This window comes from Bombyx mandarina, chromosome 10 (assembly GCF_030267445.1).
Source record: "Bombyx mandarina strain Sakado chromosome 10, ASM3026744v2".
Lineage (NCBI taxonomy): Eukaryota > Metazoa > Arthropoda > Insecta > Lepidoptera > Bombycidae > Bombyx > Bombyx mandarina.
In genome coordinates this window covers 3,257,282-3,819,311 of record NC_143217.1, presented here as the reverse complement: position 1 = coordinate 3,819,311, position 562,030 = coordinate 3,257,282, and the positions used below count along the sequence as shown (strand labels likewise).

The window sequence follows — 562,030 nt, the reverse complement described above, 5'->3', positions numbered from 1 at the left end:
GCCGAGAATTAGATCATATGGAAGCAATAGGGGTTATTGAAAAGGTAGATAAGCCCACCAAATGGGTAAATAATATAGTGCCTGTTAGAAAAACGAATGGTAAATTACGAATATGCATAGATCCGAGAGCATTGAACAAATACATTCTGCAGCCTAAATATCAATTACCAACTCTAGATGAAATTAAAAGTAGAATGAAAAATGCCAAAGTATTTGCACTACTGGATGCGTCAAATGGCTTCTGGATGCTAAATTTAAATGAGGAAAGCTCGGATCTATGTACATTTATAACGCCATTTGGGAGATATCGTTTTAAAAGATTACCCTTTGGTATTAGTTCAGCGCCTGAAGAATTTAGCAGAATAATTAATCAAATGTTTGAAAATGTTGAAGGAGTCATTCCATATATTGATGATATTTGTGTGTATGCCCAGTCAGTGGAAGAGTTAAACGATAGGCTAAGAAAAGTGTTACAAATTGCTCTAAAAAATTGCCTTAAATTAAATGAATCTAAATGTAAATTCTTTATGTCTGAACTTCTCTTCGTAGGCCATAAGTTCACAGAAAAAGGTGTGTCACCAGACCCTGGTAAAGTGCAGGCAGTGGTGAAAATGGAACACCCTAAATGTAAAAAAGATTTGGAAAGATTTTTGGGAATGTGTAATTATTTATCTCGTTTCATTCCAAATTATTCTAAGTTAATAGAACCTTTGCGTATCCTAATGAAAAAAGATACTGTGTTTACTTGGGATAGCAATCAGGAACATGCAGTTGAGAGATTGAAAGAAGCTTTATGTAAAAGTCCATGCTTAGCTTTTTTTAATACCAATCAGGAAATAGTGTTGTCTGTGGATAGCTCATCAACTGCAATGGGGTCTGTAGTTCTTCAAAATGGTAAACCAATTGCATATGCATCCCGAGCACTTACATCCACAGAACAACGCTATTGCCAGTTAGAAAAGGAGATGCTGGCAATTTATTTTGGCTGCCATAAAATGCATCAATATACTTACGGCCGCAAAGTACATGTTGAAACAGATCATAGACCACTTGAGTCACTCTTTAAAAAACCTTTGTATAAAGTGCCAGCAAGACTACAGAGAATGATGTTAGCTGTACAGGGTTATAACTTGCATGTTAATTACAAACCGGGTAAATTATTATTTATTGCTGACACATTATCTCGTAGTTGCGCTGATACAGTTGAGCCAAAAATGAAACAACTGCACGACAATATAATCTGTCATGTTAAACTACAAAGAGATTGTCTACCTATATCTAATGTACAACTAAAAAGAATACAAATAGCTACTGCTTCTGATGAAATACTGAAAATGGTCATAACATATGTTAAACAAGGATGGCCAAAAAACATTAAAGACGTAAATAAAGATTTAAGAAATTATTGGACTTTTAGGGATGAGTTAGGTGTGCTAGATGGTATAGTATTGAAAAGTAATCTCATTGTAATACCAGAATCCTTAAGAACTGAAATGATGCAAAATATTCACCAAGGTCATGCTGGGTTAAACACTTGTAAAATGAGAGCCCGATCATGTATTTTCTGGCCAGAACTAAACAACGACCTGGAACTATTTGTAAAACAATGCAAACCTTGTATGAAGTACCACATAAATTTACAAAAGGAGCCATTAATTCATCACAGCATAGAACAGATTCCTTGGTACAAGGTTGGCATTGATATTTGTACCCTGAATAATAAAGATTATCTGGTGTTCATGGATTATTATACTAAATTCATTGAAGTATGTAAACTAGATAATTTGACAAGTGATTGTGTAATAGTGAACTGCAAATCTATTTTTGGAAGGCATGGCATACCATCATTTGTAGTTACAGATTGTGGTACACAGTTTACGTCAGAGAAATTTAAAGAATTTGCTTTTTATTATAAATTTGAGCACATAAAATCAAGCCCAAAGCATTCTCAATCAAATGGGTTAAGTGAAAGTGGTGTAAAAATATTTAAAAATATTCTAAGAAAATGTAATGAGGATGGCTCAGATCCATACCTTGGTTTGCTAAATTATAGAAATACACCTAAACCTTATATGCCATCGCCTGCACAATTATTGTACTCTAGAAACTTAAATTCACTCATACCAGTACCTAGAAGCACACTTAAGCCTAAATTGTTTTATTGTGACAGTAAATATTATAACCATTTAAACTCTGTAAAAAAGAATTATGACAAATGTGCAAAAGAATTACCCCAATTAAAACTTCACCAAGAGGTATATTTCAAGAAAACATTATAGTCGGATTTTTAATTAGACGAAGCCAGCTGACAGTAGCTAATGTCACTTTGTGAAATAATGTTGCTATATTTAAAGTAATAGTGATGCGTTCAGTTCTCGTTCAATCACATAAATGAACAATGAGTGTGAAGAGTTAATCATTAATTTCAAACTATAAAAGAATATTATTTATATTTTACAATAAAATTGTATTAAAGTGATCCAATATAATAATATGTTACTAGTAGTATGTAACTACAATCATTTTTTTTATTTTCATTACCTATGTACCTATAATTGTTATATTTTATACATCTATAGTTTCAACTATATGATGCATTGGAAATAGGACAGTCTTACAAGCTTCCTCGCAACGTTTTTATTAATGTTTAAAACACTCGGTATTCAGTACAGGTAGATACCATAGGAACATAATGTTTCGTCGAAAACTCGTTGGTATGTACAAAGCACGGCTAAAATTCGAACCCCGTGCCCGATATCGGCAGTTCGGCACACTAACTATTCACTAGACAATCGAGGCAATTTCCAAAAAACTCCTGAATTAAAGTTTTTTCAATCGTTCACTTTGTCACAACACTATTTTTATTTCATGAAAAACTGACAACCCAGTAAACGTCAGTTTACTTCGTCTAATAAAAAATCCGACTATAGATTCAAATTGGCAAAAAGGAAAAATTATAAAAAATTGTACTGAGCCCCGTTCTTATTTAGTAGCTGATAGTGAAGGAAAAATATACCGAAGAAACAGAAAATATATTTTAGAAAGAGTGCCAGACAGTTCACCTGATACAAAAAACAATTGTAGAACAACTAAAGTAAAAAATCATAATTTTGCTGTAGATGATATACCTGATATTGTATTAGATAATAGTATGTGTCAGCCTTCAGCTAAATATGTTATACAAGAGCCTAGCTTAGAAAAAATAGTATGTGGAAGTAACATGGCAACCCAGGCGAGTCCAGCAAGATCACGGGAGAGAAGTAGGTCCTTGGATAGTTCTACAAATAATGCTAATCTACCTACTCCCAGCAGCAGGACCAGCAGGGGTGGCTTAAATGAACAATGTAGTAATGATAAAATAACAAGGAGTGGACGAGTAGTTAAGAAACCCACTAGATTTAAGGATTTTGTTGATATTGGCTAAATGTATTACATAATAGATAAAGGGGAGTTGTACTTTAAAAGGGGGGGATGTTTATAGGACTGGCAACACAGATGAAAATGTAACGTAAAAGATGGACGCTGAAGAAAATTAAAATGAGTGATTTAAGTATTCAATTATAGTTTTATTATAATCAAAACAATGACTGAAACATCCACAACAAACAAAGTGTGCTTGGTCACAAGCCACTAAGGTGTTGGTTTAAGTTATTCTTCAAAGTCTTGGTTAATAGGGTTGATTTTATATAGTTGTTACACCGTCATATTCACCGTCACTGTCACACAATTAGGGTTTCGTAGCCAGAATCCAGAAGCGTAGGAAAACGTACCTAATCTCTATAATTTGACCACGTAAGTATGTCTGAATATTTTTTATTGCTTTAGAGCCCGGTTTCTCAAAGTGGGGTACGCGGACCCCTAGGAGTTCGCTGTTCGACGGTAGGACGTTCGCGACAAGATTTACGTAATGGTTGAAGAGTATCCCAAACTTTCACGGAAAGCGGTCAATTGCCTTTTATCCTTTGTTATCTATGTATCTTACAGTCCACAGACGTGGTCAGTGGCTGGACATTGGCCTCCTGGAGGAGACATTTACGTTGTAGATCCCGCCACCAGATGTATTTTACTGGTGATAGGACCAGTGGCGGATTAAAGGTCCAGAGCGCCCTAGGCAATCACTTTAAGCGCACCCCTGTATCGGCCATAAATGGTCATCATAATACTATAAATTTTAACTAGTTGTTTTTGCAATTACGATGATGTTGTATTATCAAGCCCTAGACTTTAGTAGACCAGGACCCTTGTACTTACGCTAATGCGCGAATGAAATATGACGTTATAACTGTGAAAAAATCAAGAGGGACGACAGAACGAACATCTAAATTCATGATTCCTCTCTGCTCTGGGAAATAGGCCTTAATGTTTATGTGTGTTGACAGACGATGGTGTGTTATGAATATATCACTAGAGAACGTCCCGCGATTTCACCCGCGTAGATCCTGTTACCGTGGGAATAGCGTAGCTTTCTACAGGTGGAAGAATTTTTGATTTGCAATATTGCTTAATACGAGTATATCGATGCTTGTGCAATATAATCTATTATAGATTTAGATTATAGATCAGCATTTAGTTCTTAATCAATGAAATGTTATTTTCTTTATTTATTTAAAAATTCTGAGCTCGCGTGCCCCTTGTAACTACACGCCCCTAGGCACGTGCCTAGTTTGCCTTACGGATAATCCGCCTCTGGGTAGGACCTCTTGTGAGTCCGCGCGGATAGGTACCACCGCCCTGCCTATTTCTTTGTTGTAACTATACTTGAGACCTTAGAACTTATCTTTATTTTTAAATTTTTTTTTATTTCTTAGGTTGGTCGACGAGCTCACAGCCCACCTGATCTTAAGTCACAAGAGGTCCTATCACCAATAATTACGCAAATTATATTTTTTGCGGGTTTGATTTTTATTACACGATGTTATTCCTTCACCGTGGAAATCAATGGTGAACATTTGTTGAGTATGTATTTCATTAGAAAAATTGGTACCCGCCTGAGATTCGAACACCGGGTGCATCGCTCAACACGAATGCACCGGACGTCCTATCCCTTAGGCCACGACGACTTCAAATTAATTCTACAAAAAAGGTAAAAATGCAACGCAAGCCGCGAAAAAAATTTGCGATGTTTATGGACCTAGTGCAGTGTCTGTGAGAGTAGCACTTTGTTTAAGCGTTTTCAATCCGGAAATTTTGATGTCAAATATGCACGTCGCTCTGGTCGCTCTGTTATGGATAAAATGCATGCCCTTTTTGAAAAAGGGCAGCAAGATCGGCATATCAGTAGTTACGATGTACCTATCTGAAGAACTGGGAATTGACCACAAAATAGTTTTGGCGCATTTGAAAAAAACTGGGTACACAAAAAGCGACTACACCGGAAGCCTGGAGCAAGGGTACTGTTATTCTTTTCTTTAAGAAGGGAGACCGTGCTCTGCTCAAGAACTACAGGCCTATTTCACTTCTTAGCCATATTTATAAGCTGTTCTCGAGAGTCCTTACAAATCGCTTGGCCTCTAGACTTGACGAGTTCCAACCTCAGCCCCAGCCTGCTCCGGGTTTCGCAAAGACTACAGTACGGTAGACCACATCCACACGCTAAGACAGGTTATTCAGAAGACTGAAGAATACAATCGTCCTCTGTGTCTCGCGTTTGTGGACTACGAAAAATCCTTCGACTCCGTCGAAACTTGGGCTGTTCTGGAATCCTTACAGCGATGCCTAGTCGATTATCGGTACGTTGAGGTGTTGAAGAGTTTATATAAAGCCGCCAAAATGACAGTCCAGATCCAAAACCAGCAGACAAACCCGATTGAGCTTCACAGAGGAGTGCGACAGGGTGACGTTATATCGCCGAAGCTGTTCACTGCTGCTCTCGAGGATGTCTTCAAGACTTTGGACTGGAGTAAGCTGGGCATCAATGTCAATGGCGAGTATCTTTCACACCTCCGATTTGCGGACGATATCGTTATAATGGCAGAGTCGCTGGAGGATCTCAGCTGTATGCTAGGTGAGCTCAATACCGCGTCACGACGTGTTGGCCTGGGAATGAATCTGGACAAAACTAAGGTCATGTTCAACGACCATATCATTCCTGGACCGGTAATAGTCGAATCTGCGGTACTCGAAGTTGTGTCTGAATACACCTATCTAGGCCAAATTATTCAGCTGGGCAGGGCCAACTTTGAGAAGGAAGCTGATAGGCGCATACAGTTGGGCTGGGCTGCGTATGGAAAACTCCGTCACATCTTGAACTCAGCAATCCCGCAATGCTTAAAGACAAAAGTTTTTAACGCTTGTGTGCTGCCGGTCATGACATATGGCGCTGAAACGTGGACATTAACCGTAGGTTTGGTCCATAAGCTCAAAGTCGCTCAGCGTGCTATGGAAAGATGTATGCTCGGAGTTTCTTTGATGGATCGAGTCAGAAATGATGAAATTCGTCAAAGAACTAAAGTAACCGACATAGTCCTAAAAGTTAGCAAGCTGAAGTGGCAATGGGCCGGACATACGTGTCGCAGAACCGATGGCCGATGGAGCAGACGTGTTCTGGACTGGAGACCGCGTACCGGTAAACGCAGCGTTGGGCGTCCCCCTGCCCGTTGGACCGATGACTTGCGGCGATATGCTGGGAGAGATTGGATGCGGAAGGCGGAGGATCGTTCATTGTGGCGGACTATGGGAGAGGCCTACATCCAGCAGTGGAGAGATACAGGCTGATGATGATGACACAAAAAGCTCGATATTTGGGTACCGCACGAGCTCACTGAAAGAAACCTAATGAACCGTGTACTCATTTGTGATTCTTTATTACGACGTAATGAAACTGAACCATTTTTGAAGAAGCTGATAACTGGTGATGGAAAGTGGATCACGTACGATAAGAACGTGCGAAAAAGGTCATGGTCAAAGGCCGGTCAGGCTTCACAGACTGTGACGAAACCCGGGTTAACTCGCAACAAGGTGATGCTGTGTGTGTGGTGGGATTGGAAGGGCATTATTCATTATCAGCTGCGACCACCAGGTAGGACCATCGATTCTGAGCTCTACTGCGAACAACTGATGAGTTTTAAGTAAGAACTTGAGAGAAAGCGGCCAGAATTAATCAACAGAAGGGGTATGGTTTTTCATCATGATAACGCTAGATCTCACACATCTTTAGCCACTCAGTAAAAATTAAGAGAGCTTGGTTAGAAGGTTAATGCATCCGCCGTATAGTCCTGACCTTGCACCTTCAGATTTCCACTTGTTTCAGTCTCTTCAGAATTCTTTAGGCAGTGTCAGGTTAACATCACGAGAGGACTGTCAAAACCAATTGTCGCGGTATTTTGATCAGAAGCCCTAAAATTTCTATAGCAATGGGATCATGTCCCTACCTACAACATGGCAAAAAGTTATCGAACAAAATGGTACCTACATACTTTAGTTAAATGTAAATAAACTATATTAAAAAAAAATGTTAATTTTCTTAAAAAATGCGAAGATACTTTTCCCCCAACCTATTAAAGGTTATGTTAGGAATTTAATGAATTTAATTGTAATTAATATAATTTATTGAAATCTCAAATGAGAAGTGGCAAATTAAAATACCACATGTTATTTGTAAATATGTATAAAATTTCCCAACCTTCAAACGAATTAACATAAAAAAAGTAAATTAACAAATATTGATTAATGATAATGTAAATAAATAAAAAAAGATCTGCGTGTACAAGACTAAGGCGTCGGAGCTCCGTGGCTTGTGAGGAATGTTGACCTACACGACCACGTACACGACGATCTGGGCCTCGAATTAATCCGGAAATACATGAAGTTAGCGTCGGAACGGTACTTTGATAAGATTATGCGTCATGATAATCGTTTTATCGCCGCAGCTGACTACTCCCCGAATCCTGATCACGCAGGATCCAGTCACCGTCGACGCCCTAGACACATTCATACGGATCCATCACATTACATTAGACGCTTTCAGCTCCAACACTAGGAGCAGGCTTAGGGACCCCGGTAACCATACTCAGTGATGAAACTCAGAGAAACTCAGTGGGCTGATCCCACTGAGCTTCTCGACGGATCTTCTCAGTGGGTCGCGATTCCGATCCGGTAGTAGATTCATTCGCGAAGCAGTTGCTCTTAGTTGTTAGGTCTCCTTCGGAGGCGCTCGGGCAGCTATTAGCAAATCCCACCTCTCCTGGTGAAACTGGAAAAGACTCCGGGCCCCCAGTAATCCTTCAATCATAAAAAAAGTACAAGACCTTCTGCGACATAATTGCCATCTAAATTTCTAATATTTAACTACCAAATGAATACATCAACCAATAGCGGGTGTATTTTCTCGATCTCCTTTTTTCTCTCGCTCTTTCTCTCTCCATGGCTGTGCTGCATACTACGTTCGCCCTTCCTCAGTTCCTCACTCTCTCTCAATCGGTCTCGGTCGCTCTCTCCCGCTTCTTGGACAAAAACGTCCCACATTTTCGTGTCACTAATATTATTATTATTATTATTGCGTTTCATCCGTAAATTTTTTTTTCGCTTGCGCGCAAAGTAGTTTCACTTAAAAAAAAGGCATTCAAATGTCTTCAAAAAGGTTAATAAGTATAAAATGTATAAATGAAATAGGACATGGATTTTAAATACCCAAATCTATAACAAACAATGATGTTCATCATAGTCACGACAATCTTGAATAATCGTGAAAATACAATTTGGCGCATCACTATTTAACCCTAAAATGTGTCAAATCTACGAAATAAAGTCTAATAATTTCTAATACTTAACTCGAGGAGTAAAAATCGTGATCACCAAGTGTGTCGGTTTTTGTCATGTCTGTGAATGATTTATTAGTTACCATTAACTCTGTATTGACCATAGGACTTCGGAAATCACTTAACATCAGGTGGGCTGTAAAATAATCTGTCCATCATCTATCTATATATATATATAAATTAATTGCTGTTCGTTAGTCTCGCTAAAACTCGAGATCAGCTAGACCGATTTGGTTAATTTTGGTCTTGATTTATTTGTGGAAGTCCAGGGAAGGTTTAAAAGGTAAATAAATATGAACATTCTCGGAATTAAATAAAAATAACAATTTTGTTTTTCCTTGATGTGTACCCCGTCGGACGGATTCCTTTTGTTTGTTTTAAGTTTATTTTATACAAAAGCTTAGGTCTTTTATTTATCGATTGAGGCACTACGAAGTCTGCCGGGTCAGCTAGTAAGCAATAAAAATTGTCTACTACATATTGACTGCGAATTATTGTACAATTATTACGTATTACAAAAAGAAACAGTTTTCTTGGTAAACACACAAAAAAAATCGAGCATTGTATTAATTTAAAAATACTGTCTAAATGTTTAACATCCCGCAAACCTTGACCTAAATACTGGGAGGCTCCACAATGGAGGGTCTACTTTCATTGAAATACGCCATTGCGGGTTCGCGAGATTGAAACGAAGCCCGGGTTTTGTAGAAGTCTGGGTCAATTACATTAGGTTACATCGTTACGTGTGATAGATCAAATGTTGATTATACTAAATTATTAGTTAGTTATTGTTGGTGGTTAATTTTTATATGTAATTCGACGTTTTTTGGTTAGTAAAAGATATGTTTATATCGCGTCATTAATACTTGTGTTTCATTATGGTGCATCTGGACTTTTTATTCCTACCTAAGCTGATGGTCTTCGTGACAGAGGACGCCTAACTTTCCGCCTCACGCAGGTGCTGGGCATGGTTGCTTCGGTGAGTTCCTGCACCGGATCGGAGCCAAGCCGACAGCAGAATGACAGGAGGTTTTAGTCAGTTCGACTCTGACATGCCCCGCCCTTCATCCCCAATGGGGGGCGGAAGTCCGGCGATTTCTTCCTGACCAAAAAAAAGGTGATGGCCTTGAGAGGCTATTTCAGCGTAACCCTATTAGTAGGTGAGCTCGCGGGGCTCAAGCCTGACGACGTTGCTAACACTAACCCTAGCAAAAGCAGTGCTTCGCAGAATCTACCGCCGGATCGGAAACACGACCCACTGAGAAGATCCGGCGAGAAACTCAGTGGGCTGTGTTTGTAGGTAAATTTACTCGCCGAGACTTTCATCGCAAGCGACGTCTGGGCGTATGTTACTGTTGTTTAATTCAAAAATGTATCATTGCCACTAAGAATAAAATCTGAAAGGAATATTCTATGAAACGCTATAAAATAAAATAATATTAGAGAACCCCATTCAAATGTGTATCGAGGCGTTGCTATGTTAAATATTATAATTATAATATTATGATTAATAGTCCGTCTCGGACGTTTTCGGGACAAGGTATTGATAGCTTCTTCACCAATGTGAGAAAGATAAATGTAATCCTGACGCGCCCAGACTATCCTCAGCCTTTTGAGGTCGGTGGGATGTTCTGACGTTCAAGAGGTGGTTGGATGACCCCATATTGAATTGTGATATTTACATTAAATAGACTAGACATTAGGTTAACACTGAATAAATTAATCATTCGTAGCCAATATCAAATTAAATTGGTTTTTTCTTTATTATAAAGGTATGTAACCCATTTTTTGCGTAAAGATGGACATTATAAATGATGTTGACATACACAGTGACTTTAAATATTGTTTTAAATAAAAACAAGGAAACTATTAATAAATTAATGCGTTTCGGTTTGATGGATGGGGTAGCCGTTTATATTGTTAAAACTGGGACCTTAGAACTATATCTATCAAGGTAGGTGGCGGCATTTAATTTGTAGGTGTCTATGGGCTCCGGTAACCACTTCATAGCAGGTGGCCCGTGAACTCGTCCACCCACCTTAGCAATAAAAAAAAACTATATTTGAAGATAAAACATAATACCTATAGGTAATGTACCTACACAATTTTTGCTTTCAAGTTCCTTATATGAGTAATTAATTATATGATAGTACCGACGTAATGCATACTTTAATAAAAAACAAAAAAATACAATGATCGTTTCCATACTCGAATCTATTGGGGGTTAAAGTATAAAATTCCAATTGATTTGTTGTTGAATTGATTGAGTTTTGCTATCATTCGGAGTTCGGCACAGAAGACATCTGCCGTTATTGGACTAGATCGGAGAAAGCTATAGTGAATGACCACCAAACAGTTACCATTAGCATTTTAGTGGTAAGCTTTGCTTTAGGACTCTGTTTGTGGCGTTTGACCTGGGGTCAGCCATTGTATTTTTCGCTTACGGTCATCGCAATGAATCCACTTTTCAACACATGTCACAATTCGATCCAATATTCTCTCATTTCTGTATCGATTCAACAAGGCAACACAAGTTTCAACACGCGTTTCTTTCCGCAGATCAGTCAAATCATGAGGCACCCATTTTTCATATCTTTTTTATTTTATTGATTTGACGCAAATGACTCAATACTGTTGGTAATGTAACGTTAAACCATGCCGCTAATTCTTGAGTAGTTTGGTTCGGATCGGCTTCCACCATCTCTTTCAATTCATTGTTATTGTGGTACATGTGGTGTCTTCCACGTGGTTCGTTCTTCAAATCAAAATTTCCATCACGAAAGCGTTTAAACCAAAATCGCACGGTGCATTTATTAGCAGTCCCCTCTCCAAACGCAACATTGATATTGCGAGCTGTTTCTGTAGAGTTAGTTCCGCGTCGGAACTCTTATTCAAAAATCACTCGAATTTTCGAAGTATCCATCTTTCTTGTCTAAGCTGAATAAATAAAACAACTGAAAGTCGACAATCGAATATTGCACATTTTTAAAAAGAAGAACCCCACAGGTACCATTTGAAAAAGTTTCACTCCAATATGTCAAACCATGAAGGTTCTATGTCAATTCGAAGTACCTATTACTTATTAGAACGACAATTTTATACTTTAATCTCTATTATTTATGAAAGGTCTGAGCAAAATAAACAGAAACAAAAAACTGATAGGAAATGTTACAAACGAAGTTGTTTGTTTTTACTACAACTTAGAAAATAATGGTAATAAAAATACAAAAGTATCATTGTGAAATGGTCCAGAAAATTACAGAAGTATCGATAATGTTTCATTTTAGTATTTTCCCGAATATTATTTTATTAGCGTTTCTTTTGGTTTTCGTGAGTCCTTAGATGTAATTCAAATTATTTTTACGGTCCAAGTTCGCGGTTTTTTTTCTTCTTTTTATTATTACCGCGATAATGGTTTTAATTGCTATTTTATTTGGTTCTTTTTTTTAATGAGAGTAGAAATAAAACCTATCGTATGGCCAGTTATAAAAAAAAATTAAAAAAAAACAAAAAGAAGAAAAAAAAGAAGCCTATCACCGACCGCACCGCGCGCTATTGTGTACGCACACGCAGCTTGTTTTTCATTTCAATATTTTTATGAACTTTTACTACTTTTCTATTACGAACTATTACGGACGATCATACTCGTCGTTGTGCTAGTGGTATACCCGTTTTATGAACAAACAATTTAGAAGAGTGCCGTTCAGTCGTCAGGCCGACCGCCGCCATTACGCATCGTCCAGCAGTCACGTTCCTTGGATTCTGCAGCTTTAAGAAGCCAGTGACGGGTTGGCAGGTACGTCTACTTTTCATTACCTAGCCTCGGCTTGCCCCTGTTTTTTGATCACCTTTTGGCGATACTCGCCTACGCAGAAACCGCCAAAATTATAGAACCAGCGCACAGCCGTGGTGAAAAATTGTATAAGTTTTTTCCCACTATTATTAGTTTTGCTTAACTAGGAGCTTCTTCTAAGCTACAAGTAGTTCTATGACAGATGCTTCATTGTGAATATATTATACGAATTTTGAGGTAGGTATATTTAAATAATACTTTTTACGCGTTTATTTCAAATTATTTGGGAGGCTTCAAATTATTAAAGCTTTAGTGCTAGGTTTCTCCTACGAATGCTGCATTTTGTAAAAGGTTCTAAGTCTGCGCTGGACCACATTATATCTGGTGAATTTGATTCCATGGGCGATCTAGTTTGCTTGCTTAATAAGCTACCAATAATTATTTTATCAACATCGACTACCGCGTTTCTAATATTGTTTCCTCAACCCTATATATAGATAAGCAACAGCACTCATTTTCACACATTTTTCATAGAAAAAATAACCTGAATAATGATAAACCTAAATTAATTATACAGATTTCTGTAAATGAACCATATAATTCAGCATCTTTAACATTTAATTGACCTTCCTACTTACTACTACTCTGCAATGTTTGTGGTCATTTGATGTCCTTTAACCTTAAAAACTCTTTCGCCAGAATTTACTGTTTTAACAAAATTCATTTTTTTCCAACGTTCAATGTTCAATTCAATGAATGAAAATGTCTGTTTTCATCGATAAGTTCGCAATCGCTCATCATTACTCAGCACTCTTTTGACCGTAGTTCCTGGAACCTCAACTGAAAATCCAACATTTATTCCAATTCGTCGAAAAAAAGGTTTTTGTACGTCGAATACAAACATATCTTTTTTGTTTTTTTTTTCTGTATTCAATGTTCAACACATCCGCGAATGTGATAACTTGGGGAGATAAACCTTATTGATTTCTTATTGTAAAATGATATCCTTTGAGTTCCTTTAGACAATTTAAATTCCAGTAATTCAATATCTTGTTTATTTGGTTTTCATCATTACAAACAATGTAGATAATGGAGGTAGTAATGCATACTTCTCTAGCACTTGGGTGTTGTCTAAAAGAGTAATTATATTTGTTTTAATTTCATAATGAGCTTAGACATCAACGATCTCTAGGTGGATTTATTCAAAAGCTACCCCTTATTTACAAAAAAATCCTTGTGAAATCTTTATTTTTAATGAATATGTTATTTGCTTTAAAAACATTTATATTAATTCATATTTCGGTCCCAAGTATTCGGAATTATCATTTTGATTGAAGAGAATAATAATGTAATTTCCGAAGGAAAATGTTGATATTTTTAAAGTATTGCTGTCATTATTTGTTTGAAATTTGACAACTTTATTACAAATAAATATGGTTAGATGGACGAGTTATGGCTTTACAATTCGGAATGTGGCTTTACAATTCGGAATGTGGCTTTACTATTCGGAATGTGTGTTTTTGAATAAAGTGTGATGGATATTGGACGGCTTATCTTTCTATGAAGTCGTCGTGGCCTAAAGGATAAGACGTTCGGTGCATTCGTATCTAGCGATGCAAATGCAACAGTGTTCAAATCCCGCAGGCAGGTACCAATTTTTCTAATGAAATACGTCCTTAACAAATGTTCACGATCGATTTACACAGTGAAGGAATAACATCTCTCTCTATATATGGAAATGAATTGCTGTTCGTTAGTCTCGCTAAAACTCTAGAACGGCTGAACCGATTTGGCTAATTTTGGTCTTGAATTATTTGTGGAAGTCCAGAGAAGGTTTAAAAGGTAGATAAATATGAAAATGCTCGGAATTAAATAAAAATAACAATTTTGTTTTTCCTTTGATGTGTCCCCCGTCGGTGTTTTATTTATCGATTGAGGCACTACGAAGTCTGAAGGGTCATCTAGTTGTGTAATAAAAATCAAACCCGTAAAATTATAATTTGCGTAATTACTGGTGGTAGGACCTTTTGTGAGTTCGCACGGGTAGGTACCACCGCTCTGCCTATTTTTACCGTGAAGCAGTAATGCGTTTCGGCTTGAAGGGTGGGGCAGCTGTTGTAACTATACTGAGACCTTAGAACTTATATCTTAAGGTGGGTGGCGCATTCACGTTGTAGATGTCTATGGACTCCAGTAACCACTTAACACCAGGTGGGTTGTGAGCTCGTCCACCCATATAAGCAATAAAAAAAAGAAAAAAATATCTACATACTCGTATATATTGAGGTAGCGGAATCTTTTAACATAATTATCTTCAACTTCGTTTTATACACCTATTAAGGACCGATGAAAATATAATAATTATATTTCGCCTGCAAATTCCTGACAAGTTTCACCAGGACGATAATAATTTATTAGCTCTTATTCATTGGAGTCTTTAGTCAGTTAAGATACATTTTATGTTAGCGCATGCCGCTTAATGTTAACTCATGCCGTTTTTGCATAAATTAAAATAGATGGCAAACAGACGATAGACAAACACCCCTATTAATTATGAATGGAGCGATGGAAACAGGCAATTAATGTTATGAACTCCCGGGTGCGTGGTCTGTATTATTAAACGGCGACGTCTCAAGGCGTATTGATTCGTGGGTCAATAATAAGATGTCGCTCACGTTCTCGATGAGAATTAGGTATTTTTATTAAAGTTCTGCAAGTTCTCAATTCGTGCACCAAATCATTCGAAGTATATTTCTTCTTAAATGATATCAATAATAATATTATAAAAATATTATCGAGAGAGCAGTCATTCTTTTACACTGATATAGGTACGTATTAATGTAATCATACTCGGAGTACTGAATCGTGCAAAAATGTAGGTGTTTCTAAAAATCACTAGAATAAATAATTCGTTATTTAAAGTTACTTAATATTATGAAAACAATTTTGACATTTAATTCGATACAATACATGGTCCCTTTGCTAGACAGCAATAAAGTTACCTATCTACCTAGACATTAAAATTTGGAAACTGTAACGTATATATGAGATCCCGAACATTCATGGAATAGACAATTTGCAATTGAATGGGATCCTCAAAAGTGAAAAAAAAAAAAGCGCGGCCAATGAAACAGTGGGGCGGTTGGGGGTCAATAAAATGGCTACAGCTGCATTATGGACAAGGAAATGTCAGTATCAGGGAAATACTCCATTGATAGGTCTCCTACCTATGCTATAGAGAAACAATATTTCCGATATCTAAGATTACAATTTCAATTTATAATAGAAGTTACTTAAATATTTATAATTTAAGATTAATTTTATGATTAGGTTTGATATTAGTAATTATTATCTATGGATACAATATATATTCGTAGGAAAAACTATCTACTTTAATCAGAGCTCTGAGTTAGTGGAGTAATCCAAAGATTCATTTAGAACCCTCTAAGCAAAACTGAGAGGGATGAGGGTCGTAAGGCTAACGACTTCCGGTTTGGGATCCCACACGGGTGCGGTGCGCCGTTCCACCATTACTTGTCACCCGGGTCTTGAGCCTTATCGGAACTCTGCGTCTAAGGAATCGGACGCTTATGTTTCAAGCCTATAGCCGAAGCCTATAGCCGATAATCCTATAGTACAAGCGGCAATAAAAAAAAAGAAATGTTAAATAGGTAAGATTTCTTCCGTCGAAGGCATTTTAAATCTAGATCTATCTATGATCTATTATCTATATTGAACTTTTCTATTAAGGTATTTTCTTAAAGTAAAGAAAATATGTTCTCTCGGGAATTAAAACAATGTGTAGTCAACACTCAATATAGCGAGGGTACTAGAGCAGGAGCGACGCCCGTCATCAGCACGTATGTATAATAACCGGCAAACTTCTTGAGCATTTGTTGACGTAGTGGGGGTAAGTTTGCGCATGGTACACTCACGTGCAAAAACATTACTTACTCTGCGTCATAATGCTTGTAAATTATTAAAATCAACATATGTATTTATTTATATATTTATTAGAACATCAACAAAACATATAGGTTAATAATTGTAATAATTTAATCTTGGGGTAAAATAGATATTCCTTCTATTAAGTCAAAACTAGAGCTGTTGCCAGGTCTTGGTTCCGTTGAAGCGAAGCTGGTATTTGTAATTTTTTTTTCGTTATCATAATCTTGACCATCATCATCATCACTGTTTTCATCACCCGAGTCGCTATCATCGTGATGAGTCGACATAGGGCTCATCGGCGTAGTTTACAACTCGGTCGATTCGGTCTTCTTTTTGTCTATAATTAATTATTTTTTGAAGATATTCGATTCGTAGTAATCGAATGTTACTTTTTTCATTTACCAGCTTCCGATTATTTTCTGTTCTTTTTTTCCATCTGAAGCCTAGCTCTTTCATAATCCGTCGTAAGCTTCATTCCGAGCCATTAAAATTTATATCTTCTTTAAATTTTTCGAAGCCTTTCTACGGTACGGAGTTTCGCTGCTTGTTATGTAGTTATTATGATTACATCTTTTTATTACAGATTGAACGAAACTATCCATTCTGGTAACTTTCTTCTTCCCTGATCTTTTCTTACCCGGAGTCCGAAACACGGCGAGCAAGCCAGAGCCTTTAGCTTCGTTAATAATGCACCTAACAGTACTCACTGATGTTTTTGTTGCTTCCGAAGTCTGTTTTAATTTTTCCATATCATTCTTCCCCTGTTTTATAAAGAAGCAATATACGTCGTACACAAATTTTCTACCCTTTCTTTTAAGTACTACACCAGTTTGTCACGGCATAGTGTATGTTTAAAAAAAATCAACAAACACTCAACAAATAGCAATGGCAACAAAGTCCACAAGCAATTATAACAAATAACTTAACGATTAATAACGATAGACTTTCCACTGTACGCAAGCGTACTTTTGGGAGCAAGCGGAATGAGGGCGCGGTGCGGGACGCAAGGTTCGACTGATCTACCAATAACGCGCTCGATACGATTTCCCCTGCCGTCGCGCCTCACCCTCACCACCAAAGTGATCTAAAATTCGGTTCTGCGCAGTCAAGGTCATTTGCTCAAGAAGTTTGCCGATTACTATACTCTGGAGAGTCGTAAACCTAAGGCCACGGTCACAAACCAATGCTATTACGTATAACTATATAAAAAAGTGTAAGTTAATTTTGTTAATTCTGTGGACGTATAGACGAGTACTAATTTTTTTTTTTTTGCTTAGATGGGTGGACGAGCTCACAGCCCACCTGGTGTTAAGGTGGTGGTTACTGGAGCCCATGGACATCTACAACGTAAATGCGCCACCCACCTTGAGATATAAGTTCTAAGATCTCAGTATAGTTACAACGGCTGCCCCACCCTTCTAATTACGAACTTGGCAATTTAAGATGCAGAGATATAATATTAATGGGTCTGTATGATGTAGAAAATTTAAATTTATTTTGCCAAGCATGGATAAGTGACATCGGATGGAGTTGCTAGTATGTATAAGCAATTTCGTAAGTAACTTCAACTTATGGTAAAAATATTCTACAACGCCTATCGACTCCAGTACAGCATGCCATAAACTAAAAAAAATGCTTTTAGAATCAATTTATTAAGTAGATCTTTACTCGGGGTCTGGAACCGTCGTATATTATGCAGATGAAATTTATTGAATGAAAATTGAATGGTGAATTTATTATAGTCATCAATATAGTCAGACCTCTCCAGTTTATTAAATACATATCGGGTATACTCATAATTTATGGAAACTGTTCTCAAAAATGAGGACCTCGGTTTTGTACCACGACAACATTAATTCAGACCGAGATCAACAGTACCTACTCTGTGGCGCAGAGGAGCTTCCACCATCAGCCGTTTTATTATTAAAGTAGGTGCTATCTCAATATAATGGATATCGACGCTTAAAAAACATAATTGATTAAACCAAGGTGTATCGTATGCCCGCACGGCTTGTTACCACCATCTTGGACGTTTCTGCTGCGAAGCTGTCATGCTTTCCGACTCGAGTAGCGATTATAATAAAATTGTGACTTCGACCTCATGTCTCAAGTTGAATGGCGGCGTGCACATTGTGACGTAAATGTTGTCCGCGAACCACTTGGTGGGGCGTGATCTTTCTGACCGCTTCACCCTCCCTGTCGGCCACCTATTTATGCAATAGCACGACGCTCGCTCGTCGTTATGCAGGAAACATACTTAGGACGACATACGGTTAACATTATCTATAGCTTCGATCGCAAAGTAATTGTGGGGTATAGAAATCGCGAAAAAAGAAAACAAGAAAAAAATGTAATTAAATTGGACACGACAAGACATAAGTAATATTTTTCTTATCAAAATTGCTTATTATTTGTTAGTACTGATAGCTGTCATTGAACTCGGTAACAAAATAATGATGATTCAATTCATCAATTTTCGAATTTCATTTTCAAAATTTCAAAATTCGAAAATTTTCTCAACACAAAGCCACATTTACCAGCTTTGAAAATAGACTATGGGAAAGCGTGTAAAAACATTTTGTTAAGTTATGGAATTTCGGAGGATGATCGAAATTAAAAATCGCAACGACGGAAAAAAGAAAAACTGGAATTTAAAGTATAAATCTTGTCCGCTGTCGACCAAGTAACTTACAAGAGGGAATTAGGATTCAAAAAGAAGGAAGCCGAGATTTATAACACCGGCTTGGACCAGGTTAACAAAGACGTTGAATGCCGACGACGGAAATCAACACCTTTTGAGCATTGCAGCAGCATAATTTTTACTATCGTTCCCTTTTCCCCAAGGTATTTTAGGTTTTATATATTTACTAGCGACCCGCCCTCGCTTCGCTTCGGAAACTGTAATTTATTATTGATTTCTCCACTATTTAATGGATATTATTATACATATAAACATTTCTCTTCAATCACTCTATCTATTTAAAAAAACCGCATCAAAATCCGTTGTGTAGTTTTAAAGATTTAAGCATACATAGGGACAGACAGATATAGGGACAGAGAAAGCGACTTTGTTTTATACTATGTAGTGATGATGTAACGTCGTCTATTAAAAGTCTACCTAATCGCTGTGAATATTTTTTATATTATATGTATTATAGTTACAGAAGTCACAGTAGATAGAATTTCGGATATCTGTATGTCGGATGTCACCATGACAACTTGAGGATATTGGTCTCTTCTTTTATATAGACAAATTTACGGTTCATTAATACGGCGGTCGCTCATACCTGTACAGAAATGGAAATGTTTTCGAATAGTAAAAATCTCAGACTTCTCATTCGAGACTTTAGTAGACGGTTGTATCGGTACATTTAACAAGAGTTTTGAGTTACTGATTTTTGCAAAAGATACGCTTGATTCATAAAATTGTGGAATATCGTACAAGTAAACAGCCCGGTACATTAATACAAAACATAGTAACGCAGTAAAATGTTGAGTTATGTGTGTAGCGAACCGTCGAGTTGATTCTAGTCTTTGGTGGTTAGGTGAATCGCGATTAATGATGGTTATGACCGAGCATTGTTACTTTGGGTAGTATCTACACCAGATCAGAGCTGTGCCAATTGTTGAGTGGCCCCACTAAAGAGCACCCTCGTGGTTAATCTCGCATAAGATGCGCTGCGCTGTATGCGTTGAATCGTTGTGGTTGTGGGATAAAGCTTTCTCCTCTTCTCACACAAGCCAGCCGCCCGAGACTTGCATAAGAATCTTATCTAAATCTTGGTTTTCTAATTGTAATAGTGGTACGTCGTCGGTTTATTTGTATGAAGCGTACGGGGTATAACTAAAACAACAATTGACACGATACGTAAGAATCTTAAGGTAGCATCAGTGCGCTACATCGAAAAAGTGGTGCGACACGATAACCCTTTTATCGTGGCTGCCGCTAATTACTTATTCGACCCAAACGACGGGATAAAGCCGTCGTCGCGCGAAACATGTCGGATCCTCCCGGAACAACTGTCTGTGTTTTTAGACCCCTCAAGCATCGGTCGCCGTCCTTGTTGATTACCACTAAAAGCTTGGCTAGCGAAATAACTTATAGACACAGCCCATTTCTCGCCGGATCTTCAGTGGGTCGCGATTCCGATTCGGTGGTAGATTTTGCGAAGCACTACTAAGGCTAGTGTTAGCAATTTCTCTCAGAATGAGCCCGTGAGCTCACCTACCCGTCCGCTCGAAGTTGGAATAGCCCCTTAGGCTACCAGCGAAAAGGTAGGGAAAAACACAATTAGCATTCATTTATTAAGACACCGTAAAATGACTGACAAAATATAAACAAAATTTGCATGATTGCTCAATTACGGGAGCCTTCAAAGTTTCTGTAATTTGTATTGAATTGGGTTAACAATACATCAGAAGTAGCTTGGGGTTATTGTTTTTCGCTGGGGGCGAAATGATGACACTCAGTCTAATTTCATTTTCTGATAAGCCGATAGGGTTGAGTGTTATGGGACAAACGTTGTACGGGTTGTACCCTAGCCGCTTGCGGCAGCTTAGATAAATGAAACCATCAAATGCTTTACTATACGCTAATGTAGAAGCTTTGTTCAATAGGAATTCGTAAATATTTATATTTTTTGCATAGGTCACGGTCCACTTGGTGTTGAGTGGTTTCCGAAGCTCATAGACATGACTATTAAAACAATGTTTGGTATGTTTAACGACAAAGGGAAGATCTTCCACCGAGCGGGTGATATTGCTCAGTAGACCGACGTTCCGAATGTGGTTGATCGGAACTTGTATATATGCGCTTTATCTTCAAAATGTCGTAAGCGAGATTCAGGCATCTGTCAATTATCTTGCGTTGTATGATGGCTACCCGCAACAAATGTATCATATTCTACACTTTGTTACACGTTTCCTAAACTAGGTACTTTTCGTACCCTGCGGTTTCTCTCGCGCATATTTGTAGTCCGGGAACAATGTATGGGGAACGGGAACAACGTTGCACTTTCCCGGTATGATGAATTGCTTATGTCAGTCACTTTGGACCATAAACTAGCGTTCGATTTATAAAGTACAGTAAAAATGCGGAACAATACAACAGCAAACATACTATTGTATTTATCTATAGCTGTTAATCAGGATGTTGCGCGTTGGTGTGATACGATTTATCATGATAAAAACCATTTTATGTGTTCAAGCTATAAATTATCATTGAACGAAATTTTAAAGAAATTCATGTCATTTTCCCGTGATTAAGCAACAAACTTACAAACTTTCTCATTTATAGTATTAAGCGTATAAATGTATTTATTTCAACAACAATAAGAAGCTTAGTGAAGATTTATACATTTTTCAAATAAACGTTTTCTCGTACGTATAAATTTTAAGCTTCTTGTGGCTTCTCTTTGACTTCTGAACTTAAGTATAAGATGGAAAGGGTCATTCCAGCTTTATGGGGACTGTATGGATAATATTACCCGCGCATAACGCACAGGCGACAGTTAAGTTGATCCAAACAATGACATGAAAAGAAAGGAAAAAAAAAGTTTTATTTTATAAGTTTAGCTGTCTATAGCCAATCATCATCTTTTAATACGAGCAACATCCTACAATATAACCGACTAACACTTTTGTAATGCAATACATATTATTATTAATAAGTCGATAGTTATGAAATCATTATAAAACCAAATAATAATAATAATAAAACTGTCATTTTTTGTTACGCTTTTTTTTAATAAAAATAATCTTAGTGTTTGATTTGATGTTGTCATACATGCCATTATCATTATACATGTTTTGATGGCAGATGAACATAGGGCCCAGTTTAAGATAAGCTGTCACTATTGCTCGTGAATGTTGGCGATGTGAGGTATCAAACCACACTATTTTCTCAAACCTAGCTTAAAGAAAGATATGTTAAAATATTAATTTCAGAGTCGAATGGTACGTGGAAAAAAATTTATCTCTTCACGTACTATGAATAAACGCATCAATTCCAGTAGTAGGAATGAACTCAGCTCCGATAATAGTGATATCAAACATTCACTCAGACCACACCGAATAGAGCATATGGTACATAGCACAGCAAGTACCTGTTTCTTCGTAAACTCGAACAGTTACTGGAAATAGTATTGTAGTTTCTGGTTGGGTAGTCAAATCTCGTTTACATGATAAGTGCGTTATGGATTACTAGTGGCAGGACAGTCTTGTAAGCCCTATCGGCTGGATAGAAGTATATGGATTCCACAACATAAGAATAATATTGAAGAAGAGCGTCTTATGAGCCAGCACGGATAGTTACCATTACCCCGGCGTTATTACTGCTGCGAGGCAGTAATGAATTTTGGTTTGATGGGCGGAAAGCCATTGTACAATAAAACAGATATTTAGAACTCATTTCTCAAGACGGGTGGTGACATTTACGTCGTCGACATGTATATGGTATATGAGCTTCGATATCCACTTAGCGCCTAAGCAAAAAAGAAAACAAAAAAATCCATCTGCGAATTCAGGTGGCGGGTACCAATATTTGCAATGAAATATACTCGTATACATAACGCAAGTTCACGATTTACTTCCACAATGAAGGAATAGCGTCGTGGAATAAAACGTAACGAATGTAAATCATAATTTGCGTCATCACTGGTAATAGGGCGTCTTATAAGCGCGCGCGGGTAGCTTCCATCACCCTGCCTGTTTGATGTTGCATTGTATTAAAGCAATAATACGTTCCGGTTTCAAAAGAGATTTAAGCCTTATGTGTCAAGGAGGGTGGCAGCATTCACGCTGTGAGATTATGGACGCCGGTAACCATGTAGGTAACACCGGGTGGATCGTGAGATCCAAAAATATAAAAAAAACGAATAAATGTAAAATAAAGGATTGGACAAACATAAACAACTACAACCTAATTATATATTTTCAATGTCGCTGCTTTAGAATTCCGTCGCTTATAATCCTGTTTGGAAAATTTTAATTGAAAGAATTTCAAATTGGTCCCATAGAGGTTTTATCGAGATGTTTGGCAATAGTATTTTAACCACGCAAACGACATTGCTTATTTTCGTATTTCATAACCATGACTGATGTGTTTTACACTAAGTAAGTACTAGTTTTTAAATTAGTGGCACGAATTTAAAATAATTTGGATATTCCATAAGTGTATCTGAGGGATAAGAATAAATTTCAATATCTGTATGTAAGGTAAGTATAGTCAGTAATATATATGTCGGTCGTCAGTCGGTAAGTATAGTTTTTGAGAAACCTATGAGATATTATCGATCGGACGAAATTTTAAGTTATAATTTCACCATGTACTCCCATTGTTTTATTCGTAAATTGTTTATAGTAAAACATCATCTACCAGAACTGTTAAATTCCTATTCGACATTTTAATCGTACTTAATTAAAAATTTTAATAAACTCGTAAATTGGTCACGAAGTTTTCGAACTTTTGATTGAACGAACACCTTTAGTATTAATTAAACTAGCGGCCCGCTCCGGCTCCGCTCGGGTCTTTAACAAAATTTTGGACGACGTCTGTTGTTTTATTTACTTAAATAAAAGAACACCTATAACTAAAATAGTAAGAACGATAAAACGATTAAAATAGTTAGAATAATAACGTATAACTAAAATAGTTAGAAATATGCTGTCGCGACACTTTTTGTAAATAATAATGTCTTCTACAAAGTCGTAGTACATTATTTTATTCTATCATCAATAGTTTTCGCAGGGCACGCGATGTAAAGAATATTTTAGGTATTTTTTATATCTATATCTTATTGGAGTTTTAGTAAGGATCCCTTACTTTTTTCAAAGATATTATAGCCTATGTCACTCGGGAATAGTGTAGCTTCCAAACAGTGAAATAATTTTTCAAATCGGTTCAGTAGTTTCGGAGCCTATTCAATACAAACAAACAAACAAATCTTTCCTCTTTATAATATTAGTATAGAAGTATAGATGACACTTCTCTCAGAGGAATTCATACCTTTCGCGTTTGTATTTCACGCTTATTAATTTCATCGACTGGGAGCAAGCTGTAAAGTCGAGTTTGAATCGGTAGTACGAATAAACTTTATTTGTAGCTATATTCAAACTCATTCAATTTGTAAATTAATAAAGGACTTTTAAATCAAAAGATAAAATTGAAACATTTCTAATCTTAATACTTTAATGAAACTATTATCAAGTTTTTGATCTCTATTCAAATAGGCCTTTAAGCACTTTTGCTATTGTCAGCAAATTTTCTCAGGTCGAGCCCATGAGCTCAACTACTCGTCCTGACGTAGCTTAAATGGTCCCAGCGAATAGGTAGGAAAAAAATAAGCGCTTTAAATTGCAAAGAAGCCGTAATAGGTGAAGAATTTTTCTTCAAAACAAAGGACTAGGGTCATAGAGAATTATAAAAGAACCTACATAGTGCATTAAGGTATAAAATGAACAACAGCTTAGAACTGAACTTTATACCATTTTACCATATAGCTTTTACCATTATACCACGGAACGGTTCCGTGATAAAACAATAATGTTTTCTTTCAGTGTTCTGCATTAGTTAATATTAGGGGTTAAAGTATGAAATTGCCGATTTGTTCTGAAAAATTGAAATTCGTTTTTTTCTTCATGTAACATATTTACATAATCAAAATATATAACATTACTATCTATAGCCTCCTGGGAAGAAAACTTTTTATGACATAGAAAATTGTCCAAATTACGAAAAAAAATGTAGTCCGTTGAAGCAAGGTCTGGCGAATACGGAGGGTGACGAATGGTTTCTAATTGCAGTGTAGAGTTATTTATTGGTAAGCTTTGCTTTAGGACACGGTTGCGACGTTTGACCTGGGGTTAGGCCATTGCAATTTTTGCTTACGATTATCGTAAAGAATCCAGTTTTCATTAAATGTCACAATTCGATCCAATATTCCTTCATTGCTGTATCGATTCAACAAGGCAACACAAATTTCAACAAGTCTTTTTTTCCGCAGATCAGTCAAATCATGAGGGACCCATTTTTCATATTTCTTTATTTTATTGACTTAACGCAAATGAGTCAATACTGCTGGTAAGGTAACATTAAACCATGCTGCTAACTCCTGGGTAATTTGGCTCAGATCGGCTTCCATCATCTCTTTCAATTCATTGTTAATCACAAGACCGCCCGTCTTCCACGTGGTTCGTTCTTCAAATCAAAATTTCCATCACAAAAGCGTTTAAACCAAAATCACACGGTACGTTCATTAGCAGTCGCCTTTCCAAACACAACATTGATATTGCGAGTTGTTTCTGCAGCGTTAGTTCCGCGTCGGAACGCGTATTCAAAAATCACTCGATTTTCAAAGTATTCATCTTTTTTTTTTTTTTTTTTTTTTTTTTTTTTTTCTTTTTGGACCCAACACCAAGTGTTATTTGCCACTTTCAAAATAAAGGTTAGGAAGCAAAAATCAAATCAGAAAATATAAGTTAGATAAGGTTTAGGCAGGAAAATTGGATTAGGATTAATATAATTAGGAAGAATAAATAATATATATAATTATAATTTTAGGTTAAAACTGTTGAGGAATAAGATAATAATTTTATAAATAACTGGGTCTACTGTATGTAATAAATAAGGTACAGATATAGGAAAAGGAATACTAAGTGATGATAAAGAACTATAAAGAAGTGAATGATCAAAAAGGGGACATGAAAGAATAATGTGATTTAAATCGCCAATGTCCGCACCGCATTCACACTTACTGCTATCCAGCACTCCGATCGTCGCTAGATGTGCCGGACTACACGTGTGGCCTAATCTCATCCGTATCAAACTGGAAGTCTCGTGGCGTTTAAAATTATATTTGTAGAACCATGGTTTGGAAGGAATGGTTGGTTGTACCCTTCGGTAATATTTCGCTTTAACGCCATTATACCACTGTGCACTCCAAGCATTATTCAAATAAGTTTTAGGGAGGCTAACTAAATCATGACTATAATTTTTGAAATAATAAATATCATCACAATTGATAGCCTCGTTTGCAATTTTATCAACTATTTCATTTCCCTTAATTCCGCAATGGCTAGGTATCCATACAAATGATACTGTAAGATTTTGATCCATACATTTCATTAACAGGTTTCTGCAGTCTAAGAGAATAGGGTAAATCGGTTGAGATTTAAAAGGAAATTTTGCAAGAGCCTGTAAAGCACTCTTTGAATCGGTGAGTATTAAAGTTTTCTTTAGTTTGAATATCAAAATGAATTCTATGGCCTTGTATATTCCAAAACATTCACCAGTGAACACTGATGTTTCAGATGGTAATTTTATCTTTTCAACTATTTTTGATTGCGAATGGTAGACTCCTACACCAACACAACCTTGAGGGTGTTTGGAAGCATCTGTATATATATGGTTATAGTCATTCCAATCTTGGTCTATTACAAAATTAAAGTTAGTATTTGGTTGTGGTTGATACTTAGAAATACCCATGTCAAGATGAATATCCGGTTTTAAAATCAATGCCATATAGTTTACACAAAATAGAGGGAAAACACGAGAGTGATTAGTTGGAGTTTGAATAGACAAATATTTTCTGTAGCTAATTATTAAACATGGTAACTGTTTATGTTTCCAAAATGAAGAGTATTCTATGAGTTCATTTAAAGTTTTAAGTTTGGTAATAATGTGATTATTTTGAATTTGTAGGGATTTGAAAACGAATTTATCAGATAAATATTGACGTCTCAAATGAAGAGGTGGATCAACACATTCTACCTGTAATGCTGTAACAGGACTAGATTTCATGGCTCCAGTGATAATTCTGAGTGATTTAGACTGTATAGTGTCTAGTTTTTTGAAAGCATTCACATCCCCTGGTTGAAGTAAAAAAGTACCATAATCTAAAACTGATCTTACTATGGCATTATATAAAAGTTTTAAATTGAATGGGTGGGCACCCCACCATACACCAGCAAGAGAACGTAAGATATTCATATTACTCAAACACTTATTTGTAATGTAATTACAATGTTGAATTCCATTCAATTTTGAATCTAAAATTAAACCTAAAAATTTAACATGACTATTTACAGAAATTAATTCGTTCTCATACAATATATTAATTGGAGGAAGAGAACGTTTTCTAGAGAATACAACAATAGAACTTTTGGAGGCAGAAAGGGAAAGTCCATTATTATCTAACCAAGATTTAAGAGTTAAAAATGAATTCCTAAGGTTTATGGGCCGTGAGCTCGTCCACCAATCTAAGCAATAAAAAAAATAACGCAATCTAATTAAGACTTGGTGGTGATGGATATTCACATATTTTCTCTAACTAAATAATTGCGTATGTATTAGATACCTACTGATAATGTGGTGTAGTAAATACTATACCAAATATTATTTCTTGTCATAAGATTTATTCAAGTCGAGTAAGCTGAGTACAGTGGGATTAGAGTTACGCGGCGCCTCATTTATTGGTGTCGTGCCGTGACGTGACACCCGAGGAATTGGGACGATGCTCTTGATACAATATTAATATATTTTACGTCTAGGTATAGTGTATTTTATTATTCATTCAATACTTTATAGTGTGATTCGTACGCTAGTGATTTTAACATTAACGATATGATTTTAATTATTATTAATGCGATCGTCATTTCAGTCAATAAGCTAGTGTTATAAAAAACTAGGCCACATTAATTTGAAATAAATATTTAATTCTTTTAATAAATAAATCAACTTTTATTATGTCAACTGTAACGACAACTCAAAATGCTTTAACATTCCGCGTGCATCAAGATGTTATTGCTTATTTTGATGTACCTCATATGCGTCATGATGCATCATGCTCCTCATACCGCGGAAGCGAGAAGGCTTTCAATAACAGGAATACAATTACAGGAACTGGTGGTGAATCCTTTTATATTTTCTTGTTTTCTTTATAGTCATAGTCTATCTGATGGAAAGTAAACATTGACGACCATAAAATTCGAAAACTCGATCGAGGACCAAAGGATTAGACGGCCAGTGTATTCGTATCAAGTGATGTGCCTACGCGGTATTCAAATCCCGCGAGCATGTAAGTATTTTTTCTAAGCAAGGTTTTAATATGTGATCATAAACGAATTCTACGATCAAGGAGTAATGAATGACGTTCCTAAAAAATTAAATCTGTAAAATTTATAAATTTGCGTGTATACTGACTTGTATATTGTCTAGGCAATAAAAAAAAAAGCGTTCGAAATTGTTCCTTTTCGGACTCATTACGATTAGTAAATTTATAGTATATTAATTAATTCAAAACTAACATTTTAAAAAAAATGCCGTGTAACGCAATTGTCTTATAATCAACTGAAAATCAGAATGAGCAACTCCACAAATAATAAGCTCTCTTTCTTCTGCTCGTCGAAGCGAAATGAACCGTGAATGATATGAGATTAGTCTATATGCAATAATACAATAACAAATGGCTTTTCCGTTAACAATAATACTATTTGCCATCGACATCCAATGACGTAACTAGAAAATGGTAACACATTCAAAACAAAAGGATGTATCTATACGACATAAACTAATTTACTTCAAACATTGAGTCGAAGGATAAATTGAAAAAGGTATAACAAAAAAAAAACATTCTCTTAGACTTTGCCCTTAACGATTATTTAGGAAAGCTTCCACTAAACACTTTTGATATTGTATTATTATTTAATACATAATGTACATATAAATTTCTGCAAGAATGTTAATGCTACTCTACTAAGAAAATACCCGGAAAAGATCAGTAATACATAGAAAGTTAGTGTTTTTCATCCAAATTTATTTTATCACCTTCAAAGTATGCTTCCTTAGAAATGGTACACTCATATCAACGAATAATCTAATCATAAAAAAAAAAAAAAAAAATTTGCGGTTTTTCCGGAACTGAGTTTATAATTCTTGCAGCGAATTCTCCTTTATATCTTCGACTGAATGAAAACGGGTACCACAAAGTGGTAATTTTAGGAAAAAGTAAAAGTCGGCTGGGGCCATATCTGGTGAATAATGAACAAATATAAACATGAGCAACCGCTCGATGGTATTTGTTGAGTTATTAGTTAAAAATTCGTTCACATTGGTGGCCTTGTGCAAAGGGAGCAAAATGCAAGAATTTTCTTTCTTCAAATCTGGAATTTTTCGTCGATTTAGCTTTATTAAGCCCCGCGCATAACGCTCAAATAACATCCTTTATTTACCCTTTGACTTGCCGGTAAGAATTTTGAGTGCACAACGCCGCTATAGTTAAAGGAAATAGTCGACATGATGTTGACTTTTCATCGACTTTGTCGTGGTTTTATCCTTTTCCGGTCAGTTGGAAGTTGCCACTCCGAAGCTTGTTGACTAGTTTGCATGTCAAACTCGTGAACCCACGTCCCGACCCAATGCGTTTCATGAATGTTGGGTTAGAATTTATTCGTTCTAGCATGTCCTCAATATCCCTTATGCGATTTTGTTTTTGGAGAAAATTCGGGTCTTTTGGGACTTGCCAAGCCGGCAACATGTTTTATGAACATTAATTACCATTAAATAACAGAATCAACTTACTTACTATGAGCCAAAATGGAAAACAGTAGTTGTTTTTTTTCTTTTTCTTATATGAATGGATGAGCTCACAGCCCACCTGGTGTTAAGCGGTTACTGGAGCCCATAGAAATCCACAACGTAAGTGCGCCACCCATCTTAAGATATAAATTCTAAGGTCTCAAGTTACAACGGTTGCCCCACCCTTCAAACCGAAACGCATTACTGCTTCACGGTAGAATTAAGCAGAGTTGTGGTACTCATCCGCGCTGACTCACAAGAGGTCCTACCACCAGTAATTACGCAAATTATAATTTTGCGGGTTTGATTTTTATTACACGATGTTATTCCTTCACCGCGGAAGTCAATCGTGAACATTTTTTGAGTACGTATTTCATTAGAAAAATTGGTACCCGTCTGAGATTCGAACACCGGTGCATCGCTCAACACGAATACACCAGACGTCTTATCCCTTAGGCCACGACGACCTCAAAGTAGTACCAAGCTAACAAAAAAAAATTGAAAAATATTGAAACCATAAACGAATTATCCATGTTTATTGTAATAAAAAAAGATGATTTATTCAATGAAAGTAAATCAATGTTGTCATGATTCAAGCAGTTTTCAATGTCTGGAAACAGTCACACAGAGGATAGGCAGGATGGTGGTGCCTACCTATTTCACAAAATTATTATTATTATTACGTTAAATACTGGCGTTTTAAATTGTTATGTTTAGTTGAAGGATGCACGCATTGTATAGCTGTTAAAATCATTTACATAACATTAGTTATCAACTGTACATATTTATATTACACCTACTTTTATGGGTTTCTGTCAAACATTCAAATACTCCAAATTTCACAGATCAGTCAACACAGATATGTACTTACTTGATCCCATCGATAATTCGTTACCATAAACGAGTCATCCATCTTTTTTGTTCGTATTACTGGGTCGAACCGAACGCCAACCCACATTTTGATTAATAACCTAACAAATTGGAGCGGAAGGAAAAATCTGTGAAATAAGTTGCAAACAAGACTAGTCTTACGTGATATTACATTTATTGTTTTAGTTTTTCTTCTTATTTTACTGTAGATATTTTTTTACTGTTGGTACATGGAGAGACTAGACTAGTATTTGTTACTGAGCTTTTCGTGAGCTATAAGATCGATGTCCTAATTGTATTGTAGGTTCCGAGTCTCTGCTCCACTTAACTGGACTTTTTTTTATTTTATTATTATTGCTTACATGTGTGGACGAGCTCACAGCCCACCTGATGTTAAGTGATTACTGGAACCCATAGACATCTATAACGTAAATGCGCCACACACCTTGAGATATAGTTCTAAGGTCTCCCACCCTTCAAACCGAAACGCATTTCTGCTTCACGGCAGAAACAGGCGGGGCGGTGGTACCTACCCGTGCGGACTCACAAGAGGTCCTACCACCAGTAATTACGCAAATTATAATTTTGCGGGTTTGATTTTTATTGCACGATGTTATTCCTTCACCGTGGAAGTCAATCGTGAACATTTGTTGAGTACGTATTTCATTAGAAAAATTGGTACCCGCCAGCGGGATTCGAACACCAGTGCATCGCTCGATACGAATGTACCGGACGTCTTATCCTTTAGGCCACGACGACTTCAAAGTTCCTTATGGGACAATGCGGAGGGGTACTCTAACCGGGAAAAAGCGTCCGTAACGTAAGATTTTTATTAGTAATGCACACAGTGTACGACTTAACTTTTATTAACGTACAAAAAATAACATATTTTTTATTACATATATTTTTTAAATCATTGTGAATAAAATAAAGTTGATAACTTTGTAAAGTAGTTTTTTTATCAATAAAAAAATCATAATAAAAATTAAATACCAGAATAATTATTTTCTTTATACCTCGAATAGAACTTAAAATGAATATTTTTTATAATAAGGAACTTCGTTCCTATCCGGTGTCCCACGACACCACACATCTTTTTCGTTATTTTTTTATTGTAGGTCGACTAGAATACACCTATGTGATGGTGTGTTTACCATCGCTCATGGTCAGTCAAGCCACTACCAAAAACATACCTATTTGTGTTGTTTCACGATCCACCCAATGAAAGTAGTCTGCACACTATATATGAACTAGTTTTGTTTTGTTTTGCTTCAAAATTAACGATCGCCTTCGGTTGGCCGTCAATCCTCGTCCGGAACATTACACCTTGGATTGGTATAAATGGGACGACTCAAACAAAATAAGGTAATGTTACGGCCAATATGGACGTATAATGCAGAAGTAGTGACTATACCTAGTTAGGTCATAAATTCTGTCACATCATCATCATCATCATCATTTCAGCCTATCGCCGTCCACTGCTGAACATAGGCCTCTCCAATAGATTTCCAGTGCGACCGGTCCATTGTCACATGTTTAATGTAAAATAATTGAAACAAGTTTATTCATTATGTAACCATTCATATACCAAAATGAACTTAACAAAACATAGATTCTTATGACACTAAAGTTTATTCAAAATAACCTCCGTGATTTTGAATACAGGCCTTCAATCTGCGCGGTCAGTCGTCTATCGCAGCACGAACGAGGTCCATGTCAATATCGGCGGCTGCCTTAATCAAGGATGTCTTGAGTGACTCCAAATTGGGATGAGGCTTTGAGCACACCTTTTCCTCCAAGTGTTGCCATATCTTGTAATCTAACGGATTCAAATCTGGACTGGAGGAGGGCCAGTCTTCGTGCCGGATGAAGTCGATTTCACGCGCCGCCAGCCAGTCTTGTGTGCTCTTCGCTCTATGAGCTGGCGCCGAATCTTGTTGGAATACCCAGTGCCTGTTATTGAACATGGTATGAGAAACAGGTTCCACAAGGTTCGTCAGGACTGTATTTTGATACACAACTGCATTCGTTTTTACACCTTTCTCACAAAAATGTACTTCTGTTAAGCCCCAATAAGAAACTCCCAACCATACCATGAGCGAGGATGGAAAATGACCTCGTTGGACACGCTTAATACGGTTGCTCGCTTCTTCACTACTGTGTGCGTACACCTTATCATTTTGTTTGTTGTAGCTCTCTTCTACGGTAAAAATTTTTTCATCCCAAAAAAGAATTTCCCGATATTTTTTTCCCGCGTACCGCTTCAACAAAGCGCGGCATCTCTTCAGTCTCAGGTCCATTAGACGAGCATTCAAACGATGTCCTATTTTTCTTCGATATGCCCGAAGCCCTAAGTCTTCATTTAACACCCTTTTCACCGTGGTTCTGCTTAACCCCATCTGAAGGGCCAACAGTTCCTGCTTACGTTTGGGATTTCTTTGAATTCGCGCCTTCACAGCTTTTATCACTGCTGGAGTCCTAACAGACCGAGGGCGACCACTTCTTGACCTGTCATCTACACTAGAGTCTTCATTGTATCGTTTGATGGTACGATAAACGAATCTTTTGGTTATATTCAAATTTTTCAGTATGTTAAAAATTTGAATTGGCGCGTAACCGCAACGATGCAACGCAATAACTGCAGCACGGTCTTCTTTAAGCGTCCACTCCATATTTAAAAATGAGTAAAATTCTAAAAGTATACATTTTTATTTTCATGAACAATTCGAAATTCGAATTCAATAAACTTTTTTGTGGCCAGCATTCTAAAAGAAAAGTTTTTACTGTATGACAATACTTATGACCTGACTAGTTATATAGAGGTCGCTGGAGTTACATTCAAATAGATTTAATGGCGCAACGCAGGTTGTAAACTTGATTTCATAATAAACGAAATATTTTATTCATCCGTTATCGTTTTTTTTTGCAAACAATACGATGTCGCCTAATGACAATATCTTGATGCCTAGTACACTGCTAGACGGGTCGATCTTCAGCTTTAGAGCTAATGTGGACTGCGTCTGTGGCTAACCACAGACACAGCTATATTTTGAGTCGTCGAGAAGAAAATAAGTATGCTCTATGCATTTAAGTTCAGGAATTACAACAAACGTAGTTACAACACAAGCGTAATATTTAAACATATATAGTATGTGGGATAATTATTTGCTACTTTTATTAATCGATACATTTTGTAATCAATGATAATAACCTTTTAAAAATGACGATTTTTTTCACATGGCCGTGTACAGTAGGCGTCTTCAATTGTTACCTCGTATTACATTATACTACACACCAACGCCATAAATATTTCACTAACATAATAAGATACACGAAGTAAACAATATGGATACATCTTTTCCCAACATTTACAAATTCCATTCTCTTCGAAACAAATAATATTGGTTTTTTAAACTCAACTTCGTGAATTTGTAAACATAATATTTAATTAAGAAACTGTTGTGAATTCGGAGATTCGTAGATTCATTTCCAATGGAATTAATCTATACTATCTATATCTATACTAATATTATAAAGAGGAGAGATTTGTTTGTTTGTTTGTTTCGAATAGGCTCCGAAACTACTGGACCGATTTGAAAAATTCTTTTTCCATTAGAAGCCGACATTGTCCCTGATGAACATAGGCTACTTTTAAAAAAAAAAAAAAATATTTTATTTTTTTGGTTTCATGTGTGTTTTAATGTTTCCGAAGCGAAGCGAGGGCGGGTCGCTAGTGTTTAATATCTAGCTTTTGTCCGCGACTCCGTCCGCGTGAAATAGTTACTAGGCATAACGCTAAATTTTACCCCCCACTTCATTTACGTAGAAAGTGAAAATATTTTTGTATTATAGAATGTTAAGGAGCTATTTAAGCCCCTATTTTTAAACTTTCTTTATTGTTGCTCCACTTGTATCGGTCTTGCTGTGATGTTAAACAACTAAGCCTTCATTAATAAATGGACTATCTAACACTGAAAGAGTTTTTCAAATCGGACCAGTAGTTCCTGAGATTAGCGCGTTTAAACAAACAAACAAACTTCAGCTTTATAATATGAGTATAGATTATAAATTAAACTAAAATGTGAATGTTGAAAAATAAGCAAAATTTTCAAATCAAGCTCTATGTCGTAAATTCCATTTATATGTTCACAATCAATAAGCACAGTTCTTCTGTTTTCATAGATGCCTATGAAAAGGAATGTGTGAACTATGAATCAGGTTCTTCAATAATTCTTTGTATGAGACTGAATAAATGGGTATTTTGATTGTTATAGCCAGTAGCAGACGCGAGCTGACATCACCATGGCAAATGTGTTTTAGTGCGCACCACAGCTTCTCTCGACATGCGATGAATATAGATGAGGTGCTAAAACATACGAAATGTGAAATGTTCATGAAATAAATTGAACCGAAAAGAATTGCAGTGGGTCAATAGGTTTCAACTATATTCCTTATTTGTATTGTAGTTTAGTGTTAGGGTTATGTTGAACCCTATCCTGTCTCACCACCTTTCTGTGCTACGCCTTTTTATTAATATTTCTTGTTTTCGTGTAGTACCTGTTTGTGTTGCTTGAACTATCTATTTCTTATTTACTTTCTCCTTCTTTCTATATTTTGTGTTCGTCTTAAACAAAAGCTTACTTTTTGTATTTTTGTGTGTGTAACTTGTAAAAGACATTATTAATACCAACCAGACGACCGAATATATAATATATATATTCGTGCTAGTAACAACGTCAGGTTTGAGCCCCGTGAGCTGACCTACTCGCTCGGTTACGCTGAAGTGGTCTCTGAAGACCAACAGCTTAGGAAGGAAAAAAATACGCACAAATACATCCCGTCTCGAGCAGCCGAATGAGGCAGAGCTCTGTGTTGGTATCACTGTACTCTTGAAATATCATAAATGGAATTCATTGGAAAAGTGAGTCTCATTTTCTGTCACTGTGAAAGGCTTCGCTAACAACAGCTAATCGAATGACGTCGGCGTCGCTATATGTATATGTATATTATTATATATATATATATATATATTTTAAAAAGAACGATTTCATTTTAATTAGTTTTTAGATCAGGTCTTTATCATCATGATCTGTCTGCCTAACAAACGTGATAACATTCCTGTTATGCTCACTTTTTTTGTTTTCGTGTTAGAAATTACTTATCAATAATGCAAGGGATTCTAGTTTTAATACTGATACTAGAAGCTTTTTGGGTATACAAATAATAATTTTAAGCATGTTCATGAGTGGAGTTTTGGGCATAAAAGTCTTCGTGCCATCGGATTTTGGAATCGATGAGTGTTATTTAATAGCATCTTTCACAGCAACTCTATCTCCTTGAGATCCTGCACTAGTAACTCTCGACGTTAGGACTTCCGAGCCTCACGGTCGGGCTAGTCGGAAAACTCATTCTCCAGTGTACTCCGCTGTAGTCAAATGTCTCAGCGGCCTTTTCGTAAAACGTGTGCAAAACAACTTATACATCGTCTTCTTTAGTCAGTCAGCGAGCCAGGATTCAGCCCTTCCTATCCCAGCCGCTAACTCCACAGTGACGAGTTTGACGTGGATAGCGAATAGCGGTTTCTCCCATGTTCCACCACATACAACTGCATTATTCTGTTATTATACGTGACAAGTCGATACTCATTTGTGCGAGAAGGAAACGGTGCCACTATTTCCATCACAGTCTTAGTGAAATTGCTGCGATAAAATGACGGACTAGACGACTATATGCCTATGTTTCCGTAGCTCTCTAGTTCTCGCGTTACACCCTGTAAGTACAACAAAACAACTAAGAAAATAAGGCACGATTATACCATTACGAGCAAGCAGCTCAACATTTGCATTTGTACATTATTAATAAGTAATTCATTTCTGCCTATGGTTTGCATATATCTGCCCACTGAGTTTCTCGCCGGATCTTCTCAGTGGGTCGCGTTTCCGATCCGGTGGTAGATTCTGCGAAGCACGACTCTTGCTAGGGTTCGTGTTAGCATCGTCGTCAGATTTGAGCCCCGTGAGCTCACCTACTAGTTACGGTTACGCTGAAATAGCCGCTCCAGCTACCAGCTTAGGTAGGAAAAAAAAAAAAACATATATTAATCTAAAAAAGGAAATGGTAAAGAGTATAGTAGATCTTAATGACATTTGTTCTCACTATACCCATAAATCAATTTGATTTTACGATACTGTCTGGTAATATGTTTGGTGCAAACATCAACACAATCAACCCGTGGCCATGTTATAACGAGGAGGTTTGCTTTGTGTAAAGGATAGGCAATTATCCGTTTGAGAAGTTTGACTCCAGTTTATTTACCCACAAAAGAGAAATAATGTTTTGACATTAGCTTTGAATCTCTAATTGACGCGGTTGTGAATGACGTGAAACGTTGTGAGTTTTTACATATTATGTACTTAAATGTTGTACATAAATTATAATATACATATTTGAGTAAACTATGATTGTGTAGTTTTGTGTATGAATTATTAGGTGCCTAATGGAGCAGGGTAAAGGCATAAAGAGCCGAGTCCGGGCGATTTAATATAGGTATTATAGTAATAGAAAAAAGGTTTCTTTTTTCCCCTACCTATGCTGATAGCCTTGAGAGGCTATATCAGCGTTACCCTAGCGTTTAGGTGAGCTCTCGGGGCTCAAACCGGAGGTGTAGCTAACGCTGGCCTTAGCAGTGTAGCAATCTACCACCTGATCGGAAACGCGAACCACTGAGAAGAACCGGTGAAAATCTGAATGTGCTGTGTTTGTGGGTTAATTTACTCGCCGAGCCCTTCGTCGCAAGCGACGGGTTCGGCGAGAACGGTGACCGGTGCTTGAGGCACCTAGAAGCACCGTTAATGGATTGAGAGGATCCGTAATGACTTGCTTAGGGCAACGTCGACTGTTTACCATTCGGTCCACAGGATCGGGTATGTAATTTCCGGCGGCCATGACAAGAGGGTTTTCGTTTCGTGCCGCCTTCTTAAAGTGGCGCATTGATGTCAACTGTTTATACTTACTGATTGAAGAAAAAAAAGGAAATAAATTAATGGTAGTATCAAAATAAAATTAAATTGTGGCAGTGGCCGAGGACTGCTGATTCATTTAATTTTTTTCTATATTTATCATACTGATAAATTAAAAAGATATGAGATATAAAATTCAATTTTAAAAACCCACAAAACTAACGGTTTTCCTCATTAATAAATGAATGACACAGCGAAGTAGGCGGTTCTGTGTTGTGTTATACATTTGATTCAACTATTTAATTAATAGTTACATATTTTTAGGACGGGAACTCCCATAGCCTGAACACGCTATGAGAAAGGAGAACGCAATAAATTTAGCTGAATATTTTTAAAATTGTATTAAGAACTTACACATTATATTATTATCCATACCAATAATGATCACAAGGTAATTATTGCATATCGTAAAAATTTTGCATTTTAATCTTATTTATTTTCTCAGTAAAAAAATCAAATCTCAACACGTTTTCGTCGTATTGGAAGAGCGAATAGAAACTTTATGCAGAAATAAACAAAAATTGCGGTAATTGGCAAGAGAGCTCATGACTCATAGTTACTCAGGTAGTTCCGGAATCCCGAGCTACCACAACGGGTACTAGTTAGTTACTGATGGTAGAATTTCATGTGCAATGCGCCTTATGCTGGCACTTGAAAACAACTTGACTTGCATCTATTTGCTTAGGCACATAATTTGCATTCTTCAATGTAGGTCCTAGTAGACTAGGATCTTTTTTCTTCTTTTCCTGGGGTCATGCTATATTCACCGACCAACGACTGGGTAAATATACCCAACGTTTTTATAGCGAAAAGATAGACCTAGGGAAAACACCGCCCCAATCTGCACCCACCCGTTATCCCACAGTTACCAGTCATACGGTGGTACATAACGTTACAATATAATTGTAAATTCTGATAAAATTCCTTTGTACGCCACGATGTACTGGTGGTAGGACCTCTTGTAGTCCGCACAGGTAGGTACCACCACCGCGCCTATTTCTGCCGTGAAGCAGTAATGCGTTTCGGCTTGAAGGGTGGGGCAGCCGTTGTAACTATACTGAGACCTTAAAACTTATATCTCAAGGTGGGTGGCGCATTTACGTTGTAAATGTCTATGGGCTCCAGTAACCACTTAACACCAGATGGGCTGTGAGCTCGTCCACCCATCTAAGCAATAAATAAAAAAAAACTTGAGACAAATCACTGAATCCCCCTATTTTCGATTATTGCGCATGTCGGCATACATTGTGAATGATTATTTGTAAACGAATGACAGATTGTGATTGATTATCGTTGCTCAAGGTCATCAACAATGTCAGGGCCACAACCAAACCGCTGCCTACCACTAGTCTTAGAAAGCCTCGTGTGATAAACGAATATTATTACTAATTGTATTATATTATTCCTGTCTCAGTTTATAACGTTATTTTCTATTTAGTATAATAAAATTATAATGTATTCGAAAATGCAAATTAATCAAAAACATTGCTCTTAATATAATTTGCGTATGATAAACAATCTACTTACACAATGAACACAAATAAGCGTTAACATTTCACCGTATACAGTAATTTATCTTAATTTTAATATCAAATAAGTTAAATTTCACTTCGACTAAATACACTTAGACTAATTAATTTAGTACGATCGCGATAGCTTTCAACAAACTGTAGACCGACAGAGTATGGTTCAAATTTACATATTTATTAACTTATTGAACGCGTATTTTAAACTATTACAAATACCAAATTACCAGAGGCATAATTTATGTTAAACAAGACATAGTTTTAAAACTAAAAAACACGTTTTAATAACAAGCCAAATTTTAAATAATACTTTTTGTGTGTTGTTGATCCTGGTTGGGATTTTAGGGATAGAAGAAAAAAAAAATGTTCATTTTAATTTTTAGTTATGTTTGCTATTAGTTTATTGGTACTTGATGCTTATGAACAATTCTAATCTAATCTGAGGTCTTGAAGTATTTTTAAATTATGTTGAAAGACCCCGTTACATATAGATTTTTATATATATATTTTTTTCTTACATTAGTTGATAGCCTTGAGAGGCTATGTCAGCGTAACCTAACAAGTAGGTGAGCTCATGGGGCTCAAACTCAACGATGTTGCTAACACTAACCCTAGCAAGAGCAGTGCTTCGCAGAACTTACCACCGGATCGGAAACGCGACGCACTGAGAAGGTCCGGCGAGAAACTCAGTGGGCTGTGTCTGTGAGTTAATTTACTCGCCGAGCCGTTCGTCGCAAGCGACGGGTTCGACGAGAACGATGACCGGTGCTTGAGGTACCTATAAGCACCGTTAGTAGATCGGGAGGATCCGAAATAACGTGTTCAGTTTTCTTTTTTGTCTCGTTGTTACCATTCCTCAATGTATGTCATGTCCTTCTTTAAACTAAGTTTAAATATAGACCGAATGGTTGGCAACGATTTGGTAGTGGACCGTGCGGTTCAGATGACCTTCTGCCTAGTTCTGGTTCGACGCAAAGATATGACCGGACTTGTCGCTGCCTGGCGTCGTGGCGTCGATGCTTGGCAGCGACGAGTCTTGGAAGGCTATGCTCGACTTCTGCGAGTGCACCATCTTGCAGAAGGAGGCGGCGGGGTGAGTGAGGCAAAGCTCTCCTCACTACGCAGAAATCCGCCGCCGCCGAGCAGGGGGTCGGGACCGAGGTCCCGTCTGTAACCCGGCCCCTTCAGAGCTTCGGGCTCCACCCGCTTTGTGCGGGGAGGAACCTAGGCGTGGGGCGGTGTGGTAGGTCGCGTTCCCCCGACCGCTTCGGGGGAAGGTGTAGCGCGGCACCATCAATGCGGGCTCTTGGCCCGTCGACCAAGGGAATCGGCGATCGTGTCCTTGGCGGCCGCCGGTCCGGCGTCTGGGGTACGGCGGGACGGATGTAATATGCGTAAGCTCTGCGTAAATGGCGTAAACCCTGTCCCGCGCGCCGTCTCAAGAGCTCCGACTGGGTTCCCGCCCGGTCCGGGGCAGGGCGCCGGCTGTGAGTGGCAGTTTTTAGTGAGGTTCAACTCCTACATACGGCGGTACGGAACCGGCGATTTTCTCCTGTGGAAAAAAAAGTTCTGGTTCGAAACATCAATGCGTTTCGGTTTAAAGGGTGGGATAGCCATTTTACTGTACAAACTGAGACTTGGAACTCATGTCTCAAGGTGGGTGGCGGAATTTACATATCGATGTTTATAGGCTCCGGTGGGCCCTTAATACTAGGTGGATCGTGAGCTCGAACTCCCATTAAAGGAATAAAAAAACTCTGCCACCTCCATGCGTTTGAGATGTTTTATGGCCTTTGTAGGCAGACGAGTTGGCTTCCCTCCCCATGGAGCACACGGTGCAAAATAAATAAAAGATATAAATCGAAATAGTGGCAGATGTAAATTAATAAGATGAAAATATTATTGAGATATGCCGAGGTAAGATAATCTCACTACACGTGCCTATATTCTGATTAATGGGCAGATAGACTATTAATTTATCTACATAAAACTCTCAACATAAAAATATATTGGTCACAAAATACTAGAACTATCTTCAATGGCAATATTCCTTCTGTAAACGAGTTTCTCTATGAGCTGAAGGTGTCTATTGATTCATATATTATTATATTGCTTATAATAAGACCGTAAATACATTTTTGTTGCGGTCGTCTGCGCGTTTGTGCTCGTAAAGCCTCCACAGTGACTTATTCAATTTTGAACACGACAACGTTCATAAATTCAATAAATTTAAAATCCGCGTATTAAAAACCGCTTTTAACTTTTTACCGGGTTGCAAGCCGTTAAGTGCATCTTGCTCATTTCTGCCGCGAACTATTTTTCTATAACCTAGTTGTGTCCAACCTAGTGTTAAATGGTTTCACCACAACGTGATTGCTTATATAGACAGAATCGTGGTACATACCTACCGGTTTACGATATGATAATTTACAATATACTAGATAATAACGATGGCAGCTATCTCAGCCAGTCTACTGTGCACTGCTGGAGATTAGCCTGTCCAACTGATGTCCAGTGCGGCCGGTCCGTTGTCACCTGCATCCAACGTGACCCAGCGATTTTCACCAGGTCGTTGGTCCATCTGGTAGGTGACCGTCCCATACTGCGCTTTCCAGTACGTGGTCTCCACTCCAGGATCTTTCTGCCCCATCGGCTGTCCGATCTTCGTGCTATGTGACCTGTCCACGGTCACTTCAGCTTACTAATCCTACGGGCTATATCAGCAAATTTGGTTCTTCTACGAATCTCTTCATTTCTGAATCGATCTCGAGAAATATCAAACATACCAAATACAAAATACCAAAAATCGGAGCACGTTGCTAGAATTGGCGAGCGACTGAAGAGCTATCCTTCTGGAAGCCATGCTTTTTCGTGGGCTGAAGCCTTGGAAAGCAAGGGCGAGGCTCTTGCTGTGAGCCTTGATATCGCGAAGGTTTTCGACAGGGTCTGGCATAGAGCACTTCTGTCGAAGCTACCATCTTGCGGAATCCCGGAGGGTCTCTGCAAGTGGATCGCTAGCTTTTTGGATGGGCGGAGCATCACGGTCGTTGTAGACGGTGACTGTTCTGATACCATGACCATTAACGCTGGCGTTCCACAAGGTTCGGTGCTCTCCCCCACACTTTTCATCCTGTATATCAATGACATGCTGTCTATTGATGGCATGCATTGCTATGCGGATGACAGCACAGGGGATGCGCGATATATCGGCCATCAGAGTCTCTCGCGGAACGGTGCAAGAGAGACGATCAAAACTTGTGTCTGAAGTGGAGAACTTTCTTGGGCGAGTCTCCAAATGGGGTGAATTGAATTTGGTTCAATTTAACCTGTTAAAGACACAAGTTTGCGCGTTCACTGCGAAGAAGGACCCCTTTGTAATGGCGCTGCAATTCCAAGGAGTATCCCTGCAACCTTTCGAGAGTATTGGGATACTTGGGGTCGACATTTCGAGTGATGTCCAGTTTCGGAGTCATCTGGAAGGCAAAGCCAAGTTGGCGTCTAAAATGCTGGGAGTCCTCAACAGAGCGAAGCGGTACTTCACGCCTGGACAAAGGCTTTTGCTTTATAAAGCACAAGTCCGGCCTCACGTGGAGTACTGCTCCCATCTCTGAGCTGAGGCTTCCAAATACCAGCTTCTTCCATTTGACTCCATACAGAGGAGGGCCGTTCGGATTGTCCATAATCCCATTCTCACGGATCGTTTGGAACCTCTAGGTCTGCGGAGGGACTTCGGTTCCCTCTGTATTTTGTACCGTATGTTCCATGGGGAGTATTCTGAGGAATTGTTCGAGATGATACCGGCATCTCGTTTTTACCATCGCACCGCCCGCCACCGGAGTAGAGTTCATTCATACTACCTGGAGCCACTGCGGTCATCCATAGTGCGTTTCCAGAGGTCTTTTTTGCCACGTACCATCCGGCTATGGAATGAGCTCCCCTCCACGGTGTTTCCCGAGCGCTATGACATGTCATCCTTCAAACGAGGCTTGTGGAGAGTATTAAACGGTAGGCAGCGGCTTGGCTCTGCCCCTGGCATTGCTGAAGTCCATGGGCGACGGTAACCACTCACCATCAGGTGGGCAGTATTCTCGTCTGCCTACAAAGGCAATAAAAAAAAAAAAAATTGCCGCCCTCTCCATAGCTCGATGCGCGACACTAAGCTTCCTAAAAAGAACCCTTGTGAAGACGATCGCAATGCTCTTGTATAATACTCAAAAAACGCTGCTGCCTAGCCTACAGTGAATTCCTTAGTACTTGTTGCTATTCTGAGTCATACACAGGTAAAACTTCAACCTAATCTATATATATGTATTCGTATTGTGAGTCGGCAATGGGCTTGTCTACACAACAAAGAAAATCGCTTGGACTTTCAAATAACCAGGCATTTTTGGTTCTTACGCGCATTACGACGTACCTACGCAAAATGTTCGGTTAAAACACTAATATATCAAAATATGTGTAGGTATATCACAACGCGATTTGATAACACGGCACTAATTTATGAAATCCCTCCCGGCGCCTTCCCTTTACTGAAGGCTTTGTTCAGAACACTCGGTTTACATCGGATTAATATCATTTACGCTATTCTCAGTTACAATTTGCTACGTTATAACGTTATGAATATTCTGTTTGCCTTGCCAGGCGTTAAATGCGTACGTGAAATCGTGAACGGCACGCTTTTCTCATTTAGATAACATGAATTATATTGGTGGTCGGGCGTCTGTGAGCCCGCTTCTGTCGCGAGGCAGTAATGCATAACGCTTTGTGGATTTTGAAAGGCGGGGCAACAGATTTTTAATTAAATTGTATAAACGATTTTAGGGTTTTTTTTTTATTGGTTAGATGTGTGGACGAGCTCACAGCCCACCGGGTGTTAAGTGGTTACTGGAGCCCATAGACATCTGCAACGTAAATGCGCCACACACCTTAAGATATAAGCTCTGAGGTCTCAGTGTAGTTACAACGGCTGCCCCATCCTTCAAACCGAAACGCATTACTGCTTCACGGCAGAAATAGGCAGGGTGGTGGTACCTACCCGTGCGGAATCACAAGAGGTCCTACCACCAGTAAAAAACTGATACTGAAAAACTGATATTTAATAATTTTATTCGTGAATTTAAGCTAGAAAGCGTTTATGGTAAAATTAAATGTATCGGTTGATTTATAGAGGGCATACAACTTCATATTCTAAGCTATGAAACATTAAGTCATAATACCAATATCTTCTAAATAGTTAGTGTAAATTAATATGGAGCCTTAAGAGAAATGTAAATTACTAATTAAAAAAAAAAAAATTCATCAATTCACCGAGTAATGCACCAAGGTCCAAGTCGAACATAGAAGTAGACACAATCAATTATGATACTGGGGACAGGTGTTGGGCAAAACCCATTCCTTCGCCTTTAGTTCGGCAGTGGCATACTGGTGGTAGGACCTCTTTTGACTCCGCGCGGGTAGGTACCACCACCACGCCTATTTCTGCCGTGTAAGCGTAAGCAGTAATTCGTTTCGGTTTGAAGGGTGGGGCAGCCGTTTGCTGAGCAAGCCGTACTTGAGACCTTAGAACTTATATCTCAAGGTGGGTAGCGCATTTACATCTTAGATGTCTATGGGCTCCAGTAATCACTTAACACCAAATGGGCTGTGAGTTCGTCCACCGACCAAAAAACAATAAAAAGTATAGTTGTCTGAAATTCTACTCTTTCCGCACCGATAGAAACTTCACACTCTGCTAGAGATCGTTGTATTGTAACGCGTGGTCACCTCCATATCTCAGCTTCTAAACCAATACCACGTTCTTAATCTATATCCTTCGATTTACATAACAATATTATCCATATCAAGGTACTCGAACGTTATTCACGGCGGAGATGAAGGGTGTCCCTATTGACGAAATCGGCTAGTATGAAATTATCATCAACAATTGTAAAAGTCAATTCAACTCAATTCTAATTTAGTTAAAAGCTCTTCAAAATTACACTCATTGTGACATTGCGGCAACGATCGATGCCTGTAGAGAGCTTTTTCCGAGCCATTAACGCTGTTTAAGCCCAAATATTTTCTTACTCCAAGGGAAATAAAGTGGAAGAATTCCGTAATTAGATTCGCCTCGAATTAAAATACAACGGCAGGTAAAAAATGAGCAATCTGTTTATAACTGAGGCCGAGATCAGAAAGACGGGGATTTTATTAATTTTTTTGATGTTTCCTCATCCCCATTCCTCCCATGACAAACGAAGTTTGAAGTTAGGATTCTTTAGCAATAGAGAGCAAATTAAACTATGGTTAAGACATTGTTTGTGTCCGAAACTGACTGAAATACGACGGCGATACGCGCAAACACGCGTATGCTTCTTATGAAATAAAATCCGAAAATATGTTGAAACAGATAAATTAAAGTGATTGGTTCTTTTTTTTAATGAGAGTAGACATAAAACCTATCGCATGGTTATAAAAAAAAAGAAAAAGAACAAAAAATAAAAAAGAAGACTATCGCCGACCGCATCGCACGTATTGTATACGCACACGCCGCTTGTTTTTTTCACCTCAATGTTTTTATGGACTTTTACTACTTTTTTATTAAATTACGAACTCTTACTGACGATCGTACTCGTCGTTGCGCGAGTGGTATACCAATCTTGTGAAAAAAACAATTTAGAAGAGTGACGTCAAGTCGTCACGCCGGCCGCCGCCATTACGCGTCGTCCAGTAGTCTCGTTCCTTGGATTCTGTAGCCTGTAAGAAGCCAGCGACGGGTTGGCAGGTACGTCTACTTCTCATTACCTAGCCTCGGCCTGCTCCTCTTTTAGTTCATCTTTTAGTGATATTCCCCCCACAGAACCTTCCAAAATATAGAACGAGCGCACCGCCATGGTGAAAATTTGTAAAGAGTTTTTCCCACTTGTGATATTCAAAGTTACCTAATAAGAGTATCAATCCACCAACGAGTAGTGCATTGTCATTGTCAGAAACATATCCATTCTATTACTATAATTTTAGCTTTAATTTAAGTTAATTAATTTTGACATTTGTTTGTGAAATGTATAGTTATTATAATGCCCTTTTTAGACAGGCAGTTTTAGGAATTCTCGACGAAATTGAACGAAATAATGTAATTTAAATATTACATACTCACGAAACTTAATGGCTTCGTAATAAGCTCAGAGAGTTGCAAATATACAAGTCTTACATTTAGGTCAACACTAATGCTCGCCTTAAGCACTTAACGATGGTAGCCCTATGTTACGTGCGAGCCGCCCCATGAGCCCAACTAAGCATTAAGCTTCGAGACGTGTAACCTTATAAAGGCTAGAGCGTGCCATAATACTATAGTTATACGTCCACGAGTATATAAGCATACTTCGATCAGCTGGGTCAGTTTATTAGGTTTACTTGCCAGCTTTTACGTATAGTGGAACATCGTGATACGAAGCTTTTATTGAGCCGTGTACGAAATTGTCGTCCAAATCAAACAACGGTATGAGATTTATGTACTCAGTGCCTGTGTAATTTGACCCTTTTTACTTAATCTTTCCACTTAGAACGAGCGCTTCATGGTTTTCGTGGAAAAAACCGGTTGGTCTTCAAGTTAAGTTGAAATTAATTGTAAATCGTTCTTGTAGCTGCTCTCTTGAATTTTAATTTGATAATTTCGTTATCTCTTTAATTAATCTGAATAATTTAAGAACGTTCGCCGGAAAATATGAAAAGAGAATTTTTTCTTTTTACATTATGTTACTTTGCAACGTTCTGCTCTTCACGGTTTATTCAAAATTAAAAATGGTACCGGTATTTTAGGTTATACAATCGATAAAACCAAAGGTGAAATTACGCGGTAAAAGCTTCAGTGTTTCGGTAAGCAGACATAATTGCGAATTGAGTCCGCGCGGATATGTACCACCACCCTGCCTATTTCTGCCGTGAAGCGGTAATGCGTTTCGGTTTGAAGGGTAGGGCAGCCGTTGTAACTATACTTGAGACCTTAGAACTTATTCTCAAGGTGGGTGACGCATTTACGTTGTAGATGTCTATGGGCTCCAGTAACCACTTAACACCAGGTGGGTTGTGAGCTCGTCCACCCATCTAAGCAATAAATAAAAAAAGAATAAAGCATACAACCGTTTTTTTTTTCCATCGTATTAGGATTAGCTACTATAAGTGCGTACTAAGATTCAATCGACCCTTGTTACCGAGCCTAATATGGGTCAATTGGCGTGTACGGGTACAAAATAGCAATGGAATAACGTACGTTCTTTATATTATCTAAGATAGACAGACGAGTTCACGGCACATTTGATGTCTAGCAGTTATTGGAGCACGCCTTTTCCTCCAAGTGTTGCCATATCTTGTAATCTAACGGATTCAAATCTGGACTGGAGGAGGGCCAGTCTTCGTGCCGGATGAAGTCGATTTCACGCGCCGCCAGCCAGTCTTGTGTGCTCTTCGCTCTATGAGCTGGCGCCGAATCTTGTTGGAATACCTAGTGCCTGTTATTGAACATGGTATGAGAAACAGGTTCCACAAGGTTCGTCAGGACTGTATTTTGATATACAGCTGCATTCGTTTTTACACCTTTCTCACAAAAATGTACCTCTGTTAAGCCCCAATAAGAAACTCCCAACAATTCCATGAGCGACGATGGAAAATGACCTCGTTGGACACGCGGAATACGGTTGCTCGCTTCTTCACTACTGTGTGCGTACACCTTATCATTTTGTTTGTTGTAGCTCTCTTCTACGGTAAAAATTTTTTCATCCGAAAAAAGAATTTCCCGATATTTTTTTCCCGCGTACCGCTTCAACAAAGCGCGGCATCTCTTCAGTCTCAGGTCCATTAGACGAGCATTCAAACGATGTCCTGTTTTTCTTCGATATGCCCGAAGCCCTAAGTCTTCATTTAACACCCTTTTCACCGTGGTTCTGCTTAACCCCATCTGAAGGGCCCACAGTTTCTGCTTACGTTTGGGATTTCTTTGAATTCGCGCCTTCACAGCTTTTATCACTGCTGGAGTCCTGACAGACCGAGGGCGACCACTTCTTGACCTGTCATCTACACTAGAGTCTTCATTGTATCGTTTAATGGTACGATAAACGAATCTTTTGGTTATATTCAAAATTTTCAGTATGTTAAAAATTTGAATTGGCGCGTAACCGCAACGATGCAACGCAATAACTGCAAAACGGTCTTCTTTAAGCGTCCACTCCATATTTAAAAATGAGTAAAATTCTAAAAGTATAAATTTTTATTTTCATGAACAATACGAAATTCGAATTAAATAAACTTTTTTGTGGCCAGCATTCTAAAAGAAAAGTTTTTACTATGTGACAATACTTATGACCTGACTAGTTATGTATGTACCATTGAATTAAAGTTTTCTTAATTGTAGTGTTTATTTCTAATTGTGATGTTCAGGTGAGAAATAATAGGGGTTAAAGTATGAAATTGCCGTTTTATTGTAATAGGTACTTCGAACATAGGTACGTAGAACATTTATGGGTTCAGACGGGTTCGACGAGGACGGTAACCGGTGCTTATGGTACCTAAAAGCACCGTTAATGGATCGGTGCCGTGTAGTGGTAATGCGTTTGGTGTTCGTTTTTCAGTCGAAGTACGCATATATCTTCGTGTGAGATTTTTGAAATTCTGCGTATATTTGTTCTTGTATGGTATATATCCGTCACCGTTAACACATGAGAAAATACTAGCTTACGACCTTTTATTGATGTTGACCAAATTTTGATACTAACCTGCTTAATTCTGTCACGTAACTAAGGTAGGTATGCTGTATGCATAATATGAGTAAGTTATCCTGTTTTTATTTAATTTTTGAATAGACGAATTGATGAGTTAGGGGTACCTGGCGTTAAATGGTTACTAGTGCCCATATTGATTGCAACGTGATTACCGCCACCCACCTTGAAACATGAGGTCTAAGTATAGTATATTCAAGCCGGAACGTATTCCTACTTCGCAGTGGAGATAGAAAGGGTGTTACTTATCCATGCTGACTTACCTGACAATACTCCCTACCAACAGTAAAAATTCTAACTTACCTGACATCTTTAGATGAGCGGTGGTATTCGTTTTGAAGTGTGTAAGAGGCCCGGTAACTTGTCAAATCTCTACCCCGACTATTTACGATAAAAACACGTAGTATTTTTGCTTTAAACCTAGCTTTTATAAATTACGCGTGTTGGCAATAAAACCTGAAACTAATAGTCGTATTTCACAGGCTCCACTCCATTGTATGTGGTTTCCGCTTAGTGGTATTCTGTATTTAACGACCCACATACGTTTATTTAAACAATATGTGCACGTTTCAATGCTGCAAAATAACGTACATTTTAAAAACACTGGTCTTTCAGTCTAACGTTTTTATTTCTCTGTTAAATGACAAGGGTCGTCGGCTGTATTAATGAAATTAAAAGCAAATTATTTATGAACATCTGAGGTAAAGGTACTTAAGGCACAAATGGTATAGAGTAGCCAGCGCCGCCCATGGACATTGGCAACGTCAGAAACATGTACCTAGCCGTTTTTTATTGCAGAATCGGTTCAAAAATCATCACTTCAGTCATAAAAATGAGTTTTATGTTTCAACTGTATAGTATAACAGCCGTTCGATCCTTCAAACTAGAACGCGTGATGTATATACGACAGAAATGGGCAGAGTGGTGGTTGGTGCCTATCCGTACAAGTTTGCCACCAGTGATTACGAAAATTATAATCCATTCGTGAACATATGGTAAGCACGTATTTCATAAGAAAATTTATTAATTTCTTGTGAGATTTTAACACCGGCATAGTCGCATTGCTCGATACGAGTGCATCGGGCGTCTTACCCACCACGTCTTAGGGTAACTTAGGTTAATTACTTTTTAAAACCAATTTGTGGTGAGACCTAATATATAACTCTGGGAATACTTAAGAAGGATCCAATCACATTTTTTAGGTTTCTAGAAGTAACGATCGACGGCTACGAAAGTTAAATGGTTCAGGGTAAAGTTTTACTCCGCCATAAATTGCCTCTGGTCGAAGAAAAGTGTTCTAGTCTAGTAACAATTTATAATTACTAGAGGTCCCGCATTAGTCGAAATTCGACTATAATTAATTGGAATTGTAAGTTTGTACACTATTATGATTGTATTTTATACTTCTATAATCACAAATTTCGCCAAGACTACACTATAAATAATATTAACAAAGTCTATCTATCTATCTCTTAGGTTTATGGCGTTTCCTTTTAGATTTCGCCAATGTCGTTAACAAAGTCAAACGATATTTAATCTCAATTTGACAACAGACGTCAAGAACAAAAGTTTGACAATAAATAGTATGCATGCGTGTGTGCGTCAAATACATGGTCTGTAGTGTGTGTAATGTTTTTTTTATTGATTTAATGTAAATATCTATTATGCATTATTTTAAAAAAATATTAGCATTGTGCACTTCTTCTCTATATTCTCTATAAGTGTGGAAAATTTCATACTCCTCCGTCCGCGCAAATTTCGTAAAAAGGGATACAAAGTTTTTGCTTCACGTATTAATATTATATAGATTGATCTTTAAAATAAATAGAAATAAACTTAATTTAAATTACACTAATCGTGTTTATAAAGGTCGAAAACAAAGGGCACTAATTGATATTCATTGTTGAGTGCGCTTATATTTTAAAACTAACAACTTCGAGGCTCATCTCCCCGAGGCTGGCGTTACGAAGAGAAAGACAATAAATATTAATTTAAGCATTGTGGAAACAAAGTGAAGTTTTCTGTTTTGTTAAAAACAATTAGTTTGTTGTTTTATTGAAGTCTTTGTCTAGTACTGTAAGCCCGCATAAGTAGGTACCACCGTCTTTAATAAGCAATAAGTAAAATAAAACTTGTTTTTTTTAAATTCAAAGTTGAGAATACGACCCCGTCCTACGCTGCCAGGAAGAAGCCCACAATTGGATGCTGTCACTCATCTTGATTAATTTGTATTGTTAACAGCTTTTCCAGCCTCAAAAACGGAACGCGTGACGGCTTCGCAGAATTAAATGAAAATAAATACTTGACGGCGTTAACGATATTTATGTTATATAGCACGTGCAATAGGAGTGACTCACACAAGCAAGGTGCGCCGGCCGTGTCGTTCCACTCGTAAACAACAGCTGCAACAGAAGTGACTCATAATCCAGCTGCGCCGGCTAGTATAAAAAGGCGGAACGTGCCTTGAAATGAACATTCGTTGGACTGCGTTTGCCTGGTGCACTTACTATATCCGTGTTACGTTGTGTGATTCAGTGACTGTTGTACGTACTGGTTAAAGTTGGACAAGTGTCAAAGTGAATTGTTAAGATAACATATTGTTGATTAAATCAGAAACCAAAAGTGACATCGTTTTACTTGGTGTTCAACAAGATAATATCCACCCTCAATCTTACATCAGAAGTGAGATCAGGACTCTACTCTCACTGGCGTGACGTGTTTGAACATGTTCGAAGTACAGCAAAAAAAACATGATACAGATCAGAATACTAGTAGTGGTACGCCACAAGAGCGTGAATGCAGCATACGTAAGTCGTGTAATAACGTCTCTGTTACCTCGATGGAAGATCTGAGCCACGAAGAAATCGTCACATCTTACGTTCTGGCTCATGTTGCCCAGTTTGACTGTCGACTTCATCACATGGCATTTACTAACGGAAATACAACACGTAACAAGCTATTGCAAGAAATTAAGGCAAGTGCAAATCTCAAGTGAAACTTCGATCGCAATAATGGATCTGTCATGACGAGTGGGTAGTTCCGACACGAATCGTTTTTAAGCCAATGACTACTGCTAGAGTTACATGGCACTAGTACAGTAAACCAGGACATGAGACTGTGAATTGTCGCTGAAATTTTAGAATCTACTCGATTCAATACCAATAACACTACACGTTCGATGACTTCGGGCTCCAGCAAGCAAGCAAGCAAACAAGAAAGCAAGCAAGTTTCCGTGGGGAAGAAAAATTGACACATCTGAAGTCGTCGTGACCTGTAAGATAAGACGTCCGGTGCGTTCGTGTCTGGCGATGCGGCGGTGTTCGGGTTTCGCTGGCGGATGCAGGTTTTTCCGGTGAAGTGCGTGCTTGTGCGTGCTTGACATGTGTTCGCGGTTGGCTTCCTCAGTGTGGGAGTAACATCGTGTAAGAGAGGTGGAACCCGTAAAATTGAAGTTTGCGTGGTGGCTGGTAAGATTTGTTGCGGTAAGAAGTTTGCATGGTGGTAAAATGTCTTGTGAGTCTGCACAGGTAGCCGGAGGTGAGACTTCCGCGGTCGCGGCCCACCCAGTCCGCGAGAACCGGGCAGATCGCCTCGACGGTACGGAGGCCGGCCGACCGGTCCGCCAAACGACGAGACCGCGCCTCCACACGGACTGCCGATATTGGAGCCCCCGCGCTCCGGCTGCACTTGCGCTAGGGTGCGCCGCCTCGTAGGAGACTGTGAGGTATCATCGAATAACTCTGACTGCGATCGCGCGCTGCCGGCGTCGCAGCGCGGCGACGTTCTCGTGGGTAAGGACGTGGCACCAGACGGGTGCTCCGTATAGTGCCATCGACCGCACGGGTACCATCACCCTGCCTATTTCTGCCGTGAAGCAGTGGTGTATTTCGGTTTGAAGGGTGGGGCAGCGGTTGTAACTATACTGAGACCTTAGAACTTCTATCTCAAGGTGTGTGGTGCGTTTACGCTGTGGATGTCTATGGGTTCCAGTAACCACTTAACACAAGGTGGGCTGTGAGCTCGTCCACACATTAATACGAAGAGCATAATCAAACGAAATTAGATACGAAGTTTAAAGGGCCGTTTAAAGTAGTTGAAGTATTGGATGGTGTCGATTTAATTTTGACTCTCACACATTCGCTTAAGGCTCGAGCTGCTACTTGCCTCGCAAAAATACAGCCTGGTAAGATATCCTGGCCTACTATTAAAGAGATGCTGACAAAATTATCTAATGATGCAAGACCACTTCGACCTGGTTATTAAATTTGAAATGGAAAGCAAAAAGGGACCAGCTGAAGCCGGTATCCGGCTATGGCAACTTATAAAGAAGATTCCCGACGCTAATGTGCCAGAACAAATAGCCACCGGATTTGTTATATCAATACTGTCGCAGTGTGATGAAAGAATCCGTCGGGAATTGAACTCTGTCGTTATTACCACAAAAAATCGTCTATTTCACACATTACGTGGCTTTACCCTCAAAAGAAAAAACGAAGATCCTGATAAAGAACCAAAACGCTCTCGAAGTTTTTTTCCGTGGAAGCTGCCATTTCTGCGGAAAACCTGGGCATCGTGCCGAAGGGTGTTGCGACAGATACTGCTCTCAAACTTTTTTCGATATTCCAGCAAAACCTGAACAACCTCCTCATCCGTGGGCGCCCGGCTCTCGCCTGCAAATCAGCTGTTACGTGTGCGGTGATGCGAGTCATGTAGCTTCTAGGTGTTCCATGCGCTACAAGAAGAAAAACGACACTGCTCCAGGTGCTGTGGCAGGTGCAACCAGAGACGTCAACGTGTGTTCCAGAGCTTCAGTGTGTTACAGATAAGTGGTTTTGGCTTCCCCTTTATGTTCCATTCAGGGTCAGAATGTAGTCTTATAAAACAAAGTCATAGTAATTTATTCAATGGTAAGCGGTTTCATGAACAAGTCACTCTTTGATCTGAAAGTAACTTAGACCAATCATGATGGCAAGAGCACTTAGGGGATATTCAACTCGCCCTTAATAGTGCACGTTGTCGAGTAACAGGGTTTACTCCAATAGAATAGACGTTTGCCGTTCAGGGTAGTTCACTTGAAATATCTTAAAGTTTCAACAGAGTGATAATCCCTCTAGATTAGATCTTGATTTAGCACGGTCGAAGACCGGCGAAAACATAAAAAAAAAGGGCACAAACAGAAGCTTGGTTTAGTCGAGGTAAAGCTAAAGTCAAACTCTTTTCCGCTGGGGATTTTTTTTTCGTAAGTTGACCAAAAATGTAAAGGTCCCTTCAACATTACTGCAGTTTTGGAAAACGATAGGTAAAAATTGAGACATGTAAATAGTTCTAATAGAGTGTACAAATTTCCCCATGAAAACTTACGTGAAATACCTCGAGGCCCGTCAGGCCTACTAGAAATTTCTGAAAATTATAGTGACGATGACGTGACGGCGTACACAGATGGGTTAATTAATCTTGTTCATGAAACTGATCTTAATGATGACGACTCTATCACTGACAATAGAAGCGACATTTTTATCCGCAAATAGCGATACTATATCTGTGGGTGGTGATACAATGTCTGTTAGGTCAGGCACCTCGGGTGCAGGTGTTGGAAATGTAGAAAACGATGGTCGGTCGCGCACTATTTCTGAAGAAAGTCCGTATAAATGTTCTAGTCTAAGAAATGTTTCAACAAATGCTACCGTACACGCAGAGTGAAAAAAAAAAAAAAAGAGAATTGTATGTGGCTAGAGAGATGTTAATCCGGACCAGCAAAAAAAAAAAGAGAAAAAAAAATGTAGGTCGTTGAAGGGTGTATCCGGTCCAACGACTTGGCTAAAGGGTTGTTGATCCGGACTAGCAAAGAAAAAAAAAAAAAAAAAAAAGAAAAAAAAAGTGTGAAGTCATTGAAGGGTCTGTCCGGTCCAATGGCTTGGCTATAGGGATTTTCATCCGGACTAGCCACAACAATTAGCTACAGGGATTGCGATCCGGTCTAGCATTATTCGGTCCAATTCGAAAAACTGAAGAGATAAAGTTAAAAGGGACATACTTACATACCTGAAGAGTTTTAAATGAACTGACCCAGGTATATAAGCAGTCAGTATTTATAGCCAGTATAGGATTTTCTGAAGAATTATGCGAACCGAACCGTACTAGATTGTTAATATCATAGACCACGTTTTAAGTTGCATCCGTTAATGTCAGGATGAACGAACACGTTTGTTGTTCACAGACATACCATAAGAATGCGCGCACGAGGACGAGCGCACGTCAGTATGGCCGTGACGGCGTTAACGATATTTATGTTATATAGCACGTGCAATAGGAGTGACTCACACAAGCAAGGTGCGCCGGCCGTGTCGTTCCACTCGTAAACAACAGCTGCAACAGAAGTGACTCATAATCCAGCTGCGCCGGCTAGTATAAAAAGGCGGAACGTGCCTTGAAATGAACATTCGTTGGACTGCGTTTGCCTGGTGCACTTACTATATCCGTGTTACGTTGTGTGATTCAGTGACTGTTGTACGTACTGGTTAAAGTTGGACAAGTGTCAAAGTGAATTGTTAAGATAACATATTGTTGATTAAATCAGAAACCAAAAGTGACATCGTTTTACTTGGTGTTCAACAAGATAATATCCACCCTCAATCTTACATACTTATCTCTTTAGTAAGTAATATTCGTGAACTGGCTGTACATACTAGTAAGACAATGGCGGACAAGTAATACAGTCATTAATCTTAACTACATACCTATGTATATGTTATTTGCTTTCTATGTTTCTCGTTATGTTTTTAATCTGTCATTACTCACTACTACTAGTCTTTAATCACTACGGTACGCTTGTTTATCATTCTATAGGATTTATAGAAATTCATGTATTACAGTTTGATAAGTACTGCCTCGTCAAGATGGCGGCAGCCTAATTGTAATGGTATCCCTAGATTCTGATGGCTGTTTGACAAGAGGTTAGACGGAAGCTAATCTGCCAATCATCGCTAACAACAAAACAATCAAGTTTAGAATTTCTTTAGTTAAAAAATATTTTAATCACAAGACAAAATTACTTAATATAGTAGACACGATAATAATCAAAATTCTACATTTTGATTTTTACATTATACAATGTGATCAAAACAAACAGACTTGATAGGTTTTATGAAATAAAATAAATAAAATGTCCGATGTTCTTTTAGTTGGATAAAAAATAATATAATCGTATAAAGAAAACAGCGCTTTATGAATTCGTTTTGAAATATACTTCGAATAGCAAAAAACCTACGTTCTTAATTTAAATAACATATTTTTTGCGTATAGGTGAATACAAATTTCCTCAGAAACTTTAACTAAGTTGTTTTTCTTTTCATCTAATGAGGTTTTTGTAACTTTTTGGTGAATTAATGGTTTACATTTGAAGTCGGCTTCCATTTTTTAGCAGTCTGCCGGTCGAGGAAAACATTTATCGCGCGTATGTACCTATATGACTCATTCTATATAGTAGACCTAAATCTTTTGATGGATTTCACCCTTGATCTGCAAGCGTAGTAAATTGTCCGTTCGTAACAAGGTGACACTCTACAAAACTTGCATATGTTCTGTCATGACTTATGCAAGTGTAGTGTTCGCTCACGCGGCCCGTACACTCATTAACTCTCTACAGGACATCCAATTCCGTTTCTGCAGGATAGCCGTCGGAGCACCATAGTATGCGAGGAATGTAGCTCTTAACCGCGACCTAAATCTATTACCGTTACGTAAATATCTTAAGGAAGCGTCAGAACGCTGCCCGAACGCGTCGAAGTAGCGAGCAACGGTGCCCGAAACATATCTTGTCGGATCCCCCGGATTCACTCTCGGTGCTTTTAAGACCCTCAAGCACCGGTCACCGTCCTCGTCGAACACGTCGACGAGCGAACTAACCCATAGACACAGCCCACTGAGTTTCTCGCCGGATCTTCTCAGTAGGTCTCAATTCCAATCCGGTGGTAGATTCTGCCAAATATTGCTCTTGCTAAAGCTAGAAGCACTCTTGCTAGCTAAGGGTAGTGTTAGAAAATTCTCTCAGGTTGAGCCCGTGAGCTCACCTACCCGCCCGGGCGTAGCTGGAATAGCCTCTTAGGCTACCACCGTATAGATCGGAAAAAAAACCGATTTCAACATAAGATATGTCATTAGATTCCTCTCCTATATTATATTAAATGTATTATTGGTTATAGGTATATGTACGGTATATTGGTATATTATTTGAATCGGGAATCAACGAAAAAAATATTATGAATATAAAATTGATTTTTATTTTATTTTATTTTTAACCGACATAAAACCGTAATAGTGGTTTTAAATTATTCCTACTACTCTTGAAAACCGACGAAAATACTCAATTAATAATATATGCTTTATTTATTTGTTTGTTCCTGAAATGCCTTACTTACAGTCATGTTGTATTTATATTTCTGTATATAGATGACATACGATAGAGTTTTTGTTTCAAATAATAATAATTTTATAGTTATCTAAATAATATTGCGGTTATGAAGGAGAAAAAAAAACTATTAAGGAGGATAAATTTCGTTCGTCTTCACCACAAAGTTGTTTGTGCATGAAGACGGCTTCACGTGAAAACAGGTTATCTTGATTTTATATTACGTCGGAACGTGTTTTCGCTTCGTTCCTACGTAATACCACAGGTAATACTTTGTTTATATTCCAAGTTCTCCCTTCGACAATGGATTTTACGTGCTTTATTTCTCAGGAGACTTCTTCTTGCTTTTAATGTTTTAAGAGCGTGCATGTCGATGTGCTTGTGTTTCAATTTTGAGAGTCGAAATGTATGTACCTACATATGTGTGTATAATAATATTGGACCGTCGTCCTTTTTTGTGATGTCCATTTTTTTATTGTATTGCAGGAATATTAATATACCTACTTTGTACGTCTAGGCATCAATAGAGCTATAGAAATATTCATAGAAACAAAAAAATGCAATGTTAAAACTTTCTTCATCTCTAAAGGTACCGTTGTTCTACCACACAAAACCTACGTTAATTCACGAATTTTACTTAGGGGATTAAAAAGAATACAATGATAATATGATATGACAGTACCAAATTTAGATATAGCGTACTAAAGTTAGATAATGTCATGTTTATGGAATACTGTGATGTGAAATCAGAAATCACGTTATTGTCAAATCCTACACGAGTTACGTTCGTAGCAAGCGTAGCAAACGCGTAGAAGCTAACAGATTATGGAATGCTCACATTTATTGGAAAACCGAATGAACTGTGAAAATGTACGCCCGAGGGACGAACGAGTTATTTTAAATAAATCGTGTATATTTTCTACAAATCAGGACGCGATTTGCAATTTCACGTAAAAAAACACATTTAGCTTTTTTTTATTTATTTGAATTTCGATTTTTACATTTGAATTTGTATAAACTGATTTTGGAATACATTTTATTTCATAAATATATATTTTTTTGTCTTATATGGAAAAGCACTGATATTCTCTATCAATGTGACCTTAAATAGGCACCTAGCACCTTCATTAGTGGTTTATTGTATTATGTTTTTAAAAGACAACATACTCTTCAATCAAAACCGTTCTTAGCCTCCGAAAGGAGCTTCGTAGCAGGTCACGCATGTTGGTTCTGACGGAAAAAATAATAGTTTAAAAAAACTAACAAAATACGCTTTTATAGAAAATCCAACAAAAAAATAGAAAATAAAGGACAATGCCCATTTTCTATGGGCGTTTGGGCCCCTAAAAAAAGTTGTCCTGTCATGATGGTTTTAACTTAATTTGATAGACAAAGAAATATCGTTTCATATTCAGAAAACGATTTTTATATTCTCACCCAGGTTTAAGAGAAATCTGTTTTTTTCTGCAGCTAAAATTAAGTTGTTAATTGTTTTCTTCGAAATCAATAATCGCTCTCATAATTATTTACAGTATTAAATAAGTTAATTGTGGTTAATGTTGCTAGAAATAAGCCTTTACGTACATTTTATTATTATTATATCCTCATAATAATAATAAAATGAAATGAAAATCCGGAAGCCGGCAACGATATTGTTGTTGTTGTTTTAAAATTCACCAATAAGCAGGCAAAGAGCGTAGCCTATACAGCCAGTCTGTCGAATGTATCTCTTTTTATTGCTTTTTGGGAGTTTTGACATCAACTCGACGAATACCACATTGACTGAGCATGAGTTTACGCAGACCTTTTATACACAATATTATAAATACAAATAATACAAATTACACAATAAACTATTAAAAAAACATTAAAATAAAAATTCAAGTGACGCTTCACTCGGGTTGCTGCCAAAACTCTCTGATCATATATAAGAAGAATAGAGTAATGGTAGGCCATTGATATTTTTACTAATGGAATCATTAATATCTAAAAATATTAAATAATTCATGGTTTTAAGTAATAATTATTATTACAATATATAAATATTGAATTGAACAAAAATAAACTGAGAAGCCTGTGAATTATAAGCATTAGCTAATTTTTTTTAATTTATTGTTCAAGTCACAAACAACTCTTTCGTTTGACAGCATATAGGTTTGCTATAAGGCTGTATGGGCTGTATGGCCCTTTGCCTATTGGCGAATTTAAAACTATGGCATGGATAGTTTTGGGATGTTATCAAATAAGTAATTTATTTTTTTGGAAAACAATGCCAGGTTGAAAGAAATGTTGATACATAAACTAAACAACGTGAAAAAATAAGGCATAGTTTTTCAAGTACAAATAAATAGTTTTGACATAAAGTTGGCCCACTTTTGGGCATTGTCCTTTTAATTAATTTGATTTAAAAACAGCGTAAGAAAAAATGATTTTATTATAAAAAAAGCGTGTGGCACTCGGGAACTGCCGCGGTAAAGCTATGGTATAGCATTTTTTATCAACTTATGCAATTATAATTAGACAATGACAATTTAATATTAAAACAATAATAAAACAAGACCACGCTATATTAAACATTAATAAAGCAAAACCTTAACTGTCCCCTTCACACTCATAGGCTAGACCGCGCGAGAGAGAGATGGGCAGACTTTTCATGATGCGCGTGCAGTGTGAAGTCACGCCACGCGCTTATTCACAAACACTACACAAGCGCAACATGGTAGTCGGAATGAGGGGTGGAAGGTTTTTTTCGTTACGGAGTTTCATGATTTCGGGCTCAAGGCCCGCGATAAAATTTATGCAATAGCTTTAAAAAAGCGTGGAGTGCATGGTATCAGTAGTAATAAATATTTTATGAACAGATATGAGTAGAGGGGTTATTTTGATAATATCAGTTTTTAGTTGGATTTTTTATAAAAGCTTTTTGTTAGTTTTTTTAAACTATTATTTGTTTTTCATTTTTTAGTTGAATTTCAATTTTTTCAATTAAATTTTTTAATATTGAATTGTCATCGGTCCTTAATAAGTATACCAAATTTCGCATTAATCCGACGTTTTGAAGGGGGTCAAAATCATATTCAAAGATTCCGTTACAAACATACATACGTCTGAAGCTACTAAAAGCGTGTTAATAAATAGTACTTATTATCAAAATCAGTTGAGTAAAACAAAGCCGCGTAGAAAAATTATGTGATAAGTAATTTCGTAAAAACATACTAAAATATCTTTAACGCACAGACAAACTTCTGCTACATACCCTGAATATAATTACGGTACAAAACTTTGGGATTGGGCCTACAAACATTTATTAGAATTTGCTTGATGCATGAGTTTTTCGGTAATGTAACGAAATTAAATCTCAGAATTTCGGGCTGTTTAATGTTATATGATTTATTGAGGTATAAGAGAGAAAAATGTTTACCAATTAAAAGTTTTCTTTTAGCATTTTTGGATGCTGCTCATATCGCTGTCTGGGTCGATAATCTTAGTCAAGATATTTGGCATCGGGGGTCGATGTGTTCTTGTTCTCTTCTTGTATTTTATCTCTGTTTTCTCTACATACAATGTATAAATTATTATCATGTTAATGTTTCAATTTTATTATAATCGCTATTTTTTTATTTGGGGGCGAGAAGAAATTGCTTGTTTTTATCTCTATCTTATCTAACCCAAATTTTCTTTCGTTCCTAACGGTAAAGACCCAAACGTGCGCTTCCATTAAAAAGGAAACAAGTAAATTTTCCATTTGTCAGTCATGAAAAAGATAAGATCTACCACCGTCCCAGTAAGTACAGTAGTGTCCACGCTCAGATTGCCAGAAAAGTGCTAGTTCTGCTTGAAGTTGCGGGGAGTCGAGGCCTAGCTTTGATGCTTTGTCAGGCCATATGTAGCCTAGCCACCGTAGTGCAAAGCTGCCGGGCCGGGCTGCGGTTAGCGGTAAAATTAACAAAATATATGTCTTCATTTCATATATTGTATATACTATAGATTTATAATACTATAGTCTCTTCGGGCGTTAGAATTTTGTGACACAAATAATTTTTTTAAGTTAAAATGCCTCGTCAACGTTATCACGTATGACTTCTGAATACACGTTCGCGTAATTTAAAACTTGAAACGTGCGAACGTATTAAAATTGTTTTGAAAATCATAATTGTATTGTTGAAACGTCACATATGTTCAGAGATGATTGCTCGTTAATGCTTTTTGTTGTCGGCTGTCAATCAGAAGAGCGTGCGTGTATAATAAGGAGAAAATTCGCAATAAATATCACTTTTATTTAGTCCATAAATCTGTGAGATAGAAGTTTGATGTGATTAATTTATTTTATTTAAAATTACTCTTTATTTATTCGACTAGTTAGTCTTTAAAAAATCTCACTGACCACCTGTGTGGATGTTGGAGACCGTAGTTTAATGCGGCCTGCATCAAAATATGAAGTCAAAGTCTAATATTTGTTGTGTTACGGCTAAACCGGGAACTCAACCTTTAAGGCGGTACGCAAGATGCACACGGCACAAACAGATAGGCGGGTTGAACTGTGGTAACTACTAATGCGGGGTCGCAATGCGCCTTATGCTGGGCACTTGAAAACAGCTTGACTTGCATCTATTTGCTTAGGCACATAATTTGCATTACTCAAAGTAGGTCCTAGTAGACTAGGATATTTTTTCGTCTTTTCTTGAGGTCATGCTATATTCACCGACCGACGACTGGGTGAATATACCCAACGTTTTTATAGTGAAAAGATAGAGCTAGGGAAAATACTGCCTCAATCTGCACCCACCCGTTATCTCATAGTTACCAGTCATACGGTAGTACATACCGTTACAATATAATTGTAAATTCTGATCAAATTCCTTTGTACGCCGCGATGTATCGACACGACCTTAGTGTTCCAATAACATTAAGATGTTTCAATCGGGCTCGATTGTTTCGATTCCAAGTAATTAGTTTAGTTCACGTTCCGAGGTATATTACTCTTCGTGCCACATCAAAGAGATGAACTTTATATGTTCTAATGAATAATGAAGTAGCAATTCTTCTTAATGAATCCGAAAGTACAGACTTATTTACGTAATATGAGTGTAATAGGTATTATTAAAAATTTTCATACAAAAATATAACAAGATAAATATTTACTTATTTATTTTCAACATTATATTTTAACAGGGCTGGCCCTAATGACTCAGTCAGTAGTGCTATGGGTCCTTGTACTGCCTTTTTTGCAATTATAGCTGTTCTTACGTTTAAGTAGTCTCCTCTTCCTCCAGTCAGGTTTTTCATGTTTTTTTTTAATTTTATTGCGTAGATGGATGGACGAGCTCACAGCCCACCTGGTTTTAAGTGGTTACTGGAGCCCATAGACATCTACAACGTAAATGCGCCACCCACCTTGAGATATAAGTTTTAAGATCTCAGTATAGTTACAACGGCTGCCCTACCCTTTAGACCGAAACGCATTACTGCTTCACGGCAGAAATAGGCAGGGCGGTGGTACCTACCCGTGCGGACTCCCAACAGGTCCTACACCACCATGTTTGAGGGTCGCGACCATTTTCATCCATGAGTTTCGTCCTCACGATGTGCCATCTCGTCCTGTATTTGGCTACTCAAAGATGGTAGAATCAGAGGAGGTACGGATCTAATCCAACGCATTGGGCTGTTATACAGATACGAGTAACGCCATCAGTTCTCAGAGAGCAAAAACTGATATAGAAACAACCGAAACTCTCTCGAACTTTCTGTAAATTTTTGTTGAATGTTCTAGAACAATGTCTCAATGTAGTTGTATCGAAAGTATTCTAATGGCCTCGAGAATGTTCTCGACATAAGCGAAATGAGTCTAGAACATTCTCGAATGTTCCAGTTGTATTGAGAATGTTTTGGAAAATTGTAGACATAGTCGACATGATTTTGAAAGCGTGACATCGGCGACATAAAGACAGTTCTATTGGAAGCGAAACGACGAATGGCTCAACTCAAGAAAGCGAAGAAGTGAATTGTGATAGTAAAATCTACCCTCAATTATTGTTGTAATAAATAAATAACTCTTTACCAAAGTATTAATTCAAATTCTTCAAAATTAATAAGTACTTCGGTGAAGATTTTTTATTTATCCTGAGCCCCAAATCGTACCATTATTTTCCTATAAGAAGAAACTGATATTTATTTCCGTCCACGATTTCCTCGGACCAGCTGCCCACAGATTCCATTTTTAGTCGATTAATCAACGTCAGTATTTTCCACAAAGACATAACAGAGTTTTCATCAATCACGTCCGAGCTACTTACTGAACGATCATAAACGCACATTAATTATGTAAACGTGTTAATGTATTTTGTGGTATTCCCAAGTCGACTAATATTATACTAATACTACTACTACTAATACGACTAATAATTTCAAGTTTTCTTGTTCTTTGTTCTGTAAAGTTACGTTCTACGAAGCATCGCGTAGTGAATGCATTTTTAGAATAATAACAGGTTTTTTCTTTGAAATTTATTTCCAGAATTCTTTAAATACGCTTTAATGCTGCGTCAAATGTTAATGAAAATAGAATCACTTCAGATTTACCTATGCGTATTAGTACGCAGAAGTTCATACATTAATATACAAGAAAGATATATTTTTCTCAGAAAGTTACCTTTGCATAATTTAAGTTTAAGAGTGTAAGTAAGTAGATCGTTCATACGATATATTTATAGACTCAATGGACGTTTGGAAAAGGTTCGAACTCAGAAAATAAGAATAGTATTCAGATGTGTATTCGATACAAGATTAGCTCATAACGAAGTTTGTGTTTAAAGATGATAAAGATTGGTGATATGAAAAGTAAAATGCGACTAAATTTATCTATCTTCTGTATCATATAAATGAATGTTTGTAACTGTTTTGTTTGTTTTTTTACATATTTGAGTGTCAGTTGTCCAATTGAGATGAAACTTTATTCAGTTGCCATAGGTACTTCTGGGAAAGTTTCTAACACGGGATCATCATCAGTCTACAGACGTCCACTGCTGGATATAGCTCCCCCTACCATACCCCCCTCCCCCCGACTTAAGCCTTATGGGGAACGCACCCGCGCTACGTCTTCCGGTGCGCGGTTGCCACTCGAGAAAGGTTTAATATAATAACAATAAAGTCGGCTACCACGGTTCTCCTGGGAATCTCCTCATTCTTTATTCGTATTTCACAGGAAAACTAAGATCTTAGCCATCTCTCTTGCTCATTGAGTTGCTTGAAGGTTTTCCACCATCGTGTCATCACTAACATCACACACTGATCAAAGACTGACAGAAATACCTTATCAAAAATTCTTGGTCCGTTAAGCCAGCTTCTTCCCAACGTCGGGGGGCCTGACCAGGTGACGCGCCGTCTTTATACAGAGGTGTGATCAATGGCCTTATACGGGGCGCCCATGTGGCACCAGTCCCTAGCCGTGGGGATGGCGAAGCTGCTGCAACAGCCGCAACGCACCATCGCGGTCAGGGTCATCCGTAGCTATCGCACCATCTGGCGTGTATACTGGCTGGGACGCTCCCTTGGGTCTGGCCCAAATGGGAGGGGTAGCGCCGTGTCCTTGTCGCAAAAATAGGAAACCACTTGTCGTTGTCTAGTGTTGTGGCATCGATGCTCGGCGACGAAGAGTCGTGGAAGGCGATGCTCGACTTCTGCGACTGCACCATCTGGAAGAAGGCGGTGACGGGGCGTGTGAGAGACGCACAAGTCCGCCGCCGTAGAGCGGGGGCCAGGGAGGCGGATCTCACCCAAGCCCTGGCCCTCTAAGTGTTTCGGGTCCCCTCACATGTCGGTCTAGCGTCCGGCGAGGGGAGCCTAAGAAGACGACGTGCAAGCTGCTCTGCACGCGATCCGGGTGATAGAAGGCCGGCTATCCTCGACCCACGCTGATTCTGGCCTAGCGGATTATTCCGTGGGATAGTCTACTCCAACCGACGCCATCTAAGCGGACTTCGGATAGCCTGTCGACCGAGAGGGCTGGTGGTCGTGTCGCCGACGATCGCCGGTCCGGCGTTCCGAGGGGGACGGAGATGTGCTCCGCAATAACGCTTCACTCTCCCTCCTTTGCCTTTTCATGAGTTCTGTCTCATGCGAGGCTCGGATGTGGGTTTTGAACGACAGGAGGTTTTAGTCGGTTCGACTCCGACATGCCCCCGCCATCCCCAGTGGTGGGCAGAATTCCTCCTGACAAATTCCCGCGAATTCCTCCTGACAAAAACGAAATCAAAAATTCTTGTTAAATAAAATTAATTTAAAAACTTTTTAGACGCCCCTTTCTTACATCAGATACAGTATAATTAAGTATGAACTAAGAATCCCGGGGTCACTCGTATTGAGAAAATAAACAACAATAAACTTTACAAAACATTTCGCTCGCTCAATAAACAAAACTTTTCTCATTATAAATCGATTAAGAAGCTGCCGAGTTAAAATGGATAATATCATCATTCAATTGGTCTCGAGTTACAAACTTCCAAAAACAACAGCCGGCATTTGATTTCGTTACTGGTCTACCTACTCTCAACTTTATAATTAAGGGGTGGACCAGCGCGGTTTCAGTTTGTCTCTGAATCCTTACTAAAGTGCCTTATTCACGATCCATCTTGCTGTACGTCCCGCCAAGGCCATGCACGATGCACGATGCATTTAGCGCTTTATTCACGATCCATCACGGCTGTACGTCAGCTCAAGGCCGCAATTAATAATAATTATCGACGTACGTCAAGCCTATTCATGATCCTTTTGCATCGTGCATCGTGCATGGCCTTGGCGGGACGTACAGCAAGATGGATCGTGAATAAGGCGCTTTACATCCTCGAAATTGAGAGCACTGGGTTTCATTTCTTGTTTTACACAGCTTAGCTGTTTTTTGTATCAAGGTGGACGGTAAATCACGTTGTGGTGTTTTTATCTATTACCTTTGTATGATGGTTAGTGGGTATTGTCGTTCAAGGACGCCATAATATCAATATCAAGGGCGTAGCTAAAGCGCTCCCCATGAAACATACGGTCCAAATTACAAAGAAGTACCGCCGTTGACTTAGATGCTCCAAACTGTCGGTGGCTTTATCCATCTCTAATAAGTGCTAAAATCAATTGGCTGAGAATTCACCTATTTGAAAATTTTGATTTAAGTAGTGGCATTCGATGAGTTATCGCCTCATTAGTTCAGTAAAATACAAAATAGCCTCACCCAAGTGACATCTCAACTGGACTTATAGTTTTTTTAATTATTATTAACTATATCCTAATGAGCATTTGAGGTTCATATTTATCCTCAAGTCTACGTACTATACCTATGGAAGCCTTTATTAAGAGAATCACCCTGAAATAAAAAGTATGCAGACAAGATGTTGTAAGTTCGTACACCACACCGCCTCACGGAGCACATTCTTGTGGGGCTTAATCGACCAAAACCGTTATACACGGGAGCTCTCTTCTTCGACGTCGCAAAAGCGTTCGACAAAGTCTGGCACAATGGTTTGATTTTCAAACTATTCAACATGGGCGTGCCGGATAGTCTCGTGCTCATCATACGGGACTTCTTGTCGAACCGCTCTTTTCGATATCGAGTCGAGGGAACCCGCTCCTCCCCACGACCTCTCACAGCTGGAGTCCCGCAAGGCTCTGTCCTCTCACCCCTCCTATTTAGCTTATTCGTCAACGATATTCCCCGGTCGCCGCCGACCCATTTAGCTTTACTCGCCGACGACACGACTGTTTACTATTCTAGTAGAAATAAGTCCCTAATCGCGAAGAAGCTTCAGAGCGCAGCCCTAGCTCTAGGACAGTGGTTCCGAAAATGGCGCATAGACATCAACCCAGCGAAAAGTACTGCGGTGCTATTTCAGAGGGGGAGCTCCACACGGATTTCCTCCCGGATTAGGAGGAGGAATCTCACACCCCCGATTACTCTCTTTAGACAACCCATACCCTGGGCCAGGAAGGTCAAGTACCTGGGCGTTACCCTGGATGCATCGATGACATTCCGCCCGCATATAAAATCAGTCCGTGACCGTGCCGCGTTTATTCTCGGTAGACTCTACCCCATGATCTGTAAGCGGAGTAAAATGTCCCTTCGGAACAAGGTGACACTTTACAAAACTTGCATAAGGCCCGTCATGACTTACGCGAGTGTGGTGTTCGCTCACGCGGCCCGCACACACATAGACACCCTCCAATCCCTACAATCCCGCTTTTGCAGGTTAGCTGTCGGGGCTCCGTGGTTCGTGAGGAACGTTGACCTACACGACGACCTGCTGATGGCCTCGAATCAATTCGGAAATACATGAAGTCAGCGTCGGAACGATACTTCGATAAGGCTATGCGTCATGATAATCGCCTTATCGTTGCCGCCGCTGACTACTCCCCGAATCCTGATCATGCAGGAGCCAGTCACCGTCGACGCCCTAGACACGTCCTTACGGATCCATCAGATCCAATAACCTTTGCATTAGATGCCTTCAGCTCTAATACTAGGGGCAGGCTTAGGGACCCCGGTAACCGTACTCGTCGAACTCGACAAAGAGGTCGACGTGCAACCTAACCCATGCATCAGCCCGCTGAGTTTCTCGCCGGATCTTCTCAGCGGGTCGCGATTCCGATCCGGTAGTAGATTCATTCGCGAAACAATTGCTCTTGAGTTGTTAGGTCTCCTTCGGAGGCGCTCGGGCAGTTGTTAGCAAATCCCACCCCTCTTGGCTGAGCCTTTGCTCGCCCACCTGTCCTGGTGAAACTGGAAAGGCCTTCGGGCCAACAGTAAACTTTCAATCATAAAAAAAAAAAAAAAAGTTCGTGCACCAGTGGGAGCTCGGTAAAAATAACCCTTTCTTGTTGATGCTATTTGGGTTTGATTGTTTACTGCCTACATAGTCCAATGTGAATACGACCTACACGAGGAAAAGTAGTCGTCACAGACAGCTTTGCCGCTGTCTATTGTAACATATGCTTTCGAAGCCGTTTTTTTTTAGAAAAACATATACTTACTCAAACTAGCGCCGGGAAAAAAGAAACTATACTGATAGCCTTGAGAGGCTATTTCAGCTTCTCCTTGACGTGTAGGTGAGCTCACGGGGCTCAAACCGGGAGTGTTGCTAACACTGGCCCTAGCAAGAGCAGTGCTTCGCAGAATCTACCACCGGATCAGAAACTCGACCCACTGAGAAGATCCAGCGAGAAACTTAGTGGGCTGTGTCTATGGGTTAATTTACTCGTCGAGCCCTTCGTAGCAAGCGATGGGTTCGGTGAGGATGGTGATCGGTGCTTGAGGTACCTAAAAGCACAGTTAATGGATCGGGAGGATCCGTAATGACGTGTTTAGGACGTCGTCGACTTTTACCATTTGGTCCACAGAATCGGGTATGGGAAAAAAGGAACAGAATTTATAAATTAGTACGCTTACGCAATTGAAATTTTATCCCACCGATAAAAACTGATAACATATTCCCCACGAGAATAAACAAAAAAGGGAAAACGAAATAGGTACATTGTGTAATACGGCGACGTCCTTCTAAATGGGGTGATCGAACGGTCGATGTCAGCAGGCGGATGATTACCCGTCTCTCGACCGACGCTACGTAGTGCGATGGCAGAGTCCCTGATCTGTTTTAAAATAATCGTAATCGGTGACAAACTACAATCGAATTTACGGTTATATCGCTACATCTTAACAAGCTCTATTAGTCATCGTTCCACCTGATGGTGAATGGTTACCGTCGCTCATAATGGTCAACAATGCTTTTTTTTTATGATTGAAAGATTACTGGTGGCCCGGAGGCCTTTCCAGCTTCACCAGGACAGGTGGGCGAGCAAAGGCTCAGCCAGGAGGGGTGGGATTTGCTAACAACTGCCCGAGCGCCTCCGAAGGAGACCTAACAACTCAAGAGCAATTGCTTCGCGAATGAATCTACTACCGGATCGGAATTGCGACCCACTGAGAAGATCCGGCGAGAAACTCAGCGGGCTGATGCATGGGTTAGGTTGCACGTCGACCTCTTTGTCGAGTTCGACGAGTACGGTTACCGGGGTTCCTCAGCCTGCTCCTAGTGTTAGAGCTGAAGGTATCTAATGCAAGAGTTATTGGATCTGATGGATCCGTAAGGACGTGTAGGTCAACAATGCCAGGGACACAGCGAAGCCTCTACTACTGAGTAGTCGTGATGTAATTGCAATGTTTTAAACATCTCGGACTTCATACTATGGAAGCATGTTCGGGTTGTTGTCAATGTGATTTGTGGCTTTAACAAAACTGCGAAAGAAAATTATCGAGATGCTTTTACAATCGAAAAAATCTATATGAATACATTTACTCTCGTCCATCCCTAGTACTACACTTCATCCATTAATCTGGAACCCCTAGTTATAAAGCTGTTATTTTTATTTAATTTTACTAACTCCTAATTCAATTCGTATCGGTGCAGCCTTTTGTTCGGATTAAGGAAATAAAGACACTTACGAAATTTAAAGCCTGTTTATGTGCTCCAAGGCACGTGCTTTCCCCACGCCGACGCCGTCGCTCTCTATATTATTACTTTTAAAAGTTGAAATCTAGCCGTGACAGCTACAGGAAATTTCGGTTTTTTATTATTTAACTACTTTACGTTTTATCTTAGTGTACAAGCCAATACATACTTATTGCTTTAATTTTGAACCTATTAAGTATGATATGACTCACAGTTATATATACAAATATTGCAGTAATCTATGTACACATTTTTATTCGGTATTTCTTAACTAAATGTTTGGTGAATTTTGATAGAATTAGCCATAGTTGAAAATTCCATACATTTTCTAAAGATTTTCTGTGTTAAAAGGATTGTCTGAAAGAGATCGCTCCACGCCCATTCTACATTGTACATATTACGTATAGATTTTTAATTTAGTATACCCTATTCTGCATTTGTCTTCTTTATAGTTACAGCTTAACTATCTCAAAATGCTATTTAAATGATAGTTTTACGGTAGGAGACAACTACCAGATAAATCACCTTATTGATATAGGACAAACTATTTCGAAACACTGCTTCAAATTCATAAACTATGAAAATAGCCGGATTATACTGTGAACGGAACGTTTGTATAAATAAAACAAGGCAATTCATTGATTTGATTTATTTTCGTAATATTCAACTGTCGACAGACAACAAACGATCTTACAAATGAGTCGACTATTATCAAAGCCGGCAATGTGACTTTTGGACAATTATTGGTAAATCAGAAAAACGAATTATTGACTTTGTATTCCGTTGGCAGTCACAAAACTCTTCTGAACGACATCTTAGATAAATAACAGGTTAAGTATTAACCTTTATTTAATGCAGGTTTTGAACCGTATTCTTTGAAGGAGACGATTATATTCAAATCAATCTGTATTGACATATCAATAATTTGTTTTTGTCCAAATGCACAGATTGCCACCTTTGATAATAGACGACTCAAATATCCAATTTGTACATGATGGCTTATGAAAATATGGCAACACTCATATTTTAACAATAAATAATTGGTGGTGTATGGTGTTACAAGATTATAAAAAACACTTTAAGCAGAACTTACTAGTAAAGGAAGTACTGAAATGGATCAAAAATTTGATGAAACATTTATTCTCGGCGACCTCTTCGCCGCGTTCGGGCTTAATTAAAGTGTTGCTTGTCGGGCCAGCGCCCGGTAATATTAATTAATCGGTTAAATGTGTATGAAACGGAGGCGCCATGGGATTCCCGGTGCGATACCCCAAAAACAGTTTTAATATTTTATTTCATCCGAATTTTCCACATCAACGTGAGATAGCATTTTAATTGGAATTACAACCACAGATTGTTAATTTGTGCGTCTGAATCGGGAACACGATTTTACACAATGCCTCATATTACACCGGAGACAATGTTACAAGTGCACTATGAAAAATAATTATCATAGGCGCGTTTTGAATATCATTCTGTCTTTTCATAACGATTAAGCATTTTATCTTTTAATAAATACAGTTGATATTACGCCGTTTAATGAAATTACATTAAACGTATATCCCGTGACGTCACGCATCACGTCACGCGTCACGCATCATTGTCATCGCATCACGCAACGTCACGCGTCACGCATCATTGTCATCGCATCACGCAGCGTCACGAACGTCCGTGCATTGCATCCAAATATTCGTTTAATATAACAACAATTAATAAGCAATCGCAAAAAAAATATCGTATTATAAGTAAAAAAATTACACGATCGACAAACTTTTAATCTATAATAGAACGAGAGATACTCCTTTAGCGTGGGTCGGTGATGAATTCAATTTAATTTATGTAACTATACGCTAAACGGCTGTAGCTACAGATATTTGTTCGGGAGAGTGAAAAAACATATTATATATTTTTTATCTATATAAAAATTAAGTTAATAATTGGAGTTTACTCCTTTAGAATCGATTTACATATATAGGCCCGGGGTATGAAAATTATGGGGACCAAAATCGTACTAGCATGTCACACGAAATGCGTTATGCGCCTGATTGGCTCCTGATTGCGTGATGCGTGCGCGCGCCAATCAAAATCGTACTAGCATGTCACACGAAATGCGTTATGCGCCTGATTGGCTCCTGATTGCGTGATGCGTGCGCGCGCCAATCAAAATCGTACTAGCATGTCACACGAAATGCGTTATTCGCCTGATTGGCTCCTGATTGCGTGATGCGTGCGCGCGCCAATCAGGAGCCAACGCGCGGCCGCGTTATCGCAGGTGACGCCGGGCTGCTGCGCCGGCAGTCCGCCACAAAGCCTCGTACTGATCGCGCGTTTCTCTCATTATTGTATTTTCATATATTTGTTAGTCGTTTGTTTTGTGTCTCGTTAATTTGTTAATAATCTGTAGTGTATCGTGTTGTCGTAATATAGAACTATTTCTCGTATTGTTTCGTTTAATTTTTTATATCCAGTAAACTCCAGTCGTGCGTCGGAGCGGACACACACACTTTTTTTGCGTTACATTTTATTTTTATTAAAAAATATATATATATGATATTGCAACACCGTAACTACAGCCCGAAGATATACGAGTTAATCGAAATAACACTTAGAAAAAACTCTTTTTAAGAAACACGAAACGCTCCAGCGAGCTAAACGTCCACAAAATTTCGCCTCCCCATATTCATTCTAAAACCTCTTTAACAAACAACGTTATTACAAGTCTTAATACAGAAATACACCGCATACGTTCCAACAGATATGAAATGGAAGCATCGGCTATCCAACAATGTCTTAACAATATGAAACTAACAACAGATTAGACCAACATCGTCGCCCGCGGAGTCTCGCCGTAGCCGATTCTCGGTTCGCTGAAAAACTCGTTTCCGATTGGAAAACGCCACACAATAAACAACTTAACTTTAAAATTTCATTAAAACACCGCATTTAAAATATTTGATATGAAGTATCAACTAATCTAAACGTCTTATTGTGCGCTAGCATGCAAACAGAGAAGGAAGACAGACGTAAATTCATTAATAACATTTAGAATTAATTTTTTTATATAGCACACCCAAGATTTCCAACAACACACCTACACTTAAAACAAACATTTAGCTCGGACGCATATTGTACGTCGGTACAAGTCACTTAATGTCTCCCTAGCGGAAATGTTACAATATTAACGGTCGGTTAAGTTTTCAACAATGCGAGCGTGGTCTAATCATCAAAATGTATGCGCAGTTACTTCCGATTTTCGTCTGAAACTTGACAGACTCGGGAATAGCGTCCAATATGCGCTCTAGCTTAACCTAAACTTAATCACGTCAAAATTATTTAGTACTTCAAATTGATATTTGACTACATCTCGAAACACATTAGAAATGATTTGTAGAAAACAAGTTTTTCAACGAACAACGCGCACTTATAAGACAGAACCGTAAGCTATGATGATGTCAGAATTATTTAGTGCTTCAAATTGTTATTTAATTACATCTCAGAATACATAAATATGTTAAAAACATACGGTCCACGAGTTCGTCCTGTCGCTACAAGTTGACACGACGGACAATTAACTAAGAGCCGTGCGGTGTTCGCATAGCTTCACGGCTACGGAGAAGTTAACCCTCTCAACACGAACCCTGAGTCACTTTCCCCCTTAACGGCCAGAAATACATCGTACGTCTCGCTCTGTTCTCATTACATATCCTACCTCATATACTAAAAATATTCATGAAAACATCAAGTCGCGACTGTTTTGTCTCTTTCTCTCGTCGACGCGGGCTTGACTGTGAGCCGGAGATCGTACACCGTTCACGAATGCGAAACAATCTTTTAATACTGCGATTTCTATAACGATGAGAGATATATTTTTATAATATTTTATGGCCCGGTAACGAGACCTTTAAGCCAACGATGATGGATACCTGAAAAAAAACTTATCCACAAACACTTTCGAACATCCACGTGCCGGAAGTCGTAAGACTAGGTATCATTAACGTTTATAAATTTCAGAAAAATCCTATCTATGACACTATAGTTTACTACTCATTAATATTATCTATGCTTTCTGTTTCCCATCTAAGTTACGAACCAGTCATACTGTTACAGTGTTCTTAAGACAGAACACGTACGTAGTTTTAATCGTATCAACATTGCCAAAAAAAAAACATTAACTTGAAATTATTTATAGAATTATCAGATTATTCATTTTACTTATTTCGTATATATTTATTTTGATGTAAACAAAAATAATTAATTTGCTGAATGTGGCAGCCCTGTTTTTATCGGCACAGGTTCGAAAAGCAACGTCTAGGAAATGAAAAACAACGTTCGGCGCTATAAAGTTCCCAACGGTTCACTGAACCTGAATACGGTTCGTTCTCAAATCACTTACATATTATTTAATAATAATAAAAAAAAAACATAGAGCGGAGTTGAAACTCCAAGAATACTTATTAATACAACATCATGGTTAACTAACAACTTTGGTTAACCGACTACGCGTAATGAATGTGTTACAGCTGTGAGCACTGATTTACACCACGAGAGTTTCTTGAATAGGAGCAGACGGCAACATTAGGAATATGCTTGCTTTTGTTTTACGAACCAACTGAACTAAACGATACCTATTTACGTGTATGTTCAACTTTAGGCTTGAATAAGAAGGAACTCACAATTGCGTTGGTACACCACCCCTCCCATCTTCGAACCGCAACGTTATTACGTCACGGCAGAGATAAACAAGATAAAGACACCCACTATCGCAATTTTAACCCCTGTTATAGAGCACGCATAGTACAAAAACCTAATGTAACATGAACATAGAAATTTCGCCTTCTGATCGACCGATTCTAAAAATTACGATTGTCGAAAGCGATAGTCGTAGCGATTATCATTGTTGAAGGCGATAGTCGTTGTTGAAGGCAACAATCGCACAATAGGCTCTCGTATTCGAGCAACGAAACTCACCTTGTGTAAATCAGTTCTCAGCCAACTCGACTGACGTGAACGTTATTAGGCTCTCGATCGTATCGTTCTGGCGTTCAAACTATTGTTCAGCTTTCCCGAATTACGAACCAACAAAACTTTTGTTATTACTAATACGTTCAACATTACATTAAATTTCGTTGGATTCGATGTAAAGATGCGCTGATAAGATAAATCGGACGCGTTGAGTCGAAAGAAACCAAGATGCACACCTTTGAATTTTTACGATCGGAATGATAAAAATCATTAAGACGCATTCTTATTATTTTGCCTTTGAATTTGCAAGTGTGATCAAAAATCACGATTATACTTTTATTAAATATGACAGTTTCTAGAATTGCATTCGATGTGACATAATTAGAAAAAAAAAAGTGACGGGCGGAGTTTAGCGGCTAGCTCCCTTTGCCTTTAATTTTCGGTCCTGCAGAAAACTCATTTTTAATTATTATTGCGGGTCGAGTGCTTTCCACTCAACGACGTCCCATCCATTCGATCGATAAGTTTGATAAATTACCTGGTCGTCGGGTCAGAGGTGAACAATAGTGAGCGAACTCGCAGAACGCCGATCGCCCCGTTGCCTGCGATGTGTTCATAGTGTGGGGGCGAGCGGTATCCACTTTCTTCTAGACTTACGCGTCTTCGTTCTGCTGTTTAAAGAACAACGTCTCCTCGAATATGTATTTCTTGAGCGTCTCCTTCGGGAGATCGTCGAGCTCCATCGCGAAACGGAAAGGCTCCTCGGCTACGGGCTGCAAAAAATATTTTTCGCTGTAGTTTTTTTTTTTTTTAAATAATAATACAAATCATCCACATACGACCAGAGAAACATGAAAAATCGACTATATGAAAACATATGCGTAGGAAAGTTTACGGTATTGTATTGTATATTTCCGTAGAGAATATTGAAAAGAAAGTTATTCGTATTGGCTGCAGAATTTTCTGGAAAGTTTACGAAGTAACTCGAAGCGGCCGCGAGCGATATATCGTCTATTGTCATGTACTAGCCTGCCGACGTATTTAATAAATTTACGTCACATACAAGAATTTATACACATTTATTTCACAAGCAGAACTGTCAAACTATGGGTTAGATAAACTAAAAAATATATATTGAATCAGTTATTTTATTTGATTTATTTATTTATTATACTTTTTATTATTATTTTTTTATTGCTTAAATGGGTGGACGAGCTCACAGCCCACCTGGTGTTAAGTAGTTACTGGAGCCCATGGACATCTTAAACGTAAATGCGCCACCCACCTTGAGATATAAGTTCTAAGATAGTTACAACGGCTGCCCCACCCTTCAAACCGAAACGCATTACTGCTTCACGGCAGAAATAGGCAGGGCGGTGGTACCTACCCGCGCGGACTCACAAAAGGTCCTACCACCAGTAAAAAATGCACTTCATGCATTATTTATTAGAATTAATTACATTGACGGACTTAATGCCTAAATTATCTTCTACCAGTCAACCAAATGTAGTGCAAAGTAAATAATGGTAGGTATATTGAAATACTATACCTATTTATAACAATATACAATATATGTATAACCATATTATATTATAAAAAATTATAATGGAGGCGATTGAGAAATAATTTTAATAAAAATAGCTCAAAACATTTCAGAGGTATTGTTAGTACACAATAATCGTCACTGCCACGTTGAAGCTTAGATGTCTGGCCTCCGTCGCGTCGGGTTCACATCACAATAACAAAAGACTGAAGAACGACAAAATGAAATTGCAGAATCATTGTTCGCATAATCACAGAGAAACATCACGAATCAAAGGCACACGCGTTATTTTTGCAATTGAATATGCAATTGCGAAAAGGGCACATGTCGCATATTTTGTCAAATACGCTTTTTCATACACATGTAGTTTTGAGGCTTACCTACACCAATTTTATAATAATTCTAGTAATTTTCAATTGCTAATTAACACTAAAATATATCTCAAAAGCTAATATTTTTAATTTTACACTGCTTTAGAAAATAATCAGATTTTTTCATTTCCCGAACATTTTACATTTTTAGAGATGTGCCCTTTTCGAAATTGCATAATATTCAATTATAATTATTGTTGGGCTAACAAAGTATACACGTATTATTTGTTGTTAGTTTGTTGTTATTTGTTGTTAAAAGAAAATACGCTAGACAAATTTAACAGTTCCATACAACGCTCAATATTATTACATGGATAGCCAATAAGGAATAAGCCAAAGAAAATGAATTGTAAAAACACAACTTTGTGTTCCTTCAAACGAATGAAATCCTTGAACGTTGTAGTCGCATGCAAATAGAAACATCCAAATATAAAAATCAAGAATAGAATACGAGAAATATACGAGAATGTCAAGAATAGATATTTCATCAGAACGACTTCGAACCTTAATTCAATATCAATACGAAATACAGTAACAGGGGTCTCCTGTTATTTTTCACTTTGAAATTAATTTTCCGCAATTTCCCACCCCAGGCCAAATGAGATTTGTTTACGGTAGTTGCATCAAGACTATTGTGAATTGTTTTAAGTTTTTCCGGCTATCTGCATTACACACAATATTATTCAATGGTTTATTATTAAGATTCATATTTAAGGGTGAGTCCGCTATATTAGTATTCATTAAGATATTCATAATACAGCTTGTATTCGTGTATCGGTAATCCGTCGAATTCTGATATACTAATATTCCGTATTCACTCTATTCATAATATTAGCCAACTCACATCGGTCGGGTTGTATCTATCACTCGAAAATATACTGGCATACGCCGTACGTCTCTCGCGGATATCTGTCTATCACATTCATAACAATACTGCAATATTACATCATGAATATATTAGTATTCGCTAATATTGACAAATATCGGTACTAACCCATCTTTATTCATATTTAATGAATTCCCGATATAGTGTAGGACTTTAGAAGTCTTCTTTTTCTTCTATAGTTTTTGGCTCCGGCACGGTTTGTGCATTAGCCAGCGTCAAGTAATAAGATTTTTATAATTCGCCGTTTCAATTATTTACAGTTTATGAATAATAAAAAACGAGGGAAACTTAATCAATTGGCATGAAATGAGCTGAGATGATATGGGATGAAATATAATCTCAGTAAAATTGTGGTTATTTACTGAAACTTTTTCAGTGGCTTTTTTGAGAATCCCAAGGAGCTACGTCAAGCGGCTTTGATTCATTTTTCCACAGTTTTTAGTGTTTTAGAGTTTAGTTAATAAACTACCACATATTTAAACCTGAAGAAACACTAAATAGACAAAATAAAACAACTTCAACACACACAACTTCCCTCCTCGCGTTCCCGCCAAAAAGTCATGTTAGAAGTCATCGATTTGTGTAAAGTGTCAATGTTAACACCAGTACTAGAAAGGGGTGTGGCGGGTGCATTAGACGCCTTCAGCTCTAGCACTAGGAGCAGGCTTAGGGACCTCGGTAACCGTACTCGTCGAACTCGACAAAGAGTTCCCCGTGCAACCTAACCCATGAATCAGCTCGCTGAGTTTCTCGCCGGATCTTCTCAGCGGGTCGCGATTCCGATCCGGTAGTAGATTCATTCGCGAAGCAATTGCTCTTGAGTTGTTAGGTCTCCTTCGGAGGCGCTCGGGCAGTTGTTAGCAAATCCCGCCCCTCTTGGCTGAGTCTTTGCTCGCCCACCTGTCCTGGTGAAACTGGAAAGGCCTTCGGGCCACCAGTAAACTATCAATCATAAAAAAAAAAAAACATTCAGACCGTCGCGTCGGTCTACCGAGCAAATATCACCCGCTCGGTGGAAGATATTCCTTTCGTCGTTTAAGCTCCCCAAACTGGTGACCTGCGATGGAACAACTGCAGCCTTCACACTTCATCATCAGCGCACCAGGACCGTCGGTCTACCGAACAATATCACCCGCTCGGTGGAAAATCTTCCCTTTGTCGTATATCTCTACAAAAGGGTAGACCGAATTGTCTGCTCCTAAGCATTTTCAGTTAAGAACCCATTCAAAAATAGTACATGTACGACGTATTACGTATAAAATTTCGGTTGTATGTCTTGGCCGGTTTTACATAAACATGAGTCTAGTGAGTCTATTCTAATCGTAAGTCTCGTTTTAAGTGAACGTATTCAGGTGCCCGAGCACTAAGCCCCGCAGTAAGGCTTTGCCGTAAACCCTTAATTACACCGCCGTAGCTTCATTCCGAAGCCCCCTTTCGAGGACCGTGCATAATTTTTCACCGAACGCAAAAGCTTGCATTTGATTAAAAAGTGTTTAAAGGGCATTACGTAAATTTGCATGCTACTAGAGAACATTCGTTCCTATTATTAGTGAAACCTTTTTTTTTTGTTAACTTATATCGATTTTCATATAACTTTTGAAATACAAATTCAAATTCAAAACCATTTATTTTAACTTGGATGTCATCAAAAACATACTAGTTGAATGTCAAAATATAAATGAAAATGTTAACTCTACCACCGGTTCCAAAAAAAGCCACAGTCCTGAGAAGAACCGGCGAAACAAACACAGCTGGCATTTTTTTTTTTGGATATTCTCAAATATTTTCTTTTTTTTTTTCGTTTAATTACAATTGTATGCCACCTGTTTGCTTTCGTTTTTGTTTTTAGAACATAAAATTGTTAAATTTACATTTCATCGAATTATAATAATACAATAAATAAACCAATTTCACTTAAGATTGTAATTAATTGCATAATAAGTATTTATTAGTATGGGATACTCGTGTTCAAATTCATGCATGGATTCAGCATGATTGCTTCGCGAATATTTTGGTACCAAAGGATAAAACCACCGCGTCTGCGACCATACACACCATCGTCACTGCATGCATGTACAACTCAAAATGCAACGTACAATTCAAAACAATGATGATGATGATATTAATTTATCCCTAATAGGAAAGGCAAAGGAATTTAGTCCATACAGCCAGGTCTTGTTTTTGGTAATAATTGGAAAATTTTGGTAGTTTATTTTGGCTCAGTGGTGTGGATTGGGAGAGGCCTATGTCCAGCAGTGGACGACTGTGGGCTGTTGATGATGATGATGATGATGATGATGGTAGTTTTAAAGGCCGAAGCCACGTCTTCATTGTTCTTGATCGTAAGGCCGAAGCCATGTCTTGTCTTATTGTTGTCATATCTTATTATTCTCGGTCATAAGGCCAAACGCACTTCTTCGATGTTTTGAATTGGTCAATGTCAAATCCATAAGCAATAATAGTAGAATCCAATTCAAAACAATTGTCTATGAAAACAACGTTTATTACATACCTCATCATTCGGGTCGTAGTATTGCTCGAGGTACGGATGAGCTAGGGCTTCCTCGACTGTGATGCGTTTGTGAGGGTTGAAAGTCAGCATGCGATGGAGCAGGTCCAAGGCGCGAGGGTCCGCTCCGGGGAAGAGGTCCACCCACGGCACGCGAGGCTTGAACGGCAATGACTCCAAGTAACCACGAGCCTGATTGAACAGCAAACAACATTTTGGGCTAAACATTAGGAGCAAACGCAAACATTCGTAAATCACTACATAGTATAAAACAAAGTCGCTTTCTCTGTCCCTATATCTGTCTGTCCCTATGTATGCTGAAATCTTTAAAAATACGCAACTGATTTTGATGCGGTTTTTTTATTAGATAGTGATTGAAGAGGAAGTTTTATATGTATAATAACATCCATTAAATAGTGGAGAAATCAATAATAAATTATAGTTTCCGAAGCAAAGCGAGGGCGGGTCGCTAGTCTTTTATAATTGAATATGCAATTTCGAAAAGGGCACGTCTCTGAAAATGTAAAATGTTCAGGAAATGAAAAAAAAACCTGATTATTTTCTAAAGCAGTGTAAAATTTAAAATATTAAGTTTTGAGATATATCTTAGTGTTAATTAGCAATTGAAAATTACTGGAATTATTATAAAATGGGTGTAGGTAAGCCTGAAAACTACATGTATATGAAAAAACGTATTTGACAAAATATGCAACATGTGCCCTTTTCGGAATTGCCATATTCAATTATAATTGAATTTTTGATGAGGTTAATTAATGCGGCAAATTTCAGGCCCAAAATTATACAAAAGCGGTATGAAAACTTTTCCACTCGCGACGCTGCGTATAATAGACGAAGTCGATTTAAAAGGAAAATTAAAAACATTCCGTTTAGGTACGTCTTTGTTGTGCTGATTTTACATCGAGCAATCCCGAGAGTAATAAAATGGAATATAATATTATAAAGCTGTTATTGTTAGAACCTTAGTAATTTTGTAAAGCACTAAATTTGTAAGTATTGTAACAAATATGTTGAATCGAAGACTATTTACAGAAAATTTCTTTCAACATCATCATCACATTACTTTTAGCAACAATTTTATTTTGTTGTTAACGTATGATTATTTTTAATTAAAAAATATGTAAGTTGCTAGTCAACATCAAAAAATTAATATAACAGTATCAAAAGCCCATTGCGATTGCATAAATATGTTGCCTACAACGTTCTGAATAAGCCGATAGATAAAAAGATTACAGATTATAGCAAAACAACTATTATAGTTTTCAAATATTCCCGTAGTAGTACCGCGTACAAAGCATTAACTAAACCTCGAAACAATATCGAATAGGCAAACAAAGTGTCATATTAAGCTAAACTAAGATACAACTCAACAGTATTGAGAGTCTAATGGGACATAGACTCTTAATGACCCTCCTTTAAAGGACTCATTTGATTCGCGGTCTAAATACGTATGTTATTCAACCAAGTCAACTCAAGAAAACCCTTAGGCTCTCAGAAAAAGAGCACAAAAACGAAGAGTTTAGATCATTACGTGCGATTCAACTCGCCACTTCACGAAAGAATCCATTTATAATATATTTTATCCTGAATAAAAAGAAAGAAATCATTTATTCGCCAAGCATAGTGAAAATGAGTTATTACATACTGGTAGTAGGACCTCTTGTGAGTCCGCGCGGGTAGGTACCACCGCCCTGCCTATTTCTGCCGTGAAGCAGTAATGCGTTTCGGTTTGAAGGGTGGGGCAGCCGTTGTAACTATACTGAGATCTTAGAACTTATATTTCAAGGTGGTTGGGCATTTACGTTGTAGATGTCCATGAGCTCCAGTAACCACTTAACACCAGGTGTGCTGTGAGCTCGTCCACCCATCTAAGCCATGAAAAAAAAAACATAAGTTAAAAGCAGCGTGTATGCTTTGTCATTATTTGACATACGAAAAATAATTATTAAAACAGAATAACCAGAAAATTCCAATTTTCTTTCAATAAATACCGAAAAAAAATTGAAGACTTAAACTCACACTATCCCACCCACACTCTTATTATATTAGTTACCACGCGATATGAAATGAATTCACTGTTTATAAGAAACGAAATCACTAAACATACAGACAAAACGATGCAATAAAGCCTAGATAGTATAATGAGAGGTGTAGATTCAATTGTCTATACGTCGAACGAGTTTTTTCATATTAACTGTGGATAAGTCTATATTATATAATTAACAGTAGACTATAATTTTCAGGATAGTTGAACAGACAATATGATTCGATCTCAGATATCAAAATGGATTTTCCTTTGTATGTAATAAAGTGGATGTCTGTAACGGTAGTAGCCTCGGGCTGTGTAGTTTTTAGAATGACAAAGGAACAAAAAAACAGATGGTTCAACCTTTGTAAATTCAATGAAAAAATTCTTCATAAATAATATAGTCTCTAAACTAACACATTTTATAATGAGTTATAGTTAACCCAGTAATAAAATTATATTTATTAAAATAATACTATTTTTCTTTTTCCTACCTAAACTGATGATAGCCTTGGGAGGCTATTTCAGCGTAACCTTAACTAGTAGGTGAGCTCACGGGGCTCAAGCCGGAGTGATGCTAACACTGACCCTAGCAAGAGCAGTGCTTCGCAGAATCTACCACCGGATCGGAAACGCGACCCACTGAGAAGATCCAGCGAAAAACTCAGTGGGCTGTGTCTATGAGTTGATTCGCTTAGACGAATTCGACGAGGACGGTGACCGGTGCTTGTGGTGCCTAAAAGCACCGTTAATTACGGATCGGGAGGATCCGTAACGACGTGTTTTGGACGACGTCGAATTATATAAATATTATTATAATTATTTTTTTAATTTATTTAATGGATCACCAACAAATGAAACACTGGCTTAAACATAGGGTACAAAAATATCAAAACATGACATGTGCTCACTTAATTATAGGTAATCACAACTAACATCTAGTTCTAGTACCTATATTAAACTACCAATATTAAACTATATTATTCAGAAAATTCAAGTCAGATAAAATTCATATTAATAAATATTAGACATAATTAATTGTTAAGCATTATGTAAAACACTGAGTTGAATATGACGCAACAGTTTTTATTACTTTCAAAATTACTTTAAAGGAAATTCAAAATTTCCACTAATCTCGACCCTTCGGATATTAAACATTCACAATTCATCGGTATATTACAACTGGCTTACCTTTTCGTTAATGATGCAATCAAGATCTTCCTGACTCGGCGAACCGAGCACTCCCAAAATGTGATTCAATTGATCCAAATAGTGCTTGCCCGGGAATATAGGTCTGTTGGACAGCATCTCCGCCAAAATACATCCCACTGACCAAATATCTATTGATTTGGTATAGCCCTGTGTTAAAACAAAAATCGTTTAATGTCAGAAAATTTCATTACTCGCCCAAGCAGATGTACCTAAAATGTGTCAACGTTCGGGACTAGATTTATGACTACAATATCAAGCTAATAATTGTGGATTTATGAATACGTGAGCTTGTACGGTCTCCTATAGATTTAAAAACGAAGTTTTATTAAGGTCTACCCGGTATATCGCGCGAGAGAGAAAAAGACATTTTGTTTTAATTAAATTTAAATACGTAATAAATTCTGAGGGAGAATTGAAAACATCCATAGTTTATTCACAAGGCAAAACGAAGCCGCAGATAATAACATTATAAATTGTATAATTTATGTAGAGACTAGGGCTTTGTTTTGTCGTTTCATCTCAAAACTTGATCTCGATTACGCCAGACGGATAAGATTCTTGTCTCCATATATTGTAGGCCTTCACTGACATTGAGGCAGCGAATAATGCCAAAATATCCTAAACGAGGAGAATAGCGGGAATGTATTGAATCCAAAAATGTTCTAATGAAATACGTAAAGCCAATATGTAAGGGAAGTTTCAGGATATATTTCACATGTTGAGAATGTTTTTATTGTATTTTTAGAAACATATAAAGTTAATAATCAATTAGAACAAATGAAATCTACTTATTTGGTGAGTTAAGAAGTCCTTTAGAATTTCATTTAAATCGTATTACTTTCCTCAAGTGTTTTATCGCACAGGCACGTTTAACATTTAACTGTGAAGTATATTGCGCAGGTGAAATGTGAATGCGAATTCTTCTGTAAACAAATAGGTTCGGGGCCTCGATGTAAAGATACCTCGGCGTACGATACGTGTAATTCTTGCCAAGTTTGGGGGCCAGGACAGAAATTACTCCAGCTTAGGTTGACTTTTATGCGGAACGTAAATTCTTTCAGTTTTGTCTCTTGAGGCATTGAGTTTTATGATGCGAGCTTTATTTGCTTTTACTTTTTATGTATATGGAGTGGTATGTTCTTTGCTAAAACTGCGTCGGCCAACTTAAGAATAATCATAAAAATTCTAGATTACTCAGATGAATCCATCGAGCATTCTTCCTTCTTGGTGTTCGTTTTGCATTTAGATAACATGATTTTAATAGATTATCGATACTATGTATAATATTATTTATTAGCACGTTTTAACGCGGGTAGTCGTTTACCCGCAATCTTTCGCCTACCTTTGACCACCGCGCTCGCGACAGCACCGAACATGGGGAATCCCAACTAAAAACCGTCGTAACAATCTTTTCGATAATAGTATAGGCCTAGGCCGCACTACGGTTTTTTCCCGGGAGCGGTTAACCGCTGTAACCGCGAAACCGCTTAAGACGCACACACTACAATTATTAACCGCGAATGCGCCCGCGATTTTCACAGTATGAAGATGGATAAATTTCAAAAGAACAGTAGCAGTGTGGCTCTGGTACTAAGAAATAGATAAAAAGACAACGAAAATTTCACAAATGTTGGTTCTAACCACTTACTAGCCGTAGATTTGAGAAAAAAATCTTTCATACGAAATATCCAAATTTAAGAAAACCCCTAGAGATTTTTTCAATTACTATCGGATGTCAGTAGCCAGTTTCATGGAAACAAAATTTCGCAAATGTATTTGACATTTCAAAAAACCGCCCGCCGTTACGCATAGTGCGTGCACGGATACCTAGTTCTATGGATTACAAATTTTGTTACGGTTTTTTTCCGTGACAATTTTGTAACATTTCGCGGTTTTAAAATCAGTCGCGGAAAAAAACCGCAAGTGCGGCCGCTTATATTCGTTTTCGTGTTTCATAAACTCACACGGTTAATAACCGCTGCGGTTTCACCGTAGTGCGGCCTAGGCCATAGACAAGATTTAAAAAAAAAAAAAGGTAGGCAGCGGCTTGGCTCTGCCCCTGGCATTGCTGAACCATTAGGTGGGCCGTATGCTCGTCTGCCTACAAGGACAATAAAAAAAAAAACCAGAGAAAATTTAAATAATTCGGGCCATAATATCTATTGTTGTCTACGCTTAGCCTTAATAAGTAAAACAATGATTCATTTAACAAACATTCAAAAATACAATTCGTCATCGATACAGGCGCATTACGCGTCGCGTTTAATATCACATACATAGTAACGTATTACGGTGTTATCGAATAACATATTTAGTGTATTATCAATGTTTGCTGTTCAAAATCATTCTTGTAATCTGAATTATTTGTTCAAGTGGATTTCAAACGAATTCACGGATATTTTCTTACGTTTTGTCTTTCTTATAAACTTGTAACGCGATTTTTCACTAGAAACAAACGAAGTACGTTCAGCATTTCATTCGAAAATTATTATTTATCAGTTTTCATCATGATACAACAAGCAGAACTATATTGTGTGGTAAAAAACTATTTGGTTTGAACGACATTTCGCTTAATATGCGACATCATTTATCTTTGTAATTAAAGGTTCGTTTTATTTGATATTGACATCAACAATTCGATGTTTTTAATTGAACTTTAATAAAGTTTACTTCAATCAAATAGCTAAAGCACTGTTTATTATAATTTGTTTTACAAATTTTAAACTTTCAATATCTCTCATGTAAGTTACAAAAATGTCCCTTAAACCAAATAGCCTTTCACCTCTCGATATAATAATATTATAGACCATATACCTTTGAGTTGAGCATGATTTCAGGAGCACGGTACCAGCGCGTGGCTACGTATTCCGTGAGAAAACCGGTGTGATCGTGATCAGGATCCGCAACTCGCGCCAGACCGAAGTCGCAAATCTGTTCAATAAAATAAAAAAAATTAACAAAGCAATCCTAAGTTACAAAAAGAAAAACGATAAGTTAAAAATATTTAAAACAGGTGTAGATCAGTACTTTTACGTGTGGTAGGACCTCTTGTGAGTCCGCGCGGGTAAGTACCACCACCCTGCCTATTTCTCCCGTGAGGCAGTAATGCGTTTCGGTTTGAAGGATGGGGCAGCCGTTGTAACTATACTTGAGACCTTAGAACTTATATCTCAAGGTGGGTGGCGCATTTACGTTGTAGATGTCTATGGTCCAGTAACCACTTAACACCAGGTGGGCTGTGAGATCGTCCACCCATCTAAGCAATAAAAAAAAGTTACAAAAAAAAGATAAGTTAAGAATATTTAAAATAGGAGTAGATCAGAATTTAATTCTTTTGTTTATTGTTTTCGCAAAAGAAAAACAAAACAACTTATTATTATAACAGCAACGAAAAAATTACTGAGCTTCCACTAAAGTATACCCGAGTTTTAAAAAACAAAATATGCAAAGAAATTGTATTCGCTCGAACCAAAACGTGAAAAGTACTTGTAACGAGCCCCTTCACTCGAAAAGCTGAGATCTCGAGGAGCTTCGACGTTGCCGTAATACATTGCTCAGGATTAACGGTTGGTAAGACACTGAAGAACCTATGAATTTTTTATTTCTAGAATCATCTACCGTAAAACATCTATAGTACTCTCGGGAGAACTGTACTGCTTGGTATATGTATTACTTTTACTGTTTTGATTGAGGTTACTCGTAATATAATAACTCGTCCGATGTATTTAGACATAGGTTATTGCGATCGATACTGAGTGCACATTAAGTAGTTATTTTATTTATTTTTTCCACAGGAGAAAATCGCCGGATCCCCAGCCGCGCGGCAGGTGGGGTATGTGGGAGTTGAACCTCACTAAAAACTCTTGCCGCTTACAGCCGGCGCCCTACCTCGGACCGGGCCGGAGCCCAGTCGGGGCTATTGAAACGGCGGGACAGGGTTGACGCAGAGCACATTACATCCATCCCACCGTCCCACGGACGCCGGACCGGTGGCCGCCAGCGACACGACCACCGGTTCCCTCGTTCAGCGGGCCGAGAGCCCGCTTTGATGGCGCCGCGGCCAACATTAAGTAGTTATTAGTGCATATTTGGATTATTTAAACGTAATTGAATTGGTCGTTGGAATCATGTAATCGTTTTTGGCTGGACCTGACTTTAACCTTTTTAGTGCTGAGCTTATTAGCTATTATAGTAATAGTAGGCAAATGGAACTATTGTTTAATAAGCGTGATGTTTATAATGATACCTTACTTCTGAAAACATTCGACTGATATGCTAAAACATTGGCAAGACAGTCAAAAATCTACGATAGCGGAATTTTCTGACGTACCATCGATGCGAATGATTTACCAACCCTGTCTTTTATTAATGTACACTGTAAGCACTCCAAAGTTCTGCCATATCGAATTACATTTTGAATTCCAAACATACGGAAATAAATATATAGATACCGTAAGCTAAAGTGATTGTTAGACTTTTTTGTCCTTTGTACTATTAGACAGAGTCGGCACAGCTTGTTTCCATAAAATATAGTAAAATACATACATACTTGTATAATATGTATTATGTATTCTCAAATTAAAAGCACTCTATGTGAAATTACCATTATGTATATTGATAGTTTTTAGCAAAAAATAGATTTATTGATGCTTCCAATGTCAAGAAACACGCCTTCAAGCATTTTGTGATAAAAATTAGAGTCGTGTGACATAAGGTCTTCTTGAAGTCGTCGTGGCCTAAAGGATAAGACGTCCGGTGCATTCGTGTTGAAGCGATGCACCGGTGTTCTAATCCCGCAGGCGGGTACAAACTTTTGTAATGAAATACGTACTCGACAAATGTTCACGATTGACTTCCACGGTTAAGGAATAACATCGTGTAATAAAAATCAAACCCGCAAAATTATAATTTGCGTAATTACTGGTAGTAGGACCTCTTGTGAGTCCGCTCGGGTAGGTACCACCACCCTGCCTATTTCTGCCGTGAAGCAGTAATGCGTTTCGGTTTGAAGGGTAGGGCAGCCGTTGTAACTATACTTGAGACCTTAGAACTTATATCTCAAGATGGGCATTTACGTTGTAGATGTCTATGAGCTCCAGTTACCACTTAACACCAGGTGGGCTGTGAGCTCGTCCATCCATCTATGCAATAACAATTTTTTTTTACAAAAACTCTGGAATGTAACTGTATAACATGTAATAGTTGGTACCACCGCATATATTAACTTACAACCATATTATGATAATGACAGAAGCAGTTTTTATATAGATCGAAGCAAAGCAAAGACAATACGTATTGCAATTTAAGCCCATGATTGACGTCATTTGGTGTTTACGTCTGTTTGTCGTATGAAACGAATTTTTAAAGAAGTGTTTTGGATAAATAATTGAAGTCAGCATATTCACGATTGCGATATTTAGGACGTTTTCGGTTGACGTGCGATTCAATGCGGATTCACTGTCCATTTCCGAAAAAACGTGTATTGGCTATAGAATTCTTTAGGTGGCTTTGGAAAATGACGTCATTATTTAATTTAATGTTTTGTCTGCACAGCTTGGAATTACAATCCGTATATCTTCTTTATTCTGAACAGTTCTAATAATGTTTGACTGTTTATCGCCTGTATTAAGTTATAATATATGAAACGATAAAAATAATTCGATCAGCACGCGCTTTATAAATTGAAACTACATGATGTAGAAACATAGATATATTTATGTTACGAGTGACTCGGTGGTGTAGTAGTCAGCCCTCCTGACTGTAGCGACGAGGCTCGTGGGTTCGATACCCACATTTGACAAGCATTCGAGTGATAAACAGGTTTGTCTGCTCTTTGTTTGGGTGTCTATTGTCTATATATGTATATATTCAAACGTATGTAAGTACGTATGTCAGTCTGTGGTACCCGTAGCACAGAGAATACTATGACCGGCCGAGATCTGTTTCAAGTTTCTTTTTTTTAATAATCTGCACACAAAACCTGGCCTAAAGCTTGTCAATGACGGAAAGTATACAATATCTCTTCGATATCTTCCATAATATTTAACAATATGACTTTGGACGATATCTATGAATGGGCGATCCAAATTTATTAGAGTCTAAACGTATTTTATTGCCGAGCCGAACGAATACTTTAAACGCTTCAATGTGCTTAGTGCGAGTTTTTTAACGTTCTCGATAGCGTAAAAGTTAGCTCATATTTGTATGGAATGGGATTGTTTGCGTACGTTTGCCGCTAGGGGCGCTGTTCCAACTGCATACAAAACTGGGTTAATTTTTACGCTATCGAAAACGTTAAAAATCTCGCACTAAGCACACAGTTCTCCCGTTTCAGTATACGAACGGAGTTTTTGCTATTCATGTATCTTTACATTAAAATGTGACTTTGCTTGCATATTTTAATGTTTTCAGACCCCAATTATTACTATATATTTTAATATGAACACTAACATTAATGTTTTCGTTTTTCAAAAACACTTATTACATTATTTTTTTATTGCTTAGATGGGTAAACGAGCTCACAGCCCACCTGGTGTTAAGTGGTTACCGGAGCCCATAGACATCTACGACGTAAACGCGCCACCCACCTTGAGATATGAGTTCTAAGGTCTCAGAATAGTTACAACAGCTGCCTTGCCCTTCAAACCGAAACGCATTACTGCTTCACAGCAGAAATAGGTAGGGTGGTGGTACCTACCCCAGCGGCCTCACAAGAGGTCCTACCACCAGTAAGTTTTTTTCACTCCAAAGCCTAAAATATCTCCGAAAGCCCACGGATAGTAGAGATAACCTCTACTCCAATGGCAATTGATGCAAATGCAAAACATACATTTCAAATAATTCCTCAAAGTATTCGTTGTGGATATTACGGCACGAAATACAGAGAGAACCAAAGCCTCTCAGTGGACCGAGAGGTTGCAAAGCTCGCATGAAGTGAAATTAGGATTATATACAGTATAATAACATAATACAGGATTTTCGATAATCCAATCATCTATATGGACTCAAATGTAAGTAGTATTAATCTCCCTTTCTCTTTCTCTCTCTCTCTCTCTCTCTCTCTCTCTCTCTCTCTCTCTCTCTCTCTCTCTCTCTCTCTCTCTCTCTCTCTCTCTCTCTCTCTCTCTCTCTCTCTCTCTCTCGTACAATAAATAAAACAACGAAATACAATGTTCTTCTTTCATACGTATCAATAAACGTCTCACAATAAAGTACTAGTTTAGTGATATTTCTTCGTTTATGAACATTAAAATAGCCACTGGAGACGTATAAATAGTCCTTTAGAGCGCTATCGATCGACAACACGGAATGACATCGTAAAAACTTAGCGTGGCACTTTGTCACGCCTCGCTGCCTCGTGTTCGGCAACATTTAGTTCAAATTACGCCGTTTCCGTATTTAGCTTCAAAATAACAATCTAAAAAATATCACAATTAGCATTTAGTTTTATCTTATCATGATTGTTTTATAGCAAAATCGTCGACCGTTACTTCAACGTACATCCCGTGCGACATTAAAAGGCTTCGTCATCACGACGCGCCATTTCCGAAAGATTTCAAATTTATATACCCTTTTGTAGGGTACTTTGAGATTTGTACGACGTCTTCCATCATACGATCGTTTTATAAATTTAACGATTCAGATTTGTGGTTGAATTCAAGGTACTTACGACTTTGATGTTTGACGACTTTCTATTCTATATATAATCTATAATATTTATATATACACAAGACCGCGCGGGGAGGTCATCAATCCGGTGGATCGACCAAATTAAAACTGCAATGGGAGTTCCCCTAAATGAGTGCAGTAGTATGGCCTCGAGCTGGAAGGGATGGCGGGACATCGTGAGACGCATCAAGTCTGCCCACTCCAACACTACATGACGATCACGACCACTCTGTCAAGAGTGACACGATTGCGAAGAAGAAGAATTTATACTATGTATATTGCATTCAACATTGAATACAAAATACAACATTCGTTCTTCCTCTCTAATAATAGGAAAGCTATTTCAATAATTTATTATTCCCAAAGTAGATCGTTGCGAGTGACATACAAAATCGAATAATTTCTTACCTTCAAATCGCACGTGGTATTAAGTAGTAAATTAGAAGGCTTCAAGTCCCTATGGAGGACGTTTGCAGAGTGAATATATTTCAGTCCTCGAAGGATCTGATACAGGAAGTAGCAGATGTGATCGTTACTTAATTTCTGTAACAAAGAAGGCAAATGAAAAAATATATTCGATTATTTAAAGTCAAATATCATTTTATAAAGTCCGATGAATATATACGAGTAATCTAGTTTTACACAAATCACTTTTAATCATTAACATATATGCGTTATTTAAGTTTTCAGTACGTATTAACTTAACATTGAACATAACATTTTGGCCTTTAACAATGTCCCTAGTGTATGTTAGTTGCGCAATTTCTTTCGGATATATAGTTTTAACGTACCTGGGTCTTCAACAGCTTGTAAAGATCGGTCTCCATCAAGCATTGAACGATGTATACGTCTTTCATTTGATCAATAGTTTCAGCTCTTAAAATATCTCGTATATCGATAATCTGTAAACGAACATTCCCATTTAAATCGCATAATGTAAAAAGCCATAACGAATGATTCAGCAATGACACGGATATTTCCTTACGTTTTCGTGCTTAAACCGAGTTAGAATTTTGATTTCCCGTAATGTTCTCTGGCAATACGTTTGATGTTCAAATGGAGATATTTTCTTAATTGCGACTTTCGATTTCTTCACGTTGTCGAAGGCAGAACTGGGAACAAAAATGTAAATCATAAACCGACTCTAGTAACATATATTTTAACATATATAAATAAAGCTTATACTATTATTATTTTACTTAAGTATTGAGATTGTGGCGGGTAGCCATCATACAACGCAAGATAATTGACAGATGCCTGAATCTCGCTTACGACATTTTCAAGATAAAGCGCATATATACAAGTTCCGAACAACAACATTCGGACCGTCGCGTCGGTCTACCGAGCAATATCACCCGCTCGGTGGACGATCTTCCCTCCGTCGTTAAACTCCCCAAAAGACCATTTTTTTGAGAATACCTTTTGGAGACCTGAATTTGAGCTGTATGCAATTGTTTTTTTGCGTTTTTACCTCTTTTTTCTACATTCAGACTACTATACGAATACTAATCATACTAAGCGTATGGTTTATATTGGGAGTTCTGGTGGATTTCGTCTCGTATGGTGCTTCCTGCGTCCACACCGCACAAATACTATTAGGTTGGTGCTGCTGAAGGTGGAAATGTTGTTTTTTTATTATATAACCTTTATACTGGACTTTTTACGTATATTTTTTCAAATTTTGCACTGTTAGAAGTACCTCATGTTCGGAACAGTTTTTTAGTACCTACTGTTGTACTGTCCTTTGTCGGGATACCGAAATTTACTACAGCAAAATAGAATGAATACGAATGGACTTTAAATGCCTCCATGCTAGTTTTTCACTTAGTCGTAAAAAGTTTACTGGTACCTGGAGTCACAAGGTTCACCTCTTGTGACTCCGCACGGGTAGGTACCACTACCCTACCTATTTCTAACGTGACGCAGTAATGCGTTTTGGTTTGAAGGGTGAGGCAGCCGTTGTGACTATACTGAGACCTTAGAACTCATATTTCAAGGCGGGTGGCGGCATTTACGTTATAGATGTCTAAGGGCTTCGGTAACCACTTAACACCAGGTGGGCTGTGAGCTTGTCCACCCATCTAAGCAAAAAAAAAGGGTAGTTTGGGGTATTCATTTCAATAACTCATATTGTGTGAAGGTTAAAAAAATGTGGCTATTACCGATATTTCTATATAAATACCAAGTTATATTGTTAACACATATTTACGACCCACATTCACGATTAAGGAATAATATTATTTAATTCAAATCAGAGAGGTAGAATTTTGTTTAATCTCTAATGGACTATGGGTCCACAAAGGTGAAATCCTCCGTCTAGTGTGTTTCTCTCGCGAAGCAATCATGCGATTCAGCTTTAAGGGCTGAATAGCGGTTATTACTTAACAATTCCGGCTTCAGTTTCAGTCTCAAGGTGAGTAGCGACATTCGTGTTGCGGTCTAAATCTGATAACCACTTAACAACAGGTGGTCGTCGATATCGTCTACCAATCGGTACAAGAAAAACAATTCAATGATTTGTCTAATACAGAGAGCTGTTTAAGATTTATTTATGTATTTATTACACTTAATGCCTATAGCATTCTCTACCAGTCAACCAAAAGCAGTGTAAATAAAAAATAAAAAAATTAGTAAGTAATTCAAGATTTTCTTGTATTATCGTAAAGACATTGGATCAATCAACTTAATGGAATAACTTATTATATTAGAACAAGTTATGTATTAGATCTCAATCAAAGTAGTGAACATTTTACTTATAATTTCGTTGGTAAATATATTATAAGACCAACATTGGATTGAGAATATTACAAATTTTTTAAACAAAAAATAGACTATTGATGTTTTTAAGCTGTACTGATAACATTTTATAAATGGTTCATTTTGAGATTCTCTAATAAAAAAGAAATTTCTTTTTTTCTACGCCGATCACTGCTTAATTTTAATCTATGTGGCGCGGCTTTGTGGTTGCCGGTTGCCCCAAACCGGAGTTCCTAAGGAGTCCGCCTCTCTCAGGAACTAGAGTTTGTTGTAACCCCTTTTTCTGCCTTCAGAACGGGTATAGTGAGGGAGAGGCCTCTGTCACGATTCATCATCTCCTGCGACTCTACCGTCTCGTATCGTCCTATTATGACTCATCACTACACAAATAATTGACAAAAAGTCAGATTCTATTTAACCGACAAAGACACGACACTGCTCCCCCATACAAGTGGAGAGCCTCTGCTCCATTGTGTTCATTGGATCCCTTTGGTTGTCGCGATGCAGCTAACATTCGAAGTAGAGACTCGTTATCGTTTACATCAGCCGGAAGGTATAAACATAACTACGGCTACGTTTCACCTACTTCGCAAGGACCGATCCAGCCACCTCGAGTGGAAGCTGTTACAGCCGTTATCATCATCATTATCCTGCCCTTCTCCCAGCCACCTGGGATCGGCGCAACATGTTTTCTCCTTCCATACTCTTCTATCATATACCATTTCTTCGCTCACTCCCCTCTTACCCATATCGTCTTTCAAGCAATCCATCCATTTCTTCTTAGGTCTACCTCTTCCTCTATATCCTTCCACATTCATAGTTAACACTCTCTTACCAACCTCATTTTCATTTCGTCTCATCACATGTCTATACCATCCCAAACGCGCACTTCTCAGCTTCTCTGTCACAGGTGCCACTTTCAGACTTCCTTTAACATATTCATTCCGTATTCTATCCATTCTCGTTACTCCACACATCTATCGCAACATTCGCATCTCTGCTAAATGCAATCGCCTTTCATCCGTTCGTCTGATATAAATATAAATCAAATCAAATCATCGGTAGGCAGCGAGCGGCTTGGCTCTGCCCCTGGCACTGCTGAAGTCCATGGACGACGGTAACCACTCACCATCAGATGGGCCGTGTGCTCGTCTGCCTACAAAGGCAATAAAAAAAATATCAAATTTGTATTTGTATCAAATCCACAACGAGACCAGACCTTCGGCCTCCGGACTCGGATGATATCAAGCCCCGTCGGAGGCTCAACACAATTGTATAATATTAAGTTAAACGTGCCAGACACATGGGTAGGTTAGGTAGTATGTTAGACGAAATTGTAGGGATTCTCTTTTTTGCTATTTGAAAACTCCATGTAAAACTTAGATAAGAAAATCTGCAATTCCATATTGCAGATTTAAGAAATAAGGAAAACCAAAAGCTGTACTTTCAATTTCGCTTAATATTCTTGTGATCATAAACAGATTGTTTTACGAACACGCGCGAGAAAACTCCCGCAATCATTTTACACTAAGAGGCTTTTCTAAGAATAATAATCTTATTAGCATAATATAAAAAAGATGAACGCGTGTTTTTATAAACGAACAGAGGTGGGTTCCGTGATATCGTACGCAAAAATGGAAGTTAATGTAATGTTAGTTGTATTTGATTATGAAAAACTATGTATTTTATTGTTTCACCTCTCAATCCCCTTAATCTAACGAGATACAATATATAACTGTCTTTTAGGGGGCTGGGTGTACAGCTTTTCAACAAGATCCCACTAAACGTTCAATTACTACCTGTTCATAGATTTAAGAAAACTGTTAAGGAACGTTTGTGCAACAAGGCATATTATAAAGTTAAGGATTATTTACTAGATGGCACTACGTGGGAATGAGGCGCTCGCTCCTGGCCTTTTTATTTTTCATTATTATATTATTTTTTTAAATTGTATTTTTTGTCTTGTTTTTTCTTTTATTGTAAATATTTTTATTTATTTAAAAAAAAGAAAATATTTGAGAAAAAAACAAAAAAAGAAGCCCGCCGAGTTTGTTTCGCCGGTTCTTCTCAGGACTGTGGCTTTTTTTGGAACCGGTGGTAGAGTTAACATTGTTATTTGTATTTTGACATTCAACAAGTGTGTCATACTGACATCTAAGTTGAAATAAATGATTTTGAATTTGAATTTGAATACTTTTTCAATATCGGCTACCTCACCAGCTCATCAAAAAAAGATTTAGAGATGAAATTTCATAATATTGTTACGCCGGTAAGAGTAACGCCATCTATCGCTGAGTCGCCAAACGAATATCTTAGGATCCAGTAACACCTAGAACGCTCGAGGAGTACAACGCCATCTATTGTCAGATAGCGGAAACATACAATACTTGACTTTTGTGGAATATTCCCGACGATTCTGGGAATTTTGTCTCGACTTTAAAAGCGTGGCAGAGATGGCACGCAGTCAGTTCGTAATCGGAACTACACGAAGCGAAACGGCGAACGGATCGACTGAAGAAGCTAATTGAGAATTTTAAAGTGTTCTGTGTGTGTTCTAATTGTACAGTTTCAATTTGTAATTCGATAGAATTTTTATTTATCCCGAACCCCCAGCGCGTAACAATGTCTTCTGTTAGTGTGCTTCTAAAATCTACGGTACATCGATTTAGGTTGTCCGTTCTCTGTCACGTTACTGGTTTAGTCGGGTCGCATAAGTTCAGGTTTCCTGTATAGTCAAATAAAATGTAGGACCGCGTGCCCCGCGTACATTTTATCCGAAATGAGATAAATTTGAAAACTGATCAATAAAAATCCTGATTTGGAAACTGGAAGCCCATGTTAGTTAGGTTAGTTAGCTGAATATATAAATTTTACAATAATTATCCACAATTACTTACTTACTATTAAGTATTATTAGTATATTTTCCTAACCATTGACACCTTAGGGGTAACAGAATCCTTTGGGTTCAACTGCTGTCCCACCCTTCACTGCTTGACGGCAGAAATAGCCAGGGTGGTGATATATACCCGTGCGGTCTCACAAGACGATATATCACCTGTTGTTATGCAAATAATAATTTTGCAGGTTTGATTTCTGCTACAAGATGTTATTCCTTCACCGTGGAAGTCAATCGTGAACTATATCAGAATAGTCAGACCTTAGAACTCATATCTTAAGGTGGGTGGCGGCATTTACGCTGTAGATGTTAATGGGCTCTAGTAACCACATAACTCCAGGTGGGCCGTGAGCTCGTCCGCCCACCTAAGCAATAAAAAATAGAAAAAGTTATCCATTCCCACACGATTTAATCAAAATCGATTTAGCGCTTGGGTGTGAAAACCAAAGACGAGTTCATAATTTAAATATATGAATTAAAAAAACTGACAAATTGTCAAAGTTTGAGTTTCAATACTTTAGAGATCAAATATCATAAGAAAATTAAAAAGATGCCAGTAACCAGAGTGTGACTTTATTTTCCAGTCATATTAGATTTAAATCGGATATTTGCCTCTTTGATCTATCGAATAGATTTTTCCTGTTGACGTATTCAGTTATGTTCGTGTTTTATAATAATATGTTAATGAAAATCGAATATTTTCGATTATGTTATATAGTATGCGTAATTACTAGTAAGGACGTCTTGTGAGCCCGCAGGGATAGGAACCATATTTCTATCGCAAAGCAATTTATGTATTTACAATATAGCAATGTGCAAGAGTGGGACACTCGTGATACTATACAATTGAGACATAGACCTCATGGCCTAAGGTGGGTGATAGAATTCTCGTGGTGATGTTCATGAGGTCCGATAACCACTCAACACCTGGAGGGTCGTGAACTCATTCAACTGTCTACGCAATAAAAACAATAAAAAATGTGTCAATACATAAAAAAAACTACTTTTAGTTGGTCGGTCATTCGTTTTAAGGTTCAGTAAGTTGTTCTTATGTGAATTGTTGAATATGTTAAAATTGTTTTTATCGGCAACTGTTCTCAATTGGTTGGTTATTGAAAAACTTTTTTTTTTATACTTTAGCTAAATTTGTATTTAACATAGTTAGTCCACAAGACTTTCTTTTATTACTTCATTCAAAGTCTGAAAGACTTCGCCGTACAATGCATCGCATTGATGAGTTTTAAACTTACTCGAAACTTGAAAATGAGCTTTTGTTCACATGTTTCGGCCAGCGCCACTCAAAGTCATCAACAGTTGAAGTGACTTTTGAACTCAAATACACGGCACAGAGGACACCCCTCTGTCCTGAATCAACATTTGAACAATTCGGTCATTGCCAGCCCGTTGCGTTAATAGAACTCCAATATTAGCCAATCCCAATTTGAGAGGTCAAAAATCTACGGTCTAGTATATATCATATACATTTTTTATCATATTTATCTGAACACTAAATTTAAAATAAAAGGTGTTAGTGTTTCAGATTTTGTACTAGAGTTAGATATGTAAGTTTCAATATGTAAATATCTATATGATTTTATTCTCTCTCGAGTTTTCAATCGTGTAATTGTATTATTATATATTTAACCATATACTGTAACAAAGAATTCTTGTTATATCCAATCTTTTCGTTATGATTTTCAATTTCAAAAATCTCCCTCTCGGGTTCTCGAATGCAATAAACAGAGAAAAGAATGAAACAATTTTCGTCATACCAACGGGCCACCTATGACTTGCGCTACACTTGTTTTTATCGGATTAGGATTTTCTTGATCGCACAAAATAGCTATCAAAAGCACTCAGGGGGGGAGGATTCTCGATAGAAATTATGTATTCTTATCCCTTTTCATGGGTTGATTCCAACAAGTTAATGCATGATCCTTAAAACATATCGATAAGAATAAAAAGTTTCAATTTGACTATTGGATGAGACACAGGATTTTTTTGACACAGGAAACTTTTGAATTTAACGAGTATTTAGATTTTATGAAATTATTAGCACTACTATTTAGAGCGTGTTGATAAACTGAATGTCAGTGCACTAAGCCATTGAATTAAAGTCCACAATGTACTTCTTACTCTAACTGGTTAGTACGTCTCCAAGTCCGCCTCTTATACGAGCCTGTAGTGCCAGTTCAGCATAAAGTTCGGAAAATTTTAAAGAACTTAATAAATAAATATAAAACATTTGACGGTAGTTAGCAATCCATTGGAAGTTAGGCGAATAACCCTTAGCCATGTATCTTAGAAGGAAATTTAAAAAAAATCTTAAACGAAATTAATAAAGCGGTGACTAAACCGTAAACTCTGTATCTGTCGTATTTTCACTAAGTATCTTTTGATATCATAATATCCCGAAAGAAAGAAAGAAAATAAATGAATAACCTTCTACTTATAAATCAGCCCTGTTATCTTTCTGGGAATTCAACGGTTCTCGGATTCTTTGCTTTAGCTATAAAAACAAATGTTAATATTAAATTAATAACATAGAAATTACAGTGACTCTTGGATGAATAAATACAGAAACGTAATAATGCGTACATTTTCCATTACCGAATTTACAAGCCTCGTTACGTTTGTTTAATCCAGTAACATAGACCAACCTTCATATTGGTAACAATTTCTCTTACGAATAAAACGTTGTTATTTTAGCTTTACAAGGGCAATTCTAAATTGGTTTGGCCGTTTTTTTTTCTCATTTATCTGTACCCTGTTCGTATTCCAGCAAAATCTCTTTTATTATTAAAGGCCTTTGTTGTCTTGAACAGTTAATTGACGAGAGTGTAAACCCTTTTTAATTAACACACACGTAGTTTAGGAAAGCATTCATATTTAACGAAATTACTTTTAATTTCAGTCCTATACTAATCTAGTTTAGTTAAATTAGGTATACGAGTTCAGGCATTAAATTTTGTTCAGTCGATCCTAAACAATCCCAAAAAGAATGGTCGTAAAAGTTTTATTAGCGTTTTCATTATTTATCAAACAGTATAATATTCTACTAGAAGATGATTTTTTTTTTATAGCGCCATCTTGTTTCTTTAAAGCTGTTAGTTGCCCTCAATTAAGAAAAATAGTATTATTATTCGCCAATAGATGTCGGGAAGAGTTGATTATTGAAAACACGAATAAAACAACATTTTCTGAAAATAAATCGTAGCTAGATCGATTTTTCGCCCCCGAAATCCCCTGTATACTAAATTTTATTAAAATCGTTGGAGCCCTTTCAGAGATTCAGATTATATATAAGAATTTCTCGTTTAAAAGTATAAGATGAAGCGTCTGATGGTCCTGTATTTTTTAAAACTTTGATTATCAGAACGTTAGTAAGGTTAACCGAAACATTTACTAGCAAAGGCTGTAAATTACGTCAGTAATATCTTATCTGACGGGCCGACTAATGAACGAGATAATGTACTAATCAAACACATATCACAAATATTACGATTAAAAGTTGCATTGTTATAATACTAGCAACCCGCCCCGGTTTCGGATGGGTAATAGAGCATAATACTTTCGAAACAGAAATGTAACAAAAAACACATGTAAAAATCTCACTACTACTCCAAAAAAGTTGCTTTAATTTAAAATAATAATGTAAAACAGTAGTATGTAACATAAAGTTGCTTTACTTTAAATTAATAATAATTATACCGATACTTTGTTATCATAATATTACTCTATTGGTTTACGCGGCGAAAGCCGGTGAAACTTTTAGTCAGTATTATTTTTTTCAACATCTCCAACAATCATTGTCACATTTCAGAACGATTTACACAAAACTTTAATGATTTAAACACATTCCTCATGAAAGACTCCGTCCTTTAGTGTACATCATAACAAAATTTGTGCGATAGTTTAAAGTTTATAGCATACAGACATACAGACAGACGTGGCGGGCAAATTTTTCTAATATGTAATAACCATACATGCCTTGAAAATATAATGAAAAATCACAAAGCTAACTATACATTCTTGATACAATAAATTAAAAGAATAGTAGATTTAAATATTCACTTATACATATTTTAACTTAGACGTTTTATCATCCCGCAATTATTGGATTTCAATATTTTAACAATAACAACAGTTCAAGAAAGACACCGCCCGGAGACTAAAGGATATCTATCATGCTAAATGCCGATGACGACATTCGCGTCATGTCATGTCAATGGACGCATGAGGAGCAAAAATCCTTCAAATAAACTGTGAGTCGTCAAAATCGGTTCACCTAGAAAAACGTTCTGAGGTAACACACATTAAAGATAAAGAGTCAAATTGAGAATCTCCTCCTCTTTTTTAAGTCGATTAAAAACATTTAATATTTGAGAACGCGATACAGTGGTTTAATGCTCTTAGGATATCACTGCGGTGTAACATTTCATTAGGTTAATGGTACCACGATCAAGACCAGTGTATTAAACCTTCTCCCGTGTAGAGTTTCCGTTTAGTCTTGTTACTTTACCCGCATCAGACCCTTGTCGCGTCCCAGATGGGCCTTGCCGTGTCGTATTACATGATGCGAGTTGCCTGAGATTTATCGAGTGTTATATATGTGAAGCCCCAGCAAAGCATCTTTGATTAATTAGTATTTTTATGATTAAACAGCGTCCCAAGAGCCCTGTTTTAATAAAGATACAGTGAAAGTCCACCGATTTATGCTATAAAAATATTAAATACATTAATCTCTTAAATCGACTTCATTTTACGGGATATACGGGCTCACAATCCATCTGGTGTATAGTAATTGTTGATAAGGCATTTTAAGCCCACACGGCTATGTACCACAGTCCTGTCGATTTTAGCCGATTCGGTGAGACAATTGAGACTTCGAATTCATGTCTTATTGTGGGTGGCAGCATTCACGTTGTGATGTCCTCATCCTTTCAGTGTACTCAAATCAGCCGGTTCTGTCGATTTGACGTCATTTGTTTTTTTTTATATAATACGAAGAAGCACCTCTGCCAAAATTCTGGCAGTGCTTCACAGAATTTACCATCAGATTGGAATCGCTACCCACTGAGAAGATCCGACGAAAAACTCATAAAATTCCGATAAACTTGCAATGGACGGATGCTATGAACGCACTAAAGATGAATGCGTTGTAAAGGATGAGCATAATCCCACAGCGCATCACGGTGCGCCTTTCCGAACACATCCATAACAATAGGGGTTAAAGTATGAAATTGCCGTTTTATTGTAATAGGTACTTCGAATAGACATAGAACCTTCATGGTATGAGATTTTTGAGTAAAACTTTTTTCAAATGGTACCTATGAGGTTCTTATTTTAAAAAATGTGCAACTTTCGATTATCGACTTTCAGTTGCTTTTTTTTCAGCTTAGGCAAGAAAGATGGATACTTCGAAAATTCGAGCATTTTTGAATAAGAGTTCCGACGCGGAACTAACGCTGCAGAAACAGCTCGCAATATCAATGTCGTGTTTGGAGAGAGAGAATTGAAAGAGATGGTGGAGGTCGATCCGAGCCAAACTACCCAGGAATTAGCGCCATGGTTTTACGTTACTTTACGAACAATATTGACTCATTTGCGTCAAATCAATAAAATAAAAAATATGAAAAACGGGTGCCTCATGATTTGACTGATCTGCAGAAAGAAACGCATGTTGAAATTTGTGTTGCCTTCTTGAATCGATACAGAAATGAAGGAATATTGGATCGAATTGAGATATGTGAAGAAAAACGGATTGGTTACGATAACCGTAAGCGAAAAATGCAATTGCTGACCCCAGGCCAAACGCCGCAGCAGTGTCCTAAAGCACAGCTTACGAATAAAAAGATAACGGTAACTTTTTGGTGGTCTCAGCATGGTGTTATGCACTATAGCTTTCTCCGATCTGGCCAAGGAATAACGGCATGTCTACGTGCCAAACTCCAAACAAGGATAGCAAAACTTGCAATGAAAAATAGCCCCTACTCATGAATCGATCTTCACCGTTATTGCTCCATGATAACACGAGACCTCATACAGCACGAGAAACCGTTTTAACTTTTTTTTTTATTGCCCTTGTAGGCAGACGAGCATACGGCCCACCTGATGGTGAGTGGTTACCGTTGCCCATGGACTTCAGCAATGCCAGGGGCAGAGCCAAGCCGCTGCCTACCGCTTAATACTCTCCACAAGCCTCGTTTGAAGAAGGACATGTCATAGCGCTCGGGAAACACCGTGGAGGGGAGCTCATTCCATAGCCGGATGGTACGTGGCAAAAAAAATCTCTGGAAACGCACTGTGGATGACCGCAGTGGTTCCAGGTAGTACGGATGAACTCTACTCCGGTGGCGGGCGGTGCGATGATAAAAACGAGATGCCGGTATCATCTCGAACAATTCTTCAGAGCACTCCCCATGGAACATACGGTACAAAATACAGAGGGAACCGAAGTCCCTCCGCAGACCCAGAGGTTCCAAACGATCCGTGAGAATGGGATTATCGACAATCCGAACGGCCCTCCTCTGTATGGAGTCAAATGGAAGAAGCTGGTATTTGGGAGCCCCGGCCCAGAGATGGGAGCAGTACTCCACGCGAGGCCGGACTTGTGCTTTATAAAGCAGAAGTCTTATAAAGCAGAAGCCAGAACTCTATAGGAACTGCAATTACAAACCATTCGTCACCCTCCGTATTCGCCAGACCTTGCTCAAACGGACTACCATTCTTTTCGTGATTTGGACAATTTGTACGTGTACGTGATAAAAAGTTTTCTTCTCAGGAGGCAGTACAAAATATTTTCAAACAGTTTGTAGAATCCAAATTACCAGAGTTCTATCGGGAAGGCATAAATGACCTTCCTATTAGATGGCATCAATGTATAGATAGATAGTAATGGTAGATATTTTGATTAAATAAATATGTTGCATGAAGAAAAAAAAACGAATTTCCATTTTTCAGTACAAATCGGCAATTTCATACTTCAAAAAAATAACGCAACACTGCATATCTATAAGCTTTATATTTTATATAATTAGTTAGCCCATTCCTACTAAGATCTATTTAAATCAAGTCGTGGCCTAAAAGACGTCCTAAGACGTCCGTCCGGTGCACTCGTATCTAACGATGCACCGGTGTTCGAATCCCGCTGGCAAGTAGGTACTAATTTTTCTAATGAAATACGTACTTAATAAATGTTCACGATTGACTTCCACGTGAAGGAATAACATCGTGTGATAAAAATCAAACTCGCAAAATTATAATTTGCGTAATTACTGGTGGTAGGACCTCTTGTGAGTCCGCACGGGGAGGTACCATCACCCTGCCTATTTCTGCCGTGAAGCAGTAATGCGTTTCGGTTTCAAGGGTGGGGCAGCTGTTTTAAATATACTCAGACCTTAGAACTCATATCTTAAGGTGATTGGCGGCATTTACGTTTTAGACGTCTATGGGCTTCAGTAACCAATTAACATCAGATGGCTTGTGGGTTCGTCCACAAAACTATGCAATAAAAAAAATAAAAAAAGCTTTATTTCCTCGATTCAGACGACGCAGCTGTGTTCGAGTACCACAATGCGAATTGTCATCGTTCTAAGCACGTAATATACGTCCGCAGATTTGAAACAGGAAAAATCGAAGTATGCAAGGTTTAACTACGACAGGCGCTATGACGTCACAGTACTTGCTAGACACAACATAATATATAAATTCAAAAAGCATCAATATGTCTTAACGCCTAAAATATTACTGCGTTTGAATATAAAGCTACTAGTGTAGATCTTAATATATATATATTTCTTCTGTGCGTGTGTTTGTCACTGAACTCCTCCTACGCGGCTGGACCGATTTTAATGAAATTTTCTGTGTACCTTCAGGTGGATTCGAGAAAGATTTAGATTTACAAATCAGTCCTAGAAATAATTTATATGGCAAAACAACGTTTGCCGGGCGAGCTAGTTATTACTGTAACATCACAAAACCAAAAGGCGACTTTAAACTATTAATAATTGTGGGATTCATATTCTTCCTTCGTAATTTGATAGCTGTAATAATAATAGCGTAAACTCGCAAATCATTAATTGTGTGTGCGTCGTTATCATAAAATACCACTATTGTCGGGGAATGAAAATTAATTAAATGTCACTGGTTATGGCACTAGGGAACTGGAACCGGAGCGGCATCAATTTCAGGGGAAACAAAAGGCGAGGCCTCATCGGCGTCAAGGCAAGCCTTTCATGGGCTTTAATAACGATTCGTCACTGGCACTATGGAAGAAGAATGACGTCACCAACAAGAGGTCAACGTCCCGACGACAGGAACGTCATGATTAGAATAATTTAGGTTAATGGTAACTGCTCGGAAAGCGTGAAGTATAAATTAAGCCTTTTTAGCATAGATTGTTTATTATTTCTGATCTATGTAGACGATCTAACTGTGAACTCCTCTCGCTTTTATCACACTAAGTGCAGTCGATACAGCCTTATTCTATGTTTTTTTTGGTTTAGTTTTACAACTAGCCACTTGCTTTCACGTTAATGATGTTTCCTTGAGAATGGCGAGTCTTGGATAGAGACATCATTATAGGAGTTAATGCGTAAATTTGGAAAAAAGGTGACGACTCTACTAGCATGAATGAATGTGGTTGTGGTACCCTTTTGGTGTTCAGAAGTAATACTCCTCTATCATATACCATACCATCGCTCACTCTCTTCTTACAAATATCGTCTTTCACGCAATCCATTTCATCCAATTCACGTATCACCAACCTCATTTTCATTTCGTCTCATCATATGTCCATCCATACCCAATCAGCACTATGCAAAATATTCAAATATATTTTTTTTTGTATTATCCGACTATCAAGTTTTATAGCAATTAGACATTTAATTATACGAATATAATTTGCTACTACAATATTAATGGCAAAGTTAATAACAACAATCAGAGGTTGAATTAATCCAAGAAGCTCGCTTCCTTGGTTGGCACCACATTAACTTGAACCGCTAGGCAACGCAACCCGACACTGTTCAATTCAAACAAAGCCTTTTAAGATTAATAGTACGCACTTTAGCGTGACCTTAAGGTGTACTTTAACGCACTTGTGTCCTAGCGGTATTAAAACAAATTCTATATACACAAATTGCGGTTTTTAGGCTCTTCATTTATAAATGTGTATTGGAATATTTATATAACTGAAAATCACGTATTCTGCCTATTTTTTGTGAAGCAATCGTGTGTTTGAAAGGTAAAACGACTTTTGTGACCGTAATACATAATATGACCTCACCAAATCTCAAGCTTAACTTCAAAAAGTATGCTTAGAATAACACGTATGGATGTCTATGCACTGGATTTTTCCTAATTTAATCAAATGAAATGCGTACACACTAGATAAATTGCTTTAATTTAATTTAAATAAACTTAGTTTGATAATAATTACCGAGAGAGATTAATTCAAGTGCACATGAAACTGCGCCCTTAGTTGCCTCTTTAAAAACCAGTCTGAACAATATAAAGCAAAGTGGGTGTGTTGTTTGCTTAAATAGCCGTAGCGTGCGACACCATGTTGCCAAACCAGTATTTCCCCTCCAGCATATAACCATACAACCTATATTGCAGTGTAAGCATAGAATTTATCAAGCCAACGTAATGACAAATGAATCAGAGCTGTTCATAGTCCGTTTAGCAGATGTCCCTCACGAAGTCGGCTCGACCAGAGATCCAATGTTATGGAATAAATAATTCGTGCTTGATGAGACGACTCGCACGCTAGTGAAGAGAACTTCTACTCATACCCCTATGGTATCTGAATTTAAAATTAAATATCATAATATAATAAGTACATATAGACCACGTAAAAATAATATTACTGATTCCCTACTGCTCTATGCTGTTGTGTCTTTTTGTTTCATCTGTTATAACATAGGTCTCTCGTAGGAACTGATTTGTGATAAAGGAAACATTCGTATCTTTGATATAAACAGCTAATTCAAGCGCCAAATGAACTAGTAGACTGGATCCAATACTACATAATAATTTAAAACTTGTATGTTTTATATTAAAAAACTGCTAATAAAAGAATACATAAGATATTGTATTTCCACCAATTTGAAGGCCCGTAAAAATGATTTAATATCCCGGTATAAAAAACAAATTCGCCCTAAAAGTTCAAACCTTCCTTTATTACATAAAACAAAAAGTTCTGAAAATTTAATGGTTCTTCTTTGAATTGTTTTTATAGTAGAATAATGGATTAATCAACGTTAACAGAGGAATTATATTTCTCGGTTCCAATGTTTAAAGATATTGAATTCTAAACTTTAATAAGCTAATTACAACTTACTAATAACACACAACTTATGTATCTATTCAGATGCAAAAAAGTTACTTAAGCACTAACAAGAAAAATGCCATTACAATTTAAAAATTTAAGATACCTTCATAGTTTCGTTTGTCAGAACAATTATATTCAGAGACTATTATCACTATATGAGCATTTTGAAATGAAATAAATTTAACAAATCAATTAATTTAGCACTAAGTAATAAGTGATACATTTTACGCCTGCCGTATTTTTATAGTTCAGATAAAATACAATTTGAACAATTTGATGAAAGTTGACGTCGGAAGAAAATACACAAGATGTGTATGTAAACCACTACACAATCTCTAATTATGGATGAGACTACACAATTCCTTGCCAATACAGTAAAAGCTCTTTATTGGTGCTTATTTGCGTTTATTTGCGTTTTCACTATCCGCGGATCTAATCGGTAAATCAGTACATTGCAGTACAAGGATTCAAATATGTAGGCATTCAACCGAATATCCTTTTTATTTTTTATTAGAGCCATGCACCTATTAGGTTAAGTCGGCTCCCGAATATACTTTGTATAAGCGCTTTTTCATATTCGCGATCACTGTATTCGCGGCATATTTACGGAACATATACCCTGCGAACAAAGAGCTTTTGCTGTACTTAACTGAAGAAATCGATTACACCGTTATATTGTATGGAAATATGGATATTGAATACGATTATTGAATTGTTCACTGTGCGTTATCCGACATAAATACGCTCGGTTTCCTTCTTTAAGAGCGTGAATGACATGAATGCCACTTGCTTACATTGAGCTATGAGATCAATTTCATTACCCATAAGAGCTATTTTACTATTAAAAGACATACTAGTTTAGCAAAGGAATCGAAACATCTGTGAATACCGACGTACTCGAATTTTGCCAGTCCCTCATGATTACAAGAGTTCTGATCTTGTGGAGGGATAAAATCAAATACCTACACACGCATTTGTAGGTAATTGTAGTTATAATATTAAAAAATAATTTAACCGTAAAAATTAATAACTTGATGAAACAAGCCAGCCGTTCATCGTGACCGTCATTACTTTATAGTAAATACTGCCTTGATGATTTCTTTGAAATGTGACTGATAGCGGAACGAATCTAGATTTCTTATGAGCAATTTGAACATAGAAATTTAAGCCTTTAGTTACCTTGCTTTTCTAAAACTAATCGATTTTGTTGACATTGAAAATGTTTTACATTCAGAACGATTAAGAGACCTCAAGCCAGAAAACAATAGATAAATTTTTTTTAAAAACCTCAAAATTTCGTCCTTCTGTCACTGGACAACAATGTTCACGAAATCATAATCTGATGTAGAGAAGTGATTGTTTGAGGCCCTTTTAACATCGCTAGAAATAATGAATAGCAAAACTAAAAAATTATGGGTATCTACTAAGGATAATATTACAGTGCATTAATAATTTGCCTCGGTGTCCGTTTTATGTTAACATATTGTATGCTAGTCAAGTTCGGCCCGCTTTGCTGGTCGTTCTTACATTTGACTTTGATCCGATTTCTACGAATCACAGGATCATCGGGCAGGCCAATCTGAAGATTTCCTGAAAATTTCAACGAAATCTGCCCAGCCGTTTCAGAGTTAGATAATATACCTATATCGATTTTTATAAATGATTAATATAAATGATATATATATATATATATATATAAATATATATGATGGTTGGGTAAATGAGCGACAGTGGTTTGCGATTCAACTGTTAATTTTTTGACCAGATATTAATACAATCAACTCTTTTATTTACCAAATTATTTGGCCCGTCTATTTTTTTATGCGAAATCGGACAGAAATCGTTCTTAGAAGCATAATAGACATATTTTGCTGAACTTTTGTGCTTATTTATTATTATTATCTGAAATGAGCACGCAGAGGTTAATGGTTATTGGAGCCCATAGGCATCACAATTTGTATATCGTCGATTAAGTTGTGAAATGACATCAGTCAAAAATGTGTTGAACGATTGTTGAATAACGATTATTCTACCCGTCAAACCGACATTCACAATAACTGTGGGTTATTTATAGACTTCGAAGGTAGATGAGCATGTGACCCATTAAATGATGAATGGTCAACATTGTTCTTTCACATTAGCCAGAAGCACAACCAAGGTGCTTGCTGCCTACAGAAACCAAATAGGAAAATTGTAAGGACCCGTGTAGATTCACAACATTGCCGAGGAGCGGCCGTAATTCCACAAATTTATATATTTTGCGGTCTCGATTCTAAACAATGTTGTTTCTTCATCGTGGACCCCGTTCGTAGCATATGCTACACATATGTTTTTGCACAATTCACAATTGTTTTCAAGTTTTCATTTGAACGGTTTTCAAAGTTGAATATCGCAAAACAATAAATACGAAACGAGCCCTTGAAGATGTATCAAATTTTAAGTTTACTTTGGTTTAACCAAACTACCTATATAAAATAAAAGAAAATAAATACGATATGTTTGAATTATAAATACTAGGCTATTATTTTTAAAATATATGTATTTATTTTTAAAAAAGTTACACCGCTTCATTTTCAAGATTCCATAGGGGACTTAGAAAGTGTTTGCAGGTGTCCGAAATGGTAATAGTTCGTATTGCTCATTTTCAACATCACAGAGCTCTTTATAGAAATAAGGTAAATGCCCCCTAAAAACATTAAGGAAAAAAACCGGTTATCGTTGGAATTTTCATAGGTGCAATTGTCGTCTTATTTTTATTTCGCTCATTCAAAAGTAAAAGATTGAAGTTGTTGTCGTAAAGTATTAATAGAACCGGTTCGTTTTGTGATTATTTAGAAAGTTTAGTTCGTTATAGAAATCATGTTATATATTCAGACATAATAGAAGACTTGGGTTTTTTTAATGAATGATGGGCAGACAATCCCGCGGTTCACCTAGTAGCGGTTAATACCACAGACAAATATGTATACTGCTGTTCAACTTGAGACCCGAGTTAAAATCGTTTAAGAACTACCCGAGAAATAGCTTGTTGGAGCAGGGAAGAAAGAAAGCACTGTAGATGAAGGAGGGCGGGTGACAGGGTGGTAAAAAGAAGTTGACCGCTAATAGGTACCAGTAATTCAACTGTTCGTTAAAACTTGATACATTGTATTGCAAGAACAATAACCGTAACGAAAAAAAACACCGACCAATTTAATACAAGAACCGATCTTCAATGGAAAAGTTCTAGAACCGATACGCAAATATGTCAGGGAATCGTCAGGACGCTACTTTGAAAAGCGGCGCGGCATGATAACCCTCTTATCGTGACCACCGCTAACTACATATACCCAGGTAGACGGGGCAAAGCGAAGCCGCCGTCGCCCAAAACATGTCTTGTCGGATCCCCCCGAACCACTCACGGTGCTAATAGGCTCTTCAAGTACCGGTCACAGTCCTCGTCGAACTCGTCGACTTCGACAAAGAGTTCGACGTACGAACTATCCCATAAACACAACCCACTGAGATTCTCGCCATATCTTCTAAATGGATCGCTATTCTGATCCAGTAGTAGATTCAGCGGAGCACTGCTCTTGCTAGGGCTAGTGTTAACAATTCTTTCAGGTTGAGCCCGTGAGCTCACCTACCGGTCCGCGTTGGAATAGCCCCTTAGGCTACCAAAGATTATGTAGGGAAAATGGAAAAGCGAAATGCTAATTACTATGTATGTATTATCATACATTCTGCTAGTAATATGTTACAATGTAATTAATGTGCTACAAACTTATTTACAATCTGTTACTTAAAGAATTCGCCCAATTTTCTTAAAATATAGCAAACATTTGAATTGGTTATGCGACAAATGATTGGTATGAGTGCTGAGGCCGTCGTTTCCGGACGTGACCAGGGAACTAAGACGGATGCCCGCCAAGCCTTGGAGAAACACGAATATCCTTTTATCCTAATTTAATATCGACGGGATGTTTGTGCAATCTCCAAAGTACTGTGAGTATTTTCAAAACAAATATCATTTTTAGACTCAACACCGAGTCCGCCCTTATTTAGTTTGAAATTTTTGATGCGATGAATTTCAATTTATCCAGAATAGATACGGCAAGTTTGATTAGAAAAGTTGTCACCACAGTCGCTTCATGGATCTCGGTAACATCAGACGTTCGTGTGACGAAATAAAGCTAGTTACAAGAGCGCCCCTTTTATTTTTCCTGATCTATGTTTTGATTATTGTTTCACAACTTTTCTTAAATCTTATGACAATTCGATGCAATTACACAGAGAATTTGTCCCAAATGAAATTATAGGTGTGTATGTTTAAAGATCTACAGTAATAATATACGGTATTTTTATATTTTTATATATCCACGATTGCAATTATGCTAATTATTGCTAATTTTAAATAAAATTTCAATTAAAACTTATAAATATGAATTTGTATATTTAATAATTTATGCCCACATTCTAGAACATATTTGTTAGATATATACAATTTCAATTCAGTTGCACATTTTATTTAAAAGCGCTGACGTAACTGCGGTGATGTAGAGATATATGTACATACTTGTAATTTTATTTTTAAACAATACGTGGCCAAGATTTCTTGAAGTTTATGTATGTATTTATGTACATAGTAAGCGATCCTACAAAACGTTTGAATTTAGAGGACTTTTTCATGATGCAAGACGAATTTGTGAAAGAAAACCTAAAGAACACGAGAGAGACGCGGAGATAATTGAGTAGCGTTTTCTCTCTCTCTCTTTCTCTCTTATGTTTAGTAGTTATCACTGATGGACTCCTTCTCCTTGCATCGTGTTCCGCAGTCTTGAGGGTCGTGACTTTTACTGAGCACTTTTGTTTGGACTATGTTCTTCCGTTCCTTCCTGTCCTCCGCACAGAGCTTCCATATAAACTCATCATGACATGAAACTGCCATCAATAGAATACAATTGAAATTTCGGTTTCATATCACAATTCTGGTGGCGTCATTTACGTTGCGATATGGTGACATATTCTCCGTTTAGCATCAGGACCGTGAGTTAGCAAAATATTTAAGAGTATACATATGTAATTCTAAAGAGACTTCGAAACATGAGCGATCGTAATAGCTTTTAACATCTTGTGCATATCACTGCGCGGTTCCAGAAAAGGGAATATTGCTAGATCATTCCCAGTCTCGATCCTATCATCCTCGCATGAGATACGCAAATGACAATCTTGGGTCGTAAGCGCAAACTTTACAAGCACTATTGACGCTGGTAGCATTGTTTAGTGAATTTATAGGGCAAAAACGAAAGCCAATTTCGATTATACATAATTACAATTTCGGCAAACTACATCGGTCAGTACATGACAGTTATTTTACTGGTTTACTTATTGCATAAGTAGGTACACACCCAGATATAATTTGAAGAAAACCAAAATATTTTAGTTCATTCATTAATGTATATTGTTTTGATTTCTTTTGTTTTTATCTTGACTCAGTCTGAAAATAAACTTTTGAAAAAAATATTTGTCTAGACAATTCTGGTTTTTATGAAATAGAATTTTATGAGGTTAACAATTTCGTTATTTTTTTCTTTTTTCAAAAATTCCGAAATCATACATGCTTCTGTGATATTAACTCTTACTCCTGATAATCTGTTCCTGCCAATACTTTGCTAACAAATAAGTCATCTTATAAATAAGCTAATTAAGTATCATTTCCTCTTCTGTTTGCAAATTATTATTTTTTATGACTATTGACGAAATATTATAAATAGCTTTTGTGTTATTAATACAAATTTTTAAGATTTTTTCAAATGTTGAAATGAAAAAATATTAGGGGTTAAAGTATGAAATTGCCGATTTGTACTTTTTTTTCATTTAACATACTTATTTAAACAAAATATCTACCATTATTATGTATACATTGCTGTCATCTAATAGGAAGGTCATTTATGTCTTTGCAATAGAACTCTGGTGATCTAGATTCTACAAACTGTGTGAAAGCATCTTGCACTGCCTGCCTCCTGGGAAGAACACATTTTATCACGTAGAAAATTGTCCAAGTGACGAAAAAAATGGTAGTCCGTTGGAGCAAGGTTTGGCGAATACGGAGGGTGACAAATGGTTTCTAATTGCAGTTCCTGTAGAGTTAAAACGATTTCTCGTGTTGTATGAGGTCTCGCAATAATGGTGAAGATCGATTCATGAGTCGGGGCTGTTTGACTGCAAGTTTTGCTATCATTGTGCGGAGATCGGCACAGCAAACATCTGCCGTTATTGCTTGACCAGATCGGAGAAAGCTGCTATCCGACCCAGGGGACGGGGTAAAGCAAAGCCACCGTCACTCAAAACTTGTTTTGTCGGATCCCCCGGATCCACTCTCGGTGCTTTTAGGCTCTTCAAGCACCGGTCACAGTCCTCGTCGAACTCGTCGACTCCGACGAAGAGTTCGAAGTGCGAACTAGCCCATAGACACAGCCCACTGGGTTTCTCGCCAGATCTGCTCAGTAGGTCGCAATTCCGATCCGGTGGTAGATTCTGCGAAGCACTGCTCTTGCTAGGGCTAGTGTTAGCAAATTCTCTCAGGTTGAGCCCGTGAGCTCACCTACTGGTCTGGGCATAGCTGGAATAGCCTTTTAGGCTACGAGCGAATAGGTAGGGGGAAAAAAGGGAAGAAATTTTGCAAGATGAAATGTGCATCGGTCACCAGATATCCCTCAGCTCAGCACAGTTGTGGAAATAATTACTGGACTAGTATAATACTAGGACTATAAATTACTGGACTCTGAATATTTTGGTAAATTAATCAAAAGAATGAATAAAATATTTGAATTATTTTGATGAAGCAAGAATTTAATGAAAAGTATTTTATGTTACATTTTATTTATGCCCTAAATATATTTTAATACATGATATAAATAATGACTTAGGTGTTTTAATGACATTTTTATTGAAATTACCTTAGTGTTTTCAAACTTTTGAATGGTAGTGTAGCTGTCAATATCCAATTACCACTAGGTGGGCTCTAAGTTCATTGAATATGTCGTCTGGTATATAATAAATACTATAATATATGTATAGTAGTAATACTAGCAACAGAAATTACTTTAAAAACTGGTGCTTGTGCTGATCCCTCAACCCACACTAACTAGGCACAATTTAAGGATGTTTAGTTATGGAAAACTGCTGGTTTGTTATGTTGTATTATTGAACTCAATTGAAACATATGATAGTAAATAGTAGTACTGAGTAGTAGCTCCAAAAGGCCTAAGTTGCACATTTACATCTTATAATCCCTTTTATCTATTTTTATATAAAACTCCATCGTGCAAATATTACTATTAATATAACTACAGCTATTAAAAATTCTGTTTTCTGGTTTAATAGTGAGATTATTATAATATTGTTATCTTGTATGGTGTTGTAGACATACTCCGATTTAAATATTAATATAGTGTATGCAATTCTCCAGTATTGATTTTTAATATGACGTTATAAAATTGTTAACCAATATTATATTAATCAAATTTCCAAAACTTATTGTCAGACATGATGTCATTATCAACAGTAACAACAAAGTAAAACATAATGTGATAATCGATAAAACCGAGATAAGATAACTGTTGGAAAAATATCATCCAATTTCAAAGAAGTTTCGGCTTTTATTCACTGGCTTAGGTACCTAACGATACTCTTTTTAAATTAGTAAACTTTAGTCACTGATCATGAAGTAGATACTGTGGCATTACAAAAGATTCATCACAGTAATATATCTAGTACCTAGTCATTATTTTTGAAAAAGGAGTTTGTTATTATTAAAGGTCGACATATTTTTCTATTTATGAATCAAAGTAATGAAATACAATAGCCCAAATACGGGCAACAAACAATTTATGTTAAAATTAAAATAATATAAAATTATGTATTGCAGTCACTCAAGCTTTATATGATATAACGTCATGGAGCAATTTGTAAGTCATTTGTTAAGCTACATTATCCATCTTTATAAAAACTCAAAGAATTTGTCTACTAAATGTCTCAAATCTTGATTTAAGTTTAGTTTTTAACATACATAATATTAAAATCATCATATAGCTAACTATTGAGGTAATTATAAAACATTTTAAACTTTAAGCAAAGTTTTAAAATACTTCTAATAAACATTATCTAAAGTACAAAACAAAACAACAAGCATTAACAAATTTGAAGTAATTGTGTTCAAAGACATTGACAACATTTAGAGCAGCTTATTAACAGGAAAATATACTTCAATTTAGATAGGGGCCGGTGTTCTGTTATAGAGCTGACATTAGGGAACAAAGTTTCAATTAGCAGATTACTTACACAACCATTCCATAAGCTCCCTCGCCTATATATTGCAGACTTGTGTACCGTGGACCAACTTCGAACACTTGGCCACGAATAATCTCAGCGTTGGGGTTGCTGCTGGCAGCACCTGCAGCTTCAGCCATGGTTTAAAACTAGTGATCCACTAAACACACAAACTCTTCAGACCACCGGCGTCGCCAGCATATATTCCTTCGGACACGGGATCAGTTATTCACATCAATTATGACAACAAACTGCGGCGACCTACATTATCCACAGAACAATCGTTCACTTGTCACTCGCTTATCATTTTCGAGGCCCGTCCGACTTTTACGGACACTCCTGTGCCGCGACAGTACCGTTAGAAAAATGAACTGGATTTTTTTCTGTAATCTGCATCAAATCACATCACCATAGAACACCAGGGATGCCAGTACAGCTACCTTATTATGTACCACTAGGTTTGAACTACATACAACATTATTTGAATTATGTATAACGACATATGATTGCAAATTTTGTAATTATTTCTTCAATAAAAGAAAACTAGATTTCAGTACATAGTTTTTACACGTAAAACTTTTATTATTTTACTCTTTAACTTTTGTGTTAGCAGTTATTCTAATCTCCGCACAGAAGTAATAAATAGACAGAACTGAAATACTCGATATCTTGATATTTTACATTATCAACTATTATTGAGTGAACTAAGGGAAGAATTATTATTGAATTGTTGTATTGTATCAATAAGTAAATTGATTAGATTGTACTCTTCTACCCACCTATGTAAAGCTCACTCTCTTTAAGAACGGTTAGCTGGTAGATAACTCAATTGTTGAGTTAAGCTCGCCATTTTATAACTTTTCGCAATTATTATATTGTAACTGTGTGTACATTAAAGAAATGCATTGTAAAATGAGGTTTCTCAAAATCTACCGTAAAATATAACTTTAATTGCTTAAAGTACACATGGCCACTCGTTTCACAGTTTTTTCAAAATATGATTTAGACATATACTTTTTATGGTGCTTGTAGGCCGACGAGTATACCGCCCCCTTGATGGTGAGTGGTCATCGTCACTTATGGACGTCAGCAATGCCAAGGGCGGAGCCAAGCCGCTGCTTACTGTCAAATACTGCTTGATACCGTTAATACACAAGGCTAGCAAATTAAAACATTTTGTAGCTAATTTTAGTATCTGGCAGCCCTCTATGCTTATATTCACTCTCACATGGCCTAAAGGTCTAGATACCAAGCCTTAAACTCCAAAAAAAAATCACTGTTACTACATTCTACCATATTTATTGAAGACTAGCTGACCCGGCAGACTTCGTATTGCCTCAATCGATAAATAAAAGACACATCAAGGGGACACATCAAAGGAAAAACAAAATTGTTTGTTTTTATATAATTCCGAGCTTTTTTATATTTTTTCACCTTTTGAACCTTCCCTGGACTTCCACGAATAATTCAAGACCAAAATTAGCCAAATCGGTCCAGCCGTTCTCCAGTTTTAGCGAGACTAACGAACAGCAATTCATTTTTTTAAATATAGATTCAATCTTTCAATCTACTTTAATACAATTGTAAAGCTCTACTACAACACACTCTCGGCAATTTTTATCTAATATTTGGTGAGCTCGAGATATTAGTCGATTATTTAAAATTTAAATAACAGCAATTCATAGTTCTTCAAAATTTTACGTAGCTGTACATTTTGTAAAAATGGTTTTGCTTGGTAAAACGATTCTGAACAACCCAAAACATTTTAATTGTTATTTTCTTGCATTGATTGTAATTTTTGTCTAACTCGAAAACATGATACAGTTTTAAGTTTTAAGTGTATTATTATCTATGGAAGCGACACACCAAATCTACGTCAAACCATTCCTTTCAAATTACCTTTTGGCATCTCAAATATAATAAATATGAAGTGTTTAATCTAAGTTGACAACTGTTAGCTTGTCATGTCGTTGCGTTTTCGATGGCATTTCTTTTCTAACTTTTGAATAAAACCATTAATACTGTAGCTCTAAACCACTATGAATAAGATTATTAATACCGTAGTTGCCTTGTCGAAATTAAAGGGAATTCCATATTTTCAACCAGTTTTTACAAGGCGTGCCTCGACCTTATTATGATCTAATTAAAAAAACGTATTTATTTCTTCAGCGACGTAAAAATAAATTTACTACATACTAAAATAATCTACTAATAACATAACCACTCTACGGCTTTGTTTTTTGACTGGAGTTCTACTCATGTCCGGCCTGCGTTCGTCGTTCAGTGACAATCAGTGAAAGGATATAATGATTACATAAGACTATGAATAATTCTTAAAAAGTAAATGGACATTATTATAAATATTTGGCCAAACAACAATTGCAACACATTCCAAGAAGCCGATTGCTATACCGTAGTTGCTGACGTGTAATACGGTATCTACCAGCTGTAGCACTGACGTCTGACATAAGCCATTATGTCGATGTCACTATTTGGTAGGAAACAACTTCTAATTTACGAACTGTAGGTAGTGGACTGTGAAACACTAGCTAGTTTTTTTACCGTGTAATATATCTTTTCGATTCGCCTGGTTTTAAAAACGATGCACTGTAAATTAAGCACTACGGATACGGGTTAAGCAGTTCAAGTAAATGTTTGCTTAATTCTAAATAATCTATGTTAATGTAATAACCAGCTAGTGACCTCGAAGCCTCAGAAGGAAGGATTGTCGTGCAACTTGTTTAGGTATGTCGGTTTGGTCAGCCAGTACTGGTGGAAACAACTACCACTGCGTTTTACCAGGCGGCCGATATCCTTCTAGTAATTGGTGTCCAAAACTGAGCAAGGTATGAAATCAGATAGCATGTTGCAACTATTTATCTGTTTGTGGCTTCCACTTAATTGCGAAGATAAATTTAATTACTCAGTTGGCATTGTACTATCGGTTTTGTAGTTTTACTACTGCAAGTTTGTAGAGTTTAGTTTTGTACGATGGGTTGATTATATCCTATATTATAACTTGTTTTAGTTTAGCACATTATTTAATACTAATTTTTAGTTGAAATCAATATTAGACTGAAAATATAAGCTTGATGCACAACACAAAAATTACTTTTTTTTATAACAAACAAGGGTTCCTAAAAATATTGATTTTTTTCTTTTATCAAGGACTGAATGGCTGCATAACGAAATCCCGAATATTCTATTCTCTGATCACTGAAGCAGGATATAAGATCTATCCTCTTATAAAAAGTGAGTTTATTATGCCATTAAAATTCAGGTGTGAGGGCTTATCAAGTGAATGTGTACTTCATGTATTTTTGGTAAATCTGCTTGAAGTACTAATAAATAATTTGTTAATTGTTATCAAATTGTTCACGATTCATGTGGTGTTGTACCATACTAAAGTAAATGAAACTTGTAGTGTTTTTATTCAGTTTAACAAATATATTATTAAGGTTAAGGGTTTGCAATAGAAATGTTTCACAACACACATTTTAAATATGCACAATACACCAATTAAGAAATTTACCCTCTATATTATTTTTCCTTCCAATCAACCTGTTATTAACCAAATCAGAAAATTGTTTCTTTTAGCCTGTAGAATCCTGTAGAGCCATTCTTACAACAAAAAATTAGACAGCCTACTTAAATGGAATCTATAGTTAAAAACCCCATTAAATTCTCATAAACAACAAATTAACTTATCTGTAGATTTAGATAACCTTGTGTTCTGTGTTGTGTTTTTTTACTGGGGGTAGGACTTTACATCTCATGTCTTGAGGTGGATGGCGGCATTTATGTTGTAGATGTCTATGGGCTCTGGTTACCACTTAGCACTAGGCGGGCCGTGTGCTGGTCCAACCATCAAAATAAATAAAAAATATCAGACTCCCATAATCTTTACTGACCTACCTTCGCACATTGAGAAAAAACTTGAAAAATACTCATTTGCATATCAAGTGTTGAAAGCTCACAATTTATCTACCTACATATCATGATCATCATCATGCTTTCCTATTACCCTCTGCTGGGGTGTAGGGCACGAATCAAATTTTTCCATTTATATCGGTCTTGGGCAGTCTGTTCTAACTCCTCCTACGTCATGCCCAAGACCCCTAGCTCCTGCTCCACCGAGCGACGCCAAGTTGTTCTGGGGCGGCCTCTCTTCCTTTTACCAGACACTTTCCAGGTCAGTGCTCTCTTTGATAGGTGGGTATCGGGCTTTCTCAAAGTGTGACCAATCCAATGCCACTTCCGCGTAAGGATCTCCTTCTCCATTGGTGTCTGCTTAGTGATCCTCCACAGCTCTTTGTTAGTGATCTTCTCAGGCCAAAAGATTTTCAAAATCTGACGCATATAATGAAATTAAAAAACCTATTATTCCACAAGAGTCTCTTGATGGAAATTGATCAATGGCCCTCATGGACATTAGCAAAGTTAAATGTGCCATTAAGAACATATTTTAGTAATAGTATGCATTTTTTGTTTACTGTTTACACAAGTGAATGAGTTCAGTGTCCACACAATCTTAAGTGTTCACTGGAACCTATAGACATCAACAACGTAATGACGCAGATATGAGTTCTAAGTCTCAGTTCTATATTACAATAGCTGCCCCCACACCCATTAAACTATAATGTATTGTTGCTTTGCGGGAGAAATATACAGTGGTAGTACCTTCCTATGCAGGCTGACGTGATGCACTACCACCCATTATTATTTTTGTTTATATTGAAGTACTATATTATAGCTTCAATCTCATTATACAACAGTATTTTCAGTGCACATACAACAATATTTTGTGGTAAATTAAAATTACACTTTGGCCCTGATTGCCATTTGGCCTGGTTGGCTTTAACGAAGTCGTCGTGGCCTAAGGATAAGACGTCCAGTGCATTCGTGTTGAGCGATGCATCGGTGTTCGAATCCCAGGCGGGTACTAATTTTTCTAATGAAATACGTACTAAACAAATGTTCACGATTGACTTCCACAGTGAAGGAATAACATCGTGTATAATAACTCTTGTGAGTCCGCGCGGGTAGGTACCACCACCCTGCCTATTTCTGCCATGAAGCAGTAATGCATTTCGGTTTGAAGGATGGGGAAGTCGTTGTAACTATACTGAGACCTTAGAACTTATATCTCAAGGTGAGTGGCGCATTTAAGTGGTAGGTATCTATGAGCTCCAGTAACTCCTTAACATCAGGTGGGCTGTGAGCTCGTCCACCCATCTAAGCAATAAAAAAAAAACACCATTTAGCTGTATCTTTGATAGTATAAGTAGATTTAGCTCTAGTGCACACTATTGGTTTGTATGGCACCTGTTATAATTATTAGCCGAAATATCCAAAATAATAATGACCTTGTTAGGTATAATTGTGCTATAGTCAAAGATGATGGCACAATTTTCTTTTTCATCTTCATTTTGTCATGCTTGGGTTCTATATGTTGTGCTTTTTGAATTTATCTATATGGCTCATTAAATCAGAGGCAGTATTATAGTAGCAGTCAGTGATGTGAAAAGTGATTGTTCTAACTGAAAAACTGCTTAAGTTTATCTATGTACTTTGTGCTAATCCTAAATGAGAAATTTGAATATCTTTAACCACGGATTAACCGTTTTTATGAATTTTACTTTTCATTTAGGCCAGATGGGTTTCTCTATTTCAAGTTATATGGTCAAGTAATTCTAGGCTGAAGTTAATTTCTCAAATACTTGCAATGCTTCAAAACACTACCACATAAAGTAGTAAATTCCAAATAATTACAAAATATATTGAATAAAAATAACTTTATTAAAAATTATTATCCAGTATAAGAACTCAATCTTTAAAACTTTAAGAGTTATCAATACCGACCATGTGTTAGTTCACTATTTAATAATATGTATGACTTGTGCCTATTTAACTTTAATTATGTTATAGTGAGCCTTTGAGAACAGATTAGTTCATACAAATTTAAACGGTAATATTTTTCAATTTGTGTGGTTGATAAGAGTAACTTAAGTTCAATTTATGTATTATAATATCTTGTTTGTTTTGTTATTAACATTTTTAACAACAGACCTATGGAATGTTAAAATGTAATAGTGTAACTAACGTATGATAAACAAAAACACAAAGTAAAGGAAATGACAAAGTTTAGTTTTAGAAAATTGCGTAATTAAATTATTTTTGTATTTAAAATAAACTATATTAAAATTAACTCTTACTCTTATAACAATTATGGGCTTTGATTAATTTGTGGATTTTTTTAATTTTGAGACGTTAATAACATTAACACTTGTTTGTCCTCTAGACTAGAACTAAAAGGGCCTTAGTGGTACCTAGCTTATTTATTGGTACTAAGCTGAATTCTAGGTATAAGTATAACCCTGGTGATTACAGTTTGAACAAAAATCAAATATCACAGGTAATTGTATCATCCGAAAATAGCTCAGATAGGCCATCCAAATCGGGTTTTTGCATGATAAAATAGCCCAGACAGGCTTATCATGCAAGGCCCAATTTAGATGGTCTTAGTGACGAAGGTCCCTTTAACCTTTCTCACACTATTAAACGCAAACCGCTTACTAAATTAGTTTAATTTGTCATTGTCTTGCATTAGCACAAGTGCGTTATGTCGGGTGAGACGCCGATACAATCGGGGGACGGGCTTCATACGCCGGCGTACCTCTCGTGGAGGAAGTTGCAGCTTAGTAGGGCGAAACTGAAGGCTTCCAGCAAAACGTCTGCCCTACTTTCCGGTTTCGCTATGGTAAGAACTGTAGTAAGGGAGGCGTCTATTAGTTACGTGAGGCGTTTTAGAGAATTTTTTGAACCCCCCTGCCCTTTGGTGAGATATCGTAAATTTTTTCTCAACTCCCTCCCCCTCCTCTAATCTAACGCAAGATTCTTCAAAACTTCTATTTGGACGGTAAACGTGTTGGATTATTGAGAAAAAAAACTTGCTCTGCTGCTCTGCGAAGTTCGGATGAATACGAAAAATACTATTTTCTCAGATTTGGCCATATTTTATTCTAGAAATAAATTTTTACGCAAATTTACACCGTTTTCTGCGAGAAATATAATTACGTGATATTTGCCAAAACCCCCCTCTCCCTCCTAAGTGAGATTTGGAAATATTCAGCTTGATCTCCTCCCCCCTAGAACACCTCACGTAATTAATGGACGCCCCCTAACATATTATCCATACTATTGCTTATATTATAAAATAAATATCATAATATTATAAAAGCGAAAGTGAATCTGTTAATCACATTTCACGATATTACAGCTTAACTGATGGTCATTAAATTACGCATCCACTTTGTCAGGCCACAGAAAACGGCACACGGTATATTTCAACCGGAAAAAGTATTATTGACGAGGGATACGTGTGAAACAGTAAAATAAAATTGTCACCGTTCTCGTCGAACTCATCGATTATGACAGAGTTTGTCCAAGAGAAGCCACGTTTAAAATCTAGTAATCATAAATTTCGGCGTTGTTCAACTTCTATTCGTATTATTGTTAATGAATCGTACAATTATGTGTTTAAAATATTACTGGCTGTAATGCACAGTTTCGCCCGCGTGTCACCCTATTAACTATCTCTTTTTTTTTTTTTAAATAAGTCAATTTCCTAAGTTTACAAAACCAGGAAGGTATAGGTTTCGTTTTGACGTGAAAAAAGGACGAACAAACACACTTACACATTGACAATTACACACCTTACTTATAGGGTGAATATAGGTAGTAATTGTTAGAGATAATCTACGAAGTTATCGCCAGGTTATTCTAACATCATTGTTTCGAAATCTATGTCAGAGTACGGTTTGAAAATAAAAAAATATTTAATTTTTTATTGGTATACATAATTATGTATGTACTCAATATTATAATCAAATTATTAAGTAATAGTACATACGTGTATTATTGTTGTATTTCGATTTAAAACACGTATGTACTCAATATTATAATCAAATTATACATACGTGTATTATTATTGTATTTCGATTTAAAACATATGGGTTCGTTTATTTTCAGGTGGCTATGGTCGAAGTACAATTAAATCCAGCCCCCACTGCAGTGCCAAAGGAGATGCTCGTAGCTTTCACGGTGTGCACAACACTCTTAGTCGCAGTCCACATGCTCGCGCTCATGATTAGCACCTGCATTTTGCCAAACATCGAAGCAGTCGGCAACTTGCATAGTATAGCGCTCGTCCATGAGTCGCCACACGAGAGACTCCACTGGTACATCGAAGTGGCTTGGGCTTTTTCGACCCTTTTAGGCTTAATCTTATTCTTGATAGAGATAGCTATACTATGTTGGGTTAAATTCTACGATTTGAGTCCGACGGCAGCTTGGTCGGCCTGCGTGGTCCTTATACCTGTTATGATAGTATTTTTGGCGTTCGCAATACATTTTTACATGTCCCTGGCGACGCACAAGTACGAAGTCACGGTGACAGGTATCAAAGAATTAGAATTGCTCAAAGAACAGATCGAAATGGGCGACCACGACGCCAGAATGAACAGCTTAACGTTGCTGGACCAAAGTCGGGTCGTCTGATCTTTTTACTATTTACTGGGATTGTTTTTAGCCTTTTATTGGTTTTATTAAAAATTATGTACTTAGTTGTAAAATAGTACTTAAACATGTAAACTGGACGACGTCGAATGTGCGATAACACGTGCCTTCATTGTATCCGTTGTTTCTACATTTATTTTCAGCTACGGATCTACATGTATCTTTGTTATCTTTGTACCGGTCTCCAAACTTAATATAATAATAATCTCATTAAAATACTTACGTTTATTTTAATTTTCGGTCAAATGTTTATCTAAACATGACAAGGTTGAGAAGTGAATCTCCATAAATTTGTTTGGTCAACGATATATTCAATGTTGTATGATTAAATTTTGAAAATCAATAAAAATAAAATCCAAAGAATATAAAATCGACTCGTTGATAATCTATGAATTGAATTTAAATTGGAGTGATATGGCATGATAATTTGAAGGGATAAGTAATTTAATGTAATATTAATGTTTGGAATCATTATGAGTAGGTAGTTGATACTCAATATTACACCAATTAAATAACCATTTGTCAATCGGATTCATTAGAAGTGGTGTAGCAATGGTCAATTACAGAAGAAATAATATTCTCGCATTTAACAAATCATTACGAAAACAATTTCGAAGGCCTTTATGTCAATGATAAACGACATTTCAAAACAATTTGCTTAAATTTATCTAATAACCAAAACAGAGTTTTGCGTTAATGAGCTTATCGCTCCATCAATGATGCATTTGGCTTCAATTAAATGATATTCAATGTAATGCTAAATGTAATGCTCAATGTAATAAAAAATGTAATGTAAAATTTCACTCGTATTGGGAAATGAATCGGGGACCCTGATGAAATTTCAATGAGGTTATTCTAACCTCATTGAAATTTACCACAACACTAATAGTCTTTCACTGATGTCGTAGCATTGATTGGTAATATGTGATTCCTAACGAATCTCGAACATGATCATTGAAAATCGGTATCGTATGAATAGTTCTGATCTTAATGTGGAACGAAATGTTAGTTTCGGTATGATACTGCCAACACAAATTCAGAGGCATAAAAATGTACTGTTTACAATTAAAATTAAATAAATAGCTAGCTACTACTTAATCCATTTTATTATGTAAGTTGTGATGTGATAATGACATTGTGTAATAAAATAAGAATTATATCAAATAAATATTTTTTAAATGTACTGTATGTGTATAAAATTATGTTACAAAATCCTTAGTCACATTGGATTCATTTTATCAATGCACGTTTGCAATTTTTTATCAATTCTACCAATTTTTTGCTTTACCCAGAATTCGCTCTTTTCTAATATAAGTCGAGAGTCCTGAAGTTGCTCCTGAAAGTGATAACTAATTTAAATAAAGAACAATATCTAAATTAAAACTAGGTGCATGCGTAAAAAGTTCACTAAAAATACTATCACTTGTTTACTTTACAAGTCTACTGTTTTTTTAATAGATTGCACTAAATTCTTTAATAAAAACCTGCATAATTGAATACAGATTTAACTGCCACCGAAGCCTGAACGCTATTAATGCGGAAGGCAGCGGCTTGGCTCTGCCCCTGGCATTGCTGAAGTACATGGGCGACGGTAACCACTCACCATCAGGTGGGCCTTATGCTCGTCTGCCTACAAGGGCAATAAAAAAAAATATAACAATGACCTCAAAATATACCGAAAGCAATTTTCATACAGAAATACTTAGCGTTGTTATGAAGCCGCAATCTGTATCGTGTAGGTAGTGGCGGGCGATTGGTCCCGCGTGACTAACCTAAGGCCTAGGCCGCACTACGGTTTTTTCCCGGGAGCGGTTAACCGCTGTAACCGCGAAACCGCTTAAGACGCACACACTACAATTATTAACCGCGAATGCGCCCGCGATTTTCACAGTTTGAAGATGGATAAATTTCAAAAGAACAGTAGCAGTGTGGCTCTGGTACTAAGAAATAGATAAAAAGACAACGAAAATTTCACAAATGTTGGTTCTAACCACTTACTAGCCGTAGATTTGAGAAAAAAAATCTTTCATACGAAATATCAAAATTTAAGAAAACCCCTAGAGATTTTTTCAATTACTATCGGATGTCAGTAGCCAGTTTCATGGAAACAAAATTTCGCAAATGTATTTGACATTTCAAAAAACCGCCCGCCGTTACGCATAGTGCGTGCACGGATACCTAGTTCTATGGATTCCAAATTTTGTTACGGTTTTTTTCCGTGACAATTTTGTAACATTTCGCGGTTTTAAAATCAGTCGCGGAAAAAAACCGCAAGTGCGGCCGCTTATATTCGTTTTCGTGTTTCATAAACTCACACGGTTAATAACCGCTGCGGTTTCATCGTAGTGCGGCCTAGGCCTAACCGTCAACACAAGGTAGATAACTTTTTAAACGTTACTCTTCAGAAGTTATCGGATCTGTCATCTTTCTGATGAACGGTTTGCGTAGGTACTAAACTCTCGGTATATTGTCGGCATTCTTTTTAATTAGGTGTAAGTATGTATATATCTTTTACTTAGTTTAAAGAAGTCGATGTGATGTTCCTTAAAAACCTCGACACGGTTAATTTCGATAAAATCTTCAGATTTAGATTGGTCTAGCGAGGATCCTTTGAAGTTTGGTAGCGATCGGATCAAAGGCAAATCGAAGATCGGCCAGCAATGCGAATCTATTTTGACAAGTAGTAGTAACATAATATAGCTTAATATTATATGCCGAAACGAGGTCAAGTTTTATCTTTGCAAGTAAATATTCTGTTATGGTTAGCTTAATGGTCGGTTTCAATATCACAAATGACTACACAGAATACTTAGTAAGCGCCTAAGACAATGAACGATAAATGCCAACGTAAATCCGTAATGTGTTAAACCAGTGCACTTTAAACGTAAATATTATCCCATAAACCCCTTCATAAAATATGTACCTACCCAAAAATAAACATATTCAGAAGTATTACATATTTGCAAAGAAATAATATACCTAGTCTATTTTATAGGTATGTATTAAGTTATAGTGTAGGTAGCCCATAGAAATAACAATTTGAATACGATTAACCCTGAGTGATGTGGTTGAAGTCTCCGTTGTATTGACCCTGCGAACCGGAACGCATGTTTGCTTCGCGGTAAAAATAGGCAAGAGTAGCGTGGGCAGTATACTGCCCGACTTTGGTCGGTTCAAAATCAATTCGGTATACCGAACACACCAAAGTCGCTGCTGCCCACTGACGGTGAATTTATTAATGGCTTTCTACGAGAAGGGACTATGTAGTCCTATACCTACTAACCAAAAATAGGTATTAATTAGTGCACTTTCTGCGCTTCCTGTTCTAATGTTTTTCTGCTAGATTCCAACTATTTTTTGTAAAGTTAGCTATGACGATGAATTGATTATTTCCAACGTGATTTGAATGTGGATTTTTTTTCAATGTATTTTCGTCTGAAACTTAATCGAAGTTACAAACCATTGGTATCGGATATTGTGTGGGCCTATCACAATACTGCCTCACATCAATATCTAACATCATTGACTTGACGCAGATGTTTTCCACCCAGCAGCCCTCCTGTAGTTGTCCAGTGTGCATGTGATAGTATCTGCCAAAACCGCTCTTCAAATTTTTTTCCCAGTGGCCTTCATACCAGTTTCCATTAACTAAGAAAATTTTAATCGTATTCTGAGACTGGAGTATAGTTTTCCAAGTTTTCATTATCATCACGATTCTCCTGCCCTTCTCCCAGTCACCTGGGGTCGGCGCAACATGTTTTTTCCTTCCATACACCTCTATCATATACCTTTCTTCGCTCACTCCCCTCTTACACATAACGTCTTTCACGCAATCCATCCATTTTTTCTTAGGTAGGTTTCGTAGGTTTTCTACCTCTTCCTCTTTTCCGAGCATTTCATATTACTTGCATACGTAGCCTACTTGAAATTGTCATCATTGGCGATTTAACCCCGGCCACAAAGCTATATACTTAACTGCTACTTCCTCATCGACCAATAGTAGTGTCCTATTACATTTTTTTGTAACCTAAACTTGCCATTGATTCCTTTGAAAATCTCAGCATAGACACGATATCGAAAAATTCATAATATTTTTTTTCTTACCTATGCCGATAGCCTTGAGAGGCTATATCAGCTTCGTCCTAACGTGTAGGTGAGCTCACAGGGCTCAAATCAAAGTGTTGCTAACACTAGCCCCAGCAAGAGCAGTGCTTCGCAGAATCTACCACCGGATCGGAAACGCGACCCACTGAGAAGATCCGGCGAGAAACTCAGTGGGCTGTGTCTGTGGGTTAATTCGCTCGCAAGCGACGGGTTCGACGAGACCGTAACCGGTGCTTGTGGTACCTAAAGGCACCGTTAATGGATCGGGAGGATCCGTAATGACGTGTTTTGGGCGACGTCGACTATTTACCATTCTGTTTACAGGATCGGGTATGATAATTCGTAATAACATATAGTACATAATATGTACACGTGTATATATTCATATGCTGACATAGGACAAAGGCAAAAAAAAGGTTTTCGTTAAAATCCTTAAAATTCGACAAAGCTTTTAGTGTACTATAATTATTTTCAATTTAGTTTCATAACAGCAAAACACGCATATGTAGACTCACCTTCTACAAACATTCCCAATCCCTCTCTCTGGTCTTTATTCCAATACCCGGTGTAAAAGGTGTTGTCAGAATACCACATTTTACCGTACCCATGTTTTTGACCACTTTTCCAGAAACCGAAGTAAACGTCTTCATTGCCGTAATAACGCCAACCGACACCTTCTGGTTTTCCGCGAACCCATTCGCCACGGTACTCCAGTTTATAGGTATTATCAGGCAGCTTATTACTTAAGACACCAAAACCGTGCCTGAATCAAAGTGTAAATGAATACCTACCTATTTTAATAAATTTTCTCTATATTTATAAATTTAAAAGCCGTTTTACGGTTTCTTTTTCCGATGTAATATAAATTCCGCAAACAACGAAAATGAAATATAAATCATATTTAAGAGCGAACTTGACGGTGGACTATTAATAGAAGCCTTATAATGAATTACAATTGATTAGTGAAAATTGTTAAAACTAAATTATTACATATTATAATCTATACTAGGCTAATATTTATATTATTTTATATGAGTGTTGAAATCCCTACACCAGTTTCGGGGGCGTTAATGATGAGAATCTTTGTGGGGGTGAGAAATAATAATGTTAATTTTAAATGTCCAGCGAAGCGGACGGGTACAGCTAGTATAAAATATAATCGACACCTACATACCTAAAACCTTTATACCAATCTCCTTCGTATAATTTTCCAGAAACAGTGACAAAAGCGCCTTTCCCTGAACAATTCAGTAGACAATATTATTTAATAGGACTACATAGGAGCAAAAGTGTAATTCTCTAATGCGAACAGCTAGCTTACTTTACATATTTTGAAGTAATCAATAAATAAAAATTAATAACCTTAGAACGACACTAACCGTCCTTCAAATCGTTCTTCAAATCTCCGACGTATTTATCAAACCTAGAAGTAAACACGGCGTGGTGAACTCCATTTTTTACAGATCTTTTTTCCGCTTCTATTAACAACGGCGTAAATGACCTAAGCTTGTGTTTTGTGGGCATTTATTTAGTTTTGTAACAAAAAAAAATTTTGTTAAAATGACATTTCACAAATATTGACAATAGGGTTGAAGATTGGAACTTGAAAGCCAAGCTCGGACTTCAAAGGAACCAGAAATTTTTCAAAATCAAGTTTATATTTTGTTCGAAATTATTACCATAACTAATATATTAATCTGTGATTATTTCTAGGCATAGCTTCCAACTACTTTTACGATTAGCTGTTTAATACTATTTTCATCTTACTATATTTTGTTTCCAACATTCAGTTTTCGTATGTAATATATTAGGGGTTAAAGTATGAAATTGCCGATTTGTACTGAAAAACTGAAATTCGTTTTTTTTTTCATATAACATATTTATTTCAAAATATCTACCATTATTATCTATACATTGCTGCAATCTAATAGGAAGGCCATTTATCCCTTTGCCATAGAACTCTGGTGATCTAGATTCTACAAACTGTGTGAAAGCATTTTGTACTGCCTCCTGGGAAGAAAACTTTTTATTACGTAGAAAATTTTCCAAATCACGAAAAAAATGGTAGTCCGTTGGAGCAAGGTCTAGCGAATACGGAGCGTGACGAATAATTTCTAATTGCAGTTCCTGTAGAGTTAAAACGGTTTCTCGTGCTGTATGTGGTCTCGTGTTATTGACCAGATCGGAGAAAGCTATAGGTAGTGAATAACAGCATGCTGAGACCACCAAACAGTTACTATTACCTTTTTATTGGTAAGTTTTGCTTTAGGACACTGTCGCGGCGTTTGACCTGGGGTCAGCCACTGCATTTTTAGCTTACGGTTATCATAAAGAATCCACTTTTCATCACATGTCACAATTCGATCCAAAATTCCTTCACTTCTGTATCGATTCAACAAGGCAACACAAGTTTCTTTCTGCAGATCAGTCAAATCATGAGGCACCCGTTTTTCGTATTTTTTTATTTTATTAATTTGACGCAAATGACTCAATCCTGTTGGCAAGGTAACGTTAAACCATGCCGCTAACTCCTGGGTAGTTTGGCTCGGATCGGCTTCCACCATTCCTTTCAACTCATTGTTATTCACATGTGTGGCGGTCTTACACGTGGTTCGTTCTTCAAATCAAAATTTCCATCACGAAAGCGCTTAAACCAAAATCAAACGGTGCTTGATATTGCAAGCTGTTTCTGCAGCGTTAGTTCCGCGTCGGAGCTCTTAGTCAAAAATCACTCGATTTTCGAAGTATCCATCTTGTGTAAGCTGAATGAAAAAACCCAACTGAAAGTCGATAATCGAATGTTGAACATTTTTTAAAAGAAGAACCTCATAGGTACCATTTGAATAAAGTTTTACTAAAAAATCTCTAGCCATGAAGGTTCTATGTCAATTCGAAGTACCTATTACAATAGAACGGCAATTTCATACTTTATACCCTATTATTGCGTATATATTAAATGGCGCTTAGGTTATATTAAGTAGGTACGATCGATGTCAATCTCATCTAAGTTTTTTTTTTTGCTTTGATGGACGAACTCACAACCCACCTGGTTGTTAAGTGGTAACTGGAGCCCATAGACATCTACAACGTAAATGCGCCATCCACCTTGAGATATAAGTTCTAATGTCTCAGTATAGTTACAGCGGCTGCCCCACCCTTCAAACCGAAGCGCATTACTGCTTCACGGCAGAAATAGGCAGGGTGGTGGTACCTACCCGTGCGGACTTACAAGAGGTCCTACCACCAGCATATTTTGTTCTATCTATCTATCTATCGGCCCACAGACGTCCACTGCTGAACATAGGCATGCATCGGTAGGCAGCGGCTTGGCTCTGACCCTGGCATTGCTGAAGTCCATGAGTGACGGTGACCATCAGATGGGTCGTATGCTCGTATGCGTGCAAGGGTAAAAAAAAATAGGCCTCCCAACCCTCGCCACAACGATCGGTCCTGCGCTGCTGGCATCCAACGTTATGCATAGCATCATGTCGTCGGTCCATCTTGTGGGAGGCCTAACGATAACAACATGTTATGTTCAAGATAAAATTTTAATAACATAGTAATATACGTATCTAACAATAGATGGTATAATAGCCGGCAAACTTCTTGAGCATTTGTTGACGTAGTGGGGGTAAGTTCGCGCATGGTACACTCACGTGCAAAAACATTGTTTACTCTGCGTCATAATGCAATTAAATTATTAAAATCAACATATGTATTTATTTATATATTTATTAGAACATCAACAAAAAATATAGGTTAATAATTGTAATAATTTAATCTTGGGGTAAAATAGATATTCCTTCTATTAAATCAAAACTAGAGCTGTTGCCAGGTCTTGGTTCAGTTGAAGCGAAGCTGGTATTTGTAATTTTTTTTTTCGTTATCATAATCTTGACCATCATCATCATCACTGTTTTCATCACCCGAGTCGCTATCATCGTGATGAGTCGACATAAGGCTCATCGGTGTAGTTTACAACTCGGTCGGTTCGGTCTTCTTTTTTGTCTAATTAATTATTTTTTGAAGATATTCGATTCGTAGTAATCGAATGTAACTTTTTTCAATTACCAGCTTCCGATTATTTTCTGTTTGTTTTTTTCGATCTGAAGCCTAGCTCTTTTATAATTCGTCGTAAACTTCATTCCGAGCCATTAAAATTTATATCTTCTTTAAAATTTTCGAAGCCTTTCTACGGACGGAGTTTCGCTGCTTGTTATGTAGTTATTATGATTACATCTTTTTATTACAGATTGAACGAAACTATCCATTCCGGTAACTTTCTTCTTCCCTGATCTTTTCTTATCCGGAGTCCGAAACACGGCGAGCAAGCCAGAGCCTTTAGCTTCGTTAATAATGCACCTAACAGTACTCACTGATGTTTTTGTTGCTTCCGAAATCTGTTTTACTTTTTCCATATCATTCTTCCCCTGTTTTATAATGAAGTAATATACGTCGTACACAATTTTTCTACCCTTTCTTTTGAATACTACACCAGTCTGTCGCGGCATAGTTTTATAAAAAATCAACAAACACTCAACAAATAGCAATGGCAACAAACTCAACAAACAATTACAACAAATAACTTAACGATTAATAACGATAGACTTTCCACTGTACGCAAGCGTACTTTTGGGAGCAAGCGGAACGAGGGCGCGGTGCGGGACGCAAGGTTCGACTGATCTACCAGATTCTACCAATAAAGCGCTCGATACGATTTCCCCTGCCGTCGCGCCTCACCCTCACCACCAAAGTGATCTAAAATTCGGTTCTGCGCAGTCAAGGTCATTTGCTCAAGAAGTTTGCCGGTTACTATACAGATGCATTATTTAAAATGTTTTATGAAGTACATTTTATAACAAACTATTTAAATGCAATCAATATTATGGGTTAATTTACTTCCTTTGCTTATATGTATATTCAACAACGAATTAACTTCAGTTGAGTATCTGATACAAAATATTAATACAAGATACCATAACTCTCTTGTTAGTTATAATAAAAAAAAGAACAACAATTTCTTACATAACTAAAATATTTAATGCACAATCCATCATCTAATCAAAATTAAACGTTTCCATGAGCTTTTTCTAAACCCTTTCTAAGCTCGGAGAGGTGCTGGAAATCTTCTTTGAAGCCTTGCAGCGCTAATTCATGTTGACTCTTTATCGTCGAGTTGCTCACTATATATTTCTCTATGCACTGAATACATTTACTGTCAAGCTGAATGTCCTCCTCAGTGAGACGTTCTAGTTTAGATAGCAGCAGAGGTGTGGTAAAAATCTGGAAGAGATTACAACATTGTGAAAGTAACACAGCCATTAAAACAATTGACTAAGGTCTTTAATATTTAGGTTTATATAATTTACTAGCGCCCCGCCCTCGCTTCGCTTCGGAAACATTACATTTTATTATCGATAGCTGAGTCCCGCGATGTTACCCGCGGTTATTGTCGTGCCACGGGTGACGCCGCTGGGCGAAGCTAGTCTAAAAAGTTACTCCTTATATCATCAGCTACCTATCAGTGAAAGTCGTCAAAATCGATCCAGCCGTTCCAGAGATTAGCCGCACAAACAGACAGACAGATAAAAATTGTAAAAAAATCTTATTTTGCTGTATGTACCGTATATATATTCATATGCATGTAGTAAAAAGCGATTGTTTCAATATTACAAACAGACACCCCAATTTTATTTATATGTATAGATAAGATACAATTTCAGAATTGGATAACAGTGTTCTGATGACTAACAAACCTTTTTGGTGAGATTTAGAGGGGTGATCTGTCTCTCTCCCACAGAGCAAGTGTAAGTAAAGAGCTTGTACGAAATTATATCATAAAAACAGAGGCAAAAACAATGGCCTATTATCAATTCATTAATATTATAGGGAATGTGTGCTTACTTCTTGAGCTAAAGACTGTGCCGCGGTACCTTCCCTCACGTCGTTGTGAATATCGTGCCGTAGCGCAGCAAGTAAAACCGCCTCTCTGATGAAACCGCTTTGTATGATCTCGAGCATCAGATTATCTATACTCTGATGCCATGTCAGATAAAAAGTCATTGAACCAAAGTGTCTTGTTGATCTGTGAGGATATAAAAGGTCATGTTACTGTACATACATACTGTTTCACATTGCAAAATAGCTTTCTTAGAGAAGTAAGCTATTTAAGTAAGCTTGGTAAGTCAGTATAATTTATAAATTGTTTTTACTGCTTAGATGGGTGGACGGGCTCACAGCCCACCTGGTGTTTAGTGGTTACTGGAGACTATAGACATCTACAACGTAAATGCGTCACCCACGTTGAGATATAAGTTCTAAGATCTAAGTATAGTTATAACGGTTGCCCTACCCTTCAGACCGAAACGCATTACTTCTTCACGGCAGAAATAGGCAGGGCGGTGGTACCTAGCCGAGCGGACTCACAAGATGTTCTAGCACCAGTAATTATGCAAATTATAATTTTGCGGGTTTGATTTTTATTACCCGATGTTATTCCTTCACCGTGGAAGTCAATCGTGAACATTTGTTGAGTACGTATTTCATTAGAAAAATTTGTACCCGCCTGGGATTCGAAAACCGGTGCATCGCTCAACACTAATGCACCGGACGTCCTATCCTTTAGGCCACGACGACACATTTTTAGCTTTCTTCTGTTTAGCAACAATGGCCCATAAAAAACTTGCCCACCCAGTTACAAAAATGTTACACAACCAAAACTATTATTGAATGCAGGTTATATCTTAACACTTATACTACCTATTATATCTTAGCACTGGGAATTTGGGTAGCATCAGATAAACTTATTTTTATCGAATTTTCATTGGCTACAAGTCCGTTTGTTTATTTATTACCATAAGTGTTCAGATGAGGTCACTTGCCTCGAGATTTGTTCCCTGCATGTGCGTCAACAATACCAGGGATACTATGATGTCACTTTCGTAATTACAGTTGGTAAGGGGTATCTTGTAAGCCCATATTAGTGGGTTCCACCACCTTGGCATTTTTTTTCTTACAAAGCAGTAGTGAGTTCTGGCCAAATTTTCTGAGCAGCAAAAAGGAATGAACATTGACAATAAATATTTTATATTCAAACCTTAATGAGTTGTAACATTTATTATTGTCCACATGCTGGTATGTAATACTGGTAATCTTTTGATATATTGGTTCGTCTGGTTCATATTGTATGCAGGCTCGATCCAGCACAAATTCGTACTCTCCCCTGTCCAGCAGATTGTGAAATTTTTCCTCATCAGAAAACATGTGTGGTTCTCGTATTTTGCGTCCGGTTATTGGAAAGTACACCTGAAGAGTATTAGAATGTATTTTAAATGTAGAAATAAAATTTTCCGTCTAATTGTATGAGCTTTCGTTCTCCATTATAACATTATATAGCTTACCTGATTTAATTTCTTTCTGATATCATGATCACAACTGCGCAGAGTTCCATCAGTGTCTCTGAAAATAAACAGAATTATATATGTTAAGTTGTTTTTTTATATATATGAATCATGATCCCATTATTCAAATTTGAAAAGTAAAATTTACTTTGTGCTCTCCTTGTTACTCAAGTTTCATTACTTGGATTTTTAAAACTAAATATAGATGAAGTGGGTTAAAAATAATAATTTTTTGTTCTCTTAATATTATGTTAGTGATATCTTTTCCTTGTGAATGTGGACAACAACCAAAATAAAATTTGTATTTTCATAATGCTGAGTGTATGAATATTGTCTATAAAAAAAGTTGACAAGTAGAAGACACAATGATGTTAAATTGTCTTCTTGTTATTTATTTAAATTACTTATTGTAGGTAAAGTAATGGTGATAAATATATTTGTCAATTTAGTATACTTTTGTATGCATTAAATACCTTTCAATAATAATCCTCTCTTCATTGGCAATACCAAAAGTGATGTCGGTAAACAAATATTTTGATGTGTCATATCCTATCAAAGCTGGGTCTCTTGATAAAACCTCATCAATGGGTTTGTAAATCTGCAATGATTTTTTTGTAAATTTAAAATTTTAATAATTTAGAATCAGTTTTTGTTACTTGGCCAATGCTTATTTTTATCTTTCATTCACCTTTAAACATTCATGTAATTTCATCCCTTAGATACAGCTTAATTTAATTTTTTGATCACAAACTGCAATTCAGTTGTAGTGTTCTAAATAACCATTTCTGATAATATCTTCATAACTTATTTACTGCTACATCATACATCACACAGTTCACATCACATAACACAGTTAACTTTTAGTAGATAGCACTTATTCTCTGGAATCAATATATTTGTTTGTGTGTTCCGACCTTAGTTCTCAGCAGTGGCTGGGTTGTGGTTACCACGAGTGACAGAAAGTGTTCTTAACGTGGGTTTGGACTCAAATTTAATTTTTTACGTAAATTATTGAAAACTACTCACTTTCAGGACAGGAGGTATTTGAAGAAGCACATCGGCTTTTTCATTAGCTTTAGCAATTTCCAATTCAAGCTCTTCTTTCGTGAGAAACTTATATTTGGGAGTTTTAAGGGCATGTAGACCTTGATTGTTTCTCTTGCGGAAAACTTTAGTAAAATCTGGCCGAGTCAATCTCTTTAATAGATTCTGTACATTTGGTGTAAAAAACTTTGGAGCCGGGTCTTGTTCGCCATCTGTATAGTCAAAATAGGTTTGTGTTGTATAATATCAAGCAGATATACACAATTTATTGGTTAAGGTTATTATTATATTTACCGTAAAATGATGGTACAATATTCAATTTTCGATTGGATATAACTAGAACGCACGGCTCATATCTTATTATTAATGTTTTAACATGCTTCGTTGCAATTTTTTGTAACAGTAAAGACATTTTAGCATTTAAAATTCAAAACCATTGAAAACTCAATTTAGTAAAGTAGTAAGTAGTAGTTTTATTTTTCCAAATGGAAAGGCAAAAGTATCATACCATACAGCCTAATCTTTTATATATTTTTTATGAAATATGTAACATGATAAGATGAGATGATATGGGATGAAATATAATCTCAGTAAAATGGTGGTCATTTACGGAGATTTTTTCAGAGGACTTTTTGGAGGATCCCGAGAAGTTACGTCCAGCGGCTTTGTTTCATTTTCCCACATTTGTGCACTTTCACAGATATTAAACACTTAATAAACCACGGTTAGTACACATTTAAACCTGAAGAAACACTAAATAGACAAAATTGTAACATATCACACAACTTCACTCCTCGCGTTCCCGCCAAAAAGTCAGATGTCAGATCATAACACAGATCACCCCCAATCTTATCTGTGGATCATAAATATTATGTGCATAGATTATACAATAAATACTTAATATATTTGATTATGTGTATTATCTATGTTGACAGAATTGACGTGATTGTGAAATGTTGTCTGATTACAACTGAAAAACTTATTGTTATTTTAGTTTTTAACGAGGTTTTTGATCAAATTATCGGTCTTGCATATGCTTTAATATGCATAAATTACAACAATCATAATCTAAAATTATCATCATGCCTAAAAGGAAGACTGGTGTCAAAGATATCATTTATGAATTAGACAATGAGGATATCGAACTCAGCAGTGAAGATGACGTTTTGGAGACAAAAATAAGGCGTTTAGATACTGATGTAGTGCCTTATTCCGCTGAAAGCGATTGTGTTATCCAAGAAACACCTGTAGACGTTATAAATATTGACAGTTCGTGCGAGGATGCTGGAGAAAACAATGCTGATGAAAAAGAGGGAAATGGAGGGAAAATAACGAATCAACCCTTGAGATCTAATGACAACTCTAGTGAACTATATACAATATGTGTAGATGAAGACTTAGGTACTGAAGAAAGCACTAAAATTTTTAATGATGATATTTCTGTAGACACTCCTACATCGAATAGCGACGGTAGTGTAGTAGGCTGTGTAAACAGGACACCTCTTGTGAGCGTTCAGTTTAGAGACAAAAAACTGGCTAGTAGTTACAAGCAAAAAGTAAAAGCGTTTATGCTGAAACTTATAAAGATTCATAATGACGATGCATTAGAAGGTTCAGAATGTGAGACAGACTTAGAACTTGACATTTGGCCAGAAGATGTTGTTGAGGAACTTCCTAAACAAGAGGAAGTGAAGACTGTAGATGATAGTCTCTTCTTTGTTGATACAGATCCAAGTGTGAATTGTGCTATTGAAGAAATACCTAGATACAGTGAGGTAAGATCTTAAAAGCATCTTAATGTATATAAAATATTTTAAATCGGCTTTTGTGAAGTGTATTTACTTGTGTTAATGTAGACAAGAGTGTCACTGTTCGAGAATAGTACTTGTCTTCCGGATAGAATATTATATTCTATCTTCTTTTCTGTACTCCGGAAAATATTTATGATTTTTTTTATTACTCGAAAATATAAGTTGAATAATTGGTGTGAAAGGTCTTAAGCAGCCAACTCAGTTTTGCATTTATTAATATTATTATTAAGTATAGATAAGAATTTTATACACACTTTGCATATATTCTATACATCTGTATGTGCAATTCTGTATACCATTTTGTAAATTAGACAGGGTTAGGATAATAAATATTACTTTATGACCTTTTGTTTGATTTCATTCAATTTGCAACTATAATTTTTAACTTATGCAATCTTATTATGGTAGCAATATCTAGGAGAAAATAGTATGCCTATTTGTTGGTTTTTACAGTTCAAAAAATAGGCCAGGTTTTGGTTACACTTTTCCACCAGGTGGGCCATAAGCTTATCTGTTCAACTAAAGGAAAAAAAGTTTAAAGTGTTTTAGCCTTCCTAAAATGAAATTGCAGTTTCTAACAGTTTGATGATAGCCTTACGCATGCGATGTAGTCTGTATGCTTGTAGAGTGGAACAAATACCTAAATAAATTGTTGGTTTCTTAATGGGGATACAGGTTTATGAAGACATGTCAAAAATACTTATGAGTCCATATTTTGCTACATTCACATCCAAACAGTTTTTATTATTGAGGCTGTATTTGATGCATTTATTTCGTATCAAAAAAATATATAAATAAATGAAGAATGAGCATCATAAATAATCAAATCATTGCAATATTTCAGGGATCAAACTTAATATCAGATAATGTGGAAACCGAGTTGCCATTGAATTCAGTCCGTCCGTTAAAACGAGGTCCGATTTGTTTCAATTGTGATGGTAGCCACGCTTTGAGAGAATGCAAACAGCCTAGAGATGCAATTCGAATAGCCGAACAACGGCGTAATTTCACGAAAGTTGGGTGAGTAAATGCAAATATTTAATTTAATAATGTAATAATCTCAATAAAAACAATAATTTAATAATACCAACAAATTTCGGTTGGAGTAATAAATGATTTACAAAACTGTTATTATTTAACTTTTTTCATTATTGTAAAACATAATTCAGTACAAATTTTCTATGCAACAACTGCTTGTTAGGTATAAGTAATTTGACTTGAAATAAAAAGGAGGAATCAATGCCAAAGGCGTTGGAGCCAAATTATCTAAAAGAAGAAGAAGAAAAGGAGGAATAGAAAGGAGAGATTTCTCAATTTGAACTATTATATAAATTTTAAAAACAGTTGTACGGTTTTGTTCAATTTTTTTTGTTGCCTAATAATATTCATTAATATACTTTTTGTTTGCTCATGTCATAACCACAATAGGGCAATCGTCAATCTGTGGCACAGAACTCCCAAAATACCAGCATGTATTATACCTTCTGAAATAGTTGTTGAGTATACGTGAATCTTGCTCCTCTTTATCTTCTTGCTAATTCACCAAATACTGATAAAATATCATTAATCTACATTTATGAAGTAGGGCATACAAGCTCATACTTAATTGCAATTAGTGTAGATCATCAGCAAAAATGGTTCAAAATGTCCTGCAAGCTACATAAAATAATGTTTTAAAAAATAAATCGAAATTATAATATTCCAGCCGTTACCATGTGGAAGATGAACAAAAGTATGGGCACTTGGTGCCTGGCCGTATTTCTGGACAACTTCGACACGCATTAGGTTTGAAGAGACACGAATTACCAATGCATATTTATCGCATGAGGGTGTTGGGGTATCCGCCAGGATGGCTAGAGGAAGCTCGGATATCACATTCTGGAATAACAATGTTTGATTCTTCTGTAAGATATTATTATTATTTTTTTAATTTTAACTTCAAATAATATTCAATAATTTGAAATTCCCAACAAACCTTTAAAATAACATGCGTAGGCAGAAATAACATTTTAATTTTTCTTGTCAATAAGTTTTTTCAGGGATAGTTTTGTAAATAAATAAATGCTATCATGTCAAGGTGTTTTATGCCTTATGCCTCTTAGTAATATATCTATAATAACATTAATAACAAATTATAACCGAGAGACAAACGGAAGTTAAATCTAGATTAATTGTAAATCTATTAATATATATAAAAGTATAGGTTTTTTTAGTTGTTTTTTATTGCTAGAAGAGTGGATGAGCTCACAACCCACCTCTTATTAATTTGTTACTGGAGTCCATAAACATCTAGAACGTAAATATCAGTCCACCTGGAGATATGAGTTTTAAGTTCTTAGTTTTACAGTACAACGGCGGCCCCACCTTTCAAACTGAAACGCATTACTGCTTCACAGAAAAAATAGGCATAGATTGGTGGTACCTACTCATAAGGCCTAACAAAAGTCCTACCACCAGTAACGATGTAATATCAAAGCGATTTTTCAGGGTAATCCAATAACAGAACTTGACGAGGAAGATGGTGAAGTATGCGAGCCTGGTTCTAAAGACAAGTTTGATATTAAAAAGATCTACGACTTCCCTGGTTTCAATGTTCCCGCCAGTTCTAGATACAAAGAGGTTTGTTGCAAAAAAAGAAATAACCAACAAGAATTTAAACAATATTTTTTTTCAATATGTGGTGATACTACTGCGCATCTCACACACTGACATTGAGGCAGCATGCTCAACATTACATCTGTTATGTTTTTTCAGGAAGGCGAACTATTCGGCTTCCCATCCTTGTCCTTGCAGGACAGTAAAATAGCAATGCTGCAAAATTTGGCTCCAAATGCAATGAAGGCTTACAAACGGAAGAAACTTACTTTCTTTCCCTCATCAAATTTGGAAAAACCTGAAGGCGAAGCTGAAATGGAACTCGACAGCGGAGATGGTTAGTTCGATTCAAGCACACAAAAGTAGACTGTCATACAACATTACAATTGAAGACACGAGTGGATGAAGGGGATATGATACAATTTGTTAACTTTGAGAAAACAGGCAACAAACTTTTGTTACTTGTAATTTTTTTTCGTACATAACTCCTTTATTACATGCAATTTCTAAAAATAGCCTTTAAACCTGGAGTTTTAAGGTGTTATATGGTTTATAGGCACATAGCGCATTCACTCAATGAAAAACTCAGAAATCCTAAAAGTTGTATTTAACCCCTTCATGTCTTCAATTATCCTTGGTTACATTTTGATGATGACAACATTATATTATTTTCAGAGGAGATAGCGTTTCCGACTGTCCCTCCGTTACCAGACGAGATGCCTCCCCCTCCTCCTCCCCTACCGCCTTCCCCGCCGCCACCTCCGCCGCCACCTCCGCCGCCACATACACAAACAGATATGGGGGAAAAAATAAAAACATTGAATGAAACACAGAACGTATCAATTAGTGACCCCGTAATAGCTACAGATGAAATAGTAAGTGCGATTTTTTTTTACCAGTTTTATTCTGAGCGTTTTGCCTGAAGACATGGTCATTTAGTTACAGGGACTATAGGTAAATGGGGACAAATCTGGGATGTCACAATACTTTTGTTGGGTTGTTAGAGATTTAACTTTGCTAAACTGAAAATGACCTTTATTTAGTGTTGAAGAATATTAAATAGTTTAATTTAGTCATCATAGTTTTCTAACTCATTAAAGATGTTAAAAAGTTGATTAAGTACATAAAGTAAGGTACCGACTTACCAACTAAATAGTGCCAGCTCTATCGAAAAACTTTATTTTCCCTATATGTAACCCGATTCACCCCCAATGCCTGGGTGAATAGGGACAAGTGAGTAAGTTTTTATGATTATTTTTTAATAAACTATATATATCTTAATGCATTATAAATGAAAATTTAAACTACCGACAGCATTATGATATCCGTTTTATTACTACTAGTGGTAGCCCGGTAGTCGAAATTCGACTATACCTAATTATTAATCGAAATTATAAGCTTGAACAGTGTCATGGTTCTATCGTCAAAGACTTTACTTCTATAATCAGAGATTTCACTAAGGCTACGCTATAGACAAATCTATATATTAATACGTTTAGCAAAAACTTTGTATCCCTTTTTACGAAAATTGCGCGGACGGAGGAGTATGAAATTTTCCACACTTATAGAGAATATAGAGTAGAAGTGCATAATGCTAATATTTTTTTAAAATAATGCATAAAAGATACAATAAATCAATAAAGAAAACATTCACACACTACCATGTATTTGACACACACACGCATGCATACTATTTATTTATTGTCAAACTTTTCTTCTTGACGTCTGTGGTCAAATTGAGAATAGATTAAATATTGTTTGTCTTTATTAACATTTTTCTATAGTGTAGTCTGAGCGTTGAAAATACAATCATAATAGTGTACAAACTTACAATTCCAATCAATTATAGTAGAATTTCGACTACTGCGGGACCTCTAGTAATATTAAAGATATCAATATTAATCTATTCTCAACTTGACCACTTTAACAATAAACTAAATAGTATATATCCGTGTGTGTCAAATGCATGTTAGTGTGTGTAATGTTTTCTTTATTGGTTTAATATATTTTTTAGGTGTTATTTAATAAAAATATGAGCATTCTGCACTCCTCTATATTTTGTATAAGTGTGGGAAATTCCATATCCCTCCGTCCGCGCAATTTTCGTAAAAAGGGGTATAAAGTTTCTGCTTCGCGTATTAATATATAGATAAAGACAAAAGAATAAATAAAAATCAATGTCGAACTTAAAAAGTGTGTATAAAAATACATATTATCAGCGATTAGACTATTACTGTACCTACCGGTTATAAATGTTTTAGAATTGATTTGAGTTATACTAGGTTTAAGTGGAACATTAAGGGTTAAAGTTATTGTTATAAAAAAAACAGAAACAATGTTATAAATTTGCAAAAACTATATAAAATCGCCGTTTTGCATTACCATCAATATAAGGCAATAAAAAACCAGCAGTCGTGTGAGCGTAACGACCTCTGAAAACATTTGACCATCTACCGCCCTATTAGACTGTTGGTTCTTGAAATGTCAACCTCAATCAGTAAGTGATAAATAGTACCCACTAAGTTTTTCACCGGATTTTCTTAATGGTTGGGTTTCCAATCCTGTGGTAGATTCTGCGAAGCACTGCTCTTGTTAAGGCTGGTGTTAATAAATTCTCTCAACCCCATGAGCTCGCCCACGAACCAAGGTAAAGCTAAAATGGCCTTTTGAGGCATCTGGCGGGTAGGGTGTTAAAAAAGTATAAGTATAATTTGAGTACTATTGGTATTACCTCGTCTCAATGTGAGTGGCGACAATCACTTAGCGAGTCTACGGGCTAGTCTAATGAGTATTAATGGAAATAAATAAATAAAGAAATTTAATGTTAAATGTTTATGTTAAATATTTTAACTTCTAATTAAAATCTTAAATTATAGTGCACATAGTTACAAACATTAAAATTATATATTATGAAATATGTCTTTATTTCGAATATGTTGTCGATTTATCACGATTTCCATAAGATGTGGAATTATAAAATTCTATTGCAGATGTCCAAACTTTTTATGATGACATTTGCAATTGAATGAGCAATTTTGGAGTGGACGAGTCATTCATTGTGCACGTGGGTAGGTGACGATGTGACGGTGCGACCCACGTGTCTCACCGACCCGAACGTAATGATGCATTCTTCAATCCAATATTTCTGAATATCTATGGACATCAATTCTGTGTACGAAAACTACAACGAAGAGGCGCACCTACCGAACACAGATAATCACTGATCCTAAATTGTCTACTGATTTATGTTGCCAGTAAAGAAAGTGTTGCCGCTTGAATAAGCATTTCTTTCGCGATTAAAAATAAAAACATATTTTCTGAATATGATGATTGAATTCCTAATTCATATCATACCGTCGAGACATTTTGGTGGCACTGCGCTACGCTTGTTGTTGTTGCGTCTGTAATCTTGTCCAGTGCTTGCCTGTATCACTTACAATATTTAAACAATTTATTATTTTCCAGGAAATGTCGAATACTTCTAATGGCCGCTATAGTCCGAGTATCGAAGATCTAGAAGCAAAGAAGAAATTATTATTAGAGGTCATTGAAAATGAAAATGAAGTTGCAAATGAGGAAGCTGCACAAGACGTAGAAATTCTGAATGAAAGTAATAATGGAATCGACGCAGAAAATAAGGAGAAAGAAGTCATCGCTGTTGAAAATGTAACATCTAACAATGATGCCGGGAGAGTTCCAACACCGAACTCAGTATTGAGCGATGAGAAATTATCATTGACACCGCGACCGGCTAGAGAGGTCGTCGAGAAAGAGCAAGCGCGTTCAGAGGACAACAGAGATCAAATCCTCACTCCCAAACGCGACACAACTTGTAGCAGTAATGACGAAACGCCTACCACAACAGCCGGTAGTGACGCCGATGCGTTGAAAACACCAGACGCACAGCAAACAGGTCGAGTGAAGACCACGGACTACGGCACTCCGGTCCTCAACATCGCGTCTCCTTACCGCAAGCTACCGAGCGGGACCAAATTCGCCAAAGACATCTGTGACGTTTTATATTTCGAGAACCTGCCAAATTCGACGGGAAATTATAAAAAAATGACCACCCTGCTCAAGAAAGTTAAAGACGAAGTTGACAGGATACAAGATTCATGATCCATTATTTCCGCATTGAAATAAATGTGGGTCATCTAAGTGACGAACTGTTGTATTTTAAGGCGTTTAATTTTTATTTTTGTTCGTCTCCTTGTGGGGTACCGGGGCAAAGAAGAATGAATTTCTTTTAGATTACAATAAGTATGTGGTATAATTAGATAAAGGGTTTTATAAACATTTGTGCGGCTCATTAATTACCTTGAAAGTTCGAAATTCAAGAAGACTGTCATTTTGTTTGTATCCAGAATGTTCTCGGTTATTCTAATTTGTGTTGCAGATAGTAGTTCTGTTCAAAGATTTTGGGCTCTTTAAGTACAACAATATTCTAAAATTTATTTTTTCTAGGTAAAACATATTAATAATAATATAACATTTGACTTTGGATTACTAAATTAATTAAGATTTTATATACAATATTAAAACATGACACTAAAAATCTTTCATATTTGCCCTAGTATTGTTAATATTATTACCTTTATAGATAGACAAGAATACAGCACTCACCATTATTGCTCGTGGACATGGCAATGTCAGGGGTACAGTTAGTCCGCGGCCTACTTAGCCTACGCGTATTAAAGCTATTAACCAAATATCAATTCATATTGATGTTTCATTTTGACTATCTAGTGCTCTTGTACAAAGTACAATATTTTTAAATCATGGAATGAAACTGTTAATGTTAATATATGTACATACATACTTTTAAACAGTTTTAATTTCTAGTACCTAATAAATTTTTACACGTGTCTTGTGTTGTGCTTGTTTACATCCCAATTATTGCAAAGTAATAATTAAAAGAAAAACTAGCGCTTTCCGAGTCCGCACGGATATGTCGTCGCCGTGGCCTAAAGGATAAGATGCTCGGTGCAGACGTATCAATCGATATAACGGTGTTCGAATCCCGCAGGCGGGTACCAGTTTATCTAACAAATTACGTACTTATCAAATGTTCAGGATTGACTTCGACGGTGAAGGAATAACATCGTGTAATAAAAATCAAACCAGCAAAATTGTATTTTGTGTAATTACTGGTGGTTACGATGTCTTGTGAGTCAGCACGGGTAGGAAATATCACCCTGCCTATTTCAGTCGTGAAGCAGTAATGCGCTTCAGTTTGAAGAACGGGGCAGCCGTTATACTGTGCTATAAAAACTGAGACCTTAGAACTCGTCTTGAGGGTGGCGGCATTTACAATGTAGATGTCTATGGGCTCCGGTAAACGCTTAACCCCAGATGGGCCAAGAGTTCGTTAACGTTCGTTAGTTACTAAAATTACAATAAGAAAAATACATTTTGTTCTCCTAAATTGCATATTTTGCATATATCTCCATTGCCTGGAGAAACTCACAATTCTCGGACAGATGGAGGGGAAGCGCGCTAGAGGAAGAGCGCCAGCTAGATGGGTTGACCAACTCAAGGAGGTGACTGGAGGCCAGATATGGGGAGCGGTACATATGGCGCAGAACCGGACCGAGTGGAGAAGATTGACATACAGTCACGTTCCTCAGCATTGAGGGAACGACCAGAAAGAAAGAAAGAAATTGCATATATTTCTTCTAATAATTAGTATGAGCATCTTCCTAATTTCGATACTTTTAAGTAATATTTGACAATCATAACAGGTTAAGCGATATTTTATGTTAATTTTACGTGCAGTTTCTTCAGTCTACCTGTATCTTTTGTCGAATTTCTTAGCTACAACGCTAGCTATTAGTAACTTAGCTAATTATTTTAGATAATTTATATTCGTAAATTAGTATGAAGAAAACCATTCATCCAGGAAGACAGACAAACCTATAAAAAGGGTACAGAAACAGAAAACGCCTCCAAACAAACACAGTTTTAATGTCATTAATATTTATTTGTCTGCACATGGTAAAGATGTAAATAAATCTTAATTGTTTTATGATATGAGTACATACATAAACAGTTGCCCAACCCGAAGAAATAATTGAATTAAAACTAATGGAATATAGCAGTATCGTTAATGTATAACATTTAGATGGTTGAAAATAACTTGTTCCAACACTTTCATATATATATGGACAAAGGTTGCTTTATTTAGTAAATAGGTAAATAAATAAATTTGGAACACATTAAGTGGATGTAATGGAATCTAATGATTTGTGACAATACCCATATTTAATTGATTATGAAAATAAAGGATAATAAGCATTTGCCAAGTACCAGCACTTTTTTTATTACACAGAGATGGTGATATGTTGGTTGACTGATACTAAGCTATATAATCTCGTTTCATTACTCAAAACTAACGTTAACAAAGTATACGTGCGTTTGCTACATTCCAAATAAAAATTGTGAGCTAGAGAGAGAAATCATATTTCTCTCGTAATAATTTAATATTTATTTGGAATTGCCATGTTCAAATTTCTAAAAACAAAAAGACGGTAGATACCTACTTCATTTAAATTTCCTTAAAAATCTACATCAGATCATTTCTTTTGAATTAGTTTCACGATATTCGAATATTGCACTATTATTTGAATTCCCGTTGCATATAAATATGTTTGGTTTTTTTTTTGAAATCTAAATTTTTATTAATTTATTTTAACATCTCATAATGGAAAATCTTGAAATAATCAAGTGGCTACATTGTAAACGGAACGTTAATTCAATACAATATGTTCTGAAATGATGATCTTTGTTATATCACAAATCACTTAATGAAAATCATTTATATGTAGACAGGACACTCAAGAGCTTACGTTAATACACGTCGAGTCTGTGTTGTATCACAACTCTGTGTTTATAATACAAATAACTGGAATTCAAAGGTGGCAACGACCACTCGGGATGAACAAGTCGCCTCGGCAAGTGTTGATTAAATTCTTGGAGGTGTAGGGGGAGCACCGTCACGGTCCTGAAATAATAATAAAAACATCTTATTTGTTAGCCAGTAGAATTTGTATACTAAATTTTTTTTATATCCCTTGTAGGCAAAAGGGGCGAAAAATAATAAAATAAAAGGGGCGCTCTTGTAACTAGCTTTATTTCGTCATACGAACGTCTGATATTACCGAGATCCATGAGGCGACTGTGGTGGCAACTTTTCTAATCAAACTTGCCTTTTTTGTTCTATGCTGATAGCCTTGAGAGGCCATTTCAGCTTCGCCCTGACGCGTAGGTGAGCTCACGGGGCTTAAACCGGATCGGAAACGTGACCCACTGAGAAGATCCGACGAGAAACTCAGTGGGCTGTGTTTATGGGTTTATTAAAAATTCTATTTAAATACTTAAAGTCAATCAAAGTTAGATGTAACTAAAGATACCATGCATATATTTATTTTATTATAAATAGCTGACCCGGAAGTCTTCGTAGTGCCTCAATCGATAAATAAAAGACCTAAACTTTTGTATAAAATAAACTTAAAACAAACAAAAGGAATCCGTCCGGCGGGGGAAACATCAAAGGAAAAATAAAATTGTTATTTTTATTTAATTCCGAGCATTTTCATATTTATCAACCTTTTAAACCTTCTCTGGACTTCCACAAACAATTCAAGAGCAAAATTAGCCATATCGGTCCAGCCGTTCTCGAGTTTTAGCGAGACTTACGAACAACAATTCATTTTTATATATATAGATAGAAGAAGATAGAAGATATGTGAAAATAAATTTATTAGATATTTACCTATTTATTGAAAATGCGGACAATATTAGTAGGTATACCGTTGGGAAAACACATCATTGATATATATAAAAAAAAAAAAAATATGTATGAGAAGTTACTGGTGTCCCGGAGGCCTTTCCAGTTTTACCAGGGCAGGTGGCGAATTAAATTATAAAGTGATCATTTTAACTGGAACCGCGGGCAATTAATATACCACGACCCTCAGATCATATTGTACTCTATATAACTGTACATTTTCTATTATTTTCAATTTCATAATAAATCTCTTTTATGACGAATACTACATTTTTTTAATCGAAAATAAGTACGGTCGTTGAGCGTGTCGTCGTAAAATAAAATTTCCGTGTTAAAGCTTACTTGAAGGAGAAAAAAAATTACAATATTGCACTTCGCCAATGTTTCTCTTTTGAACGATCTCTTACATAGACCCCCGATGGATAAAACACGCTAATTAAGTATTCGTCTTAAAATATGTGTACGACCATTCGGCCTAGCTGATGTTAAGTGCTCAGTCGAGCCCAGAGAATCGACGTGAATGGTGTCACCACCATCAGTGACCAACATTGAGAAATAAAGTGGACGTATCTATTGTATGGTTAACGGCTGTTCCACTTTTATAATGTATTAAATATTTACTCTTCCTCTGTGACATTAAATCTGTTGTATTTGTTATTTTAGCTGTTCTACACACACTCATCACTTTTAATTATTATTCTCATAATCCTCTCGCAGGTCTGCTGGAAGAGAATTCTTAAAGAAATAAGCAGTGGCTTTCTACATAATTTTCCTATTACTCTGTACTATGTCTTCTTTTTTGTGTGTACATAAATAAATAAATAAATAAATTTACTAATTTTCAAATAACGCACACAAAACCGCGTGCCACTTTTAACGCGTAGAAAAATCAAAGTTTATATTTTGAAACCGATTATTACAGTAAAGGAAACATTGTGTAATACATATAATTTATCATTTTAATAAACAAAGGAATAGGAAAACAGCAATGTTATCGAGCATCCTCTTGGAAATATTTCCATGCACTTACAGAAATATAAACAGCTAGCTGTTGCCCTCGGCTTCGTTTGCCTTATCAAGGATTATTAGTGTCGGTGCATTTCCCCATAGAAATTAAATATTTTTTCGGTATAAAAGGAAAGCCTATAAGCTGCTTTCAGACTACGCTATACTATAGTGCCATATAGTATAACAGCGTATACTTAACCAATAATATATAATACAGTACAGTGTGAACGTGCCATAACAATATATGGTGCGCGATATTGTTGTGCTATGAGCTATATACTATTTTATTATAGCGTAGTCTGAAAGCAGTTTCAATGTCACTATTCTGACCTAAAATGATCAATTTAAAAGAAAAAAGGACAATCAAAGACACTTTCACATTTACAATATTAATTAGTATAAATTTATTTCGCTGTAGATGAGCGGATTAGCTTAATACCAACTTGTTTATCCTTATAAATGTCTACTATTAGGAAAAATTGTTAACATAGAAGTAGAAAAACAATTATAATTTGTATCTGTTTGGATGGTTACTAGAGAATCGTCAGCATCGAAGTGTCAATTGTATCATATTAGCGGCTGTACTGACCGCTTTTAAAACCGGAAAACACAAATGAATCGTGCCAGAAATAATAGCGGTATCTGCTCGTGTACACTCAGAATACGCTATGTTTAATATAAACTAAAATATTACAGCGTATTGGTAATAGGACGTCTTGTGAGTCCGCGCGGGTAGGTACCACCACCCTGCCTATTTCTGTCGTGAAGCAGTATTGCCTTTCGGTTTGAAGGGTGTGGCAGCCGTTGTATTATAGCACTGAGATTTAGAACTTATGCATCTAAGTGCGTTGCAGCATTTACGTTATCTTTGTCCAAGGGCTCCGGTGACCATTTAACACCAGACTGGACCCGAGGTTGTCTACCGATTTAAACAATAATGAAAAACCTTTTACATTCGTGTTTCGGTAGCATCATATAAAGAGCGGTCTCAAATTCAAGATCGGACTAGAATAAAACAGTATTGTCAGTAATTTGGACAATAGCTCTTAATATCGGCATTTCTAACAACAGAACAAAAATGTTGCGTCACGATAAGTCATCATCATTAGAGATAACAAACTATCTATAACACTATTTAATTAATATCATTTAAAAAACATGTTTTGTTTTTCATGTACCCGACAAGCAATCAATTAAAGCTTACACGAAATTATATTACCAATTTATAACTAACATACTCAGGAAGTTTATTTGCCTATATTAACCATGCAGTTTACTATGTCATGACGCTACGAGCGCCTGCGAATCATGAGCACTCTTGAGCACAACTGACGTTCAACATTATGTAGAATTAGTCTTCTCAATAGATATACAGCCCACTGAGTTTCTCGCCGGATTTTCTCAGTGCGTCACGATTCCGATCCGGTGGTAGATTCAGCGAAGCACTACTCTTGCTAGGGCTAGTGTTAGCAAATCCTTTCAGGTTGAGCCCGTGAGCTCACCACCTACCCGCCCGGACGTAGCTGGAATAGCCTATTAGGCTACTAGCGAATAGGTAGAGAAAAAAAACGTAGAGACGAAATCTATATTTTGTAGCTTGGCTGCATATAGGCCGTCAATTGACGGGCTATATGCTCCACTAACAGTGACTGTCAAGCTCACAATACTTTCGAGACACGTCGGTTGCTTTTGTTCCCTACCTATACTGATAGTCTTGAGAGGATATTTCAGCTTCGCCTTGACGCGTAGGTGAGTTCATGGGGCTCAAACGGAAGTGTTGTTAACACTGGTCCTAGCAAGAGCAGAGCTTCGCAGAATCTATTACCGGATCGGAAACGCGACCTACTGATAAGATCCGGCGAGAAACTCAGTGGGCTGTGTCTATGGGTTAATTTACTCGTCGAGCCCTTCGTCGCAATCGAGGGGTTCGCGAAGGGCAGTGACCGGTGCGGATTGGAAGGATCCGTAATGACGTGTTTTGGGCAACGTCGACTGTTTACCATTCGGTCCACAGGATCGGTAGTCGGTTGCTAGAATTCTTCTCTATAGATATATATTATAATATGTCTAACTAGCGTTGTCGGCATTTATGATAATGACAATGATAATTTTTATGATGATAATGATATTTTAAAATCGTGTATAATAATAATAATAAATAATAAAAATAAAACCCGCAAAATTATAATTTGCGTAATTACTGGTGGTAGGACCTCTTGAAAGTCCGCGCGGGTAGGTACCACCACCCTGTCTATTTCTGCCGTGAAGCATTAATGCGTTTTAAAGGGTGGGGCAGCCGTTGTAACTATACTTGAGACCTTACAGCTTATATCTCAAAGTGGGTGGCGCATTTACGTTGTAGATGTCTATGGGCTCCAGTAACCACTTAACACCAGGTGGGCTGTGAGCTCGTCCACCCATCTAGCAATAAAAAATAATAATAATACAGATAGCATTTTGTTACAATATGTTCAATCGTAATGCTAGAATATCTTAGCATTTTCCAACGAGATAACAAAGTTATGTTATTTATGTGTTTGTTTATCTTAAACTTCAACATTGCAACATTTTCCGAACTAATCCATATCAAACACAATAGTATGTTATGATTATAGCAGTAGTTTCAATAATTGCGATCATATTGTTGGGAAATGTAAAATAAATCCTTGTTTTATATTGAATATTTATTTCTATTCGATGTATTTAAAATGTGATCTTTCATTTTTTCTTACGGTCTCTTTTAAAAAACTATAAATTTATTGGTATCGTAAATTTATCAAAGATAAATGAGCATTCTATCGAAACGGCACAGGGATTATAGAAGTTACGTATTAAATGGTTATTAACAGCTTGTATCGGAGTTCACTGTGTTGTAAAATATAGTTAACTGTTATATGTGTACCTGTATAACAACAGTGCGAAACGTTAGATAAATTACGATAAATAAATAAAATCCTCCTAGCTCCTTGTAAAAATGAATATTTAAAAAAAATCTAATACTAAAAAAAAATACTCCAATATTTAAAAAAAAGGCATGCCCGCTGAGTTTCTTGCCAGTTATTCTCAAGACGGAGGCTAGTTTTTGTGAATTGGCGATAGTTCTTTTTGACTTTCAACAAGTATGCACTTTCATTTATGTTGAATAACTTTTTTTTTTATTACTTTAAAAAAAGAAATTTTGATTTGGTTTCATAATGTCTAGGTCCGCTTCTTACGTGAGCAGACAACTAATAAGGTGGACCGACTAGGTGGGAGGGACTAAGCGCGAAAGGCAGTCTTCTCAGTGGGTTGCGTCTCCGATCCGGTGGTAGATTCTGCGAAGCACGGCTCTTGCTAGGGTTCGTGTTAGCAACGTCGTCAGGTTTGAGCCCCGTGAGCTCACCTACTAGTTAAGGTTACGCTGAAATAGCCTCTCAAGGCTCTCAGTTAGGTAGGAAAAAAAGGGCCAATTCTAGCCCATTGTCACAATTTCGATGGTCGCTGTCAACCGACCGGCATTAGATACCTACTAAATTTCAAATTAAATAATCTAGACCTTTGGTTTTCGCGCGTCGAAGACACAAATCTCAAAATTTCACTAGGATACTGAATGAACTTTTTTACTCGGTATTCATATACAACAACATTGCAATTCACTATTTACATCCTTCATTTGTGAAGACCTAATCCAATGAGTTTCTCGCGGGATCTTCTTAGTGGGTCCCGATTCCGATCCGGTGGTAGATTCAGCAAATCGCTGCTCTTTTTAGGGCTAGTGTTAGCAATTCTCTGAGGTTGAGCCCGTGAGCTAACCTACCCGTGGAATAGCCCCTTAGGCTAGCATTTAGGTAGACAGAAAAAAGCGGAGACATCCTTAGTCGAGAACTTCAACAATATAAAATCTTACGTGAGGATTGTGCGCTGGTTTGGCCGCATCTTGGATCTGGTTGCGTCGCGGGCGCATCATGTACATAGCTAACGCAAATGCCATCATCACGAACATCATGATGAAGCTGTTGCCAGCCGACTCCGGCTGTGGAAGCCCTGGTAATTGCTCGAGGCATTCGCTTTCCGTGCAATACGATTGGCCTTGACGGAGCTGCAATAAAAATGAACACATTTTACGTGACAGATTAAAGTTTGAGTAACAAATGACAGTCGAATCGCTAATGATATCAGAGATTATTTTAATTTTTTTTTTATTTCCCTTATAGGCAGACGAGCATACGGCCCACCTGATGGTGAGTGGTTACCGTCGCCCATGGACTTCAGCAATGCCAGGGGCAGAGCCAAGCCGCTGCTTTTATATTTCTACTGCAGATGGGTGAAAGCAAATTTGCCACTTGGAATTGAGTGATTCCGAGAAAGCTCCGGGAACCTATAGACATAGGTTTTTTTTTTTATGATTGAAAGATTACTGGTGGCCCGGAGGCCTTTCCAGCTTCACCAGGACAGGTGGGCGAGCAAAGGCTCAGCCAGGAGGGGTGAGATTTGCTAACAACTGCCTGAGCGCCTCCGAAGGAGACCTAACAACTCAAGAGCAATTGCTTCGCGAATGAATCTACTACCGGATCGGAATCGCGACCCACTGAGAAGATCCGGCGAGAAACTCAGCGGGCTGATGCATGGGTTAGGTTGCACGTCGACCTCTTTGTCGAGTTCGACGAGTACGGTTACCGGGGTTCCTCAGCCTGCTCCTAGTGTTAGAGCTGAAGGTATCTAATATAGACATAGGTATTGTGGTACCTATTCATACTTTAAATATTCCACCTATCACTAGTAATCATGTTTTTTTTTTTCAACATGGAATTTGTTTATCAATGTATTCTAGGTATAGTATATATTTGCTTTAGGAAAATTGGCATCGGTCTAAGGGTTTGGAAACTAGCATATTTGAGTCTTCAAAGAGATAGCACAATAATATATTTCTCAGCAATATTAAGGCATTATAATTTTTTAGAAAATAAATAGTATATTCATAGTCAGAATCATTGATCTCAAGGTCAACAATGAGCACTAAAAAAGAGTTCACGACATTTACATCCACATATTAGCATAATAATACCTATGAAGTTGCCGTTTTATAATACCGTGTGCTATGGAGTTGGAATGTTTGCCACTAACGGCATACAAACTTGAGTTAACTTTTACGCTATCTAGAACGTTAATAAACTCGCACTAAACACACAGAGTGAATACTACAAACGAACGTACGACTCTTTAATGGTTTAAATGCTTCCGACATGGAAATTTCGATCGAAAAAATGAACTCTGCGGTCGCCCGAAAACTAAATTCAACCAAGACTTATTAAAGACGATAGTGGAAGGTGAGTATAGTCAATCTATCGCTGATTTAGCAGTTGCTTTCAACGTCAGCATCAAAACAATATTGGTTCATTTGCGTCAAATTGGCAATATAAAAAAACTTGATCAGTGAGTTCCGCACGAATTGAACCAACGCCAGCGCGACAAACGCGTTAAGCCATGACAAATAGAACAGACAAAGAAACAGAGGGATTTTTAAATGCACTGTCACTTGCTATTAAAAATGGTTTCATTTTAATATAATCAAATGGATCACCCTGTCGTTTAGACTTTGGTCAGGATTCAGGCAATTCTAAAAACCAAAGTGCACAGGAAAATTTATCCCTTAAAAGTTATGATCACTGTTTGGTGGTCTAGTGCCAGTATAATTCATCACAGCGTCTTACCAAATAGTACCAGTATTACTGCAAATGTATACTATGTGAAACTGGACACATTGATGGAGAAACTCACGAATCTCTTAGCCAGTCTTAGTTAATTGCTCATCCCCGCTGCTTCTACATGACAACCTCGTATGGCGCAATAGACCGTCTCTAAGCTAGAAGAGCTATTTTTCGAAGTTTTGCATCATCCATCATAGACAACAAGCCTTGCATCAACAGATTTCTACATTTTCTAAATTTGAACAACTTTTGGCAGGTAAAAAATTCAATATTCAGATATTGAGGGGGAGTACAAAATGCCTTTGGAGAGTTTGTTGGCTCCTGTAAGGTGACTCCATATACAGATTTGCATATACCTATAATAAAAATGACTATCTGTATACTAAACAGCAATTTTATAGGTAATGACCTAATTTTATACTCCTGGCTATAAGCAAACATTACATAAAACTTTATGTATAATGTTACAAGCGGCTTAGCCAGTGCATTCAAGGACAAATGTCAGTTTAGTTCCCCAAGGGAATTTAATGTTTTTTGGCATAAAAGGACTCTCTTGATCTAATACTATCACTTTAAAAATCATATCAATCTGTTACTACATTTTGAAAGAAGGACAAACAAACAAAATTTTCGTATAATATTAGTGAGGATATTGCCATAGATGAAAGTAGTAAAGCCCATTTTAAAATATAATCACTTGCAGTTACAATCACATGTACAAACAATGAACAAAATGCTTGCAAAGTTTTATCTATGCTCCACTTAGTGGAAGGTTATCACTGTCATTACTGAAATATGTAGTAGATTATTTAGTACATAGTTGAAACTGTTGACATTTTTGTTATTTTACAATCATCTGGTATCTTTTGTAAGATCATCAAAAGCAGATTTTAATTGTTATTTCTAATTATATGTTTCAAATTGAAATCTTACTAAATATATTTGTATGAATGAATAATGGATTATAAAAAAAAACCCATTAATTATTAATTATCATCAGTTGGTGTGTGTCATCAAAGCTATAGGAATAAATATCAAAATTAGCTTTAAGTTTTGCAAGTTATTTTTTTAATGAATCTTTATCTAAACTACTATAATTGTCTAAAATTTCTATAAAATAATTTGTTTATCACTATTATTTTTGCATAGTAATTTGAAATTGAGTAACTATGTTCAGCAAATTTTATGTTGACGTGGATAAACACTAGTTTGGAGAAATAACATACAAGGTCAAATAATATTTTCATTTTACCAGTGAGATTAAGCGGCGCATGGCCAGCTCATGATTCCAGAGGCACTCGCACGGATCCATTTCATCACCCATAACTGAAAAAAAAAATTGCAAAGCTCAACAAAAAAGAAGAAACTACACTTTCCTATCCTTGTCATGACAGTTTTGCGACTTACTAATAAATTAATATGAACATAATTCTTCATGACTTTGTACAAACGAAGGCGTTACGTCAAGAGCTACTACTTCCTTTGTGATATAGAAGTAATAAAAACAACTCATATCCAGGTTACTTTTGTTTTTATTTACAAATACAAAAATATTGCAATTGTTAAAATGTCATTTAGAGATAAATTGTATTTACCTAGGTACTGAAAGTCACTTCCTTTGCCTCTGTGAGTGAAATAAGAACAATATTTGATTACTAATTATATTTTGGAGAGAAACTACAGTACCTACGTTTACTAAAATAATTTGAAATGAAAATATTTAGCAAATTATCAACAATTGCGACGACATTTTTCCACTGTATGCTTGGAGCCTCGTGATTGGTTGAGCATTTTTAGCAGTGTTCAATCAAGGCTAACTCAGTGCTGTACCTTTCCTTCCCACAGACATTATTTATGTTTGACTCTTCCATCGAACATGCAAAAGTAACGTAGACCATACAGCCAAATGCTTTTTAAGAAAAGACCGAAGCCAGGTCTGCTGCTTCGAACAGAATGAAATGAGGGAAGATAAGATCTACTAGATATTTTTTTCCAAAATAATGTTATTTTTAGCATGATATTATAATAATACTTAATAATTTCAATAATGTTTTTTGTGTTAACGAGTCAGGCGTTTTGGTGCTAACTGTAAGCCTGACTATGTATTGAATGAAAAAAAAGCAATACCGCAGGTGTTGAATGAGGCGAAACGAAGTGAACTCTCGATGAATTGGATGGAATTTTATGAAAGATCAATGTTGATGTTGAAAGAATTCGAGAAGCTAATTCCAGCGATTATGTTTAGATTCTCTATACTTGTGCTCCACTATATACTAAAAGGTTAACAAGCCAAGTCGTCGTGGCCTAAAGGATAAGACGTCCGGTGCATTCGTATGTAGCAATGCACCGGTGTTCGAATCCCGCAGGCGGGTACCAATTTTTCTAATGAAATACGTACTTAACAAATGTTCACGATTGACTTCCATGGTGAAGGAATAACATCGTGGCATAAAAATCAAACTCGCAAAATTATAATTTGCGTAATCACTGGTAATAGAACCTCTTGTGAGTCCGCACGGGTAGGTACCACCACCCCGCCTATTTCTGCCGTGAAGCAGTAATGTGTTTCGGTTTGAAGGGGTAGCCGTTGTAACTATACTGAGACCTTAGAACTTATATCTCAAGGTGGGTGGCGCATTTACGTTGTAGATGTCTATGGGCTCCAGTAACCATTTAACACCAGGTGGGCTGTGAGCTCGTCCACCCATCTAAGCAATAAAAAAAGCCACCATGATTACACGCTTATACCAGAAAAAACACAAATGTAACAAATCAAAACCATTTACATCACTTCACATATTGCGACCCTGCCAAAAAGACATTTACAAGAATGGTTTTTGTGACATTGAATATTAAGAGATGATAAGGGATTTTTTACAACGAAGTTACCCTTGTGACATGGATTGATAATCTAAAATTAGCGTTTTAACAGATAATGTCTTACACATTACATCCCTCATCCCTTCCTTTGTACATAAGTTTAATAAATGAATAAATTTATATAGTACCTACGCACTAGACAGCTCGTTTATTTATGATTGAAGGGTTACTGGTGGTTCGGAAGCCTTTCCAGTTTCACCAGAATAGGTGGGCGAGCAAGGGCTCGGCCAGGAGGGGTGGGATTTGTTAACAGCTACCCGAGCGCCTCCAAAGGAGACCTAACAACTCAAAAGTAGCGGCTTTGCGAATGAATATACTACCGGATCGGAATTGCGATCCGTTGAGAAGATCCGGCGAGAAACATAGCGGGCTGATGTTTAGGTTAGGTTGCACGTCGAACTCTTTGCCGAGTTCGACAAGTCGGTTACCGGGGTCCCTAAGCCTGCTTCTAGTGTTAGAACCAAAGGCGTCTAATGCAAGGGTTATTAGATCTGATGGATCCGTAAGGACGTGACTAGGGCGTCAGACAACTCGCCTTGAAAATGTTAATAAAATACCTACCTATAACAGGGGAGTTATAGGTGTATTATACAGATTAAATATTATGCATGTTTGGTAAATTTGATACTCTCGCGTTTTACATTCATAGTACGCCCTAGATCGTATAAATAAAGGAGGTACGTATTTGCTGTAAAAATGATGTTATGGTTTAGAGTAAGCATCCTCCAAATTCAAACTGCAATAAAAATGAAGTTATAACATTTAACTGAAAACAATATCGGAAATCGCAAGATTTTGAACTAGGTTTTTGGGGGTAGTAGGAGGGTTTGTCGGAGGTAAAATGATTAAAATTCCCTTTTAGCAACAACAGGACGCACTCGAGCCTTGTATGTAACCAGACGAAGCCGAGTCATGCGGGGGAGCGCGGAGAAAATTTGAGTATAATGTAGACTTTTTTATTGCTTAATTGTGTGGACGACCTCACGGTCGACCCGGTATAAACTAATTACCGGAGCCCACAAACATCAACGACTTAACTGGTGCCATCCACCCTGAGACATGATTTCTAAGTCTTTGTTTTACGGCTGCCCCATCATTCAAACCAGTAGTATTCTACTGTTTCGTGGCAGAAATAGGCAGGGTGGCAGTGCGTACCCGAATAGGCTTACACTACACCCTACCACCAACAATTACGCAAATTATAATTTTTACGGGTTTAATTTTTATTAAATGATGCTATTCTTTCATTGTGGAAGTTATTCATGAACATTTATAAAGTACCTACATACTATTTTCGGAGGTCACTCGATACGAATGTATCGGGCGACTTATGATGTAGGCCACTACGACTTCAAAGAAGGCTGTTTCATCAATACGGATGTTTCTTTTTTTTAGGAAGGCAGATTACCTACTGGTCGCCCGGAGGCCTTTCCAGTTTCACCAGGATAGGTGGGCAAGCACGGGCTTAGCGACCACGGGCAGCCAGGAATGAATTGGATGTTGCAAAAAATTTACCCTCAGCTAGATTTTTTCCATTTACCTTTATACTTTATTTATTTATTATTTATGAAGTCGTCGTGGCCTAACGGATAAGGCGTCCGGTGCATTCGTGTTGAGCGATGCACCGGTGTTCGAATCCCGCAGGCGGGTACCAATTTTTCTAATGAAATACGTACTCAACAAATGTTCACGATTGATTTCCACGGTGAAGGAATAACATCGTGTAATAAAAATGAAACCCGCAAAATTATAATTTGCGTAATTACTGGTGGTAGGACCTCTTGTGAGTCCGCGCGGGTGGGTACCACCACCCTGCCTATTTCTGCCGTGAAGCAGTAATGCGTTTCGGTTTGAAGAGTGGGGCAACCGTTGTTACTATACTTGAGACTTTAGAACTTATATCTCAAGGTGGGTGGCGCATTTACGCTGTGGATGTCTATGGGCTCCAGTAATCACTTGACACAAGGTGGGCTGTGAGCTCGTCCACCCATCTAAGGAATAAAAAAAAAAAAAAAACTTTTAGGTGTTATAAAAGGTATACAGCAAATATTATTGGTAGCTAGCTTTTCCTAGATTTATAGGTAGACCCTCCTAGATTTATCTCTAGCTTTGCCCAGCCTTGAAGGCATACGAAAACAGTTTTTTTTTGTCATAGTGCCGTCATTGATGTCATTGATCAATTATTTTGTCTAAAATATTTACAAAATAGATACACAAACCTCCTTCATTTATTGCTTTGAGAAGTAAGCGATTTGTCATTTACCATTTACAGCCTTAAATAATACAGTTAATATTTAAAATTTAGAGGCACGAAACTAACTCTGTCTGTCTGTTACACTTTCACGCTCCGGCCACTGAACCGTTTTTTACAAAATTGGTATGAAGATAGTCTGAGCCCTAGGAAAGAATACAAGCCATCTTTTATCTCACACTGTTGAGCACAGTATTTTTCATTGCCTTTTCTAAGAAGATTTCCATTTAATAGCGAGTGACTACGGTCGCTCATAGACGTCAGCAATACCAGGCACACCCCAGGGACAACCCCTTGTCTAATAACCGCAGTATCAATAGCACGTCTCGTCATGGATCTATTCCTCCTTAATGACAATAAGATTACGAGTTGCTCGACTTGATATGACAACATTGCCACGACTGGCACATTGGTGACTCTTTGAGTACGTAACAAAATAAGGCAACGGAGAAGAATTACCGAAGATGGCTACAGACGGAATTTCTACGAGAGGACCGCACGATGACTCCAGCTATTAGTAGCAGCTATTACAGTCTCCTCAACAATACCGGAATTTTGGTGTGATATACCAAGATTATGGGTTTGTGTAAGCTGTCGCAATACTTGAGTCTCAGAAACTCACCGATGAAGCCAAGTACGGCTCGATCGTTTCTAAATTAGAAAAGGACGTATTGCAGCAAGTGAGTGATATTTTGCGATTCTGTTAGGCCATGAAGTCGAAATCTCAAATGCATTGAAATTGACGGATAATGATGTATACAGACCACAAGGCTTGGACTCAAAACGCTTCCTCAAACGAAGTCAGTCCATCAAATTATTTCTTCTTCGAAGTCGGTTAAATACGAGACCTGGTTACGTCAGCACTTTAGTAAGTGCGCCACTTCGCGAGGTGACAGGGAGGCGTGGCTTGCTCCTCCCACCGCGCCGCGATACGCCCAGTACCATCGATTTAACCAAGTAATGTACTTATCTTATTATTTATTGCGAGTACGAAATAATTACTTTAAAGAATCATTTAGTCACAGACTGGGCTTTTTGAAATTGGTTCTTGTTTCAAGTTAGGAGCAGAGGTTCTTAGAGGTCAATAGTTAGTTTGTCTAATAACTGTAGGATAGTAACGGATCGCTGGGTGTGTGGCAAGAAATGGACGAGAAGAACCGGAGAGGCATGTGTCCAGCAGTCTTCCACTATGGGCAGACGATGATCATGATGAACGGGTTGCAATTCTGTCCACCTTGTTGCTGCTGATTCCTCGTCAGTCAATTCGTCGTGCATCCAGTATTCGATGACAGTAGTAGGTTTCATTACGTTATGGTTCTTTCCATTGAGTAGAAAGTGGAGTCCATAGATATTGTTGTTGTTGTAGTCCTAGGATACCCCACTGATACTCACTGATACATAGGGCCCTCACAAGTTATCTCCATTTGACCCTGTCTTTCGCTTGCTTCTTGACATCACATCAGTCTGTAGATAGGTATTATTTAATAATAATGAATTATATTTTAAATGTACTGCGCTTCTTAAGCACTGTTTCATATTTAACTTTTCAAAACGCTCTTTAGAAGACTTAAAGAGCAAATTAAACTTAATTGAATTTATTACTAACCCAAGAGTGGGTGGATCAGCTCTGGTGAGCTCTTACAATGCCAATGAAACAATATTTAATTTATAAGTGTATGATACAAAAAGCCACTGAAATTCAACAACTTTAATGCGACTAATATAGTTGAGTCATGATCTAATATAATAAAAAAAAAAAATATTGTATGACATTTATGCTGCGCTTCAGACCTGAATACACAATTACTTTGCGGGAATAGAATAGTGCAATATAGAATAGAATAGCTCGTTATAATGTTAGTGGTGGTTACCAGTAATATTATAACACTTATCACCAAACTAAACATATCGTTTGTACCGGGAGTATTCGGAGGTCATCACTACGTTTTCTAATACCTTAATAGGATGAGATTCGGTAACTGTGAAATTACACACAAAGACTGAGAATAAAAATACGTATTTATTGTTTTAAATGACGATATATACACTCCTCACTCTACGTGGAAACAAGTGATGTTACATACCGTATAACTTTGTTAAGTGGTTTCCATTTTGCAGCAACGGAAGAAGATCCTTAATGTCAATTTACGCGCTTTTCAAACGATGCCTGAGTGTTGATAAAATTCACAATTACTTTGCGGGGATGATGCAACCCAATAGTTCATCACATCAAATTGTTGTTATTTTCAATTTCTTAAAATATAGTTGGTACCATACAAAATGACAATGGCAACTCGTACATTGGCCCATTTGAGCCTGTACCTATAACAGAAAACATTTAAAAATTATCGGACGCGTGGGATCATTAGTCTTCAGTGACGTCGAAGAGCACGTGATCTATAAAAATATCCTAAAACGATAACCTTGCTTATCCTCTTGCCGTGTTAATTTGAAATTCTTGTTAAATAGGTTAAAAAAATGTGAATTTTTTATATATTGTCACACTACAATACGTGTTGGATATGTTCTAACTCATAAAATATGATCGTCATACAGTGGTCGCCAATTGAGCTAGCTAGTTAGCGGTTAGCTAGTTTAAAGCTTAAACTAGTTAGGTAATGCCGATAGCCGTTATGCTCAAACGTAAGTAATTTGAAAAAAAATATGGAAGACCATTCCCATCTTATTGATTTTTATATGACATGAAGCTACTACACATAGCTAGCTGAGTGGAAGTCTAGAATGTTCACGGAGAACTTTTTGTTGTAATGCGCATATCTCGCTGGGAGTGGCCTGAAGTCGAGGGCCGCCCTCTCGGCTGAGGAAAGACACCGCGACACGACACTCGCTCTCGGGCACCGCGCCGCGCGGACATGGCGCCGCATCTCCGCCCGCCGACCCGCAAGTAAGTACCCTGTACTAATTTTATTAAGCTATAAAGAACTTTTATTATAACCGGGTAATCGGCATTATGTACGTTTCAAGTGTCTATTACAAAATACAAAAAAAAACAAGTTTAGAGGCGTTGAATCAAGAAGTTTGAGGGATAACATCAAAGGAATGCGAAAAGTCAACTTAGAAGTTTTACGTAGGGTTTTCAGTCCACACTCCATTTCTCGTTTACGTGGCTTATTTAAGAACATTTAGAGAGATAGTGATGTAATTTTTCAATGCCTATTCTTCAAATTCCTTTTCTTTTTTTTTTCTACCTAACCTGGTAGCCTTGAGAGGCTATTCCAGCGTAACCCTAACTAGTAGGTGAGCTCACGGGGCTCAAACCTGATGACGTTGCTAGCACGAACCCTAGCAAGAGCCGTGCTTCGCAGAATCTACCACCGGATCGGAAACGCGACCCACTGAGAAGATCCGGCGAGAAACTCAGTGGGCTGTGTCTGGGAGTTAATTTACTTGTCGAACCCTATCCATATCATCGGGTAGTTCAAATTCCAAGTTTGAAATCTCAATACGACTCGAATCGCTTGAAAAATATGCTTAATAGTGATACGGCAAGTATGCTATGAAATTTGTGGACTAGTTTTATTACATAATTATATTTATTCATCGTGGAAGTTGTTAAGTTGGGTTAGGAACTTATTTCGGTTGGTCGCCTCGAAGGTTCCGTCGGCCGAGTGTCCTTGAGGTGATCCGCGTGTATGGTTGCAGTGTTGACCGCGGTAACCCCCTTACCCCGCTCGAATTCAGGTACCTTGGGAGAAATCAGACGCTCGAGCTAGAGTGCTGGGAAGCCGTTAAGTGGGTAGGACCCTAAATACCATACTTGGGCCCGCGGTCTTCTCCTAAAATCTGTGGATCGTCCAGTCCCACATACCACGTGCGCCCCCTAGGCTCAGGGGCCTCGTAGGATGTTCGGCTCCCGACCCAGAAAAAAAGGTGGTAGGACAACAGAACAGAAACAAATTACTGGTGGTAGGACCTCTTGTGAGTCCGCACGGGTAGGTACCATCGCCCCGCCTATTTCTGCCGTGAAGCAGTAATGCGTTTCGGTTTGAAGGGTGGGGCAGCCGTTGTGACTCAGTATAGACCTTAGAACTATATCTCAAGGTGTGTGGCGCATTTACGTTGTAGATGTCTATGGGCTCCAGTAACCACTTAACACCAGGTGGGCTGTGAGCTCGTCCACACATCTAAGCAATAAAAAAAAAAAAAAAGAAGGAGGCTCGTATGTTCGGGCGATTTTTGGGGAGTTGGTGTCCGACAAATCCCCTCAACGCGAACATCTGGTAGATTCGACCACCAATCAACAAAGAAAGAGGAAAACAAGGAACGTATTCAGTTACAAAAAAATGTACGACCAACCAAAAAAAAAAAAAGAAAAAACTAGGAACGTATTCAGTTACAAAAATTTGTACTGAACCCAAAATTTGGAATACACGATATAATAGTATACAATACACGTCATTTCGGATCCTCCCAATCCACTAACGGTGCTTTTAGGTACCTCAAGCACCGGTCATCGTTCTCATCGAACCCATCGCTTGCGACGAAGGGCTCGACGGTAAATTAACTTACAGACACAGCCCACTGAGTTTCTTCTCAGTGGGTCGCGTTTCCGATCCGGTGGTAGATTCTGCGAAGCACGACTGCTATGGTTCGTGTTATCGACGTCGTCAGGTTTAAGTCCCGTGAGCTCACCTACAAGCTCGGCGAATCTAGAATAACCCCTCGAGGTTAATAGAATAGGTAGAAAACAAAAGTACAGTAATTAATTGAGTACATCGGAAATATTATTTAATTAAAAATAATTGATTGATTACTGATATGGTCACCTGGTCCCGAATTGAGATTCCCTGTATAATGACTAGACTGACGTCCATACATAAGTTCAAGTATTATATCTGTATATATTATGTATACGTAATAAACACCCAGACAAAGAGCAAAGAAACGCAGGAATAGTGGGTAAAAGCAGTTCATTTTTTCCTACCTAATCCTTGGTAGCCTAAGGGGTTATTCCAACCACGCGCGGATTGGTAGGTGAGGTCACCAGACCCGACCCGAGAGGAGTTGCTAGCATTAACCCTAGCAGGACCAATACCTTCATGAGCACGTATTATGAACATGTTGACTTATAGAGAAAAAAACCGGCCTATGGGATTTGAACAGCGGCACACTCGCATCGTTGGATACAAGCAGACACGGATCCTTATCCTTTAGGCTACGAGGAACCCAAAACTCAGTTCGCAACATTTTCAACCTTGTCACTTTCTTGGACCAAGAAAACATTAATTAGTAAATTTAACGAAAATGAGTTTTTATGGCTAAAACTAAGATTTTGAGGTTTTAGATGTATGCATGTAACTAACTATACAATGAGGCACAGGTAAGGTTCTTGGTGATATATCAGTGTCACAAATCAAAGCAGATTCATGTACGAACATAGGTACGCGTTTTTATCTCAAAATATAATACAGCCTCTTACTTGTAGTCGACAATGCATGTTGTTATTGGAAATGTTGTATTTTAAACCTAAGTTTAAAGATTTATTCACTCCATTTAGCTATATCGAGAAAGGTGGGTTATTCTGAAAGATTATGCCTTTGCACAACGATCTGAAAGAATCACTGATGTGCAATATAGATATAAATTTATACGAGATTTATTTGGGAAACAAACAGTACAATACAATGATCAAGGTATTACTCCGGTTTTAATATTTAAAGCACTAGTACCCATTTTTTAAGGAAATACGTACCTTAAATATGTTCAGGAACGACTTCCTCGAAGAAGGAACGTCCGAATTGAACACAAATTGACAACCGAATTTTGCTCTAAAACGAAACATATTTTATGTTCCTTTTACATACATAGATACGTTACTTTTATTTTCACGCATCATAAATAAATATATTCTCTTTGAGAATTAAACAAAATTTTCTAAAACCAACTACGATATTCATATGTACTCGATAATCCAATTTGTTGACTAGTGGTGTCTGCGCGTTGACATGGAGATTTTTCGCATGAAATCACTGGCCGCTGAACATGACACCCACTCCAAGAACATTCAACGTCGGACGTGTAGGGGTGACTCAGAGCGCCTTACGCTATTTTTAGACGTTATTAAATGTGAATCTTAATTAATAACTAATCAATAGAATAACTAATCAAATTTTAAGAAAACTCATAAAGAAAAATAAATAATGCTAATGATAATTATCACAACTTTTTAAGGATAATAAATGAGTTATTTTTTTCCTTTGATTACAAAATTAACTTATTTAAAAAAAAAACACTGAATACCTCATAGCTTGAATCTTTACTAGCATTAGGGATAGGTGATCAATATAGCATAGATCCGAATCGTACAAAATTATTTTTATTATTAATATTATTAAATTAAATCAGAATGTGGCTGTGATTCACAATAATTATTTAAAAAAAAAAATAGATTACAAATCAAATACTGCTGACATAAAATAAGACCAGTGCCAACCCTATCGTGAAAATCCTGGTTGTCAGTTCAAGAGTGTCCGTTATCAGATGTGCGAACTTTTGTCATTTCATTAAGCGTGGAGTTTTGGTCTCGGAACATACCTACTTCAGATTCACGATTTCACAGCCCATGATTACTCTTGTTGAAGATTAAGCGATACCGTTTGTGAATTTTAATTATTTTCGTTCTCTTCGAAATATATTCTCGTATCATGAGTTAAAAATCGTGGGAGGGTGAGATAACGCAATGCAATGCAAACACCACCTAATGTGTCAAGGTGTGCAAAGGTATGCACACAGATGTCTATGGGCTCACGGAATCATTAGCAGGTGGGACATAGAGGTCATTAGAGGTCGTCTGCGTATTTACAAATATTTAATTAAGGATACCCGCCAAGAATCGATTTCAAATTACCATTCAAAGAAGAGATAGCTGTGAAAGGTTTGTTATATTTCGTGTATTATCAATTGTGAAAAACAATCCATGTCGCTAATTTAATACGCTTTTATTAGCTTCAGACGTATGTATTTTAGTATGTATGAAATCTTTGAACATGATTTTGACCCCCTTCAAAACGTCGGATTAACTTGAAATTTGGCACACTTAATAAGGACCAATAGCAATTCAATAATTAAAAAAAAATTATTGAAAAAATAGAAATTTAATTAAATAATGAAAAATAAAGAATAGTTTAAAAAAACAAAAAAATACGCTTTTATAGAAAATTCTACTAAAAAAGAAATAATAAATTTTAATAAATTTGAATTAAAAATAGTGCAAGAAAAAATGATTTTATTGTAAAAAAAACGTGGGGTGCATGGTATCAGTAGTTATAAATATTTTATGAACAGATATTGTAGAAGGGTTATTTTGATAATATTCTGAAAAGCACCCCACGCTTTTTTACAATAAAATCATATTTTCTTACACTATTTTTATTTCAGATTTATTATTATAGCCAAATAGAATGTTGGTTCCCTTCACGTTCAGAAAATGTCATAATTTTTTTTTCTTCTATTGATTTTTTAGTTACCTAGTTTTCTATTCTAGTCTTTTCTTCTATTCTAATTTCCTGTAATTATCAGGGTGTGGCGGCCTCGTGTCGTTGGCCAGTAACATGGCGCTGAAGACCCCGACGCCGGGTGTTGTCGGCGAACGCGAGACCTGGGGCAAGAAGGTCGACTTCCTGCTCTCGGTCATCGGGTTCGCCGTCGACCTCGCCAACGTGTGGCGCTTCCCCTACCTCTGCTATAAGAATGGAGGGGGTAAGTAGAAAACATTTATCTTTCACAATTTTTTTTACTAACCCTTTTTTTCACAATTTATGTTCCAAATGGGCTAATTTTCTGGTGGTAGAAGACCATTTTGTGAGCTTACTGGTGGTAGGGCGATTTGTGAGCCCTGCCTATTTCTGCCGTGAAGCACTGATGCGTTTCGGTTTGAAGGGTGGGACAGTCGTTGTACTATAAAAACGGAGTTTTAAAACTCATGTCTCAAGGTAGGTTGTGGTACTTAGGTCGTTCGTGTCTATGGGGTTCGGTTACCACTTAATAAAAGCTCGTCCACCAATCTAAGAGAAGAAAATCATATGGAAGGCCGCCAACGAAATATTAAATCAAAGTTAATCAGTATCAAAATCTACTCACACGGTTTCTTTTTCCAGTTTACAAATACATATTCTCTATTTCAATTTCATTATTAATGGAATTAAAAAAAAAGAAAAATCTCTTTCAAAAGTGCGTAACGATGTTATTTTCATCTTATAACTCAAGAATCATCAGTACCTTAAATAAGTATCGGTGTCTGAAACTAAAACTAACATTCTCTATGTTATAGTGAGTAGAAATATTGAAATGATCATAAGCCTTTTTTTTTTTAATCTACCGACCGATCTAAATACCATCCCACGTCTATGGTATTTCTATCATATTCTTCCGTACAGAGAAAGCAATAAGACGCAACATGAAGAATGAAGCCTAAATTTAAGAGAACGTTCAGCAGAGCCGTGATTGCGCCCTAGGCTCAGGTGTAGAGCACTCGACGCATAATAGGCGGTTAACAACCGTACGCCTTGTGCCTCACGAGGCTTCTCAAGTGCCTTGCACTACGCTTACACCAAGCCCGCTTTAATTGAATGCTCCACACAGTTATAGACCCCTAGTACACATGTTAACTAAATTGGCTGGTCGGAGTTCTTGTTCTAATTTGAATCCACGGTTATTACGATTGATAGTTGAAATTTAATCTGCATTTGTTAGTGTGAACGCTGTCACAAAAGTGACCTAAAAAGCTAACCTAAAAAGGTTCAAATTGAAATAGTAACTTTCTCGTCCCGTACGAGACTGCTTAACTACAAAAAAAGGCAGCAAGATCAATAGGGAAATAATAGTGGTTCAAGGATATTGCGATTCTAATATCCTGCTAGTCTAACGTTTTCAAAGTATTTTTATCTTGATATCAAATGAAAACAGGTTAGGGATGGTGCTATGTAAAACAGATTATTTATTATTTTGTGAAGTTTGTTTGTGATATAACAATAAAAGCATAGCGTTTAGCGAAAGCCGTTTGTGGAAACGGAAATAAGTGGCTCGAGGCGCGGTCAACGTTCAGTTGAGAGAGCAACCGGAACTGAATCAAATGAGATCCGCTTTACAGTTCTGAGACGCTGTTTCTGGATTACTATTCATAATACTTTATGTAGGTAGTTTATAGGCTTCAAGATAAAGTGAAATAAATTAATATTGAGAATCACAAATATTTAAAATATAAAACTTAACAAAACGTAAATGAGTCCAAATACAATGAAATAAATTCTATCAAAATTCCGTAAATGTTATGGCTTTTTCTTGTTTTTTCCTTTTGGCACTGGAACAGGTGGTAAGGGTTCGGGTTCCGGTTCCGGTTCAGGTTCTACCGGTGGGGTAGGTGGTAGTTTCCTCTCGGGCCACAATCGCTGCAAATAGTCACAGACTAATTGCATGTTTACACATTTTGTCTTTGCAGATTTTCCTCCAGGAAATAGGACTGATAACTCTGAGATCAGACCCTCATCTATGGGTATTTTCTCATCTGCGATGCGGTCGGTTATATCCTTGACAGGAACAGGCTTAGAAAATTCCTTGTTTAATTGTAAAAAGAATAAAGCGACGTCTTTTTTATGTCTTTTGTTGATTTTTCCAAGATAATCAGCTCTTAGTAAGACCAGTTCTCGTGCATCGGGCCCAACCACCGACCAGTTTTGTAAAACTATCCCATATTTCACTGTGAAATTTTTACGAGATTTCATTTTCATCACTCTCGACAAACACGCCATGAATTGTTTATTGACATTTATATTTTCAAGTAACAAATTTTCTATTTTGACCCTTGGTTTTAACATCTTCTCCAAAAGGAGTAGTGCGTCTTCTGGGGCGAGTGGATTTTGAGATAAATTTAAAGTTGTCAGTTTCTTGGCTCTGTATAAGTTCGATGAAATGGAACATATTGCTTCTCCTTGAAATCTATTATTGCTCAAATCCAATGTTTTGAGTGTAGGAATTAGGATGATTTTCTGGATGGAATCAGCAATGCGTTCCCCTTCCAGAGAATTGCGTCCCAGATTCAATTCTTCTAAAACTGTACTTTGTGACAGCGCATCCAACATTTTTACCGTGGAAGGTGTGTGGAAGAAATTGTTCCATGATAAATCAAGATGAGTCAGTTTATTACTAAAATTAAAAGCCTCTGCAAGCGCTAGTGCAGCCTGTCTACCTAATTGGTTATTACTTAAATTAACACAACGTACTACAGCGCCATTAAGTAGCTGGTTTGCCAAATGTATCCCTCCTTCTTCACCGATGTTGTTCCTTGATATATTCAATTTGATCAATGTCTGATTTACAGTCAAGCCCGCACCCAACTGAAACATTCCTGATGCACCTATTCGACAACCAACTAAAGTTAACTCCTCTAATGTGGTGTTAGAATTCAACATTTGTCCTAAATGATAAGAGGCATCATCGTTCAGAAAATTGTCTGTTAGGTCGAACCGTTTGACGGATTTGTTATATTGCAAGGCCATTGCCATTGGTCGCACACCTGATGGATTCAACCCATAATAACTAATAGTGATTTCTTCATTCTCTAAATTTCGGTAGAACAGACCGACTGGACACAAATTCATTTCTTGACACAGCGCCATATAGAAATCGTAGCCATCGTCAGCATAAATTACAGGCTTTTCGGGCACTAATATAGCTTCGATGAGACCTGGATCACTGACAGCGGGATAGTTGTAATAAGGGTGAATAGGTACAACACTGTCGGACAAGCAAATATACTTTCCACATAGTTCACCGCTCCCAGCAGAGTATAGACCTTTTGAATGTAATAGCCTTTTTTTGTTTTCCTCCGGAACAACTATAACCAGGGATGACCATTCACTCATCGGAGGATCTTCACTTGAACTTTTTGGTTCGCCCACAAAAATTGTTTCTGTTTCGACCACGTCTCCATCGTTAGATTTACTTTCGTCGGACATATTAAAAATAATTATACAAAATAAATAAGCGTACAAATGCAAGAAATAAAAAATCTCTAAAAATGAAAAATAATAGATTAAAAATAAATGTCAAGTTGACATTAGAAGCAGAGTAATATTTTTCTTTTCATAGTTCGTAACAACGTACTCTGTACCCTAAGGCTATATTATTCTAGGTCTCGGTCTATATCTTGGCTGCGTCTTTCTAATATTTGTTTTAATGTTCTGTTGAATAAATTGGTGAAATTGTCTTTAACGCATTTTAGGTAATAGTCTTCCGAATAATTGTTTCGGCGCATCGCTGTACGAAATAGAAGCCGAACAAGTCGCGTTCGTTCACAAAGTAAAGTTTCACCCACACGCTAATTACATCCTAGGCAGTGCTTTGAGCGAGCCGGTACCCTTTGCCGTCCAAGAGCCAGTAATTGACAATCAAAACGCTCCCTTTACGATCCGAGAAACTTCGTTAGCTCCTCGATGTTCAGGAAAATTAGTAACGCAATAATGGGAGAGGGTAATAAGATGATGGAGAGTGCGGAGGTCATCTCGGAGAGGACGCGCCAGACTTTATAAAATTAAACGTCAATTCGCGCGATACTGCCGAAACGTGATCTTGCTTCAAGACCATTAACGATTTCAAAATACTTTTGAAAATATTTTAAAACCTCACACTGTGAATGTACATATCGTCTCTTCGCATTAAAACTGTATCATTTCAAAACTTACTAATTTTACAGGAGAGTGTTTTAACATGAGATATTTTTAATATTAATCATCTTTGCAGCATTTGTTTTTCATTTTTTACCAGTTACATTATCTGTCTTTTAAAGTAAGATAAATTATGTATTAATTTTGTTAATAGTAGTCAAAATATGTATAGGTAAATTAAAAAAAAAAAAACTAAAACTAAACTACGCTCTTTTGACAGTATTTATGAGAAAAATACTGGTGATACCAAATGATTCCGCATATTAACTCAATTTCGAATATTTTTGGAAATTGTATACTTTTAATGCGAAAAGACGATATGTAGGCATTTATTTATTTTATTCAACTTATGCACAAAAGTACAGTGGCAGACCTAATCCCTAAGACATTCTCTGTCAGGTAACCAAGTTCTGTGTAGAGAGTATTGTGGTAGGTGCATTCTTTGTTGAGACAAAGAGAAAAGTTATAATATTCATGAGGAATGCTGTGTTGCAATTTTTATACTGTTCCAAATCTAAGAACGTGCTCAAGGCTTAGGTACTTGTTGTTAATGCACGCCGCTTCATCATAATTTGGCACTAAGAAAAACCGCGTTGCAAAGCAAATAATAAAATAATTTATTTTTTTGTGGATTTCAATATATATTCATGTTAAAAATATTTTTCTTTTTAAATGATATAATTTAATAATATTAACATTATTATATATTTGCAAAATTTGGCGGCACACAAAAGTGCCGCGGCACAGTGGTTGAGAATCACTGATTTACAGGATACCGTAGACATCACGAGATATGAGGTGGAAGTTTTAATGGTATTGCATACCAGATGTCTCGCCCTTCAGACTGGAACGCATTGTTGTTTCGCGGCAGGGGTAGACACTATGAAGATATCTTCTCGTAGGTACTAATGATACTCCGTACCGTAAGTAATAAACAAATATCTAAATATAACGAATCAGAGACAAGAGGCTATGTATGCTTTTCTTCAGTTTTTACACGGTTTTCTTGTTTTTTTTTTAATTCATGAACTTCTTCACCAATGTTTGTATGTAATAAATCATAAACATTATACAGCTCGAATTTCGATTATCAGGCTAATACGAAATAGGTATAAATAATTTTAAATCGGTAAAAACGAAATAGGTTTTATTACTAATGCCAAGTCACTATAAAACTTATACTACTAGGTACTACAAGACAAAATAAATACAAGGCGCTAGAGAGATATTACGTGTGATTACGTACTTAGTAAACAACCGTAACAAATACGCAACACAACAGTTATATTACATAATAATATCTATATATTAATACGTGAAGCAAATACTTTGTATCCCTTTTTATGAAAATTGCGCGGACGGAGGAGTATGAAATTTTCCACACTTTAGAGAATATAGAGAAGAAGTGCATGTAAGCTTGAGGGTAGATATTATCTTGTTGAACACCAAGTAAAACGAAGTCACTTTTGGTTTCTGATTTAATCAACAATATGTTAACTTGACAATTTACTTTAACACTTGTCCAACTTTAACCAGTACGTACAACAGTCACTGAATCACACAACGTAACAACGATATAGTAAGTGCACCGGGCAAACGCAGTCGAACGAATGTTCATTTCAAGGCACGTTCCGCCTTTTTATACTAGCCGGCGCAGCTGGCTTATGAGTCACTTCTGTTGCAGCTGTTGTTTACGAGTGGAACGACACGGCCGGCGCACCTGGCTTGTGTGAGTCACTCCTATTGCACGTGCTATATAACATAAATATCGTTAACGCCGTCACGGCCATACTGACGTGCGCTCGTCCTCGTGCGCGCATTCTTATGGTATGTCTGTGAACAACAAACGTGTTCGTTCATCCTGACATTAACGGATGCAACTTAAAACGTGGTCTATGATATTAACAATCTAGTACGGTTCGGTTCGCATAATTCTTCAGAAAATCCTATACTGGCTATAAATACTGACTGCTTATATACCTGGGTCAGTTCATTTAAAACTCTTCAGGTATGTAAGTATGTCCCTTTTAACTTTATCTCTTCAGTTTTTCGAATTGGACCGAATAATGCTAGACCGGAACGCAATCCCTGTAGCTAATTGTTGTGGCTAGTCCGGATGAAAATCCCTATAGCCAAGCCATTGGACCGGACAGACCCTTCAATGACTTCACACTTTTTTTTTTTCTCTTTTTTTTTTATTTTTATTTTTTTTTTTTTTTCTTTGCTAGTCCGGATCAACATCCCTTTAGCCAAGTCGTTGGACCGGATACACCCTTCAACGACCTACATTTTTTTTCTCTTTTTTTTTTTTTTTGCTAGTCCGGATTAACATCCCTTTAGCCAAGTCATTGGACCGGATACACCCTTCAATGACTTACAATTATTTTTTCTTTTTTTTTTTAATTTTTTTTTTTTTTTTTCATTTTTCTCTCTTTTTTTTTCACTCTGCGTGTACGGTAGCATTTGTTGAAACATTTCTTAGACTAGAACATTTATACGGACTTTCTTCAGAAATAGTGCGAGACCGACCATCGTTTTCTACATTTCCAACACCTGCACCCGAGGTGCCTGACCTAACAGACATTGTATCACCACCCACAGATATAGTATCGCTATTTGCGGATAAAAATGTCGCTTCTATTGTCAGTGATAGAGTCGTCATCATTAAGATCAGTTTCATGAACAAGATTAATTAACCCATCTGTGTACGCCGTCACGTCATCGTCACTATAATTTTCAGAAATTTCTAGTAGGCCTGACGGGCCTCGAGGTATTTCACGTAAGTTTTCATGGGGAAATTTGTACACTCTATTAGAACTATTTACATGTCTCAATTTATATCTATCGTTTTCCAAAACTGCAGTAATGTTGAAGGGACCTTTACATTTTTGGTCAACTTACGAAAACAAAATCCCCAGCGGAAAAGAGTTTGACTTTAGCTTTGCCTCGACTAAACCAAGCTTCTGTTTGTGCCCTTTTTTTTATGTTTTCGCCGGTCTTCGACCGTGCTAAATCAAGATCTAATCTAGAGGGATTATCACTCTTTTGAAACTTTAAGATATTTCAAGTGAACTACCCTGAACGGCAAACGTCTATTCTATTGGAGTAAACCCTGTTACTCGACAACGTGCACTATTAAGGGCGAGTTGAATATCCCCTAAGTGCTCTTGCCATCATGATTGGTCTAAGTTACTTTCAGATCAAAGAGTGACTTGTTCATGAAACCGCTTACCATTGAATAAATTACTATGACTTTGTTTTATAAGACTACATTCTGACCCTGAATGGAACATAAAGGGGAAGCCAAAACCACTTATCTGTAACACACTGAAGCTCTGGAACACACGTTGACGTCTCTGGTTGCACCTGCCACAGCACCTGGAGCAGTGTCGTTTTTCTTCTTGTAGCGCATGGAACACCCAGAAGCTACATGACTCGCATCACCGCACACGTAACAGCTGACTTGCAGGCGAGAGCCGGGCCCCCACGGATGAGGAGGTTGTTCAGGTTTTGCTGGAATATCGAAAAAAGTTTGAGAGCAGTATCTGTCGCAACACCCTTCGGCACGATGCCCAGGTTTTCCGCAGAAATGGCAGCTTCCACGGAAAAAAACTTCGAGAGCGTTTTGGTTCTTTATCAGGATCTTCGTTTTTTCTTTTGAGGGTAAAGCCACGTAATGTGTGAAATAGACGATTTTTTGTGGTAATAACGACAGAGTTCAATTCCCGACGGATCCTTTCATCACACTGCGACAGTATTGATATAACAAATCCGGTGGCTATTTGTTCTGGCACATTAGCGTCGGGAATCTTCTTTATAAGTTGCCATAGCCGGATACCGGCTTCAGCTGGTCCCTTTTTGCTTTCCATTTCAAATTTAATAATCAGGTCGAAGTGGTCTTGCATCATTAGATAATTTTGTCAGCATCTCTTTAATAGTAGGCCAGGACATCTTACCAGGCTGTATTTTTGTGAGGCAAGTAGCAGCTCGAGCCTTAAGCGAATGTGTGAGAGTCAAAATTAAATCGACACCATCCAATACTTCAACTACTTTAAACGGCCCTTTAAACTTCGTATCTAATTTCGTTTGATTATGCTCTTCGTATTAATGTGTAGACGAGCTCACAGCCCACCTTGTGTTAAGTGGTTACTGGAACCCATAGCATCCACAGCGTAAACGCACCACACACCTTGAGATAGAAGTTCTAAGGTCTCAGTATAGTTACAACCGCTGCCCCACCCTTCAAACCGAAATACACCACTGCTTCACGGCAGAAATAGGCAGGGTGATGGTACCCGTGCGGTCGATGGCACTATACGGAGCATCCGTCTGGTGCCACGTCCTTACCCACGAGAACGTCGCCGCGCTGCGACGCCGGCAGCGCGCGATCGCAGTCAGAGTTATTCAATGATACCTCACAGTCTCCTACGAGGCAGCGCGCCCTAGCGCAAGTGCAGCCGGAGCGCGGGGGCTCCAATATCGGCAGTCCGTGCTGGAGGCGTGGTCTTGTCGTTTGGCGGACCCGTCGGCCGGCCTCCGTACCGTCGAGGCGATCTGCCCGGTTCTCGCGGACTGGGTGGGCCGCGACCGCGGAAGTCTCACCTCCGGCTACACGATGTTACTCCCACACTGAGGAAGCCAACCACGAACACTTGTCAAGCACGCACAAGCACGCACTTCACCGGAAAAACCTGCATCCGCCAGCGGAACCCGAACACCGCCGCATCGCCAGACACGAACGCACCGGAAGTCTTATCTTACAGGTCACGACGACTTCAGATGTGTCAATTTTTCTTCCCCACGGAAACTTGCTTGCTTTCTTGTTTGCTTGCTTGCTGGAGCCCGAAGTCATCGAACGTGTAGTGTTATTGGTATTGAATCGGGTAGATTCTAAAATTTCAGCGACAATTCACAGTCTCACGTCCTGGTTTACTGTACTAGTGCCATGTAACTCTAGCAGTAGTCATTGGCTTAAAAACGATTCGTGTCGGAACTACCCACTCGTCATGACAGATCCATTATTGCGATCGAAGTTTCACTTGAGATTTGCACTTGCCTTAATTTCTTGCAATAGCTTCTTACGTGTTGTATTTCCGTTAGTAAATGCCATGTGATGAAGTCGACAGTCAAACTGGGCAACATGAGCCAGAATGTAAGATGTGACGATTTCTTCGTGGCTCAGATCTTCCATCGAGGTAACAGAGACGTTATTTATTACACGACTTACGTATGCTGCATTCACGCTCTTGTGGCGTACCACTACTAGTATTCTGATCTGCATCATGTTTTTTTTGCTGTACTTCGAACATGTTCAAACACGTCACGCCAGTGAGAGTAGAGTCCTGATCTCACTTCTGATGTAAGCTTGAGGGTAGATATTATCTTGTTGAACACCAAGTAAAACGAAGTCACTTTTGGTTTCTGATTTAATCAACAATATGTTAACTTGACAATTTACTTTAACACTTGTCCAACTTTAACCAGTACGTACAACAGTCACTGAATCACACAACGTAACAACGATATAGTAAGTGCACCGGGCAAACGCAGTCGAACGAATGTTCATTTCAAGGCACGTTCCGCCTTTTTATACTAGCCGGCGCAGCTGGCTTATGAGTCACTTCTGTTGCAGCTGTTGTTTACGAGTGGAACGACACGGCCGGCGCACCTGGCTTGTGTGAGTCACTCCTATTGCACGTGCTATATAACATAAATATCGTTAACGCCGTCATGCACAATGCTAATATTTTTTTTAAATAATGCATAAAAGATACATTAAATCAATAAAGAAAACATTACACACACTACATACCATGTATTTAACGCACACACGCATGCATACTATTTATTGTCAAGCTTTTGTTCTTGACGTCTGTGGTCAAATTGAGAATACATTAAATATTGTTTGTCTTTGTTAATATTTTTTATAGTGTAGTCTTGGCGAAATTTGTATAAAATACCATCATAATAGTGTACAAACTTACAATTCTAATTAATTATAGTGGAATTTCGACTACTGCGGGACCTCTAGTGTACATAATTGATCCGTCTAATCTAAGCCGGATATTAGAGTAAATAGCAACCAAACTTATGTGCGTATTATTTCTTAGATTCATTATTTTTTTATTAGAAATACTTTTTGAGAGAATACAAACCTCTGCCTCGCGTCAAGTAGGTGTATAGTGATATTTCGGTTTATGATTTATCATTTCCTCGAAAGGGTCATAACAGAGATTTGGCCTGTTAATTGATTTGGGCTGTACTTAATCACGCGACCCCTACCATCCATCACGTTGGTGGGACGTCGAGGACTAATATACGAGTATATTACGATCACTCGATTCACGTATGAGCATGGATACGCGCAACGTTACTGAGCACTTTTTTTCCCCATTCATAATGTTTTAAAAAAGGCTTTTAATTTTTAAACAGTTAATTCAATTTCAATTTGAAATTACCATTTAGCTATTCTCTTCAGTTTTCTCGTGTCTTAGCTAATTAAAACTATTTTTACGGTTCAATCTCGCGCTTATTAAACCGTAAAATTCCTTCATCAAACATTTCAAAATTATTGCATTACTATCGTCTTCAATTAATATTTATCCTTTGTTGGACATTATAGCCTCTCCGAATATACGTCACTAAGCCGGCGCTCTTCATCTTCTTACTAGACCTACAATTAGCGAAAAGCCAATCTGATGCCGCGAATTGTTTCCGCAACATCTGTCTTTAATATTGTAAGCTTCTGTTCTGCTCTTAAATTCATATCTTGACTTCTGGAGAGTTTTAGAGTATATAGTACTGTCACAACGAAGCAATTGAGTTACGACTAAAAAATCTGACCTAAAACGGCAGTGATTTAATTATGGTATAACAACCTGGTATTAGGTGCACGCCGTGAGATCACCTGTCAATCTATACGATGGCAAAATCAAAACAAATAGACAAGCAAAACCAGATATTAGAAATTGCGTCGTATCAATGAATCATCTCGATCAATTTCGATAAATATCAATTCCTCGATGATTTAATACGTGTCTCACAACGTAATCTTGTAATACCCAATCATCCCGGATTCCGCCGGGCTCCCATCGGGAATAGTCTATTCGATTTCGCCTAGAAATAAATTTAAATTAAATATCTCTAAGCTTCCCTCCCTACGGTACCTTTAGTACGATTTTATTTAATTAGCGCCGAAGAGGAGAAAACTCGATTTACATTCTGACTATAAGGTGGTTTTTTTATTTTCTAATATTTTTATTTTATTTTATAATGTTGAACTGAAAACGGTTCTGAAATAATTCACATAATATAATAATTTATTTTTTATAAAATAATATACTTAAATGTTGATGTAGCCAAACTAGTCATGATTTTGTATGACGAATCATAATTTTTTTAAACACTCGCGTGCCGATTTACTTTTCTTAATAGTGCTATGCCAGATACATTCCCTGAAGTATCTAGCACGAGCGTAGGTACAGTGCTGTATAAAATTAAAACCACAATAGTAATATTATATATAAATGCTCATTTTAAAAATTAAAGAAATAAGGAAATTAACGCAACTCAATCATCGTCTTTGTTTGTGCGGTAGTGCAACCTAAATCCTCATGAACGAATAAGTTAACGCCCTTTTAAAATATATTCAAATACTAGCTTTTTCCCGCGACTTCGTCCGCGTGGAATAGTTACTTTGGCATAACGCAAAATTTTATTTTAGCGAAACTTTAACCGTTTCTGCAGCGCACGCAGCAGCAGCTCTCAAAAGGGAAAAAAAACCCTGATTTTGAAACATTTTTTAGTGTTGCTCTTATCTTAACGTGATGCTATATAGCCTTCCTTAATAAATGGGCTATCTAAAACTGAATGAATTTTTCAAATCGGACCAGTAGTTCCTGAGATTAGCGCGTTCAAACAAACAAACTCTTCAGCTTTATAATATGAGTATAGATTTACATCAGTTTATTAATAAAAATTCATGGTCACGGAGGACTGTCGATATCGGTAACAAAGTATTATAATAACAATTAAAAACGTGACGATAAAACGTAAAAACTGTTTTAATTATAAAAGAGATATCCTAAAAAAATCATAACATATTATTTTAATACTGTTCAATAAATTACATACCATTTTCGCTCCATAACAAAATCCATAAGCTAAAAAGGTCCATTATTCCAATGAAAGCTACAGAATAGAGCGCTCCCCGGCATCTTGGAACTCCTTGCAAATCCACTTTATCCCTGACCTGTTGCGTGAAGCAATAAAATAAATCCCCGCTCTTGGCTTCCCTTTGCGAATTGAATGACATCGAGAGAATGCGTTCTATTTTAAAGTTAGGATAGCCATTATTCCATCTCAGTTGAGAAGATCGACCTTAAGCTATACTTTATACTAACAATGTGGCGACATTTACGTTTTCAATTGCAATAAAATTGTATATCATAGATACTATAGAGTCCGTTGATTTGTGTCTTACACAAACGGGAAAAAACGTCCGTAACGTAAGATTTTTATTAGTAATGCACACAGTGTACGTCTTAACTTTGTGATAACGGACCAAAAATAACATATTTTTTATCATTCACTAGCTGACCCGGCAGACTTCGTAGTGCCTCAATCGACAAATAAAAGACCTAAGCTTTTGTATAAAATAAACTTAAAACAAACAAAAATAATCCATCCGACGCCCCCGTCATGTCAAAGGAAAAATAAAATTGTTATTTTTATTTAATTCCGAGCATTTTCATATTTATCTACCTTTTAAACCTTCTCTGGACTTCCACAAATAATTCAAGACCAAAATTAGCCAAATCGGTCCAGCCGTTTTCGAGTTTTTGCGAGACTAACGAACAGCAATTCATTTATATATATATAGATAGATTGACCACGATCTCAGAGCGTTCGTTTGCGCAATACACTTACTCTTATGCAAACAACCGTGAATGAAGTGTACCACAATAAGTTCGCACGTTACCGAATGACCGGGGGTTGTTGCAAAATCTCCAGTTTTATTTTCTTTATACCTCGAATAGAACTTAAAATTAATATTTTTATAATAAGGAACTTCGTTCCTATCCGGTGTCCCACGACATCACACATCGTTTTTAATTTTTACAAATCATATTATATCAATACAGGTCTATCAAATCAAACGGTATTCGTTGTTAGGAGCGATTTAAATACAGTTCATAATTGATACTTTAGGATAGACTCATACCTACATACGTACGGGTATGCTTTCTATACTATCTGGCGGATGTTCTCAATCATTCAATTATTTAAGTTGGTTCTTAGATCTGGAATGCCCGTTGCAGTTAAGTCCTTAATTCGTATGAAATCTTAAAAATAGCAATAACATACTGGTCTGACGCGTATCGGCCCACGCACATTGAAGTCCACCGAAGCTGGAATGGACATGGATAAATTTCAAAGTTAACAAAATGCACACCATTTCTCAAAAATTGTACACCGTAATTTGTATGATTTTTTTTTCATACAAATTTCTAACTCTTCACTAAGTTTTTAGAGTTATAGTTGAAAAGTTACAAAGGATGCACATTTAATCAAGTATGCATACAAATAATAGATCTATATCTATATTACACCAATATGCCTAATATAGAATTTCACACTGATTATTATTGTTTTATCTTCTCGTAAGGTGTATGTACCTATATGCACTACTGTCCTAAACTCAATGGATTGGCCACACTAAGCTCCAATTAGCTTAAATATAATGTCGTCTTGATAATTTTCTTAATCGTCTGAAACCCGTAATATAAAGCAACAGATTTGAGGAATTAAATGGCTCGCCCATCACAGGTAAAATATGACCAGTCACCATTAGATAGTAACCTTTATCCGACCTTAGTAGCTACCTAACTCCTCAGTTCATATCTTAAATACGCAGTAAGGTATTTTGCATGCATACAAGCAATTTCTCGCACGAAGCGTTCCGGTGTTCTGATTTCAAGGGTGAGTCAGTGACTATAGTGCACAATTGAAATAATCTAATCTCTCACTGTGGGTGGTGGAATTTGCGTGGTGTTTTGCCGCGGGAATATGCAGGATGGCCTACATAATTAGCACGCTTTTATTAGCTTGGCGTGTATGTATGTACGTATGACTTTGAACGTAATCTTTGAACTTCAATTTCTACTTTTTCTAGACGTCCGAATAACTAGAAAATTTAAATACGCGTCAAAAACCAACGACAATTATTTTATAACTTTGCTCTAATTTAATGGCATATTAGGCATACATAGCTTACGCCTCCGAAAAATCTAACGATTATCAAAATAGAGTCGATATAATAAACAACTTTTACTACAATATAATTGTCGTGGAATATCATTTAAGACTATGTCAAGACAATGCCGTTACTGTTGTTTAAGTGTCTGTAAGCTTAATTATACACTGTGGCTGGTATTTTACTGTAAATTGCGTAGAATCGTCTCAACTTTGCTAAAAGGCTATTGAAAGTTAATACCGAGAGTCTTAAAGGGCAATTATCGCACAATTTGCATCGCCCAGTTCTGCTTTGCCGCCTGAGATTTAAAATTATTGGCAAATTAGTCTGCATGATAGCTTGGTACCTCCCCGGGGAGGTGATCGAATTTTTTTTATCGAAAATTGTTTATTGTCCTTGAAGTTTTTCGAAAGAATCATTCAAGGATTCTTTTTATTCGTAGGACGAAAGTAGGTAATTTTTCATCAACGTATTTTTTTTCCTACCTATGCTGATAGCCTTGAGAGGCTATTTCAGCTTCACCCTAACATGTAGGTGAGCTCACGGGGCTCAAACCGGAAGTGTTGCTAACACTGGCCCTAGCAAGAGCGGTGCTTCGCAGAATCTACCACCAGATCGGAAACGCGACCCACTTAGAAGATCCGGCGAGAAACTCGGTGGGCTGTGTCTATGGGTTAATTCGCTCGTCGAGCCCTTCGTTGCAAGCGACAGGTTCGATGAGGACCGTGACCGGAGTCATCAACGCATTGTCAGTAATCACATTCAAAACGGAAGGAAGCTTTTTCTTCTCTGCCCTTATCCCACATTATGTGAGATCAGCACAGCGTGTCTTCTTATCACATTGCATAGGGGTTTAACATGTGCTCTACGTCAACCCTCCTTGGATTATATCTCCAATGCAACTTGCCACAGGGAGGTACTTTGTTATTTCTTTTACTTCATTCGTTTTTAGTTCGGAAAAAACTATTTTAGGAATTTCAATATTGCTCGGATGTAACCGAGCAAATTTAATGCGATATTGTGGATATACCTATATAATTGTCCGTATTGTCCGGCCGGAATACCGTCCGGCCTGGAACTGGAAATTGTTAAGTTCACATCTAATTGGTGTTAAGTTACTAATCAGACCATGATGAAACAGGTGCGTTTTTGGTGCCATACTGCATCATGCTGGTAGTGGGTGGAATTCCACTTTTCTACATGGAGTTGGCGCTGGGACAATTTCACAGGAAGGGTGCCATCACCTGCTGGGGCAGGCTTGTCCCGCTTTTCAAAGGTAAACTTCAAAGTCGTCTCTCATGTCATATAAATTTGTTTTTAATGCCGAACTAGATATAAGCTACCTTCGTGATATTTGTAAACTGGCCTTTAAACAGAGCCAGCGAAAGCTGTATTATCTTACATGTGATGTGAAAAACAGAGAAATGTACGTGTAATGTGCTTACTGAATATTTTTCTAAAGTAATTTATTTTAAATAGTTTGAACTTAAATATCTCGCTGCTTCAATGGTTAACAGCTCTGATTAGTGCATCAAGAGTAGCGGGTTCGATTTCCGATCGAAGCTAATCTTTGACAAATTTATTTTCAATTCGCAGCTGGATAAAGTACGTGTTGTGAGAGCCATAGCATAAAATAAAATTTCAGCTTGATGCTGATAAATCTAGAATCTAAAGTAATAGATTGTCTATATTGTGTGCCAAATTATTAAAGAATTCTTTTTTAAGCAAACAAAAGGCTTTGGTCACGCTTTTCGAATAAAAATTTCATTTCTGAAATTGAAATAGTGTATCACGTGCCCAACGAACATTAAAGATTTATGAGCTCAAGCGAGTCATAGGTACTTACCGCAGAATGGCGGTGTTAAGTGGGGAATGCCTGTAGATCCTGAATTATGGCATCGGACCACTTACATTTCAGACAATCGGAGTTACATTTTTGTTTTGTAAAGTTAAGAACGCTCTACAGAATGTGACGTACTGATATTTAAGTTTTATAAACTGTGATAGTTACACTCCAAGTTTATTTGTTTAGAACTTTATCTTATATTACTTTTTTTTTAAATAAACACCAGATAGATCGAACAGAAAAAGGTAAAATTGTAACAACAAAAAATCAAGTTATACGATTTTTTATGTAAACTACAAGACGCAATTGCGGCCGCTTCACTTAGCTCCCTAATTGACACCATTCCGGCCCCCTTAAGTGCTCCATACGCTCTCAAAAGGATCCGCCTGATTCCCGAGGCTTATGCTCGTTGATTTCATTTCACTCGATTGTCACGTCGCGACGCTGAGTGCCCCTGATTTTCCAGTAGAAATAAAATACGTAATGGAGTGGAAAGGTGCCTGGAGGGATTGAGTGCGATTTTTTCGTTGTAATGGACTTACGACTTAGGTTGATTTGGTCCGATATTTCAAGAGTGCTCCTAGAAATATTAAGTTTATGTTGCTAAAAATTATTTCTTACGAGTAGATAAGCTGTGAGATATCAGGAGATATTTTGTATTTGGAGACGATAATATAGCGTTTGCTATTATTTTGATTTACCAAAATTCATATTCTACGGTTACCAAGAATTTGACATCAGATAGACAAATAGACTGACAGACTCGTCGTAAAATAAAATGGTAGTTTTTATGGAATCAAAATAAAGACTGTTAACATTTTGTGCCAAGCAGACGAAGGACAAAAAAAAACTATCATAGGAAGTGATCATAATGAATAAATAGAGATAATTTAATTTGTACTGAAATCCAATGACTATATTATGGTGTTGTAGAAGGTGACTAATGTGTTTACTGGATAACGGGTAGCAGCTTTCTCTGAGTATTTACCAGCGTACTGCGATGGCCTCCCAGCATTTGTTAGTGATCTCTACAGCTGTATTGTCATCCCTCATATGTGGGTGACATCATCCTGCATGTTTCTGTCGCGGAGCAATCATGCGTTCCAGTTTGAAGGGTAGGATATCCGTTGTGCAATACAGTTGAACCTTTGAGTTCATGTCTCAAGGTGGACAACAACGTTCAGATTGTGATGTTTGTGCGCTTTGGAAGCCACTACATCGTTTAGACAAACATTAGAAAAACAGTTCGTTGAGAAACACAAGGAGTTACTTTGAAAGGAAACGATTTTTATCAAACTAGCATTTTTAATTAGCCACGCAGTACTGTCACTTATCTTATGCATCATCACTACATAATATAAGACAAAGTCGCTTTCTCTGTCCCTATATCTGTCTGTCCTTATGTATGCTTAAATCTCTAAAACTACGCAACGGATTTTGATGCAGTTTTTTTAATAGATAGAGTGATTGAAGAGGAAGGTTTACATGTATGATAACATCCATTAAATAGTGGAGAAATCAATAATAAATTATAGTTTCCGAAGCGAAGCGAGGGCGGGTCGCTAGTTTTAACTAATTTAAAAACCGTTTGGTGTTTAGGAATCGGTTATGCTGTCGTCCTGATCGCGTTCTACGTGGACTTTTACTACAACGTGATAATCGCTTGGGCACTGCGTTTCTTCTTCGCCTCTTTCACGACTATGCTACCTTGGACCAACTGCGACAACGAATGGAACACGCCTGCCTGCCGACCGGTCAGAAATTGCGTATAAATAAGAAATTTTCTTCCAGGAATTAGGGTTTGACTGGTAGCTGGGTGTTTTTAGGGCCCGCACGCGTAGGTAGCAACACTGTCTATTTCTGCAGTGAATCAGTAATGTGTTTCAGTTTGAAGGGTGAGGCAGTCGTACCTGCAGGCACCTGTCTAAGCTATACAAAATTTGTAGATACTATAAGATAGTAAGGATATAGTAATTTCTATGGAAATATTGACATGTGTTCACGGAAAACTTTCGAAATGAAAGAATAACATTGAATAATGTCTCAGGATGGTTGTTTGTGTTTGTGTTAGCATTTCTGATGTCTGTGGACTCCGGTAATTCAAAATCAGGTGGGCTGCAAAATTCGCTACTCGCATCGAGCTAAAGCAATATTTTTAATTAAAATGACTGCTTTACAAAAATTATACAAGTAATATTTGATTAATGGAAATAAATAGTGGGATAATAATAGATTTGATCGGGTATACCAATAATTTAAAGGTCATAAAGCATTTTAAATTCTATAGTATAATATCTTAACACGTTGAACGCCACGACGGACATCATGTGTCCACGGCACATTTTCCACTAGGGCCGCATCAATATATCAAGCATCATCTAAAAATATTTAAGGTGTTTTTTCGCAAATAATGTCAAGAAATGATTCAAAAATAATGGGCGACTTAGGGAAACAGTGACTACTCCTTATTTTCCGAGATATGTCAAAGGGCAGACACATTTTGACCGCGCCGTTGCCCCCTAGACTCGACTTATTGGCGGTCACAGGTTTTTAGCCGCGTTCCACTGGGCTAAACATGGTTTCTAGTTTCGCGTTCGACGTGTTAAGAATAATTATGTTTTAACTGGCGGATCTGTCTGTAGTTCGAAGCCATTTGGGACGTTAATCGCACACGTATACGCAATACCACGTCCGCAAGTTTGGGAATCGTTCCGACAACACCGTACACTTCTGCTGCTTCGGAATATTTCAAGTGAGTTTTTAACAAAAAAAAAACATTTTTGAAGAAATTTGTTTATTTAAAGAATCATTCTGCTATTGGAAAACATTGTAATGTGACTTCATTTTATCTGGAATATTTTTGTTACTTTGCTATATATATGTTTCTCTCACTGTTATAATGTCTTAAAGACCGTTCAATTACTGATGCTAGTTATTTTGCTTGGAATACCTAATTGTGATAATGGTTTTTGAGAGACTTGGTTTAATTATCAGGATTTTCTTGTGGTCCCGCTTAGCTATAAAATTGTGTTCTTTTGTTAATCTGTAACTATTCTCTTCCTTAACGAGGGAAAAATTATAGCAATTTAATGAATATGATTTCTTTTGTAGCCGCGCGATTTTAGAACTGCAAGGCAGCGAGGGGCTGCACGACCTTGGTTCTGTAAAATGGGATATGGCGCTGTGTTTATTGGCCGTCTACGTCATCTGCTACTTCTCCTTGTGGAAGGGAATCAGCACTTCTGGAAAAGTAATCATCAATCACATTCCAAACCTCCTAGGTATCGTTATTTCCCTGAAGAAGCTGCCGTGGCCTAAAGGATAAGACGTTGTGCATTCGTATCTAGCGATGCAACGGTGTTCGAATTCCGCACTCGGGTACTAATTTTTCTAATGAAATACGTACTTAACAAATGTTCACGATTGACTTCCACGGCGAAGGAATAACATCGTGTAATAAAAAACAAACTCGCAAAATCATAATTTGCGTATTTACTGGTGGTAGGACCTCTTGTGTCCGCATGGATAGGTACCATCACCCCGCCTATTTCTGTCGTGAAGCAGTAATGCGTTTCGGTTTGAAGGGTAGGAGTAGCCATTGTAACTATACCGATACCTTAGAACTTATATCTCAAGGTGGGTGGCGCATTTACGTTGTAGATGTCTATGGGCTCCAGTAACCACTTAACATCAGTGGGCTGTGAGCTCATCCACACATCTAAGCAATAAAAAAAAAGAATGGTTTTTTCAATCTACACATTAACTAAAGTTTGTGTTATATTTTCGCTATCGGCTTAATAAGGAAGCTTTATCATTGCGTTTCAGGTTGTTTGGTTCACAGCACTCTTTCCGTACGCTGTTCTTTTGATACTCTTGGTTCGTGGTATCACCCTCCCTGGATCGGCGACCGGAATCCAATACTACCTGAGTCCGAACTTTGAAGCTATAACTCAACCGCAGGTATTAGATTCGAGTTTTTTTAAATCGAATAAAAGGCTGATTAGCATCTGTCATCGTTTGAATAAAAACTATGTCATCACGGGTTTTAGAATAAAAATGTTACCATAATCATTAACTTGTCTTCCAATAACGCCACACAGACAACATGCGTGATCCGAATCATTCGTAGCCTAAACGTTAACTCGAATCGTGTGATGCGAGTAGTATCAGAATTCAAATATAGACATACATTTAAAAAAAAAACATCATTAGCGCGAATTCATGAATGGTATTTAATGTGGATACGTTGAAATATATACGACAGCCAAGTTCATGAATGGCAAAAATCAAATCTAACCATACTATTTTTTGTATGTTAACCCGCACAGGGCTTTTCAAATCATTGACAATCAATCAAATTAAATCCTTATCTACTTACAATTGCATTGGTACAGTGGATAGCTGTTAAATGGAAAGGTGAATTCGTAGCAGAAACAATTCAAACCAACAGGTTTATGAATAAGTGCTACATAGGAAAATCTATGTGGACTTCTTTTTTCCTATCTGTTCTCTGGTAGCCTAAGGAACTATACCAGCTACATTATGTCTGGTAGATGAACTCCTGGGCTTTACCTGAGAGAGTGTGCCAACACTGGCCCTAGTCAAGAGCAGTGCTTCGCATCTACAGGACAGAAGAATGATACAGGACGCAGCAGAAACTTAATGTTACCAGTGTCGCATTCTCGTTACCTATCTTCGGGAAAATTTTTATCATTTAAAAAAAGATTAAGTGTTTTTTCGATTACGGCACATGACTAGAGTGCGTCGAGTACCTTCATCAAAGTACCCAAATGATGACGTCATGTGATGGTTAGCTTTTATGCCCGGAATGTACTAATTTGTTGACGTTTTTCGTGATAACATTTTGATTATATAGGTACTTAAATACAAAATGGATCTCAATGAGCCAATCATAATACAATGCCTTACCGGTCTTCTGATCTGCAGCTAAATCCACAATTTATATAACAATATTTGTATATTTAAGGTGTGGGTGGACGCAGCTACTCAAGTCTTCTTTTCTCTTGGACCGGGCTTTGGAGTGCTCTTGGCTTATGCATCGTACAACAAGTACCACAACAACGTGTACAAGTACGTAATTAACCCCAAAGGAAGCCTATTGGTTTTATTGATATAATTGGTCAGAAATGTGAGGAAATCATATTTATGAAGCTGTTATTGACTGTACACAGAAATTAAGTACCAAGGCCCAAGTCAAAGTTCTAATTTTATTGGAATAACGTTCCTCCTGCCTTTTAAAACAGTAATCATAAATTTGCGACGAGATAGAAAACGGACACTAAAAAGATGACGACACAACAAACCCAGTCATCAATAAATATATGCCCTCTATATAGATTTTGGTTTTAAATTAGTCTTGGTCTTAAATTAGTGCTAAGTTCTGATTTGGCGGGATAAATACTCGTAAGGGAAAAATATTTTTATGTAGTTAACTCATCAATATGAATATACTTACTAAAACGTTCATTAGTAGAGAATAAAATATAGAAATTATGAAAGTTATAATGTGAACTTGTGATGAACATAAAATAAAGGCGGGGAAAAATTACAATTTGTAATACTGTATTATTGATTTTAACATTAACATCCATAGATAATACACATAAATTAGTTATAGATGGGCAACTCAAGAACTCAGAAAAATATTTACGGCCGTCAGCCACTAGATGGCTTCGCTTCGTTTAGTTTCTCATTGCTCCTGTAGATGGCAGTAACATATTACCTAACGTATATTTTATTGTTAATGAAGGATTTTGTAAATTTTCAGAAACTACAAATTGTACAATTTAATTAATTTGTCTATAAAAACTAAAGACTAGTATGATTAATAATTTTTTTATTTTCTGTGCTTAGCTAATTAAACAATAATGAAATGTTTTAACTTTAACAACATATAAGTTTAGGGGTATCCGCTACAAGATGTCGCTAGTTTCCGTACACAAAAAAAATATTTGTCTTAAAGTATCGCAATTTCTGTTAACATCCGCCATATTTTACAGAGACGCCATTTTGACCAGCGTCATAAATTCCGCAACGTCTTTCGTCGCTGGTTTCGTGATCTTCAGCGTGCTCGGCTACATGGCGCACGCTTCGGGCAGAGACGTTCAGGACGTCGCAACCGAAGGCCCGGGACTAGTTTTCGTGGTGTACCCGGCGGCTATAGCTACGATGCCAGGATCAACGTTTTGGGCGCTTATATTCTTCATGATGCTGCTTACACTTGGGCTTGATAGTTCGGTAAGTTATTTTTTCAAACTCAAAGGGTTTTCGAGAAATTAACATGGATCAGCGGTATTGGGTATTTTCATATTTTCATACTGGTAGTAGGACGACTTGTGAGTCCGCACGAGTAGGTACCACCGCCCTGCCTATTTCTGTCGTGAAGCAGGAATGCGTTTCGGTTTGAAGGGTTGGGCGGCTGCTGTAACTATACTGAGAGCTTAGAACTCATATCTCAAGGTGAGTGGCGGCATTACGTTGTAGATGTCTGTGGGCTCCAGTAACCACTTAACAACAAGTGGGCTGTGAGCTCGTCCAACCATTTCAGAAATAAAAAAATTCCAGAAGTACCTACTAGGATTGAAACTGGCCGGCTATTGATTTAATTATTCTGTAAATCGCATACATGATACCTACGTGATTGGGTGACGTGATTTGAGCAAGCTTAGTACGTATAGACTAAAATAATCAAATAGGCCCAAAGGTTTGTGTTACGCCGGTTATTTTCAAATCTGTGCATTTTTTGATCCGTGATTGGAATCAGCATGCTTTGACATTCAACAAGTGATGAAATTTAAGTTCAAATAAATGATTTGAATTAAGGAGCGTCAAAACAAAAACCGTAAAATTCCAATTGGGATATAATTTTTAATGATGGCAATCGGTGGCTTTCGTATATTTCTATCGACATCTATAATTAAATCCAAAAAACTGTCGTCTAAAAAACTTTTCCGAACACATTGATCTGAACTTAAGCCACTAAATCCACAGCACACATAAATCCGTAATTTAATCGTAATTATTGTGTTGCCAACACTAATAAACCGGTTGACTTCGTTCGTATTGAAATTAGTATACCTCAGTATTATTAATCATTTGGTCTAATAAAAAAAAGAACCAACATGAAATGTGATTTATCGGTTTTTGTTCCGATACTCCTCAATTTGAATTAACTATATGAGTAAATTACTTTGTGTCAGAGATGCTTTACAGTTTTGATTATGTTTATTGTTTGATTATGTAATTGCGTTTCCAGTTTGGGGGTTCCGAAGCGATAATCACAGCTCTCAGTGACGAGTTCCCTCCTATCGGACGTCATCGCGAATTATTCGTCGCCTGCCTCTTTACGTTGTATTTCTTCGTGGGACTGGCCTCTTGCACGAAAGGCGGATTTTACTTCTTCCAGCTCTTGGATCGCTATGCTGCGGGCTATTCTATTCTCATCGCTGTTTTCTTTGAGGCCATAGCTGTCTCCTGGATTTATGGTTAGTATCAATTTTTTTTCGGTTACATTCCTGTCTTTTTTTTTTATTATTGCTTAGATGGATGGACGAGTACACAGCCTACCTGGGTTTTAAGCGGTTACTGGAGCCTATAGACATCTACGACGTAAATGCGCCACCCACCTTGAGATATAAGTTCTAAGGTCTCAAGTATAGTTACAACGGCTGTCCCACCCTTCAAACCGAAATTACTGCTTTACGGCAGAAATAGGCAGGGTGGTGGTACCTACCCGCGCGGACTCACTAGAGGTCCTACCACCAGTAAATCTACGGTAAACAAATTTATTTTCGTAACAGGCACGGAAAGATTTTGTGAGGACATTCGCGACATGATTGGCTTCCGACCTGGCCTGTATTGGCGCGTTTGTTGGCGTTTCGCGGCACCATCTTTCTTGCTCTTCATCACGGCGTACGGACTCTTAGACTACGAACCTCTGCAATATGAGAACTACATCTATCCAGGCTGGGCCAACGCACTTGGCTGGGCCATTGCTGGATCCAGCGTCATGTGCATACCGACAGTGGCTATCTATAAACTGATTACGACTAAAGGATCATTTTTGGAGGTGAGTTTGTTTAAATTTAATATGATGATTTTGATACTTCAAAAATATAATATAAACATTACGTTAGCAGACCGTTATGACAGTCAGTACTTGAACCATTGTACCATGATTCACGTCCCAAAATCTTCTATTTTAATAATAATTAATAATTAACACTTTTATTACGTCTTGCTCGTTTTTCAACCGTCTTCGCCATCTTCGTTTTCTCTGTCATTCTCTTCTCCCTTTCTTTTCGTTTTCTCTCACTCACATCTTAACGCTCCGTTCCACACTCTTTCCATACGTTCCATTCTTACCAATCCTACAATAATAATAATAATGCTTGGTTCGAAGTAAGCATCAGTTGAATGGAATATTTTAAATGTATTCAACTGATAATTATTTTTAATAATGTATTTTTTATTTGATTTGTTTTGGTTATTTTTAAGTATGTTTCAATGATACTATGTACACATATTAGGACTTGTTGTTGCTCTCTGAAATAATATAAATCATTCATTCATTACGCGATTTCAGCGTCTCCGCGTGTTAACAACCCCTTACGCAGACAGCGAACGTAATGGAACCGTGCACAACGGTATGATAGTGTCCGAGAGCGGCGGCGTTCGGCTGACGTCAGCGGTGCAAACCCCCACAACTCCACAGCAACCGATCGGAGCAAATATTCCAGCAGCCTCGGCTCCAACTCTCGCTTCATCTCCAGCGCTGGTCTGAGCCCAGCTCTCCTTCGACGTCTACTACGTCTAAAATCTTGATTCTCGAAAAGCTTTGCGAATCGCTTCCAAGTTATTATCAATCAGTAGGGTCGAAGCTTTTTAATGCTTTTGTGTAGTAAGTATTCGATGAAAAGATTTGCAGTAGGACTTTAGGTCATTAAAAATAATATTGTACCTACTCGTTTAATAATCTATGGTATTAAAAAAAATGTTTTACTTGGGCATTAACTAGATACTAATTAAATACATACATTATAATATAGAATGGCTTAAGTAATATATTAATCATTGAAAACGCTACGAAATTATAATTATCTTATTCAGTATTCAATCGAGAAAAATCTCGTTATTTTAAAATCATAGTAGTATTTCCCAACATATCTAAGGGACGTTCTTTATAAAACATTGTATGTTAATCGGGTAGATGATAATATATTAAGTAATGTAGTTGAACATAACTGTTTGTAGAGTGTAAGCGTATTATCGCACATTTAAAAGCGAGTTAAAGCAATTCAGGGAACCGTCGATATTATTAGCTGTAGTTATTTAGTGTTACATAGACAAGCAATATGGTTGAAATAGGAACAATGAAAAGTAATTGTAAAGAAATTTTAATAACGCTATTTAAAATCCTCATTGATAGTTGTTATTTTTTGGCGGGAGTCTGTTAATTTTACACTTACCAAACTTATCTGTCACCACACCGACTTAATCTAGTGCTTCTTCAAACACTTGAGCCGCTAAAGCATGGGCTGATGAAAGTGTAGATCTATTTAAAAAGTATTTGCTATTGTATTTAATGTATTAAAAAAGCATTTTATTCAAAAAATTATAGTAAAAAATCTTTTCGTAGTGATAAAGTAAAATTAAGCATGGTTAAACCGCTTCGATGTTGTAGAAAATGCAAGTTCTATTCTGATATGGTTGTCTTACGTATTATGCTAATAGCTGCTATAATTTTACTATAATAAAGTATAAAACTTATCTATAATTGAATGGTAATATATTAGAGTTTAAGAACAAAAATAAAATGCTGTGTAGATAATAGTAATAATAGTGATAGATGTTTAACGGACGTAGATTATACAAAGTGGTTCATATACCCATTATAATCATGTTACTTCATATAAGCGTATTTTCTCTCTTTCTCTTTTTTTCGAAATATATTAATATCTTTGAATCGTTTATAATATGATATTAGCGTAGGTATAGGTGCTCCATTTTTTGAATTCATTTCTACTATTCGTCATTCTGTTTGGGCAATGCGGAATGACGAATTGTACACATTATATATTTTTGAAGAATAATATCAAAGTTCTTCCAAATATTGAAGTTGTGCTCCACACACGCCACAAGTCTTATAACCTATATATTACTTAGAGAGTAGATCGTAGACTTTCATCTTATTATGTAGCGAAATATAGAAGCTGAAGATAGATGTAGCAAAGTATATAATCAAACATAATATTATAAAATAATAGTGAATTTTATTGTAATCTTAATAAAGCATTCCATGTTATCGTACATGACGTCACGACGAGCAAATCTATGCAATTATCTGGTTTTCCAGCATCTATTAAAGCTTATTTGCCGTCGTTTATATATTCTAGAATAATATTTAATGGTTACTCTATAAAACCTTTCACTTATGTACGTCTTTAACCTTTAAATATAACGATATTCTCACACAATATTATAAAATCAATGTATTACTGTCGTCAGTCATTTCAGCCATAATGACTGTTTAGACATTTTTCAAACAAATATATACGTAGGTAAACTAAATGGTCTTTTATTTTGAGCCTTAGCTTAGAAAATAAATGTTCACTTCATTATTTATTTTTTCTATTTATTTTGATATCATTCTTGCACGGTTTAACTATTGGAGTCATTTCGTAAGAATGAACATTTAAAACAAAACAAACAAAGCTTACAACAAAAGAAAGTGTAACTAAAATTATTTGCTTAACCTTAATTAGTTGCAATCTTTGACTCCATTGTGTTATTATTTGTGTTGGAAGAGCTCAACAACGTAAATACTGCCACAGAGCTTGAGACATGATTTCTGTCTCTCAGTTTTACATTACAACGGCTGCCACACACTTCAAACTTCAAACCTATCTGGCTGAGCCCGTGCTCACCCACCTGTTTTGGTGAAACTAGAAAAGCCTCTAAGGTTCCTAAAAAAAAGCAAAACGCATTACTGGTTCACGGCTGAAAAAGGCGGGTTTTTTTTGTTAGGACGAAATCGCCGGACTTCCGCCCTCCACTGGAGAATGGAGGGCGGAGCATGTCGGAGTTGAACTGACTAAAACCTGTCGCTCAACAACCAACGTCCAAAACTCGCATGGACAGAACTCATGAAAAGGCAAAGAGGCAGTGAAGCGTTTAGTGCGGAGTACATCTTTCCCATCATCCTCCCCCTCGGGACGCCGTACCGGCGGTCGTCAGCGCCACGATCACCAGCCTTCTCGGTCGGCCGGCTATCCGGAGCCCGCCTAGATGGCGCCGGCTAGAATGGGTTATCCTACGGAATACCCCGCTGGGTCAGAACCAGCGTTAGTCCAGGATAGCCGGCCCTCCATCACCCGGATGCTCGTGCGTAAAACGCGTGCAGAGCAGCTTGCACGTCATCTTCTTAGGCCCCCTTCGCCAGAGTTTGAATATGTAAATAATGGCAGGCAACACTTGTCACATGTGAAGTAACAGCTTACGAATATTGGAATGTTTATTTAAATGTTTAAAACAGATGATTGTCTTCTCTTCAGTTATGAAAAAGTACCTACTTCTCATCTACCGATCTACGAATACTGTAATTTTACTTGCGAAGCACTGTATTTTTTTCAATCCAACTTGGCAGCACTGTCCTATAGTGTTTATCAAAAACCGATATATCAAGTTGGTTTGGTCAATTACCGATAAATCCATTTTTTTATAATTACTACAATTTACTGATTAAAAGCCTGCAACATAACCTTTTGGATGATTCTATTTGAGGTGACTGGGTTCTGAAGGTGATGGGCTATTTTAAAAACACTGACTTCATGGTTAATATATATTACAAACACTATGTACACTATTACACATTTACAATATTTTATGTTTTTATAACCCTAGGATGTTTCACTGTCCGTGTCTAGAATAGAAGTACATTTCCATAATTGAAGAGAAGAGAGAGATTGAGAAGACAATCATCTGCTTTAAAAATTTAAATAAATATTCCAATATTCGAAAACTGTTACTTCACATGTGACAAGTGCTGTCTGCCATTACTTAAACATTCAAACTCCAACAGTAATATTAACTGAGATGCGTTTTTTTCTCCTTTGTCCATTGTATTTATTTATTTAATCATATAATCGGACTTAAACAGCAAACTATAAGTTGGAGATGACTGAACATTTTTTATTGAAAAATTTAAAACATTTTTTAAGCGTGATTTAAACCGCGAACTAGTTCATGCAATTCGCAATTTTTTTAAATTTAGTCGATTAAGCAACATAAAATAGGTACCTACTTCTAGTAGTTAACTAATGTCATCATTACTTTAAAACTGTAACTGTCAATGTCAGTCACAAGGTTAATGTTTTAAACTTTGCTGTTGTGAGATTTATTGGTGGTTTATCTCTGATTGAATTCTTAAATCACAACCAAATAATTATAATGGAGACCAAAAACGATGAAAGCACGTCTTCGGAAAAAACTATATTTGATGCTATCGCTCAGGGAGACTTGACTGAATTTTCAAATATTTTGACTCAACACAAAGGCGACGTAAATTTCTTTGACGAAAATGGTATGACTGCTTTACAACACGCGGCCTATAAAGGGAACAAGGATATGGTGCAATTACTGCTCGATAGGGTAAGCAAATTATTATTTTGTCTAGTGACGTGGGTACACACAATCCAAACCATATTGACTTATGCGTATTTTATGCAACCACAGGGAGCGGACGTGAATTCTGGAAAGCACGAGTATAACTACACAGCGTTGCACTTTGGTGCTCTGTCTGGTAGCTCCGAAGTATGCAAACTGCTACTGGATGCTGGGGCCAAACCTACCGCCACAAATTCGGTGGGGCGCACCTCTGCGCAGATGGCGGCATTTGTCGGAAATCATCACACAGTTGCAACTATCAACAACTACATACCTCGTTGTGAAATTGAATATTATTCTATCCCACAAGGACTCCAACAAGAACCTTATTTACCTCCAATCTTAGTAGATCCAGTTCATAAGTTTGTACTAGGAGTAAATATTCATCCCGTAAGATTAGCTTTGAATCTGCAACATGCTCCTGCTTTGTTAGAAAATGCTGACAAAGCGAGCAAAACTTTAGAAATGCTGAGCAAACGCGAGATGACAAGAGGCAGTGAAACCAATGAAGTTATGGCTTTCAAGTACCATTATTTATCATATATCCTACGAGAAATACACAACATCAAAGATAAACAGAAACCATCAGAGAAGGAAGAAAAGAAGCATGATGTTGTTGAAATATTTGCTAAAAAACTCTTGAAGCCAGGTAAAGATGGTGTTTCCCTTGACCTCATGGATTCCTTCCTTAAAGACTGTGTAAGGGAATTCCCATTCAGGGAGTGCACAACATTCCATCAAATGGTCACAGCCTTGACAAGTAAAGATCCACCGACAGCCCTGTCAGTTATAAACTGTACCATTAATGGGCAGAGAGGGTTTTTGGATGCCATACCATACTGCAGTTCTTGTGGTGAAGAGAAGCCCGCAAAGAAATGTTCCAAGTGTAAATCAGTACAATATTGTGATAGGGAGTGTCAGAGATTGCACTGGTTTGTGCACAAAAAAGCCTGCAACAGAGAGTCCAGTGCTCCGGCACCAACTGTTAATTCCAAAATAAATATTGATGCCAATGAATTGAGTTCGGAGCTTCAAAATCTTATAGCTGGCTGAAATTGGGATAGTTCTATTCTAATTCCTGCATAAATATCTATTTAATGAATAAATGTTTAACAGTCTATGTGTTGTGTTACAAAAATGCTTTAAATGTGTTAGGACATTGAGTTGTTTATGTTTTGTTACCAAACCACATTTAACATTAGATCTTTCATGTTTTCATAATATTTTCATTTCTATGTAGTGTAAATCAGTGTATTTATATAATATTTTTATGTAAAGTTTTATTCTAGAACATGTGAACTTTCATTATATATTTCATTATTCACTGTTGGAAATAGACCCTTCTCAACCCACACAACTAAGACCGATTTTCGGTGATTACCTACTAAATGGTATTTTCTTAATTCAGAGATTACTTATGCCCCTGTCTATAATATTATATTTGATTAATATTTTGAATTAAAATCAAACTGACAATCCCTTTTTATTGTAGTTTAAAATTTATGGTGTAGTTTTTTTGTAGAGTAGTGTAGCACTATGGAAATTCAGCTAACTTATTAAATAATCCGAAATAACATTAACTACTATGTTGTTGAAAAGCGTAAAGTAAATTAGGTGTTTATTTTTTTTAATTCTTCAAGGAGCAGTTATATTTCTTTGTATTGCTTGAAATAAAATAAAAGTTTTAACTAAAATTTAAATATTATTCCACATCTCCATACTATTTTGTATTTAAATATAATAAAACCAACTTTAGTTCAATAAATGAAAAAAAAAGTCCTTAAATGTTTATTACTGTACCAAAAATATATAAATTTTATCGCATTGACAATTTAATAAAAATACTAACAATTTGTGTTTGAAATGGAAATAAATTTGTAAAATTTCTTAATTAAATCAAACTGTCAACTACTAAGTACATTGGCTTAAAAATTAAAAATAAGTTTTGAGATAAAATTAATTCCTGTTTCGGGATTTTACCGATATGATATTCGGATCTATGTACATAAACAGCAAATTTCACAAATATACTATAGAGAACGAAAACTTAAGTATTCGAAACATCATAGAATGTAAAATTTAAATAATAATAAACACTATATTAAAGCGCTTTTAATCAAGATCATTTTTATAGTGAACATACTTCCTATTTACATATATTTATAAGGCACTGCTATCACATAAATAGTATTTTTCTAAAACGAGGTAGTTTGTCTTATGTTTAGATAATTATATTAATTACAACAAATTGAGAATTTCTTAATAGCTTACAGTGACATTATTGCGACTTCCCGCCTAATTCTTATCTACTAGCGTAGGTATAAACAATATATTTTTGTTTATTAATTAAGCTGGTAAATCTACCAAAGCTGCCATACAGCAGGTGGCCACACGAAATAGTACCCTTTAAAATGTGTTTCATACAAAATAAACTTTACAATGTATCTTATTTAATAATCAACCTTCTCCTAGTAGTGCACTTATTGTGAAACTTTTCAGGCGACGACAAGGCGCTGGGTCTGCCACTTTTGGTGAAGGTACGTGTGGTGGAGGAGGAGGTGCTATAGGACCCCAAGTGAGGCCATTGCTCATAGCACTACCAGGCCACAAGCCTAACGGCATAGGTAAATGCATGGACCCTAAGTATGGCAACTCTGGGTGGTAGAACGCCGCAGGTGGAGGACTTATGTTTTCTGGCGGAGCAATGAGAGGTGTAGGCGATTCCACTAGGGGAGGTGATCGTGGCGAAGACGACCGTAGACTGCCTTCTTCGGAACACGAAGAAGCAGCATCGGAACAAGGTCGCTTAGGTTCACTCGCCTCACCGCCAGGTGGCTCTGAACTGTTTTCATTAGCACTCTCAATGCTCTTTCTTTTGCACTTGGATTGACCACAGGCTCTGAATCCTTTTGCAAATGGATTGTTATCTATCTTCAGTTTCGTTATTCGGTCATTCTGTGAACAATACAATTTTATCTTTAATCAAACATATAATAATAATTATATCGTATTAAAAAATATATATATACGGATATCCTAGAAAAACAGGGCTATATACGGAAATAGTGCAATAGTGTGTCGTGTGAGTGTGTGCCGTGCAAGCCCACAATACGCCCTACAACTGAAGTGTAAACATAAAATATTAATTGTAACTATGTATGCCAGTATACTTATAAATTTACACACTTTAAATTTATTTGAAATTATCCGGCCATTGCTTTGTATACTAGCGATGTGAACCGATTACAATTTCTGGCTCCGGTTTATTACCGGTTTTTTTCTCAAAAAACCGGTTTTTTAAGGTATTTTTAGGTTTTTTCTATAAAGGCTAAATAATCACTAAATAAAACAAATTTACGTACAAACGAAGAGTTTTCTTCATACAATTAATTGGGTGAGCATATTTTATATAGGCTTTTAATGATCATATATATTATCCAATAATAAAAAGTTTTTTATTTTTGATGCAAGAGGCATAGTTGGTCCACTGCGTCATTCAGAAGCCTGCTCCTTCTGGATGTTAGTACGTGCCAGCAATTTCGCTGTGGTTTACTGTGGCGGCTTCAGTCTCAATATACATTCGCACTATAGGTATTCACTGCGGCCGCCGTGGCGTTCGGAATATCCCGTTTTCGCGAATGCAAAAAATCCAGAATACCAGGCTTTTTAAAATTGTTTGTGGTTTTTTCTGGTTGTTCCGATGATAAAGCGAGTGTTGAAAATTCTTCAAGAAGATTCCCCAGTTCACGATGCACCATCTCTTTTGCAGACATTTCAAAGCCATTTCTGAGTGTTGGGTGCAGATATGTGGATATTTGGGTCACGGTCCTCATTTTGTACGCTAAAAGTCTACCAACCATATTGTGGTTATTGCACTGTAGTTTTTAAATGTAATGCAAGGTAATTTGATTCTGAAACACGGTTTTTTTTATATTTGTAGCTTGTATATTTGATCTGGTAGCACTGGTGTGAACTGTGAATGTAAAGCGTAAAAAACCGGTATTCTTAAATAAAAACCGGTATTTATCGGTATGTATAAAAACCGGTTTTTCTCCGGTTTTCTTCGAACCGGTTTACATCCCTATTGTATACCGAAAAATATGAAGTTATTCATCAAATTTTTTCAAGTTAATGATTTAGTAAATTTAGTAAACTTAATTTAGTTACAAGGTCAATTAAACTTTAAGTAGGTATAACGCAAATTTATCTCTCTCTATGACGAAAATCGTCAAGGCAAAATCATATGTATGGATGTTTAGAATTGCTCCTATTCTTCTCTCTATTAATAAAACTCATAAAACCTAAAAAGAAACATTTTTTTTTTATTTCTCATCAATTAAATGTCGCATTCGTGGCGACAAGGAAATTTTCTTATCTGTCACGAGTTCTGAGAATGCAATTTAAACATCCGTTTCCGCATACATCCTCCGTGTCGCTAATAGCTTGTAAGGGATAATTGCTGCACATGTGTCGTGGTACAAGTTGGCGACAGGCCAATTAGCATGGCATGCATAGCCGTCGCCGGCGCCGGTCGCCCGCCGTCGATCTTTCCTCCGTCCCGGCGCCAACGAACGGCATCAGACTACTTCTGAACCAAAGCCGTGACGTGAAACACGATACTACAAACTCGACAGACGAAGATCACGACAATTTGCGTGTTATGAACGGTGCGATTAACGGTGATTTTTGTTATTAGCTTTCAGAAATGCATTCGAAAGATTTACGTTATCTAGCAAAATCCCTAAAGCAAATAATACCGACTCGATAGGTACGCAAAGTCACTTGTAAACGACTGTTTGCGGGGAGTGATAAGCCGGCGCCGGCGGGTGCCATTTGCACACCGTATCGACAGATAACGGAAAGCCCACCGAGATAGCAGAGAGTGCTAAAAGCCTGGTATAAGTTCCGTAAAGTATAGTTTTAAGTTGGACGGCTAGCTACAGCACGAGGTTAGAAGCGACGAGCGCCGCCCCCTGTCCGCCTGTCGCCCGTGACGTCACGACTCAAACTCGCCGTAGCTTTTACTTTTTGTCCGATAATTTCACATATTGGTGACTGTCGCCAGTTTTTTACAATGTATAATTAGGATAGGCAAAAATTCGGTATATTTACGTTTGAAATTGGCCCAAATTATCAAGTCGAACCAGCCAAACTATGTGGAACTTAAGTAGGTAATAATTTCACTAATTGAAAGTTTGCAGAGATATTGCAAACTGCTATTTTGGGTAAATAATTGAGCTGGCGTGCCACCTAGTTACACTCTCAAATAATCGCGTCGGCGTTTACAAAAGATATTTTCTAAATCGTTGGTAATTGATAACAATAGTCGCAACGAGGAGCGGTCGCCACCTTGGGGATAATGCGCAATGATACGCCGCCGGACTTTGTCCAGACATTATTCCCGTTACCTGAACAATACACAGATAATCCTACAAAGCTTCCGATGTAATAGATGCGAGAAAACTTTCGCGCCTCGATGCAGTCAACATGAAGGACGCCGCTGCGGTAAAGGGGCCGACATCGCATCTTTTAATTACGGCGAGGTATAATCCATAATGGTAACTGTACGCTGCGCTGATTGTCAAAGAGCCGTTTAGATGTCGCAAAACAAACAGCAGGAGGGCGCCTTCAGAGACTAGATTATGTGAGTGTGTAGATAGATACATAGATGATCGAATTAACACTGTTATAGGTATGTTAACACGTTTGTAGGTAGAGAAAATAGAGTGAATTACATGAATAAAGTATAACACACGTTCAATGCGCCTAATGGAATTGGAAACTTCGAAATAAAAGTGTGTTCAATGATTATGCTCATGAAAAAGGTTAAATGTATTAAGTGCCGTAGTTAGTAGCACCGCCATCGCCTAACTAATAATCAAACAACGTAACGGTTTGCTTGAAAAAAATCACCAAACTACTCTGTATTGTTTTGCTAAATAGCCCTCCACAATGACCACTCGACTCACCCGCCCGATTCTCTAACATTTTTTTGTAACTACACTTTCGTAAAAGCATTGGCGCCTCGTTTGTCTGTTTGAAAAAAAAAATCGGCTAACATCAGTGTGCGATGCGAATTACGCGTGTTCTTGGAAACGTACTACGATTTCAGAGAACTAACGTGATGCTATAAGATGATAATATGAAGACGGATTCCCTACATCTTTACTTTGTTACCGTAGTAATCTAAAAAATGCTCAATATTATTTGAAATAAATACTAGCAACTACTAAGTTTTAGTAAATACGCGATATTTACGACAAGATCTCAGAGTACGTGGGTACTATGTAGGTATCTAGGTTACGAACTAAAATCTCTTAGGGCTGCTGTATATAAAACTTTTGTTTGTTTGTTTTCATATTTTACTCCCAATAGAAAATGACAGTTGTAGAATAAAAGTTTTTGAAATAGATTTTAAGAGGCAGTATAAATAGGTACCTACGTCATATGATAATGGAGACTTTTTCCTGCTGGCAGAGCATATATCGCGGTTGCGCCGGTAGGCATCGTCATTCTACCCAGTTGTAATAATAAGGATTCGGTTGGTGGTGGTATTCACGCTGCGATGTCTACAGCTTCCGATAATCACTCTGCCGTTACGTCATGTGACATGTGCCTTAGTAAGAAATCGTGGTTAAATACAAACCTGATAAGCAGTGACGGCGATGAACTCAGTCTCAGGGAAGGAGAAGGCTGCATGAGGAGCACCCCACGCCAGCGCTGCTGCATCTCGTGCGCGTACTACCAGGACCCGGGGACAATACTTATGCATTGAAGTAAGTACCATCTGTAACAAGCAGGTACAGGTCATCATTGCACCGTGGACGAGATGAGAAAATAACAGATATAAGAAAGGATTTTGTTCAAAAATGTGTCTTTGTTAAATAAAAAATGTGACTTATAACGTAGATATTAAGATGAGTAGGTACACGGTTCACCAGAGTTTGGATTTTGAAAGAAGGGCAGTTCTCCGCATCTTTCCCGATTTTAACGCCTCTTTTGCATGTAGGCTTAATGAAAAATCTATAGGCCGATTGGTACAACTCTGATGTGCAATTTTACAAAAAATAGGTTTTCGTCAATCGTTTTCATTGAGCAGATCCGCTCTTAAATACCAAATTTATTCTCAAACATTAGTCATTAAAGAAGATGGAAGACCTAGTGGTTTTGTACGGTCCTTCAGACTTGAACGTATCAATCCCAGGAGATATAAGTAAGATCGCGGCACCGAATATTTTTTTAAGATGGAAGGATCGTAGCTCATCCAGGGAACTTGCTGCCTGACAGATGAGCGAACTCAACGGAGGCTTAGCAGCTCAAGAGCAGCTGCTTCGCGTGTGCATCTACCACCGGACCGTAATCACGACCCACTGAGAAGGTAATTAAGGAATGTATATTTCCGCTATATTTTAACAGCTGCTAGATTACCTACACTATAAGTGTACGATCAGGAGTTCATTTATTTCATTTTCATTTATTTCACTATATTTTAGCCCACTGAGTTTCTCGCCGGATCTTCTCAGTGGGTCGCGTTTCCGATCCGGTGGTAGATTCTGCGAAGCTCTGCTCTTGTCAGTGTTAGCAACTCTCCGGTTTGAGCCCCATGAACTCACCTATACACGTTAGGGTGAAGCTGAAATAGCCTATCAAGACATAAGTTTAAAAAAAAAAACTCGAGCGGTGTCGCCGTTCTGCATTTTTCTGATACGCAACAATTATAAAGGCCCGAACGGTACGAAAAAACGGTATTGGGACTTAATCCTTAAACCAATAATAAAGTCAATTGCTCATCACACTTAAAAAAAATGATGCCGGTATTTAAAACAAGAATTTATTAAAAAAAAATCGAAGGCATGGAACAAGTTTTCACGAATATTGTGTCGTTTGCATAAATTTTTGTATTTTATTGTTAATATGCACGTCTGAGATACGTAATAATTAAAACTAACAACATAATTATTATATTTTGAAATATTTTTAGACTGATTAATAGAAAGAGTGGATGTTTCGAAAGTGTTCGATGGAAAAGCTCTCACTCGTCATAGACTTGAAGAAACAATTCAAAATATTTCACATAATATGTATGTTTATTTGAGTATTCCGCTTTCACAAATGAAGGTCGTTTCCAAAAATATTAACTTGAAGGTTCGGCGTCAAGTGTCCCGACCGGAGGGCGGCTGGCGACTGGTGACTTTGTACAAGAGCTCTTATCTGTGATACTTGACGTGCGAATATACCGCTACCTGCGAAGGCGCCAAGAATCAACCACTTGAAAATAAATCATTCAGTTGATGCCAAAACGATTGTTTTATTATGTTTTAACCGATAACAAAAAAGAGGAGGTTCTCCAATCGAATGTATTTTACCTAAAATCTTTTTTTGAGGCAACCGATTTTGATGTTCCACTTTTTTTAACATTTTCTTCGGTTTCCACGAGTCGTAGCCATAATTAAAACTAAACGGTTTAATCCCGCGTTTTTTATTTTTATTATATTATTTGTGACGTTTCAAATAGTTTACCTTACGGACGACTAAGGTGTTGAAATAAGATAAAATTTGATAAAAATAAAAAAATTAAAACAACATATTGAGTTTTGATTGACTTGATATTAAAAATGAAAGAAGTATGGTTTGTGTAGCACTAACTTTGACCACGTCCTATAAATTAAATATAAAACAAAAAACAATGACTGGCTGTAACATTTAACATGGAAAGAACAAACATATATAAAGAAAATTAAACATACCGCCTGCCAAAGAGGCTCTAAAGCTTCAAGTTAAATAAATTATTTCTAAGTAGAAACTGGTAAATAATACAATTTTGTTACAATTCTTTTAATAATCCACCATTTTTCTTACTACATATATAGGTACAGTGATCAGGATGCTTGTCAACTATGTGACCGAATAACCATTTTCCTAGTGGCAAACTTTTTAGTGATGGTAGGACCTCTTGTGAGTCCGCGTGGGTGGGTACCACCACCCTGCCTATTTCTGTCGTGAAGCAGTAATACGTTTCCGTTTGATGGGTGGGGCAGCCGTTGTAACTATACTTGAGACTTTAGAATTTATTTCTCAAGGTGGGTGGGGGCATTTACGTTGTGGATGTCTATGGGCTCCAGTAACCACTTAACACCAGGTGAGCTCGTCCACCCATCTAAGCAATAAAAATGTGTTTTGATCAAAACTATTTAACGATTATAAATTCATCCTCTTTCTTCAGCCATTTAGGGTGCTACTGAAGTCCCGACAAATATTCCTTCTGCCAACGTCGTCAAAAAGCATGAATTACTTTTGTGTATACTACCAACCTTGGGTGGGTAATTAATAAAAAAAACTTAAATCGTATCGATTTCAAATAATATACTGCAATCTAGCCAACCATTGTTTATGACTTTATTAGAAACAATTAATTAACAAATAAATCACGGTACTGACAGGTGGGAGTTTTGGAAATCTTCGAGCGATATTATTATTAGTCGTGATTAATAGATGTAGACGTAGACGTAGCCCCGGAGAATCGAAAAGTAAACACTTATTAAAAGTAACATAGCCAACAGGAACATGAGGTATTTCGCATAGTTCTCTTGTCGACTCAACGTAAACACACGCCGAAGATATCGCCTGGAGATAAAACCGTCTAGACATTAGCTAATTGCAGTTTGAAGAGTTTTTATCGCGACCAGGTTGAGAGTGAATGCGCGTGACAAATCGACCGCTTTGCCTTGGCCGTGCGTCAGTTCGAAACAAAATAATATCAGTAAGACAAGTACAACATATTATTATGTAGGTTCCTCACCCTTGTGACTCCTACACTATACTTTAATTTGTTGACTCCAAATATACTAAAGCTCTTATTTCTTTTCTAACCTTTCATAATATTTTATTACGACGCTTGAAAGGCAAACGTGACTAAGCGACAATGCGTGAACTTTACAGTAGTCCAATTTAAAGTTGAAATTAATTTAAAATATAGGTACATGAGAATTACCTGAAAAAAAATCTATTTTAACGAATCTAGCTGTAGGATTGAAATGATTTTAATAGACCTAGAAATATATATTTTTTGCGCATCGAATATGGTTATTGCCTATAATTTATGTACAAATCAGTTATTGTCGCTTAGTCACGTTTGCCTTTCAAGCGTCGATTATATCTTTTTCTTCTTTACAATACTATATTTTACTATATGTATATATCGCTCTAGTTCCTCCTATACTGCCTATTTCTAAAGTCCCTGCTCCTATCCCCTCTACATTGGAATATCATGGCCACTTGACACTTCAAGATTAAGTCACTCATGTCGCCTGTGGTTGACTCGACTCTGGCTAAAATAAGCTTCCGAATGAAGTTTGATCACCGTATTGAAGAAAAGAAAAAAGAACATATGTAGGTACTTCAATGATACCTATAAGTTTTTTTTTTCGCTTAGGTGGGTAGACGACGGCTCACCTGATGTTGAGTGGTTATCGGAACCCATACACATCTACAGCTTAAATGCCACTACCTACCTTGAGATATGATTTCTAAGGTCTCCGTTTTTACAATACCACGGCTGCCCCACCCTTCAAACCGAAATTGCATTACTGCTTCACGGCATAAATAGAAAGGTGGTGGTACCTACCCGTGCGGACTCCCAAGACGTCCTATCACCAATAATTATGCAAATTATAATTTTGCGATTTTGATTTTTATTACACGATGTTATTCCTTCACCGTGGAAGTCAATTGTGAACATTTGTTAAGTACGTATTTCATTAGAAAAATTGGTACTTGCCTGCGGGATTCGAATACCGGTGCCTCGCAAGATACGAATGCACCGGACGTCATAAGCTTTAGACCACGAAGACTTCCAAAGTAAAGTATTGAAATTAAGGAAAATAAGTAATCTTATCCTGTAATTTTGCCAAAGAAAAATGTACGTACGGCTTTTTAATCACAACATTTATGGATAAATTCTAATTTGAAGCACATTATAACTTTCTTTTTTATTGCCCTAGATACGAGGTCACAGTTCATACGCAGCCTCATTCCCATCTATAGGCTTGAGGTCGAAAAGTCATTCTATCCTTCAATTTGAAACACTTATTTTTTTATTGCTAAGATTGTTGGACGAGCTCATAGCCCACTTGGTGTTAAGTGGTTACTGGAGCCCATAGACATCTACAACGTAAATGCGCCACCCACCTTGAGAAATAACTTTTAAAGTCTCAGTATAGTTACAACGGCTGCCCCCACCCTTCAAACCGAAACACATTACTGCGTCACGGCAGAAATAGGCGTGGCGGTGGTACCTACCTGTGCGGACTCACAAGAGGTCCTACTACCAGTCAAAAATGGTTCGCTAGAATCATATTAGGCAGGCTTTTGGTAACTCCATCTAAAATTGCATCATATATTTAATTTTTCTTGTTTTTAAATGTACAATTATCAATTATTAGTGTTGGTTTTCTAGAACAAGTTTAATTTTAGTTCAAGTATGCTTGTTAGCGGAAAAATATCAGAGCATCTTCTGTAATCAGTAAATCTTTATGGTCGTAGTAATTTCTCCGACTATTAATCTGTAGATAGTAGATCCATTCCCAGCTTTCTCGAGCTACTTATTTATTGAGAAACGAACACCATAAAATAGCCAATATTTACACACATCCATAGCACTAATAGCCTTGTTGAGTTTCCACTTGTAGTTAAAAATAATGATGTGATAAATTGTTTCTAACTATCAACATTATCAATAACATTATTTAATGGGTTTTAGTTAATTAATAATGCTTAAATAATAGTATTTATTGGGTGATAAAGGTAAAGCTAATCAAGCAGGAAATTATCTATCTAAGTAATGCAACCAGGTTTTGCTCCTCAGCTGGTATCGCTAAACGTATGAAAGATATAGATATTCCAAATCAGTCGATGTGCTCTGATGAAAAGGTAACCGATGTATGTCCTGACAAACTTTCACATTTATTAAATTAGTAGATTTGTACGAATAAAGGTTTTGTTTTCGCAAAACAAAAACAATTCTAGCACAGCTTTCCAATGATTCGACGTAGTGGTATTAACATCCTGACCTAGAATTCCTGAAAAAGGCTCTAATCGGGCATGTTGCAAGCCTTCGCAGGCGTGTTCCTGTTTGAAGGACAGCACAGCCAATGTACCAATGCCAACTGTAATTGACACTAAAATGTTGTCTCCCTAAATGGGCATCGAAAACAGTTATCGGCCCGAAGTAGTGAACTATGTGCTATGAACTATGAACTATCTATGGTAGTGAAGTCTCTTCATAAAATCACTATATCTTGTAAGCAGGCTTTTATTATTTAAGTATACATAGTTGATTAGCTTGAATCGAAGCTAAGAACTAAGTTATCTTGTAAGTTGCATCCGCCAAAGAAAGCTATCCGACCGTTCAGTGGTTGATGCGTATTAAATATTTAACATATCAAGACTCGTTTGACATTGACAGTTGGCATTGACAGACAAGTAGAAAGGATCGCACGGAAGCTCGTCGATCATCCATCCGGAGACGTGTTCAATCATGAGATATGGGTCGGTCGAGATTAATATCGTTATGTTATCTAAGGCTGTATATATGTAGTTTTAGCAGTGCTGTTTTTTATTTAAAAACATATTTAAAACACGTACCTACACGCAGTGCAAATGTATTTTTTTATGTTTTTAATACGCAATACAATTTGTATTTTCATAGTTTTTTTTTTAATAATACAAATTTTGTTTAGTGTTTCTTGTTAAATTCAACTTATTTCTAGACAGTGCTATTTATGTATTATTAGTTGAGTTATTATGAAATATTCGTAGAATCGTGCGTGGTATAATTACAAAGATGTAATATTCGAAAAATTTACAGTTCTTCACCTTGTATTAATTACAATGTATTTAAGTTTTTTCGTGAATATATTTTAACCCGTATTTTTCAATAAAAACTAAAGTTTTATACATAACATGTGTATGTAGAGGTTACGATCATTTTTTGACATGTACCTTGATGAATTGTAGGCTTGATGAATTTTAACATAATATGAGGTATCCAATCTACTTAATTGCACAAACGTCATAGAGTCTATGGATAAAAAAAGAGAGTCATGTACCATCAACACTTATAACATTGTCTATTTATTTATTTGTAATAATAAGAATATAGAGAATAATTGAAATTGATTTCTAAGTACTTCAGAAATTACGTTACCTATAACTTAGCAAATTCAAATTGTATGGAATTATTTTGTGATCCGTACCAACGTTAAACATGTTAATAGCCGATTCTATAGACATTTATTTTATTATTTTGGACTGATAGGCTCATGGCTGCCATAGTATTAAGTGACTATCAGAGCTACAATTGTTAATCAGCGCACTGAGTTTAAATCACAAAAAAAAACCTGAGAATTTGTTTTTTAAATATTTATATAACGTCGACTGAAAAATTTAGAGCAGAGAATTTGAAAAACTACCTATCGTTCTTTTAAATGTGTAACATCTTAATTGTTTTTTATCAGAACCTAAAAAGTTTCCGATATATTCCATAATAGGTTCTTATTATCATCTATTTTAAGTTGTAAACACCAAACTCAAATTCATATAGGTTTTTCTTTTTGTTTTGTCGTTTTTGTGATTCGAAAGCGCCTTAACTTAAGGGTAATGTAACATGTCATGTTCTATTCCACAATTAACACCGAAACGGTCGCAACGGCGTGACAAGATGTGTAACAGATAACGTTGGGTTGCCGGGACAGAACCACGGACGCTTCTTACACCAGACTACTGATCCACCGATAACTCAATGTGTCGTGGATTCTTTAAATTTGAAGACTTTTTTTTTGTTGCTACCCCTTATGCTTTTAAAATAACGAAACACGGCTAAGTTATGTATTTTTAATAATGAAAAAATGATTTTCTTTTGATAAGACTACGACGAGTGTACGATTAGAATTTAGTGGTTGGTGTGAATATGTGGCTGACGACAATTTTACTGGTGGTAGGACCTCTTGTGAGTCCGCACAGGTAGGTACCACCACCCTGCCTATTTCTCCAGTGAAGCAGTGATGCGTTTCGGTTTGAAGGGTGGCACAGCCGTTGTAACTATACTTAAGACCTTAGAACTTATATCTCAAGGTGGGTGGCGCATTTACGTTATATACGTCTATGGGCTGCAGGAACCACTAAACACCAGGTGGGCTGTGAGCTCGTCCACCCATCTAAGCAATAAAAAAGAAATTGTTACCGGTGCCTAAAGTTATTACAACGTGCTACGTATCTTGAGACGTGAGGGAGAATTTTCGATTGCATTATCTCTGTACGAACTTTGGAAGCTACAAGGCATGGGATGCAAAACCTCGCATGCTAGATATAGCAGTATAGCACCCATCTTGATACTTGAGATCTATGCTTAATTGTTGATTAATTATGTATATCAAAATTTTGGAATGTGAGTTAAGGATATATTCTATTAGAAAAATTGTTTCCTGTGTGCGGGATTCAACACCGGCATAGTCACACACGAGTACACGAGGCATCTTATCTTTTAGGCTACGACGCGGCGACGACTTCAAGGGTGGGCTCGTAGTGCGTTCTGCCCTTAATAATTACACAAAATATTTATTTTATGTTTACGCATCAAACTTTAAACAATATCAATAGATACATTAAATAGAAAATACAATCTTCTTCTTTTTCTTCACCTTATCCCACTAGGCGGGGTCGGGACAGCTAATTTTTCTCTTTAATTCTCTTCTATCAGCCGTCAACTCAACACTCACTCCTTTCTCTCTCATATCGTCATTCACACACTGCATCCATGTCTTCTTCGGTCGACCTCTTCCCCCTATATACCCCCATCTTCCTCCTCAACAGAAAATACAATAAGATATAGCATATCTGTAAACGTACCTAAGTCTGCGAAGTCAGTCTTTTCTTTGTAATTCCTTGTTAACATATTAATCCACACGGCTCGTTTCTTTGCAACACAAAAACTTTGCACCTTTGATATCGCGCTAAAAATCCACTAAAAGGGTGAACAATGGTATCTTTTTTACCAGTTACCGACCTCTCAAGTGTGCAACAAGTGATTTTCCATGCGAATTGTCGGCTTCTGTGGATCGGTAGCCGAGGCTATTGTAATGGATGGTTATATAAAGACGCCGCCCGCCGGGCCTGCCTGAATCCTGATGCATTAGGGCGAAACGCACTGAAGCGTGCCCCACAGATAGTTTTTGCCGTCCCTTTACCCCTACCCATCATAATAACAAGTGTTATGACGTTTTGTAGCATGCGTGATAGCCGTCAATTGAGATTGTTGTGATTAATGGAGTTCATGTTTATTTTTTAGTGCTTGTTCCATTTCACATGAACGTAAATTGTAAACTTGTGAACACGTGATGTTAGTTTTTTAATTGCTTTCGAAGGTAGAGATCACCTCACATCATTTTGAAATGAACAAGTCACATTGTGAGGTCTCTGTATAGGGTTATTTGTTCCAGAGTTGGATAGCTCGACTGAAGATAAGGTAGGCAGAAGAGCTCGTGGTCTACCTGGTATAAAGTAGAGATCAGAGTCTACTGGTTAAGGCTGTAGCTCATCTTAAGACACAAGTTTGAAGATCCTACAAGATTCTATTCTTCAGCTTCGCGGCAAAAGTAGACCGAAACATGCCGAGCTTAAACTTACTTAATAGCGTTAAGAATATTTTTTCACTAGTCTCGTGCTCGCCCCTCACTACTTCAATCAGAAAGAAAAGGTGAGCGCAATATTGTTTCATTAAATCTTAAGTTCCAGACAAAAGAAGAAATGTAACTAACTGAACGTTCATAGTTAAATCGGAAAGTATTCTGGTAACTAATTAACATGACAAAGTGGGGTAATAAAATATTTTACGAAGGCGAAGAGTCCGCACGAAACTGTGAGCAGAGCATTAAACTTGGACGCGTTTCTTGGGTTTAATAATCGAGGCGTCAAACGCGTTGTCCAAACAAACCTCTTGAATAAAGAACTACAGTTACTCGTAGGCACAAAGCCTCCACACAATACCTTTCAGCGTATTTGTTCGAGTGACGAAATGCTTAGAGAAGTCTTTGTGTTACGAGACTCCTGCGGCGCGTTATACGACTGCCTATGTTTATGTAATCACAGCCTTATTTCTGAGAAGCTAAATTTTAAATTCGTTTGCTGAGCATACTGCGGTTTCGTCTGGAGCTGTGTAATGACCTAATATTATAATTACGTCTCAACCAATCTGGTCGAAGTTGAAAATATATGGACTCATGTAACAAAGCCTGTGCCAAGTTCTACAAATAGTAGGCGTTAGCTTTGGTAATATTAACCGTGGAAGTCAATCGTGAACATTTGTTGAGTACGTATTTCATTAGAAAAATTGGTCCCCGCCTGAGATTCGAACATCGGTGCATCGCTCAACACGAGTGCACCGGACGTCTTATCTGTTAGGCCACGACGACTTTGACGACGACGTGAGTGGCGACATTGACATTGTGATGATTCTGGGTTCTAGCAATTACTTATTATCAGTTAAGCCGTTAGTTCATATGCGTAACCTAATAAAAAGAAAATTCTTATCTTATTTTACTTAAATAAAACCTTATTTATTATGTTAGTTTCACTAAATTTGATCAAATACTTGGAAAGTCCTTGTAAATATTTTCACGTGGAACACCGAACGTAGATTCTCTGGCTATGTTCTTGAATTTGTTTTTATCGTATGTATTTGGTAAAGACAAACAGCTGACACTTAATATTATTAGGAGGCCTACAGCAGCCGGATATGTTCAATTTGTATCTATTTACCATGGGAAAGTCAATATGTACCTACTTTAAAAAAAATACTGATCGCAGACCTTTATGCAATGCGATTCGTATCCTATTCTTCGATGTTACGAATACCAGTTTAACTTTACAGTAACGTATGCCTCATCTAATCTATATATATATAAAAATGAATTGCTGTTCGTTAGTCTCGCTAAAATTCGAGAGCTGTTGGACCGATTTGGCTAATTTTGGTCTTGCATTATTTATGGAAGTCCAGAGAAGGTTTAAAAGGTAGATAAATATAAAAATGCTAGGAATTTAATAAAAATAACGGACGGATTCTTTTTGTTTGTTTTAGGTTTATTTTATACAAAAGTTTTGGTCTTTTATTTATCGATTGAGGCAGTACGAAGTCTGCCGGGTCAGCTAGTAATTATATAATATTATTAAAAAAAAATACATGCAATATTCACACACCGTACACCGTATTCAGAAATCTTGGTGGTGTCTCAATTAAATAAAACAACAACAATTGAATTCTTATTCAATACATATTCTCACACCACGAAAATAGCGGAGTATTGAATAGACATTTTAAAAAATTGTTAGCCTTTTTGTCATCATGTAGTTAATTCAAATTATGCCCATTAATACAACTTACTTCTTACTACTTCTTCTACTCAACGTTACATTTGTGTGGCATGAATATATATATATATAAATTTACTTTTACAGTTCAATCTTGCAAAAGTTTGATTTTGGTTTTATTAGTATTGGTATTAGCTCAATATTCAAATGTGGACTGTATATAGTACTTTAGTGGCCCGCGATCATGAAAACTCTAAAGTGTTTAAAAAATCGGAAATAATGTAATGACAACAGAAGACGTAGGATTAAAGGCTAAACGTAATTTTAATTATGCTTACGACGAGCAAAAGCCGGAGAATATTAAGAAGGCTTTAGAAGAAATAAAAGTTGCATTTAATCCAGCCAGAATCATAAGTATTACCTCTTATTCCTCCTCAAAAAATAATTGAAGTAGTGAAAATAGTTTATAGCATACGCCTACGGTACCATTGCCAAGTCCCTATGCTTAATTTGTCATAAATAAATGATTTTGAGAGTTTTAAAAAATCGCGAAATTAACACACATTTATCGGCATTTTGAGATGCTTTTCCTAGCAATCATTTTTAAAGCGAAGCTAACGCAATAAAACTTTTCGCATTGGTATCTTCAGTCGAAGCTGGATAGGTAAATTTTTTGCTCTATAGTATAGTGATGTATTATTAAAAACCTTTTCTTCTTATCGGCAACATTCATAAATCTCAGCAATACGGCAGAGTCACTCTTTTAAGGTTAAAATATCTAACATGATAGCTTTTTATACGTTTTTAATTATTACTATTTTTGTATTATATTGGTATTATTTTGGCTCGCTTTTGGTAAAGAGCTGTAGGTGTTTTGTAAATATAATTTTTTAATTGTTTTACTGTAAATTCTGTTGATAATCCTTAAAAATAAATAAATATAAACAAACGTATACAACTCATATACATATAAAGAAAATAAATGATTAATTTTGAAATATTCGCTTAATCAAGTACAGGATGAAATGAATTATTATGAAAGTATTTTGTTGAAAACATGTCACTTAGTTGTGTTACAAACACTTAATTTAAAATAATGTTCGTTATGTATTAATTAATATTTTTATTACTATATATTATTAGTATTTTTGTTTTCCTCTAAATAACGCTATTTTCCTGTAAACATCCCTCTATCAAGCCCATTGGTTTTTACAGGATGTAAAAATGTTAAGATAACATTGACGAATCAAATAAATAGCTAAACAAATTGGTAATCAAAAGTCGTAGGGATCGTTTTTATTATTTAAAAAAGTTTGTATCAGGATCGCGGCTGCAGATTGTTCCTAATCCCATTTAGGTAATTGTGACCCTGCTAACAAAAGACGAGATGACTTGTCGAGAATTTCTGTATCTACAGGTCTATTGCGTCATCTTGCTGATTTCCGCGAGAAAAGTTGTGGTCCGTATGGTAAGATAGACGTTTACAACTGACAGTTCGATTGTCTACTAGACAACATCCGCGTTACGATGTCTATGGACTTGAGTAGCGATCTAACGCTAACAAGCTTGTCTGACTAGCAAACAGAAAAAAATAATGAAAACAAAACATAAATGGGCCCCTTGTAAGGTAAAATTAGATCAATTTAAGACATGGTTTTAATTGTAGATAACATACATACATAATAGTCAGTATTTGAAAAATAACTTTTTTCAAGCTCTGATGATTCGCTTTGTGTTACAATAACTTAGGACAGTCTGTTTGTTTATCCGAAAATATGCTCATTATTTTTTGTTGGTTAGATAGATGAGTGATGTTCATCCTGTTAAGTGGTTGTCGGAGCCCATAGACAAAGTAAATGACGTCACCCATGTTAAGACCCGGGGTTCTCAATTATCCGAAATGAATAGAAATAAGATTCGCGGCAGAAATAAGATTATCGTACCGTACCCACTCTTGCGGGTCTACAGAACCCACAACCGATAATTATCCGGTGTAATCCGGTGGAAGTCACTCTTGATACTACGTAGGTATCTAGTTACGACAGTTGATATCTGCTTGTGGGTTTTGGACACCGGCATAGACGCATCGCTCGAGCACACCGGGCGTCGTTATCTTATAAAGCTATGACCACTTCAAAAACTGCGAAACGGCAGCGCCGATTTTGAGGACTTATAATTATTTTAATCTAAACACCAAACGCAGGTGAAACATAATGCAAAACTACTGTTAAATACTTTTTTCCTTCAAGAAAAAATTACGTACGCTTTGACTCATTTAGAAGCTTTTGTTACTGAAAAGATAGTAATTACGATAAAAGAAATCGCTTGTGTAGTTTTACGATAAGCGGTAATTACTTCCAAATGCCAAAGTTGCTAATCATCGTATTTATCTCTGCTCACAAATATTATACATACGTGTTTAGTGGCATTTAGAGTTTACACGTAAAACAATATGACTGTATATGGTTTTTTAGTACTGAATATTTTTATTAACTTCATGTTTTTCCAGTGAACATTATTTACTAAGAGCAAACAGTCGTATTTACGTCTAGATAATGGCTTTGCGAAACGAACATAAAGTATTTAACGCCTTACGTTTAAATAAATAAATTAATCTTTATGTCAACTTTTTAGGACTTGGATAATAGTTAGTTTTATTGGCTTATGTAATTAGGACTAACGAGCTAATAATAATAATTACAGGGGACAAGTCACACACATTCATCTGGTCGCAAATAAAATATCCCCGGGTGGAAAACAAAGGCTTATATAGGTTTAAATATAAACAAATAAAATATTTTTATCTCACGAGTGTTTGCTTGATATGAAAATCTAATCCACGACCCTTGGCACAGCGATCAGCGTCAATCAAAGCTGACAGCCCGCATGATGTATCTACATATATCGACTAGTGTTGTCCAGCTCATTAAGGTCCAAAGCTAAATAGCATAGTAGAGTAAAAGCTCTTTATTCCGGGGCATAGGTAGGTACGTTCCGTCAATATGTCGCGAAAACAGAAACCGTGAATATGGAAAAGCGCGTTTACAAATGAAATGACGTTTTGAATATTTTTTATCAATGTGCATGTACCGAAGTACCAATTAGATCTGCGAATAAAGAAATCTTTAGCCGCGAGCATAGGAATTGGGTTGCATTTTTTTAATTAGCGAATAGTGAAATAAACACGTATAAGGAGTTTTTGCTGTAGTGACAAATTTGTTAAGCGTTAAAATAAAATAAAAGATATAGATAAATATAATAATATAATAAAAGAGATATTCTTTGCAGGTATAGACTGGATTATGGTAACAACTCATAAAAGCTCACACCATGCCCTCCTCGAAAAAGGGAAAATACAAATCGCCCTGAACCGAAGTTTGATAATGGAAAAAATACTTTTAAAACTATTTACTTTATATGTGGCCGTCAGGGCAAAAGTGGCCTAAGCTTACCTGAGTATACTATAGTAAGTATGGAGACAATGATGTCTCAATTTACTTTTACACAAAAACAAAACGAGCAAAAATAATGTTGACAAAGCCATCTGTTATCTATGGGCGAATTGCGATATAGTAGAACCATGAATATGAAAAAAATATACAGCTATTATGTATTTTTAAGGTACTTACGTGTCCCTGGGCGTCCATGGTGTTGTTTGTTAGCTTCAATTTGCTGAAGGAGACGGGGTTGGCCGTCCAGTGATGTCCGGGGGCAGGTGAATCTGGGTGTAGCATAAGTCTTCGCGGGGACTGTGGTTCGGCACCGCCCGCTGCGGCCCACGCGCCGCCCGCCCACCGCCAACGTCGGCGTCCGACAAGAGATAGCTCCAATAGGACGCAGTACTCCTCTCGAGGGTCGAGACCAGCTAGCGAGATGCGAAGCGATGGAAACATACGTCTGAAACAAGCAAGTAATTATTTTGTTTGGTTGTTCAAGCGTCTATTTTTTTTGCACTAGGTGGACACGTGAACAAGTTCTCTTTTTTTCCTACCTATGCTGAGAGGCTATATCAGCTTCTCCTTGACGTGTAGGTGAGCTCACGGAGCTTAAGCCGGCTGTGTTGCTAACACTGGCCCTAGCAAGAGCAGTGCTTCGCAAAATCTACCACCGGATCGGAAACGCGACCCACTGATAAGATCCGGCGAGAAACTCAGTGGGCTGTGTCTGCGGGTTAATTCGCTCGTCGAGCCCTTCGTCGCAAGCGACGGGTTCGACGAGAACGTTGACCGGTGCATGTGGTACCTAAAAGCACCGTTAATGGATCGGGCAAGTTCTCAGTTCCTCTTGTGTTAAGTCCAAAAACAAAAGTAATCTACCACCGGTAAAACATTATGAATATACAGCGGTTTGATTATGCCTTTTTATCTATGATCAAGCCTTTTTTTATTTCATCATCGCAGGCGCCACTAAGAAGAAGAAATTCTAATATGTAAATACAATTTTATTGATTCTATGCTCAAGCGAGGTTTTTATTTGATAATAAATCACGAAATTCTTAAAGGTTGTGTTTTGTAGGTTTGTGAGCCCGTGCGGGAGATAGTGGTTGTTTTGCTTAATTCGGCCGCGATTTAATGACGTGGCTTCAAAGGTAAGAGTGATTATCAGTGATTAAAAGTGAAGAGTGATATACTGGTGGTAGGAACTCTTGTGAGTCCGCGCGGATAGGTACCACCACCCTGCTTATTTCTGCCGTGAAGCAGTAATGCGTTTCGGTTTGAAGGGCGGGGCAGCCGTTGTAACTATACTGAGATCTTAGAACTTATATCTCAAGGTGGGTGGCGCATTTGCGTTGTAGATGTATATGGGCTCCAGTAACCACTTCACACCAGGTGGGCTGTGAGCTCGTCCATCTATCGAAGCAATAAATAAATAAAAACTTAAATTGGAAATTAAATACAGTTTTAATTTAAAGACCGAAAATCCATAAATTTTAATCATGTTAACGATCGTAAAGTTATTGACATACTTTTAATGAGTAACTAACTATACGATCGTAAGCGAAATTGTTTTAGTTCGACGTTTGAGATAGCAAGAGCACGAGAACGGCCACCCACGAGTCACGAACCAAAACATTTCGACACACCAATAAATAAATGCATCGCAATGTCTCCGGACACGCATTCAAAGAATACCATTGTCAATTCTATGTTCCGCCGTTGCCCCTTTCAGTGGGGCGGCTAAGCTCACAGTCAATTTAATGAAACAATGAAGGTGATAACAGAATTACGAACAATGGAAGGTTCTAGAGGATTTCAAATTTTTATCGTGATTGTAAAAGACATTTGATAGGGTTAGATGTGTCGAGGGTTTTTGGCACCCAGGGCGGTGGACGATCGCTTTAACCGGCGACACATCTGGCGCCGGTGCGGAGGGCGGTCAAGGCATTATTCACGCCTATTAATACAATTAGGACGAATTCAAAGTTTTGGTGGTCGGTTATAAAGTTTACACGGTACGGTTGTAAACGTTGGGATGCGCGCTAAAGGAATTCAGAAAAGGAATTCAAAACAAGACGTTTGGAATTAATGAACGGGCAAGATTTGATTTATCAAAAACGAAATTCTTGTAATTTCGTATCGTCGTTAGTGGTGAATTAAAGGATATCTAATATGGTAATTATACAAAATTTAGTTATTAAAACTTTAAGACTTCCTCAAAACTAAAGATAGGTTAATATTTTGCTAGCATTACATCATATTTAATTAATTTGGTTTTAATAATAATCTGGATTTCTGGTTCTAATCGATATGATAAAAGAGAGAGAGAGAGAGAGAGAGAGAGAATAATACATTTTATTGCACACCAACACAATTTACATTTAAAAAAAACAGTCAAAAAGCACATACATTTATTTGTACATAAAAGGTAATACTCTTAGGGTTCAATCTCGCCTTTTTATTGTTATTAAATTAGTTTCGAATACTTTTACAGTTTTCGTGGGCACGGATTACCGCCAGATAAAGATACTATTATTTATTTCTGTGAGAAATTAAGCTTAAAAGTCTAGAAATATTTTCATAGGAAAATAGACGGTAGTTAGCACAATATTCAATGCACTTCCGAGCACTATGACATGTCCTTCTTCAAACGAGGCTTGTGGAGAGTACTTAACGGTAGGTAGCAGCTTGGCTCTGTCCCTGGCATTGCTGACGTGCATGAGCGACGGTAGCTACTTACCATCAGGTGGGCCGTATGCATAAATACGACGAAAAAATTACTTAGTTACTTAACACGAAAATTGTATAGTATTCAAAACATGGTACATAATATACTGACAATAGAAAACGCGTGCTTAAATCGTAAAATAAGTCGTTTGAATTATGTCTACCGTTAGCAAAAACCAAAAAAAAGCTATACTAAATCAGTTCAGTTCTAGAATTTACAATACATTTTATTGTGAGTACCATTTTAAATCAGCTTATAGCCATATGAATAAAAGTAAACAAAAAAAAAATCCATTAGTTCAATCACACGCGGTGACAATAGACGTAGGTGCCGCATATAAAAATTCCAATGAAACGGTGCCAACAGGTATGTTTTATTCGTAGCGTCTCATAAGGCGATCAGTCATATTACGCTGTTATCAGTGGTCCGAGGGAGCCCAGGCCTCCGGGAGGGCGCTAATGCAGCCCGCAGATAAGCGCCGACAGAGCCTCAATTAACAACAAACTAAATTAGACTCCATTTAAAGTTTACGATGCCGGCTACTACCTTACGTGAGCTGTACAGACAGTAAATGAGACTTCAATAAAGTATTTTATTGTATTTATACGTTAATTTCGCATGTTCACTTAAATAAATCAACATCAAACTCTGAATACGATTCAAACGTATTGACGTCATTAGCTTAATGTTTTTTTTTTAAATAATAAACTAAAAACTGTTTGGTTATTTTATTAAATCGATATTGATTTGCCATAAAATATTGATGTTTTTGCTAATGTTTATATATTATTATATTTCTTCTGTGCGTGGGTTTGTCACTGAACTTCTCCTAAACGGCTAGACCGATTTGAATGATTTTTTTTGTATGCGTTTGGGTGGCACCCTGGATGGTTTAGATTCACAAATCAGCCCGGCAGAGAGCGCTACAGTCGGTATCTAGGTTATTTATTTTTCCTAGAAATAATTTGTATGGCAAAACAATGTTTGCCGGGCCAGCTAGTGTAAACATTAGATTTGTTGTTAGGATTTTTCAATCGTACACAAATCACTCGACATAATATCAATTGTTTTGTTGACTGTACGCTGACATATCCCTTTACTCAGCTACCGTTCGTGCGAGATGTCCTTATCACATCGGCAGCCAGTTATCGATTCGTTTGAACACGGCGGTCAAGCCGACAAAAGCGTGACGATTTAAAACGCAAAAGTATTATAATCCAGAATTCGCCGCTCACACACCACTCGGCCCGCTATCTTAATTATGTACTTTTCAAACGTAATGTTATTAACACGAAATTGTTTCCTTAATAGCTGAGATTACGGTTTTAAAGAATAGTGTTCCGTTGTCAAACTTTTAATTTTGAGTCGATGACCAACCAGTCTTTGTTTACGATATCGTTTACAATTATAAATAAAACGGACCGCCGTAAAATATCTCGGGAGCGCTTTTTATCGCGGCGTTCGTCTTTTGTGGGTAGGAACACAATAGGACCACCAGAACAGTGTTGAATAAAGTTTAGAGTGGGCTGTAAATCGGTAACAACTCGCCAATTGCCGCACGGAGGCGCTAATAGCCAGGAAAGAAACTGTCATATCCGCTCTAACATCCGCACTCGAAACTATAGAACGGACCGATTCTGAATTTATGCAAGAACTTGCCGATATTTATACAGGTTTACATCCTGTAATATTTGTAGCTTCAATCGTTTAGAAGTTTTATAACGTAATAGTATCGAGGCGTGAAAGGCTATTTGGTTTGAGCGACATTTTTGCAACTTGAGCCGTTTAAAATTTGGAAAAAAAAATCACAACAACAAAAACTTCTTATTCCTTAATCTTAAAACTTAATCTTATGCCTTTAAGCGAGCAATTCTTGTATATATATAATCTGAAACTCGGAAACGGCTCCAACGATTTTCATAAAATTTAGTATACAGGGGATTTCGGGGGCGATAAATCGATCTAGCTACGATTTATTTTCAGAAAATGTTGTTTTATTTGTGTTTTCAATAATCAACTTTCCTGACATCTATTGGCGAATAATAATACTATTTTTCTTAATTGAGGGCAACTAACCGCTTTAAAGACAAAACAAGATGGCGTTATAAAAAAAAAAACCAGCAAAGCTCGGTCATCGTCTAGTTGAAGTTAAATTAAAAACATCGAATTGTTGATGTTAATACCAAATAAAACGGACCTTTAGGTAATTACAAAGATAAATGTTGCGTATTAAGCAAAATGCCGTTAATACAAATAGCTTTTCACTTGTCGATATGTACTTGTAACGCAACCGTTTATGCCTTATCGTAGTGACAGACACGGCATCGCTTGCGCCTTACTATCGAACCTACCCCAACACATCTTCACTTATCTTTACTGCTAATTTCATGGCTTTTTTATCGTCAAGTTCAATGCTACTGTAAACGGAGTAGTTAATAAAACAGACGTGCTCTTGTACTGCGACATCTGTTCGTTTTAAACGGTCTATAGATAAATAAGTCGAGAGGCTAGTACAAGGACTCGTACCTCCCCTCTCAGGCAGGGTATCGTCCGACCTCATTAGCGCTCATACGAGAGGTCCGGCCGGTTTTTTATTCCGCCCAGATGTGGGCCAGAGTAAACAGCAACGCCATTGTCTGCTCCCATAAAAAATGGTACACCTGTAAGTGTCAAATTGTTCACTCGGACTGTGAGAGCGAGACCCGTGAGAATCGCACTCCTTGTATACAAATATTAGTTTGGTTGCGTTGCATCTAGAAGGATTTTATCAAGGTCCGATTATTGAAAAAAAAAAATCGTGACGGTATCAATTAAGGCATAACTCGAATTCGTATCTCGATTGTTGCAGGCAATAGGCAACGAATCTCGTTAATTCCAAGTTCACTGGAAACAATGTTGTTTTCCGCTTTCCGCATTGAACTTTCCGTATTTTAATTACGTTATTTGTAGGAAACATGAGAGTCGACAACGCTGTAGCCTCGCTAGGTCGCAACTTGACTTTTTTTACCAAGAACTAGCTGATAACATTCCCATAATTAACGAAACATCATTAAAATAATTTATAGTGCTCTATTATTGCTATAATTATCGTATAGCACAATAGACTTTTTAATCCGCTAACTTCCTATTTTAAAAAGGGTAAAAGTTTCAATTTGAACCATAAATGTTTTTTTTTGTACATATTATTAAGAAACATTTACTAAAAACTTCACTACACTCACAACAAACACACACATACATGTGTTTCCAAAGCTTGCGTCCGCAATCCAAACAAACTATAGTCATAAAGAAAAACGCTCGTAACTGAACAAATAAACCGATTTGGTGATTCGGGCAGTCACAAAAAATAACGGATTCGTCTCGGGAGATGAACCTTCGTATTAGCATATTGATAGGGACCCGCTATCCGTCGAACTTTGTTTAAAATCAGCGACAATGCATTCAATCATAACGATTGTCCACAAAAAACTTTTGTTTTTATCGGTTTTTTGACGGGCTGCAGGTGGCAGCAAAAACTTCGTAATCTTTGCCCGGCGAAGGGTGTCAAGCGAAAAAAATTGGGTAATGACATTGATTCGTGTATTTTGTGAAAAAAATTGAGAATTTATAATAAATTATTTTTACATCATTACGCAAATACTTTTATTAATCATTAACGACAATTTTGAAGCAGATGAAATTATTTATCTATGGCGGGTAGCTCTTTGGCAAGAACATTCCAAATAGCGATTTGAAAATAGAATAATTTTTTTTTGTTACAATAATGCTTATTAATGCAATATCATTAAGGTATATCATCTATTGTTCATATTAATTTATATAAACAAATATTACGTAAGATATCAGTCAGACAATCTTGCTGCAGTTACTGAGCGGTCTTCAATAAGATTTGTAACTAGCGATTTGGGGTGGTATAATGGTCAAATGTTAATGTTTCTGATAAAGTTATTCAATGATAATGTGCAAGAAGTAAAAGGCGGGGCGCTTGACTTTACAAAGAAGCCGGCACGCCCGCGGCGCGAGTACACCTGCGTGACATGTTTATGTTCGTCGGGTCGCTAAATTTACAACCCTCTTGGCGACTTGCGGAAATTGGAAATTTTTAATCGTTCCGTCGGCGCCCTTTTGCGCAATAAGGTAGCCTTACATCGAGGCGGAGGAGCTGATGTTTTTATATTCATTACTGCAGCGAAAACTTATCGAAATCACGCATTAACACAAAACTTCCAACTTCGATGATGATCAGAAAACCTAAAATAAATAAAGTCACGTTTGGAAATAACTTCCGAAACAATATGGCAAAGAAGTGACAATAATACGATTTGTTTGTTATGTATTATGTAAATTGACACATTGACACTACGACTAAGACGGATTAAGCTTACAAGACAGTTCGCAATTTGTGGGAGGTCGTTAAAGTAATTGTCGCCGGTAAGCAAAGTAAGAAAACGATTCATTGTGTTGCAACCTAGATTATTACGTTATGTTTTTATAATGCTATACGCTGTCTTTCGGTACTCTGCAATTAAGAAAAAGAGAATTTATAAAACAAATGTCGAGATTGTAGACAGGTTTCTTGGCTCGTTCAGAATGTTGTTATTGGATGTTTCCTTGTGTGGCCAGGCGGTAATTGATCGGTCAGCAGTGAGGCGTGTCTTCATCGTGTGGTATGGCCAAAATAATAATTTGTTAAATTCAACGTATGTACTAGTTTATTATCCGCGAATCTTTCTTACCTTTATTTTTTGACAACTAAGTTTTCTTTATTTAAATTAAGAAATTAATTGTCGGGAAGAAAATATAATATAGTTTCCATTTTTAACATATAATCTGTGCTACTTGAGTATCGGTATTATGATGATTTAAAGCGATGGTCTGTTCTTATGTATGGCAGCGAAACATGGGCGGCAACCAAAAGGAACGTGCCTACCGTTCAAGTTGCTGAAATGAAGATGCTGAGGTGGATGTGCGGCGTGACTAGGCTCGATAAAATCCGCAACGAGTACGTGCGTGGAAGTCTAGGTGTACGGGACATCGCCGACAAGATGCAGGAGAATAGGCTGAGATGGTATGGTCACGTGAAAAGGAAGCCGCCTGACTACGTCGGAAATTTAGCGCTACTGCTCGACCTCCCCGGTCGGAGACCTAGAGGTAGACCTAAGACAAGGTGGGGGGACGTAGTGCTGAAGGACAAGAGAGAATGCAATGTTGCTGACGAGGATGTCGAAGACAGAGCGAAGTGGAGGAGTAAAGTCAGGAAAGCTGACCCCACCACCATGTGGGATAAATAGCTGGGAAGAGAGAGAGAGAGGTCTTGAATTAGGAACATCGTCCTATTTATAGGTGGTTGGTTCAAAATAGTGACGATTGTGAAGTAAGTAAAAATACAAAGGTATTAAAGGCCATCCACAAGTTCGAAGCCGCCATTTTATTAACATGCTTCATTACCTTGACCTGTATCTATGCATTTACCTACATTACGAAATGTTAAAACGTAATCATCAATTTTAATTCGTTGGATTTAATTGAAAATAGGATGCTTATTTAAATTTTTAGTTTAGCTTTCTATATAAACGTGTTTTTTTTTAATTCTTGTGTTATATATTATGTTTACTTATAAAATATACCACTGGATCTTGATCAAGACAAACAAGATCGTATGATATTAACATCATATAATATTGTCGTAATAAAATAAGTCTAATATATAAATAAACAGGTCTTGTGTCATTTTTGTTTGTAAAATCAAGATTACTATCTTTTTTTTCGTTAAGTTCTTTTTTAAGACTAAGTTATTTACGTACTTACACATTCAAAGAACTTAAGACTTGTGTTATTGACTGTCCGCCTTATAATGTTTTTGTAGAGAAAGTTCTAGATTTTTTTTGTATGATTCACGCATCTAAAGCGCTCATGGGACGTGGTAGTTAAGATTGTATACTCGTAAATTACACGCCGAAGGACCAAATGACCGACAAGCATACGGTAATTAAGAAGACAATGCGCGCAAAAGAAATGGCGGCCCGCCGGCGAGGGTGCCCCGAAGCTTATCTACCGATCGCATCTACAACTTAAAAAGCTGATCCTAAAGCTTTAACAACCCGAATCTTACATCTCAGGAAGATAATCAATGTTTGCGAACACGAATTAAAATTATGTTTTTTTTCTTCTGTTGTTGTAGATTTAAGCACATTATAAAAAAAATGTAGTCGCATTCGAGTTTTTTTTTTTTTTTTAAATAACAAATTAAAAATAGACAACATAAAATTTACCTGGAAACAATAAGATTACAGTGAAGGTGACAAGAGAGTGTGGCGCGGCGGTCCAGTGGCGATCGCTCGTTAGCTCCCGACCCGGCATAAATCACGCCGTTTTATGAGAAACTCCCAATTTTTTAACGTTTGACTTAATGAAATGCGAGCGCAGTATGGGACCCGACTAGCGACATTAAAAACGACAACCCATAAGGACAGACAGTTTCTAATTATAATCCTGTCAAAGCTCCGATATAAGCAAAGAATTGATGATAGCCTGAAAAGCGGTGATTTTTATCTGAGATAAAAGATCATGTTGATAGTAGCGGTAGAATTTTTAATAAGTCATATTTTTATTTGCCTTTTGAGACACGATTAAGTCGAAAACGTTCTAGTCGGATCTTCGGAGTCCACCTTTAGAAACTTTATTGCTTTTAGTTTATGGCTTCGCATAACGATCGGTGTAGTCGGTACGTAAACACTATCGGAGACGCATCTCATTTATTGGGTCTAAGTAAAGGAGCCGAAGGACCATCACTGCGTGGTAGATCACCTATCTTATCTTAAGCGATCGATAAATAGAATCGGCGATGAGACCGCAGCAATCAATCAAACGCAGGCACCTCGCTCGTCGTACCGTGGTGCCGTGGTCCTTACAGCCAACTGTATTCTAATTATCGACATACGAACTTACTTAATTACGATACAGTCGAGTATTGCACGGCGTTACAATAAATGAACGGCGCCTGTATTTTAGGAAGCTTTTCGAGGAAGGGCTAAGATACGGCTGCGAATTAAAGTTGCGCGCACGCATTGGTTTTGTGGTGCCGACAAAGAGGCCGCCACACGCGAACCGAGCCCGATTCACAATTAAGCCCGCGTGTGTTAATTGGTATTAATTTAGTGTGCGTGGTGTAAGTAACCGGCCGATAGCGAACGTGGCGAGCAGTTACGTCTGTTTGCCGTCTGTACTACAAGGAAACAACAATGTCACTGATTGTCCATAAACCGATTGAAACAGTTTCGCATCTCGTTAAAACTGTAAATAGAATTTGTATCGTGAAAGATAGAGTAATGTATTTCCAAAATAAACTGTAACTGGCTCTTGTGTTGTCCTTACGAAGCTGTTTCCTGGCGTATTAAATAATGTAACGACAGAAAGACAACAAAGTTTTTTTCTATGCTTAAAGGGGTGATGCGGATTGATGAAGCATAAGATTTTTCCTAATTAATATGATAATTCTATTATTTCTTTAATTAGCGTACTGGTCGTTGTACTTACTAATAGGTCTTATGAATAACAAGTGACTTTCGCAATAAAAAAATATTTATCAACTAAATTCCTAGGTCACGTAATAACGTAATAAACGTTTGATTAATTTTACGAGACCTGACTTGTTCTTTTTAATTTTTTTCGATCTGAAGTACAAGAATAGGATAGATATTATTTCAATGCATTTAAAACTTCGGATGCTAAATATGTAGTCTATGGCCTTTGGTTACACTAAGTCGGTTGTAAGTTTATCTGCTTAGACGACTTCGTAAAGAAAATATATCACGTAAAACTATTAAGCGCGCTGTTCGAACTTTTTAATTAAAATAAAACGCCCTTTATAATTAGGCGATACATACATTCGAATTTTTTATCTTTCTATTCAGAACACAATTTAATTCGAATTAAAATTTTAACGAATTGAAAATCAAATGACAACGATCACGCTCTCCGCCAATCGTTCGCACCGAACGCGTCAACTCGCGTAATACGTACGAGGAATCGCGTCAAGGATGTCGCAACACCCGTAATGTGTGTTGTAGTTCAAAAGCACCGCTCCACCCGTCATCGACGCATCGGCACAATTAAGCCCTGTTGCGACATACACCCAGCTATTGACATTGAACTCTTGTTACATATTTCACAGAAATGCTCCCGGTCTCGCTTCGCCAAGTCCCGAACGTTAATTTGTTGCGACTCCGATAATAAACGATTTGGTTTTTATCCTTATTAATAATTTTCAATGTGTGTATCGACCTTATCGATGTGCTGAATCTGTAGTGCGATACACAATAGTTATTTGTGCAACAAGACAGCAAAGTTGATTGATTCACGAGCGTAGCGAGTGATTCAAATTTAGAATCCTGAGCGTAGTGTGGGACTCAAGAGCACGAGATGCAAAAAACTTTGCTCTCGTATAGCACACGTAACTTTTCACCTCAGCAGTGAGAACACATATTACTTAGGAGACATAGAAATGAACAGGAATAGATTGAAATAACTAATATTAAAAATCGTAATTTCTTTATTACAAATATCTTTAAATTTTAGGGTATTACGCGTTTCCGAACGTGTTTTCTTTGAGGTCGAATTCCAAAATCGAATTTCGAAGGGGTTTGTTTTTCACTCGCTTTTTGATATGCATGTGAAAGAGACAGAGCACAGTAAAATTCGAATGTTTCAAATTTATGGCTGAACAATGTCAATTCGTGGCACTGAAGATTGAAAAATTAAAAGGCTACTTTGACCCACGCTCGAATCAAAATCGTGTTTTGTTTACTATTGTCTCGCAGCAAAAGCGGCATGTTTGAGCTGCTGAGGTGAAAATGTCTTTTACTTTTTCAAATGCGATGTAGGTGCCTGATGTTCATCGGGCCAAACATCAACAACTTGAATATATCATCATTCATCTTGTGACTTCACGGTGATGTATCGGTTTTATAAAAATACGGGCCGCGTAATAGCTTTGATGCACGGGGAGGTCGGTGGTACCAACTCACGTGGGCTTATAATAAGCTATGCAGATCAGAATTCGTCGTGGGAGTAAGGACAATAAAGTAGGAAAAATACGTTTACTGTTAAGGAATTGCGGTCTTAAGACAAGGAAACTAGATGTATATTACCGTATCTATCCTAAATAGGTGAGTTATTTTGTGTCGAAAAGTTTGAACATTTTCAACGAACACTTTTTGGAATGGAATGAAATCTATGCATTTTTCAGTAATAAGTGATATGTCGCATAATGTTAAATAATAAAAGAAGCACTCCTTAAAAATAACAAGCTCCTGATCCGCTTGGTGATAAGTGATTACTGGAGCCCTTGGACATAACGAAGTTAAAAGCTGTCGTACTGTTAACCGCGAGATTTCTCAAAAGTATGTTTATACTTTACTTTTATTGTGGTAGGATCTTTTGTGAGTCGGCACGGGTAGGTACCACCACCCTGCCTATTTCTGCCGTGAGGCAGTAATGCGTTTCAGTTTGAAGGGCGGGGCAGCCGTTGTAACTATACTAGACCTTAGAACTTATATCTCAAGGTGGGTGGCGCATTTACGTTATAGATGTCTATGGGCTCCAGTAACCACTTAAGACCAGGTGGGCTGTGCGCTCGTCCACCCATCTAAGCAATAAAAAAATTATTATAGTATGTCACAACAATGACATCGCAGCGTCTTTTATTGGTGAGTCGTGTATGAGAGTACGTACATAATTGTGGCTTTGTTTTCGTTGCACCCAAGGGAGACGCAGGTCAGATTACAGGGCCGAATTCGTCAAGAGACTGACAGTTGATTTGAATTCAAAACATACGAATGTCAGTGACACAATTAGAAAGTAAAAAATTAAGGAATTCCTAATCATAATGCCTAGTTCGGGCAGTAAATTGGCGCCCGGTTTAATTATGTTTGCCAACTAAAGGAATCCAGTAATGCAAGTGTGTTTGAAACTTATATTATTGTATTATTCCACAAGGTAAATACGCTGTCGGGTATTTTGAGGGATCCTGTCACTACCAATAAATGGGACCCTAAGATTCATCTCCTGCTATAAACAAATCAAAACAAAACATCAAACGACTTGTTCCATTAATATTTTTTATGTCATGAAAATTCTTTGACGACTAAAACTTTCATTCGTTATTTTAAGATCAAGGGGTGAAAAGCTATTTGGATTAAGCGACATTTCGCTTCATACGCGACTAGTCTTTGTAATTAAAGGTCTCTTTTATTTGGTATTAGTATCAGAGAACTTCAATCAAATTTACCCTATTCAAATAGTAGCTGAAGAAGTTTTTTGTTATGTTTTTTTTTAAGCATTAAATGGCTCTCCTGTAAATTTTTCAAAAATGTCGCTTTGACCTCGTCTTTTACCCCTCGATATTATAATTTCCGACTTTTCGAATAATTTGCAGTTTGCGTAGTGACGGAGACTAAATTGCTATTTGTCAATATTTTTGAGACAAAGCCGTCAAAGTAGTTTTAATTACGACTACGATATGCGAAAACCGATAAACATACTTACAAATAACAATAAGTAAAATTAAATGTAACGAATTTTCTAGAAAAAAAAACTGTCAACAATTTAATTTTAGGGCTGCATCTCATAGAATCTACTTAGTTAACGCTATCCGTATCGAAACACGAAAATGAAGTTCGCGAATCCAGATGAACTTCAAATTTTTTTTTGTCGAAGGAGGTCCGAGGCCTTTTATCTTTTTTCTCAGGGTGTGAGGAAACCATTTTTGAAGCCGTAATGGAACTCATATAGAAGACGATTAAGTTGCTGAGCTAACTACAAATACTTTTCAGAAACGATGTCTAACGAATGAAGCGGAACTTAATCGCTCGCGCCGACGAATCTATGCAATTACAATTTTATAATCGACTTGTGGAGATCAGCGACGTCTCAATAATTTGTTGTACCTAGCGTGTAGCGTCTCTCGCACAACTATCATATGTTGATAGTGCAGAATTTAAAACACACAAAACAACGTTAAAACGTTTCGACTAAGATAGACGATGCGCATTGATTACAACCAAACGAGGGACCCATTTCATCTATATATTAATACGTGAAGCAAAAACTTTGTATCCCTTTTTACGAAAATTGTACGGACGGAGGAATATGAAATTTTCCACACTTATAGAGAATATAGATAAGGAGAGCACAATGCTAATATTTTTTTTAAATAATGCATAAAAGATACATTAAATCAATATAGGAAACATTACACACACTACATACCATGTATTTGACGCACACACGCATGCATACTATTTATTGTCAAACTTTTGTTCTTGACGTCTGTTGTCAAATTGAGAATATGTAGATTAAATATTGTTTGTCTGTGTTAATATTTTTTATAGTGTAGTCTTGGCGAAATTTGTGATTATAGAAGTATAAAATACAATCATAATAGTGTACAAACTTACAATTCCAATTAATTATAGTATAATTTCGACTACTGCGGGACCTCTAGTTTGATTAAAAAGTAGATAATACTCTGTAGAGCATTTTCCGTTAACGAAATTACGTTATACAAACGCGGACGATTTAAAGGGCTAATCCTGAATCCAATCCTGCGGAGTTATAGCTGTATCGCCAGTTTCGGTAGCTACTCCGTGCAGTGATAGGATCGGCGCGTGATGTCGCGATGCGGCAGGAACACGATTACATCGCGACTGCATGGTGGAGCGCGGGTGGCACCCACGCGGACCTTGCTGCACACTGCTTTATACCTCCTTGGTACTCTGTTTATTTTTACAAATCATTTTGAGATTAAAACAAACAAATTCATGCTCACTGCACGCTCAGTAATCTGAAGCCAATTGTATACTAGTCGTAGACCCGGTCTGTATTTAAAATGTTTGAGTTTATCTAAAGTCTATCGTATTTTTTACATGCGGAAATAGGCAGTTGTTAATCTACCGCCCGATAAGAGACATGATGACCAGTGGTCTAAAACAACAATTAAGTAGAATAACTTTTAAAGAAGTTAATTAGTTTAAGTTTTACTTTAAGATCTGCTTTTTTTCCCATACCTATTCGCTGGAAGCCTAAGAGGCGATACCAGCTACGCTCGGACGGGTAGGTGAGCTCATGGGCTCAACCTGAGAGAATTTGCTAACACTAGCCCTAGCAAGAGCAATGTGTCGCAGAATCTACCACCGGATCGGAATCGCGACCCACTGAGAAAATCCAGCGAGAAACTCAGTGTGCTGAGATCTCCCTTGTGTAAAACACGACAAGATCAGAACCGACGTTTTTTACGCCTACTGTAACGAGAATACGTGCATTCAGTTTTACGAGCGTTATGATGGACGAGGCACCCTCGGATCGTCTCGTGGGGAATAGTCGCCCGTTCCAAGAGTTGCGATATGAGCACGTCTGGGAATATGAGCACGTCCTCCTGGTTACCGTGCCGCTGATCTAATCTGTCCTTTACAGCGGGGTGTCGATCGATAACACCCAGTTACGGTCACCTAAATGCGTATATAGTTACATTTACAAAATTTACACAGCTAAATAAATTCTGTTTACAAAAACGCGTTTTTTTTTCTAGAATCAAATCGAAAGAAGCATGTGATGCATCATCAGTTCACGTTACGATTTTTAAGGTAGCAAAGCCGGTACGAACTGCGTGAGAACGGTTCCTGAGTTCCGACTAACATGGGTTACACGATGGTTAAACGCATGTATCGGTAGATACCGATCTAACCCGAGCCGTTCGTTGGCGCCATAAAAACAAAACATCTTCAACCCGGCCACTTTCTTCCCTAAATTATTCGAGGAATTTACAACGTTTTGTACGACAAAAATGAATTTAACTTAATGAGAAATTATCATCTGACTTCACAGACGGACCTCGGCTCTGGGGCAAAAAATGAATCATCTCAGACGACAAGCGAACGCATATTTTTTTGTTTGTACAAAATCGGAATTATAGTTGTGTTGTTTGTTTTTTCCACGATCGTCGATTGTTTTACGTTTTATGAAGGCGGGCCACGAGCATGCTCAGGAGCCAGCGATGACTCCGCGATTCCGGTACCTACCTAATCGTTCGATTCAACCAGATACCAAATTAAGAGGGATCTTTCTCGTCGTGACAAATTTATCGATTGTCACTTTAGGAATCGTGTAGCACAAGGTAGTTTAAGGACTTTAAATGGAAACAATGCGGTGGAATGTTTCCATGATTGGGCTTCTTTCCTTTTACTTAATGTCCCTTGAGATTTTATGATATGATCAGCGAGTAGTCTAGGCGACCGCTCGGCGCGTGCTTTAAATTCTGAGGTCGAACCCTTCCATCCGATATTACCCATTACAATCAATGACAGTACGTTTTTTATCACGTGGAATATAATTTATAGCCTTTTATTTTTATAAACGGTTTTCATCAACTTCAAATTGTCCAATTATAGAGAGTTCACATGGTACTGTGAAATGACAATTACGAACGATAAGAGGTTTAAAGTAAATCGATAAAAACAAAATCTTTAAAAATCGATATTACTTAAATTGAGCAAACGAATCTTTACATTACTAACAACGTAGAGCGAAATTTAATTCGATTTCAACTTGAGAACTGTATCTCGCGATATACGATATCATTGAATCTGATCAATCGAGAAATTTTTACGTCAAGTTTCCAGGACACATTGAAGAGTGACGAGTCGGTCTAGTAGTGTGGTAAACTGTTGGAAGACGTCCGGCTGTCATAATCTGATTATTAGTGCTGCGTGTGCTGGGCGGGGCGCGCGGCGGGCGGCCGGCGCACCGCAGGAGGTCGGCGCCCGCATCCCTCCCGCTCGCACTTACACTAAACGCCGTCAGCCAACACGGGACGGACGGAATCCACTCACCGGCCAGGCGACAAACGACCCGTGGTAAAACAAAAGGAATGTTGCCGGCGACGCTTTGAGGCGCCGGCGCCGGTCCCCGCACCCTAATCACCCATTTTAATTACTACACAGATCGAATCAATTAATCGGTATTTCTGTTAGAACAAGCGCCGGAATGGGCTTACGCTCGTTTCTAATGCTCGTAGTTGCGGCTGATTTTGTTCATGATTACACTTCTCGTAGTGTAGAAATGCCTGGAATTAGTCGAATTCTCATCGTCAGACACTAAATTATTAGTGTGATTCTTATCTTCGCTCAACATAGGTATCTGCTCTGCAACGCGAACACCCCCCTCCCTGTGTCTGCACAAGGACCGGCGCAGCCCAATATTTTTTAATTATTGCTTATGATTTTTTCAAGCGAATTCGGTCGCGCCCTTCCTGTCGAGTAACACGAGAATAAATAACGAGTTTTTATGTTGTGTGTTTGTTTTTAAAATGGCGGGAGGTCTGCGCGACGACACGCGAGCGATGCGCGGCCGCGCTGTCGCCGCCGGCCCTGCCTCGCCCATTTGTCATATTTCGGTTTTAAGAAAAAATAAATAACACACTCTATTTCGACCAGTGTTTGTTTGTAGGACGATTATTGAGGGTTAAGTATTATCTTAAAACATCGACTGCAACAGATGGAACGTGTCATAGTTTTGTAACAGTTTGTTATTAATGCGTATTGATGCGGATTCATTCGACGGATTAAGGGAGAGCCAGCATAAAGATTGTTAAAATATAGGTAATATAAATGAATTCTAGATGAACTAATTGAAATAGTTCGAGTCTAGAATAATGTCGTCCTATTGGAGTGTACACGGTAGAATTTTTACCATCAATTAAACAATGAGCACTCAAAAAATTTGTTAGTGTATACATACACATCACTTTGCAAACAGAGAACCTGTTTAGGACAGGTACGTAACTGAGCACATGTGCGCGTTTATGCTTCTTATATACAAAGTGATTCACACATACCCGAACAGGTGGGAAAATTTGAAACACTGTTACCACAAATCCAGAATCTAATATATAATGCAAGCGCATGGCCGCCGTGCACAGGTGTTAACTCTCCGCTCGACCCTGCCCTTACAAACGAACCGCCCAAATCCACTGTTTACATTTACTATTCAATCTTCGACCCCGGCTTCATTCTAGTCAGAGAAAGAACACATCTAAGAACGGCTTTTAACGCTGCTAAGAGCATCGACTAAAGGCACAGAGAGAGTTACACTCATCAATTTGTGTAGTTAGTTATAGGTGCAACGTATTCTCGTTGCTTCAACAGAATAACTCAATTACCTCGCGCACGCACAGCCTCGACTAGCGTTCAATACAAGAAATGCATGAAATATTTTTGACCCATTTCATTTTGTATGGCGCCAGAAACGGCGCCGGCGCGCCCCCGGCCTCTCGCGCGGGATCATTAATATAAAACAAACAAAAGTGACCTCTAGACGGCGCGCGGGCCGACCTAAGGAGATTCACCAAACTATGGATAAAGCGGTAAATTATCTGAATGTTACGTTGTCCAGCGAGCGCGTGGTGGTCTGCACCGTGAGGAAAAAACGTGTAGAAGATGACAGGGGCGCCGATGAACTGGCCCAATTATTCGCAGAGAAAAACTGGAGCTCTGTCGGAACGCGTTCGTACACTGCTCGTGCAGCGTTTAGCTCGTGAAAGGGGTCCAGTTTTTGCAATGAATTTAACAACAGAACGATACGATGTCGTCAAAAGACTAATTACACGCCATTGATTACGAAATAATTTTAACTTAAATTACATTAGAATACGATTGGACGTGACATACTTTATGAATCAGATTGAATTTGAAGATGTACCTAATATCACCAAACATTTTAATAGAATTTATAATTTAATAATCAAGAAAAGCATGTATTATAATAGTTTTATTTAGCGTGTGTAGGGACACAGACGATGCATAACCTTTACGTCATTAATACCTATCGGGGCATATGACCCCCAAGATTTTCAGCATTTCACTTTTATTGAAATTAATTTTACACCATACGATGAGTAGACGAAAATAAACACTATAATTAGAGAGCATCGTGACCAAAATTGACATTCAATTTAGAAAGACTTCATTATACAAGTAGCGGTGGGTAGATTCATTCTGATTTATATTACTATTAGTAACAGTATGTCATGTGCTAATGTCAAGCAGCGATAATGGTGGAAGTCATCGCGCGGTGGGTCGCCGGGAACGAAGGCGGAGGCGCCGAGATGGCAACGACTATGTAATTTCTACACTGCTCGCCCCACATTACGGATCACGTAAAAAAATAATTGAAGGGGTACCATCGTAAAGCAAACAAGCTTATAATAAGCTGTAATTTGTGCTCGGCCATTTAGAGAAATGCACAAATTGCCTCGGAGGCAGCTGTTTGTTTTGTCTATGACGGAGGTCCGGGCCCGACTCCGAAATCGCCCGTTAACAAGGCCCGCGTCAGATTCGGCAGCCCTAATGGGTTTTCGTTAAGTTTTTGTTATTATTTCGTAATTTATTACGAGTAATTCGTTTTTGTTAGATTCGATTCTTGGCTTCGAACAGCTGCCACGTTTAATTGGATCGATAGTTACAGATAATAATGTCTACTGGTTGTTGGTATGCTGTATGTCCCCACGGTTAGGCCCACGGTCTAGCCTATAACAACCGCGAAGCAGCCATGTGTGATGTTTGAAAGTTTAGAGGGTAGTTATAGAATACAATTAAGAGTTCAAACTCATGTCTCAAGCTATTCGCGATGTGTCAATAATCTTGCATAGCTATATCAAGTGATTTCGTCTGTCGGACTTGTCGTAGCAACTTTATTAACCAAACTGTATTTCTATTTCTATGTAATTTTATGTTTTCAAACAAAAATAAAGAGACATATTTTGTTATTTTAATTAATTGATAATTTGAATTACGATTTATTTTATTTTACGTAATTTATTATTTCCTAAAATACTTAATTTCCTAAATACTTTCCTGTACTTAAATAAAAACTAATCAGCAAAATTTAAGAGAAAAATCAAGAAAACCTACATAAAATAGAGCACAATTATTTTTTTGCAAATTGTGTCGATTCTACATTAGCCGAAGGAACTTCGTTCCTACCTGGTGTCCTACGACACCACATCTTTTTAATACAAGGTTCTATTATATGTCTAAGTGTTCGGAGAAGTAGATTGGACCTTTCTTATTTTGCTTAGGTGGGTGGACGAGCTCACGGTCCACCTGGTCTAGTGGTTACCGGAGGCCATAGAAATCAATAACGTAAATACCATCACTTATCTTGAGACGTGAGTATTAAGTCTCAGTTTTTACAGTACAACCGCTAACTTGCCCGGAGACGAGATTCATTCATGATATTCAAAGAATATAGGGGGTTCATTGAAATATCTACAGCATTACCTACTAAATTAACGTAAACAACTGACCTTCCGCCCTTGGTGATGATCATTTCCGTACCGATGTCATGAAATCTCCTCCAGAGGTCGCCGTTGAGAAGTCGCGCTTCGCACGCTGGTGGCTCCGCATCCGCCCCTATGCGGTGTTCTGAAACGAAAAATATTGATAAAATCATATATGTAATTGAATAAATGAGTAAAGCTCACAAACCGCCTGCTGATAAATGATCACTGAAGCTCACAAACATTACAACATTAAATCCGTCACCCGTTTTGAGACTTAGGGCTTAAAAAAAAGTACTTAGATCTTGTATTGTAAGCCTTCGTCTATAAACATAAAAATGAATGTTTGTATGTTTGTTCTCTTGTCGTTCGTTTACCATTCATCTGATTTTGATGAGAGGTTGTACAGTTACTGTTTCCATCTTAGGGAAGCTTCCTGTCATTAAAAGATTTGCTCAGCTGTTTTATTGGAAAAATAGGTAGAGCCATGATACCTACCCAATTCAGATACAATACGATCTACCACAACTATATTTATATTATTTTATTCGAACATTTTAATTTAAAATACGGTATGTCTGTATGTTTCCCAATTTTATGAGAAAAAAAATCTGAATTTGTTTATTAATTATTATTATTATTTCTTTTTCCTACCTATGTTGAAAGCTTTGAGAGGCTATTTCAGTTTCTCCTTGATGTGTAGGTGAGCTCACGGGGCTCTAACCGGAGTGTTGCTAACACTGGCCCTAGCAAAAGCAGTGCTTCGCAGAATCTACCACCGGATCGGAAACGCGACCCACTGAGAAGATCCGGCGTGAAACTCAGTGGGCTGCGTCTATGGGTTAATTCACTCGTCGAGCCCTTCGTCCCAAGCGACGGGTTCGACGAGGACGGTGACCGGGTTTATTAATATGAATACACTCGTAAACGTATGTTATACAAATAGATACATAAATTTATCCTGGAAGGATCGATTGAATGCTTAATGAAGACCTGTAGTATAATTAAAACCTGTAGGAATCTGTAGAGAAGTCGTTGTGGCCTAAAGGATAAGACGTCCGGTGCATTTGTACCTCGCGATGCATCGGTGTTCGAATCCCGGAGGCGGGTATCAATTCTTCCAATGAAATACGTACTTAACATTTGTTCACTATTGACATTCACGGTGAAGGAATAACATCGTGTAATAAAATCAAGACTCGCAAAATTATAATTTGCGTAATTACTGGTGGTAGGTCCTCTTGTAAGCCCGCACGGGTAGGTACCACCGCCCTGCGTATTTCTGCCGTGAGGCAGTAATGCGTTTCGGTTTGAAGTTTGGGGCAGCCGTTGTAACTAAATTGAGATCTTAGATATTTTAAGGCGGGTGGCGGCATTTATGTTGTAGATGTCTATGGGCTCCGGTAACCACTTAACACCAGGTGGGCTGTGAGCTCGTCCAACCATCTATACAATGAAACAAAATAAATAAATAAATGTGACAAGTATTCACCCGGCTCTTACAATTCCAGCGACATTTTAAATGCTTTATTTGCAATAAAAGACTGGTCGGACTGGAGAGTCTATTAAAGCAAGTTAGAAAAGAAAGCGCAGCCTCGTACGCGATAGCCATCAAATGTATAATCAGTCTCGAATTTTATTTCCTCCCAGACACCGCCGGCGTCACCATGAAATTGGACACATAGCTGTTAAAACATAACATTTCGAAATAAATTCATTACGAATTCCCCTCGGATTTCTCCGTCACTAATGAGACAGTATAGTTTTCGTGTTCTCGAAGACATTTTAATATTAATATTTTTTTTTTTATTACATGCGCATTTTGCAACGAGTTTGTGTGTAATCAAAGAGGCCGGCGCAATATGACGTCAGTTTTATACGAACGTCAAAATGAATGGATGTGTGCTTAAATTGTAAATGAAATTTCTTGACGTTCAAGTCGTCCGGTCCAAGCTTCGATAAGTGCGTTTCTTTATTATGTTTATTGTAGTAATTAAATTTAAGAATTATTATTGATTGCCAGAGTAAGATAACTGGATGTATCTCGAAGTATATGTTTTGCGAGAACTAAAGTATTGTGGTTCTCAAACTGTTCACTATGGGTTTTTATGTTTGAGGATTGGTTGTGGAAATTCTATTTTTATTGCCTATGTCGCTGAAGGGAACAGTATGCTGAATACTGTCTGTTTGTCTTTACGGTCAGAGGTCACAGACATGATTCTAGATACCGAACCTCCTTGAAGATAAGGAATGTCGTCAATTATATTGGCTGTCGGTAGTGCCATCCTTCAAATCGAAACGCATCGCTGTTTTGTAGTAGAAATAGGCAGAAAAGTGGTACCAACCCGTACCAGCTTACAGGCGTCTTTAACTACACCAACGGGTGGAGATATGAAAGGTTTTATTGTCATTATGGTGAAATTAAGCAGTGAAGGTGTATTCAATCAACCACAGAGCTGTTGACAGAGTCATTAAAAAAGGCCTATTCATTGTTAAGTGTACTCCTCAACCTTGAGTTTTTTATAACTTTTGTTCTTGCATTGATGGATGAAAGACAGCCCACGTGGTGTATATGGGATTTTTTTTGCCTAAGGACTGCGACTGGATGACCGAACTCAGGCAAGAATTTGCAACAATCTGTCCTAGTGGGTGCAGTGCTTCGCTGAATCTTCTACCGGATCGAATCGTGACCCGCTGAGAAGATCCGGCGAGAAACTTAGTGGGTTGTGTCATGTGGCTTGCACATCGAACTCTTCTTCGCATTGACGAAGACAACGAGAACGGTGACGGGATTAATTGCTTATCGGGTCCCATAGGCGTCACAGGGTCATCGCTGACATGAGGTCGACGTCTCAATTGTATGTATAAAGATGTATTACGTCTATGCTAGTCTTTGTGGCAGCAATCGGAAAATGGTTAATACAAACTTTGTTTTCTATTTCGTGATCTGATTAGTGTAATTATTGATTAGGTATGTAGTTTGTTCATAACTCACAACCCGATATGTCTTACAAGTAATGTTATTTTAAAGGAATTTTTAACTAATAAACGATTCAGTAAGTCAGTAATTGCATCCTCTTGCAATTACACATTATTATTTCGTTATTACCATTAGCTATTATTAGCAATTTCAATCTATTGTCATTTTAGAATTTGTCTTTAATATAATGCATCTCCAAAACACCGACGTTCAATTTATCTGGGACGTTTCCGATCAAATTAAAATTCTAATTGACGATGCATTAATTAATAATTCCATCATCATCGCGGCAACAGAACTATTTTCGTAGGAATAATTTACGTTCATCAACACAGAATAATTTGACACGATCAATAAATCCGTATCACTGGAGTCACGGAAAGATAACGTTCTACGTAAATTATTGTGTAAATTGTAATTGGCGTTTTGTACCGAAAGCCGATGGTCGAACGGTTTAGTTGAGAGTGTACATACAGTGTTACTAACGGATTTAATGATCGGCCCTCGTCCGATCGCGTTTTGTAATGATTGGTGTGCGTGACGAACGCGCCGTGGTGATGAGCGCGTTAACCGATCCAGGCTGCTATATACACATCTCGTGTGTTTATGAAATCTTAATTCCAGGTTATCGTCAGGGCTGTCACTTCTCAGTTACTTTTTTTACAGTCCGTTTTAGGTCGAATGATGATCGTAGCACACAGGGTCATTTTAGCCTTGAAAACGCATGGGCGGCATAGTCAAAACATTGGCAATCTCCGCGTGCGCATTCCCAATACGGCCCACTACCATTAAGCAACTTTAAAATATCAACAACATCTTTGACGTGACAACGTCCTATAATACGATGGAGCCGGCTGCACGCACGAAAAAACATGACTCATGTGCCGTTACCTCGCTCTGAGGCGTTTCATTTAAGGCTTGAAGTGCAAGCGAGAGCGTGCAACGAGCGACAAAGAGGCACAATCGGCCTCCGCGTTCGGCAGCGTTCGACATCTCTCTCTCCTACTTGAGTGAGCGATGCATCCGCGTGGACAGCTGCTATACAATTTACATGTTTTCGTCAAGTATGAAGTTCAGTGAAAAGTGAATGTGGGGTCAATTATTGTCCATACAAAATATCTATCAAAGAAATAAAATTACCATTTCTTTTGAAAAATGAAACCATTCCATCAGTATTTTCTTATGACGTTGTTATGTTCAACTATCGTCAGTAAACCGACTTTACAGACAACCGATTTTTTTTATTAATATTGCTTACATTCTGTCCAGTGGTTACCTCAACCCATAGACATCTACAAAGTAAATATCGCTACCCTTTTTGAGACCTGAGTTCTCACCTCACTTCTCAAGGCCTCAATTTTTACAATACAACGGTTGTTCCACTCTTCAAACACCGAAACGCAACGAACGGCAGCAATAGGCAGGGTGGTGGTCACCCGTGCGGAGTCAAAGATGTCCTGTCACCAGTAATCTGCACATTAAATTTGCTTACTACATTCGACAAAGTTCTTCATAATTAAAACACTACTGAGTCGTAACGAACAGTGAATGTCTTCATTTCATCGGAACTATCTTTTAGTTTTAATGGCAATATTAACGTTTCATTCGTGTAAGTGATTAGTGTGTAATCTGTAAATACGTTTCTAAAGTAAAAGCAATTAGTTTCGAATTATTGAACGATATTAATAGCTACTATTTTATGATTATTATGCGTAATGAGTCGTGCGGTAACGATTGTAGGTGATTAATTAATGATTTAGTTAATTTTGGATTGTGGTTTAAAGTTGGGCACGAAGTCGGCGCGTGAGTCAGTAAAGTACGTCTTTTATTGGTTGCAACGCGTTATATGTAAATGCAAACTGTTTCACTTTCCATTAAAGAATTAATCGTGAAAGCAAAATTTGCAGTGTAACTAGTCTGACACAAAGGCGTACACAAACAAACATGTAATGCGTATTGCTTAAAGAATATATTCTGACTTTACGAAGAAGTTAATCTTCATGAAATCTCCTTGTCTCCTTGTCTATCACTCTTGTCAGGTGGTCGTGGTCGTCATTCAGAATAATTGCTGTGGGCCTTTGTCATGCGCCCCACAAGCAATCGCCACTTCTGTTTAGTGAGCCTGGTGCACTCATGTAAACAAGCGTCAATTGCCGAATTGACTCTGTCAACCTTGATGAAATATCGATACATAATTGCAACGTGTTTTAAAAGCGAACAGCTTTTTTTTATTTCTTGCTTATATGGGTGGACGAGCTCACAGCCCACCTGATGTTAAGTGGTTACTGGAGCCCATAGACATCTACAACGTAAATGCGCCACCAACCTTGAGATATAAGTTCTAAGGTCTCAGTATAGTTACAACGGCTGCCTCACTCTTCAAACCGAAATGCATTACTGCTTCACGGCAGAAATAGGCAAGTCGGTGGTACCCGTGCGGACTCACAAGAGGTCCTACCACCAGTAACTCACAAGAGGTTCTACCACCAGTAATACTTGTGCTTGAAAACGATGTGTTCAATTTCAGTGTGTCATTAGGAATTTAGGCTCTTCAAGCATCGGTCACCGTCCACGTTGAACCCGTCGATAGCGACGAGCGTACTAACCCATAGACACAATTGAGTTTCCCACTGGATCTTCTCAGTGTATCGCGATTCCGATCTGGCGGCACATTCTGCCAAGCACCTATTCCAAGTAGGTACCTACCTACATAGCTTGAACAGACCCTTAGGCTAAAACGAAACCATTTCTACAACGAACCATCCAGCTATAGAATTAATTCCCCACCAATATATTCAAGTTCTGTGATGTGACATATAGTACAAGTGAAGTAAGTAGCAGGCAGTGGGTATGATGTGCTCAGGAGGGCAAAAGGCTCCTCTTGCAGCAACAAAAAAACGATTATGTTTTGATTCAAATTTAGTTATATAATATACGCGTGTGCTGAAAGGCACTCACCGCCGTGCGATGCAAACATGAGAGCGCAAAGTTTGAATTTTTTGGTGTTATAGGGATATATCGTGTCTGTTTTGTTTTAATCTGCAATGATTTGGTATCTATGGCGATGACAGGATATGGATGACGGAATAGGATCCGTAGATCAGGATTTATAGATATGTATATATGTTACCGGAAATGTATGAAATCAAGGAATTGTATACAAATCCTAGGAAATGTGTACAATTCCGATACTATTTAGGAAATGTATAAAATATTGTTTGAAAAACTATTTAATGTATAGATATCCTAGGAAATGTATAAATTTCCTCGGAATTGTATATAATTCCAATATCGTATTAGGAAATGTATAAAGTAAATGCTTTCTGTAATAAAACACGTTGTTAATTATATTTTTTTGTCATACCGTAAAATAATAATAATATATTCATATTATCTTACTAATTAAAACTTCTAAAATCAACTATCTATTAACTTTTAACGTATCACAAAATCAACTTATATTTATTCTTATAAAATCAAATTTCATTTGGCAAGTAATCAGTCTGGTAATTAAGTAATTATAAATGTCAAAGTATAAAAGTAAATCTTTATATTATATTAGTTTGTCAGTCCATATAGCTATTTATTTTTGCAGGGTAAGCTCGAATGGCATTTGGAAGTACATAGTACTTTATTTTTAAAACACAGACATCTTGATGTAGCACAGTTTTTCTTGCAAAGGCACTTCTTAAATCCCTGGCCGGTTCCAGTGGATTGCAAGTTGGCAACGGAAAGACTCGTCCCGCTGTCCCCGCGTACCCACCAATATCTTAAATGTTTTACATTTCCGATTGCTATTTAGGAAATGTATAGATTTCCTAGGAAATGTGTAATGTGTAAGTATAATATAATTTATTTCACACATTTCCGTGCGATTTTAGGAATTACATACATTTCCTAGGAATTGTATACAATGACGGATTACATACATTTCCGGTAACATATACATCATCGATGTAAATGCGCCACCCACCTTGAGATATAAGTTCTAAGGGCTCAGTATAGTTACAACGGCTGCCCCACCCTTCAAACCGAAACGTATTACTGCTTCACGGCAGAAATAGGCAGGGTGGTGGCACCTACCCGCGCGGACTCACAAGGGATCCTACCACCAGTAGTTTTGTACGATACAGGTGCTTGGAGATTGGTATAGAGAAGTAAACAAATGTAAATCACATTGCTGACGCACTCGATGTGTTGCCATTTATCATGGAAATGTTTTCTTAGCATTGCATGAGTCGTATACATTAATTAAAATAGCGTAATGACTGGTTTTTTTATTTTAGCAACAGCTTTAGATGGTGAGCGATACTGTTCGCTCGTGACTGCAACCTACAAATACACAAATCATTTATTTTCATTCGTTTTAATTTTGAAAAATGTATTTGGGTTTTTTGAAGAGAAATCTTCTTTAGCATCGTTCTAATTCGAATGTCAATGAAATGAAAAATCTACAGTAAAAAGAGATAGACACATAAATTCATAAGATTGCACATGGGAGAAAATGAGATAGGAAGCATTATACAGTGTTTAGTATATTTGTGGTTCTCTTTGTGCTCTGCTTTGTACCTACCTAATATTCGTACTTAATACATTCTGAATAAATCTATGTAATATATACGAATAAAATGTAAGATAATTATCAAACCTTGTATCACTATGAACATTACTAAAACCTACAATTATCCTCTTCCCGAAAATTTACATTCGTCTCATTATCTTGAAGCCAACATCTTTGAAGGTTTCACACGTGTGAATTGTACACATGTTTTTTTTGTTAAAACTACTAGTGCACCATCTATATAAAATTCATGGTGTATACTATGAAAAAAAAAAAATTTGTAGAGCCAAAAATAATAATGTAAAAAATATCAATTCAATTGGATAAACGACAAATATTTATCTACATAGTATGTAAGTATAATTTACTCCACTATTTACTCTGCACTACCTTTGGTTGACTGGTAGAGAATGCCTTAGGCATTAAGTCCGCCAATGTAAATTTTACATGAAGTGTAATAAATAAATAAATAAATATAATTGCTTGGTTGACTGATTGTTTCATCAACGCAAAACCCTAAGCCACTAGGACTACAAACTTCATATATTGTAAGCATTCAAAAAGGAAAGATTTTTCGTAAAAAATCAACGCTGAAAAGAAAAAAATACTATTAGAAATAAGTGCTTATACGAATGTCCATCGTTCAAGAATAATTCATTGCTATTCGAATAATAGTATGAATAGAATATCGTCTATACTAATATTATAAAGAGGAAAGATTTGTTTGTTTGTTTGTTTCGAATAGGCTCCGAAACTTCTGGACCGATTTGAAAAATTATTTTTCCATTAGAAGCCGACATTGTCCCTGATGAACATAGGCTACTTTTTTAATTTTTTTTTATAATTTTTTTTATTTTTTTTTTTGGTTTCATGTGTGTTTTAATGTTTCCGAAGCGTAGCGAGGGCGGGTCGCTAGTAGATTATAAAACTGCTTATTGAACAAGACTAGCAAAAATTAAAAGGTTAATAATGACCGAAATGTTATACGCGTTCTTGTAGCGACGTTTTTCAAGCAACCTTGTAATATTTTGTTTTGCGATATAATTGTTTGTTAATTTAGACAATGGCACCGGCCACGTCATGGCTGACGATAGCGACCCTGATTATCTGCTAGTGTGTGCTTGTCGCGTCGTGCAGAGCTGGGTCAGAATGTTTTTTTTTATTGCTTAGATGGTCGGGCGAGCTCACAGCCCACCTGGTGTTAAGTGGTTACTGGAGCCCATAGACATCCACAAAGCAAATGCGCCACCCACCCCGAGACACAAGTTCTAAGATCTCAGTATAGTTACAACGGCTGCCCTACCCTTCAGACCGGGCGTTGGTACCTACCCGCGCGGACTCACAAGAGGTCCTACCACCAGTAGTCATATTTCTAATATGTGCTTTAGGTCAATTCTTTCGAATTATATTGTAATGATCTATAATCGCATACGGCTAATCGATTCGCGTGTTTGTCTTCAGTTCCGTTTATCTCCAAGCAGCGACGACCTTCATTAGTACGTAACAGTAATAAGACTTATGTGAATAAGTGGTAATAACGCAGCCGGCCTTACGGCTTACGCAACTACCAGCTCAGCGTAAAACAGTAGTGTTCGAGTCGTCCAAAGTTGTACTTTTTTTTTATTGCCCGTATAGACAGACGAGCATACAGCCCACCCGATGGTGAGTGGTTACCGTCACCCATGGACCTCAGTAATGCCAGGGACAGAGCCAAGCCGCTGCTTACCGTTAAAATGAAACTAAAATGTAAAATGAAACTAACAAACATGAGATTAGCCCGTTTTAATTTTAAGTCGTTGACTGCCGTGTAGGTCACCGGTACCCTACGTGGCGCACTGAAGTAATTATGTCGATTTCTCTCTTCGATCTTTTTTATTTTTATTGCTTAGATGGGTGGACGAGCTCACAGTCCACCTGGTGTTAAGTGGTTACTGGAGCCCATAGAGATCTACGACATAAATGCGCCACCCTACCTTGAGATATAAGTTCCAAGGTCTCAGTGCAGTTACAACGGCTGCCTCACCCTTCAAACCGAAACGCATTACTGCGATCTTCTTACTAAGGCGCCGGAAACATAGGTGTGTTGACAGTAAACGTGTTTATATGTAATACGAAAAAATACATGCAAGATTCTTTATAATTAGAATTTACATAGACTCAACTGTCCTTAATGCCAGTTAAACAAATACAAATTATAGAAAAAATACATCTCTGAATACTTAAACTGGTTTATGTTGCAAAGGTTGTATTTGTATATTAGTTGGTACAGTACATTTTTAGAAAGCTCCATATAAAAATATTCATACTTAAATAAATATTTAAAGTATGTTGTCAAACGGTAGGCAGCGGCTTGGCTCTGCCCCTGACATTGCTGACGTCAATGGGCGACGGTAACCACTCACCATCAGGTGGCCGTATGCTTGTCTATACGGCAAAAAAAAAATTAAGTTAATTTTGAAAACTTTCTTTACGCTAATGTAATAAAAAGCAAATAATATTTACTATATTATGTTCTGTTACATTTAAAAGTGAAAACATAAAGAAGCGAAATTTTTGGTTGACACAATTTTCAGTTTCAGAATGTTTAAAATTATTTAGATACTAGCGACCCGCCCTCGCTTCGCTTCGGAAACATTAAAACACACATGAAACCAAAAAATAAAATAAAAAATAAAAATAAAAAAAAGTAGCCTATGTTCATCAGGGACAATGTCGGCTTCTAATGGAAAAATAATTTTTCAAATCGGTCCAGTAGTTTCGGAGCCTATTCGAAACAAACAAACAAACAAATCTTTCCTCTTTATAATATTAGTATAGATTCCACGCTTTGTTTTCATTTCGGTATGAATTATTAAAAATGTTATGGTTAAATCTATATATTAATACGTGAAGAAAAAACTTTGTATCCCTTTTTACGAAAATTGCGCGGACGTAGGAGTATGAAATTTTCCACACTTATAGAGAATATAGAGAAGAAGTGCACAATGCTAATACTTTTTTAAAATAATGCATAGAAGATACATTAAATCAATAAAGAAAACATTACACACACTACATACCATTTATTTGAAGAACACACGCATGGATACTATTTATTGTCAAACTTTTGTTCTTAAGGTTTGTTGTCAAATTGAGAATAGATTAAATATGGTTTGTCTTTGTTAATATTTTTTATAGTGTAGTCTTGGCGAAATTTGTGATTATAGAAGTATAAAATACAATCATAATAGTGTACAAACTAACAATTCGAATTAATTATAGTCGAATATCGACTACTGCGGGACCTCTAGTTACATTAAAAATACAAATTTTTCAATTTCTGATATTCCAAAAATATAATATTTTTCGTTGGCACCGGCCGTGTCTAAACTGTGAAAGTTTTTCAAATCATCGCGGAAAACGTACCCTAGATCTAACAGACAGGGCAACTGAACATATACCAACAATATTTATTGCCAGATGGGTGAACGAGCTCACGGCCCTCCTGTTTATCGGAACCCCCTTTTTTTTTCTACGTATGCTGATCGCCTTGAGAAGCTATTTCAGCTTCGTCCCAACGTGAAGGTGAGCTCACGGGGCTCAAACCGGAGTGTTGCTAACACTGGCCCTAGCAAGAGCAGTGCTTCGCAGAATCCACCACCGGATCGGAAACGCGACCCACTGAGAAGATCCGGCGAGAAAGTCAGTTGGCTGTGTGTGTGGGTTAATTCGCTCGTCGAGCCCTTCGTCGCAAGCGACGGGTTCGACGAGGACGGTGATCGGTGCTTGAGGTACCTAAAAGCACCGTTAATGGATCAGGAGGATTTGTAATGACGTGTTTTGGGCGACGTCGACTGTTTAACATTCGGTCTACAGCATCGGGTATATAAGGAACCCCTAGTCTCCACAGTATGAAAGAGATCTTCATCATAACGATTTCCATGGTGAAAGAATAAAATCGTGTAACAAAATCATAGAAGTAAAATTCATAAATATGTGTAGCTAATTCCTGATACACTTACAAAGGTAGGTACCACCGTCCTGTCTACAGGTGGCGCTATTTTTCTGCGAAGCCGTAGACTTCACGTGGAATTTAAAGGCAAATGGGACGTTCACTAAAAGGTGCAAAAAAGTATGTCTCCTGATGTTTCATATTTCAAATTGCAATAGCATTATATTATTTCTCAGAAATAGGCCGGTGGTAGACTTCCAGAATGCCATAACATCAGTACTTAAATTGAGCACCTATTTATTTATCTTACTGGTACCGTCAATGATATGCTGGAAGAAAACTCATTTTTGAGAAAGCTCGGTTTTTTGGCACATTCAAATCCAATTTTTCTTCGTTTAAATTAATTATTTACATACATGATAAGAATTAAAAAGCTGTCTGTTTCTCATCTAGAATTTACAAAAATCCATTCCACAGATTCTCGAATTCTATTTTATCTATATATTACGTGTAGATAACGAATTAGGTACGTACGAAGCGAATGACCAGGCATCACTAAATCTCCGAAAGGTTTCAAATACTTCTTTTGAGCTGTGGGCGTTCGTTAAGAACATATTTGACGTAGTTTACGTCTAGAATGGAATTTTCATCTTTATTAACATCACACACGTCATAATAACGAATACGTATAGAATAAGTTGTCATGGCAACCGTTGCTATAGGCTATGGACCAGAGATTGGCACAAGCAAGTCTCATCCCGGAAAATGCAACGTAATTAATACTGTTACGGTTTAGTTTCACGTTTTATTATTTCCATTATAATAAATATTATTTCCATCGTTTCTTATACTTTATAGTTTTCTTGGTCACTGATAACTGATATGTGAGTTTAATATAATGGCAAGATTAAACTGTAATAGCAGTTTTAATTATGTCTATGACTCGTGAAAATCGAAGAAAAACTTAAATACCTACAAAATACGGCGGTGAAGAAGCGGAGCACGTCTAGTTCCGCATAAGGCCCGTCATTTAAACCTTCACATGCATAAAAGATTTCAACGCACATATTATGTATGTAGGTATGTTTCGGTGAATGGCATACGTTCGAGCGCGTTACAAAGTTTTTTTTTTATTGCTTAGATGGGTGAACGAGCTCACAGCCCACCTGATGTTAAGTGGTTACTGGAGCCCATAGACATCTACAACGTAAATGCGCCACCCACCTTGAGATACAAGTTCTAAGGTCTCAAGTATAGTTACAACGGCTGCCCCACCCTTCAAACCGAAACGCATTACTGCTTCACGGCAGAAATAGGCAGGGCGGTGGTACCAACCCGCGCGGACTCACAACAGGTCCTACCACCAGTAATTACGCAAATTATAATTTTGCGGCTTTAACTTTTATTACACGATGTTATTCCTTTACCGTGGAAGTCAATCGTGAACATTTGTTGTGTACGTATTTCATTAGAAAAATTGGTACCCGCCTGCGGGATTCGAACACCGGTGCATCGCTACACACCAATGCACCGGACGTCTTATCTTTTAGGCCACGACGACTTCAAAACTAGTTTTAGCTGAACTGATTAGGATAATAGCTATATATACCCAGAGCTGGTTGTTTACGTCGAAAGATCTAATGATGCTAAAGAGCAAATAATATAGACAGCGCATTGTATAGATGTTACCGAGTCTTCGCCCATCTTCTGTCAGATGTTTAGCGATTATCTGAGAAACATGAATGCCACCGCCCACTATAAGACATAAGGTCCTAGTCTGTCTCATCCTTTAAACTGGACTATTTACCGGACTTACAGTACGACTCATTATCACCAGTAATCACGCGAAAGTTTGTGGTATTACACGGTGAGGAGTTTTATAGTATTTTTAAAAACCTTTATCTTAATACATACTGAATTTATTTATTTCGAAGAATCCTACAAGATTCTTATATTACACGAACAGAGTTAGGATATTATAAGATTGAAGTGTGATGTCGAACTATCTGAGTTTAAGGAGAAAGAGAATATATACCTACACGAATAGTATTAACTAAACAATTGAGTCATTCAGACTATTAACCTTATTAGCAAAGTTATTAAGGATTTCGATACAAAAAAATTACTACCTATTAGTAAATACAATAAAACAGACACTAATGTGAGAACAATATATAAATATTAATGTTCAAATTACAAAAGAAAATTTGATGTAAGGTAACCAATATATGTATATACAAATGATTTTGTAACACAACACAATTTAGAACTTAAGACCTAAAAGTTAGAGTACATTATGGGCTTAACAGAATTGATATATGACTTAGACACTAGTGTGAGGGACATAAGATAACACCGCATACTGGGCCACCGTTTGTCAAATTTGAAACGATCCTACCTGAGAATCGTGAATACGTCCACCGTGAGACATAATGTCCTAGTTTATCCCTCCCTAGTCCCTCCCCTTTAGTCCCTTAAAGCTGGACTGCTTATAGATTTACAGTAGGTACGACTTATCATCACCAACAATCACTAGAAAGTTTGTGGGCTTGGTTTTCATTACGTGAAGCAAATACTTCAACGTGGAAGTTGTTTGTGAACACGTGTTAATGATTAATGCGTGTTAACTCGTGTGTATTTCCGTAGGAATATTGATACCTGTCTGCGGGATTTGTATGTTGATAGTCCATCGCTCGAGATGAATATAAGCGGTCTGTTTCCACTTAAACCACGGCCACTTTAGCTATTATGCATAATTAATCATTTGGTGTTGGTAATTAGTGCCCTTGACTTTTGTTGTGAAGATTGAGGACATGTTCCCATATAGGGGAAACATTCGTATGATGAATAGGTTTGTTTGCTCTTAATTTTTGCTAAGACTAGCCCTAGTAAGAGCAGTGCTTCGCAGATCTATTATCGGATCAGAAGCGCGATCCACTGAGAAGATCCGGCAAGAAATTTATTGGGCTGTGTCTGAGCGTTAAGCTCTTAGACCGATTTTTTATATCTATAGGTATATCTATGTTTAAACGTGTTTATCTAGTCTCTGGTTCCCTTAGTACAGTTAATCCTAGTTTTGGGGCCGGACAATAGTGTGTTACTTATTCCCGACTTTTATTGTTTAACGCAATAACCAATTTAAAGATATCCGATTAATCTGAAAATTTGCACACGTATCAAGGACCGATGGCAATACAATAATTTTATTACTTTATCATAATATATTGACTAGACGAAAAAAAGAGAATATTATTTTGATTTTGACCGAGGCACGCCGCACAGTTGACGTCACGCCAAATTGATACATAATTAAGAGTTTTCAATCACATCGGATTCAAAGTTGTCTGGACATCAGAATTAAGAAGCCTTATTCTAAAAGTGGCAACCGATAACACATTAGAACCAATTACTTAATAAAAAATTGAAGTAGGTATGTTAAAAAAAATATTCAAGTAGGTATGTTAACCCTCCATGTTATCCTCTTCGTTCCTATCTCGGTAGTTACAAAGTAATATATAGTTTTTTTTTTTTTAGAACAGCGAATTAGCTCACGGACGTCGTCTCTTAAGCGGCCATCGGAATCCGTCGACATGACAACGTGGCTTGTAAGAGAGGTCAAAGTATGAATTGTATTAAAGCAATACCTATACTCCTATTCGAACTCATTAAAATTGTAAACAGAATAAATATGACGAACGCAATTCGTCTATTTGGAATTCAATTCAGATTATTCTCAAATCACACAAACATGAAAACAAATACATAACTAAACAAATCGAAACACAAATAATACTTACGTAATCCACTCAGAGAAGCGGCATGTAGCATTTGCTGCCGCAGCAGATACTCGCCGAAATGCGCCTGGTCCATCATCATTCTTTTATAAATAATAAAAACCGACACAAAACCAGCCAACCCGGTTCACTTCACAACATAGTCCGTCCAGAACAATTAAGTAGGGAATCGTCCGCAGTTTAATTAGCAGAAAAACACGACAAAAAGTTCATAATTATAAACGTAAATGAAAGAAAACAAAACAATACGTGACGACAGAACGACAGCTGCGTTTGTACTAAAGTGTGTTGTGCTTACAGGCGGCGCGTACGCACGTACACGCCTTCTCCTGCATGGGGCCCTGGTATTGGTCGATCGTTGGCTAATGGTGGAAAGCGGCAAAGCCTCCGATGATCTAGCGAGTCTCGTGCGATTCTCGACTGCATCCGAACAGCTTTCCCCAACTTTTCGGCCGCCTTCCGCCTCACCTGACCCACAGACGACGCGTAGGCGCATGTTCCTATGAAAGGCCATTGTTATCGAATCGAGCGCCATGTACATTAACATTGCTTTACAAAGTGTTATTGTACGAATCGATTCATGTTAATATAAGGTTGCGTTGACACCTCCATTTGTTGGGAAGACGATTATCAAACGCCGCGATGGCTGTAGTGATTATTACTAAATTAGTAGGTATGTCTTAAATAAGTGTGACTTGTATTATTACCTATGTGTGTATGAGAATTAATAAATCGTGCTATACACTCATTATAACAATTGAGTATCAATTGTATGTTCACATTCTAGTTTAGATTAATAAACAAACAAAAATGATTTATTTTATTTTATTTTATTTTTCATTTTACAATTTCTTACCCTTCATCGATTTTCTTTTGCGTGTCAGAAGTGCACAGTCCAACTTGTAAAACCATATATCATTTACTATATAAAATGTTTAGGTAAATGCTTTAGACAGAATAAGGATAATACTGACAATTTTGAAAATATTGGTCTATTAAAATTGGCTCGGTTTTAATAATGGCGACAAGAAGGCACGATTACCTACTTGAAATTGAGATAAACCAAAACTTTGACTTATTAATTTTATGTGTTTCTGTTTTGATGGGAATTTCATAGGCAGTTTGATTGATACTTTTCATTCTGAATATTAGGACTCTTGCGTAATTTTTTTTAAATCTGTTAATTTGTTTTATATTTCGCTTTGAGTGATTAGAGAGTTTTTTCGACGAATATTTTATAGTACCTTTTATATTGAATAGGTGCCCGTAGAAAAGTTATTTTTTGTTAATTAATTCAACGCGTGCGTGATCACGGAACGTGATATCTACTTATCTACACAAAATTACGTTTTTTTTTTTGTTGTTGTTGCAATATTCATTATTAGGCAATAGGGTTTGTAAATTAAAATCGAGAACATTTCCATTAATTTCGGTACTAATTGTCAAGTCATCATTGTCTCGATCAGGGCCAAATCTTATTGGTCACGAAGGTCGTCGCTAGTCTGCGCAGTACTTACTTTTCACTATATTGATGTCAAGGTTATTAGCTAAGATCCGATATACCTATATAGTTATAAGTAGCTACCGGGATCATCTGGCTCCAAATTAGGATTCCGTATGCTATAGGAACTAGAGACTGATATACTTTTAAACATTTAAATACCTATAGGTAGGTTAAACACCCAGACGAAGAGTAAACAAAACTCTTCATCCCTTTGTGGGAATCGAACCCCATAGTCAGGGGCACTAACTATTGCACCACCGATTCAGTCAATGGACATCACTACGTGATTGCCATTACCGACTTTAAGATTGAAGTCTGTATTAGGATTGTGACGGCATGCGAACCGGGCGTCATACAGGTAGGCTTGTAGGCAGAAACTTGGCTCTGCCCCAGGCATTGCTGAAGTCCATGGGCGACAGTAACTAGTCACCATCAGGTGGGTCGTATGCTCGTCTGTCTACAAAGGCAATAAAAAAGTAGTTTTCAATTTTTTTTCCAACATAGGTAATGGGGTTTTGAATTGCACCAACGGACTTTTTGGAAGTATAAAGCACAAGATAAGGTCGTTATTTTAAGGTTACAGGAACCTATAGACTACTAAAAGACTATTGCCGCTTGATTTGAGATACGCCATCAAAATCTTACTCGAAACAGGTTGCATATTTCTATGCTTGATGCTAGAAATACCTACGCCAGCTAGTGGCAAACAAAGCTCACAGTTGTTAGTGCAAAAAAAAAATTGTTAATTTGGCACTAATTATATTATTACATCATAATAATATATAGTTTGTAATACATCATTTACGACGCCTTCGACGGTGGATATCATGCGTGACCTGTATTTTATAAGGATGAACGTAATTGAAATCAGTTTTAGATTTATAAATATTGTGTCCTACCTCAGGCGGAATCTGTAGGTACCCGCCAATAACATCCCTACATAAAAAAACGTTTCTCATTATCGTAATAGTCATTAAAGAGTTTAACTGAAGAATAAATTAAAGTGACATTAACAGTAGATAAAGCTGTAATTTAACTTTTGTATTTTTTTTTTTGTGATTGAAAGATGTGTAGAAAGTGGCCCGAAGGCCTTTCCAGTTTCACCAGGACAGGTGAGCGAGCAAAGGCTCAGCCAGGAGGAGTGGGATTTGCTAACAACTGCCCGAACGCCTCCGAAGGAGACCTAACAACTCAAGAGTAATTGCTTCGCGAATGAATCTACTACCGGATCGGAATCGCGACCCGCTGAGAAGATCCGGCGGTAATTTAAGATATTAACCCTATCAGGATTGATAGTGTGAGATGTTGAATTGTTTGCAATAAAGTGGAATTTGTAGTTTCATTTTTTTTCTTTAGTTGGAATTTTTATACATAATTCTACTAAAGAGAAGTTTTATATTCAAATATTCATTGTTCTATCTATACTAATATATAACTCTACAGTGGTTTTTACGGAGGTTCCGTTATAACTACTGAACCATGCATCCGATTGACTTGAAACTTGGTATCCATGTAGAAAATACATATACTTAATGCATAGGCTAATGTCTATATGAGTGTTGGACTCCCTACACCAGTTGCGGGGGCGTTAATGATGAGAAGCTTTGTGGGGGTGAGAAATAATAATGTTAATTTTAAATGCCCAGCGAAGCAGACGGGTAGGTACAGCTATTTCTTATAAACATATATTTTAACTGGGGGTAGGACCTCTTATAAATTTGTCTTAGAAATTTTATGACGTTCTTGATTTTTTTGTTGTAATTCAACATTGTTAGTTGTTTATTTATAGCGGGGCTCCGCTGGATACGGGCGGCGCAGGACCGATCTTTGTGGCGAAGCTTGGGGAGTCTATGTCCGGCAGTGGACATCTGTGGACTGAAAATAATAAGAAGAAATTGTTTATTGGTACGTTACAAATATTCACATTTATATTTTAATTATTTATTAGTATTTTAAATTCCAAATTTTAGTGAGAATGTTTATTATAATGAAATGCAAATTATATAACAGAAAATTGATGAATTAAAGGCAATGCCAAAAGAAGAAAGAGAAAAGTCCATTGCAATGACTAGAATAGGATGAATAGAATGTACTACTGGAGATATCACCGAAGGCAAACATATCCTGAATTTTCTTGGTAGCCGTTTATAAGTCGTTGTGGCTACGTATAGCCCCGTAGGTAGGTATACTCGTTCGATACGACTGCGCCCATGTTGGAATCCCGCAGGCAGGTACAAAATATGAAGGAATCATATTTTATCGTGTCATAATCGCAAAATTGTAATTTGAGACATTACTAAACAATCAAGACGTTTGTAGATAGATCTGTGGTCTCAATTTGCATAGTACCTACTATTGACGTTGTGATGTCCATGGTTTTCGGTAACCTCCGTACAGCTGGTGGGCCGTGAACTCATCAGCCGTCTAAGCAATGACCAAAAAAACAACAATCTCCAAATGAAAACCAAAGACAATATCTTTTAATCAAGTCTTGGAACAATGACCGTCGCAAAGACAATTCATTTTTTACATACCTACGCGACAGATCTTGGCATGAGTAACATTTATCAATGCGCCTTATCAACGGACACGGGCCACGTCCATTGTAGCGCTATCTTGTTGCTAATGAAAGCAATCGCCATACAATAGCTGGCATTCGGTTACTCATCGAACTTAACCTAACCACCGGATGCTAATTACTTGTCAGTCTAAGTGAAATATTTTACATAATTAGATAAGTTGATTAGCACCGATGTCGGTATTCAGTAAACAATTATTGTTGGTTATCATTATTTAACTTTTTTTTTCATTAAAGCAGTAAAGCGTAGTTATCTTCCTCTCAGGAGGTGCCGGAGTCCAACATAACTCGGTCCGTTACCCCTCTCGACCGGGTTTCCGTAAATGGATTCCCCAGCGTTAAAAAAATAAGGTACTTGAAGTACGTTGCATATCTACTAGATACTGTTTGATCATATTTGAAGGCGAATGAAATTAACTTACAATGATACCTTTTTTTTGTTTTATATGATGGCACGGCCAGTTCACGGGTCATTTAGTGTCCTAAAAGGAAGGAGTCTTTAGTCACAAAGTGAATACTATTGCACTTCTTGAGACATAAGGTAGAAGTCTCGAAACTATTGTAAGACCGAATAGGAATGTAGAAAATATTGTAAAAGAGCTGTCGCAGACACGTGAATACTTCGCGGCAGAAATAAGTAAGTATAAGTGTAAGGCTATTGTGGCGAACCTTGGGGAGACCTATTTCCAGCAGTGGACGTGGCCTGAATAAAAGAAGTACAGTACATATTATATATTAATATACGAGGGGTGTTCAATAAATAGCGAAAATGCGAAAAATTCTCCTTGGAAAAAAGTACTGGCAGGCACAGTCCACACATAAATATAATGATTACCTAAAAAGCAATCAATTCTCTTTTATTTTTAAAAATAGAAGTCGACTGTTAGTGTTGTGTCGGAGTGTGTTCTTAAAAATGGATAAATTTGAAGTTCAAACGGTAATAAAAAAACCCTGCTTGAAAAAAATTACTACGGAGCTAGTAAATAAAGACTTGAGAGCAACTGTAGTTCATGCTCCTCCATATACCTACTACGGTTGCGCGTTGGTGCGCGGACTTCAATTGAAGAAAAGCTTTCAGTTACTTTAGTTTCAATTGAAATTCAGTAACGACGATCGTCGCACGGAACGCCCTGCGTCGGTTGTAACGAATAAGATTATCAAAAAACTTGAAGACATTGTTTTCACGAATACTCTTGTTATTGTTTGTTTTATAGCAAAAGAAATGAAGATTTCTATTAGAAGTGTCCATAACATTATACACAATCAATTAGCACAAAAGTGTTAGGGCGCTGGATGCCTGGAATGCTTTGCAAACGAGACTGAGAATTTGACAAAGCTGTTTGGGTTTGTTACAACGAGATCTCGACTGATTTTTGGCTTGATTCATAATTATTGACGAAATATGGCTTCAATATTATGACCCGGAAACGAAAAAACAGTCCATGCCTTGGAAGAGACCGTCATCTCCAACTCCGAAGGAATTTAAGGCAATTATACCTATACGCCGGTAACATCATGGCTTCTTTTTTCTGGGACAACCAAGGGGTGGTAATGAACAAAAACCTTAATCATGGAGCCACTATTAAGGGGTCGGGTAGGACCTTTTGTGAGCCTGCACGGGTAGGTACCAACACCCTGCCTATTTCTGCTGTGAAGCAGTAATGCGTTTAGGTTTGAAGCGTAGGACAGCCGTTGAACTATACTTGAGACCTTAGAACTTATATCTCAAAGTGGGTGGCGCATTTACGTTGTGGATGTCTATAGGCTCCAGTAACCACTTAACACCAGGTGGGCTGTGAGCTCGTCCACCCATCTAAGCAATAAAAAAAATAGTTGCGTCATATTGATTAACACTTTTTTTTTAACACTTATAAATTATAAACTTATATGAATAGTAAAGAATATTTGTTTAGATGGAAAATTAATACATATTTTTAATTTTCTTAAAGGTAATCAACAATAATAAGTTGAATTCTTTACATAACCAATGTTCTATGGTTCCGAATAAATTTAAAATTATTGCATTGATTCACTTTAAACAATTGCTGGAGCCATGACCTTACGCCATTTATCGGGCGTTTGTGGACTGATGACGATTATACATGTAGGTATTTTTCAACTTAGTCTAACATTTTTGTAAAATAATAACAAAGCAATCAGTCGTCGGTTTGAAGTTTTCAGTCGTTGCAATAATAAAAGCGAAAACATAATCCATAAACGTAGTGGGAGCGCGAGGAACGAAGTTGTGCGAATTGTTCTATTTTGTTACTTTAGTGTTTCTCCAGGTTTATATATTATGTAATAACCGAGGATTATTATCGATGTTTAGTATCTTTTTTTAGGATTGAAGGATGACTAGTGGCTCGGAGGCCTTCCTAGTTTCACTAGGACAGAATTTAGTATTGACGGAAGCGCACAAGTGTAGGAAAATGAAAAAACGTTGGACGTGGCTTCTCGGGTTCTGTAAATAACTACCATTTACTTCATCTCATCTAATTTCGTTTCCTTTAATTTCATATCAATTGATTAAAGTCTCAATTAAAGCAACTTCACCACTTCCACTTCATCCATACTATATTTCAGTCCATATTAATATTATTTTGAATATCCCTTTAAGGTCGATCAAACACGTTAGTGCACCTTCGTTTAAAAAATTCCCACGTCTTGCGGAATTAACTTTACGGGACGGAGACTGCACCACACGAGTGTGCATGAATTACGTTACACGCTTTATAATAATTTTCGCGCGATTGACCTGTTAGTCGGTCTTTGGTGAGGCGACAAAGATGACGGCGTTCTTTGACAATGGTAGCGGAATGCGTAAGTTCTGATATTTCGTACAAATTGTTATTGAAACTTAAGCCATTGTTATTATTTAGTTACTGCTATTAAAAGTGATCTATTTTACTAGTTTTTTTTCCTGTTGAAATTTACGATTTCAAAATAAAATTACACCTTGAATATCAAAAGTCACGATAATGACGTTTAGGCCTAACTCTGTTTTGAGCATTTTTAACTATTGACTAACATTTGTTGAATTTAACAGCTATATTTTTTGTTTTTGTTAGTGAGACCGTTGGACAGCGATTTAATATTACATCTGCTCGACCCCAAGGTTTAAAAGTTTTTGTGGCCACCACACATGATGGACTAATGATTGACTTTGAAGTTTATAGAGGTGCCAGCACTCCAATGAATGACAGATCTTTGGGAGTTGGAGCGTCGATAATTTTACATCTTTCTAAGTCAATTCCAAGAGGCAGCTGCATTTATTTTGACCGGTACTTCTCGTATACCTTTGCTTGACAAGCTAAGCACTATTGGGCTACACGGTACAGAAACGCTAATGATGAATCGAATACCTGAACGGAAAAACATCGATTTCAAACCTGATCGCCGTATGAAACGTGGTGAATCGCAACAGTTCGTGTGTGACAATGTCGTAGTCGTTAAATGGATGGATAACAAATCCGTGCTAGTTGCATCAAACTGCACATCTGCTGACGATACAACATTTGTACAGCGTTGGGATAAAAATATCTCTGCTTTCACTGATGTTACCGCGCCCAAAATAATCGCTAATTACAATAGGTACATGGGTGGTGTGGACATCCTTGATCAATCAATGGAGTACTTCCGCACCTTTATGAAGACGAGAAAATGGACGTTAAAGGTCATACTCCATTTCTTTGATCTGGCTCTTTGCAATGCATGGCGCTTGTATAAATTGGAATGTGCAGCAGCTGCGATCCCAAATAGCAAAGTTATGGACTTGTTAGAGTTTCGGATGCAAGTAGCAGATGGGCTTACCAACACGCCTAATCGCCGAAAGAGGATTAGCGAGAGTGATGAAAATGCTGTCGAAAATGTAGTGCAAAATAATAATACAAGGTTTAAGAGAACAAATCAGCCCTCTCAAGCCAAAAAGTACGACGGCTACGACCACCTCCCAAGTTTTTAAAGCATTGATAATCCTCGCGCATGCAGAATGGAAAATTGTAAAAGCAGGTCAAAGATTCGGTGTGTAAAGTGTGATGTGTATCTCTGCCTCAAAAGAGGACAATACTGCTTTGCAGCATATCATACAAAATAAAACCTAGGTATATTATTTGTAAGACTGATTGAAACAATTAAAAAAACTGATTGTTATAATAACGTTGAAGAAATAAATATTGATTTTGCTAAAATTTGGCTCTTATTTTCATTAACGAGCACCATAATATTCAAAAACCCAATAACATCACTATCGTGCTCTAGTTCATTTAAAGCCTACACATCACTATCGTGCAGAGGTAGTACCTGACTCTGGAGGCATTTTGGATTTTTTATTTTATTTTTTAATGAAGGCATTAAAGCTTCCATTCCCTTGTATTAGCAAATAAAATGAAATTTTAGCAAAAAAAATTTTAGACTTGAAAGGAATATGTATTACAGAAAATAAAAAAAGATTTACTGTATGGTCTGATCCATTCGCTTTTCTAAATGTCAATAAATTCAAACGCCAAAGTCAAATTAAAAGTTGACCAAGATAAACCAAAGATTAGAAGAAATGACAGTAAAAAGGATTCCATTTTTAAACTCGTTTAATTGATTAAAATTACAAAATCAATTATTATAGTTACTCATAATGCTTTTGATAAAAATAACATAGATTTTATACGTTAAATTGGAGTGATGATTATGATGTTGCCTCGGTAAAAGAAAATTTTTGGAACATCCAGTCTGACAGCTGTGTAAAACAAAGCGAAATTTGTAACCAGTGCATAGAGGTCTATTCAAAATGTTCTCTAAAGATTTTACAAGTAAAGAGTCATTCTTAGAACAAACAAAAGCTGCTCGAGAAGAGCGGGCTTTGGAAAAGAAACGAGAAGCTTCAGTAGTAAAAATCCAGGCTCTTGTACGGGGCTGGTTACAGAGACAGAAGTTCGTCAAGATAATTTTGTAAGTAACGTTGTTTTGATGTATACTTAGAACAGCGCTGTGCGCAATCTAACCAATAACATCAATTGTTTGATTTAAATCAAACAAATTATTGACATAACTATTGAGCATAATTTTAAACTGATGATAAAATTGTCGATTTTTAGAAATGAATTTGATGAATTACTACTACAAGCATCAGATGGTTCTCATGATGATACACTAAAATCTACTGAACTCCTTCCTGCACTATCTGTGTTCAAGTCATCTTGTCGTTTATTAATTGTGTTTGATGCTGAGAGAGACAGAAAAAGATTTGAAAAACTTTGCAAATATATCACTAATAGTCTACACTCGGAGTCCATTAAATTGTCTTATGTTGGAGTTTTTCTTAATAAGGAGTACAGGTATGTTGCTAATAATATACTTTATAAATTCTAAGTGGGCTAACTTCAGCCATTTAACTTGCTTAACACTGGCTTTCCTTTGAAATATGGCGCAGTGACATAGTGTCAACTATTTTCAAATAATGAAGTCAGATTATGAATAATTGATATATCAATAAGTTAGTTATAAAATAGATACATTTCTCTATAATATTCTAATGCTAGGTGTAAGTCTTAAAAAATCTTTTTTACTTATTCTATAACATTAATGCCTTTTAGATGGCACTCGCTCTAAGTGTGAAGTAAACATCAGGCTAACTTGTTATTTATAGAGACACCGGACATGTCTATACAAAAAAAGTTAAATTAGTTTTTTTTTTTTATATTGCCATAACTATGGTTTAAAAAAAAAGGTCAGTGATTTGTTTTTGTGTAAATTATAATACAATAAAATAATATAATACAAATATTTATAATATAATACAAAGCACTCAATAAATAAATGTTCAAAATTATTAATAAATGATATATTTTCAGTTTAAGATGGATATCACATATAAAAGATGTTCTGTTTAAATGTTGTCAATACCTTGAACAGCTTAAACCAGAATCTCCCATGGATATGCAGAGCATTCTTATTCATCTCCATACACTACTTGCCTACACTGGGAGCAGCACATGGGCACTGACACGCCTTAAAAACTTTGAAAAGTTAAGAGGCGGCATGAATCAACTCTGTGCTAATGTCATGGGATCACTGTTTCATAAAGGATATTACTTAACCTTAAAAGTATGTTGATTTGTTTTGACTTTAAGTGATGTTACCAGTAAAACTTTCACTTCACTGGTGGTAGGATCTCTTGTGAGTCCGCGCGGGTAAGTACCAACCACCACTCTGCCTATTTCTGCCGTGAAGCAGTAATGCGTTTTGGTTTGAAGGGTAGAGCAGCCGTTGTAATATAACTATACTGAGACCTTAGAACTTTAATCTCAAGGTGTGTGGCGCATTTATGTTGTAGATGTCTATGGGCTCCAGTAACCACTTAACATCAGGCGGGCTTTGAGCTTTTCCACCTATATAAGCAAAAAAAAAAGAAAAAACTGTCGTAAAAATTACATGTCTATATAGTTTGAAAGATTTTTATTTTATTTTGTGTGTTAATAATAATTTATATGTTTCAGTCGCTATTGTTGCGTGGTCTGTGTCGTGAAAAAGTATTCCTCAAGAATATTTCCTTAACTGCCATAGTGACATTATCACTGCGGCCACTTATATCAGCACAATTTTCTGAGAAACTACTCACAATGTACATAATCCAGATTTTGTCAGTTCCAACACTAGTCTATCAAATGCAGCAACTTTCTCCTGAAGTAAGTATACATTCTTGACAAAAAAGTATGTGAGTCTAGTAAGCCAATAGAAATGATTGAAAAAAGGCTATATTAGAGTAATTTTCAAACTTAATTGATACTCAGTTTGACAATGCTTAAATAATGTTATACATAAATCTTAACATTGATTACATCAACATTTCACCTAAGAGTTGAAAGTTGCAGTCATTTAAAATAACAGATTACCGGACAATAACATTTTTATCTAACAAAGAAAAAGAAGAAATACCTAGTTTATAATCTGACATATATTTGCATTGTTAAGTGGAAATGAAATATAATAATAATAAATGTAACAGATCTGGGGTGTGTTTATATAATATATTACAGGATTTTTCTGTTCTGTATGGACAAAGAAGTTGTGGATGATTTGTTATTGCCCTTGACACATAAGACTCATAGTCTCAATTGTAATTTATAACAATATATTCTTCTTCTGAAGAAGAAATAATTTATATTTTTATAAATTATTTTATATTTTTAAAGTTATTTCTTCTTCTTCTATCAGTTCTTCAGAACCAGAATTAAACTTTAGGAATACCTACCAATTTCACATTTAATAAGCACAAATATATTTATATATTATTATTATTAACGGCCGTCTGGTGTAGTGGTAAGTGACATGGTCACTACACAAGGGGGTCGCGGGTTCGAATCCCGCCAAGGGAAGATATTTGTATGATAAATATAAATGTCTTTTCCAGGGTTATGGATGTATATTAAATATATATATGTGTATAATAAAAATCTTACATTTATATCCGTTATCTGGTACCTGTAACACAAGTTCTTTACGAACTTATCACGGGACCAGTTAACGTGGCGTGATTGTTAGTAAATATTATATTATTATTATTATTATGCTTCATGTATGTAATACATTTTTTGCAGTCAATAGCAGCATATAGAACTCATTCAATGTTCGATAAAAGCATAGAGTTTTTGAGCACCGATCAAAACATGCGTATTGTATTCAATACATTAGAAGGGAACTATGCACTTTGTCTTCTCGGAAACCTCATACAGTTGGCACACTTAGAAAAAGATCATGCTATGAAGGAAACTTATTACCCTGCATTTATAGTAAGTAATATTAACAACTGATATTTTAGTTTGGATAAAAAAAAAACATAAAATTAACTTAAATATTCACTGTCCCCAGTTAGTATCTACACGTTTCTTAGACTCATGCCAGCAATATGTCGTGTGCAAGAAAGGAAATCTTAGCAACTGGCATCCGATCTTGGGATGGTTTTCACAAAGCTTGGACGCGTACTTGCCTCACGCTATGACCAATCTGAGAAATCAGTTATCTTTGTTATGGGGAACACAGTTACTCAATAAAATCCTAGCTGTTCCTCTAAAAGAGATGTTAGATGCTGGTATTACAGCTGAAGAGGGCGCTGGACCGTCACAGCCATCTACTCCAGTGCAAAGTAATAATCCTGCTGCATTTATAAGGAGAGCTATTGAGGCTAGGACCAACAGGTTGGTATTGTAATATAATTTGTATTTTAAATTGTGGCCTACTGGCAAATTCTAAATTTGGGGTGTTTAGTCAAGTTTCTAGTTTTAGTTGTGAACATTGATCATCACTTATCTATTATATCTATGTATAAGCAAACGTTTGTTAATCTATGAAAAATACTAATAAATATATTTAAACTGACTTGGAATAATAAAATTAGCAATATTTTAATTTTTAAATGTCGGTTGGCAACATAATATTGATATCGGAACGCAATTAAATTTAAACCGTTATCTAATGACTTTTTGTGAAATATGATTTATTTTATTTATTAAAACCTATAAAAATAATTCTATCATTCTGACCAACCATAACACTTAATGTTATATTTAGCAAACCGTTTTGTCTTATTGTAAGATAAACGCGTAATTCGTCACACGTTTTGGCCCCAAACTCTATTAATATCGTAATTTATTAAAATAATTAGGTAAATGAAAAATTAAAATTTTCAGGTCCAATTCAAGCAAAAACTTTAGAAAATTAGGATCGCCGGATTGCACGAAAGCTGCGTTAATCTGTTCTATGTACCAAACTGCTCTGCAAACTATGACTCAAGTGAAACTAGATATTCTAACAGGTAAATAAATACTTCACTCAATGTTGTGTGGTTTTGTTGCTTCCTCATTATTTTTCATTCTAATAAATTAAGGTTACAATAAACATGAAGACATGTCTACTTGTTTAACCTGTCGACACTTAATCGAAGCATCAGCCTGCTGTGTTTCTCACCAGAACTCAGCACCTTGTCATTTGGTTCAGTGATAGATGCACTTGGAAGGAAGCTTGTGCTATTAGGTCTCTTTCCCTGAACCTCAGCTGTTGTTATAAAAAACACCTCCAACCTCAGCTGTTGTTTATACTGGTGGTAGGACCTCTTATGAGTCCGCACGGGTAGGTACCACCACCCTGCCTATTTCTGCCGTGAAGCACTAATGCGTTTCGGTTTGAAGGGTGGGGCAGACATTGTAAGTATACTTGAGAACTTAGAACTTATATCTCAAGGTGGGTGGCGCATTTACGTTGTACATGTCTATAGGCTCCAGTAACCTCTTAACACCAGGTGGGCTGTGAGTTCGTCCACCCATATAAGCAATAAAAAATAAAATGAAAAGAACACAAAAAAAAATTCCTATGTGACTGTTAACGGTCTGGATCACTTCACCATGTATGTATAATAAAAACTATTATTATTTTAGGGTTAAGCAATCAGGAGAATATATTGTATTCATTATGGCAATTTCTCTGTACTTTGGGACCAAACTGTGGATTGAAATCCTACCTCGATTTGTTAGCCGTTAACACAAAGACCTCGGCACCAGAATTTCAAATGTTGGTGCTATTTGCGGACTGCATGACTCATTATGTTACGTAAGTTGCTACTAGCTTTGTTCAACTGATGTTGACTATCTCATAGTCTTTAACAGTACATAAATATTGTAATTTATATAATATTTGTATGTCGATTTAAGGGCAATGCTTCCTCAAGTTATTTACTTTTACTAGGCTTAGACTACTTTACATTGAATGTTATTATAAGCATTTCAAGAAAGGCTCTTATAGTCCCATCAGCCCAATAACATTAATGGGTTTCAACGGTAATAAATAAAATGTTTTATATGTTAAATAATATTTTAACCATGAATTTTTTCACTCAGAATTTTAGATGATATGGAAATGTATGAGAAACAGGATCCTTTTAAACTGCAAGATTTCATCAACATGTCACAGTTCCTGAATATGTTTGTCTACAAAACGATAATGGGACAGCTTTTTGGTATGTTGATCAGAGAAATATTCGTAAAACTTTTAGAGAAAACGTCACTAGAGATGAATAGCGCTTAGAGGTTAGTGGACAGCAGTAGGTGTACCCAACCAAATAGACCAACATTACAATTTAAAGATGTCTTCACCTGAAAAGCACCTCTCATTTATTTATAGCAAATTATCTCATCCAGTACATTACTCTCTCTTGTACAGTTTTATTATTATATTAATCTACCTTTTTGAAATAAATTTAAAGAAACATATTATCAGCTCTTGCTAGGGCTAGTGTTAGCAACTTCACCAGGCTAGAGCCCCATGAGCTCACCTACTCGTTCGGTTAATCTAGCATGACCCCTTGAGGTCACTAGAATAAGTATTAATAAATTTTTTTCTCAAAGGTTATCAAGGTATTTAAAAAGTGTACAAATAACACTTTATTCGTTGATAACGAACGAATATTAGTAGAATATCGTAGTAAAGTAAGTACAAGTAGATAGGGACTAGAGGTAAAATAGGGATAAAACGGGGATTTCACAATACTTTTGTCGGGTTGATACAGATTTAACTTTGTTGAACTGAAAATGACTTTTGTTTAGTGTTTAAGAATATTAAATAATTTAATTTAATCATCAAAGTTTTGTAACTCATTAAAGATGTTAAAAAGTTAATTACCTAAAGTTAGGTACCTATCTAACAACTAAATAGTGCCAGCCCTATCGAAAAACTGTTGTCCCCATACGTAACCCGATTCACTCCAACACCTGGGTGAATAGGGACAAGTTAGTTTTTGTAACTTTTTATGATTATTCTATAATAAACTATATCTTAATGCATTCTAAATGAAAATTTAAACTACCGGAACCATTATGATCTTCGTTTTATTACTATAATTACAAAAAAAAAACGATAAAAATCAATGTCGAACTTAAAAAGTGTCCCGATGTAAAATGGGGGGAATTTTACATTTATTGTAAGTCTTCATGTATTTTTGCAAAATTAAGTTATTAAGTTATGTTATCGCTTGCAGATCTCAAAACAATCCAAAGCAATGATTTATTTAATTCGCTGCACACGCTACTGCTGGTGCTGTACCGTCGCGACTGCCGGCGCTCGTACACGCCCGCCCACCACTGGCTCGTTAAGGAGATACGGGAGGGGCAGTTCATGTCCGATCTGGAGAAGGGCAAGAAACCGCAGCAGGTGTGTGTGTGTATTATAAAACTTTGATCTCTTAGTCTTAGTCTACGGGCATGAAACTTGCGATGGCCGAGCGATGGCGGCAGCGGCGCGACGGCGATGTATACAAAAGCATTGCACAGTATGGGGACGGGCACGAAACGCGATGGCGGAGCGGGGCGATCGAGCGATGTACGGGCGATGATGGGGCGACGGCGACGCGGAAGGGCGCGAACAAACTAGTTTGGTTTCATCGCTTGCGCGGGTACACAGGGCTGTGTTTAATTATTATTTTAGAAATAGAAATTGATAATGAGTAATTTATAATTAAACAATGAATTTAAAATTTCATTGAATGACACTTGAACGGTCGATGGATCACTGGAACGGTCGATTCGTATTTTTGTCGACTATTTTTATATGTATATCAGAACAGTCGGTTCGTTCTTTGTCGTCCTTGTGTCAGTATTTTAAGAAGTCAAAAAATGTACTGTCTGCCGCTAGTTACGTACGCCCTCATTCCATTTCTTTTCGAATTCTTGTTAAGTCGCTGTCTAAGTCTGTATCTATGTCTAGTCGCTGTAAGTCTTATGTCCTGTCAAAAAAACACGCCACGACAACACCTTAGCTCGTAATAAAGCGTAGAAAATTGTTCCCAATTGAGTCTTCTTTGATTTATTGGATGAACACCATCTCTAAGTAATAATAATTCCCTCATTAGGAGACTAGGCTCCAATAGTTCTTTTCGACGTAAACTCATGATTCGCACAACACTGTATGAGCGCGACTACTCGCCAGCTTGTTTCGTGCCCGCGTGAGATATCGCTGCTGCCCGCCCCGCGTCGCGTCGCCTCGCTGCCGCCATCGCTCAGCCATCGCAAGCTTCGTGCCCGTAGACTAACTATACTGAGACCTTAGAACTCATATCTCAAGGTGGGTGGCGGCATTTACGTTATAGATGTCTATGGGCTCCGGTAACCACTTAACACCAGGTGAGCTGTGAGCTCGTCCACACATCTATGCGATAAAAATAAAAAAAAGCCAGGGCGTCTTGGGCTCGGATTGATTAAAGATTTCGGTGCCCTTGAACCTAAATTGTTGGGATATTTATGCGGTTACGATTTCCGAGATCTATGGGGTCTTGTAAATCAGAAAATTTATTCTCAATATCATTTTAACAGTTGTCTGGTTGTATTCTACCTTATTGCGTAACGCTAGTTTTAATCGATATCGATATCTAGTAAACGTAAATAATTCATCTTACATCTCACAATAACAGATGCTGGTACAAAAGACTCCTCACATGATCGCTCACGGAGAAAGGGTCCGATTGTTCCGGAGGGCTGTCGCTGATGAAAAGGTATGTTAATTGTTATTAAAAAAAACCTTTGTATTGTTAATTACGGAGACTGGGCTTACTGGTTACAGAGTCGTATTGTAACTTGCACGGACTGTTACCATCAGATTGACTATTTCTGCTGTGTTCGGCCTAAATAAAGGGCGGGGCAGTCATAGGTAGAGGAGCATATGCCTGATGGTGAGTGGTTACTATCGCCCATGGACGTCAGTAATGCAAGGACCACAGCTAATTCGTTACCTACCGTTAAGCACTCTCCATAAGTCTTGTTTGAAGAATGACATGTCATAGCTTTCGCGAAACAAGTAGAGCTTATTTCAAAGCCGGACTGGCAAAAATGTCTGGAAACTCACCGTGGATAACCACAGTGGTTCTAGATAATATGGGTGAACTTTACTCCGGTGGCGGGCGGTACGATGATAAAAAAAAAGGAGATGATGTGGTCATCTCAAACAATTCCTCAGAGCACTTACGGATATCTCATGGAACATACGGTACAAAATTCAGAGAGAGATAGTGAGTGAGTTGTGTAATGTCTAACCCACTGAAAATCTCGCCGGATCTTCTCAGTGGGCCGCGTTTCCCATCCGATGGTAGATTCTGCGAAGCACTGCTCTTGCTAGGGCCAGTGTTAGCAACACCGGTTTGACCCCGTGAGCTCACCTACACGTCAGGGAGAAGCTGATATAGCCTGTCAAGGCTATCAGTATAGGGGAAAAAATGTAGTGTATGGGCTCCGGTAACCGCCGCACCGAGTGGATTGTAAACTCGTTCACGGGTTTTTTTATTTATTGCTTAGATGGCTAGACGAGGTCACAGCCCACCTGGTGTTAAGTGGTTACCACAACGTAAATGCGCCACCCACCTTGAGATATAAGTTCTAAGATCTCAAGTATAGTTATAACGGCTGCCCCACCCTTCAAACCGAAACGCATTACTGCTTCACGGCAGAAATAGGCAGGCGCGCGGACTCACAAGAGGTCCTCCCACCAGTAGGCGTCTACACAATAAGTAGAGGTGAAGATGATGGCAGGTGGTGCTGGGGCTGACGGAGAGCGCCTGCGGCGGGCGCTCGACGCTGGTGACGGTGCGGCGCGCGCGGCTGGTGGAGGACGGCTACCGGCAGCTGGCGGCGCTGCCGTCCCGCGCGCTGCGGGGCTGCGTGCGCGTGCGCTTCATCAACGAGCAGGGACTCGACGAGGCCGGCATCGACCAGGACGGCGTGTTCAAGGGTACCCTCTCGTGCACTTCGATCTAAGGACACAAAAAATATCAATTTGAAAAATTTTCTTCTTCTTTTTCGTCGCTTTCTCATTACTGAGGGACGTGACCACCTTGGTCCAGTTTTTGCACCAGCTTCCTCCAATGTTGCCTGCACTCGGCCTGTTTAATGGCTTAAATCTAGTCTATTATAGTATACCGTAAAATGGGGGGATTTTTAAGTTAGACGTTGATTTTTATCGTTTTTTTTTGTAATTATAATAATAAAACAGAGATCATAATGTTTCCGGTAGTTTAAATTTTCATTTATAATGCATTAAGAAATAGTTTATTACATAATAACTATAAATAGTAACAAAAACGCACTTGTCCCTATTCACCCAGGAGTTGGGGGGTGAATCGGGTTACGTGTGGGGATAATAGAGTTTTTCGATAAGGCTTTAGTTGTTAGGTAGGTACCTAACTTTAGGTAATTAATTTTTTTATATCTTTAATGAGTTACAAAACTTTGATGCCTAAATTAAACTATTTAATATTTTTAAACACTAAATAAAACCATTTTCAGTTCAACAAAGTTAAATCTAACAACTCAACAAAAGTATTGTGACATTCTAGAATTGTCCCTATTCGACCTCTAGTCCCTATTCCCCCCAATCTACTGTACTAAAAATTCAATAAAAATACACCAACATAACTATATAATAAAAATGTATTGAGAAATTGCTATTACAATTGTAAAACTTCATTATTACTATTACAATTTCGGATTATTCTCAATAACCATATAATATATTGTTATAATTTTCGAACCTTTCAGAATTTCTCGAAGAAACAATAAAACGCGTGTTCGATCCATCTCTGAACCTGTTCCGTGTGACGAGTGAGGAGCGCCTGTACCCGTCGCCGACGTCGTGCCTGCAAGAGAACCATCTTCAACTCTTCGAGTTCATCGGCAGGATGCTAGGGAAAGCTGTTTATGAGGTAAGGCCACATGTCCTTACGGATCCTCCCGATCCATTAACGGTGCTTTTGAGTACCTCAAGCACCGGTCACCGTTCTCGCCGAACCCGTTACTTGCGATGAAGGGCTCGACGAGTAAATTAATCCATAGACACAGCCCACTGAATTTTTTGCCGGACCTTCTCAGTCGGTCGTGTTTCCGATCCGGTGGTAGATTCTGCGAAGCACGGCTCTTGCTAGGGCCAGTGTTACAACACCTCCGGTTTGAGCCCCGTGAGCTCACCTATACTTCAAGGAGAAGCTGAAATAGCCTCTCAAGGCTATCGGCATAGGTAAGAAAAAAAAGAAGAAAAAAAGGTAAGGGAAAATGCCTAAATTCACTTACCGTAGCCTCACTAGTTATGTACTGAGAGTATATATGTTTGTCGATAAACACGAGTGTACCGCACTTAACTACATTATGTAATTTAAAACATAAGTTGTTGCACCCAAGGGCATCGTGGTGGACGTCCCGTTCGCGTCGTTCTTCCTGAGTCAAGTCCTGGGCCAGACCCAGCAGGCGCTGTACAGCTGGATCGACGAGCTGCCCTCCCTCGATCGCGACCTCTATCGGAGTCTCACATACATCAAACACTTTCAGGTATTTTATTGGGACGAAACGATTAAATTATATGTCAGTTGTTAGTCCGAACTAAGTGCCGTCACTTGTAATTGTACAAACAGTATATATTAAGATATTTATCTCAACCTTATTAGTCCCAATTAGTCTCAACTATATTAGCAGACTAGCTGTACTCGCCCGCTTCGCTGGGTATTTAAAATTAACATTATTATTTATTGTCATTATTATTAGGGAGTCCAACACTCACATAAATATTAGCCTATCCATTAAGTACATTTATTTTCTACATGGATACCAAGTTTCAAGTCAATCGAATAAATGGTTCAGTAGTTATAACGGAACATCCGTAAAAAACACTGTAGATTTATATATTAGTATAGAAGAGATATATGGGGGTAACCGAAACAAACACAGTAGAATTATCGAAAGCGGAACACATCTCATTTTTACTATCGCACCGCCCGCCACCGGAGTAGAGTTCATCCATACTACCTGGAGCCACTGCGGTCATCCACAGTGCGTTTCCAGAGGTCTTTTTTGCCCCGTACCATCCGGCTATGGAATGAGCTCCCCTCCGCGCTGTTTCCCGAGCGCTATGACATGTCCTTCCTCAAACGAGGCTTGTGGAGAGTACTCAACGGTAGGCAGCGGCTTGGCTCTGCCCCTGACATTGCTGAAGTCCATAGGCGACGTAACCGGCACAAATAAATGTTAGAAGTGTAACAGGCGTTAGGGCCTGCCGCTGTGCGCGGGTCGGCCTGACGTCACAACAACCTGCTGCGTGTGTTCCGTGCAATCGACTGGTACGCATCGACACGGCTCAAATTTGTCTTTTTTTTTAAAAGGGATTTTATGACCTGGTAACTAAGACCTTTAAGGTCATGTCCTATTTTAATTTTAATGAAAACCTTTTGTAATCTGAAAACTGATATGATATGAAGTTGATGAATATGAAACATGGCAAGAAATGAAATGAAAACGAAATGAAATGAGATGATATGCGATGAAATATAATCTCAGTAAAATGGTGGTCATTTACTGAGATTTTTTCAGTGGAGTTTTTGGAGGATCCCGAGAAGCTACGTTTAGCGGCTTTGTTTTATTTTCCCACATTTGCGCACTTTCACAGATAAACGGTTAATAAACCACCGTTATTACACATTTAAATCTGAAGAAACACTAAATAGACAAAATAAAACAAATCACACCACTTCATTCCTCGCGTTCCCGGCAAAAAGTCATTGTTTGAGGGGGGGGGGGTCTGACCTCTGGCGCGTCTCGTACCGATAGTAAAAATCAAATTAACATGTCGCCTCCGTCAAGTACAATTAAGGTTCTTTCAATTTCTATTTGCCTGTCCTGGTGAAACTGGAAAGATCCTCGAGCCACAAGTAATCATTGAATCATAAAAAGAATAATTCTATTTACATGTTTCAGGGAGATATTTGTTCGCTGGAGCTGACGTTCTCCGTGGATGAGGAACGTCTGGGGGAAATTGTGACGCACGAGCTGGTGCCGGGCGGTAAAGGCATCCCCGTCACCAACGAGAACAAGTAAGGGGCTCTATAAACTTGTAGCTATGTGCTTGCATTGTACAGGTGGTAGGACCCCTTGTGAGTCCGCACGGATAGTCCACTCTGCTTATTTCTGCCGTGATGTAGTAATGCGTTTCGGTTTGAAGGGTGGGGCAACCGTTTTAACTAACTATACTGAGACCTTAGAACTTATATCTCAAGGTGGCGACATTTACGTTGTGGATGTCTATGGGCTCCGGTAACCGCTTAAAACCAGGTGGACCGTGAGCCACCGAACTATGCAATAAAAAAAAAATGTAATTGACGCGTTTTTGGCTAGCCTTCATTAGATTCACTTATAGCCATCTAAGTAACGGAATCTTTTAATGGAATTGAACCGATTAAGTCAAATTTTCGCACACTCATCAAAAAAAAAAAAAGTTTTAATTGTTTATATAACTCGCGGTAACCCATCACAACAATTAGTATAACGTCACCATCCAGATTGGCAGTCCAAAATTTTTTTTATTTTTAATTGACTCTTATCATTTTTGTTTCAGAATAAACTACATTCACCTGATGGCTCATTTCCGGATGCACATGCAAATCAAAGACCAGACGAACGCTTTCATCAAAGGGTTCAGAACCATTATCAACCCCGAGTGGCTCTCGTTGTTCTCCACCCCAGAGGTGAGTATAATAATTCCTAGATTACGCAAGTACTTCATATCCCATGTTCCTGTCTACAAGCGAACTAAAGATACCAAAAGATGTACCTGTGATTCGATTGTAAAGTCGAAAGCTATCTAATTGCAAGGACACAAAGTTCAATTTAGGATGCTCGGTATTATTATTATGTCTTAATCAAGAGGTTTCCGCGTGAAAGGTGCTTGTTTTAGTAAGTTAATTAGTTGTGAATTCGTAGTCTAAACGAGGAAGGTTGACGTCGATGGAACATTGTCTAGCTCATCCGGGAATTGGTATCTTGGAAATACAATCATTCTTTGTTAAAAATAATTATAATTAAACGTCAACAAAGGTACCTTAGGGTACGGTACTTTTGTTGTGTAAGCTCAGGGCTGCCGTCGAACAGTTGAAACAATTAATGAATTAATTTCTGTATGAAAATATTAAGAGTTTATGTAATACTACCCGGCACACAGCCCACTGAGTTTCTCCGGATCTTCTCAGTGGGTCGCGTTTCCGATCCGGTGGTAGATTCTGCGAAGCACGGCTCTTGCTAGCGTTCGTGTTAGCAACGTCATCAGGTTTGAGTCCTGTGAGCTCACTTACTAATTCGGCGAATCTACAATAACCCCTCGAGGCTACTAGAATAGATAGGAAAAAAAAAAGAAGTGAAAAATGACGTTCAGACTGAACAGAAAATGGTTTTGAGCTCTCACATAGCTAACTATGTCCGCAAGATGTTTATTTATTTAGACACACCAACAGCATTACACACAAAACAGTCGAGCTTAAAAATAACAAGTATAAAAAAATTAAGTACTGGTAGGTATGTAAGCCAGTTACAGGCATGTAGAGCAATCTCTTATGACACACTATGATATGTTACAGCAATTTTACAAACAGCGGAAAAATAGGTTAAATTTAAATGTTAACAATACGACGAAAAAAATTATAATTTTTTAAGTAATATGAAAGCACGAGTTATCTATTTAACATTTTCTCATCAATTATAAACAAAGGAACTTGGATACTAGCTTGTTCTTGAGATCAGGAAAACGTGTCTTTAAAAATGTCGACGCCGTCAATTAATGCACACGTTTGGTTATATTCACTACAAATCTTTGATAAAAGGGAATATTTAAGGAGGTCTGTTCTACTTGCGGGAATATGGAAAATTTTAGTGATAGGATGCCGTGGGCGGTTGTATGTTCTGAAAGTGTTGTAAGCGCGGAGTGGTGTGGACAGCTGCAGCGGCTGATCAGCGGCGACAACGTGCCCCTGGACCTGCGCGACCTGCGCCGCCACACGCAGTACTACGGCGGCTTCCACGACTCGCACCGCGTCGTCTGCTGGCTGTGGGACGTGCTGCAGCGCGACTTCACCGAGCACGAGCGCGCCATGTTCCTCAAGGTACCAACTCTTGGACTTTTTATGGACTTTTTGGCGGGAACGCGAGGAACGTAGCTTTGTGAATTGTTTTATTTTGTCTACTAGCTGAGCCGGCAGACTTCGTAGTGCCTCAATCGATAAATAAAAGACCTAAACTTTTGTATAAAATAAACTTAAAACAAACCAAAGGAATCCGTCCGACGGGGGACACATCAAAGGAAAAACAAAATTGTTATTTTTATTTAATTCCGAGCATTTTCATATTTATCTACCTTTCAAACCTTCTCTGGAATTCCACAAATAATTCAAGACCAAAATTAGCCAAATCTATATAGATTTAGTGTCGATGGCTTATTAATTAATATCTGTGAAAGTGGGAAAATGAAAAAAAGCCGCTGGACGTAGCTTCTCGGGTTCCTCCAAAAAGTCTCAGTAAATAACCACCATTTTACTGTAATTATATTTCACCCCATATCGTCTAATTTAATTTCATGCCAATTGATTAACTTCATTTCATTTCACTGCATATTATTATTATTTTTCATAAAAAAGGATGATTAGACTGTATAGTATGATTGATACCTTTGCCTTTCCATTTGGAAAAATAGAATCACTACTACTGAACTGTACGTCAAGCACGAAAAGCTATCGAATTCGTAATGTAAATGTATCGAGTTCTCGATACGAAAAGGGATCTTTAGATTAGACAATAGTACTCGATAGCCAGCCTTCGAGATTTACTTTACCGTATGTCAAAACAATTTTCATGCTCTCGTTTATTTATTTATTACATACTTCTTCTTCTTCTTCGTCGCTTTCTTCATTGCTGAAGGTCGTGTCCCTGAAACTTGACCGTGGCCTGTCTCGTGAGCTGTTTCCATCTCGTCCGGTCCTCAGCTGCTCGAATGGCGGTAGCGACTGGCAACCCAGTTAGAGCGGTTACTTGATCACACCAACGGCTAGGTAATCGGCCGCGGGGTCTCTTTCCTTCTACTTTGCCCGTCACAATCACTTTGTCCAAGTTATCTGACTGTCGGCGGGCAATATGACCGAAGTAGCTGAGGATCCTCTGGTAACAGATTGTTGAGAGCCTGACTCGGATGCGAAGCTGATCCAGGATAGATTTATTTGTCCTCTTGGCCGTCCATGGAATTCGGAGCATTCGTCTCCAGCACCACATTTCAAATGCGTTTATTTTCTTGCGCTCGGATGCCCTAATTGTCCAGGACTCTGCCCCGTAAAGAAAGATTGAGAAAACTAAGGTTCGGACGAGTCTCGTTTTCATTATTACATACACTTCGTGTAAAATTTACATTGGCGGACTTAATGCTTAAGGCATTCCCTACTAGTCAACCGAATGAGTAGTATAAGTATAATATGTGTATAAGTATTATGTATTATGAATATATATGAGTATGAGTTTCGAGTTTCGAGAACGTGACGATTCGATTGCGTAACGATACTAAGTAAATTCATTCGTGCTGCTGAAATTAATTCTTTTTAAGGCCGGAAGGGGCGCTGTATAAACTCTATACGTTTTTCTCGATAGCAATACGAATACTTTTTCGATAGTAATTTATGCTCGCCCCTTTGAATCCTATTGATAGTACTTTCTGAAAGTAATACTCCTTTTGAACGTGTTCGATTGATATTGTATTCACAAGTTTTTTTTCGTTTTTTTTATAGGTGGGCGGACAAGCTCAAAACCCACCTGGCGTTAAGTGGTTACTGGAGCCCATAGACATCTACAACGTAAACGCGCCACCCTCCTTGAGATGTAAATCCTAAGGTCTTAGTATAGTTCAACGGTTGCCCCATCCTTCAAACCAAAACGCATTACTGCTTCACGGCAGAAACAGGCGGGGTGATGGTACCTACCCGCGCGGACTCACAAGAGGTCCTACCACAAGTACATGCGAACGAATATCCCGACTAGTAAACACCACGATAAAAAAATAATAATACTGTGTCCTATTTAGTACATACGCGTATGTAATGCTATTAAAGTGTTTACATTTGATTGTAGTTTGTGACGTCATGCTCGAAGCCGCCTGTACTTGGATTCGCCCATCTAAAGCCCCCGTTCTCGATACGGTGCGTTGAAGTTGGCGACGATGAAGACACCGGAGACACCATAGGTAATGTTCGATCGGCTCTTTTGTTTAAAGCTTTATGTACAGGGTCTGAGTTTTTCTAATATCTGTAATATACTGGAAATTGATGTTAATCATATTAATAGGTAGTATTTATTAGGTTAGTTAGACAGCTCAAAATTTAGGGGAAAAACTTTGCAATTTTAAAGTTTTTCAATTTCATAAAAAATCTGACGACAAACAGATTTTAAAACGGTACTAAATTTAATTGTCTTTGCTTATTTATATGTATATAGATTATTACTACGTAATTTGCTCTAGTTGAGGTTTAATGGATGAGACGCCCGATGTACCTACCCGTATGGAGCGACGCCACTATGCTGGTGTTCAAATCTCGTACTCAACTATATTTCTATATTTATCACCGTTCTAACAACTATATTTCTGTAAAAATACGTATTTAATACATTTTCACGAACAACATTCGCGATATTAACCCACAGACGCAGCTCACTGAGTTTATCGCCGTATCTTCTCAGTGGGTCGCGTTTCCGATCCGGTGGTAGATTCTGCGAAGCACTGCTCTTGCTAGAGCCAGTGCTAGCAACACTCCGGTTTGAGCCCCGTGAGCTCACTTATACGCTAAGGTAACACTGATATAGCCTTCCAAGGATATCAGCATAGGCAGAAAAAAAAATCGCGATAAAAGGAATATATTTTAATTAGAAAAATTCAACATATCACATATAGGAATAAATGCGAGAAACTGGTATGATAAAGAGGCTCGGAATGAACGCATGACCTAGCTTTTAAGCTCCTTATGGGCAGGAATATAAATTAAAACTAAAACAAAAAATGTAAATAACAACCTCTGGCTTTGTTGTTTGTCAAAAAGGTACACAGTCTTAATAATATTAAAAAAAAAAACATATCACATACAACATAGTACACAGGTACCTCTGCATAGTGTTGTCGCCGTGCAATCACGCGTACCAGTTTTAAGTGTTAGGGCGGGAACCATGTGATGTCCATAAGCTCCGAAGACCACCGCATACCATGTGGGCTTACGAATCCGTTTGTTCATTAGCATAATAAAAAAATTCTGGAACAGGCAGCGTGATACGCGGCTTCTTCACAATAAGGAAGAAGGACCCTCTGAACCGGCTGCCGACCTCGTCGACCTGCTTCAACCTGCTCAAGCTGCCCAACTACCAGAAGCGGAGCACGCTGCGCGACAAGCTGCGGTACGCGGTCAACAGCAACACCGGCTTCGAACTGTCTTAGGTCTAACACACTAGCGACCCGCCCTCGCCTCGCCTCGGAAACTATAATTTATTATTGATTTCTCCACTATTTAATGGATGCTATTATACATATAAACCTTCCTCTTCAATCACTCTATCTATTTTTAAAAAAAACCGCATCAAAATCCGTTGCGTAGTTTTACAGATTTAAGCATACATAGGGATATAGGGACAGAGAAAGCGGCTTTGTTTTATACTATGTAGTGATTCACGTTTAGTCTCGTCGTGTCTTACGATGTTTTCATAAAGTCGTACCAAAAAAAGGTTTTTTTTATAGTTTTTTGATGGGTGCTCGAGCTCACAGCCCACCGGGTGTTAAGTGGTTACTAGAGCCCATAGACATCTACAACGTAAATGCCGTCACCCATCTTGAGATTAAAGTTCTAAGGTCTCAGTATAGTTATAACGGCTGCCCCACCCTTCAAGTCGAAACGCATTACTGCTTCACTCACGGCAGAGATAGGCGCGGTATTGATACCTACCCGCGCGGACTCACAAGAAGTCCTACCACCAGTAACTACGCAAAGCTTTGATTTTTATTACACAATGTTATTCATTCACCGTGGAAGTCAATCGTGAAACTTGTTAGTACGTATTTTATTAAACATTCAGCTCAATAGGTCTCTTTTAGATTAGAATACGCGTTTGGCGCACGCGCGCCATTTTTTTTTTCAGTAATGAAACTTCATTCACTAAACCGATTCGTATCTCAATATCGAGGGGTGAAAGGCCATTTGGTTTAAACAACATTTTTGCAACATTACAGGGGAGCCATTTAGAAGTTTAAAATTTCGAAAAACAATTAATGCCAAAAAAAAAGCCTCTTCATTTATTTGAATGATGTAAACATAATTGAAGTTCGTTTAAAAAACATCGATCTGGTGATGCTGATACCAAATAAAACAGATCTTTCATCTATATATATAAAAATGAATTGCTGTTCGTTAGTCTCGCTAAAACTCGAGAACGGCTGGACCGATTTGGCTAATTTTGGTCATGAATTATTTGTGGAAGTCCAGAGAAGGTTTAAAAGGTAGATAAATATGAAAATGCTCGGAATTAAATAAAAATAACAATTTTGTTTTTCCTTTGATGTGTCCCCCGTCGGACGGATTCCTTTTGTTTCTTTTAAGTTTATTTTATACAAAACTAAGTCTTTTATTTATTGATTGAGGCACTACGAAGTATGCCGGGTCAGCTAGTTACAAATATAAATGTCGCGTATTAAGCAAAATGTCGGTTAAACCAAATAGCCTTAATCCTTAGATTTATTTTTTCTATACCAAAGTCATCTCTGTCATAAATAATTAAGAACTACACTACAGTACGACTTGTCGTTGCCTTTGCACTCGCGCCTCAATCAACACCTAGTCGTGTATAACGAGATTAAATCGTGATTAGTTTTTAATTATAGAGAGACCGTTTCATATTCTAATATAACTCAAAAGCGGTCGCGATAGTTGACTTGCAAGTGGCATCGTGCAGCAACATGCAGCGCAAAATTTGATACCATGTCTCCAGTTCAGTGACGTCATAGCGTCGTCAGTAATGCTCGGCAACTCACCCGCGACACGAACAAACACGTGTAAGTTTCAAATTAAGAGACAAGTTGGGTCTGAAGTTGGACGGCATTCACCGAGACTGCATCATGAAGTAAAGAGTTATTTGTCGATGCGACATTCTTAAGACTTGTGTAGTTGGCTGGTTCTGTTTTGTCTGTACTGTCGGTATGGGCGCTAATTTTGTGAGGCGGGCATAACTTTAGCAGTAACATACATTAATTAGCAGCAAAAATTAATTCTAAATGTTAAAAATACTGCAAAATGCACTTTTTTGTTACTTTCGAAATTTAGTGTCCAACTTTGATTCGTTTTAGCATTTGAAACGGAAATAATATAATAAAATAGTACATATTTATAACTTATGTATGTAATATGTATAATCACGATATTTTTGCTAAAAAGTTGATCGTTCACTTTAAATTCTGTTTTTAATATTATGTCGAGAAGAAGTAGACGATAATTAAAAGCAAAAAAAAAGTGATATCCGACCTTTTGGATTTAATATCGCGAATAATTGATGTGAATTTATTGGAATACCACCTCTTTGTTCAGTGTGTCCATTTTAAATATTTTAAATAACTAGTTGTTACATAAAAATAACTTAAGACTTGTTTATACTCAATTAAAATTTATGTTCGGTTTGAAACGATTAACTTATTGCTCTTGTGTAATTTTAATTATAACTAAACAGTTTCATGATAAAAATAATAAAAAAGAAAATTGGCCAAAATGTTGTAAACAAAAGATCTCAGGAAAAAGTTGGGTTATTTCCTATATTGATATGAAGATTAATCTATCGTTTGGTTTAAATAGTTTTCATGAGTATCTACACGTGGCTAAAACTGTTGTTCCAGTACCCAAACCGCCATGACCACAAAAAATGAAATATTCGAAAGATTGACTCGTGGTTATCTTTCTGGTAAAACTTTTGGACTCTCCTGTACCCACGGCTGTGTTGCCTCGTGTAAAAACAGTGTCATATCTAGAATCTATATGTCGGAAATCTGCTTGCGGGGTAATTGGCAAAGAACTAACGCGACCAACGTACTGACCAAGGAATCTGTCCAAAAAGTACTACTCATTTTTACGACTTATTTCTTAATTGCGTTCACAAAAATGTCTCTTTTATGGTAACTTATTTACTCTTTGGTCGCGTAGTGTCGTATCTAAAGATCAAAGATTTTAATTGTACTTTTGCTTGTCTCGAATGTATTTTTGGTTCCCAAAACTTCGATTAGGTTTTGTTTTTTAACGACGACATGCACGATTGAAAACAGGGAAAGTTTATATCGTGAAAGTACTTTCTAATAATTTTAGTTTACCTGAACGCCGCCTAGAAAAGTTTCTTTCAATGACTTTTCTTCATCCCATGTGGTTATGTATCACAAGCCTTGCCTAGGTGTAAACCAATAAATGAGGCCATCAGCGCAAAAGTGGCCTAACCCACAATTTTGTATATTCAAGCTTGTATGACGTATATTGGAATTTATTTAAAATATAATAAATTTTGATGTAAAACCGGCCTCTCCATAGTTTCATCCATAGATAACAGATAGCTTTGTAAATATTATTTTTGCGCGGATTGTCATTTTGCTTGCTCAAATTCAAATTCATGAAAATTCAAACCTAATTGCCTCCATACTAACTATGATAAGCTTTGGCCACTTTTGCGCTGACGGCCTCAAATGAGAACTCTGTTCTCAGTACGAGTGCTAGAATGATGCTTATTTTCATAAGTATTGTATTCACCGATACAGGGTGATGGTAATTTGAATCAAGTAATTCATTTGTAGCTTGATTGTTTCGCAATAACCGATTATAATCACATAATTAGTGATGTGATTAGCGACATCCACTTTACTGCGGGATCCAGGATTCTCCATCAGAGACCTTGTCCTTGTTAAAGATGTTTCGTACTCGAGGTCTGAGTGGAGTTGTCGTATGTGTGTGTTTGTGCGTTACGCAATCCCGCCACCTTCGACTTTTTGATGTGGAACATTTACGGGAAGTTCCAATACGTACAATGTCCAAATGCCCGGTTAGATTGGTTCCCTTTCCTTTCTAATCTATTGACCTCAAAGGTTTTTTTGCCGAAATGGATGCACCGTGATTTGAAGGGAATAAATAGCCAATGTTCTAATAAAATGGACAGTTAAGGTCCTATAAAAAAGGAGTTTGGAGGCCTACCGGTTACTCAATCGGACGGTACAAATAATATTGCTACTGGCTGATGATCTTTCTCGAAAACGAAAATATCATCAAATTTATTGACAGTCCAGAAGACAAATTTTCCCATCATAACGTAACCACTAAGATATCTTGCTATTTCATAACAAATTACGTACACCCTGTATAAATAATAATAACATTTGACGCGCGGATTAAACTCACACAAATATATCGGTTGTAAAGCGTGTGGCATACTCATTTTGTAAACGTGATCTCAGATGAATAAAATTTATTTCCATGAACTTAAAAGGCGATTTTTCGTTTTCATTTCAAAATGCAAACACGAAGAATTGTAGGAATACCAAAAAATATTTACGTTTTTACGGACTTAACCTCTTTATATATTAAAATGTTAGTAATTAGTCTGTAGTACTCCTTAATACGGTAGTTGACGAATTGTATTTACTAAGAACCCTGTCCAATAATAATAAAATATGTATATAGACAATAATGTTTTAAATAATGTATAATTGTAGTATATTTTTGTTTACTCATTTACATAATTCTTAAGACACTAGAGTTCACGCCAATTTGTACGTACGACGACGTACATATTTTTATTATAGAATACAATTTTTAAATGAATTCAGCTCATTTTAAATCTAACACAAAATTCACGGGATTTTCATTCTCAATATAATAATAACACATGTCATTTTATTGTATGCAGTAAGTCTTAATTGTAATGTATGTGTTTAATTGTATAAGTAATGCGTGTGCACTTTATTGTTGAACCAAACCCTAAATATTTATGTTACATAATAATTATAGTAATTAGCACCATATTATATTTTTAAATTGTGTGTCAAATGTATAGCCATTGATAAAGTATGTATGTTGTATTTCATCAATGTTTTTTTTTGTTCGAATAAAAACTTTATTTCGTTATTTGTACGTTTATATTTTATGAATAGTTTTACGATTTTGTGCAATTTATCGATGCCATTTTAAATCTAATAGAATCGTTCAGTAACGTTTTTAATTTGTTTAGTTTCCGTTTCGTTTTGGCGGTGAAATATGCTTACAATCTTGATTGGGTATCCGATTAACATGTATTGCGACCAGTGAATATTCTAAAGTCATAATTTTACCGCCATATTACAGCGCGAATAAATGTAATAAAATATTTGTACTATCCACGTTATATATGTCGTATAACACAATGTGATTCTCTGTGATAATAAAATTGATATTTATTAGATCTGGATTTTATTCTATCGTATAATTTTTAGGTTAATGAAATATTTGAAAGGTAAGGTAATGTATGAAAAAAAAAACTTTTAAATCGATTCTGCACAAACCTCCTTATTGATTCTGGAGGAAATCGTCGGTTCCTCAGACTTGTACTAATGCGGAGTATTATTATTATTGCATACTTGTATTATTACTATTATTATAGCATATAGTATTGGAACCCTCGCGGTCAGTTTATCGTCGTGTTCGACCTTGGTGATAGAAATCCGGATGAGGTAACATCAGGTAACTCGATTTTATCTCGACAATCTCATCATAACTCGCGAAACAACGGACATGGAAAATAGTAAATATTTTAGTGTAGTTGTGTTGAAGTTTGACACGGATCTAAATCGCGATGATCGTCCGCAGACATAAACAGAAAACGTGCCGCGGGCAGTACTTGCAGACATGAGGATGACATCTCCATTGTACTAAAAAAACTAGTGCTCCACCTAAAACCGTAACCATGGTAACCATTACCGCTTAACGCCAAAGGAATAGTGAGCTCGTTCACCCATATATCCAAAAAAAATCCCCAACAACTGTTCAACGTCATCAGTCATTACCAAAAACTAATATTTTTAGGCTAGATACTTGTATCTTGGTATTCCTTCGTCGGTGAAGTCGTTTCTAAACACGAGCTGAAATGTTTTTTTTTTTTTTTTATTACTTAGATGGGTGGACGAGCTCACAGCCCACCTGGTGTTAAGTGGTTACTGGAGCCCATAGACATCTACAACGTAGACGCGCCACCCACCTTGAGATACAAGTTCTAAAGTCTCGGTATAGTTACAACGGCTGCCCCACCCTTCAAACCGAAACGCATTACTGCTTCACGGCAGAAATAGGCAGGGTGGTGGTACCTACCCGTGCGGACTCACAAGTGGTCCTACCACCAGTTATTTACAAAAATCTGTAGGTAGGTCTCTAGCATTTGTACCAAATTATAATCCTAGCACACGGTACGAGCAAGTATAAGAAACTAGTTTCTTGCCTATTAGGTGTTGAGTAGATACTTAACGTTGGGCCTAGGTGGTATTTAACCTAGGTGATGTAACCTATAGGCTCTCCGGCGACAAGGTTCATATTGTAATGGTTTTTCAATAGGATTTTCGGCTCACTTATAGCAGACGACCTTACATTGTACCAGAAGTGAAACAGTTACCAGTAATATTAACACCTTACCATCGATTAACTAGATGTTTTAAAAACGGCTATCCTATTCTTTAAAACCGCAACGCATGGTTGCTTCGTAACAGGTACGAAAGTAATAATGCGTGTTTCCAAAACGCCATACCAGTGTGGCAGCTAGGAATTAAGGGAGAACTTATTAAGGATTATTTCCATAGACAAAGTCTTAGATAAAAAAAAGGTTAATGCTACAAACCGATGATGAAAAAGACAAAAGTTTTTATAAATGCCCTTGTAGGCAGACGAGCATACCACGACGACCCACCTGATGGTGAGTGATTATCGTCACTCATGAACGTCAGCAATGCCAGGGACACAGCTAAGGCACTGATCATGATGTAAGCTGCTGCCTATTAAGCAGTTCTCTGAGTAGTTCGGAGTCGTAATTATAGATAAACTAAAGCCACGTAATTGCATATTATTATAGTATAAAATACTATACAATCGCATAGATAATAAATGGAAAGTTAGCATTTACTCAATATCTATATAAGACTAGCTGACCCGGCAAAATTCGTAGTGCCTCAATCGATAAATAAAAGACCTAAGCTTTTGTATAAAATAAACTTAAAACAAACAAAAGGAATCCGTCCGACGGGGGACACATCGAAGGGATAACAAAATTGTTATTTTTAATTAATTCCGAGAATTTTCATATTTATCTACCTTCTAAACCTTCTCTGGACTTCCACAAGTAATTCAAGACCAATATTAGCCAAATCGGTCCAGCCGTTCTAGAGTTTTAGCGAGACTAACGAACAGCAATTTATTTTTATAAAAGAGGTAGAAGATAGATAATAGATATAGATTTTAATTAATTTTAAATATTATGAATTTAAAGTCCTTTTTTTGCTTTATTTACGAATACTAGTAGAGCCTACTTGTTGAAATTCTGATACACTGATAGATCGTAATAAATTACATAAAAAGATCTAAATCATAGGCATAATAAAGTCGGAAATGCGTCATCGGAATCTTACAATTTGTATTTAAATTTTTTGTTATGGATGCCTACATTTATTAGATGAGATTCGATAATTTGATCTAAAAATTATAGACAACAAAATAAACACGCAGATCCTTGTAAAATATTTTTTTTGCTTAACTAATTTAAGAAAATGGATCTGAGTAGAGTCGAACAACAATAAAGTGCACATAATTTTAAGATCACGAAATGTAATCATAGTTTTCTCAGTAGTGAAAAAATGGTACCACTTTTTAAGTGATTGTTACTACAATGCTCTCATAAATAGTCTAGTAGTGATTTAACAATATATAACTTTACATCTAATTATGGTCATTCAAGCCCAGCTGTTCTTGACATCGGCGCCATGTTCTTTTGCTGTCTCGCTCACGCATCATTACTGCCGGTCTTTCCGCCCCCCACCTCATTTTCAGTTTCGCTCAATCGGCGTGGCGTGTAGACGTTGGTTAGGTTAACTGTAATCCGTAATTCACGGTATCTTTCTTTGTCCAGAAAGAAGTAAGAGCCAGACTCATCAATTAATCTTTATCAAATTCAAACGAACACGTAAAAGTAACTGGTGAATTAAAAAAGTGTTTCTGAATTCCACGAGTGTTGTTTAGTGATCCCTGCAGAGTCGTTCGAGCATGAATAATAAAAAAGTAAGCAGTGATATTTCCGCGTTTCCCTCGGGAGTCAAGTTCTGGTGATAGGGTTAAAGTCGAGGCAGTGGTTCGCCTGATGAGTCTGCGGTGACACCTCGCCGCTGAGCGGTTGGATGGCGGCAGTTAGCGGTCCCGCGCGGCACTCTCGCGTTTCCATGAGTGTGTCGATGTCCCTGATGCAGGGCAGTACGCAGAGTGCGCCCCAGGGCGCCATCCTGGCGGCAGCGGCGCCCTACTATCAATCGCCGGCTATCCCGACTGATGTTCAGCCTGACCGGCCCATCGGCTATGGTGCCTTCGGCGTTGTATGGTTAGTACTAGTTTGTTTATAAATTTACTTTCAGTTGACATATCACGAGAATACAAATAATACTATAATAAACATCGTTAATTTACCAAGAAAATTCAAGTTTCAAGTTGTTATCTTCAAAAAAGTTTGGTCGCATAGTCTGCTGATAGGTAGGTACAACATAAACATTGGCTGTGCTTATATAATATTGAGATTTTTCAATATTTATTCTCGAAACTAAATTAATTCTCAGGCTAAATTTAATTTGGAAACTTTAAAAAAAATCGTGTAGGTATGAGTTAAGCCCATTTTTACTAAATAAAAACGGAAAAAAAGCAGCTTCGGCTTCATTTATAGCTTAATAAACCCTATTGTTTGATAATAAACAACTTTAAAATAACATAACGTATTATTTTTTATTTTTATTTTTTTTTATTGCCCTTGTAGGCAGACGAGCATACGGCCCACCTGATGGTGAGTGGTTACCGTCGCCCATGGACTTCAGCAATGCCAGGGGCAGAGCCAAGCCGCTGCCTACCGTTTAGCTAGCTATCCAGTATATTATGCGTAAACGAATCTCTTTCCAAATGTTGACTTTTCCTATCAATAGTCATGGTTCTTTATTATGATAAACTATTTTTGATTGAAGATAAAAACAAATTTATATGATTCAAAACTATTCTCTTCATATCGCTACTTACTTATTTATAAAGCAATCGTGTTATATAGATGAACAAAACAATTAAAACAGAGCCTAATAATATTGTATATTTACAATTAAATAAAAACAATTTCTAAGAATATGTATTAAGTTATTTACACAAAACACAACAAACCTTACATATTGAAATAGTCACAAATAAATAAAATATATTTTTTACATTTCTGTAAAATTTATAGATCAACAATTAATGCAAATTATTACATACTAATTACACAAAAAATATTTATATACCATTTGCTTTACAAATTTGTGATTTATTAAAAATACACGAAGCAAAAAAGTTTAGTTCCTTTGTTTAATCACTCAGAGAATTTTTAGAAAAAAAATAATCGTGTAAGGTCAAATTCAAGATGTAAAAAGTAAATGTTCTCTAAGCATTTATTACCGGTCGCCCCACAGCGTCATCCGAGCACCCGCTTTTACAGCCTCGGAACACGAACTGCTCGTTAATACCAGAGAAAGCTCCGATTCCATTTTACCATCTCTTTTATGGTATTATTCCAACATTTCTAACAATGGATATCGTTTTTATAGTAAAAGCTTTTGCACTTACGATAAAGTGCAGAAACTAAGTCAAGAGATAATATTATTTCGGAAAAGTTTTTAAAGTTAGCATCCCAGTCTAGTAAGTATGCGTCGGTCGACTTTTGTAAACACGTGGTGTTAAGTTCTTCAAAACAAACTGAATTCAATTTAGACTAATGGCAATAAGAACTATTTTCAATATTCACAATCGCGGTCCTCGTCGATGCACATCGCGTTCGCAGGTTTTTCTTTCGTTACAGTTAATATTGCACTTTATTGCTGTGGAGTTACGATATTTTTCAGTTAAATATAACTGTTAACGGATGCGGTGAATCGTGCTATGCAGCTGCGTACGAAAGTGCTTCTTAAAACCATGGAAATAGAGATGAAAATGTTATCTGTAGGGTTGGTTCATGGTCTTCAAACGTACAATAGGGGCTAGGTACGGACGGGCGTTTTATGTCGACTTGCGTTGCTTAGGTAGGGTCCTGATGGCGCTTGCCTCGTCGATTGTGTGTGAACGACCGCGATGAGGGGAAGCGCGCCTGATTATTTCGAGACCACGTCGATCGCTGACTGCGAACCCTAAAACACTGTCTGCCCCGTTCTAGCACTCCATTCCCGTTCGTTGAATACAAATGAGGATTTCTTTAATCTCAACTGAAGTTAACCGGATCTCGAGAGACGACTTTTGAAATTTTTTTCCAACCGAAACTATTTTTTTCTCCTTGGATATTATAATGATGATGACATTTAAATTTACATTATATTTGTATGAGTAAAATTGAGGTTTCTTCAATGTGCTTCAAACTCTCCCTTGTTTGTAATCGCATAGCGTGAAATGAGTTAAGTAATCAGTAACGTAGCGAAACGTCCATTGTTATTAGTGATATTGCAAAAGTGTTTTTCAGATATATGTGACGAGCTATTTATAAACTGACTAATTTCACGATCCATATACAAATAAATATAGCACGTCAGTCCCTGAAAAATTCCTCAAAATCAAATTTTAAGTCCTGTTATACAGTCTTAAGTCCACGTCTCAGGTGCACTAACTGTAAATATATCCTGAAACGGTTAGTAGGTGCAATAAATTTCACATCACTTCAGGCTTATTATATGCCGGTTGTGTTTTCTTTGTACTCCTTATTTAATTCCCTACAAAATCACAGTAGAACAAATATTTTGTACGATCCAAATACTGTCATAACTCTATAATTTTTCATTTTTCGTTTGATATAAGAAAGAATTTTCTGAAACAACGAAAATACCCAGATCCAGATCCCAGATCAGGTAGGCAGCGGCTTGGCTCTGTCCTTGGCATTGCTGAAGTCCATGGGCGACGGTAACCACTCACCATCAGGTGGGCCGTATGCTCCTCTGCCTACAAGGGCAATAAAAAAAAACCTTGCTCTGAGATATCCAGGAAATCTTATGTGTAAACAAAAACGTATCAGCATTTAGTATCCAACCTCTTTACTGGTACTTCAGTCTATAAAACTTCTTAACACAGTAAAGGCTAATAAAGGACGAGCGCTTGGAACAAAAATAAACGTACAAAGCGAAAACGATTCATTTCTATAACAAGGAGGTTCGCAATCCGTTTGTCTTATTTTACAAAGCAGATTATATTTATGGAACATTTTACTGGTCGAGTACGGTGACTTCCTTTCTTGACATACTGCGCTTTAGTCAAATAACTCGTATAAATTAATTAGTGTTGGGTGCGGACTGATTGATCGGACTGCGCGACCAGGGACCGCGCCCCGGGTCGCGCCTTTTCTCCACCCAACGCTTCGTGCCTAATAATTGTACTGTACACAGATAGGCTTAAAACTTGAGTCATCCATTCGACTTTATAACGAAGTCCTTTATCTGTAACGAACAAAGGTTTGTTGCGAATTCAAAACAAATTCGAACTGTCGTTAGCAAGAATGCTTAAGGTGGTATCTCTGAAATGTTCGTGTTACCTGAATTTTGTTTTAATCTCAGAAACATTCCAAAATTTGACGAATTTCGACCCGGGATTTTTACCTGCCGCCATGCCGCCGTGATTCCAATATGTCCGCGTTATACCCGCTAGTTTGGCATTTAGCCTGTGAACGTTCGTTTCATCCATTCTTCGTCCCTCAATGTATTTCAGTTTATTTTTTATTTTACACTACAATGGGAAAATACGTATCGTTTGACAATAGTAAAGCGCTATGACATGTCCTTCTTCAAAGGAGGCTTGCGGAGAGTACTCAATAGTAATAGTACGTAGCGACTTGGCTGTGCTCCTGTCATTGCTGACGTCCAATAGAGACGGTAACCACTTACCTTCAGGTGGCTCGTCTTCCTGCAAAGGCAATGTTTTTTTGAAATAAAAACCACGATTAAATCTAGTGTTCAAAACACCGGCTTACTTTTTATTGGAACACAACTTGAATGCTAAAAATATGGCCTACCGGTAAATTATAAAACGTGTGTGCTTAGTGCGAGCTTTTTAACGTTCTCGATAACGTAAAAGTTAATTCAACTTTGTATACAGTTGGAGCAGCGCCCCTAGCGGCAAACGTAGGCAAACGTTCCCATTCCATACAAATATAAGCAAACACAGATCGCATTTTTGGCATCTCTGAGAGGCTCAATTCCAGTTCCGATTGCATCGCCGTTCGGTCCGGACGCGTTTTTGCAAATTATTGTCGCTGCCGTCGCGAACGTGAGTCTCGAGTTGTCCAGCATTGTCGTTGTCGCACCGATCGCGGCATTGTTGTGCATTCTTGACGCGCTGTCGCTGGCGTCGCGACCTTGAGTTGTAAAAACAGTTTGTACTTGAGTTGTGCACTCGTAACGCTAACTCATTATCACCCATCCATTTCATATATTAAATTCATTTATATATTCGGCGAGCAAAACAGTCTCTTTCGAGACTAAAACTCCACTGAGATCACCGCTTGTTGTGGCATTCTCACAACCCAGTGGAGCCCTACCTTCCCAACTTTCCACCCCAATTCCCAGCCGACTGCCGTTTTCACGGCAAAGGCACTCCCCCCCCTTGGAGCTGGTAAAGCTCAGGGGGTGAACTCCCACTCAGGGGACTCGCCTTTCGGCGAGTTTGCTTAAGTCCCGGGGACGCCCCCCCCGGGCACACACTCACCATGAGTGACGCCAATGGCGCGCTCTTCTTTAAGTTCGTCCGCGACGTCTGTCCGGACATAATCGCCAAGTTCGAAGCTTACAAGGCCGGCCTTGACGCGCCGGCACTCCGCGACTCTCCGTTGTCGCCCCCCGCGCCGGTACCTCGCGACTCGCCGATGTCGCCCCCCACCCCCGCGCCTGCGTCGATCGCGTCTTGCGCGTCATCAAGCTCCGGCTCCGACTCCGAGTCGGAAATGGAGTACGAGTCCGCCGCGAGTCCCCAACCGGGAACCTCGGAAGGGTTCACCACCGTCGCGCGCGGGAAAAAACGCGCCCGCGCCGTGGAACCGTCCGCGGCGCCGAAACAGCCAAAGGCCGCGAACGCGTCGCGTCCTAAAGTCGTGGTCTCACCCGACTCCCCTCGCCGCGCAACCCCGTCGCCGCGACCCCAACCCGCGTCCGTCCGCAAAATTCCCGCGCCGCCGCCGGTAATTTTGCAAGATAAGACCGCGTGGGATCGCGTATCCCGTGCCTGTAAGGCACAAAACGTAAACGTCATCCATGCGCGTAACATCGCGCACGGCATTCAAATAAAAACGGCCTCACCGGACGACCACAGGGCGCTGACAGCCCACCTCCGAAAGGAACGCATAAGCTTCCACACTTATGCGCTCCAGGAGGATCGCGAGCTCCGCGTAGTAATACGCGGAGTACCGAAGGAGCTCGACGTCGAGCTGGTCAAGGAGGACCTCATCGGGCAGGCGTACCCGATTGTAAGCGTGCACCGAGTGCACAGCGGGCGCGATAAATTCGCATATAATATGGTTCTCGTCGCGTTAGAACCAACCGCCGAAGGCAAACGGATTGCCTCAAGCCTCCGCACCGTTTGCGGCTTATCCGGGGTCACCGTCGAGGCCCCATATAGGAAAGGCACTCCCGGGCAGTGCCACCGCTGCCAGCTGTACGGCCACTCCGCGCGCAACTGCCACGCGCGTCCGCGGTGCGTTAAGTGCCTCGGTGACCACGCGACAGCCGACTGTTCGCGGGTCAAAGAGACCGCGACCGAACCTCCGAGCTGTGTGCTCTGCCAGAAGCAGGGCCACACAGCCAACTACCGCGGATGCCCCAAGGCCCCGCGGAAGCGTCTGGCCAACGCGCCCCCAAAAACCGTCGGCCCAAAGACTTCGGCGCCCCGTGCGCCGAAGCCTGCCTTCGTGCCGGCACCGGTGCCCACCGTCTCCGCGTGGGCAAAACCGCTGCCGCTCACGCTGGCAGGGAAACCACCGGCACCCCAGCCCCTGCTCGCGCCGCGCCCCGCCCCCGCGCCCGGTCCCGCGCCTCGCCCCGGCCCCGCGCGGCCAGCTGTAAACGACTTTACAATTATTCGCGACTACATCGCCGCGATAAATATCGACCGCATGCGTGCGTTCGCCGACGCCATGCGCAGAGCGGTCACGGCCGAAGACCGCCTAAACGCGACGTTCGAGTACATCGACGTCATCGAGTCCGTCCAGCGCACGCTGGTTTGATTACCGGTAATCAATGGCGTGCAACGGTAGGGAAAAACCGCGTTCCATAAAGTTAGCATTTTATAATGCTAACGGACTCGCGCGTCAGCGCGATCAAGTATATGAGTTTCTCCGCGATAATCTCATCGACATCCTTCTGGTGCAGGAGACCTTCCTAAAGCCCTCGCGTCGCGACCCCCAAGTCGCGAATTACGTCATGGTTAGGAATGACAGACTCTCCGCCCGCAAGGGCGGGACTGTCATTTACTATAGGAGGGCCCTGCACTGCGTCCCTCTCGATACTCCCTCGCTCTTACATATCGAGGCGTCAGTGTGCCGCATCGCGCTGACGGGACACCAGCCGATCGTCATCGCATCCGTTTATCTCCCCCCTGACAAACCCCTCCTGAGCAGTGACCTCGAGACACTGTTCGGTATGGGGGACGCGGTCATCCTGGCAGGCGATTTAAATTGCCACCACACTAGGTGGAACTGCCATCGCACGAATGTGAACGGTAGGCGTCTCGACGCGTTCATAGACGACCTCACATTCGAAGTATTCAACCCCCCGACCCCCACGTGCTATCCGTACAACGCCGCGCGTCGTCCGAGCACAATAGATCTGGCACTGCTGAGGAACGTAACTCTGCGCTTGCGCTCCATCGAGGCAATGTCAGAACTCGACTCAGACCACCGACCTGTCGTCATGCAGCTCGGTCGCCCACTCAACCGCGAACCAGATACGAGGACCATGGTGGATTGGAAGAAGCTGGGCACGTGCTTAGCTGACACCGCTCCACCAATCCTCCCTTGCGGCCCGGATTCAACTCCATCCCCCGAGGATACCGTCGAATCCATAAACATCTTCACTGATCACGTCTCGACGGCGATCATAAGATCCTCGAAACAAGTCGATGTGGAGGACTGCTTCCACCGCATCAGACTTTCCCCCGATCTTAGGGACCTCGTTAGAATCAGAAACGCGGCAATCCGGGCCTACGATCGATATCCCACGGATTCAAACCGGACTCGGATGCGTCGCTTACAGCGGGAGGTCAAATCCCGCTTAAGCGACGCCCGAAACGAAAACTGGGATAGTTATTTAGAAGAACTCGCGCCCACTCACCAAGCATACTGGCGACTAGCTAGGACCCTCAAGTCCGAAACTATCGTCACTATGCCGCCTCTCGTACGCCCCTCAGGCCAACCACCGGCTTACGATGACGATGACAAGGCAGAGTTGCTGGCCGATGCACTGCAAGAACAGTGCACCACCAGCACTCAACACGCGGACCCCGAACACACCGAGTTCGTCGACAGGGAGGTCGAGCGCAGAGCTTCCCTGCCGCCCTCGGACGCGTTACCCTCCATTACCACTTCCGAGGTTAAGGAGGCGATCGATAGCCTACAACCACGGAAAGCTCCCGGCTCCGACGGCATCCGCAACCGCGCGCTAAAACTGTTACCAGCCCAACTGATAACGATGTTGGCCACGATATTAAATGCTGCTATGACGAACTGCATCTTTCCCGCGGCGTGGAAAGAAGCGGACGTTATCGGCATACACAAGCCGGGCAAACCGAATAACGAAACCGCGAGTTACCGCCCCATCAGTCTCCTCCCGGCGATAGGCAAATTATACGAACGGCTCCTTCGTAAACGCCTCTGGGACTTTGTATCCGCGAACAAAATTCTGATAGACGAGCAGTTTGGATTCCGCGCCAGACACTCGTGCGTCCATCAAGTGCACCGCCTCACGGAGCACATCTTACTAGGGCTGAACAGGCGGAAACCCATTCCGACAGGAGCCCTCTTCTTCGATATAGCGAAGGCGTTCGACAAAGTCTGGCACAACGGTTTGATATACAAACTGTATAACATGGGAGTGCCAGACAGACTCGTGCTCATCATACGAGACTACTTGTCGAACCGTTCGTTCCGATATCGAGTCGAGGGAACGCGTTCCCGGCCCCGTCACGTCACAGCCGGAGTCCCGCAAGGCTCCGCCCTCTCCCCGTTACTATTCAGTTTGTATATCAACGATATACCCCGGTCTCCGGAGACCCATCTGGCGCTCTTCGCCGATGACACCGCCATCTACTACTCGTGTAGGAAGAAGGCGTTGCTTCATCGACGACTTCAGACCGCAGCTACCACCATGGGACAGTGGTTCCGGAAGTGGCGCATCGACATTAACCCCACGAAAAGCACAGCGGTGCTCTTCAAAAGGGGTCGCCCTCCGAACACCACGCTGAGCATCCCCCTCCCGACTAGGCGCGTCAATACCCCCGCCCCCGCCGTTCGCCCGATCACGATGTTCGACCAGCCCATACCGTGGGCCCCGAAGGTCAAATATTTAGGCGTCACCCTCGACAGTAGGATGACATTCCGCCCCACATTAAGACGGTACGCGACCGTGCCGCCTTCATTCTAGGACGTCTCTACCCGATGATATGTAGGCGAAGTAAAATGTCCCTTAGAAATAAGGTGACACTCTACAAAACTTGCATACGCCCCGTCATGACCTATGCAAGTGTAGTGTTCGCTCACGCGGCCCGCATACACTTGAAATCATTCCAAATTATTCAATCCCGTTTTTGCAGGATAGCCGTCGGAGCCCCGTGGTTCGTCAGGAACGTCGACCTCCATGACGACCTGGACTTAGAGTCCATCAGTAAGTATCTGCAGTCGGCGTCCATGCGCCACTTCGATAAAGCGGCACGACACGAGAACCCTCTCATCGTGGCCGCCGGTAACTACATTCCCGATCCTGCGGACAGAATGGAAAGCAGTCGACGTCGCCCAAAACACGTTATCGCGGATCCTCCCGATCCACTAACGGTGCTTTTAGGTACTTCAAGCACCGGTCACCGTTCTCGTCGAACCCGTCGCTTGCGACGAAGGGCTCGACGAGTAAATTAACTCTCAGACACAGCCCACTGAGTTTCTCGCCGGATCTTCTCAGTGGGTCGCGTTTCCGATCCGGTGGTAGATTCTGCGAAGCACGACTCTTGCTAGGGTTCGTGTTAGCAACATCGTCAGGTTTGAGCCCCGTGAGCTCACCTACTAAAGTTAGGGTTACGCTGATATAGCCTCTCAAGGCTCTCAGCTTAGGTAGGAAAAAAAAAAAAAAAAAAAAAAAAATCGCATTTTTACGATCTTGAATGGTAACCATTTGTAATCTTGCTTCGCGTAGGTAAGTACACATGTGGCCAGTGAGCGAGAACTGCAGATGTTTCGTGCAGTGATGATAACGGCGGCGGTTCATTGTCGGTTGCCGATGGCGACAGAGCGCGGCCCGGCAACCGTTAACCGGGTCACGGAAACGTATCGCCCGGCCCGCAGACTGCTTACCGTGCGTTCTTATAATGCGACGTGACATAATTTAATTAACCAATTTCGAATCGTAATGAAGCGTGAACATGTGCCTTATGATCGGAATCAATATTTTTTAAGGTTGACCGACTTTATTAATTTTTACTACGTTACTAAAAGAAAACTATTACTAAATATTTAGATGTTAACATTTTAAAAAGTTTCTGAATGAGAAGTGTTTACCTACAAATTAGCTATTTTCGACTTAGTCATCGCAAAATACTTAATAAAATAATAGTTTCTACCAACACAGCACTAGCAGACGAGTTCTCGACCTATATAATGCTAAATGCCTTCGGATACCATAGCGTCAGTGCTGCTGCCCATCAGACGTAATATTGAAGTTACCATTGATATCTTATCATCATCGTCTTATCTCTATAGATACATAAACTGTCATTGAAATGGGCCAGGGCTCGATATGACTTTCGCTAGGCAAATGACGAATGAAAAACAAAGGAGTGATGATTTTTGTTGAAACGATTCCGGCGCCGACTATCTCGTGTTGATAGTGCTCTGCTGGAAGTCATTCCTGAAGTGCCAAGAATAACTACTGCACAGCTTTAAAGTCTCCAAATAAAAAAATAAAGCTAGAAATTACTGTAAACCAGTCAAATCTGACCCACTTCGATCCTGGCCCTGGGTCCCTGGTCGATCTTTGATTTGACTTCGTTCCGATCGCTACCAAACATTCGGGATCACTCGATAGACCAATTTGAAAATTTCATTAATATCGGTCCAGCCGGTTCGAGGCCAGTAGGGAAACGACATAATCGTTTTTTTATATATTTAGATAGCTATTTAGGCCTCGACCATTAGTGATTTCTAAATTGAATTTTTAGAATAGGTAGTGGTGAATATTTCTATCTGTTTCACTCATTTCGAACTGTTTTTGTTTACTTAATATCGCTGTGAAACGAAAAATCGGTATAGATTTTAAATGCAACCTTTGTCAAATGGGAATAAAAATCTTGTTAATCGTGAGCCAATTGTATGAGCCAGGTGTAGTTGAATTACAGTACTGGATATGCTGTTAACGCCCCACCTGGTTACAGAGGATCGAAATCCTAATTCCATAGAAGTTTGTTAAACATGACAACATAGTGAAGTTGTTACCAGTATCGGATATCTAACTTTCGCTTCAGAGGCTTATTTATATGCTTAGGAGTCTAAAATTTAATATGTCTATTTATACTCGAAGATTAAAAGTCTTCATAAACAAATACAACAAGACTACATGTAAGGCATATGTGTTCCAATATAGCGTACGTATATAGAAACACTAGTCGTACTCGCCCGCTTCGCTGGGCATTTAAAATTAACATTATTATTTATTGTCATTATTATTAGGGAGTCCAGCACTCATATAAATATTAGCCTATCCATTAAGTACATGTATTTTCTACATGGATACCAAGTTTCAAGTCAATCGGATGCATGGTTCAGTAGTTATAACGGAACATCCGTAAAAAACAACTGTGGATTTAAATATTAGTACATATATACTTTTCGTTCTGACAAAATTTTCCTAGTCAAGGCGAAACAGCGTGCTCCAATTACACACGTTATCACGTGTCGTCTGGGTAAATTCGGTACAGCTCCATTTGTTAAACTATAATTAACGAGCCATTGATAACGCCGATCTGAAATTGAAAACGAAATTAAAATTTTACTCATACGGCTTAATGTTTTCGTTCAGCTGTAAGCACGTTACAGTAACGTATTATGAATGCACCGCGATAAATGTACGATAAACGCTTTTGTATTCACAGTGGGTAGTGTAGGTTTACTCATGTACTCTATGTTGGGAAAGTTTTGAACAAAGAACTCGTCAAATATTGCCAGTGCCCAAACGGTACATTTGCCCGTAAAGCGTTTAAAGAAACAATTTTTGCCGCTGGTTTGCGTAATGGTGATGAATACTAATTTGAAGGTTTTGAAATGTTCTCCCCGAGTGTTATGGTCCCTGTGGCAGGCAATAAATAACGACATAAGACACATTTTGTTAATTTTTCATTTGACGTCACACGAAACAACATATTTACTTTAGTTGAAATCAATAAGTAGTGCTCTGAGGTATAAATCGCACAGCCCGCCACCAGAGTAGAGTTCATCCATACTACCTGAAGCCACTGCGTTCATCCACAGTGCGTTTCCAGCGATCTTCTTTGCCACGTACCATCCGGCTTTATAATGAGCTCCACTCCACAGTGTTTCCCGGGCGCTATGACATGTCCTTCTTCAAACGAGGCTTGTGAAGAGTATTAAACGGAAGGCAGCGGCTTGGCTCTGCCCCTGGCATTGCATATGTCCATGGGCGACGGTAACCACTCACCATCACGCATGCCATATACTCGTCTGCCTTTAAGGGCCTTAAAAAAGTCAATAATTAATTTTCATCACAAGCAGGTAGCTTCTTTGTTCTTAATGTCAATATAATTCAGCTCCGCCTTGGAGACGCGTTTTAGTATTTACAACCTCCATGTAACACTGATAGGCTTCGAATACCTGAAGATTATCCTATAAGAAACCCAATTTTTTTAGTTCATGTATGTTACCAATCCGTTTGTTATTTTTGTATTATGTAAAGTTTTAGCTTGGCCTGATTCCCAGCGACTATTAAGGAGATATAATCTATTTCAAGAAAGCTAATTACGTTTTAAGTGTAACGATGAGGCATTGGCCTAAATTATTTGTGTGTGCGTGAAACTACTGAAATTTCACGTCACTACCCACTGATGAAAAGAGTTCCACACAAAGGCACATTGAAGGACGGCCGTTGACACCTTGTGATGTCGAAGCGTGAGTAGGACGTTTTGCGAAACACTTAAAAATCACGATAATTCAACTCGTAAAAAATCCGAGTTTATGAATTGCTTTTAATAATAAAATTGATGTATGCTTTTTAATATTAGCCGAAGCCAGCAAACGACCAAGCTGTCATAGGTACACGAACGTGTAAATCATTTATAGTCTGAGATTAATTCCTGTTGCAATAATAAAAAAAGAAGGTATCTGTCATTCTCAAATAAGATTGTATTCATTGTGTTCTCATTTTGGCGTCAATATTTGCTAATTATTTTTGTGTTATTAAAATGTTATTATTATTGTGAAAGAATTCTAAGATATTCTGTACGAAAGCAAGATAGTTAACCTATGGTAATGAATGTAGCACTCAGTATAATGTTTTGTATTTTAAAAGGCGATTTATGACTTGCACCATATTTATAAGAGACAAACCTAACCTAATCTAACTGATATTTTAAAAGCGATTAGGGTGGTAAAATCACGTCACGACTCGATTATAGTTTGTTTGCAAACAAAAAAAAACTGCTAAAGAAAAATACCAAGATGCAATAATATCGGCACAGTGCGTTCCGATGATCGAATCGGATAATGCACGTGTTTATTTTTATAAATGGATGTGTTTAAAGTCACGTTTTATACGAACCGTATTGTATCTCTTAGGTACTTATTGTTATCGCGTGTACCAAAATTTATATTCGCACATCCAATATAAATTTTGTACGGTATAATGTATGCAAATTATCTATTTTCGGTAAGAATTTTCGCAACCAACTAATGAAATTAATCTATACAAATCCAATTAAATGGATATTAAGATTGTCTATGAAATAGATGTTGCGTAGAGTTTAAACAAAAAAGTTCTAACTTGTGTGAAATGACGTACATATTTTGTATTTTAATAATATGTAAACTAATGAAGGAAGTATATGTTCAAGATTTTAATTTATGTACTTATTTTTATTTTTTTTATTGCTTAAATGGGTGGACGAGCTCACAGTCCACCTGATGTTAAGTGGTTATCGGAGCCCATAGACATCTACAACGTAAATGCGCCACTCACCTTGAGATATAAGTTCTAAGGTCTCAGTATAGTAATAATAGTAGTAATTGTAATGTCAATCTCTTTAACTAAATAAACAAGCGCTTCTTTCTATGAACATCCAATCAATTCTGTAGCCGCTAACGATGTTACAATTAGAACAGCGAACGAAAACGAATATCTAGGGTAGCGTTATATCAATCACAGTATAGAACACACAATAACTGAGCTAAAATCTTGGCTTTCTTTCAAAATACGTTTCAGACGCACCTGATGTTGGAAGATTAATTGGCCAATATGAGCCGGGTTCCCCCTACGAGTTCAGTCAACCTAACGATTTTGTTTATCGACTTACGTGCGACCGTGTGAACACACGCTTACGTGCCATTGACATTCGGAGCGAAGATTTGCAACGCAGAAACATGGAAATAGAACGGACTTAATAATATATGTATTACAAATTAAAGTTTTCCTCCCGATATGCGCGCCAACCAAATTATTGCCGTTGTCCGTATATCCAATTTATAAATACTAGTGGTCTCGCAGTAGTCGAAATTCGACTATAATTAATTGAAATTATAAGTTTCAACATTATTATAGTCCTGTTGTTACATATTTCGCCAAGACTACACTATAGACAAATACTCGTAATATTAAAGATAAACAATACTAATCTATTTTCAATTTGACTACAGGCTATAAGCAATAACAAAAGTTTGACAATACTTCAGTGCAATAAACAAAGAGTATATGTGTGTGTGTGTCAAATACATAGTAGTGTGTATAATGTTTTCTTTATTGACTTAATGTATCTTTTATGCATTATTTTAAAAAAAATATTAGCATTGTGCAGTTCTTCTCTATATTCTCTATAAGTATGGAAAATTTCATACTCCTCCGTCCGTGCAATTTTCGTAAAAAGGGATACAAAGTTTTTGCTCCACGTATTAATATATAGACATAAGTACTTCAACTAATTTAATTCGATTAATCGAATACGCTGTAATATGTCCAATGTATCTTTAGTGTACCTTTCTGGAGATTCGATCGGAGCGTGTAAACAATGCGATATGAATAATACATTTAGGTATTTCGTATAGGCAACGTTATTGATCTGTATCTAAAATTTTTGAATTTATTTGAATAAAAAACATGACTTACTTGTTTATTTGTTCTATCCACGTATTTATGAGTACCTACCTCATAAAACAGCGCACATTACGGTTACGAGAAACATGCCTTCAAACCTTTTAATTAGTCCGTTGTTCCCATTCTGATGCTATCAAAACCGATATACATATTTAGTTGTGTTTAGTTTTTAGGTTATTGACACGGGAACCGCAGATGTACAGCGAAAGTCGCTACATTGGCTGGTAAATTATCTTGAACATAACAGATGGAGGCTAAGTGCTCGATGATTACGCGATGAAGGTTTCAATAGTCCTATTTAGGTTCGCACTATTTGCGGCGCTATCTACGTGTTTTGTATACAGGTATATTTGGGAAAGCTGTTTTTCACTTACTGCCGTAATGTAGTTTTGTAGGTAGGCCAGGTCCAGTAGGCCGTCTGGTGTAGTGGTAAGTGACATGGTCACTACACAAGGGGGGTCGCGAGTTCGAATCCCGCCAAGGGAAGATATTTGTATGAAAAATATAAATTTTTCTTTTCCAGGGTTATGTATGTACATAATAAAAATCTTACATTTATTTCCGTTATCTGGTACCTGTAACACAAGTTCTTTACGAACTTACCACGGGACAAGTTAACGCGGCGTGATTGTCGGTAAATATTTAATATTTAATTTAATATTCACAAAAATTATTGGAAATAATCTCGAAGTCGTTCTCGAGGTGAAACAAGTCAAAGGCTGCTCGTTCAAACGTGACCAGTTGTTTAGTGTCAGCAGAAGTACGCGAACTCCCAAATCCATTCTAAATGTAATTAAGCAAATTATTCTATTTTGTTCTGTGGATTTCGTAAATTACCTCGTGTTCAGTGCCTGACGCGGCGGTGGGGGCGAGGCGGGAGACCCGCCATAATTTTTGTTTCCAGTCACACCCGGGGGCCTCAGAGCACCGCGCTCTGGATTCTTTATCCGGTCCCTACCTTTGAAATGGAAATAAATTATAATTTCCTGCTATTCATTAATTTCTTTTAACGAAACGGCGTCACACGTTCCCGTCGATCAGAGAATAGGAAATGGGACGTTATCAAAATTTAAAAGGACGTGAAAAAAATCAAACAAATTTCATACACAAATAGTTACTAATAAAAGACCTGTCGTTCGATTACAATGACGGTTATTATTAGTCTCGAAAATGACTATAATAAAAGACGCCGTTATCAAAGTAATTACGTTCACACATATTTTTGGGAACTTTCTATTGTAAAGCCAGTGAAATACTAAGAAATGGAATTCCTTTTTTTGTTATTTCGCGTTACATAGTATTGATCACGTGTAGGCCGTTTCTCCCCTAGGCGTCTATTGTGCGACTGTGACGCAAAAGTGGGGGACCGCACACGGAGTCGCCCCCGATGCCCTCCATCCTTGGATACATCAATCACTTCCTAATCGAATTTATGAACGTTTGAACATTTCTCGGTCTACTTTATCATTGTTAATTTTTATATCTTGTATATTCATTTGTATTGTCTATATATTAATACGTGAAGCAAAAACTTTGTATCCCTTTTTACGAAAATTGCGCGGACGGAGGAGTATGAAATTTTCCACACTTATAGAGAATATAGAGAAGAACTGCACAATGTTAATATTTTTTTTAAATAATGCATAAAAGATAGATTAAATCAATAAAGAAAACATTACCCACACTACAATGTATTTGACACACACACATGTACTCTTTGTTTATTGTCAAACTTTTGTTATTGCTTAAAGTCTGTAGTCAAATTGAGAATAGGTTAGTATTGTTTATCCTTAATATTACGAGTATTTGTCTATAGTGTAGTCTTGGCGATATCTGTAACAATAGGACCATAATAATTTTGAAACTTATAATTTCAATTAATTATAGTCGAATTTCGACTGTTGAGGGACCACTAGTTTATATAAAATAGTGTTATGTTATTTGTATTTATGTATGTACTATTTCATACTCGTTCATTACTAGTTCATCAATATAACGAATTTAATACATTACAATATAATTTTAATAACTATACGAAGTTTCAGGGCATAAAGGATAAGGCGCCCTGTTGTGGCTTTCGAACCAATTAAACCCGCAGGCAGAAAACAATTTATCAAAGGAAATACATAAAAGCATAATATGCTAAGGAGCTACATCCAAGATGAATATCACCAAGAAGGGATATCATCGTGTAATAACTAACAACTTACCTGATTACATGTGGATAGGGCGAATTTTTAAGTTTGCACGCGTAGCTACCGCCATCTTGTCATGGGTTCAGATTTGAAGAGTACGACAGTCTTATGTCGGAATGTGTTTTCCCGCTATTTCTAGACGGGATCTTCTCATCAGGTCCCGATTCCGATCAGGAAGTTGATGCATTAGCGTAATAGATGCTTAGGAGATGTCAAGTCACCTTCAGAGGCGTTCTGGTAGCTATTAGCAAACCCCCACCCGTCCCAGCGATCCTAAAAAAATAATCTTATAAATTCAGTAAATGATAGTGTATTAAATTAGTAATGCAAATAGTCGGACCAGTGGTAAGCTTCGCGTACCGTCCGTACTCTGGACACGTTTTATTTTGTATGCAAAGAGCGTGACCTAAGTTTCCGTTTTCGGTGTCCATGTGAGAACGTATACACAATGTCAAATTGCCAACCTGCAGTGTTGCAAAATACGGCCTCACTGTGGGCGAACATAGTCGACGCTTCGACTGTATTCAATAGCCGTTGATATCACAAACTAACGGTATTCATTATTAGCACATTTATCAGCGCGTCATAATTACGTTGTATCAAAGCCTTTTATCGCACATTCAGAGTGATTTCGCGAATTCATAGCCAAGCTAACATATCCAATCTGTATTTCCGAAGTTCCTAGTTCAATTCTTTTTTGGAGCTTATCTTTAACAAAGATATTTAATTTGGGCCTTGGACCACAAGAGGTGATCCTAGCTTAGTAACTGTGACACTGTAACGATTAACTAACTATAGCAGGGCCTAGTGCCACAAGGTTGGCAGTAAATTCCAATAAAATATACATTCTCGTATTTTGGAGCCGACCGTTACTTGACCGGAAATTGACCATTGCGACGATAAAATGTAGAATGATATCATTCGTGCTCTCCTCGCCAAATGGTAGTGATTAGGCCGTTGACCCACATTTAGTTACCTCCCAGGGTTTCACTGCTGAGCTAAATTAGCCAAATTAAACTTATCTCCGGGGGACCCGGAGGTACTAAAATGATGTTAGCGTCGGGTTTATCGAAGCCTTGCGAGAATGCTCCCTGCAATGCCACAAAAGAGTTCTTTCCGTACCCATATCGAATTTAAAGTGCGCTATTACAAACTGAATTTAGTGAGGATTTATTGCGAAACGATGTTCTATCTAAAGGCTGACGCGTATTGTCAGTGATTGTATATTCCGAGCGCGATGCCACCCCCTACCATCCTCTAAGTCGTTTGTGCAACAACGATAAAATGTCTTTATCTTGTTTTTATGACTCTCGGCAGTATTAATTACTAATTCAATTAACCTCTTAATTTTGCCTTAGTTTTTCCTTCAACGATTCGAATTTTGTAATTCTCCTGAGAACGTTTATTAATTATTATTTTTTGTAATTGAAACTAGTTACACGATAAAATATTTTTATGTAAGTTTATTAAGATTTAGCACCGTCCATGCTAGTTTGCTTATTCCTCTCCCTGCAATGTTGCCTGGAAGAGATCGCTTTCAGCGATAAGGCCGCCAATTTATGTCACCGTCTATTGTTTGTTTTATATGCTTACTCTGTACATGTGGTGTCAAATAAAGAGTTATATTATTATTATTTTATTGGTTCGACTCCGTTCAGTTCTAATCGAGTTGTGTCGACGCTAAATCGCAAGTGTTAGTCGTAATGTTGCTGTGCATCCACGTTCCCATGCGTCGCCTAGTACGTTCGGAATCCTTAATTTAACTGGTCTCGTTGCTCGTAGCTGCCGGAGATGCAGCCGGAATGAGCTTCCCGCCCGTGATTGCATTCGCGCTCTCTTCGTGACTACGAATTAATGTCACGTCTTAGGCCTAGCTATAATCATTTCAATTTATTCGACGTCGGATATTATTTTTGTATATCGTCGCTGACAAACCAAAATCTGCTATGTGCAAAAACTCTATTTTGAATTGCTTAACGAGTAAAAACATTTTCGTATAAAATATTATATGATGGTGAATTTTTAACATAACATTTTTTTTAATACGGTAGATAGGGGTGTGAACTGTACGAAAAGGTCTAAAAGTGCACATAGCAGATTTTGGTTTGGCAACGACGATATCCTTCTCCTCGAATCGTGTTCCTCATGTCTGAGGGTCGTGACCACCATCGCCATGAGCTTCAATCTTAAGATGTTTTTCCACTTTCCCCTGTCCACGGCGTCATGCAACGCGCTGTATACTGTACTGTCCAAAACGACGATATACTCCTGACGATATTCCACTTACTCAGAAATACATTCTGACGTTAACGCCTGTAACATCTATATATTAATACGTGAAGCTAAAACTTTGTATCCCTTTTTACGAAAATTGCGCGGACGGAGGAGTATGAAATATTCCACACTTATCTATACTAATATTATAAAGAGGAAAGATTTGTTTGTTTGTTTGTTTCGAATAGGCTCCGAAACTACTGGACCGATTTGAAAAATTCTTTTTCCATTAGAAGCCGACATTGTCCCTGATGAACATAGGCTACTTTTTAAAATTTTTTTTTAATTTTTTTTTGTTTCATGTGTGTTTTAATGTTTCCGAAGCGAAGCGAGGGCGGGTCGCTAGTAGAGAATATAGAGAAGAAGTGCACAATGCTAACATTTTTCTTAATGCATAAAAGATACATTAAATTAGTAAAGAAAACATTACACACACTACCATGTATTTGACACACACACATATACTCTTTGTTGATTGTCAAACTTTTGTTACTGCTTAAAGTCTGTAGTCAAATTGAGAATAGGTTAGTATTGTTTATCTTTAATATTACGAGTATTTGTCTATAGTGTAGTCTTGGCGAAATATGTAACAACAGGACCATAATAATGTTGAAACTTATAATTTCAATTAATTATGGTCGAATTTCGACTACTGCGGGACCACTAGTTTATATTGAATGTGTTTTCAGCAAGCTATAGTGTTTGGTCGCCTAAATATCGTACTGTTTACGTTCTTTACGATGTTAATTAATGGCGACGATCAAACCTCGAGGTACTTTTTGTTTCACGTAATTTAGGTTTGTGGCCGAAATAAACGTTAAAAGTTAACATTCATTGACGAGGAAGTATTCCGGGTAACTGAAATCTAAAGTACGGTTATTACTTTTTCGTTTCTCAAAGGCAAAGAGCGTAAAACAACAATTAAATTTGAAAACAAATTAAGTTTGACATGAGTGGATGAACAGGATATTATGATACAATTTGTTAATTTTGAGAAAACGGGCAACAAAATTTTGTTAATTGTACTTTTACTTCGTACATTCATCACATGAGATTTCTGAAAATAGCCTTTAAACCCGGAGTTTTAAAGTCTGATATGGTTTATAGGCTCATAACACCATCATTCAATGTAAAGACTCAAAAATCTTAAAAATGGTAAGTACTTATTTCCTTCATCCACTCATGTCTTTCATTTATTCCTTCGAACAGTCCCACGCATGTTTCATGAATGCTCTGTTTAGTACAAGTACTTGAAATCAAATATGGCAGCTACTTTCTGAATTATTTTCCGAGTGATTTAATTTATAGTAAATTATATAGTAGTTTGCTATTAACTTGTTCCATATTATGAAAACCAAAAACAATGGAGATTGAAGACTTCACAGTCTTCGAGGTTTGCGTTAAGTAAGTTCTCATAAAGTGCATCTCCGAACAACAAAAGTGTTATTTAAGATCTAAAGACGACAGAACCGGCTTCATCAACTTCAGAGCCCAGTTTCCGGGTCCTGACCAGGTATATAGTTACGTAGTGTAAGGTTTCGACTCCAACCAGCACAATAGAAACTCAACAATCCCGTTCTACTGGATGTAAACTATACTCTTATGCGCGGCTTAGAAATTCATGGCGCTCGCTGTCCCGCCAACGAGGTGCATAGTTTCCTTTGAATGCATAACTCGAAGTTCAATTGTTAAGTAACGACTAAGTTTTCTTACAAATTTTGCAAACTTTGAGAAATTTAATAAGAAAACCCACGGAATTCTTTTGGTACACACCACACTTACAAACTAATGAATGGTTTGTTTAGATAAATAGATGTACCGGAGATCTATGATCTTTGATTGAGATTTAAACATTGTTCCTTTATTTTTCGTGACCTTCTAAATAATTGGCCTTAAACAAAACGAATCACTTAGATTATAGGACTTTTTTACTTCTCCACTAAATTTGGATCAGGTGTAGATCCTTTTTATTGTTACACCAAAAAAAGCGAATTACTTTAATGGTTGAAAAAAAATGAAACTAGATTTGTGGTCGTTGCGTGTGAAATGAAGCCAAACAGTAGCGCGGCAGATGCGGACGAGGTCACCGCACCCGGTCCGACGCAGCTGGGCATTAAGTCCTACTCGCTTTTTGTAGCCTTCCCGGAGTAGGTACTGTAAAATTATATCAATTCACATCTTTTATCCTTGCATTCAAACGTTGGATATAACATAACCTGTACTCAAAATAGCCATATAAATCGTGACCGCGTCACGCATTAGGAATTGAAGAATAAAAATGGTTAATGTTTTCCACATGCCCTGAACGACTACTTCGTGACTGGACCGCTCTATGTGGTCGACGGCGCACAGTAATTTTCTCGTTTCGAGTGGTCATTAGTTCCACAGGGACGAGAGACTTTGTCTGTCGCACGGCCATTAGTCGAACAAGCAACCCGTATGGCCACGAACCTCTGTGCATGTGGTTTCATACAACACGGCTTTTATTTTAATAGCAAAAAAGGGAGATATAATGTTGAGCGCTTGAATGAATGTCAAAAACACTGATGCACGTGATACCATTTTGACGAGATATAGGGGTGCGTTCACCGCAACAATACAATCGATTCCAGGCCTTGTGCTTGTCGAATAAAACCACGTTGATTTTTTTTTATTCGTATCGTCGACAGCGAAGGGATTTCATGAAGTGAAACTATTTAGGAACTTTGGTGCCGGTTTTCTTGTGGTTATTTAAAAGAAACTCGGAATAGCTCTTATATGAAATCACGCCCTATCAAGTTAAGTGGTTACCGGTCCTTTCCTCTCCGTGTAATTCAACATCCACTCTCGATCGTCTCGTGGTTTCTGTTAGTAATAATATCAAACGACCAAACTGCGTTCCGTCACGCGACTCCGACCACTCACTAAATTTCATTTTCATGACTTCTCACGTGCAACGTGGTTTAATGATTCCCCGAAATTGCTTACTCATCGATCCGCTTCGGTTCCGGATCATCTCGACTGAGGTGTGAAAGCTATCGCTCGTTTTATTGTGAGCGATTATGTAGTAAAACTTTAAAATGTTTTAAACGCGCACGATTGTAATCGGGAATCGTGGATATAAAAGATTCCGATCCGGAGTTCTACGAACGAACAGCCAGCAAACTGGTTTGTTACAGGTACCCGGCTAAATTAAACGTAGACAAAATACGGCCCCGAATATCGAGACATCAGGCTAGTAGTCCTTTGACGAACTCACATTCTTTCACTATTGTATAAATGCATTTTTTAATGCAGACGATTTCGTGGTCCAAATCTTGTTATGCGACTGTTTCGAGACCACAGTTTCAATGCCGCAATCCAGTTTGAGATGTGAGCTCGAAGTCTAAATCTATACTAATATATAAATCTACAGTGGTTTTTACGGATGTTCCGTTATAACTACTGAACCATGCGTCCGATTGACTTGAAACTTGGTATCCATGTAGAAAATACATGGACTTAATGGATAGGCTAATATTTATATGAGTGTTGGACTCCCTACACCAGTTGCAGGGGCGTTAATGATGAGAATCTTTGCAGGTGTGAGAAATAATAATGTTAATTTTAAATGCCCAGCGAAGCATACGGGTACAGCTAGTATTGTAATAAATACTATCATTTCAAATCAGAACGAATGAACAGCTTTGGTACAGAAATATGCAGGTTGCACTTGGTCAAACTGACAACAGGCATTACCACAGTTTGGTGAATTATATCGCATAGATCATTAAAAATTCTGAATCAAATTGAATTGCTCAGTAAATATTAAACAGTGTTGCCCGTTTTTTAGTTTTCTTTCCATGTTTCCGGCTTACACCGTTGCCCCCTTACTCCGATGTTTCCTATTGAAATCGTGCAAGAAATTATATGTTATCAACATTCAATTCCGTAGACCATTCGCCGTAATATGTACAGACTACTCGATATCAGTAACGTTGATCGTATCCCGGGAGTCACGCTTCGTCGGTCTTGTAATACTTGTAATATACATTTATATTTATTCAACCTTCCTTGGAACCATACTGTGCAAGATGCGTATATGAATCTCTTATAACGGTGGTCGCATTATATTCTCAAAAGTCGTGCCACAGACAAAGACATTCCTGGGCTTGAAATATTTAAAATATTTTGGAATTTAGTGCATGGTTACACTAAACTCGGTTTAACCAATGTATTAAAAATATCTTTGAGAATAGTAATAAGGTAAGGTTTGCTTAATAGCTTTCCGTCAAACGCGCTCGTAAGGTTCATCGGTGAGACTGTTTGTCAGTTTGTCATCTGTTTAGCTGTCCTCCATGAAGCAAAAAAAATATTCCACTCTGAAGATATTTTAATACCGATTCGATGTGAATGCATTTTTCTCGGAACTCTTAGAAATATTCCAGTCTTAGTGATAGTCAGGTCTGATCGATTGGAATGTTAACCGGAAAACGTATCAGGTAGACCGATGGGATGAATTATGTCGGTGCCTCTCTCGTGCAAGCCGTGCTGCGGTCATTCGACCCAGCCGCGAGCGTGCGAAAAAGGCACATTAGAATAAATTAACTCGAAGCGATGACTAATCAAGTCCACTTGTTTCACTTGGGTGATGTTTAGTGTAAATGGAACAGACAGTTGTATAGGCATAGATGAGCAGACTCATGTAGTCACGTAGTTCACGTCTTGCCCAGTGTTAAGCTGATGTCACCACGGAATATAGCCCACTGAGTTTCTCGCCGGATCTTCTCAGTGGGTCGCGTCTCCGTGGTTGATTCTGCGAAGCACGGCTCTTGCTAGGGTTTGTGTTAGCAACTATCACCTACTAGTTAAGTTTACGCTGAAATAGCCTCTCAAGGCTATCAGCTTATGTAGGGAAAAAAAACGGAATAATCGTTCAAAAGTACTAACTAACACGAAAAACAATTTCGCGATTACAAGCTCTATTGGTTTTAAACGAATTTTATCTGTGCATTCTAAATTTTTTCAGGACAAATACCATGTGATATTCAATGGTGAGATTATTTTCGACCAGCACCATTTGCTAATTAAAATTTGTTCGGCCTGCGCCTTACTGGATGTTCGCTCAGTTTATCTTGATTAAGGTTGCGGGGTTGTTGATCTGCGAAGGGGGTGTAAATGTATTCTCCCCGCGTGCTCCTCCCCCGTCCGGGTCTGCGTTGCCTCATTCATCGGAGCCCTTCAAGTTTGCGACCTTTGTGTGTGTCAAGCGACATATGTTAACTCGATATTTTAGGTTCAAAGATATTTGTTGACGTCTATATTTTATAACCGGCTGTAGGGGGTATCTCGATCTTAAACAGATAAGTACTACTATCTTAAATTTCTGCCCCGAAGGTGTTGCTTAGCGCGGGATAGCTATTATGCATTAGATATATGTAATTAGAAATTCTCATTATTCATATCTTAAGATGAATGATATTCACATTATATCTCTAATGATTTTGGTAACTAATTAAAATCGATTGGGCCGTGTGCTTGTTCGCGAATCTAAAACCGTGGATAACAAGTGAGTATTACCAAGAATATAATTTAAAAATAAAAAATAAAACTGAACGATATTCTTTAAAGGGTATTATTACAGTTGCTTTGGAAAAAAAGAAAAAAGCTAAAAACTTAACAGATCTCACCCCAAATATAGAGTACGGTTAGGTGGAAGCGTCGGCCGGCTTTATATTAATTGAAATATATTTTAAATGAGTCTCGACAACAGTAATTTGGATCATAAAAGATAAATTACTAAACTTATTATTTTTCATTTTTTAAACGGTAAATGTTGGTGTTTAAACGAAGGGATCAGCTACTAATGTTTGTATTCGTTATCATTCTTTAATTCTCAAATAAATCATCATCATTATCCTGCCCTTCTCCCAGTCACCTGGGGTCGGCGCAACATGTTTTCTCCTTCCATACTCTTCTATCATATACCATTTCTTCGCTCACTCCCCTCTTACCCATATCGTCTTTCACACAATCTATTCATTTCTTCTTAGGTCTACCTCTTCCTCTATATCCTTCCACATTCATAGTTAACGCTCTCTTACCAACATCATTTTCATTTCGTCATTTAATTTCATTTTATTCTCAAATAAAATAAACACAAATAAAAAATAACAAGCCGCCATTCGCGAGTTGCAGACATAATGAAATCTGCTTTTACCGTTTAATCTGTTGTAACGAAACTAAAACGAAAACTGTAAAATGTTCGGAAATGGACGGAAACAATGCTATTAAAATAATAAAAGAGAGTTAAACAGTTATTCTCGCTATAATTACGAAATAAATTGTTAAATTCAAAGTTACTTTGTGTGTGTTGAAAAACATACAAGATAAAGTTGAGTACAAATCTGTAATAAACATTGACTCCGACCAGGAATCTGTAGCAGAGACCGTTGTTTATATTTAGCGTCTAACTACTACACAAAGAAGGTGTAATACTTTTTTTGTTTTAGCAAATGTTTTTGAGGTAGTTCTACCAACGTACGGTAGGTAGTGCTAGAATCAATGAAGCAAATGAACTTAGCGACAGTGACAAAGAATACTAACTACTTCAGTAATATTGAAATCAAATCACACTGTTGTATCGATTTGAATAGGCAACGCATTTGGTATCGATAAAAAAAAGAACCGAGATACATCCGGAATGTGTTCTTCGAAGGATTTTTAAATGCATCGAAACAGGTACGAGATCGCGAACTCCACACATACATTATGCATAGTGAAGCAACACGATCGTATATTTTAGTGCCTTATTCTTTGCATTGAGACATCCTTTGCAGGTAGAAAAATATGGGTTCGTAGAGCCAAAAAAGGTTACGTAGGCGTGTCCATTTTTAGTTGATTCACTGCCTTCTTTGCGTCTCTTGAGTTATAATTTTATTGAACAAAATAGAAATTCCTTTGTTGAAGAATATGCGTGTCAATTCAATCCATACTAATATTATAAATACGAAAGTGAGTTTGTTTGTTTGTTACGTTTTCACTTCTAACTGGTCAACCGATCATTATGAAATTTTGTGTACACGTCAGGGGTTCAAAAAAGAACATAGGGTACGGTTTATCTTAAAAAAAAATACTATTCCCATTCGATAGATTTTTTCTACATTATTGCTAGCAAAGCCGCGTGTGAAAGTTAAAGTAAAATATTTGTTAGTAGAACATAACATTCATGTTTACCGAAGAAATGATGTTTTATTTTTGCCGGCGAATATATTATTGGATTAATAATGTAGTTGAATAAATAGTTTGTTAACTAATTCAGTTCAGTACTAATTTCTCTTTAATTTGTTACACGACCCGTTTTAACTTTGTTTAAGTACTTGGACGGGTTTCATCTCATATCCCGAAGTTGGCGATGTCAATCGCATCACTGAAGTACCGTCAAAGAAGCCTCATCTATTTAATTTTTGTTTAATAATAAATTAAAATCTTTTTATTTTTTTCGTAAACAAAAAATTAATATGAATCCACAGAAATATCCACAGAAGCCCGAATTTTATCGGTACTACCTTGAATGTTAGAGTAAATAATAATTGAAAACCTTAAATTACAACGCTTGAATAAAGTTGAATAAGTTGTTATTCTGTTCTATATAAAGACTCATTGGAATTGGTAAAATTAATCGTTATAATAATGAAAAAACTCGCAGTTTGTTGTTATACGAAATTACGATTAGCATTACGACTAGTGTAACAACGATTCAGTATAGTAATGTTTCATAGGGAAGTGGGTCGCGGTGGTCGACTGCAAGCAAAGCTGCCAAGTCGCGGCCGCCAAGAGCCCTGCTCTCTCAGCTGATCGCGATACCACGCAAAGGTCTCTGGGTTAATGGACCGCCACCGTTATGCGCTAAATTATGCGCACCGTACTTCCTTGTAAAATCATGGCAGATCTTAATTGAATTTTGCCGTTGATCACATATTTCGAATATGCAAAGGTTTCGTGCCCCGTCTGATATGTTTTTTTTAGTCACGATTAAATCTGATTGTACTTGAATATTTTTAGGAATGTTTTTTTATTTATTGCTTAGACGTGTGGACGAGCTTACAGCCCACTTGCTGTTAAGTGTTTAGCCCATTGATATCTACAACGTAAATGCGCCACCCACCTTGAGATATCAGTTTTAAGGTCTCAGTATAGTTACAACGGCTGCCGTGCCTTTCAAACCGAAACGCATTAATTCACGGCAAAAATAGGCAGGGGTGGTGGTACCTACCCGTGCGGACTCACAAGAGGTCCTACCATCAGTAACATGTAACGCAATTTTCTACATTCTTAATGAAGACATTCTGTAATAGTTTCAGGCGGCAGTAAAATTATTCTATTATTTAAATGAACTTAAAACTTTAATTTATTACGTACATAAAATGTTCTGTAGACAACAGCGAAAAGGTTGAGCTTGTTAAATAGGAAATCGGGCAGTACTTAAATTCATTTCGTTGAGTCTCGTGACGTGTGACGTCAATTGGGCCAACATTTAGAAGCTACTCATAGATTATTAAGCCACATATGACGTCATGTGTTGGGTAGGATGTTGACGATAGAAAAATTTCCGAATTATTGATTCAGTGAATTACGTGAATTTAGTGTATAACATGAAATGAAGTGAAATTCGTAAATAATTTTCATGTTCAGATGGGAACAAGATTCGAGCAGTAATATCTTCAAAGGAAAATTTATCAGCTCAGCTTCTGATTCCCGAAATATATCCGAAAATTCAAGCCGTTAAGTGTAGTAATTAAAAAAACTAACGCGTTTCGTTATAATTCACCGTTTCATCCAGTAAAGAACCAATAAATAATATCAACTAAACAAAACTATTGCAAGACAGTAAAAATATAAAACCCAATTCACATAGATTTGCTAAACGATTCATGCGTCCACCATTACTTTGCAGCTTCGTTATGTTATAATAAACGTAATTAACTTTCTAAACAACGTGTTCTCGTTACAAGTTTATAAGCAGATTATATCGTCTCGGAATATTAAGTTAGACGAAATGCGGAACCCAGTACATTTACAATGTTCGTAAGGTTTCAAGTCACTTACAAGATACGTGTAAGTGTTAGCGATAACTTAAATGTGTTTATTTGCGTGGTATTTGATTTTGATGATTATACACATTGCCACTAAGAATACGACGTGCAACGTAACTCATTGGGTTTCTCGCCGCATCTTCCCAGTGGGTCGCGATTCGGATCCGGTGGTAGATTACAGATCCCATTCCACAACGCCCTTCATGCGGTGATCGGAGGCGCTGGCGGGACATTACAAGGAGCAAAATCTTGTCGACATATAATGGTCACGAATCTCAGCAGTGAGGAAACGCCGCGAGGAGGAAGGAGGAGATAGATTCAGCGAAACACTGTTCTTATTAGGGCAGATGTTAGCAAATTCTCTCACGCTCGCTACCAGTCACGCTGAAGCCAGAATAGTCCCTGAAGGTTAGGAAGGCAAAAAAACACTTTTGGCAATAAAGCGTTACGTCAACTCGCGTGGGTAGGTACCGCCACTACACAGCCTGTTTCCGCCACGAGGTGCGTCTAGGCGTGAAAGGTCAAATAGATTTTATTCAAAACACACGATAATTCGACCTTATCTTATCTCAGGGTGGGTTATGATGTCTATAGCGATCCGTCATTAAGGCAGGGCCTTATAAACATTCTCTAAGTCTTCTCAGTTTACTGTAAATTGTATTTGTTGTTAAATCTGTTTTTTTTTTGTATTTATGTTACTGTTGCGGGCAAAAATTAAACCTTTGTTCTGTTACTGTTTCGGGCAAAAAAAAATGCCTGCTCAATTGAATTGAAACGTATGATTTTGAATTTGAATACGAACGTGGGTTTCTTTGCCCGTCTGCGCAAAATGATAATGTTTGGCAATTTGACATGTTGTAATGACATGTTTGGCAAATGTATGTGTATTATAACTTTGTTTTTTTTTAGGTTAAATTAAAATCTTATATAATAATCAAACTTTTTATACCTAGCTGTAACCGCGTAGTATTTTAGTTATTCACGAGCGACTGAAACTAATTACCATCATGTGGTTCGTCTACTTGTCTTCTACAGACAGTAAATCTATTAACATCTGCAATATTAAATTTTTAGAATGATCACACAGAAGACAAGTAAATACATGCTATATTTAATTATTTATTTATCAGTTACTAATTTGTTCATGAAAGCATAATACAGAATTGAATACGTACAACTTCTTGAAAATCTCACAAATAATTGAAATTAATTATATTTGTTCGAAATTGTTCACTCCGCTGTAGCTTTAATTAACTGAAAAGCAACTTTAAGATCCGAATTAAGGTGAACATCTGCTCGGAATAAGCAGAGGCATTTCTGAGGAGGGTCGTCGATTACAATGAGGTAGCATTCGAAACAATAGAAATGACGTTAACAATAGCTATCCGATGTTGATAGCGCACTTATTGCAAAAAGTAGGTCATTGATCTTCACACTATGTATTAACGGGAGGAACTAGAAATAGGGGTTATTGTAAGTCAACACTGGGTCTTCGCGCCATCCTGCAGGCAGTCAACTGGTGGTAGGACCTCTTGTGAGTCCGCACGGGTAGGTACCACCGCCCTACCTATTTCTGCCGTGAAGCAGTAATGCGTTTCGGTTTGATGGGTAGGGCAGCCGTTGTAACTATACTGAGATCTTAGAACTTATATCTCAAGGTGGGTGGCGCATTTACCTTGTAAATGTCTATGGGCTCCAGTAACCACTTAACACCAGGTGGGCTGTGAGCTCGTCCACCCATCTAAGCAATAAAAAAAAAAGTTGTGCGTTCCGTTCGCGTTGCTATCTCTATGTACTCCGGTAATATTAATTACGCGAATTTACTAAAGAATAACCATGTGAAAAAAATGTTTTTTTATTTTGTTTTGAAACAGTTTTAATGAAAAGAAAACTGTAAGCCGCTTTAAAAAAAGAAAGAAAATCAAACAAAAGTCAGCAAACAAAGGAGAATACGAACCGAAGTTTTTTTTTTGGCTGTTTAATTTTATTTAATTACCATCTGCCGACGTGTGGCCTATTTTCGGGCGCACGGGAATTTCATTTGTCCAATAATGCCAATAAAAGTCGTTTAATACTTGCAATTGGTCTTGAGTTGCCAAGTTCATTTCGTTTCTGTACTCTGCAGTGGGGTCTCGATATACTGCAGGGTCTGCCTGGGGCGTCGACGCGAGGGTGGATACAGATGATTGATGCCATCCAGACGCCGTGGAGATACAACTCTCAACAGTTTTATATATTTGCTGCTTTTTTTTTTGTTTGCTAGAGATTTGTACTTTGCGATATGCTACAAGAGTTACATTTATGGAGCTTTGCACATGATATCGAATACTTTCGAACCTGTGAACGTTTTGGGATATTTTGGTATTGGCCATTGGGCATGGACAATGGGCACTTATTGCAAGTATGACGTATTGTAAACCTGTGTACGAGCCGATCCGACTATTACTATAAAACCATTATGCATTCTGGATTGAAGGTCTGGACAGCTGTTACACAATATAATTGAGACTTCATCCATGTTTCACAGTGGATGATGCCATTTGTGATGTCTATGGACTTTTCTAGTAACTATTTGATACCGGTGAGTAGGTCTGCTCAACAATTATAAAAAAGAATATGAAAATTATAGAATTTCTTATCACACTATAACAAGTTAAAATGAATAAGGTTCATGCAGACATGGTTTATGTTTTAAGAAAAAAAAAACGAAAAATTTCCATCTAATAACAAATTTAAAAGAAACGTAGTATTATTCTTGTGTATTTCATTAAAATACATTTCTTGGTAAACAAACATATTCAAAAGAATATTAATTTTGTCGTTCGTGCATTAAGAATGGATTTTTCCGTTGTGAAGATATTGTGTTAATTATTTTATAACTTTGCATCTGCCAAAACGATATTTTGTATGACATTTTAATTTAGTATGGACTAGTAATATTGAACACCTTAATGCTTAAAGTTATTAAAAGTTTTATGGTAGGCAGCGGCTTGGCTCTGCCCCTGGCATTGCTGACGTCCATGAGCGACGGTAACCACTTACCATCAGGTGGGCCGTATGCTCGTCTGCCTAGGTACATGCATGATCACGTCACGAAGGTGTCAAGAAAATACAAAAGTTAAACGATCAGTATTTCTTCATGCGAATTTGAAATAGAAACCTTTAGCTTCGATTAGAAAGAAGAAAAAAAAACGTTTTTTATGCGTTTATAATTATCATAAAGTAGAATATTGTTTTGTTTACAAAAATAATGGTTCACGAATGAATCAGACAGTAGTATAATATGGAATATTATCTTAGTCACGTCACCTTTAGATAGAAAGCAGCCTTTAAAAGAAATGGACAATCATATATCAAAATGTATATAAGTACTATCCTAAAATACCTCATAAAAAATATAATTATGTAATTATAAATTATCAAAGCCAAAAATTTTGTCAACCCTAGTAAGCTGTCATGTCAGGGAACAAGATTATTTAACAGAAAGGCCTACATACCTATTTTACCTAATAATTATATACTTTAATAGTTTTTCTATTTTTCATTCATAAATGTTTGCTACCTCAATACAAGGATGTCATTATACTCAAGTACTTGTCGTACTTGTCAAATTTTTTGTCTTTCCTCGAATTAGGTAAAAATGTAGGTACATTCCGCGTAGTTTACTCTTTACTGAAATAAGATTTGCACATCAGTGAAAATACTAATATTATTTTATTTTTTTGGGGTATGTTATACAGAATTACTACGGTTCTTAAATATCGTGAATGGACTCGTTATAAGGCCCCATTTAAGCTCCTTTCGGCTTACGGGTAATTTTGTAACATCCTATAATAATATATATCCTATAATCTACAATCGTATTGTCAAAGATTTCCATTTGAACAGGAATTGATAGAGTGCTTACAAAAAAGTAAGAGTTTTCTGCACTAGTCCGAATATTAAGAAGTATAAATTAATATTATTAAACAGTAATGAAAATAAATTGGTCAACTCTATTAACGCTTCTAATTATTATTAATCTAATGCATATATTGAATGTTCTGAAAGCATTATCAGGTGTCGATTTAGGATTTAAAGCTTATAATTACGACATTATTATGCACGGTCCTCTGTCCGTTTACAACCAAGCTTTACGAGCTTAAATAACGATCGAATCGTGTGCTAATTCTCATTGAATATGGCTTGTGAATCCCATTTTGTTAAATGAAAAATAAAAGCAAACGATAGGCTCTGGCGTCTAGAAAGATCGGATTTTTTAAAAAAAATAATGTAATTTTTTTATTTATAAGGTTTAGATTATATTAGGGTTCACACATCCATTTTAAGAGTTGTTCTATAATCTTATGCATTCAGTAATAATTTAAATGTTTTATTATCTAAAAGTGAAATCTTAGGCAATAGTGACGACTCATGAGAGACAAGTCCTCAGATTGGAAATTTTCATCAAAAAGACAATAGCATGTATTCCATTCTTTTTTAGTTTCAAATTTAACGCGAAACCGAGGAAGTAATAAAGCAGGCCTAAAAGGAAAAAGGCCGAAACTAATCATAGTGATTTTTCATAATCCACGATTTCCTAAAAAGTTTGAGAACAACTACACTATCTCTAGCTATGAAATTCAAAGAAGGCAGTAAAACGGATATTTTGTGTACCGTCCATCGACCGATCGTAAGTTCGTTTCCGTTGCTAGTACGTTGAACCCAACCGAACTATTTATTCGGCGTGCGTAATTTGGATTTAGGGTGGACTACTCATCTCGCATACGTGAACCGAGTCTTTTAGGACCAGCCTCGGAGCCATAGATTTTCACTTCACAGCTACTAACAAAACAAAATATGTTTAATGAAATGCGCTCCTTCGATCGAGTTACGGAAAAAGCCTCTTCGACCTCATGTCTCTAGATGAGTGGTGGCCTTTGCGTTTTTATTGATAACATTCTCTTTAATTGTCTTTTTAAAGCACGAACCACTCATCAGTCAGTACAGATTACTTTTGAAGAACTAAACTCCTCACCCAAAGTCATCATCATAGTCGGGTACTCTTGGCAGAGTAATCGTGGTCATGTGAAATCCTTGTCTATCAAAGCCTTTATAGCTGTTCTCTATAATTCATGAACTGAGGCTTGGCGCATTCACTCATTAAGTGGGGTTTGGGTAAGGATTTTCAGTTGATCAGTCCAACGCTTGGGGCTCCGTCTTATACCGTCAAAATATCGGAGAATCCTGGACTGCACTGTTGACGACAACCTTTGAGATATGTTAACTTCCTTTGGGATCCAGGCGTTGATGCAATGCTCAATCGAAGATATATGAGCTTATTTCTAAAGCATCATATTTCTAGTGCATCAATCCTTTTTCTTCGTATTCTTCGTCAAAAGTACTAAAAATCGTTTTTTTTCAACCAATACTTAGTGTTAGTTAGTGAGTTAGGTTAGTGGTGGCTCGTAATCCTGAAGTTCACGTTTGTTATTGCTATACGGTTGCATCTACATAGGGACCGACGCGTCGGCGCTTATCGATCATGTATAACGCGCATTTTCGATGCCCTAGACACAGGTTTCAGTGCAACAGGCTCTCCCGAACGATTGTACCGTGTAAAATACGTAATTATTGGTTTAATTCAATTTGTGCTGCTCAATGGATATTGTCATCAATAGATATAATGTTTAAAGTGTATATTGTGTTGTGAATGTAAGTAAAATCGTGCATCATCGGAAGGACTCTCAGGACCATTCCGGGTTTGGCTAAATTAAATTATGGCGACTTTCACTATGAGATTCTGTTTGTGTTAAATCTCTAATTGACCATTTAATGAAGCGATAGGTATGCAAAACATAAATTTAATATCAAGTGTGCAGATATAAATCTCTGAAGATTTCTCGAGGCGCATACACGATACGATATTCGAATTCCTAATTTTCACATGTAGGACCTTAATCGTTTGTGATAATGAAAACTTCAATAATGAAATACATTCGATCCCACTGAGTTTCGTCAGATCTTCTCGGTGGGCCGCGATTCCGATCCGACTGTAGATTCACCGAAGCACTGCTCTTGCTAGGGTATATGTAGCAACTTCTCGAAGTAAAAATAATGTGTTAAAAAATATTAAAGAAAACACGCTGAAATAGATTTTGTTTATCCTATATTAGAAGTTATAAAATTCTTGTATTGTCCTCCTTGTTTGATGCATGTGCAAATTTTCAAGTTATAAGACATTTTGAAGTCGGCGACTTAGAAGATTTCATTATATACGTACCAACATACATACTCACACATACATATCAGGATAATAAAGAAATATGTTAATATTTTCTCGTGTATATCAATATGCTTATGATGTGTTTTTTTTTTTGTTTCAGGTAATAATGGATGTATATGTATGTGGCTGTAGATATAATCTGTAGCCGTATATTCGTAAGTGTTATCGATACTTCCACTATACGTATTTAGAATGGTATAGACAAGTTTTTTTTTTTTTTTTATGATTGAAAGATTACTGGTGGCCCGGAGGCCTTTCCAGCTTCACCAGGACAGGTGGGCGAGCAAAGGCTCAGCCAGGAGGGGTGGGATTTGCTAACAACTGCCCGAGCGCCTCCGAAGGAGACCTAGCAACTCAAGAGCAATTGCTTCGCGAATGAATCTACTACCGGATCGGAATCGCGACCCACTGAGAAGATCCGGCGAGAAACTCAGCGGGCTGATGCATGGGTTAGGTTGCACGTCGACCTCTTTGTCGAGTTCGACGAGTACGGTTACCGGGGTTCCTCAGCCTGCTCCTAGTGTTAGAGCTGAAGGTATCTAATGCAAGAGTTATTGGATCTGATGGATCCGTAAGGACGTGTCTAGGGCGACGACGGTGACTTGCTCCTGCGTGATCAGGATTCGGGGAGTAATCAGCGGCGGCAACGATAAGGGGATTATCATGACGCATAGCCTTATCGAAGTAAAGTTCCGACACTGACTTCATGTGTTTGCGGATCGATTCGAGGCCCAGGTCGTCGTGTAGGTCGACGTTCCTCACGAACCACGGAGCCCCGACGGCTAACCTGCAAAAGCGGGATTGTAGAGATTGGAGGGTGTCTATGTGTGTGCGGGCCGCGTGAGCGAACACCACACTCGCGTAAGTCATGACGGGCCTTATGCAAGTTTTGTAAAGTGTCACCTTGTTCCGAAGGGACATTTTACTCCGCTTACAGATGATGGGATAGAGTCTACCGAGAATAAATGCGGCACGGTCATGGACTGTTTTTATATGCGGGCGGAATGTCATGGATGCATCCAGGGTGACTCCCAGGTACTTGACCTTCCTGGTCCAGGGTATAGGTTGGCCGAAGAGGGTGATCGGGGGTGTGATATTTCTTCTCCTAATGCGGGAGGAAATAAGCGGAGAGTTTCCCCTTTGAAATAACACTGCTGTGCTTTTCGCTGGGTTGATGTCTATGCGCCATTTTCGGAACCACTGTCCGAGGGTTAACGCTGCACTCTGGAGCTTACTCGCGATTAGGGACTTGTTTCTACTTGAGTAGTAAACGGTTGTGTCGTCAGCGAATAAGGCTAGCTGGGTCGGCGGCGACCGGGGAATATCATTGACAAATAAACTAAATAGGAGCGGAGAAAGAACGGAGCCTTGCGGGACTCCAGCCGTGAGTGGTCGCGGGGAGGAGCGGGTTCCCTCTACTCGATATCGAAAAGAGCGGTTAGACAAGAAGTCCCGTATGATGAGCACGAGACTGTCCGGTACGCCCATGTTGAAAAGTTTGAAAATCAAACCGTTGTGCCAGACTTTGTCGAACGCTTTTGCGACGTCGAAGAAGAGGGCTCCCGTGTAGATCGGTTTTGGTTGGTTAAGTCCCACGAGAATGTGCTCCGTGAGGCGGTGCACCTGTTGTATGCATGCCGGATAGACAAGTCCAAATCATTTATTAATTAAAGCTAAATCATTAAATTCATATACTTGTTGACTCTGGAGAACATTTTTTTGGTTTCTACCAAAGTAAAAATAATTCACTTTTCAATGACACAATGGTGGTGTGCGACAGCATAGATCTCTCTGTGGCTTTGTTGTTGTCCATAAGCGACGGTGGTTACTGGTGTACTCACCATCAGTTAGGTATGCACCTCTGCATTCATAGGCAATGATAAACGTGCGGATACCTGCACATGTTGCTAATAAAAGAAAGCGGCATCCAATTTAAAATTTTCATATTCTCTGCCGCATAAAAGTCGATAGCGGTATAATTATAGAACCGCACATCCGGGAACATGTGTATTCAATGATGGTACAAATTACAAACACATAATGTGTCATGGGACAAAAAAAAAAGTAAAGTTTCGTGTACATTGACTATGAACATAAATGTATTTTGATTGATTTGTGCACTCGATTAGCTGATTTCCAGCCTATGTGCTTCTCGCTGGGTCAGAAGATCTGAGGAATTGTTACGCTTACAGAGGTGCTCGGGCCGTTAGCAAAATCCCCCCAATCTAAGTCCTTTAGTTCACCTAGCCCTGGTGAAGCTGATAAAGTTTCCGGTCCGGTGGTAGATTCTGCGAAGCATTGCTCTTGCTAGGGCCAGTTTTAGAAACACTTCGGTTTGAGCCCCGTGAGCTCACCTACACGTTAGGGTGAAGCTGAAATAACCTCTCAAGGCTATCAGCATAGGTAGGAAAAAACTGCTGAAATAGGCAGGTGCGATCCAAGCCGTCCCAACTGTGGCTACCAACTTGAATACGGACGTATTGGGAATCTTGCAAGTGTGAAGTTATGCGGAGTTCTAACACAGGTGTTGGTCCGAGACAGGTGCGCGTGGCAGCTGTCCGCTTTTGGACTTCGCCTACGCTAATGAATCCTGTACAACATTCATGAGCACTGTTCGGAATTTAAATCATATAATATATCGTCTTTTACGGAGAGTCTACCAATATTTCAACTGAAGCTATGGAGAATTAATTAAAAAAAGATGTATTGATTTTTTTTAAAGGTGCACAGTGTAGTTGCTTCTTTATAGTGTATTCAAGTTTAAAATTCTTCATTAGTCTAGAGATGTATTGTTCTATCTTGGTTAGCTAGCTCTTTGCAGACACTTATACACTATTGTCATATAAATTATTGTGACTCATTGATGTGTTATAATTTCCCGCGTTTCGAATACTCAACAGTTTTGGCGGTCATAGGTGACTAAGATGTATAGAAGGTGTATGGAATACCATACTTGAATATTATAACGTAACTACCGTCAAATCGTTTTTATTTATAATTATTGATCTTTGGACCCCCAAAGTTACCTAAAGGACCCTCAAATATAATCTACAATCTCTAATACCTTTACAATTAAAATCAATGCACTATCACGCAAATAAAATCAATTTCATATTTACATTTCAGTTTTGCCGCGGTTTTTTCTCTCTGCCACAGACTATAACAATGTGTGTAGAGAACGCTATATTTAAAATTCGCCACAGATCCTTTCATTTCAGATTCCTTCCAGAATCCTTTTGTCCTATTTTGTTTTGTACACCGTACTGGTTAATTAATATAGAAGGTATACAAATGAATTACCTTCTGTACCCAAGTGTTAAACTATTAAAATTTGAAAACTTAAAAATCTTTGATTTGAATTTCTTAATAAGTGACTGTGTAGCACCCATAGATCGTAAGAAATGATAGTTGCTATCATTTAGAAAAGCCGTTACTAATGTATTTTAATATAACCTGTTCACTTACATCATCCTCACAGTTGTCCAGTGCTGATTATATGGATGTCCCAGCACGCATCTCTGAGCCCGGCTCCCTTCTGTATTCGCTTAAATGATCTTACAGAAATTAATTTTATGTTTCGTGAAATATACTTTAATTAAATTGTGCTATCAATCCATTATTAAATTGTTACCATTTAAATACATTTTCAAATAGACATTTTTTGACAGGTCTGGTATTTGTGCAAATATGTTAAAAAATGTAAGGGTCTCAAACCCTTAAACCGCGAATAAAGTGTAGTACGTCATAAAATTCAAAAGTATCTAACTACTTCTTCATAATGAATTCGTTCCATTTCTATGCTTCATCATATCTGATGATTTCATTGCGATATTAATCGGATGGGTACGTCGTTTGGTGTTGCAATCGATTGGCCGGGAATACTCATAGATGTTTCGCAACTCGATTCGCCCCGTTGAATGTACGCTGTTCTCACGGTCATTTCGACCACCCAGACATAAACTATGGACCATTTGCAAAATTTTAAACCTAATACGTAGTCACATCACATCCGATATTGGGTTATAACTTATGAACAATAAGAATCGTTTTTCAGGAATGTAACAGTATAGAGATGATGAACTGTTGCGATTTTTCGGAAGCTAAATTTATTGATGGTATTACACTGTTAACTATACGTTCGCGTGTGTGTCTTCCATATCGGATATACTTAGTGGTTTCGCTATAATATCTTTTGTATAAAGTTCATGTTTTAATATAGAAAAGATATCTACCGAATCGAATGCACGGCTTTGTACTGATATCTATCTGTTTTATTGTTAAAGCGTATAATTTGGAAATCGATTAAAACAATTTAATTTTTAATCGTTTTATTTGTCAAACGCTGCCTTGATTGCTTAAGATTGCACGATTGTGATGTATTAACTTGTTTTAGATTTGAAGGTTATTACGTTAGGTATTGAAATTTTTAGTTGTACATAGTTGAAAAATAAATTACGTATTATTAGTAATTTTTGCAATGAACGTATTGGAACGTAAAATACATATACCATCTTAAAGTTTAGTACTTTCCAAAACCTATGTGTCAATCTGAATGTTGTTGACTTTGAGATATGACGTCGAAGTCAGAACGTATTCGCGACAGATTTCGGCTCTTTTGACAAGGAATGATTTCTCCGCGGCAGAAATAGGCATGACTTTGATACCTTTATTAGGGATCGATGTAATATATTTTCTCTTCCATTAGCTCTAATTTTAGTCACTCTTATTTTCACTTCGACTACCTTCATTTCAAACACACAAACCATCCGTTTTGTCTTTCTTTTCTTCGCCTTGTTTTCATCCACATATAAATTCTTCATTTTTATAATAGCTTGCGTTTCCTCTTTTTTCCTCACGTGTTCCAACCACGCTAACTTTAGGGCTGCTTTGATACCTCTAATATATTCATTCCCCATTCACCTAACTCATCGTAACATTCGCATCTACATAGAGTGGATATGCTTACTGTCATGTACCTTAGCTGCTTAAAATACTACTATGAAACCATCATATTTGTTTTCAATAAAAGACAAGGAACAAATCTTGATTACAGTGGGTTTTGCGTAAATCGAATCAGCTGTTTGCAAAAAAAAAATCGTATTAATTTATATTCGTATCGAGTTATTTTGCATTGTTCTCGGGACAGTAAGACCCACGGGTCGGATGGGAGACTTCATAAATAAGTGAATAGTGACTAGGTAACTACAATATGCAATTTTCGATTTGAAAAGTTGAAAATGTGGACATCTGACCTTATACTTCTAGAATTGAGAGAGAGAGAGAGTTTTCGTAATTTGAACATACGTACAAATAGCGTTGAGAACCAATGCCGATTAATAATTAAAGTTCAAAGGGTATTTTGTTTACGAGCTATCGAACAAAGGACTTAAATTCTGCTACATTTTCTGTTTAAAATTTAATCAACACAAAACTTAGCCGAAGTAATGACTCAGTTAAAATTACGCGGTGCCTATTGATTTATTCCTGACAAGTTGGTATCATGAATGCAGTCCCATTCGGTGCCACGTCGGTCGAGGCACGAATACAAAATCCAACGAACCGTGACTCATCACTGTCCCAAAACTTAACGATGAATTTTAAAATGAGAATAAAATTTTATTATTATTCATTTACAAAATTTGTATATTGACGTCATTAAATCTAAATCTAGTGCTAAAATAATTAAACAGTTATTTATTTAACAAAAAACTATTATACTAAATAAATAGATTAATGTAAATAGAATAAATAGATTAATATGAAACTGAATCGAAATTGTAGTTTTTATTATGTAACTAGCTGTACCTGTCCGCTTCGCTGGGCATTTAAAACTAACATTATTATTTCTCACCCCCACAAAGATTCTCATCATTAACGTCCAACACTCATATAAATATTAGCCTATCCATTAAGCACATGTATTTTCTACATGGATACCAAGTTTCAAGTCGATCGAATGCATGGTTCAGAAGTTATAACGGAACATCCGTAAAAACCACTGTAGATTTATATATTAGTATAGATAAGTAATCTTTATATATATGTTCTGTGTTGATCAGAAACGTTGAAGGAGCAATTTGTTCATAGTTAATATTAGTAGTAGTGAGTAAACCTCTCCTAATCTCGTTATTTCCTTCGAAGATCTATTATAGCATAGCAATAAAAAGAGGGGCGCTATAATTTTAAAGCCTGTCGTACATCGGTATCTTCACGGAAATAGCGACCTTAATGTGTTTATTTATTATTTGAAGTTTGATTAATCTACATAGATAGTTCTTAGCTAAGCTTCGTGAAAAACTATTGAATCGTTTGCACCTGATTGACTCATTTCTGTACAAATTTTAGATAATGCATTAACATTTTTTTTGTATCGAATTTAATTTGTAAGAATCTTTTACACTTAAAGATGGTAAGCCCAAGTCAAATACACTATCCAGGTCATAATATATAAACGTATGAAATCTATACTAATATTGTAAAGCTGAAGAGTTTGTTTCGTTGAACGACCTAACTTCCGCTACGTGAGAACAAGAACTACCCAAAACACTGCAAGATAGGCTTTGAAACATTGTAGATTTTTCTCGATTTCTCCAGGATTCCATCATCAGATCCTGATCGTAATGATTATATAACCATTCGGGAGGTGTACTCTTTCGAACAAAAAAAGAAAAAATAATTATTAGAATTGGTTCAAGCATTCTCGAGAAATCGGTGAATATAATACATACATACCTAGATAAAAGAATGGTGATTGAATTGATAACCTTTTCTTTTGAAGTCGGTTAAAAAACGTTATTTTGGTACCTTAAATAGCTTCTTAACATTCTATTATCCAAAAATATTTTCAATTTAGCGTTATCCCAAAGTAACTATTTCACACGAAGTTGCGAGCAAAAGTTAGTTATAATATAAAATTGAAATATTAAACTCGATTTCAAACAGAAAAAATAGATCTAATGGTATCTATCATGAATAGGTCGCAGAATACATCTTCCAAAAAATAAAGCAGTTAGACATATTCTAAACTCAATTATAAAGTTGCAGTAAGTAGGCACAAATAAAGCGTAATAAGTTAATAACATAAAAGTCTGTGTGTATTCAATATTATTAAAATAGAACGCGGATCGCTCGTAATGCGTACCAGCTAACAATCCCGTTACGCAAAGCCGTTTGTTTCATCCGCTTATGTGTTACTTTGTCTATAGTCGTAGTCATATAAATTACATATTACGTAGCATAAACATTAGGTGTTTCACATTTTTTTGTAAACATTGACGCTTCATGGAATACCGGTAATATTGCGTTATTTTCAATCAAAATTTTGTGTGTGCTACAAACATGTGAATGGGACTGGTAAGTTGCTAACTGAGGTAAAGAATTCTTAAATAATATCATTGTACACGACATCCTTTACCTAGTACTGGTGGTTTTACTGGTGGTAGGACCTCTTGTGAGTCCGCGCGGGTGGGTACCACCGCCCTGCCTGTTTCTGCCGTGAAGCAGTAATGCGTTTCGGTTTGAACGGTGGGGCAGCCGTTGTAACTATACCAAGATCTTAGAACTTATATCTCAAGGTGGGTGGCGCATTTACGTTGTAGATGTCTATGGGCTCCAGTAACCACTTAACACCAGGTGGGCTGTGAGCTCGTCCACCCATCACAGCAATAAAAAAAAAATAGTAGTTGTAGTTGTAGTAATAATTAAAACGACTTAATCTCGAATTTCCTATTGTTATATAATATGTTGTATCATTATAATATGATTTCCGTTTCAAATACTCACACTATGACAGAAGCCTTAATTGAAATGCCAACAACAATTGTACCGAGTTTCATCACAATCGGATGAATAGTTTAGGAACGTATAGAAGACAAATATATAAATAATCATATTATTTAAATGGATAGAAGTTATAGAAAAATTACATTAACTGCGAGCAGCGGGGGCTCGGCCATTGACGAAGCTCAAGGAGGCCTCATAATGTGAATAGTAATTACTCTTTATTAGATATAGTTTTTAGAATTACCAAAATTCCAAGGAATACCGAATGAACCTTTCTGCCTTTGAAAATCCAGCTCTACTCAAACTTCATGATAACATTATACAATTTGAATAATTACGTTTAAAATTCTATTTCGACCGTGGATAATTTATTCTTCAACAACCAACTTATATTTTATTGATATGCTGGCGTGAACGATTGCTGAGCCGTAAAGCCGTCACCGTTCGGCTATCGGGTTCATTGTATTAGTCAATATCGCTTCTCAAACAATAATGATTTCACAACAATTAATCCTCACAACAATCGAGCGAACCAATAGTTACGTTTCGACTGAGACGCCTTTGTCCACGTGCCGACTTTTTACACGAACGCCACGACATTTACGACAAAGTTATGATATTAATAATAATAAAAAAAGGTTATTATAGACGATTCTGTGGACCAAACGGTAAACAGTCGACGTTGCCCTAAACACGTCATTACGGTTTCTCCCGATCCATTAACGCTGCTTTTGGGTACCTCAGGCATCAGTCACCGTCCTCGCCGAACCCATCGCTTGCGACGAAGGGCCCGACGAGTAAATTAACCCATAGACACAGCCCACTGAGTTTCTCGTCGGTTCTTCTCAGTGGTTAAAAGGTTTATTATCTGAACAATGAAAACAATATATTAATATTATAATGATTCGTTTTTACAACTTATTTAAATGTTACTACAATTTAAGCTGAGAAGACGAGTTCAAGGCCTATCTGGTGTTAAATTGTAATCGAAATCCAATGATATTATGTCGTAAATGCCTCTACGTACCTTGAAACGTGGGGTCGACATCTGAATTGCTTTTTGTATATAATGGCTGCTTGTATCTGTAAAACTGGAATGGCTGTTTCGCGACAGTCATATGGAAGGGTGGTGGTATCTACCCGTGAGAATTTATAATACGCCCTTTAGTCAACTCACGATTGCAGCATGTTAGGATAGAACTCAGATAACGCTGGTGCTCATTCTCCAGTGAATCCCACAAAAAAAGATGGACTGGCTCTATTCTAAGTTCATAAACAGCCAAAGATTTTACTATGCGTGTCAATATATCCCTTATAGATCGCAATCGACAGACACATATATCTGAATGTTGGTAAACATTCCTACCGGTGCATTCCGATGTGCCTCACTTAATCAATGAGACATTCAAGTATATGTATACATAACTGGCTACCTCTCTAAAGCTAATTACTTAGTCTTAATAACACAGCTACTGCCAACTGTGATCGCATCGGAACCTTAAAAAATCTTTGTTTGTAATGACTTCTATGAGATGAGATGTGCTTTTTACGACTAATTGATGTTAAGACGTGATATTATAATATTAATTAGTATTACAAGAATTTCGGCAGAAATAGGAGGTACGGTGGTAGGTAGGGGATAGGAGAACGGAAGGAGAAACGAGAACACATTATGGTGGTCTGAGAATAGGTTTTACTAAGAGATTGTCATTACATGCCGTTATTAGTTCATCGTGAAAATGGTTCGTGGATGCGTGTTGATACGTATTTTTATGGTAAATAAATGCATGTTTGCGGAATTCGAATACAGGCATAGTCACATCGCTTGATACAAGTGCATCGGGCGTCTTATCCTTTAGGCCACGACGACTACAAAGGCTACAAGTGATCTAGATTGTTGTTTATGTGGCGAATTTCTTACGAGAACACAATCTATTAAGTTTATAATTATTGATGAAAATAAAACCATGCCAGTTCATCCACTCAATACGGTTATTGGCTAATACATTACAGTTCATCTACCCTCAAGGTTGTAATCCGAAAATAATTAGTTTTAATGGGAGATCAAGTAACGACTGTTAATTTTCAATAAATTTTCTGGCACCAATGTCAATAATGTTATCGATTTACTAATGTCTAGTTTTGAACGTTTGTTCAGCAACTGACCTTCGCGTTGTGACGATATGGCCAATGTCATTTTTTTTATTCGGTCTTAGATACTCGGCTCTTAACTGTATTCTTGAAGTTGAGGTATAATTTTAGAAGGCAAAAATATATTTTCATTATGTCCCCCTCCTTTAACCTGGAATTTAGATTTCTTTGCGGCGGAAATTGAATCGAAATATCAACTAGTAAATTAATATTTAAGAGTATTATAAACAGTTGAGCGACTTGATTTCACAAGAACGACGTTTGAAACTAACAACCTTACTGTCGGGTTAGCTGTACGTTTATCTGCCTATAAAAGCCAAAAAAAACTTTATACTTAGGAAAATGACAACTATCCTACTGTCTTAAATTACAAATTTACCGCGAGTAAAACGGCGGTATCTGCTAAGTTATTCGTAAATAATTTTAGAGGTTTCGCGACATAGATCAATACGGTTTTGTGGCCGAGATTAAGGATCATCAGTATTAATTATCTAATAAGAAAGAGATTAACTAAAAAAAAGTTTAGGGTTCCTGCTGCTCTTTTTTTAGTACAAAAGCGTTGCTTTCTTTCAGTTTTTACGACGATGAATCCTTAAACAAAACCCAGGTGTGCCGTTTGCTACTTCAACGGTGTAAGTGAATTAAAAAATAAGGCCAGTGCTCGCTCTGGAACCACTCACGTCAAGAGAAAAATATTCTCACGCACTTGTAGGCTCCGGAATGAGCTCCACTTTGATAACCCGGAGTATTATACAAGTCTGCTCCTAAAAGCGTTGATTAGTTCAGACACTTCAACCCTGAAGTGTTGAATTATTTTAGTACAAACGCAAAGGGATTTATAGGCGGCTATCTTGGGGATGGACAGTCCACGCGGTCCTGTCGAGAATTTGCATACATAAATACATATAAATTATTTCTAGAACGATCTAATTGTTTCCAATTATAATTGATGCCGACGGATGTCGCGACACCACTCCCCGACTGGAGTTCGTTTTAATTATAACTGGTGTTCGTCCGATGATTAAAAATGGACTAAAATTCCTGGTACACCTCAAGATTTAGATTTATAATTAGGTATTTTGGCTTTCGATGTATTATTAAAATGTTTACATTTTATATAAAAAGGTGAAAATAAAACTTTGCAAATGACGTTATGGACAAAATTATACTTTGTCAATACACACTAATAAAAAAAACGTTTTTTTTGTACAACTTTGTAGCCCTCTCCTTTCTTTACGTCACTCTCAAATTGTCAGATTAGTGGGATATACACTTTTTAGCATGTAATTAACTCACCCTACCATAATCTGACGCGCTCGAGAATTACTGATGATCAATTTTTTTTACGAATCTGATCGTTTACCCTAGACGCGTGGCCTTATTTATGAGGTTCATATTTGGTGGAGGTACTTAACCGGGTACAAGGTATCCTCCTGTATATTAATCTGCCGCGCTTTAGTAAATCCCGCGAAATCCTCGCATGGGCTCCCCTACTAGGAGAAGAGAAGGTATTGCTATTGTTCATAAAAGATGATGTTCAGATTCGTCTTGGTGTATATTAAGATAATTCCGTTGCAAGATGATGAATAGACTAATCCTATAGAGTTAGACTATAGACTAAATTTCATAATTTTTTTATACAGAATAATGCTTCGTCAAAAACGCATTTTTCTAATTTTGATAATACATATTATATTGCGTGTGATTTTTTTTTATTATGCCAACTCTGTAAATGTAACTGTGTTTCGCGGTGAGCGTGATTGCAGTAAAAAAAAAAAAAAAAAAACAGAATTTGTCAGTTTTATATTATAAATTATTTTCATGAGGACGAACCTCGTGGATGGAGGTGGTCACAACCTTCAATCCGTTTTCAGACTTCCAGCAAAGGTTATACGAATAAATAAAATAATAAATAAAAATATAGCAACAAGAGGAGTCTGATATAGTACTTAAAAAAATGTTTATGATAGTTATATAATTCTATTCCGAGCTACACAGCTCTATGCGCTATATACTGACCTATATATAAAGAAGGGTTTAAAATTTCAAATCCCTATTCTTCAAATTATCGCGGCTCGCGCTATACATCTTACATATACCGGTACATACAACCGGTGTTCGAATCCCAGGCGGGTACCAATTTTTCTAATGAAATACGTACTCAACAAATGCTCACGATTGACTTCCGCGGTGAAGGAATAACATCGTGTAATAAAAATCAAACCCGCAAAATTATAATTTGCGTAATTACTGGTGGCAGGACCTCTTGTGAGTCCGCGCGGGTAGGTACCACCGCCCCGCTTATTTCTGCCGTGAAGTAGTAACGCGTTTTAGTTTGAAGGGTGGGGCTATACTTGAGACCTTAGAACTTATATCTCAAGATGGGTTGCGCATTTACGTCGTAGATGTATATGGGCTCCAGTAAAGTATGGGCTATGAGCTCGTCCATCCATCTAAGCAATAAAAAAAGTTACTCAGATTTCAATTCACGCGACAACTTGATTATACGTGGTATGCTGTTGCCTTCGAAAGCATTCGTTCCATACATACAACACAAGCTTTTCTTCGTATCAATCGTACAGCTTTATGAACTTAATTAAAAGAGATTAAAGTAAATACCGGTTCGTTCTCACAGCGTCGCGTCGGTATGTATGTTTATCTGTTTTCGTGTCAAACGACGTTCACCTGTACGGGTCCGCATGAAACGAGTTCACAATTTACTTGATCCGGTAAAAATAACGGAACCAAACGTTTCTGTAAACAATATACGTACGTACCCGAATGAACGGATAACGTAAACACGAAAGGATTATTGTCCCGAATATCTTTTAGTCAATGTTCTTTTATTAAATTCGAATATCTATCCTTTATTATCTTTTAGGAGTTTCATTTATTTTATTTTTTTAATTAGCTGTTGCCCGCTACTTTGTCCGCGTGGAATAGTTCACAAATAATGCTTTATTTTAGAACAAATTTGGTTAGCATAAAAAACGTTACAGTGAGCCAACCTTAACATATAGACATGTGTTGTCGCGGACTTTTTTTTAGATCTTTTAAAGGAGAACAATTCTGTCATACATTATTTTAGCGAAACTAACCGTTTCTGCAGCGCACGCAGCGTAAGCTCTCAAAAGGTAAAAATAACCCCGATTTTGCAAACATTCTTTATTGGTGCTCCGCTTGTATTGGTCTTAGCGTGATTTTATATAGCCTTCCTCAATAAATGGGCTTTCTAACACTGAAAAGATTTTTCAAATCGGACCAGTAGTTCCTGAGATTAGCGCGGTCAAACAAACAAACTCTTCAGCTTTATAATATTAAGTATAGATAGATATATGCGTGGTTTTATCCACTTTAAATGTGTAATACAGAAGGAATGTATCATGATGTTGTTCCCCAGGATAAAGAGTTGCTTGTTTCAGTCTCTCGTCCATAAACTGTAAGTGCAATTTTAAATTCGTTGGTACCTAAAAACACGAACTAGTGAACTGCCAATACCGGGCGTCATCTGACGACAATTATCCAGGTCATGACGTTAACCATGATAAAAGTATTATGTGTCAATATAGAGGTAATAAACTATGTTTATGTAATACTTCATTGAGATCGCTTCAGACATTTTTTTCGTGATTGAGCAACAAACACAAACATTCACATTTATAATAAATGCAGATTATTCTGCTTGGTCAAAATTATTCGACTTGTAGTTTGAATGGTACGGCATTCACCATAAGGTTTAAATACTTTATAGGTAATGTTCTATATCGCATACCATTGTAGCCGGATCGAAATACGAAGTATCATTTAAAACCATTCTCAGAGCATCTATCCCATCAAAGATTCTCGCAAATACTAAAACAGGAAAAAAGAACACGAACCAATCACCGTATCTTGTTCGAATTTCGAAGACTTTGAACTTATTGTTCAAGCATTTCCATAACTTTGTTCCCTTGATCTTTTGGCTTAATTATAGTACTGTTTTTTTTTTATCTCGCTCCCGTGTTTATACCTTATCTTTACCATTCACGGGCCCACGACATTCTTATCGTCAGAAAGAACTTGTTTGGTTAATCGCTCGGGACGATGCCGCGTTTCTTTGTGACCGTTCGTTTAGGTTCTTCGAGAACTGGTATTTTCATTGTGACGGATAACAAAGTATTGAACCAGAAATTAGACTTATTGTGCTACTGATGATAGATGATTGAAACATATTTGAAATCTATACTTATAATATTATAAAGAGGAAAGATTCGTTTGTTTGTTTGTATTGAATAGGCTCCGAAACTACTGAACCGATTTGAAAAATTCTTTCAGTGTTTGGAAGCTACACTATTCCCGAGTGACATACGCTATAATCTTTTTTGAAAAAAATAGGGATCCTTCCTAAAACTCCAATAATGTAATTCAAGGTACCACTTGTACAAGGTAGGTATTCAACTCAACTAAAATGAATGTACTACGACTTTGTAGAAAACATTAATATTTACAAAAAGTGTCACGACAGCATATGCCTAACGATTTTAGTTATTCCACAATAAGTGGTAGTATTTGAAAAAATAAAACAACTTCAAATATCGTTGATATTTTTGTTCAAGACCCGAGCGGAACCGGAGCTGGCCGCTAGTTATTAGTAATTGAGCTCATGAGGTGGTACCTTTTTTTTTTTTTTTTTTGGTGGTACCTACCATCTATCTGATTTTAAGCCGTAATCTAGGTTCAATACATAATGGATAGATGCCGCCGCTGAGTAAGAAGCACTTTCACAATCAGGGATAATGATTGCTTATCCTTTAGATCAGAACCGTTTGATTACTTTGTGGCAGAAATATGCAGAACGATGTGTTCAAGATAGAACCAAGAGAGACACTGGTATAAGTAAACCAGAAGAACAGAAATTGTTATTAATATGTTAAAGATCTCAAGGTCGCAAACTTGTACTGATCAATACTTGGGATCATATTTTTTATTGCCTTAATATAAAGACGAGCCTACAGCTCACCTGTTGTTGAGTTCCTTCGGATCCCCGTGAATATTAGCGATGCATTTTTGATGCATCGATGTATAATGATATAAAAGAAATAATCTAATTGAAATCAGACTACGGCTAGGAATAAATTGTAAAAACGATATTATCTATATATTAATACGTGAAGCAAAAACTTTGTACCCCTTTTTACGAAGATTGTGCGGACGGCTTAGTATGAAATTTCCCACACTTAGAGCATATAGAGAAGAAGTGCAAAATGCAAATTTTTTTTTTCAATTAAGCATTAACTATACATTAAATCAATAAAGAGAGCATTACACACACTATTATGTATTTGACCCACACACACACATAGACTCTTTGTTTATTGTCAAACTTTTGTTATTACTTGAAGTCTGTGGTCAAATTGAGAATAGATTAATATTGTTTATCTTTATTAATATTAGTGCAGTCTTGGCTAAATCTGTGACTACATAAGTATAGTAGTCTTTGACAATAGAACCATCATAATGTCCAAACTTATAATTTCAATTAATTATAGTCGAATTTCACTACTGCGGGACCACTGGTGTTAAGAAAAACTTCAAGCGCCGGCATCTAGACAGATAACAGCCGTTTCTTTTAATGGCATTACGACGTTGGCTTTCGTATGGCTTAAAACAGTCGCACGGTTAATACTGACAAATGTATTTAGTAAACTCGAGCTTAACCCCTCCCTGCATCTAATGCTAATGACGCACGGAGAGATAAATATGCTAATCTTTGCGTTATGAGGCGCGCATGATCGGTAATGAATGGGCTTTCACGAATGTAGTGAAACAACGTCTCGGGTACTTACTACATTTTTTATTTCGGAGTTTTTTTTTTAATTGCTTAGGAGGTTGGACGAATTCACAGTCCACCTGGTGTAAGTGGTTACTGGAGCCAATAGACATCTACAACGTAAATGCGCCACCCACCTTGAGACATAAGTTCTAAGGTCTTAGGTATAGTTACAACGACTGCCCCACCCTTCAAACCGAAACGCATTACTGCTTCACGGCAGAAATAAGCAGGTTGGTGGCACCTGCGCGGACTCTCAAGAGGTCCTACCACCAGTAGTTTTTTAAATAATATTTCATTGTATTTTGATAACCGTTTTCGATAAATGATAAATCTAGTAGTTGGGAAGATAATGAAAATATATTCGTTTTATTACTGCGGACTTGTAGTAGAATTCACGGAGAGTTTATTTAGTCGTTATTTAGTCGTTATTCAAGTCCAACATATCACGTAATTCAGAAATCATAACGCGAATTCCGGTGTCTATGTCCACTTCGAGAAACGAAGTCTCAATTGTACCTATTCTGTAAGGGCTGTCTCACTCTGCAACTGCACGATTACTATGCGGCAGTAATAGTCCGGAGATACTTACTTATGTGGGCTCACAATGCGCCCTACACAGGAATAGTTACAACGCGCTACTTTTTGTGCATTCCTTTCAAACACAAATAAACGAGTCAAAAGACGGTGCAATTTGGCCATGCGTTGCGTTTAAATAAATGTGCCTTAAAAATAAAAAAAAACGAAAAATACTTTGATAAAAAAGCGGAATTCGGTAAATGTGAACTTAAATATAAGTTGAAAGTGATAAATAAATACACGTCAAAGATTTCTATATAGAAATGTGTCGATGTAATATCTGATGTTTATCTATCTGGCAGTGGCGCCGAGGTTGCAAATTTCGCGGCGCGGCTGCTTCGCTCGTGGCTTGTTTGCGAAAATGTCACGTTGCCTAGAGTGTCACCCCGCCGCCGCGCCGCCTCTCCCTACGGGCTTCGAGAGTCGTCCTTCTGTCGGTAACATGACACTTATATGGCGACTCGACGATGGAGATTTGATGTCGGAGATACGAAATAAAAGCACGTTTTCAATTATATAATATCAAAAAAGTGTTTATTCCGTGTAGTAATCAGGCTTTAGTCTGCATTTTGTGCAATAAGAGACTACTAGGTTAGGCTACAATGACGTTTATTGGAAATTTAAAGCGTACATCGATCGGTGGGTATGCAATTTAAACTTAATTCATTCTTACTTACTTACTTACTTACATAACATAACATAATACATTCATAGCAGCATAGCTATATAATTAGCAAAATGATTCATTAATCTAAAGATTTTTGGAACAGCAATCTCTCTCAAACGATTGTGATCATATTGTTTATCTATCGCAATAGTTTTCCGGATAAAACACGCCGTCTGTTATAAAATTTAATAAATTCGTTTCACAAAAAAAGATAAATTATAAATTGTCTGTATATTGCGCTCACGGCCTACTTGGTAGTGAAGTGCTCATTGGAGACGATGCTGCTGTTCCACCCTTAAAACTGAACGCATGACTGCATCGTGGCAAAAATAGGCAGGATTGAGATACGCCTCACTAATAAATTTTCTGAAGCGGTTGAACACGGACAAAAGATTCAATGTCGCTAGTTTCAAGATTCATTGTCGCACTTCGCTAATGAGACCACCGCGTAACCATTACCAACTTAAATACATAATATATATTTGGCATAAGAATCTCCCTCCAAACCCGTCGAGCGAAGCAGCCACGTCACTCAAAGTCCCAAAATTCCTTGCTCTCTGATATTTTCGAAGGAGGAGGGTTCGCCACGTTGTGGAAGACGACGTATTTCGGCTCGAGTGATTTCATCGAGTATTCGCACCCTCCGGGAATCCAATCGACTGCTCCGTAATGTATTGGAACTTTGTATTAATGTTTGCACATAAAGTTAATTATTAAAGCAATCATTTGCATGAATATCGATTATCCACGGTGCGTTGACTCGTATTCATTTGTTTAGGTCAACGTGCTCACTGGGACTGCACACAACTGCGTTACGATGGCTTCGTATTTTAACAATCAAATATATGAAAGTAAATATTTATTGGCCGACCGGGGCTGGCGCGGTTTATCGGTTGACCGACGCGCATGCTCCGCCCATTTACGTTTCGGGTTTGCACGCCGAAACTGCCGTTACCATTCTTTTGTGGCGACTGGGCCTAAGCCTCTCTTTGAACGGCCTCCCGTCCGAACGAACCCTCGTCGAAAACCGCCCTATCTCTGACGGGCAGCGGCTTGCGGATTATGAAACTTGAATCGAGCTTTTCCCGCATTACTTACGACCCTTCGCAAGACATACGAAGAAGAGGATAACATAAAACAATTGTATTGTTTCATGGGATGTACAGATATGAAGATATGATGAATTGATGTTGCAATTTGGGTTAGTCTTTAAAACATATTTGATGAACTGTGGTTTATTAAAAAAAAAAAAACGCTGTGACACATACTCTCGTAAATCATTGAAATTTTATTTGAAATTAAAATCGTTTTCAGTGTGACATTTACGAAAGGGGGAACTAAACGAAACGCTAACGATTCGGCGTTCACAGAGTAGCGGGTGGACGACGCCGAGGGGCGTTCATAAACGCGATTCGCTCCGCTTCCTTATCTAGACGTGCAATTTCTTTGTTTGCTGTGTACGCAATTTCCCAAAGAGCGGAGCCGTGCCGCGTGCGCGGCGATATCCGCACAAGGGCCTAGGCCGGTCTGGAGATGGGAGATATCCCGGTTTGCGTAGTGTGCCGCCGAACTGGCAATATTTCTTGCGAACGTGCCATCGTGCCTTCCCCGGGCAGCACTAGCGCCCGCCTACACTGAAATATGATTTTGATTATGAAATATTAGGGTCGGATTCCCCGGCTCCGTTTTCAACGATTAATACACGCGCGTAACATTGCTGAAACAAAATTTCCTATTGTGATCCCCAATAATTTTATAGTTTGCGGTGTGATGGTAAGGTACTGTAGTTTCGTTCGAATTTTTATGATCGTCCTGGAAAGTAATCTGCGTTCTGGTTTAGGGGGCAGCATAAAGGTTCTAATGCAATTGAGCCTCGACCTCGTTTGATATCTATAGGCACCTTTAAATACCAGGTCGATCGAAGCTTGTATAACTTGATAGTATAGCTTTGTATAACAATACCCATCACTAAAAATTACCTAAATGTCGGGGCAAAGATGAATTACGTCATGCTAAAGTAATAAAATCGAATTTTTTTAATATTGTCTAGCAGGTGCGCGGAGGAGACGGTCAGAACAGCAGGTGTATCCTGCCCCACGTTACGTCATGCTTCGTTTATTATGTGTTTGTGGGTAACATTACTTAAACACGACCTAAGTTTGATATTAGAAAAAATAATTATATCTTTTAGACATTTCGTAATTCATTGGTAATTGGATTTCGTATGTATCAGTGTAATAGCAGGTATAAACATACAATATGCAAATGTGATGTTCGCGGCACCGTCCCATCACGGTCGGTGCTTCGGTGTGATGAGAACGATATGGTAACAAGCCAACGACCATCTGACACGGATCGTTAATTTTTAATTTTACTCTTTCGTTTCTTTGTCGTGATAGGACCTGTGTGCTTAGTGCGAGTTTTTTAACGTTCTCGATAACGTAAAAGTTAACTCAAATGTGTACGAAGTTGGAACGTTTGTCTTCGTTTGCCGCTAGGGGCGCTGTTCCAACTGCATACAAACTTGAGTTAACTTTTACGCTATCGAGAACGTTAGAAAACTCGCACTAAACACACTGTAAATAAAGTATTATTATTAAATAGTGTATTGGTATTTTGGTAACTAAATTAATAACTAACATTTATTTTCAAGCAAATATTGGATCAATCAAGAATAACACGAAAATGAGTAAAACAATTCGAAATCTATGCGAGAGGGATTATGACGTCAGCATTGCGATATTGGCCTACTGAGATACGCGCTTGTGTTGGCGTTATGTGCCAACATATTGGTCGGTGATAACAAGAAGCTGTTGACCCTGTTCGTTAGCCAGTACTTATTCAGGATTAACCGACGACCGGTAATCGTGCCGGCCGTGACCAGTTTTAATCGCAAATTCGTATGTTTACGAATATGATCTATATATCAACTGTGCTAAAGGATTTATTTTGTGCGCACACGCGGTCATCGTGAAAGACGATAAATATGCCGTCAAAAGAAATGATAAATGATAGCGGATGATTTCAAGTTCATTACGAGGTCATCTATAGTTTCGTCGATATAATTTGAAAGGTATTTGAAACAAAAACACGATTCAATAATCAGGTATTAAATGTACATAATAATATGTACCTATATTGAAGATTAAAAAAATACGAAAAATTTTGAGAATGTTGAGTTGTACTTTCTGTTTTTTAAAAACATACAATCGCCCGGTTAGTTATCAGTGATCACTAACCCTATTAAAAATTTTAAAGCGTCGGAAATGTAAAACGAACAAACCGGAGATTAAATCGTAAAATTGTTTTTACTTAAGTAAAGTTGATATGTGAAACTGAGGCGTATGACCGTCTGTCTGCATTACGATAGAGTTAATGCCGTTTGATAAATGCGGCTTGTAGTCTCGGTGACTGGTAGTTGTTGATATAACGATAGTGGGGCGTCGGACAAGCGTGGGAGCTTTACTATGATTTGTTTACACCGCAGCGAGTCGCACGATCAGCTGAGCGCGTGACGTAGACTCACTCGCGTCATTTGCTGACGTTTCGAACTGTATATGCAGACAATCTATGATCTGTTGTAGCCGGCGCACATTGAGTTTGCGACTAGGTTAAGTTTTTGAAGTTTCGTGATTGGGTACTACTAAGGTTCTTTTTTTAAACGAAATAGTGTAGACAGAGAACCTGTTTCGCGTTTGTCCTGAAGGAAACAATCAACACACGTCATTACGGATCCTCCCGATCCATTAACGATGCTTTTAAGTACCACAAGCACCGGTCACCGTCCTGGTCGAACCCGTCGCTTGCGAAGAAGGGCTCGACGAGCGAATTAACCCATAGACACAGCCCACCGAGTTTCCCGCCGGATCTTCTCAGTGGGTCGCGTTTCCGATCCGGTGGTAGATTCTGCGAAGCACTGCTCTTGCTAGGGCCAGTGTTAGCAACACTCCGGTTTGAAGCTGAAATAGCCTCTCAAGGCTATCAGCATAGGTAGGAAAAAAAACACATCATCGACTATATTGCCATACTATAAATAATACATTCATAAATACTGTAATTTACTTTCAGTAGAATCTTGAACTACCCAAACGAAACTGAGTCAGGCCGGCAGTTATTGGTTTAAAGAAGTCTTCAAACATGTAAAGTTTTATCAAAAGAAAATTAACAATGTTACGTGACATAATCTAAAGATCCTTTAATGACAGCAGAAGTCCTCCGTCGATCGATATTAAATTATAAACACATAGTATATTCTATTACATAGTATACACTAGTGAGTCTAGGTAATGCACACTAAGGACTCGCCTCTCAAGTACACTTCTCAACATTATACCATTTAACGTAATTGAGTATCCGCCTTGAATCCGATATCATGCTTGAATGTCAACATTGTCCTACGATATTTCATAATAAAATATAGATTTTAGCGAATGCTTCAATGTATTAAAAGGTATAGGCGTTTGTTGGCACGTGGCTTAGAAATTTGAAGGACTTTTTTTTTATTGCCGTATAGGCTGATGAACATACGGCCCATCTGATGGTGAGTGGTTACCGACGCTCATGGACATCAGCAATGCCAGGGGCAGAGCCAAGTCGCTGCCTACCGTAAACGGAAGGAGTAAACGCACTGCAGTAGCATTATCTATACATTTAAATAAAATTGGGAGTATCTGTTTGTAATATTGAAATTACCGCTTTTTACTACATGCATATGATTATATATACACCAAAATAACATTTTTACAAATTTTGTCTGTTTGTCAGTTTGTTCCGGCTAATCTCTGGAACGGCTGGACCGATTTTGACGAGGCTTTCACTGATAGGTAGCTGATGATATAAGAAGTAACTTAGGATACATTTTTTAGACTAGCTTCGCCCCACGGCGTCACCCGCGATACGACAATAACCGCGGGTAGCACCGTGGGACTCAGCTATCAATAATTAAATTTAACGTTTCCGAAGCGAAGCGAGGGCGGGTCGCTAGTTTCCAAATATAAAATTCAGCCATACTGAATATTAATGTAAATTTAAAACACACATACCAGTACTTAAATGTTTTACGATAATTAAAATGTGACAGAGGATATTCTATTCAAGTATTCATGTTGAGTGTTTGATTCTGTTGGGACGTGAATCGAAACAGTAGAAAGTTTATTTAAGATTTCAAGTTTCTTTATTAGGTTTATTTAACAAACAGATTTCTGTATAGCATATGAGTTATGTGAGTTAGTGACGGCGTGCGACTGACGTATGCAGTAATTATCTATTTCAACCAAACAACACTATGTAAGCACGGTTAATGATCATCGCCTATCTTAACAGTTTCTAATGGTGGGTAGGGCCTGTTGTGAGGCCGCATGGGTAGATGCTAACAACACCTAGCCTATATATGCCGAGAAGCAGTAATGCGTTTCAGTTTGTTGGGTGGTTTGTTGATGTCTGGTAACCACTGAAAACCAAGTGGGCTCGTGCACTCCACCTATGCAATGAAAAAAATGTACAAACCTATCTTCACGCTTTTATATAAATAAAAATAATTGTATGATTTACAAATTAAACCCTGCATAGCGCGGTATTAGGTTTTTAATTCTTAAATAAATAAATAATTCTCATTATTCCGGCATTGTGAAGTTTTGTGACCCTCTGGGCCATAAATTGTCTTTGCAAAAATCATCTCGATCGATTTTCCGTTGCTCCGTGAAAGAAGGCAAACTCAAAGCTATTTTTTATACTTAAAATTGAATTAGAACAATCCTCTTCAAGGTAAAAATGTGATTTTTGTAAGATTTTTGTTTTAAATTACGGTCATTTCACCTTCTTAATATAATGTAACACAAAGATTATGTCCCTATTACATAGTATGAAGTTCATACTAACGAGAGATATTACTTAAAGCCTTTTAGATCAGTCAACGTCTTTAATTTGGGATACGTGGCGTGTAGAAAAAGGCGAAATATGCCCTAACGCCTGTTAATGAATTACTTCTTATACATATTAACATATACCCATGAGATTTATTAAAACCACTATAACGGGCTAATAACGCATTCATTACTTGACCATTTCCAACTTTTTGAATGACGTGTCGCGAAAACTTCAGAAATCCTTCCTTCCACTTTTGTAGTCCTAGGGTGGTTCTGTGTCGTATGAAACCTTTTCTGTCCTAAGTATCTATCTAAATCCTAATCTTCAGCCATAAATCCAGAGGATGAAGTCATCGTGGTCTAAAGGATAAGACGCCTGGTGTACCCGTATCGAGCGATGTTACAGTGCCGGTGTTCGAATCCCGCAAGCAGGCACTAATTTTCCTAATGAAATACGCACGCAATGACATGTCCACGACTGATTTCCGCATAAAACATACTTTGCATAGTACAGATATTATAAATATATAAGTACAATTGAGACATAGACCTTAAGGCTGGGTGGCGGCATTTATAACGTGATATTTACGGGCTTCGGAAACAAGTAACATCAGGTGAGAATATTCGGCTGAGCAATAAAAAAAAATCTACGATCCATCGATATTGTGTACTTTATTTGTCTATCTTTAACAAAAAAAGGAAAAAAGAACTAAAACGTTATTTGTCAACGTAATGTGTGTACGTAGACGTGGCAGGTGGGAGCTCGCCTGTATCGTGTTTCCGGTGCCCCGGGTCGTGTTAAAACACAAAATTTTTTTCATCGTCTAATTTTAATTAAGCAATAAATAACGTGTTAATCGCCTTGTACTTTTTTAAATTGCTAGCGCTGATGATTGCGGCAGTATTGATGATTTATCAGGAATTACTGCGAACGGAACATTTATTGGTTTTTGGTTCTTCTAATTTTTTATCTCATTCCCAATGTGAGTAGTAAAAATTGGATATATTTATTTTTTCTTTCTTTTGTTTAAATGAGATTTTAAATTCGCGTCTTAATGTTTGCAGTATGTTATTATTATACGTCTAGGGGTTCGATTTGCTACTGAAGCTAGTATATTTGTTAAGCATTTGGTATTCAGCAATAGTCGTACGTACATTGTATCACGTATGTATCATGTAATGAGGTTGAAATAGGTATTGCCGATTTTACGATGCCTTGTCTACGTTTTTCGATAATATTTGCCTACGAAATATTTGTTTTATACATAACAGTACTTTTATTACTTGCCAACCGAGCATCGCGCACTTCAATAACTATGCTTACTTAATATTCTTGAAGTCTTATTAAAGATGGCCAATTGAATTCACGTATTCTGTCGATGGAGATTAATTTTGGGCCGCGGTCCAATGCCATTTAAGAATATATTCAGAAGAAAGGTAGGAATTGTATCGTTTAATGATCCAGCTAAGTCATGAACTTCTTAATGCATTTTTGTATTGATCAGTATTCGAGATCGCCTAGTATTAAGTGGTTACCGAATCAAATCAAAACGCTTTACAGCGTAACGGCGGAAATGACCACAATTTTCCACTGTCTTTACCTTTGTCTTATACAGGGCGTTTACAATCGTATATTCACTAATAGTCCATTGAAATGTTATAATACAATTTAAGCACCGAATATTGCATTTTGTAGAGGACGCAATTTTATTTTTGGGACATATTGTGTCACACATGAGACATTTGGGACATGGGAAATTAAAAATTCGCATCCTCTAAAAAATGCAAAGCTCATGTAACATTTCAATTGACTATAAGTTTTTGTTAAATAACCACATGTGATTTTAGTAAGTTCATTGTACTTGAACTGGTAATGAAAAAGTAAGGGCTCCGCGTTCGCCTCTAGAGATAGTCCGCGTTATTGCGTTCTATGCACGTGTATATACGCAATGATACCGAAACCCCACGTAGCGCGAAACGAGGCCGTACAGCGCGATTCCCTGCAGAGCTGCAAACGATAACGAGCGAAATGTTTAAAATGAGTTTCCCACACTACTCGGTAAGTTCAAAGTGGGCTGAATCTCAACGAACATACTCTATCTTACCTATGTGTTAATGAAAGTACATGTTTATATACACACATAATCTATATATACCTAGTCAGGTCATAAATTCTGTCACATGTTTAATGTAAAATAATTGAAACAAGTTTATTCATTATGTAACCATTCATATACCAAAATGAACTTAACAAAACATAGATTCTTATGACACTAAAGTTTATTCAAAATGAAACCCGTGATTTTGAATACAGGCCTTCAATCTGCGCGGCCAGTCGTCTATCGCAGCACGAACGAGGTCCATGTCAATATCGGCGGCTGCCTTAATCAAAGATGTCTTGAGTGACTCCAAATTGGGATGAGGCTTTGAGCACGACTTTTCCTCCAAGTGTTGCCATATCTTGTAATCTAACGGATTCAAATCTGGACTGGAGGAGGGCCAGTCTTCGTGCCGGATGAAGTCGATTTCACGCGCCGCCAGCCAGTCTTGTGTGCTCTTCGCTCTATGAGCTGGCGCCGAATCTTATTGGAATACCCAGTGCCTGTTATTGAACATGGTATGAGAAACAGGTTCCACAAGGTTCGTCAGGGCTGTATTTTGATACACAACTGCATTCGTTTTTACACCTTTATCACAAAAATGTACCTCTGTTAAGCCCCAATAAGAAACTCCCAACCATACCATGAGCGAGGATGGAAAATGACCTCGTTGGACACGCGGAATACGGTTGCTCGCTTCTTCACTACTGTGTGCGTACACCTTATCATTTTGTTTGTTGTAGCTCTCTTCTACGGTAAAAATGTTTTCATCCGAAAAAAGAATTTCCCGATATTTTTTTCCCGCGTACCGCTTCAACAAAGCGCAGCATCTCTTCAGTCTCAGGTCCATTAGACGAGCATTCAAACGATGTCCTGTTTTTCTTCGATATGCCCGAAGCCCTAAGTCTTCATTTAACACCCTTTTCACCGTGGTTCTGCTTAACCCCATCTGAAGGGCCAACATTTTCTGCTTACGTTTGGGATTTCTTTGAATTCGCGCCTTCACAGCTTTTATCACTGCTGGAGTCCTAACAGACCGAGGGCGACCACTTCTTGACCTGTCATCTACACTAGAGTCTTCATTGTATCGTTTGATGGTACGATAAACGAATCTTTTGGTTATATTCAAATTTTTCAGTATGTTAAAAATTTGAATTGGCGCGTAACCGCAACGATGCAACGCAATAACTGCAACACGGTCTTCTTTAAGCGTCCACTCCATATTTAAAAATGAGTAAAAATTCTAAAAGTATACATTTTTATTTTCACGAACAATTCGAAATTCGAATTCAATCAACTTTTTTGTGGCCAGCATTCTAAAAGAAAAGTTTTTACTGTGTGACAATACTTATGACCTGACTAGGTATATATATAATGATATTGGGTACTCCAGAATAAATAAACAATAAAAGACTTAATTGCGTTTTCTGTTATGTGTATAATGAGAAAACAACATTTAAAGCCCTTAATTTAATAAAATTATTATATTAACAAACTGAACTTTCTTTTTACTTAATGTCAAACTTCACTGAATGACATTTAAGAAAAATCCTTTTTATAAAACTAAAGAGTTTTAGACTATGAAGGTTTTTCTTTACATCTCCCCCCCTTAGGGAAACAATTACGTGTAATTGTTCATGTAGGAACTGATACTGGAGATAATTTTGTAATGTGATAGAGGTTCGATTCCATTTTTTTGTGTCCGATATCAACTAAATATATTGAATTTGAAATCTTTTTTAGAATTTTGAAGGGTCCAATTCTCAATTCATCCATTTTTTTCCTATTTAATCGATTTCCATTTTCTACATAAACTTGGTCTCCAACTTTCAGTTCACATTCTTTTCTATTAATATCAAATGCTTTTTTGTTATAATTGTGAGATTTAACTGTATTCTCAAAAGCTAATTTTCTGTCTCTCTCAAGATCTTCAATTGTACCATTTGCTTTTAGTTCCAGTGGTAAAACATCCACATTTTTACCTTCCAAAAGGTATTTAGGGGCAAACCGCGTGACCGTGTGTTCAGTTTCATTGTATTTTTCCACACATTTCTGTGCAATCGATGTCCATGCTATTTTTTTATTATTTTCATTAATTTTACATCGAATCTTATTAACTAAAGTTTGATTCAATCTTTCATTAAGCCCATTTGAAAATGGTGCATCTACAGCAGTGAAAACCATTGTAATATTTTCCTTTTTCAGAAAATCTTTAAATTCTTTCGAATTTATGCCAGGATATTGGTCTGTTAATACTATGTCAATATTATAGTTTTGTGTCACACTTTGTATAAGTTTTATAAAATCTCCAGAGCTTTGGTTCCTAGATGTTAAAATAAATGCATATCTTGTAAAATGATCTACTAAAAGATGCATATATTTTTTGTAGATCGTGACCCTCCAAAACCTCCAACTGTGTCAATAGATACTATCTCGAATGGACGTGTTGCTGGACCCAAATGTGACATTAATCCAAATCTTGACTTTCTTCTTGACTTATTCCTTATACAAATTTCACAATTTTCACAAATATTTTTAATGTTTGCGATCATATTTTTGGCCTCGTAAAAAGGCGTAATTTTTTTTATTAATTGCGATCTCCCTATATGGCAGTAGCTGTTGTGAACAGCTTTTATGAAATTCTTACTAAATTCTTCTGTAAGTACGATTTTTTTTCTTCTTCTGTTTAACTTGTAATATATTCCATTTTCGAAGATATGTTTTCCATTTCGTAGATCTGTATTTGTGTTCTGATCATTTTTTATGTCATTTAGGCTTATTAAATTTACCACTCTTAAAAAATCATCAGTGTTTTCATAAGACTCTAGAACAGGATTTCTGCTCAAACAATCAGCTTCCTGATTCGATTTTCCTGGATAATATTTTATTTCAAAATTATATTGAGATAAATAGTACATCAAATCCCCTAGTTCTTCATCAGTTCTGGCTCTAACATTCATATTCTCTAATGGTTTATGATCTGAATATACTATAAATTCTCTTCCCATAAGCAAGTGCTGCCAATATTTCACAGCTTCTTTTATTGCCAGACATTCTAGATAGATTGCCTTCTTTTTCTTCTGGGCCTCTGTTAGTTTTTTTGAAAAATAAGAAACAGGTTTACTTATACCATTTTTTTCTTCTTGTTTTAGCACCGCTCCCACTCCTTTGATACTTGCATCCGTGTAAATATTTATCGGTAATTCAGGATCGAAAATCTTTAAAACTGGTTCTGAACATAGCAGTTCTTTTGTTTTATCAAATGACTTCTGACATTCTGTAGACCAGATAAACTTCACATCCTTTCGCAACAGATTGTGTAACGGGTCTAGTATAATTGCACTATGAGGTACAAATTTGTGGTAAAAGTTTACTTTTCCTAAGAATTGACGTATATTTTTTCTTGTTTCTGGAACTGGGAACTTTTTTACAGCGGTTAAGTAATCTTTTAGAGGTTTAACTGAATTATTTTCTATTATATGACCTAAATATTTGGCGGAATTATTTGCAAAACTGCATTTCGAAAATTTCAGTCTAAATCCTTCTGTTAGTATTGCTTCCAATAGTCTTGATAGGTGCATTAAATGCTCTTTAAAAGTTTTCGAAAAAATTAAAATGTCATCTATAAAATTCACTACAAAACTCGAAAGTTTATGTTTCCTAATTACGTTACTCAATATTCTTTGGAAAATGGCAGGCGCTGTCTTTATTCCAAATGGAAGACACGTCCATTGAAAATGGCCTTCTTGTGTAACAAATGCAGTTTTGTATCTGTCTTGAATTTTCATTGGAATTGACCAAAAAGCTGAATTTATGTCAAGGGTTGAAAAATATTTACAATTTACAGTTTTTACCATCAAATCCTCTATCAATGGAAATGGTTGTAATTGGGGTACAATTATTTTGTTCAATTCTCTGAAATCTATACATAGCCTTGATTTTCTCCCATCTTCTTTTTTATATGCCAGAGTTACTGGAGCAGCAAATGGGCTGTAAGACTCCTCGATCAAATTCCTTTTTAATAGTGTTGATATTTGGGTTTCTATTTCTTTTCTATCTTCAACCGTGCATCTGTAGGGACGTTTGAAACAATACTTATCCACCATTAAGTCAATATGAGCTTCATAATCTTTTACTGTCCCCACGTCATACTTATCTTTGGCGAAGACTGCTTTGTATTTTTCTACTAATTTATTAATTTCCGACTGCTGGTAGGCATCAAGATGGCTTACAACTATTTCAAATCCTTCCGAGTTTATGTGTTCATTAAAGTTAATCTCACCATTGTATGTAGAATTAATTTCTTTTTTTAATACTTCAGGTTCTGAAAAACTTCCTTCATTTCTGTTACTTAGTACATTAGGAATTTCGACAGTTGTAGGAGAATAATTATAGCTTTTTTTATTTTTCAGATTTTCTTCTGAATTGTAGCATTGTTTAATTTTTAGTTCTTCCGTTTGTATTAGTTTGAATTTTTTTATACAATCCAAACCAATTAAAAAATCATAATTAAAGTTGACGTTATCTATTATAAATACATCCATAAAACCTTCAATATTATAGATTTTTATTTTTAATGTTACAATTCCTTTTGTTTTCTTCTCACCATTAATAGTTTTCAAATTAACTTTTTCTATATCACCTGAATTTTCTTTGGGTTGTATTTTCAATAATTTTGCATTGATCAAAGACACATTTGACCCAGAATCATAAATTCCAGATACTTTTAAAGTATCATTTAATGTTAACTTGACTTTTATTAATGGTGGCACCTCTAGTTTTTTGGATTCTTCTCATTTAATTCGATTTCTAATTCAGAATTATTTATGTTTCGTACAACTGTTTTTTTATTATTTTCCTTAAACCAACAGCTTTCTTCGGGATGGTAACGTTTACCTTTTTTTTCCTTTAAACATATTAAGCAAGGTTTTATTTCTTTATTTTTTCTATAATAATATGTAGTATCGGAATATTTAATATCAAATTTATTATCAAATTTATTTTTCCCTACAAGATGTTCTAGTCTTCCGATTTCGTTATAAAGATCTTCTGTTCCCTGTATGTTTTCCCTATCTATTTTGTCAGCAACATAATTAGGTAATCCGAATGCTATCAGGTCTATGAGTGTCCCAGTATCAATCGACTTCCTGACTTCTAGCAACAATTTTTCTTTCTTTAAAGCATAGTCAAGTAAAGATCCAACTTGATATTTGAAAGCTAGAGCATATTTAACGGGTGACCAGCCTTTGCTTGCAAATGTCCTGCAAAAATTTTCTTCCCATTTTTTCCATTCTGAGTCTATATTCAATTTCATTAACATACAATTATACCAATCTACACTACTGTACTCCAAAAAAAATTTTAAAATTTCTATTTTGTTTTTGTCTTCTATTATTTTAAAACGCTCACATTCCTTATTGAAATCTTTAATCCATTGTGAAGCGTTTGGATTTCTCCCAGAAAATTTTTCAATGATGAATTCCTTAGAAATTTTGTTTAAATTTTGAGTTTCCGTTTTATTTATTTTTTCTTCAAGCATTTTTTCTAATAATTTTTCAACGTTCTGATTCGAATCGTCAATAGACTTAGCATTGCTCTCCGAAATTTCTTCCAAATAAAAATCATCAAATTGTAAATTTTGATCCTCGTCTAAATAAATTCTTGACATATCATTTGTCAAAGTAATCCATACTTTTCTGGTTTGGTGTCTTTTGTTTAAAGATTTTTTTACCTTTGCATAATTTGAAGTTTTTGTAATTTCTTCATGAAAGTTGGCATTTTGATATTCGATTGGTATCCCAAAAATCTGTCCATCAGGTGTAGCAATTGAAGTTATGCATATAACATTTGATTTTCCATCTTCCGTTGATTTCACAGCAAAATCAAACCTTAATTTTTCCATTTTATTCATGGTGTTGCAAAAAATGTTGTTTTATAATGATATTGGGTACTCCAGAATAAATAAACAATAAAAGACTTAATTGCGTTTTCTGTTATGTGTATAATGAGAAAACAACATTTAAAGCCCTTAATTTAATAAAATTATTATATTAACAAACTGAACTTTCTTTTTACTTAATGTCAAACTTCACTGAATGACATTTAAGAAAAATCCTTTTTATAAAACTAAAGAGTTTTAGACTATGAAGGTTTTTCTTTACATATATATAAATGAATTGCTGTTCGTTAGTCTTGCTAAAACTCGAGAAAGTCTGGACCGATTTGGCTAATTTTGGTCTTGAATTATTTGTGAAAGTCCAGAGAAGGTTTAAAAGATGAAAATGCTCGGAATTAAATAAAAATAACAATTTTGATGTGTCTCCCCCGTCGGACGGATTCCTTTTGTTTGTTTTAAGTTTATTTTATATAAAAGTTTAGGTCTTTTATTTATCGATTGAGGCACTACGAAGTCTGCCGGGTCAGCTAGTTCTTAAATATATTTGCTTTTTTTTACGTTTGGGCATCTAGTTTGTTTTTGTGCTTAGGTGCCTTGTCAACTCAACGAAATCATATCTTTGTAATTTGGGGACTGGGAGCAATTCATTAAATTTCAAATCAAGCGGATAAAGCAAAGAATACCAAAGTATTTCGCACTAGAGATCCCTTTTCCAAAATGAACTGATACCGCAGACCCCTATACGTAATTTGACGTTAAAATCATATCTCTAGTTTTCCCTGTTTACACAAAAAATAAACACAAATTTAAAAAAAAACTGCGATTGGTTAAATTATCGTATTTCCATGTGTTCGAGTGGACCCTGTGTTCTTATACCTTAGATAAAATATATATTTTTATTGCGTATATGGGTGGACGAGCTCGCGGCCCACCTGGTATCAAGTGGTTACCAAAGCCAATTCACATCTATAACATAAATGCCGCCACCCACCCCGAGACATCAGTTCTAAGGTCTCAGTTTTTACAGTCAACGACTGCCCCAACCTTCAAACCGAAACGCATTACTGCTTCACGGAAGAAACAGGCAGGGTAATGGTACTTACCCGTGCGGACACAAGAAGTCCTACCACCAGTAAAAAATTTAAAGGATAGTTTTCGAAAAAAAAACCCGGACAAAACATTAATTATACACATTCGAAGATATCCTCTACTTTACTCTAATTTCGAATGTGCCAGCACGGGTTTAGTATATATATATACCTAATACTGCTTAGTATATATATACATACATATTATGTAATGCTTATAATAACCGCGGTCGTTGTCCGTGGCTACCACGACGTAAATGTCGGCACACCCTGCGAAAGTCAAAGTGTCAAATCCAATGAAATAACGTCTACCCTTAATAAGTAGAAAATGAAAGAGTTATTAACTACACCAAAGGGATATTCGGTTCGGTGAATGTTACAACCGAAACCTTCCCATCGTCGAGAATAATTGATTGTAACTAATTGATGAGACGATTCATGAACAATATAGTCTTTTGCCGTTTCGTACTTTATTGGTGGTAGGACCTCTTGTGAGTCTGCGCGGATAGGTACCACCACCCTGCCTATTTCTGCCGTGAAGCAGTAATGCGTTTCGGTTTGAAGGGTGGGGCAGCCGCTGTAACTATACTGAGACCTTAGAACTTATATCTCAAAGTGGGTGGCGCATTTTCGTTGTAGATGTCCATGGGGTCCAGTAACCACTTAACACCAGGTGGGCTGTGTGGTCGTCCAGCCATCTAAGCAATAAAAAAAAAAATTAAAAAAAATCGTATCGCGAAAACAAAAGTGAAATTGTGTATAATGAATTGGGAATTCGCAAATTTACAGAATAACATAAAGTTACCAACTTGACATTTGCTCTGGCGATAAGAGCTACATTTGAGAATCATATTTGAGACTGACCTGCAATCAGGCGAGTGGCATATTTGTAGCGATGAGCTCCGCCGATCACTTAATATAACTGTTAAATTAAAAGAATAACCTCTATAGAGGTTTCTCCTTTACAATCTGACTGTCTTTGATTGTACCATAAGAATTCGTTGAAGTGTCTTCAAACAATAAATTATTGAGTAAAGAGTCGAGCACTGATCCAACGACTTCCGGTTTGTGAAATGTAGTTATTTCGTTAAATAAAATTAGTATTGCTCCATTAAATTGTAATCAGTTTCTGTAATCGACATTTCGAACCTCAATATTTCTAGTCAATAGACTTCAACTAATTCACTTCTGTAGATCTGCAAAGTAAACCAACGAGAAAGTCAATAGTATAATTAACTTTAACAACGTTTGTATACGATTACTGAAAATAGAAAAAATGCAATCCATAAGTATTATTTCCATTCATTGTAACTTGCAAAGGCGTCGACGGTTATTCAGTTTTGCTATCAATGCGGTTCGTATTTTTCTTTAATAGCTATCATTTCCTTCTCCGTTTCTTGAAGAGTAAAGATTCTCCTCCATTTTGCTAATTTTTAACGTAGCTTATTACTATTTGTGTATTATTTTTCCGAAGAATGCTTACAATTGGTAACCATCTTAGTCCATCTTTTTTTAACTATAAGTAGTCTGCTCATTTCTCCTATAGTTTTGGAACATGTGTTAGAGAATTTACGATATTATTTCTCTTTCTTAAAATAATGCGACGCCTTCTAAGTCTCTCATAATCTTTGTTCAGTTTAAATCTCTTTCACTACATAGCTATGAGCCAGTAAACAGTGAACATATTATTGTAACTGTCTTGAGAAGTTTCTAAATATTGGTGTGTCCATTTAAATAATATATTGTGATTGCATGCGCATTCAAAATCTGTCGAGTCAAAAAGGGCAGAGTCGTATACCACTATTTCTAACCCTAAACACTTAGAATAAATAAATGGGCTTGCCAAGCGGGAACAATGAAAAGTTTTTTGACAGAAGCGAAACTGAGATAGCTATAGATTTGTCAATAGTGAAGGTTCTCTCAGTCGGGCATTTGTCTCTTTCTAAGTGCCGTCTTGAGACTTCTACACGTGATGACTAGTTTGGCAGAAGAAAAGAAGGAAAATGTACTTGAGTTTCACGTGAACGAATTTGATATTGGAACTGTTAAAGGTATTATTGGGCCCGTTGACAAACCTAATAATGTACGGGAATACATTAATCATCAATAAATGCAGTACATTAACGATTGCAAAAAAAAAACAATCTGATGTTCGCAATTGACATGGCTACTGTACCGAAAAACTGGTATTTTAAATTCATTTAAATATATTATATACGTCTCTGCGTTTGTTTTGCCTTGTATTCGTTAGAAAAGTCATTCGACCGCGAACGTCTCATCGTGTAAAAAAGACATCGATACGCTGACATTGACATAGTTGCCGGCCCGAAACTTCCTGCCAGTTCCCTCTCAAAATACTATTTGTTTAATGTATTTTTTTCTCCTGTCAGTTTCGCTTCGAAACCGCTCATTAATAGCATTTGCAGAATTTCGCATAGTAAATTCTGGCCACTCAACGATCCATCGACACATTGAAATCGATATTATTATTCCATAGGTTGGAATATTTTTAAATAGAGTTTGGTCAAACATTTGATAAATTCATACAGGATTGGTGTACTGAAGGCGTTTAGGACCACGTTTTATAGTTAGGTATTTGTATGTTGGGAATATCAACATTTCTCCTAAGCTAAACAAATAATGTATTTCATTTTCAATATAATAATTGAATAGGTTTCGTGCGTCTAAAATGTAATCTCTGCGTATTTTTTAATCAACCGTCCCTAATTATGGCTTAGTATTTCAAACGCAAATGGTTACGTGAGATAAGCCAGCGGCTCGCGTGTGTACGTTGCTTTATATAAGGCTGTAGTGAAAAGTCGAAGCTATAAATATTGGATGTGATCGTCACGCCGACCCCCGCTCCTGGGAATAGGCTCCTCCCATGTCCTATATAAACTTGTTCGAATATTTTCTTTCTTAATGGGTGTTTGGTTAAATTTATCTTCGAAGTAAATGACAAAAGCGATGACATTTAGTTTTGCGACAAAACAATTGACGAGTCATTGGAATAGCTTGAATGAACTCACGGCTCACGGTGGTCAGTGGTTATCGGAACCCTATGACGCTATTATAGCATTATAATACTGTAAAACTGCAACGTACCTTGAGACATGAAAACGAAGTCTGAATGTTACTTATAACTGCTTTCCCATCCTTGGAACCGGAACGCACGGTTGTTCGGTGCAAAAATAGGCAGGATGGTGGTACCAAGCCGTGCGGATCACACCACACCCTACCACTAGTATGGTAAGCGCCGGTTCGCGATTGCAGTATACTGGTCTTCAAAGAACGGTGCTGCCCATTCTCCATTCATTTCTTTAATAGCCTTTTATGATACGCTGGGGAAGTGATGGAATGGTGTTATTAATGGTGCCAGTTAGCCAGTCTGAACAATTTTTTTATTCCTTCATTATTCTTGAGAAAAATCAGCGAATATTTAATACGGAAATGAGGGCCCCGTATTCCGAGAAAAGTTTATTAAGCTTGTTAGGAAGATGAATGTAGCGTGGTTTAAGGAAAAAAATACTTGGTATATTTTTACCCGTTGAAAGAAATTGATATTAATTTCAACGACTCTTCAATGTGTAATGGGGTTTTATTTATACTAGTGATCCCACAGTAGTCGAAATTCAACTATAATTAATTGAAATTACAAGTTTGAACATTATTATTGGTCTATTGTCAAACACAATTATACTTCTATAAATAATATAATCACAGATTTCGCCTAAACTGCACTATAGATAAATAATATTATAGACAAACAATATTAATCTATTCTCAATTTTACCACAGACTTTAAACAATAACAAAAGTTTGACAAATAAATAACAAAAGACAATTGACAGTAGACAGACAAAGAGTACATATATTTTTATGTATGTGTTGTGTCAAATACATCGTAGTGTGTGTAATCCTTTTTTATTGATTTAATGTATTTTTTATGCATAATTAGAAAAAATAATTAGCATTTTACACTTCTTCTCTATACTCTCTATAAGTATAGGGAATTTCATATTCCTCCGTTCGCGCAAGTTTCGTAAAAAGGGGTACAAAGTTTTTGCTTCACGTATTAATATATAGATTTCATCAAACCAACACAATGTTTTCAATTTGAAACGAAATTAATTTGAATGTAACGAAGTTAATTTGAATGATGTGGCCGCACAATTGGCCAATAATAATCTAATTTATGCGGTTCAAACAGAACATAACTACCCTCGGATATCAGGAAAACAGCCGCGAAGATGCGGCTCGCCAAAGTTATCCCTAGATACGCACATAATGGGAAATATATACCATAGTAGCTCGGAGTCAAAGCTCCCGGCGACGGGTTACATACCGGAAACGAAAGTTTCGGCGCCATGACGACCCTGCCGCACGCAGCGTATTGGAAAACTTACCCACTCGCCCATACTAGCAATACCCCATAAAACCTGTTTGAAATACGAAATAGTTTGGTAGATTTGCGCTTACTTTCGAAATTGGAAATATAAGTTAACAGCTAAAATAGCTGTGTATGTGTTTCCTTTATTAAATTTCAAATAGTAATACACGTTTAACAATAGAATGTTTCCAATAGAAAATTATTCTCTGATAAAAAGTTGTTTGAAGTTACATAAAGAATCCTATTGTTTTAATTACAAAACATTTCATTTAATAAAATTATGTTAACTTATTAGGATGTAATGTATAATATAATATAATATAACCTTGATTTATAAGTTTCTAAGTGCTCTGAACCCAAAGTAACTTTGAAGTTGGTTCGTAACTTAAATTTTATTTGTAACTACCGAACAGCTTGAACTGCTCGCGAACTATCCAATGTAATTATTAAGTGTTATTGGTGTACTTTTGCAACTATTGAAATTTTTCTTTACCTCTTGATAAATAATACGATTATTAATAATACAATTATTTACCCAAAGATGGTTTAATTTGGTTCCAGTAAACATTTTCTTTTGAGTAGAGGTTTTTTTTAATGAATGACGCCTAACTAACTAATTTATTGATCTGTCTTATCGGAAAGTTTGTTGTTAAAAGCCAACTTTGAAAACCACTTGAATTTAACGCTCCCTAAATAATGTTTCTGTTAGTCTTAGAAATGATGATGGCACATCGACTAGTTTGATTTATTACAATATCTGTAGTTTGGAATGTGGAGATTGCGAATGTGGTTTCACATGCATAAAAACATTTCGAGAAAAACAGGAAATGTGGGAAAAAATATCATATCAGAGTAGGTACGTGGGAAACTATATGCGTCTATGGTGGTTTTTAATACGCTTTTATTAGCTTCAGACGTATGTATGTTAGTATGTAACGGAATCTTTGAACATGATTTTGACCCCTTCAAAACGTCGGATTAACTCGAAATTTGGTATACTTATTGAGGACCTAGACAAATCAATATTAAAAAAAAAATATTTGAAAACAATTTAAATTCAACTAAAAAAAGCGTGTGGTGCATGGTATTAGTAGTTATAAATATTTTATGAACAGATATCAGTAGAAGGGTTATTTTGATAATATCCCGAAAAGCACCCCACGCTTTTTTACAATAAAATAATTTATGTCTTAAACTATTTTTAATTCAAATTTATTAAAATTTACTTTATTTTTAGTTGGATTTTCTATTAAAGTGTATTTTGTTAGTTTTTTTTGAACTATTATTTATTAATTTTTAAAGTGTAGTACGTTTTAACTTTACAGTATATTCATCAAAACAAATACATAAAACTTACACTTAGAGAGAAAGAAAAAAAGAAATAATTCACCGAAAGCATTCGAAGCACATACGTCAAACATCAAAATCCTTATATGATTTATAAATTGTTCTTGACTCCCAAAACACGAAGTAAACATGATTTACTTGATATTTTGAGGCGCGTTCCTGTTTTATGTGACGCTAAAGAACACCGCTGAGAAACGGCCGGAGCGTAAAGCATTACGTTCACGGCACACCACCTATATATACAAGCAAACATTACGAAAAGAATGGCCGTATAGCTAGATAACATGAAAACATACGAAACACACGCTGGGAAAACAAAATGGGACAATAAGAATAAATTAACAGCACGTAACGAACGGGGTCTTGTTTACAGTAATGCAAGTAGACACTGTAACATCAATACGCATACGTGCAGGCTAAAAGAAAAACATGTTTCCGGTGATGTAATTCAGATATTACAAATTATGATACGAAGTGAAGCGACTAGAGATTATTTTAACATGTGGTAGGGCGTCTTGTGAGCGCGCCCGGGTAGGTACCACCACCCTACCTACCTACTTCTGCCGTTAAGCAAGCAGAGTAATGCTTTTCGATTTGAAGGACGGGACAGCCATTATACTGAAAAACTGAGACTTAAGTCTCAAGATTCGTGGCGGCATTTACGTTGTTGATGTTTGTGGGCTCCGGTGACCATTTAAAATCAGATGTGAACTCGTCAAACTATTATAGCAACAGTAAAAAAATTAATGAGACGCCATCACGAATTAGCAGACTAATGGCAGCCTTTTCCTAATTACATAGACAAAGGCCAGTTATATCCTCCGTGTCAACTGCCCACTTTTTTCAGCAGGGAACGTTTATATTCCGCATAACTTACAAAATGTATTTTAATTACTAAATAAGACATGAAGTTAAATATAATAGATCTACACATTGATATAGCTCTATCCTATTACCCTAAAATGAGTTCAATATTTCTCGAACGTATGTATAATACATATATCTACTTCTTTGGCACATGCTGTAACTGGAAAGTGGATTCTGTTCTGGAAAAAGTTTTGTTAAAAAAATGGATTTCAGATTTTAGTTTAAAAAATAGCTAATTTTAAATGTATCTAGAAATTTTATTATGACACATAACGTTGTGTTTGGCTGTTTGTATAACTGCTCTCTAATTTCAATAGTAATTTCGTTTCGGAGCAGGTGTTTGTATTTGATAACGGGCGTGTAAAAACCGCACGTGTGGTACTGGCTTAATGGGCTTGGAAATTTGATAAAAATACCGGTCGCTCGGTGTGGCGGGACTTAATCTAATTTTAGTGGCTAGCTTTATATCAACACCGATATTGGTTTAGTTTATGTTCTCATTTTGAAGGTACAGCTTTATAAAAGTTAGGTCTGGGATAAACTTTTGGACCGTTTGTTTGTATAGTTTTAATTCTATTATGAATACTAATGTATATAAATTTGAGGTGGGTCCAAAAATCTTACCAAAGGATTTGCTGCTATAATTGCTTAATATTTTTTGTTTTAATTACGATCAGAAATAAGATATGTCTTACGGTTCCACTAGTCTTAAGTTGAGTGAATTGCTAATGGAAAATCACATTGTTAGCTGCTATTGACTACAAATGTAAGGTTTTTTTTTAGACAAGACATGATAAAAAAATTAAATAGAAAATGAAAAAAAGAAGGCTTCTCCGATGGGTCCAGTAGTTTTTGCGTTATGCTAGAGACCTACAAAGGTGTATGTGTGTATGTACTTCATCTAAATTTAATCTAATTTTTTTGAGGATATCAATATACAGACCCACGTTACGATATCGCTTAGCTATAAATGTTATGTTTGTTCATCAAGCAGCCATTCTTACGGTATTATGCAACCATGAAATTATAGCTCTAATTCGTTTACTGTTATTTCCAATTTAAATTTTCGTGGAAAACAACAGTACGGGTTAAACTGTTACTTCAGTCCGTACCGAACTATCTGTTAGAATATTTTCTGAGAACTCAATACCTAATGGTTCTAGTCAGTACATAAGCACGTCTGTAACCTCGTCCTGGCTAAATATCAATCATATGTGACGTTATATCATTAGGATAAATAAATAAATATATTAAATAAAACCTAAAAACGGACATTTAAAAGGCAAAAGCTAAATATAGAAAAGAGCATCGTAAAAAAGATGTATCTTAAACCGAGAGAGTGGTATCGTAAAATGCAGAAACTCATAAGAAAAATTACTTGTGGTGGATAGTCCACGGTAACTATATATATTTTTGATACAACCGCTCGTTTAATAACGTACTTTAGATACGAAGGGCCTTTATGGATCATTTACCTTCAGTTCACCTAGACTTTGATAGGTCCAATGCCCACCGAGGCTCATGTATTCCCCAATTAACTCGGTCCGAACTTGAGCAATATTGCGTAACTTATTCGAGCTTTACAAGCTAAAGCACGCACCGTTGTGTTTCCAGTTTTAGCTTTTACTAATTTACGTGACATTTCTTAGAAAGTGTAGGGGTATATGTTCATATGTTATTCGTGTATGTGGGTTGCTAATGCCGAAAACCATTAATATGTATTGGCGAATACAAGAATCCTGGTAAAAATGTTTATCACGTTATTAATAATATCAAGATATTTTCACAGACAGATGTGAACAACAATATTCTTAATTTATTCGGTCAACCGAAAACAAACATTAATGCTACGCAGGATCTTTTGCAATTCTATGTACATCCTAGGCAGATTAATTACAGAATCAATACGACTAATTTTGGATGCCCGTTCTTTAAGTTTGTTTTGTTCAGAAAACTCCACAAAATTTGGTAAAAAAAAAAGTAAACAAACAGTAATATCGTTGATATGTAACGAATAATACTTTTAATGTTAAGGTAACCAACCACGCTATGATCTCGTCGAGCTTTGTTAGTTCAGCTTGTCAGACCATACTGTTAATACAGTTATGGCGCCTTTTTATAATTGCAATAAATATTATATTAAATAAATTGAAATTAATATATTCGTATATGACAGGATAAACGAAGAACAACTAAACATTTTAATTCAAATAATTTATAAGGAAAATGAATAGCAACACCCTGTATAAAGAACCTATTCAAGCGGAACACGCAAAAACACGTTCTTAAATTTAAGTGTTTTCTTATTCAATGTGTCCCGCGCATGGAGAACACTCTGTCATATTTACGTTTCATATTGTAGCGTGTAATAAATGAGCTACATCCCTAATTTAAAATCTCCCGTACGCTGTTGTAGCGTACGTTGTAGTTGGGCTCGGTCGTTGCTCTCTTGCTCGCAACTGCCATCCCTGGTTCCCTTCGCTTCGGATATTATCGGGCATTCTCCGTGTGATAATAATCGCGAGAGCAGACCTAACGGTCCCTTTAATACAAGGGTACGTCCTGGATTCGACACAATTGGCGTATTTTTGTATTTCGAACATGTTAAGAGTCCTTTTAAATATTTTGAATTTTTAACATCAAATGAAATGTAAAAGTAAAAATTGATTAGTTTGAACTAGCTTTTGCCCGCGACTTCATCCGCGAGGAATGGTTCACAAATACCGAATGCTTTATTTTAGAACAAATTTTGGTTAGCATAAAAAACGTTATAGTGAGCCGACCTTAACATATGGACATATGCTGTCGCGGACTTTGTTTAGATTTTTTAAAGGGGAACAATTCTGTCATACATTATTTTAGCGGAACTTTAATTGTTTCTGCAACGCACGCAGCGGAAGCTCTCAAAAGGGAAAAAGCCCGATTTTGAAACATTCTTTATTTGGTGCTCCGCTTGTATTTATTGGTCTTAGCATCTAACACTGAAAGAATTTTTCAAATCGGAGCAATAGTTCCTGAGATTAACGCGTTCAAACAAACAAACTCTTCAGCTTTATAATATTAAGTATAGATTTACATTTACATCTTCGTTTCTCCAGTTCTTCACGGTAAATAGCGTGCACGAATCTTTTACAATATATCAGTCATTGATTAAATCGCTTCATTAATGATTACATTTGCCAAGTTTCTAGTTTTATATGAATCCACATATTTCATTTGACTTTGGAGTCTCTTGTCTTCGTATTGTATTTATTACGACAGGAACTTGGCTACATCATTAATGATTACATGTGAGTGAAGTGTTGAGTCAAGAAATATAGTTTAAAAAAAATATTAAATTAGTTGCTTAGAAATACACTTGTATATATTACGCTATTGAACATAAGTATGACGCGATTCAGAAAACTAATAATATCTTGTATCGAGCACTACTCTAAAAGCGCTTATAAACTTTAATAACTTTATCTATCTTCTATATATATAAAAATGAATTGCTGTTCGTTAGTCTCGCTAAAACTCGAGAACGGCTAGACCGATTTGGCTAATTTTGGACTTGAATTATTTGTGGAAGTCAGGTTTAAAAGGTAGATAAATATGAAAATGCTCGGAATAAAATTAAAATAACAATTTTGTTTATCCTTTGATGTGTCCCCCGTCGGACGGATTCCTTTTGTTTGTTTTAAGTTTATTTTATACAAAAGCTTAGGTCTTTTATTTATCGATTGAGGCACTACGAAGTCTGCCGGGTCAGCTAGTATTGAATAAAAATATCATGCTACTTTTTTATATAAGAATTTTATATGGTCCATGAAGTGAAATAAAAATAGCATTGCTAGAAAAATCTGTCCAGAGCACACCTCTAACATTTTATCTATACAGATTTTCTTTTAAATATTTTCGGCTACCCGAATGAGGTACAATTATTTCGGTATGCTAATTTCGAACTTTGGATTATTCAGATGCTTATGTCAATACATGTCACGAACCAGCGGGCAAATTCATATTGTTGTGCGTAACCCCACTTACATTGTAATGGTAATGGGGTACTGCTGGTACTTTAATGACAATAGGAAGATCAATGCAATTCCAGAAATATAATTATTACGGCCCGATTGTTCTTATTACAATCGAAGGATATCTAAATGACAGGGCTATTATTGAACTTATTGGTAGAACTGATTGTCTTTCATCTTTAGAGTAATATTGGAATAGATTACGTTTTATCCCCAAATATCTTCCGTTAGTGGTTTCAGATTTGCTCGAATATAAACGTTTATTTTTACTTGCTTAGCTGAATACGGAACTAAATTATATATTGTTTCCTTGACAGGGCTGTGACGGACCCTCGCGATGGCCGGCGGGTGGCGCTCAAGAAACTGCCGAACGTATTCCAGTCGCTTGTCTCCTCAAAACGTGTCTTCCGCGAGCTCAAGATGCTCTGCTTTTTCAAGCATGAAAATGTAAGTTAATCTGGTTGGTGATTTAAATTTTACCTACACTTATGATGTAGAAGCAGCTTGGGATCCTAAACAAAGAATAGGATGCTAATAATGTAGGCGGCGGCTTGGCTCTGCCCATGGCATTGGTGAAATCCATGGGCAACGGTAACCACTCACCATCAGGTGGACCGTCTGATCGTCTGAGCACAATAAAAAAAATCATCTTTTTTCAAACCAAAATCACGTCCTGGAAGCCATGGCTGCTTTGCTGTAGAAATCGGCGTAATGATTGTTCCCATAACGAGCTGCCAGTAATCACCGTCTTTCAAATTGAAAGCAATTCCTTCGTGATCATACAATAAACGTCAAATCCGAAAATGATAACATAAATAAACAAATTGATGATATTTACATCACATACACAAATATACACTCATCTTAAATTGTATTTGATTAAAACCACAGCTCTTTCCTTTGAACACGAAATACTGTATTAACTCGACCTCTTATAGAGAAGCAGTTTTGTCATCAAAATATCTTTGGTTTTCTCATAATGGGGCGACTTGTCAGCCGTCACTATATTAATCTCGCTTCAATATTTTTTTATTGCACTTGTCCCAGACGAGCATACGGCCCACCTGATGGTGAGTCGTTACCGTCGCCCATGGACTTCAGCAATGCCAGGGGCAGAGCCAAGCCGCTGCCTACCGCCAAAATTTTATCACAATTTAAACTATTCATGTTAACCATAAATTATTCTGAACCAGTGCTTTAATCAGATCCGATACTACCATAATTTGATACGGAGCCAATTAATTTACCTGAAACATCTACATAGTCATTGTGTTTTGGATAATATGAATTGGACGTTACCACGAAATAATTATTATGATGCAGAATGCGGCTTCGCTCATAATTTATTCATTTTCACTGTTTTATCGATTAGCGTGTGTTGTTTTCATTTTGCGCGCATTTGTCGCTACGTACAAACCTGAATAAGGATGTCGCCTGTGGTTGTGCACTTTGCTTTATATCTAAATAACAAATATGTACGTTTTTATGCAAAAAGTATCAAAAGTTTGTAAGACACTTTGATTATAAAGTATCAAAGTTATAAAGTATCAAAAGTTTGTCATAGTTGGATTATAGGTACTATATGAAAGAAAATTGGATTCATTGTGGGAATTCATTCATCTCTGTCGTGTACTTAAACACTAATGGCCGTGACGTCATCATCTTCTACCCTCAGATACAGCCCACTGAGTTTCTCGCCGAATCTTCTCAGTGGGTCGCGTTTCCGATCCGGTGGTAGATTCTGCGAAGCACGGCTCTTGCTAGGGTTCGTGTTAGCAACGTCGTCAGGTTTGAGCCCCGTGAGCTCACCTACTAGTTAAGGTTCCGCTGAAATAGCCTCTCACGGCTATCAGCTTAGGTAGGAAAAAAAAAACATCTTCTTCCCTTTTAGTTATTTGACAATAATCTAAACCGCCTGTTTTGAAAATGTCTTACTTTCATTTCTAAACGGAATTATTAAATCCTTGTTATGTTAGATTATAGATAATATCGGGATAATAAACATAGCCAACATCCCTATTAGCATTGAAATGAGAAAGTCGGTGGTGAACTCATTGCGGTGGGTAATAACGTGTCAGCTTGACATTTGGCGAGTTCGAAGCTTATCGCTATCGACAGATCTGTGAAAGGCGGCCTTGTGTTAATGAAGTGTTTCTTTGTCTTTTCAGGTACTATCGGCGTTAGACATCCTACAGCCACCTAGCCTCGACTTCTTCCAGGAAATGTATCCTTTTTAATTGTTTTTTCGTGTAATGTTATTCGCTCGGCATATTTTGCAGATGACGATCTCATGTTATCTGACCTCACACGTTATCTATCCAATATAGCATTTACCAGCGTGTTTTAGGCTATCAAAAATAATTTTGTTATTAAATTGAATATCTCCGTATTTTGTACGCTAATTTCAGTGATTTATCTTTGTTAGATCCCTTGAGAGAATGTTAGATTTATAGGCCTGTTATAATTTGTATTTTTTCGGTTTATTGCAGAATGATAACTTCTCGAGATTCTTTACTAATTTGTTTAGGAGACGAACACTTTGTACTTTAGTTACTGCGAAATTGATTTTTGTTTATTGGGTAACAGATCGTTTTTACAGATTTGTCGAGACCATGGATTTTTTGTTTTTTTTTATTGCTTACATGGATGGATGAGCTCACAGCCCAGCTAGTGTTAAGTGGTTACTGAAGTCTATAGACATCAACAATGTAAATGCGCCACTCACCTTGAGATATAAGTCCTAAGGTCTCAGTAGAGTTACAACGGCAGAAATAGGCGGGGTGGTGGTACCTACCCGCGTGGACTCACAAGAGGTCCTACCACCAGTAAAACTGCAAAATTGTTTTTTTTAATGGTTTATAGATCAATATTCGCACGATTTGTCAAGACCATGATTTTCGGTACAATTTTTCGTCTAAGCTGAGGTCAATAGCTGCGTGAAATCGTGTAGCTGTATAATAGGTGATCTCAGTGGCTTGAGCCATCGACGTTCGCAGCTCGGATAGCTCTGGATTTCATTGTACTCGGGTAGCGGTCACAATTTATCTTTTTTTTTTTTTTTTCGTTTCGGCCGCCACATAAATTTCAGGGCGCGGAATAACGTTGGGTTTATGTTTCAAATTTTATATCGCGCAGTCTATTGTGATTTTTATGAGCCGCTGTGATCTTTACGGCTTGATGCATTGTTTCATTATGCCCGAGGGTGAACAGAGAACGAAGCTGAGAATAACGGCGCAGTAAAGGATGTAAGAATTTAAACTTGTTAGAAATACTAGAGGTCCCGCAGTAGTCGAAATTCGACTATAATTAATTGGAATTGTAAGCTTGTAAATTATTATGATTGTATTTTATACTTCTATAATCACAAATTTCGCCAAGACTACACTATAAAAAATATTAACAAAAACAAACAATATTTAATCTATTCTCAGTTTGACTACAGACGTCAAGAACAAAAGTTTGACAATAAATAGTATGCATGCGTGTGTGCGTCAAATACATGGTATATTGATTTAATGTATCTTTTATGCATTATTTAAAAAAAATATTAGCATTGTGCACTTCTTCTCTATATTCTCTATAAGTGTGGAAAATTTCATACTCCTCCGTCCGCGCAATTTTCGTAAAAAGGGATACAAAGTTTTTGCTTCACGTATTAATATACCTAGTCAGGTCATAAATTCTGTCACATGTTTAATGTAAAATAATTGAAACAAGTGTATTCATTATGTAACCATTCATATACCAAAATGAACTTAACAAAACATAGATTCTTATGACACTAAAGTTTATTCAAAATGACCTCCGTGATTTTGAATACCGGCCTTCAATCAGCGCGGCCAGTCGTCTATCGCAGCACGAACGAGGTCCATGTCAATATCGGCGGCTGCCTTAATCAAGGATGTCTTGAGTGACTTCAAATTGGGATGAGGCTTTGAGCACACCTTTTCCTTCAAGTGTTGCCATATCTTGTAATCTAACGGATTCAAATCTGGACTGGAGGAGGGCCAGTCTTCGTGCCGGATGAAGCCGATTTCACGCGCCGCCAGCCAGTCTTGTGTGCTCTTCGCTCTATGAGCTGGCGCCGAATCTTGTTGGAATACCCAGTGCCTGTTATTGAACATGGTATGAGAAACAGGTTCCACAAGGTTCGTCAGGACTGTATTTTGATACACAACTGCATTCGTTTTTACACCTTTCTCACAAAAATGTACCTCTGTTAAGCCCCAATAAGAAACTCCCAACCATACCATGAGCGAGGATGGAAAATGACCTCGTTGGACACGCGGAATACGGTTGCCGGCTTCTTCACTACTGTGTGCGTACACCTTATCATTTTGTTTGTTGTAGCTCTCTTCTACGGTAAAAATGTTTTCATCCGAAAAAAGAATTTCCCGATATTTTTTTCCCGCGTACCGCTTCAACAAAGCGCGGCATCTCTTCAGTCTCAGGTCCATTAGACGAGCATTCAAACGATGTCCTGTTTTTCTTCGATATGCCCGAATCCCTAAGTCTTCATTTAACACCCTTTTCACCGTGGTTCTGCTTAACCCCATCTGCAGGGCCAACAGTTTCTGCTTACGTTTGGGATTTCTTTGAATTCGCGCCTTCACAGCTTTTATCACTGCTGGAGTCCTAACAGACCGAGGGCGACCACTTCTTGACCTGTCATCTACACTAGAGTCTTCATTGTATCGTTTGATGGTACGATTAACGAATCTTTTGGTTATATTCAAATTTTTCAGTATGTTAAAAATTTGAATTGGCGCGTAACCGCAACAATGCAACGCAATAACTGCAACACGGTCTTCTTTATGCGTCCACTCCATATTTTTGTAATGAGTAAAATTCTAAAAGTATACATTTTTATTTTCATGAACAATTCGAAATTTGAATTCAATAAACTTTTTTGTGGCCAGCATTTTAAAAGAAAAGTTTTTACTGTGTGACAATACTTATGACCTGACTAGTTATAGTTTGAAATTAGAAATATTGAAAGTCGACCAAGTAATCGTAACACTCTCTCCGTATAAATTATTTACGTCAGAATCTGTACATGTCCGAATGCGTTTGTTACGAGTTCCATTGATGTATCTGTTTAGAGCAATTCTAAACATGAAGTTTTTATTACTATTTTTTGAATTTTGATATAGAATAATAATTTTGACAACACATTCATTGTAAATTCAATCAACAATTCAGGTCGTACGTGCACGTGTTGTAACTAATTAAAATAAAATAAAAATAATTCTTCTCTCTGAATATATCAAATTATTGAAGCGACCAGCACAAATTACAGTCCACGCTCTATAGACACAGTATCGAGTCGTGTAATGCGCTCGATTGTTAAACGCACGTACAGACAGACATTTACGATATCAGATGTTATTGAATAATGACTGATCGATCGTTTTGCATGTTTACTTCATAAAATTATGTTGGATTTGAGGATTATTGCGAATACATATATTTTTTTCTATATTGAATTTTCAAAATCTTGATATAGTTGAATATAATTTTACAGCTTAGTATCGCCTTTATTATTGTTAGTAAATTAATTACGACGTTTCGATTACTTTACAGTTTTCCTAGTCACGGATGACACCACGGTAATAATAAATGTCTAAGACTCGTTACAATCGAAGAAAATACTATAAAATATTTATATAAAAATGAATAAATGAAGTACGTTTTAGTTCTTAAGACATATTCTTTATCGGATCAAATCAGTATCAATAAGTAATAATAATAATAATAATAATGTTTTTATTTCAAGTATCCATGACTCATATAAATTGTTAATAAAACTTGACCTATGTTAGTAGTTATATTTAGATCACAATGAATTACTGTGGTAACATCCCATGGGAGATGGCACCACAGCGACCCATGTATATACAGTCCAGCCTGCTTGCGATCATGCTCAGGATACTGTTGGAGCTGGCCCTCACTCTGTTTACCAGAGATGCACACCTCTTACGCATGGTAGCGTAAAAACAATCTATGTGCGCGTCTGCAAACATCCCTGATGCGCTACAAAAGCGGGGCAGCACCACCAGCACCCTAAACGCGTTATTGTATTGAACACGGAGAGCATTGTACGATCTTTGAGTATATCCAGCCCACAAGCTGCACGTGTAAAAGTTAGTACAGTAGGCCCTAAAGAGGGTGACCTTGACTTTAAGTGAACACCGTGCAAACCTGCGAGCTATCATGTTTGCTCTAACCGACAACGCTCTCCGCTCTCGTTCAATATCTTCAATCTCTTTGAGATCAGGGGTCAACACATGGCCGAGATATTTAAATTTATAAACTCTTGTCAATGGCGTTCCGTTGAGTACTACGGGAGGTATTTTATCATGCGTCCCACCCCTGGTCTCAAAGACCATGATCTCCGACTTTTTACAGTTGTACACCAAACCGTGTGATTTGGCGTATCCCTCACACAAAGAAACAAGTTGCCTTAGGCCACAGATAGACGCGCTCAGCAGCACCATATCGTCTGCGTAGCTGATGTTGTTTACGCACACCCCGTCTATGAAACAACCAATCCTGGTCCTACTGAGCTCGCCGATCAGCTCATTCATATACAGGTTGAAGAGCGTAGGCGAACTCAACCCGCCTTGTCTCACCCCGCACTCCAACCTATACGGAAGAGACAAAGCCCCAGCCCATCTCACATTGTTGATCTGGTTCCCATACCAAAACTTTAGAATGTTATTTATTTCCGTGGGTAGTTTAATATTTTCCAACTTTTTCCACAAGAGGTCATAGGAAACCAAATCAAACGCCTTGGACAGATCAAGAAAGCAGGCATAAACAGGTGTTCCTCGCCGAGTGTAGTATTTGACAGCATGCTTAAGACTTAAGATTGCACTCTCTGTCGACAAACCTGAACGGAATCCGAATTGGTTATCATGAAGATTTACATATTTATTTAGTTTAAAGTTAAGCATGCTGTCCAACACTTTGGATATAACAGTAGCTAGTGAGATAGGCCTATAGTTACTGCTATCTGCAAGGTCTCCAGTCTTATTTTTAGCTATTGGTACAACTATTGTTCGTATCATTTCCCTTGGCAAATAACTATGACCCACACAAATGTTATACAGCATTGAGAGAACCCTAGAGATGTGCACGCCCGCATAACGCAGGTGCTCAATGCTGAGCCCGTCATGTCCCGGAGACTTACCACGTGACATTGACCTAATTGTCTTTTTAACATCCTTAGACGTAAATGCCACTCCAATTTCCCTGCCGTGCTCAATATCAAGCACCGACCCAGCGAGTCCTAAAGTAGATTTTACAAAGAAGCGTTCTTTGAACATGTTGGCAATTTGTTCTGGTTCACTCACGCCACCGACGCTCACAGGTATTGTCGGCCTATTCTTTAATTTATTTGTGTGTTTCCAAAAGCCACGAAAATCACTTTTAGAATGGTGTGAGGCTAGAATATCCATTTTTATTTGGTCCTCATGATCTTGGCACCACTTTAGTCTAGACTTGAAAACTTTTCTAGATTCACACATATCATTATACGCATACCCAGAAGTAGGTTTACCGTACCCTACCCACAACAAAAACTTTTGCCTAGCTTCCCTGTGAGCCTCGGCAACATGCTTATTCCAGCCCACTACCACTCTTCTAGCACGTTTTACAGCGCCCTCCCGACCGTCCAATGCAGCTGCACTTAGGGCATTTACAATATCTGTATACAATTTATCTATAACTGCTATGTGATTTACTTCAGTACACACACCATCACAGCATTTACTGAGTTCATGAGGAAAGTCAATTAATCTTAATCTTTTATTACATTCTTTCTGATAAGATTCTATTTGATCAGGACTTCTCTCACCCCAAATAACGTTATTGGATTTACTTAAACAAACATCAAGTCTTTTTGCAGTTATTTTATCTAACCTACATTCAACTATCAAAGGATAGTGATCGGACCATAACACGTCATACAACACGTATACATTCTCAACCAAGCTCACAGCAGCTTCGGTAACCACGCAATGATCAAGCCACCTCTTTGACATATGAGCCTCGCTTAAGAAAGTATACGTGTTAGATCGTATTCCTAATAATTTAGTATCTATACATATCCATTTTTGTTCATCACAATATACAGATAACTCATCATAAAATTGTTCGGAAGGATGTGCATTAAAATCACCCAACATAAAAACATGGTCAATATGACAGCTCTCAATAATGGCACTCACCACACTCAGTATATCCGTAAAATCCGTAAGATTTGCCGTAATGTCCGTCGGCATGTATACACTAAACATTAAAAAGGATTTATCCTTTAACATAACTTTTATAGCACAAATACGTGGGTTATCACACTGAACAATCACTACATCCTGGAACAGACTGCGTCTCCACAGTAGGGCGACCCCACCGTGTGGCCTACCTCGCAGAATACCCGATGACGTATCCACGGCTGATACTCCAGTGCAGCTAAACTCTTGACTAATAGTATCAAGAAATGAGGTTTCATCGGGCAATAACCAAGTTTCTTGAAGCGCTATGATATCCGATTGTTTACACAAGTCACGGATATTTTGAACAGAGCGCTTAACATTCTTGCAATTAAAAGAAACCATTTTATAAATATCATTCATTATTATTAATATTGTGAGTGCCGGGTACTGACGTGCGTGCTTAAATAATAATTTGAAATTGAAAGTAGTTTCTTTATTAACTATACACACGTACATAAACACGTACGTAAACATATTTATCGTAACAAAAATCTCCAATATCAACAACGATTTAAAAATTTCACAATTGAATCCAAATTTTATGAACGTAAAAATAAAAAAAAAAACGGCCGCTGTTAAAATTTAAACATCTCGCATTTAAAACATTCATACTTGATAGTTCGAATATTGGGAATAAAAAATTGAATGGAAAGTTGCACCGAGGGTGTGCGGTGCGGACCGGAGATGGCGTCAGCTGGCAAGTACACAATACTCCGAGCAGAGCCGCCCTGCCAACGATTTATTCCCCTTCAAGTTTTATTGAAAACGGAATGGCACTCGGCGTTCCGCACCAACTGAAAACCGCCTCAAAGTGCCAGCGTCCTTATGTAGCCAGACGACTTTCAAACAAGGCTCATTACAAACCTAGAATTGGGGCGAACAAAATTACTATTACATTTGTTATCTTATCATTTTTTTATTTATTGTTTAGATGGGTGGACGAGCTCACAGCCCACCTGGTGTTAATTGGTTACTGGAGCCCATAGACGTCTACGACGTAAATGCGCCACCCACCTTGAGATATCAGTTCTAAGGTCTCAGTATAGTTACAACGGCTACCCCACCCTTCAAGCCGAAACGCATTACTGCTTCGGGGCAGAAATAGACGGGGTGGTGGTACCTAACCGTGCGGACTCACAAGAGGTCCTACCACCAGTAAACAATGGGCATATCATTTTAATGGGCATGAAGAAATATTAATATTGCTTGAGTAGGTGAAAGTGCCACGGTGTTATTTGGTGATATAATAAATATGCCGTGATTACTGCCACCCACTCTAAACATGAAGTTGAAATCTCAATTGTTTTATATAATGGCTGTCCAGTCCTTCAAACTGGAATGCATGACGCCGAAATAGGCAGTTTGGATTGACTTACCCGTGTGGACTTTCAATACGCCCTGCCTAACAGCATGTATTCGCCATTGAATCCCTTAGTCGCCTGAAGAGATGGGGTGGTGCTATCCTAATACATCATAAATAAATAAATGGAATTGTTATTCACGAACGTATACACTTTATTTTTAATAGACAAAATATTTTATATTAAAACATATTTTATAGAATCTGAGATGTCCCATTCAATATGTTTGGAGGTGATTTTTGCACATAGTTTTTGCTAATAGTCTCGGAATTGTTCGGAGTTTGGAGTGTCCTAATATATTTTATTTATTATAAAAAAAAAGAACACAATATTCCTAACCTAAAAGTACATGTTATTATCCGCATGTGTCCTAATGGTGTTCTTAATATTGTTATAATTAGTAGTTAATACAGAAAAGTTTTAGTCAATCAGTACATACTAGTACACTCAAGAACTTTCACGCGCATGTTTCAATTACAAGATTGCGAAATAAGATATATTATAAAATAAATTAAAACTTGTTTTGTTCCATACGATCTTATAATATCGAAATGTCGGCTCCGTCGATATAATGTAAGCATCTCATTTTGTTTCACAACGAAGGGCGAACACTTTAAACAGCTCTTTCCACCTCGTAGCTCTTGTTTTAAAAATATATACGCGTTTCGAAAATGAAGATAAGGTGAATAGTATTAAACAAGTTTTGCCCATGTATATTTTAGCAAGGAGTAAAATGGAATGGTATTATGGAAAATATAGTGTGGCTAAAAGATTTTATATAAGATGTATTCGGAGAACGTTTCGGTTTCAAGGGTGACCTTTTGTGTAATGCGATTCGACCTCATGTCTCAAGAGGGGTTGCGGGGTTCATTTACTGCTGAATTAATAGAAGGCACCGCTTTCTAAAACTAGGCTCTTTACCTAGATAGGTATAAGTTTATTAACTACTAATAAGGGGATTATGTTTTCATTCATAGCAAATGTAAATGAGGAGTGTACAATGTGTATTTCGAACGAAAATCATTAATGCGGAATGCGCGAGCTAACCATGAATTTGGAATGTAGATATCGGCTTTTAGTAAACTTATCTAATTTAGCGTCACGGTGTTTGTTTCAAGAGCCATTCGCACAGTTATTTTTGTTTCTCTTCTTTTTCACCACCTTATCCCACTAGGTGGGGTCGGCACAGCTAATTTTTCTCTTCCATTCTCTTCTATCAGCCGTCATCTCAACACTCACTCCTCTCTCTCTCATATCGTCATTCACACACTCCATCCATGTCTTCTTCGGTCGACCTCTTCCCCCTCTACCTTGCACTACCATTTCCATACATCTCCTAGTCACATGCATCTTCTCTCTACGCATCACATGTCCATACCACGCTAACCGTCCGCTCCTTAATTTGTTGTTTACCGGGGCCACTTTCACACTTCCTCTGATATACTCATTCTTTAAAACTTGTTGTTGTTGTAAAACTAATAATATTAATAGTGACTACATCAATTGAACTTAGTAATGGGGTTGTCTCGAGAGTATTCATAGGATTTTTTTTTGTTTTCAAAATCGGTCACAATGACGGAAAAGTCGCTATACATAAAAAAATACTTACGCTCATAACTTACGTCATGGATTGTATGTATGATATGAATGTAGTCGTAGTCTGACTAAATTGAAGAAGAGTAAGACATCCACCCCTGATAAAGGTCAAGGGCATAGAAGATGTTGCAGATATTTCATCATTTTTAAGATCAAATTTTAGACGAGAATCTTTATAAAAATTGCTAGCGCAAAAAACTTATTTAGTACCGTTATATTTCAAAGGCGATGAAATGTAAATGACACTGAAAAAGTGACACTAAAAACACAAGAACTATGAATTAGTTTAAGTTGTCTTTAATCTTTGATTTAATGTTTACCTAAATCTTTTCATCTCATTCCTATAGTCATATTGATCAGGTATACTCATGTTCTGCATAAAATCTTTTCCTCTTATCTTTTCAGTCAATAGGTTCCAGGAAGTAGGTTCTCCTCGTTGAAGGGCGGTTGTTCAATCGGAGATGCATTGTTCAATAAGAGAATCGGCTGACGAATATTCAATTGTAGTTTTCAATGAGCATTATGCATTTGAAAAAATATTCTTTGTTATATAATATTTGAGATTTCTTTGTGTGTTACATGTATATATGATTGTGATTTTACGGTTGAAAAGTTCCACGATAGTCCTGCCGTTAATATAAAATTAAATTATAATATAAAATTATAGTAATAAATCGCTTTTGCCCGCGACTCCGTCCGCGTAGAATAGTTACTTTGGCATAACGCTAAATTTTACCCCCCACTTCATTTACGTAGAAAGTAAAAATATTTTTGAATTATAGAATGTTAGGAAGCTATTTAAACCCCTATTTTGAAACATTATTTATTGGTGCTCCACTTGTATTGATCTTAGCGTGATGTTATATAACCTTCCTCAATAAATGGGCTATCTAACACTGAAAGAATTTTTAAAATCGGACCACTAGTTTCTGAGATTTGCGCGTTCAAACAAACAAACTCTTCAGCTTTATAATATTAGTATAGATACTATCAATTTTTTTTTTTTATTGGACAATTACAACTTAGCGCCTAAATGATGAACTGAATGCTGTATTACATAAAACAACTAGACACGTATTTATTTAAACTAGAGGTCTCGCAGTAGTCGAAATTCTACTATAATTAATTGGAATTGTAAAGTACACTATTATGATTGTATTTTATACTTCTATAATCACAAATTTCGCCAAGACTACACTATAAAAAATATTAACAAAGACAAACAATATTTAATCTATTCTCAATTTAACAACAGACGTCAAGAACAAAAGTTTGACAATAAATAGTATGCATGCGTGTGTGCGTCAAATACATGGTATAGTAACCGGCAAACATCTTGAGCAAATGACCTTGACTGCGCAGAACCGAATTTTAGATCACTTTGGTGGTGAGGGTGAGGCGCGACGGCAGGGGAAATCGTATCGAGCGCTTTATTGGTAGATCAGTCGAACCTTGCGTCCCGCACCGCGCCCTCATTCCGCTTGCTCCCAAAAGTACGCTTGCGTACAGTGGAAAGTTATTATATTATTAAAGTCTATCGTTATTAATCGTTAAGTTATTTGTTATAATTACTTGTGGACTTTGTTGCCATTGCTATTTGTTGAGTGTTTGTTGATTTTTTATAAAACATACACTATGCCGCGACAAACCGGTGTAGTATTCAAAAGAAAGGGTAGAAAAATTGTGTACGACGTATATTGCTTTATTATAAAACAGGGGAAGAATGATATGGAAAAATTAAAACAGACTTCGGAAGTAACAAAACCATCAGTGAGGACTGTTAGGTACATTATTAAGGGAGCTAAAGGCTTTGGCTTGCTCGCCGTGTTTCGGACTCTGGGTAAGAAAAGATCAGGGAAGAAGAAAGTTACCGTAATGGATAGTTTCGTTCAATCTGTAATAAAAAGATGTAATCATAATAACTACATAACAAGCAGCGAAACTCCGTACCGTAGAAAGGCTTCGAAAATTTTAAAGAAGATATAAATTTTAATGGCTCGGAATGAAGCTTACGACGTATTATGAAAGAGCTAGGCTTTAGATGGAAAAAAGAACAGAAAATAATCGGAAGCTGGTAATTGAAAAAAGTAACATTCGATTACTACGAATCGAATATCTTAAAAAAATAATTAATTATAGACAAAAAAGAAGACCGAATCGACCGAGTTGTAAACTACACCGATGAGCCCTATGTCGACTAATCACGATGATAGCGACTCGGGTGATGAAAACAGTGATGATGATGATGGTCAAGATTATGATAACGAAAAAAAAAAATACAAATACCAGCTTCGCTTCAACTGAACCAAGACCTGGCAAGAGCTCTAGTTTTGAATTAATAGAAGGAATATCTATTTTACCCCAAGATTAAATTATTACAATTATTAACCTACATTTTTTGTTGATGTTCTAATAAATATATAAAAAAATACATATTTTGATTTTAATAATTTAATTGCATTATGACGCAGAGTAAGTAATGTTTTTGCACGTGAGTGTACCATGCGCAAACTTACCCCCACTACGTCAACAAATGCTCAAGAAGTTTGCCGGCTATTATATGTAGTGTGTGTAATATTTTCTTTATTGATTTAATGTATCTTATAAGCATTATTTAAAAAAAAAATTAGCATTGTGCACTTCTTCTCTATATTCTGTATAAGTGTGGAAAATTTCATACTCCTCCGTCCGCGCAATTTTCGTAAAAAGGGATACAAAGTTTTTGCTTCACGTATTAATATATAGATTTATGTTTTTTAAAAATAAGCTTTATTACAACCAGTGAAGGATGGTCAGTATATACAGCATCGATGAACCGAACCGCTGCGCTTATACTTTATATTCAGTGAGCTGTTCGGAGCTTCCGATGTCAACACGAGCCAACCGAAATAGAACCAAGTGCTTCCGCTTAATAAACGTGATTCCCTTTCCTCTTTGTTCTAAAACTTTTTCTGTTCGTGTCACATTTTTAATGTGCCTATTGAAAGCGAGAGTCCCTAAGTTCGTGTTAGCAGCACGCGACACTTGTGACTTTATTTTTTTTTTGCATAATGGGCGATTATTTTCGTTCTTATTTCGCAAACGTAAATATTTTGAACGTCGCCTTCTACAAGTCATTGACACAATCTCCCGATTTAATTTTTTAATTTGTATTTAACAAACCGTGTACTGGTAAAGTATTCTTTAGGAACTAAAGAAAGATCTATAGCGTATTCATGTTTCCATTGTTAGATAAATAATACGTTATAATTAACGCAGATCAGTTTTAGATGCGGAAATGTAGGTCTGTACGAACGGACGCGTAGCCTTCTCCGTTGTCCCGAAGAATGCCCGAAAGACGTAAGGAACAATAAAACAATTTCATACAACAGTCTTTGTGCTTGTGGCCTGTATCTGCTGGCTTGCTATTGTTTTTGTGTTCTTGGTCATTTCTTTTGTTTCGCTGGTCGTTTTGCGCGCTGGTGTCTTTGTCCGGAGTCGAGGTGCATCGCACGTTACAGCGCCCTTGTCCGTGCGTTTCCTAATTAGCGGAATCGCGTGGGCGCCCTTTCAGATTCAACCTCGATGCGTCACGTCTGACCGTGCGCTCGCATCGATTTCAAACACTAAAGTTTTATCACACCGAGAAACATAAATACCGAATACTACCGGACAATTGTTCACAATACACGCGACCGCCCGCTAATAGTTTCCCACGGATATTATTGAATTTCTGTTCAGTAAAATAAAACTGTAATGTATATCGACGTGAGAATATTGGTTATTCAACAGACCGAACCTTCGGCAGACCAGGGCTTGTAATTTCAAAGTCTCCGTCGGTCTCGATATATAAAAAGTTAGACGGGTCCCTGGTGGCTTTGGCCGAGGGCGAAAAGGAATTGATTGAAAGTCAAAAGGTCTCGAGCTGTCACGCGACACGACTTCCAAAGGCTTCGAAAATAAAACACTTTATGAGTGTTCAAATTAAAGACTCCCCGATCTTTGGAATTACACCCGTGACCTTTACGAGGGCTGCGAAGCCAATAAATGTATGAATGAAACATCAATCTTAAACGTTTCAAAGCACATCGATATTGTAACTCGATTTACAAGGTGTTAATTCTGTAACGGATCTATATCAATGATAATAATATCCGATATACTCTTAAAAGTAAGCGTCGAACTGTCTGTTAACTAATCGGTCACGGTTAGACAATTAACTAGTCGCATTAAGATAGAATGATAAACGAACTAAATTACCGCTTCGGTGATTATAGATAATTAATTTTAAATCCTACTTTACAATAACTGGATTAGTATCGAGTCGTAGGTACATATCGTCTTTTCGCATTAAAAGTGTACAAATTCCAAAAATATTCGAAATTGAGTTAATATGCGAAAACATTTGGTATCATCAGTATTTTTATCAGAAAGAGCGTACTTTAGTTTTTTTTTTTTAGTTTATCTATGTTTTGTCTACTATTAACAACATTATTACATAATTTTATCTCACTTTAAAAGACAGATAGTTTAACTGGTAAAAAATAAAAAAATAATGTTGCAAATATTATTAATCTTAAAAATATTAAGTACATGTTAAACCTTTAAAACACTCTCCTGTAAAATTTACTAAATTTTGAGATTGTACAGTTTTAATGCGAGAAGACGATATTCGACTTCACTCACGCTAAAAACTCTGTTTATCAAGTGTACTCTTGAGGCAGAATTTTTTACGGTTGAAGTTGTCCGTCATTCTAGTCTAGACTCTTTCATTGTCATAGAAGCTCAGACGAACATCACTGTTTGCCCAATGTTAAAATAAACATACCATGATTTATCGTATACGGGAAGATGTCTTAAAAGATTCTTCTGTAGACACCTTCTGCTCTTCCCCTGGAGACGGAAAGCATGGATTTTGCAACAGTGGAGGAACTACTATCTACTTGCGAGGACTGACAGTACAGTTAACTGAACTTATATCTCAGGCTGGGTGGCGCGTTTCCGTTGTAGATGTCTATGGGCTCCAGTAACCAAATAACACCAGGTGGGCTGTGAGCTCGTCCACCCATCTAAGCAATAAGAAAAAAGTTAGACCTCTTTAAAATTCGTCATTTATCATCGACCTGTGTGTTTAGTGCGAGTTTTTTTACTTCTCGATCGCGTAAAAGTTAACTCAAATTTGTATGGAGTTGTTGTTACAACGTTTGCCGCTAGGGGCGCTGTTCTGACTCCATACAAATTACACTCCTAAGCACAGAGTAAGTACCTGTATCTATGCAAAGGGGTCTTGTATCGCTATTGTTATCAACTGCAAAACGTTAGCTTAACTTTAAAATTTACATACGTATTAAGGACCGGCTTATCAGAATTTATTGGTTTAGCCTGAAAGACTGATCAGGACCGCAAGGATGAAAATAAAAATATAGTTTTTTATTTATTTTGACTTGTTAATAAACCGTTTTTTTAAGATTTGTTTTTATTGTTGATACGTATATAAGAGCACGTCGCGGCTTTGTTTCGTGATTCACACATAGCAATATTTCATGACGAATTCTCATATGTCGTGTGACGTCACGGCGCAACCAAGGTTTCCGAGTCGGTGCACTTTTGTCTCTTTGTTTTGAATTACGCGAAACGTTTGTAAAAGAAGTTTCGCTTTGTTTAATAATAATAAATTAAATTTGTGGAACTGTTGCAGTGTTGATGTATCGTCATAAGATATGGATCTGTTCTTTTTTTTAAAACAGCCGCGTAAACGTGCTTCCGGATCTCTGGTATTAAGCAGTTATCGAAGTCCATAGATATCACAACGCGAATGCCGCCAACAGCCTTGAGTCATGAGGTCTAAGCCTCAATGGTATTGTAATTACGCAAATAATATTTTTTGCGACTTTGATTTTTATTACTTTTTTTTTTCCCTACATAAGCTGATAGCCTTGAGAGGCTATATCAGCGTCGCCTTAACTAGTAGGTGAGCTCACGGGGCTCAAACCTGATGACGTTGCTAACACTGGCCCTAGCAAGAGCAGTGCTTCGCAGAATCTACCACCGGATCGGAAACGCGACCCACTGAGAAGATCCGGCGAGAAACTCTGTTGGCTGATTTTTATCACAAAGTCTCCTTCGTCGTGAAGTAATTCGTGAATAGGAGTTTCTTTAGAAAAAAACAGGTACTTGTCTGCGGAATTTGAACTCTGACGTCATCGGGTCACTCAATATGAGCACACCAGACGTGCTATCTATTAGGCCACGACGACTTCGACTGTTATTAAATATACCAGTTTGTTGAATGCTTGCCCGTTAACTATGTTGTTGATGCGAATGTCATATGATATTAAAACCTCGCTCTAAGTGCTAATAACAAAGTTCAGGCCTAACGGACAATTCGTCTTCTCGCATTAAAACTGTATAATCTCAAAACTTACTAATTTTACAGGAGAGTGTTTTAAAGGTTTAACATGTGATATTTACATAGTCAGGTCATAAATTCTGTCACATGTTTAATGTAAAATAATTGAAACAAGTTTATTCATTATGTAACCATTAATATACCAAAATGAACTTAACAAAACATAGATTCTTATGACACTAAAGTTTATTCAAAATGACCTCCGTGATTTTGAATACAGGCCTTCAATCTGCGCGGCCAGTCGTCTATCGCAGCACGAACGAGGTCCATGTCAATATCGGCGGCTGCCTTAATCAAGAATGTCTTGAGTGACTCCAAATTGGGACGAGGCTTTGAGCACGCCTTTTCCTCCAAGTGTTGCCATATCTTGTAATCTAACGGATTCAAATCTGGACTGGAGGAGGGCCAGTCTTCGTGCCGGATGAAGTCGATTTCACGCGCCGCCAGCCAGTCTTGTGCTCTTCGCTCTATGAGCTGGCGCCGAATCTTGTTGGAATACCCAGTGCCTGTTATTGAACATGGTATGAGAAACAGGTACCACAAGGTTCGTCAGGACTGTATTTTGATACACAACTGCATTCGTTTTTACACCTTTCTCACAAAAATGTACCTCTGTTAAGCCCCAATAAGAAACTCCTAACCATACCATGAGCGAGGATGGAAAATGACCTCGCTGGACACGCGGAATAAGGTTGCTCGCTTCTTCACTACTGTGTGCGTACACCTTATCATTTTGTTTGTTGTAGCTCTCTTCTATGGTAAAAATTTTTTCATCCGAAAAAAGAATTTCCCAATATTTTTTTCCCGCGCACCGCTTCAACAAAGCGTGGCATCTCTTCAGTCTCAGGTCCATTAGACGAGCATTTAAACGATATCCTGTTTTTCTTCGATATGCCCGAAGCCCTAAGTCTTCATTTAACACCCTTTTCACCGCGGTTCTGCTTAACCCCATCTGAAGGGCCAACAGTTTCTGCTTACGTTTAGGATTTCTTTGAATTCGCGCCTTCACAGCTTTTATCACTGCTGGAGTCCTAACAGACCGAGGGCGACCACTTCTTGACCTGTCATCTACACTAGAGTCTTCATTGTATCGTTTGATGGTACGATAAACGAATCTTTTGGTTGTATTAAAAATTTTCAGTATGTTAAAAATTTGAATTGGCGCGTAACCGCAACAATGCAACGCAATAACTGCAACACGGTCTTCTTTAAGCGTCCACTCCATATTTAAAAATGAGTAAAATTCTAAATGTATACTATTTTTATTTTCATGAACAATTCGAAATTCGAATTCAATAAACTTTTTTGTGGCCAGCATTCTAAAAGAAAAGTTTTTACTGTGTGACAATACTTATGACCTGACTAGGTATAATCATCTATGCAACATTTATTTTTTATTTTTTACCAGTTACATTATCTGTCTTTTAAAGTAAGATAAAATTATGTATTAATTTTGTTAATAGTAGTCAAGACATAGGTAAAATACAAAAAAAAATTACTAAAACTAAACTACACTCTTTTGACAGCATTTATGAAAAAAAATACTGGTGATACCAAATGATTCCGCATATCAACTCAATTTCGAACATTTTTGAAAATTGTACACTTTTAATGCGAAAAGACGAATTGATGTTCGAAATACAAGAACTTTAATTTATAAAGACATATTTTTCAACTTTAAAACACGTATTACGGGAGCACACGGTCATGTCTCATGAAAATAATTCCTAATTAATTTCATAACACAAAACAGTTTCCAGGAAGTTTCCACTTTAATTCAGTAATAGCTTATAATTATAATATAATGTGGATAATTTATAATGTTTCTAGGAAGTTGGCAGTCGTGACTAATAAAAGTCACATGTCAGAGTTTCTAAATAAGCAATGCTATTTTATGCCTTTTTTTAGTCTTTGACACATCTTCTAATTGCCTATCTGGTAAGGAAGTTTGATTGCTGAGACTGACTCAGACTGTTGGTTGTGTTAACTGAAACTTAGAATTCATATCTCAAGATGTATGGGGGAATTATTGTTTTTGATATCTATGGGCGCGGGTAACTATCGATACATCTATGCAACAACAAAATAAGACACGAGCTTGTACTCTTTTATTTATTGTGTGATGAATGTATCAAGCTTCAACCAGAAAGGCAAAACTGCTTCGAATTAGAAGTAGACGGAATGAATACCTAACTCTTACTTACATCAGCTTGCTAAGTGTCTCGCCGGATCATCTCAGCGGGTCGCGATTCCGATCCGGTAGTAGATTCATTCGCGAAGCAGCCGTTCTGGAGTTGTTAGGTCCTTTTGGAGGCAGTAGCTGTTAGCAAATCCCACCCATCTTATTACTGATCTTATGAGTCCGCACGGTTAGGTACCACCACCCTACTTATTTCTGCAGTGAATCAGTAATGCGTTTCGGTTTGAAGGGCGGACCAGACATTGTAACTATACTGAGACCTTAGAACTCATATTCCAAGGTGGGTGGCAGCATTTAGGTTGTATATGTCTATAGGTTCCGGTAATCACTTAACACCAGGTGAGCTGTGAGCTCGTCTACCCAACTATGCAATAAATAAAGAACTTGGCTGAGCCCGTGCTTGCTACCAGCAATCCCTCCTTCATAAAACAAATGACAGGATGGGCTGCTTAGGCAACCGAGCTCACAATACGCCCTAACACGAGCAGTGTTGAAAAGTGCAGATTTGCTTTTTCATTTTTACATTAGACCATGATATCATTCCTTCTACGTGGAACTTGTCCATGAACTCCTCTGGCCACCAAATCCTTCATTAGCCGAAAGCATTTGTTACGTGTTCGGGTATCTATCTCGCAATAATTAAACATGCGATATAAACGACACGGATTCGAATAAATAACTGATTTATTTGTCCCGTGATCAAATCCCTCACGGCTCCCAGCAACTCCCACCCGTTATTCGGCCAGTTTGCTTTAATTACCCACGATCGATACGGTGTCTCGTGTGCTACCCATTATAACCAGATTAGATTTGAATAAAAGATACGACGTACATACGTGCCCTTCTATATTAATCTGGACTTTAAATTTGTTGGCCGAAGCGTTTTAATTATAGATAAATAATAACCAACATGTGTTTGTGAGTTCGTCCTCTATTTGTTTCTAAATCATACATTCGAGAACGGTGAAATTGGCCAGATTTTTTATATTTTTTTATTGCTTAGGTGGGTGGATGAGCTCACAGCCCACCTGGTGTTAAGTGGTTACTGGAGCCCATAGACATCTATAACGTAAATGCGCCACCACCTTGAGATGTAATCTCTAAGGTTTCAATATAGTTACAACGGCTGCACCACCCTTCAAAGCGAACCGCATTATTGCTTCACGGCATAAATAGGCAGGGTGGTGGTACCTACCCGTGCGGACTCACAAGAGGTCCTACCACCAGTAAGTTCTCGTTGATGGCTCGGGGAAGCTTTCTGTCTCATCAACGTATGATAAATGGCGTGCGAGTAGTATGTTAACGATGTTTTAATACAATTAGCGATATCTAAAGCGGAGCGAGTCCGAGCATCGCTAGTTCATATACTACTACTAACCGTCCCTGTTCCCGTTATCTGGGGTCGGGTCTCCTCACTTTACGGCGCCAGGCTGATCTGTCCTGGGTTGTCGGTTTTGGCAATTGGGCTTTCTTAAGGTCTCTTTCGATCTTTGACCACCAGGTCGATGGCGGGCGGCCTCTACCTTTCTTTTGCTCTGGCAAGCCCAATGCGACCTTCACCACATAGTCTTCGTCCCGTCTCATATGGCCATACCATCTAAGGCGATTTTCCGTCATTTTGTCTGTGATTGATGTGACTTTAAAGCTCCCCCGTATGTATTCATTCCGAACTCTGTCCATCCTGGTCACCCCACCCGCCCATCGCTAGTTCATATAAATGAATATTTATTTGTTTGTCCATTTCGTTTTATATATATCAGGCATCTGATTGCGATGAAACTTTGTGCAGTCGTCGTCGGTATTACAAAGACGGTTTATGACCTAGTGCCATCAATGTATGTACTTATGAGGCATATATTTCACAGCGAAGCGCTGCCAAGCAACTGTTTAACTAATTCATTATTTTTATTATTAACTATACGACTTATTGTCTATCTGTCTTCTATATTTTCGTCCACAGACGTTCACTGCTTGACATAGGCCTCTCCAAGCCATTACTTACAGATTACATCAATACAGATAATACTGGACGCCAATTAATAATCGTTTATCAGTTCTAAAGGACTCAAAATTCGATACTGTAAACAATAATAAAAACTGTAGAATTTAATTTACTGCGAGGTAGAACGTCGTGGGTTCGGTTTCCATTTCGAGCAAATGTATTACGGACAGCTTTGTTTACCACATACCTTTGTGCATATTATGTATAAATAAATATATTTACAGATTTTTTTTACTAATTATACTTATGTCACTTTTAAGACGTTTAACGATCTTGAGATTTTTTTTTGTTCCATATCATCGATCCACGAAATGGGAAGGGTGTACACTGTTATATATATAGACTAATACGGTTACTACTACTATAGTGCTTCGTAACAAAAAAAAAACTATTTTATAATTGAGATACTATATTAAACAGAATAAACATAAGAGTAGTTTAATTAAATCAAATTAAAACCGAATTATATAGCCAATCTCCGGTTTGGGTATAAGAATAATAAAATAAAAAATGCATTTATCCTCATTCACATGGAACATGCATTTAGATTTTTAAAAGTAAATAAATAATAAATTAAAGAAAGGAAAAATATATCGTACAACGATGGTTTTCAGAAAAATATATCGTACAACGACGCTTTTCAACCGACCTCTTTTCTCTGCGGCTTTGTGAGGGATTTAAAGCTAAGTATGCATCGACTTACCCGGTTATATATAAACTAAAAAATAATCATCCTTATGCAAGTAAATTCTGTTCTATAACCCACCGCCCCACTAATAGAAATGTCTATTCGTTACTGCGGTCAGCTAAAACAGAATGGTATTAGCTTGAATGGCCTATTTTATAGATACACCATCTTTAGCTTAAGTGTTAAGCCCTCAAAGAAGGCTATCCGAGCTCTCGAACCAGAATTAATTGCTTAGCGATAGTAACAACGGAGAGGTATAAAACCCTAACGTTTCTGTGTAGGCTTACCTACTCTGCTCGTCCCATTAACATTCTCGAAGCTTCTAATTTTAGTCTGAAGTCGGTGTTCTATGTTGAGATCAACTGAATTAGTTCCCTAAGGTAATCTAATCTCAAAGAGATGAAACGTTACGTAATTGGCTCATTTTGATTAACCGGTAATGTTTCGTTAGCGTTGTCAAAAATCTACGTCTAATCACTGTCGGGTAAAATACTGTGTAGTATCTTAAAAATACGATCTCAGAATAAAATTTCATCAAATTACCGAAAAGTAATGAACGAGCTCTATAAATAATTGTAAATAGATATGATTTAACAAAACCCGACTTCAAATAGAAAAAAAAGATGTTCCAAAACAAATTAATATACACTAAAAACAATAATCATCGAAATCGGTTGGCGTGATATTGAGTTATTGAGTTATTCATCTATTTGTCGCGCACATACTTAATGCAAATTTAAGACTTATGATTTTCTCACGAACGCCATTATCAGAACTGGACTAAATTAAAATGGGACCATACGGGAAGCGTCAGGTTTCTAATAAAATAAGAATCATCAAAATCGATTCACCCAGTCAAAAGTTATGAGGTAACACAAAATAAAACATACAGTCGAATTGAGAACCTCCTCCTTTTTTGAAGTCGGTTAATAACAAAAACTGTTGTCGTTTACCGCTTTCTCGCAAAATTTACACATTTTATAGTTTACATCAATGCATAAAATAGTTTTACGTAACCATCTTATTCATTCTTCTTTTCGTTCTTTTGACGTTCAACAAGTATGTACTTTCATTTATGTTGAATTTTTTTTTTTTGATTTCATTTGATTAAAGTAGTAAAAATTCCACATTACGTAACACATGGAATTGAAAATATTAATTTATATCGTTTTTAATAAAATATTATTAAAAGCGATTTTCTGAAATCTTGACATTTAATCGAAGTCCTGATGGCCTTGTTACATATACATAAGTCAATTATACTACGGTTCTTCATATGTATTGATTGGCTCCGGAGTTCTAATCGAAATATCTAATTTTTGTTATTTTAAAACTAGAATTGATACTAGCGAGCCTGGAACATTTTAACGGATCAAGAAATAAATGTTTTTAATGGTTCCAATTTATATTGGGTCTTACTTCATGATTTTATATGTGCTAGTGGTCCCGCAGTAGTCGAAATTAGACTTTAATTGATTGAAATTATAAATTTGAACTTTATTAAATATGGTTCTATTGTCAAAGACTATTTATTCTATTCTATTGTCATATTTCTATAATCACAGATTTCCATAGACCTTCAGATTTCGCCAAGACTACACTATAGACCAAAAATGTTAAAGATAAACAATATTAAAAGTAACCTATTCTCAATTTGACCACAGACTTTAAGCAATAGCAATAGTTTGACAATAAACAAGAGTTTATTATGTAACAGCATATCTGTGTGTGTGTGTATCAAATACATGGTAGTGTGTGTAATGTTTTTTTTATTGATTTAATTTGTTATTAATGCATAATTAAAAAAAAAATTAACATTCTGCACTCCTCTATATTCTCTATAAGTGTGGAATATTTCATGCTCCTCCGTCCACGCAATTTTCATAAAAAGGAATACAAAGTTTTTGTTTCACGTATTAATATATAGATATTAACCCGATTAAAATGCGACGATCCAAGGCTGCATACGAACATTACTCAACCATGCACTTACTATGAAGTGTATAGAGACAGGATTAAATTTTCAATTTCACGGTTCACGCATGCTGTCAATGGGGTCAGCGACCTATTTCTAAGAATATACCAAATAAAACTTTGCCATTCCGTACAATTTGTCTACAAATAGAAAATAAAAACTTTTATTCTGCTCATGTTTTCACGTGTTTGTATTCAAATTTGTTTGATTTAGTTGCTTTTCTTGAATTGAAAACTAATAATGTTTTATGGTGTTTTTTTTGAGACTAGTGAAGTTCGTATTTTATTTATGACTAGCTGACCCGGCAGACTTCGTAGTGCCTCAATCAATAAGTAAAAGACCTAAACTTTTGTATAAAATAAACTTAAAACAAACAAAAGGAATCGGTCCGACGGAGGACACATCAAAGGAAAAACAAAACTGTTATTTTTATTTAATTCCGAGCATTTTCATATTTATCTACCTTTTAAACCATCTCTGGACTTTCACAAATAATTCAAGACCAAAATTAGCCAAATCGGTCCAGCCGTTCTCGAGTTTTAGCGAGGCTAACGAACAGCAATTCATTTTTATATATGTATATAGATGGTACCGTTATCCCCGATATGTAAACAGAAATATTTTCAATTATTGGCGATTCGTCGATTCCGGCCAGGTTTCGCTGAGTAAATGAATTGCACTCCTTCGTTCAAAGGAATCGCCCGCCATCTTTCGCACGTTGATTGCGCTATGCTCGAAATTCTTCTCGAACTTTCCAAAATTATTGTACTATAGTGTAATGTTTATCCAATCGAATAACAGGATAGAACACGAAAAAACAAACAATGCCCAAAAATTTATCCAATTTTATCAATTCACGTCTCAAGATGTGTGAGTACTGAGAGATGATATTCATGTGGTGATTTCTATGATCCGCATAATCATTTAACTCATTGCTAATCCATTCAAAACGATCAATAATATCTGCGTATTCGAGGAAGCTAATGCTGTTCTTCCACTAAATAGAAGTGAACGAAAATGTATCGATTTTAAAATCGGTATCATAACACAGACTCAAATTTCTTAACAAATAAATGTTTCGATTGCGAACTAAATAATCTAAAAAAAAATTATCTTTAACTTTAAGTTCTTCACATAGACTTTCATCTTGTATTCGAAATGAGAACATCTAAGGACTTCGAGTTCACTAACAGGAGTTCGTAATGTTTACCATCAAGTCGAGCACCTAATCAAATAAATTCTACCCGAATGTTTGCATTCGTGCAAAAACCAATATGAAACGAAAGTGTACTCCACGAAATGGTATTTGGAGCCGACGTTTCTGCCCACAGAGTAACATAACGAAACACTTTTTACATTTACGATCCATTCCTAACTCAACGTATTTACTCAATGAGGCAAAACTTATTTCGGACTGAGTTAAAAGAAGCCGTACCTATCTTACCTCTGTAATTTATCTCGAGACTTATCGTCGACTGCTAGGTAGTATTTTTCATCCCGTTGGCTTAATGGTCAGTAAACCTGACAACTGTACCACGGGACTAGCCGCAAGCCACGGTCGGAGTCAGTGTCTATGTCAATGGTATTCGATGTCTCAGTTTAATACTTGTTTTTGTCTTATTCAGGAATTCACGTGAAGTTTTGGCCTCAGACCGCTGAATATATAGTATGTATTTCTTTTTTATATTGTTACTAGCTGACCCGGCAGACTTCGTAGTGCCTCAATCGATAAATAAAATACATAAACATTTCTATAAAATAAACTTAAAACAAACAAAAATTTTCATTTTATTCACCTTTTAAACCTTCTCTAGACTTCCACAAATAATTCAAGACCAAAATTAGCCAAATCGGTCCAGCCGTTCTCGAGTTTTAGCGAGACTAACGAACAGCAATTCATTTATATATATATATGGATTGTAATTTAATCGGATCACAACGAAGTATTTAAAAAAAAGCATTGGAGAGAAATATTTGGTTTATTAGAGTTATTAAATAGTTTTATTTCATCGTGTCTGAATGTGTTCATATGCTCATAAAAGGTCGAGGAATGACACAAAATATGGCGAGAGAAAACTCGTTCATCGACCAAATTGCTAAAATTTCACTACGTTTTTGTTATTAAAGTCGTGACTACATGCGTTACTGAGAAATTATTGATATTTTCAAGCAACTAGACTTTTGTGTATTCTTCGAATGTTTCGTATGCTGTTTTCGAAGTCATCATACAAAAGTAAAAATTTATCAATATTGCCCGAAAAATGCAAACCCGAACAAAGACATGCTAAAAATGATTTAACGCGCACAACCGCGCATCTTTGTGAAACGTTAAACCTTGGCTTTATTTACAGAGACTCGTTTAAGGCAGAAGAATCTCGTCATAAATAACCGTTTTTATGATATTCCTACGGCTTCAGTGATATTACCAAGAATTATGGCTTCGCAACAATATGTTGCGAATGCGAAAAAAAAAACTGTTATATCATTATGAAAGATTCGTAATTTCTTTTGTTAGTAAATTATATGTTTACAAACAGACCGATAGAGGCTTAAAAAAATCAAAGGTACGTTTTCAAAACCTTTCTTTACACAATTAAAGAAAATAATTTTAGTCCTGTGCTATGTACGTACTACTTCACAAATAAATGCCGGTACAAAATCATTTTGCCCCTGGCATTGTTGATGTCTATGAGCGAAGGTGGATCATTCGTCATCAGGAGGGTCATATTATGCTCATTTGCATGAGCACGGCAAAAAGTGAAGTTTGAAGTCGTCGTGGCCTAAAAGTTAAGACGCCCGGTGCATTCATGTTGAGCGATGCACCGGTGTTCGAATCCCGCAGGCGGGTACCAATTTTTCTAATGAAGTACGTACTTAACAAATGTTCACGATTGACTTCCACGGTGAAGGAATAACATCGTCTAATAAAAATCAAACCCGCAAAAATCATAATTTGCGTAATTACTGGTGGTAGGACATCTTGTAAGTCCGCACTGGTAGGTACCACGGCCCTGCCTATTTCTGCCGTGAAGCAGTAATGCGTTTCGGTTTGAAGGGTGGGGCAGCCGCTGTAACTATACTGAGACCTTAAAACTTATATCTCAAGGTGGGTGACGCATTTACGTTGTAGATATCTATGGGCTCCAGTAACCACTTAACATAAGGTGGGCTGTAAGCTCGTCTACCCCTCAATGCAATAAAAAAATAAAAAATAAATTCACGTACCGATATGTACCTATACATTAAACAAGAAAAGTCTAAGTTCGTAATTTGCGATTCAAAGAGAGTTTAACTCGTAGCTTACTGTACAGGTTCGGATAGAGCGAGGGGTGGCCCTTCCTGCATTCCCGTTAATGTATTCTGGCAATTTCGCAAAAGCCGGCGTCGCCTCCAGGGGCCCGCCGAGCCCGTCCTAGGCCCTAGATTAAATTTGTACCCTTCCGTTTATCATTACTTTTTGTTACTTATCTCTTCGGTCTCATTGTAGCACTTTTAAAATGCCTTCGTAGTTATACGTGGTTTATATGTATTTTTAATAGTTTTAAATTTTACATCAAGAGAAAGATCTGTACTTTTTTTTATTGCTTAGATGGGCGGACGAGCTCACAGCCCACCTGGTGTTAAGTGGTTACTGGAGCCCATAGACATCCACAACGTAAATGCGCCACCCACATTGAGATATAAGTTCTAAGGTCTCAAGTATAGTTACGACGGCTGCCCCACCCTTCAAACCGAAACGCATTACTGCTTCACGGCAGAAATAGGCGGGGTGGTGGTACCCACCCGCGCGGACTCACAAGAAGTCCTACCACCAGTAAAAGTACTTTATTCAACCTTTACGAAATATGGCATGATGTTTTTTATATTGAACATACATTTGATATTTAAAACGATCCTCTGTTTGGAATTCAGTAAAATTCAAGCATTCATGCTATAGGAGCTCTATGACCAGTCTAATCCAATATATGGAAGAAAATTTGAGACTAAGATTCATTGTAATTCTATCTAAATCCGGAAAAGAAACAAACGTCCATCTGAAACCATTCAAACTACAGACAAAGTTTTTCCCGAACAACTTCTTCCATTGTACTGCTGAATGTTCCACTAAATCTTTTCAGATAAATTATCTTATATTAACACAAACTCACTAATCATAAACTTCCTGTACTGTAATCAGTTATATATGAATAGTTACTATTATTCGTCGCTGATGGCATCTCCGAAATGATTGATCGCGAGAATTATTTGTGTTGGAATTAAATGATCCGATGTTTTATTGCAATCGGAAGCCGAAGCTCGAGCCATTGCGAGAGAAGTTGATTCGAATTTGAACACATTAACGGCCGTCTGGTGTAGTGGTAAGTGACATGGTCACTGCACAAGGGGGTCGCGGGTTCGAATCCCGCCAAGGGAAGATATTTGTATGATAAATATAAAATGTCTTTTCCAGGGTTATGGATGTATATTAAATATATGTATGTGTATAATAAAAATCTTACATTTATTTCCGTTATCTGGTACCTGTAACACAAGCTCTTTACGAACTTATCACGGGACCAGTTAACGTGGCGTGATTGTTAGTAAATATTTATTATTATTATTTATAATTGGATTTGATCGATTCATACACGGCCAATGTAGACTTTGAGTTACTTTAAAATGTGCCTAAGCTCATTTCATGGGTAAATGTCGTGGTCGAGGGTAACGAAGGAGAGTATTTGGCACGGGTAGTCGGAGAGGCTTGTTGGCTCGTAGACTCAAGAGATCGGTGCTGTGCAGGCGTGGCCCCTTGTTCCCTGTCTCGATGACGTCTTGGAATCTTGCCCGAAGCGCTCTGAACGAACCTTCCGTATTGCGGGTGCCGATCTAAAACTTTCCTCTACCGCATCTTTTCATAGTAACTAGTGATCCCGCAGTAATCGAAATTCGACTATAATTAATTGAAATTATAAGTTTGAACACTATTATGGTTCTATTGTCAAACACAATTATACTTTTAATATATATAATCACAGATTTCGCCAAAACTGCACTATAGATAAATAATATCAAAGACAAAGAATATTAATCTATTCTCAATTTTACCACATACTTTAAACAATAACAAAAGTTTGACAATTGACAGTAGACAGACAAAGAGTACCTATATTTTTATGTATGTGTTGTGCCAAATACATGGTAGTGTGTGTAATCCTTTTTTTATTGATTTAATGTATTTTTTATGCATAATTAGAAAAAATAATTAGCATTCTGCACTTCTTCTCTATATTCTCTATAAGTATAGGAAATTTCATATTCCTCCGTTCGCGCAATTTTCGTAAAAAGGGGTACAAAGTTTTTGCTTCACGTATTAATATATAGATAACGTAGAAAAATCTCTGAAGAATCTCACAGTTTGAATGTGTAAAATTAATTTTGTTGAGAATAAAAAATTCGTAATGTGTCGTTTTAAATGTTAATTTTATTCACGTTTTCGTAATGAAGAGCAACATGTCTCATTGAACCGTCTGCTACCGGTCTGTAGTTAAAAATGCAAGTGACTATATACTTTTAACTTATTTTTATTCGGTGTTCCGAAAATGACATGACAATGTCTCATGAATTATTCTGCTTAAAAATATTAGTTCTTCTGTTTTTTCAATTACGTTAAAACACAAACGCGTCTATTCAACTTAACATGAACATCTCAACGCTAAGTTTGAATTTTAAAGCTAAAGATTTATTCATGTTTTGTCAGTACATGTGTTTAATGACGGAAAGAGATTGTGGTATGAACTGTCAGTATCAAGGACATCGACTTTATAGCATTAGCTGGTCTAAGCTGATAAAGAGCACTCGATTCTCATTATAAAAGAAAGATAAACCTACGTAAAAAGTTGTAATTGTCAACTGCTAAAAGATTAATTCGAGAATACAAATACTCAGCAAAATGAAAGACACAGTAGCAGTCAAATAGAAGCGTAGCTAGATTAATTTGTAAATTGAATTTAAAATATTTTCGGATGTCAAGACAAGGCATTCTCGGTGCTGAGAAGTTCTTTGATGAACGTTTCCAGAATTGTGAGCGTCCTTTCAATGTTTGCGTCTCAGTTTATATTGGATACTTCTGTGAAAGTTACAAATTCTGATGTTTATGAAAGTTTTGATGGAGACTTTAATATCGAGACGTTACCGCGATCTTTCATTACTTTAACCATATTTATAAATGGAGGATTAAAGGAAAGGTTTCGTTTCTTTTTTGCATTTAATTTCCATTGTGTAAATTAGCATCCTGCGGAAAATCCCGCAGCGAAAGGTATTAAGAAAAGCGAACGGAAATTCCTCGGGTGTTGGTGGATTGGCGCCGCCCGCCCGTCGACTAACTAATAGCTCGCCTTCATTCAGAATTCTGTTAGAAACTTAGATTATTATCGACTAATGTACGCTCTTGTGTAGGAGCTATCTACATTGAAAGTAACAAAACTTGTAGCAGTAGAGACGTCTTTATTTCTTAATCTTCAAAAGATTATCGAAATGTCGACGTGAACAATTTTTGTCACATAGAACTACTTTTACGCCTTAATCTCCAGTTTATTATTTCCGACGTGAAATCTTCCGTGAAAATTAATTAAATCAATAAATACATTGAGATTAAAAAAACACGAAAAGAATTTTTAATTATCGGTATAACTAACGAAACCGAAGAAAAACGCCCACTGAGTTTCTCGCCGGATCTTCTCAGTGGGTCGCGTTTCCGATCCGGTGGTAGATTCTGCGAAGCACTGCTCTTGCTAGGGCCAGTGTTAGCAACACTCCGGTTTGAGCCCCGTGAGCTCACCTACATGTTAGGGCGAAGCTGAAATAGCCTCTCAAAGCTATCAGCATAGGCAAAACTTTTAATATTTTTGGCCATATCTAAGTATAATATATGTATATGTAATAATAATTACAATACGTTATTGTATCAAACGTCCAACGAATTAACGTTTCATCATAATATAATATTTAGTGAATGGCACAACATATTTATAAATATAACATAGGTACATATTTGTTTTATTTTCACATTAGCAATGTGTGTGACACGAATCACAATTGCTTAATGCTAACAGCTAGAATGTCTTTATATTCGTCACCAAACCACGTACTCTATAATCTTCACGGAGAATACATAAGCAACTAATGTTGTGCATGCCAATGCGTTTCGGGATGTTCAACATTATATAATCTCGAAGGCTAGCTTAGAACTGAATAATAGCATAAGGATGTTCCCTCGTGGGCTCAGGTACCGTACCTCAATCGGCCATAAGCTACTATTCATCAACGTCCGGCCCTTTAGTCGTTTTGGTCTCTACCTGCCGAATGTCGACCGCATTACTGCCGAATTTCACCGACGCTGTAAATGTTCGCTTTGAATTTGCCTAAAGGGAAATTGAATTATTTTTCGCTTGACTATAAATTATCAAAGGCCATTACAAATTATTGAGGCCCTTCATTAAGTGAGATTAACGTAGATTTTTCCTCTTGTTTCGTATTTAAATAAAAGCAAACGAAGCTGGTTTGTTTGTTCTTTGATCATTTTTTTTAAGTATTTATTTCAGACAAGCATACATTTTTTTAGTATTACTTATAATCTTTGTTAGTAACTTATAACATTACGCATTAATATCGAACTCTATAGGTTTAAATTATAGTATATAAGCTAGTATAATAGTAGGTAATATACATAATATATAGTATAAACCAGTCGTGGTGTTTGATTATTACAAAAATATATTATTTAATTCAGTTTTCAAATACAGTCAATCGTATATTGTTTTCACTGCATTTGTATCTTTTTCATAAATATGGAGACTTTCTTGAATTTTGTTCATAAATAAAATTGAATAACTATATGCAACAACCAATAGTTAAGTTACGGATCTAACAAAGGCAGGCAGGTAGGCAGCGTTTTGACTATGCCTCTGGCATTGCTGTGGTCCACGGGCCACAGTAACCATTCACCATCAGGTGAACCGTATGCTCGTCCGCCTACTACGGCAATAAAACAAAAACTTTCAAAAGACATCGGTTTTCACAGCCACAATATATTAGCATCCTCACAACGGCTATTGTCAATTAAATTTGAATTTTGCAAATTGCCCGATACAAAAACTGGCGCACTGGCACTCGTATAAGGAAATTAAAAACATTTTTACCTTAATAAAATATTATTGCTGTCATTAAGATTAAATTAATTACGAATTTGCTGAATCTGTTTGATCACGGGTTGTGACCGGTTATTCTTTTATATTGTTTTCCAAATTTTAATAGTATAATAATAGATTTATTTTGTTAATAGTAAGAACATGTCTCGCGTTCACGATTTGCAACAAGACAAGTAATGCTCGTGGTTGGATAACGCAAACACTTATTTTTTGTGTATTCAGTTTCTACGTTGATACTTGGTACTTTTAAAGTAAAATCAATTTCGTTATAAAAAAAAAAGAGGCGCTTATCCGATCTATCGAAAGAAATCGATTGATTTTTTAACCGACTTCAAAAAAGGAGGAATTTCTCAATTCGACTGTATGTTTTTTTAACCGAACTCAAAAAAGGAGGAGTTTCTTAATTAGACTATACGTTTTTTTTTTATGTTTGTTACCTCATAACTTTTGACTGGGTGAATAGATTTTGATGCTTCTTTTTTTATTAGAAAACTGACGCTTCCCGTGTGGTCCCATTTCAATTTAGTCCAGTTCTGATAATGGTATCCATGAGAAAACCATATAAGTCTTAAATTTGCATTAAGTACGTGCGCGACAAATAGATGAATAACTCAATATCACGCCAACCGATTTCGATGATTATTGTTTTTAGTGTGTATTAATTTGTTTTGAAATATCTTTTTTTTTCTATTTGAACTCAATTTTTATTAAAACTTGTCTATTTTGTATTATTATTCTGTTATATTGACTTTGATATAGTATTTCTTTTATTTATTTATCCTACCTTGTATAGAAGATGTAATAGATTGATTGATAATGTAATAAAATCAGTGTAGCTGCAAATGACGGTTTAAGCGCTAACCGCGAAATTTTTCCGACAATCTGCGATGAAATGAATATCAACAAAGAAAGCGGCGACGTAAATGTAAAAGAGCCATCTATTAAAGTCTGCAAGTATACTCAATATAGAATATAACATACACAAATACACACACAACCAGCCATAAAACATTAAATAAGTAGCAGCAAAAGCTGCTTTAGGTTGATGAAAAAGAAAAATTGAAATCTTCTTTTATATACCGGCTATAAAACTATGTTATAAAAATATCTTTTTGGTCAGTTAAGTTTTAAAAGCTTAATCGTAGGTTAGACTGGGATGATCATACAGAAACTTCGGATACTTTTGAGTAAGATTAAAATATGGTATAATATATTTTTATTCATTACTAGCTGACCCGGCAGACTTCGTAGTGCCTCAATCGATAAATAAAAGACCTAAACTTTTTTATAAAATGAACATAAAACAAACAAAATTGTTAATTTTATTGAATTCCCAGAATTTTCATATTTATCTACCTTTTAAACCTTCTCTGGACTTCCACAGATCATTCAAGACCAAAATTAGCCAAATCGGTCCAGTCGTTCTCGAGTTTTAGCGAGACTAACGAACAGCAATTAATTTTTATATAATAATATATAGAAGATTGGTTACATTACTTTTAGTTGCAGTCAAGATAGACTTCTTTTTCACACAAATTACATACATGTTTTTCAAAGCAAACCATCGCACAAATGCCATTAACTTAACCCGGACAATATGTTATATGTCCGACGTCCAAACGACTGATTGTCTGGCGTCCAAGATAGTGCACAATTTGTGAACGTCCTTTTCTGCGTGGCGTTCTTCAAAGGGCTCATTTGTAGTCTCTACGAAATGTATTTCATCACGTATCTTATACCTTTAAACGAGCAATTTTTGTATATATATATATATAATTTGAATATCGGAAAGGGCTCCAACGATTTTTATAAAATTTAGTATATAAGGGTTTTCGGGGGCGACAAATCGATCTAGCTACGATCAGAAAATATTGTTTTATTCGTGTTTTCAATAATAAACTCTTCCCGACATCTATTGGCGAATAATAATACTATTTTTCTTAATTGAGGGCAACTAACCGCTTTAAAGACACAACAAGACGGTCATCATCTAGTGGTATTTACATCACTAGAAATATATGCTCTAAAAATCTTTTTGGTTCCTTGAAGACTTTTAAAAGTGAATTTTGCTCGTATTATTGCACTTTACGATAAACATTTATAATTCACAGGTGATCAAGTACGCGTAAAACTCCAGATGTATTCGTAAGGAGCGGAGGCGACTATACACGTGTTTAAATCCTATTTACGGCATGTACCAATTTCATATTCATACAAAACGTGTTCACGAGACTTCCACGATGATGGAATGATATCGTTTCAATGATAATGAAAACTACAATATAAATTACTACCGCTGGTTGTTTTGAGGCCACACTGGTAGAAGTCAGCATTCCACCTGTTTCTGCCGCGAATCAGTTTTATGATACGGTTTAAAGAATGGCACATCAATTATTAAATAGTTGAAACTACCTCATGTTTTAAGTAGTAAGAGTCAGTTCGAAATTCATAACAACGACTTTCGATTAATAATAGTTCACAAACTAGAAGACATCGTTTTTGGATATTAAAAGAAAATACCTGAAAAATTATCTTCGTGGATTCGTTTCAAGATAAGCAAGCTTACATAAGTTTTAGTTCGGAATAAAATGTGCGGCCGGTCGCCGCCGTGTCGGTGTACCGAACAAAGACCCTCGCTCGGAGGATGATCTTCCCACTGTCGTTTCCCCTTCGTAGTCGTCACTATGAACTGTTTTTGTGTTCAATCAATAATCGACATGTACAAGGTAACATGGACAGCACGCCGGACCAATCTATCCATTCTGAAGGAGCGCGATATTGCCACAAGGCTGTCCGCTATCAGCTTCCAACTTATTCTCACGTACTTCGGCCACATCGCTAGTAGAGGCCCTGATAACTTAGAGAAGCTGATGGTGGTTGGTCAGGTTGACGGGAGAAGATCACGCGGACGCTCACGTACCCGCTGGTCTGATATGGTGAAGACGCTCACCGGCCTGCCAATAACCGAGGCTATAAAGACCGCCGAGGACCGGAAGACGTGGGAAAGCATTGTGCATCGAGTTGTCCACATTTCAAATCAGACACGATCTTCAGCAATGAAGAGACCGACTCAGAAGAAGAAGAACAAGGTAACATTTAATTCGTGTCACGTGCACGGCTCTCTACGTTTTTCGTATACGCACTTATGCAGATATGTCTAGGCAACTAACTGGTTTGCTTCAGTAAAACCACCGTCTCGGACCGATGTCGATGATCCATCAATGTCACCTTGCCTTCGTTATTGAAAACTTCTAAAGAACACAATGGGTATGTATTACTATGCGGGCCGGGGTTTTACAGCTTTCCAACTGGCCCTCCTACAATAGATCGTTTCGGTTTTGTGTTCATTTGTTTTATTTTGTTCGCTATTTTAGTGCCCCTCGAAATGTTTCACTGAAGGGTTAGGTATTCGGTTTAGCGAATGGAAATACAGTGTTGAGCAACGAAAATCTGTTGCGTAAAATCGATATTATATCCATAGTATTGATATCGAATCGAACGAAGTATCGTTAGATTTAAAGAAAAAACCCCAATTCAATATGTCTCGCAGCGAATTTAGCACAAACTGACGTGAAGTCGTCACCTTCCTCTGCTAAATCTATTTGCACATTAGCTGTGTGCTCTCGAATAAACAAGGATATAAATGTTGTATGCGGTGAACTAAATTGCTAATGTTTGCATTGTATTGTTCAGGTCGACTTTGTTTACCTGAAATAAATTTCGGGGTGACCAGAATTTAAATGTAATTTACTCATTATCTATTTAGATTTTAATGCTATAAAAATTAATTTAGTGATATAAAGTTTCTCTCTTATTCTGCATTAGGAAGCGTAACAAATTAGTAACAATAAAGTCTCATTAGTTATTATTTTAAAATATCGTGTGCACTGTCTCCTTAGAATCGACGGCAGGTTGCATTACAATGAGGCTTTCTCATTGTTCACACCGGGACTTAAGTAGTAAGTCCTAAAGTCGTTTCGAAACAATGGCTCCGGAACTCACGGTGGCATAGAACTAATACGCGTTAGATTTGGCCGTTGAGTACTGTTCCGAAATCAGGGAAGGCGTATTGCGCACATGGACATTGATAATAATAGGATTTTCATTCAAATTATTTAGATAGTTATTGAATATCGGATTAGTTGGTTTTTTACTGGTGGTAGGACCTCTTGTGTGTCTGGACGGGTAGGTACCACCTCCTTGCCTATTTCTGCCGTGAAGCAGTAATGCGTTTCGGTTTGAAGGGTCGGGCAGCCGTTGTTACTATACTGAGACATTAGAACTTATGTCTCAAGGTGGGTGGCGCATTTACGTTGTAGATTTCTATGGGCTGCAGTAAACACTTAACATCAGGTGGGCTGTGAGCTCGTCCACCCATCTAAGCAATAAAAAAAAAAGTTGAGACACGAGGCATTCCGATTTGAGCAACCGACGCGCGTGGACGTGCTCATTGTTTTGTCGGAAGTGACTACCGGTGATAATAGATCATTGTTCGTGGCACATCTGTGGCCCAAGTGTTTCTCGGAATTTGTACCTGCGCCTAATTGCAAGGCATTGCCGCCCGGGAACTGTGCAGTAGTTCTATTCACTCTAATTCTATTCTACTTGTTCTATTCACTAAAATTTCTAAAATTCCTAGAATCGCTTCGGCCAATTTAGTGTTACCGACGCAGGGGCCTCGCCGCAAGGCGAGCGCGTGTTTAAGTCCCGGGGCCGCCCCCCCCGGGCGAAAATCACGTAAAGATGGAGGAAAAACTTTTCATCGACTTCATTCGGGAAAAATATCCGTCAATCGCGCCCGAATTCGAAGCCTATAGGGCCTCATTTGGTAATTATTCTCCCCCCGCATCTCTCGCCGCCGTCGCCAAACATGCCTCGCAGGCATGCCTCGCGTGCCCCGCCGCCGGTCCGTGTTCAAGCGCACGTACGCACGCCGCCGCCGTAGCGTCTAACGCCCCCGCCCCCGCTACCCCCGCGCCCGCGTCAATCACGTCAGTTTCGTCCGTCGCGACCTCAATAGCGTCTAGTTCAGGCTCCGATACCGAATCGGAGATGGACTTCGAGTCCGCGACTAGCCCTCAACCCGGAACCTCGGATGGGTTCCAAACTGTAACGCGCGGTAAAAAGCGTACTCGCGTCGTGGAGTCCCGGAGCTCCATGACGAAGCAAACCAAGTCCGCGACCGCCTCCCGACCGCAGGTAGTCGTAACGCCAGAGTCGGACTCCGCCCGCCGCGTAATCCCACCGCCGCGCCCAAAAACCGCGCCCGCGCCTAAAACAGTTGTCCCGCCCCCGCTGATACTCCAGGAGAAGTCAGCGTGGAATCGCGTATCCCAGGCCCTTCAGGCCAACAAAATTAATTATACCCATGCGCGTAACGTCGCGCATGGGATTCAGATTAAGGTCGCAACGCCGGGCGACCATAGGGCCCTCTCTGCTTACCTCCGAAAGGAGAACATAGGTTATCACACCTATGCTCTTCAGGAGGACCGCGAACTCCGCGTAGTGATACGTGGAGTCCCCAAGGAACTCGACATAGACTACGTAAAGGAGGATCTGATCGGTCAGTCCCTCCCAATAATTAGTGTGCACCGGATGCACAGCGGACGCGGCAGACAGCCGTACAATATGATTCTCGTCGCGCTAGAATCAACCCCGGAGGCAAAGAAAAGAATCTCATGTCTCAAAACGATATGCGGCCTCTCCGGGGTCACCATCGAAGCCCCCCATAAACGTGGTACTCCCGGGCAGTGCCACAGGTGCCAGCTCTATGGCCACTCAGCGCGTAATTGCCACGCGCGCCCCCGCTGCGTGAAATGCCTCGGCGATCACGCAACCACAGAATGTTCGCGTGTTAGGGAAACCGCGACGGAACCCCCAAGCTGTGTCCTATGCCTTAAGCAAGGGCACCCGGCAAACTACCGCGGATGTCCTAGGGCTCCGCGTAAACGCCTGAACCACCCAGCCCCCCGAACCGTCGACCCAAAGACTTCGGCGCCTTCAGTGCCGAAACCAGCCTTCGTACCGGCTGCGGTTCCCACCGTCTCGGCGTGGAAAAAACCGCTGCCGTATACGAAGGAGGGAACACAAAACGTACCCCAGCTCCCGCCTGCGACACGTCACGCGCCTCAGCCTCTGCTTGCACCTCGCCCCGCGCCCGCGTACCGCCCCCCGCAACCCTCAGTCGTCAACGACTTCGCGCTCGTGCGCGACTTCGTCACCTCGGTAAACTTTGACCGTCTGCGATCGTTCGCAGATGCTATCCGTAGGTCGGTAACCCCCGAACAGCGGCTCGCGGCCGCTTTCGATCACATGGACGTCTACGAGTCCGTGTCTCGCACGTTATAAAAATTCTTTACCGGTAATCAATGGCGCAAAAAGGTAGAGAAAAACCGTATTCCCTTACGTTAGCATTCTACAATGCTAACGGACTCGCGCGGCAACGCGATCAAATTTTCGAATTCCTCCGCGATAATCTTGTAGATATTTTGTTAGTGCAGGAGACCTGTCTGAAGCCCTCGCGTCGTGACCCGAAAGTCGCGAATTACGTCATGGTTAGGAATGACAGACTCACCGCCTCCAAAGGCGGGACTGCCATTTACTATAGGCGGGCTCTGCACGTTGTTCCTCTCGATACTCCCTCGCTCTTACATATCGAGGCGTCAGTGTGCCGTATCTCGCTGACGGGACACCAGCCGATCGTCATCGCTTCCGTTTATCTCCCCCCGGACAAGCCCCTCCTGAGCAGTGACATCGAGTCACTGTTTGGCATGGGAGACTCCGTCATCCTGGCAGGCGATTTAAATTGCCACCACACTAGGTGGAACTGCCATCGTACGAACGTTAACGGTAGGCGTCTCGACGCGTTTATAGACGACCTCACTTTTGAAGTAGTCGGTCCCCCAACTCCAACATGTTATCCGTATAACATCGCGCTCCGTCCGAGCACTATAGACCTGGCATTGCTTAGGAACGTAACTCTGCGCTTACGTTCCATCGAAGCACTGTCAGAGCTCGACTCAGACCACCGACCTGTCCTTATGCAGCTCGGTCGCCCTCACAACCCAGCCACTGTTACGAGGACCATGGTGGATTGGAATAAGCTGGGCACGTGCCTAGCCGAAGCCGCTCCGCCAATCCTCCCTTACGGCCCGGATTCGAATCTATCCCCCGAGGACACCGTCGAATCCATAAACATCATTACCGATCACATCTCTTCCGCGATCATTAGATCTTCAAAAGAAGTCGATGTGGAGGACAGCTTCCACCGCATCAGACTGTCCTCCGAACTTAGGAATCTCTTAAGAGTTAGGAACGCGGCAATCCGGGCCTACGATCGTCTTCCCACGCATTCAAACCGGATTCGGATGCGTCGTCTACAACGCGAAGTCCACTCCCGCCTAAGTGACGCGCGTAACGATAATTGGCATAGTTATTTAGAACAACTCGCGCCCTCCCACCAAGCATACTGGCGACTAGCTAGGACTCTCAAATCCGAAACTACCGCTACTATGCCTCCCCTCGTACGCCCTTCAGGCCAACCACCGGCATTCGATGACGATGACAAGGCTGAGCTGCTGGCCGATGCACTGCAAGAGCAGTGCACCACCAGCACTCAACACGCGGACCCCGAACACACCGAGTTAGTCGACAGGGAGGTCGAGCGCAGAGCTTCCCTGCCGCCCTCGGACGCGTTACCCCCCATTACCACTGACGAAGTTAGAGACGCGATCCACAACCTCCAACCTAGGAAGGCACCCGGCTCCGACGGCATCCGCAACCGCGCGCTAAAACTCTTGCCAGTCCAACTGATAGCAATGTTGGCTACAATTTTAAATGCCGCTATGACGCACTGCATCTTTCCCGCGGTGTGGAAAGAAGCGGACGTTATCGGTATACATAAGCCGGGCAAACCGACAAACGAAACTTCTAGTTACCGTCCGATTAGTCTCCTCCCGACGATAGGAAAAATTTACGAACGGCTCCTTAGGAAACGCCTCTGGGATTTTGTTACCGCGAACAAAATTCTCATAGACGAACAGTTCGGATTCCGCTCTAAACACTCGTGCGTACAACAAGTGCACCGCCTCACGGAGCACATCCTGATAGGACTAAATAGGCGTAAACAAATCCCGACCGGCGCCCTCTTCTTCGACATCGCGAAGGCGTTCGACAAAGTCTGGCACAACGGTTTAATTTACAAACTGTACAACATGGGAGTGCCAGACAGACTCGTGCTCATCATACGAGACTTCTTGTCGAACCGTTCGTTTCGATATCGAGTAGAGGGAACTCGTTCTCGTCCCCGTCAACTGACTGCCGGAGTCCCGCAAGGCTCCGCGCTCTCCCCGTTATTATTTAGTTTGTATATCAATGATATACCCCGGTCTCCGGAGACCCATCTAGCGCTCTTCGCCGATGACACGGCTATCTACTACTCGTGTAGGAAGATGTCGCTGCTTCATCGGCGACTCCAGATCGCAGTAGCCACCATGGGACAGTGGTTCCGGAAGTGGCGCATCGACATCAACCCCACGAAAAGCACAGCGGTGCTCTTCAAAAGGGGTCGCCCTCCGAATACCACTTCGAGCATCCCACTCCCTAATAGGCGCGCAAACACCTCCGCCGTTAGCCCCGTCACTCTCTTTGGCCAGCCCATACCGTGGGCCTCGCAGGTCAAATACCTAGGCGTCACCCTCGACAGAGGGATGACATTCCGTCCCCATATTAAAACGGTACGCGACCGTGCCGCCTTCATATTAGGACGTCTCTACCCTATGCTTTGCAAGCGAAGCAAACTGTCCCTCCGTAATAAGGTAACTCTCTACAAAACTTGCATACGCCCCGTTATGACGTATGCAAGCGTAGTGTTCGCTCACGCAGCCCGCACCAACTTGAAGCCCCTTCAGGTTATTCAATCCCGATTCTGCAGGATAGCCGTCGGAGCACCATGGTTCCTGAGGAACGTGGATCTCCACGATGACCTGGAGCTTGACTCTGTCAGTAAGTATCTACAGTCGGCATCGCTGCGCCATTTTGAGAAGGCGGCACGACATGAGAACCCTCTCATCGTAGCCGCTGGAAATTACATACCCGACCCAGTAGACCGAATGGTAAACCGTCGACGTCGCCCAAAGCACGTCATTACGGATTCTCCTGATCCATTAACGGTGCTCTTAGGCACCACAAGCACCGGTCACCGTCCTTGTCGAACCCGTCGCTTGCGACGAAGGGCTCGACGAGCGAACTAACCCATAGACACAGCCCACTGAGTTTCTCGCCGGATCTTCTCAGTGGGTCGCGTTTCCGATCCGGTGGTAGATTCTGCGAAACACTGCTCTTGCTAGGGTCAGTGTTAGCAACTCTCCGGTTGAGCCCCGCGAGCTCACCTACAAACGTTAGGGTGAAGCTGAAATAGCCTCTCAAGGCTATCAGCATAGGTAGGAAAAAAAAAAAAAAAAAAAAAAAAAAAAAAAAAAAAAAAAAAAAAAAAAGAGACACGAGAACGAAGTCACAATTGTATTGTAGAATGTCTGTCGCTGTTCAAAAAGAAACGCCGAGCAACCCGACTCAACTGAAAACATCAAAATTAATGGCAGTTCACATTAGATTTTGAACTTTAAAGTGAGGGTTGCAAAAATTATTTCAAATTGATGTTAGATAGCGCTTTAATTCGTTTCGCACACTTAAATATCTAAAACAGCTTCGGTATTTAATCTTGACTTTTTAAATAGCATCAATATTCATGCAAAAATAGAGATATATTATTCGGTTCATATTTGCCATATAATCTCACCCATATTGTACCACGTTGTTGATGTGATTTCGTATTAGACATGTATATCTAACATTCGGCCATGTATCGCATAATATTATGATACTATTGGTTCGAATTAACGCATGCACTCGCCGCCCGTTCAGGGAATCGTAAATTACACATGTAATATACTGAATTAACATTGTACTATCAATAGACATCACGATGTGGTCTGTTGAAATCTAAACGTTGAAATTAGTTTCGTAGGAAACATATAATCTTATACCTTTAAACGAGAAATTCTTGTATATATATGTATATATATAATCTGAATCTCGGAAACGGCTCCAACGATTTTCATAAAATTTAGTATACAGGGGATTTCGGGGGCGATAAATCGATCTAGCTACGATTTATTTTCATTTTAAAATGTTGTTTTATTCGTGTTTTCAATAATCAACTTTATCGATAATCAACTTTATGACTCTTCCCGAAATCTATTGGCGAATAATAATACTATTTTTACTGCTTTAAAGACACAACAAGATGGCGTTATAAAAAAAAACCGGTCATCATCTAGTTATAAATAAAGGCAAAGTAAAGTAGCTACCATTCATTATACCTATGTATAGCTACCATCCATTATTTAGATATTTGTACAAAAAATCCGTATATAAAATATAGCTAATTTAATTGGAAAAGGACAACACGGCAGTCTCAGCTGGCCCAACATTATATCGATAAAAAAGATGGCCGATAACGCTTAACTAATCATCGTCCAGATAAGTTGGATGTTGGCCTATATCGTTTCTAAATATACGCAGTTTATGGGTAATAAATGATTTTTTGTTCGGTATTGGAGTCATTGGGTACGCAGCTGCAGCACATCCGGATGCTAGCTATCCATATGGGTTATGTGTTCCCCGGTTCATTAGTTGTCTCTGTTTACTCTATGATCTAGAATTCGTTCTTTCTGATTTATTGTTAGAGTCTAATGTAAGTGTTCTAAAAACTTTTTAAGTTCTTGAAAATGAGAATGCTGTGTTTGTTGTAAAATCAGAAATTTACGTAAATGGAAGAACTTGACTTAATGCTTTAACTTTGTACGATGAGACGTGTTTTATCTTAACGTAAAGTTCGCTATTCTTGGCTGCTTGAGTATATATGTTTTGAATAAAATTTACATTACAAAGTTTGTGTTTTAAAACCTTAATATACTTAATCATTTCTCATTTTTTATCCAATCATGTTTCTATGTTATTCTGACTATAATAAGATTAACGACATTTTTTTTTGATAAATCACAGATTTCCAATGTTACTATAAAGATTTTAGTTTTTTTTAAACATTTTTTTGGGCATGATATAAGAAGTAGTCTTCTATCTCCCAAACCTACTCGCTACTGCTAAATAATATCGACCAGCGACACTTCAGCTCACGTGGTGCGATATTAAATCATACCCAGTTTATATCACGTTTCGTATTGGGCGTAGCGGGGTAGAGAGAGCCGGGCACGCTGACTCTCAGCCCCTCGGTAAATAATTATACCGACGTCGTGTATGGGAACAGGGGTGCAGCCCTAAAAACAACCCTGACGAGACTGAAAAACTTTAAGATCCGTAAAAATTGGGAGATTTTCGAGCAAAATTTTTTTTTCATTTATATACCCACTTAATTGGTTGAAGATTCATTATGGACGACGCAAGTTTTGTGTTGAGTTTGAGATAAACAAATTAAAACTGGTCCGTCCATGCTATAAGACTTTGAATGGTTTGTTTTCGAAAATGGCTTTAGCTTTAAACCCTGCCGCTTCTGTTGTGTATGATCTGTTATCTATATATTAATACGTGAAGCAAAAACTTTGTATCCCTTTTTACGAAAATTGCGCGGACGGAGGACTATGAATTTTTCCACACTTATAGAGAATATAGAGAAGAAGTGCACAATACTAATATTTTTTTTAAAATAATGCATAAAAGATACATTAAATCAATAAAGAAAACATTACACACACTACATACCATGTATTTGACGCACACACGCATGCATACTATTTAATTTTTTTGTCAAACTTTTGTTCTTGACGTCTGTTGTCAAATTGAGATTAAATATTGTTTGTCTTTGTTAATATTTTTTATAGTGTAGTCTTGGCGAAATTTGTGATTATAGAAGTATAAAATACAATCATAATAGTGTACAAACTTACAATTCCAATTAATTATAGTCGAATTTCGACTACTGAGGGACTCTAGTTTTAGGTAATACACAAAAATTAAACAGAAAAAATCTACATAAGACTGGATTATTCTGACGTTCGCGTTGCGTTTGAATTATTTCGGCCCCGCGCACCCTTGTTGTTACTTGGAGATTCCGTGAATGTTGTCGACTACCGATTTTTCTTTGCTCTATTCAGCGACGAACCCCGACAGAAGTGACACGGGAACGATGAATTATGAAAGGGCGTTACGAAACCTAAAGGGCTTTCGATCTTTGTTGCAGGTAGGGGCGTTGAATTTTAAATAAGAGGCTACGGCGTCAGCTGCTGTTGATTATTTACTCATTTATAAATTATCTTGATTTAAATAGCTTACAGTATCTGAAGTTTAATATTGATTTTTAACTGCTAACTTTATCACTTTTAAATAAACATTTGAGTGATGAATATTTTCTACACTTCTTATGAAAGTTTCATTCGATTTGGACTGTATCTATTTTATTCATAAATCGCGGGATATTTAGCTGTTTGACGGTGCTTCGATAATTTCTAAATTCATTTTTGATATACATATTATTGAAACTTCATTAGTACTCCACTATTACTCCGATTCAAGAATGGTAATGGTCTATGTACAATATACATACGTGTATTACATGAAGAATCTGACCGCTATGTTGCCTAACCGACTCTCTCACTGTCCGTTATTCCTTGTGTGTTGGGTTTGTTAAGATACCGCAATATAAACAAATGGAATTTACGAGGTAATTTTCTGAGACAATAGATGTACAAAATATTCATATTAAGAACAACATCTAAATCTCTTCAGTTAATAGGATTTGAATTAACTAAATTTATTTTGATTTTCAGATTTCATATAATGTTTATTCTTTGAAATATTTTCAGTTCATTACCTTATCTTACTTTAAGTTTAAAGTATTTTGAAAATTCCTGAACAATCGACTTCATAACATACTATAATATACCTAGTCAGGTCATAAATTCTGTCACATGTTTAATGTAAAATAATTGAAACAAGTTTATTCATTATGTAACCATTCATATACCAAAATGAACTTAACAAAGCATAGATTCTTATGATACTAAAGTTTATTCAAAATGACCTCCGTGATTTTGAATACAGGCCTTCAATCTGCGCGGCCAGTCGTCTATCGCAGCACGAACGAGGTCCATGTCAATATCGGCGGCTGCCTTAATCAAGGATGTCTTGAGTGACTCCAAATTGGGATGAGGCTTTGAGCACGCCTTTTCCTCCAAGTGTTGCCATATCTTGTAATCTAACGGATTCAAATCTGGACTGGAGGAGGGCCAGTCTTCGTGCCGGATGAAGTCGATTTCACGCGCCGCCAGCCAGTCTCGTGTGCTCTTCGCTCTATGAGCTGGCGCCGAATCTTGTTGGAATACCCAGAGCCTGTTATTGAACATGGTATGAGAAACAGGTTCCACAAGGTTCGTCAGGACTGTATTTTGATACACAACTGCATTCGTTTTTACACCTTTCTCACAAAAATGTACCTCTGTTAAGCCCCAATAAGAAACTCCCAACCATACCATGAGCGAGGATGGAAAATGACCTCGTTGGACACGCGGAATACGGTTGCTCGCTTCTTCACTACTGTGTGCGTACACCTTATCATTTTGTTTGTTGTAGCTCTCTTCTACGGTAAAAAATTTTTCATCCGAAAAAAGAATTTCCCGATATTTTTTTCCCGCGTACCGCTTCAACAAAGCGTGGCATCTCTTCAGTCTCAGGTCCATTAGACGAGCATTCTAACGAGTTCTTGTTTTTCTTCGATATGCCCGAAGCCCTAAGTCTTCATTTAACACCCTTTTCACCGTGGTTCTGCTTAACCCTATCTGAAGGGCCAACAGTTTCTGCTTACGTTTGGGATTTCTTTGAATTCGCGCCTTCACAGCTTTAATCACTGCTGGAGTCCTAACAGACCGAGGGCGACCACTTCTTGACCTGTCATCTAAACTAGAGTCTTCATTGTATCGTTTGATGGTACGTTATACGAATCTTTTGGTTATATTCAAATTTTTCAGTATCTTAAAAATTTGAATTTACGCGTAACGGCAACGATGCAACGCAATAATTGCAACATGGTTTTCTTTAAGCGTCCACTCCATATTTAAAAATGAGTAAAATTCTAAAAGTATACATTTTTATTTTCATGAACAATTCGAAATTCGAATTCAATAAACTTTTTTGTGGCCAGCATTCTAAAAGAAAAGTTTTTACTGTGTGACAATACTTATGACCTGACTAGTTAATAATAATTCTTTAGTCATAAGCAATGTTCGGTATATTTTTTAAAGAAATCTTCACAAGTATCAAATTTAATAATCCACTGCATTTTTTTTTTTTCGTTTTACGCAATTTCTTCACGGTCTACATCGCGCAGTTGCGGGTCATGTCCAGCTACATTCTAACGTATTATCGGTACAATAACAGTTTAACGAAGTGACAAGTGATTACTGCGTCTGTTCTGTTCCTGACAGGGCCGAGGTTAATGTCGGATACGCAACGCACAGCCCCCAAAAATATAAGATATCTATGTATAGTGCTTCAAGCGCGCGTCTTTAATTTGTTGTAATACGGGACATTTACTGAAAATTAAACGTATAGATTAACATAATATTAATAATAATAAATATTTACTAACAATCACGCCACGTTAACTGGTCCCGTGTTAAGTTCGTAAAGAACTTGTATTACAGGTACCAGATAACGGAAATAAATGTAAGATTTTTATTATACACATACATATATTTAATATACATCCATAACCCTGGAAAAGACATTTTATATTTATCATACAAATATCTTCCCTTGGCGGGATTCGAACCCGCGACCCCTTGTGTAGTGACCATGTCACTTACCACTACACCAGACGGCCGTTAAGGTTCCGATAAGGAATTTATCTGCATAAATAAACAATTCGGAAACATTTTTTCTAGCAAATTTTTTTCTTGTGATAAAAAACAAAATTTAAACTTAAATTTGGCTATTGACGATAATAGCTAAAATACAGTAGAAAACAACAAGAATTGCTTCGTATGCTCAATACAAAGGTTCAGGTTCATAGGATTCTTCAATAATCTGAATTCAAACATTATTGATACGCATTTTAACACAATAGGTGGTTGAACTCTACGTTTGAACAAGTCCCCAATTCGTGCTCTGTAATTTTGATAATGGTCACAAGGGGGCGTGTAGCAGATAAGCGAGATAACGTTCGAGACAGCACTCGTCCCTCCGGCTCAAGGGTGGGGAAGCGAAAACCACCCTTTCGTGTGTGGGGGGGTGTTTAAATGGCGCACTGTCTGTCACGCGCGTCCGGACAACTCAATGGGATGTTTTGGATCTTTTATTTTATGGCCCGAGGCGAGGAAGATGTAGGGGAAGGCCTGCTGAATCCTTGATCAAAACTTGAGGTCCTAAAGGCTAATAATTCTTTAAAACTGTAACTATACTATGTATTCTTTAAAACTCTAACTGTAACTGTAACTATACTTGAGACCTTAGAACTTGTATCTCAAGGTGGGTGGCGCATTTACGTTGTGGATGTCTATGGGCTCCAGTAACCACTTAACACCAGGTGGGCTGTGAGCTCGTCCACCCATCTAAGCAATAATAAAAAAAAACCTTAAATTACGTAGCCAATATTACGATTAATGCGATCAATTGTGTTTGTTTTTAAATTGCCACGGAAACTCATAACTCAAGGACGAGCCGAGATGGTTAAACTGAGAGAAAAGTGAGGTCTAAGCTTCAACAGTATTATATAATAATAACGGGTCTCCTATACCCTCGTGTCGCTAAGTATGACTCGTGATATGAATAGGCAGGATAACGCATGCTTAGAATAAACCCTACCACAAGTAGATACTTGCGAATCTGCAGAGTTCAAATTTATTAAACGATTTTATTTCATCATGGTTACTACCATTTGTCAAGATGAGCTTGATAAGTATGTATATAAAATATATAAAAAAATCGCATCTTTTCATTGATAGATAGTTAGAAAGTTTATCACCGTGCTAAATCTGACGATCACCTTTATTGTCAAAAACATATTTATTCACGTATTTTGGAGAATTTAAGCGATGTTTCCTTTTTTTACTACATTAAATAAATAGTAAATAAATAAATATTTACTAACAATCACGCCAAGTTAACTGGTCCCGTGATAAGTTCGTAAAGAACTTGTGTTACAGGTGCCAGATGATGGAAATAAATGTAAGATTTTTTATTATACACATACACATATATAAAATATACATCCATAACCCTGGAAAAGACATTTATATTTATCATACAAATATCTTCCCTTGGCGGGATTCGAACCCGCGACCCCCTTGTGTAGTGACCATGTCACTTACCACTACACCAGACGGCCGTTAGACGTTTAGACATTAGACATTAGACGTTTGTGGAAATGTCTACAGGTCACGCATTTTTAATTCGCGTAAAATATTCATTCTAAAACACTAATTAAGATTAAATCATTAAATATAATATTATGTATTTTAAAACATAAAACTTTTTATATTTCGTTTTACTGGTCTCGGCTTTTATGATACGCAATTATTTAAAACATGTTACGTGGTTCTCTTGTATTATTTTTGAATTTTCCTTAACTAGATTATAACAGATATGTGATCACGGAGCTTCTGCAGAGCGACCTACACAAGATCATCGTGTCGCCCCAACATCTATCAGCGGACCACATTAAAGTCTTTCTGTACCAGATACTGAGAGGTCAGTGATTTTGTTTATAATAAAATACGAATTATTAACCAATAAGTAATAGTAGTAGTAGTGTTGTGACCGAAGAACTCTTCATTGACGACCATTTAAAAACAATTTTGTTTTGGATATTAAAGTTTGGGTAAACTAAGTAGTTCGTTCAATAATTAATTTCTACGAACATTCTAATTTTCGATTCTTTTGTTGTTATATCAGCTTGAAACATTTCCTAATGAATTAAAAAGTTGAAACGTGAATTGCGCAAAAAGAAATTAACTGTTTGAATCCGTCATCTATTAAATGTTCAATGGGGAGAAAAATTTAGCCATACCGTGATAATCTTGTGTCTCTTCTTTTCTTAAATTTGTCTGATATTTTTGGAATAGGTATGTATAATTTAGGAATAATTCTTAAAACCTGGATTTTGTAATCATACACTTATCAACATTGACATTAGCCAATCTAAATAACTAGAAAAAAAAATTCGGTTAGACTAGCAGAGTTGATATTTGGGCCAATTTTTTTCCCCTTTGATCTCTTCTAAGAACATGTCCGTTGAATTGTTGAAATAAAATATGTTGAAAGAATTTCGTGCAAATATTTACGTGTCTTATCTCGGTAATATTACACAAAAGTGATATAGTCTTGTCACATTGTGCATAATATTAAATTATCTTCAATTTGATAATTTTCTAATATGCGCATGACTCACTCTTTCCTAGGTTTGATTAGTGCCTTGCCCATAAAGGGCATTAAAAAATTAAACACGTTGTAGCATGAGTCACGCTCCAAGGCATCCTTGTTCATAAAACGAATTTGTGTTCATAACAAACAAAGCGAGCGAGTTTACACATTCGAAAATGGATAGCGGGAAGCGACGTGGTAGCGTGTTTAAGGTTTTTTAATCACACGATGCATGATTTTTTCATATAACTTTTACTAAAAGTTATTTATTTGTTTCAGTAAATATCTGTGTGTTGTTTTAAAGTTTTGACACAGTATTTTTAGGGTTTTTTAGGTATTTTCAGTCTGTTAGGGTCACTATTTGTTCCTATATTCAAGTTTAAAATGAACCAAGCATCCGTAGATCGCTATGCTTAGATAGGTGGACGAGCTCACAACTCACCTGGTGTTAAGTGGTTACTGGAGCCCATAGACATCTACAGCGTAAATGCGCCACCCACCTTGAGATATCAGTTCTAAGGTCTCAGTACAGTTACAACGGCTGCCCCGCCCTTCAAACCGAAACGCATTACTGCTTCACGGCAGAAATAGGCAGGATGGTGGTACCTACCCGTGCGGACTCACAAGAGGTCCTACCACCACTAATTACGCAAATAATAAATTTACGGGTTTGATTTTTATTACACGATGTTATTCCTTCACCGTGGAAGTTGTTGTTGTTGTTGAGTACGTATCTCATTAGAAAAATTGGTACCCGCCTGCCTGTATATATTTTAGTTGGGACAGGACCGGTATGATCCGCCCCACTCGACTGGCGCTCATCCATTTCCGCCTCGACTCAACCTGCCGTAAATCAATTAAAACTTCCAAGTGTTCCAAGTTTGCTACTTCTAAAGTGAAAAAAAAACTAGTGCAATATCTCCTACCGTCTCAGGAAAAGTGCTTTATGTAGACTAATTTCGAATATCAAGAAGCCCTCTCTTTAAACTCAAACCTGTCCATTGTGTATGCTAAAGCTATTCATTTTAGTGGATGAAAAGAGCCGACTTGGAGCATCCAGATTTAGTAATATAAATTTGAGCAATTATTCGCTGATGTCGAGAAATTTCCCGGGAGTGACTCAAAGCGAAAGTAGAAAAATGCGGTCATTAAGCCTCCATGGTTCCGCTTGCCGCTTTTAATTAAAAACTTTATAGTTGCACCGCCTTGATGGTGCTCCGGGTTTTCTGAATGCCATATAAAATAAATCCGCCTTTAAATAGAGAACGATATTTCAGGTGACCAATCATTCTAATGTATCCAAAAACAATACGTTTCAAGTTCAATAGTCAATTTCATACGGGCTTAACAGGGTTTTGAGTATTTAATTAACTTAGTGGAGGCTTGACAAAGGTTGAATTCTAATATATATTACGCCGTTGACCAAAAAATATTATGGATGGAATCACCGTGAGAAATTCAGGAAATGGAAATACGACGCACCCCTTGACCACATAACATAAGCTAAAGACAAATGGATCGTGTAGAATGTTACTAAACTGGTCTATACAAAGTGTCTTTAGCTTGTCCATGCGAGTAACTCGACCGTGGTCGGTCTGTTGTCGCGCAGGGCATTGGAGCACGCAAGGTATGCTAATAGTACCCGTACCTTTTCCGTATCAATAATGCATGGAGATCAACTGCCCGCGACTGTACTAGATGGCATTCCGTTTGCGTCACATTAAACAATTCTCAAATAAGATTAAAACATTTTGTAATATCGTTGGGTTATTCGATTATAATATTGTTTCGGTAAAGCAATGTAAACAAAGTCTCAGCTCGCAATATATACATCTGTATAGGATTATAGTAGGAATCGTTTAAGCCTAAACTTTGTATTTTCTTAGATTGTTTGAGTTTTACTCTTGCTTAAGGCAGTTTATGGATTAATATTTAAAGCATAATTATATAAAGTCAGTACGTTCACAATTTCACCAAATTCAGATTTATCAATTCCAAACTCAGATTTACCAGTTTCGATAAATGTTAACCTTAATATTACTCAATACTTCCTCAATACTTGGGAATCCTATTTAGAGTCCTCCTCACTGCTGAGGGTCGTGACCATCATGTTTAGATAGGATTTTATTTTTTATTATGTCTTTCCAGCATTTCCGATCATTGGTCGCGTGAAATGGGGTTTCTAGTGTGGTCCGGATTTGTGCGCACCAATTGTCGGGTTGCGCTCACGCGGTCTTTTTCCCTCCGTTTTCCCTGTCACGAATTATATCTCCAAGCTATCAGGTGTTTTCCGAGCAATATGACCGAAGTACTAGAGTGCGCGGCGATGGCAGAGTATTTAGAGTAGTCAACTCGACGCGAGTCAAGTCAACGCGATTCTCAGATAAATTATCCACCATGAAATTGGACCTGTTTCGATCTGATAATGAATAATTAGCCAAATGAGCTTAAAATAGGCCTGTATTTTTTTTTATCACAGACAGGCTTTAATTTATTTGTATGGATTTTATGAACCGTGGTCAATGACCACAGAAGCTATAAAGTATTCTAAAATTCACATTATAAAGTGAATAAGAACAAGATTAAATCGTAAAGCAGTCCTTAATACTGTTATGGATATTGCTCTGTTCGTCGGTATCACCGATGTTGTTTCTCACATTAAGCTCATTATAAATTATAATGTCCATTAAAATTATAGATTATAATGTCTAGTATAATGCTTTTGTTCTTTATTATATACATATTTTGTAATTAATAAATTATAAAAATCGATTGTAACTTAGTCTTTCAGTATATTCTTAAGGATGGGTTGTATAGATCCTCAAGATATTGATTCCTCCAAAATCCACTTAATTCACATTATGTTACATCTACGTGAATTTCAGCATTGTTGGATATAACTTGCTAGTGAATTATGACACAAAGAGCTATTAGAAATGTCGAAAAAAATCTGTATATTTTTTTGAAATAAAAATTTGCTGGTAGGGTATTCGTACGAATAATCTTTGTAAGTCCTTTTGTATTTCCTATCCAATGTTACTTCGAAGTAATACATCGAGATCCTTTCAGAATTTCTGATACGTTACAAATAGATCAGTTTTATTTATATGAAAGTTCTGTAACAGGAAATGTGCGTATGACGTGTGTAATCTTCGTGTCAGCGTTCTCGTGGGTCGTATCGTGTCAAGTCAGTGATCCCTGTAATCCGTCACTGGACTTTTGAGTCTTAATACCGGTTTGACTCGTCTTTAATGCGTCTTGCTGATCACACGTGCCTATGTACTGAAAACCTGGATCACGCGAATCCAATGAATGTTTCTGTGGAATGTTGCATGCCGCGAAGACTACGAAGGATGTCCATTAGGAATTCAATGACGTTTCTTAGTAAACACTCATGTCCCTTTGGATAGAAAAATGTTTATTTTTGGGTTTTAATAAGCTAACGCAAATTTTTATTTAGTTGACAAAGAAGTTCAGTTAGTGGCTTGCGTTGCCTCGGTTCCTTATGGCACTCAGTAGGCGCTATTTTGTGGTAAATTGTTGATGAAATTTAAAAAATAGCTCATCGAGAAACGCCGTGAATTTTGTGCGCGCTCTTTGGTAAAGTTTACTTAAATTCCCGTTACTCAGAATAAAGTATTGCGTGACAGCATCAATAGCACAAGGCGTGGATGCCCATTGATATATTTCTCATTTTGTCTCTTATCTCTTCCGAGTTTAGAAAATACGATCCCATGCAAGTGTTTGTAACAAACTGCTTATCTAGTTTGGATGGCCGCAGTGATTTATCCCTTAAAGATGCATTCTAAACTACAGTTCTGGGCCTCCAAGAAACTTTATCACGACCAGAGCCGTTCGACGATTGGAACTTGTTAATTTATGAGTTGACGACTTGTTGTTTATAGAGGTCTAAAATATCTGTTCCGTTTGTACGTTGTGTAAATGCTTTTGTTCATCTGGTTTTTAGTTCACTAATGGGCTTCGTGTACAAATATAAATATCGGGGAAGTTCCAGTAATTATAACGATAATTCTCTATGTTATATGCTCGTCACGATTTATGGTAAATATTATTAGTTTATCTTTTGTTTAACAACTTGAAGTATAATAATGTTGTAATGGTTTTATATTAGAAAGTGATTAATCGTGTATTCGTTCTGTTGTTAAATTGTCGAAAAGGAAAAAATCTGATAAACAAAAAAATACTTACTATTTTTTAAACTTCGCTAAAAGTAGAGTTAGATGTCCCGAGGTAACCTAGAGTATACGTTCTGTTCTTCTATACTACGATTTTCCTAAAATTTCGACTTATTCCAAATGAAGGAGAGTTTTTCCTTTTTTCCATATTTTGTAAAGTGAGGCGAAGGGAGTTACCTTACAAGTTTGTTTTTAGTATGTGGCGGGTAGCCATCATACAACACAAGATATACGACAGATGCTTGAATCTCGCGTACAACATTTTCAAGATAAGCTCGCATATATACAATTTCCGAACAACAACATTCGGACGGTCGGTCTACCGACCAATATCAGCCGCTCGGTGAAAGATTTTCCCTTTGTCGTATATCTCCCCACAAGTAAAATACCGCCTGCGAGTTGACCGTAGATCGACAGGACCCTTCTGTTCTTTTGTTCAAACATGCGGGTGTGAAATATTAAGCGTTAATTGTGAAAGCTACTTGCCTCCGGCAGGAGTCGTGAGAGCGCAGAGCACGCGCATTTCGTCTTTTGTTTGTATAGACTCGATGTGCGTGAACAAACATCAAGCTGTGAAACTAGTACTGTTACGATTGCGCTTGTGGGAAAATAAATTTAACTGTTTCTTTTAAAAACGATAACGTTGTGTAATTTTAGGAACTGGCCTGTAGGTTAGTGACCCTTGCTTCGGTACCAGTACCACAAGTACCGGTCACCGTCCTGGTATAACCCGTCGCTTGCGACGAAGGGCTCGACGAGCGAATTAACCCATAGACACAGCCAACTGAGTTTCTGATCTTCTCAGTGTGTCGCGTTTCCGATCCGGTGGTAGATTCTGCGAAGCACTGCTCTTGCTAGAGCCAGTGTTAGCAACACTCCGGTTTGAGCCCCGTGAGCTCACCTACACGTTAGGGTGAAGCTGAAATAGCCTCTCAAGGCTAGTTAGGAAAAAAAAGGTACCAGTGCTCTCGTTTTAACGTGTCAAGAATTAGGTAGGTACCTTTTATTATATGGGTTTCCTCTACCCAGAACATAAGAAGAATATTCCATATTCCCTCCACTGAACATGGAAGAGTATTTGTATATTAATTACTTTAATGCTATGGCTTTCGACGATTGTGAAGCACGTAACGTAAAGTGTAACTCAATGCCTACTGGCAATGTATACTTCAAAGTTTCAATTTACACAAAAAAAATTACAAAGTTATGATCATTCGACTAACTAAAATTATTAATTTTAAAATAAGGTCCGTTATATGAAAACGCAGACTTCGTTTAATTCTATTAAAGTTCTCAATATTATAAAATAATTAAAACCAGTTCAGCTAGTTAAATTTTTTTTATTAACTATATCTTTATGATTATTATAATCGCTCTAGATAGGCGGACGATTTTCTTTCCGGACGCCGAGATATTAAGCTTGAGAAATGCTGTCAAAATTTCAATTATATCATCAAAGTAAAAAAATTAGATCGCAACGCGTGACTGCTTCGCCGCAGAAACCGTCTGGACAGTAGTAACCTAGGTAGGTTTTGCTGCAGGCACACTAAAGGTAAAAGAAGAATTTTAAAAACAAAGCAATTTCATTAGAGGAACGTGCACTACCTATTAAAACTTGAGCTATAAAATATTAACGTTGGTCTAAACATCATTAAACGCGATAAACCATGTTCGTTAGAGAGAGAGAGAGAGAGAGAGAGATAGAGAGAGACAGAGAAAAAGGCTTTTTAATGCGTCGTCCCTGAATGCATTCCGGCATGCATCCGTTACTAATGCCAACATTTTTTTAATTACATTGTTGGTATACAGTATACATTAAAAAGCGTCATTCACCATTAATGATCATATTTATGGTTATGGAGTTGATACAGTCGTTTACATTTACAGAGCAGAGGTCATACTAACATGAATCGACATTGTTTCCAATAAAACCTTAGTATAACGACATGTCTGTCTTCAGAGGAAGCCTTCGAGGGCGATAAAGAGTGTAAACAAATCAACAGTACTTTTTTCTTATCCTTGCACTCCTCGGTATTAGGCTGAAGTAATAAAAGTATTGTATTTTTATCGGTACTTAATATGTGTGCAATTTTTTTATTAACAAAAATAAATTGATACAGATCATGCTAATACAAGCGTATTAAAAACGGTGATGGTATATAACGTTAATCTTTGATATAAGCCGCGTGACTCGTGTCTCTAGAGTAAAATTAATTTTGACTGAATAATCTAAATGACGTATTGCGGAGTTGGCTCGTTTCGCCTTCATATCAACTAAGAACGCATTAGGCGGTTCTATCATAGATCAGATGCCGTGCGAGTGAAAACACTTGGGAAATTAAACTCGGAAAGCGTTGAGGTGACGTTAATTTGTTTTGGCTTTTCGTACTAGTCGCGACCGCCGCCACGCATTCCGACTGGGATTGCTGAAGTCTAGCTTAAGGACTTGCGCAGACAATTTTAATTAAAGCTTCATATAAGTTTTGATGACTTTTATTATAAGTAATATAAGTGTTCCGATTTATTTGCAAAGTTTTGATGGCACAAGGACGGGTTATGTTGTTAACGGAACTTAAAAGTGGAGTTTAAAAGCTTTAATAAAATAATATCTAATCCCTTTTGAAATACAGTATTATATGCAGTAGGTTTTTTTTTAGTACTGAGCTTATTTTCACGGATTTTTCAGAAATTTCTAAAATATTTTTGAAAAAAAGTTCCTTTAAAAAAAATACTCAAAAAAATGATACAAAAATTAATGCTAAATTCGCAGAAATGGTTATTAATAAATGTTATTAACTTATTAATAACATTTATTAATACTATATTTATAACTTTGTAGACACATGGGCGTTCTGGTAAATTTACAGTTATTAAATATTACTTTTACTATTTTATATTATTATTTGTAGTATTTATTATACGATACAGTCGGAGCTTTACAGTTCTCATGACGGAGCCGTTTGTGATTGAAGAGTAATTCATACTAAAAATAGTTTTTATTAATATCAATCTCTCGCTAAAACCTAAGGAAATACTCTAAAGAAAGACATAGATTGCCCGATGTCATGAGGGATTGTGACAACTCAACATCAAATGGGCCGTATACCGTATGCTCCTTTCAAAAGCAACAGGAAAAACTCGTTGTGTAGAACACAAAGCTATCACAATTAACATTGAGGGCACTTTTCCCATAAGTTTAATTACACATCATTTATAAACATGTTTATGAAATTTTCCGCGAATAATAGGTTCGGGTATTTTTGGATTTCCTTATCTGTACAAATATCTCGGGGTATCTTCAGCCTTTTATTTTCATGGCCACTTCTGTTTTATTTGGAAAAAAAGGGTGAATTCCACGAAAAATCGCTTATTTGATAAACGGAATTCTCTCATTAATAAATTTCTGAATATGTCTGGGAAATACCGGTATGAGACTGACAAAGTAAGTGCTTTTGTAGTTTTGTGTGTGTTTTGTACCATATGTCGCATAATCAGAGCTATGAGGAGTGATTCAAGATAATCAGCTTAACAAGTTCTTACCACCACACCATCCCCACAGGTGGAGAACTCATTTCTTGTCTTCGCTGCATTGTCAACGTGTCGATCCTTGTCCAACTTAACGAATACCTACTCCATAAATTAATTTATCACACCGTTCACGTTTAATTGGTCATGTCACTATAAAGCTGAAAATAGTGCTGTTGAAAGCAAATGAAAACCGAAATATTTCAGTACGAACCGCATTTTGACTGAGTTTTTTTATTAGAACCAATTCAATTCGAGCTCTAACCGCATATAACAGGAATTAATATTTTCTAATCAATTTTCGTTGTAGGACGTTTCAAAGAAATCGTTGATCAGTCTGTTATCATCTTTTGATAAAAAATTTTATTATAATTTTTTTTTTTCTTTTTCTTTTTTTTTTCTATCTATGCTGATAGCCTTGAGAGGCTATTTTAGCTTCACCCTAACGTGTGTAGGTGAGCTCACGGGGCTCAAACCGGAGTGTTGCTAACACTGACCCTAGCAAGAGTAGTGCTTCGCAGAATCTACCACCGGATCGGAAACGCGACCCACTGAGAAGATCCGGCGAGAAACTCAGTGAGTGGGCTGTGTCTATGGGTTAATTCGCTCGTCGAGCCCTTCGTCGCAAGCGACGGGTTCGACGAGGATGGTGACCGGTGCTATAATGATGATGCTTCTTTGTATGCCATAAAATAGTAAGCGATCGTAAAACGAAAAGTCAGTTCAGTACTGAGACCATTAAGTATTTTTATCTACCTTTCTTTTATTAACGTAGGGGGGAAGTCGAGTTCTTGGTTCGTCGTTAAGTCTGCTATGCGTTTAGACGGATGACGATACACGTGACTTTTTATTGCCTTCAAAGGTAGACTAGGTCACTTGATGGTAAAGAGCTACCGTTGCTCATCGAAATTAACAAAATAGCTATAGAGAGAGAGAGAGCCAAGACGGCTAGGCCAGTTGGTACTGGGCTATTGAAAGGTCGTTTGATATGATAGTGCTAGGGGATACCTCGACGCGAGCTCATTTCAGAAACGGACCGATACGTGACATAAATGAAGCCTTTTAAAAACCTTTGCATTAAAACTACGTTTTTGAAAAAAAAAACAACTTGCTTATGGGGATAAAAAATATAACGCTGTTTATTAAGAAGAAAAGATGATAATTATTTTGTTTTGTTAAGTTTTATCGCAAGGTAAGGTTTTTTAAATTAAAAAGCAAGAAAGAACACCATGTAGCTATTCGTAATGAGGTTGACAATTACCATGTGTTTTTGTTATTCACTATTCACTATGCATTTTTTTGTAAAATGTATGTATCATTTCATACATTTTCTTGGGAACTTGAAGCTTAAATTTTTAAATAAATTACGATTAAAAAAGTTTTAAATCGAATCCAACTTTAGGTATGCCTTTAATGAGAGAAATCTGTTCTTATATGGGTAAGAAAGTTTTTAAATGTGTGTAGTGGGCGGTAGTGTCGCGAACGTCAGAATAAAAACAAAACGATGGACATGAACTTTTGTATATTTCAAGAACACTGGAAGAACGAGGCGTTTTTAAAAAAAGAACACTAAATGACATTGTAAAAATGACTGACGCATGTTACAAAGCATTTATATTTAGTAAAGATTTAAAAATATTTTTATGCGTTTGGGGTATTCCATTGTCCTATCGGAACACCTAATTTACCATACAACATTCCTGAAACTTTTAGGACCTCACTGCGATTAAGGTAAGCACGTAGGAGCGAGGGAGATAACAATTTATCCTCATTGCGTACTCAACCTTTTTGCCCAGTAATTTCGTACATACAGTACACACTTCTGCCCCACCCTTCAAACCGAAACGCATTACTGCTTCACGGCAGAAATAGGCAGGCCGGTGGTACCCACCCGCGCGTACTCACAAGAGGTCCGGTAGGACCAGTAATTACGCAAATTACAATTTTGTGGGTTTGTTTTTTAGTACACGATGTTATTCCTTCACCGTGGAAGTCAATCGTAAACATTTGTTAAGTACGTATTTCGTTAGAAAAATTGGTACCCGCCTGCGGGGTTCGAACCCCGTTGCATCGCTAGATATGAATGCACCGGACGTCTTATCCTTCAGGCCACGACGACTACATACTTCAAACCTTACACACAAACATTTCTTTGTAACTGTGTAAAAACACTGTTGTTGGTTTGTTTTAGTATTTTACAAAATTTTGTCAGAATAAATAATATCTATTTGGAATGATACAACCGGTATGAAATATCCAAAGTTACTTTAATCATTAAAAAACCGTTCACGTGTCACAAAAACGACTGAGCGAATATCCGAAATGAAAACACAAAGAACTCAGTGAATCCAATCGTCGTGTTTTTCAATAAATTACAATCGAATTTCGTCTCGAAACGTGAAAACCGTTTTGTATTTTTAAAAAAATATAGCTTATTATTTTGTTTTCGATTTACATAATAGGAATAGGCGAATGACGGTCGACCTGATGTTAATTGGTTAGCGGAGTTCTGATCATAAGATCTGAGAAATATTATTTGCGTTGGTACAATGACTATGCCATACTTCATGGCAGAAGTAGGCTGGATTGTGTTATTAACAGTTTTACAGCATACTCCATAGCGTAATAGTAATAGGACGAGGATACTGTTCCTACATATGGTAGAGAGGGAGTAGGAATCTAGAGATAACTGTATCTGACTGTTTTCTTAGCTAAACAGACAATCGCCACAAAAGTCCTTTGTTCTTTTTGGCAGCAATAATGTATTTATTTACTAGCTGACCCGGCAGACTTCGTAATGCCTCAATCGATAAATAAAATACCTAAGCTTTTGTATAAAATAAACTTAAAACAAACAAAAGGAATCCGTCCGACGGGGGACACATCAAAGGATAAACAAAATTGTTATTTTTATTTCATTCCAAGCATTTTGATATTTATCAACCTTTTAAACCTTCTCTGGACTTCCACAAATAATTCAAGACAAAAATTAGCCAAATCGGTCCAGCCGTTCTCGAGTTTTAGCGAGACTAACGAACAGCAATTCATTTTTATATATATAGATTTGTTTATTATTCATATTTCAAGAAAAGCATGTTTTGGTACATTCATATTGTATAATATAATATCAGGAAAGAGATGAGCCAAATTTGTTTCAATGAAACGTAATTGTATGCCAATTATTCTGATTGATATTCAAGGCATTGCTGATCCGGGTTCAGATTGAAGATACTTTTGTATCGCGATATTTTCTGTCAACCAATATTTGTACATTTTCCTCCAATCTGATTTGAAGGATATCCATAATAGTCTCTGGTGATTGTGGGTGACTGTGATTACCAATTAAAAAAAATTAAGTAACTAAATACAATTGATTTTTTTAAATTAAATTTCCAGGTCTCAAATACCTGCATTCCGCAAGGATTCTTCATCGCGATATCAAGCCAGGAAACTTGTTAGTGAACAGCAACTGCGTACTTAAGATATGCGATTTCGGATTGGCGCGAGTCGAAGAGCCGGACGCAAACAAAAACATGACGCAGGAGGTCGTGACCCAATATTACAGGTAAGGGTGGAACGTTGTATAGTTTTAAGGTACGTCGAAGTATTTGAGGCTTGCACCTTAAAACGGCCTGTCCATCGAGCGATGCGGCCATGTTGGGGTTAAAATACCACAGCCAGGTAGCAAATTAAACCAATACGTACCTACCGGATGCATGTTCGTGGATCCACGACGAAGATATATATGTGGTTACTGGAGCCCATAGACATCTACGACTTAAATGCGCCACCCACCTTGAGATATCAGTTCTAAGGTCTCAGTATAGTTACAACGGCTACCCCGCCCTTCAAACCGAAACGCATTACTGCTTCACGGCAGAAATAGGCAGGGTGGTGGTAACTACCCGCGCGGACTCACAAGAGGTCCTACCACCAGTAATTACGCAAATTATAATTTTGCGGGTTTGATTTTTATTACACGATGTTATTCCTTCACCGTGGAAGTCAATCGTGAACATTGTTGAGTACGAATTTCATTAGAAAAATTGGTACCCGCCTGCGGGATTCGAACACCGGTGCATTGCTCAACACGAATGCATCGGACGTCTTATCCTTTAGGCCACGACGACTTTTACTTTATGTCATCTATATAAAATATTAACCTATTTTATGATAAATCGTATGGACGTTACATAATATAATAAAACAAATGTCCTTTATACGACATGCAAAATGACACGAACTAGTGTCAGATGTTCGAAGCCGGTGTCATTAGTACGTGATCGCCCTCGACCCTGGAGTGTGTGAAACGGGGTCGCACTTGTCCAGGGCTACCGTCGTATTAAAAATACGCTTATTTCTTTTCTCGTCTCACCGACATCAGGTGAATGCGAAATGAGATGTGTGTCATCTATATATTAATACGTGAAGCAAAAACTTTGTATGCCTTTTTAAGAAAATTGTGCGGACGGAGAAGTATGAAATTTTCCACGCTTATAGAGAATATAGAGAAGAAGTGCACAATGCTAATATTTTTTTTAAATGATGCATAAAAGATACTTTAAATCAATAAAGAAAACATTACGCACATTTCCGTATATTTGACACAACACATACATAAAAATTATACTCTTTGTTTACTGTCAATTGGGAAACTTTTCTTACTGTTTAAGTCTGCGGTCGAATTGAAAATAGATTAATATTGTTTGTCTTTAATATTATTGATCTATAGTGCAGTTTTGGCGAACACTGTGATTATATTATCGAATTATAATAGTGTTTGACAATAGAACCATAATAGTGTTTAAACTTATAATTTCAATTAATTATAGTCGAATTTCGACTACTGCGAGGACACTAGTTGGAGTAACTATACTGAGGCCTTACAACTCATGTCTTAAGGTGGGTAACGGCATTTACTTTGTAGATGTCTACGGGCTCCGGTAACCACTTAACACCAGGTGGGCTGTGAGCTCATCCACTCATCTAAGCAATAAATAAAAAAAATTAACTACGCATTTTTTTGTATTAGTTTAATGACTTTTCATGATTTTTTTGATAAACTCCTACTATTTAGAGTAAAGGATAGTCGATTTTCAAACTATAGACGGCTCTCATTATTTTAATTTATTTAAAACTTAGTAGCTATTAATATACGCAATAATTAATACGCAATAAAAACATGATTCAAATTATTACAACTGCTACTGCTACCCGTGATCATCACACTTGCAATAGCCTCGAGAGACTTTAAAACAATTCGTAATTAAAATTTATAGTCGAGTAAATTTTAGTGTTAAAATTTATAAAATTGAATTTTCGAACGGCAAACGAATATAATGACCTCGCTCGGTTGACCGCAACTTTGAAAGTGGGACGCGAAAGATGATCCTCGAGTTTTGTATAGAAAACGTCATTCGCAAAACGATGGTTTCTCTCTCAGGGACACGGCGGCGGCGGCGTCTAAATTATTTCGGAAGCGGTTCCGCAGTAAGCGCGCCTCATATTTCATTCTCATTGAGAACGAGTCATTTGCGAATTCTCTCCTGCGATGTCGATTCTCTGTACCTTTTTTTTTTGGTGCGATGTTATTATACATTACTAGCGACCCGCCCTCGGTTCGCTTCGGAAACTGTAATTTATTATTGATTTCTCCACTATTTAATGGATGTTATTATACATATAAACCTTCCTCTTCAATCACTCTATCTGTTAAAAAAACCGCATCAAAATCCGTTGCGTAGTTTTAAAGATTTAAGCATACATAGGGACAGACGGATATAGGGACAGAGAAAGCGACTTTGTTTTATACTATTTAGTGATTAGCTGACCCGACGAACTTTGTTCCGCCTTAGAGGCAATAAATGAGCAGACTTTTGATTTTATCAAGATAAATTTTTTATTTGGATAATAAATGTAAATAAAAAAATCAAGTATTTTAATGATTCCATGCCATGTATTTTAGTTGTTATTATTATTATTATATTTGTATTTCTTGTTCTTCTTCAGTACTTTCACTCGCTATGTTTTGAATCCTAGTTGCATTACGGCTTCGTCGGGAAAGATTTGATCGTATTGGTCGCGGCATGACTTTCTTAATGATAACTTATCTCGGCACAATAAGCTAATAGAAACTCGTAACAAACACATCAGCCGGTCAACTTCAAAATTCTACTATAATTAACCATAGACTACATTACGTTTAGCTGTCAGTTGCGTTTTGTTATTCCATATCAGTTGCGTTTTGTTATACCACGTTTTATGTCACGTCCCACGGGAACGTGATAAAAAGTCCTATGTCCTTCTCCTGGCTCTAAGCTACCTCCTCACCAATTTTCAGCCAAATCAGTTCAGCCGTTCTTGAGTTATAAATAGTTAACTAACACAACTTTCTTTCATATATATATAGATATAGATTTTGATGACTGCTTTGGTGTAATGGTTAATGCTCATGGTAATTAATTCGCATTCAATTCCCGCACAGAGCGAGTATCATCAGAAGTTTGGGTGGTCAGTTCTTGTATAATATGTCTAGAAGTTAATCTAAGTAAAGGGCACGATGTTGAACATAAAATTATCCTTAAATTATATGGTGGTAGGTTTACTGGTGGTAGGACCTCTTGTGAGTCTGCGCGGGTAGGTACCACCACCCGCCTATTTCTGCCGTGAAGCAGTAATGCGTTTCGGTTTGAAGGGTGGGGCTGCCGTTGTAATTATACTGAGACCTTAGAACTTATATCTCAAGGTGGGTGGCGCGTGTTACGGTGTAGATGTCTATGGGCTCCAGTAGCCACTTAACACCAGGTGGGCTGTGAGCTCGTCCACTCATCTAAACCATAAAAAAAAATCGTTTCACCGTAATTAAAAAAAGTATGTATGTAGTTTGATCGTCCGTCCGGATTTTTTTATCAGCGTGCAATGAACTGCAAAGTATTTTAGATCAAAATTTCCTTTCGTCCGCGTTTGAACTTGTCGTCATAAAACGGAATGACTTTGTTTGCCTGTTATATTTTCGAATTTTAATACCTTATAGATGTGTTTATTATTCAATTCTATGTCTTATGTGTTCAAAAAATAAAATTTATCAAGTCACGGATATTAGTTTTAAATTTAATGTGGCATGAAAAAAATAACAAAAAGACTTGGTTTTTTTTTTTTTCGTTTAATTGCTTTGACCGGTGGAAGAGCTCTCAAGCTGTGAGATCACATTTGTATTGTGTAACGGCTGTCCCAACCATTGAACCTGAATGTGTGCCTGATACGCGCTCGTCAGAATTATGCTGATGTGGTTTTCTAACGTTTTAATGGTGTTATTCTTAAAATCAACTTCGCGCCGAGATACGCTTTCCAAGCCAGAATACTGATTGTATAGTTAAAAGTAAATTTAAAGAAAATTTCGAGTCAGCCATTTTTGTTTTTTTATTTTTTTATTGCTTAGATGAGTGGACTAGTTCACAGCCCACCTGGTGTTAAGTGGTTACTGGAGCCCATAGACATATACAACGTAAATGCGCCACCCGCCTTAAGATATAAGTTCTAAGGCAGGGGTGGGCAAATATTTTGATATTGCAGGTGAAAATTTGACCTCGGGTCAAACAGTTTTTTTTTTTTCTAATTTTAAGTATACTTTTTGCTAAGGATGTCAATTAATGAATTTTAAAACCAACATTTTTGAATCAAAATATTTATTTATCAAGTCATTTGAAGACAAAAACTAATATTTGTGTTTTTAATAATAATAATATGTACAATGCTTCACGGGCCAGACAAAATTCTACCGCGGGCCGCATTCGACCCGCGGGCCGCCATTTGCCCAGGCCTGTTCTAAGGTCTCAGTATATTTACAACGGCTGCCCCACCCGTCAAACCGAAACTCATTACTGCTTTACGGCAGAAATAGGCAGGGTAGGTACCACTTACCCGTGCGGACTCCAAAGAGGTCCTACAACCAGTAAATGTTCGATGGTACCCAGTTAAAAATAATATATCAACACATTAATAATTACAACTGACGTCTACCCGTTTAATAAAACGTGCCAATGAAATTTTCTAAAATTTAAAAGTAAGAACACTATTAAAATTGTTCATGAAGGATATGAAATTTTATTTTTTCAGTCAGTGCCTTTGTACATAATTTTCCTATTACTCTGTACTGTGTCTTGTTTTCTGTGTGTACATAAATAAATAAATAATAAATAAATAAATAAAGAACATTTTCTAACAATCAACAAATTTAACACGCTTTTATACGCTTCGTATGTATTTATGTTTGTTTGTACATAACGGAATTCTTGAACGTAATTTCACCGATTCAAAAACCCCGATTAACTTGAAAATTTGCACGGACCGATGGAAATAATTCTTAATCTTCTAATATATAAAATTCTCGTGTCACAATGTTCGTTCCCATACTCCTCCGAAACCGCTTGACCGATTCTCATGAAATTTTTTATGAATATTCAGTAAGCCTGAGAATCGGCTGCTATCTATTTTTCATACCCCTAAGTGATTAGGGTTGTCCACCCCTAACATTTTTTTTTTATTTGGACTTTTTTTTTGTTATAATGAGATATTATGTGGTTGAATGAGGTTTTGTTATTTTTATTATATATTCCCTCATCGTTTACAGCGCTACATACCTCTTTCACTCATTTACCACATCCTTACACACTTACAATAAGTTAGTTTTTTTTTCTACACTAGAAATTCCCTATAAATCTTATATATGGCAAAACAATGTTTGCCGGGTCAGCTAGTAATATTAAATAAATATTAACATTAAAAGTCCCGCAGTAGTCGAAATTCGACTATAATTAATTGGAATTGTATAATATGTTTGTACACTATTATGATTGTATCTTATATTTTTATAATAACAAATTTCGCCAAGGCTACACTATAAATAATATTAATAAAGACAAACAATATTTAATGTATTCTCAATTTTACCACAGACGTCAAGAAGAAAAGTATGACAATTAATAGTATGCATCTTTTATGCATTATTTAAAAAAAAAATTAGCATTGTGCACTTCTCTATATTCTCTATAAGTGTGGAAAATTTCATACTCCTCCGTCCGCGCAATTTTCGTAAAAAGGGATACAAAGTTTTTGCTTCACGTATTAATATATAGGTAATAATTCGCTTTATATTATTAGAGCGAAGATATAAAATTGTTGTCCTGATCAGTATCAAAAGGATGAAAAAAAAGAAGATTAATATTTAAATGTGTTTTCTTAGTTTTTAAATTAGAAGTATTTTATATCCGTCATCCAAAAAGTTCAATTGAGTAATTTCTAACTTTTCAATAATTCGTGATTGTTCCGAAGGTCTTTTGTTTGTAATTTCACGACATTCTGGTCGGATTAGTTGGAAACGTCCATTGAGTGACACGGGCCTTGACGATGTCTATCTTTAGTTATTTTGAGAATTTATGTGACGGTTGCTTCCTTATCAACAATGCAATACTTCAAGGAGGTCAGAGACGCATACGTTAATAAATAGGCAGTTATTCGCCTATTATTATATTATTATTATATATGTCGCCTATTTCTGCCGTGAAGCAGCAATGCATTTCGGTTTGAAGGGTGGGGTAGCCGTTGTAACTCTACTGAGACCTTAGAACTTATATCTCAAGGTGGGTGGCGCGTTTACGTTGTAGATGTCTATGGGCTCCAGTAACCACTTACAGGTAGTCTGTGAGGTTGCCCACCTACTTAAGCGATAAATAAATATGTAATACCTAGCTTTATAGAAAATCCCACTAAAAATAGAAAAGAAATCTTAATAAATTTGAATTAAAAATAGTGTAAGAAAAATGATTTTATTGTAAAAAAAGCGTTAATTTATTAAGATTCTATTTTTAATGGCATTTTCTATAAAAGCGTATTATTTTAGTTTTTGTAAACTATTATTTATTTATCATTTTTTAGTTGAATTTCAATTTTTTCAATATTTTTTTTATATTGAATATTGAATTCTATTGAATTGTAATCCGACGTTTTCAAGGGGGTCAAAATCATGTCCAAAGTTTCTGTTACATACTAACATACATACGTCTGGAACTAATAAAAGCGTATTAAAAAAAAGCTATATATGGGAAAAGCTATATATATAAGCTAATCATATATAATGCGGTGGACCGACCAAATTAAAACTGCAGTGGGAGGTCCCTTAAATGAGTGCAGTAGAATGGCCTCGAGCAGGGAGAGATGGCGCGACATCGTGAGACGCATCAAGTCTGCCCCTTCCAACACTACATGACGATCACGACCACTCTGTCAAGAGTGACACGACTGAGAAGAAGAAGATATATATATAAGCTATATAAATTTGAAAAAAAAAAAAAAAAAACGTATGATTATGTTCCAGAGCCCCTGAGATCCTGATGGGAGCGAACCATTACACAGCAGCTGTCGACGTCTGGTCGGTCGGCTGTATATTCGGCGAGCTACTCGGCAGACGCATCTTATTCCAGGCACAGAGTCCCGTTCAACAGGTGAGTGTAGCATATGTCAAAAGTTAATTACATACAAACTCAATAGTCAAGTGAGAGAAGAATCGGCGTTTTTAATTTTATTTATTTATTTATGTACACACAAAAAGGAAGACATAGTACAGAGTAATAGGAAAATTATATACAAAGGCACTGCTTATTTCTTTAAGAAATCTCTTCCAGCAGACCTGCGAGAGGATTATGAGAATAATAATTAAAAGTGATGAGTGTGTGTAGAACATCTAAAATAACAAATACAACATTAGAATTATAGTAATGCACATACACATAGCAAATATTGTTAAGCTTGAATACAAAATATTATAAGTAACACAGTATATACGTAGAGTATAGTACAATGTTCATTCGGTTGATGAGAGATAGAATTGTTTGACCTTAGTTTTATTAGTATTCGCCCATAAATCCAAATCTATCATAATCACTTATAATTTTTTTTGTATATTGTTATTATACAAAATAGACAAAATACAAATACAAATTTTATTTTTAAAAAAAAGTGGGTAGTACTAAAATTCCTAACCAAAGAGAGTGGTAAACGACAATCGCTTGTCAAACCGGAGGAAATGGTACATACATATTTCTTTTGTTTTTACTTATATATGTATATATAAGTGTTAGACAGAGAGAGACAGAGGACTATTGTTAGAATTGACGTCACACTTTATGTTTGTTACAAATTCCAACACAGGAAGTGTTCCTTAAAGACGATAAAGCATCCCCTCTGAAAATTTTTAATCGATTTTCCTTGACCTTGATTGTACTATACTGTAATATGTATTTAGGGGACAAAGGTTTTTTTTTATTGCTTAGATGGGTGGACGAGCTCACAGCCCACCTGGTATTAAGTGGTTACTGGAGCCCATAGACATCTACAACGTAAATGCGCACATCCATCTTGAGATATAAGTTCTAAGGTCTCAAGTATAGTCACAACGGCTGCCCTACCCTTCGAACCGAAACGCATAACTGCTTCACGGCAGAAATAGGGGCAGGGTGGTAGTACCTACCGGCGCGAACTCACAAGAGATCCTACCACCAGTGCATCACCGATCACCGGGTTGGTTCTCGCATCCAAAAAATATGAACGAAAATTCTAGTTGGAGTTGATAACTGATCTGCTGGGCACGCCGTCGCTTGAGGACATGCGTCACGCGTGTGCAGGAGCCCGCGCACACATGCTTCGCCGCGCGCCCCGCCCCCCCGCCCTCGCGGCCCTCTACACGCTCTCCGTTCAAGCCACACACGAGGCCGTGCATCTACTCGCGCAGGTCTGTGACGTCAGCTTCGCAATCATAATATGTTCAACATAATAGGTAGTGCAATCAATCAGTCGAGGTCGAGTCGAGGGTCGTAGGTTCGATTCCCGCATCGGCCAAACATTTTTGTGATGAACAGGTTTGTTTTGGTCTATGTCTTGGTTTTTACTATCAATATATATATTTAGACGTATCCGTACTTTTTGGCGGGAACGCGAGGAGTGAAGTTGTGTGATTTGTTTTATTTTGTCTATTTAGTGTTTCTTCAGGTTTAAATGTGTTATAACGGTGGTTTATTAACTGTTTAGTATCGTATAGTGAAAGTGTAACAATGTGGGAAAATCAAAAAAGCCGCTAAACGTAACTTCTCGGGATCCTCCAAAAACCGAAAAAGTCTCAGTAAATGTCCACCATTTTACTGAGATTATAATATATTTCATACCATATCATATCATTTCATTTCACTTTATTTCATATTATCATTTTTCATAAAATTATAAATATAAATTAAGATAAGACTTGACCTAAAGGTCTTAGTTACCAGGTCATAAAATCCCTTAAAAAAGACTTATATAAGTATGCCTGTCTCTAGTACACAGGGAATCCTAATTTGGGGTCGATTGGGGGCGATTTGTTCCAAGTTATAATTTTATTAAAATATTCGAAAACCAATATTTAATCAAACTTGAAATGTGATTCCAGATGTTGGTATTTGATCCAGCCAAGAGGATTTCCGTAGTGGACGCACTAGCACATCCTTACCTCGAAGAAGGGCGACTCCGTTATCACTCATGCATGTGCAAGTGCTGTTACAACGCGCCCCCAGCAGCCAGGCACTACTCTCCAGATCTGGAGCCGGTGGCGCCGCATCCCTTCCACGATGCATGGGAACGGAAGCTCACCTCCGTGCATCAGGTCAAAGGTACAAATGAGCCGTTAAGTGGAACTACAATCGCTTATAAAATAACTTTGAAATTACAGGACATTTTGAGGTTTTTGCGTGTCGCAGAGGACGTCCCATTATATAGTTTTTAACACTGCGCTACCCCCGATTGAGGGTAATTTCAGATTTCCACTATCTACAACTTTTATGTAACATAATGCCCAGAGGCTGTTTTTGCTACTTATCTTTCTATTGTCTATTAAATTTTCCCCCCATTGCTATGTAACATAATGCCCAGAGGCTATTTTTGCTGCTTATCTTTCGACTCTCAAATAAGTTTCCTCCTCCTTACGGTGACACGTACTTCTTCAAACGAGGCTTGAAAAGAATTCGCAGTGGCAGGTAATCTTTGTGTCCATGACGATCTTGAACTTGGATCCTCGCGGTCTATGACCCTTAAATTATGATTTATAACTAACAACTACAAGTCTACATTTCTGTAACAAATCATCTCTCAAATTATGAATTGGTCTACTTTTACTATACATTCTTTTTATATATCAGCGTTACTACATTTGAGGAAACATAGTTTTTACAAAAGTAACAAATATCCGAAGTAGATAATTTTAAATATCCCCTAAGATTAGTGGGATTTAAAATGTGTGTAAACGTTCCACGTTCAACGACCCCAAGCTATCTCAACAAGGATATTAAACCCGACCTTAGTACAGACAAATAAAACAAGCAAAACGTAGCGCTAACGTTAAAAAAAAGACACACCACAAACAAATGTCCACAGAGGAGATACACAAGTTCATAGCGGAGCAGCTCCAAACGTCTCGCGTTCCGCTCTGCATCAACCCGCAGTCCGCCGCGTTCAAGAGCTTCGCAAGGTAAGGCGCCGCAACCACAACCGCAACCAACCGACACCAACCGACACTAGGTGATTTCTTTGCGATACGTAACCTTCGTTGGCGTCCGACGTCGGCTCCGGGAGTTAATCCAAATCGAACTTTACCCCCACATTCATGTCTTCACCGAGAACCAATCATCCAAATGCTAATACAAATTTATTTAATGACGTATTTAAACGTAATGTAATGACGTTTACTGGTGTTAGGACCTCTTGTGAGTCCGCGCGGGTAGGTACCACCGCCTTACCTATTTCTGCCGTGAAGCAGTGATGCGTTTCGGTCTGAAGGGTAGGGCAGCCGTTGTAACTATACTTAGATCTTTAGAACTTATATCTCAAGGTGGGTGGCGCGTTTACGTTGTAGATGTCTATTGGCTCCAGTAACCACGAGCTCGTCCACCCATCTAAGCAATAAAAAAAAGATGTATCCATCGACGATACAGACAAACGATTGTTTCTCAGTGAACGCACGACGTCTCGCTCAGAGCTTTACGTGTAGTTTCTGTCGCTGCTATGTCTTATTTTAACATCACAGTAAAGCTTACGGCGAGCCGTTAATGTGTGGGGTATGTGTCGGTGGACTGATTCCTCTCTGTTTCGACGGCTGACGGCAACAATCTAACTCGTTCTGTTGCGTAGCGACCACCCGCACCCAGACCTTGGGCCACGCCTATCTGAACCCGAGACGTGAAGGCAACGCTGTAATATTGTAAAGTAATCTTCGGATTTATCCGACGATAAGACGTTTATGTAAATCGCTTAATGAGGCGAAGTTAATTCGGATGTATCTTGTCGTATCAGATTTTCGGTGTTGTGTTCACGTCAGCAAATATAATGAGATCCGAAAAGCAAACAGTCATCACAACTAGGTGTGGCACGGTGCGAGCTCTACTGTGTGCACTGCGTGTCATCACCGTGCAAATAATGTACTATCTGTGTCTCAATGTCCAAAATATCTAGAGCTATAGGCACTATTCAATGTCAGCTGATCGGTGGTCGCTGAACCTATCACGCCATACCCTCTCCCTTAACGTCGATATCCCTGTCCCTCTCACACAGTAGTTTGCAGTGTAGGTTCATTTTGTACAGTGCGGGTCGATTTTGCGAGGGCCCGAATTGTGCATGGTTTTGTTTTAATAATATCTCCTCGGTGCTTCTGAGCGATAGTCGTTCGTGTGAATACCCACGCAAGCTGCTATTTCCAGCAAAATCAACCCTATTGAAATGGTGGTTAATTCGTTGTTTACAATTTAGCACCGCTGTTGATCCCTTATTAGATTTTAAACGCTAGAGTTGGACTGAGTGATTGTTTAAAAAAAGTAACTTAATCATAAGTATAGTTTAAAATTACTCACTCGTGTACGATTCTGGTTTTGTAAACGTAAAAATAACTCATTTATCGATAAATCGATAATTCTGTCGGACTCTAGTAAATAACACTGCTTTTTTTTTCTGTGTGTTCTGCGACAGATCTAGGGCGGGTTCGAAAACAAAAGTTTGTTCCCCTTTCAAGACGGCGGCAAAAATACTACTTCTATCGCCGGTGATATTTCTGTGTGCCGCCTGACTAGGCCGGCTGGGCCCGTCCAGTAAGCGTCCTTTCGCACGATATGTTAATGTCATGTCCATATAATGCCGTTACTATTAAACGTTGCTTATCTGTGGGACTCTAATGTGAAGGGACCGGTGCTACCTATGATTTGGCGCAAGCTTCGAAATTTTAACTTACACTAATAAAACTATCGATTTAATGAATAATTCATAAACTTGGAAGATATTTTATTTCGACGCTTGCGCCATGCCGGAACCCTTGTCAACGTTTTGCAGTAAAGGTTCACGTGGAATGCTCGCACGGCACTCGACGGCGCAACACTAGACTTTATCGTGTTGCTTTTAAGTTCGATTGTCGTTTGTTTCAAAAGGGTTGATCGTTAGATTTTGCTCGTTCCGTCCCGATTACTGTTTCTCTGCATGTATTCTCCGCTTTGAGTCACACGTTTGGAGTACAAGACAATCATTGGGTTCTTGAGAGACCAAACAAAAAAAAACGAATTATTATACTCCATCGGGATTCGTTCAGAATTGGTCAGAAATTAGCGAAATATAACTTCAGAATCCTGTACATTTTGAAATCGAAATACGTTATACTTCGAGCATGTGACGCGAACGTTTCCTTAAGTGTTTTGATTGCGTATTAAAGAATCAAGATAATCACGCGTCAACTATTTGTGGGCTTAGTGAATTGTTTAAGAGGGTTTCTTTTGAAATTATTTTGCTGTTTGTTGACGATCGAAGCCGTAAAATGTGTAAATCTTGTAGTATAGTTAATTAAAAAAAAAAACTCGTAGCATTCGATTTTTGAACTTCAAAAAAGCATTTTTTTCTTTCGTAGGGTTGGTTTACACATTTCGTGGCAGTCACTTCGAGGCTTGGTAGTGCATGCAGTAGTTAGTCACGTGAGCACAGTGCCGGACACACGGTTGTGGTGAAGTGCGTCCGTATTAATGTAGCTAAACAAACGTAGTTTTGATTTGTGATGCGGTTTTGCTATATCGAGTTCCGTTTTTTTTAATATCCGAGTCGAGAATCTCATAATAAATCTGCATGAGTTTACTGAGTTTGCTGGATATTTTTTTTGTAATCGAACGAATCCAGGAATCTATGATGGCGTGGGTGTGGGTATGCGCACGCATTGTCGATACTTGACTTACGTTGTGCGATACTTGGATATTTGCAGCTCGACAGTGGCGCATCCATCCGAGCTCCCGCCGTCGCCGCACCAGTGGGAATGACGTGAAACGAAGCGCGTCTTTGACAAGCGACGCGCTGATTACACTGACGCGAGATAGACAAGGCAGACTGACGTTCGGAAATATATTATCTGTGCTGATTGAAATGGCACCGGTTTCTATTGCCGAACAGCCACTTCTAACACGCCCCTATAATCGAATTATTAACCGGTAGATTTCATTCGAAATATTACACATATGGTCCATTTCGATCAGCAAAGAGGTCTGCTTTGATTAGCTTGTGTTAAGTAGAGAAAATGATAAACTAAAAACTTTTATACCGCACCATACCTCATTACGATTACATTTTTAAAAATACATGTATAAAATGCGAATAAATGTTATAAACATGGAAAACGTGCCGCGATTTCAAAGATAATTATCTAAATGTGATTCGGTAACATAATTTGTTTCATCAATGCGTTAAACATTATATTTTTAATTAGTAGAAATTGTCTTTGTAGTTCATAAAACTGTCGTGCGTGGTCTAAATTCGAAGACGTCGAATTTGCGGTTGGTAAGACCGATAGTGATGTTGCCAACAAAAAAAAAATACAACGAAATTGACTTGACAGATTGGATGTCAGAAATTCTAAGCGACTAAATTAAACAGTCAAAATGAGTTCATGAGATTGGACGTCAAAAAATATTAGGCGACTAAATTTAAAAATCTTGATGAATGAGAAGAGTTGTCTGTCGGAACATGCGTGCGGGTCGAGCACTATTAATATACTCTTTGCCAAATTCATAGTTCTTACTTGAGTAACAGTCCCTTGAATTTGTTGCGATTAAACAAAGAAAAACTATGAATTCTGTGCTTAGAGTAAAAATAAACTGTGACAACTCTGTAGAGAAATGTTGCAGACTGTTTATATTATTCATTTAATCTTAAAATTCCATGTTTTAAATTAAATAAACGTGTATGTGATCGTGGTAGGTTTCAATGTGTGCCTGATTGTGGTTTTTTTTTTGTTTGTTTAAGAACGTTTCGAACAATAAACGTTGCAATATTATTAATGCATATTAATCGACTTGAATCTAATCGATTTCAATATTTAGTTTTTTTTTATGATTTGTACTGTGTTCTACGTCTTTATAATTTGTTTTGTGACGTCGTGCAGACATCCGTTTTATATACACTTCGTCAAACCAAACAATTTTCGCTGTTAACAGCCAGTGCATCTATGGAACAGTTGTCTGCGCGACGACCTCAAATCCTCGTATTTAATATGTAATTAAGCCTTAACAACACCATTGTATGTAACATCGACTGAACATTTTACATAATACTTAGCTTAGAATATGTATAGCGTTAGATTTATAAAAAACAAATGACTCAAAAAATAAAAGAATAGAAAAAAAAACAAAAATAAAAAAACGTGTAAGCAAGAGGAGTAATTTCAAATATTATTCAAACATTAATGATGTAGTGAGATATTTTATAGTGAAATGTTTGTAACGGACACTTGTGTATTTCAAGCATTTAATATAACTAGAGGATTCGTGTAAATGGGAAATGCTGACGCGGCTCATTATTATTTTTTCCTCTATTAATCTGTTATCCTAGAGGGTTCTGCCAGCGTAACCGGGCGAAAGCGGCTTACTGGATTCTCGGTGTGTCGCGCTAACTGACTTATAAGGCGTTATGTAAATTTCGATATATCGAATAAATTTCCGCTGTATAATCGTAGTCTTAAAAAGATGTCTTTAACAAAATATAGATTACGCTAATACAATTGTTATTGCACAACAAATTCACACCATTCAAATTGTGCCGTTCAGAGCGCTCTTACTAAAATAACATCTCGCATTGACGATCGTTTTAAAGTTTATATATAAGGAGTATATTTTTTAGGAACTAGTTTTGTAATTATCACGCTGCTAACACATACATATGTATTATTATAGTGTGACTTTGCAGAAGTGGCCAGAGGAGCCGTAGCCTTAAACCTAGTTCAAAACTATAAAGATGAAATAATGAAATGTAAATAAACAAGTAACATAGTATTAATGTTAGTTATGTACTAGAATGGTATGGGATGTTAGAAGCCGATGGTATCCGGTCCACAAAAATGGCTTTTTTATATTTTGTACCGTTGATTGGCACTTGGGCGCCATCTTGTCGTACCTTATTCCTCAAAATGGCGGAGTCTCATGCGACGCGATGGTGTAAAAAAAGCGATGTCAGTAAATCTAAATCGGATCCGGCTATTTTGTTTAGAATATTATTTTTTAATCACCAAAATAATCGTAAGGTTACTGTTATAAAGTTTTGATACATGCAGGCGTAGTCTTTTTTTACAGTTCCTATATATATATATATATATATATATACTCTGATGAATTTATATATGTAGTAAAAAGCTAGTTAAACATGATATGCCGGGTACCGACAGACCCCACCTTGCCTTAACTCAGAAAGTTATCACTGTGATCCACACAATAGCACCCGGGCATTTAGTCTGTATATAATGATCAGGTCTTGCGTAAATTAGTGTCGAGTTTAGATCGTTTTTAGGGGTTAGTTCGAACGAAATCGCGCTTCATTCTCCCAAACGAGCGAAGTAGTTAGAGCTAGACAAAATACGTCTCCTTTGTAAATAAATGCGCGGTGTATATTCTGTACATTAACTATAGTTCCAATAACAACTTTACATGAGCGAGCGTAAATCTGTTCATATAACTTTCGTTTGATTGTTTCACGAATAAAAAAAATATTTTGCTTTTACACGTTTCCCGACTTCCAGAGATCTCGTATTATCTAGTTTAAGTTAGCCAGCTGTTCGTCTGAAACGCGCGTGCTTAGTGAGTATTGTGATTTAGGCTATGACATGTTAGGTAGGTACACGCGATTGCGGAGTACGCGAGGCCCATTCTCGCAACCGTAACGATAATCTCAACAAGAAATGAAAAACATTTTTTTTTTTCGATGACGTAGGTACGTATTGTTTGTGCATTTAATTCTGATTAAAATAAAGGTCGACCACGTTGCTCCGGACCACTGATGTCGTGCGTGATTTGTTTAATTGCTAGACGAACTTCGAAATAGTTTTTTTTTTTTTATCAGAAATCGTTTCAAATTTTGAGAAGAGATATTATATTCTTACATTAATTGGAAATTTATTATTACGGAGTTCGGTAAATTAAATATAAAATTGATTCACATTATTTTTGCATTATAATATACCTTAGTACAATATAGTTTGACAGTTATCTTTGGAGCAAAAAATAAAAATAAAAGTTTTTGTTCGGCCAATTTAACCTTTTTAGTGTCGAACTTATTTTTACATATTTTGCGGAAATTGATACAAGGGTTATTGAAAAAAATATCGTATAAAGAATTTTAACTTAAAAATTATTCAAAAATCAATGCTAAATTCATCGTAAAATAATTTTAAATTGTTACTGATATATGAAATGTTGTTAACTTATTAAAAGTTATACATGCGCGTTAATACCTATCTGTACAGGTCAATACCTGATATTTATAATCAAACTGCGCAAATAGCCGGTAGATACTCCGACGCTCCGCATTTTATTGAATTGAGAGTCGATCTATAGAAGGTTCACACTGAAAGGGTTAAATAAACGTTCAGTATAAAGCTGGTTGCGCATTATGGTGTCAATAGTAGCTCCAAAGGTCTCCGAGAATGGATTCCGAAATCTCCGTACATTGTATATCACTCGCTGGCCAGTCGATACCGGTCCCTGTATTCAGAATTCTCATGGCTTTTGGCACCAAATATTCTTTGGCCGTAGAAAATGTAAGCTTACGCGCATTGAAATAGCGCTACACAATGTGTTCGCGCGATCTCTTTGTAAATATTAGCAAATAAAACGTTTTAGCTCCAAATCAACGTTTTTCTTAATTTCACTTTAATTTTTTTTACAATGTATGCATCAATCTTTAGTAGTATTATGATTTATGATTAATGTTATAGTAAGAAAACGAAAAAAAAAAATGCGTTTATCCTCCTTATAATAATTTTTTTTTCTAGTATAATTAAAGTAATTGTATATAAACTAAGACATTTTGTGCATTAGTAGTCGTTCGTTGTGTTACGTTATAAGGTTTAGTTAATTTGCTGTATTGATTTGAATAGTGCCCGATGTGTTTGATAAGACTTAGATCGCTTCGCACCGTCGAATGATTTCATTTCCTGTATATAAAATGTATAACGGCTCGTGTAGTGATGTGATTTTAAAAGCGTCAGAAGGAAAAAGAAAATTGTAAATATAAAACGTAACGTTAATATTTGGGTGTATTTGATTAGTGTATTTCACTGTTGTTGCGAAATGCCAAAACTATTGTAATCTAGTGTTGCGTCTGCACTGCCTAGAGGATATTCACTGGAGGAATGTTAATTAATTATATTTAAAACATGTTTAATGAAAACATAACTAAATACATTAGAAGTCCGGTATTGGGGGTAGTTGTCAATAATCAAAACGTGACGTAAACAATGTTCTATGTGAGTCGACTATTATCAAAGCCGGCAATGTGACTTTTGGACAATTATTGGTAAATCAGAAAAACGAATTATTGACTTTGTATTCCATTGGCAGTCACAAAACTCTTCTGATCGACATCTTAGATAAATAACAGGTTAAGTATTAACCTTTATTTAATGCAGGTTTTGAACCGTATTCTTTGAAGGAGACGATTATATTCAAATCAATCTGTATTGACATATCAATAACATTTTTTTGTCCAAATGCACAGATTGCCACCTTTGATAATAGACGACTCATGTCACTATCGTTACGGCACGGGCGTGCGAGGGAGATGGCATGACATATCGCCGCGCTTCGTTGTATCTGTATCGAAGTAATATTCGCTTATACGTTATTTTAACGGGTTTCATTGTTACCTTCAAAATGTTGTACAAGAAACTTCCGTATTGTTTGGGCAGTGCATCGCGCGACCGACGGGCACCAGCGTAGGATTTCCGACGCTGATTATGTAACAATAAAGTACTGCGTAATTAAAACAAAGTGATTTTATTTTATTTGTAACAAGCTGACCCGGCAGACTTCGTAGTGCCTCAATCGATAAATAAATTTTTTGTATAAAATAAACTTAAAACAAACAAAAGGAATCCATCCGACGGGGGACACTTAAAAGGAAAAACAAATTTGTTATTTTTATTTAATACCGGGCATTTTCATATTTTTCTACCTTTTAAACCTCTGGACTTCCACAAATAATTCAAGACCAAAATTAGCCAATCGGTCCAGCCGTTCTCGAGTTTTAGCGAGACTAACGAATAGCAATTCATTTTCATATATATATAGATTCGGATCGGTACCAATTATTATACATAGTTTGATACCAGTTACACAATTCAGACTTCGACCTCAAGTTTTATCTTCAGTCTCAAGAGATAATTTTCGCCATGCAAATCTTAAGGCTCTTTAGTTTATTTCTCACACTTCCTGGAACTTTAACGGCATGCATTGGTTTGGTTGTAGCCCTAACATTGTTGATATTCAGGAGCAACGGTCGCTACTTGCATTGTAGAGTTGGATCGTACGCTAAGCTGCCGTGGAGGGAGTAAAACAACTTTGACGTAGAAGGATTTAAACGCCTTAGTTAAAAGATCGAAATCGACATAATTACTTCAGTGCGCCGTGTAGGGCAGTAGTAAGTGTAAACTAGACCTATTATTTAGCGCGGCTTCAGAATGACTGGCTACAACGGTAGCACGAGTTTATATGAAATCGAGCATAAAATTATTTCACAAGCAGGTGTTGCCAAACGTGGGTCACTAAAATCAGTGCGATGCAGTGAATGCCAACTCACGGGTCGCAATAAAATTTTATAATATATTGTTATATATATTACATTATTTTATAATATAATAATTTATTACTGTGTACATTACTACGAAAAACGGCTACTGTCATTTGACCTATATCTGGCGGATAGATAAAATTGAGACTTTGACGTCAAATTCCTTGGTAGCATCGCGATGAGCTCAGCCTCTGAGAAGTTCATTTACCCATTAAACCGTAAAAAAAATGCAGACATTAAATTTTAATCACTTCTTCTAAATTAATAAGCTAAAAGGATAGGAGACAGTTGCCATGTAAAGTGATTTGAAATCACTTGAAAGTCATTTTTGTTAAAGCAAACGAGAGATTTAGTTAAAAAATACCCAGAATTTTCACATTTGTAATATTATAGTATCAACAATGAATGTACTGTGTACACAACATATAAAAAAAGAAAAAGAAATAGCAATGTGTTTGATTCATCTTGGGGAATTAATGGTCGCCGTTGATTCTCCGATGGACTTTGAGCTTGTCGCCTTCCCCCTCTGCGCAGACCGATAAAAATTAAATTCTTAGAAATGAGAAAGTTCGTGTGTAAACAAACCGATAAGTACGACCTATTGATTTAGTACAGAAGTTTCCATACGCCAGTAAAGATTTAATTTTCTATACATCACACGCAACTAATATAGGAGACTTTTAAATACCAACATTCGTAAATATGTATGTCATTTGTTTCTAAGGTTTTATTCATTTTAGATTCTCAATTTTAAAACGTGTAACAAAAAGTATGTTGTTTGTATTCAGTCAGCTGTAGCGGTGAATAATTATTTGTTGCTCCCTTTCTAAGAGGATCTTTTATTTATAACAGGTTAGTATAAACTGGTATCCCGAGAATCTAAACAAATTGAAGTTCCAGTAGCATAATTGAGAATGCAGTTAATATATTTATAGAATATTAGAGCAGCAGCCAAAATTGACAGCAGATCTCTTTTGTAAAGGTGATTCCATAAATAATTTACTGGTGGTAGGACCTCTTGTGAGTCCGCGCGGGTGGGTACCACCGCCCTGCCTATTTCTGCCGTGAAGCAGTAATGCGTTTCGGTTTGAAGGGCGGGGTAGCCGTTGTAACTATACTGAGACCTTAGAACTTATATCTCAAGGTGGCGCATTTACGTTGTGGATGTCTATGGGCTCCAGTGACCACTTAACACCAGGTGGGCTGTGAGCTCGTTCGAATTTACAAATTTTGAACGAACGACTGCTTCGCTACTCGTCTACCACCGGTAATTATTCAAACTTTATATTTTTGTGGTTTCGATAGCAATTCCAAGATGGCATTTCTGTATTGGAGGAGTCGCTCTAGAAATAAGCCTTATATAAATTTTTTTCTTTTGTAATTTTCAATTCATTCATTACAATTTCTTAGTACCTGCCGACACGATTTAAGCTCCAGTAGTATCCGAGTACCTATTATCCGTAAACCTCCGTAAACAAATGTTATTTTTTACTCGACAACGAGAACACGACAACACAACACAGCGACAACTTCACAGCTCTGAAGATTTACTAACAATCAGGTCTAGAATTCTAAAAATTTAAGTGGATAGCACTTACCCACTCTTTATAAAACAGAATGTGTTTTTTCATTGAAATATGTTATGCCAGAGCATTTCACCACTTCATATCATCATGATAACAATTGGTCATAATTGATAATGATACTTAATTACTTATTTTAAAAAAAAAAGAAAATATTTGAGAAAAAAACAAAAAGCCCGCTGAGTTTGTTTCGCCGGTTCTTCTCAGGACTGCGGCTTTTTTTTGAACCGGTGGTAGAGTTAACATTGTTATTTATATTTTGACATTCAACAAGTGTGTTATACTGACATCTAAGTTGAAATAAATGATTTTGAATTTGAATTTGAATTTGATGATACTTAAATTGTACTCGGGAATAATCTCCTTTCGAATGGTAAAACCTTTGACGTCTTTTAATTCGTTTCCCGTTCGTATTCCAAACTCCCCGTATAAATAAAAGCGTCCAAGCAAAACAAGTTCTTCGAAGACAGATTAATGTTTACGTTGTGAATATATGAGCTATTACGGCTTGATAACTTCGCCTTATCAACGGTCAGGGTCTATAAAATAAATCGTTTACATTTTATTCAACAATTGTCTGTTAGGTCGTGTCCGGTACTCGTCACGTGGAAATGAAGAGTGCTTTTATTTGTTTCTGCTTTTTGGGTAAGTTTTGTGTTTTTTTGTATTTACGACTCTTCGAAGAGTGGCACGGTATTATGTCAATTTTTGTAAAGTCAACCAATCGAATAATTGGACCACCATTTTTATTTGATCATATTTGAGGTTTTGAAGCAGATTCAAAAACTAAATACCAGCGGGAATGAGAATTAAACTTTTTGCAACAATAGAAGATACTTACTACCATAAACATAAAACAATCGACTTTAATTACGATTTTATTTATTCATTTATTTCTAATATCATTTAATTTTTATTTTTGTTATACATCAACTTAATACTTCAAGAATTTCCGCAAAGTTAAATCAAGGGTAATTAATGGAAAGATAACAGCAATTAAGTTCATTAAACTAGTGATTGTAGATGTAAATAATACATTCGTTGTTAAATAGAGACTAATAAATAATTTAAATAATAGAGATAAAAACTAACTGCGGAATTACCGGTGATAGAACGTGACGCGAGCTATAGTTTTATCTCGGCTTTTTCTAAGTTCGCGGAAAAAAATACGCAAATTACTGAGCGATTCCTTGAAAACCCGTCTCCTTATCATAATCGGGTTGCTGCCCATTTTGACGACTCCAAACTATAAATATACCTAATTATTATAAAGTTATTTCATCATACAAAACCGCACGGGCACAAGTAAAACTTAACACATCATTATATTAACTAGAGGTCCCGCAGTAGTCGAAATTCGACTATAATTAATTGGAATTGTAAGTTTGTACACTATTATGGTTGTATTTTACACTTCTATAATCACAAATTTCGCCAAGACTACACTTTAAAAAATATTAACAAAGACAAACAATATTTAATCTCAATTTGACAACAGACGTCAAAAACAAAAGTTTGACAATAAATAGTATGCATGCGTGTGTGCGTCAAATACATGGTATGTAGTGTGTGTAATGTTTTCTTTATTGATTTAATGTATCTTTTATGCATTATTTAAAAAAAATATTAGCATTGTGGACTTCTTCTCTATATTCTCTATAAGTGTGAAAAATTTCATACTCCTCCGTCCGCGCAATTTTCGTAAAAAGGGATACAAAGTTTTTGCTTCACGTATTAATATATAGATACTGTCACGTTATTTTAACACGCATTCATTAACATATATCGCACATGCGGTGCGATAACGTCACTTATGCAAACTATGTAGGTAATTTTTCAGGAGAAACGTTGGAAAATTCAACATCTTATTATATATAGTTCTGCTAGACTAAAGAAATAAAAACCATCTATATATTAATACGTGAAGCAAAAACTTTGTATCTCTTTTTACGAAAATTGCGCGGACGGAGGAGTATGAAATTTTCCACACTTATAGAGAATATAGAGAAGAAGTGCACAATGCAAATATTTTTTTAAAAATAATGCATAAAAGATACATTAAATCAATAAAGAAAACATTACACACACTACATACCATGTATTTGACGCACATACGCATGCATACTATTTATTGTCAAGCTTTTGTTCTTGACGTCTGTTGTCAAATTGAGAATACATTAAATATTGTTTGTCTTTGTTAATATTTTTTATCGTGTAGTCTTGGCGAAATTCGTGATTATAGAAGTATAAAATACAATCATAATAGTGTACAAACTTACAATTCCAATGAATTATAGTCGAATTTCGACTACTGCGGGACCTCTAGTAATATTTAAACTACAACAGTAAGTTTCATTAGTAAAAGCAAACATCTCACCGATAACTATTAAAAAAATGTATTTCCTCATACTCAGTTCAGCTTTAACAAAAAAATGCATATGTGACTTTATAGCACCGTAATGTGCGATATGTTTATTTTTAAGTAACGGAATCCTTTTACGTTATTTTCGCCGACCGCAGGACGTCTGCTTAATTTAAAATTTGTACACACATCAAGGACTGATGGAATTTTTTTTTTTTTTTCGTTGTAAGGTCTCAGTATAGTTACAACGGCTGCCCCACCCTTCAAACCGAAACGCATTACTGATTCACGGCAGAAATAGGCAGGGCGGTGGTACCTACCCGTGCGGACTCACAAGAGGTCCTACCACCAGTAATTACGCAAATTATAATTTTGCGGGTTTCAATTTTATTACACGATGTTATTCCTTCACCGTGGAATTCAATCGTGAACATTTGCCGAGTACATATTTCATTAGAAAAATTGGTACCCGCCTGAGATTCGAACACCGGCGCATCGCTCAACACGAATGCACCGGACGTCTTATCCCTTAGGCCACGACGACTTCATAATACAAGAATTTTATAATTTCGCTCTATCACCCTGACCAGTATGAACAGAATAAAAACCAATTCAAATAAATTGTACTTTCTGCAATTTCAGCGGTTTTATTTTTATTTTTAACTACAAACATTTTTATATGTAAAGGATTCGATGATCAAAATAATACAATTAAACATTTTTTTGAAGAAAAAATATGTGAAGATAATGAATGGATCCTACAGTAGTTAGCAACAAACAGACACGTATATCTCAGATTTCATTTTCCTTGTGACAATGAATACTTTGAATTTGAAATATCGTCTTTTGGCATTAAAAGTGTACAATTTCCAAAAATTAGTTTTTTAGAGTTAATATGCGGAATCATTTAGTATCATCAGTATTTTTCTCATAAATACTCTCAAAAGAGCGTAGTTTAGTCTTAGTTTTTTTTAGTTTACCTATGTTTTGACAACTATTACAAATTAATACGTAATTTTGTCTTATTTTAAAAGACAGATAGTGTAACTGGTAAAAAAAAAGTTGCAAAGATGATTAATCTATATACATATATAAAAATAAAAGGCTCGCTAAAACTCGAGAACAGCTGGACCGATTTGGCTAATTTTGATCTTGAATTGTAGAAGTCCAGAGAAGGTTTAAAGGGTAGATAAATATTAAAATTCCTTTTGTTTGTTTTATTTTATACAAAAGTTTAGGTCTTTTATTTATCGATTGAGGCACTACGAAGTCTGCCGGGTCAGCTAGTATTAAAAATATCACATGTTAATAAACCTTTAAAACACTCTCCTGTAAAATTAGTCAGTTTTGAGATTATACAGTTTTAATGCGAGAAGACGATATGAATGTAAATGGATACTCATCAATAATTTTAAATGTAATATGGATTGAATTGGATTGTTCCTACCAGCGATTGCCAGTGCCCCCCCTCCGAGTGTTTCGAAGCAATACCGCTCCGACTACGTATATAATAAAGACACCAACGCGTTTTACAAACTACACACCGACAGCGCTAAGATATGGGACGCCAAGAGCTCTTGCACCACTGAGGGAGCCCAGTTGATGGTGCCGGCTTCAGAACAGGATATAATTCAGCTTCATTCGATGTTCAAGAGATTTCCAGATCTGGGGAACTATGTTTGGGTGGATGAAGACGGAAAAGACCATGAATCTGCAGAGGAACAGCCGATGATTGATTGTAAGTACAGTCAAAACCGTTTACTGCGACATCGTTTAGATTATGCCGGTTATAATAACCTAGAACAAAGGTCCCGGCTGAATGCTATATGACCGCCTTATTAAAAACATTGCTTTATACGACATTGCCAATAACGACATACCTCATAAAACGACCACATTTAACTAATATTTCCGAGAATTAGATCTGTTAGAACGACCGGCTAAGCTGTATTGTAAACAATTTGAATAGGTATCCACATTTGTCTTCAATGGCTAATAGGCTATTAAAATCAGGAAAGAAAACAGTAGGATTTAGTTTAGTGTAGGGTCTTTTCTTCAAAACACGTGCATGTAGTAGAGTCAAAGCCCGCTTCTTCGTATCTCTTCAGTTAGTTTGTTACTTATCTATACACAAGACCCACCAAAACTTTGTGGAGTTATTCCTGAAACTTTCAAAATGTCGCAAAGAATGAGAAAACAGATTAATATTGAAGAAAAAACGCGTATTATGTAAATATATTTTTTCAATAATTCTAAATCTATATCTAAAATCTATATTTCTAATTGTAGTTGATTTTTATTCGGCTCTATAACGAATTGCACTCTCTATGGTTTTTTTTCGATCACTAAGTCCTAAACGAAGTTTGAGGAGAGTCGTCAGCACTAGTCAGCAGTAGGTAGAGTTTTGATGTGTCCCTGGTTTTGCTGATGTCTACAAGCTGCATATTTACCATTAGGTTAATCGCATGGCCTACAACAAAACAAATGAGAATTGCGCGCTTCGCTGAAACGTTCAAAACATCATTCGCGAAAATATTTTTCCTGTTCCTTAGCTACTGAATAATTAAAGAGATAAAACTTCTATTCCTACCTGATCTGTCAACGTACCTATTTCGAAAATAGCTAATCACACGAGTAATTTTCAACAAATAATCTCTTTGTGCACCGCTAATTTTTGTTGATTAAAATACCTAAGATTTTCATCATCATCCGGAGTCATCATCACTTTTAATTATTATTCTCATAATCCTCTCGCAGGTCCGCTGGAAGAGATTTCTTAAAGAAATAAGCAGCATAATTTTCCTATTACTCTGTACTATGTCTTCTTTTTTGTGTGTACATAAATAAATAAATAAACAAATAAGATTTATTTCAGTGTCAGACTCGGTAACGGAAGCGATGAGGTCTAGGTTCGCATTACAAGGGTGCGATGTGGTTACTCGGCAGGGAGAAATCGAAACCTCACCCTGCTACAACCGATTACCTTTCATTTGCAAAGTGGAAGCCATTGATGCGCCTTACGATACGCACTGTGGGGTTTTTGCTATAGGTGAGCATTTTTTTTTTGGGGCATGGGGCCGAACTTTGTACCTCGGCTTGGGGCGCGCACGTGGTGTGTGATTAGGGTATCTGATGTCCTTCTTTTAAAGAACCATAATTCTACATAGGATATAATGCAATGAATTATGTTCAACTTTTTTAATTCGTGGTTTTTTTTTGTATTGCTTAGATGGGTGGACGAGCTCACAGCCCACCTGTTAAGTGGTAACTGGAGCCCATAGACATCCACAACCTAAGTACCGCCACCCACCTTGAGATATAAGTTCTAAGGTCTCAGTATAGTTGCAACGGCTGCCCCGCCCTTCAAACCGAAACGCATTATTGCTTCACGGCAGAAATAAGCAGGGTGGTGGTACCGACCCGTGCGGACTCACAAGAGGTCCTACCACCAGTAATCCCAATCCCAGCATCCATTCAACATACTGAATGAAGTCATGATTGCAGAGCGCTCTATAATTCCAGGGTACCAATACGTGGAGAGCACTGGAAGCTGCTATAAGATCTCCAAAGTAGCCTATTCCTGGAACCAAGCTTATGACGAATGTCAAGCCGAGAATGCCCACTTGGTGGTCCTTAATTCGGAAGCGGAGATGTTGGTCGTGAAGAATTTGACGAACGCAGCGGCCCCAGTTGACGAAGCCCAGACCACATATTTCTTTTATGCCGGTTTCAGAGCACAGGAACCCACTAAAAACGAAACTCCCGTGTTCAAGACGATTTTCAGTAAGTAAATGAAAAGTATTGCTATAATGTAAATATAATAATTAATTTTCTTCTTCTTTTTCTCTACCTTAACCCACTTAACCCACACCTAATTTTTCTCTTCCGTTCTCTTCTATCAACAGTCATCTCAACACTCACTCCTCTCTCTCTCTGATATCGTCATTCACACACTCCATCCATGTCTTCTTCGGTCGACCTCTTCCCCCTCTACCTTGCACTACCATTTCCATACATCTCCTAGTCAAACGCATCTTCTCTCTACGCACCACATGTCCATACAAATTCCAAGGTCTCAGCATAGTTACAACGGCTGCCCCGCCCTTCAAACCGAAACGCGTTACTGCTTCACGGCAAAAACAGGCAGGGCGGTGGTACCTACCCGCGCGGACTCACAATTGGTCCTAGCACCAGTAAATTGGATTTTGATTGGAAATAAACCAAAAAAAAAAACTTATAATGATATTATTTTTTATAGATCAAACATTACAAGAAGCCGGTTTCGGTGGCTGGTCCGAAAACGAACCTAACAACGCGAACAACATCGAATTTTGCGGCACGCTCTTCAAAAACGACGGCAAACTGAATGACGTCGACTGCTCCCATAAATACGCCTTCATATGCGAAAAGGAGGTGCATATGTAAACCGTTCTGTGTTAGAAATATACCTATAGCAGTTATTACGAAACTTAAGTCTGAATTTTTATTGTCATAAATTAAAATAATATTTAAAATCTTTTGTAATTACACATTATCGCTGATTTCTTCCTTCTCCTTACGTCGTATATTCTCAATGCCGTGCCCTCATTATAACTTTTCCTGGACGGTTTTGCGCCAACTCTATCTAGCCTCGGATGGCAACGAGGATTGAGTAGTTGAGAGTAGAGTATATCGATGACTTTAATGGTAGAATGAAACTGCTCAGTCACTTGAATTCAGGAGAATGTTCGGTTTTTTTTATTGCTTAAACGGGTGGACGAGCTCGCAGTCCACTTGGTGTTCAGTGGTTATTGGAGCCCATAGACATCTACAACGTAAATGCGCCACCCAACTTGAGACATAAGTTCTAAGGTCTCAGTATAGTTACAACGGCTGCCCCACCAATCAAACAGAAACGCATTACTGCTTCACGGCAGAAATAGGCGGGTTGGTTGTGATTAGGGCTCATCTATTATTAAGTGGTTATCGAAGCCCATAGAAATCTTGACGTTAAAGCTGCTTTTCATTTCGAAACATACTATCAAAGTGCCAATTCAATGGTAAATCGGTTGTCCTATTTAAAAAAATTCTTAATGAGTGGTTCGTGGCGTTCTGTTTATCATTATTAACTTCTTGATTCATACGATATTCTAGGAAAAGTCTAGTTAGATTAATTAAGGGCCTGATAGTGGTTATTTATAGGAAAATAGGATACCAACATCAAATTTCAAGACCGGCGTTTAGTGTCTAAGCTGGTCTACTCAGCTCAGCCAATCACAAACCATCAAGGAACAACTAACATCAAGGAAAAAAAGGTAAACTATATTTTTTAACAATAAATAATTTATTGAACAAAAGTAAATTAAAGTTAGAGATAAAATTTATAGTACATTGTGCGGTGCACATACTATTTTTTCTCCTACCTGGCCGAAAGTTCGTGGAGTACCAATCCGGGGTCCAGGGGCGAAGCCCTGGCCGGAGGTAGGGCATAAAAAACAATTTAACTGATTTTTAATTTTTAAATAAACTACTACTAATTGAATAAGAACTGTCTGATGAACTCATCTTTGTTTAATACTTCACTATTAAAATTTATTGCATTTTGTTTATTTCACTTTTACACTAAACACAATATTGCAAATTACCCAAGCACAACAATGGCGGAGAATTTTAGGTGCGTGAGAGCAGACGTAGACACTAACGCGCATGCGCACTTGTAACCAGGGAGGAAAAGTTAGACTTTCTTCCCTGTACAGCGGGACGAAAACCGAACTTTCGGCGTAGGTAGGAGAAAAAATTAATTATCTGTTCGTATCTTTTACGATTGCGTTTCGCACAGCTGGAGATCTTCTTGAACGACGCTCAGAGCGCGAGGCTCGTCTTCTGGAAGTCTTCCATAAGCGGACTGCGCCATCATCGAGCGTCTCTGTGTTTCGGACAATAAACAGTTTTATTTGGAGACTGAAAAATCGGTATCGCCAAACTGTTGATATAATTACTAAAACAATAACATCTCACAGAATTTTCACTTTAGATTTATTGGCCATTCATAAACATTGGAAGGTATTTTAAATGTTTAATGACCTCAAACTAAGATTACTTGCTCTCTCATTTATAGGCGGGGAATCCTTATATTATATAACGGCTTTTCCATCCCTCAACTGGTACTCACGTTAGCTTCGCGGCAAAAATAGGATGATGAACTCTACTCATGGACACTACCTTTCTCTAACAAAATATGTGCCAAATATACTGCTGACCGTACGTATATTGATGACAGATAACAAAATAAAGTTATTCATTACTAGTTTCATCTATATCGCCTTGCGCTGGCTAGACGTTAATAATCTTGTGCAGTATCTCTATCCAACTGCACTGCAATAAAAATTAACTTTTGTACTTACCATAGTTTGCCTTCTAATACTCTTTCTTAGAACTTTTGTCTTTTCCTTATTCTTCCTACGTAACAGATTTGTCTGAAACATATTAATATTATGGTAATTACTCGTATTGCAGTAACTCGAATGAGCTTACAGGTCCATCTGGTGTTGTGAAATGGAACTTCCAATTGTATTATAAACTAGCTGACCCGGCAAACTTCGTAGTGCCTCAATCGATAAATAAAAGACTTAAACTTTTGTATAAAATAAACTTAAAACAAACAAAAGGAATACGTCCGACGGGGGACACATCTAAGGAAAACAAAATTGTTAATTTTATTGAATTCCGAGAATTTTCATATGTACCTTTTAAACCTTCTCTGGACTTCCACAAATAATTCAAGACCAAAATTAGCCAAATCGGTCCAGCCGTTCTCGAGTTTTAGCGAGACTAGCGAACAGCAATTCATTTTTATATATACCTATAGATATAACCGGTCCTTCAAATCGAAAAGCACTGCTACGCGGCAGATATTGACATTGAAAAATTAGCAATGTGCTAGTAGACACGTGTCGATACCATGGTTGTATATTTTAATTTAGGTAAATTAAAAAATATTTATAAAAAAAAGACTAACTTTCTGAATACTAAACGGAATTTTCGTAGGTAACGATCTAATATTTTAATCTATAATATTTACACACAAAGTATAAACAAAATATACACAAAGACAAAATTGTTGACAGATTATCTCTTTTTTTTATAGTATTTTTCATTTTAAGCTATTGCATAGCTTTTATCGCGGGCCTTGAGCGCGGCGACCGAATCATGAAATTCCGTAACGAAAAAACCTTACACCCCTCACTCCGCCTACCATGTAGCTCGCGTTCAACACATTCACACGTTGCGCTTGTGTAGTGAATAAGCGCGTGGCGTGACGTCGCACTGCATGCGCATCATGAAAAGTCTGCCCATATCTCTCTCTCGCGGTCTAGCTTATGAGTGTGAAGGGGAGTTAATGTTTTGCTTTTATTAATGTTTAATATAGCGTGGTCTTCTTTTATTATTGCTTTAATATTAAATTATCATTGTCTAATTATATAATTGCATAAGTTGATAAAAATGCTATGCAATAGCTTTACCGCGGCAGTTCCCGAGTGCCACACGTTTTTTTTTCTTTTTATTTAAATTAACCCCAATCTTGAAATGTCATGTCGATCAAGTATGAATTTTTATCATTGAGTGAACACTAATACATATAGACCAATGTTTAATGGTAACGTTTGGTCTTATTTTGTGTGGGGAATTTTCAATGTGTAAGTCGTTAGTTGTACAGATTCTTTCGAACGTGGAAATTCGACATCTATACTAATATAAAAATCTACAGTAGTTTTTACGGATGTTCCATTATAACTACTGAGCCATGCATCCGATTGACTTGAAACTTTGTATCCGTGTAGAAAATACATGTACTTAATGGATAGGTTAATATTTATATGAGTGTTAGACTCCCTACACCTGTTGCGGGGGCGTTAATGATAAGAATTTTTGTGGGGGTGAGAAATAATAATGTTAATTTTAAATGCCCAGCGAAGCGGACGGGTGCAGCTAGTTGTAAATAAGATTTGAAAGTACTTACTCGTTTGACGACAATGCAGTATATGATGCTGAGAAGCAGTAGACCCAATAGCGACGCCACAACTATGATCCAGAGGGCTACCGTCGTTTTCTCGATAGTAACAGTAGTCACAACACTATCAAAACAAAAATGTAATACTGTAAACAAAAATGTTTTGACTGGTGGTAGGACCTCTTGTGAGTCCGCACGGGTAGGTACCACCACCTCGCCTATTTCTGCCGTGAAGCAGTAATGCGTTTCGATTTGAAGGGTGGGGCAGCCGTTGTAACTAAACTTTTTATTTATTGCCCTTGTATGCATACGAGCATACGGCCCACCTGAAGGTGAGTGGTTACCGTCGCCCATAGACTTCAGCAATGCCACGGGCAGAGCCAAGCCGCTGCCTACCGCTCAATACTCTCCACAAGCCTCGTTTGAAGAAGGACATGTCATAGTGCTCGCATCTTTAATCTAAGCTTTTAAGTGGATGTAAAGGTTTTATTGCGAGTAGCCTTAAAACAAGAGCAGCGCTTGGCAGAATCTATGATCGGATCGGAATCGCGACCCACTGAAAACAATCCGGCGAGAAACTCAGTGGGCTGTGTACTTAATTATTTTGTTTTTGCTTAGATCGGTGGACAAGCTTACAGCCCACTTGGTGTTATGTGGTTACTGGAGCCCATAGACATATACAACGTAAATGCGCCACCCACCTTGAGACATGACCCCATAAGTCTCAGTTTTTACAGTACAATGGCTGTGTCACCTTTCAAACCGAAACGCACTACTGCTTCACGGCCGCAATATGAATGAATGAATGATTTCTTTTACTTCAGACAACAACAATAAGTCCATATTTTATATGTACATAGTATCAATGAAACATACTTAAAATTACAAAAACCAATCAAATAAAAAAGATACATTTATTAAAAATAATTATCAATTGAATACATTTAAAATATTCCCTTCAACTGATACTCATTTCGATCCAACCATTATTAATTATTATTATTTTTATTTAGTCCACAAGTGAACCACGGTACAATGGTTCAAGTATCGACAGTCATAACGGTCTGTTAATATGCTGCATAATAAATATGTGGTTTTGTACCCGCCCGTACGTACAAGACCATCCTACAATCAGTAATTACGGAAACGATATTTTTTGTGGGTTTGATTTTTATTACATGACTAGCTGACTCGGCAGACTTCGTAGTGCCTCAATCGATAAATAAAAGACCTAAACTTTTGTATAAAATAAACTTAAAACAAACAAAAGGAATCCGTCCGACGGGGGACACATCAAAGGAAAAACAAAATTGTTATTTTTATTGAATTCCGAGCATTTTCATATTTATCTACCTTTTAAACCTTTTTTGGACTTCCAGAAATAATTCAAGACCAAAATTAGCCAAATCGGTCCAGCCGTTCTCGAGTTTTATCGAGACTAACGAACAGTAATTCATTTTTATATATAAAGATAGACGTTATTTATTCCTTCATCGTGAACTCGTTCGTGAACATTTGTTGTAAGATTTAACATCAGATGGATCTTAAGTTCGCTGCCAAAGTAGTAAAAGAAAAACAAATCTCCAAACTAAACAGAAAACGTCAAACATGTCAGCTTACCTTTGAGATAAAATTGTCTTCGAGGAAGGCTCACTCCATAAACTGCCTGGGAATACGTCAATCTTCGATTCTACGATTAAATTATCAAGGGACATCACGTCATCTTAAAAGAAAGAAATTGTAATGTTAACAAATATAATTATGTACATATACATGTTATATCGAAAGCATATTGTCTAAATAATGCACATACTATAACTATATATGAGACAATCAACTCTAAAAATGAACCTAAAACTAAAAACCTTAAAAAAATGATGTGTGGTGTCGTGGGACACCGGATAGGAACGAAGTTCCTTATAAAAATATTAATTTTAAGTTCTATTCGAGGTTAAAAGAAAATAAAACTGGAGGTTTCGCAACAACACACGGTCATTCGGTAACGTGCTAACTTATTGTGGTACACTTCATTCACGGTTGTTTGCACTTATGCAATTTTTTGTTATTCATTAACCACGATCTCAGAGCGTTCGTTTGCGCAATACTAGTTTTTTTTTTTTTTACGTGCTTAGGGCCGAACCTCCTACGAGGTCCCCGCGCATAAAGGGCGCGCGGGGTATGTGACAACGATCTGCAGGTGTTGAGAGCAGATCGCGGGCCCAAGGATTTTAGGGCCCACCCACTAAACGACTCCCCTGCACTCTTACACCCGACGTCCGATCTCCGTCCGGGGTCAGAACCCGGTCAGAGTAGGGGGGTTCCCGCGGTCAACACTACAACCAGACACGCGGCGCCACCCCGAGGACGCCCGACCGACGGGTCGTCGAGGCGATAGTCGACGATCAACGACGTCGGTCTCCGCGGAATGGCGGCCCTACCAGGCCGCCCGGGCGGTGCCGCTGGTGTTTCGGGATACCCCGCTGGGCTAGAATCAGCCTGCCGGGTCGGAACGCGATACACCACCGACCGGGTTGCTCATCAACAGTATGTTCGGCGACGACAGCGACGACGAAAATGCGGACCGTATCGCAGTCCGCAGCCGCCGACGCGCCGCCCCGTCCTCCTGGTGCCAGCGCGCTAGAGTGACGATAGCGTGCGGCGCAGCCTCAACCCCCTTAGGTCGCCCCTTGACCATCACCGGGAGGAGACTGCCTCCTCATACACAATACTGGTAACTTAAGTTAAGTTAGTGTTTTGCGCAAACGCAAACGAACGCTCTGAGATCGTGGTCAATGAATGATAAAAAAATGTTATTTTTTGTACGTTATTACAAAGTTAAGTCGTACACTGTGTGCATTACTAATAAAAATATTACGTTACGGACGTTTTTTCCCGGTTAGGGTACCCCTCCGCATCGTCTCATAAGAAACTTCGTTCCAAAATACATGTTATTATGTATTTGCGTAGTTACGTCTTGCCTTACTGTATTGTATAATTTCTCAAATAAATAAGCTAGAATAGATTTGGCTTTAAATAACGGTGATCAGACTCTTCGGACTTGAACGTAATTACGTAGAATTGTAGTAGTAAGCTATGGTTCAACCCTTATTAATAGTACTCAAGATACAAAACGGAGGCTAAAACATAATTATGTATTAGTACCGTACCTTCCCATCCGTAGGGCACGTATTAAAGGAAGACTAGCGGATGTATATGGGATGAATGAAGATGATAGAAAGTTCTTTATTGTATAATAGTTGGGACTAATAGTGGATCCCTAATTACTAATCGGGTCTAAAACTTTTTTATTTTTTTTTATTGCCCTTGTAGGCAGACGATCATACGGCCCACCTGATGGTGAGTAGTTACCGTCGCCCATGGACTTCAGCAATGCCAGGGGCAGAGCCAAGCCGCTGCCTAACAACATGATTATACATGATTTGTCGTATACTCACTATGATTCGACATTCATAATATGTATAATAACATTTCTCTGGGCGATTTACCCAGTTTGTATAACCTCCACTGTGATTTGATAATTCGTAAGTCGTTTGAAGTAAAAAATCAATTACCTATTTTCGAAGGATCGACATTCATATGTATAATCACATTAATCTGGTCGCCTTTCACCAGTTTGTCCGCCGTGCAATTTGTCGTTATTTTGCTGTCCGTACTTATGATTGCACAATTTAGTTCGACTCCTGACTCGGTTTGGGCCTAGTAAGAATTTGCTGTTAGTTTCACAAAGGTTTTTATTTTTATTGCTTAGATGGGTGGACGAGCTCACACCCCACCTGGTGTTAAGTGGTTAGTGGAGCCCATAGACGTCTACAACGTAAATGCGCCACCCACCTTGAAATATAAGTTCTGTCTTTGTGTACTATTGAAAATATATACATACAATAAACATATATATACCGTTTACATATAATATGAAATATATAGATAGCTGATTTATATACCAATATACATAATTACGTACACATAATAAATTAGCAATTAACAGTAACAGCAACAGTAACAGTAACAACAGTAACAAAAGTAACAGTAACACCAATTAGCAACAGTAACAAGTAAAATTATAATTGGTAATTATAATCTTTGGTAATTAATTGGTAATTAATATCTAAACATTTATAGAATACAGTGCTTAGCGTGCTTAGAAGTTCATATTTTTTCCATTATATTCAATACGAATTGAGGTACATCGCAAGACAGCTTCGACCTGACTTCGACAGTGGCTTTTAAAGCTATACCAACTTTAATATTTGTTAAATCACTATAGCATCGTATTCCAGAATTCACTTATGTAGCCTATGCTATCATGTTTCGATGCGCTTCTGTATCCTCAAATAATGAGACATGTCATTTTCTCATGAAAGATATTGTGAAAAAGAACATTAATTTCTTATCAATCCCTACGATCTTCGTAAAAATAAAAGTGCATATTATTATTATTATTATTAGAATTTAAATGTTTTGTAACTCACAATGATCGGCGTTTTCGTGTATTGCAGGTACTGAAGATTCATAAAAGTTATTTGGATCGTTGGACCTCCAATCCAAGGGTTCTCTACTTTATTCCTTATCTAAAAATAATTGCGATTAGTTTAAGAACACATGTGAAATTTCTGCTTAGAGTTCATTCGTTTTCGGTGGCACTTGAAAATATCGCAATGTATCACAAAAAACCCAAAAAGATTTTGTTCGAATATTGCCTATATTCGTTGTACTTTTTGACTTATCAGAAAAAAATAACATTCTTAAGAAAACGATCCTTCTTTTAAAAATATATTTCGAATATTAGATTTTTTTTGCCTGCGATATGGTGGAAAGTATATATTTGATCGGTCAATTCAACGATAGGCTTAATGCCGTAGATCTGTGAAGAATGAGATATATGACTCACTGTGTAAATATGGTCCAAGTTTTTCTGTTCAAGTTTAATTTCTTCAGCTGTCAGTGTAATGTTATTTCCTAAGCTGGCTCTCCTGTAAATTTGATAATTGTATATTACTCGTATGTTACGAGAAAAAGCCACTGAGGATATGGCGATTACGGTTCTATCCTTGAAAAAGCGGCTACAAATATTGGACATAACCTTTTAAATAGGTACATAAAAATTAAGAAACTTTAAATGAGTCGACTATTATCAAAGCCGGCAATGTGACTTTTGGACAATTATTGGTAAATCAGAAAAAAGAATTATTGACTTTGTATTCCATTGGCAGTCACAAAACTCTTCTGAACGACATCTTAGATAAATAACAGGTTAAGTATTAACCTTTATTTAATGCAGGTTTTGAACCATATTCTTTGAAGGAGACAATTATATTCAAATCAGTCTGTATTGACATATCAATAACATTTTTTTGTCCAAATGCACAGATTGCCACCTTTGATAATAGACGACTCAAATACTCACCCTATAACTTCTATGTCGTCAAGATCTCTTGTTAGCTTATATTGTTTTTCGATCAGCGTAAAGTTCTGAGTAAGCTTGCAGTTACCAAAGACTTTTACTTTTATTGTTATAAATTCGTCTTTATTTGTGGCCTCTGTCATTTTCAGTGATATATTACCTAAGTCCTATAACAAGCGTAAAAGGGCTTTGTAAAAAAACGCCTATATTACGGTAAGGATAGTACTTTGTACTAGGATCACTTGTGGCCATTTTTATGAAGTTGCAGCATCAGTTCAAGAATATTATACCTAGCTCTGAACAGCTGCCCCACCCTTCAGACCGAAACGCATTACTGCTTCTGCTGCAGAAATAGGCAGGATGGTGGTACCTACTCGTGCGGACTGACAAGAGGTCCTACCACCAGTAATACGCAAATAATAATTTTGCGGGTTTGATTTTTATTACACGATGTTATTCCTCCACCGTGGAAGTCAATCGTGAACATTTGTTAAGTACGTATTTTATTAGAAAAATTGGTACCCGCCAGCGGGATTCGAAAACCGATGCATCGCAAGATATGCATCGAACGTCTTATCCTTTAGGCCACGACGACTTCAAAGTAACTACAAATTAACTAACGACTCAGTTTTACAGTAAATCCGCTATCCCACTATTCAAACGAAAACGCATTATGGCTTCATGGCAGAAGTAGGCAGGGTGGTGATGCATACGTTTGCTCGTTCACAAGCCGCCCTATAACCCATATAACATGTATAGCCTTTTATGACAGCCACTTATTAGTAGTATTAGTGTTGTACTATTCTAGGTTGACACTAAACTGCCACTAAAGTAAGCTACGACACTAAAGTACTCGATCATGACAATTTTCACATCACTTCACGATTTGATTTGTTAATTTATTAATTAGTCGAATAATTTGCGGTAGGCAGCGGCTTGAGCGATAGGCAGCGGCTTGGTTCTGCCCCTAGCATTGCTGGAGTCCATGGGCGACGGTAACCACTCACCATCAGGTGGGTCGTAAGCTCGTCTGCCTACAAGGGCAATAAAAAAAACAATACACTAATCATAGAATAGTTACCCATGTGTCGTTTGTATGAATTGGTTTCTGTGAGATACATGTCAGCGAGTAGTCGTGGTGACTAATAGTGCAGCTGAGAGCAGGGGCTCTCACAATGGCCGCGTTGACGACGTCCACTTTAAGGCAAGCGCTGTAAGCCACCTCGCCGTGGTTTTTTATCTCCATTTTGATGTCCTCTGTCTCCGACGAGCCAAGCAGATACGGCTCTCTGTTCGAATGGACAGCAAGCTTGTAATCCAATATGAGATATATAAAAATGAATTGCTGTTGGTTATTCTCGCTAAAACTCGAGAACGGCTGGACCGATTTGGCTAATTTTGGTCTTGCATTATTTGTGAAAGTCCAAAGAAGGTTTAAAAGGTAGATAAATATGAAAATGCTCGGAATTAAATAAAAATAAAAATATTTTTTTGTTTGATGAGTCCCCCGTTGGACGGATTCCTTTTGTTTGTTTTAAGTTTATTTTATACAAAATTATCGATTGAGGTACTACGAAGTCTGCCTGGTCAGCTTGTATAAGATAAATAAAAATCATAACAATTTGACACAATATCTCCTAATTTTAAATAGGCATTAAATTATTGCTTTTCGAAAACTTTGGTTATCGATATCTGCATACAGATAAATCATAGAATCATTGGAACTTCTCCAATTATTGGTAATTTAGGATTTACTTCGAAAAACCAAGGAAACCATGAATCATTTGATATTTTTTTGCTTAAATGGTTGGACGAGCTCACAGCCCACCTGGTGTTCATTGGTTACTGGAGCCCATAGACATCTACAACGTAAATGCGCCACCCACCTTGAGATATCAATTGTAAGGTCTCATTATAGTTACAACGGCTGCCACACCCTCAAACCAAAACGCATTACTGCTTCACGGCAGAAATAGGCGGGGTGATGATACCTACACGTGCGGACTCACAAGAGGTCCTACCACCAGTAATTACGCAAATTTGTAATTCTGCGGGTTTAATTTTTATTACACGATGTTATTCCTTTACCGTGGAAGTTAATCGTGAACATTTGTCAAGTACATATTCCATTAGAAAAATTGGTACCCGCCTGCGGGATTCGATCACCGTTGCATCGCTAAATACGATTGCACCGGACGTCTTATCCTTTAGGGCACGACGACTTCAGTTTATGCACTAATAATTAATAAAGTATTATTTTTCTGTTGAAAGCTAGCAACACTGATCGAATATTGAAAATGGCGTTTCAACGAAACAACTGATGTTTTGCACAATTAGATTTTGTGTCGTAAAAAATATAACAGTAACAATAAAATAGGTATATTTTATTGTTACTGTTACTGTTATATTTGTTACCTATTTTATTGTTACTGTTATATTTGTTTCCTATTCTAAATTAATCTTCGTTTGGAAGCATGTTTGTATAAACGACTGTACTCACGGAAACATATTGACGATGTTCAATCTAATATCAGGTAGACAAGACATTTTATTTTGGCATTGTGCGGCCCAAACATCGTGGCCTAGAGTCAAAAGACTGCTTTCATGTATACGAACGTGGGATGGATCGAAGTGCGTTTGATGCTGAGGATCATTGATTTGTTTCGCAGTAATCTTAACGTTTATTGGCGAGTCGTATTGCCCGTCCTGAAACATTGTGCGTCGATAAATGCATTACATGAATGAAGAAGCGAAAACTTTACCCTTTCCGCTGTGCCCTAAGCTTTTTCTTTTTTCCTACCTTTGCTGATAGCTTTGAGAGGCTATATCAGCTTCTCCTTGACGTGTAGGTGAACTCACGGGGCTCATACCGGATGTGTTGCTAACACTGGCCCTAGCAAGAGCAGTGCTTCGCAGAATCTACCATGGGATCGGAAACGTGACCCAATGAGAAGATCCGGTGAGAAACTCAGTGGGCTGAAGCCTGCCTTAAGAATGCACCGTGTGCTCAGTGCGAGTTTTCTAAAGTTCTTGATAGCGTAAAAGCTAACTCAAATTTGTATGTTTTTGGAACGTTTGCATACGTTTACTGCTAGGGGCGCTGTTCCAATTGCATCCAAATTTGAGTTAACTTTTACGCTATCGAGAACGTTAAAAAACTGTCAGTAAGTACACAGATCAATTATCGGGAGAAAAATTCATTAATTTTTATATCTATTACCTTCGGCATAAAGACACCGATCTGCTTGCAGAGGTTCTGTTCGGTTTGTTCATTTGTTTTCTCGATTTTCACTTTGTATTTTCCATCGGAACCTGGGTTACTTAATGATGCGCTCGTATTGCCTGATATTTCGACTTGCACTTCTATTTCTGTGGATTAAAAGCGTAATGTTCCTACTTCATGTGCGTATTGATGGAAGTAATTTTTTTTTATTGCTTAGGTGTGTGGACAAGCTCACAGCCCACCTGGTGTTAAGTGGTTACTGGAGCCCATATACATCTACAACGTAAACGCGCCACACACCTTGAGATATAAGTTCTAAGATCTCAAGTATAGTTACAACGGCTGCCCCGCCTTTCAAACCGAAACGCATTACTGCTTCACGGCAGAAATAAGCAGGGTGGTGGTACTTACCCGCGCGGACTCTCAAGAGGTCCTACCACCAATAAAAACCAGTAACTTACAAAAAATGTGAAACATAGTATTTAAATTTAATGTTACCGCTTACGTTATATCTAGTGTGAAATGGCTACCCGAAACGCATCGGAGATATCACAAAGCACAATTACAGCCGTTCCTTTGATAAATTCACCCACATTCTGTTAAACATTTCTTATGATATGGATGTTTTAGGTACAACGATAAGATTATTCGATACTGACCGGCATATGCTTTTGCAGGCTTCTTTGCGTTTGTAACATGCAGGCAAGACTTGAAAAGGAACTCTTTACCTCCATCTTTGTTTTTAATCACTTGATTCTGTAAAAATTACAGAAGTTTTTCTTTAAAAACACGCAAAAGCAAAGTTTCAGTTTCATTGTACGATGTTTTTAAGACGAAACGCATGACCGCTTCCCGGCAGACTCAGGTTGCATGGTTGTATATCCATGCAACTCACAATATTCAAAGCTCAGCCATTACATTTTCTTCTCGAGTCGATGTCGACGCACGATCTCGCTCGCACGCCTCGGTAGGTAAAGTGCGAGAGAGGGATGGGACAGGATTTGCAAAAACCAAATTAATGTTGCTATCTTCCGAAACCAATAAACCAGCGCAACCACAACCGACCGTTGAAGTTGTCTTTCGACCGTTCAAATTGTTATTCTATTAATTTAAGAAAGTTACCTGTAAATCTGGGAATTCAGTATACAACTGCACAGTGACGTAGGCGAAGCATGGTAGAACGTATACAGTGTCATTGAATGGACTACCAATAGCCAATTCTGGAAAGGAAGTCTTTATTCTTATTACTAAGAACTGAGGATCCGGACTAATTATTTTATAGAGAAACTGCAAGTATTTTGGTTAAATGCAAGTAATAATTGAATCATCATCATCATTATCATGCCCTTCTCCCAGTCACCTGGGTTCGGCGCAACATGTTTTCTCCTTCCATACTCTTCTATCATATACCATTTCTTCGCTCACTCCCCTCCTACCCATATCGTCTTTCACACAATCCATCCATTTCTTCTTAGGTCTACCTCTTCCTCTAAATCCTTTCACATTCATAGTTAACACTCTCTTAACAACCTCATTTTCATTTCGTCTCATCACATGTCCATACCATCCCAAACGCGCACTCCTCAGCTTCTCTGCAGTAAGTAATAATTGAATACAATTGATATTTTGAACAAAAGTTGTTTTATTACTTATCGCAAAAATTTACCGTTACATCCATTTTGATCGTAGTCTTTCAAAACACTAAGCGCTAGGCCGAATCCATGGTCTTCCGATTCGATCACTTGTAAGAAACTAAAAGGCTTTTTCTTCTCCTTGCTACCCAGGATTTCAGCGCCGCAATAAATATATACTGCCCCTCGACCGTCGTTTTCAAAAGGTGCCGCTACTGCGATGTCTGAAATTTAATGCCTAACATTTATGTATAGGTATATCCCTCCCATAAGTTCTACATTTGAATGAAAACGCGTTTATGGTTTAATCTTAAATGTTTTACTGGTGGTAGGACGTCCTTACTATTATTCCGTACGGGTGGGTACCACCACACTGCGTATTTCTGCTGTGAAGTACTAATGCGTTTCGGTTTGAAGGGTGGGGCAGCCGTTGTACTGTAAAAACTGAGACCTTAGCAATTATATCTCAAGGTGAGTGGCAGCATTTAGGTTGGAGATACCTATGGGCTCCGGTATCCTCTTAACGTCAGGTGGACCTTGAGGTTGTCCACCCATCTATACAATAAATATATATATACTTATATATGTAATAATCAGTGGTACCGTCTTTTCTGTCGCCGTTCAAGTCTCCAATATTGATGATGGCGCTGCCAAACATCGAGCCTTCCTTTCGGCCCGTGATGATCCTTTTGAAGCTTAGAGCCTGAAAAATGTTTTGAGCTATATCTGAATTAATTCATCAAGAAGTCATATCCTTCTTCACGTTAACACCTTGGCTGTGACAAGTAAAACTTCATCTGTTGCGGTGTAGAGTCAAAATTCGCCCCAACCATATTTCTACCAGTGCATGGTGGGTCTTTCTCGACCCACTAGCACTAGGGTACATTAAAGTACTAAAGATATAGCATTTTACTGAAAGCATACTGTATAAGATTTATAGTATATAGTTGTCGGTAACGAACTATTACAAACACCTGAAACAATCGGTCCTTTTTTTTAATACCCACGCTGATAGTCTTGAGAGGCTATTTCAGCTTCTCCTTGACGTGTAAGTGTGTTCAAGCCGGAGTGTAGCTAACACTGGCCCTAGCAAGAGCAATGCTTCGCAGAATCTACCACTGGATCGGAAACGTGACGCCCTGCGAAAATTCGGTGAGAAACTCATCGATCCGCCCCAGCGAGAAGGACATAGTTTTCTTCATCCATGCCAGCTGAAAGTACCTAGGCGGACCGATAGGGTTTGTTCCGCAGTGAAGGTGTTAATATTCAGCTATTTGCAGCTACAACTGCTGCTGTGAAGCAGCCACTCGTTCCGCTTCGAAACCTGGGACATCATTGACCTCCTGTTTCCAAGTACCCATCTTTCCTTGACATTGAGACTTGCTGGGCTTAGATTACCACTTAACACTACTTGGTTCGATGCTTGACTTCTCATATAGAGGAAAAGGAAAGGTTTTTTCTTACCATTGGTTTTTCGGCAACAAATACGTAGACAGCGCCTACGTTGTATTGCTTGTCGCTCGCTCGTCCCGGAGCTCCGACTAACAAGTCTGATCGTTGGCCAAAGATACGAGCCGAGCACAAACTAGCGCCAAACATCTCCCCGACAGTCGTCTTCGGTTGTTCGAACTTAAGTTGCCTAAAAAACCTCCATTGCTCTCCGTAAAATAAAACCTACAATACAATAAATCTTATCTTAATATATATAAATTACGTGTCACGTTGTTTGTCCGCGATGGACACCTAAACTGAACCGATTTTAACTTTTTTTTTAAATATTATATGTTTTGTTCCAGCTTAGGCGATAGGATGATTTTTATTTCAATTAATGGTCGCAATATTTATTAATTAACAATAAAATGATTTCTTATGTTGATTATTGTTATTAATTGTAAGTTTCATAAGTCTAAAACAGATGGCGATTTAAATCAGTTTTTACAGAAAAAATTGTAATACTGTCTGACATTAATATGTCATAGATGGTGCTGTGCTAAAAATACTACCGTTTCACATAAGCTACAATTTAATGGCATAAGCACCACATGTTGCTGAGGCTAAAGTATAGGTGAAATTTATTTCGTAGTAAACGCAATACAGTGAAATCCAATTGTTCTTACTTTTTTAATTTTTGGTATTAGCATAGCCGGCCACGTGTTACTTACAAACAAAAACCTTAGCCACAGCAACGTGTGGCCGAGTCTGCTAGTTAAATATACATAAATCTACTTATTGCATTTTCATACAATCGGTAGACAAATTTAGGGCCATATTATTGAGGTTTAAGTCTCAAGCTTAGAAGGAAGTAAACTTACACATATCTATTACAAGTCCGGGGATAGACAGAAGATAGTGATCTATATATTAATACGTGAAGCAAAAACTTTGTATCCCTTTTTATGAAAATTGCAGTTCGTTAGTCTCGCTAAAACTCGAGAACGGCTGAACCGTTTTGGCTAATTTTGGTCTTGAATTATTTGTGGAAGTCTAGAGAAGGTTTAAAAGGTAAATAAATATGAAAATGATCGGAATTAAAAAAAAATGACAATTTTGTTTTTCCTTTGATGTGTCCCCCGTCGAACGGATTCTTTTGTTTGTTTTAAGTTTATTTTATACAAAAGTTTAGGTATTTTATTTATCGATTGAGGCATTACGAAGTCTGCCGGGTCAGCTAGTAGAGAATAAAGAGAAGAAATGCACAATGCTAATATTTTTTAAAAATAATGCATAAAGGATACATTAAATCAATAAAGAAAACATTACACACACTACCATGTATTTGACACAACACATATTTATATATAAATATACTCTTCGTTTATTGTCAATTGTCAAACTTTTGTTAGTTTTTAAGTCTGTAGTCAAATCGAGAATAGATGAACATTGTTTGTCTTTATTATTATTTATGTATAGTGTAGTTTTGGCGAAATCTGTGATTATATAATACCTATATATAAGTATAATATAATAGTATTTGACAATAGAACCATAATAATGTTTAAACATAAAATTTCAATTGATTAAAGTCGAATTTCGACTACTGTGGGACCTCTAGTATAACAAAATGTGGTAATTTAAGAATTCTTACCTGCCCTAAGCGGTACGTACTACTGACTGCGTACATTAAAAGCTTAGGTGTTGCAAAGTATCCTGTCGTCACGCTGTACCCTGAAAGGCGTAGCTTAAATTATCATAAGCTTTAACGAGCTACGAGCTACGTTAATTAATGGTGCTTCATTTGTTGATTGACTCGGTGATGTAGTATGTGGTTAGCGGCCCTAACTGTTGCGCCAAGGGTCGTGGGTTCAATTCCCACATCGGGCAAAACATTCGTGAATAGGTTTATTTGCTCTTTGTTGGAACAAAGTTTCTTATGGGACGATGCGGAGGGGTTAACCGGGAAAAAACGTCCGTAACGTAAGATTTTTATTATTTATGTATAGTCTTAGTATGATGGCTATACAGTGTCTAATAAATCAAAACAAAATAGGGCCCACCATGTTTTTTTAATGAATTTTACAGATTATTTTTCTTTTTTCAGTTTTTATGATTAGGAATGAATAAATTAAGGTTTTTGAAAGTGTGTAAACATTAACAAGAGTAAGTTTAGCCAATTTTATGGAATTTAGTCAAAATTTACAGTTTTTAGGAAAGTTGACAGAAATTATTGATTTAAGTAAAGTTTGATTTTGATTTTTATTATTGACTAAATCAATGAGTTTGATGGTGCTTAATAGCGAGTAGGTCCTCCTCTGTTCCGTATGCACTCTCTGACCCTATCTGGGACACTTTCAATCAAGTGGGTGATGTTTTCCTCGGGTATTCGCCCCCAACACAATTTTAGGGCGTTTATGAGCTCTTGTCGATTAGTCACATTACTGAAGTTCGATTTGAGGCTTATTTTCAGTTGGTCCCATAAATGTTCAATGGAGTTAAGATCGGGACTCATGGCCGGCCACGGTAAGACCGTAATATTGGCCTCAGACAAAGCTCTCTGGGTTGTTCGCGCTTTATGTGAGCGAGCATTGTCTTGCATAAAGACGAAGTTTTCACATACTCTTGGTGAAAATGGGATGACATGGAGCCGAATTATTCGATCGACATACCGGGAGGCAGTTATGGGGCCTTCTTCCAGAATTACCAGCTCAGCTTTACCGAGCAAGCTTATTCCAGCCCACACCATAACATTTAGACCTCCAAAACGATCCCTTTCACGTATGCAAGGTTCTGAAAAACGTTCTCCTTCTCTTCTCCACACACACACTCGACGATCATCGAAAAACTTCACTTTACTTTCGTCCGTAAAGAGTACATTTCTCCAGTTGTCCGTTGTCCACTCCGCGTGCTCGCGAGCAAACCTCAAACGCGCTGCACGATGCGCTCTTGTCAATATTAGACGAATAACATGAGATCTGGAACGTTGTCCGTCTTCATGGAGCTGATTTCGAATGGTTTGATCACCAATTCGTGTACCAGTCGATTGCCGCAGTCGATTTTGTAAGACGCGGGCGAAAATCGTACGCTCTCGACGTGCAGTCAATCTGATATACCGGTCTTCCTGAACGGTTGTAGCTCGCGCTCTTCCTGATCCAGATCTCCTCGTGACACTACCTGTCTCTAGAAAGCGTTCCCACGCGTTTTGAATAGCTCGTCGCGACACACCACGACGTCTTGCCTCTGATCTCTGAGATTCTCCCTCCTGAAGCATAAACACTGCTCTTGTTGCTGTTTCCACATCCATATGACGCCGAGAGCCAGGCATAATGATCGCGAGTAACACCGAAATCAAGTCAAAATGAAAAAAGTAGACGTGCGACTATAACATTCAGAACGTGATTGAGGGTACAAATGACTGAGAATTTGAGTAATAAACGTTTTTTGGAGTACTTCACTTTTTTTGTCTACACACGATTGAATTCCTGACTTGAAACATTGATAACGTTAGATAAACATGTCAACAATACTTCGAAATGTTTAACTTCACTATTTACTACCAAACAATTTTTTTTAGACGAAATTCGAGATTAACTTAGAGTGGGCCCTACTTTGTTTTGAGTAGTTTATATAGTCTACGTGATGACGGTTATTATTATTCATATAAATTGCTCTTTCTTTGTATATTATTATTATATATTTTTTTATAAATCATTGTGAATAAAATTGATAACTTTGTATAGTAGTTTTTTATCAATAAAAAATCATAATGAAAAATGTATACCCGAATAATTATTTTCTTTATATCTCGAATAGATTTTAAAAATATATCTCGACTTACCGAAATTGAAATTGACATTCATATCCATACCGTCCAAGATGTCAGGTTGAGTAGAAGGCTCTGGCGTCATGTACAGTAAAGTTTTCCCTTTGAACAAATAAGCAGTAAGTACTTACATCAGAAAATGACAAATGGAATCGTATTACATATAGTTTACTGGTGGTAGGACCTCTTGTGAGTCCGCGCGGGTAGGTACCACCACCCTGTCTACTCTGCCGTGAAGCAGTCATGCGTTTCGGTTTGAAGGGCGCGGCAGCCGCTGTAACTATACTTGAGACCTTAGAACTTATATCTCAAGGTGGGTGGCGCATTTACGTTGTAGATGTCTGTGGGCTTCAGTAACCACTTAACACCAAGTGAGCTGTGAGCTCGTTCACCCGTCTAAGCAATAAAAAAAAGAACATTCGTAAAATGAAATTATCACTATTTGATTGCAATATGTTTTTCAAGCTTTTCTTACTCAAATCAATTTGGGAGTCGGCATCGTTTTTATCGAAAAGCTCGGTTAGTGAACTTAAAATTTTGGTTCCAGATTCCAGTACTCAAAACGAGGATTTTGCTGCTGCAAATAGCTGCGTTAGGCTAACCATGATATAGACCCAGCAAAAATAACAGAACCCACTGCATGAAAAATTACAACAGAGATATTTTAATGAAAAATTACACGTCTTAAAATTATTTATCGTGGCAGCAATGAACAGTTTCTGGTCTGCTAGGACTAGAAACTACTATAAAGACTCCCACGGCTATCAATAGTGGCAGCAATGAACAGTTTTTGATCTGCTAAGACTAGAAACTACCATAAAGACTCTCACGGCTATCAATCGTGGCAGCAATGAATAGTTTTTGGTCTGCTAGGACTAGAAACTACCATAAAGGCTCCCGCGGCTATCAATCGTGGCAGCAATGAACAGTTTTTGGTCTGCTAGGACTAGAAACTACCATAAAGGCTCCCACGGCTATCAATCGTGGCAGCAATGAACAGTTTTTGGTCTGCTAGAACTAGAATCTACCATAAAGACACCCACGGCTATCCATCGTGGCAGCAATGAACAGTTTTTGGTCTGCTAGGACTAGAAACTACCATAAAGGCTCCCACGGCTATCAATCGTGGCAACAATGAACAGTTTTTGGTATGCTAGGACTAGAAACCACCATAAAGACTCCCACGGCCATCAATCGTGGTAGCAATGAATAGTTTTTTGGTCTGCTAGGACTAGAAACTATCATAAAGACTCCCACGGCTATCAATCTTGGCAGCAATGAACAGTTTCTGGTCTATTTTGTCTGTTAAGACCAGTAACTACTGTAGAGACTCCCTCGTTTAAGGCTATCAGATGAACCCAAGATTGAAGAGTCCATGATGGCCCTGCTTTGCAGTGCTCAAGACAGGTTTAGTTAGTAGATAGTAGATAAATTTAATAATAGAATATATGATGGCGTAATGGTGACAGATCTCCTGCATAGTCATCATTAAAAATCTTATGAGCATGCTAAGTTAATCTCATTGCAAAATTTGTAATATAATCTCAAAGCCTGACCTCAGAACCATTATCGGTAGCAGTACACTGCAGCTAAGTTTTTGTGTATGCTTTTTTTTTAATGGCTTTGATGGCCGGATGAGCTCACAGCCCACCCGGTTTTAAATGGTTACTGGAGCCCATAGACATCTACAATGTAAATGCCGGCACCATGAGAGATGAGTTATAAGATCTCTGAATAGTTACAACGGCTGCCCCACCCTTCTAACCGAAACGCATTACTGCTTCACGGCAGAAATAGACAGGGCGGTGGTACTTACCCGCGCGGACTCACAAGAGGTCCTACCACCAGTAATTACGCAAATTATAATTTTGCGGGTTTGATTTTATTACACGATGTTATTCTTTCACCGAGGAAGTTAATCGTGAACATTTATTAAGTACGTATTTCATTTGAAAAATGGGTACCCGCCTGCGGGATTCGAACACCGGTGCATCGCTACATATGAATGCACCGGACATCTTATCCTTTAGGCCACGACGACTTCTAAGGCAGAGTAGAATACCGGTCAGTGGTTACCATCACTCACCGAAGTCGACAATGACAAAGGTGTAACTGAACCGCGGACTACCGCTGAGGACTCGAAGAACCAAGACCGAGAATCCGCTATATCCACTGAGGTCATTCGGTCAATAAGTGACATTAAATTAATTGTAAACAGAAGTACATCGTCGATTTACCGCTAGTATTCGTTGCTACTGTTAGCGAAATAAAAGGGGAGAAGAGGAAGGTAAGTTAAAGCAAGAAACAAGGAATATGCTTACCATTAGAAATTCCAGGTCCTCCGACTACAACAGAATTTTTATCACTAACCGCTAAACTCCAACCGTAGGACGACATCAGGCCTTCTGTGAAAGCACTTCTATTATAAAAAAACGAATCTTTTTTATTTATTGCTTAGATGGGTGGAGGAGCTCGCAGCCCACCTGGTGTTAAGTGGTTTTTTTTATTTATTTTTTATTGCCTTTGTAGGCAGACGGGCATACGGCCCACCTGATGGTGAGTGGTTACCGTCGCCCATGGACTTCAGCAATGCCAGGGGCAGAGCCAAGCCGCTGCCTACCGCTTAATACTCTCCATAAGCCTCGTTTGAAGAACTAGAGCCCATAGACATGTACAACGTAAATGCGCCACCCGCCTTGAGATATAAGTTCTAAGATCTCAGTATAGTTACAACGGCTGCCCTAATCTTCAAATAAAACGCATAACTGCTTCACGGCAGAAATAGGCAGGATGGTGGTACTTACCCGTGCGGACTCAGAAGAGGTCCTACCACCAGTAAAAGAGTCTTACAAAGGGAAAGAATAAACAGTATACATTAGCAGAATATTTTTCGATATAGGCAAACATTTGTTTGTAATTTAGGTGCGCGGCGTACCTGATGTCGTTTGGCTATTAAAGCAGGCACAAGATAATAGTAGGTATTAGTAGTAGGAGTAGTAGAAATATAGTAAATGTCTTGTAAAAATTTCCCTTCCTTCTTCAAGATTGGTACTACCTTTTGGGATTTACTAATACCAATATTAAACAAAATGTACTGTTATAAGGCATTGACACTCAGGAAAAATTACTGAATTTAAATATTTACTTAATGTTCTGATAGGAGAATTCCCCCTTCTTAGAAATAGTTTTTCAATTGAGAAATCGTTCTTCGAAATGAAGCATCCTCCGGTCGATCCAGTGCCTGTTGAAAAATGAAATGGTATCAAAACTAAACGAAAAAACCTAACTATTAAATTTTAACCTGGAAACTAGGTTTGAAGAAAAATTACGTCATACAACAATAGGTATGACAGCCTTATTCGTCAAATCATGTACAAAAGTTAACAATTACTTAAAAAATAATTATTAATTTGATGCATATATTTATTTTAACATGAATAGGAAGATCCTTAGACAAATATTCGATCCTGTGCAACAAAAAGACCTATGGAAGACGAGCTAGAACCATGAGTTATATATGATATTTTCAGAAAACGATTAAGATTGGGCGCCTAAGATGTATAGAATGTGTAGTTAGAATAGCAGAGATCGGAATTCCTAAACAGCTACTATTTGGAAGCCCGATATCCGCAGAAGTCGCGGCAGACCCAAGCTCAAATGATTTAGTGTTAAAAACTAGAGGGATAAAGACTAGGCTCAGGCCCATCATGGGCTTTAAGGCCTAGTGATGATGATAATTTATTTATCTACACGAAAGTCATTTGTATTAATGTTAAATCCTTCGTTAATAGCTTTTATAGAATCTAACAGTTTAGTGACGTGTAAAAAACAATGCAATATTCACCTATTCTCATGTTGTGGACCAGTAGTGGAGCGCAAGTCTGAAAATTTAACAAAGCTTAAAGATTTATTCAAAAATAAGAAGATTCTAATCTTAATACGGACCGGCATCTAAAATTGGGAGATTTGTGACAAACATAGGTTGAAATTATTATGAAAAAAATGCAGTTTTATTGTCAAACTGACTGCCTTAACAAGTTATTAGCATGAGTATGGTATCAAAGTATGGACTCCATTACTATAAATATCTTGTTTTAAAGAAGGCAATGGCTCGGAAATAATTACAATATTTCGCACGATTCTTCATCTGTTACCATTTCACCAATATATATTTTTTTATGATTGAAAGATTACTGGTGCCCGGAGGCCTTTCCAGTTCACCAGGTCAGGTGGGTGAGCAAAGGCTCAGCCAGGAGGGGTGGGATTTGCTAACAGCTGCCCGAGCGCCTCCCAAAGAGACCTAATAGCTCAAGAGCAGCTGCTTCGCGAATGAATCTACTACCGGATCGGAATCTCGACCTGCTGAGAAGATCCGGGGAGAAACTCAGCGGGCTGATGCATGGGTCAGGTAGCACGTCGACCTCTGTGTCGAGTTCGACGAGTACGGTTACCGGGGTTCTTTAACCTGCTCCTAGTGTAAGAGCTGAAGGTATCTAATGCAAGAGTTATTGGATCTGAGGGATCCGTAAGGACGTGTCTAGGGCGACGACGGTGACTTGCTCCTGCGTGATCAGGATTCGGGGGTAGTCAGCGGCGGCAACGATAAGGCGACTATCATGACGCATAGCCTTATCGAAGTACCGTTCCGACACTGACATCATGTGTTTGCGGATCGATTCGAGGCCCAGGTCGTCGTGTAGGTCGACGTTCCTCACGAATCACGGAGCCCCGACGGCTACCTGCAAAAGCGGGATTGTAGGGATTGAAGGGTGTCTATATGTGTGCAGGCCGCGTGAGCGAACACCACACTCGCGTAAGTCATGACGGGCCTTATGCAAGTTTTGTAAAGTGTCACCTTGTTCCGAAGGGACATTTTACTCCGCTTACAGATCATGGGATAGAGTTTCACCAATCATAACTGGAGCAGACACTAGTCCTGCTACTTGTAACTGCTGTGTTCTTTCACAATGCGATTTCGGAGTTTCTTTTCCTTTTTTTTGTTTATATGAGTGAGTGGACGGGCTCACGGCCCACCGGCTGTTAAGTGGTAAAACATAAATTTCGCCTTAAGACAACCACTGAGACATAAATTGTAAGTTTCAGTTTTACGGTACAACGGCTGCCCCGCTCTTCAAACCAAAACGCGTTGCTGCTTCATAGCAGAAATAGCAATAGTAGTATCTACCCACCACCAGTTTCTGTACCACCTGGCTCTGGAATTTGTTTTCTTTCACAGTATTCACTAAGCGCTAGTCCGTGGCTTTCTTCAGCTAAAGTTTTGGAAATTGAGGCGGCAGGAAACCACTTGTCAATGCAATGATTTTCATGTCTATCGTCATAGGCAATGAAAAATATTAAATCAATACCAGAAAGATTAACTATTTAGGTTGAAGTACATAATAATATGTATATAATGTACGAAATGATTCCATGCATATGGCTATACTGACGATATAAATTCTGTCACTGTTGATTCAAATAGGTGTCCGAGATCACAGCCCACTTGATGTTAAGCGGTTACCGGAGCCAATACAGATAATGACAATGTAAATGCAATTTGATTTCGACACAGTTTTACTAAGATATTGTTAACATTGCACTATTGTTAACGATAAAGGAAAATAATAACATGAAATTAGGATTATTATTAAATTATATGATTGTTAACGCCTAACTAAACAGGAGCGTCATAAATATTTTATAGTCAATTAATGAAGCTGATGTAATATTTATAATATTTTCCTGTTTTTGAATGTAGAATCATTATTGTTGTTCCAAATTTAAATGCTCTATTTTAATATAATTAAACATGACATAGCCTATCTTATTTATAAGCTTATAGTCTGAATATATTATATAAAATACCGTTACACTCAATTATATTCGTTTGCAAACAGACTTATCTAATCACGAGAAATAAGTTTAATAAATATAATTTATGCCTTCATTAAATTATCACAACCGCAAATTGTTCAAGATTAAAACCATACGGTAATGTGGTACACGGTCGATATTTTTTTCGGTGATTAGTATTCTTTAACGTTTTGTTAGTTGTTGGTCGCAAACAACTAACAAAGCTTTGCCAACTCGATTTTAACTGATAACCGGATATCGTAGGAACCTTTGGATCTGCGAAGGGACTTCGGTTCCCTCTGTATTTTGTACCGAACGTTCCATGGGGAGTGCTCTGAGGAATTGTTCGAGATGATACCAACGTCTCGTTTTTACCATCGCACCGCCCGCCACCGGAGTAGAGTTCATCCATACTACCACTGCCATGCCACTGCCATGCAGTCGATGCCACTGCGGTCATCGACAGTGCGTTTCCAGAGGTCTTTTTTGCCGCGTACCATCCGGCTACGGAATGAGCTCCCCTGCACGGTGTTTCCCGAGCGCTATGACATGTCCTTCTTTACAAGAGGCTTGTGGAGAGTATTAAGCGGTAGGCAGCGGCTTGGCTCTGCGCCTGGCATTGCTGAAGTCCATGGGCGACGGTAACCACTCACCATCAGGTGGGCCGTATGCTCGTCTGCCTACAAGGGCAATAAAAAAAAAAGAAAAAAAAATCGTAGGAGGCTTGTGGTCGAAGTCTCCATTGTATTGTGGAATGGCGCTCAGACTTGTCAAGCGGGAACATATATCGGCACAGTGGTACAGATAGACAAGATGCTTCTACTGATTTGTGGGGGGTTCCACCACCAATGAACAACTGCGGCATTATCCAATTCAATTACATTCCAATTCTACATATCGACGCTTGAAAGGCAAACGTGACTAAGTGACAATAACTGCTTTGTACATAAACGATAGGCAATAACCATATTCGAGGCGCAATAAAAATATATTTCTAGGTTTATTAAAATCATTTCAATCCTACAGCTACTAGCTAGATTCTACTACAGCTGGATTCGTTAAAATATATTTTGTTTTCAGGTATTTCAACTTTAAATTAGTCTACTGTAAAGTTCACGCATTGTCACTTAGTCACGTTTGCCTTTCAAGCGTCGATATGTTCGTTCTTTATTTCTTCACTATTGTTTCTAGGATAACACAATAATTATACATTACATTTTTGTAACTTTACAGGAGAGCCATTTACTGGTGGTAGGACCTCTTGTGAGTCCGCACGGGTAGGTACCACCACCCTGCCTATTTCTGCCGTGAAGCAGTTAATGCGTTTCGGTTTGAAGGGTGGGGCAGCCGTTGTAACTATACTGAGACCTTAGAACTTATATCTCAAGGTGGGTGGCGCATTTACGTTGTAGATGTCTATGGGCTCCAGTAACCACTTAACACCAGGTGGGCTGTGAGCTCGTCCACCCACCTAAGCAATAAAAAAAAAAAGTTTTAAATTTGGAAAAAAATATCCAAATAAAAACAAACTTCTTCAGCGATTTGAATGGAGTAAATAAAATTGAAATTCACTTAAAAACATCAAACTGTTGATGCTAATATCAAATAAAACTCACCTTTAATAATACAAAGAGAAATGTCACGTATTAAGCGTGATGTCGTTTAAACCAAATCGCCTTTCACTCCTCGATATAGGTATATAACGCGTATATTATGTTTCGGTAGAGCATTCGAGATCTTGTTGGGTATGAATGATTGTACTCACAATAAAAAAAGTCGATCCAGCCTCCACAGTTGCGCCGAGCCAGTAATTGTGGTCGTACATATCATTTTCTGAAAACAAACAACTATGTTTTTTACCAACATGCAATCAATATTACCCTGAAGCTCTAGACTAAAGTCTAAGTCTGTTGGCAAAACTATTTTCAGTTACTTCCCTGAGCGGATACCATTTTATTTTTTATTGCTTAGATGGGTGAACGAGCTCACAGCCCACCTGGTGTTAAGTGGTGTTACTGGAGTCCATAGATACCTACAACGTAAATGCGCCACCCGTCTTGAGATATAAGTTCTAAGTTCTCAGTATAGTTGCAACGGCTGCCCCACCCTTCAAACCGAAAGGCATTGCTGCTTCACGGCAGAAATAGGCAGGGTGGTGGTACCTACCCGTGCGATCTAACAAGAGGTCCTACCACCAGTATTTTTTTAATTAATAATGAATTTGTTGTAACGTTTGTAACTTTAATTGTCGTCCTAAGATTTTGTGCTTGCTTTTTATCTAATAAAAGTCGAACTTTTTAGAGTTACACATTTATTCCGTGTTCTGTAGTTACAACAAGAGAGCGAACATGTCTCCAGGCTTATGCGTATAAAAACTACTCTTGTGTTGGTAGTATTGCGAGCATTTTACCCTCAGACACAGCCCACTGAGTTTCTCGCCGGATCTTCTCAGTGGGTCGCGTTTCCGATACGGTGGTAGATTCTGTGAAGCACGGCTCTTGCTAGGGTTCGTGTTAGCAACGTCGTTAGGTTTGAGCCCCGTGAGCTCACCTACTAGTTAAGTTTACGCTGAAATAGCCTCTCAAGGCTAACAGCTAGGTAGGAAACAAAAACTGCATTTCGTTACCTCTCAAGATATGCCTTTTGACCGGTTCGCAGGTGAAGTTGTTTGTTTGACAAACATAAACCTGCCCGATATTGTCTTCTATCGGAGCGCTAACAATCAAGCTGAAATCGATTTAAAAATTTTTTTTAAGAAATCATGATTTTAGAACTTTTTTTTGGAACGATGTTCCTTATGCGACGATGCGGAGGGGTTAACCGAGAAAAAACGTCCGTAACGTAAGATTTTTATTATTTATGTATAGTCTTAGTATGATGGCTATACAGTGTCTAATGTATAGTCTACGTGATGACGGTTATTATTATTATTCGTATAAATAGCTGTTTCTTTATACATTATTATTATATATTTTTTATAAATAATTGTGAATAAAATAAAGTTGATAGCTTTTTAAAGTAGTTTTTTTTATTTTTATCAATGAAAAAACCATAATAAAAAATATATACCCGAATAACTATTTTCTTTATAGCTCGAATATAACTTAAAATTAATATTTTTATAATAAGGAACTTCGTTCCTATCCGGTGTCCCACGAAACCACACATATATTTTTGCTCCAAAATTATTTTTATCAAATGCTCCATTTTAAAAGCTACAATCATCGACCTAATTTAATGTTTACGTGTATAGATTTTTCTATTCTATTATTACTTAAAAGTAATTATTCTTCTAGATTTGTTCGTGTTTTTTTTTTTTTTTTATTGCTTATATAGCTGGACGAGCTCACAGCCCACCTGATATTAAGTGGTTACTGGAGCCCATAGACATCGACAACGTAAATGCGCCACCCACCTTGAGATATAAGTTCTATGGTCTCAGTATAGTTACAACGGCTACCCCACCCTTCAAACCGAAACGCATTACTGCTTCACGGCAGAAATAGGCGGAGCGGTGGTACCTACCCGTGCGAACTCACCAGAGGTCCTACCACCAGTAAATCGTGTGGTGTAATTATGATTCTAAAAGCGCAAATAATACTTAATTTTGATTTTTAAATCCGAATAAAGTTATTAAATGTTATTAGTCGAGGTAAGAAGCTATTACATAATGATGTTTTTAAATTAATTTATTTTATTATATTGACACAAGTCGTTTGTTATTTAAGCCGACCGCAATTACACCAAAGAACAACGCGATATGAAAGATTCAATCGTTTTGAGTGAGAATAAAAGACATAGTGCTATGATTGTCCTTAAAGTTATTGGCCTGTCAAAGTGGAGTACATGAATTGTTCTTTTGCGATAAATGCAGAAATTAACACTTCATGTGGGCTTAAAACTCACAAATCGGGCCGTCTAATATATTTTTACCGTAAAACATTTATTTTTCTCCTTCGTTCAGTTTTATAAATATTAGTCAGTAGTGGTGGCGATGGAAAAACATTAAAATGTATTCATTTAATTAATACAGTACCTACCTTTTCTTATCGGTAACGTAGGCGATACCGAAACCAAAATAACTTAGATTCGAGTTTCTCACGGGAGGTAATATTTTTTTACTAGCCAACATGCTGTAAATTGCTAGCGAACGAAGAATGTACTGGTGCAGCAAACACAAAAATAACACTGAAACGACCGAAAATAATATAAGATATAATTTAAAACACTTGCTGAACTAAAAATAATAATTCATTAGGTCGCTATGCAAAAATTCTCATTAAGAATAACAACATACCGAGCCTCATCGCGATGACTTCAGTACTGGGTGAACTATAATGTTGTTTCTATTATGACTTGAAACCATAGCGTAACTTATCATCGTTTTGATGAGGTCATTTCTTTATGTACTTGCATTGAACAGGAAAAATAAACTATAATGAAGTTATATTTTTTAAAAAATAAGAAGAATGTTGTACTTGCTTAGTGTACTTTAATATTATAATACACTCTCGGACACATCTATCGGCCCACCTAATGTTTTAACTTTTGACGGTCCCTAGCTATAGTACATTGTGCACCAAGGGAGAAAAGCTGGACCTTTCCTCCCGCGTGTAAAATTTGGCAAAAAAATGTTAGGTGGAGCAATAAGTTTAATAATTAAAATATAAATAAGTAAAATTCTCCGCCATTGTTGTGCTCGGATAATTTGCAATATTGTGTTTAGTGTAAAAGTGAAATAAACAACAGGCAATAAAATTTAATAGTGAAGTATTAAACAAAGATGAGTTCATCAGCTCTTATTCAAGCAGTAGTAGTTTATTTAAAAATTAAAACACAGTTAAATTGTTTTTTTTATGAGTACGGGCGGGCTCCGCCCCCCTACCCTCAGCTAGGGCTTCGCTCCTGGACCCCGGCTCGGTACTCCACGAACTTTCGGCCTGGTAGGAGAAAAAATAGTATGTGCGCCGCGGGAGAAAAGTTCTCCTTTGGTGCACAATGTACTATTTATGCAGTTTTGAAGCTGATTTATTGCTCAGCTCTTCAGTACGTTTTTTTTAAATTTCAAATTCAGAATTAGGAAGAAAAAAAAGAAAATTCGAGTCTGTTCATTGTTTTCAACGATCCAAGGGAGGAGAAAACTTTATTTAATTTGCGAAAGTTGGATTTTTTTATTGATGATTATGATTATTGATCCCATAAAAAGGCTAGACCCAGAGGTCCGTGATCGGAACCACGAGATCGAAACCACGTTCTGCTTGCGGCCCCATAGCGCGAAGATCGGACGCCCGATGGGGCAGAAAGATCCTCGAGTGGAGACCACGTACTGGCAAGCGCAGTGTGGGACGGCCACCTACGAGATGGACCGACGACCTGGTAAGAACCGCTGGGTCACGTTGGCTGCAGGTGGCAACGGACCGGCTGCACTGTAGATCACTTGGAGAGGTATATGTTCAGCAGTGGACAGGCTGAGATGATGATGATGATGATGATGAAAAAGGCTACTCTAAACTTTGAGCCGGTATTGAACAAAAAATATGGATACTCGGCCTGAATTTGCCGCCCAAGCTGTATCAATTCGTCAGGCCGGGCATAGCCAAAGAAAAGTGAGTACACAACTGAATTTAAGTCGTACTACTGTCCGAAGAGTTGATCAAAGGTACTTGAAGACGGGCGGCTTTGTTTGTCGTCAAAGAACACCGCGATCTCGTGTGAAAACTAAAAGACAAGATTGGTTTATCTTAACGACCAGATTGAGAAACCGTCACTTGACTTCAGTTTAGATACAAAATCAACTAAGCGACTTTCATGGAGTATCAGTTTGCCCTCGAACTTTTCGAAGAAGACTTAAAGAACGTAATATGGTACCACAAAAGCCAGCTAATGGCCCCAAATTAACGTGAACTCACCGAGCGTCGCACCTTCAGTTTGCGCGAACTCATTTGCAGTGGACTCAGCAACACTGGAGCCAAGTATTGTTTACCGATGATTCGAAAATGACTTTATATGTGAATTATTGAAGGAATAAGATGTACTGAAGACAAACAGAACGTTTTGCTGAATGCTGCATAGAGGAGAGGGTTGCTTTTGGTGGTGGGTCATGAACAGTCTGGGGAGGAATTTCGGCAAATGTGAAAACCGAAGTGGACCACTACTTCTATCATTAGATGGTAACAGATACATGCTAGTGCTTAGGACCTCATGTGATGCTATTCGCTGTATGTGTCGGCCCAAATTTCACTTTCATGCACGATAATGTGAAACCGCATACTGCTGCAATCGTCCAGGAATATCTTCGAAACATGGATATTGCAGTAATAGACTGGCGGCCAGCAAGAAGCTCAGACATGAACCCCATCGAACACCTATGGGAAGAGTTAAAGAGTCGTGTTCGGGCTCGCCAGCCAGTTCCACAAGCGATGCATGAGCTGAAAACTGCCATAGAAGAGGAATTGGAGATGATACCTCAGAATTTCAAAGTGAGACTGATTAATTCTATGCCTGATCGCATGAGGGCTATCGTAGGTGCCTTTGGATGCAATACTTCTTATTAATTAAACATTTCATTGTGATAACACGTTTGATTTATTTAAAAATCCAGACTATTGCAGTACTTTTGCCCTTCACTAAGGCGCATACTCGACTTATACTTATAGCTAGGGACCGTCAAAACTTAAAACACTAGGTGGGCCGATAGATGTGTCCGGAAGTATATTTAACTTTGAAATGGAAATTATGATTATCAATAACAAATATATAAAATACTAGCTGTGCCCTCGACTCCGTCCGCGTGGAATATCGACTTTGGGCAGCAGTTTTAGGACATATCTTTTGGTTTATAAGCACCGTCATTTAGGTATTTAGACAAATCTAATTTAAAGTAATGCTTCTCTATACACGACATATACGTATAGCCATCGGGGATCTAAGCATACAGGTTGCTAGGATTGCTAACATGTGACAGAGCTACATAACCGTGTGACCGAGTTGACTGTGTGAAAAGCACTTAACACTTATATGTACACCTAAAACTTTTAGCTTGATTATTTTATGTATTATGTTTCCAGAGAATTTTCAATATAGGATCATCCGAGTAGGAAATAAAAATACGTATTGCGTGCAAGATTTGTTTTATTAAATAAATAATAACATATTATTTAACAATTTATTGGTGTCTTTTGAAAAAATATACATGAGTTATCTATGAGTTTTAGTAATGTCAATGTCGTAAACATGATTGTGTTTTGTGGAAAATTCGTGTGAGAAATCAGTTAAATTATATGTGCGAAGTTTTAATTTAGGTTTAGGGTGCTGGTGGTGCTGCCCCGCTTTTGTAGCGCATCAGGGATGTTTGCAGACGCGCACATAGATTGTTTTTACGCTACCATGCGTAAGAGGTGTGAATCTCTGGTAAACAGAGTGAGGGCCAGCTCCAACAGTATCCTGAGCATGATCGCAAGCAGGCTGGACTGTATATACATGGGTCGCTGTGGTGCCATCTCCCATGGGATGTTACCACAGTAATTCATTGTGATGTAAATATAACTACTAACATAGGTCTAAGTTTTATTAACAATTTATATGAGTCATGGATGCTTGAAATAAAAACATTATTATTATTATTATTATTAATTCAATCGATCCTATTTTCACACATCGAGCTCGATTTAAATTTCTTTATCAACATTTGATTCATTAAATAGCTACTTTTTGTTTAATTTAGTAAAGATATCTTTCTAACATCACAGTGTAGGTATATAAATTTCAACTCACATATTCACACATCGAATTTGTGGTTTTTTCGATCCTAGCTAATTTTTTAGTTATGAAAAAAAAAAACAAAAAAGGCAATATTAGTAATTGGTATCTAATGTTACCTTTTTTTCCACAGGAAAAAATGGCCGGGTCCCCACCTGCCGTGCGTATGTGGGAGTTGAACCTCACTAAAAACTCCTACCGCTCACAGCCGGCGCCCTACCCCAGACCGGGCCGGAGCCCAGTCGGGGCTACTGAGACGGTGGGACAGGGTTGACGCAGAGCATATTACATCCATCCCGCCGTCCCACAGACGCCGGGCCGAGGGCCGCCAGCAACGCTACCACCGGTTCCCTCGGTATCTAATCTTACCTTAATATAATTTTGAGAAAAATACGGCTTCATTCTCGTAATCACTTGTGAAATTTGTGTCTGTGAGTAAATTTTTTAATAAATTTAAATGACTTCACAAACTCCACAGCCTAACTGATGCTAAACTTCAATGGATTACATAGCTATGAGTTTTGACAGGTACTAAATAGCATTATAAATTAGTTAATCAATTAATAAAAATAATAATAAGATTTTGTTTATTTTTATTTTATTGCTTGTTTTATTCGTAAGAAACTACGTTTCAAAACGCTGGGCATTTTCTTGAAGGTCGCTGGAAGGTTGTTCTTCTTCGGGAACTCTGTCGTATACAGACTGGGCCATCATTGAGCGTCTCTGTAATTTAAGTTAAGTCATTATGGTTAGTAAAACATAAGCTTGGATATGAAATGTCCTTCTTTACTCTAGATTTGGAGAGATAACATTAGGTGAGTACTCTACAATGGAGCATAGGCTTGGCTGTGCCCCTGGCATTGCTGACGTCCATGATACATTCACAATTAGATGTGCTGTATGCTGATCAGCTTACAAAAGCAATAAAAACATATTATTATCGCCTTTTTCAGTCATTAAACGACCACAACTGAATGGAGATCTCGATCGGACTACGGCTCCCATTTTGGTTTAAAATCAGGATTAGGACCACAAATCTTATTCAGTAGTGACCTAGGCTCCAAAGAGTTTCGTTTACGCATCGAGTTTGCTGACGTCGATGCTTCTCTATTGGAACTTGGCTATTGCTCCATCAATGTCACCTTGTCAGTTTGAATAACGCTCTACTTCCTCTTATTCGTGACTATTAGTCATAACTCAAAAGAGTATTTATAAAAAACGCGGCCAAACTGATGTTACTTCTTTTTCGGTCTTGACAAAAAAGTGTATTTATTATTCACGTCCAAAGTACAGGTTCGAAATCTCGTTTCGTCAATTTCAAATTTCTAAATTTTACTTCTAAGCCATCTATTTCATCTTTTTTTTTTTATTGCCTAGATGTGTGGACGAGCTCACAGCCCACCTGGTGTTAAGTGGTTACTGGACCTCATAGACATCTACAACGTAAATGCGGCACACACCTTGAGATATAAGTTCTAAGGTCTCAGTATAGCTACAACAGCTGCCCCACCCTTCAAACCGAAACGCATTACTGCTTCACGGCAGAAATAGGCGAAGCGGTGGTACCTACCCGTGTGGACTCACAAGAGGTCCTACCACTAGTAATTACGCAAATTATAATTTTGCGGGTTTGATTTTTTATTACACGATGTTATTCCTTCACCGTGGAAGTCAATCGTGAACAATTGTTAAGTACGTATTTCATTAGAAAAATTGGTACCCGCCTGCGGGATTCGAACACCGTTGCATCGCTATATACGAATACACCGGACGTCTTATCCTTTAGGCCACGACGACTTCAATCTATATATTATCTATAAATCTATATATTAATACGTGAAGCAAAAACTTTGTATCCCTTTTTACGAAAATTGCGCGGACGGAGGAGTATGAAATTTCCCACACTTATAGAGGATATAGAGAAGGAGTGCAGAATGTTAATATTTTTTTATGTTATGTATAAAAATACATTAAATTAATAAAAAATAAACATCACACACACTGCCGTGTATTTGACACACACACGCATGTGTACTACTTGTTTATTTTCAAACTTTTCTTATTGCTTATAGTCTGTGGTCAAATTGAGAAGATTTCATTCCGATAGAGGCACCCGTCACGTGCGGACGTGCTCATCGCCCGGTCTTTGTTCGCCCGGCTTTTGTTAGCCCGGCCATTGTTCGCGCGGCCTGTGTTCGTGATACATCTGTGTTCGTGATACATCTGCCGACCAAGTGTGTTTCCTGGAAGCTTTTATTTGTTTTGTTTTAGTTATTTTTGTGTTCGTGGAACATTTGCCGACAAAGTGTTTTCCTGCAAGTATTTATTTGTTTTGCTTCTTTTTGTAATTTCTGTTTTGTTGTGCTTTTTCTTTGTCCTGTAGTAATCGCGCCGCATTGCCACCTGTGTTCAATAGAACCGCTCAGGTCCGAGAAGTTGGGGCCTCGCCGCAAGGCGAGTGTTTTCAAGACCCGGGGCCGCCCCACCTGGGTACTCAGCGATCATGGACGCTGTATTCGTGGAATTCCTCCGACTTCGTCACCCACAGCTCGCCTCAGAGTTTCTGGCTTTCAAGGCCAATCACACTGCGAGCTCTCTCGAAGACTCCGCCGTGCTCGCTGCTCCTGCGTCGCCTGTACCTGCGTGCAAAGCGTCCACATCGAGCACCACAGCCTCCGTCGTGCCTGCCGTTCCCGCGTCGCCTATACTGGCGAGTAAAACTACTGCGTCGTCCGCTGTGGCCACCGTTCCAGCAGCGCGATCATCCGCGGCCTCCGTCGCGCCCTCCAAAACTCCTGCTTGTAGGTCACCTGCGCCCGCCTCCTCGTCCTCCGACTCTGACTCGGAGATGGAGGTCGACCTCGCCCCCGCCTCATCGACGGATGGATTCACCCTGGTACAAAAGGGTAAGAAGCGTGCCGCGGAGTCTCGAGCTCTCGCGGCCGCTAAAATTAGCAAAGCCGCGAACGCGTCGCGCCCCCGCCCTCAGACTCCCGTTGCGCCTCCAGCCCGTGCCACTCCGTCGCCGCGACCGGTGGCGCTATCTAAAACTCAGACCCCTCCCCCGGTTATCCTTCAAGAGAAGGCAGCTTGGGACCGAGTTTCCCTGGCCCTTAAGGCCAAAAATATTAATTTTGCCGGCGCCCGTAATCTCGCCAACGGGATTCAAATAAAAGTAACGACACCCGACGACCATAGGGCCCTCTCAAGTTACCTCCGAAAGGAGCGTATAAGTTTCCACACTTATACGCTCCAGGAGGAGCGCGAACTCCGCGTTGTCATACGTGGAATCCCGAAGGAGCTAGATGCCGATCTCGTCAAGGCAGATCTGATAGAACAAGGCCTACCAGTAAATTCCGTGCACCGCATGCACACCGGCCGCGGTAGGGAGCCATACAATATGGTTTTAGTCGCCCTCCAGCCTACCCCCGAGGGTAAGCAAATTTTTAACATTCGGACCGTCTGTAGGCTCTCCGGTATTGCCGTCGAAGTCCCCCATAAAAAAGGCACTCCTAGTCAGTGCCATAACTGCCAACTGTACGGGCACTCTTCCCGTAACTGTCACGCGCGCCCCCGATGTGTTAAGTGTTTGGGCGATCACGCCACGGCCCTCTGCGCTCGCGACCAAAAAACCGCGACGGAACCGCCTAGCTGTGTCCTGTGCCGAACACAAGGTCACCCCGCGAACTACCGTGGATGCCCCCGAGCTCCAAAAATAAATCGCCGCGTCGCCCGTCAAAACCGCCTCCGAGCTTCCGGCCCAGACATCAAAGCCACGGTACCCTCTGTGCCGAAGGCTAAGCCTGCTTTCGTGCCGGCGTCGGTGCCCAGCGTCTCGGCTTGGGCTAAACCGTTGCCGTACACGAACACGGCTACAACTCTCTCCCCCGCGACTCGTCCCACCCCCGCGATACGTCCCTCCCCCGCGACCTGCCCTCCGACCGCGTCCGAAAATCTCGCTCTAGCGATCGACTTTTTTCAGTCGATCAACTTTGAGCGTGTTAACGCTTTGGGTGACGCCATTCGCGCCGCCTCCACTGCACAACATTTCATCGCCGTTGTGCAAGAATACGCTGACGTATACGCGTCGTTAAATACGTACGTCCTCCCCTCACTCCGCCGGTAATCAATGGCGTACATTAATAGAATAAAACCCTTATCCGTAACAATAGGATTTTTTAACGCTTACGGTCTCGCAAATCAACGTGATCAGGTTTGTGATTTTTTGCGTGACCATCAAATTGACATTTTCTTAGTGCAGGAGACCCTAGTTAAGCCCGCGCGCCGTGACCCTAAAATCGCGAACTATAACATGGTCAGGAACGACAGGCTCTCTGCCCGTGGTGGTGGTACCGTTATTTACTATAGAAGAGCCCTGCATTGCGTCCCGCTCGATCCTCCCGCGCTCGCTAATATCGAAGCATCAGTGTGCCGAATCTCACTGACGGGACACGCGCCGATCGTTATCGCGTCCGTTTATCTTCCACCGGATAAGATCGTTCTAAGCAGTGATATTGAGGCGCTGCTCGGTATGGGGAGCTCTGTCATTCTGGCGGGCGACCTAAATTGTAAACACATCAGGTGGAACTCACACACCACAACCCCGAATGGCAGGCGGCTTGACGCGTTAGTCGATGATCTCGCCTTCGATATCGTCGCTCCGTTAACCCCGACTCACTACCCGCTAAATATCGCGCATCGCCCGGATATACTCGACATAGCGTTATTAAAAAACGTAACTCTGCGCTTACACTCGATCGAAGTAGTTTCAGAGTTAGATTCAGACCACCGTCCCGTCGTCATGAAGCTCGGTCGCGCTCCCGATTCCGTTCCCGTCACGAGGACTGTGGTGGATTGGCACACGCTGGGCATCAGCCTGGCTGAATCTGATCCACCATCGCTCCCGTTTAACCCGGACTCTACCCCGTCTCCTCAGGATACCGCTGAAGCCATAGACATCTTAACATCACACATCACCTCGACATTAGATAGGTCATCGAAACAAGTTGTAGCGGAGGACTTCCTTCACCGCTTCAAATTGTCCGACGATATTAGGGAACTCCTTAGAGCTAAGAACGCCTCGATACGCGCCTACGACAGGTATCCTACCGCGGAAAATCGTATTCGAATGCGTGCCCTACAACGCGACGTAAAGTCTCGCATCGCCGAAGTCCGAGATGCCAGATGGTCTGATTTCTTAGAAGGACTCGCGCCCTCCCAAAGGTCTTACTACCGCTTAGCTCGTACTCTCAAATCGGATACGGTAGTAACTATGCCCCCCTCGTAGGCCCCTCAGGCCGACTCGCGGCCTTTGATGATGACGAAAAAGCAGAGCTGCTGGCCGATACATTGCAAACCCAGTGCACGCCCAGCACTCAATCCGTGGACCCTGTTCATGTAGAATTAGTAGACAGTGAGGTAGAACGTAGAGCCTCCTTGCCACCCTCGGATGCGTTACCACCCGTCACCCCGATGGAAGTTAAAGACTTGATCAAAGACCTACGTCCTCGCAAGGCTCCCGGTTCCGACGGTATATCTAACCGCGTTATTAAACTTCTACCCGTCCAACTCATCGTGATGTTGGCATCTATTTTCAATGCCGCTATGGCGAACTGTATCTTTCCCGCGGTGTGGAAAGAAGCGGACGTTATCGGCATACATAAACCCGGTAAACCAAAAAATCATCCGACGAGCTACCGCCCGATTAGCCTCCTCATGTCTCTAGGCAAGCTGTATGAGCGTCTGCTCTACAAGCGCCTCAGAGATTTCGTCTCATCCAAGGGCATTCTCATCGATGAACAATTCGGATTCCGTACAAATCACTCATGCGTTCAACAGGTGCACCGCCTCACGGAGCACATTCTTGTGGGGCTTAATCGACCAAAACCGTTATACACGGGAGCTCTCTTCTTCGACGTCGCAAAAGCGTTCGACAAAGTCTGGCACAATGGTTTGATTTTCAAACTATTCAACATGGGCGTGCCGGATAGTCTCGTGCTCATCATACGGGACTTCTTGTCGAACCGCTCTTTTCGATATCGAGTCGAGGGAACCCGCTCCTCCCCACGACCTCTCACAGCTGGAGTCCCGCAAGGCTCTGTCCTCTCACCCCTCCTATTTAGCTTATTCGTCAACGATATTCCCCGGTCGCCGCCGACCCATTTAGCTTTATTCGCCGACGACACGACTGTTTACTATTCTAGTAGAAATAAGTCCCTAATCGCGAAGAAGCTTCAGAGCGCAGCCCTAGCCCTAGGACAGTGGTTCCGAAAATGGCGCATAGACATCAACCCAGCGAAAAGTACTGCGGTGCTATTTCAGAGGGGAAGCTCCACACGGATTTCCTCCCGGATTAGGAGGAGGAATCTCACACCCCCGATTACTCTCTTTAGACAACCCATACCCTGGGCCAGGAAGGTCAAGTACCTGGGCGTTACCCTGGATGCATCGATGACATTCCGCCCGCATATAAAATCAGTCCGTGACCGTGCCGCGTTTATTCTCGGTAGACTCTACACCATGATCTGTAAGCGGAGTAAAATGTCCCTTCGGAACAAGGTGACACTTTACAAAACTTGCATAAGGCCCGTCATGACTTACGCGAGTGTGGTGTTCGCTCACGCGGCCCGCACACACATAGACACCCTCCAATCCCTACAATCCCGCTTTTGCAGGTTAGCTGTCGGCGCTCCGTGGTTCGTGAGGAACGTTGACCTACACGACGACCTGGGCCTCGAATCAATTCGGAAATACATGAAGTCAGCGTCGGAACGATACTTCGATAAGGCTATGCGTCATGATAATCGCCTTATCGTTGCCGCTGCTGACTACTCTCCGAATCCTGATCATGCAGGAGCCAGTCACCGTCGACGCCCTAGACACGTCCTTACGGATCCATCAGATCCAATAACCTTTGCATTAGATGCCTTCAGCTCTAATACTAGGGGCAGGCTTAGGGACCCCGGTAACCGTACTCGTCGAACTCGACAAAGAGGTCGACGTGCAACCTAACCCATGCATCAGCCCGCTGAGTTTCTCGCCGGATCTTCTCAGCGGGTCGCGATTCCGATCCGGTAGTAGATTCATTCGCGAAACAATTGCTCTTGAGTTGTTAGGTCTCCTTCGGAGGCGCTCGGGCAGTTGTTAGCAAATCCCACCCCTCTTGGCTGAGCCTTTGCTCGCCCACCTGTCCTGGTGAAACTGGAAAGGCCTTCGGGCCACCAGTAAACTTTCAATCATAAAAAAAAAAAAAAAAAAAAAAAAAAAAAAAAAAAAAAAAAAGAGAATAGATTAAATATTGTTTTGTCTTTATTAATATTTGTCTAAAGTGTAGTCTCGGCGAAATCTGTGATCAAAGAAGTATAATAGTCTTTGACAATAGAATCATAATAGTGTACAAACTTAAAATTTCAATTAATTTTAGTCGAAATTCGACTACCCACTAGTTCCTAGTGGTCCCCTACTAGTTTCATTAAATAGGTTAGAGTGATTATTTGAGTTCATGTGAAAAGAAATCACTCATCTAGGAGCGCCCACAGCGGTTCCTGTTTTAATTTGACCAAGAAGGACAATAAATGGAATGGAAATCAATAAATTATCTTCATTAGATAGTAATGTTGCACTCACGAAACTGCATACCAATATTATTAGTTCATGAAAAAAACTAAACTCTAGTCGTGTTTAAGATACTTACTATAGTTTGCCTCCTGATACTTTTTCTTAGTTCATTAGTCTTTTGTTTATTCTTTCTGCGCATAAAATGTGTCTGTAATAAAAATGCTAATAATAATTTCATGGTTGTTACAAACACTTTTAGGTTGGCATTATTAGCAGGATTTAGGATTTACTTTTTTTTTGCTTTTAATGTGACCGACATGCTCAATATTAATACCGTATAGGCTTCTATTCAAGCCTCGTTTGAAGAAAGACATATCATAGCGCCCTGGAAACACTGAGGAGGTCAGTTCATTGAAGAGATAGGTGTATAAGATTTTTTCAACAAAATCGATTTTGTCTTTAACACAATGGCATTGAATGAACACGTCCTAAATTAGTATTTTAAATTATACTAGTAAAGCCCCAACTGTTTTTATCGCGTAGACAGATGAAAGAGCTCGTGGGCGACTTGATGTTGAGTTGTGCTCGTAGCCCATAGACATCAGAACGTGAATGTCGATGCCGTCTTAAGATACGAGGTTTATGTCTCGAATGTTCAGTGTTTCCGCATTTTCATTAAAAAAAAATTTATATGGACTTGTTTTTTTTGAAGTGATAACTTCTTATGGGAGGGTAAGCCGCTTATATACGTAACACGTTACGGCGCCGTCTCTCTGGCTTCCCTCTCTCTCACGCATAGGGCAGCGGTTCTGAGAGCGTATGTATTTATGTAACTCCTGACTATTTATATATCTTTTTCAATTTATGTTACAATTTTCCTATTAATCCCGCAGGTAATGTAGGTATGTAGGTGTGCACTATATGAATAGAAATATTTATATATGCCGCATCGGTCTGTTACGCGGGGTCTCCCGATTAGGATTTTAAAAAAGAAATTTGAAAAAGAGATTTCACTTTTATTAGTTCAATTACACAAACAATTAAATTATAGAAATTGGCAGAAAGGAGATAATGTCTAAGACCGCTCCCAATGGGTGACTAAATACGACTGAGTGACTCTCGGTCGGTAACTATTACCAAGAGATTTCCCACAATGCTTACTCAGCACCAGTGGTGATTGAAAGAGATGTATCATTACTTTAACTAACATGGGGAGTCTATAACAGGTCGCTACGTATGCACTGGACATCTCAACTATCTACTTCGACTAATGATAATTGCACCCAAAACATAAATTTGTTGATATCACTAGCACGTCACTTGTCATACATTAATTATGCTATGTCAGAAATATTTCCATCACAGTTCCATCACAATCCGACTGATTTAGGAATACATCGTGGACAAACATTATAATACAAACTTTAATTTTGATTTTGTTACATACATACATATAAAGAAGAAATCTATTTCTGATTGACCTCCTCGGAATGAATGTATGGTATGATCTTGTGTCTGAACAATTTACTATATTAGAATGTTTTTTTGTGTACGAGCTTATATCCAAATACAAAAATGGGTTCCATTTATGGTTGGTAGATTAGTATAGTCGGTAAGTAGGGTTTTTTTATTTTTTTTATTTTATATCTCTCCTCCTGTACTGTTGCAAAAACATCTCTTAAACCAAATAACGTTTCACCTCTCGATACAATAACAACAACATATAATAATGATGTTAAAACATCAAATAATTAATTATTTGACAACTATTGATTATTATTACAACGCCAAGTAAAATTGTAAAGCGAATGTCCTTAAAACAGAAAGTATGTACTTACTCGTTTGACGACAATGCAGTATATGATGCTGAGAAGCAGTAGACCGAACAGGGATGCCACAATTATAATCCAGAGGGCTACCGTTGTTTTCTCGATAATAATAGTAGTCACAACACTATCAACAGACATTGTATTAACCACAGACATATGTTATGATAAGCAAGAAGTCTTAAATCAACTGACACACAGTTATCAGTCGCAATAATTTATCAATACAATAGAATCTTTGACAGTATATAATATACAGGGTGTATTTTAAATAACAAGCAGTCATAAGATTTTTTACTTATAGTTTACTTATTTATTTATGTTTTTATTTATTACACCCTTCTTGCATATTAGGTCACATTATCGGACTTAATGCGTATTATATTCTATTCTCTACCATCCACTAAGAGTGACACAGTAAAGAACATAGCTTTTCATTTTCATTGCTAACAGGGTGTGGGTGGACGACCTCACGGCATGCCTTTTATTAAACGGTAATCGGAGCCCATAGGCATTAACCACGTTAATGTCACCGCCCACCTTTAGACGTGAGTTCAAGCTCAGTTTTTACAGTACAACGGCTGCCTGAAATTTCAAACCGAAACGCATTATTACTTCACGGCAGAAATAGGCAGGGTGGCGGTACCTACCTGTGTGAGCTCACAAAACTCCCTATCACCAATAGAACGTGCCTTGGTTGATAAATTAAAGAAAAAATAGATATCATATAATACACGATTCATTAATACTACTTTTACGGCTTAAACTCGGGTTACTCATTGGCATTTTATTATTTTCTACCTTTTTACATACTGTTTAGTATTCGTGATCGCAGACGACAAACATCGAAATATGAATATTGGACTAACTGATAGTAGTTTTAATTATGTTTACGATTTGCTAAAACGAAGAACGTGCAATCAACTATCAGTTTTACTAAATTAGGGATGAGCAAGTGAGACTTGATTTAAGTATGTGAAGGTCCTATGTAGGTGCGCCCGTAGACTATTAACTATGCTGAATTACTACAAACAATTCCCACGAGTTTTATTACGTCTCTTACGATCTCTAATCATTTATATTTTCATTAAGTCTTGTATATACGAGTTGGATATTACCATCATTTCGGCTAGAATGTATTAAGCATCAGCTTAAAGAGCAGGATGTAGTTGCACCAATACCGTTGAGATATCGATATATTAATACGTAAAGCAAAAACTTCGTACCCCTTTTTACGAAAATTACGCGGACGCCCGGACGGCGGAGTATGAAATTACCCACACTTATATAGATTATAGAGAAGGAGTGGTGCAGAAAGCTAATATTTTTCTAAATTATCCATTAATAATACATTAAATCAATAAAAAAACATTACACACACTACCATGTATTTGACACTGACACACATGCATATATGTGAATTATGTATTTGAAGTCGTCGTGGCCTAACAGATAAGACGTCCGGTGCATTCGTGTTGAGCGATGCACCGGTGTTCGAATATCAGGCGGGTACCATTTTCTAATGAAATACGTACTCAACAAATGTTCACGATTGATTTCCACGGTGAAGGAATAACATCGTGTAATAAAAATGAAACCCGCAAAATTATAATTTGCGTAATTACTGGTGGTAGGACCTCTTGTGAGTCCGCGCGGGTGGGTACCACCACCCTGCCTATTTCTGCCGTGAAGCAATAATGCGTTTCGGTTTGAAGGGTGGGGCAGCCGTTGTAACTTACTTGAGACCTTGGAACTTATATCTCAAGATGGGTGGCGCATTTACGTTGTGGATGTCTATGGGCTCCCGTAACCACTTAACACCAGGTGGACTGTGAGCTCGTTCACCTATCTAAGCAATAAAAAAAAAATATATATATATATATATATATATGTATATATACCTACACTTTGTTTATTGTCAAACTTTTGTTATTGCTTAAAGTCTGTAGTCAAAATAAGATTAAGTTAATATTGTTTATCTTTAATATTATTTGTCTATAGTGTCGTCTTGAATAAAGAAGTACCTAGGTATAATAGTCTTTGACAATAGAACCATAATAATGTTGAAACTTATAATTTCATTGATTATACTCGAATTTCGACTACTGCGGGACAACTAGTTAATCTAAAGTCCTAATAATGGCACCATTGACAATGCGGTTGTCTGGGGACCCGCTTAATGGCAGCCTTGAGCTCGTGCTAGCTTGGTTAATCGAAAATTGAAACTAAGACCTCATAACTCGATGTATTTTAGTTACATTAATATTGAGATGTCCATGGCCTCAAGTAACTACTCAATACCAGGTGGACAATGAACTCGTCCGCCAAGCTATAATGCAATGAACTCGTCCGCCAACGTAAAGAGGGCGGCGTTTCTTAAAATAATTAATCGAATCTTAATGTTACAAATGTTTCAAACTAACAAATGAATAACTACATTTAAGAAAAAAAGAAAACCAAAAAGAAATGTCTCACCTCTGCGATAAACTTGTATTCGAAAATGGCCCATTCCATAAACCATCCGGAAATATTTCAATTTTTGACTCCATGGATATATTACGAAGCGCTCCAAGATCATCTTGAAAAAAAGATACATGGGTATAGGTGAATTAAATTACAAGAAGAAGAATAATTAGATTTTTATAATTTTATACATTAATTTTTTTCATCAATCATCAATTTTATTTGCTTATCTGATACAAATAATATTTGCAAGCAAGTAAAGTTGATTGGAATATTATTTAACAAAGTGAAGAGGTAAGAACGCTTACCTGCCGTAGAAGAATCGATATACATTTGAAGAATTACATGAATTGGATCTTCCTTCAAGAGCTGTTCCGCGGAGCAAATCGTCGTCATGTCTTTCTCCGTGGTTGCTATTTCACTACAGCTGAGATAATGTCCGCTTTCAGTTTGGGCCTAAGATTAATTTCGGTTTTAATATATCAATAATATAATATCTTGATAAAAACATTTATGGTCAGATTTAGAATTTTTCAACTTGGACGATGCAATGATGCTTGGGATTCTAATTTCGCAGGAAGTTATTAATTTTGAAAAGAAATATATACATGTGTACTTAACATGTATCCACGAATGACTTCAACAATGGGAATAAGATCAAATTAGAATTATTAAAGTGTTACGTAAGGGGCGTATCCTGAGCCTCTACAGTCTGCAATGCTAAAGAAATTTCTACCTTTTGTTTCAAGATGAGTGTTACTATTTACGTGACATCTATGAGCATTATATACCATTGTGAGGTTGTGGCTAAAATTTAAATTCGTGGCAGCGACCGCGCCGCGGATCACTGCACGTTAACCACTGACCAACGTCTATTACTAAAACTGCCTAGTAAGCTAAGCGGGACGGAATATCATTCCTATACACCATTTATCCTCCCGATCCATTAACGGTGCTTTTAGGTACCACAAGCACCGGTCACCGTCCTCGTCGAACCAGTTGCTTGCGATGAAGTGCTCGACGAGCAAATTAACCCATAGACACAGCCCACTGAGTTTCTCGCCGGATCTTCTCAGTGGGTCGTGTTTCCGATCCGGTGGTAGATTCCGCGAAGCACTGCTCTTGTTAGGGCTAGTGTTAGCAACAATCCGGCTTGAGCCCCGTGAGCTCACTTACATGTTAGGGCGAATCTGAAATAGCCTCTCAAGGCTCAAGCATAGGTAGGGAAAAAAAATACACCATGAAATGTTAGATCAGCACTGAGCTTGTCAACCCATCTAGACCAAAAATAAATTGAGGGAATTATTGGCCCACTTACATTTTTAAATTAGTATAATTTATGATTATTAACTTAGATTTTTCATAACTCACTGTGACAGGTGATTTGGTATAGTGCAGAAAATGGGGTGTCATGGAGGTGATTTTGAACTTTGGACCTCCAAGCCACGGGTTCGCCACTTTGTTGCTAATCTAAAAAAAAATGACACTTTATACTTTAAAGTTATAACTGCGAAAACGCCAGGATAAGTGACATGTATCTCTGATTTTTTTTTTATTTTTTTTTTCCTTTACACCCTGCCTATTAAAATTATAAAAGTTAAATGTATTAGCTATTTTTCTAATGAATAAAATAATAAAAGTGCTAAGCGGCTTTATATATTGTTCAATTATTTATCTTTTCTCGAAGATGCTGCCGTAAAGTGTTTCTACGGAACTTGATGATAAAAGGAAAGCTATTGGTTAAATTTCCTACAAATACCTTAGCTTTGCGAATAAAATAAATAAATAAAATAAAAATCATTTAATTCAGACCATCTTAAGTCCATATGTTGTAAGTAGAGTAATACTTATAACTATGTTATTATAGTAAAATTAAAAATAATATAAGAGTATGCGAAGTTTCATTTTCAAGGTTTTTAAAAAAAGCATGAAAAAAGGCTACAGAGAGATTATAAAATAGAGCGAAATATGTACACGAATATAACCTCTGTATTAGTACCACAGAAACTTCTGGAATCTTTTAATATGAATTAAAAAAAAACTCACTGTGTAAATATGTTCTAAGATTTTCTTCTCAAACTTTATTTCTTCTACTGTTGTGTTTATGACGCTTCCTAGATTAGTTCTTCTGTAAGTTGAATTTATTAAATTAAGCTTATATATATTAAACGCACAGCACTTTTTTTTGAAAATCTTTATTTTAACATTTACTAGGTAACGACGATTACGCCTGCGTCGTAATTCAAGTTCCCATAAATCGTATTTTCCGACTTATAGGCATAAGCAGTAAGAAAAGCCGAACCCCGGGATCAACAGTGCAAATTGGGTGAAACCTTTATTGAGATTATTTCATTGTTTCTTATTGATATAATAAAATTTGTATCATATAACTAATGTATATATCGTATAACTATTGTAACTAATGTAATAAAATGTTTTGTAATTTGATGTTGAATTTTCGGTACAGTTTTAATTACAATGAATATTAGTCAATGGGCCCTCTTTTATGGCTAGCGCGCTACGTCATTTCGGATCTTGTTGAACTCATTGAATGCGTTCGAAGTGCAACTTAACCTACAGACACGATTCATTGAGATTCTAAGTGGGTTCCAATTCCGATCTGGTGATAGATTCAGCGAAGCACTGCTCTTCTCAGGTTAACAAATTCTTTCAGGCTGAACTTTCTCATTTTTTATTGCTTAGATGGGTGAACGAGCTCACAGCTCACCTGGTGTTAAGTGGTTACTGGAACCCATAGACATCTAGAACGTAAATCCGCCACCCAGTTTGAGATATAAGTTTTAAGGTATCAGTATAGTTAGAACGGCTGCCCCACCGTTTAAACCGAAATGCATTACTGCTTCACGGCAGAAATAGGCAGGGTGGTGGTACTTACCTGTGCGGACTCACAAGAGGTCCTACCACCTGTAAAAACTTCTGAACGCGTCTACCAGGTGAAGCTGGAATATTTTACAAAAAGCTAAATTGGCCACCAGCGATTAGATAGGATAAAATAGCCTATGGACATTACCAAAGCCTCAATGTATTGTTTTTTTTCTTTAGTGTATTATCAGTCTCTTGAAAGGCCTCATATTTATTTATGGTGCAACTCAGTCATTTAAGAACGTATAACTGTTTGTTGAATCATTGGGCGGTTGGAATCAGAATTCGGCGGTAGCATTGAAATGATGGGGGCGGTTTACTTACTAATGTATTCGACTACTTAAAATAATACAGCAGGCTTACCCTATAATTTCTATATCATTAAGATCTCTGGTCAGTTTATATTGTTTTTCAATCAGCGTAAATATCTTAGGAGTCTTGCAGTTGTTATAGACTCTTACTTTAAGTGTTATGAATTCGTCTTTGTTCGTGGCGTCTGTCATTTTCAATGATATATGACCAATGTCCTAAAATTACCAGAAATCCAGATTAATGATAGAAGATGTTCAATCCTCTACACTAACTAGTTTCATATTTTCAACAATCACTATATTAAAATCATTTTTAAACAACTTAGGTTTAAATTCGCTAGTTGTTCCAATAGTTCTCCATAGGCTTTGACAGTTTTTTAATTACAAAGAATGACGAAGTTGATTTACCTAATCAATTCAAACTTTAATTTCTCACTCTTAAATCATATTAAGTACATTTTGTGGGTTCTTGGTTATCGATTTACTTATCCCAATTATGAATTAATAATTTCGATAAACAGCTAAATCTATAAGGCGCACTTCCGTGAGATCTGGTGACACTAGTATGCTAGTATCAAAATATGTGCCTCCACATCATAATATGTAGGTATGAGACTGATGACCATTTTATTAGCCACATAACATTGACTTAGAAACAAAAATCGTAATAGAGTAGTTACCCAGGGATCGTTTTTATGAATTGGTTTCTGTGAAATGCATGTAAGAGTATTCTCTTGATCACCAATGGTGCAGCTGAGGGCAGAGGCTCGCACAATGGCCGCATTGACGACGTCCACTTTAAGGCAAGCGCTGTAAGCCACCTCGCCGTGGTTTGTTACCTCCATCTGTATGTCCTCCGTCTCCGACGAGCCAAGCAGATACGGCTCTCTGTAAGGATATTATAAAATTTATAGTCAACTTTGATTTTATACTCACCGTAAAGAAACATCCCATCATTTGTGGGATAACAAAACCAATGGCTAAATCTCATCAGCGAGGTTTTTGTTTTCGCCTATATTTAATATGATTGTATTTTAAGTGATTCTTTGGTGGGCTATTCTTTTTCTTGCTTCGGTTTCCTCACTACTAAGGGTCGTGACCACCTTCTCGCAACAAGAGCTTATTCCGGATCCATTCCACGCCATTTGCCTCTATCTGCCGCCGAGTGTAGAGCATCGTGAACTGTGGTGTCGAAGGTAGTGCGGATCTGGTCAGTCCAACGTGTCGGGCCTATCCCTCGTGGTCCTCTTCCGTCCACCTTGCCAGTCACCATTAGCTTCTCCAAGCTGCCGTTATCCTTTCTTGCAATGCGGGCAATACTTCACCATACAGTACGTTTCCCTGCTGAAAATGTACTTACGGAAATAGGTTCGTGATATCCAAATGAATATCAGGCAAACACGACGTTTTATTTTTACATTGCGCTGCCCAGATGTCATGTCGTAGAGTTAAAATACTGTTTTCATTGACGACAACGTGGAATGGTTCCGGATTTGATTGTAGTTGTGGATCATTTATTTGCTTCGCAATAATCTTGAATTTTATCGGTGAATCGTAATGTCCGTCCTGAAAGATTGAGTCTTGAGATTTGCATTCATTTGATTGATTGGCAATGTTTCAGTAATAAATGAAGTAGCATGTAGTACATTATCAATAGTATTTTATGTTTGTGTGGTATATTGATGTGCCTTTGGAAAACATACAGCATTGTATTATGAAGAAGCAGTGTGTACTTAGCTTAGATTCCTTGTCTATGTCCAACCATAGACCGTCAATTTAGTTCCATCTTTAGCCGCTAGGTGCTGCCAGCAAGTATAAAGGGAGCGCAGCCATCTTTGATCTTCATAGCGTTGTGTACTTTCGTACTGTGAAGTCGCAAGTCCACAAATATTTACTCGACTTCTTATTAATTGCAAAAAATATTTATTTTGTGTTTCTATGAGTGTTATTTTGCAATCATTACGAGTATTATTTACCAATCCTATCATCGGACGCCATGAATCACGCGTCATCTGTTGGAGGTGATGTTGAGTCAAGCTCCATAATTTCCGAGAGGGAAGATGTCCAGGCGAGACGCGATGGAGACGCCTCGCGTTCGAACAGCTCGTCAAGCGAAAAAGAACAAAAGGAGTCTCTGCGTAAGAAACGACGGGATTCAAAGGTAACGGTCGATCTTCGAATCGGCTCGTTATCCCACCAGGTCAGTGACGTTGTAAATCTAATAATGCATCAACTGTGTGTAACAATTGAATGTAACGAAAAATGTTGTAAACAAATTGATCTCGTCAATACGGAAATTTTGACAAAAACACAACAGATTTAAACTAATAATCTTTGTAACATAATTACTGAAAACTTTGACAAATCGTCTCCGTCGTACAAGTTACCCGTAAAAAGCGTTTTAAATTGTATACGGAAAAAAGGGCCGTATGTATAGAAATAACACGTCAAAGTTTAATTTCCGTGGTCTCTAACAAAGTATCCTGTTGCCAACGCACCACTCATTGAGGAATTTTTGTTTGATAATAGTAAATTGAAATCTATTCAGTCCCTCGGAGGGCTACAATCCTATTTGCCACGATCTCGTACAAAAGGTAAGCCAAACATTATAAACAATCATAGTCTGTAACATCTGGCACAATCCAGAGGGGGGCAATTGAAGACACCGACGGGAGGCACTGAGTGCCACCAAAATTGTAATAATTTGTAAACCACGTATGGTTACCAAATACCGTAAAAAAAAAAAAAAAAAACAAAAAAAAAAAAAAAAAAACTACCTTTTTTCTGCGGAAGAAAAGCGACGGATCAATGCGTCAAATTTTGGATCTTCGAGAGTTGAACAAGGTCGTAAAGATAAAACACCTAACTGTTTTCGGACACCTAGGTACCAAACTTTCTCCACCCAGGGGACTGGATGATAGAATTGAACATTTCTCAGGAATATTTTTCTAGTATCAGTCGCAAAATTTCGTCGATACTTCTTGAGGATCAGTACCAAGGTACCAGTATCAGTACCTCCAGGAAGGAATCGGTACCTTCTTATGAGTTAGTATGAAATGACATGCCTACCCTTCGGTCTGGCTTCAGAGCCACACCTTTTTGCTTCTATAACATGCGGGTCGCAGAGACCTTGCGTGCAAAGGGAACTCGAGTGCTAGTGTCTACTAGACGACTTCCTTTTTGGTCGACCAAGACAAATCCAAGTTGAAACTTCAGGCTGCAGAAGCTGTGAAGCTTTTGGATTAACCTTTTTTGCTTCCATAACATGCTGGGTCGCAGAGACCTTGCGTGCAAAAGGAACTCGAGTGCTAGTCTACCTAGACGACTTCCTTTTGGTCGACCAAAACAAATCCAAGTTGAAACTTCAGGCTGCAGAAGCTGTGAAGGTTTTGGATTATCTGGGCTGGCATGTCAATTTCCATTATATAGGGTGCTCGGTCGCTCGGTCGCTCGGTCGCGGAGATATTGCGTGCAAAGTCGAGTGCTAGCTTACCTACACGACTTAATCTTGTTTCACCAAGACAAATAAACGTTTTTGTTCCCATAGCATGCTCGGTCGCGGAGACCTTGCGTACATAGGGAAGTCAAATGTTAACGTACCTACGCGACTTTCTCTTGGTCCTTGAAGACAAATACACCTTTTTGCTTCCACAGCATGCTCGGTCGCGGAGGCATTGCGTGCAAAATCGAAGTGCTAGCTTACTTACACGACATGATCTTGTTTCACCAAGACAAATAAACGTTTTTGCTCCCATAGCATGCTCGGTCGCGAAGACCTTACGTACATAGGGAAGTCAAATGTTAACCTACCTACGCGACTTTTTCTTGGTCCATGAAGACAAATACACCTTTTTTGCTTGCATAGCATGCTCGGTCGCGGAAACATTGCGTGCAAAGGGATGTTGAGTGTTATCCCACCTACGCAAATCCCACCAGGTCCATCAAAAGAAGTCCAAGTTGAGTCTTCAGGCCACATAAGCTGTAAAGCTCTTGGATTATTTGGGCTGCCAAGTCAGCCTTACAAAAAATCAATTAGTACACTGGTTCAAGAGATGACATGTCTAGGGATTCGATGGAAAATTGCGAGAAACGAAGTGGCCACTCAACAACATCCTAGCTCAAACTCTGACGGAATTACATCAATCTATGCTAACTTGCAAATTTTCTTGCGAAGTTTCAAGAAAAGGGGTAAAAAACAGGCCATCCTGCATGTCTTAACAATTAAATGCAGTGCTGACGCGAAGCCACATGTTAGACATTGCCGATACACAAAACCAACCATTTCCTGGCAACGGAAGCTTCGGACATGTGTAGGGGTTACAAATGCAGTGCTGACGCGGAGCCACATGTCAAACATTGCCGAGACCCAAAACCAACCATTTCCTGGCAACGGAAGCTTCGGACATGGTTAGGGGTTACAATTAGACAAAATATTAACGTCCTGTCTATGGTCAGCTCAACAACAGAAACGGCTCACCCACAAAAGAGCTATTTGCAATGGTAGTGACAATCAAAATGAATCTGAAAGTATTTCACTAACGTTGACCTTTCGATTTTTAAACCTAAGCGATAAGTTCAAGATAACTGTCAGCTTATCTCTCGGGGAGATACAACATCATAGCCGACAGGCTATCACGAGGAAATCAACCTGCGAAATGGCACTTTTTACCACAAGTGACCACAAAAGTTTTTCGAAAGTGGGGTCATCCGGATATAAACCCATTCGCCGACCAAGATTGGATACCTTCAGCAGACCGTAGAGGATGCAACTAGCATGGAGAATTCCTCCTCTCAACCTTCTCCCCAAAGTACTGACTCACTTCAACAGTGTCTAGGGAACCTACCTGGTAGTGTTCCCAGACTGAGCGAAAGCATTTGGGTTTCCAAGCCCTCAGATCCCGAACGCTAGATAACTCGCACGAAATCCAAAACCTGCCTCCTCCACAGGTTAAACATTAACCCTGAAAGCTTAGAAAGGGGGGGGGGGGAGGTTGTACAAATAATGACTGGTCTAAGCAGGAGAAGATTTGTTGAAAATTAACTGGTGTCTATCCACTTTGTCAGCATACTTACCAGCAACTAGAAGATGGTGCATATGGTGCTACAGTTTTAAAATTGATCCTAAGTCTGCAGATGTTGCCAAATTCTTTCTTCTTTTCCAAAAAGAAAATTTTGCCTATAAAACAATCCTTCTGCATCATAAAGCAGCGCTGTCGACTTTCTGTGGGCGAAATACATGTAGGACAGCAAACATTCTCAAGCTCTCTAATAAAAATTGCTAATTTAAAAAAGCCATCGGAATAGCTAAACAAAATTCAACTACTTATTACAATTTTACTAAGTGTAGTCCCATTCACATGAGATCCGAGAATAGTTCTAAACTGGTTTTCTTCAAACCCAGCCACCACATCACGCCTCAATGTAGCTTGAAGGACACCAACAACCATGTTGCTGGCTACGGGACGCAGAGTTAATGACCTTACTTTGCTCAACATTTCTAAAGACAGTTTCTTTGATAACAGAGAAAAACATCTTTCTGATACCAGTCTTTGGGTCTAAAATTGAAATCCATTTTCGTCAATAATCTGCATAAGTGCTTTCTAAACATGAAACTAAAGACATGCCCGGTAAGATTCGTAAGGACTTTTTTCTAACTATGTGTGTTGTCACAAAAGCGGCATCCCGTACTGTAATTGGAAACTGGTCTTCGTTCAACCTTACGAGGTAATGGCATCAACGCATCTCTAAGAAGTGGTAGATCAGCAGTAGCCTCTGAGATGGATTGATAATGAACCAATGGACGAAATACTTTCTAGAGGCAATTGCAAATCATCCAAACGTTTACAATAATTATTGCCGAATAATAGAGCTTCGTAAAGATCCTCACGATTCTTTTTTTCAACACATTTACTTCTACATGATCTATATACATCATTTATACAATTTATACATTTTCTTGTATATACAAGATAAAATGTTTATTACAAACTTATAAATATTTTTTAATCATTGAATTAACGTGGAAGTTAACAACTGTTTTTTCGATTTAATAATTATATAAATTATGAACATTAGCATTGCGCTTCATAATTTTATTATGGCTTTACCTATTTCATCATAGCGTTGTGCTTAATAATTTCACCAGCAGATAACAAACACGTCTTCATAATACAATGCTGTATGTTTTCCAAAGGCACATCAATATTACGGTTTTACATAACAATAAAACCGATATTATGTGCCGAGAAGGAAAACATACAGCATTGCAGGAAGTTCTTCCTGGTGAAGACTATGAAGATCAAAGATGGCTGCGCTCCCTTTATACTTGCTGGCAGCACCTAGCGGCTAAAGATGGAACTAAATTGACGGTCTATGGTTGGACATAGACAAGGAATCTAAGCTAAGTACACACTGCTTCTTCATAATACAATGCTGTATGTTTTCCTTCTCGGCACATAATATCGGTTTTATTGTTATGTAAAACCGTAATATTATGTGTATGTTTTATAATGAACATTTTGTGTTTCAGCCAATATTTTAATAATGTTTATTTGGTACATTTTAATAGGCTAAGATTAATTATAATTTTACATGATCAATTAATTTTTTTAGCGCCAGCTAAAATCAAGCAGAAGAGAGTGGTAATAAATAAAGTACCGTTGGCAAATAGACACCAATCTTCTTGCAGAACTGTTGAACAGATTGTTTAGTCGTTTTCTCGATTTTCACTATGTATTTTTTATCTGAATTTGGGTCACTTAGGGATGCTTTAGTGTCGCCCGATATTTCGATTTCCACTTCTAGTTCTGTGAATTAAAACGGTTCTATATGGTATATGCTAAAATATATATTGTTTAGTTTTAGAACATCGATCAAGCTATTCATTTTAGATATTATCGTTGTTTATGTATTCGGATTCACTGTATTTACTGATTCATAAAAAAAAACAGCGCAAAATCATTGCAGAAGCGAAGCTACATTTTCTCTTCTTAATGTATTAATAGGACACTTATAGAATTTTTAATATATAACTGTTTAGTCTTAGTTTATTTCATGAAGTTTAGCTTTCATTAGTATTAAAAATATACAACAATTTGTTAATTGAGAAGTACTGACCGGCATATGCTTTGGTAGGCTTTTTCGGAAACGTTACACGCAGGCAGGTGTCAAAACGAAAGTGTGTTTCGTTCACATCATTTTGTGCCACTGCGTTTATAATTTCTCGATTCTATAAATTAAAAGCAAGAATATTTTTAATGTGCACGATCAATATGATTTTTTGATGTCCGAAAAGGCGACCGCGAGTTTATTGGGAAGCCATTAGATTTGTTGTGGGACCGGTTTTTATAATCATTATTTTATTAAAATCTATTCTCTGCAAAATCGTTTGTAGCTTAAGGGGCCATTCCAACCTTAGCACGGCTTGGTACGTGAGTTCACGGGGTTCAGCCTGGGAGGACTGACTAATATTAGCCCTAGCAAGAGCAGTGCTTCGTAGAATCTACCACCGGATCGTAATCGCAACCCACTCAAAAGATCCGATAAGAAACGGAGTGGGTTACGTCTATAAGCTAGGTTAGACGTCGAAATTTTCGACTTCGACGAGGCATCATTCATTCTTCTTTCGTGTCACTCTTGACAGAGTGATCGTGATTGTCATGTAGTGTTGGAAGGGGCAGACTTGACGCGTCTCATGATATCTCATTCTATTGCACTCATTTATTATCACCAAAAAAATAATTGTAGCCCATTTATAGGTACCCAAAAACTTAGCTTATAACTTTAGTCTAGTTAAATAGTCATTTATTATTTTATTATTATTAATATAGTAAATTTTTACCTGTAGATCTGGATACTCGGTATACAATTCGACGGTGATATAGGCAAAACATGGCAGTATAAACACGGTGTTATTCAACGGACTTCCGATGGCTAATTCTGTATAAATATAAAAAAGCATAGCCTACATTACACTACACTATAAATAAAAACACAATGAAATAAAAAAAATGTTAATGTGTTTGGAACTAAAAATAGTAAGTTTCTTTGTACGCCTTGATTAAAGTCTTGAGAGCACGATTCACTTTGTTAAATAAGAAGTTTTCAAGCTAATAATTAGGCGAAAAGTCAGGTGTATGACGAGACTACTATATTATTGGATATGTCATGAAAAGTATAATATTGGTGGTTTTAAAGCTTTTCATGCAGGGTAAAAGACATTTCAGCCCATATCGTATGGATTAGCTACCACAAGTAGCCCATAGACATTTTGGTGTAAATGCTAACAGTCATAAGTATGAGACATGAAATCTAAATCCCAATAGTATAGTAGTAAAAATTAGAATACATGATCATAATGTTATAGACAACACTACTGCACATAGGTCTCCCCCAAGGTTCTCCATAATGACCGACACTGGGGCTACCCGCATCTAGAAGTTACCTGTGATCTTCAAAAGGACGTTAAACTGGAAAGCTGGATTGATTCACTATAGAATAAGGCAGAATGCGGTACTTAAGCACGTTGGCTTAATTTTCTTTTTATATGCCCTAATACCAATTATAACGTCAAGAATAATTTGTATGATTTGACATAATACAAGTAGTACTAAGTAAGGTACTCTGTGCGCTTGGGCACTAGATTAACTCAATTTCAATATATCATTTTACAGTGAATAAAAGAACTTATCCACCTTATTTTCATTAAAAGTAGCAATAATCTTCGATTAAATCCGCCACGGACACATAAATGGGTGAAAATCTCTCTATGGGCGAAACTATTTATAAAGATTGGCTAAAACATTTTGTGTCATGTCGAGTTTTAAAATTATTTACCATTGCATCCGTTTTGGTCATAGTCGTTCAAAATGCCTAGTCCCAAGCCGAAGCCATAGTAATAATCTTCCAATTCTATAATTTGTAAGAAGTTAAAAGGCTTTTTGGGTTCTTTGAGACCCAGAATTTCAGCGCCACAGTAGATGTAGACTACTCCTCTACCATCATTTTCAAATGGCGCTGCTATTGCTATATCTGAAACGAAAATATAATAAATCCTACAATAAACACAGTAGATCGAGATGTCTTGATTTATAATACTTTATCAAAAATACAAATACTCCAGAAATAGGAAAAGAAAAAAAAAGCATGGTCACTTTCCCGTCCGGTTTTTTTATCAATACTTTAATCATCTTGTTTTAATATGTGCAGCGGTCACGTAAACGTCGTGTCATATGTATCAGAAAATAAATAGTGCTGTACCATCTTTCTTGTCTCCGTTTAAATCTCCAACATTGATAATAGCGCTGCCAAACATCGAACCTTCCTTTCGGCCCGTAATAATCCTTTTATAGTTTAGAGCCTGAAAAATATATTTAACACATATTATGTAAGCAAACCCGTAGTGCAGTACTGTGTTCATTGACTATGACAAGATTTGCCATGCTTGGTAGATTAATTTTGAAGTTTCCATGAGCTGTATTGTCAAGACCATTGCGGTCGTTTTTGACTATTAAGCTAAACTAAGCGCGAATTAGTAAGCTAAAGTTTTTTTTTTGAAACTGTTACGTAATTAGATTTGCAGACAGTATTCATTCTGAATGTACGTAAGTGTAATATCAACTTACTTACCATTAGCTTGTTTGCAATAAAAACGTAGACAGCGCCTACGTTGTATTCCTTGTCGCTCGCTCGTCCCGGAGCTCCAACTAACAAGTCTGATCGTTGGCCGAAGATACGAGCCGAGCACAAACTAGCGCCAAACATCTCCCCGACAGTCGTCTTCGGTTGTTTGAACTTAAGTTGCTTAAACAGCCTCCACTGTCGTCCGAAAAATAAAACCTAAAAGTTTTAAGGCATCTTTATCTGAACTTTTTTAATATTTAAAACACATTGGATAACAAACTCGAAGATGTTACATTTCAGCGAGACTCGTTCTCAAAACTGGCTAAGAACAATTAATTCCATTCAATAAATCTGCACAGAAAGGTGTAGACATCAAATCTAACAGATAGCAGTTTCAAGTCCAAGCCCTCAACGAAAATGGTACTGTATTGTGAAACGCCGTGTAGTTATTAAAAACATTAAACATTCTTTAAAACTTACCTTTCCAAAACCGTATGGGCTACCCACTGCGTACATTAGCAATTTAGATGTTGCGAAATATCCTGACGTCACACTATACCCTAGAAATTAGTAGCATGAGTTTAGCGATCTAACATTAAATAAGATTATTATTTAATTACATTCTAAAGGACATAGTTACAGAATTTTGAGAATATCTCGTGTTTAAAAGCATAAATTATGTACCAATACTTCGAAATCGGCCAGCTCTTGGGAAAAGTTGGTACCGTCATGCTGTTTATTTTCACTAGGGTGGATTTATACAATACTTTGGCTTCAGTTATTAGAGAAGGACCGCTTTTAATTTAAGTGACTAGATGTTTCAGGGTAGGTGGTGGTCACTGTGACTGCGACGAGGACACGGCCGAACACACGCTCTGAACCGGTAGTACTGTGTCCTCGTCTCTTAAATAGGATCAGACCTGCCACGCCGAGTGTTTTCGAATATGATTCTCGGCAGCGACGACTACTGTCCCACCTGACCCATTGATCGGGCATCGTAGACATGGCGCTGCGAGTTTGATGTAGTGTTGACCGCGGTAACCCCCTAATTTATCGACTTAAAGATCGGACCTCGGGTGAGAAAGTGCAAGAAGAGTCATTTAGTGGGTAGGGCCCTAAAACGCCTTGGGCCCGCAGTCTCGACCCTACATCTGCAGACCGCCACGTCCAAGATACACTGCTCGCCCCATAGTCTTAGAAACACCACAGAAGGTTCGGCCTTTGCCGAAAAAAGTGGTAGGTGGTGACATTTTGTTAGTTGACCTTTAGAAAGCATATAACACCAGATGGGTTGAAAACCATTCTATATCTACCCACAAAGGAATTTTTTATTTATTTTTTATTGCTTAAGTGGGTGGTCCTCCACTCCATGGAGCTCATGGCCCCCTCGATGTTAAATAATTACCGGAGCCTATAGACATCAACAACCACCACCCACCTTTAGACATGAATTCTTAGTCTCAGTTTTATGGTAGCACGGCTGCTCCATCCTCAAAAAAAATTTTTTTTTATTTTTTTTTATTTCTTAGATGGGTGGACGAGCTCACAGCCCACCTGATTTTAAGTAGTTACTGGAGCCCATAGACATCCACATCGCAAATGCGCCACCCACCCTGAGATACAAGTTCTAAGGTCTCAAGTTTAGTTACAACGGCTGCCCCACCCTTCAAACCGAAACGCATTACTGCTTAACCGGTTGGTGGTGCGGGGTCACAAGAAGATCTACTACCAGTAATACATCAAGGTTTTTATACCGTACCAAAATTGAAGTCCACATCGTTGTCGACGCCTGCCGCAACATATGGTGAATTAGAAGCTTCCGGCTTCATGTACAGTAAAGTGCGACCTGGGGATAAATCATTAGTTAATTACAAAATTAAATTAACTTTGAATTTTGTAAGCGCACGGACTATAAATTGAATTTTGATTTTTAATACTAATTGAACTTTCGTATTTCGCGTTTTCAAGATGCCTCCAATGAACACTACGCAAACTCAAAATTCGTAAGCTTACAGGAGGAGCGTTTAAACGAAAAAAGTTGATAAAATCTTTATTATTGCAGATATATTTATGTTTTTTTTGTGTAACTAGCTGATTTACTCTTGCTTCTAACCCCATCAATAATGATTTGTAATACTTTTAAAATAGTGAAGCGATTGGCGTGGAAAACGAAAATTTTAAAATTTTGAGTTAAAGTAGTGTTCATTGGAGGCATCTTTATTTAATACTAGCGACCCGCCCTCGCTTCGCTTCGGAAACATTAAAACACACATGAAACCAAAAAAATAAAATAATTTTTTTTTTTTAAAAGTAGCCTATGTTCATCAGGGACAATGTCGGCTTCTAATGAAAAAAGAATTTTTCAAATCGGTCCAGTAGTTTCGGAGCCTATTCGAAACAAACAAACAAACAAATCTTTCCTCTTTATAATATTAGTATAGATATAGAAAAGCGGTTAAAATTGTTGCACGAAACTTTAAGTTTTACTCTTTCAATTGAACTCGACTGTTTATGTGGAGGTTGTTACAACAATAATTTTCGACAGTGTGACGTTGTGGCCCAGACTCATGAGTAGAGCCTTTGCAACAGCGAGATTATGTCTATGATACAACATCTTCTGAAGATTCTGAGTTTTTAAGAAGTCGTCTAAAGGATAAGACGTCCGGTGCATTCGTAGCGATGCAACGGTGTTCGAATCCCGCAGGAGGGTACCAATTTTTCTAATGAAATACGTACTTAACAATTGTTCACGATTGACTTCCACGGTGAAGGAATAACATCTATACTAATATTATAAAGAGGAAAGATTTGTTTGTTTGTTTGTTTCGAATAGGCTCCGAAACTACTGGACCGATTTGAAAAATTCTTTTTCCATTAGAAGCCGACATTGTCCCTGATGAACATAGGCTACTTTTTAAAAAAAAAAAAAATATTTTTTTGGTTTCATGTGTGTTTTAATGTTTCCGAAGCGAAGCGAGGGCGGGTCGCCAGTCGTGTAATAAAAATCAAACCCGCAAAATTATAATTTGGGTAATTACTGGTGGTAGGACCTCTTGTGAGTCCGCACGGGTAGGTACCACCACCCCGCCTATTTCCGCCGTGAAGCAGTAATGCGTTTCGGTTTGAAGGGTGGGGCAGCCGTTGTAACTATTCTGAGACGTCAGAACTTATATCTCAAGGTGTGTGGCGTATTTACGTTGTAGATGTCTATGGGTTCCAGTAACCACTTAACACCAGGTGGGCTGTGAGCTCGTCCACAGATCTAGGCAATAAAAAAAATAAAAAAAACGTGGACGGAAACGCTTAAAGAGCAATATAACGAACGATGAAACGAAAAAATAAGTCCATAGAGACAAACACATAAATGTATGGGATGCAGCCGGCGAGAGAATGAGATAGAACACATTAGATGTTCTCAGTGTAGTGTTTTTTTTTTAATACAGCGTCATCTATGAGATTTTTTAATACTAACGTGTGTATGAAACCTCTTGTAGTGAATTTTAATTTAGGATTATACGTGAAGTTAAAATATCAATTCACAGAGGGCGCTACCTCATACTATAAAAGATGATTTACAATTATTTAATAATGACAAAATTTTACATATCTGTACTTAGACATTTAAAACAATTGTATTTTAATTTTTGAAGGTTTCACTTCTACCACGTGTGAATTGCACACATGTTTTTTTTTTAAACAAGTTTCATTCGCATTAACCGTTTGGTTGCTACGAAGATTCTAGACTTGGTTGGCGCATTGGCCATATATTCTATAGTTGTCGTGATCTATGTGCGTACAAAAGCCCGCGAAATACACATATAAATAAATAAAAATCCTACCACTGGTGGTAGGATCTCTTGTGAGTCCGTACGCGTAGGTACCACCACCCTGCCTATTTCTGCCGTGAAGCAGTAACACGTTTCGGTTTGAAGGGTAGGGCAGTCGTTGTAACTACACTGAGACCTTAGAATTCATTTCTCAAGGTGGATGGTGGCATTTACGTTGTAGATGTCTATGAGCTCCAGTAACCACTTAACACCAGGTGGGCTGTGGGCTCGTCCATTCATCTATGCAATAAAAATATACAATAAAAAGTACACTACACTGGTAAAGGTATAAACTATCAGTAGGTAATATATGAGTCGTCTATTATCAAAGGTGGCAATCAGTGCATTTGGACAAAAAATCTTTTATTGATATGTCAATACAGATTGATTTGAATATAATCGTCTCCTTCAAAGAATACGGTTCAAAACCTGCGTTAAATAAAGTATTAACTTAACCTGTTATTTATCTAAGATGTCGTTCAGAAGAGTTTTGTGACTGCCAATGGAATACAAAGTCAATAATTCGTTTTTCTGATTTACCAATAATTGTCCAAAAGTCACATTGCCGGCTTTGATAATAGTAGAATCATATATGGGCGCAAATGCCACGGTTGGCAATAATTAACATAATAATATATAGTTTAGTTTATTCTATGTTAATATTTATTTATTATTAGCAACAAAACTGTTATTCTACCATATTTAATAATTAGCAGACACTGTTTTGATGTGAAAAAGTTCAGAATATGTTTAATGTTTATATTATTGTTTAAAAACACAAATGACTGTATAAATGATTAAATATGAATAAAGCATAAATATTAATAATAATTTATATTATAATTAACAGTACTAATAATTTAATTAAGTATTGTAATTGTTATGCAATGATGTTGTTGGCGCCTAAGGTTGGCGCCATCTATTATTAGGCTGGATAATAACAATGTTAGTTAATATTACTTAAAAGTAATTCATGTAAAATTAATTAAATGTGAGTCATGTAAAATCACTAAAATATGTATTTTGAATATTAAGCTATGTTTTGTGAATTGTTTCGCAGTAATTACATTTGTTTGTATAAAAGAAGTTGTAGTTGCTATAACCAACACAAAATGGCTAATTGTTTAAGAACCACTGAATAACTCAAGCGTGGCTTTTTGTTGTAAACAAGTAATGTTAAAGTTTTATAGAATTGTATTGTATTTTAATTGTAAAAGATATTATTGTGTGTAAACCCTGGCGTAACGCCGACGTATATTTACCAGTATACATAGCAGGTCCTCCAACAACAATAGATTCCTGGTCGCTGACAGTCAGACTCCAACCGAAGGAAGATAATCGAGATTCTAAAAATAAATGGAATTAAGGTATACAGTGGGCTTAAATACGACGAGTACCTTGAGCTAAAAGTTTCGAGTTTGCTTCTAACAAACAAGTCATTTAAAGAAATACGAATCCAAACATCTACCAAATTCATTTTGGGCATCGAAGATTCTAGACAGTGCGAATTTGTAAATAAATGTTAGCGGAATTTACCGAATGTTGTATTTTTTGGGGAGCCATTCTGATCGAGGACAAATTGTTCAATTGAAAGATTATCTTTCGAAATGAAGCACCCTCCCGTCGTTCCAACACCTGGAAATGAATTTCAGTAAGTAAAATTAAATTTCGGAAATTGTTTACCATCATACGACAGATGTGTAGATGCACAAACATCCTATTTTCATCTGCCACGAGCCATAACTTCAAGTTTGGAACACGCACAGAAAATACCACTATTTGATATTTCATTGCAGCAAATCAGTTATAGGGTATGTAACTTTTTTAGGCATAAAATAATGGGTTATATTCCAAATGAACTATGAGCTTTAAAATCAAGTCAAGAAAACCTTAGCTTTCAGTATGCAGTCGCTTGGTCATTCCCTTAAGCGATGGCAACTACTTGCTATCGGGTGGGCCCTATGCTCGTCTGTCTATAATAGAAAAAGTATCCTTGTTATCCTGATTAAGATCTGATTAGTCATCGGTCCTTCGTGGATTTTCATGGCAATCACAGGCCTTAAGTAGATGAAAATTACATTAAATGAATCTGTTTCATAAATAAATATATAGATATAGGTTAAGCTAATAAAAGCGTTTCAATAGACAATCTATTGGTTATTAATAATTAAAAATAAAAGTTAATGAAAATCATTGTTTTAGGCAATATTTATACTATACTAGCTGACCCGGCAGACTTCGTAGTGCCTCAATCGATAAATAAAAGACCTAAACTTTTGTATAAAATAAACTTAAAAAAAACAAAAGGTATCCGTCCGATGGGACACATCAAAGGAAAAACAAAATTGTTATTTTTATTTAATTCGGAGCATTTTCAGATTTATCTGCTTTTTGACTTCCACAAATAATTCAAGACCAAAATTAGCCAAATCGGTCCAGCCGTTCTCGAGTTTTAGCGAGACTAACGAACAGCAATTCATTTTTATATATCGACGCTTGAAAGGCAAAAGTGACTAAGTGACAATAGGGTAAAACCCCCAGAAGTCAGCCCCGCACCAGTACTCAGCCTTTATAGGTTTTATTTTGGTATAAATAGTGTTGAAATGGACTTACACCATTGAAATAACGTTTAATCAAATCTATGTTCTCTTGTTGGTTACTGTGCACATCTAAGAACCGATAGCGTGACAGGTTGATCCTCTGTACTCGTTCATTTCCACTGCCGCCAACGAAAGGACAGGATGTGTCACTTTTGCTATTTTTTTCGTAAGGAAACGTGTTCGAGGTTTTGGTAAGTTTTTCTATGAATTTGTTGTAATTGCTGGTAGATTTTTATGTTATGTTGTTGTATAATGTTTTTTCTACGATAACATTAAGCATTAGAGGCATTTTATATGTTTATTTCGTTTCAATTTAGGGGGCCGACTTCTGGGTTACGATTTGTTAAGGTTGATCCAGAAGTCAGCAGCAAGGGGCTGACTACTGGTTTTTTACGATTTTCTTAGAATTCGTCGAAATTAACACAGAGAATAGTCCTTGTTATTTGCTTTGGATTGAATATAACTCTTAGATGACCAAAATATTATTTTACCAGTAGTCAGCCGTGTATAAAAGTAAAATATATGCTGAGGGCTGACTAATGGACTATTAACTCCTATAGTCGGCCGTTAGTTCTATTGTGTAATATTGAACTTTAATGCATTTTAATAAGGATCAAGTTAAAATCTTATATTCTAGAGTTTCATAATGTCGAAACGACCAATCCACCAGTACAAAGAAGAGCAGTTGTCATAGGCTATGGCCGCGATCAGAAACGGGATGAAGATTAGAGAAGCTAGTCGAGTTTTTAGCGTACCACGAGGGACCCTACAAGATCGCCTGCATTTAAGAGTCCCAGAAGCACCTCGTAAAATGGGACCAGACTTAGTACTTACCAAAGACGAAGAAACTGCCTTGAAAGACTGGTGCATTACTTTGGCAGAATGTGGCTTCCCTTTAAATGTGATGATCCTTTATACCGTCCACAATATTATTTCCCAAGAAAACAGACCTAACCCATTTGTAAATAATAGGCCAGGGAAGAAAAGGAACTCATTTCTTAAACGAAATCCGGAGTTAAGAGAATCAAAATCGCTATCGATGTTGACAGAGCAAAGAATATGGTCGGTACTGAAAGCCTAAATTCTACAGTAAATTCAATTAGCCAGGCTGTCCAAATCGATACCTCAAGTTCTATTGATTCTAAAAATAGCGTCAGAATCAGTTGAAATTCTTCATGTTACTTTGCCAATTATAGGGGATTGCACATTGGACAATAATTTCATTAATTTAACCGAAAGTGAAGTACCCTCAAATGACTTCGAATTCATAACAGACTTTGAAGTCTTGCAACAAAGTCATGAAGTTCAGGAAACAGGAGCATCTGAATTTAATACGCAAGAAGATATAAACTGCGTCGAAGCATGTTCATGAACAGAAAAAGAACGAAATATTGATTAAAAAGCAGAAAAAAATGAAAGCTAAAAAAAGACTGAAGAAGAAAGACAAAAGAAGGAAGAAGAATTACAAAAAAGGAAAGCTCAGAAGTTTTTGATGTCCAAAAAAGTATAAGTAAGAAGAAAAGTACGACATGCACAGTAAACAGAATAAGATGCGATTCGTGTGAAGAGGAATTGACTAATGACACAGATATAAACGACTTAAAAAATATTGGTTGTGACAATTGTCCTGCGTGGTATCATTTAAAATGTACTATATTTGCAGATGAAGACTATGAAAATGTCTATAATAAAGAATTTGTATGTCCAACGTGCAATAATAAGTAAAAGGCTGACTATAGGGTAAGACATGGCTGACTTGTGGAGAAATGAGGCTGACTACCGGTAAAAAGTGCCATATTTTGTTTAATATTGATTTTTTATATAATTCTAACAAAATTTAAAAAAAAATTGTATCTCTTTAGTAAAAATAATAAACAAACCTGTAAAAAAATTTTTTTTCATTTAAAGTCTTTTATTTTTAAAAATACAGGTGAATCAAGTTAAGAATCCCACTAAAAGGCTGACTACTGGGTGTTTTACCCTAACTGCTTTGTACATAAATGATAAGCAATAACCATATTCGATGGGTATTTCAAGTTTAAATTAGTCTACTGTAAAGTTCACGCATTGTCGCTTAGTCACTTTTGCCTTTCAAGCGTCGATATATAGATAGATATAGATTTATACATATCCTCTCAAAAGTATTGATATTTTAATGTGTATGTACTCACCATTTTCGCTATGTTTGACCAGCAGTGGAGCGCAGGTCTAAAAATATTAAATTCTTTAAAACAAATCCATGGATAGCGGCTAGGAGTAGCGACGAACTTATCTAATTAACCCAGTATATATATATTTTGTTTTACAATTCAGAATCTTAACCAAACTAAATTTAAATTTGTTGCACACTAAGAAGCACATAACACATTTAATGTACAATACATTTAATTCGTGTTTTTATCTGTCGTATTGAATGCTCGTTCCAAGTCACTCATTTAGTTGTGACATTAGTGTTGTCCACAAATGAAGCAACCTCATAGAAATAAAGCTAAACTACATTTTATCACACTTCGGTCATTCAAAGGCAATTGACGCATTCGAAAAGTCTGGGGAATTTTATATCTTACTAGCTGACCCGGCAGACTTTGTAGTGCCTCAATCTATAAATAAAAGACCTAAACTTTTGTATAAAATAAACTTAAAACAAACAAAATCGAAGAAAAAACAAAATTTTTATTTTTATTTAATTGCGACTATTTTCATATCTATCTACCTTTTAAACCTTCTTTGGACTTCCACAAATAATTCAAGACCAAAATTAGCCAAATCGGTCCAGCCGTTCTCGAGTTTTAGCGAGACTAACGAACAGCAATTTATTTTTATATATATAGATATCAATTGTTTTTTTTTGACGCACAATGTAATCGTTGTGCTTAATGCTGTAGTGAACTACATAGCAGCAAAGCATGGTGTACGAGTATAGTGACAATAATTTTTTTTAGCAGGAAATTCCTGTATCTCTTTTGACCCTGTATCGCTTTCCCTCACATGGGGTGACTAACCTATCTCTCTCTCTCTCTCTCTCTCTCGCTCTTTTTCAGCCCACAGATGTCAACTGCTAAACATAGGTCTGTGCCAACATTGGCCGACAACAGTAATGGTTAATAATAAGTTTTTAGTTGTAGCCCTCATAAGAAAATTAGTATGTACTGGTACATACGATATCGGTTCCCACATTAGGGAAACATTCGTGTGATGAACAGCTTGTTTGCCCTTTTTTTGGGTATTTTTTTTATTGCTTAGATGGGTGGACGAGCTCACAGCCCACCTGGTGTTAAGTGGTTACTGAAGCCTGTAGTCATCTACGACGTAAATGCGCCACCCACCTTGAGATATCAGTTTTAAGGTCTCAAGTATAGTTACAACGGCTGTCCTACCCTTCAAACCGAAACGCATTACTGCTTCACGGCAGAAACAGGCAGGGTGGTGGTACCTACCCGCGCGGACTCACAAGAGGACCTACCACCAGTAAATTGGTGTATTCTTGTTTGGCCTTTGTATGTCAGTCTCTGGTTCTCATAGTGCAGGGAATACTAGTTTGGGCCAAACAACCGCGTATGACTTAATTCCGGTTATTAATTGTGTAATACATGGGTACACACTCACCACGAAAAATGATGACCCAGCTTCCACAGTCGCTCCGAGCCAGTAGTTATGATCGTATTTACTATTGTCTGAAAACAAAAAAAAATACTTCTAATTAAACTCAATACACTACACTAATACATAAATTTTGACAAATCATTCAGGTGGAATCAGTCACTTTGCAAAATTAGTTACATTTTGCCCTATGTTATGAATTGTTGGAGATTATCTTGCCATTCCCATTTTGCAATTGCACCACTCGCCACCACCATATCTCAACTACCTGAAACTATTGTGTTAATCGACAATGGGTTTTGAAACAAAATTTTAGACGGTCTGTAATGAACTGCACTGCATAGCGTTCCTTAAAAATTGACATTATATTCTTTCAAACTAGGTTTTGAAGGCTCCATCCCCATTTTTCAATCGCACCATTCGCCACCACCATATCTCTACTACCTGAAACTATTGTGTTAATCGACAATGGGTTTTGCAACAAAATTATAGACGGTATGTAATGAACTGCACTGCATAGCGTTCCTTAAGAGTTGGCATAATAATATATTCTTTTAAACTAGGTTTTAGGGCTAAACTAGAGTAGGCAGCAATTTAGCTGTGCCTCTCGCATTGCTAGTATCCATAAGCGACGTTTATCTGCAATCAAGTGTACTGTTGGTTACTTGGCGTATCAAATCAACAAAAAAAGTACCTCTTATGATATTCCTTTCAATTGGCTTGCAGTGTAAGTTGTCGATTTGGCAAACGTAAACTTGCCCTATATTATCTGCTATCGGAGCGGTAACTATTAAACTGAAAGCAGCAAAATTAAATGTAAAGCATTTCCAAAATATAAAAATTGCCTTTGTACATAATTTTCCTATTACTCTGTACTATGTCTTCTTTTCTGGGTGTACATAAATAAATTAAAAAAAAGTTGAATTCAGAAATCGTTTTAAACTTTTTGATAATAATCAAGTATTAACTTCAATCGGAATCACAAAGAAAGTTTAGAATAATTCCGTCACAAATTACATTTAATTATTTCCATTCGTTATGTTATTTGTTCATTAACTCGTTTAGAAGTTGCGCAATCAATTAAATTCGCTGATGGTAGGACCTCTTGTGAGTCCGCACGGGTAGGTACCACAACCTCGCCTATTTCTGCCGTGAAACAGTAATGCGTTTCGGTTTGAAGGGTGGGGTAGCCGTTGCAACTATACTGAGACCTTAGAACTTATATCTCGAGGTGGGTGGCGCATTTACATTGTAGATGTCTATGGGATCCAGTAACCACTTAACATCAGGTAGGCTGTCAGCTCGTCCACCCATCTACGCAATAAACAAAAAAAATGCATAATTAAATGCAATAAACTATATATTTCAATAATAATAATCAGTATTTAAAGCATATATAATAAGTAAAATTCTTACCTTCTTGTTGTAGCAACGTAAGCGATATCAAACCCGAAATAAGTTACATTCGATTGCTCCCCAGGCGACACAATCTTTTTACAGGCTAACGTGTTGTAGACTGCCAAGGTATATATAAATGATTGCTTCAGCAGAAACAAAAATATTACTGAAAAATATATAATAAAGATTACGAGAGAAAACATTTAAATTGAAATATTTGTATCATCTAAATTATTTTTAATTTAATTACATATTATGTCTTTACTCACTGAGTTTCATTGTGACTGCAATATCGTATGAAATGTATGACTGGTTAATACAAACATACCTATTATAATACAATAACTTATTAATAAGTTGTCAACAGGATGTATATATAGAATCATAGGTGCTATACATCTATATCTAAATATAAACATTTACAAATTTATCCTTCTACAAAATGTGTCAGTATTGACTAAGTTTTAACAGGTTCATAATTATATAGAAAATGGGATTATTTAGTGTTATTTTTTTAGTGTCATCAACTTGATTACCTGGCTTCGTTTTGAAGAGCTGTTACAATGAATTGAAATACAACTACTAGTCTATCTTGGATTTTTTTGTTTTGTTTTTTATTGCTTAGGTGGGTGGACGAGCTCACAGCTCACCTGGTGTTAAGTGGTTATTGGAGCCCATAGTAATATTTTATTATTATTTTTTTATTGCTTAGTTGAGTGGACGAGCTCACAGCCCACCTGGTGTTAAGTGGTTACTGGAGCCCATAGACATCCACAACGTAAATGCGCCACCCACCTTGAGATACAAGTTCTAAGGTCTCATATATAGTTACAACGGCTGCCTCACCCTTCAAACCGAAACGCATTACTGCTTCACGGCAGAAATAGGCAGGGTGGTGGTACCTACAACGTAAATGCGACACCCACCTTGTGATATAAGTTCTAAGGTCTCAGTATAGTTACATTGCTTGATATTAATCATCATCAAAACTATCTGCCAGCTCCGGGCATTTGCGTGCCACCAGCCCGGCTCCATTTGCTTTCCAGCTTGAAGGGCGAGGTAGCTTTTGTGCAATAGAACTGAGACACAAAACTCATGTCCCAAGTTGGGTGACCGGTAGGACCCTAAAATATCCTTGGGCCCGCGGTCTGCTCTCAAAATCTGCAGATCATCGATTCTTACATACACCGCGCGCCCCCTTAGGCGCGGGGACATCGTAGGAAGTTCGGCCCAAGTACCGAAAAAAAAAAAACATCTTTACATTTATTCAAGTTTTTTTTTATTGCTTAGATGGATAGACGAGCTCACAGCCCATCTGATGTTAAGTGGTTACTGGAGCCCATAGACATTTACAAAGTAAACGCGCCACCCACCTTGAGATATAAGTTCTGAGATCTCAGTATAGTTAAAACGGCTACCCCACCCTTCGAACCGAAACGCATTACTGCTTCACGGCGGAAATAGGCGGAGTGGTGATACCTACCCGTGCGGACTCCCAAGAGGTCCTACCACCAGTGATTACGCAAATTATGATTTTGCGGGTTTGATTTTTATTACGCGATGTTATTCCTTCACCGTGGAAGTCAATCGTGAACATTTGTTGAGTACGTATTTCATTAGAAAAATTGGTACCCGCCTGCGGGATTCGAACACCGGTGCATCGCTACATACGAATGCGCTGGACGTTTTATCCTTTAGGCCACGACGACTTCAAGCCTATGGGCTCTAGTAACCACTTAACACCAGGATTGTGGGATCGTTCACGGTTCTAAGTAATACAAAGATAATTAAGAGTTACTAAGTTTTATGGACTTGATTAGTTTTTTTTTAATACATCCACCCTCATTTCCCTAACAAAGTTCAGAATCGGACATGGGATGTGTTATATGGGATGAATCGTTGTTCTATCGTTGTTCTATTAGCGGTAACGGTAATAACATCAATTAAAACGCGGTATTTATGCTTTTGAAGGAATATGGGTGTTGTCAATAATAACTACCGTCGTATTCTATTGCGACTTGCATTTACTGGTGGTAGGACCTCTTGGGAATCCGCACGGGTAGGTACCACCACTCCGCCTATTTCCGCCGTGAAGCAGTAATGCGTTTCGGTTCGAAGGGTGGGGTAGCCGTTATAACTATACTGAGATCTCGGAACTTATATCTCAAGGTGGGTGGCGCGTTTACGTTGTAGATGTCTATGGGCTCCAGTAACTACTTAACATCAGGTGGGCTGTGAGCTCGTCCATCCATCTAAGCAATAAAAAAAAAAACTTTGATTTGTTATAACATTGTACAGCTAAAACCTAAGATAGGACACAATTGTAATTGTATGTGTAATTACATTTGTAACTTGGAGAATTAGAATATGAACATTTGCTTTTTTTTTAAAACGATTTCCGAAATTCTATATAGAGAATTGTTAAATTTAAAAATTAGAAAATTTTGTTCCAAATATTCATCGAATTTACAACAAATTAAAATACATACAATTATAAAAACCTTCCTTTTGTTGTTATTATTATGTTTCCTTATGCTGTGAACGCATTTTGTATTGTTCATTTTTCTGTGGTTTATTTTCATTTTTCCTGCTTGATCCTAATACATTGATCAACATGTTCGTAAAGGTAGCGCGCGTGGTTATTCTACAGTAAAATAAATGAGTTTTTATATTAATTTACAATTCACACGAAAATGTTTGGTAAGTTCCATTTTAAATATAATTTGTAAATAAAAATTTTTTTTTTACTGCCCTTGTAGGCAGATTAGCATACGGCCCACCTGATGGTGAGTGGTTACCGTCGCTCATGGACTTCAGCAATGCCAGAGGACAGAGCCATGCCGCTGCTTACCGTTAAGTACTCTCCACAAGCCTTGTTTGGAGAAGGATATGTCACAGCGCTCGGAGAGCACCGTAGAGGAGAGCCGTTGTAACTATACTGAGATCTTAGAACTTATATCTCAAGGTGGGTGGCGCATTTACGTCGTAGATGTCCATGGGCTCCAGTAACCACTTAACATCAGGTGGGCTGTGAGCTCGTCCACCCACCTAAGCAATAAAAAAAAATAGAGGTTACTCGAATGCCGGGTGGTACGTGGCAAAAAATATTCAATTATCAAATTGCATGATATCGGTAATTAATTTAATTAATTAATGCTTTTACGGAACAGATCCCCGTGAACACGAAAACAGTAACGTACTCACATTAAAGTCGATTTACAGATGTTTTTGCTTTGATGATGATGATGAAGCCTGCATGATGCCGATCGTACCCATTAGTGCATACTTACTATATGCCCCGTTACCAATAGGCTCCAAATGTATTAAAAACATGAGCATGTTATAATGAAATATATTATGATGACAGCTTTATAAATATAATTTGTTTTACAGGCCTAAGAACATCACTGTATTTAATATGCTCTCTTCTACATACCGTCATATGCTCAAGAATGTTTTGTCACGAACCTTCGATGGGTGTAATAAGACCGGTTGTAACCACCAATCACTCAGATTTTGGATTCTCGATTGCATTGCAAAAGGGACGTGACGGAAAAATAGGTAACATTTTTTTTTTATTGGTACATACGTGACTGCAATTACTTTCCTAAAGTAATTCTTTCTCCTTAATATGAAGCTTGAGAATGATCTTCTTGCCGCCTTTCAGTACTATGGCACGGAATCCTCGTGATTTAGATATCAGACATGGCATTGTTTGGATCGAGTCATCCAATCTTGCAGACATGTACCATTTTTCTAAAGAAACGTTAACCTAACACGTGTTAAAATCAATTTCTAAAATTCAAAAATAATATCGAGTAAAAAAGAGAATGCTTTTGCGTAATTACTGATGGTATTTAGAGCGGACAAGGTCAGGCATTAATGTGCTTATTTTTAATGTCAAGTAGTCACGCAACCTGGTCCGAAGGGTTTGATGACCCTTACGCAATAAAGTTGAGAATTTGATTCTATGTCTGAAAGCGGCATCTCTCTCTTCGATCGGTTCCTCACTGCTGAGGATCGTGACTCCGTCCGATTTCGTCAACCAACTGTCTCCATCGATCCCGCCCTGCAGCCCGGTGGATTGCGTCGCTGATAGGTATCCCCAGTTCCTCCGCTATTTGGTCCGACCATCGTTTGGGACCTCTACCCCTAGGCCTTTTTCACTCTATTTTACCGGTCACCACAAGGCGTTCCAAATTGCTGGTATCCCTACGTGCAACATGACCAAAATACTGCAATATTCTTTGTAGGCAGATTGTGGATAGACGTTGAATCTTTTCTATTTTTAACTGCCTGAGAATAGATATGTTGGTGCGGCGGGCCGTCCATGGTATTCGTAGCATACGTCGCCAGCACCACATCTCAAAAGCGTCGATTCTCTGCCTATCTGCGGCTTTGAGTGTCCACGTCTCTGCACTATATAGAGCAATGGAGAAGACAAGGGTGCGGACCAGATGAAAGCGGCATACCTTTGTGATATCTATAGGCTCGGGTTAGTAGTAAGTGCGGTGCAAGCTTAGGTATGGATCTAGAGCAATAAAAAAAACGAGCATATTAATCCCGCACGTTGTCTTTTTTCCACTTTGTTGAAGGTGTTAGTGAAATATTACGACTTGAGAATTTTTTTTTATAGCTGCTAGTTGCAATGGTACTTTTGGGAGTAACGAAAAAAGGAAGATTTTTCATTGAGCGGGTGATATTGCTCGGTAGAACGATGGTCTGAATGTTGTTGTTCAGAAATTGTATATATGGAAGCTTATCTTGAAAATATCGTTAGCGAGGTTTAGGCATCTGTCAAATATCTTGTGTAATTCTATGATGGGTACCGCTACGGTATAAACGGTACCCATCATAACGGTATAAACGGTACGGTATCGATAATGTAACCACCCAGAAACGTGCGAAGGGCAAAATTTATTTGTGAAAATTCATTGTTTATTTTTAGTGATCGGCGCACCAAATCACGATCGTACAGGAAAAGTATTTCTATGTGAACTATCCGAAATAATGAGCAACAAAACCAGCACTTGTAACCCAGTTGACATTGACGTGGAAGGCTTAAGTAATTACAAATTAGGTATGTACGTATTTCATCATGTTACGCTAAAAGGCAGCGGCTTGGCTCTGCCCCTGGCATTGCTGAAGTCTATGGGTGACGGTAACCACTCACCATCAGGTGGGCCATATGCTCGTCTGCCTACAAGGGCAATAAAAAAAAGGCGAGAAAATGTGCTTTGTCTCGAACGTGGGATAATATTGAGAAACCAAATGCATATTTTTGATATTCATGCTTTTAAGCACAGAGGGTACCCCCCTAACTAGCTCGGGTTTTGTCTAGAGCGGGGATCGGGAGGGAGTGCAGGGAAGTTGTTTGGTTTTTTTTCCTACCTATTCTAGTAACTTCGATGGGTTATTCTAGATGAACTAGTAGAGCTCACGGGGCTTAAACCGGGAGTGTTGCTAACACTGGCCCTAGCAAGAGCAGTGCTTCGCAGAATCTACCACTGGATCGGAAACGCGATCCACTGAGAAGATCCGACAAGAAACTCTGTGGGCGAAGTTTAGTGAGTGGGCCTCTAACCTATTCGGTTCCAGTGTTTAACATCTTCGACCACCGATTCACAAACAGCCAGCGTGCGCCTTAGGCACGGTAGCCTCGGAGGAGGTTGGTCTTCCGGCCCGAAAAAAGATCTAAAGGGAACGATAGATGAGTAAACGAGTGAATGAGCTGTAATAAATATTCATAAACCGAAATAGGCCAACAAGACAACTGGTGTTGGTGGTATTGGAGAATTTGTACTGATAATAAGACAATCTGCAACATGATAAGCTTCCCATACAGTGATCTATGAAATACAACATCTTAGCATCTTGTAGTCGTAATAAACCAAATCTACATATTACTCGATTACTTGTGGAAACAGGAAGCAACACAGGTATTTGGTGGACATTTCCCAATAGCTGCATATGTGTTGCGGAAATCAATATAATTGAAGTTACAAAACAGTGATAAAAGCTATTTTAATAATTTGTTTCAGCTGGAGAACCCGGTGAAAATTTTTATTTAGGCATGACGATCGCTGCAACTTCGGACTTATTTGTGGTTGGTTCTTTATTGTTTTAACTATCTAAAATAACAGGGGAGAATTAAATTTAATTTGCATGAAACTGCTAAATTCCAAATAGACCCAACCAAAGAGCAAACAAACGTAACGCGATCGTTCAAGCAACTAAATTAATTCCAAAAAGGGGAAAAAAGGAACGCGACTGAAGTAGCATGTCTTCAGTTGAAAAACATAGAGAGCCAGTTTCTACGTAGACGCAGATGCATCAAATGATGCGTGATCTATTCAGAACACCTAATTTAAAGTTACTAAAACTGATAGATATGAAAATGCTGCCGAGGAAATGGTTGTCTATAACTGAACACATATTTGGACCACATTTCCATTTTAATAGAGGCCAATTGGTATACACCATTGGTTTTGATTTGATTAACCGCGATCAAGTCACATCACATCAATAGCATGCTACTGAGCGCGATCTTGGACTTCTTTCATCCAGCTCTTGCCAATCAAGTCATCATCAACGCTTAAAGTCGTGTCGTAATTGTCGTAATCATAAGTTTATTTTTATTTTTTATTGCTTAGATGGCTGGACGAGCCCACCTGGTATTTAGTGGTTACTGGAGCCCATAGACAAAGACATTTACAATGTAAATGCGCCACCCACCTTGAGATAAGGTCCCAGTATAGTTACAAATGCTGCCCCGGCCCTCAAACCAAAACGCATCACTGCTTCACGGCAGAGATATGTAAATATATGAAGGTACCTGCCTACATTTACAATGTTTTTTTTGCTTATATGGTTGAACGAGCTCACAGTCCACCTGGTGCTATGTGGTTACTGGAGCCCATAGACATCCACAACGTAAATGCGCCACCCTCCTTGAGAAGTTCTAAGGTCTCAAGTATAGTTACAACGGCTGCCCCACCCTTCAAACCGAAACGCATTACTGCTTCACGGCAGAAATAGGCAGGGTGGTGGTACCCACCCGCGCGGACTCACAAGAGGTCCTACCACCAGTAAGAAACATACATACATATCTCTTAGGTAAAACGTATCATGCACATGTTCACACAAAGCACTCCAACGATGAAGGAATATCATCGTACAATAAATATCTAACTCAAAAAAATATAAACTTGTGCAATCACCTTTAAAGGGCGTATTTTAAGTCCGTTCAAATATTCATTTCCACTCGATAGTTGGGGTAATTTCAACCTTATCTCTGAAGGTGAGTGGCGCTATTCGCGTTATGGTGTCTATAAGCTCCGACAGTCATCCAACGCTCACCTTGTGTTAAAGTCACCGTGAGTTCTTTAGCTATTGACAAAGAAAAGTCATTGAAAACGAGATGAAAATGAGAACGAATGTCATGCAATAGAATTTCATATTTTTCCTTCACAATTAAGTGGCAAATGTAGTTAGATAGACATGGTTGTTCTCTTGTTTAAGACGTGTGCACCACTAATTAAATTTGAATTCGGAAGTGAGAGCAAAAGTGCTTATGGATCTTGCTTTGTTTACGACGGGTCAGCACATCAAATACGGGGCTCGTTTGAAAAATACCTGGACGGATCTGAACAAAAAGGCAAGTTTTTTTTTTAGCAAATTAGCAATCGAACTTAATTGATTTTTAGCCATTGGTTATGTTCATTTAGCTATATCTGTATTGCGGTACAAATTTTGTACGTCTCTGATGTTGCAACGTCTTCATTAAAAGCTTAACTCTGAGGTCCTAGTATTTCGGTCGGGCGTGGAAAAAATGTATTTTCTATTGTCCTCCCGAGTCGTAAGCCTAACTAACTAAAAGTTGAAGTAAAGCTAAAGAGTATTTAGAGTTGTCTGCCAATCAACGATCGAGTCCAATGATAGCTTAAAATATGCTTAAAATGCTATAAAATATTCTTGCGATGACATACTTCCTTGCTTCCCGGAGTAGGATCGAACTCCCAGGTGAAAAGAGTAAGTTAGCGTTTTTTTTTTTCATAAAGAATTTGGCTCCGACGCCTTTGGCATTGATTTTGCCAATGTCAAAGTATTTACAAAAATAACCGGTACTTAGAGAGGAAAAAAATTACTAAATCTAAATACAAATAAATTTGGTCGGTTTTTCCATACGCGAATCTGTGGCTTTAAAAGCAGCACAAACAAATATACGTTAGATTAACTACTTTAGAGATAAATATTACATTAGTCTTTATTTACCACGAAAACTGTAAAATAATCGATACGTCACAAACCAAAAAAAAAAAAAGGAGCGAAATTACACCCTAAAAGTAGTTTTAATTGTTGTAAATATCACTATTTTTTATACAAAACTATAATTAAAAAAAAAAAAAAATATTGTACTAAATGATCATGGAAATTCTCTACGCATATTTATGAAGACTATCAGCTTAACAACATCTATTTCATTGTAATATTATTCTTTATAATATGAACATTATCCATCAGAGCATTGCAATAGGTGATTCTATAACAAACACAGGGTTGATAAAATTCTAAACCATTGTATATTTAGAAAATGCTGACAACCTGTAAATTCTATACTTGGGTAAATTTAAAGTTTGTTGTGCTGATTTTTTATGAGTTTTATTCAATTTTATTATGAATTAAATTGCAATATAACGATAATATACAACTTATTCTTTTTTTTTCATATTTCAGGCGAGATTTATGGCGGCTTGGGATCGAATATTTTAATCGACGAAGCTAATAGATTATTAATCATCTCAAAGTCTACTTATATTGGGGACATACAATATTCATCGTTAGATAATGTAACAGATAATGTTGAATTTATTAAAAATAAGATGACCGAGGATTTCAATTTAAAATTTAAGAAGAATAGTAATATAGGTAAGTTGAGCAGAAATTGAAATAGCTGTTTACGTCAGATAAAGTACATAATATTTACATATATCTGTATGTATATGCATAAGGAGGCAAGATCCTTACCTTATATAAATATAAATATATAAATTTAGCACTAAACTAACTTTAAGAAACGAATTTGTGTTAATAATCAAAAATGTTCTTTGTTAGCTTTAAGGGGGTGGACGTGTTAAAGAATAAGACGTGAATAATATTTGAAATTCACTTGATCTGATTGAATACGGATAGTCTGTATTTTTTATTTTATTTAGGGCAAAAACTTTTCAATAAGTAGTAGGTAATTGATGAAATTAATCGACCAGCTTTATTTTGCCGCTGCAAGCTTTTAAATGCTCGATATGTTAATTTTATCTGACGTTGTAATGCTATTAATATATTTTCCAGGATATGGCCTAGCGTCTGGAAACTTTTTTGACAACAGCACAGTTTTTGAAGCAGTCAGTATGAAGAACAATGATTTGAAAGGACAGGTTATTGATTGGCTTTGTTATTTTAATCTTGATAAAGGAAAATATTTTTTTGTTACTCCAGATTGTTAGATTAGATCATGGCCAACCTGATGCTAAGTATTCTGAATAAATGGGTACCATAACATGAAGACGGCCTATCTTGACAAATCAGGCCGAAATCTCAATTTTATTAGAGCGGTTGTCCCACGAAATAGGTCTGATTTCTTCGCGACAAAGTTAAGAAGTACGGCGGTAACCAGTAATTATGAATATTTGTAAAAAATACACACTATTTATATTGCTACTCATTTGTGGACTGAGTCCATTTTTCCAAGCTTTGAATTTTTACATACGCTTACACCGGGCGCCTTTTCATTTAAGTGTCAATGACTTGAAACAAAAAAGCGAGTGAATAAAAAAAACACGTATGGCACTCGGGGACTGCCGCGGTAAAGCTATTGCATAGCATTTTTTATCAACTTGGGCAATACTAACTAAACAATAATAATTTAATATTAAAATAATAATAATAAAATAAGACCACGCTATATTTAATTTTATAAATATTAACAAAAGCAAAACATTAACTGTCCGCTTCACACTCATAAACTAGACCGCGCGAGAGAGAGATGGGCAGACTTTTCATGTTGCGCATGCAGTGCGACGTCACGCCGCGCGTTTATTCACAAACACTACACAAGCGCAACGTGTGAATGTGTTGAACGCGAGCTACATGGTAGGCGGAGTGGGGGTGTTAGGTTTCATTTACGTTCGTTACGGAATCTCTTGATTCGGTCGCCGCGCTCAAAGCCCGCGATAAAAGCTATGCAATAGCTTAAAAACTGGGTGATAGAAATTAGATTTAAAATCAAAGTACTTTAAGTTGCTTTTTAAATTGTAATTCGTTTACAATTTGCAGGTAATGTTTATGCAGTACCCAAATTTAGGGAAACAGAATAAACTAATAGTAAACGAAAAAACTGAGGAACATTTGGTGGAGGACACTTCAGTCGGTACTATGTTTGGATACGTGATGTCTACTGCTGACCTAAATGTCGATGGGATCGCGGACCTTCTGGTATCAGCGCCGGGATATTTTCGCGGCAGACATGCGTATGACTTAGGCGCTGTTTATATATACATCGGAGGTCATTCGGTGAGAATTTCCCTTTTTTTTCTATAACAAGCTTGTAATCCACCTAGTAATTACAAGAGCCAATTAAAGTTAACAAACCACGATGTGGTAGGAATATCATTGATTGTCATTTGGCTATGCTGCCTTTACGATGGGAAAGCTCGTACACACGTCAGAAATACCCATAATGCTAATACCTACTCATCCGGGTAACCGGAAAATATCAGTAGGATAATACAGGCAGTAAGAATCGGGGAAAGAGAAGGCAATTGAGGAGAGACTGTTACTACGGGTAAGTTAAGAAAATATAAAAGGTGGCGTTGACTAAAAGTGATGGCGTAATATTGTTTTATGAGTGCAGGACATTTAAGCGCAAAATCCATTTTAGCACAGCTGTCGCTCTATGATTTATGAATGTTTGAATCATCGTAAACATTTTAGATACTACCAGGGAGCCAGGCACAAGTTAACTTGCTTTCAATATATATATTGAATAAAACCTAGAATCCCATTGCAGCTCCAGCTATCGGATCTAATAATGAATGGTTGGAAGTAATTATTCTCAGGAGATGCTCTTGTGAAAATGTGTGAATGTTTATATCGTTCTGCTAAATTCCCGTTCTTGTTAACATGAGATACCCTGGTAGAACATTCAGCGTATGCAGCATTTGTATATCCTTGGTATAGTCCGGTGCCAATTTATATTCATCCTTTGATTTCAGATAGTACGTAAGGCTAATATTAAATTCGACTTCTCTTTTTCCCTGGCTTTAGTAAATAGAGAGTCCTTTCTAGTTATATTTTAATTTAGTATGTATATTGTTTACAGATATTAAAATCCAATAAAAATCACAACGCGAGAACTATTGTGGGCGTTAAGGAAGGCGCCCGTTTCGGAAGTTCATTGATCGCTCAAGATCTCGATGGCGATGGAATTCCTGGTAATTTTCTCAATCACTTTCTGTCACATTCAGCATCCAGCATTATGTCCCTTTTATATGGTAAATCCTTTCGTAAAGTATTAGAAGGACTATTCACAGAGTTGTGGCCAAAATTCAGATCTCGACCTAATGACATGCAGAGGAGCATAAACAGTGAATTATTCTATAATAACACATTATATTATGTGTCTTGTATTCGATTACCCACATATATATCAATACGCCGCTTTGTCTGCAAGACCTATACATATATTATGTATGTGGCGTGGGAAAACATGTGCTCAGAAGTTGTTTAAAATGTATCTATATTCTTTGCCGAAACTATTTCCTCGCCGCCTCTATAAACTGGTTCAGTGGCTTGGGCATGAAAACATAACACACAGACAGTGTTATGACTGTGTTTGCTATGTAAATTCTAAGGTCTAACAGTGGCAAAGAAAGATTCAGAAAAATTAAATACACTTTTTTTTTTAAATCCGAAGTTAATAAAACAATGATGAGTCGATGTCCTAACAAAATTAGTCTACATGTAAAATTTGCATGAAAACACGTTAATTAAGTTCGGAAATGTACGCGAACAAATAAACACACAGAGAAAGAAAATAATTCAAAAAACTGCTGTTCTGAGGAATTGTTTTTGTTTGTATTACTCCAGTTTAGATGTTGCCTTTCCATTTTTATAACTCTTCTTAAAAATACAGACGTAGCTTGTCTACTGTTTGTATTTTCTTTATATTTTAATGATATAGTATTAGAATATTATTACTGGTGTACATAGTATTACTGGTGGTAGGACCTCTTGGGAGTCCGCACGGGTAGGTACCACAACCCCGCCTATTTCCGCCGTGAAGCAGTAATGCGTTTCGGTTTGAAGGGTGGGGCAGCCGTTGTAACTATACTGAGACCTTAGAACTTATATCTCAAGGTGGGTGGCGCATTTACGTCGTAGATGTCTATGGGCTCCAGTAACCACTTAACATCAGGTGGGCTGTGAGCTCGTCCATCCATCCAAGCAATAAAAAAAAAAACACATACCGTGTATTTTTCAATTATGATTATTCGTTACAGAATTGATAATTGGAGCGCCTTACGAAGATCAAGGTTTAGGCGCTTTGTACATTTTATCAGGGTACGAGGTTAAAACGAAATTACTGGCTGAAAAAGGTTCGAATTTTGAAATGATGCTTTCGGCTTTCATGGAGACTCAAAGGATACAATTATCAGAATTCAAGCAATTCGGATTTAGTCTTCAGCCATTAGTGGATATAGACGACAATAGATCTACAGGTAAATTAATATAATTAGATCCCAAGAAACAGTAACTTGCTTATCTCATTCTTCTATCAACTATCTATATCACTGATATTCTATCTACCTGACATTGGCAGAGTTATTCGTATAAGGGTCATAAACAGAACATCCAAAAAAATTGTGCTTTTCATCAAAATATTAAAAATATTGTGTATTAGGCTATTATTTTTACCAGAAAATGTAACTAAACAAACATTTTAGTGATTTACTTTAAAATGGCTCTATTTTTGTTAATCGTTTAGAAGAAAAGATAAGAAATGCATCAGTTATGTACCCTTCCGTGGACCGTTTCCAGTTGACGTTCATATGTTTATGAACGAATTAAAAATACATTTACCGAAAAATTTGTATTATTTTTTATTACTTACCTTACTTATATCTTATTATCATTAATTAACGATATTGTAAAAAATTATCAATTTAAATAGAAGTACTATCACACATAAACCTATTGTTATCATTAGATCCGACTCCTTCCGTGGTCTCATTAAAATACGTATTCGATACTGAATAATCGAAACGCATCTTCGCTTTATTTATTTGTGTTGGCAACACTTTTTAGCTGTCAGTTAAAACTTTTATGTCAGTGCGGTGCATGTGCGCTGCGTAAAAATAAAACAAAGTTTTATTAAAATAAATGTTTGTCGATAATTTACGTCAAAGATCGTTGTGACTTTTCTGTTACATTGATATTTTGGTAAGTATTTTCATAAAAAATAGTTGCGTTATATATCCTAGTGAGATATCGTCGGCCATTAATAAAATGCACGTGAGTTTTTTACTAACCTCAATTTTTTTTATTTTGCATCGCTATATATAACCTATTATGTGTTCCGTTTGACGTCCGAAGTCCATTATGAGAGTACATCGTATGATTTCCACTGCAGGTCGCTAAATTTGACTACTTCCGTTTCCTAAGTCCCATCTACAGCGCCCTCTATAACGTCTGGAACCGAACCAACAAGCAAAGACAAGCCGCCATATTTGTCATTGTTGCGTCGTTTTTTCCCACGTGCGGTCGTTAATATTTTAAGAAGTTAGTAATTTAAAATGTTATAAGCAACTTTCGAGATTTGAAGTAGAAAGTTTGTTTCAAACAAGTGTTATGATTATCTTCCGTTTCGTGAAACCTCCAAGGCTCTACAATGAGTGACGAGGTTATCGCGCCTTTCAAAGTAAAATTTAAGTGAGGATAGTTCTTCGATTTCTTCGGATATTTCTTCGGGTTCGTCGGAAAATAAAGACTAGGGACCAGCAAGAAAACTTCGAAAAAGTGACTGGTCGCGAGATCTGAATAAAAGGTTTGACTTACTGTCGCAATAATGGGTGAGTCATGTGAATATTATTTTAACTTCGAATCATGCTATTGCTGGTCGTGCACCAGTGGTCCCGCCTTTATACTTACAAATACCAACATCTTATAATAATAATGTCTTATCTGGTTTCAACTTCCAATCGAAATTAGACAACGACGAATAGTTTTTACGTCTGCCACCAGACCGTCCGTTACCAGAAGCGGGTAGGTTTTGAAATTTGAGCATTTCTATAAAAGAACCAGATATGCAAAGATTTGACTAGCCGACTTGGAACGCGGTGCAGTATTCGGAGGTTCAAAAAAAAAAATGTTTTCCTGCGTTATCTAATGCTCTTTTGGCACAGAACGAATGCGTTATGCTGCCATACAAAACCTTGCCGACGGGTCAAATTCAGAGAATGTTCAGCTTAATACTTCCGCCTTTTACGAAAAGTTTAAACCGCTATTCGGTAACGATTTCGCCTATAAAAGTTTCTAACGATATCCTTCAAATAATTTTCGTTAAGCGAGCCGAGGTTATACGATAGCGTCGTAGATACCTCATAAAGAAATTAAAGGATAGATATATCAGGGAAGATATAGAGAAAATATCTTCTTCTTGTGATTATGTTTAACCCCAACTTATTATTGGCATATATACAGAAAATTGGTGGTATTGATAAATTACAAAAGCGGCACCGTCTGCTACTCGCATCCGGCCCGCATCGCCGGAACCCTCGGCTTGTACTGCCAATGCAAAGCCATGTCGAGGTAGGCCACATTCCAATACATCTAAAGAGGCCGAAAACAGATATTGTGAGCGATGCTATCCAAATAATTCCTCAGCAAGAAAAACGGGGAGGGGGGAACAAGTACAAAGTGGAACGAAAATCAGGAAATAAAAATAAATTACTCAACAGCATTTTCAGGCGGATGTCTAAGGCTATATCGAAACACCTGGACTCGATCCACCAAACGTAATATTGAAATTAATAATAACTTTATGTCAATCAAAATCCAAAATTTAATTCAATAGAGCTTTAGAACCCGCACCCCCGACACCATCTTTCAGATTTCTTCTTTTCATACTTCCCAAGACCAATAAAAAATCGAACAATTTTCAACCTCAAGGCATTGAACAAGTACATGAAACAGTCTTTTTCACCTTTTCCACCATCGAGTTCCTAAGTTTTATAACAGATTGGAATGTCAAATTGGATATGAGCCAGGCCTATTATCATCTATCAATGACGTTTCTCGGGATCAGTTATCAGGGTCGTCTACTTCAGATGATATGTCTGCCATTCGGCTTAGCTGCACCACCGCGGATTTTTGCTTCAGTGACAAACTAAATAGCCGAAATACTTCGCCAGAAGGGTCTGCGACTAGTGGTTATGTGCTTGTACACCAGGGCAGAACATCTCCCGCCATCGGAGCAAAGCTTATCCATATTATCTGGAACCGCTGCGTTCATTGACAGTGCGTTTCCAGAGGTCTTTTTTGCCACGTACCAGCTGGCTATGGAATGAGCTCCCTCCGCGGTGTTTCCCGAGCGCTATGACATGTCCTTCTTCAAACGAGGCTTGTGGAGAGAATTAAGCAGTAGGCAGCGGCTTGGCTCTGCCCCTGGCGTTGCTGAAGTCCATCGGCGACTGTAACTATTCACCTTCAGGTGGGCCGTATGCTTGTTGAAATCTCAAGTAACTATACTGAAACCTTAGAACTCATATCTCAAGGTGGGTGGCGGCATTTACGCTGTAGATGTCTATGGCCTCCAGTAACCACTTAACACCAGGTAAGCTGTAAACTCGTCCACCCATCTAAGCAACCGGTTATGACACTGACGAGCTTGATAGACTTTCTGGGAATCGTATGGGACACCAAATCCAAGACAAAGTCCCTGCCCAAGAATTTGCTCGTGCGACTTACTGCCGGCGGTTGGAACCTAAAGCAGGCGCAAAGCCTCTTAGGATATCTCAACTTTGCGACTTTCATCACCCACCGGGGAAAGTTGCTTTGCCGAGTCCTTGCAGTACCACAGCAACAAGCTCAGGAGGTATCCTCATTTACCAAAGCAGTATTCGGACGAGGTACGTACAGAGCTGGATTGGTGGTTAGAGAAAGTCAGTCAGAGCACACCAATTCATCCACAGAGAATGGCCACGAACCACGTCATCACCGACGCGTCGGACATTCAGTGGGGAGCCCTTGTAAACAACAGAACAGAATTTTCCTACATAAAGAACGAGGGAGGAACCCGGTCACGATAATTGCTAGATCTGACTGGAAAATTGCTTAACTTGGTCCACCTCAAAGTTGTACTTCTCCCTCACCACCTACCGGGACTGTACAATACTGAAGCCGATCACCTCTTACGCAATCGCGGCGGCTTGGAGTGGTATCTCACAGAAAAAGCAACTACTAGGCTATTCAGCCTGTGGGGAACTTGTTCGCGTCTCGGACCGCTCATGGATAAAAAAAAAAAAAAAAAAACTGTTTACCTCTTGTGAGTCCGCGCGAGTAGGTATTTTGCCCTGAAGCAGTGGTGCGTCTCGGTTTGAAGGGTGGGGCAGCCGTTGTAACTATACTTGAGACCTTAGATCTTATATCTCAAGGTGGGTGGCGCATTTACGTTCTTGACGTCTATGGGCTCCAGTGACCACTTAATACCAGGTGAGCTGTGAGCTCGTCCACCCATCAAAGCAAAACTCGAACGCCTGCCTCTACAACGCGTTCAGCAGATCTTGGCATTACTGACTAGCATGGCCGTTTCCGCCGCTCGGTCTGATATCCAGAGTGCTGGACCACCTCAACTCAACCTCAGGTCGGTACATACTAGTGGTACCCAAGTGCAAGAAGCCCCTGTGGAGGCCAGACCTGAAATCACCTGCCCTCAAGCGACTCAAGAAGCTCAGAGATCTGAACATCAGTCTGGTGGACACTGACAATGCTACCGCCAGGCTGTCAGCAATCTACACCTGGAAGCTTGGTTCATTTTGGGTGGGACACGCTGACAGGGACATGGACATTGGCAGGAGAGAGTCTACGATAAGAACATACGCCCCTATTTGGAATAAGGGGTAAGGTTTTGTCAAGAAAATGTATTAATTCTCGTGTACCCGAATTAGAAAATGTAGCTAGATTTCTCTGTTATCTGTATTTATCTCATGGTCTCTCCTACCGGACCATTCTAGTTTATAAGTCTGTTATATAGCGTCCGTTTGTGAAACTCTATCGGATATAAAAAATAGCTTCGAGCCCGACAGTGAAACATACTGAAATCTATTTCCTTGACAAAGCCTGCACCTTCTAAATTACTGATATTTGGGTCGAAAACTAATTGATCTTCACACCAACAGTCCAGTTGGACATTCGTGGCTGCTCCTGACCAATTGATCATCGATGCAGTATACTGGCTACGCAATCTAGTGAATATGACACAGCAAACCAGTGGGAATATTTAATCTATTCTTAGCAACTAAAGGCTCCACTAAGCCAGCTACTGCAGCGAGGATTAGTAGTTGGGTAAAAAGTCTTTTAGGAGACTCAGGTATTCAGGCCTCAGTTGGAAGCTGTAGAGCGGTGGTGAAAACTTTAAACTGGGTAGGAAATTACCAAATTAATGATATTTCAGCTAAAGATAACTGACATACTTTTAGAAAGTTCTATCAAAAACTTATTATTAATGCATCAAACACTGATATAAATTCTGAGAAATCTTTCTCAGTATTTTCGTCCTAAATCTTATTAGGTCGATTTGAATTCAGTGGGTAATATTATACGGTTACCTTCAATTAATTTAAATTACGTGCTTAATTTAAGCTTTGCGTAATTAAACACAATAAGTCACATTGTTGCTTTTTAAATAAATCTTATTTTATTTCAAATACAAGCCACCAGGAGATAACAAACAGTCTCTCATAATGGACTTCGGACGTCAAACGGAACACATAATATAGAAATTTTACCTTCCAATAAAATTTGTATTATGTTTCCTAAGACGTCCGAAGTCCAGATAATGTCTTCCTGGGGCTACATCCATCATTATGAGCCGAACAATGACAAATATGGCGGCTTGTCTTTGCTTGTTGGTTCGGTTCCAGACGTTATAGAGGGCGCTGTAGATGGGACTTAGGAAACGGAAGTAGTCAAATTTAGCGACCTGCAGTGGAAATCATACGATGTACTCTCATAATGGACTTCGGACGTCTTAGGAAACATAATACAAATTTTATTGGAAGGTAAAATTTCTATATTTTCTCTTCCGTAGACAATCTTTTCAGTGGACTCTATGCCCACCGAAGGGTAAGCGTCCACGGAATTGAGTCCTATTAGTATTTGATACTTTTAAGATGAACATTTTGAATTAAATTAATACTTTTGGTGTTGCTTGGTGCTTTAATAAACATGTAAATATTATATCACTATTTTTTAAACTTATAATAGGTATATGGTGTATAAACTATTTATGTACCGCCAAATTGATAAAGTTAAGGAAATGAAACCCAAGTAGTAGTTTTGCTCAGGTTTTATGGTGTATGCAAGTAGAGAGGTTGTGCTTACTTTGACATAGTCATTCAAAGAAGATTCTACAAATACCCTCGGGATAAAAAGATTTTGTGACAATGTACCATTATTCCATTATCACACGGACTGCTTTCTCTTGTTTGCTGGTTAATTTGAGCGACGAATCTAACAATACTTTGTCTTTTAGTCTCTAGCTTTGTGCGTATATGTGGAATGTTGCTTTATTTTCAGGAAACGATGCCGCAAACATATAAATCTAATCTCCAGTTAAGTGATGAAGATAAAATGGCTCGACGACGTGAACAAAAAAAAATGAGCATGCGTCGAGCACGAAAAAAACTGAATGAAATTGCTAAAGAAGAAATAAGAAGAAAAGACAGGGAAAGGTATTATAAAAAGAAAGAAAAAGGTGAAATTAAAAGTATTGATCAATATACTCCAAGACAACAGCGTCAAATAAGAAAAATGTGGCGGGAAAAATCAAAGAAACGACGTGAATTATTAAAAATGCAAAAAGCTGCAAATGTTCTACTGGAAGATAATACTCCGCCAATAAGTCCTTCTTCATCATTTTCACGTGTTGAACTGGGAAGAGTAATTGCTGCTCGTAACAAGAGAGAGAGGAAAACAGAAAATGAGGCTTTGAAGATAAAAGTTTTAGAAATGCGAAAAATCATTAAAAGATACAGAATGCGTATAAAAAGGCTGAAAGCAAAGAAACACAAACTAATAAATACGCCTGGTTCTAGCAAAAAGGCCTTAAAGAGAGATGTGAGACAAGCTGTTCATGATTTTTTAGTACAAGATGAGTATAGCAGACTAACTGCGGGCAAAAACGAAACTATTACCAGAAAGAAGAGCAAACGCCAGATACGTTTATTGAATGATACACTCTTAAATTTGCATAAAGTTTTTCAAAATGAAACAGGCATGAAAATCTCATACCAAACATTTCGAAGATACCGTCCATTTTGGATTCTGTTTCCGAAAGCATCAACGAGAAATACATGTCTTTGTGCATTACACGAAAATAGCGATTACATAGTTCGATCACTTTATAAAGCACAATTAATTATATCTTACGGATCAGCTTCTGATGTGTCTAAAGCAATGTGTTGTAATAATAAGCTGAATCGACATTGCTTAGAACGAAGATGCAAAGACTGCCAAAACAAGAAAATTGCATTTAATGATTTTAATGGAGACGATTTTATCACTTATGATAGATGGGTTATTAAAAATGTTGGTATAATTATAAAAGGAAAGGAGAAACGATGTAAAAAAATGCGTTAAAGAAACAGTAAAAACTACAAAAAAATCACTTGTTCAATTGTTTAACTTAAACTTACCAGTGTATATGCAGCATATGGCTAATTTAATTCATCAGATTAAGACAGTTCAAACTATTAAACAACAATTATCTCAAACAGAAGCTTTGTTACATATAGATTTTTCAGAAAACTATAATTGTAAATATAGTTCTGAAGTCCAATCAGCTCATTTTGGTGGGTCTAAGCCTCAATTATCGCTTCACACGTGTGTATACTACAGCAATAATTTAGGGTCTCTACATAGTACTTTTAATACAACACCTATGTGCACTATCTCAGAAAACTTACGCCATGATCCCGTAATGATATGTGCTCATCTTAGACCTATTATTTATAGAATCAGAGAAATAAGTCCCAATTTAACAGATTTACATATACTGAGCGACGGTCCAACTACCCAGTACAGAAATAAGTCAATGTTTTATTTGATTGCAAATTTTTTGGGCAAAGAATTGAATAATGTCAACAATATTATATGGCATTACAGTGAGAAAGGCCATGGTAAAGGAGCCCCTGATGGCGTAGGTGCTTGCGTAAAGAGATTGTGTGATAATTCAGTTGCATTGGGCAAAGACGTGTCCAATTATGATAGTCTTATGACTTGCTTAAAGGAAAATTGTAGAGGTATAGAGATTTATGGTATCGGTGACCCCAACATTCAAGACATTCAAGAAATTATGGATGAGAGCCCTGTAAAAGCTTTCAAAGGGACTTTGAAGATACATCAACTCTCCTGGAGTCGAAATGAGCCAAACATTTTACACGCTAGAAGATTGAGTTGTCTATCTTGCCCAGCATCCATGATTTGTCCACATTTTGAAATCGGACAGATTACAGTTCAACACGAGAGGTCTGTATTGAGTTCTCCAAATTCTATGTCTCATGAAGGTACTTTGTCTCCAAGGAGTTTATCGTTTTCTCAAGCTACAACAGAATCTTTTAGATCTGATCTCATAACCCCAGAAGAAGAAATTTTCCAAAGCACGCCTATTCGTCCTACGAAAAGATTGAGGTTAATTTCTGATTCTGATGAATCAGAAATATTTCTTATACAAACGAGGAAGAAAATTCCCTTCTCCATCAGTGAAGATGAAGATTCTATATTTTAATACATATACTATTATGAATGCCTATTGCCACTGATTTTAATTTTTAAATATTTGTTTTATGGTAACAGAAAAGAAGTCACTTCCCTGGTCATTGTTGTTTTATTTTTTTAATCAAGAAATATTTTATAAGCTATTTTGTTTCTAGTTTTAAACCTTCAAGTACACTGCAATTGTTATCATGTGTAAGTTTATAAAGATTTGGAACTATCATTATTGATTTAAACTGTAGTTTTATCTTTTCTGTTGATCTTTTCATCTTTTCGGTGGACACTTAAAAGGAAAAATATGACCAATTTCATAGAAAATAATAAGGTTTTGATCTCTGAATTTAATCATACTGTGATCTTTGTGTTATTTTTCGTAATAAATGTTGATTTTTTGTACAAAAAGCGTAATTTTTTTATTTTCAACTTTTGAAACTCACATTTGATTATGACCCATAAGAAGAGTCTCGAGCCATAAATAAAAAGGAAGTTTTGTCTAATGTTCTGAGGATTTTTTTAAGATCGTCCCCTTCTCCCATCCCAACACTAGCAACCTACCCTCGTTGTGTCCATTCACAGAGCGTTTACAGATATTATTGGGAACTGACTTCAGCTTGCTTCAGGCTGATCCTTGTTTAGTGAACTCTCTCGGGTAGGTAGCATCCCCATGTCTATTTCTGCTGTGACACAGCCATGTGTTCCGTCTTGAAGAGTAGATCAGCTGTTATACATTTGAGACTGAAGTCATGTCACAAGGTGGGTGGCAGCATTCGCCGTGTGCTTAGGATTCTCTTTCGGTTCATAATCATAAATACGTCAACAAAAAAAACGCGCCACAACACACACATTATCAAACAATTACATAGTAAAATAAACTGTAAAAAAAACAATCCAAAAGAAATGTAAAATAACAATGGCGCTGTCAATCGCCGATGATTCCTGAGCGAAAGCATCCGCTTCGTCGAAGGTTCTGGCAGTACTTTTTCAGAAAACTGAAAATAAATTGGATTATGACGAGATGCGATACGCGACAATCGGTAAATGAAGTAGTCTTAAAGATTTTGATTTCTATAAATTGGTTAAAACTATTTACTGTTTACTGGTGGTAGGACCTCTTATTTACTGGTGGTAGGACCTCTTGTGAGGCCGCACGGGTAGGTACCACCACCCTACCTATTTCAGGCGTGAAGCAGTAAGGCGTTTTGGTTTGAAGGGTGGGGCGGCCGTTGTAACTATACTTGAGACCTTAGAACTTATATCTCAAGGGGGGTGGCGCATTTACGTTGTAGATGTCTATGGGCTCCAGTAACCACTTAACACCAGGTGGGCTGTGAGCTCGTCTACCCATCTAAACCATAAAAAACAAAAAAAACGTATTTGCGTTGGTATAAATTGTATTATTTATTACAGAACTGGCAGTGGGATCACCGGGCAGTGCTGCTGTGGTGATATTTCGCTCTATTCCAGTGGAATCGGTCGAATTGACAATTATAGGACAAAATGTGAGAGCATTGTTATTTGAACATTTCAAATATTACAATATCATCATTTCAATACTTCATCCGTTTTGAGTAGAAAATATTCTCACTTTCTTTTTCTATAAAATATTCTGTCTTTCGTCGCTCTAACTTTTATCTAACCGATCTTAGGGCATATTGTTTAGTGCAGTATGTAATCTTGTCAAATATAAAACACTACAAAATTTAGATAGAATAATTTAGAAAGAAATTGGACGTTATTATAAATCATGCGTATTCTATGCGGTCATACACATGTGTAAGATGTTGTATAAGCATGTTTGTAATTTAAGCATACAGACATCTACAGTTATCAACCAGCTATCAACCAGTTATCAACCTGGAACAATTATAAACATCCAGAATCCGTTTCATCCTATGACAAGTTCTTCGTCAAACGAGTTTCAAAAAGATACCTCAAATAGTAGACGAATTTGCTGTTATTCATGTGCATCAATATTACACTAAGCATCGGTTGGGATAATCGTTTGATCGACTACTTTCTCAGGAAAAAGAAAAACGCATATAAAAATCACTCATTAATAATTAATTTAAATTAGACCTAAAAATTTAAGTTTAGCATTTTTAGTATAGTCGAACAAAGATAATTTGTCAATTTTAAATTGTAAATAAATCCGCGGAACGCAACTCCCTTGGATGATAATTACTCGTTACATTCACAGAGCTTTAGAGAGCAAGACACAAGCGTCGTTCTGGTTGTGTGTGCACAAATAGAAAAACGAAAACTTGCAACATCAAGAAGTGAGTATTTTATTATAGTTATTGCGTTGTCTACTTACTAGTAGTGACGCCATCTATGCTTCGTTTGGAGAAGTCGCGGCGTGAATTACTCTGAAATGATAGCACAAAAAAAACACAAATACTGATTTTCTCGCCGGATCTTCTCAGTGGGTCACGATTCCGATCGCGTGGTAGATTCTGAAAAGCACTGCTCTTGCTAGGGCCAGTGTTAGCAACGTCCTCAGGTTAGAGCCCCGTGAGCTCACCTACTCGCTCGGTTACGCTGGCCTAGCTTCTAAATATATTATGTATACCAACCGCTATAGGTTTATACCAGCTTGGGTAGGAAAAAAAGCACAAAAAATGAATACAGACGTTTTACGTCAGGGCTTGAGAATTAAAAAACATATACTCAATTGTAAGATAAGCAATAAAAGTGTATTATACTCATTTAGAATAGAATATTCATTTAACTTATCCTCGACTACATCCAGTTCATCTACACGAAAAGAAACAAACAAAAAAGGTGAACATATGTAAATGTTCACGATTGACTTCCACGGTGAAGGAATAACATCGTGTAATAAAAATGAAACCCGCAAAATTATAATTTGCGTTATTACTGGTGGTAGGACCTCTTGTGAGTCCGCACGGGTAGGTACCACCTCCCTGTCTATTTCTGTCGTGAAGCAGTAATGCGTTTCGGTTTGAAGGGAAGGATAGCCGTTGTAACTATACTGAGACCTTAGAAATTATATCTCAAGGTGCATGGTGCATTTACGTTGTAGATGTCTATGGGCTCCAGTAACCACTTAACACCAGGTGGGCTGTGAGCGCGTCCAACCATCTAAGCAATAAAAATAATAATATGGAAAACAGTTTTATGTAACGTTAATATGTACAAATAAACGAAACGTGAATAATTGTTGTAAAATTTGAAGGAACTCCGTAATGAGACGTGGTTTTTAAAGATTGAGTTAATGAAACAGTCAAAACTAGTGAAATTATAACTCGAATTTCTAGAACGTGACTTTCGTTATTGTTTGAATTTTATGACAGAACGCAGTACAGTTAGTCACTTGTTAATATCTGTCCTGGTGAATCTGGAAACGCCTCTGGGCCACTAGTAATCCTTCAATCATAAAAAAGGATGCGTGTACTTATGTACGCGCGTAAGAAGTTATACTTTATTTTTATTAAATTTTATTACTTTTTTTTTATATTAAATAATTAATTATAAATATTTAACGTTAATAATTTAATAATATTTAGTATGAATTATATTAAATAATAATTTTGTCATTTATATTACTAAAAAATGAATGCTAATAGCACTTTTTTTTACGAGTGTACACGCACGAAAGTTCACCTGCGGCTATATTCAGACTCGCCAAGTTACGTCGGTCGTATTGTAATGAGCGATTTAGTGGGCAACTTCATTCTGTTAATTTTGTGTCACGGTGCGCGCGCATCGTAAAATTTCACTCTCATCAATTTTTCATAACGCGCCTAAAGAAGTATAACTTCAAAAAAAAATTGTTAATAACCACGCGCGGTGAGAATGGAGAAGTTCGTGGATGAGAAATGATTATCGTCACTGATGGCGATTGGCAGTCAATCGTCGGAAAACATTTGACAAATTTATTTACCCAAGAACGCATTGTACCCTAGTACGCACGATTTCCACCTCCCTAACTATTCGGTCTGTTCTAATGAGCCTTAAACTACAATTCGTGGAAACGTTCGTTTGTTAGTTCGTAATTGTTAGTTTTTCAATAAATGATTTTTTTATCTACCTCGTAGCTAATGTTACGTGCTGGGGTTCGGGATAAATAAAATTTCACCAAAGTACAACTAAAAACTGTATTCAACACTTAAAACACTTAGACACTTCACAAACACTTTAAAACACTCAACAAACACTTTAAAACTCTCAATTCGCTTGTTCCGCTTCGCTTCAGGTGATCCGTTCGCTGTTTCGCTTCGAGTAGTTCCGATTACTGACTGACTGCGTGCCATCTCTACAACGCTTTTATAGTCGATACCTCTTCCCTAGAATTATCGAGAATATTGTACCCATCTCTAGTCGTGATTTCCGCTATATGTCAATAGATGGCGTTGTAATTCTCGAGCATTCTGGATCCTTCGATATTCGTTCGACTATTCGGCGATAGATGGCGTTACTCTTACCGGCGTAACACTACTATCTTATTTTTACCTCATAGCTACCAAATCGTTGATAGCACGATGGGCTATTTCAACTACGTGCGTACGTGGTAGGTAAGCTCATAGATAGGGCTCAACGTGAGAGGACTTGCTGACAAAAGCTCTAGAGCTAGCAAGAGCAGTGCTTTATTGAACCTACCACCGGATCGGAATCGCGGTCCTCTGAGAAAATTGGTCGGGAAACTCTGTGACTTTTGTCTATGGGGCAATATATATGTTGTGTAATTGTGCAAATGGTACACACGTCATGAAGCACTAAGGGAGTGACAATGTTTTAGTAAAATTGAAAGTTTTTGTTACTAAAGCGCGAACCCGCTTCGTTAGATACCTCTGTTCTGCCTATTTTTGCAGCTGAGCAGTAAAGATTTCCAACTGTTAGAACAACATGATACTTTGAAGGAAACGACATAGAGAATATCTTACCACGAGCGTGTGTGATTGCTCAGTGGGCCGACGCTCCGAATGTTATCGTTGAGAACTTGGATATTTGCATGGTTCACTTGAAAACATCGTTAGCGTTATTCAAGGATGTGTCAAATATTTCCTGTTATAGCTACCAATGCATTGCAACTCAAACTTGATGATGATTTTTTGCCACGTACCATCTGGCTATGGAATGAGCTCCCCTCCACGGTGTTTCCCGAGCGCTATGACATGTCCTTCTTCAAACGAGGCTTGTGGAGAGTATTAAACGGTAGACAGCGGCTTGGCTCTGCCCCTGACATTGCTGACGTCCCTGAGCGACGGTAACCACTCTCCATCAGGTAGGCCCTATGCTCGTCTGCCTATACGGCAATAAAAAAAACAATGATTCAACACCTAGGTAGTTTCTTCGCCAGCATTAGTACCGCAACGAATAAAACAGATTTCTTTTATTTCAGAGCTAGTTGTGAACACTGCAATCACAGGGGAAGCAGTCGTGAAAAATCCAGAGTACTTGATCATTTTAACAGACGAGAGGAAGAAATCATGCGACGTTGTTTCTCTAGAATTGGTATGTAACGTTATGAGCCGTTAATATCCAAACTTGACTAAACGCGCGTAAATTATTTACGTAACCCGAAAAAAACGCATGTGGTTCACATTTCGTGAACCACATGCCGTCTGGTGTAGTGGTAAGTGACATGGTCACTACACAAGGGGTCGCGGGTTCGAATCCCGCCAAGGGAAGATATTTGTATGATAAATATAAATGTCTTTTCCAGGGTTATGGATGTATATTAAATATATGTATGTGTATAATAAAAATCTTACATTTATATCCGTTATCTGGTACCTGTAACACAAGTTCTTTACGAACTTATCACGGGACCAGTTAACGTGGCGTGATTGTTAGTAAATATTTATTTATTTATTTAAATCAGACGATACACTGTCATTTGTTTTTTGTGATTGCCGTTAATACGTTTTGATTTTAAAGAAAGATTGTCTGAAATATAGTTGCTGACTTATCGAAATGACCGCGTTATGAATTGAAAGATCTATGACAAAGGCGACGAAACTGTCAAAGAACTTTTATGCGTTTCAATTGTCAATAGCATAGTATAATAGTCAAAACAGTTTAAGACGAGTAGAGCTGATTAGAAAAAATGATTTTAAATACAATAGGAATACGTAATGTTTTAAATTGATGAATTTAGTATAGTTATCCATAATACAGTAAAAAAAAATTTAAATTCATGCAGGAAAGTACAAAACTAATAGTTAATTCATGATGTCATCGTTATTAGATATAGAGTGATATTTCTACTTAGCACCCAATTTGAAAAACCTAAAAATGCGATAGTTGATTAATAAAGAGGAAATTATTGTCCCCTTAATATTCCCACATTCTTTTATCAAACAAAACGTGACTGAGATGAACATGCATTCAATACATAATAATATGTGTATGAGAGTGAAAAAAGATTTTCAAATCTACCCTCGAATTTAATTTAAAAAGTACAATTTTTTTTAATTAAATCATTATATTTCAATTGAATTTTGTAGAGTTGTTAAGAGATGTTTTCTAGTTTTTATCGTTTTTTTTTTTTTTTTTTATGAATCTGGGTTACTAAACAAAATATAACGCCCATAATAAGATTATGATTTTGGCTTTATGTTCGTTGTTACCATTATATTAATTTGTTCATTTACTGGTGGTAGGACCTCTTGTGAGTCCGCACGGGTAGGTACCACCGCCCTGCCTATTTCTGCCGTGAAGCAGTAATGCGTTTCGGTTTGAAGGGTGAGGCAGCCGTTGTAACTATATACTGAGACCCTTAGAACTTATATCTCAAGGTGGGTGGCGCATTTACGTTGTAGATGTCTATGGGCTCCAGTAACCACTTAACACCGGGTGGGCTGTGAGCTCGTCCACCCATCTAAGCAATAAAAAAAATAAAAAGTTGAGACACGAGAACGAAGTCACAATTGTATTGTAGAATGTCTATCGCTGTTCAAAAAGAAACGCCGAGCAACCCGACTCAACTGAAAACATCAAAATTAATGGCAGTTCACATTAGATTTTGAACTTTAAAGTCAGGGTTGCAAAAATTATTTCAAATTGATGTTAGATAGCGCTATAATTCGTATTCGTCGCTATAATTAGCAATAAATAAAAAAGTCATACGCTGCTGACACTTGCAGTTTTGTAGGATACTACCATTAACAGAAGGTAGGTGGCGCGGAAGTAGTTTTAACCAATAAATATTTTTCATATATGTAGCATTTGCAGTAAAGCATGTTTTGTTTACTAAATATACGTAAGTAAATAACTATAAAAAAGCGTTCTTATATTGTAACGAATTCCAGAAATACAAAGAATCCGGAAATTATAATTTCACGGCATCAATTGACATAGCCCCTGAATTGAAACAAGCAATGAAGTTAAATGGTAAGTATTCATTGTTCAAGCGTAATTTAGGGTGGATTTTTTATTTTAAATAGTGTTTTTAACTGATATTTTTTTTTCTCATATTTATCACTAATCTTCTTGACTTCAAAAGTAAATCGGTTCGGACACATAGGAGAATTGTACGCAACAAGTTTGACCGTGCCCATTTATATATACATAAATGATGAATATTTTTCAGTTTTTGACCCAGAGTGGTTCGCTTTAGATCAACGTAGTCGGCAAAAGCAATCAAAGACAATCCAGCGCTCTTGCACTGGCGATGATTGCTTACCCAAATTGTCGATAAATTTGCATTGGCTCGGGTAAGTTTGAAATACTGATGTAATTAAATTCGTTGTATGGAGTCAGCCTAAAATATCGTCATTTATATCTACTAGTCGATTGCTCGAAAATATTCAGGAATAGGTCAAATTCTATTTTGTACAAATCGTGTAGATATTGCATAAATATGCTTTTTATGTAACATATTTTCTTTATTGCTCAGACAGGTGAACGAAGTCACGTCCCAACTGATGTTAAGTGGCTACCGAAAGCCAATAACTGTTTCAGTTTCAAAAACAATAAGAATTTTAATCCATCATGGGTGTCTCGTTTTTAACAAGTCCCACTGAAACAAACAGCTGACAAGTAATTTTTTTTGGGCACGTTGCATGTTGTAGATGGATTGCATGGAGGAACAAAGTCCCTCGTACTAAAAATTTAACCAAAGACGTACGATAGCCTGCCGAACTGAACGGTGCTCACAGCGGAACGTCTTTGTGAAGATAATAAAAATCACGATCGTTTTTTTTTTACAGTGAAAAAAAGTTTGATGTTGGCTTCCAAGAAACCGAAAATTTATTGGTAAACGTAAGAAACGATGGGCACGCAGTAGACGGTGCCTGTGTTTTACTGGAAGTTAGCGGGGCACAGCTGATCAGCGCTTACGAGAAACACCTGAATACCTATACGATTCTATTGAAGCCTCTAAGGAGGGAGGCCGAGGTTTGTAAAGTTACAATCAACTGAAAGATTTACTGTTTATAAATACGCACGCATTCGCATGTACTAACTCTTTTTCTTCTTCTTTTTGTCCACCTTATCCCACTAGGTGGGGTCGGCACAGAAAATTTTTCTATTCCATTCTCTTCTATCAGCCGTTATCTCAACACTTACTCCTCTCTTTCTCATATCGTCATTAACACACTCCATCTATGTCTTCTTCGGCCGACCTCTTTCCCCTCTACCTTGCACTCCACTACGTTTTCCATACACCTCCTAGTCACATGCATCTTCTGTCTACGCATCAGATTTCCATACCACGCTAACTGCATATACTAACTATCCTGCCCATTTTTGGGGCTAAGCAGTACTGTGTTCCAATTTGAAAGGACTGCATTTTTACAATGAAATTGAGATTTCAACCTCATATCTCACTCGAGCTCATTTCGGAACAGTTTTTTTTTTCAAATATTGGGATTTAACAGCGAGAAATATTTGATTCTAAATTAGATTTTTTATTTCAGAGAAATGTGTCAGTTACAGTAGATATGAGTCACATTAATAGTACAGACAAGCAATTAGGAGTAATCGCCAAGGTATACGAAGATTGTAATACCAAAACCTTACATGCCGATAAAGATGAAATCGAAGTTTCTTACGTTATAAACGCCGATAGTATTGTAATCACAAGGTGAGTTATATAGCGTTTATTAGATATGTTGGTTTATTATTGAAAAGAAACAAAATGGTTATTAACTCTAGGAATATGTATACTAAATTAATGAAAAATATTTATCAGAACTTATTAAAAATACGTTTACATAGCAATACTTCAGTCAAATTAATCTGGAGGGAATGCATCGATTAAGAAAGCTTCATTGTACCCATACGTCTCAAATTTTCATCATTATAATAATATAAACTAATCTATGATCTGTTTTCAGTTTGTCTCAAGAACGTGTACTGAGCGACAACGATTTCACCAGTAACAACAATACCACAGTTGATGATGTTCATGAATATATAGTATGTTGTTTAATATTTTTAGTATGGATTTGGCGTAGTCAAATCGCGGTCTTGCCAAGAAGGACCGATTTAAAAGAAATAACAAAATCCTCGGAATCTAATTTAATTGTTTGATAGTTTTTAATTCTTTAGAATTGACTAAAATCAGTAGTTTTAATACATTATATATTTAAATTATATATATTTAAGATAGATTGGTTCTTACCGATTTGTAATCGACTTGTGTGATTAGTGCACCAGAATGTTACAGAAATGTTCGTTCTTATAATTTCATCAAAGACTTAAATGATTCTTTATAATTTTTTACTTTGCCAGCAAATATTAATAGAATAATGAAAATCTTAATATGGAAATTAACGAACAAATTAATATACTTCATAATTATAATACACATGAATTAATTGTAGATCAGCAATGAGGGTACCGTGACGTGGTTGAATGAAACCGTAAACCTCATCATTGATAAAAAACCTTTTATGACGCATTACGAGGTGAGTAGAGCAATAAAATTTGATTTCTATGCTTTAGTAGAAGTGAATATAATGGATCGTATCACATATACATTTAGATAGGAGAATGTTACAAGATAAGTTTTTCCAAGACATGCCATGATAGTTTAAGCTAACGTGTGTGCTTGAAAGTAAGTATCTAGCGCCTATTTTTTCTTGCCATAGACCAGAGACAAGCTCGCAGTTTGCTATCTAGGTAATTATTGGTGCTTTAGACTTTCGTGATTCTCCGTCCATCTTGGTACAAGGTCAAAATCTTAATTTATTGTATGATGTCTTAAGCCCTTCATACTAGAAAATCCAACTGGTTTGCCACAAAAATAGGCTGGATACCAGTTCGTGATGCATCCTTAAGACAATCTTAGGTCGATATTGAAAAAAAAAATGTAGACCAGTTGATCCGTTGCTTGAAAGAAGGAAAAGCCGATTAATAATAACCAAAATCATAATCGGAGACAGTCACGCACGACTATCAGGCCCCAAACTAGGATTCCTTGTATTATGAGAACTAGAGACTGTAATACATGATAAGTACATACATGTGTTTTATTGCTTATATTGGTGGACGAGCTCACAGCCCAGCTGGTGTTAAGTGGTTATTGGAGTCTATAGACATCTATAACGTAAATGCCGCAACCCACCTTGAGACATGAGTTCTAAGGTTTCAGTACAGTTACAACGGCTGACCCACCCTTCAAACTGAAACGCGTTACTGCTTCACGGCAGAAATAGCCTACCCGTGCGAACTCACAAGAGGCCCTACCACCAGTAGCCTTCTACATATATACCTTTAATTGCATTTATTGATTTAAAAGACTCGTACAAAGAACAAACAAATTTGTTCATCACAGGAATAATAATATAATAATAAATATTTTACTAACAATCACACCACGTTAACTGGTCCGTCCCCTCCTATTTAGCTTATTCGTCAACGATATTCCCCGGTCGCCGCCGACCCATTTAGCTTTATTCGCCGACGACACGACTGTTTACTATTCTAGTAGAAATAAGTCCCTAATCGCAAAGAAGCTTCAGAGCGCAGCCCTAGCCCTAGGACAGTGGTTCCGAAAATGGCGCATAGACATCAACCCAGCGAAAAGTACTGCGGTGCTATTTCAGAGGGGAAGCTCTACACGGATTTCCTCCCGGATTAGGAGGAGGAATCTCACACCCCCGATTACTCTCTTTAGACAACCCATACCCTGGGCCAGGAAGGTCAAGTACCTGGGCGTTACCCTGGATGCATCGATGACATTCCGCCCGCATATAAAATCAGTCCGTGACCGTGCCGCGTTTATTCTCGGTAGACTCTACCCCATGATCTGTAAGCGGAGTAAAATGTCCCTTCGGAACAAGGTGACACTTTACAAAACTTGCATAAGGCCCGTCATGACTTACGCGAGTGTGGTGTTCGCTCACGCAGCCCGCACACACATAGACACCCTCCAATCCCTACAATCCCGCTTTTGCAGGTTAGCTGTCGGGGCTCCGTGGTTCGTGAGGAACGTTGACCTACACGACGACCTGGGCCTCGAATCAATTCGGAAATACATGAAGTCAGCGTCGGAACGATACTTCGATAAGGCTATGCGTCATGATAATCGCCTTATCGTTGCCGCCGCTGACTACTCCCCGAATCCCGATCATGCAGGAGCCAGTCACCGTCGACGCCCTAGACACGTCCTTACGGATCCATCAGATCCAATAACCTTTGCATTAGATGCCTTCAGCTCTAATACTAGGGGCAGTCTTAGGGACCCCGGTAACCGTACTCGTCGAACTCGACAAAGAGGTCGACGTGCAACCTAACCCATGCATCAGCCCGCTGAGTTTCTCGCCGGATCTTCTCAGCGGGTCGCGATTCCGATCCGGTAGTAGATTCATTGGCGAAACAATTGCTCTTGAGTTGTTAGGTCTCCTTCGGAGGCGCTCGGGCAGTTGTTAGCAAATCCCACCCCTCTTGGCTGAGCCTTTGCTCGCCCACCTGTCCTGGTGAAACTGGAAAGGCCTTCGGGCCACCAGTAAAGTTTCAATCATAAAAAAAAAAAAAAACTGGTCCGTGATAAGTTCGAAAAGAACTTGTGTTACAGGTACCAGATAACGGAAATAAATGTAAGATTTTTATTATACACATACATATATTTAAGACACATCCATAACCCTGGAAGAGACATTTATATTTATGATACAAATACCTTCCCTTGGCGGGATTCGAACCCGCGACCCCCTTGTGTAGTGACCATGTCACTTACCACTACACCAGACGGCCGTTAAATGTATGTCCGATACGAGAATCGACCTCACCGCCCTCGTTAGGAGTGCTAACTACTGCACCGTTGAGTAAATACAGACCAATCTTTACGTTTTTAATGTTTTTATTTAATTTAGGTTTCAATAACAGCTTTGGATAAATGTAATGAAACCGAGCGAGATTCACAAATTCAGTTTAGTTGTAAAATCAATTTAAGGCGTTTGGATACTGTGAAGATAAACATAACGATTTCCATTGGAAAAGATAGTATGAGTGAGTAGCATACATTTAACTAACAAGTGCACGTTTTTGACTAACTTTATTTGCTCGGTGTATGGGGCAATGGGATTGCGACGTCAGTAATAAGTAACTAAATTATTGTCTTCATGTAAACTTCCACGATTAAGGAACAATATGACATGTCCTTCTTTAAACGAAGTTTGGGGAGAGGATTGAGCGGTAAGCAGCGACGGTACTCACCATAAAGGATGGCGTACGCTGATCTGACTACGAAGGCAGAAATAAAATAAACATTGCATCGTCAATATTAAGATTTTTCTGTTTTCCTCTTTCCAAAATGGGCCAATTTTGATTTCTTATGCTTTTTAATTTGGTTGTTTTATTAATTTTGGAATGATTCCCAAATATAGGAACATGGCAGCGGTTGATATGTATATCGTATGCAAATATTTTTGCTATAGTTTCATTGATTCAAGTAGAAATATGAAATCATTTGCATCGATTGAATGAGTTTTTTTTAATTAATTTTATAATTTACCTACTTTCAGTAAAAAACATAATTGAAAATAAAATAATAACATCATCACATATAGACCTTTATTTGGGATCGATCAAACAAATGAAGAACGCCAGGTAAGGTTTTATCTGTTTCATATATAACTAAGAGCATTGGACGAAATAACAATTGCATTAAATTATTTTATTAGCGAAGCAAATCACTAGGTCTGTCCAGTTTGAGTACAGACAATTTAATATTACTAGAGGTCCCGCAGTAGTCGAAATTCGACTATAATTAATTGGAATTGTAAGTTTGTACACTATTAGAATTGTATTTTATACTTCTATAATCACAAATTTCACCAAGACTACACTATAAAAAATATTAACAAAGACAAACAATATTTAATCTCAATATGACAACAGACGTCAAGAACAAAAGCTTGACAATAAATAGTATGCATGCGTGTGTGCGTCAAATACATGGTATGTAGTGTGTGTAATGTTTTCTTTATTGATTTAATGTATATTTTATGCATTATTTAAAAAAAATATTAGCATTGTGCACTTCTTCTCTATATTCTCTATAAGTGTAGAAATTTTCATACTCCTCCGTCCGCGCAATTTTCGTAAAAAGGGATACAAAGTTTTTGCTTCACGTATTAAATATAGATAATGTTAGAAAGAACCAAGTTTATTGTGTATTCTTATTATAAATTAAATAAGTGTTCGTGTTTCAGTGTTTCGAACAAATTAACATATTACACTGAGAATCCATTAAAGGACAAGAAACCGATGATTGTACTGATCTCCCTGGTCGTTGCAGTTGTTATTTTGGTCATAACATCCTTTGTCTTGTTTAAGGTAAGTTGAATAGAATCCGATGGGGGATTATAAATGTGAAAGTGCGTTTATTACAATTTTCACGCCTTAACTACTCAATCGATCATAATTTTCGGTACACGTTGTCAGGGGTCCAGAAAAGAATCTAGGGTACCTTTGGATCAGGCCTTTGCTTTTGATGAATAAGCTTTTTGGGTACAAGTAAGCTAAATGAATCTCAGAAGTACCAAAAGCAAAGATTAAATGAATCTAAAGGATTCAACCAATCCAACCTTGCACCAAAAGATATTTTGTAATTAAACTGGATATTTTATGCATAAATAAATGAATTTTAGTGTGTTTTATTGTACGTGACTGAACACTCGCACGAATTGGTGGCTATCTGAATACTTCAGGGAAGGTTTTTGACGCGCTATTATTTTTTCTAAATTATTTTTTAAAATCAAGGTTATTGGATTTGAAACGTTTTCGTTTTGAATGTCAACTTTTTATTTGCATATCTAACTAGTCTTAAGAGTTGTTGTGGAGACCATCAGAGAACTTAGAACTCAAGTGACAACTGATTTGGTCATAGTATTTCGATTAGTTATTCGATTGATCTTCACATGGAAATCTAGCCGCGATTCTCATAGTGTCAAATGTATTATGTGTAATGGATTGTACGTGTTTTCAGATCGGCTTCTTCAACAGAGTAGAAAAGGAAAAGACGGAAGATTTAAAAAAAACTATTCGCCGCAAATCCCTGTGAGTCAATTTGTAAAACTTTATAAGTGAACCTGTATGTATTGCGCACAATAAGAAGAGGGTAATGTTCTGGAAGCCCAAAGGGCAACAGCATTTAATTTGCCGACATGAGCATAAAATTTGACATTAGACAGATTTGATGCATCCGGCAATGCTTTACAGAGCTAAGCAACTATGTATAGGTTAAACCGAGTAGTCAGGTACCAACTGTTAATAAGCTTATGTAGTACAATCTGTCAATGTAATTAGGTTCCACAAATCAGACATCCGTCAGTCATCCGTTTAACGGCCGTCTGGTGTAGTGGTAAGTGACATGGTCACTACACAAGGGGGTCGCGGGTTCGAATCCCGCTAAGGGAAGATATTTGTATGATAAATATAAATGTCTTTTCCAGGGTTATGGATGTCTATTAAATATATGTATGTGTATAATAAAAATCTTACATTTATTTCCGTCATCTGATACCTGTAACACAAGTTCTTTACGAACTTATCACGGGACCAGTTAACGTGGCATGATTGTTAGTAAATATTTATATTTATTTATTATTATTATTATCCAATTCGATTCGATTAAGAAATGTTTCGGATTGGCTTCTACTCAGAAGAGATAACATGGTGTACTGAAAATATAAATGAATATGAGTAGATACCAATATCTTATTTGATTGTCTATTACTGTCGCGAGATAGTCATTAGTCGAAGTAGTTCTGGTTTGTAGAATGGGGGGCCGTTATACTATACAAATGCGACTTCTATTTCGTGTCTCAAGGTGAATGATAGCATTCACGTTATGATGTCTTTCCTTTCCCGGAACAACGTTTTGCGGGTCGTGTGACACACAATAAGAATACCAGAGATTGAGATCCGTAGAAAATAATATTATAGTTATACAAATTAATCTATTATGAGGGAGAGATGTGCTCCGCACTAAACGCGTCAATCTTCCCACTTTACCTTTTCATGGGTTCTGTCTAATGCGAGGCTCGGACGTGGGTTGTTGAGCGACAGGAGGTTTTAGTCGGTTCGACTCCGACTAACCCCCCCCCCCACCCCCCCGCCATCCCCAGTGGAGGGTGGGAGTCGGCAATTTCCTCCTGACCAAAAAAAAAAGACTAATTAATCTGTGCAAACATTTCAGTAAAGGATATGAAGGTGCCAGTGCTGTTGATGATGTGATTCAGAACGGTAGTGATGTAAGTCGCCCAATTTTTTTTTCTTTCAAACGAATTATTTATTAAGTTATCAGGTCGGTATCTTTTCGCTTTGAAATTAATGGTCCAAGCTGTGATACCATCGCACCGCCCGCTACCGGAGTTGAGATACTACCTGGAACTACTGCGGTCATCCACAGTGCGTTTCCAGAGAGCTTTTTTGCCATGTACCATTCGGCTTTGGGATGAGCTTCTTTCCACGGTGTTTCCCGAGCGCTATGACATGTCCCTCTTCAAATGAGGCTTGTAAAGAGTATTAAAAGATAGACAGCGGCTTGGCTCTGCCCCTGGCATTGCTAACGTCCATGAGCGACGGTAACCACTCACCACCAGGTTGGTCCGCACAGGTAGGTGATGCATTTCGATTTGAAGGGCGGGGTAGCAGTTGTACTGTTAAAAGTGAGACCTTACAACTCATGTCTCAAGCTGAATAGCGGCATTTACGTTGTAGATGTCTATGGGCTCCGATGACCACTTAACACTAGGTGGGCCGTGAGCTCGCCCATCCATCTACTAAGCAATAAATAAAAAATCTCACATATGACTACGTGTCGCAACGGGTTCATAGGTCTGTCTTCTCAACTGAGTTGAAACATTGAAACTCTGCATTTTTTATTTCGTACCATCAGCCATAGCTACGATATGCGCCATATACTCTGCGTGTAATCACTTCCATCAGAGAAGAACTCAGGAAGTCGCTGATTCAAAGCGCCTGCGACCGGTCGTTGTGGGAGTTTTGAAGTTAAAGGCTTTGTTCTGTTTTTTTTTTATTTAGATTGTTGGACAATCTCACAGCCCATCTGATTTTAACTGGTTACTGGAGCCCATATACATCTACAACGTAAATGCGCTACCCACCTTGTGATATAAATTCTAAGGTCTCAGTATAGTTACAACGGCTGCCCCACCCTTCAAACCGAAACGCATTACTGCTTCCCGGCAGAAATAGGCAGGGAGGTAGTACCTACCCATGCGGACTCGTAAGAGGTCCTACCACCAGTAAGACCGTCTGTCGTTCAGTTGAGAATTTTATGTCACACATCAGCCTGCTAATGCATTCTCTATTCTTTACAGTCGCAGACCGAGCTACATATTAACGACCAACTAGAAGTTGTAACATCATTGGAAGATTAAAATATTTAAAAGTTGGCTTATATGAACTTTATTTTTGATCTTGATTTAAAAGTATATGAAATATTTAAGACTCGATCGGCAGATCCCTTCAAGATTTTCATAATTTAGTTATTAGCGTACGTAAATATGGAAGTTACACTGACTCGGAATTGTAAACATACTTCTCTTGTAATTATGTACAATTTGTTCTGTAGTAATTATGTCAAATTACTTCTAAGAAGCTTTGTATTTTATGGTAACCCTTTCACGCAAAATGTTATATTAACTTCCATTTAAATTAATTTTCCCGTCGTAATTTTTTCTTTTTTTTACAATATTCAATACTTCACATGTAATCTTCGTTTAAAGATAAATTAAGTTTAAATAATATTCAAAGGTTTGTTCAATGTTTGTTCTATGTTATTAAATACATAATGAATAAAATTTTTATGTTAAGTTCTAGGAAAATACAGTAATAAATTATTTTGATATTAAATTGTCTTTTATATCTTTGATATCTGTTACGAATTGGAAATCAAGATCATATTATTGACATAATATACATAAATATGCCTGTACTACAATTTATATATTAAATATGTCGGCGCAAATATGACTATTTACCTACTGATCATCAACTAATTACTCTGTGATAAGAAATTGATGTTAAACAGTTCCTTTTATTGTAATTTCAATACTTTAAAACGTGTTTGAAAAACGTGTAAACCCGCTCACGTGTTTGAAAAACGTGTAAACACGCTCACGTGTTTAAAACGTGTCAACACGCTCACGGGTACGAAGCCCCATAAATACGGCTGTGCTGTCTAGCACTGATGGATTCGTGTCCAAGCCGTTGTACTGTACGGATATCTCTGTAACGTTGTTATGCTTCTCATGCAATATACGAAGTTTTCGTGAAGTTCTCGTGAAGTTTTGTTTCGGAAACCCAAACATGAGTCATTCGTCAAGAAAGTGATGACCGCGACGTCAGCGGTGCTGACGTCACACTTTTTACAAACAATACGGACGTCCCTACTCCGTCATCAGAAGCGGGATCACACGCCGCCTCCGCTCAGCAACAACCTGGTGACCAGATAACCGTATCGGCGGATAATGACTACCCTCCAGCATCAGCCGATAAGCCTGTACCGTCTGCTTCACAAATCAGCATGGTCGAGCGACGGAATCAACAATCAACTGATCAATGAATACAAAAGATAAGTTTTTATTTTTGATTACTAAAATTTCACCACAAAATTCATCTGAAGACCATGATATCCTTACACAACGAACAACACCTTACACATTCTTATCCCACCTTCAATAAATCTACGAGAACCTCCGAGAAATCTACGAGAACCTCCGAGAAATCTACGAAAACCTCCGAGAACCCTACAATAAAATCGCATTAATAGTCTCAAACTTACATAGTTACAAGTAACGCAAGTATAACAGATGCGCTACTCAGAGAAACTTTTTATTCCTGCAGATCAATGGGAATCAAAGAAAACCTACGAGAATCAACGAGGCTGGTGCAGAGTGCGCACCGCCCAAGTGGGATCACATGCCGCCTCCGCTGAGCAACAACCTGGAGACCAAATAACCGTATCGGCGGAAGAAGACTACCCACCAGCATCAGCCGATGAACCTCTACCATCTACTTCACAAACCAGGATGGTCGAACAACAAAATCAACAATCGGCATAAGGATAAGTTTTTATTTTTGATTAATAAAATTACGCCACCACATGAGTACCACAGTGTACGCCACCACATGAGTACCACAGTGTACGCCACCACATGAGTACCACAGTGTACGCCACCACATGAGTACCACAGTGTATGCCACCACATGAGTACCACAGTGTACGCCCACTACATAAGTACCACAGTGTACGCCCACTGCATAAGTACCACAGTGTACGTCCACTACATAAGTACCACAGTGTACGCCCACTACATAAGTACCACAGTGTACGCCCACTACATAAGTACCACAGTGTACGTCCACTACATAAGTACCACAGTGTACGTCCACTACATAAGTACCACAGTGTACGTCCACTACATAAGCACTACAGTGTACGTCCACTACATAAGTACCACAGTGTACGTCCACTAAATAAGTACCACAGTGTACGTCCACTACATAAGTACCACAGTGTACGTCCACTACATAAGTACCACAGTGTACGTCCACTACATAGTACCACAGTGTACGTCCACTACATAGTACCACAGTGTACGTTCACTACATAAGTACCACAGTGTACGTCACAATATAAAACTACACAAAATAAGTTACTTTCAAAGTAACATAAAAAGGTACACAGATACCAATCTCAGAAACAGACATTCCATTGTTTCAGATGGACTCCAAGAACTCTCTGGTGATACACCATACATGGGCGGCTGGTGCAGAGCGCGCACCGCCTGTCAGTATGGCCGTGTCGGCGCAAATATGACTATTTACCTACTGATCATCAACTAATTACTCTGTGATAAGAAATTGATGTTAAACAGTTCCTTTTATTGTAATTTCAATACTTTAAAACGTGTTTGAAAAACGTGTAA

The 562,030-nt window shown here is 37.6% G+C and overlaps 17 protein-coding genes and 1 long non-coding RNA gene across 33 annotated transcripts; 10 read left to right on the top strand and 8 right to left on the bottom strand.

Annotated features, from left to right (window-relative positions):
• Positions 1-25,896: 25,896 nt before the first annotated feature.
• LOC149502134 (uncharacterized) lies at positions 25,897-27,722 on the top strand. 5 transcript variants are annotated; one of them, XR_016323627.1, is made up of 4 exons: positions 25,897-25,940; positions 26,057-26,378; positions 26,627-26,711; positions 27,197-27,709. It is a non-coding gene; the product is annotated as an uncharacterized LOC149502134 (long non-coding RNA). The 5 variants fall into 5 exon arrangements; XR_016323626.1 differs by lacking the exon at positions 25,897-25,940 and having other exon boundaries at positions 25,955-26,378; positions 27,197-27,471; positions 27,583-27,722; XR_016323628.1 differs by lacking the exon at positions 25,897-25,940 and having other exon boundaries at positions 25,955-26,378; positions 26,627-27,105; positions 27,197-27,716.
• A 43,035-nt stretch (positions 27,723-70,757) lies between these two features.
• On the bottom strand, positions 70,758-116,052 carry rl (Mitogen-activated protein kinase rl). Of its 2 annotated transcripts, XR_016323634.1 has the most exons (9): positions 115,631-116,052; positions 92,304-92,430; positions 92,110-92,220; positions 91,727-91,861; positions 86,465-86,581; positions 83,630-83,797; positions 80,398-80,586; positions 72,325-75,858; positions 70,758-72,164 (listed from the first exon to the last, which is right to left on the bottom strand). XR_016323634.1 is itself a non-coding variant. In XM_028182308.2 (8 exons), exons 1-8 carry the CDS (start codon positions 115,756-115,758, stop codon positions 75,739-75,741), a joined length of 1,095 nt encoding a protein of 364 aa, XP_028038109.1. In that variant the 5' UTR covers positions 115,759-116,052; the 3' UTR covers positions 70,758-75,738. The 2 variants fall into 2 exon arrangements, 1 of the variants encoding a protein (XP_028038109.1); XM_028182308.2 differs by having other exon boundaries at positions 70,758-75,858.
• Positions 116,053-117,474: 1,422 nt separating this feature from the next.
• Orai (calcium release-activated calcium channel protein orai) lies at positions 117,475-125,378 on the top strand. 4 transcript variants are annotated; one of them, XM_028182270.2, is made up of 4 exons: positions 117,475-118,363; positions 118,787-118,870; positions 122,229-122,378; positions 123,650-125,378. In XM_028182270.2, exons 3-4 carry the CDS (start codon positions 122,241-122,243, stop codon positions 124,175-124,177), a joined length of 666 nt encoding a protein of 221 aa, XP_028038071.1. In that variant the 5' UTR covers positions 117,475-118,363; positions 118,787-118,870; positions 122,229-122,240; the 3' UTR covers positions 124,178-125,378. The 4 variants fall into 4 exon arrangements, with proteins under 4 accessions (XP_028038071.1, XP_089586341.1, XP_028038069.1 ...); XM_028182269.2 differs by lacking the exon at positions 117,475-118,363 and adding an exon at positions 118,407-118,464; XM_089730215.1 differs by lacking the exon at positions 118,787-118,870.
• LOC114248854 (MORN repeat-containing protein 3) lies at positions 125,106-130,031 on the bottom strand. The gene is made up of 5 exons (XM_028182271.2): positions 129,679-130,031; positions 129,474-129,537; positions 128,815-129,062; positions 127,656-127,843; positions 125,106-125,531 (listed from the first exon to the last, which is right to left on the bottom strand). Exons 1-5 carry the CDS (start codon positions 129,821-129,823, stop codon positions 125,415-125,417), a joined length of 762 nt encoding a protein of 253 aa, XP_028038072.2. The 5' UTR covers positions 129,824-130,031; the 3' UTR covers positions 125,106-125,414.
• A 3,285-nt stretch (positions 130,032-133,316) lies between these two features.
• Positions 133,317-137,559, bottom strand: mRpS22 (mitochondrial ribosomal protein S22). The gene is made up of 7 exons (XM_028182288.2): positions 137,038-137,559; positions 136,726-136,955; positions 136,173-136,297; positions 135,700-135,757; positions 135,396-135,604; positions 134,204-134,384; positions 133,317-133,582 (listed from the first exon to the last, which is right to left on the bottom strand). Exons 1-7 carry the CDS (start codon positions 137,153-137,155, stop codon positions 133,367-133,369), a joined length of 1,137 nt encoding a protein of 378 aa, XP_028038089.2. The 5' UTR covers positions 137,156-137,559; the 3' UTR covers positions 133,317-133,366.
• A 96-nt stretch (positions 137,560-137,655) lies between these two features.
• Positions 137,656-146,014, top strand: LOC114248873 (zinc finger CCHC domain-containing protein 8 homolog). The gene is made up of 7 exons (XM_089730212.1): positions 137,656-138,518; positions 139,399-139,574; positions 140,260-140,458; positions 141,042-141,173; positions 141,309-141,486; positions 141,825-142,024; positions 144,615-146,014. Exons 1-7 carry the CDS (start codon positions 137,826-137,828, stop codon positions 145,266-145,268), a joined length of 2,232 nt encoding a protein of 743 aa, XP_089586338.1. The 5' UTR covers positions 137,656-137,825; the 3' UTR covers positions 145,269-146,014.
• Positions 146,015-147,108: 1,094 nt separating this feature from the next.
• Positions 147,109-157,473, bottom strand: LOC114248867 (small integral membrane protein 14). 3 transcript variants are annotated; one of them, XM_028182291.2, is made up of 4 exons: positions 157,226-157,473; positions 156,883-156,956; positions 153,830-154,021; positions 147,109-148,149 (listed from the first exon to the last, which is right to left on the bottom strand). In XM_028182291.2, exons 2-4 carry the CDS (start codon positions 156,952-156,954, stop codon positions 148,111-148,113), a joined length of 303 nt encoding a protein of 100 aa, XP_028038092.1. In that variant the 5' UTR covers positions 156,955-156,956; positions 157,226-157,473; the 3' UTR covers positions 147,109-148,110. The 3 variants fall into 3 exon arrangements, with proteins under 3 accessions (XP_028038092.1, XP_089586343.1, XP_089586344.1); XM_089730217.1 differs by having other exon boundaries at positions 157,317-157,453; XM_089730218.1 differs by lacking the exon at positions 157,226-157,473 and adding an exon at positions 157,038-157,203.
• A 6,087-nt stretch (positions 157,474-163,560) lies between these two features.
• Positions 163,561-195,133, top strand: DAT (Sodium-dependent dopamine transporter). Its single transcript, XM_028182272.2, has 12 exons — positions 163,561-163,666; positions 168,301-168,480; positions 183,839-183,973; positions 186,143-186,297; positions 187,186-187,295; positions 187,655-187,793; positions 188,369-188,503; positions 189,531-189,634; positions 190,564-190,801; positions 191,820-192,048; positions 192,364-192,632; positions 193,149-195,133. The coding sequence occupies exons 2-12, from the start codon at positions 168,333-168,335 to the stop codon at positions 193,344-193,346; spliced, it is 1,860 nt and encodes a 619-aa protein (XP_028038073.2). The 5' UTR covers positions 163,561-163,666; positions 168,301-168,332; the 3' UTR covers positions 193,347-195,133.
• LOC149502133 (uncharacterized) lies at positions 169,968-171,835 on the bottom strand. The gene has a single exon (XM_089730210.1). The coding sequence runs from the start codon at positions 171,732-171,734 to the stop codon at positions 170,049-170,051; it is 1,686 nt and encodes a 561-aa protein (XP_089586336.1). The 5' UTR covers positions 171,735-171,835; the 3' UTR covers positions 169,968-170,048.
• A 1,770-nt stretch (positions 195,134-196,903) lies between the features above and the next one.
• On the top strand, positions 196,904-198,921 carry LOC114248872 (ankyrin repeat and MYND domain-containing protein 2). The gene is made up of 2 exons (XM_028182301.2): positions 196,904-197,212; positions 197,297-198,921. Exons 1-2 carry the CDS (start codon positions 197,012-197,014, stop codon positions 198,278-198,280), a joined length of 1,185 nt encoding a protein of 394 aa, XP_028038102.2. The 5' UTR covers positions 196,904-197,011; the 3' UTR covers positions 198,281-198,921.
• Positions 198,922-198,986: 65 nt separating this feature from the next.
• Positions 198,987-253,643, bottom strand: Doc1 (Dorsocross1). Its single transcript, XM_089730165.1, has 5 exons — positions 253,355-253,643; positions 238,113-238,230; positions 218,218-218,485; positions 203,874-204,014; positions 198,987-200,182 (listed from the first exon to the last, which is right to left on the bottom strand). The coding sequence occupies exons 1-5, from the start codon at positions 253,431-253,433 to the stop codon at positions 199,685-199,687; spliced, it is 1,104 nt and encodes a 367-aa protein (XP_089586291.1). The 5' UTR covers positions 253,434-253,643; the 3' UTR covers positions 198,987-199,684.
• Positions 253,644-261,935: 8,292 nt separating this feature from the next.
• On the top strand, positions 261,936-281,077 carry LOC114248878 (ubiquitin-protein ligase E3B). Its single transcript, XM_089730164.1, has 19 exons — positions 261,936-262,374; positions 262,521-262,760; positions 263,277-263,529; positions 263,922-264,110; positions 265,023-265,214; positions 265,294-265,619; positions 266,112-266,236; positions 266,856-267,027; positions 267,315-267,433; positions 268,451-268,623; positions 269,879-269,959; positions 270,990-271,188; positions 271,995-272,158; positions 272,631-272,777; positions 274,197-274,312; positions 274,834-274,963; positions 276,206-276,370; positions 278,376-278,487; positions 279,554-281,077. Exons 1-19 carry the CDS (start codon positions 262,214-262,216, stop codon positions 279,724-279,726), a joined length of 3,237 nt encoding a protein of 1,078 aa, XP_089586290.1. The 5' UTR covers positions 261,936-262,213; the 3' UTR covers positions 279,727-281,077.
• A 6,275-nt stretch (positions 281,078-287,352) lies between these two features.
• Positions 287,353-443,645, top strand: nmo (serine/threonine-protein kinase nemo). Of its 4 annotated transcripts, none has more exons than XM_089730156.1 (11): positions 287,353-287,903; positions 364,787-364,916; positions 366,638-366,693; positions 413,793-413,899; positions 425,689-425,857; positions 432,665-432,791; positions 433,907-434,077; positions 434,768-434,987; positions 435,748-435,841; positions 437,332-437,450; positions 438,599-443,645. In XM_089730156.1, the coding sequence occupies exons 1-10, from the start codon at positions 287,707-287,709 to the stop codon at positions 437,426-437,428; spliced, it is 1,368 nt and encodes a 455-aa protein (XP_089586282.1). In that variant the 5' UTR covers positions 287,353-287,706; the 3' UTR covers positions 437,429-437,450; positions 438,599-443,645. The 4 variants fall into 4 exon arrangements, with proteins under 4 accessions (XP_089586282.1, XP_089586283.1, XP_089586284.1 ...); XM_089730159.1 differs by lacking the exon at positions 287,353-287,903 and adding an exon at positions 321,405-321,478; XM_089730157.1 differs by lacking the exon at positions 437,332-437,450.
• Positions 443,646-445,238: 1,593 nt separating this feature from the next.
• On the top strand, positions 445,239-452,913 carry CTL11 (C-type lectin 11). The gene is made up of 6 exons (XM_089730139.1): positions 445,239-445,296; positions 446,612-446,672; positions 449,840-450,127; positions 451,265-451,438; positions 451,912-452,172; positions 452,648-452,913. Exons 2-6 carry the CDS (start codon positions 446,639-446,641, stop codon positions 452,812-452,814), a joined length of 924 nt encoding a protein of 307 aa, XP_089586265.1. The 5' UTR covers positions 445,239-445,296; positions 446,612-446,638; the 3' UTR covers positions 452,815-452,913.
• Positions 452,914-453,693: 780 nt separating this feature from the next.
• LOC114248875 (integrin alpha-IIb) lies at positions 453,694-482,127 on the bottom strand. 3 transcript variants are annotated; one of them, XM_028182304.2, is made up of 25 exons: positions 482,063-482,127; positions 481,806-481,953; positions 480,392-480,492; positions 479,531-479,598; positions 475,757-475,793; positions 475,058-475,153; positions 474,234-474,317; positions 471,928-472,014; positions 469,741-469,820; positions 468,120-468,329; positions 467,259-467,358; positions 466,691-466,879; positions 466,147-466,244; positions 465,684-465,780; positions 465,022-465,170; positions 464,302-464,507; positions 462,883-463,090; positions 461,805-461,968; positions 461,289-461,370; positions 460,870-460,968; positions 459,952-460,096; positions 458,000-458,102; positions 456,389-456,503; positions 454,773-454,844; positions 453,694-454,294 (listed from the first exon to the last, which is right to left on the bottom strand). In XM_028182304.2, exons 1-25 carry the CDS (start codon positions 482,070-482,072, stop codon positions 454,187-454,189), a joined length of 2,856 nt encoding a protein of 951 aa, XP_028038105.2. In that variant the 5' UTR covers positions 482,073-482,127; the 3' UTR covers positions 453,694-454,186. The 3 variants fall into 3 exon arrangements, with proteins under 3 accessions (XP_028038105.2, XP_089586263.1, XP_089586264.1); XM_089730137.1 differs by lacking the exon at positions 471,928-472,014; XM_089730138.1 differs by lacking the exons at positions 481,806-481,953; positions 482,063-482,127 and having other exon boundaries at positions 479,531-479,612.
• A 3,972-nt stretch (positions 482,128-486,099) lies between these two features.
• On the bottom strand, positions 486,100-521,960 carry LOC114248876 (integrin alpha-PS4). Its single transcript, XM_028182305.2, has 25 exons — positions 521,879-521,960; positions 521,628-521,775; positions 520,906-521,006; positions 520,218-520,285; positions 518,783-518,819; positions 515,548-515,646; positions 515,274-515,357; positions 511,944-512,030; positions 510,665-510,744; positions 510,191-510,400; positions 509,822-509,921; positions 509,399-509,593; positions 508,404-508,501; positions 507,680-507,791; positions 507,221-507,369; positions 501,924-502,129; positions 501,244-501,451; positions 500,616-500,779; positions 499,416-499,497; positions 498,741-498,839; positions 497,678-497,825; positions 497,382-497,484; positions 494,919-495,033; positions 493,217-493,288; positions 486,100-486,246 (listed from the first exon to the last, which is right to left on the bottom strand). Exons 1-25 carry the CDS (start codon positions 521,886-521,888, stop codon positions 486,148-486,150), a joined length of 2,874 nt encoding a protein of 957 aa, XP_028038106.2. The 5' UTR covers positions 521,889-521,960; the 3' UTR covers positions 486,100-486,147.
• A 2,219-nt stretch (positions 521,961-524,179) lies between these two features.
• LOC114248858 (integrin alpha-IIb) lies at positions 524,180-559,952 on the top strand. Its single transcript, XM_028182279.2, has 25 exons — positions 524,180-524,309; positions 525,003-525,170; positions 526,558-526,689; positions 527,651-527,715; positions 529,131-529,266; positions 530,346-530,537; positions 530,958-531,043; positions 531,942-532,178; positions 532,987-533,098; positions 534,167-534,385; positions 544,065-544,156; positions 544,855-544,933; positions 548,020-548,132; positions 549,932-550,013; positions 550,213-550,336; positions 550,832-551,018; positions 551,540-551,706; positions 551,960-552,041; positions 552,449-552,532; positions 554,942-555,077; positions 555,593-555,677; positions 556,283-556,406; positions 557,059-557,129; positions 558,271-558,325; positions 559,418-559,952. The coding sequence occupies exons 1-25, from the start codon at positions 524,303-524,305 to the stop codon at positions 559,475-559,477; spliced, it is 2,895 nt and encodes a 964-aa protein (XP_028038080.2). The 5' UTR covers positions 524,180-524,302; the 3' UTR covers positions 559,478-559,952.
• LOC149502132 (uncharacterized) lies at positions 534,403-542,758 on the top strand. The gene is given in 3 exon segments (XM_089730136.1): positions 534,403-535,106; positions 540,462-541,508; positions 541,510-542,758. Coding segments are annotated over 2 exon segments (2,202 nt in total). The 5' UTR covers positions 534,403-535,106; positions 540,462-540,467; the 3' UTR covers positions 542,671-542,758.
• Positions 559,953-562,030: the final 2,078 nt, after the last annotated feature.

Bases quoted from the DNA above. Each gene is read 5' to 3' on its own strand.
- rl (XM_028182308.2), bottom strand. From the start codon at position 115,758: ATGGCTGAAGCTGCAGGTGCTGCCAGCAGCAACCCCAACGCTGAGATT. The intron at 92,431-115,630 runs GTAAGTAATCTG...TTTTGTTCCCAG, and splicing joins GGAGCTTATGGAATGGTTGT to TTCTGCCTTCGACAACGTGA. The intron at 86,582-91,726 runs GTAAGAAATTAT...TTTATTGAACAG, and splicing joins ATACCACGTGCGATTTGAAG to ATTTGCGACTTCGGTCTGGC.
- Orai (XM_028182268.2), top strand. From the start codon at position 118,366: ATGTCGGTTTGGTCAGCCAGTACTGGTGGAAACAACTACCACTGCGTT. The intron at 118,465-122,228 runs GTATGAAATCAG...GTCTTGCATTAG, and splicing joins GGTGTCCAAAACTGAGCAAG to CACAAGTGCGTTATGTCGGG. The intron at 122,379-123,649 runs GTAAGAACTGTA...GTTTATTTTCAG, and splicing joins TACTTTCCGGTTTCGCTATG to GTGGCTATGGTCGAAGTACA.
- LOC114248854 (XM_028182271.2), bottom strand. From the start codon at position 129,823: ATGCCCACAAAACACAAGCTTAGGTCATTTACGCCGTTGTTAATAGAA. The intron at 129,063-129,473 runs GTATGTAGGTGT...ACTTTGATTCAG, and splicing joins GATTGGTATAAAGGTTTTAG to GCACGGTTTTGGTGTCTTAA. The intron at 125,532-127,655 runs GTTTGTAACTTC...TATCACTTTCAG, and splicing joins CACAATATCCGATACCAATG to GAGCAACTTCAGGACTCTCG.
- mRpS22 (XM_028182288.2), bottom strand. From the start codon at position 137,155: ATGTCTTTACTGTTACAAAAAATTGCAACGAAGCATGTTAAAACATTA. The intron at 136,956-137,037 runs GTAAATATAATA...TTGACTATACAG, and splicing joins TATTGTACCATCATTTTACG to ATGGCGAACAAGACCCGGCT. The intron at 135,605-135,699 runs GTAAGCTATATA...AATACTCTTCAG, and splicing joins TCAGAAAGAAATTAAATCAG to GTGTACTTTCCAATAACCGG.
- LOC114248873 (XM_089730212.1), top strand. From the start codon at position 137,826: ATGCCTAAAAGGAAGACTGGTGTCAAAGATATCATTTATGAATTAGAC. The intron at 140,459-141,041 runs GTAAGATATTAT...GCGATTTTTCAG, and splicing joins TAACAATGTTTGATTCTTCT to GGTAATCCAATAACAGAACT. The intron at 141,487-141,824 runs GTTAGTTCGATT...TATTATTTTCAG, and splicing joins GGAACTCGACAGCGGAGATG to AGGAGATAGCGTTTCCGACT.
- LOC114248867 (XM_028182291.2), bottom strand. From the start codon at position 156,954: ATGGGTGATGAAATGGATCCGTGCGAGTGCCTCTGGAATCATGAGCTG. The intron at 154,022-156,882 runs GTAAAATGAAAA...TTTTTATTGCAG, and splicing joins TGCGCCGCTTAATCTCACTG to CTCCGTCAAGGCCAATCGTA. The intron at 148,150-153,829 runs GTAAGATTTTAT...TTATTATTTCAG, and splicing joins AACCAGCGCACAATCCTCAC to GACCGTGACGGTGCTCCCCC.
- DAT (XM_028182272.2), top strand. From the start codon at position 168,333: ATGGCGCTGAAGACCCCGACGCCGGGTGTTGTCGGCGAACGCGAGACC. The intron at 186,298-187,185 runs GTCAGAAATTGC...ATCTGTCTGTAG, and splicing joins ACACGCCTGCCTGCCGACCG to TTCGAAGCCATTTGGGACGT. The intron at 192,049-192,363 runs GTTAGTATCAAT...TTTTCGTAACAG, and splicing joins AGCTGTCTCCTGGATTTATG to GCACGGAAAGATTTTGTGAG.
- LOC149502133 (XM_089730210.1), bottom strand. From the start codon at position 171,734: ATGTCCGACGAAAGTAAATCTAACGATGGAGACGTGGTCGAAACAGAA.
- LOC114248872 (XM_028182301.2), top strand. From the start codon at position 197,012: ATGGAGACCAAAAACGATGAAAGCACGTCTTCGGAAAAAACTATATTT. The intron at 197,213-197,296 runs GTAAGCAAATTA...ATGCAACCACAG, and splicing joins TGCAATTACTGCTCGATAGG to GGAGCGGACGTGAATTCTGG.
- Doc1 (XM_089730165.1), bottom strand. From the start codon at position 253,433: ATGATGATGGACCAGGCGCATTTCGGCGAGTATCTGCTGCGGCAGCAA. The intron at 218,486-238,112 runs GTCAGTTGTTTA...TGCTTGTTTCAG, and splicing joins ATCATCACCAAGGGCGGAAG to ACGTATGTTTCCATCGCTTC. The intron at 204,015-218,217 runs GTAAGTACCTTA...TGCTTGTTACAG, and splicing joins CCATGGACGCCCAGGGACAC to ATGGTACTTACTTCAATGCA.
- LOC114248878 (XM_089730164.1), top strand. From the start codon at position 262,214: ATGTTCTCTAAAGATTTTACAAGTAAAGAGTCATTCTTAGAACAAACA. The intron at 267,434-268,450 runs GTATGTTGATCA...TATCGCTTGCAG, and splicing joins GATAATGGGACAGCTTTTTG to ATCTCAAAACAATCCAAAGC. The intron at 276,371-278,375 runs GTACCAACTCTT...ATTTGATTGTAG, and splicing joins AGCGCGCCATGTTCCTCAAG to TTTGTGACGTCATGCTCGAA.
- nmo (XM_089730156.1), top strand. From the start codon at position 287,707: ATGGCGGCAGTTAGCGGTCCCGCGCGGCACTCTCGCGTTTCCATGAGT. The intron at 366,694-413,792 runs GTATCCTTTTTA...AGATTATAACAG, and splicing joins CTCGACTTCTTCCAGGAAAT to ATATGTGATCACGGAGCTTC. The intron at 425,858-432,664 runs GTAAGGGTGGAA...ATTATGTTCCAG, and splicing joins GTCGTGACCCAATATTACAG to AGCCCCTGAGATCCTGATGG.
- CTL11 (XM_089730139.1), top strand. From the start codon at position 446,639: ATGAAGAGTGCTTTTATTTGTTTCTGCTTTTTGG. The intron at 446,673-449,839 runs GTAAGTTTTGTG...TGTTCCTACCAG, and splicing joins TATTTGTTTCTGCTTTTTGG to CGATTGCCAGTGCCCCCCCT. The intron at 451,439-451,911 runs GTGAGCATTTTT...CTATAATTCCAG, and splicing joins CTGTGGGGTTTTTGCTATAG to GGTACCAATACGTGGAGAGC.
- LOC114248875 (XM_028182304.2), bottom strand. The intron at 475,794-479,530 runs GTGAGTACAATC...TTAAATTTTCAG, and splicing joins CTGGATCGACTTTTTTTATT to ACTTGCGCTCCACTACTGGT. The intron at 454,845-456,388 runs GTAAGTACTTTC...AATATGTTTCAG, and splicing joins ACTGCATTGTCGTCAAACGA to ACAAATCTGTTACGTAGGAA.
- LOC114248876 (XM_028182305.2), bottom strand. The intron at 508,502-509,398 runs GTAAATAATTTT...ATATTTATACAG, and splicing joins TGACCAAAACGGATGCAATG to AATTAGCCATCGGAAGTCCG. The intron at 507,370-507,679 runs GTCAGTACTTCT...TTTAATTCACAG, and splicing joins GCCTACCAAAGCATATGCCG to AACTAGAAGTGGAAATCGAA.
- LOC114248858 (XM_028182279.2), top strand. The intron at 550,337-550,831 runs GTAAGTTTGAAA...TTTTTTTTACAG, and splicing joins ATAAATTTGCATTGGCTCGG to TGAAAAAAAGTTTGATGTTG. The intron at 552,533-554,941 runs GTGAGTAGAGCA...TATTTAATTTAG, and splicing joins CTTTTATGACGCATTACGAG to GTTTCAATAACAGCTTTGGA.